Genomic DNA, 487,587 nt, shown 5'->3' on the forward strand with positions numbered 1-487,587 from the left:
TTGTTCTGCAGTTTTTGGATGTATGCCCATAGCGTTGACACTTCCCACAGATAATAGGGCGAAAAATGAATGCCTGAACCTCTAGCATTAAGTGGAATATAGTAACGAATTCTGGTAAAGTTTGGCATTTGCAGGTTAATTTTATCGATCCCGTAGGTACAAAGGTAACTTGCCCTTCAACTGACACACGTCTGCTGAGCCGTTGGGCTTTAACTATAGGAACGGGGGATTCAATGTACTTGATAATGTCCTCCTCCGAATCAATCCCATGCGAAACAAGAAGGACTCTGGAATGAAAGCTTTAAGTTGATGAGAAGTCAAAATGGGGTGTGTTAGAAAAATGTTAGCATTGTCAGCTGAGTCAAATAGAATTTGAATGCGCTTCGCATCTTTCAGTTTGATAGATATTATATCGACAATTTTATTATCGGAGAAGATCCTACCATGCGCCATGGGATGAATATTTCCAGTGTTTTTCTCATCAGCTGACTCCACGTAGATTACATACGGACCGCGATGTCCTGAATAGTAGTAAATCGGATTGGGTATAACGATCTTGTCAGATTATGTATTGGATGAAGATTGTTCACCACCGAGAGCTGGTGTGAGGTCACTATTCCACGAACCTACTACGATGGCGTAGCAGGGGGAGAGGTGATACTCCCAAGTGGCACGTCCCAGGTAGCGGATAGCGGGATCCTAACCGGCTTGCCGGCGGACTTGAGGGAAATAAAATACCTCTCGCGGACCAAACTCACTACCCCCTGCGGGTGGGGGACGCACATGTAGAATACACCCGCGGTATCCCCTGCCTGTCGTAAGAGGCAACAAAAGGGGCGAACTTGGCGCGGACATGGATTGCGGTTTGGTATAATGTGATGGACCTCCTGTGGATGGGAGAGGCTGAATACATCCATAGGTAATCCCTGCCTGTCGTAGAAGGCGACGTAAAGGGTCATGTGGCCATGGTCTCCTCTTTATTTTTTATTATTTTTCCGAGGGTCAGATGTAGACCATTCAAAATTTTGATGTGCGTGCTGCCCGGAGATGGGCCTCTTACGTGTGCGATTACGCCCAAAAGCCCGCAACTGTCCACCCAGGACCATTGCGTGGTGGGAGCGCCATGTACCTTGGCAGTAGTATCCGCCTGATAACACAGGTCCCCGCACAGCCGAATGCCAGAAGGACATATTATTATTAATTATTTTTTTATTTTTTTCTCTATATTTAGTGCTCTGTACACGCTATGGGGTGCATGCTATTGCGGGTGACTGGAGGAAGGGAGTCTTAGTGCTCATTGCCTCAGTCATCCCGTATTAGGCATCGTCCAACATCGGACCCCGGGCAGTAGTTGCTATGACCAGGTGGGTATTGCCTTGGCTGCTTGGTTCGGCTACAGAGACCCCTGATCGGAGTGGGTGGCATTCGGGGAGGAAGCTATCGGGCATGGCTCCAAACGAAGTCGGCTCTCTCAAGGTGGTCCCCCACCTAAGTCTTTAACTTTCGCTTCCCTGAGAGGTTCAACTCCCTGGGAACATGCGCAGCGTGAAGGAAAGGGTTCCAGCTTCCCTAGGTTTTTGGTCGCTACCAGAACCGATGGGCACGATTTTAAGCTGGTGAAGTCGATCCTTTTTAGTAGGCACATCGAAGGCGTCTACGGCAAACTGGAGGAACTTAAGAAAATGCGCAACGGTAGTTTGCTCCTAAAGACTCGTAAAGCACTGCAAGCTGACCAGTTGCTTAAGTGCGAGCACTTTGGCGAAATCCCCGTCAAAGAGGAGGAGCATAAGTCCTTGAACCTGGTTCGCGGAGTCATCTTTCACCGCGACCTTATTTTGAACACTGACGACGAGTTGATGGAAGACATGAAGAACCGTGGCGTGACACACGTCTGGCGCATTACGCGCAAGGTCAACGGTGAAGACGTTGCCACTGGTGCCTTCATTGTCTCTTTCAAGTTGTCAGTGTTGCCAGAGAAAGTCAAGGTAACAACTTATCGTTGCGATGTGAGGCCGTACATCCCGCCTCCTATGCGATGTTATCAATGCCAGCGATTCGGACATATGGTATCTCGCTGTTCGAATCAGGCTTTATGTGGTACATGTGGACAAGTAGCTCACGGCGCGGAGGAGTGCACAACTCCATACAAGTGCACTAACTGCTCCGGTTTTCATTCTCCTCGGGATCGGAATTGTCCGACATACCTGAGTGAGAAGAAGATCCAGGAGATCAGGACCCTGGATGGTCTTTCCTACCAGGAAGCGCGCCGTAAGTTTAATTCTGCGAATACACCTGCCCGTACACTCGACTATAGCTTGAAGTCGTGCCCCAGCCGGCGGAGGCGGCATCGTCGACCAGGGCTGGGAAACCATCTCCCAGCCCGTCTAAACTCGAAAAAAAGAAGAGGAAGAAGAGCGCCCAGGTTGAGCGCTCTCGGACTTCCCGTGCGAAGGAGAAGTCCTGCCCCCCATCTGGCGGGTATGAGTGTGCGCCAGGAGGCACTCCTGCTCCCAAACCTGCGCGCTCTCCTCGTAGGGGACCCCCTCGCGCTCGAAAAGCGTCGAAGTTCTGGGCGGCACCCCTGCCATCTTTTGATGACGGGATGGATGTCGCGCTGTCCTCTACATCTACAGATGTAGAATTGGATAGTGTTTAGGCTTACGAGCATATTTCGCTCATAACCTAACACTCCTTTTATAGTCCACACTACGGCACGCTGTCATAACCGTTACAATTCCACTGTAACCGTGCCGTAGTGTGGACTATAAAAGGAGTGTTAGGTTATGAGCGAAAAAATGCTCGTAAGCCTAAACACTATCCAATTCTTGCTGAGTTTCGTGAGCTCATTAGTGAGTACGCAGCGAGTATAGTCTGTATTCAGGAGACCAACTTCAGACCTGGTCATCATACGGTCTTGAGAAATTTCAGACTATACTCGACAGAACGATACTATGCTCACCGGGCGTCCGGTGGTGTTGGCATGTTTGTACGTTCTGATACCTACAGCGAAGAGGTTCCATTAAGAACTCCCCTCGAGGCTGTAGATTTTCGCGTTCCGCTGCCTAACAACAGTGTGTAATGTTTTTTTCCCACCAGGTCACGCTCTTAACATAACTGATGTCACTGATCTTATAGATCAGCTTCCACCTCCATTCCTCTTGTTGGGCGATTTTAACGCCCATCACCCCATCTGGGGCTCTGAGACACCTTGCCCCAGGGGGAGAGAGCTGGAAACATTAGTAACAGAACTGGATTTATGTATTTTGAACACGGGGGAACCAACTCACTTTAGTGTGCGTTACGGCACATATTCTCGCATAGACGCAAGTCTATGCAGCCGAACATTGGTTCCACTGTTTCGGTGGCATACACACGATGATCTCTGTGACAGTGACCATTTTCCCATCATTCTTACTTTGATGAACCAAAAATCCGTCGAGGCTCCCCCTCGATGGATTTTGAAACATGCTGATTGGCCAAATTACTCATCGTTAGCTGCCTTTAACGATGATATAAGGCAGACCGTCGGCGAGGAAATAACTTACATCACCCGAGTTATTCTTGCTGCTGCTGAGGAGTCCATTCCGAACTACTCGGGGACTCCTCGCCGAAAGCTCGTTCCTTGGTGGAACGAAGAAATAGCAGCAGCTATCAAAGAACGCCGTCGCGCTCACAGACGTTACCGTAGACAGCCTACTGCGGCCAACTTGGTAACATTTAAGAAACTCCGCGCTAAGGCGCGAGTTCTTATTCGTCAAAGTAAGAAGGCTTCATGGGAGAGATATGTGTCGTCTATGACGTCACATACTCCATCATCTCAAGTGTGGACTAAGCTTCGACATATTTCGGGTATTCAAGGATCATCTTCTGTACCGGGAATTTCCATTGCAGGCAATATTGTCACTGAATCCCTCCTGATTGCTGACCATCTAGCTAGTCATTTCGCGGATGTATCTGGCTGCGGGAATTACCATCCTGATTTCCTCGCTCTGAAGCGAGAGGCAGAACGTCATCACCATAGTTTTGCCTCTCAAGCTTCAGAGGACTACAACGTGCCCTTTACGGAGTAGGAACTCCGCAGCGCCCTAGCGCTTTGCAAGGACACGTCTCCTGGACCGGACAATAGCCACAACCAGATGTTGAAACACCTTAGTTGTGATTGTCTACTCTATCTCCTTCGTGTGTTCAACCGTATCTGGATGGAGGGTGATTTTCCGTCTCAGTGGCGAGAGGGCATAGTATTCCTGTCCTCAAGCCTGACAAAGATCCTAAGTATGCAGGAAGATACAGGCCGATTTGTCTTACCAACTGCTTGTGTAAGCTATTTGAGAGGATGGTAAATCGCCGACTCGTGTGGTGTCTGGAGAAACAAGGACTCTTGTCGGAATACCATTGTGGTTTTCGAGCCGCTCGATCCACCACTGACCACTTGGTTCGCCTGGAGAGCTCTATCCAGGATGCGTTTTAAACAGCACTTGGTAGCTGTTTTCTTTGACTTAGAGAAGGCCTACGACACCACATGGCGATATGGTATCCTTTCAGTCCTGCATCAATGGAGATTCCGAGGTAACTTGCCGGTATTTATTGCGAATTTTTTGTCCCTCCGTCTATTCTGTGTCCGAGTAGGGAGGACATATTCGCAATATCACGTTCAGGAAAATGGAGTCCCACAGGGATCGGTCCTTAGTGTCACTCTGTTCGCGATTGCCATAAACGGTATTGTCGCTGCTGCTGGTCCAGCAGTAATACCGTCGCTATATGTGGACGATTTTGCTCTGCACTATAGGTCGTGCAGTATGGCAGTCGCAGAGCGACAATTACAGCAAGCTATTAGGAAGGTGGAGAAGTGGACCTTAGAACATGGCTTTCGGTTTTCTGCCGCAAAGACCTCCGTTGTGCACTTTTGTCGTCAACGTACTCTTTACACACAACCTGAGCTTTATCTAGGAAATGTCATTCTTCCAGTTGTTGACACCTACCGATTTCTTGGGCTCCTTTTTGACAGTAAATTATCGTGGGAGCCACACGTGCGGGAGCTAAAAGTGCAATGCACCAAGAGGCTTAACCTCTTGAAGTTTCTTAGCAGCACTAATTGGGGAGCTGACCGCGTGGTGCTCCTGCGATTCTATCGGGCACACATTTTATCCCGGTTAGACTACGGCAGTGCAGCATATGGCTCCGCAAGACCAAGCGTTCTTGCGAAGCTGAACAGTCTCCACCACAGCGGGGTTAGGTTGGCGACGGGAGCTTTTCGTACAAGCCCCATCACTAGCCTGCTCGCTGAGTCTGGTGTGCCGCCTTTACACCTGAGACGCCAGCAACTCCTACTTACGTATGCTGCAAATTTGCTACAGATGCCACTTCATCCGAGCTATCCCTGCGTGTTCAGCAATGGCAACCGTTTGTTGTACGCTGCTTATCCTCGTGCGACGCGGCCGGTTGGGATACGCTTGGATAGCAGTTATGAATTGTTTTACGTACCTTCGATTCCTTGCCTTGTCAGACAACCAAGTGCGGTACCTCCGTGGGTTGTACGACGACCTGAAATCATCCTGGATTTGCACACTGGCCCGAAAGGAGACACGGACCCTTCGATTTATCGGAGGCTCTACCTGTCCGTTGTTGGCCGCTATCCAGGTTCAGTCGTCGTTTACACGGATGGTTCATGGACAGATACGAAGGTAGGCTGTGCGTTCGTTGTCGGAAAGAATCGGTTTCGTTTTGCTCTCCCGGAAACCTGTAGTGTGTACACAGCGGAGCTTTATGCTATCTGTGGAGCTCTGCGGTACGCACTGTACAATGAACGCCGACACTTTCTCGTGTGTACTGACTCCTTGAGCTCGCTCCAGTTTATTGATACCTGTTTCCCTCGGCACCCTTTGGTGCAGCGGATCCAGGACCTGCTGGCCGGGTGTTCGGATGCCGGCACCAGAATTCCGTTTGTGTGGCTCCCCAGCCACATGGGCATAGAGGGAAACGAGTTAGCAGATCGGGCTGCCAAGGAGGCAGTTACACTGCCCCCGTTGCCTTTCAAGGTTCCAGCAAGTGATATTCGCTCTCAGCTGAGACATCTGGTTATGTCTCATTGGGAGATGGAGTGGCAGGCCATTCCACTTCCCAATAAGCTGAGAGCGATGAATGGAACAACGAAGGTATGGAGGACTTCCCTTCGGGCTTCGCGGAGGGAAGCCGTGGTATTATGTCGCCTTCGGATCGGCCACGGTATCTTGACGCACTCCCATCTAGTGAAAGGAGAACCCCCTCCGGTGTGTACCTGCGGTGACCATCTTACCGTGGTACACATCCTTACGGAGTGTGTGGACCTGGTCGATCTGCGCCGTAGTCTTAACCTTCCGAGTACAATCTCCCTTATCTTGCGAGATGACGAGCAGTCAGTAGACCTCGTCATCCGCTTTATGAGGGATAGCGGTCTGTTTTATCGTGTGTGATGATGTCCTTTGTCCTAGTGTTGTTTATGTCAGTTGCCGTTTATCTCATTGACTTCATTTTAGTTCGTGTTGCGCATTTTAATGTGTTATTTTAACGTCTAACGTAAATTATGTGTTAATATCTGTACTACTGGGCAATGCCTTATTCCTTCATTTTCCTTTATTTTCTCTTATTTTAATAGAACATAAGGCACTGCTTATTAGATCCACTGAATGTTTTAATCTCACCCTCATTTTTCTTCATCACCATTCTTTTTTAACTCTAGTCAGTGGATACTTTTTAAAATTTTAACTTCATGTCTCATGTCATTCATTTCGTTCCATTAGGGGCCGATGACCTTCGCTGTTAGGCCCCTTAAAACAACAAGCATCATCATCGAGGTCACTATTATTAGTTGACTGCACTGTTTCTTCATGATCAATATTACTGGAAACGTCCATGTCCGGTGAATGGTTAGTACTGTCCCCATATAGCCACCAAAATCTGGTGATGCCCCAACTAGCCAGCCACTCAGGCGTGTCCGGTCCTAACCCTCTATGAAAAATTCGAATTTCCACCGCTATTTCAGATTTTGGGAACATATACTTCGATAAACAGACACTGTATAATGGGTGCAGCTATCTACAGAATAATGGGCAACAGTTGATTTAAAACAGATCCTAATTTATTCAAAATAAACACATAAATTGTAAGGCAAATTAAACAAAACAAAGTAAACATCCCTGGATTCAATAACTGTAAAATTCATTGCGTATATGAATGTCCAAAGTCCTATATATAATGAACACGAATATACCATATTACACTCGCGGATTTAATTCTTTAATGTTGACGCAAAACGGAAACTGTGCTTGTATTTTATTTCTCGTTGAATGGCGTGAGTAGCCAAATTTCATGCCCACAAAACATTGTGGTGAAATCCTATCCGACCTCTACGTAAATATTTAAGGGATGACTAACACTAACTCTAAACCTTGGTAAAATGAATCGCACTAATTTCTTATGCACCAACAATATTACAAATCACTTATATCATCCCTCACGTGGATTTCAATTTACCACGGACACACATTATTTACAACATAAATTAAACACATGACGCACTCACAACACCTGTAAACATAATGTCAGTCTCACATACAAACCAAAATACATAATATTAACATTCAGCCATGAACACTGTTCGCCTGTCATTCATACCAACGATGACTATCTCTGAAATGAACCTAGCATATGCCCTTCCCAGGTCACTTCCCAAAAGCACTGTCTAACTCATTAAACAAAACTGTGGGTGATGAATGCGCATGGGCCTTCGTTTATGACAATCATTGGGGTAATTACAGTAACTGTTCACTTCGCCCGACCACGCTAGCCCTGGCGGAATTTCTACACTCTGGGAGATCACACACGCTCCCTAATCTCTACAACTTGAGGAATTACACTTCTCAATCTCACTATCTCTATAGCTTTAGGAATTACACTTCTCAATCTCACTATTACCTTCCCAAGGCCTGTCTGTACACTATAATCAGATTCACATGACTATCGTGTCATTACAATGAAGACGCTATCCACGTTTAGTTAGACCATTCTACAATACGACGACCTGTAAATATGGACTCTTCCTACGATAACAGGAATTATTCCTTGAATTTACATCTTACTACCTGGTTCATTCCTAGATGCTGGAATTTAACACTCCTCAACACACATTTGACGGCCGAACATTTCACTAATTTAATTTAACACTTTGAATTCTCTCGATGATTCTCCTCTTAATTATGATCGACGAATTGACAACATGCATGTAACAATCACATTCATTCTCTAGCATACGTAGAAAATCACACATATACACGCATGTCCTCATTCGTTTCAAAGCATGCATACTACTAGATTACACTAGGCCTGACATTATATTTGAGGCTTGTCTGCGCGTTTATTAAGAAAGTAAAACTGTCACTGAGTGAAATGTAATTTTCCACATTGATTTGACCCTTATTTACATTTTTATTTCCAAATGACATGCATTCTTACGTTAAGTTCCCTCACAAACAAGATGAAATGTGATTAAATGGGTCGATTCATTTACCACTTCTAGCTTTTACTCTTACGTTACTGGCTATTGCCTCTTTAGAAATACAAAATTCTACAAATTAAAACTACTATATACAAATCCCTCTAAATATCTACGTAAAGTGCTACATGATTAAAATGGTATGTTTGCTACTCAGCCTTCAGGTCACTCCTTGCTTCGGATCGGACGGCCCCATGCTGTTTAAGCCATCATTGTAGTGGGCGTCGGATGTCCAGATCTCAGTTCCGTCTTCCCTGTAGTCCAGCTGCTGTTCTCCATTGTCGCGCCCTCGTCCTGGATAGGTTGCTCCTGATGCTGCGTCTCCGGAATATCTCGTGCACTGCTGTCTTGTCGGTAGCCTAGTGACACTATAAAATTACGGTCACCTTATGAGCTATGTGTAACTGAGCTCCTGAGTTTGTGTGGCTACTATAGCATCCTAGAATTTGTAATGGTTTTAAATGTCGGTGCTAACATTGTCTATCTCTCCCTCTGCTCACAGTTCATGGGTCTCCCCTCTCGTTCGCGCCGCGGTCGCCCGACAGAACATTTCCCGCACTGCCAATTAACACTGTTCTGTATTTCCGGGACACGATTTGGACTTCGACGTCGGTCAAGCCCCGTTAGTCACTTTATGCGGTGAACAATAGCCTTCCATCGTCGCGCATGTTCCAATGGACTCGACTGTAAAATGATAACTCTGATTAAAATAACTGTTTCTCTGGTTATTATTTTCTTATAAGTTCAGATAACTGCGTTCCCGAACTTTGATTCAGAGTGCCTAGACAACTCTCTGACACGAGGTAAAGTGATACCTAAATATTACTACGATATAACAGTGTCTCAATGCATCTGTCTGTAAATACGAACGTCACCAGTCAATATGTAGAGTGTACCAGTGAGACGGTCAAAGTAACAGGAACTCGCGTGCCGATTCACAAGTACAAGAGTCTGACAATCTATGAACGAGAAATAAACTGTTCGACGAATGATGCTAAGACCGACAGTACTAAGAATTCTGATGTCGATAAGACTACAACTGCGATTATGATACCACTAAGGATTAAAGAGTGCCTTTCCATGTCCTGCGTGGCTAATTTTATCAACTCGGTTTTCTCCCTCCAGTATATTCTTCATTTTGGTTTCTCTTGCCTTTAACCAATCCTACAGGGATAATTTACATGACGCTTTTCCTCATTGTCTGGTTTGTGGTGATTCCTTGCACTGAATTCGATTCTTCCCCTGTTTGTGCGGGCTTGGGTTAAACTTTCTACTATTGTACGAGCTTGGTCATATTTTCTAGGCCTCCACTTTGTATTTTTGACGTTAGTTCAGATCTGTTGTGAATGTATCACTTGGGCTCAATTGCGTTACTTTTCAATTGTTTTTATGACACTTCCGTCACACTACTTTTAACCGTGAAGCTGGATATCGAGTGTATTGTTTCCTCCTGGTCAATTGTCTTTCCTCGCTCCCAACTCGCCTGTTGTCCTTCCCGGTCAGTCCTTGTGAGAATTTATGGCCGTAATTGTATACATAATTTATTTAACCTCTCGTCGAAAACACTTGCACGTCAACCCAGGGTTCTTTCTCTGTTCGCTGTATAAGATTTATTTCCTTGTCCATTCTTTAGAGAATAAATCTAATTGATGCCAGGATACGCTTTCAATGAGCTCGTATTGAAAACGGGCCCTACTATCGAAAAGAGCCATACATATACCGTAAAGCTTGCACTATGGATTACTGCACTTGTTGCACACGACACAAATAGGAAAGTAGAACCGCACACTACCACTATTCGAAGCGAACTGGAGACAAGAGACGAACACTACGCGGTGCGGCGAAAGTGAGAATATTTTCTTCTTTCTTGAGGCTTATGGGCTCTTTTAGTGTTACCCAGTCACTATACTTGTTAATAGAAGGAATCACACGCAAAAATAGGGGGCTTTAAATACATATACAGATAAAATCTTTCACATATTGACTGAGCTATATGGGACTGGTGGAAACTGTCAAGATTGCCAAGTTATTCACAGATCACGCATGAAAAGTATCTTGCACACGGTTCAAATGGAAGCAGGAGCGTACTGTCTGATGGTAGACAAATGAAGTATGGAGGTTACAAAATCAATTGAGCGCACTGATCTCTATACATGGATCGCTGATGGCAGGTCTCCACTGCAGGAGAAAGTACGCCAAGTTGAACGCGCGGTTCGCCATGTTGGCGTACCCAACCTCGAGCTCTCCTTATGGGGAAGCAATGATAATATAGTCAATTTTAAGTCGCAATTAATGGCGCATTGGAATAATTAAAAATATAGAGACATGTTCACTCAAAGCATAAGGACATTGGGATCACTGACACGTCATTCCGAGGTCAGTAAATCTCCGGGATAGCAATAAACATGAGTGTATAATAACGGCCGGCAAATATTAACTTAGGTGCTGAATACATGCAATTAGCGATCGGTAACACAATACGAGTGAAAACCAGTTTCTGGACACATTGCTGTAAATTGTATACATGTATGCCACGAAATTATGCATTCTTAAAATGATGTACCTATAAACGTAGCTCAATATACAGGCCTAGATTCGACATATCGTAATCGGTGCTTGATAATGAATTTCTGTTTCCTGTTTCCAAGAAATAACGCGCATATTATCAAATTAAAATATCATTGAAGCAAATGTACACATTTATAAAACCAGCAAATATTCAAAACTAGTCAATATATCGCATTACCTGCAGCTTAATGTACTATTACAGACCTCTTTAATTAAATTCAGCTAGCAAAGCGATATTGATAGTCATCATCAGAAATATGTAACACCAGTTAAAAGAGTCCCAAATACCACGAATAGTATAATGGAATAGCCCCAAACACCCACCACACTTTTCCTTCTCCCACCACTCCAGTGTCTGAAACCCATAATTATTACTGATGTAAATAAGGTCTAGAATTCCTCCAGACTTCATTTTCTAAGATTGTTATAAGGTCACGTCAAGTATTTCATCGAAACCGTCAGTTTAATTATGAGAAATAAAAAAAAAGTATAAGTAAATCTTTACTTGCAGTTAATGTTCAGTAAAACTGAAAACAGTTGGCTGTACATCACTTCTATCAAAACAGTCTTCCTCTAAGTGATCCGAGCAGAGAACAGCTGTTTTAGAAGGCTCCCAATTCTCGCGGCTGATACTCCTAATCGATAATCTTAGATGTTCGGGTCTCGAGAAAGGAAACCTACAAAAATTAAGTGCCATTTTGCTCCCGGAATATGCGAAATAAGATACAATAAACCTAAAACTCAAAACACTACCCTAGGAAGATTCTTATGTACAGTATAAAACTCCCCGAGCCGGGCTGAGTGGCTCAGACGGTTAAGGCGCTGGCCTTCTAACCCCAACTTGGCAGGTTCGATCCTGGCTCAGTCCGGTGGTATTTGAAGGTGCTCAAATACGACAGCCCCGTGTCGGTAGATTTACTGGCACGTAAAAGAACTCCTGCGGGACTAAATTCCGGCACCTCGGCGTCTCCGAAGACCTTAAAAAAGTAGTTAGTGGGACGTAAAGCAAATAACATTATTATTAAAACTCCCCGATGAAATGATTTCTCCTTCTGCTGATCGGTTCTGTTTGTACATCCATAAGCTGAATACTGCGGTATGTTAATACCCCGTAGAATGTTTCTTCATTCATATTTCAGATAAACACATACATATTTAAATTTAATCTTGTAATTCACAAGCATACTACAAGGCAACGAACCTAAATTCGTAAAATACACTACTATTTACTTTGCAATAACACAGCACAGAACACTCGCGAAACTACAATCAAGAGGCCTGGCGTCACTGAACTAAGCATAAACAAAGCAAGCGCGCTCCTCGTGGTCTATTGCACCATGCGCTCGCTGCCATCTTACGACGCCAGTCATCTTCTATTCGGCTTACTGCTACCCAAGCTACCAGCCATCCAGGTATAGAGATCAGTGATTGAGCGTCATCAAGAAATTGATTAATAACATATATGTTGGCGGGGGAGGGGTCAGATAACAAACAGGTAATACTAATAGGGATAGTAATTTTCAGCCGTGTAAGACTAGTGAGTAATTTACGACGAGAGAGAAAATATGCAGGGCATTGGAGAAAGAAATGATTAAGACCCCCTCTGAATCACCGCACACACAATAAAGCAGATTAACTAAACGAAAACTGAATTTATATTGCGGGGTAAGAGCATGATTGAACCTTAAAAGTGTGAATCTTTTGTCTGCTGTTGTTGAATGCCATGCTGTATACCAAGGCAAGAAAATTTATGTACTCTTGAATGAAAGAAGATTTGGAAATTATTCTAGCCTATGTTATTTTGAATAAAATTACTAGATTAGGGTGAATATGTGTGTGTGTGTGTGTGTGTGTGTGTGTGTGTGTGTGTGTGTGTGTGTGTGTGTGTGTGTGTGTGTGTGTGTGTGTGTGTGTGTGTGTGTGTGTGTGTGTGTGTGTGTGTGTGTGTGTGTGTGTGTGTGTGTGTGTGTGTGTGTGTGTGTGTGTGTGTGTGTGTGTGTGTGTGTGTGTGTGTGTGTGTGTGTGTGTGTGTGTGTGTGTGTGCATAGTTTACATGGTAAGCTGTAACGAGATTTACAAATATGGTGCCTTAGAGATTCCTACGGAAAGGAAATTGAGGTTGAGACGCTCCTGCTTCTCTGCCTGTATTTATTTTCAGTTTCACATATGTTTAATTAATGTTACGAAATCTCTGATTTCTTTCTGTACTGGCACTCTTCCACTTGATAGTTATCATACTGTCACAAGATGGCAAAAGTGTCCCCTCTCGTACCTTTGATATTTCTACATCCTTGATTTTAAGCTATTAATGATATTTTTCTTTGAAGTACGGAGAAAAGCGAAATGCAGTCCCGAAACACAATGGAGACTTTCTTATTGTATTATAATATTTATAATTATTATTACAACTTCCCCCATGCGGACGCTGCCACAAGGACAAAGTATGTCGACTACACAGTATTTTGTCTTCTAACTTACTGTTGAGTTTGCTAGTGTGCCAGGTAGAAATAATCACCACAAGGCTCAGGAGTAAATTTGCAATATGGTCTTCAAATGTTATATAGATGATTGCGGAGTATAGTCACTTCACCTCGTATTGCGGCGATAGCAATGTCGTGAAGTCGTGTCTGGCTGAGACCGAGAGAATCCCATAGCTCTACATGAAATTTAGGAATTGTGCCTCGAGCTCCGATCATGAGTCCATGGACGGATTTATTGTCTAGGTGATATTTATCTTTATAGTAGTTTACAGTTTACAGTTGACTTATTTTCGGCGTCCACCTCTTCGGCCTGGCCAACGTGCGACTCGAAGCGTATTGTGGGATCTAAGATTAGTCCTTGCTTGCTAGTTAGTTGAAAGGCTATCATGTCAATATGCCTGTTACTGCCGTCGGTAGGTAGGCCAGAGTCCTCTTCGCGCACCCTGAAACCGTGATCCCTCAGTGATCATGTGTCGTATTGTATGATGGCGGGAATTTCTCAATACCTCACCGTGAGGGCAGGCTCCCAGGACATGGGCAAGAGTTTCTGTGCCGACAGAGGGTGTTGTCCTGGGATCTTCCCGGCACGGAGCGAACGGCGCACACATTCGCTGTCATCTTGATGGCCTCCCTCCATTCCGCACAGGATAAGCCTCGGTGATCTCTTATCCATTTGTTCCCTGGCGTGTATTCCTGGAAGAGTCTAACGCCCTTTCCTTTGTGCGGTAACTTCGTCCGTGACTGAACTTCTCTGTCTCATAGTGTCTGTCGGACCTTCCTTACATTGGAAAGATGGCTATTTTTGGACATACCTCGATCAATCAAACAAATTGTACGTTATTGTTCCAAGTTCCTAGTTGCATTAATGTAGCCGTTATTTGCAAGCGATAATTTATTACAGATTTTAATATGCTGCAGTTTGGCTTCCCAAGTGGCGCGAAACAAACCGAGGCCTTTATACTTCCTTTCAGTGTTCACCATGTGATCCGGAACGTCTGCTGGTAACTCTTTAATATTTTTTCCGCATCTGACAGAAATGTTTGAGGTTGTTATGTTATGTTGGATTCGCGCAGAATCTATTATTTCTTATTTTTACTTAACTAGATGGATTGTGACCATTCCCACTTTATCTTGATTAATTTCTGTGCCTTTTTTTTTACCCTGCTTTATCGGTTGCAGTTTGGTTACCGTTCGGCCGAACAATATGCTTTGAAGGTATTGCCATATTATTTTACCCTTTGCTTGGGTTTTGCCTATTTTCGACGTCTAGCCACATAATGTATGTGTTTCTTACCTTGTTTGTATGTACCCAACGCATAGGCACAGTAGTAGATCCGCTTTTACCGGAAGAACAGTATGGCTTTAGATTAGGCAGATCAACTTTGATGGCAGCTGGAAATCTACTTCAAGATATCCACCGAGCAATTGCTGAACAACGAGGGAAGATGTATGTAGTTTTCATTGACTATACCAAGGCCTTTGACAGAGTAAACAGGACAAAGGTGCTGAAGAAGATGGAAGCTTTAATTGGTAGAACATGGCTAACAAGACTAGCAGTAAATATATTAAGAGGAAATTTCGTACAAATAAATGACAACCTTTTCACATACAAATGGATCAGTCAAACTATTTGAGTGTTTCAGGGCGACCCACAGAGTCCATTACTATTCAATGTCCTAACGCATGATGTGACAGCGAAGATCAAGAGATGCACTAAGAGTGCAAACGCATACATATATGCCGAATACATGGCATTGGCCTCAGATAATAGAGACGAATTGCAGACTGCGATGGATCTCATCACAGAATGGGCAGATGAGAATGAAATGGCGCTAAATATAAACAAAACAGAGTTAGTAGTATTCAGGAAAGGTGGTAAATTAGCAAAACAGGACTTTATACAGTGCCAAGGACAGAGGCTCAGGAATAGCAACGCCTACAAATACCTCGGAAACAATTCAAGTAACTGGAACGTCTTTCTCGATACACCTGAGGGAAAGAATAGCCGCAGCAATTGGGAACATCAACGACATCAAGCAGCTACCACGCCTGTCCCTGAAGACAGCCATGCGACTTTTCGTAATAAAGATTGTGCCTATAGCCACATGTGGTCTGGAGTTAATATGGGAGTTTCTCTCGAAGAAACAACTACAAGAATTGGAAAGTCTGAAAGCGAGGTTCCTCAAGCGAATTCTATACGTCTCGAAATACACTCCATCTCGACTAGTCTACATATTGGCGAGGGAAATGTTTCTAGTGGAGAATGTTAGACTTCACCTACTGCTACCATCCCCAACAAGTTATCGGAAACTCTTACAAGAACTGAAAGAAGAAAGACCAGATATTGGGATGGATTTCTACGCGACAGACGCCATGATCAACCGTGAATAGACATGCACAGGATGCGACTTACGGCATACAGTTACGAGGTTTGCCATACATGGGTTTCACCATAAAGTATGCCAGACCTTGAATTACCATGAACCAGGCCCGGATTGCGTATACAGACTCTGTGACCAACACTGAGAGAAATATCATGCCTTACAGCGCAAGCGTAGGCAACAAACGATCACCCAGCTTGCCAATGAATAATGGACATGACAATTATCAAAAGTGCAAACAAACTTGGTGACAATAAGTGGAAAGGTATTGTATTTACTTTTTATATGGCCACTGGCTGCAATAAAATTCGTATTACGTATCACTTCAATGGTGTGGCACGATACGGTCTATTCCAATATTGTTGGTGTGATTGACATCTCCGTTTATACGTGCCTGGTATTTTGGATATCTTGTCGGGGATTGCATCGACGTCTTACGTTTGGCCCATCTTAAGATCTTTAAGTCTGCTTTGCAAATGCCTGCGTGGCATTTATCATCAAAGCTGTTTTCTTGAGACGTTGTGGTGGTTATGTACGCCATGATTTAATACATATCTAGTCTGGTAATTAGGGCCTATCTACGGTATTACCCCACAACTATCATTTGAGTAACTTTGCATTTTGGTGCATTTCTACATGGCACTTTGGATCTGTACGTGCGGTTGAGTGGAATAGACCGTATTTAGTTACACAAAAAAGAGAAAGATTTATTTCACCTAGAGTTTTATTTTACTCTGGATTAATGTTTTATTTTGCTGACTCGTCTTACATCCCATTCATGTCTTGCCATTGTGCGACCTCGCGATCTAACGGTAACTTTATCCTTTCTTTTGGGCTGCAGCGATTTTATTTTTCCGCGCGAATCCTTTAATTTTTCATTTCATTTGACACCCGTCCACATGTGACGCATTTTGCCCTATTTTATTTTCTTCTTTGCCCTAAGTCATTTGACCTTCTCTGTGGTTATTAAGTTATTAATATCTAAAATATATCATCTCCGAGGTAAACGCGATGTTATTATTATTATTATTATTATTATTATTATTATTATTATTATTATTATTATTATTATTATTATTATTATTATTATTATTATTATTATTATTAGAAAAGTGCACGAATGTGCATTACATATATTATTGCCTATTTTAGTCTTTGCTATAATCACATAGAGATTTGTCGGTGTTTTTACATCTTGTGATGTGGAATATGTCACAGAACTGATCGCACAACGAGCACTCACAGTTTTCATGTGGGTCGTGATAAGACATATTTTTACATATTTTATGGTGATAGCCGTGCACTGCTAGCTTTATTATCAGATGCCTTAGCTTCTGGTTGGCGTTCGTCCAATTTCGATGTAACATGGCATCTGTGCTGTAGAACTCTAGTGGAATTTCTTCTCTCTTCTTCCGTCTCTCCGCTAGGTGTGCTTCTACATTCTTTGTGGATATTATCCTCAGTTCTTCAATAAGGAAAGGTTCCCGTGCTAGTTCGTATGTTAGGCGGGAACGCGTGTATTTTGAGATGCCCATTATGGTTTTTAGGAATTTTGCTTTAATTCCTTCAATGGTGGCGAGTCTTTCTTTGTTAGTCTTTCCCATATCAAATGGGTTCCATAGGTGAGTATTGGTAGGATCTTTGTGTCGAATAGGCGCATAGCTATTTTAAGGATAATTGCTGTAAATTGTTGGTGTCGTACATGGCTTTCGTGGCTGCAACTGCTTTGTCTCTTATGTGTAGTCTGAACGTCCCAGTAGTCTGTAATTTGAATGAATTTATTATTTCCACTTTGCCGTCTTCATATTCTACGATGTCGTTTGCTGCATTTCGTCCACCTTTCCGAAAAAACATCTGTTGAGTTTTTGTCCAGTTTATTTTCAGACTGTTATTTCCTGCCCATTCAGCCAGCGCCGAGAAGGCGTGTTGGAGCTCTTCCTTCTTTCTTGACCCTAGGACCATATCATCTGCATATATGTAGATCACTGCATCCTTTCTTTAACTGCTGTTGTGACATCCGCGGTGGCAATATTGAATAATATGGGACTGAGGGGGTCGCCTTGCAGCACTCCATTAGTTTGGGTGTTTTCCTTTGTTTTGTATGAAGCATCGTCTATGGTGATCTGGTTGTACGCCAGAATATTTCGTATTATAACTGTAAGGGGGTTTTGATTTCCAGTCATAATTTGATGTTTTGACATTACTTTTTTCCTGTCTATTATGTCGAAGGCTTTTGTACAGTCTATGAAGACTGCATAAAATGTTCCTTTGTGAAGCCGCTGTGCTTCTTCTATGTCATTGAGTAGGTTTTGAATTGCATGCAAGGTTCCTCTTCTAAATCCAAATTGCTCCTCTGGCATTTTGGAGTCTACTTCTTCAACTATCCTGTTGGTTAGAATTCTTGTTAACAGCTTGAAGATACTGCTTTTCAAAGCGATTCCTCTGTATGAGTTTGGGTCGTTGGTTTCACCTTTCCCTTTATAAAGGGTTATAATTGTTGATTTTATCCATTCATCGGGGATATATCCTAATTCTAGACATTTGTTAAACAGTTTGGGCCATACTTCTGCTAGGTACTGCACGGATTCTTTTAGGTGTTCATTATAAAACCCATCCGGTCCAGAGGCTTTTTAGCATTTTGTAGCTTTTATAGTGTCTAACACCTCTGTTTTGGTGATGGGAGATATTCCTTCAAGCTGGTTGCTGTATTCAGTTTCATATGCCGCTTGTTTCCTTGCCGATGACCTTCGATGTTAGGCCTCTTGAAACTACAAGCAAGCTGTTTCCTTGCATTGTTAAGAATATGAGTGAAGTGCGTTTCCCAAGTTTCTATCTCTGCGTTGCTAGGTCTTCTGGGTTTGATGGCTATATATGGGTCCTTTATTGCTTCTTCAGCGTTTTTTTCACCTTCGTATACTCGTAAGTCTTCTGGTTTTGACGTCACCTTGGCTTTATGCAGTGCATTTAATGTGATTTATCTCTCTGCGTAGCACTCGTTGTCGAACCATTCCTTGTGTTCGGTTTGTGAGTTTTATACACGTGCTTCGATTCTCTACTACGCCCTCACTAAGGGCTGGAGTATAGCTGTTCAAGTAGCTAACGCTACAAGTGACGATCTTGTGAATCTGCCACCTGGATTTCAGTTCCAAGCCCCCACCCGGGTACCCGCGGTCAGCCGCGGCAATCGCGCGACCCGTGGTGTGCCTTCAGGAGGGACGACTTAGTGGAAGCATCTGGGAATCGCCTGCCGCCCAGCGTGCTTCGCCTTCCTCATCGGGAGCCTTTCAGTGTTCATGTGGGATAATTGTGTGTATTATTCTGTTTGTTATAGCCTACTCTGCTCTTTTATTGTTCATTAGCCAAGTGTATTCTCGCTATTCCATGTAAACTATTGTGTTCTGCTGGGTCTTCGGACCACCCTCCATGTATATGTATTCTTTTAATAAAGCACTTAAGGGTTGCAACTGGATGGTCGGGATCATGGCGGCGATCCGCGGGGTTCGGGGAGTACCCCTTCCGGATCAACCGTCCGATCTCGGTCCTCCGGTCCAACCACTCGCCACCGTCGCCCGGTCGCGCGCGGCTGCCGCCGAATGCTCTGCGAGGGTCTCCTCTCGCTGAGTACAAGCGCGTCTGCCCAGCATATATATTGAGGCTGGGTGGGCGCCGGGCAAGCAGTCTGCTAGTGGCCGGGGGACGGAGGTCTTCTATAAATTATTAAAACAAGCAATTTGTACAAGCTCTGTTGACTTACCAGCTAATAATTTCCTTTCTTTTATTTTATTATTAACAAAATTAATAGCGGAAATACGCAAACATGTCGTTCGTCGCGGCTAACCGATTTGTATAGTGCCACAGCAAGTAGTCGACACTTTGCATGTACTGTGAGGAAGGGTGGCAAGAGTATATATTTTTAACCAAGGTCATGGGCACTGGGGGATGATTCACCCGCTTGCCACGCGCATTCGTCAGTCTGGCAATCTCTTTAGAGTTTGTTGGTTTCTAAGTGTGTTGTCGAATGCTAAACGATTTTTAATTGTATAATCACGCAGTACTTGTATCAATTGCAATACACGTGTAATATTGTTCCCTTGGTGAAAGTTTTATTATATGGTATTTAATCAAAACCTCAAAAAAGTATTATTACCCCACTGAAGTTGGTAAACTGTCAACCTTTACCTTCCTGGTGAAATTCGCTCAGAGAACATAAAAACTTACCATTTTGTAGGTTATTTTTTTAGTTTTGATATATCCCCCACCCCACACCTGCTAGGTATATCCGACAAATCCGGGTACTTTTTGTTGTCTGTACATATTTTTGCCTCCCCCCCCCCCACTTCTAATTCCCAATCGCCGCTACTGTCTACTTATGTCATTCCATGCGAACTCTCCACCAACAGCTCAAAACATACGGTTCCACATAGTCGAGCATCTCTTTTCCTCAACCAATCAATCACTACTGGTCTGCATTTAGGGCAGTCGCCCAGGTGGCAGATTCCTAATCTGTTGTTTTCCAAGCTTTTTCTTAAATGATTGCAAAGAAATAGGAAATTTATTGAACATCTCCCTTGGTAAGTTATTCCAATCCCTAACTCCCCTTCCTACAAATGAATATTTGCCCCGATTTATCCTCTCGAATTCCAAATTTATCTTGATATTGTGATCTTTCCTACCTTTAAGGATACCACTCAAACTTATTCGTATGCTAATGTCATTCCACGTCATCTCTCCATTGACAGCTTCGAACATACCACTTAATCGAGCAGCTCGTCTCCTTTCTCCCAAGTCTTCCCAGCTCAAACTTTGCAACATTTTTGTCGCGCTAATCTTTTGTCGGAAATCACCCAGAACAAATCGAACTGCTTTTCTTTGGAATTCTTGAATACAGTAATCCTGGTGAGGATCCCATACACTGGAACCATACTCAAGTTGGGGTCTTACCAGAGACTTATATGCCCTCTCCTTTACGTCCGTACTATTACCCTTAAATGCCCTCAGAGATGCGCAGAGAATTGCACTCTTTGTTTACAATCCCATTTATGTGATTACCCCAAAGAAGATATGTCCTTATATTAACACCTAGGTACGTACAATGTTCCCCAGAAGGAACTTTCAGCCCATCAATGCAGTCATTAAAACTGAGAGGACATTTCCTATTTGTGAAACTCACAACCTAACTTTCTCCCAAATCTTCTCCAGCGCAAAGTTTGCAACATTTTCGTAACACTATTCCTTTGCCGGAGATCGCCCAGAACAAACCGTGTGTTACCCCTAGATTTGTTCCAGTTCTTGTGTTAAGTACCGTAAGATTGACATTGCTCCTGTGGAGGGGGGATACTTTGCACTATGTTCGGAAAATCTTTTAGTGACATTTGGTGTTTGATGCAATAACCACCGAGTACTAATGATTTTTTTATGCCGTTGGTATCCCAACAAGTCCCTTTATAGGTTCTCCTTGACTTTCTGCTATTAGGGTAAAGGGGGCTAAGAGTACGCACTATCCACAAAATCACTTTAAAATTGTTAATGTTTGGAATAATAACAATGTACATTTGACTTAATGTACATTGTCTATCAGCATACACACAGTATCAAACATTGCACAAAAGTCGTAAAAACACAAAAATAATGAAATATGTATTTGCGTACTCTTGGCAGAACTGTCGGGTAAGAGTACGCGATGAATCCGTCTAAGAGTTCGCACTTAAGAAATCATCTAAGCGCAACGATCACACACGAAAGCATCGATCCCTTCATAACCAGAGCATTCCTCATGCCACCACTGATCACAAATACAACACTTGATCCATTCCTCGGCGAAATTTTCACCACAGCCAGCGCAATAAGTTTCTTCTTCCTCTCTCGATGTAATTCGCTTTTCATTACACTCTGCTGTTCCTGATGTTGACTGTTGAGGACTTGCTGGTTTATCGGTGCTACTTTGCTTTGAATATATATTTTTTTTTGCTATTTGTTTTACGTCGCACCGACACAGATAGGTCTTTGGCGACGATGGGATAGGAAAGGCCTAGGAAGTGGAAGGAAGCGGCCGTGGCCTTAATTAAGGTACAGCCCCGGCATTTGCCTGGTGTGAAAATGGGAAACCACGGAAAACCATCTTCAGGGCTGCCGACAGTGGGGCTCGAACCCACTATCTCCCGATTACTGGATACTGGCCGCACTTAAGTGACTGCAGCTATCGAGCTCGGTGCTTTGAATATTTCAGAGTCCTTTTTGTTTTTATCCGTCTCTTTTCCGTTGCTGCTGTTAATTTTGTCTCGAGCTGTTTCTTGTAGGGGGAATCAGAAAGAATTTCAGACCTTAGACCTAAATCTCTTCTTTTCTTTGTCGACTCGTCCGCTCGTTTGGGCAGGGGGGTATAAAGTCCGCACACTGACCCGCTCTGTGAATTCTTCAGAGTTTTGACGAGCAGGAACTGTAGGTGGTGTTGTCTGAGTTTGAACAGAAATCCTATCTAGTGAGCTACGCGATGGAGAATTCGACTGATGAGGTGCAGTCCCGGGCTGTTTTGGCGTAACATTTTGTGACGAAGTCTCACTTTCTCCCGAGGTCACACACTGTGCTGGAATTTCTGTCACTATGGCTGGATGGTAATCAATGTGTGTAAAAATATCTGGGTTGTAGGGGAAAATTCTAGTGCAAGCAAAAGATTTCTCAGCCAGAGGAACTGTTGCAACTTTACTGTAGGCTCTTCTGAAGAGACTGGTTATGACAGTCTTGTGTATAGGTGTCCCAGGATTGGCTACCATGTGTTTGTCTACTTCATCTGCATAAGCAGATTTTAAGGGCCCAAAGAAACACCTGTCCAAAGGTAGAAGCTTATGAGTGGTGTGTGGAGGAATCGAAAGAAGCTGTGTTATATTGTTCTTTCTACAGAATTCCACTACTTGTAGTGAGCAATGAGAACTGTTGGTTGTCGAGGATCAAAAGCATCGGGTCGTCATTTGACGCCGTAACATGATATTGGAAATGTGGAAGCCAGTTATTAGCAAAGAGATCAGCATCCACATAGCCTGTATCTGACATTAGGGTGAGTGAAACAGGTAATGCTTCAATCGTTTCCTTCCCTAAACAAGGCGAGCGTCAAAGAGTACGCACGACGAGCGTGTAAGAGTTCGCGCGTACTCTTGGGCTTCCAACCAGTGCGCACTCTTGGCCGCTTTGCAACAGTTTTAAATAATCATCGCTAGATCGCACCACTTATTAGATAAGCAGACAGCATGCATACGATCAGCGAGGCTATAGAGTGCACACAAGGTTCTTCAACACTACTAAAGGTTGGGCCCAATGCGAGACGAGCGGCTATTGGTTAACAAAATGACGTCTCAGTAGGAGCAAAGCAGCCGAGCCCAAGAGTGCGCATATCAGTAGGAATCTCATAATACCAGCAAACATTACAGTTTCTCAGAACTAACTGCAGACCAGACATAAAGATTACTGCTGTTATAAGATTAAAAGAGAGTACAGCATAGTAAGTTTTCATTATTTCTATTACGAATAAGGCGTAAATGTAACGTGGCGGCACACTGACCAACGCTTGAAATTTATTAACATTTCCAAGTTCCTCTATTTAGTTTGAGGTAGGTTACGCGCTCTCAAATCTGTAAACATAAATATTTAGAGATATGAAATGTTTGTAATATTAAATATTTATAGCAGAACTTCTGTGATGGAACTACCGTATGTTAACATACGATATACTGACTCACTTCCGCAGTTATCGAATTTAAAGCCTAACACATATTATAACAGCAGCAGAAGTAAGTTCATATTCGAAACCAAGCATAGATAGTCTTGGAAAACCTACAACCTGTTTTCCAGTCTTTGACCAGGAGAGGGATATTATGAATGAACCATATATAGGCAACTATTACAATGGGGTCGCCACTCCCAAAGTGATTTATTAATGACTGATAAATGCTATGAAATGATAATGGAGAGTGTTGCTGGAATGAAAGACGACAGGGAAAACCGGAATACCCGGAGAAAAACCTGTCCCACCTCCGATTTGTCCAGCACAAATCTCACATGGAGTGACCGGGATTTGAACCACGATATCCAGTAGTGAGAAGCCGACGCGCTGCCGTCTGAGCCACGAAGGCTCTGCATGAATAGTCCTTTCTTAATTAAACAATAAGAAAGAACAGGAAAAACACTTACAATAGAGTCTACCTGTGAGATCAGCTGTCATGAAGTGGTTGCTTTTGAAGATGAAATCCACTACCGTGCCTTTCGCCGATGAGCTGCTATGGATTTTTCAGTTCTTGCCCAAATGGTCATTTATCGTATGCGTATAAATGTTCTCGTTCTAACACACATTTTTACTATTTCTGGTGGTACAGCGGGGAATTTACTGCTAATTATTTGACACACTTTGCGTATAATATTAGGTATGCGTCACAGTCCAGCACGTCCGTGAGTGTCCGTGAAAATTTACTCAAATCCCTTTCTTTGGTTTACCATTCTTCCGATGGAACGAGTAGACCTCCCCGAGATAACACTTCTATCCATCCCACAGGGGCTGTACCAGAAGAAATGGAAAGCACTTCCCCAGTGGGACTTCCCATTGACCTGTCATATTTTCTTTCACGGTAGGCGATGTAGCCGGCGAGGTACCGAAATCCCTCTGTTGAACAATCAGGCGTCGCTGTAAATTGCGGTGAATCATTAACGGCACGGTTTTCTATCGCAATGATACTATGAACACAGAAATTTCACTCCAGCTACTATTGCACTGTTCACGCAACTAACGAAAAGAAAATAAGTGCACCTCACTGCACGAAACACAGCAACTTAACAGAGATCTCACAGAAACGAACTACGACACACACACTACGCAAAATACAGTAGGCCATTATCTAAACCAACAGCAATATACGGAAAGAAATTACGTATAGTTATTACGTGGAAATCCTTTCTTTATAAGACAGACAGCTATAAACAACGAAATGAGATACACGTGCGGTTGTATGCTACACAGTCACGGTGCTCCTGTGATGACGTCACGAGCAGGACGAGGAAAAACTCACATCTACTGCGCAACCAATCTGGGCCACCCGTGGAGTGCACTACTTCATCATAGACTGAAATTACCCCTGGTATGTGTTTAAAATTAATGCTAGTTAGGTAAGGAACCAAGAAAAAAGTTTTTTAGAATGTACTAATATGATATTTACCTGTAGAAATCAAACCACTCGAGGTAAAACCACAAACTTTTGGGATACAGTCACGATCGCTGCACGGCCGCCAAAACAGAACTGCAGTGCCGCCAACTACACGAAAACAACTATGCGTACTCTTAGAAGCTGCGAACTCTTAGCCCCCTTTACCCTACTTGTAACTCACTTCAGGAGTGGAATATTGGCGTGTTTTTGTGCTCATATTTTCCCAGGAAAAATCTATGTGCAGCGAAGCCGTCTTCTGGACCATAGAAGTAAGTGTGCTTGAATGATTTTAACTGAAAAAAATGAAATGGCGTATGTCTTTTAGTGCCGGGAGTGTCCGAGGACAAGTTCGGCTCGCCAGGGGCAGTTCTTTTCATTTAACTCCCGTAGGCGTCCTGCGCGTCGTGATGAGGTGAAATGATGATGAAGACAACACATACAGCGAGCCCCCGTGCCAGAGAAATTAACCAATGATGGTTAAAATTCCCAGCTCTGCCGGAAATCGAACCCGGGACCCCTGTGACCAAAGACCAGCACGCTAACCATTCAGCCACGGAGCTGGACATTCTTCACTGAATAATGGTCTTTTCAGAAATGAAATGCATTATTTCCATAGAAGTCACATTTGGTGATGATGCTTGTTGTTTAAAGGAGCTTAAATTCTAGGTCATCGGCCCCTAATTGAACGAAATGTTATGACAATTTACAAGTCCAAAAATCATACACTGACCAGAATTCAAAACGTGATGATGAAGAATGCATGGATGAATATGAATTTAGGACAATCAGTGGATCCGACCCGCAATGCCACACCTTCCCAGAAACTATCTGAAAACAATAGTGTTAAAGGACTGCTTCTAAAGCACATTCCTGAAACAATGATGCTTTATGTCTAAAGGGGTCCAAAATCCAGGTCAACGGCCCCTCATAATGCTACTTATCACTAGTAAAGTAGGACCATGGTATTTGTCATGTTGCGGTACTAATCAAAAGTAGCGTAGACTCACGGTGTTCCACACATTATGGTCTAACTCACAGGTAACAGGTAACGCAGACCTGTGGTGTTTCTCACATAATGGCGCCACTCATAGCCAACGCAAACCAATGGTGTTCCTCACATAGGTGTACTAATCACGGGCGCCGGTATTCCCGTGGTGTTCCTCACATAGTGGGTATTAATCACAGGCGACGCAGACGCACGGTGTCGCTCATATAGTGGTACTAATCACATGTACTGTAAACCCACAGTGAAACCACACTCTACTGCTACTAATCACAAACCTGTTGTATACCTAACATAGTGGTACTACTCGCAAGTAAAGGCAACCCATGGTGTTCCCCGTGTGATGGTTCTAACCACAAGTAGTTCCATGGTTCTAATACAAGCATCCCTTGGTCGCCCTTTTTCGTCACCTCTTACGACAGGCAGGGGATACTGTGGGTGTATTCTTCGTCTGCGTCCCCCACCCATAGGGGTTAGAGAGAGAGAGGGAGAGAGAGAGAAAAGAAGGGATCTGTCACTTCGAAAAATGAAGTATCGGAGGAAAAAAGGCAAGGGCCACGAAGGGCGTGAAAATGAAAGACTCTCTACGCCTCGAATGCTCTAATACCATCGGAGTCGGAAAAGAACAAGAGTTGACCGAGGGAGGTCGGACAGGATAGATGAAAGTGAGGAGCCTGGCACAAGTAAGTGGAAGCAATGCCAGGACTGAGCTGAGGGCCCCGTGGTCGCCAACCCACGCTCCCAAGTTGAGAACCACTGGGGCCCATTTAGTCGCCTCTTACGACAGGCAGGGGTTACCGTGGGTGTATTCTTCACCTGCGTCCCCCACCTACAGAGTGTAGACGTCTCATTTACAAGTAAATTATTTTATTTGAAGTACATATTCATGTTGTAATGGGGATACTTTGCTCCACAACAAAAATGGAGCAAAGAATCTCCAAGAGATTTTCACGAGAGTAATATTTATTTGTCTCTGTTGTTTTGTTGTTTAAGGTATGCCGAGAAAGTACACAAGAACTGTGAGTGCAAGAAAGTATGCGGATTAACTTCTGAGGAAATTCTGTAAAAAGGTGTTAGAAGTGATCAGCTGTCTGAAAGAAAATCTGAACAGCAATTCGGCATCCCAAGAAGAACAATTATAAACAAACTCGGAAACAAACATGTGAACAAGTCTGGTCAGCCTCCAATACTCAGCAAAGAGGAAGAAGCTTTATTTGTAGGCTGTATACAGAACATGAGCGCTTTTGGGTTTCCATTGTATTATTTCGATTTATGGTGCATTATAAGACCATATTTGAACCGAAATGGAAGATGGGTTATTCAGTTTGTTGATAATTTTCCTGGAAACGAATTGGTTTCTGGATTTCTCCGACATCATCCTGAACTTAGCTGTAGATTTGCCAGTTATATTAAGCGCAGCATGGCTGCAGTAAACGAAAACATTGTACGGACCTACATCGCAAATGTAGGTGAAATAGTATTTGGAACTTCAATGAATCGAACTTCCCTGACAACCCCGGTCAGAAGAAAGAAATTGTTAAGCGTGGAATTAAGTACCCTGAAAAGATATGCAGCTCCTCTAAGTCAAGTATTTCCCTAATGTTTTGCGGAAGTTCTGCAGGTTAACTCCTTCCACCTCCCGTCGTTTATCGATCCAACTGCATGTGGAACTTGTGGACAGAAAATGGTCCTGCAGGATGTCGGTGCACTAACAGCACTAGTGGTTGGTTGTTACCAAGACTTACAAAACTCTAGGGTCAAGAAGGTAACCATCTGCGACAATCTTAGTCCCATGTAACAATTAATGTATTATAGGCATGTCACGGGAACAACATAACTTTGGTGTGCTTACCACCCAACAGTACGCGCTTGACTCAACCCTTGGACTTAGCCTTCTTTCACCCCTTGAAAGTGGCATGGCGGAAAATTATGTTTGATTGGAAACGAAGTGCTGATGTGCTTAAAAACTATGTTCTTGAGAAGCAACAGTTTCCTCGACTAAAGAGACTGATGGACGAGGTAACTCCTAATGCGAAAACCAATTTGCAGTCAGGCTTCAGAAAAAATGGCATTTACCCTTTAAATGTTGACGAACTCCTGCCTCGAATTCCAAACACGAAACATGGAAATGACATTGTCGAATCTTCATTTCTAGAAGCTTTATCGTCTGAAACGGATGAGTGTATAGGCAACAATTCCTTCATGAGAAGAAGAAAGAAGTTGCACATTGAACCAGGCACAAGCGTCGCCCCAGCACATCTATAGAAACTGAACACATCCCTCCCATATCCGGGACCTGTGCTTTTGCCATCAACCGACAAAAACCGAGAGTAAAAACTGGTAAACGTCGTAAGAATTTTGATAGTGACAGTGATAACGTAATGTTGGTGAGAGAATCTTCAGATGAAGATTATATTCACAATCTTTTACAGGATGAGGAAAGATAATTTGAACAAGAGAAAGAATTTGACGGGGATGTAGAAGCAATTACAACAGGAAAGAAGACACATCGTGAACTTTGTTCTTTCCGAGACATTGTTCGGGCGGTCAATCAGCATGTAGGCTAATGTTTATATAATATGAGGGTAAACTTTTCCTGGTAAAATTATCGAATTTAATGATGAAGGAGCCACAATAAGTGCAAATGGAGCAAAGTTACTCAGTCTTACGGTAGTCTTAGTGACGGCCCCATGCACTGGATCCATATTCTAAATGCGGTCTTACCAGAGACATACGCCTTCTCCTTCACATCCTTACTACAACCCCTAAAACCGAGCTCGATAGCTGCAGTCGCTTAAGTGAGGCCAGTATCCAGTATTCGGGAGATAGTGGGTTCGGACCCCACTGTCGGCAGCCCTGGAGATGGTTTTCCGTGGTTTCCCATTTTCACACCAAGCAAATGCTGATGCTGTACCATAATTAAGGCCACGGGCGTTTCCCTCCTACTCCAAGCCCTTTCCTGTCCCACCGTTGCCGTAAGACCTATCTGTGTCGGTGCGACGTAAAGCAACTTGCAGGAAACAAAACAACCCCTAAATACTCTCATAACCATGTGAAGAGATCTGTAAACTTTCTGAACAACCTCATTAATATGATTTCCCCAATGAAGATCATTCCTTATATTAACACCTAGTTACGTACAGTGTCCCCCATCAACACAACAATTAAAACTGAGAGGACTTTTCCTCTTGATGAAACTTACAGCATGACTTTTCATCCCATTTAAAACAAACCATTGGCTGCTGTTCATCTCACAACATTGTTCAATACTCCTGTAGTTGCTCACAGTTGTGCAACTCATTTACTGTTCTATACAGTATAAGATCATCCGCAAATAGCCTTATCTGTGATTCCAGTTCTTTACACCTATCTATATATATAAAATAGCTTGTCCTGACTGACTGACTGACTGACTGACTGATTCATCATCGCCGAGCCAAAACTACTGGACATAAAGAAATGAAATTTTGGGCATAGATTCATATTAAGATGTAGGTGCTCGCTAAGAGAGGATTTTTGGATATTCCTTCGCTAAGGGGGTGAAAAGGGGCTTGAAATTTTAAAATGAGTGTATCTATATCTCAAAACTTTAAAAGTTTACAGATGTAAAAATTGGTATTTAGAATCTTCTTTAAAAATAAGGAAACACGTATATCTTTGTTTTCAGAAAATCCCAATAGGAGGGGTGGAAAACGGTGAGAAAGGGGTTGAATGCCTTTAATCAGGATACCGGTACTTATATTGCAGAAACTGAAGATATTACAGACCTGAAAATTGGTACTTTTGATCTCTTTTAAAAATAAAGAAACACGTATTTTTTGTTTTCGGAAAATCCCAATAGGAGGCATGAAAAGAGATGAAAAATGGGTTGAATGCCTTTAATGAGGATACTTATATCTCAGAAACTGAAGACATTACAGACCTGAAAATTGGTACTTTTGATCTTTTTTAAAAATAAATAAACATTTAATTTTTGTTTTCGGAAAATCCAATTAATTGGGGGGTGAAAAGGAAGTGAATTTTTAAAATGAGTGTATCTATATCTCAAAACTTTTAAAGTTTATAGATGTAAAAATTGGTATTTAGAATCTCCCTTAAAAATAAAGAAACGCATTTATTTTGTTTTCGGAAAATTCCAATAGGAAGGGCGGAAAAGGGTGAAAAATGGATTGAAGGCCTTTAACGAGGCTACTTATATTTCAGAACCTTAAGATATTACAGACCTGAAAATTGGTGTTTGGGATCTCTTTTAAAAATAAAGCAACATGTATTTCTTCGTTTTTGGAAAATCCAAATAATGGGGGATGAAAAGGGGGAGTGAAATTTTAAAATGAGTGTGTCTACATCTTAAAACTTTAAAAGTTTATAGATGTAAAAATTGATATTTAGAATCTCCTTTAATAATGAAGGAACGCGTATTTTTTGTTTTCTGTAAATCCCAATAGGAGGGGTGTAAAAGAGTTGAATGCCTTTAATGAGGATACATATATCTCAGAAACTGAAGATATTACAGAAATGAAAATTTGTATATGGGATCTCCTTTAAAAATAAAGAAACATGTATTTTTCGTTTTTGGAAAATCCAATTAATGGCGGTTAAACAGGAGTGACAAATGGGGGTGAATTTTTCGAAAGACTATATCTACAGAATATCTGAGAAATATAAAATGTTACAGACGTAAAAAGTGGGTATTTGGAATTTCCTGTAAATGTAAAGAAACATAGGTGATTTGTTTTTGGAAACCCCCGTAAGGGAAAAAAGGGGCTGAAATTTTAAAATGAGAATATCTACAGTATATATCAAAAACTTAACATGTTACAGAAGTGAAAATGGTATTCTTTATCTCTATTAAAAATAAAGAAACGTGTATTTTTAGTTTTCGGAAATTCCAGTTGGGTGGAGGGGGGGTAAAACTGACTGAAAATGGTGTTGATTTCCATTAAGTAGGCTACTGATATCTCAAAAATGAAGATGTTATAGACGTGAAATTTGATATTTGGAATCTTCTTTAAAAGTAAAGAAACACGTATCTTCGGAAAATCCAATGAGGGGGCGGGGGGAGTGAAAGAATTGAAAAATGAATTGACCTAATTGTATGAGAATACATACATCTAATAAAAACTAAAGTTCTTACAGACGTGAAAATTTGTATTTCGATTTCCTTTAAAAACAAAGAAAAACGCGTTTGGGGGAGGAGCCCTCTTGCGGGGTGGGAGATAAAAGGAATTGAATTACTTTCACGAGGACACATAATTAAAAAACTGAAGAAGTTAGAGTCTTGATAATTGGTATTTAGAAGGTCCTTTACTATTGAAGAAACAAGTAATTTTTTGCCGGAAAATTCACTTAGTGGGGGGGGGGGGGTGTGAAAGAAAGGGAAAAGGTGAAATATTTTTATGGGGATATTTTTATCTCAAAACTGAAGGTAACAGACGTCAACTTTGGTGTTTGGAATCTCCTTTAAACATAAAGAAACACCCCTTCTTTTAATTTTTTGGGGGGTGGTAAATAAATTTAACGGCGGTGGGGTGCAAAAGGAGGTGTGACCAAGTGATTTTACTGTTCATAATGTACTTATAAGGAGCCTCCGTTGTTCAGGCGGCAACGCGCCGGCCTCTCACAGCTGGGTTCCGTGGTTCAAATCCCGGTCACTCCACGTGACATTCGTGCTGGATAAAACAGAGGCGTTACAGGTTTTTCTCCGGATACCTGGTTTTCCCTGTCATCATTCATTCCAGCAACACTGCCCAATATTTCATTTCATTTGTCATTCATCGATCATTGCCCCAGAGGAGTGCTTCGGCAGCCGGCACAATTCCTATTGTCGCCGCTAGATGGGGCTTTATTCATTCTATTCCTGACCCTGTGGAATGACTGGAAACCGGCTGTAGATTTCCGATGTTCTTATTCTGATCATAAACCGATCATTTTTAATCTTTCCTGGGTTCGTTTTCAACAGCCATCTTTTCCTTCGGAGAACGTTCTTAGATTACAGTAGATTCTCCTGGCATATAAATAAATTAAACAGATTTGAAATAAACGATAGCAATGGGATTGACCGTCAAGTTGTTCACCTCTATAATAAGGTCAATAATGCACGGAAGTATGTCATTCGTATCGCGAGAAATCCCGCACACTTGCCTACGCGCGTCAATGGCGCTGGTCACATTGTCAACTATGGCAATGGCTGCAGATGTAATTTCCCGACAAGTAACAATTTTGCATCTTGCTGTTGCTGTGGGGTCAAGAACATCTAATATAATAATAATAATAATAATAATAATAATAATAATAATAATAATAATAATAATAATAATAATAATAATAATGTTCTGGACCGTCGTCAAATGTGCGGACCGCGCTGGAAACGGGTTCTGGACGGGTAAAGGCTAAGAATGCAGTCCGGCCGCGGGTTCAGTACCGCCAAGGCACCCAAGACAACACAGCGCCCGATCTCGTGAAGGATTTGATCCATATTAAAAATGCTTATAGGAAAAGATGGCAGAGATTTAGGACCCAACTGGCCGGGTGGAATACCTGGACCTAGCCCGGGAAGTAAGAAATCGATTGCTATAAAGAAAGATTGAAAAATGGGAGGAAACTTGCCGTAATCTATTAAAAAACCAGTCAGATCGCGAATTTTGGCGGATTCTCGCAGAAAACGAGTCAAATCACGAATTTTGGTGGATTATATATAAAACAATAAGCATTAAATTATAAATTTCAGTATAATACCGTAGCGAAGCACGGGTATCTTGCTAGTCACTTATATGTATATAAGAAAACATAAAGGTCCAATAATACTGCCCTGCGGGACACTCTACTTATCATTATTATAGGATCAGATATTGCTTCACTTTTTCTAATTCTCTGAGTTCTATTTTCTAGAAATGTAGCCACCCATTCAACCACCTTTTTATTTAGTCCAATAGTTCTCATTTTCATCAGTAATCTCCCATGATCTACCAAATCAAAAGCCTTGGGTAGGTAAATACAGACCATCCTGAATCTAAATATCTGCTATATCTTGTTGGAATCCTAGAAGTTGAGCTTCTGTAGAATAACCTTTCCTAAACCCAAATTGCCTTGTATCAAACCAGTTAGAAATTCCACAAATGTGTCTAACACAATTATCTACATTATGTTTGTCACCCTTTCCCTTGCACACTGGAGCTACTAATTCAACTCTCCATTCATTTTGGTATTGCTACTTCATGCAAACAGATATGAATATATATACCGACCCATAGCCTTTAATATATCACCAGAAATCTTATCAATTCCAGCTTTCAACTTTTGTATATTTTTATAAATGTTTTTGTTATCATATGTACATTTCAGTATTTCGCCAGTATTAGTCACGTACTCTTTTACTTTATGTCCAACTACCTTTACATATGAGGAGCTTGGTATCCAAGTTGGACAACTCCATTTTTTTTCAGTTTTGAGATTTTGGTCGATTCTCAGGTGGCGTTTTATGCTGAATTCAGTGCTACAACTGTTCTGCTTCAGAAAAACACAGAACTTAGGTAAACTAGCTGGTATTTGCTCAGTTCAAAATCAAAATATGGACAATTCCACCATAGTTTCGTTTCAAAAAATGACTACTCCTTCAGTAGCCAATGAGAAGCTTGCATTCATGCAATCTGCCACCAACATGCACTGTAAATCCATACTGGCTGAATGTTTATAGTAGCCTGTAATGAGTGCATTGAGTGAAGCTTCTTATTAATAATCAAATTTACAATTTTTCAATAAGAGAAAAATGGAAGTCCAGGATAAAGAAGTTCCTCTGAAAGAAGCAAGGAAGCGAGCAATTGACAAGTCAAATTGGAAACGCACAAAAGAAGAGATTGCCAGGTGAGTAATTCCAGTATGATTTCAGTACAGTAACATTCAATAGTTTCAATATTTTATTATGCAGTTCTTTGTTAAAATACGAGACAATTTATGTACACTTAGGCCTATAATTAATAACTGGTATTTTTATAAAACAGACCTACGTATATTTTCACAACTATGCCTACACTAAAGCTAGGCCTAAGAAACATTGAACCATCTCCTTGAGGTTATATTCTGGATCCTTTAATTTTAAGACTTTCTGCAAATGTATTCATAATGTTGGAGCTTCTTTCTGTTTCAGATACTCTCCCAAAGAATTGCCAATCTACCCAACGAGTGGCCACAGAAGCAGCCGAAAAAGTTGTAGACTGCTAACAATGAATGATGTTAATAAATTTCATGCTGCCTACTACTCATCAAAAGAGAAGGACGATCAAGACTGTTTCCTTTTGAAATACTGCAAGGAAGTTCAACCGCCAAGGAGACGTTGTAAAAAAATGGAGCTCCCAGATCGGTAATGTATCAGTACTATGCACTTAATGAGGCAAACAACAAAATACAGGTGTGTCGAACTGCATTTCTAGGTATTCTTAACCTAAAGAAGCAAATAATATTAGGGGTGTTCCAACGTTTTAAACGAAATGGTTTACTTGTACCTCATAAAACTCACGGTGGAGATGGCAAAACTGAAGCATTCAAAGGCAAAGTGCAATCAGTGATTTTCTTCATTAAAGGTTTCAGGGGTGTGGAATCACATTATGACAGAGGGAAAAGTAGGAGAATTTATCTTTCTTCGGATCTGAACATTAGAAAAATGTTAAAATATATGTCATAAGCATAAAAAGGAAACGTTGAAGGGTAAGAAATCATATTTCCGACACATTTTCACCACCCGCTTCAGTATCAGATTCTCAATGCCTCTTGTGGATGTTTGTTCTCTCTGCCTTGAACTGCAAGAGAGAATAAAGCAAGCTGAACAACAAAAAGGTGAAAAGTCGAAGAATATGAAGAAAAGATTCATATCTTACAAGCTAATGCATTCTTCAACCGTTTGCGAGAAGTAAGAGAAGGACTGCGAACCATTTCGTTCGACATGCAAAACAACCAGCCAGTTCCCAAACTGCCAGGTCAAATGGCATACTACAGCCGCAGGCTCTATTGCTATAACTTAGCCGTCGTTACTGGATCTTCTACAGCCCCACTAAATACAAGAACAGTTTGTATTTACACTTGGTGTGAGAATGAGTTGCAGAAATCTCCCAATCAAGTCGCCTCTGCTGTTTTTCATTAGTTTTGTGAGCAATCTGCAAAAGGACATCTTGATGATGTTAAAGTAATCCGACTAGTCGCAGATAGATGTGCAGGGCAGAACTAAAATGTAAATATGCTTACCATGTGCTCGTTTTGGTTATTCAAGCATGCTCTCGAGAATATATAGTCAATGGATATAATATTCCCTGTAACTGGACACTCTTTTCTGCCATCTGACAGAGTTTTTGGGTTACTTGAAAAGGACTTAAGAAAGAAAACCACCATTATTGACGTGGCAGAATAAATGAAGTCTTTGCAAAACATGAACAAGTGAAAATTGTGGAAGAGTTGGACAGCATATGACTGGAGACTAGAAGCTAAGGCGGTGGTAAAGCCAATCCAAAGTCTTCACTTTCCGCTTTCCAGATGTAAGCGTTCATACTTAGGCGCTCTAAGACCCACAAGAACGTACTAGTTTCTGGTGAGATGGCATACAGCACCTGTAAGTTTATATCCATAACAAAAAACGCCAAGTCACTTCTAGAACTCAGTCCTGCAACAATTCCTGTCGGCTGTAGCGTCAACCCCAAGAAAACTGCAGATGTTAAGAATCCCTTGTCCAAGCACTTCAGAGAAAATTGGCAAGAAATAGACCATTCACAGTGGTACCGCAATCTCACAGTACAAAGTGAAGCTGGTAATGTTATCAACAGTGGACATGTGAGTGTGATGAGTTAGAGAGTACAGATTTTGATGAACTGGTTTTTTTCTAAGGCGTAAGAATAACTCAAAGACTTCAGTTTTGTCAAAAGACATATAAATAAAATTTGTTCATGTCATTTTTAACTATATGACCGATTTTATACGATTTTAATTTAAAACATTAGACACAATTATATTATTTTAAAACACCCTCATGCATTAGAAGTGTAGACGAAGAAAATAAAATAAATTCATTGATGTCGATTTCATAATTGTTTGGTTTCCAAAGAGGACAGATTCATTTTTTTAATGGCTCAACAGACAACTCCATGACATGGTTTCATTCATGGCCAACTTCACTATTTAAAGTGTACTTATGGCTTTAATATTCATATAATTTGTAAATGAGTATGAAAAAATGTTTATGTGGTCTATAAGAATGACATATAAAAATCACCATGATACTGACAACCATACTGTGGATCAATTTTTTTACATATCCTGTAAAAAAAACCAAAAGTGGAGTTGTCCAACTTTGATACCAAGCTCCTCAATCGCTGACTGAATACTTCTGTCTTCTGGAAGTCCTCGCATATACACTCCCCTCGATCATTAATGATACCTGGAATGTTCTTCCTGGAACCTGTTTCTGCCTTAAAATATATATACATATCCTTCCATTGCTCCGTAAAATTCATATGGCTGCCAATTACTGTATGTTTGCCATCATGTTATCCTTAGCTGATTTTTTCACTGAATTCAATTTCCTAGCGAGTTTCTTCACTCTCTCCTTACTCCCGCAACTATTCCTAATTCTACTTCTTTCTACTCTACATATCCTTCTTAATCTCTTAAGTTCCCTGTTATAATATAGTGGATCCTTGCTATTCCTTACCACTTTTAAAGGTACATATGTTTCCACACTCCTCAACAATTGCTTTAAACCCATCCCATAGGCTGTTTAAATTTTTATTTACCATTTTACATTGATCATAATTGTTTTATAAAAATTTCCCAATACCCCTCTTCTCAGCCATATGGTATTACCTAATAGTCCTACTTTTATGACATTCCTTGCTAGCAAATTTAATTTTAACTCTGACAAAGACAGCTTAATTATCACTTTTACCATCTATCACTTAAGTTTTCCTATAGAATTCATCTGGTTTTATCAGTCACACGTCTAGAATATTTTTCCCCTAGTTGGTTTCATCACTTTCTGGTTCAGCTGCCTTTCCCATAATAACATATTCACCACTTATTGGTCATGCACCTGTCATTCGCATTCCCTTCCCAGTTAACATTTGGCCGGTTCTGATTACCCGCTACAATAACGTTCCTTTCTGTGTCGTTCCCCACATACCGATAGCTGGTTATCTTATGAAATAATTTTGCATCAGCGTCAGCGCCAGCTTTGGCAGGTCTGTACACCCCAAAAATATCAAGTTGCCTATTGTCTTTAGAGATGAGTCTTACACCTAGAATTTCCCTCCTATCGTTCCTAACCTGTCTCTACGATAAACTCTCCAGTTCCGTGAGAAAATCTCCGCATCCATAATATCACTTCTTAGCCATGATTGTATTACCATTACCATATCTGGTTTAAAAAAAAAGGAAGTTAATGGCGGACGCGTTAGAAGCGAACTGCAGTATTATGTACTTCTACAGCGGTTTATCTTTCCGATACAGCGCTTTATTTGTATGTAAGTACACTATCAATATTTAAGGCACAAGTGGATATATTGGTATTTACGAATTAAACTTATAGGCCACAAGAAACGATATCGTAAACCGATACAGGTTAGAACAAAAGAGTCACTAAAAGGTAAATCGCCATTCTCACGGAAGTCACGGTCAACTAGAATCACCGAGCGCGTGAAAATGCCTGACGTAGAGGTACAGAGTGATCTAGTGGAGCCTTGCAGAATATGAAGGCGTAGTTTTGAAGACGATGAGGACTCGGTGGAATGCGAAGCATGTGAGAAATGGGATCACAGGAAGTGTGCGGGCTTGACTCAAGGCGAATTTGACACACTTAAAAGGGCTAATTGTAAACTCACATAGTTATGTAACAAGTGTAAGCCAAAAATGAGACAAATGGAGGATCAAGAGGTATTTATTCATTAACTTCTAAGATCCATGGAATCTATGCAATCTGCTATAGATCATATGCAGCAATATATGGAGACTTTACTTACAGGAAAAGTTCAAGAAATAATAGCGTTAGAAATGGACAAAATCACTCGCCCTCAAGGACAAACATACGTTGCATATTACAAGAAATTGGACGCCCCGAGAATACAGGAAAATCATAAGCAGAAGCCGAGAATAATATTGACAGAGTCACCAGCTGCATCTACACGTAGGAGTTGCTTAAACGGTCAGCAATCCGGGATAACCTCAAATGCTGTCACAATCGCACCACAAACTTTGGTGACAGAAACAGGAGATACAGGTGACCAATTCGTTGAAAGGGACGCCCAGCAGCCCACAGCTATGGGACTTAAGCGTAGACAAAACAGTCAATATCCAGAACAAGAATTGCAATAAAAAATCGGAAATTCACCAGACTTCCAAAGAGTTACTGCGCCAGTCAGCGTAGAAAGAGAGGCGGATGTAGATGAGGTAGTTGTACAACCCGGTAAAGAGGAAGCCCCATGGAACGAAGTCATAGGACGCACACGTGGACAATACAATCAATATCCAGACCATCAGATGCAATCAAAGCGCAGAAGAACACCAGACGTTCAAATAGGTACTGCAACAGTTGGAGCACTAAAAGCAGCAGAAAGAAATGTATGGTTATATGTGGGTCACCTTAGCAGCGAAACAACTGCGTTTGACATTACTCAATATCTGAAGGAGTCACCGAATGTTCCATGTTGACCACCCAAGGATCAAACAAAGCCTTTAAGTTTGGAGTTTCCATCAAGTTTAAGGGGAGAATATTCAGCCCTGCTTTTTGGCCAGAAGATGTGACTTTTCGCTCCTTTCGTATCCGACACCAGTGAACTTACATGCCTCCTATGGAACGTCGAAGGCCTCAAGTCACTTTTGCGCACTCCTGACATATCCATATTATTTCAAGATTTAAAAATCCTAACTGAAACTTTCCTCCTGGAACGAGTCAGCATCAAGGGCTACTATTCGGTTCACTCACTGGAAACGATAGGACATCAAGGCAGACCGTCAGGAGGAGTATCCTGTTTCTACAAGCCGTCTATGTGTCAAATAGTTAGTGATACACAGAGTTCGACATCGTGATCGTTACTTTTAGACACTTTGCTGTAATCGGAATGTACATAAGACCCAACGTTTCTGCAGAAGTTGTCATAGAAACCATTTTGCATGCTTTAGAGAAAGTGAGTAATAACATGCCAATACTACTAACAGGGGACTTTAATTGCCATCTGGACAAACCCGACCGTAAGGCTATAACTGTTTTCGAAGCCCTTGAAGAAGAAGGATTTTTCCTGGTCAACCAAGAACAACTCCCAACGTATATAGGTTACAATGGCTCGAGTGTCATAGACTTAATATTCTTAATAATTTCACATACTACAACAGAAACACATTTGGTTACCGATCAGAAAGCACATTCCAGTACATACTAGTTTCAAAATAGATGACTTGGAAATCATTGACATTAAGCAACAATGGGCCCCACGGCACATCAACATAGCATTACTGGAACAGTCACTAGATAAAAACGCAATAACCTCATGTCTATCTAGAGGGAATATCGATAATGCCTTAGACCTACTAGAAAATACCTTACTTAACTCAACGGGAAAGATGCCCCCGAAAAGAGTAAGCAAGCCCTGGTTTGACGAGGATTGTTACACCCAAAGGAAATTGGAGAAACTCCACAGATGGAGAGAACACAAAACAGAAATAAAGCTGGAAGAATATTCAGAAGAAAGGAGTAAATACAGGGAATTAATCAGAAGGAAGCGACAAGACTTCATTGTAAAGCAAGAGACGGAGACAATAGAAGTCGTAGAATCAAAACCGTATAGAATACTTGAACCCTACAGAACGAAAGTGAATCCCACTATACCGATGAAAATATGGGAGGAGCATTTTTCAAGTATATATCAAAGGACCCAAATGGCCGACATACAGACTCGAACCACGCAGCAGGATCCAATCGTGCCAATCACAGTGGAAGAAGTATGGAATGCATTTCAAAGATGTAAACAAGGAAAAGCGCCAGGTCCGGACAACCTCACAAACGAGCTTCTAAAAGAATCAGTTTCTCTAACTGTAGTTATATGGACAGCAATAGTCAATGAATGCATCGTACAGAGGAAAATCCCTAGGAGGTGGAGAGAATCTACTATCCAGGTTCTATATAAAGCAAAAGTGCCAAAGGACTCACCAGATTCTTATCGTGGAATAGCCCTCGAATGTACTCCTTTTAAAGTATTTACCAAGTTAATATTAGATCGAATCTTACCACAAGCCATGATGTACATACCAGAAGAACAATATGTTTACTGCCTGTAGATCAACAATACAAGCAATTGAGAGGGTACTTAGCATCATATGGGATGCTACAAGCATAACTGGAAGCTTCGTTTACGCTATCTTCGTGGATTATACTAAAGCGTTCGATGGAGTTAACAGGACCATTCTATTTTGGAAACCATCTTTTAGGACCAGGTAATCCACTATTGCACTTATTGGAAGATATATTAAGTTCTAACTGGCTTACGGTTAGTGATAAAGCAGGCCGGGACTTATAACCCAGACTAATGGCGTACTCCAAGGAGACCCTCTCAGCCCAATGCTTTTTAATCTGTTTACTCACGATGTCATCAGTGAGGTGGCCTCGGAAGATACTGCAATGTTCCTGTATGCTGATGACATGATATTGCTATCAAAAAAACAGAAAATCCCTGCAGCAAGGACTCAATAAGCTAAACGAATGGTCTCTGAGAAATGATCTAGAGATAAATACCAGCAAAACAAAAGTTATGAAATTTACGCGAGGAGGAAATATCTCTACATAAGATGCCTTTGAGTGCGGCAATAACAAACTAGAGCTGGTAAACTCGTATCGTTATTTAGGCTTAACCTTGCAAGTAACTGGGAAGACGTTTACTAAACACATGGAGGAATGATGCACTGCAGCGATCAAATCCATATTTGAAATAAAGAGCATTCAGAAACTATCAGTAAGAACCACCCTCATTCTCTTTAACATTAAGATAGCTCCAATAACCTGCTATGCCATCAGCAAAATATGAACGCACCTCACTATGGCCAACCTGGGGAGACTGGAAGTTGTGAAAGCCACCTACTTAAAAAGAGCATTACGGCTACACAGAACAGTTTGGACACGGTTAGTGTACAAACTGGTAGACACGGACTTTTTCATCAGGGAGATAATGATAAGTAATAATCTAGAATCCACCCCAGCATATGAGGTCCACATCGAACAAAGACAGCAAAAGCTTGCAGCAATAGATCCAGACTTCTATGAAACTCCTGCAATGAACACAGATGTATGGAAAGAGTCCAACTTTGAACTCCGACATGTCTTCACGCGGACTGCAGCGCATGGCTTTCACCACAGAATTTGTCACCAACGAGGTCACCATCATGCTTCAACCCAGTGTTCCTGTACGCTCTGCGGCTTGTATTGCTCACAGTACCTCTTGATTGATTGTAAGGAGAGGATAAATTCCCTGAATTTCTATGCAAACGATAATAACTTTCAAGGGACCTTATAACAATTCTTTGTTAAAAGTACACAGTGTGTTTAACAAATCTATATCTGGTAAATATCTATCAGATTGCTTAATTCTATTCCTTTCTTTACAATACTTCTACAGTTTAATAACTTTACATCATCTTTAGGGCCGGTATTATAATGAAGGATTAAACTAAACATTGAGTTCAACTGTAAGTAGAGTTTAAACCGATGTTGAGTTAAACTGAGGTGAAGAAGGAAATATGCGACCTTGGTAGCAGTGACTCGCGAGAAAAGATGACTGTCGATAATGTTTTGTTTACTTCTTGTACGGAATATGCCGGATAAAACAATAAACGTTGTCCTAATTCTATCTGTAAGGAAACAGAATTGCTTGTACAATTAGTACAGAAATACAGTGGCATTATTGAGTGCAAAAAGACGGACGCTACGACATGGAAAGAAAATGAATTGGCCTGGGAGAATGAATTCTTATAGTGGCGGCATACCGAGATCAGGTAAAAATTTGAGAGTGAACTACGAAAATGTGAAGAAGTCTACAAAGATTTTCATCAGCTACAACCTGCATATTTAATTAAAAAGTAACCCCTTCCTGTTTCTGTATTGCTCTACAGAACCTCCTCCAGGGGACTATGTTCTGATATGGATATAATCAAGGGCACTACACTCTGGGAAACTTAGCACTTTTGTAAAACTGTTTGTTACTTACTGACATGTCATTTTCCTCTGTTGGTAATTTCATTTGCTGTGAAGCAAGAGAAGCTATAACATCTGTCACACGCAATATAGTCCGTGAAAGAGTGGCCTTATGAATTCCTCCGAAATGTCCCATTGTAATGAACGTCCTACCGGAGGCATAAAACCGCAATGCTATTAGTAGCTGACTGAGGGGTTATACAGCATGATTTCTGAAATAGAAGGAAATTACGTTATTTTCTGAAATTTGCGCTTTTGACATTCATACAGTTCAAAAAGTCATTTTTATATTCTTACCTTTCCGTTGCATGTTTTATTCTAGCACCAATTTGCTGAAATAGGGTTATGACAGTCTATTTTGTAAGCCTAAATCTATTTCAAAACTCCGTTTCATTCCATATATGAAAGTGACGTGCCCTTGCTCGAAACACTCGTGGTGCCCATGGTCGTTCAATAAATTGAACCACTTCTTCATCATCGCTTAGTATTTCTTCAAACACCTCAAAAATATCTTCGAAATCCATTCGTTCTGCCATGTTGTAAGGTTATGCAACCTTTCTTTATTTAGCTAATATATTTACAACCCGTGTTTCACCTACAGGTATATCACGGGATATTTACAGTTATGATAACAACATATAGATAAATTATTGAAGTGAGTGGAAGATTTTGTTGAGGAATTCTGTTACTTCGACAATGTTCCAGTGGTATTTCACAATCGTTGACAGGGGTGTTGATCGTAGCACGGCTGGTCGTTCTCTTGAGTACGTGGTGAATTCAGTCGACAGGTGTCGAGCAGTCTGTGGAGATTTTCTCGGCCAACTGCAGAGTGGTAAATCCATCATGTTCATTTTATGGAGATATGATTTAAAGCGACCATGATTTGTAATAAACTGGGTGGTTATGAAGTTGGGCCAGAGAGATGAAGACAGCCTGTGTGGTATATTAGGAATGAATAATTTTGTATGGAAGGGATCTTCGGAGCAGGTAAATATGGAGTTCCAAATTGTTGTATAGTATTCAGTTAATAATTGCTTGGCATGAATTAGAGGTGGTGATTTGTAGTCTATTGTTGATTTATAACTGGCAGCAATCTTGGCAAGATAGTCAGCTCCCTCGTTCTTCCCGAAGACCTGTGTGTCCTTCAATCCAGTGAAGAGTAATCTTGTTCGTTTTGTTGAGGGTATTAAGTTGTCTCTGATTTGAGTGGCGAGAGGATGGATAGTTTTTTTTATCAGCTACGGCAAATATTTCAGCTTTTGAGACAACATGAATAGCATAAGTTGAAGTACAGTTTTATGTAGTTATATGATGATGCCCAATAGTTCGGCTTGGAATACTGAGCAATTCATATCTAACCTTTTTATTCAAATGAAGATTTCCTTCGAGTTTTTCTCGGCTACCATTCTTGCTCCGACATGATTTTGCGTTTCCGATCCATCTGTGAAGATAAAGATGTCTGCTTTATCTACAGCTCCTGAAGTATTTATGTTTATATGATCCTCTCTAAGATGGTTTCTTCTTGATCCTTTTTGGATTTCAGTTTCTTTCAGTGAAGAAACTACTGCGTTTGTGGGTTGACCTCTGGAGAAGGCTTTGATGGCGTTATGTAAAAGTATGGCTGCATCTATGGGCATTGTGCAGGATATAGCTTGCAAAGCATTGTTGGAGACTCTTCTGTATGCCTTTGTTGCAAGTATCAGAAAATATCTTTGTATTTGTTGCAACTTCACTTTGGCTCTTTTTGATATGGAGAAGCTCCATACTTCTGCGGCATACAATATGACGGGTAGAATAGCATGATTTTATCGTCATCAAATGATGATAAGACATGCTCCAAGACGCTTTGGAACATCTGACTAAGTTGTTCCGAGTTTGCATTATTTTAATGTCCAGGAATTGCATGTGCGGGTACTAGCCCATTTTGTTGTCCGGCAATACTCCCAAATACTTCATTTTTGACACAACGTTGAGATCCCAAGCTCTAACTGAAGGACGACTGGTATATTCTTCCTTCTTTCTGATATGCATTGGCATTAGTGCTGACTTTTCCTTAGATATTTCGAGTTTGTGTTTTTCGCACCAATCCCGCACGATTTCGAGGGCTGTCTGAAGCGTGGAGAGGGTGAGATAATGAGACGGACCTCTGAACATGAGCATTACATCATCAGCATAAACAACTATATCCATATCCGGGTCATTTGATAGCTGTGATATTAAGCCGCTAATGATGACGTTCCATAGAGTGGGACCAGCGACCGAACCTTGGGGACATCCTTTGGTGATGGCTTATGAGGTTGAAGTCTTTCCTAGGGTGAAGTGGGCTGTGCGATCTTGTAAGTAGTTCTTAATGATGTTAAAAATGTTTGAAGGGCAGTTTTGTTTCCGTAAGCGAGCTAGAATACTAGGGTCCTACGCATTGTCGAAAGCACCTGCAAAATATAGAGCAAGAAGACAGCTTTTCAGTCCAAGTCCTTTACACCGGTGAACAAAATCTGACACTGCTTTTATTGCATCTGTAGTGGATCTTCTTTCTGTGAATCCGTAGTGTTATGATGGTACCAGCCCGTTGGCTTGAAGAAAGTAGTTTAACCTCTCCATAGATGGTTTTTCCAGACATTTACCAGGGATCGATAGTAAGCTGGTCACTCGGTATCCTGCTACTGACTGCAGTTTTCTTCTGCATGCTTTAGGAATTGCTATTACATTAGCGTTCTCCCATATTTTAGGGAAGCATCACAAATGCAAGCAATTATTGAAAATAGTTTTTCAAAAATTTAGTAGGGTCTTGTGTATACTTTTAACTTTTGCTCCATCATTTCCATCGGGCCCTGGACACTTTTTATCGTTAATTTTGGTCTACTTCATGGTCTGCAAATTCGAGTTCCGGTTGTGTGTTAGGAGCCCTAAAGTTCGAGTTTATCATTCTGATGTTCTGTTGTTCATCATTATCAAAATATTATTATTATTATTTATCAAAATCTGAGACATCATCCGGAAATAATTTTTCGAGCAGTGCCTTTGCTGTGTCTATCTCTGACGAGGTTGAGGATCCATTTGTTAGAGTTAAAGTAGTTGAAGGCATACATTTAGTGAAACCTGTTTTACTACCCTTGTAAATGTTCCAAGGAGATTCTTTGAAGTTCTCTGTATAGAATTTTTTCCAGGAATCACATTTCGCTTTAATTAACTCCAATATGTATTGGTTTCTGAGAGTTTTAAATCTATTTTCATATATAATTTTAAGTGTTGGGTTTCTACTTTTCTTCATTCTCCTTTTTGCTGCGTTAACATATTTCCTGAGGGCATTTAACTGAGGGGACCACCAAGGCTTGAAATTATTTGTTGGTAAGAAAGGTGGGCAACAGGTTTATTGATTTCATTAAGTTGTTGCCATATGGATGCAAGAGTGTCTTCCAGGTGTATTCTTGTGTTAACATTAATTAACTGCGTCATCCATAGATTGCCGATTTGACTGATTTTATGTTGGAATAATTTCCAGTTTCCTTCTTGCGTGGCGAATTGTCCAGTAGAGTTGCTGACTTGACGAATTAAGTTTCTAGAGGAAGTGTGAGTAGATAATTCGAAGGAAATAAGGTTACTGATGGAGTGTATTCTTCACTGACGTGGCAGTTCAGGATTATGTGGGCTAAGTTGGTAGATGTGACAGTGATACCAATCCAGCTATCCCCCTGAGCAGTAGAGAATGTGAGACCATCCTTTTCATTTACTGTGATCAGACTGTTCGCAGAGAGAAATTCAAAAAGTAGTCTTCTCCTTCCGTCTGTAGTTGGGCTGAACCAGAGACTATGCTTACAGTTGGAGTCTAGACCCCAGATGAAGTTGATGATGATGATGATGATGCTTGTTGTTTAAAGGGGCCTAACATCGAAGGTCATCGGCCCCTAATGGAATGAGATAAACGACATGAGAGATGATGTTAAAATTTTAAAAACATATCCACTGACTACAGTTTAAAAAAATGATGATGGAGAAAAATGAGGGTGAGATTAAAACAATCAGTGGATCTAATACGCAATGCCTCATTTTCTAATAAAATAAGAGAATATACAGGAAAACTAAAGAATAAGGCATTGCCTGGTAGTACACAATTTACGAGAGACATTAAAATAACACATTAAAATACGCAACACAAACTAAAATTAAGTCAATGGGATAAAAGCGAAAGTGACACAAAACACACAAGGACAAAGGACAGCATCACACACGATAAAACAGTCCACTATCCCACATAAAGCGGACGACGAGGTCTGCTGACAGCTCGTCATCACGCACGATAAGGGAGATAGTACTCGGGAGGTTAAGACTATGGCGCAGATCGACCAGGTCCACACACTCCGCAAGGATGTGCACCACGGTAAGATGGTCGCCGCAGGTACACACCGGAGGGGGTTCTCCTTTCAAAAGATGCGAGTGAGTCAAGATACCGTGGCCGATCCGAAGACGACACAATACCACGGCTTCCCTCCGCGAAGCCCGAAGGGAAGTCCTCCATACCTTCGTTGTTCTTTTTATCGCTCTCAGCTTATTGGGAAGTGGAATGGCCTGCCACTCCATCTCCCAATGGGACATAACAAGATGTCGCAGCTGGGGGCGAATATCACTTACTGGAACCTTGAAAGGCAACGGGGGCAGTGTAACTGCCTCCTTGGCAGCCTGATCTACTAACTCGTTTCCCTCTATGCCCATATGGCTTGGGAGCCACAGAAACGTGATTCTGGTGCCAGCATCCCAACACCCAGCCAGCAGGTACTGGATTAGCTGCACCAGTGGGTGCCGAGGGAAAAAGGTATCTATAGACTGGAGCGAACTCAAGGAGTCAGTACACAGAAGAAAGTGTCGGCGCTCATTGTACAGTGCGTAACGCAGAGCCTCACAGATAGCATAGAGCTCTGCTGTGTACACACTACAGGTTGCCGGAAGAGCAAAAAGGAACCTATCATTGTCAACAACGAACGCACAGCCCACCTTCGTATCTGTCCTTGAACCATCCGTGTAGACGACGACTGAACCTGGATAGCGGCCAACAACGGACAGGAAGAGCCTCCGATAAATCGAAGGGTCCGTGTTTTCCTTTGGGCCAGTGTGCATATCCAGGATTATTTCAGGTCTCGTACGACCCACGGAGGTACCCCACTTGGTTGTCGGACAAGACAAGGAACCGGAGGTACGTCAAACAATTCGGAAATGCTATCCAAGCGTATCCCAACCGGCCGCGTCGCTCGAGGACGAGCAGCGTACAGCAAACGGTTGTCATTGTTGAACACGCAAGGATAGCTTGGATGAAGTGGCATCTGTCGCAAATTTGCAGCATACGAAAAAAGCATTTGCTGGCGCCTCAGATGTAAAGGCGGCACACAAGACTCAGCGAGTAGGCTGGCAATGGCGCTTGTACGAAAAGCTCCCGTCGCCAACCTAACCGCACCGTGGTGGATGCTGTTTAGCTTCAGAAGAATGCTTGGTCTTGCTGAGCCATATGCTGCACGGCCGTAGTCTAGCCGAGATAAAATATGTGCCCTATAGAATCGTAGGAGCACAGTGCGGTCAGCCCCCCAAGAAGTGCTGCTAAGAAACTTCATGATATTAAGCTTCTTAATGCATTGCACTTTTAACTGCCGCACATGTGGCTCCCACGATAATTTACTGTCAAAAAGGAGCCCAAGAAATCGGTAAGTGTCAACAACTGGAAGAACGACGTTGGCTAAATAAAGCTCAGGATGGGGGTGAAGAGTACGTTGACGACAAAAGTGGACAACAGAGGTCTTTGCGGCAGAAAACCGAAAGCCATGTTCTAAGGTCCACTGCCCCACCCTCCTAATAGCTTGTTGTAATTGTCGCTCTGCGACTGCCATATTACGCGAGCTATAGTGCAGAGCAAAATCGTCCACATATAGCGACGGTATTACTGCTGGACCAGCAGCAGCAAGAATACCGTTGATGGCAATCGCATACAGAGTGACACTAAGGACCGATCCCTGTGGAACTCCATTTTCTTGTACGTGGTATTGCGAATATGTCCTCCCTACTCGGACACGGAATACACTGAGAGACAAGAAATTCGCAATAAACGCCGGCAAGTTACCTCGGAATCTCCATTGATGCAGGGCTGGAAGGATACCATATCGCCATATGGTGTCATAAGCCTTCTCTAAGTCAAAGAAAACAGCTACCAAGTGCTGGTTGCGGAGAAACGCATCCTGGATAGAGCTCTCCAGGCGTACCAAGTGGTCATTGGCGGATCGAGCTGCTCGAAATCCACATTGGTACTCGGTCAAGAGTCCTTGTTTCTCCAGACACCACACGAGTCGGCGATTAACCATCCCCTCAAACAGCTTACACAGGCAGTTTGTAAGGCAAATCGGTCTGTAATTTCCTGCATACTTAGGATCTTTGTCAGGCTTGAGGACAGGAATGATTATGCCCTCTCGCCACTGAGACGGAAAATCACCCTCCATCCAGATTCGGTTGAACACACGAATGAGATATAGTAAACTATCATCACTAAGGTGTTTCAACATGTGGTTATGGATGCTGTCCGGTCCAGGAGACGTGTCCTTGCAAAGCGCTACGGCGCTGCGGAGTTCCCACTCCGTAAAGGGCACGCTGTAGTCCTCTGAAGCTTGAGAGGCAAAACTAAGGTGAGGACGTTCCGCCTCCCGCTTCAGAGCGAGGAAATCAGGATGGTAATTCGCGGAGCCAGAGACATCCGCGAAATGACTAGCGAGATGGTCAGCAATCAGGAGGGGTTCAGTGACGATGTTGGCTGCAATGGAGATTCCCGGTACCGAAGATGATCCTTGGATACCCGAAATACATCGAAGCTTAGTCCACACTTGAGATGATGGAGTATGTGACGTCATAGACGACACATATCTCTCCCATGAAGCCTTCTTACTTTGGCGAATAAGAACTCGCGCCTTCGCACGGAGTTTCTTAAATGTTACCAAGTTGGCCGCAGTGGGCTGTCTACGGTAATGTTTGTGAGCGCGACGGCGTTCTTTGATAGCTGCTGCTATATCTTCGTTCCACCAAGGAACGAGCTTTCGGCGAGGAGTCCCCGAGTAGAACGGAATGGACTCCTCAGCAGCAGCAAGAATAACCTGGGTGATGTAAGTTATTTCCTCGCCGACGGTCCGCCTGATTTTGCCGTTAAAGACAGCTAATGATGTGTACTTTGGCCAATCAGCATGTTTAAAAATCCATCGAGGGGGAGCCTCGACGGATTGATGATGATGTTTGTTGTTTAAAGGGGCCTAACATCGAAGGTCATCGGCCCCTAATGGAACGAGATGGACGAAATGACATATGATAGTTAAAATTTAAAACGTAGCCACGGATTAGAGTTTTTAAAAAATGCGATGAAAAATGAGTATGAAATTAAAACAATCAGTGGATCTAATTCGCAATGCCTTATTTTGGAACAAAAGAAGAAAAATTACAGGAGATAATGGAATAAGGCATTGCCTGCTAGTACAGATAAATATACATACTTTACATTGGACGTTAAAAGAACACATTAAAATACGCAACACAAACTAAAATGAAGTCAATAGGATAAGAGCGTAATTGACACAAAAATACAAGCACAAAGGACATCATTACACACGATAAAACAGACCGCTATCCCTCATAAAGCGGATGACGAGGTCTGCTGACTGCTCGTCATCGTGCAAGATAAGGGAGATAGTACTCGGAAGGTTAAGACTACGGCGCAGATCGACCAGGTCCACGCACTCCGTAAGGATGTGTACCACGGTAAGATGGTCGCCGCAGGTACACACCGGAGGGGGTTCTGCTTTCAGTAGATGGGAGTGCGTCAAGATACCGTGGCCGATCCGAAGGCGACATAATACCACGGCTTCCCTCCGCGAAGCCCGAAGGGAAGTCCTCCATACCTTCGTTGTTCCTTTTATCGCTCTCAGCTTATTGGGAAGTGGGATGGCCTGCCACTCCATCTCCCAATGAGACATAACCAGATGTCTCAGCTGAGAGCGAATATCACTTGCTGGAACCTTGAAAGGCAACGGGGGCAGTGTAACTGCCTCCTTGGCAGCCTGATCTGCTAACTCGTTTCCCTCTATGCCCATGTGGCTGGGGAGCCACACAAACGTAATTCTGGTGCCGGCATCCGAACACCCGGCCAGCAGGTCCTGGATCCGCTGCACCAGAGGGTGTCGAGGGAAACAGGTATCAATAGCCTGAAGCGAACTCAAGGAGTCAGTACACACGAGAAAGTGTCGGCGCTCATTGTCTAGTGCGTACCGCAGAGCCTCACAGATAGCATAGAGCTCTGCCGTGTACACACTACAGGTGTCCGGGAGAGCAAAAAGAAACCGATCATTGTCGACAACGAACGCACAGCCCACCTTCGTATCTGTCCTTGAACCATCCGTGTAAACGACGACTGAACCTGGATAGCGGCCAAGAACGGACAGATAGATCCTCCGATAAATCGAAGGGTCCGTGTCTCCTTTCGGGCCAGTGTGCAAATCCAGGATGATTTCAGGTCGTCGTACAACCCACGGAGGTACCCCACTTGGTTGTCTGACAAGGCAAGGAATCGAAGGTACGTCAAACAATTCATAACTGCTATCCAAGCGTATCCCAACCGGCCGCGTCGCACGAGGATGAGCAACGTACAACAAACGGTTGCCATTGCTGAATACGCAGGGATAGCTCGGATGAAGTGGCATCTGTCGCAAATTTGCAGCATACATAAGTAGTAGTTGCTGGCGCCTCAGGTGTAAAGGCGGCACACCAGACTCAGCGAGCAGGCTAGCGATGGGGCTAGTACGAAAAGCTCCCGTCGCCAACCTAACCCCGCTGTGGTGGATACTGTTCAGCTTCGCAAGAACGCTTGGTCTTGCGGAGCCATATGCTGCACTGCCGTAGTCTAACCGAGATAAAATGTGTGCCCGATAGAATCGCAGGAGCACCACGCGGTCAGCTCCCCAATTAGTGCTGCTAAGAAACTTCAAGAGGTTAAGCCTCTTGGTGCACTGCACTTTTAGCTCCCGCACGTGTGGCTCCCACGATAATTTACTGTCAAAAAGGAGCCCAAGAAATCGGTAGGTGTCAACAACTGGAAGAACGACATTACCTAGATAAAGCTCAGGATGAGGGTGAAGTGTACGTTGACGACAAAAGTGGACAACGGATGTCTTTACGGCAGAAAACCGAAAGCCATGTTCTAAGGTCCACTTCTCCACCCTCCTAATAGCTTGCTGTAACTGTCGCTCTGCGACTGCCATACTGCACGAGCTATAGTGCAGAGCAAAATCATCCACATATAGGGACGGTATTACGGCTGGACCAGCAGCAGCGACAATACCGTTTATGGCAATCGCGAACAGAGTGACACTAAGAACCGATCCCTGTGGGACTCCATTTTCTTGAACGTGGTATTGCGAATATGTCCTCCCTACTCGGACACGGAATAGACGGAGGGACAAAAAATTCGCAATAAATACCGGCAAGTTACCTCGGAATCTCCATTGATGCAGGACTGAAAGGATGCCATATCGCCAGGTGGTGTCGTAGGCCTTCTCCAAGTCAAAGAAGACAGCTACCAAGTGCTGTTTGCGGAGAAACGCATCCTGGATAGAGCTCTCCAGGCGTACCAAGTGGTCTGTGGTGGATCGAGCGGCTCGAAATCCACATTGGTACTCGGACAAGAGTCCTTGTTTCTCCAGACACCACACGAGTCTGCGATTTACCATCCTCTCAAATAGCTTACACAGGCAGTTGGTAAGACAAATCAGCCTGTAACTTCCTGCATACTTAGGATCTTTGTCAGGCTTGAGGACAGGAATGACTATGCCCTCTCGCCACTGAGACGGAAAAGCACCCTCCATCCAGATACGGTTGAACACACGAAGGAGATAGAGTAGACTTTCATCACTAAGGTGCTTCAACATCTGGTTGTGGATGTTGTCCGGTCCAGGAGACGTGTCCTTGCAAAGCGCTAGGGCGCTGCGGAGTTCCCACTCCGTAAAGGGCACGTTGTAGTCCTCTGAAGCTTGAGAGGCAAAACTAAGGTGATGACGTTCTGCCTCTCGCTTCACAGCGAGGAAATCAGGATGGTAATTCCCGGAGCCGGATACATCCGCGAAATGACTGGCTAGATGGTCAGCAATCAGGAGGGATTCAGTGACGATATTACCTGCAATGGAAATTCCCGGTACAGAAGATGATCCATGGATACCCGAAATACGTCGAAGCTTAGTCCACACTTGAGATGATGGAGTATGTGACGTCATAGACGACACATATCTCTCCCATGAAGCCTTCTTACTTTGGCGAATAAGAACTCGCGCCTTAGCGCGGAGTTTCTTGAATGTTATCAAGTTGGCCGCAGTAGGCTGTCGACGGTAACGTTTGTGAGCGCGACGGCGTTCTTTAATAGCTGAGGCTATTTCTTCGTTCCACCAAGGAACGAGCTTTCGGCGAGGAGTCCCCGAGTAGAACGGAATGGACTCCGCAGCAGCAGCAAGAATAACTCGGGTTATATAAGTTATTTCCTCGCCGACGGTCTGCCTGATATCATCGTTAAAGACAGCTAACGATGTGTACTTTGGCCAATCAGCATGTTTCAAAATCCATCGAGGGGGAGCCTCGACGGATTTTTGGTTCATCAAAGTAAGAATGATGGGAAAATGGTCACTGTCACAGAGATCATCGTGTGTATGCCACCGAAACAGTGGAACCAACGTTCGGCTGCATAGACTTACATCTATGCGAGAATATGTGCCGTAACGTACACTAAAGTGAGTTGGTTCCCCCGTGTTCAAAATACATAAATCCAGCTCTGTTACTAATGTTTCCAGCTCTCTCCCCCTGGGGCAAGGCGTCTCAGAGCCCCAGATGGGGTGATGGGCGTTAAAATCGCCCAATAAGAGGAAGGGAGGTGGAAGCTGATCTATAAGATCAGTGACATCAGTTATGTTAAGAGCGTGACCTGGTGGAAAATAAACATTACACACTGTTGTTATGACAGGCAGCGGAACGCGAACAGCTACAGCCTCAAGAGGGGTTCTTAATGGGACCTCTTCGCTGTAGCTATCAGAACGTACAAAAATGCCAACGCCTCCGGAAGCCCGGTGAGCATAGTATCGTTCTGTCGAGTATAGTTTGAAATGCCTCAAGACCGTGTGATGACCAGGTCGGAAATTGGTCTCCTGAATACAGACTATACTCGCTGCGTACTCACTAATAAGCTGACGTAACTCAGCAAGATGCCTGTCATAACCGTTACAATTCCACTGTAACAGTGCCATAGTGTGGACTATAAAAGGAGTGTTAGGTTATGAGCGACAAAATGCTCGTAAGCCTAAACACTATCTAGTTCTACATCCGTAGATGTAGAGGACAGCGCGACATCCATCCCGTCATCAAAAGATGGCAGGGGTGCCGCCCAGAACTTTGACGCTTTTCGGGCGCGAGGGGGTCCCCTACGAGGAGAGCGCGCAGGTTTGGGAGCAGGAGTGCCTCCCGGCGCAGATTCATATCCCCCAGGAGGAGGGCATGACTTCTCCTTCGCAGGGGAAGTCCGAGAGCGCTCAGGACGGGCGCTCTTCTTCCCCTTTTTCTTTTCAAGTTTAGACGGGCTGGGAGATGGTTTCCCAGCCCTGGTCAACGAAGCCGCCTCCGCCGGCTGGGGCACGACTTTCGTCGACCTCCTAGGGGGGGGGGAGACTTAGTCTTCCCCCCTTGCTGTGCCGGCTGGCAGTTCCCAGCCGGCACAGACTTCTGGTTGGTCGAAGTTGGGGTGGTCCCCCCCTTCGAGCTTTGACTATTTGCGACGTTGCTGGGAGCAGCAACAGTCGCCTTGGGCGCAGCGGTCTGGACAGGTGTCTTGGTCGTAAATGACGAACCTGGAAGACTCTGAGCTATCAAGCTATAGTCGAGTGTACGGGCAGGTATATTGGTAGAATTAAACTTACGGCGCGCTTCCTGGTAGGAAAGACCATCCAGGGTCTTGATCTCCTGGATCTTCTTCTCACTCAGGTATGTCGGACAGTTCCGATCCCGAGGAGAATGAAAACCGGAGCAGTTAGTGCACTTGTATGGAGTTGTGCACTCCTCCGCGCCGTGAGCTACTCGTCCACATGTACCACATACAGCCTGATTCGAACAGCGAGAGACCATATGTCCGAATCGCTGGCATTGATAGCATCGCATAGGAGGCGGGATGTACGGCCTCACATCGCAACGATAAGTTGTTACCTTGACTTTCTCTGGTAACACTGACAACTTGAAAGAGACAATGAAGGCACCAGTGGCAACGTCTTCACCGTTGACCTTGCGCGTAATGCGCCGGACGTGTGTCACGCCACGGTTCTTCATGTCTTCCATCAACTCGTCGTCAGTGTTCAAAATAAGGTCGCGGTGAAAGATTACTCCGCGAACCAGGTTCAAGGACTTATGCTCCTCCACTTTGACGGGGATGTCGCCAAAGTGCTCGCACTTAAGCAACTGATCAGCTTGCAGTGCTGTACGAGTTTTTAGAAGCAAACTACCGTTGCGCATTTTCTTTAGTTCCTCCAGTTCGCCATAGACGCCTTCGATGTGTCTACTAAACAGGATCGACTTCACCAGCTTAAAATCGTGCCCATCGGTTCTGGTAGCGACCAGAAACCTAGGGAAGCTGGATCCCATTCCTTCACGCTGCGCATGTTCCCAGGGAGTTGAACCTCTCAGGGAAGCAAAAGTTAAAGACTTAGGTGGGCGACCACCTTGGGAGAGCCGACTTCGTTTGGAAGCCATGCCCGATAGCATCCTCCCCGAATGCCACCCACTCCGATCAGGGGTCTCTGTAGCCGAACCAAGCAGCCAAGGCAATACCCACCTGGTCGTAGCAGGTATTGCCCGGGGTCCGATGTTGAACGATGCCTAATACGGGATGACTGAGGCAATGAGCACTAGGACTCCCTTCCTCCAGTCACCCGCAATAGCATGTACCCCATAGCGTGTACAGAGCACTAACAATAGGAAAAATAAATAAAAATAATTAATAATAATATGTTCTTCTGGCATTCGGCTGTGCGGGGACCTGCGTTGTCAGGCGGATACCACTGCCCGGGTACATGATACTCCCACCCGCCGCGTCCTGGGTGGTTGCTGGCACGGGCTTTCGAGCGTAGTCGCACACATAGGAGCTCCATCGCCGGGCAGCACGCACATCAAATTTTAAATGGTCTACATCTGACCCTCGGAAAAATAATAAAAAAATAAAGAGGGGACCATGGCCACATGACCCTTTAAGTCGCCTTCTACGACAGGCAGGGATTACCTATGGATGTATTCAGCCTCTCCCATCCACAGGAGGTCCATCACATTATACCAAACCGCAATCCATGTCCACGCCAAGGTCGCCCCTTTTTGTCGCCTCTTACGACAGGCAGGGGATACCGCGGGTGTATTCTGCATGTGTGTCCCCCACCCGCAGGGGGTAGTGTGTTTGGTCCGCGAGAGGTATTTTATTTCCCTCAAGTCCGCCGGCAAGCCGGTTAGGACCCCCCTATCCGCCACCTGGGACGCGCCACGTGGGAGTATCACCTCTCCCCCTGCTACGCCACCGTAGCAGGTTCGTGGCCTCGACGGATTTGTGGTTCAGCAAAGTAAGAATTATGGGAAAATTGTCACTGTCACAGAGATCGTCGTGTGTGTTCCACCGAATGAGCGGAACCAACGTTCGGCTGCATAGACTTACGTCTATGCGAGAATATATGCCGTAACGTACACTGAAGTGTGTTGGTTCCCCTGTGTTCAAAATACATAAATCCAGCTCTGTTACTAATGTTTCCAGCTCTCTTCCCCGGGGGCAAGACGTCTCAGAGCTCCATATGGGATGATGGGCGTTAAAATCGCCCAACAAGAGGAAGGGAGGTGGAAGCTGGTCTAGAAGATCAGTGACATCATTGATGTTAAGAGCCTCACCTGGTGGAAAATAAACATTACACACTGTAGTTATGACAGGCAGCGGTACACGAACAGCTACAGCCTCCAGCGGTGTTCTTATTGGAACCTCCTCGCTGTAGGTATCAGAACGGACAAAAATGCCAACGCCACCGGAAGCCCGGTGAGCATAATGTCGTTCTGTCGAGTATAGTCGAAAATTTCTCAGTACCGTATGATGACCAGGTCGGAAATTTGTTTCCTGAATACAGACTATACTCGCCGAATACTCGCTAATGAGCTGGCGCAGCTCGGCAAGATGCCTATCATAACCGTTACAATTCCATGTAACAGTGCCGTAATGTAAGTGTGGACTATTGTGGTTTAGGTTAGGAGCAGCGTAATGCCACCTAACCTAACGTACACTCACATCCCCATCCGAAGATGGAGATTCATGCTCCACGTGCATCTCCCCGTCACTAGACGGGCAAATAGTGTTCCTAGTACTGGTTCTAGTAAATCCAGGAGTAAAAGAAATCTAAAATTGCCTAAACTAGAACTTAGACAGTGTAACTGGATAGCTTCTGTAGGCAGTGTAACGGACTCGTCACTTCACCGGCATCTACTGCAATGAAATTCCCCATGTACTTCTAATATGGACCCATCCTCATTTTGATAATACACCGTATTTACTTTGCAACTGGGACTCAAATACCTCTGAATATATTCATTTGGACATCGCATACTTTGCACGGACTTCAATTCTGTCCATCTTCACTATCTGCTATCAACTGACTACCTTCTTGCCTGCTGACGTCATACGACACTGTTTGGGTTGTTGCGCATGCTCCCGTAACATCTGGAATCTTCCAGACGTATTTCTCCTCATTATTTCCCCTCTACTCTACCGTAGATAAACCTGGCCTTTCTCCGGATTATTTGAGATGGACTTTAGCCTGTGTGGTGGGTGGAACACCAAACGTCGTCTCCGTCCTTAGGGACTTGTGCCAATCAGTGTCCTTTTTTTGGCAGTACTACGAATATCAAGATGAGGTATGACAAACTATTAATTTATTTTCTGTAAAATTTCGAGCTTCACCAGGAACTATTTTCCTTTCAAATTTTAATAGGGAGCACGGCATTTCCAGACCAAGATTCCACCCACTTTCAGACTATTTAATGTTTCCATTGAAGAACTTACTGTAGTTGCAACTCTCTTTCGTGCTGTGCGTGTACGGTATCTGGAGCTCCGCGAGTCCTATACGCGCTCATGCGTAAACAGTGCTTCGCCATTTATGTTTTCAATTGGTTCGCTTTGAATGTGATTGTCTTGGAACAGCTTTATCGAATAATATTGTGATTTCGGCTTGCATACTAAGTTGTGCGGTGACTGACTGGTTACTGATGGTAACTGATGCAGTTCTGATTTATATATTATTTGGACTCTACTTCCAAGACTTTTTACTGTTGTATCCTGATCTTGTAATTGTGTATATCTCTTTCTTTATATTTCTTGTTACTCTTGGTTTCTCAACAGATGGGCGTATTTTTCATTTTTCCTGCTTTGTTCTCTCTCATTTGCTCTCTTGCCTTTTGGTAGATTTTACTGTGTATAAAAATCCGAATTTTAGTATTACTGGTTGGGAAAGTACCACATTTGTACATTCTTCTTCTTTTTGTGAACATTTGGAAGAGGTTTGGTTTGTTTGTTTCAATACATCTGTCTCCAAAGTTTATTATGCTTTCTTTTCTATTCTTCACCCGTCATGTTCCTAATTTCACTTGACACTCCCGGCTTTTTTTTTCTAATGCTCTTACGCACGGTTTCCTCTGCGCTATTTGTTAGTTCGTCGTGAATACAATTATCTTGGTACTAGGAAATCACCATTGTACCGGGAGGTACACCTCTACGCCGCGCATTCAAAATTAGCGCCTAAAACAACTCCTCTATTGGTGAAGGAGTGATACTAAAACTATACCTGCTTAGAACTTTGCTCTGAAGATGTCACCACTAAAATCTGATATAATTTTGTTTTTGTGAAATTTCCTGACCTATGTGAATTTGTACTTGTTTTGTTTTCCATTCATCAAGAAGTTTGGACATTCTCTCATAGATGACACTACCAAAAAACTATGATCAGGTAGGTGCTAGGTACAAGAACTTATTATTCAAAGAAGTTTTGTATTCAGAAGGTTTTTTTTTTTTGTTGCTTGATGTTCATTTATTTTTGGGTTGACAATATTCCTTTGTATTTCCGCCAGTTTTGAATCTAGCCAATCCCTAATTTTTGTAATTAATTTTGTACCAATCACAGTCTTCTTCTTCTTCTTCTTCGATTTTGAGTGTAAGATTTTAACTGAACAATAAAAGTGAGAGAGTGTGGCTAGTTTAATATTGAATGGTCTCGAACTTTCCCCAAGGGTTTATAAACTGCGGATTTTCACGTCTCTTGGCCAATTGATCGTCATCTTACCGAGTGTGTGTGTCAAGCAGTAGGCGGGCGGCCTCTTCTTCAGCTGCTAGAACTTCTGCAAGGTAATGGCCATATAACATCTTTAATTCTTGCTAGCTCCGCAGTTTAACCCGAGGGAAAGGTCCGAATCATTAACTATGTAACCTACTTTTCTAAAAATGTAAATCTCTGCCGGCTAATGTAAAAACTTCATAAAACCTTTAACTGTAAATTGGGGATAGGGAGTGAAGTACCCTCTCGAGCTCCCCTTCATTTTGGTCTTAGGTGCCACGTTTTTGTAATCTTTCGTTTCTGCAATGAATTAAAGTTATTTCCAAGCGAGCAACCTCAGTAGTTTGAGAATAGCCCCTGCTTTATCGGCCAAGCGCCTTAAAGGTTGGCCTCCATTCAAATTGTACTCGGGCCGTTTATTTAACCTGTTCTTTTTCACTAAGGCCCTGTAGGTCGGGTACTAGCTACCTCTGTGTAATAAGATTTCTATGTGTAAATAGTGCCTTGTAAGGCCAGAGATTATTAGATTTTCATGCAATGTTGCCTCGAGTAGGCTTGAGAAACTGAAAGCCTGTTAGCTCTTTTCAGCTTTTGATAATTGTAAAGTGCGCCTCCTGAAGGCTAGATGTTGTGATTTAGGGAGCAAGTGCTCTGGAATTAGGGGGTTTCTGCGCTTATTAAATAATACCTCTTCCTTTGTAAAATTGTAAAACTAGGGGCTTAAAGCCCAAAGTGTTAAGGTTCCGAATCTTGGACCTTTTTCCCAATATTGTTCAATGATTCCTACTTGTACCTGCAATATTGTCATAAAATCTTGTCATGTGTGTTCTGAAAATATAACCTTCAGTTTACATTTTAAATTCAATTCTTGACATTCACTCCGGCACCTTCTTTCACCCCTGCGATCCACGAAAAAACCCCGGAACAACCATTATTACCACGGCCTCTATTTTTAATCTGGCATAACTGGATGGTGTTAATACCTTAACCTACCGATCCGGAAACTTCTTTTTTTGCTAGTTGCTTTACGTCGCACCGACGCAGATAGGTCTTATGGCGACGATGGGATAGGAAAGGCCTAGGAGTTGGAAGGAAACGGCCGTGGCCTTAATTAAGGTACAGCCCCAGCATTTGCCTGGTGTGAAAATGGGAAACCACGGAAAACCATCTTCAGGGCTGCCGACAGTGGGGCTCGAACCCACGATCTCCCGGATGCAAGCTCACAGCCGCGCGCCTCTACGCGCACGGCCAACTCGCCCGGTGATCCGGAAACTACTCGGTGTCGTCGATATATTGGGATCTTGCCTTAGCACAATTATTATTATTATTTTCATTTTTTTGTATGTATGTATACCCCATTGGGTTACAGCAGTTTATAAAGAAACATGAGGGTGACGAAATTGAGGAAGAGGATAAATTCTAATACCTCTGCAGGCTACTGAACCTGGGACGTCAGCTAGAGAACTCGTGGAAAGTTTCCCACCCTCCGCATGAAATTATCAGAAAGCCACAGAGCAATTAAAATCGAGGTTTGCAAGAGATGAGCTGCTGATCGAGATTTGTGTTCGTGAACTATTGCAAATAGCACTTCAAAAGAGTAGCATGCTAAACGATGTCGGTTTACGCATATTTTTGATAAACCAAAGACACAGTTAAGGGCATTAGAGTCACTAGGGTTTACTGGTGATAAAAATGCAGCAATGCTTTACCCACTTGTGAAATCAGCACTACCAGATGGCATTCTTAAAGCATGGGAACGGTCTCGTATGTCGCAGGCATGTAAGAAGTGTGAGCAATCTAACTATCTGGAGAAACCTTTGAGATTTTTGAAATAAGAGGTACAAAGTGAAGAACGTCTCCTTCTGGCTCGTATCAATTTCCTAGGTGGCTGTGGGGGGTACATCTCAAAATAACAGAGAAAAGCTACCCACAGCAGCAGTCATTTTCCCGAGTGAAGAGAAAATGAGTGAGAGGGCATGTATTTGGTGCGATAAAGGGAACCACGTGTCTCAGAACTGTTTTCAAGCTAAGGGTCTCACTACAGAGGCAAAAAACAAATTTAAAAAAAGAAAAGAGCCTGTTTTCACTGTTTCAAGATGGGGCATGGTACAAACAAGTGCAAGGCTGTACTCGGATGCTTATTTGCTGTAAAGGGCATCACACTATTATGTACAAGGGCTTAATGGATGTAATTGAAGTCGATAACAGCAAGAAAGGTCCAGTCGAGAAAGGAAATGAACCAGGTAGATCAGAAAGCTTATTGTCTCATCAAAAGGGACAGACATTGTTGCAAATTTTGGTAGTTAAAGTGACGGTAAAAAAGATTGTTAAGTTGGCAAGAGTATTTCTCGATTCGTGATCTCAAAGATCATACATCACAAAGGACAGTATTCACAAGGATGGGCTTAAGAAGATAAGGGAAGAGACATTAACGCATAAAAATCTGTTAGGTGGAGTAGAGACAGGGTAAGAAGTGCATGGTATTTATGAGGTGACTCTTAGAAGTTTAAATAAAAAATATGAGTTCGCCATTCCTATATTGGACCAAACGAAAATTAGTACCTTTTTTTACCCCGGTTTTTTACCCAGTACTTCGAAACCACACATAACCTTATCGGATGTAGGCTATGATGTTCCTGAGGTAAGGATATTACTTGGAGCACACGTAATTGGGCAACTTCTAACAGGCCGCAGAATAGTTTTAGATGACATGATGGTTGCTCTCGAAACTAAACTGGGCTGGACTGTGATGGGGCAGCCTAGAATATTCAGTAGTTGCAATGCAGCAACTAACCTCTTTTGTATGGCAGATTTTGATGTAGATGTTTTGTGGCGTCTGGAAGCCATAGGTATTGGCGACCCGGCAGATGTCAAAACCAAAGGCTATGTGTTTTACGTCGCACCGACACAGATAGGTCTTATGGCGACGATGGGATAGGAAAGATCTACGAGTGGGAAGAAAGCGGCCGTGGCCTTAATTAAGGTACAGCCTCAGCATTTGCCTGGTGTGAAAATGTGAAACCACGGAAAACCATCTTCAGGGCTACCGACAGTGGGATTCGAACCCACAGCTGCGCTCTAATCGCACGGCCAACTCGCCCGGTCAAAACCAAAGGAATTCTGGGGGCAGAGACACTTGAATTCTTCGAGAAGACGGTGCAAGTTTACCAAGAAGTAGATACGAGGTATGCCTGCCCTGAAAGGAGGGGCATCCGCAGCTGAGGGACAACTATGATCTAGCTGAGAAGAGAAGCAAAATACTAGAAACCATTGACAATTTGGAGGAGTATGATGAAGTTTTTCGTGAATGGTTGCGGGATGGTATAGTAGAACCATTGCGATGACCACTTGTCCAGTTACCAAGATGAATATATTGTCTGTGGCTCTACGAGTTTTCGACCCAATTGGTTTCACATGTCTATCTACCTTACTACTAAAGCTAATCCTGCAAGGAACATGAAAACACAAATTCCAACGGGATGAGGAGCTTCCTGCTTGCATTACATGTAAATGCATGACCTGGATGGAGCAGATTCAATGGTTAGCTAGATGTCGCCTTCCAAGGAGAATGGTACAAGTGGACTGGGGAACGGAATATATCAGTCTTCATGTATTTTTCAATGCGAGTAAAATTGCTTACGCAACTTGTGTATACTTGAGGTCAAGGAAAGGCGCCGAGGTATCGGTCCAGATGATCCAGGCTAAGGCGAAGATTGCACCCATCAAACGTGTCACTATACCACTTTTGGAACTGTTAGCAGCAGTCATCGGTACCAGGATTTGTACGCAGGTGGAGGCGTTGGGACTACAACAGTGCAGAACATTCTTTTGGAGCGATTCGTCTGTAGCATTGACGTTGATAAAACGGGTAGACAACTGGAGTACATTCGTGGGTAACCGCTGTCAAGCAATACGACACCACAGTAATACTGATGATTGGTGTCACTCTTAATGCAGAAGATCATCCGCCAACGGGCTGCAGTCCAAAGGCACTCTATGAGAGCAAATGGTGGAAGGGACCACGGTGGCTTATGAATAATCCAGAGCAGTGGCCATTTTATGAAGTTGCCACACCTGAAGAAGAAGTCAACACTGAGAAACGGAAGACAGTTATATCAAGTGTGCAATTTTGTTCTCCTGAGTTTTGTTCAAGCCTCTTGTAATTCTTAAGTTACGTCAAGATAATCTGGATGATTGGTTGGATCATTAGGCTCTTCCACAAACTTGCTAAGGCAAAGCAAGCAGGAAGAAGTGAACTCACTGGTAAAGAAATAAAACAGGCTGAAAACACACTGTTGAGAGTTGTAGAGCAGGAATGCTTTCGAGGTCACGAGCAGGAACTTGAGGAGGAAGTCAGGGTCTTTGAGGACAAAAAGGGAGTTCTGAGGGTTGAAACAAACCTCCCTTGACGCCTGCAGAACTCACTTTCTCCTCCCTTTTCTCCCTCTCTCTACCGTGTTCCACCTCCCTCTTCCTATCCTCTGCTCTACGTTTCCCTTTCCTACCGGTCCCTTTCCTCTTGTCTCGCCCCACCTATGTAACACTTCCCTGGTCTCCATTTTCCCTCTGCTGATCAACCTGCAGTGACTCATACCGATTCCTCGCCGATACCTCTCCTGGACCTATTTCCTGAGAAAAGCCCTAAACCGCCATTGCCCTTGACCATAAGACATTAGCCTACATGTCTTCTACAACATCTCCCCTTCCTTCCTCTCCCTGTCGCCTACCTACCATATGCTGTACATTGATTGGGAGTGACCTATCTTCATCTATCTCCCCCGTTACAAGTCTAATTATACTTACATCCCTCAGACTCGCTATCTCGCTATCTCTTCCCTCATCCTCCGTAGTTCACACCCACACTCCTTACACGTGCCTCTCTCAGTAATTGTTTATCTCTTCAAAGAAATTATAAATAATATGGAAATATCAAGGGAAGTAAGATAGCGTATTCTATGAATAGAAGTAGGTCTATATGTCAGACGAATGAAATAATGTGTACTACACAAAGATTTGAAACTGCCGTTAGTTAAATGCTGAAATATTACCGAGCTCGATAGCTGCAGTCGCTTAAGTGCGGCCAGTATCCAGTATTCGGGAAATAGTAGGTTCGAACCCCACTATCGGCAGCCCTGAAGGTGGTTTTCCGTGGTTTCCCATTTTCACACCAGGCAAATGCTGGGGCTGTACCTTAATTAAAGCCACGGCCGCTTCCTTTCCACTCCCAGCCATTTCCTGACCCATCGTCGCCATAAGATCTGTGTCGGTGCGACGTAAAGCAACTAGGAAAAAAAAAGGCTGATATATCGAAAGGATTCGTACACGAGGATAACACACGAATATATCAGGCAAGATACTGTCTAATAAAATAACTACCGGCACATTACAATTCTCAACTGCACTTAGGATTGTTCTAATTATAACAGGTTGATTGAAACAATAGAGCTGGAATTAAAATTACTTGATACTTATACGGGATATTTGTTTTTGTATCTACGCGCTAACAGAAGACTAATATTACGCAATGATACAGTAAGTACGATAAGCACGTATCATAATTATAACAGTTTAACTAAAACAATAGGAGCAGGATTAAAGCTAAATAATTGGTACGTGACGCTAATTCTAAACTGCGTTTAGACTTATCCTAATTACAAATTTGATAACTAAGACAACAGAAATGTAGATTAAAAGTAATTCCTTATTAGAAATGTTTTGTCTTATTCCTACAAGCTAACAGAAATTTAAACAGTTCTAAATACTGAAAGATCGAGGGTACAAGGTATAAATTACCTGAAAGATCGAGGGTGGAAAGTATAAACTACGGAGACTTGAACTACCCGCTTACAACTACAAATAAGTTACCGTAATATAGGAATCAGCTGATTTTTATTTATGTTTTCTTGGCTACATTATACCCCTTGTTCACGACCGTAGCCATCAATACAATATTTGAATACGGAGAGCGGCAATAATGGATGACAATACAACGACTGTTAACAATTTCGCTAGTGAAATACTATTGAACTCCTTTCTTTAAACAAAATTGACAAGGGTATCGCATTATTTAAAGAAATTGTTACCTTCATGATAGTTGGAACCATTGAACTGCTAGTTGAAATACCGTGTCTACTGCCTGTACGAAAGTAACAGCTTCGAAAGTTAAATTATCTCTCTTTCCTGACTATATTTTCCTTCAACAGCAACAACCGCATTATGTTTCACAAAGCATAGTTATTTTCTTCTTAATATTATACATAAAGATCACCATCGTCTCTTGCAAACCTCCTTAATTTTTCGATTAGTTCGCTACTTCTCGTACCAGTGATCTCCTCAGCTTGTTGCATATTTGTTACCTACACAGCATATGAAATGACATGACTGTTCGTTACCAATCTACTCTTGCTATAACGACAAGTAAACGCTTAAGTCGTAACACTACATTCGCCCGAGAAAAGTAGTACCGGTAGTAGTACGCCGGTTAATTCTCATAACAGAGAACTCCTAGTAAACTAGGCTACCACACAAACTAATACCAAGAAAGCCGGCCGTACACTTCAGTCTATGATGCAATTTAGATGATACGTTCGAACACGACAGCTCTGATAAAATGTTTCCTATATATTTTCACATCTGGCGAGTGTGTGGGTGTCTTCATATTTGTATTCCAGCTACAGGTCTCAAGAATGTCGTAAGGATATGACGTAAGTATAGCATTTCGATTCTGAATACATTTCTGCTGTTTAACCATACCAGTTATATCGTAACACCCCCTCACATCCCCTCATCTGAAATATTTTTGCGAGACTAATTTTAGATAAACGATTCGTGTTAATACGTTATCACTACTACTCATCTGCATTTAGGGCAGTCTCCCAGGTGGCAGATTCCCTATCTGTAGTTTTCCTAGCCTTATCTTAAATGATTGCAAAGAAATTGGAAATATATTCCAATCCCTAACTCCCCTTCCTATAAACGAATATTTGACCCAATTTGTCCTCTTGAATTCCAACTTTATCTTCATATTGTGATCTTTCCTATTTTTAAAGACACCACTCAAACTTATTCGTCTACTGATGTCCTCCCACGCCATCTCTCCACTGACAACTCGGAACATATCACTTAGTCGAGCAGCTCGTCTCCTTTCTCCCAAGTCTTCCCAGCCCAAACTTTGTAACATATTTGTAACGCTACTTTACGTTTACGAACTATGAATACTTTTGTGTTAAGGGTAGAAAAATGTAGTATCGCTAAAAATCAAAGGGTTTCTATTCTAAATACGATCCTGAAGCTTAAACATACCCGTTCTTATGTTTTGATGCATTTTCCCAATTGAACGGTTTTGACTGCCCCTCCCCTCACACCCCTCACACCCCTCCCACTCCCTTATCTGAAAGAGATCCACAAGGCTTAAATTTAGGTAAAATAATCATGTTCGTACGTTGAACGGTTTAAGAGCTATGAATATTATTGTCTTAATGGTAGAGAAAGGGTTAATATCTCAAACATAGTGCATCCTAGAGTTATCGCCTCTCTATACAGAATTATTTTTCATGAACCTCAACACAGAACGGCAGTCAACAGTCAAACTAAGCGCTATCCATGAATCAAAACAAGGAAAGGACATTGTTCTATAAAACTACGCTTACTTCATGAACTCAAACAGGGAGGGGCACTCCATTGTACAACTAAACACCAACCACGAACTCAAACATGGAAGGGCAGCAACAGTAAAACTCGGCATCATTCACGAACAACAAACCGCACTACTGTAAATTCCATGAACATAAATAGAGAAGAGCAGCAAACATGAATCGAAACATGGAAGGGCAGCCAGTCGGAAAACTAGGCATCACTTCATGATTATGATGATGATGATGATGATGATGATGATGATGATGATGATGATGATGATGATGATTGTTGTTTAAAGGGGCCTAACACCTAGGTCACCGCCTCCTAATGGTATGAGATAAACGGAACGAAAATTAAAACTTCAAACTGACTAGAATTTAAAAGGAATTATATGAAAAAAATTATCGTAAAACAAAACAATCAGTGGATCCTATTCGCAATGCCTTCATCACTGGGATGATACTCATTATCAAAATGGGTCCAAAATCCAGGTCACTGACCCCTCACAATGATACTAATGACTGGTAAAGCAGGACCTTGGTGTTCCTCCTATAGTGGTACTATTCACACGTAATGTAGACCCATGATATGACACACATAATGGCACCACTCACAGGTAACACAAACCTATGGTGTTTCGCACATAAGGATACTACAGTACTCACAAGCAACACGACCCGTGGTGTTCGTCACTTAGTGGAACTAATCACAGGCCATGTATACTCAAAGTATTCTCATGGTTCTAATGCCATTATCCGTTGGTCGCCCCTTTTAGTCACCTCTTACGACAGGCAGGGGATATCGTCTTCGTGTGCGTCCCCCACTTACAGCGGGTAGACAGAGAGGAAAAAAAAGAAAAAAGAAGGAAATCGACACTTCGAAAAATGAAGTAACGGACAAAGAAAGACAAGGGTCACGAAGGGCGTGAAAATGAAAGATTCCCTAGGCCTCGAAAGCTCTAATACCGTCCGCGTCGGAAAAGAACAAGAGTTGACCAAGGGAGGCCGGACAGGATAGACGAAAGTGAGGAGCCTGGCACAAGTAAGTGGAAGCAATGGCAGGAACCAGCTATGGGTCACGTGGTCGCCAACCCACGCTCCAAAGCTAAAAATACCCTGGGCCCCTTTTAGTCGCCTCTTACGACAGGAAGGGCATAATGCGAGTGTATTCTTTATCTGCGTCCCCCACCCACAGGGGATCTTCATGAACTCAAACAGGGAAGACCAGACAACCGTAAAAGTAAGCATCGCCCGTGACTCGAAACAGGGAAGGGCAGTCCTCTGTAAAACTAGGCATCCTTAATCAATAGAAACAGGGAAGGGTAGCCCACTATAAAACGTTGCACCATCCATGAACTCAAAGAGGGAAGTGCAACCAAACGTAAAAATCGACATTATCCATGAACCCAAACAAGGAAGCGCATTCCGTTATACAACTAGGCGCCATCCAAGTACCCAAACAGGGAAAGGCAACCAACCGTAAAATAAATCCATGAACTCAAACAGAGTAGGGCAGTCCGCTGTAAAACTAGGCCTCGTTAATCAATCGAAACATGGAAGGGCAGTCAGTCGTATAACTAGGACTTCACATTGATGCTTGGGGAGGGTTCGCAGAGGGAGCGGAGGAAGGGTGGAGAAGGCATGGTGCAGTCGGTGCCATATTGTAAATTAGAATCGAAGGCCTCAACGCCGTCCATTCAGCTAAGGAGTCGGACTGAGACCATGCCATTGTTTTATTATTATTATTATTATTATTATTATTATTATTATTATTATTATTATTATTATTATTATTATTATTATTATTATTATTATTATTATTATTATTATTATTACACCGGAAGTACACCTACTCCGTACATTTAAGTTGAGTGCCTTTTAGAAGGCAATCTGTAATATGAACATTGAACTGTGTATCACAAGAAGTTTCGAACTATCTTCAGATGTCTTTACTGTCGACTTATGTGTCCTTTCTGGTGGGAGGATGAACAATTAATCTTCCAAGAAATTTGTATTTTCTAGGTTTGCAAAACTGAAATGTTTGTAGATTGCATTTTGTGTTCTAATGTTACTAGTACAGCTATCCTTCTTCATGAAATTATCAACCAATCAGAAATTTTGGATATTTATTAAATTAACCAATGAGAACTGAGGGTTTGTACAGGGCTTCGACCCAGAGAATTCTGGAACGTTCCCCTCCGCTATAAAAGCTGGGACCTTTTGGGCTATGTTATCTTTTTCCATCGCTCCAGTCAAGAAGTTTAGAATGCGTACATAGTGGAGGCAGTGAGCAAGCCTTGCCCGTCGTCGGAAGGCCCACCAGCTCAAGGTAATGGCAAACATCTTTTAATCATGTGTTAGTTTCAGAATGCTGACTTGAGGGGAAGGTTTCAAAATTATTTCTTAATGTAAATCTCAACACAAACTTTTCAATGTAAATTTTCAAGCAAGTCTAAGGACTTCATTCTGACATAAAGAATATTCACACTCTTTTAATTCCCATTCAACTTGGTGTTGGGGTGACTACGAGTTATTAAATTTAAAATTTATCTCTTCTTTTGGAACTTAATTTTTTCTCATTCCAGTCACCTCTGGAGTATAGGCTTAGCCTCTATAACTTCGGGCCATACGCCCAAATAAGGTTTTCAGTGTTTCAAAGAATATTTCTAAAGGAGTGCTAGTGTTCACCTCCTAGCATTTTGGTTTACGGCCAATATATTGAAACTTTTCTTTTGATCACTAAGGCCATGTAGAATAGGCACTTATTGCCTCTGTAAAATTTTAACTATTTTTACTCAAGTGTAATCAGACTCTCGAGCAGGTAAGGCAGTAAAATCTATTTTCTAGATTTGTCTAGTATTTGGATAAGATAATTCTGTCTTGGAGAGGCGGGAATGTTGTAAATTTTGGAGCTCAGTCTCCTAGAGGGTAATTGTTTGGGGCAAAGATGCTCTTTTGAATATTGTATATTGTAACTATGGAGCTTCAGGCTCATTCTGGAAATTATTGTGTACCTGAAGTTTAATCATTATTGTTATTAGAGCGGACGAGCTCACCTTGTCTATCCAACTTTTATTTGGTGTTGCTCATCAAGGTTTAAGTTCACAAAAAAGGAAAGAAATAAAATTTCAAAATTTAGAGTTTTAAATTGTACTTTGATTTTTTATCTGCCCACCCATTCACCCCGGCACCTTCTTACACCTCTGCATTCCACAGAATTCCCGGAACAGTTATTATTAGTACACTTATCATTATTATTAATATTATTATTAAAGGAATTTTTCGTGGACCACAGAGGTAAGGGAGCGCCTAGGGTGAATGGCTGGGCAAGGTAACACTTAGAGCGAAAATCCCTCTAACAAAAAATTGGAAAATTTATTTCTTTCCTCTCTTAAAACTCAAATGGAGTAAATGAACGATTTAACAAGAACCAGAAATTCATATGAGTTCAAACATTCCTTGGCAATAATAATATATAACACAGAGCTCGTCAGCTCCCACAACACAGCGGACTTAGAAGTCCTTAATCAGGTACAAGTTTAATGGGAAGAAACTCCCAGTTATTAACCTACGTATGGAAGACCATAATTGCTCCTAACAGGTGCAAACATTATAGAGTCTTAAATCCAATTACATAGAGGCTAGCCTCAATAAAGAGATATGTCGCTTTGTTACATTTTCAGGTACAGTAGTAACCAATTGGGTGAACCCACTTCACAGTGTTCATACACAGTTTGCCCCATGGTGGGTTCATTAATTACAGAATTTCACAAACAGGTGAAGTACTGATACACACGGGAACCTAAATGTAGACAAGGTTACCCGCAAAAACCATAATGAATGTACAGGGGCACATTATCCATTCTACTAGGCCTTAAGTAGGAAAAGAAATCGGTTATAACAAATACAGGCCATTAACAAAAGGCAAGCAGGCGAAAGACCAGCACTGCTTAAAATAATATTCTGGAAAAGACAAGAACCTAAGTAGTCTTAAGGCCTAATGACACAGAGGCTAATCCCGTGCTAAAAGGGTGACTAAAAGGGGAACATTTAAAGGTCGAGACGAATTTCCAAATTTAGAGGCTAAATAAATTTTAGTCACTCATCTCAAAACTAGGAGGGTAGAGTTCCTAGGGTAACCAATCGTGCTCCCTTACATTTAATATTTTTCCAATAGGGAACATAATTTTATTCCGAAGAGTGCGCAGAAGGTCCTACATTACAGCGAAAAATGAAAAGCTTACATATTGTATTTTATGGAAAAACCACTTAAATCTTCCCCTCATAACACACGCCGGGATAATCACATGAAAAATGAAAACCTACAACCTGTTTTCCAGTCATTGGCCGGGTCAGGGATGTAATGAATGAAGCAGATATAGGCTGTTAGTACGATGGGGTCGCCACTCCCAAAGTGATTTATTAGTGAATGATAGATGCTATGAAATGAGAATGGAGAGTGTTGCTGGAATGAAAGATGACAGGGAAAACCGGAGTACCCGGAGAAAAACCTGTCGCGCCTCCGCTTTTCAGCACAAATCTCACATGGAGTGACCGGGATTTGAACCACGGTATCCAGCGGTGAGAGGCCGACGCGCTGAGTTTGAGGATAATCACATATTTAGGTTAATTCTGACATTACCTGTTAGCGCTGGATCTTCTACAAGCCGGCCACCCCATGCTTCCTGCCCACTCTAACCTCCGACAAGTCGCGCTCACAATCACTGGAGCAAATCAGACAAAACGGTTCTATTGCACTCGGCTTAGATAGATCCCCACGGAAAGTTGTAGACTATATTAGGATTCAGACCGCTGATAGGGTAAATTTTCATTCACTAACCTGAGTTCTGATTGGTTAGAAACTTTCATTACCGGCCTGTGATAGACAGATTACATTAGAGGAGGAACCAGGAGTAACTTTGATAACTTCAAATCATAAAAGAAACATTGACAAGAAAAAAAAAAGATTTACCAACTATAACAATTTATTTTTTTCTGTAGATTAACTGGGACTTAGCCCACAAGAGAACGCTAGAAAATACATACCAGAGCCATCTAACCATCACGGAAGGAAGTTTTACAAAGTCTTAAGAGTTCTTAATCACTGTCAGAGATAGCCATAGTGGAGAAGGCGCACAATTTACAGTAAATAGCCGGGGAAGGTATACCCCTGGTATTATTATTATTATTATTATTATTATTATTATTATTATTATTATTATTATTATTATTACATGAAAAGTTGTGTTATCTTAAGGTTACCGCAAGGAACTTCCCACGCTTCACCACTGCAAGTTAAGTAAACCTGCCGTATCTAAGGAAACCACTTCAGATATCTTATCAACATTTCATTACAAAAAGAAAACATTAGGTAATGATTGTGATGGCTTACTATCGCTATGTCTTGATAAGTGCAATGATTATTTTGCATGGCAACATCTTACTCTGCAGGTCGATATGCACCGAAAGTTGGCATTACGAAAATTAGCCTCTTTATCACAGTCCATTTCTAGCAAACCATACGTAGTACCTAATTGATTTGATAACGCTAGGTAATTCTAGACGAGCATGAGAAAGTGCGGGATTCTCCTGCGACTCCATACAATGCGAATGCGGTGAAGAGCAGCAGTAGCGACCGCCCTCCCCCTCCTCGCCCCCCCCCCCTACTTAGTGGTCAAAACATCAGAGTAGTAGAGACTTTGCATGTGCTGTGAAGAAGGGTAGCAGGGATATATTTGTTTGCCAAGGTCATGGACACGCGCATTCGTCAGTCTAGCAGTTTCTTTAGTGTCTGTTAGTTTCTTAGTGGGTAGTCAAACACTAAATGGTTTTTAATTGCATAAGCACGCTGTATTCTATGTAATTGTAATACAACGTACATCTGTAATATTGTTCCTTTGGTGAAAGTTTTATTGTAGGTCTATAGTATTGAATCAAAATCTCAAAAATAAATTTTTACCGCACATAAGTTGATAAATTGTCACCGAAGCACGTTCACTATTCTTCCCGAACAAGTTAAACATCACGCTAATGCTTAATTCCACTGCCAGCTACACACGCTTAACTAAACACTGATTAAGAATGGTGTTCCATAACTTCCTTCTAAGCAGTCCTTAAATTAAAACCATATTACGTACACACTGGTTAGCCGAATCTTAAAAAAGGTTGGTGCACTTGGTCAAAAGACTGCTAAAAACCTTGATTAATTAATTTTTTCAATGACCTATGTTGTAGTAATATTGAATAAATAGTTAACTTGTAACACATACACATCCTATTACTGTCGTTATCAACTTCTCTCTCTTTGGAGTAGTCTTGTTCGGCAAAATTTGGAATCACTTCATGGGAAACTTCATTCCACATTTGAAGCTTTTAATTTTATTTAAATAGTCTGCCGTTAGTAAATCCTACATACGAGGACGATTTTGTATTTCTATTATTAACTTTTCAGCATCTATATTGGAACCGACATTTTGAACGAACTAATAATACGAATATAAACGCATCGGACTCTTCTGCTGTCGGTCAGAGTTTCCAGGTTCGCCTTTTATACAAAAACCTGACCCTGAGCGTGAACGTCACGGATATCACCCGACAATTTAACATCTTAATATCACCGTAAATAATGAAATTTGAGGAAGAGCCATTTGTTATTGCCAGCTACACGATCCCGTTGTCCATTTGCTGTTATCTCATCACGAAGGGGAGATAGAAGAAAGCTTCTAGATCGTTCCATCTGGCGTGCAGGCCACGTGTTCCGTTGACGTCGCGGTATGCCTTAGCAAGTTGCACCGAGCTTGCTAGAAGCATGCGTTGCATCACAGACTATATCGTGCACAATTTAAACATATGAAACAGGCCATGCGGTCTCCAGTTCGATCACAGGCAACTGCAGGCGTAACCGGATGGTTCCTGTTTCAGTACTTTAAGGCAGAAACAGGTTCCAAGAAGGACATTCCAGGAATCATTACTGAACAACGGGAGGCAAAAGTATTCAGTCAGCACTCATTTTTGCCAGTAGTCTCCCATGATTCACCCCTTCAAATGCCTTAGATAGGTCAATCACTATACAATCCATTTGACCTCCTGAATCCAAGATATTTGCTATATCTTGCTGGAATCCTGTAAGTTGAGCTTCAGTGCAATAACCTCTCCTAAAGCCGAACTGCCTTCTATCGAACCAGTTATTAATTTCAGAAACATGTCTAATATAATCAGAAAGCATGCTATCACAAAGCTTACACGCAATGCATGTCAAACTGACTGGCCTGTTATTTTCAGCATTATTTCTATCACCCTTTCCTTTAATACACAGGGGCTACTATAGCAACTCTCCATTCATTTGGTATAACTTCTTCATGCAAACAATAAACAAATAAGTACTTCACATATGGTACAATATCCCAACCCATTGTCTTTAGTATATCCCACGAAACCTTATCAATTCCAGCTGTTTTCTAGTTTTCAGATTTTGTATCTTATTGTAAATATCATTGTTACCATAGGTAAATTTTAATAATTCTTTAGTATTAGTCACCTCCTCTATCCGCACATTATCCTTGTAACCAACAATCTTTTGTATACTGCTGACTGAATACTTCTACCTTTTGAAGATCCGCACATACACACTCCCCTGTTCATTAATGAATCCTGGAATGTCCTTCTTGGAACCTGTTTCCGCTTTAACGTACCTATACTTACCCGTCTATTTTTAACTAAAATTTGAATGACTACCAATTATGCTTACCAATCCATTACGATCTAGAAATCCCCCAGTTTCCCACATACCCACTCCATCGTTTCGTTTAAATCCCCAATCATCTTCCAGTCAGTATCCCTGCTACACAGTATTCCACTGATAACTACCTCCGCTTCCTTAAACAACACCTGGGCTGCATTTACCAGATCCCACACATCGCCAACTATGTTGGTACTTATACCAGCTTGCCTTACGTTGCTGGTACCAACGTGAAACACTACCACCTTCTCCTTTCCCTCCTTCTCTTCTACTTCCCTCAACAACTGCCTCAACATAATTCCTGGATAATACTCTACCCTGGTTCCCTTTCCTCTACACACTTTCCCCACATGTCTAACAATGGAATCCCCCATGACCAGAGCCTCAACCCTACCCAACTCATTTGATCCCCTCTCCTCCTGGTCGGCGCTATCTTTCCTGACAGCTACAGAAGCTACTTCCTCGTCCCTTTTCTCCCTCCCATGATCCTGTTCCACCTGTCTGTTCCTATCCTCTACTCTACATTTCCCTTTCCTACCTTTTTCCTTCTCCTACTTCCACACTTCTCAGCAACAGATTCCTATTCCTCATCTACCTGCAGTGATCGTACCTATTTCTCACAGACACCTGTCCTGAATTCTGATCCTGAATATATCCCTTAGCCTGCAATCTCTTTCCCGTTAGAATATTACATCACCTCTATTCTACATTTCTCCCTTTCCTTCCCATCCCGCTTTTGAATCTACTGTATTCTGTACATTGTTTGAGGGAGGCCTACCTTCCTTCCTGTCTTGTGAGATAATCTTAATTGTACCGGGAGGTACACCCGCCGCGTTCATTTAAATGAAGCGCCTTTGAAAATGCCATCTTAAATCTAAAACTCGCAACAACTAGCGCAAGAAGTTTGAACTTTTTTAAGAGACGTCTCGACCAAAAAATCTTATGTTATACCCTCTGGTGTGAAGACGGACTATTAAAATTTGTAAGTAATTTTGTTCTCCTAGGTTTCCTAAACTGAGTTGGTTATTCTTTGTGTTTGTTATGTTAAAGTTTACAGCATTTCTAGCTCTTCCCGTCAAAGTAAGATGTGGGCCAATAGGAAATTTTGTAGATGTATTTTTCCATCAATCACATATATCTTGTATGTATTTAATTACCCAATTGAAATTGTGGGTGTGTCGGGCCTTAGCCGAGAGTTTTCTGGATCTTTCCTCTCGGGTAAAAAAAGCTGGCACAGTTTTCGACCAGGTTGTCTTATTCATCGCTCCAGTCTAGTGTGTGTGTTTATAAAGGAGGCGGGGAGCCTCGTCCATCACAGAGTATTCCACCAGCTCAAGGTAATGGCAGTCCTATCTAAGTGATAGTCTTTGAAAGCTAGTTCCAGTAGAAGGTTTCCAACCTTTCCTAATGTAACTTTAATTTTCTAAAATGTAACTTTCAAACAAGTCAACAGAACTTAGCCGAAATCAGGGAATAGAGAGTGTGATACCCTCTCGCGTTCCCTATCAACTTGATTTTGAGGCGACTATGTTTTTGTGACCTTGTTCAGTTTGAAATCCTGGTAATTTAAATATTCTCTCCATCTAGTCACCTTGGTTGTATAGGCTTGGCCGCTGTACCTTCGGACCAGAAGCCCAAATAGGGTTTTAATCTTTTAATTGCAAAATTTCAGGGAGTGCAAGTGCCCGCCTCCATATCATTTTGATTTTTGGGTCAGTGACTTTAACCTGTTGTTTTCCACAAAGGCCAGGTAGAATGGGTATTCGATACCCTTGTAAAATTCAATTTCATTCTTTTATGTTAAGAGGTTAGACTGTTGAGTGTCTAAGACAGTGAGTACTGTTTGAATGGTAAAATGTAGGTGGTGCCTTTGACAGGCCTGGACCTTTCTGGAACTATGTTTCCAAGTGTAAAATTTTAATAGAGCAAAGACGCTCCTTCTATGTAAAGGTTAAATGATGCATTTGGAAGGCTGGTGTGGTATAATGTTTGGAGAGTGGTCTCCTAGATAATTCTTGTGGAGCAAAAGGTGCTCTTGAAACATTGTATATTTTGAATACTCTGTGCCCTTGTAAAGTAAAAGAAATTGGGAGGTTAGTCTCCTTGACTGTTTTTTTTAAGAAGCCGCAGCGCTCTTGGAGAATGTATAATTATGGAGCGTCAAGCACAAAGTTGTTAATTACTTGTTATTCGATTTTCTAAAATTGTTACCCAATCTTACGAACTTCTGTACCTGAATTGTAAAGTTTATTTTTGAAAAGAAACCAATAAAATAGCTGAGAAAGAGATACAGTTACAATTTTAAACTTTTAAATTAATATTTTGAGTGTCCTATTTTGGCCCATTCACGCCCGCACATTCTTTCACCTCTGTCCATCAGGTATCCCGGTCTTTTCCACTCCTCCCTCATACTCCTTAATGCCTGGCAACACTCATAGATCCTACACTTCCACTTAGCCATTATTTACTGCTCCATGGCTAAATGGTTAACGTACTGGCATTTGGTCCAAGGCCGTTGAAAACGCACTTAACTCTATCCTATTCGATATAACAAGCTTCAGATTGTCCAGGTGGCCCAGGACTTCAGACCAAACTGGGTTCAGGCCAACAAGGCCTGCAGTCCATCCAGACTTACAGGAAAACCAGCCATGGGTTTCAGTCCAGTCGGGCCTTAAGGTCAATAAGGCCTTTAGGTAAAACAGGCCTTCAGGCCAACGAGAACCTCCAGTCAACTAATCTTCAGGTCAACAAAGCTTTCAGTCCAATCCGGCCTCAAGGTCAACAGGCCGTAAGACAAGTCAACTCTTCAGAACAAACAGGCATTTAGTCCATTTAGCCCATCCAGACCCTCAGTCCAAACCAGCATTGCGGAAAACCTGACACGGCCTTCAGTCCAACCAGGCCTTCAAGTCAACCAGGCCATTAGGCAAGAAAGGCCCTCGGGCAAACTAGGCCTTCAACAAAAACACGCCTTCGGGCCTTCCATGCAACAGGTTTACTTGCCAATAATCCCTCAGGGTATCAGGCTTTCAGTCCAACATGGGCTTCAGGAGAACAATGCCTTCACACACAACAGGCCTTCAGGCCAACCAGGCATTAACGCAAACACGGCATTCAGTCTAACAAAGTCTTCCATCCTAAAGGCTTTAGGTCAACCAGGCCCTCAGGCCAGCCACACCTTCAGGACAAGCAGATTTGCAGGACAAGCAGGCCAGGAGACCTTCAGGCCAAACAGGCCATCAGATCAACTACGCCCTCGGGCTAACCAGGCCTTTAGATCAACTAGGCCTTCAGGCCAGCCAGGCCCTTCAGGCAGAAACGTTTGGCAAACCTGACCCTCAGGCCAAATTTACTCCTCAAAGCAAGCAGGCCTTCTGTCCTGACAAGGCCCTTCAGGCTGCCCAAACCCGCCAGATCAACCTTCAGTAGAGGAGGCCATCAGTCCAGCCGGGCCTTTAAGCCAAATAAGCCTCTGGCCAACGTCGACATCTGCCCAATCAGGCCTTCAATACAAGCAGGTCTTGAAACCAACCAGGGCTTCAGGTCAACCAGGTCTTCAGGCCAAAATGCCTTCAGGTCAGCCAGGCCTTCAGGTCAATCAGGCCATCAGGTAAACCAAGCCTTTAATTCAACTAGGCCTGTAGGCCAGTAAGGCATCCAGGTCACCAGGCCTACACTCCAACCAGGCCCTTGGGCAAACCATCCCTTCAGTCCAAAAACGTTTTTAATAAAAACATGCCTTCTGGCCAAATAGGCCCTCAGTGCAACCAGGCCTTCAGACCAACCAAGTCTTTAGTCCAACATGGACTTCACGACAACGAGGTCTTCAGTTCAACCAGGCCTTCAGTCCAGTCATGCCATCAGGCCAACCGGAACTTCAGGTCACTCAGGCCTACCAGGTCTCCAGAGCACCCTGGCCCTCAGGCCAAACAGGCCTCCAAATGATCCGGGATATTATATCAACCAGGCCTTCGTCCGACAAGGCATTCAGTTCAACTAGGCCTACAGGCCAACCAGGCCCATTAGGCAAGGTAGAACTCTCTGTCCAAACAGGCCCTCAGGACAACCAATTTTTCAGGACAACCAGGGTTTCAGTCCAACCTGGCCTTCAACTCAACTAATACCTCAGATCCTCCAGGCATTTAGTCCAACCAATCCCTCTGTCCAACCAGGCTCTGAGGCCAACCTGTCCTTCATGTCATCCACGGCTTCAGTCCAACCTTGCCCTCGGCCAACCATGCCTTCAGGCCAACCAGGCCCTTAGGTCAACCAGGCCTTTAGTCCAACCAACTCTTTAGGTCAACAGGCCCATAAAGCAAGCTATACCCTTAAGGTTTTCTGTCTAAACACGTCCTCAGTCCAACAAGGCCTTGAGGTCAACGAGTCCTTCGCGTCAACAATGACCTCAAGCCTGCCAATCCATCGGGTTATTTAGGCCCATATGTCACCCAGGCTTTCAGTCCTGCCACGCCTTCCGTCAAGCAGGCCCATTATGCAAGCCAAATCACTTCAGTCTAGACAAATATTCAGTCAAGATAAGTCATCAGGTCAACCAGGCCTTCAAGCAAACAAGAACGTCAGGTAAACCAGGTATTCTGTCCAACCAAGCCCTCAGTTCTACCAAGCTTTGAGGCCAACCAGTCCTTCATGTCAACCAAGCCTTCAGATCAACAATCCCCTCAGACCAACTGGATCCTTAAGTCAACCAGGTCTTCAGGTCAACCGGGCCTTCGGGCAATCCAGCCCCATCAGGCAAGCTTGACGCCTCAGTTCAACGAGCCGTCAGGTCAAGCAGACCTTCATGTCAACCAGTCATTCAGCCCAACCAGGCATTAAAGTCACCAGTACATTGGCTCAACCAGGAATTCTGACCAATCAGATCCCCAGTCCAATCAGGCGTTGAAGCCAATCAGTCCTTCATGTCAACTAGGCCAAGAGTCAACTAAGCCTTTAAGTCAACCGGGCCTTCAGTCCAATCAGGTCCTGAGATCACCCAGCCCATCCGTCCCACCAGGCCTTCAATCAAACATGCCTTCAGTCCAACAATACCTTCAGTCCAAACAGGTCTTCAGCTCAAACAAACCCTCAGTCCAATATAGCAAATATGGCCCTCAGGCAAATCAAGCCTACAATTCTACCATGCTTCCTGCATACCAGGCCCTCAGCTGAACTAGGCTTTCAGAACACTAGGCACATCAGATAACCTATGCCTCTCAAGCAAACCAGGATTTCATGCCAATGAAGCCTTCAGTCCAAACAGGATTTCAGGTAAGGCAGGCCATCAGTCCAATTTGACAAACATGACCCTCGGGCCAACCAGTCCTTTTTTTGAACTAGGTCTTCAGGATCACCAGGCGCATCAGGCAATCTAGACCCCCAAGCCAATCAGGAATTCATGTGAAACAGGCGTTCAGTCCAACATGACCTTCAATCTCAACGGGCCCTCAGGCCAAAGAGGCCATTAATACATCCTGGCAAACATGGCCCCCATGCCAACCAGGCCTTCAGTCCTACTAGGCTTTCAAGTCATCAGTACCTCAGGTCAAACAGGCATCCTGACTAACCAGACCCTCAGTCCAACCAGCGCTGAGGCCATCATGTTCTTCATGTCAACCAGGCCGCAGGTCAATCTGGACTTCAGGTCAACCAGGCCTTCAGTCCAACCAGGCTCGGAGATCACCCAGGCCACCCCTCCTACTAGGCCTCCAGTCTAACAAGACCTTCAGTCCAAGCATGCCTTCAGGCCAAACAAACCATCAGTCCAATCTAGTAAACATCGCCCTCAGACTAACCAACCTTTAAGCCTGCCAGACCTTCATGCATATCAGGCCCTCAAAAACCAGGCCTTCGGGGAAACTAGGTCCGTGAGGCAAACTATACCCCTGAAGCAAACCAGGATTTCAGGTCAATGAGGCCTTCAGTGAAACAAGACCTTCAGTTTAAAAAGCTTTCACGCCAACCAGGCCTTCAGTCCAATCAGGAAAATATAACCCTCTGACCAACCAGGCCTTCAGTCCTACCCGGCCTTCTTGTAAACCAGGCCCTTGATTGAACCCAATCTTCAGGAAAACCAGGCCCATCAGGCAACCTAGGCCCCACAGGCGAACCAGGCCTTCATATCAACCAGGCCTTCAGTCAAACAAGACCTTCAAGCCTAAGAGACCGTTTGTTTAACCTGGCGAATATGGCTCTCATGCCGACCAGGACAACAGTCCTACCAGGTATGAATGCAAACCAGGCCCGCAGTTGTACCAGGCTTTAAGGAAAAACAGAATCAGCCCAACCAGGCCTTCAGCCCCACAAGACCTTCAGCCAAACAGTCCTTCAGGATAAACAGACCCTCAGACTATCCAACTCTTCAGGCCAACCAGGCCTTCGGTCCAACCAAGCCCACAGGTTAACCAAGTCTTCAGTCCAACCTGGCCTTTTGTCCAACCAAGCCCTCAGACTAGCCAGACCCTTCAGTCCAATCAGGCCTTCAGGCTAACGAGGACTTCAAGTTACCCAGGCTAAACTGACCCTCAATTAAAAAACAGACCAACGCAGGCCCTTCAGACCTTCAGGTCAACCCGGCCTGAAATCCAACCAGGCGTTCTATCCAAGCCTTCATGTCAACCATTCCTTCAGGTCAACCCCGCCTTCTGATCAACCAGGCCATTATGGCAATCCAGCCTTCGTCGAACCAGGCCTTCAGGTCAACTAGGCCTTCAGGCCAACCAGGCCCACGAGGTAATCTAGAACCCCCAGTCCAAACAAGCTCCGAGTTCAACCAGGCCCTCAGTCCAACCAGGTCCTTAGGACAACAGGAAACTCAGTCCAACCAGACCTTCAAGTCAACCAGTACCTCAGATCAACCACGCCTTTAGTCCAACCAGGCCCGGAGGCCAACCAGTCCTTTATGTCACCCAGGAATTCAGGCCAACCAGGTCTTGAGGTCATCCAAGCCCTTAGGTCAACCAGGCCCTCGGGCCAACAAGGCCCAACAGGCAAGCTAGACACCTCAGTGCAACAAGGCGTTCAATCCAATTTCCCGCTGTGGGTGGGGGCGGTAGAATAACACCCATAGTGTCCTCTGTCTGTCCTAAGAGGAGACTAAAAATATCCCCAGAGGCTCGTAAACTTGGAGCGTGGGTTGGCGACCACGGGGCCTTTGTGCAAGGCTCCTGCCTTTCATCTATCTTATATGACCTCCCTTGGCCAACTCTTGTTCTTCTCCGACCTCGACGGTATTCCGTATAGATCCCTAGGGAGTCTTCATATCCCTTTGTAGCCCTTGTCTTTTTTTGGCCGACACCTTCATTATTCGAAGTGTCAGATCCCTTCCCTGTTTCTCTCTAGTATTACATAAAGGATGGTTGCCTACTTGTACTTCCTATTATAGCAATAATCACCAATACCACCTTCAGTCCAAGGGGCCTTCAGGCCAAACCGGCCTTCATTCTAAGCAGACGTTCAGTTCAAGCAAGCCTTCAGTCCAACAAGGCATTGGGGCCAATCCGGCCCTTCAGGCAAGCCAGTCTTCAGGTCAACCAGGCCCTTAGGTCAACCAAGCCCTCGGTCAACCTGCCCCTCGGGACAGCCAGACCCTTCAGATCAGCCAGACCTTCAGTTATACCAGGACCGAGCTCGACAGCTGCAGTTGCTTAAGTGTGGACAGTATCCAGTATTCTGGAGATATTGGGTTCGAACCGTACTGTCGGCAGCCCCGAAGTTTGTTTTCCGTGGTTTCCAATGTCTACAGCAGGCAAATGCTGGGGCTGTTTCTTAATTAAGACCACGGCCGCTCCCTTCCCTCTCCTAGCCATTTCCTGTCTAATCGGCGCCACAAGACCTACCTGTGTCGGTGCGACGTAAGACAACGTGAAAAAAAACGTTATACCAAGCGTTCAGTCCAACCATGCTCTTAGGTCAATCAACCCCTCAGGTGAACCAGGCCATTCAGGCCAACCAGGCCTTCAGTCATACCAGGTCTTCAGGCCAGACAGGCCCACAGATCAGACAGGTGCTTCAGTCCGACCATGCCCTCTGGCCAACAAGGCCTTCAGTCCAAACAGGCCCTTCAGGCCAGGCCAGGCCTTCAGCCCAATCAGACAAACAGTCCAAATAGCCTTCGGTCCAATCAGGGCCTTCAGGCAAGCCAGGCCTTGAGGTCAAACACACCCTTCATCTCAACCAGGCCTTCAGGTGATGGCGTTCAACGGACAGCGCGTACCGCAGAGCTTCAAGGATAGCATAGAGCTCTGCTGTCTCTCCGGTAGAGGAAATGAAACCTATTATTATCGACAACGAACGCACAGTCTACATTCGCTTCTGCCCTCAGACATCCGCGTGAACAACCACTACATCTGGATACCGGCCAAGAATGGACAGGAATAGCCTCCGATAATTGGAGGGTCCGTATTCTTTTTGGCTGGTTCGCAGATCCAGAATAGAAGTAACCATAGATGTATCCTTTAACGTAGACTTACGTTCCTCGACAACGGGTATATGGAAAGAGAAATTTTAAGGCGCTTTCAGTGTTTAGGGAGGAAGCGTATATTGCCGAGATTATTTATCTTACGATCATGTTTAATGGCCATTGACAGATAAACGAGACAGTTACCATATGCAAAAAAAAAAAAAAAAAAAAAAAAATTGAAGCGTAGTTTTCATAAAATAGTGTCTCAAAAGTAAGGCACAATTTCAGTTAAACATGTGAATTTACACGCATATCATGCTGTAAGATGGTGCTGTGTTGACTCGCACGCTCAGTTGGAGGTAGCTGTCGTTGCGAATACATCGTGGTAAGTTTTACACTGGAATCTTAAACGTAACTTTAATTCGAATGTTGTGCCGAGCAACTATCCCAGCACAATGGGCAATTAACTTATTGAACCCACTTTTACTCGTAATATTACCCCCGAACTCTTAAATTATGCTTCTTATATCTCATATCACAGATCTGTACTACACGGAGTTATTACCCACATTCCAAGTGTACCACGTTCTATTGAATGAAATTTATTATCCAAAAAATATTTGTATATTATTCTAATAAGTAACTTTACGAAACTTTCAAAACGCTGCGGCCGTTACAATAGTAGTCTGACAAGGCAAGGAACCGAAGGAACATCAAGCAGTCTGTGACTGCTATCCAAGCGCATTCCAACCGGCTGCGTTGCTCGTAGATAAGCAGCGTATAGTCGACGGTTTCCATTGCGGAAAACGCAGGGATAGCTTGGGTGAAGCGGCATCTGTCGCAAATTTGCAGCATAGAACAAAAGTATTCGTTGGAGTCTCAGATGTAAAGGCGGCAACCAGATTCGGAGAGCAGGCTTAGCAATGGGGCTTGTAAGAAATGCCCCCGTTGTCAAACTAACTCCGCTTTTGTGGATGCTGTTCAGTTTCCCAAGGACTCTTTGTCTTGCTGATCCATACACTGCACTGCCGTAGTCTAAACTGGATAAAATATGTGCCCTATGAAATAGTAGGAGCACCGTACGATCTCCCCCCCCCCCCCCAAGTATTGCCGCTAAGAAAAATCAAAATATTCACCTTCTAGCGCACTTAGTTTTAACTGACACACGTGTGGTGCCCACGATAATTTATTATCGAAAAAGAGCCCATGAAATCAGTGTCAACTACAGGAAGAGCGACACCCACTAAACATAGATTAGGATGAGAGTAAAGAATGTACTTCCGGCAAAAGTGTACAACAGAGGCCTTTGCAGTTGAAAACCGAAAGCCATATTCTAACGTCCCATGTTCCACTCACCTGTAATTGTCGCTCTGCGACTGCCATATTTTGTGAGCTTTAATGCAGAAAAAATCGTCTGCATGTAGCGACGGTATTAAAGCTCAACCAGCAGCAGACACAATACCGTTTATGGCAACCGCGAACAGAGTGGGAACTGATCCGCATGGGACTCGATTTTCTTGAAAGTGGTATGCGAATGTGCCCTCCGTACTCGGACACGGAATAGACAGAGGGACAAAAAATTCGCAATAAATACCGACAAGTTACCTCGGAATATCCACTGATGCAGACTAAAGGATGCCGTATCGCCACGTAGTGGCATAGACCTTCTCTATGTTAATGAAAACTACGCTTAATTCATGAACTTAAACATGGAAGGACAGTAGACAATAAAACTACGCTAACTTCATGAATTAAACAAGGAAGGAAAGACCACTGTAAAACTACGTTTACATGAACTAAAACCGGGAAAGACAGACTGTTGGAAAACCCGGTATCATTCATGAACACTGTTACGGAGTTATCCGTGGTAGTTAGAGGTGAAAGAAGGTGCTGGAATGAATAGGTCTCAACTTACGAAATTAAAGTTAATTTAAAATTTAACAAAGGTTATATTTTCTTTTCGAGATCAAGAAATAACAAGTACAACATGGACTCAGTTATATATATATCAACAAGTTAAGAATGTACAATTACAGTTTATTAATGGCTTTTGGACTTCGAGCCCCAGATTCACAATCCCTGAGCAATGAGCCCAACTTTACTTATACACAAGGTTCAACAAAGGGGCAGAAAACCCCAACCATACCAAGGAGCTCTAGCTCCCAATTACCCAGTAAAGCCTGCTCGAGGCACACAGAAACCAAATTTAAGAAAGAGCAACCCGCTCTCAAAGTTCAAGCCAATTCAAAGGCCACACCAAACTTCACCTTCAAGTTGCCCTCCAGGCACACAAGAACAGGGGTAAAAATACCCAACCTACTGAGGCCTATTCAGTAAAGAAACAGGACAATTACATGGCCCCAAAATACCAATCTGAGTGGAGGCGTAACTTGCACTCCTAATACACTTTTTTAAAAACCTATTTGGCTCTTAGGCCGCTTATGCAAGGGCTAATCCCATACTACGGAGGTGACACGATAGGAAAATTTATTACATTATGAAGCGAAGAAAAACGGTTATGAAAACGTAGTCACCTCAAAAACAATATGAGAGGGAGCTCGAGAGGGTTAGGCACTCTCTATCCCAATTGGTAGTCAAAGAGACAGAATTTTATACCAAGTGTCTTTTACATTTTAAAGGAAAGTTACATGATAAAAGTTTCGAACCTGCCCCGAGGGTTAAACTGCTGAGCTAGGAAGCAAAGAAGTTATTAAAAGGCCATTACCTGATGGATGAACTGCTGCCCGAAGAAAGAGGCGCTTCCCGCCCCCTGCTACATAATCACACAAAGAAGGATGTTACTGAAGTGGCCAGGAGACAAGAAAATCAGCAGTTTATATATCCTCGCGGAAAATTCGAGACGTTTCATGAATGAGAACCCACACCCCCCTCAACTTTATTGGCTAGGATCAAGCAACATATCCATATCGGAGAAGACACACATTATTGGTTAAAAATTAATTAAAGAAATTTGGGATTGGTTAAATTCAAAACAAGCGGAAAGAGAAGGGTTATACTGCCAACCCAAAAAATGACTGAAAGAAATTTAACAAAGAACAAACTTATGAACGCACAATTTCTCAAAAAACAGTTCCTTCACTTCGCACTAGGGTGCACAATTGCAGTTCTTTAGTAGTGCCATCTAGAAGAGAATGTTCACAATTCTCACTACAGAGAAAACAAATATAAATCGAAAAAGACACAGTTCAGAACTCTTCAAAATTTACAATAGCGACATCTTCTGAGAAACTTTAGAATTAACAAGGTTGTTAAAGTTCAGGCTTCCTCCAGTAGAGGAGTTTCAACTGGCGCAATGTTTGAATTAGCGGCGTGGAGGTGTACCACCCGGTACAAACACAAACAGTGAAGGGCAGCAAACGATCAAAGTAAGCAGAATACATTAATTGGAAAAGGGAAGGGCAGTCAGCCGCAAAAATGGGACTTTGCATTGGGTCTTGGGGATTTTGTGAAGTGGAGAAGTGAGGGGTGCAGTCGTCGCCATCTCGTAGATTAGAACCGAAGGCCTCAACGCTGACCATTCAGCCAACGAGTCGAACTGAGGCCATATTATTATTATTATTATTATTATTATTATTATTATTATTATTATTATTATTATTATTATTATTATTATTACATGAGAACTTGTGTTATCTTAAGGTTATCGCAAGGAACTTCCCACGCTTCAGCACTGCAAGTTAAGTAAACCTGCCTTATCTAAGGAAACCAACTGAGATACCTTATCAGCAATTCATTAGGTACGTGCCAGAAGCGACCGTGCCGCTAGCGACCAAGCAAGGTGGCGAGCAAGTAGATTAAGCGTCGTGCCGCATGCCACCAGCATGTCACCGCTGTTGTGTATTTAGAGAATCGCCGATGTGGCAGATTGCCTATCGGTTGTTTACCTATTTTTTCTAAAAGAATTTCAGAGAATTCGGAAATTAATCGAACATTCGTCTTGGCTTTTAGTGCCAGGAGTGTCCAAGGACAAGTTCGGCTCGCCAGATGCAGTTCTTCCGATTTGACTCCCGTTGAGAAACCTACGCGTTGTGATGAGGATGAAATGAAATGATGGAGACGACACATACACCTAGGCCCCGTGCCAGCGAAATTAACCAATTATGATGAAAAATACCCGACCCTGCCGGAAATCGTACCCGGGACACCTGTGACCAAAGGCCATGACGCTAATCATTTAGCCATGGAGTCGGACATTTCCCTTGGTAAATTGTTCCAAGTCCGCCTCTGTGGTGTAGTGGTTAGTGTGTTTAGCTGCCACACCCGGAGGCCCGAATTCAATTCCAGGCTCTGCCACGGAATTTGAAAAGTGGAACTAGGACCGGAATGGGATCCACTCAGCCTCGGAAGGTCATCTGAGTAAAGGGGGTTCGATTCCCTCCTCAGCCATCCTCGAAGTAATTATCCGTGGTTTCCCACTTCTCCTCCAGGTGAATGCCGGTACGGTACTTAAGGCCACGGCCGCTTCCTTCCCTCTTCCTTGTCTATCACTTACAATCTACCCATCCCAAGTACACACCGGAGGGGGTTCTCCTTTCAGTAAATGGGAGTGCGTGAGTATACCGTGTCCAATCCGAAGACGACATATTACCACTGCTTCCCTCCGAAAAGCCCGAAGGGAAGTTCTCCATACCTTCGTTGTACCTCTTATCGCTCTCAGCTTATTTGGAAGTGGAGTCTCAGCTGAGAGCGAATATCAGTTGCTGGAACCTAGTAAGGCAATGGGGGCAGTGTAACTGCCTCCTTGGCAGCCTTATTTGTTAAGTCGTTTCCCTCTATGCCCATGTGACTTAGGAGCCACATAAAAGTGATTCTGGTGCCGGGATCTGAACACCCGGCCAGCAGGTCCTGGCTGGATCCGCTACATCAGAGTGTGCCGAAGGAGACGGGTATCAATAGACTGTAGTGAGCTTAAGGTGTCAGTACACAGAAGAAAGTGTCGGCATCCATCGGACAGTGCGTACCGCAGAGCGTCACAGATAACATACAGCTCTGGTGTGTACACACTAGAGGTTTCTGGGAGAGCAAAATGAAACCTATCAGTTTCGACAACGAACGCACAGCCCACTTTCGTGTCTGTTCTCAAATCATCCGTGTAAACGACATCTCTTCCACGAAGCTTTCTTAACTTGGCGAATAAGAACTCGCGCATTCGCGCGGATTATTTTAATGTTACCAAGTTGGCCACAGTAGGCTTCCTACGATAACGTTTATGAGCCCGACGGCGTTCGTTGATAGCTGCTGCAATTGCTTCTTTCCACCAAGGAACGAGTTTCCAGCGCGGAGTTCCTGAAAAAGGAAGGAATGGACACATCAGCAGCAACAAGAATAACTTCGAGGATCGAGAAGGCAGTGACTGATGATGTTCGCGAGTAATGACCTTGCTCAAGTTTTGGTATATAATAGAGGTTCGTAATCGTTACATTAGTGTAAGAGTGATCAGAAGTAAATATTTAGATCACCTGCTACATTCTTGTAAGTAAGATACCTGACATTATTTCCGTGGTCCTTGTGTGAAGTGAAGAACTATACAGATAACCTAACACCCTTTGTTGACCCACTTATAATGGCCACCTCTGTTGATAGAGGTCGGCATCTATCGAATTCAATGAATGAAAAAATCAATTATATTTTTCCTCATCAGACACCATGCAAGCCAACAAATAATAATAACAACACCGTAAATAACCCTCCACATCCTAACAGTGCATCAGGTAACCAAATGACAACCGTCACAAGTAGGCCTAGTAACGAACGTAATTCAAGGTTAAGCTATTCTGCTGCAATACAGTCGTATCCCTCCAAAGAACAAGCTATTGCAATCGAATCTCATGACGGGATCAGTATCAAGGATTATGTGCTAGCTATAGGTAAACTTACAACCCCTAGCAACATTCGGTTTGTTTCACGTATATCGAACGGAAGGATATGCATCTTTCTCTCTAGTAAGAAAAATGTCGAAGAGCTGATATTGACAAACCCTAAGATCTTAATAAACAATGTATCACTGGAAATACGACCCCTTCTAACAAAAACCAAGCGTATTATATTATCCAACGTCTGTCCTGTGATCCCAAACTATGTTATTGAAGAGGGATTGTTAAAATTCTGTGTGAAAATCATATAAGATTACCCCAATCAGAGCAGGTTTGTCAATTCCAGGATTCTCCCACATTTTAAGCTTTCGAAGACAAATGTACATTCTAAATGAATACTTTGATAAACTCCCCGAATCCCTTCATCTCGAATACGATGGCACAAACTACTGGATTTACCTATCATCCGACTCACCCACTTATTTTCTTTGCCATACCGAAGGACATCTGGCCAAAGATTGTCCTAACAACGTATCACTTCTAAAATATGAATCCTCTTCGAATAATTTTCCTCAGCTCCAAGAGATTTCACAAAAGTCACAGGTCGAAAACCCCAAAACAGACATCGGTACTTCTAGCTCTTCTAGCTCACTCCCAAAAGATAGGCCTACTCAAGAAGCCACTTCAATGACCAACCCTGACTTAGCACTTAGCCAAGTCTGTAATGATCCTCCCTCCTCCAGAATTCAAATTGAGAGAAAAAATATGCAGCACCTATGGAAACACGCGCCACCCCTACAACAGTGAATTTTCCTGGATGTAAAAGGCCAATTTCACTAGCTAGCAGTGAAACAACTAATCCAAATCCTCCTGTTAGCAACAAATCCATACTGGCCTCTCCTGAACAAATCGAAAACCGTAAGACGAATCACACTTCCAAGAAACCCAAGACAGACACGCAAAAATCAATAAGTGATACGCTCCTGCCAGTAAAACAAGTTCTGAAAGCCGACCCATCAATACTCCCCCTCAGCTACCTACAGCTCCAGTCCTTCTTTGAAAATACAGTTGGTGCCAAGGACATATCAGAAATTGCTTTAAACTACACACAAGACATAGAAGGTCTTGCTAAAGCCCTTCAAAAACTCTATCCTTACTATACCGATAAAAACATATAAAACCAAATCACTCGAATAGTAAAAAAAAACTACTGAAATCCGCCAGTCAAAGTGAAGACCCAACGCATATCAATGTAACGCCAGACTATTCCAGTGACGACAATTCCTTCCCAGTATAACAATGGAGATAAACCTCGTTCTGCTTTTGATCATTATTATGGCAACATTACTCCAATGGAATCTTAACAGTTATCGATCACAGTTAGAATATCTACAACTCCTAATAAACAAACACCAACCATCTGTTATCTGTCTCCAAGAAACAAACTTTCAGAACGACTTTGCTGCCAATCTAAGACTCTACAGTGTCTACCACAAAAATAGAACTAATGTGAATCATACGAGTGGAGGAGTAGCTACTTATATCAAAAACAATATCTATGCCAAAGAAATTACTGTTAACACTAATTTGGAAGCTGTAGCAATTTCAGTCCATCTACCACCTTCTCTATGTATCTGCAATGTTTATATTCCAACAGTTATTTGTTTCAAGGTGACGATCTACGAAACCTTATCCACCAAGTCCAGGCCCCGATTTACAAATGGGCGGACTGGGCATTTGCCCAGGGCGCCAGTTTTTGAGAGGCGGCGGACGGCGGATCGAGTAATTATGGCCTGTGTGAATTTCGTCTTAAATTCATTACACTCAAATTACTTTTACATTCCACAAATTATTCCAATTATTTTATTAGACTATATAAAACACTTTAAACTATTCTAACTTTAAAACCAGAATTTAACCTATATATTTAAATTTTATGAAGAAAATGTGTCTTATTTCTAAAATTATTTGCTTACATACAAACTATCAAACTGAATCAACGGCTTTTTAAGTAAAAATAAAAACAGCCTCATCCTTATTTGGCTGTTATCTTTATTTGGTTTGATAAGTTTAATTGTGAGAATTAACTGTGTTTGCATAATGTGCTGTTTTAAAACTTGTAATCTTGAAAACTGTAATATTTAATTTGTAAACATTTATTTTCTAGAGGAACAGGAAAACAAGCAGAGGGGCGGGCGGCTAAATATTGTTTCCCCAGGGCGCTAACTACTTGAAATCGAGGCCTGCCACCAACTACCTAAACCATTCTGCCTAGTAGGCGACTTCAACAGCCACAACACGTTATGGGGTAGCCATAGTTCTGATGCAAGAAGAAAAGAGATAGAACAGATACTTGATGAATTTGATTTAATTCTAATGAACTCTACTGCTCCAACTCGCTTTGACATAGCCCACGGCATCTGTAGTAGTATAGATCTAACCATCTGCACACCGGACGTAGCAACCCTTTTCAACTGGTCTGTTTACTCAACACTCCAAGGAAATAGTGACCACTTCCCGATACTAATCAATAATGAAATTCTTCTGTCAACTCATTTATTAACAAGTCTAAATGGAACTTAAATAAGGCAAATTGGACGAAATTTAGGCAGACAGTCAATAATCACTTAAAAGACTTAACCTCTCCAAATGATTTCCCTTCTAAGCACTTAAATACCATTGTTCAAGATTTCACAGAAGTTCTTGTTAAATCTGCGGACATGAGTGTTCCAAAAGTAATCTCAAATTCCTTTAAGAAAACAGTACCTTGGTGGAATGACACTTGTAAGGAGGCTATTAAGAATAATAATCATGCTTTCAACCACTACAAAAGAAAACCCACGCCTGAAAATAAAGCCTAATTTCAGAAATATAGAGCAATCGCTCGAAAATAAATTAAACTCAGCGAAAAGAATTCATGGCTATCTTTTGTCTCCTGGCTAAGTTCCCAAACCCCACAAAAGGAAATGTGGAATAAACTTCAAAGAATAAATGGCAAATATAATCACTTCTACACTACTTCCCTCAGAAACTCTACTGATGGAACCTTCATAAACAAACCTCAAAACATCGCTGATAAATTAGCTGACACATTTGCCAAGATCTCTAGTGACAAAAATTATGATCCCGAATTTCTCCATACAAAGAAATCCAGTGAACCCATTGATCTAAGCAAAGCCATCTCTGAACCCAACTATAATCTAAACGATACTTTTCAACTACAGGAAATAATTACTGAACTTGACAAATGTGGCAAATCTAGTCCTGGCCCAGATACGGTCCCTTATGAATTTCTAAAACAGCTTCCACTAAGTGCAATAAATTATCTTCTGGCCATTTTCAACCACATATGGAGCTCTAAGACATTTCCTGACCAATGGCGAAATGCCATTGTAGTTCCAATACCCAAACCAGGGAAAGACAACTCAATTGCAGAAAATTATCGCCCTATTGCTTTAACTAATGCGATGTGTAAACTCACGGAGAAAATAGTCAACAAAAGATTACGCTGGTATCTCGAGCAAATAAATTTCTTCAGTAATGTGCAAAACGGGTTCCGTAAAGCACACTCCACAACAGACACTTTGATAAGTCTGGAATCTGAAATACAGGAAGCGTTCCTCAATAACCAACACCTAATAGCAGTCAGTTTAGATATTAACAAGGCATATGACATGGTATGGAAAGACTATGTGATCAAAGTACTAATGACACATAATATATCTGGAAATATCCTATATTTCATTTATAATTTTCTCCAAATGCGCCGAATTCAAGTTAGAGTAAATGGAATGCTGTCAAAGGAAGTAGTAACAAACAATGGAGTCCCACAAGGATCAGTTATCAGTGTAACACTGTTTCTTGTGGCAATTAATGGTATAGTCTCTAACATCCACTCACCAGTTAAGTGTTACCTTTTTGCTGACGATTTGATAATCTTCTGCCCAGGGAAAAACATTACGAAGACTCAACTCCTATTACAAGAATCAATTGTAAATATTCAAAACTGGACTAAAACCACAGGATTCAAATTTTCTAAAACTAAAACCAAATGTATTCTCTTCTCCAAAAATAAACATACCATCGCTAACCCTGAATTATATATGGAAGACCATAAAATTGAGTCAGTTAAAACTATTAAATTTCTAGGACTTCTATTTGATAACAAGCTCACCTGGACCCATTACCTTTAAAATCTTAAAGACGAGTGTCAAAGAAGAATGAATATCATGAAAATTCACTCAGCAAAAAACTGGGGAGCAGACTACCATGTCCTAATGAACACAAACAGAGCCACAATCAGAGCCAAACTGGATTATGGCAGTATAGTATATTGTTCTGCCAGACCATCTACTCTTAAGATCCTTGATACCATCCAATCTTCAGCTCTTCGAATTGCCCTAGGAGACCACCGCACCAGCCCCATAGCTAGTATAGAGATTGAAGCCAACGAACCACCACTTGAAATCAGACGTAAACAGCTGAGTTTGACATACGCACTCAAGATAGCTGGTACAAGTAACCAACACTTGAAAAAACACCTAATTTCAAAGAGACATAAAGGAAAACTAAGTGGATCTCAACCCCAACCCTTTAACATCAGAATATCCAATCTTCTCAAAGAACTAAACCTCAGCCTTCCACCCATTTTATTTCCTCACAACTCACTAGATACCCCTCCATGGAAAACTCATTTGCCTCCAGTCAACTGGGAATTGAACAACAATCTTAAAGCTCAAACTGACACAGCAAAATTCCAACAGTTATTTAATGAAATTTGTAATAGATACTCATCATATAGTGCAATTTATACCGATGGATCAAAATTCAATGAGAGAAATGGTTGTGCAGTGAAATATAAAGACTATGGTAAGCTATACAGATTACCATATATTTTCACAGTTTTTACAAGTGAACTGTATACTCTTAAACAGGCCACGATTCATATTTGAAAAGCAAGCTACAATAACTCATTCATAATATTCTCTGATTCCAAAAGTCCATTAACTTCAATACAAAATCCATCAACAACACACCTCCTTGTTAAAGAAATTCAAATGCTGTACCACAAGATCAAGATTGTAGGAAAAAAATGTTATTTTTATGTGGATACCATCTCACAGAGGAATACCAGGCAACGAATCAGCTGATCAAGCAGCAAAAGAAGCTACTAGTCTTCCAATCAACGACCGTCAAATTGCCACGCCACATTCTGATATCTTCGCTTATATCAAAATCAAACTACACGAACAATGGAAAATGAACTGGCTTAAAACTTCCACTAGCAACCTTCAAAAAATTGAAATGATATCTACGAGAACATATCCTCTCCAAAACCTCACCAGACATGAGCAAGTCTTAATCTCCCGACCAAGGATAGGACAGACGAAGATCACCCACAACTATCTCCTAGAAAAGAAACAACCTCCCACCTGCAGCAGATGTAACTGCTCTCTCACTGTCAAGCATATCATCTCAGAATGTCAACTGTATGATCATTGGCGCCAGCACCACAACATACCTAAGGAAATGGAACTGACACTGTCTTCTCCAGCACTGAGTCATCAAGTCATCAACTTCCTCAAAGACACTGACTTGCACTCCAAAATGTAATTACATTATACGTATTTTTTTCTTTACATTTTATAATTACAATATTATTGTTATTATTATTCTGTAATCATATGTAAGAGTCGCGATAAGACCTTGGAGTTAAAGCGACTATAAACAATCCTAATAGAAAAAGAATAACTTGTGTTATGTAATTAATATCGCCGTCTACGCTCCGCCTGGTCCCGTCGTGATGTGAACTTAGGCCAATCAGTATGTTTAAGAATCCATCGAGGAGGAGCCTCGAGGGATTTCTACGTATTTCAACAAGGTAAGAACAATGCGAAATGGTCACTGTCACAGAGATCATCATGTTTCTACCGAAACAGGGGAAGCAGTGTTTGGCTGCATAGACTGACGTCTATGCGAGAGTATGTGCCGTAATGTACACTGAAATGAGTTGGTTCTCCTGTATTCAAAATACATAAATCCAGCTCTCTTACTAATGTGTCCAACTCCCTTTCACTGGGGCAAGGCGCTTCAGAGCCCTATATAGGGTGATGGGCGTTGAAATCTCCCAAGAAGAGGAAAGGAGGTGGAAGCTGATCCATAAGATCAGTGACATCATTTATATTAAGAGGCTGGCGTGGTGGAAAATAAACATTACACACTGTTGCTATGACCTGCAGCAGAACGCGAACTTCTACAGCCTCCAGCAGGGTTATTTGTGGAATGTCTTCGCTGTAGGTATCAGAAAGAACCAAAATGCCAACGCCACCGGAAGCCCGATCAGCATACTGTCGTTCTGTCGAGTATATAGTCAAAAATTTCTAAAGACCGCATGACAATCCTGTCTGAAATTTGTTTCCTGAATGCAGATTATACTCGCTAATGAGCTGGCACAGCTCAGCAAGTTGCCTATCATAACCTTTACACTTCCACTCTAACAATGCCATAGTGTGGGTGTGGACTTCTGAGGTTTAGGTTATAAGCAGCGAGATGCTACCTAACCTACACTCACATCCCCCTCCGAAGATGGAGATAAATGCTCCATGTGCGTCACGCCGTCACCAGATGAGGTGATGCATGCCTTGAAATTCTTCGACGTATTCTGGCGGCGGGGTTTCTTCCTACGAGGGGAGTGCGCAGGTTTTCCAGGAGAATAACCCGCTTGCGCAGACTCAGATCCTCCGGGTCAAGGGCGTGAGACCCCATTCGTAGGAGAGGTGGAAGAACGCCATGTAAGGGCGCTCTTCTTTCCCGCCGTCGATTCTTATTTACACGGGTTGGGAGGTAATTTCCCAGCCCTGGTCGATGATTCCGCCTCCACCAGCTTAGGCGTGGCTTTTGCCGACCTAGTGAGGGAAGGAGACGTCTTCTTTACCTTCTGTGCCGGCGTAGGTTTCTTAGCCGGCACAAGCTTGTTTGTGGTCGAAGGCTGGGATGAACCCGCCTTCGAGCTCTTTCCCTTTGTGGTGTTGCTCAAAGGACCAACCGCCACCTTGGGCGCAGCGATCTTTTGGGAAGGACGAACCTGGAAGAGATTGTGCTATCATGATGAAATCTAGTGTCTTGGTCGGTGCATTCAGAGAATTCAACTTACTGCGCGGTTCATACTAAGAAAGACCATCCACGGTCTTGATCTCGAGGATCTTCTTCTCACTCAGGTATACCGAACAGTTCCTAACTCGAGGAGAATGAAGTCCAGGGCAGTTAGCGCACCTATATGGAGATGTGCACTCTTCCGCGCCATGAGCTTCTCTTCCACACATAGATGGATTCGAACAACGAGATACCATACGTCGAAATCTCTGGCATTCATAGCATCGCAGAGGAGGCGGGATGTACGGCCTCACAGCGCAACGATAGGTTGCTACCTTGAATTTCTCTGGCAAGACTGACAATTTGAAAGAGACTATGAACGCACCCTTGGCAACGTCTTCACCGTTGACTTTGCGCGTGATGCGCCAGACGTGTGTTTCGCCACGGTGCTTCGTGTCTTCCATAATTTCCTTGTCAGTGTTCAGAACGATATCACGGCGGAAAATAAATCCACGAACCAGATTCAAGGTTTTGTGCCCTTCAACTTTGACGGGGATTTCGCCAAAGTGGTCGCACTTAAACAACCGATCTGCTTGGAGCGCAGTGCTCGTCTTAATAAGCAAACCACCATTGCGCATTTTCTTAGTAGCCTGGAGTTCACCATATACACCTTCGATGTGTCGACTGAAAATAATCGATTTTATCACCTTGAAATCTTGCCCATCGGTTCTGGTAGCAACCAGGAACCTAGGGAATCTGGAACCCAGACTAACACGCTGCGCTTGTTCTCAAGGGGCTGTTCCCCGTAGGAAATCAAATGTTAAAGACTTGGGTAGCGAACTACCCGAGGGGCAGGCGGAAGTGGTTTCGACGCCAGGCCCGAAATCGTCCTCCCCGAATGCCACCCACTCCGATCAGGGGTATCCGTAGGCGAACCAAGCAGCCAAGGCAATACCCACCTGGTCGCAGCCGGTATTGCCCGGGGTCCGATGTTGGACGATGCCTAATACGGGATGACTGAGGCAATGAGCACTAAGACTCCCTTCCTCCAATTACCCGCAATAGCATGTACCCTACAGCGTGTACAGAGCATTAAATATAGGGAAAAATAAAAAAAACAATTAATAGTATGTCCTTCTGGCATTCGGTTGTGCGGAGACCTGTGTTGTCAGGCGGATACTACTGCAAGGGACCCGCCGTTCCCTCCGTGGTCACAAGCGGGCTTTCGGGCGTAATCGCACACGTAAGAGGCCCATCTTCCTGCAGCTCGCACATCAAGAATTTGGAATCGGTCTACAACTAACGCTCAAAAATGAAGCGGGGACCGATGACCACATGACCCTTTTAGTCGCCTTCTACGACAGGCAGGGAATACCTGCGAATGTATTCAGCCCCTTCCATCCACAGGCCGTCCAACACATTATACCAAACCGCAATTCATGTCCGCGCCTAGGTCACCGCTTTTAGTCGCCTCTTACGACAGGCAGGGGATACCGGGGGTGTATTCCACATCTGCGTCCCGCACCCGCAGGGGGTGGGTCTCTGAGAAGAATAGTGACACTCCGGATGTCGTTGAAGCCCACGTTCAGCACCCATCGATATGGAGAAAGGCTGGAAAGGAAAATGTCCAAAATGGCCGAAATTACAGATGTATGTGTGTTTTTTTCCAGCATAACCCTCAAATAAAAATGGTACGCGTATGACTTACTATCTGATAAAAATACTGTTGGGGTAAAATATCTCTAGCATCCTAGAGGATGTGGTGAAATATAAAAAGAAACAAATATGACTGATATTAATGTCGATTACATCGTTTACGAGGTCGCTGAGTTAATCTGTGACACACTGGTTGGTTATGTCATACTTCACCGCAATCAGTGTGGAAGTTGAGAAGGGGTGAAAATAAATGTAAAAATAACCGAAATTATGGATGTACTGTATGTATGTTCCAGAACAGCTCTCAATGAGACTTGGTATACATATGACTTACGATCTGGAAAAAATGCTATGGAGATTGAAACATCCCAACCCGCGCTGGAGGTGGGGAATGGGAGGGGTGACATGGAAAAATAATGGAAAATAAACGATTTTAATGACGAAACCATTGTCGCTGAGACCAGCTGTCATGCTTTGAATACCGTTTAAGTCCATATTCAGCTTCCATTAAGACGGGAAGCCCGAGAGGGGTTTAGTAAGAAATAGTCTAAAATAACAGATATTGGCGTTGAATCCAATGCTTTTGGTGTCGCAAGGCTGATTGGTGACAGTCTCAATGGCAGTTGAAATTGTGTATATCATATCTATACCGCGACTAGTAAATACATATAGTTATCACTTTTCACAAGGATCAAATACTTCCCAGTCAATTCGAGTTTCCACAAGGACAAAGTTTTACTCGAAAATTAAATAATTTAAAACTTGAAATAAAGCATATCTAAAATACTCTAAAACTACATAATACATGGTGAAAAATCAACATCCCAAAAAGGAATCCTATAAAAAATTCACTTCACACACAACTAACTGGTAGTACAAACCTTAGGCTAAATATTAAAAAACCACCCAGGCAACGACGGGTACTACAACTAGGATAATAAAAATACAATTCGTAATGGATACCTTGAAAATGTATTAATGTATTCGCGTTTTATATGTTTAAAATCATACTTATAATTGTCTTTATTCTGATTTTATCGTCTGATATTTTCTTTTCAACGAGTAATATAATGTAACATCTATATAATACGTTAATTACGAGACAATGACCGACTACGTACGGATAGCTTTCTTTTTGTAATCGATTTGTATGCGTCCTTTTTAACAGTGGTTAATCCCTTACCGTCACTGTAATACTACCACATCAAAAAACGAATTACTCCAGGACAGTAAATCACAGAAGTTTAGTATGGATTTTATATATTTCTTGATTTCAGGTGAAATTGAAGTTAAAAACCAAGATGATACGAGTAAGAAGCAAATAGACGCAGTGAATTATGAAACACCAATTCCTAGAACATCAGCAGCTGTTCATCATAAGGGTGAAACTTGTGAGATTGAATTTGATTTTAACGATTCTGTACATAGGCGAAGAAGTTTTCTGACATTGAAAGATGTTATGTTATAATGACAGCAGAAAACGAACGTGATCCTGACATCAGTAAAAGCTATGGAGAAGGCCGCAATTTAAACAAAGAATTGTTTCAAAAAGAATTAAAAAATGGGACAACAGTTAAAAGATCATGCTAGGCTATACTGAGAACAAAAATGCTTTATATTGTTTACCCTGCAGATAATTTTCTCACTTGAGTTCAGATTCTTAGTCAAAATATTCTTAGCTTAAATAGGAAGGAATGGTTAATTGGAAAAGTCTTACTGAAAAATTGCCTGGCCATGAAAATTCACCAAACCGTAAGCTTTTCTTTTTTTTGCTCATGGAAGGCTCTCGAGTCTTCTCTCGGAAACGGGAGCATTGATAGAAAGCTACAAGACCACAGTAAAAAGAGGAATCTCATTGGGGAGCAGTGTTATACTGTATTATTGATGCTGTTCTTTTTCTAGCAAAGCAAGGGAGTCCGTTTAGAGGAACAAAAGAAGTTGGTGACTTTGGTGATTCAGAGAGTGGCAAATTCTAAACAACACTGATCTCAAATCACACTAGAGTGACCCCTTTCATCAGTATATTGAACGCCACAGGAAAGGGCAGATTAGGTATTTTTTCCAAAAAAAATACAAGATGAGTTCCTTGACGTAGGTTAATTGCCAATAAAATAAGACATTATATAATTGAATATATTTTAGATGCTAAATACTTTTCATTGATGTTTGACTGCACTCCAGATATCAGCCACAATGTGCAGATAACTCAAGTAGTTCTCTATGTCAAGTTAAATAACTCATAAGTTGTGGAAAGTTTTGTTGACCTTTCCTTTTTTATATAGACAAGACAGAAGAAGGTCTTAGACAAGAGATGCTACAAAAAATAGAACAAGATGCGTTGACCATGAAATACTGCAGAGGGCAGTCTTATGACAATGGGGCAAACATGGCTGGAAAGTACAATGGTGTCCAGTCAAGAATATTTGAGAAGAATGAATTGGCCAATTTGTACCATGTTCTGCTTACTCCTTAAATATAGTAGGAGCACATGAAGCCGATACATATGTCGAATCCCGAACGTTTTTGGAACTATCCATCGATTATATCTATTCTTTGTGGCTTCAACTTCAAGATGGAAAATCTTACGAAAAACATGTACGGTACCTGTAACATTAAAATCCCATAGCAAGACTAGGTGGTCTCTAAGAGTAGAGGCGACCCAAGCTATTTACAAGTATTTTGATGAAGTTATAAAAGGCTGTGGAAGAATTTGAAACTTATAACTTGTCAACACCAGGAACAAAACTGAGAAAAACATATATTCTAAAGAGCATGAAAAAACTTAAATGCATTGCTTTAACTTGTTTCTGGAATGCAATATTAAAAATATATATATCATGTCAATCAGTTTCTGCAAAGAGAAGAAGACCTTACGATTAATAAAGGTGCTCGAAATATTCAAGGCCTAAATTTGAAAGTTTCAAACACCATGAGCTGGCTTGCACGATGCCACTGCATCGTTCACATTAACTTTAATTTATAAAAGTAAATTTGGTAGAGGAGTATCCCAACCGTACAACAGCCTTAAAAATATTCCTTACCATCCTAGTTTCTGTTTCCTCTGGAGAAAGGAGTTTCAGTAAACTGAAACTAGTTAAACATTATTTAAGAAGCACGATTGCTCAACAAAGGTTAACAAATCTGAGTATGATCACCATAGAGCAAAAACGAGCTGTTTCCATGAACTATGATGAGATCATAAACACATTTTGCTGCAAAAAGGAAATCTCGGAAAGTGACATTTTACATTTCTAATTTGTACGAGTACCGGTAATCATGTTTTATTTTTGTATTTTTAGATTGTTTTTTTGGTTGTTCTGACTTTAATTCAGTCAGTAAAATAAGGTAACGTTATAATTATACTAGAGTCGAAAACATACAAATTTACAGTTAATGTACAAGACACTTTGAAGTAGGCCTACACAAAACATAACATGTGAAATCATACAGCCTGTGACAATAAAGTTGGGTGAATAGTCCTGTACTATGAACATAGATGAACAATGCACGACAGTGACCTCACTGTCCTTCGAATTAGTCCCCTCCCATAACTATGCACTGCAAGGATCGGGGATACATGTCCTGGAAACTTTGCAAGAAGGATTGATATCTGGCGAGTATGGGGTATGTTCAAGTTCGTTTCAGGGCCGTACCTGAGACACCAGGTTTCATCCTTAGTGACGATCCAGTTCAAAAAATTTGGTGTCGTATCCGCCGTTTCGACAAAATCTTGTGAAGCCTCTAATCGTGCCTGCTTCTGATCGTCAGTCGAGTAACGTGGCACAAGACGAGAACACGTTTTCCTCTTCCCTAACTTCTGGGTAACGATTTGTCGCACGGATTCACGGTTAATATGCAGTTCATTCGCTATCATGCGCACAGTTAATCGCCGATCGTTCGTGATTAATGTCCTCACCTTCTCAATGTTTTCGTCACTGACGGGGGTCGCCGGTCTTCCGCTACGGGGGTTGTCAGAAACACTTTCGCGGCCTCCTCGAAAACGGGCGAACCACTCGTACACACACTTCAAGGACAGTGCTTGATCTTGATAAGCACGTACCAGCATCGCATGCGTCCCTTTCGGTGTCTTGTCAAGGATAAAACAAAACTGTACATTGATCTTTTGGTCGTTCATGTTCCTGTTCGCGGTTCAGAACCAACGCACTAAACACGCACTGTGTCAAACAGGTCTTACACGGTACATACACGATGCTCAATTGAACAACGTTGGGAGAAGGTGGTCAAAACCTGCTCCTACTCAGGTGCAGCGTTGCGTATCGCCAGTGTTGCCGGATCGAACGTTCTGACTTCATTCGCCGAACTTTATTGTCACAGGTATTGTCCAGTGCACTCTGAGTGGCTTGTAGGAGATCATCCTCTGTGTAAGATGTTGGGCACAGAGGGCACTGAAGCATGTGGCTCATAGTTTGTTCTTGTCCACATTCACACCTTGTATTATTTGTACTGCCGGGCTGAGTGGCTCAGACGGTTAAGGCGCTGGCCTTCTAACCCCAACTTGGCAGGTTCGATCCTGGCTCAGTCCGGTGGTATTTGAAGGTGCTCAAATACGACAGCCCCGTGTCGGTAGATTTACTGGCACGTAAAAGAACTCCTGCGGGACTAAATTCCGGCACCTCGGCGTCTCCGAAGACCTTAAAAAGTAGTTAGTGGGACGTAAAACAAATAACATTATTATTATTATCATTTGTACTGAACCTCCATTTCTTTAAGTTATCCCTGGATCTTTCCACTCCTGATCGCAGCCTGTTCAGGGACTTCCACACCAGCCAACTTTCATTATGTCCAGGTGGTAACTTCTCAGCTGCTGGCATCCATCCGTGGATGTGAGGGGTCCTCTTCTTCCACAGCTCCAGCCTTGCCTTCTCTGGTGAGACCGTAAGCACCTCAGATGCCATCAAGAAGCTCTACCGGGATCTCAGCCGTTGCTGAGGAGGACTATGTCCATGCAGCGCGTGGGCGCTGCTCTGTTCTGTTCCACTTTAACCCTGACCCTCTTGGCAGCTACTTTTTTACGTATACAGGGTGGCGCTATTCCAGCCAGGTAATACAGTTTATCGGTGGGAGTGGGCTTTAAGCAACCTGGAATCAACCAGCAGAATTCATTGAGCTGTATCTACCTGTCTGGCATGAGATGACCTCTACCAGACTGGGGATACATATTCAGCAGCAGAAAAAACACAGTGCCATTGCTGAAGTTCGGATTGTTTGAGGATGAGACCCCACTCTAATTCTGTTATAAAACTGTTGATTTTGGGGGGGGGGGGGTTGAAAGAACGGGCGGCAAATTTAAGCTTGTCCTCCTTGGCAACAATCCCAAAAATCCTAATTCCGGTCGTGGCTTTACGTGTCGAGTACTACGGTGTGGGAGGCCCAATCGATGAGCAGTGATACGCATCCCTCTGTATGTGAGGGCCTTTATTCTACCCGTTCAGCATGTTGCGCTCTGCGGAAAATATCGCTTGCGCCAGGCTAAATTATTGTTATTTCATTAAAAAGGACTGCAACTGAAAATTGTGATCTGTGTGGCATTACTATGGCATGGATTCTTAGGTTTTAACCTAGTTTTTCCTTGCACTTTAATTAGGAAATGTCAACATACTTTTGTGATTTACAACAGATTCCTCCCATTTTTATCTCACGGTATTCCTCTGAAGTAGCTTCTTCTAATCTAGGTTTTTTTCCTCTTTCGATAAGCTCCGAGTTGCATAACTTATCGCGAGAGAATGACACAGATCGTCATTATAAACCTTAGAGATAGTTTCGGAATCGTCGTGCTTCTGCGGTAAGTGCCTTCTTCAAAGTTCATTTCGTTATGTCCTTATGTAGGGAAATGATGTCCAATCCTGCAGACAGATATGAAATTTTTGTAGTACAATGTTTGCATTTTTTTAGGAAAATGGGAGTGTAAATAAGTCTGTCTTAAAGGAAATATAGCAAAACTTTGTTGAAAGGCTCTTCAAGATACCAGGTGTTAACTGAGTGTTACGTACCACATACGTACTGTACAACAGATACCATTCCTGTTAAGTTTTAAACAGATTTTTGACTGAAATATTGTAACGATGCTATATGTATCGTATAGCATGTGAAGAAATTGTAGTGTTTTTTTTTTTTTTTTTTTTTTTTTTTACAACCCTCTACCCCGCTGTGCGTGCCGGTGGTAAAATAAACATCCACGCTACACCTTGCCTGTCGTAAGAGGCGACAAAAAGAGGATCCAGGGCTTCCATATTGGGAGCATGGTTTCGCCTTACTTGTGCCAGGCTCCTTTCTTTCGTCTATCCTATCAGACCTCACTTGGTCAACTGTTGTTCTTTTCTAACCCCGACGGTATTAGGTCGCTGAGGCTTCGGGAGTCTTTCATTTTCACACCCTTCGTGGCCCTTGTTTTTCTTTTACCGATACCTATATTTTTCGAAATATCGGACTCCTTCCATTTTCCTTCTGATTAGAATTAGTAGAGGATGGTTACCGAGGCGTAATTACTCTTAAATCAACTATCACCACCACCACCACCACCACCACCACAGGATATGATCAGCCTACTTTCCGCCGATCCACGAGTTATATTGAAGGAAAAAAGTAAAATGAAGTAAAATATAAACGTTAAAATTTCTCGGCACTTAAATAGGCATTTATCCCTGTTTCAGGTAACGAGACTAAGGGGTCGTTGTATACAAATAGGTATTTATCGCAATAGAGGATTTATGGGTCCAAATAGCCATTTACACATTCTAACAACCGCTTTTCATTCGTCTTAATTCGACCTTAACATATTTCAAGATTTACTATGCGCACCTGGTGGCTGGGGTGATGCTTGTACAGCATCAATGCTAACGGAGGGCACTTTGAAGGAAGAGTTTCATGTGCTATGCCCATACGTTCTGTTCGTGTGTGCTTACCATGTTCAATCTATTTCTTTCTTTCTTCATTTATTTATTTATTTATTTATTTACTTTAGCAGTGGCGAATTCAGGGCTCGTGGCCCTCTCTAACACTTAACCACATAATTAATTTACAGATAATACACGTAATAAAATCAAAGATAAGCTAAAAATTACAGATTTGGACAACATACAATGAAGAAAAATAGCAGAGTTCAACAAATAACTACGTGTAGTTGTAGAAAATGAGTTCTAGCATGGAAATAAAGCGTTTTCGAACCAATGTTCATAAAACATATTTGAGGTGCCTAATATCAAACATGGACATGCGCCACCTATATCAAAATTGAGTTAAGGATTGATCCTTATAGCATTTTTAATGCTCTTTCTGAATTAGTGGTCCGTGTCTTTCATAAGCGAATATTTGTACGTAATTTTTAACATAGAAATATGCAGTTTCTTTCATAATCGGACACCTCCAGACGTAGTTTGTATCAAAAACGGACATGAACGTTTCAGCCAATCATATTGCTCCAAGTGACATCAAACTGTCATGGCAACCAGATAATTTTTATCGACATCTTAAGGAAAAAAGAGGAGGACTGTTTTTTAATGTCCTATGATTGCCAAAAGAACCTCGTTTTGCCAAAATTAAGTGATCAGTTGGCGTATTATTCTAGACAACTCTACTGTTACAATCTGTCTGTTGTAATAGGCACATCTCAAAGCAAACTGCGCCCTGACAATGTGTCTGTTTATACGTGGCTGGAGAATGAGGGAACGAAATCATCAAACGAAATAGCATCAGCCGTTGTCAATGAGTTACGATCTAATGATTTACAAGGCTTCACTTCAGTCAAGTTGATTGCTGATGGCTGCGCCGGCCAAAACAAAAACAGTAATATTTTGGCGATGTGTGCAAAGTGGCTTACAACGTATGCACCATCCTCTGTTGACAAATTAAAACTGGTATTTCCAGTTACTGGACACTCATATTTGCCTCCAGATAGGATTTTTGGACTCATTGAGAAAGACCGTAATGAGATGACGACCATAGTAAGTCCTGATGAATATCTTGAGGTGTTCAAAAAGTAAGCACAGTGAAAGTGATTGGACAAACCTTGGAACCACTGAATTGGAAAGAACAAGCACAGATTTATCTGAAATCTGCTAGTCAACTGTATTTCAAAATTTCACAGTGTAAAAGAATTGTACTCAGGAGCACGAAAAGAGGCAATGTTGTAGTTAAAGGTGAGGTAGGCAGGTATTGAGCATAAGATCACGAAAGCATGACAGGTAAGTCTAATGTTAATGAATACTTTACATCTGATATTGGCATGAATGTAAACCCACAGAAACTTAAAGATGTTGACATGTTACTAGGAAAGTACTTTGGAAAAGATAGGAAATTAATGCCTCTCTTAAGTGGTATATCGAAGTCATCAATAAGAACATTTGTAGTGACAATGATGATGATGATGATGATGATGCTTGTTGTTTAAAGGGGCCTAACATCGAGGTCATCGGCCCCTAATGGTACGAAATGAAAGAACAAAAATGTCAAATTCATCCACTGACCAAAAAAAAAATAATAATAATGTCGACATGAAGAATGAATGGATGGACATGAACCCAACAAAAAAACAAAAAAGAAAGGAAACAAACAACCAAAATACAGTGGATCAGACTCAAAGATCATACATAATTGATTATTGACCAAGAGACCACTCATAAAGCACGATGATGCTTGATGACGAAAGGGGTGCAAAATCCGTGTCTAAGGCCCCACAGAATGGTACATGTCGCGAGTAAAGTAGAACCATGGTATTGGCATGTTGGGGTACTAATCAAAAGTAGCGAAACTCACGGTGTTCCACACAAGACGGTACTACTCACAAGTATTGTACTTAGTACAGGTAACGCAGACCTATGGTGTTTCTCACACAATGGCGCCACTCATAGCCAACGCAAACCAATGAGTTTTCTCACCTAGGTGTACTAGACACGGATGCCGGTCCCACTGGCCCCGTGGTGTTCCTCACAGAGTGGATACTAATCAAAGGCAACGCAGACCCACGGTGTCGCTCATATAGTGGTACAACTCACAGGCTACGCCCAGACCCGCGGTGGTGCTCACATGGGTACGACGCACGGGTACTGGAAACCCCCAGGCCACGCTCATGACTACTACTAAACACAAACCCATTTCGTACCGAACATAGTGGTACAACTCGCAAGTACAGGCAACCTATGGTGTTTCCCGCGTGATGGTACGAATCAAAAGTAGTTTCATGGTTCCAATTCAATCATCCCTTGGTCGCCCCTTTTAGACGCCTCTCACGACAGGCAGGGGATACCGTGGGTGTATTATTCGTCAGCCTCCCCCACCCACAAGGGGTGTGTGTTGGGTCCGCGAGAGGTATTTTATTTCCCTCAAGTCCGCCGGCAAGCCGGTTAGGACCCCCCTATCCGCCACCTGGGACGCGCCACGTGAGAGTATCACCTCTCCCCCTGCTACGCCTGCGTAGCAGGTTCGTGGTAGTGAAAATGAACAAGCTGTTAGTGATTATTTATGAATGTGATTGTTTTGAAGACCCCTGTGATGAACCAGAGGTTATTTGCCCAGAAGTACAGTGAAGCAAGATCTGAAATGAATGTTAAAAATGTCAACAAAGTATAAGACTAGCGTTATTTCTTTCATATTTTAATTACATTTCTATTAAAATGGAAGTTTACGTTCGTGTCATCCTGCAACTTTTTTTCCAAATATTGGGATAGTTCGTTTCAAAAGTGGACAATTACATGGATGTTTGTATCAAAAATGGACAAAAGCCAATCTCGGTTTCAGAAATGGACTTCGTCATATTTAAACGTGTTTTACATTGACTTAGACTGAAATTCCTAAGTGTCGACCATGATTTTCTTGTTCATAGGGCTGGAAATATGACACACAAAAATTTTCACACATATAACGGGGGTTTAACATAGAGAAACGAAAATGTGGCTCTACCGAAAAATTAACAAAATGGCTTTTGTCCATGTTTGATACTAGGCACCTCATTTTATTCTTCTACGTGTGAGGAATGTGTCGTGAAAGTTTAGCCTACTTTATTGTTACTTTCTTTGTACTATTTGCTTTACATCGCACCGACATAGATAGGTCTTATAGCAACGTTGGGACAGGAAAGGGCTAGGAGTGGGAAGGAATCAGCCGTGGCCTTAATTAAGGTACGGCCTCAGCATTTGCCTGGTGTGAAAATGGGAAACCACGGAAAACCATCTACAGAGCTGCCGACAGTGGGGTACTGGATACTGGCCGCACTTAAGCGACTGCAGCTATCGAGCTCGGTACTTTATTATTACACGATGTATTGTACAACACTCGATGTGATTTCATAATAAAACACAGCACTTTCCAAGGCGGCGAAGTTAAAACCCTTCGAAGAGAAAGAAATTGCTGAAAGAGTATATCTTAATAATTGTCACTGGTTTATACGTCCCGCTAACTACTTTTACGGTTTTCGGAGTAGAGTATATTTTCATTCCAAGCGAGTTGGCCATGCGGTTAGGGGCGTGAAATGTGAACTTTCATTTGGGAGATAGTGGGGTCGAAACCCACAGTCGACAGCCCTGAAGATAGTTTTCCGTGGTTTCCCATTTTCACACCAGGGAAATGGTGGGCCTGTACCTTATTAAATAAGACAACGGCCACTTCCTTCCCACTCCTAGCCCTTTCCTATCCCATCGTCCCCGTAACACCTAACTGTGTAGATGCGACGTAAAGCAAATTGGAGAAACAATCATTCTGTTCCCAACTTTGTTTTACACAACATGCCCTTGCCGAAAATGAATCCCACCGCGCATTTCAGTGTGACAACGTTAGATCAGCAAAATCCAATCAAAAAGATTGCGAATAAGGACCTCCCACAGCAGTATTTGTATAATGCCTTACAAGAATGTGACTGGCATTAGGCAAAGTGGCCTGTTATTACAATCGAAAATCACCAACTCCAGTGTAACAGGCAGTAAGAAAGATGAACTGCCCTCATAACGAGTGCTCTCCAAGACCGACAGTAGGTGATGATGATGATAACGACGATGATGGTGTTGATTGTTGTTTAAAGGGATCTAACATCTAGGTCATCGGCTCCAAATGGTACGAGTTGAAACGAAATGACATGGTAATTAAAACTTTTAAACACATCCACTGGCTAGAATTTTAAACAAAAGATGAACAATGATTACGAGTTTAAAATAATCAGTGGATCTAATTCGCAATGCCCGATTTTCTGAGAAAATGATAGAAAAAATAGATTACGGTAGAATAAGGCACTGTCTTGGAATGCAGTAATATATATTACTCAAATATTAAAAACACATTAAAACACACAAACTCTGACTAAACCAGAGTCAGCATAATAGAACGCAGTAAACAATAATATAAAGACATAAGAAATGCACGGTTATATACAATAAAACAACCCACTATCCCAGATAAAAACGGATGACGAGGTCAGCTGATTGCTCGTCATCTCGTAGAATGAGGGAGACGTTCCTCGGGAGTTTTAGACTACGGCTCAGATCGGCCAGGTCCACGAACTCCATAAGGATGTGTACCACGGTAAGATGGCCGCCGAAAGTATGCACCGGGGTTCTCCCTCCAGTAAATAGGAGTGCGTTGCTATACGTGGCCGGTCCGAAAACGGCATAATACCACTGCTACCCTCCGAGAATCCCGAAGGGAAGTTCTCCATACTTTTGTTGTTCCTTTTATCGCTCTCGGCTTATTTGCCACTCCAGCTCCCACTGGGACATAACTAAATGTCTCAGCAGAGAGCGAATATCACTGCATGTAAGGAACGGGGGAAATGTATAAGCCTCCTTGGCAGCCTTATCAGCTAACTCATTTGCCTCTACACACATGTGACTTGGAAGCCACATAAATGTGATACTGGGGCTAGTACCCCAACACCCGGCCAGCAGTCTTGGATCCGCTGCAACAGAGGGTGCCAAGGGAAGCATACATCAACATATTTTAGTGAGATCCAGGAGTCCGTACACAACAGAAGGTGCCGGTGCACATTCGACAACGCATACCGCCGAGCTTTGAAGATAGCATAAAGATCTGCCGTGTAGGCCTACGCACTACAGGCTGCAGGGAGAGGAAAAAGAAACCCGTTATTGTCGACAATGAACGCACAGCCTACTTTCGTTTCTGCCCTCGAACCATCCGTGTAACCAACTACTCAATCTGGATACCGACCATCAACGGACGGAGAGAGCCTCCGATAAATCGATGATTCCGTGTTTTCTTTCGGGCCGGTGTGCAGATCCAGGATTACTTCAGGTCGTCGTATTATCCACAGAGGTACCCTCTTTGGTCGTCTAGCAAGACAACGAACGGAAGGTACATCAAACAATCTATGACTGCTATCCAAGCGTATTCCAATAGGTCGCGTACTCGAGAATAACCTGCGTACAGCCGACGGTTTCCATTGAGGAATACGCACGGATAGCTTGGGTGAAGTGGCAATTGTCGCAAATTTGCAGTGTAGGGCAGAAGTATCTACTGGCGCCCCGGGTGTAAAGGCGGCACACCAGATTCAGCGAGCAGGGTAGCAATGGGGCTTGTACTAAAAGCTCCTGTCGGCAACCTAACTCCGCTGTGGTGGATGCTATTCAGCTTCACAAGGACGCGTTACCTTGCTGATCCATACGCTGCACTGCCGTAGTCTAACCGGGATAAAATATGTGCCCAATAGAATCGTAGGAGCACCGTACGGTCTGCTTCCCCACCCCAAGTGGTGCAGCTAAGAAACTTCAAAATATTGAGCTTCTTAGCGCATTTTCTATCGAAAAGAAGCCCAAGAAATCGGTATCAGCTAAAGGAAAAGAGACATTCCCTAAATAAGGGTCAGGATGGGAGTGAAGAGTGCGCTTTCGGTAGAAGTGTACAACAGAGGTCTTTGCATTTGAGAACTGAAAGCCATGTTCTAAGGTCCACTGTTCTACTCTCCTAATTGCTTGCTGTAATTGTCGCTCAGCGATGGCCATATTTTGTGAGCTCTAATGCAGAGCAAAATCGTCTACATATCGCGACGACGGTATGATTGCTGAACCAACTACAGCTACAATACTCTTTATGGCAATCGCGAACAGAGTGACACTGAGAACCGATCCCGGTGGGACTCCATTTTCCTGAACGTGGTATTGGGAATATGCCCTTCCTACTCGGACACGAAATAGACGGAGGGAAAAGAATCGCAATAAGAACCGGCAACCTACCTCGGATATTCCATTGATGCAGGACTGAAAGGTTACCGAATCGCCATGTGGTGTCATAGGCCTTTCCTAAGTCGAAGAAAACAGCCATCAAATGCTGTTTTCCGAGAAAAGCGTCCTGGATATAACTCTCCGGGCGTACCAATTGGTCAGTGGTCGAGCGAGCGGCTCGAAAACAACATTGCTACTCGGAAAATGTCACCATAATCTCAAATAGCTTACATAAACAGTTTGTAAGACAAATAGGTCTGCAACTTCCAGCATACTTAGGATTTTTGTCAGGCTCGAGGACAGAAATGACTATGCCCTCTCGCAACTTGGACGGATACTCACCCTCTACCCACATTTGGTTGAAACACGAAGGAGATATAATAGACTCTCTCTAAGGTGTTTCAACATCTGGTTATGAAATATATCTGGTCCGGGAGCCGTGTCCTTGTAAAGAGCCAAGGCGCTGCGGAGTTCCCACTCCATAAACGGCACGTTATAGACCTCTGAAGCTTGAGTGGCAAAACTAAGTTGATGACGTTCTGCCTCTCACCTCAGAGCTAAGATATCACGATGGTAATTCCCGAAACCGGTCATACCCGCGAAATGACTGGCTAGGTGATTAGAAACAGAAGGTGAATCTGTGACGATATTGCCTACCGGTACAAGATGATCCTTGTATACACAAAATACGTCGAAGTTTAGTCAACCCTTGAGATGACGGTGTAGGTGACGTCATAGATGACACATACCTCTCCCACGAAGTTTTCTTACTCTGTCGAATAAAAACTCGCGCCTTAGCGCGGAGTTTTTTAAATGTTACCAAGTTGGCCACAGTAGGCTGGCTATGATAACGTTTATGAGGATGACGGCTTTCTTTTATAGCTGCTGCGATTTTTTTGTACCACCAAGGGACGAGTTTTCGGCACGAAGTCCCTGAAAAGCGATGGAATGGACTCCTCAGCAGCAACAAGAAAAACTTGTGTTTTGTAAGTTACATCGCCATCTACACTCCGGCTGGTTGCGTCGGTGAAGACAGCTAGTGTTGTGAACTTTGGCCAATCAGCACGTTTAAGAATCCATCGAAGACGGGCATCGACAGATTTGGGTTTTAACAAAGTACGAATAATAGGGAAATTGTCACTGTCACAGAGATCAGCGTGTGCATTCCACTGAAGCAGGGGAACCAACGCTCGGCTGTATACACTAAGGTCTATGCGAGAGTCTATGCACGCTGAAATGAGTGAGTTCACCTTTGTTCAAAATACATCAATCCAGATCTCTCACAAACTTGTACAACTCCCTTCCCATGGATCAAGGCGTTTCCGAGCCAAATATCGGGTGATGGGCGTTAAAATCTCCCAATAAGAGGAATGGTTGATGATGATAATGATGATGCTTGTTGTTTTAAGGGGCCTAACATCGAAGGTCATCGGCCCCTAATGGAACAAAATGAACGACATGAGATATGAAGTTAAAATTTTAAAAAGCATCCACTGACTGGCGTTAAAAAAATTGTGATGAAGAAAAATGAGGGTGAGATTAAAACATCCAGTAGATCTAAATCGCAATGCCTTATTTTCTAATAAAATAAGAGAAAATACAGGAAAACCAAGGAAGAAGGCATTGCCCAGTAGTACAGTAGTACGTTAGACGTTAAAATAACACATTAAAATGCGCAACACAAACTAAAATGAAGTCAATGGGATAAAAGCGCAACTGACACAAAAAACACTAGGACAAAGGACATCATCACACACGATAAAACAGACCGCTATCCCTCATAAAGCGGATGACGAGGTCTGCTGACTGATCGTCATATCGCAAGATAAGGGAGATTGTACTACAGAGCAGATCGACCAGGTACACACACTCCGTAAGGATGTGTACCCCGGTAATATGGTCGCCGCAGGTACACACCGGAGGGGGTTCTCCTTTCAAAAGATGCGAATGAGTCAAGATACCGTGGCATATCCGAAGACGACATAATACCACGGCTTCCCTCCGCGAAGCCCGAAGGGAAGTCCTCCATACCTTCGTTGTTCCTTTAATCGCTCTCAGCTTATTGGGAAGTGGAGTGGCCTGCCACTCCATCTCCCAATGGGACATAAGCAGATGTCTCAGCTGAGAGCGAATATCACTTGCTGGAACCTTGAAAGGCAACGGGGGCAGAGTAACTGCCTCCTTGACAGCCTGATCTGCTAACTCGTTTCCCTCTATGTCCATGTGGCTTGGCAGCCACAGAAACGTGATTCTGGTGCCGGCATCCGAACACCCGGTAAGCAGGTCCTGGATCCGCTGCACCAGAGGGTGCCGAGGGAAACAGGTATCAATAGACTGGAACGAACTGAAGGAGTCAGTACACACCAGAAAGTGTCGGCGCTCATTGTACAGTGCGTACCGCAGAGCTCTACAGATAGCATAGAGCTCTGCAGTGTACACACTATAGGTTTCCGGAATAGCAAAAAGGAGCCTATCATTATCGACAACGAACGCACAGCCCACCTTCGTATCTGTCCTTGAACCATCATGTGTAGACGACGACTGAACCTGGATAGCGGCCAACAACGGACCGGAAGAGCCTCCGATTAATCGAAGGATCCGTGTTTTCCTTTGGGCCAGTATGCAGATCCAGGATTATTCAGGTCGTCGTATGACCCACGGAGGTGACCCACTTGATTGTCTGACAAGGCAAGGAACCGAAGGTACGTCAAACAATTCGGAACTGCTATCCAAGCGTATCCCAACCGGCCGCGTCGCTCGAGGACGAGCACCGTACAGCAAACGGTTGCCATTGTTGAACACGCAAGGATAGCTTGGATGAAGTGGCATCTGTCGCAAATTTGCAGCATACGAAAAAAGCATTTGCTGGCGCCTCAGATGTAAAGGCGGCACACAAGACTCAGCGAGTGCTGGCAATGGCGCTTGTACGAAAAGCTCCCGTCGCCAACCTAACCGCACCGTGGTGGATGCTGTTTAGCTTCAGAAGACTGCTTGGTCTTGCTGAGCCATATGCTGCACGACCGTAGTCTAGCCGAGATAAAATATGTGCCCTATAGAATCGTAGGAGCACAGTGCGGTCAGCCCCCCAAGAAGTGCTGCTAAGAAACTTCATGATATTAAGCTTCTTAATGCATTGCACTTTTAACTGCCGCACATGTGGCTCCCACGATAATTTACTGTCAAAAAGGAGCCCAAGAAATCGGTAAGTGTCAACAACTGGCAGAACGACATGCAGAGTACGTTGACGACAGAAGTGGACAACTGAGGTCTTTGCGGCAGAAAACCGAAAGCCATGTTCTAAGGTCCACTGCTCCACCCTCCGAATAACTTGCTGTAATTGTCGCTCTGCGACTGCCATACTGCACAAGCTATAGTGCAGAGCAAAATTGTCCACATATAGGGACGGTATTACTGCTGGACCAGCAGCAGCGACAATAACGTTTATGGCAATCGCGAACAGAGTGACACTAAGGACTGATCCCTGTGGGACTCCATTTTCTTGAACGTGGTGTATGTCCTCCCTACTCGCACACGGAATAGACGGAGGGACAAAAAATTCGCAATAAATACCAGCAAGTGACATCTGAATCTCCAATGATGCAGGACTGAAAGGATACCATATCGCCACGTGGTGTCGTAGGCCTTCTCCAAGTCCAAGAAAACAGCTACCAAGTGCTGTTTGCGGAGAAACGCATCCTGGATAGAGCTCTCCAGGCGAACCAAGTGGTCAGTGGTGGATCGAGCGGCTCGAAAACCACATTGGTACTCGGACAAGAGTCCTTGTTTCCCCAGACACCCCCACAAGTCGGCGATTTACCATCCTCTCAAATAGCTACGCAGGAAGCTTGTAAAACAAATAGGTCCGTAACTTCCTGCATACTTAGAATCTTTGTCAGGCTGAGGACAGGAATGATGATACCCTCTCGCCACTGAGACGGAAAATCACTCTCCATCCAGATTCTGATGAATACACGAAGGAAATATAGAAGACTGTCCTCACTAAGGTCCTTCAACATCTGGTTATGGATGTTGTCTGGTCCAGGAGAAGTGTCCTTGCAAAACGCTAATGCGCTGCTTAGTTCCCACTCCGTAAAGGGCACGTTATAGTCCTCTGAAGTATGAGTGGCAAAACTGAGGTGATGACGTTCTGCCTCCCGCTTCAGAGCGAGGAAATCACGATGGTAATTCCCGAAACCAGACACATCCGCTAAATGGCTAGCTAGATGGTTAGCAATCGAGAGTGGTTCAGTGAAGATGTTGCCTGCAATGGAAATTCCCGGTACATATGATGATCCTTGGATACCCGAAATACGTCGAAGTTTAGTCCACACTTGACATGATGGAGTATGCAACAACATAGACGACACATATCTCTCCCAAGAAGCTTTCTGACTTTGGCGAATAAGGACTCGCGTCTCTTAGCGCGGAGTTGTTTAAATTTTACCAAGTTGACCACAGTAGGCTGTCTACGGTAACGTTTATGAGCTCGACGGCGTTCTCTGAGAGCTGCTGCTATTGTATCGATCCACCAAGGAACGAGTTTTCGATGAAGGGGACCCGAGAAGGATGGAATGGACTCCTCAGCAGCAGCAAGAATAACTTGGGTGATGTAAGTTATTTCCTCGCCGACGGTCCGAATGATATCATCGTTAAAAACAGCTAGTGATGTGTACTTTGGCCAATTCGCATGTTTAAGAATCCATCGAGGGGGAGCCTCGACGGATTTATGTTTCATCAAAGTAAGAATGATGGGAAAATGGTCACTGTCACAGAGATCATCATATGTATTCCACCGAATCAGCGGAAACAACTTTCGGCTGCATAGACTTATGTCTATGCGAGAATGTGTGTCGTAACGTACACTGAAGTGTGTTGGTGCCCCTGTGTTCAAAATACTTAAATCCAGCTCTGTTACTAATGTTTCCAGCTCTCTTCTCCGGGGGCAAGGCGTCTCAGAGCCCCAGATGGGGTGATGGGCGTTAAAATCGCCCAACAAGAGGAAGGGAGGTGGAAGCTGATCTATAAGATTAGTGACATCAGTTATGTTAAGAGCGTGACCTGGTGGAAAATAAACGTTACACACTGTTGCTATGACAGGCAGAGGAAACCGCACCGCAATTGCTTCCAGTGGGGTCCTTAGAGGAACCTCTTCGCTGTAAGTTTCAGAACTAACAAAATTGCCCACGCCACCAGACAACCGGTGGGCATAATATCGTTCTGTCGAGTATAGTCTGAAATTACTCAAGACCGTATGATGACCAAGTCTGAAGTTGGTCTCCTGAACACAGACTATACTCGCTGCGTACTCACTAATTAGCTGACGTAACTCAGCAAGATGCCTGTCATAACCGTTACAATTCCACTGTAACAATGCTATAGTGTGGACTATAAAAGGAGTGTTAGGTTATGAGCGACAAAATCCTCGCTACACTAAACACTATCAACGTCTACATCCGTAGATGTAGAGGACAGCGCGACATGCATCCCGTCATCAACAGACGGCGGGGATGCCGTCCAGAACTTCGACGTTTTTCGGGGGCGAGCAGGTCTCCTACGAGGAGAGCGCGCAGGTTTGGGAACAGGAGTACCTCCCGGCGCAGACTCATACCCCCCAGTTGGGGGGACATGATTTCTCCTTCGGAGGGGATGTGCGAGAGCGCTCAGCAAGGGCGCTCTTCCTCGCCGCCTTCTTCCTTTCTGGTTTAGACGGACTGGGAGGTGGTTTCCCAGCCCTGGTCGACGATGCCGCCTCCACCGGCTGGGGCACGGCTTTCGCCGACCTCTTACTTGGGGAAAACTTAGCCTTCCCCTCCTGCTGTGCCGCCTGGGAACTGCCAGCCGGCACAGACTTCTCGTTGGTCGAAGGTGGGGTGGTCCCCCCCTTCGAGCTTTTACTCTTTGCAACGTTGCTGGGAGCAGCAACAATCGCCTTGGGCGCAGCGATCAGCACAGGTGACGATGTTGAAAAAGACGAGCCTGGAAGACTCTGAGCTATCATGCTGTAGTCTAGTGGACGGGCAGGTGTATTCGTGGAATTAAAATTACGGCACGCTTCCTAGTAGTAAAGACCATCCAGGGTCTTGATCTCCTGGATCTTCTTCTCACTCAGATATGTCGGACAGTTCTGATCCCGAGGAGAATGAAAACCGGAGCAGTTAGTGCACTTGTATGGAGTTGTGCACTCCTCCGCACCGTGAGCTACTCGTCCTCATGTACCACATACAGCCTGATTCGAACAGCGATAGACCATATGTCCGAATCGCTGGCATTGATAGCATCGCATAGGAGGCGGCATGAACGGCCTCACATCGCAACGATAAGTTGTTACCTTGACTTTCTCTGGTAAGACAGACAACTTGAAAGAGACAATGAAGGCACCAGTGGCAACGTCTTCACCGTTGACCTTGCGCGTAATGCGCCGGACGTGTGTCACGCCACGGTTCTTCATGTTTTCCATCAACTCGTCGTCAGTGTTCAAAATAAAGTCGCGGTGAAAGATGACTCCGCGAACCAGATTCAAGGACTTATGCTCCTCCACTTTGACGGGGATTTCGCCAAAGTGCTCGCACTTAGGCAACTGATCAGCTTGCAGTGCTGTACGAGTCTTCATAAGCAAACTACCGTTGCGCATTTTCCTGACGTCCTCCAGTTCACCGTAGACGCCTTCGATGTGTCTACTAAAAAGGATCGACTTCACCAGCTTAAAAACATGCCCATCGGTTCTGGTAGCGACCAGAAACCTAAGGAAGCTGGATCCCATTCCTTCACGCTGCGCATGTTCCCAGGGAGTTGAACCTCTCAGGGAAGCAAAAGTTAAAGAGGGGCGACTTCGTTTGGAAGCCATGCCCGAAAACTCCTCCCCGAATGCCACCCACTCCGATCAGGGGTCTCTGTAGCCGAACCAAGCAACCAAGTTAATACCCACCTGGTCATAGCAGGTACTGCCCGGGGTCCGATGTTGGACGATGCATAATACGGGATGACTGAGGCAATGAGCACTAAGATTCCCTTCCTCCAGTCACTCGCAAAAGCATGTACCCCATAGCGTGTACAGAGCACTAAATATAGAGAAAAAATGAAAAATAATAATAATAATAATAATAATAATAATAATATGTCCTCCTGGCATTCGGCTGTGCGGGTACCTGTGTTGTCAGGCGGATACTACTGCCCAGGTACATGGCGCTTCCACCCGCAATGTTCCTGGGTGGGCAATTGCGGGCTTTTGGGCGTAATCAAACTCGTAAGAGGCCCATCGCCGGGCAGCACGCACGTCAAAGTTTTGATATGGTCTACAACGGCCCCTCGGATAAACATTAAAAAATAAAGAGGTGACCATGGCCACATGACCCCATTTAGTCGCCTTCTACGACAGGCAGGGATTACCTGTGGATGTATTATGCTTCTCCCACCCACAGGAGTTCCGACACATTGTACCAATCCGCAATCCATGTCCGCGCCTAGGTCGCCCCTTTTTGTCGCCTCTAAAGACAGGAGGGGAATACCGCGGGTGTATTCTACATGTGCGTCCCCCACCCGCAGGGGGTAGTGTGTTTGGTCCGCGCGAGGTATTTTATTTCCCTCACGTCCGCCGGCAAGCCGGTTAGGACCCCTCTATCCGCCACATGGGACGCGCCACGTGGGAGTATCACCTCTCCCCCTGCTACGTCATCGTAGTAAGTTCGTGGCCCTTACAAACAAACCATGCATTTCCGGACATAGGTTCATTAGACCTTTTCTGTTCCTTATCCTCTCCTCGATCAATTCCTAGAGTTTGCACACGGTGAGGAAAATCACCCTGTATATGTAGAACAGGCATGTATGACCTTAAGGCACGACGCATGCAACACACGCTTTCAAATAAAATAGAAGATACATCTTTTAACGCTAAATTGTTTGATACTTAACACAGTGGATTTTACACTGTTATTTATTTCACGCAGTGAAATTATGAATGATAGATCATTCAAAAGAACTACAAAATGAGTTGAGAACAAACTCGCTTTGTTCCACAAACGGGCTGGAAGTTGCGTACCGCGTTCAGTTCGTGTGTGCTGGCTGGAACCCGCACTCAACTTCAATGGTGTTTGCAATTGGGGGGGGGGGGGAGACAGCCAGTGAGCGAGTGGTGGGGATATTGAGAAATACCGCTGTCTTACGTGCGGTTGCAGACCCGCAAAACCCCCTGTAGGAATATTGCACATTTTGTCTCTGCTTTTTTTAACCAGTCGGGAGCAATATCAAACGAACTGTGGTGATTTTAAAGTCTTGCCTGAGTGTTTATATTATGTAGACAGTCTCAATTGAGTAAGCAGTGAGAGCGGATGTGCTGAGTGGGTGCTGAAGTATGGGGATAGCGCTAGAACTTTATCGAGTGAGGATTGGATGGTGGCAGTGCAGGAGGAAGAAGAAAACGGAAGTGAGTATGAGGATGAAGGGTGAGGAAGTGGGAGAGATGGTAGGGATGCTGGTGGCGGTGGTGCTGTCAGCGCTGCTTATAATACGTGGAGTAGAGATAATCCCAGGGCCAGGTCCAATTGGTGCCTTAGGGGGGAAGAGATAGAGGCGCTAAAAGAAGTGGTGAAGGAGTCGTGTCAGATAGGCCAATTAAGGGAGATGATACAATATCATTCCAAGGAGTTAAAATACTTAAGACAGTGCGTTAAAATGAGGTGGATGGGCTGAAGGAAAAAATGCAGAGAAATGAGGCGGAAATGGAGGAAATGCGAATGAAAGTCCAGATACTGGAGGGGGAGGTGGCGAAACTCAAGAGAGAAATGGTGGATGGGAACCAGAAACGAAGAAGAAAAATGGTGTTGAAGAAGCAGCGAAAGAAGATAAGGTGGCACTTGTTTATAAGGTAGTGAACTTGGTACAGAACAGAATGAAGATCTATTTTAGTGAGGTAGATATTGATGAGGAACAGAGTGTGGGAAGAGTGAAAGGTAAAGGTGGGAGACCAATAATTAAGCTTACACTGATATCTACCCTGATGGCGGACATTGTCCTAAAGAACGCAAGGAATTTAAAGGAAGAGAAGATATGGTTGAAACAGGATATATGTAGTGAAGCGAGCAGAGAGTTTAAAGCGTTAAGAAAACACATGTGGAGTGCGAGGAAACAAGGGTTGAGAGCGTTCATTAAGGGCAATAAGTTGGTGGTAGGGAATGGCCGCTGGGTAAGAGAATGGCCAATAGAAAGTTTACAACAAATGGACCAGAACTATCTACAGATGATTAAGGAAAAGAGGGCGGCAAGTGCGACAAGAGAAGAGGAGGGCTCGGCGGGTGATGATGGAGAAATGGTTGTTGGCGAGGGGAGGAGCGAGGACCAGCGCGAAGAAAGAACAGGAGGCAAGAGTGAAGATGGCCGGGGAGAAGGAGGGGATGATCAACCTATGGAGAGAGGTGTGGGCAGTCGAGCGCCATCGGCAAGTGCTGTCGTGGAGGAGGAGGCACGTAGCCGGAGAGAGGTAACGACCAGGATTAGAAGTGTAAGTCTGAAAGATCTGTGGACGAAGAAAAGTAAAGGGCAGGAGGAGAGGGGAGCAAGAATCTGTTAAAACATTTAAGAAGGTAGAGAGCAGAGAGGAAACAGAAGGAATGTGTAAAACTAGAAGTAAGTTGAATAACGCAGCTGATGTAAACAGAAATAAGGGGGACAAGGAGGGGCAAAGGAGGACAGCAGGTAGCTAGGGTGTAACATAGCCTTTGTAAATATTGAAGGGGTAGAAAGTAAGTTTGGTAATGAAGAGGTTAGTAAGGTGGTGGAGAGTTTTGATATAGTGGCCCTCTTAGAAACATGGCTAAAAGAAGGGATAAAAATGACCTGGAAGGGGTTCATAGTGAGGAATAAAACGAGAAAAAAAGCAGGGAAAGAAGGGAAGAAATCCTGGCGGAATTTCATTATTAGTTACAGAAGAGCTACGTAATCAAGTTATAGATATAGATAATGAGCTGGAAGAGGTTTTATGAGTTAGGTTTAAACTGGAGGGAGCTGAGAGGAAGAATGTGTGCATGGGTTTATATAAAACCCACCAAGGCGAGCAATATATGCAAATGATTACTTCTTGGATGGTCTGCTGGAGGAAATAAATATTATTAGCGGAAAGTACGAAGAGGACGGATTGATTTTATTGGGGGACTTGAATGCGAGAATTGGGTGCTCCATCCCAGAGTATGGTAAAGAAGAAATGAGAGTAAAGATAGGATAAGTGAAGATAAAGGGAGGAACGTCTACGGACAGAAGTTGTTAGAAGTATGTGCAGCGAGCGACCTATACAATCTAAATGGGAGGTAGAAGGGCGATAGGGAAGGAAAAATGACATATATTACAAATGAGGGAGGAAGTGTTATTGATTTGGTTATTAGTTCGGAAGATATGTTAGACAGAATCAACAAGATGGAGGTGGTTGATTGGGTCGAATCCCACCATTCCCCGGCATATATAATCTTGAATAAGAATGGGGGTGTGAGAGAGGATTAGGAAGAGGGGGAGTGAGAGAGGTCGTAGAAACCCCAAGTATATCTGGACAGAGGAGGGTAAAGCGAAGTTAAGCAACTACCTGGAAGATGAAGAATTTCAGATCATCAGAGTGGGGATTGAGGTAGCAGTGGATGGCAATAATTTTGATAGGGCTTTAGAGCTTCTGGAATACCGTGGAGGAGAGTAGTGGAGAAAATATCATACAGGAATAAGACCAGAGGGGTGGGGGAGGGGTGGTTTGATAAGGAATTGAAGACGAAAAGGAAGGCAGTGATGAGAGCACTGGCTGAGTTCAGAAAACATGGTGAGAGAGGGTTAAGGGAACAATTTTGCAGGTTGAGGAAGGAATTTAAGAAAATGCTAGGAGAGAGAAAAAAGGCATGGCAGGAGGCTCAAACGGAAGCTTTAAACAGGGAGTGCAAAAACAGGGAAGGAGATAAGGTGTGGGCAAGGGTTATTAAAATTAATAGGGGGACGAGTAAAGAGACTAAACCTAAAATCGAATATGGAACATGGATGGAGTACTTCCAGGAACTATTAAGTGAGCAGGAAGGGTGGGTAAGGGTTGAAGGAGGCTATGAAGTTGAAAGGGGGTTAGAGATGGGCTGTCAGGAGTTGGTTAAGAGAATAACAGGTAAGGAGGTGATGGGAGTGATAAGTAAATTGAAGATCAAGACTGCGGGAGGGGAAAGTGGGATAACTAATGTTTATTGGAAGGAAGTAGTAAAAAATAGACAGATTATAGAGAGGTTGGTAACATTCCTAAACAAGATATTGGAGGGAGCGAAATTCCGTAAAGAATGGCAGAAGGGGATCATATGTCCTATTTATAACAACAAAGGGGAGAGGACAAATCCCAGTAATTATAGCTGGTAGTAGTAATGGTAGCTGGACTCCCTGAGCAAGGTGTACACGGGTATTCTAGCAAACAGGTTGAGGAAGTGGGCAGAGGATTACTAAATTCTATCGATTTTCAAAATGGATTCAGGAAAGGGAGGATGACGGCTGATAATTTAATTATTGTGAGAACAATAACTGATAAATATGTGAGAAAAGAAGGCGCTAAAGTGTGTATTGCTACAATTGACTTCGAGAAGGCGTTCGATACAGTGAGCAGGGAGGCCTTGTTTGAAAGATTGGGGAGGGTTGGGGTGGGAGAGAAGATGAGAAGAGCGATCAGAAGTATATATGAGAACGTCTATTGTAGCATTAGGGTGGAGGAAGGGGTGGTTAGTGGAGTGATTGAGTCGAAAGTTGAGCTGAAACAGGGGTGTAAATTGTCGCCAATTCTTTTCTTATTGTTTATTAATGTCCTATTAGGTGGTCATGTAGAGAGGAAGTTGGCTTGCCCGATAATGGGCAAACAAGAAATTCCAGGATTGATCTTTGCGGATGACGTATTGTTGATGTCGTTGACAGCGGGAGGTCTGCAAGAAAGCCTGAAGGAGGTAGGGAGTTTTGCGAAGAAATGGTCATTGAAGATCAACAGTAAGAAGTCTAAGGTGATGGTATGCAGGAAAGGGAATAAAAAGAAACCGGGGGTAACGTGGGCAATAAATGGGGAAGTGATAGAGATGGTGGAAAAGATGGAGTATCTGGGGGCGATGTTAAGTAGAAATGGTAGCTGGGTGGAGCACATTAGGCGGGCCAAATGGAAGGGCCAAGCGGCACTTTCAGTAACAAGGATATTGGAGAATAAATTTAGGGGGGTAAGCTATGATATATATAAAGTATGGTGTTTAATGCGGTGGTAAAGAGTAAAATGCTGTATGCGTCTGAGGTTTGGGGCGTAGAAAAGGAGTGTGTGATATTAGAGCAGGTAGAGAGTAAGTTCTGTAAGATTGTTATGGGCTTACCCTTGTGTACCCCGAGTGCAGGAGCGAAGATGTTGTGTAAAGAGTACATCAAGATTGATATTTTAAAAAGAGTACTTGGTTACTGGTGTAGATTAAGAGAAGGTGATGGGGGCCTAATTCTGCAGTCGGCCTACCAAAATCAAATGGAGGGCTGTTATGGCGATTACTGGGTGGACAAGGTGAAAAATACCTTAGACAGACTGGGGTTAGGTGAGTTTTATAATTTTAAATGGGGGAGGAGTAGGCGCACGTATTGGAAACATAGTGCCGAGCATCGGGAAATATTGGGGAGAGGGATGAGAATGCAATCCTGAGATGGATTATTAAACAATGGGAAAAAGGGGGTGAATTGAACAGGTATTTATGTGCGACAAAAAAGGCATGCGGGAGTAAAATGAAGGAGAGTGAGTTAGAGGGTAGGCAGGGGAATAGGAGGGTGGAATAGTTATGTATATAAGGGAAGGGGATAGTATCATAAAATTCTAATGGATTAGGGAATATAGGGATAGAGTACTTAGTTATGTGGAGTTGGGTAATGATACAGGATTGCATGGTCTGTTTGTTTTAAAGTTAGCTGGAATGCAAGTGCTGAAATGCTGAGTGTTGTTGTTTGATTTATTGATTAGGTGTAGGTCAGGAACAATAATGTGACGCAAGCACAGAGCACAATAAGGACAATGGATGAATATGTTTGAACATTGAGTGAGGGACTGCTACAGCTAATGACTGCTAGATATTATTCTTATTATTATTATCCTTATTATTATTATTATTATTATTATTATTATTATTATTATTATTATTATTATTATTATTATTATTATTATTATTATTATTATTTATTATTTATTTTACTCTGCATGTGAACATGTATAGGGGCGAAGTCGCCTGTTATGTTCAATAAATGTATGTATGTACGTATTGGAAACATGTGATTAAGAGGGCGAGAGATATTGCTGAACAAGAGCTGGTGGCCGAATGTCGGAAGAGGGCTAACCTAAAAGTGTTTCTGAGGGTAAATCAGATGGTAAATTTGAGAGTGGTAAATGTAAATAGGGCGGTGAGGAGAGGATTAATCTGGTGGTTGCTAGGTGTATATATGAATAAAGGTTGGACAAAATTAAAAGTAAGTACGTTGTGTGTATAATGTGGTGAAGAAAGGAAGGACTTTCATTTGCTGCCACTGTGTCAGGAAACGCTTGAACAGAGGCGGGTGTTTAATAAACAACAGTTGAACCGTGCAATGGAGATAAGCTTTTGAGTTGGTTAGTATCGGAATGGAAGTGTGCTGGAAATATGTGTAAGTTTTTGACCAGAATTAGAAATAGATGCACAGCAGCCTTAAAGGCAAATTCTCGGTTGTGCCAAGAGGAGGAAGATCCTAGTGGTGGTTTATCATGACACAGGTAGAGTGTTGAATTTCGCTAATCAGCACAGAGGAAATGTCGGCCTTCCTCGCTGCTGGCTAGCAGTGCGGAAGGGGGGAAGGGAGGTGTAGGCGTGTGGCACCAGAAGGAGGCATCCTAGCATATGTAAGATGCTAGGTCAGGAGTGATTGTGTTACACATGCCATCACGTACCCAGGAAGTGAGGTTGTTAACCTTGGGTTACAGTATTTTACATTTTTGTTTTCTATTTACTATAGTTGGCTGCGAGGCCAGTGGGTTTACTTTCTCCTTGTTTTTGTGTTTAGTGTTGTTTCGCCCTCCAGGGTGGTGTATTATTGTATCCTTACAGTGTATTGTCTATGCTGTCTTGGTTTCTTTGTTGTTTTTTCTTTTTATGCTTGTAACTTTCCTAGTTTTGTTTCGTTTTTCAATTGAGAATTTCTACTTTTTCTCCGTTAAGATCGATTAGGTTGTCGAACTGTAAGATGGGGAGAAAAATTAAGGTTAAATAAAGGTTTATATTATGTATGTCGGTGACAATTTAGAGTATCGTAAATGTATAACCGTACCGACACCGATCATCTGATAGTCGATAAAACTTGTCATATAGGACTTCTCTAATAGCAAACCTACGCGTCCCTTGCCCGCATGCGCGAACTTTTTAGAAAGCGAGGATTCGACGTTCTTGTTGATTCCCTCCACAGAGCAAATTGTGAATAAATACAGTGAAGAAGTATATAAGAGTGATGAGAAGATTAATTGATGCTGTTTGCTTCTTGGCTAAACAAGTACTTTCTCTGAGGGGTCATGATGAATTAGACGTCTCTTTGATTAAGGTATATTACAAGGAATTTCTGGAGGCACTCAGAGCATATGATTCTGTTCTGAATGCTCAAAATATGGCTCAGTTACAAAATTTCGCTTTATTCAACTTTTGTTTCATCAAAAGCTTGATAACTGCAAAGTAATATTTACAGCATGTCCGCCTCTGTGGTGTAGTGGTTAGTGTAATTAGCTGCCACCCCCGGTGGCCCGGGTTCGATTCCCGGCTCTGCCACGAAAATTTGAAAAGTGGTACGAGGGCTGGAACGGGGTCCACTCAGCCTCGGGAGGTCAATTGAGTCAGCCATCCTGGAAGTGGTTTTCCGTGGTTTCCCACTTCTCCTCCAGGCAAATGCGGGGATGGTACCTAATTTAAGGCCACGGCCGTTTCCTTCCCTCTTCCTTGTCCATCCCTTCCAATCTTCCCATCCCCCGCAAGGCCCCTGTTCAGCATAGCAGGTGAGGCCGCATGGGCGAGGTACTGGTCATTCTCCCCAGTTGTAACCACCGACCAAGAGTCTGAAGCTCCAGGACACTGCCCTTGAGGCGGTAGACGTGGGATCCCTCGCTGAGTCCGAGGGAAAAGCCGAACATGGAGGGTAAACAGATGATGATGATGATCATGAATATTTACAGCTGAACTTTTAGACTCCTTTAAACCTGTGCATGGGTCATAACTTGACTATACAATACCAAAAATGTGAACTAACAGTAATATTCAAGTAAAGAATTACGAAGTTCACCTACAGTATATATAAGGCGCTGAAGTTCACTACGAACAATGACTTAATTTCGGGATTTAAAGAATTAGTATACAAGTTGGATGAACTGTTTCTGACCATATCGAATACAACTAGTTCTGTTGAGCGCTTGTTTTCAGCTCTGAAACGAATACAAACATACGAAAAGTGCACAAATGTCAGGACAGACTTAATAATTTAAGTATCATAGCAACTGAAACAGACGTGTTTCAAGAATTAAAAGTCAAAGATTTTTCTATGACAATCTCGTAAATGTAATATGCCGGCCCCGTGGTGTAGAGGTAGCGTGCCTGCCTCTCACCCGGAGGCCCCGGGTTCGATTCTCGGCCAGGTCAGGGATTTTTACCCGGACCTGAGGGCTGGTTCGAGGTCCACTCAGCCTACGTGATTAGAATTGAGGAGCTAACTGACGGTGAGATAGCGGCCCCGGTCTCGAAAGCCAAGAATAACGGCCGAGAGGATTCGTCGTGCTGACCACACAACACCTCGTAATCTGCAGGCCTTCGGGTTGAGAAGCGGTCGCTTGGTAGACCAAGGCTCTTCAAGGGCTGTAGTGCCAAGGGGTTTTGTTTGGTTTTAAATGTAATATATACATATAGATAACTGCTGTAATGTATGACACCGTTTTTAATAATATTATTATATTTTAGAACTTCCTCTTGTTATTCTGAATATTCTTATAAGAAATGGATTCGTATACACTGTGTGAAATTATTATGTGAATTAATAAATAATTGAATTATAGTAAAATTATTGAAAACTTGAGTTTTGTAGATAGCATTAGCAGCACACCTCGTCTTCAGGGTCAGGATACTCCACTGATGTAGAAGATGTACGCGACGCGACACCGTTTAAAACAACAGAATGCCATTTTGCCAGAAGACTTAAAGATAAAACTTCTCCATACTACCAATACTTGTATTGCGACATCGTCCTCGCTGATGCGACCCGTGGACCAACTACGAAACTTCAACAAGGATTTAACTCTCGTCTTCGATATGCTTTTAACTTGGGTTATGATGCTCACATAACCCCTAGCCAGACAGCTCTATCCTGGCTGAAACCCGACAGACAGTGGAAGTTTCCACGTTGATAAAACGAACTCTGAATAGAAATCTACTGTTTATTGCCATACTTGTTTTCCCGAAGGTACTTTTTGAAGTATTGTGTTCTGTTTACGCATTGGCTGATATTTTCCAGTTTTCATTTTACTTGTTCTTCATTATGACTTTTCTCTTTCTTTTTATTTTATGCTCCGGATTTCTTTTCTTTTATTTGTAGAGCTTTGCTTTCTCTTTCCCTGATATGTTCTCCAAATCTGTTATTTGTCTTAATTATATTTGATTTCATAATAGAATAGTTTTTTTTTCTATATGTACATTATCCTGTAATTTATGTAATTAAGTGTAAGAGAGGACCACGAGCCCTAACTTCAAAACTAAATTCAAAATAAATAAATAAATAAATAAATAAATAAATAAATAAATAAATAAATAAATAAATAAATAAATAAATAAATAAATAAATAAATAAATAAATAAATAAATAAATAAATAAATAAATATAGAAATAAATATAAATAAATAAATAAATAAATAAATATATACATATATATAAATAAAATCCTGTATTTCCTCTTTACGACGATATGCCGACAACGGAGCTCACTACTACGTACCTCTACGCGGACGATACCACCATATCAGTCCAGCACCCTCAGCTCATGAGGACCCGAAAGAGGTTATAGTTAGCGCTACACACGCTAGAACCATGGCTCACCAAATGGCGCATTAAAGTCAACGTAGATAAGTGCCAAGCAGTGATGTTCACAGGGAAAAAGACACGTGCATACAAACCTCTAACTCTATTTAACAAATAGAATGGCATGAGAAAACTAAGTATGTAGGGGTAATCCTAACCAGAAAGCTTAGAATGCTGCATCGCGTCAGAGATATCAAGCGGAAAGTACACAGAAGACTTGTCAAACAGTATCCAGTACTGAATAATACAACCAGTATAAACAGCAAGGTAGCCATCAACATGTATAAAGCCTTAATCAGGCCACCTATCATGTACGTAGTTCCAGCATGGGGATTCACAGCCAAAACAAACATTGACAGTCTTGAAAAACTATAAAAGAAGTGTCTACGAACAGCAGCGAAGCTCCGTCACTCAACGGCCTCTAAAGAGCCCTCACACCATAAGAAACACACGCTCTACAAGACACCATCTCAAAACACAAACATTATGAACATATACCCATTTATAGAGTAACAAGATTAATCCTTTAATCAGGAGCATCTATACAAGAAGTACCCCACGCCTAAACACATATTATTCAGCCACATTTTTAGAAGGTAACGAGCTCACCCTCATATTTTTATTTCTTACGAGCCTACCCCACCAAATATGTTTGTGCCGTGCCCAACATGCTACCAGGCAGGATGAGGTGATCAGGTTATCATAGCGGTGTAATCGGGTAGTAACGGTCAGGACAAAACCACATAGGCAGACGCAAAAAACGTAAAATCTGACATATTACAGATAGCACATGCAAGGATGTGGGCTGAAAGATTCCAGGTTATGTTATTGGCCCACTGCGACATGAGAGCGGAATATAAAGCCCGAACTCTATCTATGTGCAGTACTTTCTAATCATTGTTTCGCCTGTATGTTTTAATGTTCGAATCTTAGAATAATAGTGGAAGGAGTGTACACTACCACAGCGCCGGGACACACAAGGGAAGAAGAAGAAGAAGGAGGAGAAGAAGTGATAGTCCCTGCTTTCTCTCACAGAGTGGCTAGTAATATTCCCTTCTCCCTATACCGAGGTTTGGCACCTGAGAACACTGGCAGCTGGACAGTAGATCATGTCCTGTAGTCCCGCAGCCCGGACGCCACTGACCTCGCGCCCGGAATAACCTGGAATCTTTCAGCCACATCCTTGCATGTGCTATCTACAATATGTCAGGTTTTACGTTATCTGTGTCTGCCTATATGGTTTTGTCCTGATCGTTACTACCCGATTACATCGCTATGATAACCTCATCATCTCATCCTGCCTGGTAGCATGCTGGGCACGGCACAAACATATACTTCCTTCAGTATCACTTACTTTAGAATTAACAATATGTCAGAGGCGATGTAGATTGTGCTGATTGCCATGCGGGGAGAGCGGTTTCGCCCTCCCCCACCCACAAAAAATAAGCACATCTTGCAATCTTCCGTCAGACAGACTGTCGAATGCTGGTCTCCAGCGGTCCACCACTCTCGGGCTTCGAACCTGAGGGGAAAACCTGTAAATGCACACTGGAACAGTGCAATATTTTGATGGATAAGTGCAGTGTAACTGGCTCAGGAAGAGAGGTTATACTCTCTATGCCCCGAAATCGGTCACTACGCAAACCGATGGACTCATCCAAGGAGCCAGTGAGGTTAGGTTGGGACCCTTACGTTAAGTTAGGTTATGACGTCATGATGACATTTGAGATGATTGATCTTGATGATGTCAGCACAATTCAAACATGCTGATTTAATAAAATTTTAATCCATCATGCTGTGCATGATTCGTTCCTTGTCAGTGCCCCTATGCCGTTCATTTGTGCTTGTCTTACACGCAGTTCTGTATTTATTTCCAGGAGGTGTAAAGATTCCCGTTTACCACCATGGCGAAAGCACAAACGTGGGACGAAGTAGTCACTGAGATGCAGGAGGACTTTATGCACACCTTCGGAGCATTTGATTGGGATGCCTATGAGCAGGGTGAACGGAACTTTCTGGAAACAACAGTCGGTTTTGCACTGTATGGACCTCCTCCGAATTTACCTGATGAAAATGCAGCAAATAGGAGTGGCTATAAACAGAATCAATGGGAAAACATTCAACGAATCTGTAATTTAATAATACAGGAAGATGCCCACCAAAGAAGAAACGTCTCTGAAACGTGGATGGCAAGGATATTTGTGTGCATACCAACACCAGGCCATGAAGGTGACAGACCAGGTGTCGCAACAATACCAATTTTTAAAGTTCCTAAATACACCGAAAAAGATATGGAGAGTGTGTGGTATATTGATTCCCACGCACGTATCTATGTAAATTGGAAAGACTATTTAGATAATAACCTGTTGGAAGCTTGCAGATATTGTTATCCCAAGGATGGTATTTATCAGGCTGACGCTCAAGGTCGAGTGAAGGTTGAATTTGGAGAAACTCCGGCTGCCAGTGCGCTTCAAACGACTTTGACTGCTTTGGATACAACTAGTACTGCGGCGGGTGTCGGATCAACCATTCTTTGCCTGGCCTCTCTGCTAGGTGCCCCCGTTGCAGCTCCAGTCCTAGCAGTCGCCGGAGTTGTAGGAACAGCCGTCAGCTTATACGGAGCAGGACGATCAACCGCGGCTCTCGTGGACAGAGGGCAGCACGGTCAAAGTATCAATGTTGACGATCCAGAAGCCAGAAGTTGCTGGCTTTCCATAGGAGGTATGTTACCAATAATAATTAAACGTGATACAAATATATACAAAGTATTAAATTATAAATTATACTTTTACTAACATGAAGGGAACATGAAAAACAAGAATTAATTATCCAATCTACACATTTTTTCAGGTATCAGGGAAAAGAATGTGTCCCTCACTAAACACTATCGATAAAAAAGGCAAAACGATATCCTATACAAATTATTGAATAAAGAACGCATAGTTCAAATATCCAGAGGAACACCATTAGAACTCCATTTGGAACATTCGCTTGAAGTTTGTGCTATTCAAACCAACTAAGTTATAAACAATTTACTCTACTGAATGTAAATAAATAGAAAGAGAGAGTAAAGTAGTGAAATTCCATGTAATTTGCTTTGATAGTATTGTGCAAAACAATAAGTGAAATTATTGTCATTAATTCAAGCAATAGTACGTCACAACAGAATTCATGCCACATCAAAAGAAGGTGAAATGTTCTAGAATATTTTAGAAAAAATATGGAAAGATTTCCAGTTTCCTTCCTCTGCAATTACAGTTACAGTATACCTTTATTTCTATATCTCTACAGATTATAATAGAAAAACATAAAAAGGTATATAAATATCAAGCCTACTATCTCTGGCTTGAGTTGAGTCAGCGTGCTTAGTCATCATCCATCCTTGAATTATATTTCCTTTCGCAGTGGAGGACCAGTCCCGCCACAGATCCCCTCCTTTCCCCTCTCCCCGCACGGCAACCAGTGATGAGCAAGGAGAACTATTTTATGCTTCCCACACGGATCTCCAGTAGTGGCGAGCCCCGCTTCTTACTGATTCTCTTCCAGCAGACATCCCCTTCCAACTTGGCATGCCTCATTAAAATGAGCCAAGTCACTGCCCTTATCCAAGAACTTCCACCGACTCAACTCATCTCACTCCCATACGTTGCTGAGCATCAGTACCCAATCTAACTTAATATTACCATGCTTACCAGGAGCCCAAAAATACCTAACAACAGCACGGAACCTAACATGCCAAACACCCTACACACACACTATCTTATACGCTATATTTACCACGGACCCAAAATAACTAACAACACAGAACAAAACACAAACACCGTACACAAACTACTCCATTGACCTTCACTATTCTCTAATACAGCACCAATACTACTAGAAAATGCCTTATCACTACATAACACGAATTATAGTACAACTCAACACTATCAAACTTACAAACACCCTACGCTCACACTATCTTACTCATTGTCTTTCTCGTCACCTCACTATCCACTTCCTTTAATTTGTTTATACACAATTTCATCGCTGCACTAAATACAAACTTCTCTCACACGATAAATTTCCCCTGAGTCCAAGTGTCTCTTTACACACTGATCACTTCAATATCCACTTCCTTTAATTCCTTTATACATAATTTCATCACTGCACTTGAATATAAACTTACTATACCTACCCTTTTCCACTCTGTCACAACCCATACAATAATTTTCTGTTCATTGCCGGGCTGTTTTAACAATTTCCGCTGAATCTCACTCAATAATTTCCTCCTCTCACTCCTTGCGTCTCTTCACATATTACGGGTAATAAAAACCGAAGATCTTTCCTCACTTCACCACACAGTATTCATAGCGTAGTATTCTTTTTCTGAATCCAGCCCTTATTTCTATATAAGTCCAACATCACCATAATAAACCTCTTTTCACAGATCTGTCTACATTTCTAATACTTATCCTCGCAACTTGGCTTATCCTATTGAATATACTTAGCGTGGCTCTCCTCTTACATTCCTCCATCTCACTTTGTGTTTGAAGATGTTTTACCCTCTTTATAATAATCCTCCAAAGCCCTCTTCCCCTTTTATCCCAATCCTCGTACCATAGGTACCCTAGTCCCAACCTTTCCATATTCATTTTAACCTCTACAGACCAGCTCTCCCCATAAATACTTCTAAGCTGGTGCTGATGAGCAACTTGTAGCAGTAGGCCTCCTTCTCCTCTCTTTAATCTCATCCAGTAACTCAGTACTCTCTTCACAATTTCAACTTCAATATACTCCCCACAAATTACTGTTGTCCCAACACTGGATGTGCACTCGAGTAACCGCATTAGCGTCTTGCTAAATATTCTAAATATCTGATTTAGGGTATCTCTTTCTTCATCCCCACATTTCAGCACCAGCACATTTCAGTACTCTTCTTTAAACCACTGTTTTGTACGCCATTTTTTATATATTACAATTTATTCCCGGGAATTTCTTCTCCAAAATCTTAATAACTGAAAGAGCTGCAAACCCCTTCCATTTGGCTCTCTTAATCTGATATTTTCATCCCCCTTTTTTGTTTATAAAACACCCCAGATATTCCAGCTTGCCTTCCTCTACTGTCTCTCCCTGAACCACCCATTTCCTCCTTTCCTTTCTCGATCTGCTTTTTCGGCCTACCATCACCTTCGCTTTATTATAGTTTATTTACAGCGAAAAATGTCTAGCATAATCTGAAATCGCATTTAAACTTCATTTCACCCCACCCACCACTTTTAGAGTACTAATAACACAACATCAACAAAATTCAGTCCGGGCAAGCCCATTTATCCCTCCTCCCCACCCCCCCCCCCCGGACTACTTACAAAATATCGTTTATAAATATTAGAAATAAAATAGACGATAGTTTACAGCCCTGTTTCAAGCCAATCTTACATCCAATCAAGTCACTTACCACACCTTATTCCAATTTAATACAACAGTAAACTTTATTATATGCGGCCTCATTCGCACGGATCATCTTTCCTGAAACCCCAATCCTTCGTAATTTTGCAACCAACGCGCTTCTACTCACTGCGTCAAAACCTTCTTCAAAATCGGTGGAAGCTATGTTTACTTTACCTCCTTCCTTATTCAGATATTTCTCTAAAATTATCTTAACAATCATTATATTATCTGACGCCCTTCTGCCCTTTCTAAAACCACCTTTGAAAATCGAGACAATATCGACCCAAACCGGTTACTCAACCTACTCGCTAGTATACCCGTATAAATCATGTTCAATGTGTCCAGTGAATTTATTCCTCTGTAATTACTCGGGAGATTCCTCTCTCCTTTCTTCTTAGAGACTGGCACATAATCCCCATTTGCCATTAATTTGGAAACCTACCACTCTCGAATATTTTGTTGAACAACTTTACTGTCCCCTCCCTCATCTGACTATATTTCACCATTTCCTTCCAAAATAAATAATTAATTCCATTTCTTCCTCCTGCTGACCTGTTCTTCAATTTCGCTATGTCTTCCTTTACCTCCTCTCCTGATATATCTTTATTCAATTCATAAATCAATACATCTAATTCCCTCTGAATAACCTTCTCCTCCCTTGTTTCTTTCCACCTATCCCTCACTCCTAATAATTTGTGAAAGTACTCCACCCATGAATCATAGTCAATTTTCGGTTTATCATACCTTTTCTCCCCCTTTGATAATTTTATTCACTCTCTCCCACACATTTTCAGGTTGCTTCATTCTACACTCCCTATTTATCACCCCTGTTTATTCTCTCAGCCATGATTTCTTTCTCTCCGCAATTTAATCCTTATATTCTTCCCTTAATCTACAAAGCTCCTCCCTTTTTCACTCCTTCCGTACTTTCCGTAATCTTGCAACGCCCTCGTGACTACTTTTCTCAATTCCTTGCACTACTATACCACCCGTTTTCCCCTACCATCCTTCTTTTTTAATTCTAGCTATCTCATCTACACCCTTCATTGAATATTCAATGAACTTCACCACCCTATCCTCATTATCCCCACTTAAAGTTACCTCCCATACTGAATTAATGATGATGATGATGATGCTTGTTGTTTTAAGGGGCCTCTAACATCGAAGGTCATCGGCCCCTAATGGAACGAAATGAATGACATGAGATATGAAGTTAAAATTTTAAAAAGTATCCACTGACTAGAGTTAAAAAAAATGGTGATAAAGAAAAATGAGGGTGAGATTAAAACAGTCAGTAGAACTAATACGCAATGACTTATGTTCTATTAAAATAAGAGAAAGTACAGGAAATCGAAGGAATAAGGCATTGTCCAGTAATACAGATATTAACACATAATGTACGTTAGACGTTCAAATAACACATTAAAATGCGCAACACAAACTAAAATGAAGTCAATGAGATAAAAGCGCAACTGACATAAACAACACTAGAACAAAGGACATCATCACACACGATAAAACAGACCGCTATCTCTCATAAAGCGGATGACGAGGTCTGCTGACTGCTCGTCATCGCGCAAGATAAGGGAGATAGTACTCGGAAGGTTAATACTACGGCTCAGATCGACCAGGTCCACGCACTCCGTAAGGATGTGTACCACGGTAAGATGGTCGCCGCAGGTACACACCGGAGGGGGTTCTCCTTTCAGTAGATGGGAGTGCGTCAAGATACCGTGGCCGATCCGAAGGCGACATAATACCACGGCTTCCCTCCGCGAAGCCCGAAGGGAAGTCCTCCATACCTTCGTTGTTCCTTTTATCGCTCTCAGCTTATTGGGAAGTGGGATGGCCTGCCACTCCATCTCCCAATGAGACATAACCAGATGTCTCAGCTGAGAGCGAATATCACTTGCTGGAACCTTGAAATGCAACGGGGGCATGTAACTGCCTCCTTGGCAGCCTGATCTGCTAACTCGTTTCCCTCTATGCCCATGTGGCTGGGGAGCCACACAAACGTAATTCTGGTGCCGGCATCCGAACACCCGGCCAGCAGGTCCTGGATCCGCTGCACCAGAGGGTGTCGAGGGAAACAGGTATCAATAGACTGAAGCGAACTCAAGGAGTCAGTACACACGAGAAAGTGTCGGCGCTCATTGTCTAGTGCGTACCGCAGAGCCTCACATATAGCATAGAGCTCTGCCGTGTACACACTACAGGTGTCCGGGAGAGCAAAAAGAAACCGATCATTGTCGACAACGAACGCACAGCCCACCTTCGTATCTGTCCTTGAACCATCCGTGTAAACGACGACTGAACCTGGATAGAGGCCAAGAACGGACAGGTAGATCCTCCGATAAATCGAAAGGTCCGTGTCTCCTTTCGGGCCAGTGTGCAAATCCAGGATGATTTCAGGTCGTCGTACAACCCACGGAGGTACCCCACTTGGTTGTCTGACAAGGCAAGGAATCGAAGGTACGTCAAACAATTCATAACTGCTATCCAAGCGTATCCCAACCGGCCGCGTCCACGAGGATGAGCAACGTACAACAAACGGTTGCCATTGTTGAATACGCAGGGATAGCTCGGATGAAGTGGCATTTGTCGCAAATTTGCAGCATACGTAAGTAGTAGTTGCTGGCGCCTCAGGTGTAAAGCCGGCACACCAGACTCAGCGAGCAGGCTAGCGATGGGGCTAATACGAAAAGCTCCCGTCGCCAACCTAACCCCGCTGTGGTGGATACTGTTCAGCTTCGCAAGAACGCTTGGTCTTGCGGAGCCATATGCTGCACTGCCGTAGTCTAACCGAGATAAAATGTGTGCCCGATAGAATCGCAGGAGCACCACGCGGTCAGCTCCCCAATTAGTGCTGCTAAGAAACTTCAAGACGTTAAGCCTCTTGGTGCATTGCACTTTTAGCTCCCGCACGTGTGGCTCCCACGATAATTTACTGTCAAAAAGGAGCCCAAGAAATCGGTATGTGTCAACAACTGGAAGAACGACATTACCTAGATAAATCTCAGGATGAGGGTGAAGTGTACGTTGACGACAAAAGTGGACAACGGAGGTCTTTGCGGCAGAAAACCGAAAGCCATGTTCTAAGGTCCACTTCTCCACCCTCCTAATGGCTTGCTGTAACTGTCGCTCTGCGACTGCCATACTGCACGAGCTATAGTGCAGAGCAAAATCATCCACATATAGGGACGGTATTACGGCTGGACCAGCAGCAGCGACAATACCGTTTATGGCAATCGCGAACAGAGTGACACTAAGAACCGATCCCTGTGGGACTCCATTTTCTTGAACGTGGTATTGCGAATATGTCCTCCCTACTCGGACACGGAATAGACGGAGGGACAAAAAATTCGCAATAAATACAGGCAAGTTACTGTAACATATCGCCATATGCCACATATTATTATGATTAACACACAGGGTTCATTAAAAAATGGATTATTGCCTGTAGGAGGAAAATGGCTGTTAAGAAGCTATACTGCGCCTAGTTAGAGTGAAGTCGGTACCAAGCCATGGGTAGACGGACATTTTTCGACGTGTAGGCGCGGAGGTTCTGTCCGCTGGTTAACTTTTTCAACCAACCACGTGCTGGAGTGGAGAGAACCGAGCTTCCGGAGCTGGCAAACTGCAAGCGAAATGGAGACAACTTGACCCAACCTGGTATTATATTTCATTGGAATCCGTCAGATAGTATCCGTCACGGAGCCATATTCCACAGTTTATTCGTATGGAGAAAACGAGACTTGAATTGTCATAATGTCTGTGAATAATAACATTGTATAATTATGCCTGTTTCATGTGTATTACGTTCAAACCGATAGCCTGGTTTGAACCTGTTTTGGCTGTGGGACCGGAAGGCGAGGATTTACGAGGCGAAGTTCTTTGGCAGGACGGAAGAAAGGTGGTTGAAAAAGAACTTGGAAAGGGGAAGCCGCGCCATGTTAGAAGCTCAGTTTGTTTTAATTATGGTGTTTTAATTCATGTAAAAACAATGATCTTATCAGTTACCTCTGCCTAAAACATTCGTAATTGAGTAGACACCAAGGTGCGGGCTGGTGATAAACGCTCTGAGTTGCTAATCTTTGACTGTGAGTGATCCATTCGTTATTTGCGATTAATCTCACGCATGTGCATTACTTTATTAGCAATAAACGTTACGGGTCGCGCGTGCGGTTCGCGGGTATGGCGAGTGCGTTTCGTAATTAATTTTGCCGCTGTGAAAGACTGATATCTGCCCGGGCTGTGTGCCCTTAATTTAATGGTGCATAATTTGAACTATAAATTTTCACGCAGGTTGTAGCTAATCGCAGCCTATCATTAAGGGCGGAATCTATGTGCACGAGCACTACTAAGCGGTGAAGAAGACGAGTTCCAGTACGACCACATTGCAGGGGGTTCCGGCACCTTCAGGACAATCATGGCCGTCATTGGATTCCAAAGGATGATGCTTCAAATCCAGGAGACCGCTGCTATGTCAGGCTAAGGCCTGGATGACAATAGCGGTCATGTGAGCGCCGCTGGTGGTACCTGTCGTCAAAGCTAAGTTTTCTAATGTCCTTTAGCATGCTGTAGTCATCAAAGATACACTAGGCAGATTAGACTATTCATGTAAATAATTTTTAATTCATTTTTGAATGTCAGCCCGTGGAGGCTTTTGTTTACTTAAATTTTTATTAACGTAAATATGCTCAGAGCTAAGTGCATGATATAGCTTGGGACGTTTGCATTTAAGTTAGATAGATGGGTTTAAAGGGATGAGATAGCGTAGATACAGGTGTGTTGTAGTTTAGTTTTATATTTATTTTTGTCTTTCAATTGTGTGCTTCACGTTATTTCAATTGTGGCAGAGAATCGATATCTAGAGTCCTCACACGGCCATGAAGCTATTTGCCTCTAATGTCGCGCGGGTACGAGTTTAGGTTTACAGAATTAGAACAGGGGCTTTTCCTTGGTTTTATTATCGGTGCATGCGGCATTTTTTTTTTAGACGCCCCCAATGTGATGCGCAGCAGAGTTGTGATCAACGTTGATTGAATTAAGATCTTTTAATATGCAGGGAAAGCAGATTTAGGGTCGAACCTACTGTATATGTGGTATGAGGCTAGAGATGCCCATGTAATGATAAATGAATGGCCTAATCTAGGAGAGATAACCTAGGGAATGTAGCGGAGTGGCCAGAGGCGCCTTTTGGAGTTGGTTACGTTAAGGGTCGAACCGTAGATACGTTGAGTCAGAGGCCAGTGGAGCCCGTGAGGGCTCGTGAAGCCAAATATGTTGGTAATAGGCAGGAAGCCGTATCTATTTGCTGGAATCGAATCAGTATGTGCGAAATACCCAGTTCTTATTGGTGCCACTTGAAGGCGAGAGCTGGGCTTTATAATTCTGAATGAGTTTCGTCTCGAGTGTGCAGAGATTTCTGCCTGCCAGGGCTAAGTTTTGCTTGTGCTAGCCAGCGTTAGATAAAGAGGGGTCCAGCTGAGGCCTGGTCACCCTGTCAAGGACGATGTTATGTGCGAGACCGCTAGTTCCAAGAATCATGCAGCCCCTTGCTAGCCAGCATCGGTGGTTTTTGGTCTGTGACAGCTGTGTGTATGAAACCTGCCCGTAAAGAAACTGAGAGTGGAATACGGAAGTATTTGTCCCGGGCTCGGCGCAACATGACAACGCCCACCTATCGGAATTTTTATCCCGATAGATTTACCATGCAGTGCATACTTTTATTTATTCACAGGTATCTGGAGTGTGTGATTTTATATTTCTGTTTGTCTATTGTTTTATGCCATGTGTCGAAGTGTTGTATATATAACCAACGTTGATTAATTTTTTTTTTTTATTTAGCTCGTAAGCTAAATTTCTGGTCGACGGTCTTTTGAACCGGTCTAATTTGCATATGGCTCGGGACCATATTTAGAATCTGTGGTTTTGGATTGGGGTGTAATGCGATGCCTGAACCAGACATGTTTGTTGTTGTTTTTTTAAATCCGAATCGGTCTGTTTCGGAGTGTGTATATATCGCGTTTAATTTGCCTATGAGTGTATTATTTGATAATATGGCATCATTGAGACAGTTTATATATTGCAGCCCTCGGGCATGGGCTTAGAAAACTTGGCCGCGGCGACAAACCATTTGAATGTAACATCATGGAAGTATTCAGTTTTCTTTTTTTTAAATTACTTTGTTTGATCATTATCGGGCGATACCCGAATTTTATGTTACTTGTGTTAATTTTTTGATGTATGGTCGCTCGTAGCGCGACACATTTTTCTTTCTGTTTGATCCTTTAGAGGTCGTCTTTTCAATTTTCATTCTTTTAAAATCTAGTTTGAGTTTAGTGTGATTGACATTTATGTTATAGCCGAATAAATCCATCTCATCCCTTATATGTTGCGTTCTTATTCACTAAATAATGTAATCGTAACTCCTGTCCATATACTTTTCCAGTATATTTACACTGACTGACAGAGCAAATGCAACACCAAGAAGGAGTGGTCAGAACTTTATGCCAATTGCAGGGTAGACTGACGTCACTGAGGTATGCTCATGATGTGAAATGCGCCGCTGTGCTGCGCACGTAGCGAACGATAAATGGGACACGGCGTTGGCGAATGGCCCACTTCGTACCGTGATTTCTCAGCCGACAGTCATTGTAGAACGTGTTGTCGTGTGCCACAGGACACGTGTATAGCTAAGAATGCCAGGCCGCCGTCAACGGAGGCATTTCCAGCAGACAGACGACTTTACGAGGGGTATGGTGATCGGGCTTAGAAGGGCAGGTTGGTCGCTTCGTCAAATCGCAGCCGATACCCATAGGGATGTGTCCACGGTGTAGCGCCTGTGGCGAAGATGGTTGGCGCAGGGACATGTGGCACGTGCGAGGGGTCCAGGCGCAGCCCGAGTGACGTCAACACGCGAGGATCGGCGCATCCGCCGCCAAGCGGTGGCAGCCCCGCACGCCGCACGCCACGTCAACCGCCATTCTTCAGCATGTGCAAGACACCCTGGCTGTTCCAATATCGACCAGAACAATTTCCCGTCGATTGGTTGAAGGAGGCCTGCACTCCCGGCGTCCGCTCAGAAGACTACCATTGACTCCACAGCATAGACGTGCACGCCTGGCATGGTGCCGGGCTAGAGCGACTTGGATGAGGGAATGGCGGAACGTCGTGTTCTCCGATGAGTCACGCTTCTGTTCTGTCAGTGATAGTCACCGCAGACGAGTGTGGCGTCGGCGTGGAGAAAGGTCAAATCCGGCAGTAAATGTGGAGCGCCCTAACCGCTAGACAACGCGGCATCATGGTTTGGGGCGCTATTGCGTATGATTCCACGTCAGCTCTAGTGCGTATTCAAGGCACGTTAAATGCCCACCGCTACGTGCAGCATGTGCTGCGGCCGGTGGCACTCCCGTACCTTCAGGGCCTGCCCAATGCTCTGTTTCAGCAGGATAATGCCCGCCCACACACTGCTCGCATCTCCCAACAGGCTCTACGAGGTGTACAGATGCTTCCGTGGCCAGCGTACTCTCCAGATCTCTCACCAATCGAACACGTGTGGGATCTCATTGGACGCCGTTTGCAAACTCTGCCCCAGCCTCGTACGGACGACCAACTGTGGCAAATGGTTGACAGAGAATGGAGAACCATCCCTCAGGACACCATCCGCACTCTTGTTGACTCCGTACCTCGACGTGTTTCTGCGTGCATCGCCGCTCGCGGTGGTCCTACATCCTACTGAGTCGATGCCGTGCGCATTGTGTAACCTGCATATCGGTTTGAAATATACATCAATTATTCGTCCGTGCCGTCTCTGTTTTTTCCCCAACTTTCATCCCTTTCGAACCACTCCTTCTTGGTGTTGCATTTGCTCTGTCAGTCAGTGTATGTTTGAGATTTTTTTCTTGTAGCCTATTTTACCGAACGTACCACGCGCATCTTGATGCAGGACTGAAAGGATGCCATATCGCCAGGTGGTGTCGTAGGCCTTCTCCAAGTCAAAGAAGACAGCTACCAAGTGCTGTTTGCGGAGAAACGCATCCTGGATAGAGCTCTCCAGGCGTACCAAGTGGTCTGTGGTGGATCGAGCGGCTCGAAATCCACATTGGTACTCGGACAAGAGTCCTTGTTTCTCCAGACACCACGAGTCGGCGATTTACCATCCTCTCAAATAGCTTACATAGGCAATTTGTAAGACAAATCGGTCTGTAACTTCCTGCATACTTAGGATCTTTGTCAGGCTTGAGGACAGGGATGACTATGCCCTCTCGCCACTGAGACGAAAAATCAACCTCTGTCCAGATTCGGTTGAACACACGAAGGAGATATAGTAAACTATCATCACAAAGGTGTTTCAACATCTGGTTATGGATGTTGTCCGGTCCAGGAGACGTGTCCTTGCAAAGCGCTAAGGCGCTGCGGAGTTCCCACTCCGTAAGGGGCACGTTGTAGTCCTCTGAAGCGTGGGTGGCAAAACTAAGGTGATGACGTCCTGCCTCCCGCTTCAGAGGGAGGAAATCAGGATTGTAATTCCCGGAGCCAGAGACATCCGCGAAATGACTAGCGAGATGGTTAGCAATCGCGAGGGGATCAGTGGCGACACTGCCTGCAATGGAAATTCCCGGTACAGCAGATGATCCTTGAATACCCGAAATTCGTCGAAATTTCGTCCACACTTGAGATGATGGAGTATGTGACGTCATGGACGACACATATCTCTCCCATGAAGCCTTCTTACTTTGTCGAATAAGAACTCGCGCCTTAGCGCGGAGTTTCTTAAATGTTACCAAGTTGGCCACAGTAGGCTGTCTACGGTAACGCTTATGAGCGCGACGGCGTTCTTTGATGGCCGCTGCTATTTCATCATTCCACCAAGGAACGAGTTTTCGGCGAGGAGTCCCCGAGAAAAACGGAATGGACTCCTCAGCAGCAGCAAGAATAACTTGGGTGATGTAAGTTATTTCCCCGCCGACGGTCCGCCTGACAGCTAGTGATGTGTACTTTGGCCAATCAGCATGTTGAAGAATCCATCGAGGGGGAGCCTCGACGGGTTTATGATTCAACAAAGTAAGAACGATTGGAAAATGGTCACTGTCACAGAGATCATCGTGTGCATTCCACCGAAACAGTGGAACCAACGTTCGGCTGCATAGACTGACGTCTATGCGAGAATATGTGCCGTAACGTACACTAAAGTGAGTTGGTTCCCCTGTGTTCAAAATACATAAATTCAGATCTGATAGAAGTGTTTCCAGCTCTCTTCCTCGGGGACAAGGCGTCTCAGAGCCCCATATGGGGTGATGGGCGTTAAAATCGCCCAATAAGAGGAAGGGTGGTGGAAGCTGATCCATAAGATCAGCGACATCATTGATGTTCAGATGCTGGCCTGGTGGAAGATAAACATTACACACTGTTGCTATGACAGGCAGCGAGACGCGAACAGCTACAGCCTCAAGAGGGGTTCTTAATGGAACCTCTTCGCAGTAGCTATCAGAACGTACAAAAATGCCAACGCCTCCAGAAGCCCGGTGAGCATAGTATCGTTCTGTCGAGTATAGTTTGAAATTCCTCAAGACCGTGTGATGACCAGGTCGGAAACTGGTCTCCTGAATACAGACTATACTCGCTGCGTACTCACTAATAAGCTGACGTAACTCAGCAAGATGCCTGTCATAACCGTTACAATTCAACTGTAACAGTGCCATAGTGTGGACTATAAAAGGAGTGTTAGGTTATGAGCGACAAAATGCTCGTAAGCCTAAACACTATCTAGTTCTACATCCGGAGATGTAGAGGACAGCGCGACGTCCATCCCGTCATCAAAAGATGGCAGGGGTGCCGCCCAGAACTTCGACGCTTTTCGGGCGCGAGGGGTCGGCTACGAGGAGAGCGCGCAGGTTTGGGAGCAGGAGTGCCTCCCGGCGCAGACTCATATCCCCCAGATGGAGGGCATGACTTCTCCTTCGCAGGGGAAGTCCGAGAGCGCTCAGGACGGGCGCTCTTCTTCCCCTTTTTCTGTTCTAGTTTAGACGGGTTGGGAGATAGTTTCCCAACCCTGGTCGACGATGCCGCCTCCGCCGGCTGGGGCACAACTTTCGTCGACCTCCTGGGGGGGGAGACTTAGTCTTCCCCCCTTGCTTTGCCTGCTGGCAACTGCCAGCCTGCACAGACTTCTGGTTGATCGAAGGTGGGGTGGTCCCCCCCTTCGAGCTTTGACTATTTGCGACGTTGCTGGGAGCAGCAACAGTCGCCTTGGGCGCAGCGGTCTGGACAGGTGTCGAGGTTGTAAATGACGAACCTGGAAGACTCTGAGCTATCAAGCTATAGTCGAGTGTACGGGCAGGTGTATTCGTAGAATTAAACTTACGGCGCGCTTCCTGGTAGGAAAGACCATCCAGGGTCTTGATCTCCTGGATCTTCTTCTCACTCAGGTATGTTGGACAGTTCCGATTCCGAGGAGAATGAAAACCGGAGCAGTTAGTGCACTCCTCCGCGCCGTGAGCTACTCGTCCACATGTACCACATACAGCCTGATTCGAACAGCGAGATACCATATGTCCGAATCGCTGGCATTGATAGCATCGCATAGGAGGCGGGATGTACGGCCTCACATCGCAACGATAAGTTGTTACCTTGACTTTCTCTGGTAACAACAACTTGAAAGAGACAATGAAGGCACCAGTGGCAACGTCTTCACCGTTGACCTTGCGCGTAATGCGCCGGACGTTTGTCACGCCACGGTTCTTCATGTCTTCCATCAACTCGTCGTCAGTGTTCAAAATAAGGTCGCGGTGAAAGATGACTCCGCGAACCAGGTTCAAGGACTTATGCTCCTCCACTTTGACGGGGATGTCGCCAAAGTGCTCGCACTTAAGCAACTGATCAGCTTGCAGTGCTGTACGAGTCTTGAGAAGCAAACTACCGTTGCGCATTTTCTAAAGTTCCTCCAGTTCGCCATAGACGCCTTCGATGTGTCTACTAAACAGGATCGTCTTCACCAGCTTAAAATCGTGCCCATCGGTTCTGGTAGCGACCAGAAACCTAGGGAAGCTGGATCCCATTCCTTCACGCTGCGCATGTTCCCAGGGAGTTGAACCTCTCAGGGAAGCAAAAGTTAAAGACTTAGGTGGGCGACCACCTTGAAAGAGCCGACTTCGTTTGGAAGCCATGCCCGATAGCATCCTCCCCGAATGCCACCCACTCCGATCAGGGGTCTCTGTAGCCGAACCAAGCAGCCAAGGCAATACCCACCTGGTCATAGCAGGTACTGCCCGGGGTCCGATGTTGGACGATGCCTAATACGGGATGACTGAGGCAATGAGCACTAAGACTCCCTTCCTCCAGTCACCCGCAATAGCATGTACCCCATAGCGTGTACAGAGCACTAAATATAGAAAAAATAAATAAAAATAATTAATAAGAATATGTCCTTCTGGCATTCGGCTGTGCGGGGACCTGCGTTGTCAGGCGGATACCACTGCCCGGGTACATGACACTCCCACCCGCCGCGTCCTGGGTGGTTGCTGGCACGGGCTTTCGAGCGTAGTCGCACACATAGGAGTTCCATCGCCGAGCAGCACGCACATCAAAATTTCGAATGGTCTACATCTGACCCTCGGAAAAATAAAAAAAAATAAAGAGGGGACCATGGCCACATGACCCTTTAAGTCGCCTTCTACGACAGGCAGGGATTACCTGTGGATGTATTCAGCCTCTCCCATCCACAGGAGGTCCAACACATTATACCAAACCGCAATCCATGTCCGCGCCAAGGTCGCCCTTTTTGTCGCCTCTTACGACTGGCAGGGGATACCGCGGGTGTATTCTGCATGCGCGTCCCCCACTCGCAGGGGGTAGTGCGTTTGGTCCGCGAGAGGTATTTTATTTCCCTCAAGTCCGCCGGCAAGCCGGTTAGGACCCCCCTATCCGCAAACCTGGGACGCGCCACGTGGGAGTATCACATCTCCCCCTGCTACGCCATCGTAGTAGGTTCGTGAACTGAATTAATAAGGTGTAGGTCATTTTCTATAAGAGTGTTTCACTTTATCTGACCACTTGTATTTTTTTATAGCTCCTACCCTTCTCTACGCCCCTCTTTCTCTCTTCTCTTCTTCCCAGCTTAACATATACGGAGCATGATGGGATTCAATAGAGTCCCCTATTTCGAACTTCTTTATTTTATCTAACATGTCCTCGGAACTAACTACCAATTCTATACCGCCCCCGTGATGTAATATAGGTCAGTATCTTTTCCCTATCCCCATACCAGCATCCATTCAGTTACCTGCCGCACATAATTCTAGCAATTTTAGCACATAATTTTTTCTTTCTTTACCTTCACTACGCCTCACTCCCCTCATCATCACCCTACCATCTTTGCTATATAATGGGCTTATGTTAATTATTCTAGCGTTCCATTCACCTAATAAAATCATCCAGTCTTCTTCATATTTCCCACCAATCACACATATTTCCAACTAGCAAGATACCCGTGATTCGCTACGGTATTATACTGAAATTTATAATTGAATGCTTATTGTTTTAGATATATAATCCGCCGAAATTCGCGGTCTGACTCGTTTTTTGCGAGAACCCACCAAAATTCCCGATCTGACTCGTTTTCTATTAGATTACGGCACGTTTCCTCCCATTTTCAATCTTCTTTTCCAGCAATCGATTTCGTACTTCCCGGGCTAGGCTCAGGTATTCCTCCCGGTCAGTTGGGTTCGTAAATCTTTGCCATCTTTTCCTATAATCATTTTTAATATGGATAAAATCCTTCAGGAGATCCGGCGTGGTGTCATATTGGGTGCCTAGAAGGCACTGAACCCGCGGCCGGACTGCATTCTTAGTCATTACCCGTCCAGGGGCCGTTTCCAGCGCGGTCCGCACATTTGACGACGGTCCGGAACATTATTATTATTATTATTATTATTATTATTATTATTATTATTATTATTATTATTATTATTATTATTATTATTATGTGTTGCTGGAATGGATGATGACAGGAAAACCGGAGTATCCGGAGAAAATCCTGTCCCGCCTCCGTTTTGTCCAGCACGAATGTCACATGGAGTGACCGGGATTTGAACCACGGAACCCAGCTGTGAGAGGCCGGCGCGCTGCCGAGGATCCTTGTAAGTACATTAAGAACAGTAAAATCAATTGGTCTCACCTCCTTCTACACCCCACCACCGTTAAGTTTATTTACCGCCACCCCCCCCCAAAAAAAAATTAAAAGAAGGCTTGTTTCTTATGTTTAAAGAAGATTTCAAACACCAATGTTCACGTCTATTACCTTCAGTTTTGGGGTATAAGTATCCCCATAAAAATAATTTACTTTTTTCACTTCATTTCACACTACTCCCCCCCCCCCCCTAAGTGAGTTTTCCCGCAAAAAATACTTGTTTCTTTAATAGTAAAGGATCTTCTAAATACCAATTATCACGACTCTAACTTCTTCAGTTTTTTATTTATGTGCCCTCATGAAAGGAATTCAACTCCTTTACACTCCCGCCCTCCAAGATGGTTTCCCCCCCAAAACGCGTTTTTTGTTTTTTTTTTTTGTTTTTAAAGGAGATCCAAATACGAATTTTCACGTCTGTAACAATTTTAGTTTTTATTAGATGTATGTATTCTCATTCAATTAAGTCAATTAATTTTTCAATTCTTTCACCCCCCCCCCCTTCATTGGATTTTCCGAGAATACGTGTTTCTTTATTTTTAAAGCAGATTGTAAATATCAAATTTCACGTCTGTAACATCTTCATTTTTGAGATATCAGTAGCCTAATTAAAAGAATTCAACATTTTCAGTCACTTTTACCTCCCCCCCCCTCCACCCAAGTGGTATTTCCGAAAACTAAAAATACACGTTTCTTTATGTTTAATAGAGATAAAAAATACCATTTTTCACTTCTGTAACATGTTAAGTTTTTTGAGATAAACTGTAAAAATTCTCATTTTAAAATTTCACCCCTTTTGAGTTCCCCTTAAGTGGAGTTTCCAAACACGAATCACCTATTTTTCTTTAGATTTACAGGAGATTACAAACACCCACTTTTTACGTCTGTAACATTTTACGTTTCCAAGATATTCTGTAGATATAGTCTTCCAAAAATTCACCCAATTTGTCACTTCTGTTTAACCGCCATTAATTGGATTTTCCAAAACTAAAAAGTAGGTGCTTCTTTATTTTTAAAGGAGATCCCATATACAAATTTTCAGTTCTGTAATGTCTTTCGTTTCTGAGATATATGTATCCTCATTAAAGGCATTCAACCCATTTTTCACCCTTTTACACCCCTCTTATTGGGATTTACAGGAAACAAAAAGTACGTGTTCCTTTATTTTTAGAGGAGATTCTAACTACCAATTTTTACATCTGTAAATTTTAAAGTTTTAAGATGTATACACACTTATTTTAAAAAATTACCCTCCCCCCTTTTTACCCCCCAATATTTGGATTTTCCAAAAACGAAAAAAATACGTGTGTTTATTTATTTTTAAAGGAGATTCTAAATACCAATTTTCACATGTATAACCTTTAAAAATTTTGAGATAGATACACTCATTTTAAAATATTACTCCCTTTTCACCCCCCCCCCCTAAATTGGATTTTCCAGAAACAAAAAAATACGTGTTTCTTTATTTTTAACGGAGATCCCAAACACCAATTTTCAGGTCTGTAATATCTTCAGTTTGTGATATATAAGTAGCCTCATTAAAGGCATTCAACCAATTTTTAGCCCCTTTTCACGCCTCCTATTGCGATTTTCCGAAAACAAAAAAATACGTGTTCCTTTATTTTTAATGAAGGTTCTAAATACCAATTTTTACATCTGCAAACTTTAAAAGTTTGGAGATATAGATTCACTCATTTTAAAAATTCACCCCCTTTTCACCCTGCCATTAATTGGATTTTCCAAAAACAAATAATTACGTGTTTCTTTCTTTTTAAAAGAGATCAAAAGTACCAATTTTCAGGTCTGTAATATATTCAGTTTCTGAGATATAGGTACCGGTATCCTGATTAAAGGCATTCAACCCTTTTTCCCCACTTTCACCCTTTTTCACCCCTCCTATTGGGATTTTCTGAAAACAAAAAAATACGTGTTTCCTTATTTTTAAAGAAGATTCTAAATACCAATTTTTACATCTGTTAACTATCAAAGTTTTGAGATATAGAGCAACTCATTTTAAAATTTCACCCCCGTTTTCACCCCCTTAGCGAAGGAATATCCAAAAATCCTCTCTTAGCGAGCACCTACGTCTTAATATGAATATATCCCCAAAATTTCATTTCTTTATGTCCAGTAGTTTTGGCTCTGCGATGATGAATCAGTCAGTCAGTCAGTCAGTCAGTCAGTCAGTCAGTCAGGACAAGTTATTTTATATATATAGATAATAGTTCCTCAAAAAATTTATATTAGCGTATGCCGATCTTTTTGGATGATTGTATAGGAAAGCTAAGTATACCCTTTTCTCTATCTCTTTCTCCCTCACCATATTAAACCTGAACCAAACCACATCCTCTATCTCAACAATTCACTATTTCCTTCTTCTATTAAAACCACTACACCCTATGGGTTTCTACCCCTCACCCTCCTTCCTTTTTGTTTTATTCTTAACCACAAACCCCCTTCACCTTAACACTTTCCCTACTTCTAACCACGTCTCTAACAGGGCCACAATATCGAAATTCTCTATTAATTTTATCACTTCCTCGTTCCCCATCTTACTTAACAAGTCTTCAATATTTTCAAAACCTATCTTCCAATCTAGTTATTTATTTCCCTCACCTGCCTCTCCCCTTTCACCCTTATTTTTACCTCCCTCTGCCACATTATTTCATTTAATTCTTGTTATTATCGCACTCTCCCTTTCCACTTCCATTCCATCTTCTTGAGACATTTTAGGACACTCTTTATCCATCTTTCCCCCTGACTTATTTTTCTTTCCCAACAGGTCTTTTAAAATTAAAACTTCTTCTTCTACCCAATATCTCGCTTCTTCTTCTTTATTCTCATTCTCCTTCTCATCTTCCATGTACATGCTCCCTGCCGACATCATTCACCAATTCACCACTTTCCCCTTCCATCTGTCATCCCTGACCAATATTATCCGAACTTGCACTGTCCTGTCAGATATTAGCCGCTCAGTACATCCGGTGTCTCTGCTTACTTAAGCTTCACAGTTTTCTTCTTCTGGTTCGTTCAGGAAAAGTTTTTCCTCGTTTTCACCAACATCAACGTTTGGAGAAGATTTTCGTAAAACTACTTCGGTTCGGGTTTGACAATAAAGCTCTAACTGGTGGATCTTGCCGTTGACAGGTGTAAAGGACCAATACAGAGAGTTATAATGATTGTATTGGCAGTTGCGCCTTTCCCTTATATCTTCCCTTTTACCCATGTGGCTTACGAGCCACAAGAAAGTGATTCTGATGCTATAACTCCAACACCTGGCCAGCAGGTCCTTGATCCGTTGCACCAAAGGGTCCCGAGGGAAAAATGTTTCAATCGATTGTAACGAGCTCAAAGTGTCAGCACACAGCAGAACGTGCCGGCATTCCCTGGGCAGCGCGTACCGCAGAGCTTCAAAGATAGCATGGTGCTCTGCTGTGTACACACTACAGGTATCCAGTAGAAGAAAACAGAAATCTTTTACTGTCGACAACGAACGAACAGCCTACTTTCGCAGATGCCCTCGAACCAACCGTGTAAACAACTATCGAAACTAGATACCGACTAACAACGGACAGAAAGATCCTCCGATATTTGGAGAAGTTCGTGTTCTCTTTTGGACCGGTGTGCAATTCCAGGATTACGTCAGGCCGTTGAATTAATCACGCAGGAACCTTACTTGGTCGTCTGATAAGACAAGAATGTAGGGACATCAAACAATCTGTAAATGCTATCCAAGCGTATACCAACCGGCTGCGTTGCTCGTGGATAAGCAACATACAACCGACGGTTTCTATTATGGATTACGCAGAGACAGCTCAGGTGATCTGCCATTTGTCTCAAAGGTGTTGGAGGTGATGGTGATGATCATGATGATGGTGGTGGTGTTAGTGGTTCTGGTGATATTTTAACAGGATGTACAACTCGGCAACCATCCTCTATTAACACTAATCAGAGGGAGAAAATGTAAGAGGCCCGACACTTCGAAAAATAAACGTATCTGCCAAAAGGAAGACCACGAAGGGCGTGAAAATGAAAGAGTCCCTGGGCTTCATAAACCTAATACCGTCGGCGGTCGGAAAAGAACGAGAGTTGACCAAGGAAGGTCGGACAGGATATATGAAGGTTAGGAGCCTGCCACAAGTAAGTGCAAACAATGCCAGAACTCAGCTAAAGGCCCCGTGTTCGCCGACCCGCGCTCCAAAGTTGAGAGCCCAAGGAATCCCTTTTAGTCGCCTCTTACGACAGGCAGCCACCCTCACACAGAGGAGTACATTTGTCACAAATTCTCAACAAAACAGTTCAGCATTAGTTCTTGTCTCAGGTGTAAAGGCCGCACACTAGATTCAGCGAGCAGGCTAACATTGCGGCTTGTACGGAATGCTCTCTTTGCCAACATAACTCCGCTGTAGTGGATGCTATTCAGTTTCACAAAGGACGCTTTATCTTGCTGATCAATATGCTGCACCGCCGTAGTAACCTGGACAAAATGTGTGCCCTATGAAACCGTAAGAGCACCATGCGGTCTGCCGCTGCCTCTCCCCCCCCCCCCTCCTTCTACAAAGCAGTGCCGTTAAGAAACTTCAAAATATTCCGTTTCCTAGCGCATTTGATTTTTAACTGGCGCACATGCGGCTTCCACAATAATTTACTGTCGAAAAGGAGCCCAAGAAATCCGCATGTGTCGACTACATTTTGAGAGCTACAATGCAGAGCTAAATCGTCTATATATAAAGACGGTATTCCTGTTGAAACAGCAGCAGCGAAAAAAAAGTTTATGGCAACCGCAAACAGAGTGACACTGAGAACCGATCTTTGTGGGACTCCGTTTCCCTGAACGTGATATTGCGAATACGCCCTCCCTACTCGGACATTGAAAAGACAGAGGGACAAAAATTTCCAATAAAAACACGCAGGTTACCTCAGAATTTTCACCGACGCAGGGCTGAAAGGTTAACATATCGCTATGTGGTGCCATAGACCTTTCCCGTATCAAAGAAAATAGACACCAAATGCTGTTTTCGGAGAAACACGTCCTGGATAGAACTCACCAGGCGTACCAAGTGGTCAGTGGTGGAGCGAATGGCTTCAAAAACCACACTGGCACAAGGAAAAATTCCTCTTTTCATCAAACACCACACAAATCAGTGATTCAACATCCTCTCAAACAGTTTACACGAACTGTTAGTCAGACAAATAGGTCTGTAACTTCGTGCATACTTGGGATCTTTGTCAGGCTTGAGGAGAGGAATTACTATGTCCTCTCGCCACTGTGACGGAACCCACCCTCTATCCAGATTCGGTCGAACACCCCAAGAAAATGCTCGCTGAGGTGTCTCAACATCTGGTTATGAACATTATCTGGTCCGGGAGCAATGCGTTTGCAAAGCACCAATGCACTACGGAGTTTCCACTCCGTAACGGGCACGTTATAATCCTCTGAGTGTCGAAACATAGATTATAGCGTTCTGCCTCCTGCTACAGAGTAAGGAAATCAGGATGGTAATTCCCGGAACCAGACACATCTCAGAAATTACTTGCTAGATGATTAACAACAGAGCGTGGATCAGTGATAATACTGCCTGCAATGGAAATTCCCGGTACTAAGGATGGCCCTTGTACTCCCGAAATTAGTAAGTTTAGTCCACACTTGAGATGATCGTGTATATGACGTCATGGACGACACATATCTCTCACACGAAGCTTTCTTACTCTGTCGAATAAGAACTCGCGACTTAGCGCGGAGTTTTATAAATATTACTGAGTTGGCCACAGTATTCTGCCTACGATACCGTTATGACCACGACGTAGTTCTCTTATAGCTGCAGCAATTTTTCGTTCAACCAAGGAACGAGTTTCCGACGAGGAATCCAGAAAAAGATGGAATGGACTCCTCAGCAGCAGCAGCAGCAAGAATAAATGGTACGTTTATGTTATATCGTCGTCTATGCCCCGGCTATTCACGTCGTTAAAGACGGCTAGTGATGTAAACTTTGGCCAATCAGTACGTTGAACAATCCATCGGAGAGAAGCCTCGATGGATTTCTGTTTCAACAAAGTAAGAACGACAACGAGCAACCGCTCTATGCCACAGTGCTACAAAAAAAAAGGTGAAAATGGGGAATTTCGACTTGAAAACGACAAAACTAAGGTATTAATACCTTTAATGTTGTATTGTTGTGGTGAAACAGTTTATGATCTCTCATAGTTAATTACGCTAAGTCTTAAATAATCCTCATTTTGTCATGATTTTGACTTGTTCCATATTAACTGTGTTTTTGTTTATCCGTGGGGTGTACCGGCCGTAAGTATTTTCACAAACGAATAAATTGACCTGGTCTCATTGGTTATCAACATAATGCATGTACTTGTACAACACAAATAATGTGACCATTTCGACACCCAACCAAACTATCACATTCATATAAAAGTAAATGAATATCACAAATAATTAGACTATAGTAATACATGTAAACCATAAATATGTTGACACATTTAACTAAACAGACAAACCATTCCAGAAGTCCATACGTACAGTACTTGGAATCTTCTTAGTATTTAGGGGATATCTATTTGCTTGCACGACTGTTGCACATCAAGTTGGAATTAAGTCCACCAACTTTCAAGGCATGAGATAGGAATTGTAGACCATTCTTCATTCAATGCTTCGAAATATGCCTCCTTGCTTGTATATATTTTGCGTTTAATACGCCCTTTAGGTTCCTCCTGTATACGTTAAATTGGGTTTAGGTCAGGTCCTTGACTTGGCCAGCCAATAACCCTGACTCTTTTCTTGGTGAGACATGTTCTGACAAAATTTGAGACATTGTCATGTTGATACAACCACTCACGAGGCATGTCTTGTTTAGCATACTGTACCATATGTTGTTCAATGATCCTGCCATATACAAATTAATCCATGATGCCTTCAGTTGTTACCAGTGGACCAACTCAAGTTCTAGAAAAGTAGCCCCAAGCCATTACATGACCACCATGTTTTACTGTGGGATTTTGGTACCGTATCGGTACATCATTGCGTGTGTTACCTAGACGTCGGACAAAGGATTTTCCATCTGAATTGAACCTATTGAATTTACTGTCATCGCTCCACAGTACTTTACTCCATTCCTTGTTCGTCCTGGCATCATATTTTTAGCAAAAGCAAGTCGGGCCTTCCTGTTCTTTGCTGAAATCAATGACTTCTTGCTTAGTCGTCGGCCCGTTAAACTTTGGTGTTCGAAGTACCTTTTGATACTATCTGCATCTGACGAAAAATCGCAACAACTTTTAGGTACGACAGGAGTAACAGATACTACGCTCTTAGCTACAAACATGAGTCGTGACATACAATGCGATCTCTATGAATCAATGGATATTCATTATTAAACTGTTCATTATGCAGCAATAGAGTAAATGTGTAAGTAAGGCACAATTACATTACCACTTTGAAATTTCACGGCAGCACTTCAGTTCGCAAGAGTCATCGCGGATGAAACAGATGTTATTGTCAGGCCTTAAGGCTTGAGATAGGCGCATGCACGGCAGGCATGCCTACCCCGCATCCACGCGACTTCTCGTCAGACGACCGTATTAGTAGTTTAATCTTATAAGTGTCTTCTAAAGTATTCCGTACAGCTACTGGCGTCGCACGAGGATCAGCAACGCATTGCCTTGGAATGAGTTCCTCGCAGCAGGGGGTGATAGGGCGACCAGATCTAGGCTTATTTAAATGTGTTCTTGTCTCTGTTCCAAACATTTACAATTTTTCTAGAAAGTCCAGAGTATTTTGCAACTTGTGCTTGGCTATTGCCTCTCTTCAATGCTGCAATCACTGCTCGCCTAAGATCTAATTTTTAATCTTTCATTTTCCTCATTTTAATATATATTTGGCTGGAAGAAATAACTGGAAATCAGACGGAAGTTAATCATTGTTATAAGTAAAATTTCATGTCAAAATACTTTCGCTCTCCACGTAAATAGTTGGTTCCACTTTACTGCTAGGTTTGAAACGTAAACAACACTTAACTCTCTACTCAGACACAAGCAGGTGAAGTAATGAACCGGTCTCCTGTTTGTTTTGCATCATGGGTATCATTTACGCTATGGTCAAAAATATGGATGTCAAAATACTTATGGCCAGTGCTGTTTTACCACGGATAATCGAGGATTGAATCTCTATTCATCATCATCATGTTTATTTATTTGTTTTATCTTGATTACTTTGCAGGAAGTGTTGTAGGAGCAGCCGCAAATGCAGCATCTCAATCGGTTGAGAGTATGGCGAGAGTCGGAAAGAATGTAAGCACAACATTTCATCGTACCACAACTGCTTTGAATGCCGGATCGCTAATTATCAGTGGTGTTGAACTAGTAAATACAGGTTCCATGTTACCACAGAAGTTTGAGGATAAAACATGGACAGCCTTAGAATTAATCCAGTTTACAACATCAGCATTCTATTTTACTCACTCAGTATGTAATTTTAAAACTGCTAAGACACTCTTCTCCGAAACACAAACTAATGTCTTACGGGCATATAAGGAGAGCCTGAAGAGTAATAATCAACGCAAAGCGTTTGACAGGTTAGCAGGACACACAGTGCGTGATATGCAGGGAGGAAAGGAAGTTAAGAAGGCAAAGATTATCAGGTCAATAAGAAGCATAGAACATAAAGATAACTTCTTCGCAGGAGTAGTGAGGGCGGGAAAAGATATTAGTAAGACTAAGAGCAGCGCTAAGTTTACAGAAACCGGTAAAGTTCAAATAAACCATCAAGTAACCGTTGACCCAACTAAGTTCTCTAATATTGAAGGGGGACAAAGAAATATAGTTCTAAAAGCATCCAAAGATTTGGCTGCAGGAACGATCTCACAAACTCAATTTGATAATATTGTAAACCCAATTATTCAGCAGGATAATAGTTCAACCACACTCCATCAGAGACAAGCAATACCCAATATTTCGGGTAACACAAGGGGAAGGAGTAATGATGATGATGAGCGTATTTAAGTATCTTAAAATAGTGATATAGCTGTAGCATGAAGCAGCCACCTCAGCTTTATCGTTGACTGTAATAAAGCCTTCAAGTTGGGTTTCCACAGGGCAGTTTTGACAGTGAAATAGTTGCTCAAAATCTTGAATTACACCATAGTCACCTTCTGTGTATAACCCCATCTTTTGAGTGCAGCCTTGGTTCAACGCATCCCAGTTCTTATCCTATCAGGGTGTCTTCCAGACAGGCCAATATTGTGAAGTATGTGCTGGTTTTCCTTCTGTTGGGCGATTCCAGTCGGATATTGTGGACTGCTGCTGCCAGAATTAATCCCTAAAAACGCTTGGTGTTATTAATGAAACTCCTCCGTGACCTGAGAAGCAGTGGTACTACCTCATGTTCATAGAGTGTCCACCTCTTGTTTGAGTTTCTCAGTTTCAGCTGCCATTTGCCATAGGATTGAAGGTGGAGCTCTCGTACAAGTGTGGTATAGCTTTTCGACGTGTGTTGGTTCGAGGCACTGCACTGCACGTATCGTTCAAAGAAATATTCACTTTCTTGGAATGGGCAGAGTCGGCCCACACAGGACAAGCATATTCAGCTGTAGAGAAAGAAAGTACCTAAGCCGTAGTTCGTACAGTTGCTGGATGTGCTCCCCTGCTTGGCCCTGTTATCATGAGCAGTAGATTATTCCTGGCTCTGGATTTTATACCGACAGAATGACAATGTGCTCTAAAAGTAAGAGACCAATCAAGCTGAACTCCAAGGTATTTGACAACAGAGGTGAACTCAAGCTACCTTCCTCCCAAACTGATGTTGTGTTTGTGATTAGCAGCAGGATTACATAGATGGAAGGGGGTGACGTGTGTTTCTTTAGGATTAGTCTTAAGATGGTTGTCCCTATCATACATAGACAATTCACTGACACAGTTCTGCAGGCTGGATTCTACTTCCCAAAATGATTTGGACTGAGTTCCAACACAAAGATCGTCAGCAAATACGAAATGCTTGGTATTCAGCCCAGTAGACAGACCATTAGGATAAATATTGAAGAGAATAAGTGAAAGGACACTACCCTGTGGGATACCATTTTTCTGGTTCTTCCAGAGCCTTTCCATACCTTGAAGTGTCACACTGCATCTTCTTCTCAGTAATAAGCGTTGAATGATTCTTGTTTGAAGTCTTTCGTCATTTCAAACAGTTTGTGCATGAGAATTCGGTAGATGATCATATCGTAAGCAACATCATGTCTACAAAGACAGCGCCAATTACAGTCTCCTTCTGAAATTTATCCTCAATATATCCCGTAAGGTTCAACACTTGACCTGTGCACGATCGTCCTGGTCTGAAGCCTGCTTGTTGATTCATCAGCTTACTGTCTACAAGAAAACTCGTTCTGTTAAGTATAATGCGCTCAAATAGTTTACGAAGGTGACTCAGAAGAAAAACAAGTCTGATGTTCTTCAGATCGTCTGGTGTCTTACCTGACTTATGAGTGCCACCACTTGTGCTTTAAGCCAGTTCTGGGGGATCATCTAGGAACGAAAACACTAACTGAAGAAATTATTTAACCATTCTAAAGTCTCTACACCAAAATTCTTGATTTGTTCATTCCTACTATCATCTAAACCCACAGACTTTCCTACTTTGAGCTTTTGGATACTGTTTTTACTTCCTGAGGGGTAAACGGTAAGTCCAGACCAGAAGGCTGAGCAGCTACTTGCTGGGCTAGACGTGGAAGTTTTTCTGATGTGATTTATCAGGCTTCCCGTTCATGATTTGCTGATGAGCTACTTGATCTGGAGTAACAGTAGAGTGGCCTGCGTTGTGTTGCTTAATGCCAGAAATGTTGTCCATCCTTTCCGGCTATTCTTCAACACATTGACCTCAGAGATAGTCTTCTGCCATTTTCCGTTCTCTCCTTCTTTTACCTATCATCAGGCAAAGCATTGATCTAAACAGAAATGTTTCCATGTAACCAAAGAAATCCTACCTGATAATGCGCAATTACGATCCGAATTTACATCAAAAACTACTACTAGGAGTCAAGAACGTGTACATATATATGTGATGGAAAACACCTCACGACTTGCTGGATACCTTACGTCCAGTTTGCAGCTTGGTTGAAGAAACAGAGAATAGAATATTATTACAACCGCCAATAGGCAAATGCAAAAAATGAAATACGGGAGTCAATTCAATCAGAAAAAATGTGATCAGAAGTAAAAGTATTAAAGGGAAGTATTTGTTCATTCTTGTTCACTACTTCCAAAGCATATTATTTCAGATCCCGAATTCAAAGAAAGGCTTAATAGAAGTAATATGACAACCGTAAGGAAGCGCAAGCTGTAAGTCAGAAGTCTGTGAGAGAAGTCAAGTGACGAGAGAAGATTCCTCACATAGTTCTAATGAAGTATTTCTGTCTTCGGATGAATTTTCAGACAAATTCCAAAGTATGTCCATGCGAGATGAATGTAGAACAAGTTACAATGAGTTACCGCACGAAAGGATATTACCACGGAGTTCAGTAACCTCTTATAAGGAGGATGATCCTCTGGTGAAGTACCGAGAGTTCTGGGAGCACACAGCTTTTGTAGCGTTGACAACCAGTGGGATTTATAAACTGGTAGAAGAAGCAACAGAAATTCGAAACAGGGAAGTGAACTGCGCGTGAGACTACGATGGACTTGAGGTACGAGCATACTGTATGTCATGGCTCCTCATGGCATGGTAAATGTAATTTTAAAATGTAATCCAGAGGCGACAAATATTGTAGTTTGCGTTGATTATACGTGAGTCCTGTGGGAACCTTTCTTATACCTCATGTGCAACAACAAAAACAAAAGACAGCAAGAGCAGGAAGTCTCAACACATTGTTCTGGAACGCCTGACATTCTGGAGTGGACGCTCTGCTGAGAATAACGTTAACAGAGCTGGGCCGATGCATTTTTCGTAATTATTGCTCATATTTGGGCAAATTAACCTTACATTATTATTATTTAGTTTTCTATTTGGAAGACCAAAACCACTGCTGTTTGAATTTTATGTACCACCCATAAATTGACGTGTTTTCTTCAATAAGAACCATGAAATTTATTCAAGGTGGGAAGTTTGATGTGAACGCTTGGAATATTAGACGCATAATTGTTGGGAAATGGAATATTTTCAATATCAATCAAATTAAAATATATTAACAACTGCTATTATTGAAAACAAATTCAACAATTGTTATAATATATAGTCTATAAACAAATAAATAAATAAATAAATAAATATTTTCATCATTAACTTTTGAGCCTCCTTACATCTTCCTAAACTTAATATTTACCCGAACCTTATTTTACAGTTGAATCGGCTGGAGCTGAAGAGCATTAAGTCAGTTTTCACTACTTTTCAGGAAAGAGAGAATGCTATTACCCAGACAGAACATTACAAAAAAATACTATATTAAGTTCTGAATTGTGAAGCAGCTGCTCAGGTTATATTTGTGTTAGTGGAAGATCGTTTTAATTTAATAAACAATTTCCAAAATCAATTTTGAAAAAAAATGACTTACTGCCTTTCAGCTCCGTGGTTAGTTTAATATGACATGAAGCCATCCATAATGAATATTTCACAGGATATTTAATTTTAAAATATATTTGTACTATTAAAAGCACCTATATCCTGTGCAAATATAATTTACACCACCACTAATGACATGGAACGTTACAACGCCTCCCTTTCATTTGCCGTATTTGGCGAGTTATGGTCAGTTAGACTGTCTTTACCAACCTGCAATCTTCGCTTGTTTCCTTCTCATTGATGTTTCTCCTATATTAGTTTGTGTAAGGTAAATCTTATCTGTTACCGTCTTTCATGATGTTTCACTTTAGTCTCATTATTTTGAGAGACATAATACCCAATTAAGCCTCCGTGGCTCAGACGGCAGCGCGTCGGTCTCTCACCTTTGGGTTCCGTGGTTCAAATCCCGGTCACTCCATGTGAGATTTGTGCTGGACAAAGCGGAGGCGGGACAGGGTTTTCTCCGGATACTCCGGTTTTCCCTGTCATCTTTCATTCCAGAAACATTCTCCACTATCATTTCATTCCATCTGTCTGTCATTAATCATTGCCCCAGAGGAGTGCGACAGTTTTCGGCAGCCGACACAATTCCTATCCTCGCCGCAAGATGGGGGCTTCATTAATTCCATCCCTGACCCAGTCATTGACTGGAAAACAAGTTGAAGCTTTTCATTCAATACCAAAGTAACACACGCTTCCTATAATTAGGTTCTCTGCTGATGATGATGACGCTCGTTGGTTAAAGGGGCCTAACATCTAGGTCATCGGTCCCTAATGGTAAGAAATGAGACGAAATTGTATGACAATTTAAAAATCCATAATCCTCCACGGACCAGAATTCGAAAACGTGAGGACGAAGAATGAATGGATATGAAGTTAAAACTGTACCGGGCGGTACACCTCTACGACAAAGTTCATATCTTGCGCCAACTGAAACTCCTCTACAGGAGAAACTCTGAACTTTAAAAACTGAATCAACTCAACTGTTTATCAGAAGATGTCTCTGGGTATTTTTGATTTGCTTTTGTTGATCAACAAGTGTGGACATTCTCTAACAGATGTCTCTACTAAAAACTATGATAATGCACTCTGGTGCGAAGGAATGAACTTTCTTGGAGAAATTTTGTATTCATAAGTTTTGTCTTTACTAAATTTGTTCTTTCATTTGAGGGTTGGCAATATTAAGCTTTCTTTCCGCCTGTTTTGAATTTAACCAATCCTAAATTTCTGTAATTAATTTCCCACCAATAAGGTGTTTCTTCATCGATTTGTGTGCAATTTTGCTGTTAGCCAATAAACTTTTGTGGGCGGGTCTTAATCATTCATGAAAGGTCTCGAATTTTCCGCGAGGGTATAAACACTGCTGATTTTCTTGTATCCGGGCCACTTCAACAACATCTAGCTTCGCGTGTGGATATATAGCAGGGTGCGGGAAGCCCCTCTTTCTTCGGGCAACAGATCTTCAACAAGGTAATGGCCATTTAACATCTTTTCTTGCTAGTTCAGCAGTTTAACTCGCGGGGAAGGTTCGAAACCTTTAACATGTAACCAACCTTTTTAAAATGTAAATCCCATTTCAGTCTATGTCAAAACTACAAATCTCTTTAACTGTAAAGCGGGGATAGAGAGTGTTTTACCGTCTCGAGTTCCCCTTCATTTTGAAGTTGAGGTGACTACGTTTTCATAACCGTTTCTTCTCTTCCTTAATGTATTAAAGTTTTCTCATACGAGTCACCTCCCTAGCTTGGGATTAGCCCCTGTGTAATCGGCCTAGCGCCACTTAGGTTTTAAAATGTGTATTTAGGAGTGCTAATTCACGCCTCCATCCCTTTTGCGTTTTGGGCCATTTAAATTAACCTAGTATTTGCCCACTAAGGCCCAGTAGGCTGGGTACGAGATACCCCTGTTTCTTTATAAGTTGTGCCTTGATGGCAGTTTAATGTAATAGTCTGTTATTGCCTTTATAGGCTCGAAAGATCGAGAGCGGGTCAGCTCTTTATGGTGTTGTGGTAAAAGTGCCTTAGAGAGGCTTGAGATGTGAAGTTGGGAGCGAGTGCTCCATGTAATGAGGGGTTTTCTACCCTTTGGTAACTTGTGGTTGTGAGCTGAGAGCTCAGAATTTGGGGCTCGTAGCCCAGAATTTGTAATATCCTCTTAACTTGTGCTTTCGTTTGTAAAGTTGCATTGTACCTGATTTTTCTTTGTTATTTCACCTAGTGAAAATTGTTAAATCTTGTTATCAGTTGAAAATATAACCTTTATTTAAATTTTGAAATTAATCTTTCGGACTTGTAGTTAGACCCATTCCAGCCCGCACCTTCTTTCACCTCTGCTGATCCACCAAAACCTCGAAACAAAAACAATCAGTGGATCCGAACCGCAATGCCCCACATTCCCAGAAACTTAGCGTTAAACTATAGCAATACTGATCAAGGGACAGCTTCTAAAGCACAATACTGACTCGATGATGCTTGTAGTCGAAACGGGTCCAAAATCCAGGTCATCCGCCCCTCACAATGGTACTTATCGCTAGGAAAATAGAACCATGCTATGTCTCATGTTGCAGTACTAATCAAAAGTACCGTGAACTCGCGGTATTCCACACTGTATGGTACTATGCACAGGTAAAGAAATTCGCATATGTAACACAGACCTTTACTGTTTCGCACACTGCGGCGCTACTTACAGGCAACGCAATCCTATGGTATTCCTCACATAAGTGGGCCAAACACAGGGACCCGTACTATCCCGTGGTTTTCCTCACATAGTGGGTACTAATCATAGGCAAGGCAGAACCATGGTAGCTATCATCCCATGGTCCTGCTCATATGGTGGTACTAATCACAGGTACTGCAAAAGCCGACCGCACGGTGCTCCTGTGTGCTACTAATCACAAACCAAATTCTTACCCAATGTAATGGTACTACGCACAAGTAAAAGCAACCCTTGGTATTCTCCGCGTGGTGGTACTAATCACAAGTAGTTTCATGGTTCTAATACAATCAACCTTTGGTCGCCCCTTTTAGTCGCCTCTCACGACAGGCAGGGGATACCGTGGGTGTATTATTCGTCAGCCTCCCCCACCCACAGAAGGTGTGTGTTTGGTCCGCGAGAGGTATTTTATTTCCCTCAAGTCCGCCGGCAAGCCGGTTAGGACCCCCCTATCCGCCACCTGGGACGCGCCACGTGGGAGTATCACCACTTCCCCTACTGCGCCTGCGCAGCAGGTTCGTGGAAGTACTGAAGTGCTTTGCAGTGTTTGAATAAGAAACAAGTAGTGATATGAGTGGTTTGCATGGCAATTCTGATGTATTTAACCCTGACAATTACACCATACGATTTTCTGACGTGTTGTGCGAATGAATGCCATCTAGTCCTCATAAGGAGGGGAGAGTTATCCCCTCCACCACCTCTATTCCTTGTTCATTCCGTCTGGTAACTTTAAATAATAGGCTTTGAGTGGCTCGTCTTCGAGACGTGTGGTGTAACTAAAGCGATATTTATAGACGTGTTACTGTCGGGGTTAAAGCAGCTGAGTTGTTTGGTTTGGGTGGTGGAGGGAGTATAACATAGGCTCTAAAACCCAAGTGATTTGGTTCATTTGAAAGGATTAATACGCAAAATTCGTTCAGTGCCTATGTCAACCGCCGCTTGTGAACGAGGTTTCAGCGTTGCTCATAGCATCAAAACAACCGAAAGAAATCGCTTGTTGGTAAACACTTTGCAGGCTCTGATGACTATTAAACTCAATGGGCCCTCTTTGAGATTGTGGAATGTAGTTACCGTCGCTGATAAATGGGTCACCTCTGGGCATCACTTGGCAGACCAACGCTACTCATTGAAAAACAGCAGCGAGGCGAAATACAACCTTAGAATTTTTCTTTGAGGTGAGTTTTGTTTTTATTATCTTTCTTATCTTGTAATAATTTCCTTTTCTTTAAAATTGGCCTGCATTTTTATTTTAAAGATTTTAAATGACTTAAGATTCTCCAAGATACCTCTGTGATGCACTTGGTAGAACGTCGGCCTTCCATCATTGCTCCGGTGGTTGAAACACTGACCACTCCATGCGAGATCGGTGCTGGACAAAGCGGAGCAGGAACAACTTTATTCAGGGTTTTCCTGTCATCGTTCATTCCGGCAACACTTTCCTCCACAATTTCTTCATTTTTCTTTCATTAATCATTGTCCAGAGGAGTGCAATAGGCCTCACCAACTGGCACATTTTATTTCCTTAGCGTCAGTTACGCGCTTCATTCATTCATTCGCTTTTTTATTTTTTCACTTATGATCTTCCAAATTAGTGCACTGGTATTTAGCAGGATTTATTTCAGAAAAAAATATTCTGGGGGCATTTTTCGTACCGTGGGGATGTGGTACAAAGACAGGACAAAAATGATGGACTGTACAATATTTAGTACACTCTATGTTTATAAATTGTATCTTTTATTTAGTTTATTAAGTTAAATTTTGTTTACAGTTCTACTCCATGGTCACAATGTGCACAACGATCCAGCATCTGTTGCAGATAAACTATTGCTCAACATTGCAACTCATAACGTCTGCCACCAGCCGTGATCAAGGGAGAGAGAGAGAGATATGAGTGCCTAGACTTCCGAAATTCACATTGACTTTTTCCATCGAATACGCGTAGCGATTCAGTGAATTTGAAGTTATTTCGAAGTGCCTTCTTGTTACTGGTACGTATTTTTATTGAACTGTGTAATGATTGACGGACAAAATGCAATTTACTACAAGGAGCAACTTTCCAATAATTATCATTTTTGTTATAGCAACAGATTCAAGTAAAAAATATCTAAAATGTACTTTTTCCTGTGAGAGGGAGTAATTTACTTACAGGGAATTACATAACCCCTCCCCCACCGGGGACTGCCTGAAATAAACACTAGTAGGCCCTCCCCCCCCCCCCCCGTTTTTTTTATGATTTCGCACCCTGATCGTGAATACATTAAAAATGACTGAAGGGTTCAGGAAAGCACAGTCAGACAATTTACCATGTGTGGATGCAATCATGGTGGCATCATTCTTGAAAAATAGCGACTGTTTTGTGGCTGCAGAAATTCACGGATTGAAAGCAAATTGGTAAATGGCATCTTTTATATACATGCAATGTATAGGGTAACAATGAACATGGATAGAAATCGCTTAAATTACCTTTGTCATTTATTTCTAGATTGATTCCCATATTAGAGAATAACGTTACATTTTCGTGCTTTCACCATTACTAAAGTAACAAATCGGACTTCAGCACTAACATAAAAATATGGGTAACATTATAGTAGTACCGGTACTATAGTTCTATAACCCATCATTCCTGTAATATATATTTATAGTTGGGGCAACTGGATTCCCACTTCCTAGGCCCATGAAAGAGAAACATTAAATATCTTTAGTTCATTTTTCTACATCTGTATTGAACAATAAATTATATTCATGTTACAGTGCTGGCAGAGAAAATTATGGTGACAGTGCTATAGGTTATGTTCAAGTAAAGAGACAAAGTGGGAAATGCATAGTAAAATGCAAAATATGTCCTGAGCACAAGGTCAGATCCAAAAATTATACAGTCACACTAATTGTGGATGAGGAACAGTGCTGCACAGACAGTGTAGAATGTCATGACTGTGCTGCATCATCTGGTGAGTAAATAAACTTAGCAAACACTAAACTAGGCCTAAAAACTTAAAACACAACAACTTACAAAGTAGGGTATATGCATAAAAATAATACTCACAACTAACTAGACAATTTTATAATATAAACAGAAAAAACAAATTTAATAAGGTACAATATGTAAGCCTATTTAAAGCCAGCAGAGGAGAAAGTATAACATTCTGTTATACTGATATTATAATTTATTATTTGTTCAGTCATTTGTTGATTTTATACATTTTTAATAGGCCTATACTACCACAGCCTATGATTTTTTTCCTTCCTTTGCCCCCTTAGGCTGTCAGAAAACCCACAGGTGATGCATCAGCGAAGTGAGAAGAAAGCTACAACATCTGTGAAGTGCTACTGGACAAAATCAAAACTATCTGCTGTTGGGACATCAAAAAAATGTATCACTGCAAAAGACTTGAAGAAGCAAAGTACTGGGGTAACAACTAACAGCAATGTCTCTAATGGCAGCTTCTTAAATGCTGTAGTTGTTGCAGGTAAAGAGCTCAAAATCGAAAATCAACAGTGCAGGTATTTCACAGAAAGCAGCTTCAAAAAATGCTGTCGTTGCACTATCTTGCAATTAAATTTGCAGAAAGAGGTAGAGATAGTGAATCTTTTCTCAAGTCTGCTAAAGAGAACATAGCGTTTGAGTCTATTAAGTTAGCAGGAAGGCAAACTTTGAAACAAAATGATGATCCAGCTTGGCATGAACTGAGATATATGAGAATCACAGCATCCAAGCTCTATGAAGCAACTAGGTGCAAAACAACAGATGGGACATCTGTGGAACGAGTGATCACTGTTGTGAAAACAAAGCAGACTAAGACAATGAGAAGGGTACGTACACTTGAAACTGATGTCATAGCCACATTACAAAGACAACTTGGCATGAAAATACAAAAAAAAAAAGTGGTCTGCTTTCTGTGATGGGAGCTTCACCAGATGGTGTTGGAAAGGGCTTTGTTGTTGAAGTGAAGTGTCCAGCTCGAGAAGCTACATTAGGAAATTACGTCAACAATGGCAAAATTAATTACAAATTCCTACTGCAAATTCAAATACAGATGCACTTTTCTAAAATGAAAAAGGGTGTTTTTTGTGTTGCAGATCCAAATTTGAAGTAACAAACAGTATTTCAGTTTATGGATGGACTATGATAGGGAACTGGCTATTAGAGCCATTACTGAAGGTGAGAAATTCTGGAAAGACTGCATATTTCCAGTACTTATGAGAAGTGTTAATCCCATAAGTATTAAGTAGGCTGGCCTATGTTTATAGAGTTTGATTTATAGTTTAAAGATTCTTTTACAGGAAAGATAGGCCTACTATATTTCTCCATATGTACTCCATAAATTAACCCCACATGCTAACATGGACTGATATAAGATTAATATTAAAAATCTGTTCTTCATGTATGACAGGTATGAATGTGTGTGGTGTTGGTGGTGGGTGGGGTTGAGTGTGGGAGGGGGGTATAAAGGGAAACCTAAATATATACATATCACAAATAAAATGAAATACAATTGTGTGATTATCACCAATGTGCAAAATAAAGTATGTAGTCCTAATTTATTTCAAAAAAGTAAATCTACATACCAGCACACACACACACATATATGTAGGCCTACATTTATGTATATATATATATATGTGTGTGTGTGAACAGATTGCTTCTATGCAATTGGTTTAATTCATGAATTACATATATATAGTATATATATTTATTATTAATTGTCTGACTATATTAGTAGCGTCAATATCTTACCAGTGGTGCTTGTAAATTAATCAGTGTACTACCTGTTACAATAACTTCATCACTCACAGCTATTAAATTATGGTCAACACATGCATGAGGTTTCAACATATTGAATTCTCTGAGTTTTCTAATTAAATGCTCTATATGAATTCTTAAGCTGGTTTTGTAGAGGTAGGCCTATACATTTGTTTTCTTTCATGATGTACATACCTACTTTATGTTATATTATAGAGAATGTACTTGTAGCCTAAATTTGTTTACAAATTTAAGATCTTAAATAAATAAATAAATAAATAAATAAATAAATAAATAAATAAATAAATAAATAAATAAATAAATAAATAAATAAATAAATAAATAAATAAATGTCTCATGCCAAAATAAAATTGGTATAATTAGGGTTGTCAATTTGGTTCATAAATCCTTTGATTTATTACTTCGACATGGTCTATGCAAAACTTGGGTTAGGTTTGGAGAATATTTTACTAATCAGCATTCAACTTATGCACTGTATATTACTTTCATATTTCAAGACGTAATTGAAGCATTTAATTAAGGCTTCATATATTAAAATTTAAAATTTTAACACCAGAACATCTGACATGGAAAAGTGATTGAAAGTTCAAAGAAATTCAACTTACGTTAAAATAGTCTTCACAGTAATAAACCGTAGACTTTTCCGATATATATGCCCGGCACGCCAAAATCCATTTTTTCCTAGTTTTAGGGTCTTTTGACACATTTATAAACAATTTGTTTAGGGTGGTATGCGATATGTTAGTGCACATCGGAACTATGCACCATTTATAAGTTTTCTGCTTCACTGTCTGCGCAGGGTTCAAGTCCAGAAAATAACACTTAGATTATTAGATTATTACACAATGTACAGAATGTAATCAGAGCAGACGCTAACATCCGCCTTTGCTGGCAGGACCTAGTGTTTACAGTGCACTATGTCTTCTGGTATAGGCTAGAGCAATTTTGTTACTTTCATAGATCTGTCTCTGTCTTATCCTTGGCTTTGACAATATGAAAGTGACTGAGGTATGAGCGATGCTAGTAATGCCAATCCTTATGCAACCAGTCCCTGCTATGAATGCTGTGAAAATGTTGCTCATAGGGTCGGTTGGTGTATGCATTTCAGTGGGCTTGGCAGACTGATATGTAATAGCAACTCTGGTTCGGTGAGGAAAGCAACGGGAAACGACCTCACTACTCATTTCCCTAGTACGCCTCCTCAGTGATGCCTAGGCCATCTATGACAGCTGATGTCAGAGCTGTTGAGGATCCCACCAGCGGCATCGCTGACGGACTGAACATACATACAGACACTAACATAAAGTGGAAATGCGTTTATGTATCCTGTTTCTCACAGCGCACTATGTGTTATTTCGTCTGCTAACACCATCAACCTGTACAATGACGTCAAACCAATGAGATCACGTACTTGCGTCACGTGACATTTTCGTACTTTAATTTCTATTTTTATCGTGTTTGGAATTATTATTTCTACATTCTGACCACATTTTTGAATTCTGCATGAAATATTGAATCAGATTAGCACATTTTAAATTAAAATCTCGGATCATGCATGTTCCCTATTGAGGAGCTATCTGACGGAGAGATAGCGGTCCCGGTCTAGAGACCCAAGAATAACGGCCGAGAGAACCCATCGTGCTGACCACACTCTACCCTGAATTCTAACTTGGAGCCCTATGAACCGAAGGTCACTACGCTTACCAGTCAGCCAAGCAGGCAGGCTTCCAGATATATTAAAGCGTCTGAAAAAATAATTCTTCATACATTTTCCACAGGCTATAATAAATTCAAATAACCAAAATAACCAATTCATTTTTGTAAACAAAATGTTATTCAATTTTAGTGTCAATTTTTTTCAGTTTCCTACTAGACTTTGTCCCGAATATCTGTCGAATATGTATGCACATAAATGAAAATAATTATTTTTAAACATTTCATGGTGATCACTAACAAAATATTTAATCATTTTAAAATTTCCTTACAGTAATATTGCATTTGTGAAAACTTTGTCCGAGTCACCTGATTAGCAAAAGGCCAATCCCTGACTCAGCGACATGAAAATAAAGGTTTCTAAAGATGTACAGATTAGATTATGAGCCACAGAAATTTGAGCAAAATCCCAACACATGTTGGGCACGTTTTCCCTAGCATGCACATTTCAGTTCTTTTTTTGTTTCCTCCAACTAAAAAGTTATACTTTCAGTAAATAAATGGAAAATGTAGCAAAGTTAGTCAGTCTAAAGTCATATTTGGACACCGCAAGTCTCACTATCGCATCGTTCTAATAGTTCGTTTGTTAATTACTGTTAACTAGCTATATTACCCGGCGCTGCCCGGGCATTTTATTGTTTCCTTTAGGTATTTTATTACCTGCTATTTATGTGTGAAGAGAAATTTTGTAAATTTCGTTATTGTGACGTTGACTGATTAAGAACTATTTTGTAGTTTTGAAGTTATTGTTGTGTTTAATTTCAAGTCTTATAGATTATTTTCTTTCTCGTTAATCAAACTAATCTCGGCAATTTTGGACAATTACTTCATCACCACTTTTCGCCATGCCTACGTAACTGAACTGGTTCTTAAACGGCATCCAGAGTGTCACAATACAATTCAGCGACCGTGGAAGCTACGGATTCGACGCTAAAATTGGTCTTTTCGATTATCATTGTACGTCATTCCCTCCCTTAGGTTTGCTAGAAGGTTCGTTACTTCTCCAGTATCTTTTTTCGAGATAGTAATTCGTATTTGTATGAAGTTTGGTTGAGAGCTATTCTGGACGATATTGTACACACGTTCATCTACAATTTTTGTAATTTTCTCTTTCACACCTTTTACTTTTAGGATTTGTATTACTTGTTTCCCGACTTAGCTGGCAGGACCGAGTGTTTACAATGCACTATGTCTTCTGGTATAGACTAGAGCAATTTTGTTACTTTCATAGATCTGTCTCTGTCTTATCCTTGACGTTGACAATATGAAAGTGACTGAGGTATGAGCGATGCTAGTAATGCCAATCCTTATGCAGCCAGTCCCTGCTATGAATGGTGTGAAAATGTTGCTCATAGGTGATGATGATGATGATGCTTGTTGTTTTAAGGGGCCTAACATCGAAGGTCATCGGCCCCTAATGGTACGAAATGAAAGAACAAAAATTACAAAGGCATCCACTGACCAAAATAAAAAAAAAAAATGTCATGAAGAATGAATGGATGGACAGGAACCCAAGAAAACACAAAACAAACAAACAAAAACAAAAACCAGTGGATCGGATTCAATAGAGAACGAAAATAACATTATTACCGACCAAGGAACCACTTATAAAGCACAATGATGCTTGGTGTCTAAAGGGGGTGCAAAATCCACGTCTAAGGCCCCACAGAATGGTACATGTCGCGAGTAAAATAGAACCATAGTATGTGTCATGTTGGGGTATTAATCAGAAGTAGCGAAGACTCACGGTGTTCCACAAAATATGGCACTACTCACAAGTATTGCAATACGTACAAGTAACGCAGACCTATGGTGTGTCTCACACAATGGCCCAACTCAGAGTCAACGCAAACCGAGAAGGTTCCCCACCTAGGTGTACTAAACACGGGCGCCGGTATTCCCGTGATGTTCCTCACATAGTGGGTACTATTCACAGGCAACGCAGACCCACGGTGCTGCACATATAGTGGTACAACTCATAGGCTACGCCCAGACCCGCGGTGGTACACACATAGGTACGACGCACGGGTACTGGAATCCACCAGGCCAGGCTTTTACTGCTACTAATCACAAACCTATTTCGTACCGAATTTAGTGGTACTACTCGCAAGTACAGGCAACCTATGGTGTTCCCCGCGTGATGGTACGATTCAAAATTAGTTTCATGGTTCTAATTCAGTCAGCCCTTGGTCGCCCCTTTTAGTCGCCTCTTACGACAGGCAGGGGATACAGCGGGTGTATTCTACATGTGCGTCCCCCACCCGCAGGGGGTAGTGTGTTTGGTCCGCGAGAGGTATTTTATTTCCCTCAAGTCCGCCGGCAAGCCGGTTAGGACCTCCCAATCCGCCACCTGGGACGCGCCACGTGTTGCTCATAGGGTCGGCTGGTGTATGCATTTCAGTGGGCTTGGCAGACTGATATGTAATAGCAACTCTGGCTCGGTGAGGAATCCAACGGGAAACTACCTCACTCCTCATTTCCCTAGTACGCCTCTTCAGTGATGCCCAGGCCATCTATGACAGCTGATGTCAGAGCTGTTGAGGATCCCACCAGCGGCATCGCTGACGGACTGAACATACATACATTACTTGTTTCAAGTGGTTCTTAATTGTTTTCTTAATTGTGACGCTGATTGATTGTTTATGAGCTCTTTTGTCAATTTTTAAATTGAAATATTTTTATGTGTATAATTTTACGTTATAGCCTGAAATTACTATATTCTGTTTTGCCTTGAAGTATTTCCTTGAGGCAGCCCAGATTGTCTGGGAAGTAGTTGATTCCTTCAAACAATAATAAAAATAAGTTATGACGTAATGTACGTCCGCGTCGCATCATAATGTACATGATTCCTACTGTCACTGGGACTGTCACCAATCAGCCTAGCGACATCGAAAACTGTGTAAACAACATTAATCTCGGTGAATTTTGACATTTGTTTCCTTTATCACCCCTTCTGAATCACCATGCCGGTGGATGCTGAACTTGGACTAAAACGACATTCGGAGTGTCACTATTCATCTAAGCGACCCTGAAAACTATGGATTCGACTGTAATACTCGTCGTTTTCGATTATTTTTAGTATCATCCCCTCCACCAGGGGTGCTAGGGGAGTCTTACCCTATGTAATTTTTTCCAGATAGTATAGTAAGTCGTGTGTGCACCAGTTTTAGTTAAGAGATATGCTGGAATATAACACATACATCCAAAACCTCGGTCATTTTGGACATTATTTTTTCACCCTTCGCAACCTCCATTCCGACTGGGCCTGAAGTATGAGTTAAACGGCATCCAAAGGGTCACGGAGTTTGGGGAGTCCTGCCCCCACAGTCTTGTTTGTTTGTTTGTTTGTCGATTTGTTTGTTTGTTGATTTGTTTGTTTGTTTGTTTGTTTGTTTGTTTGTTTGTTTGTTTGTTTGTTTGTTTGTTTGTTTGTTTGTTTGTTTGTTTGAAGGCTACGCTGGAACATACATTCATCCATAATGTGGGTTATTTTGGATATTTTCTTTCTCACTCCTTCTCACCCCCGTGCCGATGCGGATGAACTTGGACTTAAACGACATCTGGAGTGTCAATATTCATCTCAACCATGCCGAAAACTATGGATTATACTTTAATGTTGGTCGTTTCCTATTACTTTTATACTTCATCCCATTTCCACTCCCACTCAGAGGGGTGCACACACATAAATCCATAAACTGGGCCATTTTGGACTTTTTAAGCCCTTCTCACCCCCATTCCGATGGGAACTGGACTTGGACTTAAACGACATACGGAGTGTCACTGTTCATCTCAGCGACCCCGAAATATATGGTTTCGACACTATTTTCGATTATTTTTATATATACAACCCCCTCCCGACCACAACCAGTAGGAGTGGCTTAATCCCCCAACGCTTTTACTGAGAGAGTCATATATGTATCAGAATACTTATGTCCAGACAAGTAGTGTCATGGAGTATGCATTTGTTGCTTTGTTATGTACTGTTATTTACTTCCAGTTTATTTTGTGCTTTGCAATTACCACTGCTGTACAAGGTATACTTTTGAGTTTATAATTTTGACCTGTACTCCGTATTGCTCCAGCAATAAAGCATTTTGTATTGGATGGGTATGGGTATGAATACTTTTGACCATGTCTGTATGTAATACTAGCATATGTACCCGTTCTTTGCACGGGAAATGGTAATCGATTTCATGAATCCTTAGTGAATTTATTTGAAGTTACATGCCTGTATTCAAACGTTTAATACGGCATATTAAACTGATATTGATCTACGAAAGCACATGGCAGTAACGTGAAGTACGATAAAGCTGAACAAAGTGGAGACAGAATAGGGTAGATCTCAGAGGTTATTGAACGATACAATTCCTGGTCCGAAGGTGTGAGTAATTCTCTCTATTTCTCGGTCACATATGGTTGTTCATTTGAAACCGGGAGTGGTACTGTGGCTGAAGAATCATGAAACCAATCACTGACGACAACCTCCCTTATTATCTATTATTTATAGAGGATGGTTGCCTAGTTGTTCTTCCTCTTAAAACAATAATCACCACCACCACCACCTCTATTATTTCGAAAAGAGTAAAGTGGCTCTTTAGTTAAACTATTTATCCTAACGTGAAATGACATGACAGCCTGTAAAACAGTCCATTAATGATAACCACATCTCCTTCTCGTGCCATCTTTATAATGTACAGCGGGAAAAATTCATAACAACTTTACTTTCATTGAACTTCCAACTACCACTCAACATCCAGTGCATTTTATCATTCCAACAACCAGAGGGGTATAATGCAATCGCCATATTCTTAAAAGACACCGATTTAAGATTATAAAGTTTGACGGGATACTACTTCAGAAAAACTACGCAAACATACTATTATAGTTGCAGTGTCCCACTTTGTCCTTTTTTTCTGTTTGTATGTGTGTGTGTGTGTGTGTGTGCGCGCGCGCGCGCATTCTGTACGGACTCAGAACGTCATCCCAGTATAATATTATAGAAGATTCATATGTGTATATGTATTCTCAGTGTATATTTAATGTATATGTTTTGTATTCTAATGTATTTCTAGCTGGCTGTTTGGTCTCGCACCTAAAGCCACAAAAAAATATATATATAACATTTTCGTTCATCTATATATATAAAATAACATGACCTGACTGGCTGATTCATCATCACCGAGCCAAAACTACTGGACAATAAGAAATGAAATTTTGCGGATACATTTATATTAGAGTGTAGGTGCTCACTAAGGGAGGATTTTTGGATATTCCGTAACGAAGGGGGTGAAAAAGGGGGTGAATTGTTTAAATGAGTATATGTATATCTCAAAACTTAAAAGTGTACAGACGCAAAAATTGGTATTTGGAATCTCCTTTAAGACTAAAGAAATGCGTAGTTTTTTGTTTTTGTAAAATCCCATGAAGGGGGGGGGGGGGGTGAAAAGGTGAAAAGGGGGGTGAATACCTTTTATGGGGATACTTATATCTCTAAAACTGATGATTTTACAGATATGAAAATTGGTATTTAGAATCTCCTTTAAAAATAAAGAAACACGCCTTTTGGGGGGAAATCAACTTAAGGAGAGCGGTAAGGAGGTGAAAAAGGAGTTGAATTCTGTTTATGAGGACACTTATATCTCAGAAACTGAAGATGTTACAGACGTGAAAATTGGTATTTGGAATCTCCGTTAAAAAAAGAAACAGTCTTCTTTTGTTTTCGAAAAACCACTTAAGGGGGTGAAAGAATTGAAAAATTAGTTTAAATATTTGTATGAAAATACTTCTTCTTCTTCTCCTTTAACTGTTTACCCTCCATGGTCGGTTTTTCTCTCGGACTCAGCGAGGGATCCCACCTCTACCGCCACAAGGGCAGTGTCGTGGAGCTACAGACTCTGGGTCGGGATACAACTGGAGAGGATGACCAGTGCCTCGCCCAGGCGGCCTCACCTGCTGTGCTGAACAGGGGCCTTGCGGGGGGATGGGAAGTCTGGAAGAGATAGACAAGGAAGAGGGAAGGAAGCGGCCGTGGCCTTAAGTTTGGTAATACCCCGTCATTTGCCTGGAGGAGAAGTGGGAAACCACGGAAAACCACTTCGAAGATGGCTGAGGTGGGAATCGAACCCCCTCTACTCAGTTGACCTCCCGAGGCTGAGTGAACCCCGTTCCAGCCCTCGTACCACTTTTCAACCCCGGGGGTGGCAGCTAATCACGCTAACCACTACACCACGGAGGTGGACATGAAAATATTATATCTAAAAAACTGAAGGTGTTACAGACGTGAAAATTGGTATTGGAATCTCCTTCAAAAATAAGGAAACTTTTTTTTCCCCCCGACTTGAGAGATGACTGTTTCTCACATGTACAGTTCTATGTCGCATGGTCATCTTGCCCCAAAAGGCAATACCACAAACGTTGTTAACAAAGAGTTTCTGGGGTAGGCCTAAGTGAAACTAAATTTTTCGGTGAGCTTTTATACTTTAGGGATTTTCAGATAATGTCTTAGTACAGTACCGAGGAATTATTACTTTTATCAAATTACGAAATCCTCGCAAGCAAAACCGCGGGTAACTGCTAGTTACGAATAGAACAATAGTACATTTACGAAATATGGAGTATGTGGACAGTGAGCGTGTCATTCTGGAAGGGGAGAAGTGCCCATGTTTGTACAATGCGCGCAGTAGTGGCGCTAAGAAGCTCGCCCCCCCCCCCCCGCATTAATTGAAAATGGGCCCCTCGTTTCTTGATAAGGAAAGTTACATGTTGATTTCGTAGTACAAGATTGTATATCATTACAATGAACAGCAACGACAACATTTCGCCACTTATAACTGACAATAGATCATGAAAAGAATTCAGTGACATTCGGTATTATTAAAAAATAATGTCTGGGTAAAACTTCAGGTTCTAATGAATAAGGACAAATTTACCCTTCGTTGACCTTTCACTGATAATAGGATGAGTCCACCATTTTCTGTTTTTGTCAACGCCGGGCGTGCAAGTAACATGGATAAAGTAACATTCGCTGCAAGATTCATAACTGATCTAGATCTTCGGGAACAACAGATGATCCTTGCTCTGCAGCAACTGTGCTACAACTGCATTTTCTGCCGCAGTGTGGCATCCAGCGGCAGCAATTGCCGTGGTACAGTTTTTGCTGCTTGCTGCAACTGTATTTACAGTCTCGCGTGGCCTTAGCCTAAACTGGCTAAGTTGGCAGCACTGATTACTTCGGCAGAAGTTGCGGTTGGATTCGGTGAACTCCGATTAGCACGTCAGGCAGTCCCTTTTGTGACGTCGTTGCTCTAGAGATCTGTCAACACTGTACGTTCTCCTCGCGGTTCACTTGTCTCTCGCGGCCGCTCCGCTGTGAACACAAGTCAAGTCTTAGCGGGCGCGGAGTGGGGCCGCCCAGCATTTTCAGTACAGGCCAGCTTTCGCCAGAGTTAATGTACCCTATAGTGTAACTCACGGCTATTTCCCATAAGGTATGTCATTTAACGTTACGTAAAAGTTTAAATATGTGTCTACCAGTGGCAGTTCTATGATACGAGCTGTCAGTGGAGATATGGCGTGAAATGACATTAGTAGACGAGTAAGTTTGAGTGGTGTTTTTAAAAGTAGGAAAGATCACAGTGTGAATATAAAGTTGGAATTAAAGAGGACAAATTGGGGCAAATATTCGTTTATAGGAAGAGGAGTTAGGGATTGGAATAATTTACCAAGGGGGATGTTCAATAAATTACCAAATTCATTGCAATTATTAAAGAAAAGGTAAAAAACAGACAGGGTATCTGCACCTGGACGACTGCCCTTATGCAGATGATTGATTGATTGATTGATTGATTGATTGATTGATTGATTGATTGATTGATTGATTGATTGATTGATTGATTGATTGATTGATTGATTGATTGATTGATTGATTGCACCGAAACATGAAGTTACCTGCATGTTAATTTTCGTCATATTCAAAATGCTATTCATACTTTCATGTTATCAGAATATTTAACAGCATGATTCAGATTACTCATAAACAATGCATTACCGAGCCAATGGATACGCAGTTTGGTCACGTAGCTGTCCGCATACATTCGGAAGATAGTGGGTTCGAACCGCACTGTCGGTAGCCCTGAAAATAGCTTTCCCTGGTTTACCATTTTCAGACCAGGCAAATGCTGGGGCTGTAGGTTATATAAGGCTGCGGCCGATTCCTTTCCAATCCTAGTCCTTTCGTACCCATCGTCGCCATAAGACCTATCAGTGTCGGTGTGACGTAAAGCAAATTGTAAAAAGAGAAGAAAAAACAATGCATTGATCAGTTTCTTTGAAAAATATAAATCAAAATCACATTTCTCAATCATCATGAATGATATACATGAAGGGCTGTCACCCAGGTGGCAGATTGCCAGTCAATTGTCTACGTAGTCTTCTCTGAAATTATTACAAAGAACGTGGAAATATATAGAACATTTCCCTCGATAAATTATTCCAACCCCTAATATTCTTCTTCCTATAAAGAATACTTGTTCCTTGAATTCCAACTTTATCTGCACAGCTCGGAATATCTCCCTTAGCCGCGTATCTGACAACGCTCCTCCGTTCCGTTAAGACTTGTCACGCCTCCCAGCCACTTACGGATATGCAGTCCATGAGATTAACTGCCCTTGCCTTCATTTTCCAATCAATCAATAAATTAACCAATCAATCACCAGTATTTAGGACAATCGCCCAGGTGACAGATTCCCTACCTGTTGTTTTCCTAGCCTTTTCTTAAATGATTGCAAAGAATTTGGACATTAATTGAACATCTCCCTTCGTAAATTATTCCAATTCCTTAGTCCTCTTCCCATAAACGAATATTTCCCTCAATTTGTCCTCTTAAATTCCAACTTGAACTTTATATTGTGACCTTTCCTACTTTTAAAAAATCACTCAAATGTATTCGACTACTAATGTCATCCCACGCCATCTCTCCACTGACAGCTCGGAACATACCACTTAGTCGAGCAGCTCGTCTCCTTTCTCTCAATTCTTCCCAGCCCAAACTTTGCAACATTTTTATAACGCTACTCTTTTGTCGGAAATCGCCCAGAACAAATCGTGCTACGTTTATTTGGATTTTTTTCCCCAGTTTTCGAATCAGGTAATGCTGGTGAGGGTCCCATACACTAGAACCATACTCTAGTTGGGGTCTCACCAAGACTCATATGCCCTCTCCTTTACATCCTTACTACAACCCCTAAACACCCTCATAACCATGTGCAGAGATCTGTACCCTTTATTTACAATCCCATTTATGTGATTACCCCAATGAAGATCTTTCCTAATATTAAGACCTAGGTACCTACAATGATCCCCAAAGGGAACTTTCACCCCATCAACGCAGTAATTAAAACTGAGAGGACTTTTCCTATTTGTGAAACTCACAACCCGACTTTTAACCCCGTTTATCATCATACCATTGCCTACTGTCCATCTCACAACATTATCGAGGTCATTTAGCAGTTGCTCACAATCTGGGGTCTCACCAGGGACTCATATGCCCTCTCCTTTACATCCTTACTACAACCCCTAAATACCCTCTTAACCAGGTGCAGAGATCTGTAACCTTTATTTACAATCCCATTCATGTGATCATCCCTGTTACGGGATTACCCGTGGAGCAGAAAGAGGTGAAAGAAGGTGCCGGGGTAAATGGGTCTAACTACGATGTAAATAACTGCATTTAAAATTTAAACTGAAGGTTATATTTTCAGAACTTAAAACTTAACAATTTTTCATGACAATATTACAGGTACCAGTAGCAATCATTAAACAAGATTAGTGGTTTTAACAGATCGTGGGCTTCCAGCCATCGATTTACTTTTCCTGAGCTCCTAGCTAAAATTTACTAAAGAGCCCAAATATATCCAAGGGCAGAAATCCCCTAATTCAAAGAGCACTTGTTCCCAAAATTACAACATCTAGCCTTCAAGAGGCATTCATTAATCTTACTTTGAAAAAGAGCTAACAGGCTCTCAGTTTTCCAAGCCTACTCAAGGCAACATCAACTTACAATTTCTGGCCTCTCAAGGCACAACTTACAATTGGAACATGATTATACAGGGGTATTTAATACCCAACCTACTGGGCCTTCATGGAAAAGGAATAACGGTTACATAAATGACCCGAACACAAAATGAATGGAGGCGAATACATGCACTCCTAGATGTGAACACATAAAACCTTAAAGGGCATTAGGCCGATGAAACAGGGGCTATTCCCAAACTACTGAGGTGACTCGTATAGAGATTACTTTACCGTATTACAGAATGAAAAACAGTTATAAAAACGTAGTCACCTCAAACCAAGATGAAGGGGAGCTCGAGAGGGTACATCACTCTCTATCCCCCGAATTACAGTTAAAGATTTTATGAAAATTTTACATTAGCTGGCAGAAGTTACATTTTAGAAAAGCTAGGTTACATAGCTAATTATTCGGACCTTTCCCTCGGGTTAAACTGCAATAAATAAAGCAATAAAGCAATAAAGAAAGATGTTATGTGGCCATTACCTTGTCGATGTACTGCTGACTGAAGAAAGAGCCTGCCCGCCTCCTGCTTTGACACACACACTCAATAAGATGACGATCAATTGGCCAAGAGACGTGAAAAGCCGCAGTTTATAAACCCTCAGGGAAGGTTCGAGATCATTCATGAATAAACCAGCCACACCCTCTCAATTTTATTGGTCCAATTCAAAGTTACACTTCAGGATCGAACAAGAAGCCAGTGATTAGTAGAAAATTAATTACAGAAATTGGGGATTGGCTAGATTCAAAACTGGCGGAGAGGAAAAGAAAATATTGCCAACCCAAAAATAAATGAACATCAATTAGAAAAGAACTTAGGGATACAAAACTTATTTTAAATCGAAAGTTCTTTCACTTCGCACCAGGGTGCATGATCATAGTTTTTGTAGTGTCATCTGTGGGAAAATGTCCAAACTTCTTGATGAATGGCAACCAAAACACTGATAAATTCAGTCAGTGTAGGCAACTGCACAATAACAAAATTACTCGATATTTTAGTGGTGACATCTTCTGATTAAATTTCTAAGTAGGTGTAGTTCCAGTTTCACTGTTTTACCAATAGAGGAGTTCTTTAGGCGCTAAATTTGAATTTGCGGCGTTGGGGTGTACCTCCCGGTACAATCCCAATGAAGACCTTTCCTTATATTAACGCCTAGATACTTACAGTGATCTCCATAAGGAACTTTCACCCCATCAACGCAGTAATTAAAAGTGGGAAGACTTTTCCTATTTGTGAAACTCACAACCTGGCTTCTAACCCCGTTGTTCATCATACCACTGCCTACTGTCCATCTCACGACATTATCGAGGTCATTTTAAGTACAGTAGCTCGCAATCCTGTAACTTATTGATTACTCAATACAGAATAACATCATCTGCAAAGAGCCTTAACACTGATTCCACTTCTTTACTCATTTCATGTACATATATAAGAAAACATAAAGGTCCAATAATACTGCCTTGAGGAAATCCCATCTTAATGATTACAGGATCAGATAAAGCTTCACCTATTATAATTCTCAGAGTCCTAATTTTTAGAAATATAACCATCCATTCAGTCTCTCTTTTATCTAGTCCAATTGCACCCCTTTTTGCTAATAGTCTCCCATGATCTGGTCTATCAAGTGCCTAAAATAGGTCAATTGCGATACAGTTCATTTGACCTCCTGAATTTAGGGTATATGCTATATCTTGCTAGAATCCTACAAGATGACCTTCAGTGGAATAACCTTTCCTAAACCCGAACTACCTTCTTTCGAACCAGTTATTAATTTCGCAAACATATCTAAAATAATCAGAAAGAACGCCTTCCCAAAGCTTACATGCAATGCATGTCAAACTGACTGGACTAAAATTTTCAGCTTTATATCTAGCAATCACCCTTTCCTTTAGACACACGGGCTACTATAGCAACTCTCAATTCATTTGGTATAGCTCCTCATGGAAACAATAATCAAATAAGTACTTCAGATACGGTACTATATTGTACCGTACCCGTCTTTATAATATCCCGGACTAGTCGCGGCAGAGACGTGGTTACCGTTCGAACAAAAAAAAATATATGGGCAGACTAAATTCAAAACTCGTCACGAGCGATATACCAAAGGTACATGACAGGAAGTCGGGTACATAGACTACGTGAATAAGACAGAGAAATTTGGGGTAAAATGGATTTATTCAAGACATTAACCCATTCACTACGACATGAAATATGTATATCTATCTATTAAGCCTGATGGCCTCATAAAACCAAGGTAAAATATGTGCCCCGCACATGTCCATGTTAAAACACACAATTTCTCGAATTCCTATTGGAAGAAAGACACGACTTAGAACTGACTTCGGATGAATACATTTTACTTTAAGTCGACGCAAGATTCGCTTCAATGTCATGATTCCCTTATGGGATGCGCTTCGGAAAGTGTCTATACATGACCGCGGTAAATAGTTACACACACTAGTACCCGATCCAAACTATACATATTTACATATCAATAACAAAATCAATTCAATTCAACACTAGCCCTGAGCTGCAACTTACGACTACACAGATTCTAAATATGTGGCCGTCCACATAGGAATTGGATGGCACGAATGCCAACGACCATCTGTTTAGCAAACGAGCTAATAAAACACACAAATAATCTAATGCAACGCTGGTCACGCCGACACCTAATGCAAAGGAAAAAAACAAACACAAACAAAACAAACCAGTCGTCACCATCTCATAGAAATCATGGATCAAATCAGATAAGCATGATAACATATGTAAATAAAGTGGGAGTATGGAACCTGAAAAATAACAACATGAAATATGTATAAATGCTCCACATGTGGTCAGCGGGATCCTCCCCAGCAGGCAGGTACATGGGTTACGTCCATAAGTCAGACGCAAGGGCAATCCCTTAAGGACCACTTTCACTGTCGCAAACAGCTGTTACCTGTAACTTCCTGACTTGTCGGGAGAGAATGCGAATAACGGTCCACCTAGCACTCTATGGAAACACGGCCTTCGGGAGGTACACTTGACTTCTCAAGAAAAGGGTTGGTCTCTACCTGCTAACTCTCGTTCGGAGACAAGGATAAATTCACAACATTCGCAGCACTATTACTGCTTCTTCCTTATAATGACCTGCGATCTCAATTCGCAGCTTTAAAATAAAGGCACTTCAATACAGGCGTCAGCCTCTCTTATATGAATACCCACATCACATACTGTAAATCCTGAGACCATACTCGGGTCTTTCATTTTGCAGTACACGGGTTCTCGCCCTCCTTATGTCATGACTACGGCAGTTCCAGCCTCCTTCACATGTCTCTATCTATCAACCCCTGAATTACTCATCAATATACTCGTGATTCCATTCGGCTCACATAACCAGCCCCAGGTTAACATTCATCTATAACATGCACTTCCGGCGTCTTACATGGCCGGTCAGTTGTTCGATAAGAACCGTTAATCGCCCTTCCCTTGTATAGTAATGACTCTACGTAACAACGTTGAATCTCCGCTATTCTGCTTCCTGACCACAGCTGAAATTCCCATGCATAAAAATAAAAAAATAAAAGAGAAAAACTACAGCTGTAAACTGATTTCCCATACATCATCACCGGCGTGTAGCCTCTGTAAATGACGATCAGAGCTTGCATATCGACCACAAATTGGAATACACTGGAAAACAAAACACATGAAAACACTCCTATACCTACACTGGCACACCCTTAACCCCATCTAAATTAACTTAAAAAAAAAGGAAAATAAAAGCATGCATCAGCCCAGGACGCATGTAACTGTAACTTGAATTGAAGAATCACTGTGCCCTCTGGCTGAGAATTAACTTGAAATTTATTTATTTACATCTGACCTAAACTAATGTGCAACTATTACCCAGGCATGCTAAAAAATGACAAGGTGCTTATCTTGCGCCGGCTTCATCACCCATGATGTTTACATGGCCACTGGCGTCATCACGAACTTAGGCCATGGTCATCCCAGTCTTCCGGATGTGGGAAGTCAGTCCATCGATGCTCGGCGTGGGCTCCATAGCGCTGGTTGATGTTGCACCTGTAACAATTGAATTAGGCACCGTTTCTTCGCCGCTAGTCACACACGTGTGTGAGATCACGCCCTTAATGCTTGGCCGTCAATTGACTACGACCTGCAAGCAGAAATTAGTTCGTCCAGCTCACCATTAATTTAAGGGCAATTCGGCCCGGACGTGAAGAGTCCTTGGTGCGGCAACGCGACACACGATTCCGAGGGTTCCCGATCGCGCCCGCAAATTGTTTTTATCGCATGTATACGGATCACTCCCGGATCGAATTAAAATACTGCACATACATTGTGCCACAGTTGATCACAGTTATAGATTGTATTTACTCGAACCCGTATTACTGGCTTAGTTCTCAAACATAAGAAAAGAGCGTCCTCTGGTAAATATAGTCTCGGCGTGCAAGCAACTTTACGGCACGAAGTTCAGGCAGAGAATGAGGTGACGCTCCCTTGTTACTGGCAGTTATAAAGACTCTTCGAGTTTTTCAAATAACGGAACTCCCTTCTGAAGAATAGAAAGTCTGTTGAGCGGCGGTTTAGTTTGAATGAGAAGCTATTGGTAAATGCGAAATAACATCTATGCCTTAAGTAGGCACCAAATATATTCTCAGGCATCAGAAAAATTACACTTATCTATCTGGACACATCAGAACTGTGGAATATCGGCGCAATGACAGATTATTATCATAAATGGAAACTGGTTCAAAGATGCAGTTAGATGGTTGGTTATTCTGCCATTGCGGTTCGGCCGTTCGCAGAGTCCTCATACTAGCTCGTGATTGGCGGATTTCGAAACTGGCTTGACAAAGAATACTGCGGCGGTTTTCAGCAACCACGTTCAAATTTAAACAAAGTTCGTTCTCTGAAGCCATCCACGGGCCGCTCCTCTTATGCTAGCGTGGTCAGGTATCTAACCGTCTCCCAAACAGACTCCCACACGAAGCCATGTTGTGCAATAACTCCACAGTGTTCTATCACGATTAAAATTTGCCAATGAAGCATGTGATGATATGGTTCAATATCCCAACCCATTGTCTTTAGTATATCTTCAGAAATCTTATTCAGCTGCTTTCCTAGATTTTAACTTTTTTATCTTACTGTAAATGTCGTTGTTATCATTGGTAAATTTTAATACTTCGTTAGTATTAGTCACCTCCTCTATCCGGACATTACCCTTGTAACCAACAATCTTTACATACTGCTGACTGATAGTTCTGCCTTCTGAAGATCCTCGCATACACACTCTCCTTGTTCATTAATGATTCCTGGAATGTCCTTCTTGGAACCTTTTTCCACCTTAGTACCTGTGTGTTAGGTCATCAGCCCAGAGGCTGGTTGGATCCTCAAATAGCACCACCAAAGTTTATGCGGTTATAAGGAAACCCCCAAAACCAATGGCAGCACCAAAATGAGGCGTACTAGGCAAGATGAGGAGTGAGGTAGTTTGCCATTGCTTTCCTCACTGGGTCAGATAGTACTATTGCAGCACGACTGACCCTATGAGCAGCACCTTTCATAACACTCAGGTGCACTAGTCATGCTCTGAATGTCATTACTCAGCACTACACATACCCCAGCAACTTCCATATTGTCACAACCATTGATGTTGACTGGGACTTCAGTGGAAGCTACACTTTACTCTGGCCTGTGCCAAGAGATGGATGCAAAAGTACTGTATCCATCAAGAAATGACAGCAGGCAGCCTTAGTACCTATATACAGTATTCCCTTCCATTTTTAATTAAAATATGCATGACTGCCAATTATGCTTGCCATCATGCTGATGTGTAAAGGAAAATTAACCATAACTACATTATACTTTAGGGGCTGCCTGGCCGAGGCGGTAAAGGCGTGCTCAGTTCGCCCGGAAGGACGTGGGTTCGAATCTCCATCAGGAAGACGTAACATTTAAGAAATTAGATTTCCACTTCCGGAGGTGCATATGGCCCTGAGGTTCACTCAGCCTACACCAAAACTGAGTACCAGGTTAATTCCTGGGGGGCAAAGGCGGCCGGGCGTAGAGCTAACCACTCTACCCCGAGGTTACGGATAGTGGAAGCCTTTACCTTACACCCCTCCAAGGACCTTCGTGGCCTGTACGGGGAAGACTTTGCTTTTACATTATAGTTTAGGAGTGCATAAATACGTACACAAAAATACAATTGTACAGTACGCCACGGTAAATTCCAGTTTCTTTTACACAATGGCATAGGAAAATGAACACAACGACAATTATTATTGTTTTGATGGACTGCATATTTATGTGGCTGATAGGCGTGACTAGTCGTAAGGAAAATAACGGAGTGGTATTAGAAGTAGGCCCGATAAGAAAAGATCTGATGCCTAACCCTTATTTATAACCTCTTTAATGTGAGCTCCTAATATTAACAGCTAAGTAGCCTACTTACAGTGATCCCCGTGCTGTACTATCACGCCATCACAACCTGACTTATCATACCATCATCTGCTGTCCATCTCACAACGTTTAGGTCCTTTTGCAATCGCTCACTATTTATTACACTATACAGTATAACGTAATCTGCAAAAAGCTTTATCTGTGATTCTAAAAGTAATAAGATTATATACATACCGTATATAGCTATTTGTTCATTTAATCCTTTCAACTTTAAGGTTGGTCTTTCCCCGGCCTCAGCGAGAGGTCCCATCTCTGCCGCCTCAAGGGCAGTGTCCTGGAGCGTGAGACATTTGGTAGGGGATACAACCGGGAAGGAGCACCAGTACCTCGCCCAGGCGGCCTCACCTGCTATGCTGAACAGGGGCCTTGTGGGGGATGGAAAAATTGGAAGGGATAGGCAAGGAAGGAATCGGTCGTGGCCTTAAGTTAGGTACCATCCCGGCATTTGTCTACAGATGTGGGGAAACCACGGGAAATCACTTCGAGGATGGCTGGAAGCAATGCCATGACTCAGCTAAAGGACCCGTGGTGGCGAACCCACGCCCCCAAGTTGAGAGACCCTGGGGTCCCTTATAGTCGCCTTTTACGACAGGCAGGGTATACCGTGGGTGTATCCTTCATCTGCGTTCCCCCACCCCCACCCACAGCGAGTAGAACGAAATGAAAGAATTATGAACTTCTATGTTAAAAACATCGGGACCGTAGTGCATACTGTCATGTCATCTAGTAACTGAAACTGAAAGTAAGTAGGCCTAATTGTTTGACTTTTCTCCTGTATCCTGAAGCATCCAAACAAGCAAACCAGTTTTAAAAAGTACGATACAGACAAAATACGGACGTCTGGCAACTGTACCCGAAGGGCATAACCTCAAATAATTTACGGCTTCAACGCTAGTGATAGCATAATGCAAAGGAAATTGGGTGCGAAATAATGAGATTAATGAGATTAATCTCACTAGTTTAGCTGAAGAAATAACAACTAGTAACAAAAATGGCATTACTCACCACAAATTCCTTATTAATACGGAATCACATTTAAAACTGTAGAACACAATGTCAAGTATTAATATACATGAAATAGCGGAAGCGAGGGAGGGTATCGTATCGTTACAGGGCTACGCACTAGACGGCAGCACAGACTACAGTTCAATTCTGGCCGCCAGATACAAAATATCACAAAGCGCGGTATTATTACCTGCTGTATGGGATTCCCCTTCCTTCCACGAATCCGAAGCGTGCTTACCCGAATATCGAATTCAAAACGAACCCTACTGTACTACAGGTACTTTTTTCCTAATGATTTAGCGTCGCACTAACACACCGATGGCTTTCGAGGACGCAAGGAAGGGAAGGGGCAAGGATTGGAAAGGAGGTGGCCGAGGACTGAATTATGCATTTCCTGTTGTGAAAATGGGAAACCACGGACAACCAACTTCCGGCCGGCTGATGGTGGGTTTGGAATCTACCATCTGTAGAATGCAAGTTCACAGCTACGCAGCCCTAACCGCGCGGTCAACTCGCTCCGTACTGCTAGTACTTTAGTGTAAACAAAAGCTGTGTGCATTGCCGTATTAGTTTCGGGTCGGTAGCAAAGCCTAGCGTTTCTTACTTAATGATAGGTATTTTACGAAGTGTCCAAGCCTCCATTAACCAGTGGAATGTCGCATTTCTTCTGCTGACACCTGTCAGTCAATTCCACGTAGAATTCTAGGTTTACATCTAATGAGCATTTTTTTTTCAAAACTCATGAGGTCACTAAGTAGACGACAGGACAAGAAATCAAGAAACATAGGCTACTCTCAGACGGCCAAGAACTTAAAACTTTTCTTAGCTTCTGAACAATTAGGTTTCCATTTCCGGTAGTAGCAAATTTTGAAAATGGATATGTTTTAACGTAGACTACGCTCGTCGACAATGGGTCCATGGAAAGAAAAATTTAAGACGCTTTTAGTGTTTGGGTTGAATGCGTATACCGCCCAGTGTGTTTAACTTACGATGTGTTTAATGTCTCAATTGACAGGAAAAAGAGGAAGCTACCTGTTGCAAAAGAAATGAAAATATGAAGCATAGTTTTTATGAAACAGCGCTACAAAATAAGGCCAAATGTATGCTACATATGTGACGTCACGCGCATACTCTGTTATAAGATGGCGCTGTGTTTCCTCGCGCGCCCTGTGGAGGTTAACTGTCGTTGTGAATATATCGTGGTCTGTTGTATTACTATTACTGCCGAACTATTAAATTATGTCTCTTATTTCTCATATCACATGCCCATACTACACCGAGTTATTACCCACATTCAGTTCCACATTCTATTGAATAAAATGTATTATTCACATAATATTTGTCTTTTATTTCTAATAAGTAAATCTACTAAAACCTCAGAACCCTAGGCCATTACAATAGTGACAGCCTACTGCCAAAGCATCGACACAGATAGCTCTTATAGAGATGATGGGATAGGAAAGGGCTAAGGAAGAGGCCGTGGCCTTAATTAACGTACAGCCCCAGCATTTGCCTGGTGTAAAAGTGGGAAACCACGGAAAACCATCTCCAGGGCTGCCAGTAGTGTTCGAACCCACTATCTCTCGAATACTGGCTACTGGACGCACTTAAGTGACTGCAGCAATCGAGCTCGGTCTGGTATTTTCTGATTCCCCACTGCCTAAACCTTTGACTATTATTTTGGAACTGTTATTCGGAACATAGTAATTTTCCGGAACAAGAACAACCGGAACTGTTTCAGGAAAAGAACAACTTCGCCCATCTCTACAGTTTCCCCGGAGTAGAATTCCTTACTGAACATTGTTATGAAATTGCTGAACTGGTAAAAACCTTTGTAAGGAAGACTCTTCGGCAAGGGTATGAGATACTGCCTGTCATGTGGTGGAGGACAGTCCTATGTGATGTGTGAGAGACAGCACCGTCACTCAGTCCCCGAATCACGAAAATTAACCCTTTAAGGTCGATTCACACATCTCCAGGACGTGACAACAACATCCGTGACGTGAAAATAAAATATCGTCGCCTTGTTAACGAAGTGATGAGTTCCAACACTTCCGTTGACGCCATTCGCCGTGACCTTCAATGCTTCTCCGTGATCCGTGCCGGCAAAACGTCAACGTACGTCTCTCTTCGCACCATCCCGCTTCTCAGTTCCCTTCAGTGTTACCTGTGTAAATTTGAACTGCACCTCCCGAAATAAAGGACGAGTTGCTAAATGAATTATTGAAGGCACACGCTTTTTTAAATATAATTTAGCTGATTCGAAATACATGGACAGTGGCTTGAAGAAGTGTGTATGGGACAAAATAGGAGACAAAATGGAAGTTAAAGGTAGGTAATTTTAACTTCTTATCAGATTAAGAAAAACCGTGTATGGTAGTTGATCCAAATTTAATGAAGTTAGTATCATTATAAAGAATTATCATAAAATCAATCAATCATCAATAAACTGACCAGACGTCTCGGATTCGGCGGGACAGTTCCGCTTTTAGGCATTCTGTCCCACTGTCCCCTCGAAAACTCTGGGGACGCTTAAATGTCCCGCTTTGCAGATTGACAATTTTAATCATCGCACTTCAGTAGAAACTGGTAAAAAGTCGTGTATCTATATCGATTCATTATTCACGATATCGATACTCGAAATTTCCGAACTTCCGTTTCTCGTTCAGACTTCACAATAGTTCCTGCGTCCTGGCTTGATGTGGTATGGTTTGGAACGTTTGGTTTCTTTTCTGTGATTGCACAATGCCTAAACGCAAACGCATATTTAATATGGATTTACAAAATAAATTCTCATTTATTAAGAGAACAATATCCGACAGTGATGTTCGATGTCAGTCTTGTGGGGCGGCATTTAGAGTTGCACATGGCGGTGGACATGATATAACCAAACAGTTACAATCTTCCAAACATAAATCTGCTGAAAGTTCTGCAAGTTCAAGCAAAGCATTGACGAGTTTTTTCAAGAGTGCAACACCTACGTCCAAGGACTTGGAAACCGCAGCTGCTGAAGGAGCCTGGGCTTACCATACAGCTAAAGAAAATCACTTTCGCTCATGTGACTGGACTTCGAAACTTCTCCAAACATGTTTCGAGCCCAAATTTAGATGTGCACGGATAAAATGTGAATGTGTAATTACTAAAGTGTTTGCCCCCTTATCTGAGCAACAAGTCAAACAACTCGGACAGGCACATTGCCTCGAACCTTGGGAATGTTAACGTGTTCCCGGTTGTTGTTGTTGTTGTTGTTGTTGTTGTTGTTGTTCGGTTTTATGACCCCCATGACGGCGTTCAAGTGAAACTGCTGGACCTTCAATCTCAACCCGGTGAAACATCAAAAATACTTGGAAGAAGTGATAGTAAAAAATTATATTGCAAGTAAAATCATCGGCCTTTTTGGTGATAATACAAACAGTAATTTTGGAGGGTCAGCAAGGAAAGGACTTAATACTTTCAGGAAACTGAACAGTTTTTTTGGGTAGGGACTTAATTGGTATAGGATGTGGTGCTCATATTATACATAATGCAATACAGTCTTCTTGTGATTGTTTACCTATTGAGGTAGAGAACATAATTGTTGAGGTGTACTCTCACTGTTATATCTACACAGTTAGAGTTGAACATTTTAAAGAGTTCTGTGATTTTGTGGAAACTGAGTATAAACAAGTCCTTAGGTATAGCAAAATAAGGTGGTTAGCACTCATGCCGGCAGTGAAGAGAATGACTGACATGTACCAAGGACTGAAATCATACTTGTTAAGTCAAACAAAATGTCCGGTTTCCTTGAGACGTTTCTTTGAAGATCTTATTTCAGACGGGTGGTTAAATTTTGTCTTCACACAAGCCAGTTCTTTCCACAAAGTAGTATTGAAAATTTAAGGTGAGCTAATTTATGAAACAGAGATTATGGAAGCCATCAGTGAGCTAAAAGACAATCTTTCAGATAAGTTATCTCATAAGTTTTTGCCACATAAGGTAAGAGTTCTTGTTGGTGCGCTTGAAGATGAAGGATTAGCAAGTAGGAAGAATGTTGAAGAAGTGGCAGGAACTTTTCATGAGACCTCTATAGAGTATTTAGACCAGTGGTCTGGTCATTTTAAAGACATGAACAATTTCCAATGGGCATCACTAAAAACTGTTCCTAAATGGTCTAATGTGGAAAAATGTTGTGATTTTGTAGCAAGTAACGGATTTTTTGACAGTGGGAATGACTCATAACTATTTGATCAATTTTCCTGCTTAACCAAATATGCCACTGAAGAGAAAATATCCAATTGGAATGATGCAGAAGTTTCAGCAGACAAAAGGTGGACGGAGATTTTTCTTCACTTCAAGGAAATCAATCTAAGACACAGTCAACTCTCAATAGTGGCACAGTATATGTTTTCTCTTCCTGGAACTAATGCTTCAGTTGAAAGAGTTTTCTCTCAAATGAACAAACTGTGGACATCTGAAAAATCTCACCTGAAACTTTCTACACTTAAGACTTTGTTAATGATCAAGTTTAACTTTTCGCAGAATTGTTTAGAAGTTCATGAAATCATCGCCACAGTTGTTACAGTTAATTCTATCCTCCGAGAAGTACGAGAAACACTGGAATGTATCACAAGGGAAGGTATTGTATTATCATAATTTTATCTTAAAATGTGTAGTGGACCGAGCTCGATAGCTGCAGTCGCTTAAGTGCGGCCGGTATCCAGTAATCGGTGGTTTCCCAGTTTCACACCAGGCAAATGCCGGGGCTGTACCCTAATTAAGGCCACGGCCGCTTCCTTCCACTTCCTAGGCATTTCCTATCCTATCGTCGCCATAAGACACATCTGTGTCGGTGCGACGTAAAGCAAATAGCAAAAAAACAAAAAATGTGTAGTGGAGAAATATTTTAATACCAACTTTAACATGTACAAAATAGCTGTGTCAAAATTTGACCTGTCGTTTATGTGTAGACTGTCGGAATCAGTGTGTCCCGCTTTGAGCCATGGAAAAAATGGTCAGTTTAATAATCAATCAATCAATCAATCAATCAATCAATCAATCAATCAATCAATCACCCATGATCTGCATTTACAGTGGACGCCCAGTGGCAGATTCCCTATGTGTTGTTTACCTAACATTTACATTTATTTATAATTGTTTACCTCAATCAGATAGGCCTGTATAATGAAATAATATTATTAAAAATGGACATTCTGAGAACATGACATGTTAGCATTTCGGCCAGTCACAAAGTGACATTATCGACATCTTTCATATGTGTTCTTGCCACGGTGCTGAACTAGTTTCTGAGCAGAAATAATCTTTACCTTATCTCTTATGAATAGCCTCTCTGGTCGAATCCCTCCACGTGAGGCAAGTTTTGGAGCTTTGGATTGTTAAACTCTTGGTTGTAATAAAAGTTTTGTCATGAACATAATATTTTAATATCACTTACCGGGCAAGTTTGCAGCGTAGTTAGGGGCGCGCCGCTGTGAGCTTGCACCCGGGAGATTGTGGGTTCGAATCCTACTGTCGGCAGCTCTGAAGATGGTTTTCCGTGGTTTCCCATTTTCAAACCAGGCAAATGCTGGGGCTGTACCTTAATTAAGGCCACGGCTGCTTCCTTCCCATTCTTAGGCCTCTCCTATCACATCGTCGCCATAAGACCTATCTGTGTCGATGCGACGTAAAGCAAAATAGCATACATAATAGTTAAGTATAGTAGCGGAAGTGATGATGAACTTATGATAGCAAGCAAACTGTACTTGATTTCAAGTTCTGACAGGAGATATAGCGCACATCCAATTAATAAGAAAAGGCAGAGTTTGGGTGAATTCCATCATTTATACCAAGAAGTGAAGAAAGACCCACAGAAATTTCACGACTATTGGAAGAATCTCAATGCAGAAATTTCAGTGTCCGACCCCTTGGCTGAATGACCAACGTTGATCCCTTCGGTTCAGTGAATCCCGGGTTCGATTACCGGCCGGGTCGGAGATTTTAATGGCGACATTAATTCTTCTGGCTCGGCGACTGGTTATTTGCGTTTGTCCCAACACTCTCCTCTTCATACTCAGACAACACACCATACTACAACCTACCACCGAAACACGCAATAGTAATTACATCCCACCACATAGGGTTGACGTCAGGAAGGGCATCCATCCGTAAAACAGGGTCAGTCAACATGTGTGATACGGTTCGCATCCGCGGCCCCACAAGGTGTGGCAAAAGGCGGTAGAAAAAGAAGAAGGCAGACATTTAAATATTTGCTGAAAGGAACTGAAGGCAATATGAAACCACGAAAGTACAGCATCTAACATGTCAGTCATGTTTGCATTGAAGAAGAACTGGTCACTACAATAACGTAAGCAGTAGTAATATAATATTATTCTCTACTTCAATAAAGCAATCTGTACTTCATCGAAAGATTAAATTTACAGAGTATAAAGATAATATTCAAGAAGTAGCTTACTAATTTAATATGGATATTTTACCTTCAGTGAACGCAGGCCGATAATATTATGAGTAGGCGGCCGTGGCCTTGAGCCAACCAATCATAGAACAGCGCTCAAGAAGCACATCACTCCAAAATCAAACTGATTTGATTCTTGCGGGAGGAGCGGAGAGAAGAGGGATGAGTGAAGTGCCGGCATGAACACCACTATTCAAATATATGGATTTGTTTTGCATCTCTCAGCTTCCTGTGTGAAGAGAAAGGAGTGATGAGCGCTGAGCGAGGAGTAATCCACACGGCATGTTCGTACCCTTTAACACACAAGGAAAACGCTGCTGTAAATTCTAATACCAGGAATATGAGCGGAAAAAGCAGCTATCTATTTATAGACCGTTACTGAGCGCTTCTGTGAAACACTCGTGTCAGACTAGTCTAGGCGTGTTAACTGGAATGCCTTGCTCCTGCAAGAATTAATTGGAGAGCAGGGTTGCCACCTCTAGTACTTTAGTACTAGATCTAGTATTTCCGTTAGTCCTTTTTTGAAAATCTAGTACGTTTTACGGAAGTGGAGTAGAAGCTCTTCTAGTGCAGCAGAAGAACAATAATGAAATTGACAAGAAGTTTCAAAGCCAAGTGCCCATCTTTTCATATTGAATTCTGCGAACAGATTTTTAAGATGGTGGATTTTCGTGATCCTGTTTTAAGAAATCTGTCCATGTGCCGAACCTAGAAAATTGCAAAAGAGATTGCAGTTTCATCTGTAGAATATCATTGGCTATGTATTTCTCTGGTATAATTACAGAAAGTGTTTCTGAAGTTAGATAAAAAATGGCGGTTAGCCAAGTGCACAGAACTTAAAAATATTTTCAAACTGTGGAACACACAAGCTTAATATAAATATTACACTAGAACATATCCGTAAAAACACACTATTAAACAATATTTTACTGAGCTCGATAGCTGCAGTCGCTCAAGTGCGGCCAGTATCCAGTATTCGGGAGATAGTTGGCTCGAACCTCACTGTCGGCAGCCCGTGTTTTCCCATTTTCACATCAGGCAAAAGCTGGGGCTGTACCTTAATTAAGGCCACGGACGCTTCCTTCCCACTCCTAGCCCTTTCCTATCCCATCGTCGCCATAAGACCTATCTGTGTCGGTGCGACGTAAAGCAGCTAGCAAAAAAAGCCAATATTTCTATTGAACTTGTGTATTTGACTTCCTTATTAACAAACAAGTCCACAGCCACGAACCTGCTACGCACGCGTAGCAGGGGTAGAGGTGATACTCCCACGTGGCGCGGCCCAGGTGGCAGATAGCGGGGTCCTAACCGGCTTGCCGGCGGACTTGAGGGAAATAAAATGCCTCTCGCGGACCAAACACACAACCCCTGTGGGTGGGGTAGGCAGACGAATAATACACCCACGGTATCCCCTGCCTGTCGTGAGAGGCGACTAAAAGGGGCGACCAAGTACCACTATATTAGGTACGAAATAGGTTTGTGATTAGTAGCACACAGGAGCACCGCGCGGTCGGCTTTTGCAGTACCTGTGATTAGTACCACCATATGAGCAGGATCATGGGATGATAGCTACCATGATTCTGCCTTGCCTATGATTAGTACCCGCTATATGAGGAACACCACGGGATAGTGGAAGGTCCCTGTGATTAGTACTCTTATGTGATGAACACCATAGGGTTGCGTTGCCTGTAAATGGCGCCGCAATGTGAGGAAAACCATAGGTCTGTATTATATGTCGAATTTCATAACCTGTGATTAGTACCATAATTTGTGGAATACCGCGAGTCTCTGCTACTTTTGATTAGTACCGCAACATGACAAATACCATGGTTCTACTTTCCTAGCGATAAGTACCGTTATGAGGGGTCGATAACTTGGATTTTGGACCCCCTTTAGACTGCAAGCATCCTCGATTCAGTATTATGCTCTAGCAGCAGTCCCTTGGTCAGTAATCCTATTGTTTTTCCGTCAGTTTCTACGAATGTAAGGTATTGCGGGTCACATCCACTGATTGTTTCAAATTCATATCCATCCATTCATTCTTCGTCCTCATGTTTTGAATTCTGGTCAGTGGAGAATTTTGGGCTTTTAATTTGTCATTCCATTTCGTATCATTTCGTACCATTAGGGGCCGATGACCTCGATGTTAGGCCCCTTTAAACAACAAGCATCATCATCATTATCAACAAGTCCACAGACACGCTGAAAGAAAACAAAGAATTTATAAAATTTTGGAATTCTGTTTCCGAAATGAAATGAAATTTGACGAATTTTGTGAAGGCAGTGCGCTTTTTACCACATTCTTCTGCTCCAACAGAACGGTTTTTTCCCTACGTTTACTAGACTATTAATAAGACTAAATTGAGAAACTAACTCCAATCCTGTATGTTGAATGGGCTCCTTCTAACAAAGTAGAAACGAAACCAATCGACTGCCCAAAATCGTCATATTTCAAAACAGTTTATCGCTTTGGCAATGTTTTCGAAGGATTAAAAGAACGAGCGCGCGCGTGTGTCTGTGTGTGTGTGCATGTGTAGTGTGAATGTTGAACAGAAATGCGTTAGTGTTCATATTCTAAACATGAATAAATGACTGTCAACTCGCAGTCAGCTTGGAACTGGAAGTTTTAGAATGATGGTGATTGAAACTGCAACATGCTGCTTCCCATCATAGATATCAAAGCCGGTAAGTTCCAATAATTACAGGTTTCTCACTTAATAAATGCGTATTTTTATAAGTATACTTGTTTCCTGTACTGTCTTTATAAATAATCTTATTCCATTATAAAAAAGGACTTAGTACTTTTTTCCACAGTGGTGATGGTGATTATTGTTTTAAGAGGAAGTACAACTAGGCAACCATCCTCTATATAACACTAATCAGAGAGAAAATTGGAAGGGGTCCCACACTTTGAAAAATGGAGGTATCGGCTAAAGGAAGACAAGGGCCATGAAGGGCGTGAAAATGAAAGACTCCCTAGGCCTCCATACGTAATACCGTCGGGGTCGAAAAAGAACAAGAGTTGACCAAGGAAGGCCAGATCGGATAGATGAAAGCGAGGAGCCAGGCACAAGTAAGTGGAAGCTATCCAAGACTCAGGTAAGGACCAAGGACCCCGTGGTCGCCAACCCACGCTCCAAAGTTCGGAGCCCCTCGGGTCCCTCTTAGTCGCCTCTTACCTATGGAATCGATTACCCTTTATGAATTCTTGGATGAACAAGATCTCCCACCCCCACTCCGGTTTGTATTTAGTGACAAGAATACCTTGGTATTGCTAGGGTTAAGAATTATTATGAATTCCCATAATAAACATGGCAAATATAATGGTTAATACTGGATAGAGTGATTCAACCTTTATAAAAAGACATACAGATTATGCAGTATCTATAACAGCGCATCTCGAAAAAATAATTATTTTCATTTCAGTACAAACATGACGATATTTTAAAAATATTTCACGACGGAAAGAAAGGTTATATAATTGATCCCAGTCAGAATGGAGCATCTAACCGGCCAGCCTCAGGAGATTAACGTCGAAAAGAAGAACAAATATCTACCATCAAATTTTACAGGGAAAGTACCATTTAGAAGAGATGAAGTGTTTGGGTTTAATGGTAGGGGCAAGTGGCATAAGTAGGTGTTTCTATTAATTTATGGAACAGATACAGCTTACAGAAGTCCAGAATTAACCTTTTGGTAATCGCCACTTTAGGAGGATCACTGTCAATTTTAAAATCGCGTCCATATTAACAGTAGTTCCATTTGTATTCCCGTTAATGTCCTAATAACCAATGTATCGTTCTATAATACCATTTTTTGTATTTCTAAATGTTAATGCTGTAGACTCTATACTGTGTTATTAAGTGGTCAAATGTCCGGCTCCATGGCTAGATGGTTAGCGTATTGGCCTTCGGTCCAGAGGACCCCAGGTTCGATTCCCGGCCGGGTCGGGGATTTTAACCTTCATTGGTTAATTCCATTGGCTCGGGGCTCGGTGTTTGTGTTGTCCCCAACATCCCCGCAACTCGCACATCACACATAACAATATCCTCCACCACAATAACACGCAGTTACCTACACATGGCAGATGTCGACCACCTTCATCGTAGAGTCTGCCTTACATTGGCTGCACCCTGCTAGAAATAGCCACACGAAATTATTATAATTGTTCAGATTTAATTTTGATACTTTTATTTATGTAGTTAAACTTTGGCCTTATGGCAATCCAATGGCCTTCTGACCCCAACTTGGCAGATTCGATCCTGGCTCAGTCCGGTGGTATTTGAAGATGCACAAATACGTCAGTCTCGTATCGATAGATTTACTGGCACGTAAAAGAATTCCTGCCGGACTAACTTCTGGCACCTCGGCGTCTCCGAAAATCGTAAAAACTAGTTAGTTGAACGAAAAGCATACAACATTAAGGTTTGAACCATTTACATGAACTTCCTTTATCACATTTACTGGGTTCTAACAATTAGTCATCATGTTATATTGATGATGATGATGATGATGATGATGATGATGCTTGTTGTTTAAAGGGGCCTAACATCTACGTCATCGGCCCCTAATGGTACGAAATGAGATGACAAATTAAAAGTCCAAAATCGTCTACTGACAAGAATTCAAAACGCGAGGACGACGAATGAATGGATGGATATGAATTTAAAACAATCAGGGGATCCGACCCCCAATGCCTCACATTCACAGAAACTGACGGAAAGCAATAGTATTACTGACCAAGGGACTGCTTCTATAGCACAATACTGAATTGGATGATGCTTGTAGTCTAAGGGGGTCCAAAATCCAAGTCATCCGCCCCTCATAATGGTACTTATCGCTAGTAAAGTAGAACCATGGTATTTGTCAAGTTGCGGTATTAATCAAAGGTAGCGTAGACTCCCGGTATTCCACACATTATGGGTACTACACATAGGTAAAGAAATTCGCACATGTAATACAGACCTATGGTGTTTCGCACCTTGCGGTGCCAGTTACAAGCAACGCAAACCTATGGTGTTCAGCACATAATCAATCAATCAATCAATCAATCAATCAATCAATCAATCAATCAATCAATCAATCAATCAATCAATCAATCAATCAATCAATCAATCAATCAATCAATCAATCAATCAATCAATCAATCAATCAATCAATCAATCAATCAATCAATCAATCACTACTGATCTGCATTTAGGGCAGTCGCCCAGGTGGCAGAATCCCTATCTGTTGTTCTCCTAGCCTTTTCTTAAATGATTGCAAAGAAATTGAAAATTTATTGAACATATCCCTTGGCAAGTTACTATAATCCCTAACAGTCCATCCTAGAAACGAATATTTGCACCAATTTGTCCTCTTGAATTCCACCTTATCTTCATATTGTGATCATTCCTACTTTTAAAGACACCACTCAAACTTATTCGTCTACTAATGTCATTCCACGCCATCTCTCCACTGACAGCTCGGAACATACTACTTAGTCGAGCAGCTCGTCTCCTTTCTCCCAAGTCTTCACAGCCCAAACCTTGCAACATTTTTGTAACGCTACTCTTTTGTCGGAAATCACCCAGAACAAATCGAGCTGCTTTTCTTTGGAATTTTTCCAGTACTTGAATCAAGTAATCCTGGTGAGGGTCCCATACACTGGAACCATACTCTAGTTGGGGTCTTACCAGAGACTTATATGCCCTCTCCTTTACGTCCTTACTACAACCCCTAAATACCCTCATAACCATATGCAGAGATCTGTACCCTTTATTTACAATCATATTCATGTGATTCGCCCAATGAAGATCTTTCCTTATATTAACACCTAGGTACTTAAAATGATCCCCAAAGGGAACTTTCAACCCATCAACGCAGTAATTAAAACTGAGAGGAGTTTTCCTATTTGTGAAACAACCTGACTTTTAACCCCGTTTATCATCATACCATTGCCTACTGTCCATCTTACAACATTATCGAGGTCATTTTGCAGTTGCTCACCATCTTGTAACTTATTTATTACTCTGTACAGAATAACATCATCTGCAAAGAGCCTTATCTCGGATTCCACTTCTTTTTACATATCATTGATATATAAGATAACATAAGGGTCCAATAATATTGCCTTAAGGAATTCCCCTCTTAATTATTACAGGGACAGATAACTACTCTAATTCTCTATTTTCTAGAAATATAGCCACCCATTCAGTCACTCTTTTTTTCTAGTCCAATTGAACTAATTTTGCCAGTAGTCTCCCATGGTCTACCCTATCAAATGTCTTAGATAGGTCAATCGCGATACAGTCCATTTGACCTCCTGGATCCAGGATATCTGCTATATCTTGTTGGAATCCTGCAAGTTGAGCTTCACTGGAATGACCCTTCCTAAACCCAAACTGCCTTCTATCAAACCAGTTATTAATTTTTAAACATGTCTAATATAATCAGAAAAAAATGCTTTCCCAAAGATTACATGCAATGCAAGTCAAACCGACTGGCCTGTAATTCTCAGCTTTATGTCTATCACCCTTTCCTTTATACACAGGGGCTATTAAGGCAACTCTCCGTTCACCCAACACACTGTGCTTAGTGATGATGATGACGCTTGTTGTTTAAAGGGGCCTAACATCTAAGGTCATCGGCCCCTAATGGTACGAGATGGACGTCATGAAATGATAATTAAAATATTAAAAGGTATCCACTGACAAGAGTTTAAAATAAATGGTGATTGATTGATTGATTGATTGATTGATTGATTGATTGATGCTTGTTGTTTAAAGAGGCCTAACATCTAGGTCATCGGTCCCTAATGATACGAAATGAGACGAAATTAAACGACAAATTAAAAACCCAAAATCCTCCACTGACCACAATTCAAAACTTGATGACGACGATGGATTGGATTGGATTGGATTGGATTGGATTGGATTGGATTGGATTGGATTGGATTGGATGGATGGATGGATGTGAATTTAAAACTATCAGTGGAACCGACTCACAGTGCCTCACATGGACAGAAGCTGGCGTAGAACAATAGCATTATGACCAAGGGACTGCCTCTATAGCACGATACTGAAACGATTATGCTTACATTCGAAAGGAGTCCAAAATCCAAGTCATCGGCCCCTCGTAATGGTACTTATCGCTGGAAAAATAGAACAATGGTATTATGTTGCGGTACTAATCAAGAGTAGCGTAGACTCGCGGCATTCCACACATTATGGTACTACTCACAGGTAATGAAATTCGCACATGTATTACAGACCTAATGTGTTTCGCACATTGGGGCGCCCTTGACAGGCAACGCAAACATATGGTGTTCATCACCTAAGTGTACTAACCACAGGGACTCGTACTATCCCGTGGTGTTCCTCATATAGTGGGTACTAGTCATAGGCAAGCCAGATTCATGGGTTCCTTCATCCAATGGTGTCGCTCATACAGTGCTACTAAACACATGTACTGTAAAAGCCGTCGATCCCTCGTTTGCTACTAATCACAAGTAGTTTCATGGTTCTAATTTGATCATCCCTTGGTCGCCTCTTTTAGTCGTCTCTTACGACAGGCAGAGGATACCATAGGTGAATTTTTCGCATGCGCCCCCCCACCTACAGGGGGTAGACAAAGAGAAAAAACAGGAAAGAAGTAGGGATCCGTCACTTCGAAAAATGAAGTAACGGACGAAGAAAGACAATGGCCACGAAGGGCCTGAAAATGAAAGACTCCCTAGGACTCGAAGGCTCTAACACCGTCGGGGTCGGAAAAGAACAAGAGTTGACCAAGGGAGGTCGGATAGGATAGATGAAAGTGAGGAGCCTGGCACAAGTAAGTGGAAGCAATGCCAGAACTCAGCTAAGGGCCCCGAGGTCGCCAACCCACGCATCCAAGTCGAGAGACCCTGGGGCCCCTTTCAGTCGCCTCCTACGACAGGCAGGGGATATCGCGGGTGTATTCTACAAGTGCGCCCCCCACCAGCAGGGGGTGGTGATGAAAAATAATTGTGCGATTAAAACAATCAGGGGATCTAATTAGCAATGTCCTATTTTCTAATGAAAGTATAGAAAATAAAGGTGATAACAGAATAAGGCATTGTCTGGAAGTACAGGCATATATACATAATTCATGTTAGAATTTAAAATAACACGCAAACACGAATTAAAAATAGAGTCAAAGGGACAAAAGCGCAGTTAACACAAATACAAGAACACGAACGACATTATTCCACGCGATAATAAAGACCACTATCCCTAATATAAAACGGATGATAAGGTCTGCTGACCGAACGTCATCTCGCAGGATGAGGGGGTGGTACTCGAGAGGGCCTACGACGCAGATGGACCAGGTCCACGCACTCCGTAAGGATGTGTACCACGGTAAGATGATCGCCGCAGGTACATACCGGGCGGGGTTCTCCTTTCAATAAATGGGAGTGCGTTAGTATACCGTGGCCGATCCGAAGACGACATAATACCACTGCTTCCCTCCCAGAAGCCCGAAGGGCTACCTTTCATCTCTCTCAGCTTATTTGGAAGTGGAGTAGCCTGCCACTCCTTCTCCCAATGGAACATAACCAAATGTCTCAGCTGAGAGCGAATATCAGTTGCTGGAACCTTGTAAGGCAACTGGGGCGGTGTAACTGTCTCCTTGGCAGCCTTATCTGCCAACTCGCTTCCCTCTACTACACCAATATGGCTCGGGAGCCACATAAACGTGATTCTGTTGCCGGCGTCCGAACACCCGGCCTGCACGTCCTGGATCCGCTGCACCAGAGGGTGCGGAGGGAAAGAGTAGCTATAGACTGTAGCGAGCTCAAGGAGTGAGTACACAGAAGAAAGTGTAGGCGCTCATCGGACAGCGCGTACCGCAGAGCTGCACAAAGAGCATAGAGCTCTGCTGTGTACACATTACAGGTTTCCGGGAGAGCAGAAAGAATCCTCTCATTGTCGACAACGAACGCATAGCCCACTTTCGTGCCTGTTCTCGAACCAACCGTGCAAACGACGACTGAACCTGGATGCCGGCCAACAACGGACAGAAAGAGCCTCCGATAAATCGAAGGGTCCGTGTTTTCCTTCGGGCCAGTGTGCAGATACAGGATTATTTCAGGACGTCGTATTATCCACGGAGGTGCCCCACTCGGTTGTCTGACAAGGCAATAATCCGAAGGTACATCAAACAATCTGTGACTGCTATCCAAGCGTATTCCAACCGGCCGCGTTGCTCGAGGACAAGCAGCGTACAGCCGACGGTTTCCATTGTGAAATACGCAAGGATAGCATGGGTGAAGTGGCATCTGCCGCAATTGCAATTTATCGGATCAGCGCCAAAACACAACAATGGAAACGATGATGATGATGCTTGTTGTTTAAAGGGGCCTAACATCGAGGTCATCGGCCCCTAATGGTACGAAATGAAAGAACAAAAATGTCAAATTCATCCACTGACCAAAAAAATAATAATGTCGTCATGAAGAATGAATGGATGGACATGAACCCAACAAAAAAAAAGGAAAAAAGAAACAAACAACCAAAATACAGTGTATCAGACTCAAAGATCATACATAATTGATTACTGACCAAGGGACCACTCATAAAGCACGATGATGCTTGATGTCGAAAGGGGTGAAAAATCCATGTCTAAGGCCCCACAGAATGGTACATGTCGCGAGTAAAGTAGAACCATGGTATTGGCATGTTGGGGTACTAATCAAAAGTAGCGAAACTCACGGTGTTCCACACAAGACGGTACTACTCACAAGTATTGTACTTCGTACAGGTAACGCAGACCTATGGTGTTTCTCACACAATGGCGCCACTCATAGCCAACGCAAACCAATGAGTTTCCTCACCTAGGTGTAGTAGGCACGGATGCCGGTCCCACGGGCCCCGTGGTGTTCCTCACAGAGTGGATACTAATCAAAGGCAACGCAGACCCACGGTGTCGCTCATATAGTGGTACAACTCACAGGCTACGCCCAGACCCGCGGTGGTGCTCACATGGGTACGACGCACGGGTACTGGAAACGCCCAGGCCACGCTCATGACTACTACTAAACACAACCCCATTTCGTACCGAACGTAGTGGTACAACTCGCAAGTACAGGCAACCTATGGTGTTCCCCGCGTGATGGTACGAATCAAAAGTAGTTTCATGGTTCTAATTCAATCATCCCTTGGTCGCCCCTTTTAGTCGCCTCTCACGACAGGCAGGGGATACCGTGGGTGTATTATTCGTCAGCCTCCCCCACCCACAGGGGGTGTGTGTTTGGTCCGCGAGAGGTATTTTATTTCCCTCAAGTCCGCCGGCAAGCCGGTTAGGACGCCCCTATCCGCCACCTGGGACGCGCCACGTGGGAGTATCACCTCTCCCCCTGCTACGCCTGCGTAACAGGTTCGTGGCAACAATGGAAAACATGGAGATGTACATGGTGACACTGCACAACACGACAAAAAGTTACCGTGCTAATGTGTTACGTAATAGGTGTTTAAAGACACATTGCATATTAAATTATTTAGTAACATTTATTTGTTTCACTTATTTGTTTCATGAGGGCAACAGGAAATTAACTACAACAATACATTGCGTAATATACTCAACGATTTACAGTGCATCACTTTTTTAAATATTTTAAATTTTTGTTATGTCTTTAATTTGATTATTTAATGCTGTCAAAATTAGAAAGTAGTAGCCTATCTCACTTATCTAAAGCAACAAAATATGGAGGTATTTAAAACAATTTAATTCTCTCATATCATAACAAAAAGACTATACGAATACTTTTGTGAATTTAGTGGATTATACTATTACATATTGAAGTACATAGTTCACTGACATTACATTTTTATCTACATATTACGCTCTATGAGATTATATAAAAATCCGAGCCGTACTGATAAGCGTAGCAGACGGCGATGGTGCAGAAGACCTGCGGCCATGACTTCAACAATAGAAGCCAATTTTTATCTCACTATCTTCTTCTAAAGTATCATAGCTTCTTCTTATCATAAGGTTTTTCCCCCTTTCGATAAGTTAATTTACTTATCGCTAAAGAATGACAGATCGTATATAACAAGCCTTAGACATAGTTTGTTTGGAGGTGCCGTGCTTCTGCGGTAAGTGTCTACTTCAAACTTCATGTGGTTATGTCATTGTAAAAAGAATGTTGGGAAATGCAGTTTAATCTTGCTGACAGATATACGCTTTTTGATGATGATGATGATGATGATGATGATGATGATGATTGTTGTTTAAAGGGGCCTAACATCGAGGTCATCGGCCCCTAATGGTACGAAATAAGACGAAATGGAATGACATATTAAAAGTCTAAAATTCTCCACTGACCAGAATTCAAAAGCGTGAGAACGAAGAATGAATGGATGGACATGAATTTAAAACAATCAGTGGATGCGACCCGCAATGTCTCACATTCACATAAACTGACGTGACAGAAGAGTATTACTGGCCAAGGGAGTACTGCTATAGCATAACACGGAATCGATTATGCGTGCAGTCAAAAGGGGGGTCCTAAATCGAAGTTATCGGCCCCTCATAACGGTACTGATCGCTAGCAAAGTAGAACCATGGTATTTGTTCTGTTGCGGTTCTAATCAAAAGTAGCAGAGACTTGCGGTATTCCACACATTATTGTACTACTCAGAGCTTATGAAATTCGACATATAATACAGACCTATGTTTTTCTCACTTTGCGGCGCCATTTACAGACAACGCAAACCTATGGTGTTCATCACATAAGAGTACTAACCACAGGGACCTCTCCCTATCCCGTGGTGTTCCTCATATAGTGGGTACTAATCATAGGCAAGGCAGAACCATGGTAGCTATCATCCCATGGTCCTGCTCATATGGTGGTACTAATCACAGGTACTGCAAAAGCTTACCGCACGGTGCTCCTGTATGCTACTAATCACAAACCTATTTCGTACCTAATGTAGTGGTACTACGCACAAGTAAAAGCGACCCTTGGTGTTATCCGCGTGGTGGTACGAATCACAAGTAGTTTCATAGATCTAATACAATAAACCCTTGGTCGCCCCTTTTAGTCGCCTCTTACGACAGGCAGGGGATACCGCGGGTGTATTCTACATGTGCATCCCCCACCCGCAGGGGGTAGAGTGTTTGGTCCGCGAGAGGTATTTTATTTCCCTCAAGTCCGCCGGCAAGCCGGTGAGGACCCCCCTATCCGCCACCTGGGACGCGCCACGTGGGAGTATCACCTCTCCCCCTGCTACGCCTGCAGGCTCGTGGATATACGCTTTTTATTGTACATGTTTTTAAACCCGTTTTTTGAAAAAATGTGGGAATGTAAACAAATCTAGTTCATGGTGAAATGCAGCAAAACTCCGTTAAAACGCTGTTCGAGGGACCACGTCTATTAAGTACCGCATACGAATTGTAAAACAGACATACAAATCATGTTATTTTTTTAAAAGCACTGTGAATGAAATATTGTGTACGATGCTATATGTACCGTACTGTATGCAAAGAACCGATACCGTGTTTATGTTTTATACCGCTCAACACATTAATGACACCCCCTGTGGATGGGACAGCAGCCACTGTCTGTCGTAAGAGGTGACTAAAAGGGGCCCCAGGGGCTGTTAAGTGGAAAGCGTGGCATGGCGAACGTGAGACTCTTAGATGAGTCCTGGCATTGCTTCCACTTATTTGTTGATGGTGATGCTTGTTGATTAAAAGGGCCTAACATCTAGGTCATCGACCCCTAATGGTACGAAATGCAATGACAATTTTAAAGTTCAAAATCATCCACTGACCAGAATAAAAAAATGTGATGAAGAATGAATGGATGGATATAAATTTGAAACAATCAGTGGATCCTACCCAGAAACTATCATAAACAATAGTATTACTGACCAAGGGAGGGACTGCTTCTAAAGCACAATCCGAATCGGGGTGCTTGTTATCTAAAGGGGTCTAAAATTCAGGTCAACGGCCGCTCAGAATGGTACTTATCGCTAGTAAAGAAAAACCATGGTATTTGTCATGTTGCGGTACTTATCAAAAATAGCGTAGAGTCGCGGTGTTCCACACATTATGATACTACTCACAAATATTGTACATCATACAGGTAACGCAGACCTATGGTGTTTCTCACATAATGGCGCCACTCATAGGCAACTCAAACACATGGTGTTCCTCACTTAGATGTACAAATTACAGGAAACGCCCAGACCCGTGGTGTTTCTCACAATGGTACTAATCACGGGTACTGGAAACACACAGGGAACCACACTCTGCTGCTACTAATCACAGACCTATTGAGTACCCAACATAGTGGTGCTACTCGCAAGTAAAGGCGATCCATGGTGTTCCAAGCGTGATAATACTAATCACAAGTAGCTCCATTGTCCTAATACAATCATCCCTTGGTCGTATTTTTAGACGCCTCTTACGACAGGCAGGGGATACCGTGGGTGTATTCTTCATCTGCGTCCCCCACCCACAGGGGGTCCACTTATTTGTACCAGGCTCATGAATTTCATCTATCCTATCCGACCTTCCACGGTGAACTCGTGTCCTTTTCTGACCCCGACGGTATTATGTTTGCGAATACTAGGGAGCATTTCATTTTCATCCCCTTCATAGCCCTTGTCTTTCTTTGGCTGTTAACTTCATTTTCGAAATGCTGGACCCCTTCCATTTTTTATTTCTGATTAGCGTCACAAGTTGTACTGCCTCATGAAAACAGTAATCACAGATGCTAAAACGTGTCCTCTCCATAATTTTGCTTTACGCTTAGAAATCCATTTAAGGCTGTTAGCTGCTGTCATCGATTCTTTTCCCGCAAAGGCAGTAATAATATTTGTTCCAATTATTGTATCATCTAAATCCGCCAATGTTTTAATAGGGGGGAGAGCATCTCGGAATACCGCATTACAGCAGTTAGGACAAGCTTCACCTTCATATCGTAAATTATAAACTGCCAAATTTAAATTGCAACCGAGAAGTACGCCCGACTATTCAGGCTTGTACAACTCGAAAGCATGGTAACCACCCTCAGTAATAGCATTAGCTTGTCTTAACTGCTATATGGCGGTATTGATAGCAAAGGGTAGGTCATCGGCCCCTAATCGCCGGCCGCTTTTTTGCTATCAAAAAATCATGGACGACATGATATGATAATTAAAATTGTAAAATGTAACCAATGACTAGAATTTAGAACAAATGAAGATGAATAATGATGGTGAATTTAAAATAATCAGTGGATCTAATTCGCAATGCCTTACGTTCGGTAAAATGGAAGGCATTCCGAAAGGATGTTCACGACGGTAACCTGATCGCCGCAAGTACAAACCGGAGGTGGTTCCCTATTCAGTAAAGAGGAGTGCATTACTATACCATGGTCGATCCGAAGACGACATAATACCACTGAATCGCTCCGAGAAGCCCGAAGGGAAGTCCTCCATACCTTTGTTGTACAATTTATCGCTCTCAGCTTATTTGGAAGAGGAGTGGCCTACCACTCCATCTCTCAATGGGACATAACCAGATGTCTCAGATGAGAGCGAATATCACTTGCAGGGAACTTCTAAGGCAACGGGGGCCATATAACTGTCCCCTTGGCAGCCTTTCTACTAACTCGTTTCTCTCTACACCAATGTGGCTCTGGAACCGCATAAACGTGATTTTGAAGCCGGCAAACGAACACCCGGCCAGCAGGTCCTGGATCCCCTGCACCAGAGGATGCCGAGGAAAACAGCCATCAATAGACTGTAGTGAGCTCAAGAAGTCAGTATACAGAAGAAAGTGTCGGCATTCATCGCACAGTGCGTACCGCAGAGAATCACAGATACCATAGAGCGCTACTGTGTACACACTACAGGTTTTCGGGAGAGCAAAAAAGAAATCTATCATTGTCGACAACGAACGCACAGCCCACTTTCGTTTCTGCCCTCGAACCATCCGTGTAAAAGACGACTGAACCTGGATACCGGCCAACAACGGACAGAAAGAGCCTGCGATAAATCGAAGGGTCGGTGTTTTTCTCCGGGCCAGGATGCAGAGCTAGGATTATTTCAGGTCGTCGAATTACCCACGAAGGTATCCCACGTGGCTGTCTGACAAGGCAGGGAACCGAAGGCAAATCAAACAATCTGTGACTGCTATCCAAGCGTATTCCAACCGGCCGCGCTGCTCGAGGACAAGCAGCGTACAGCCGACGGTTTCCATTGTGAAATACGCAAGGATAGCATGGGTGAAGTGGCATCTGCCGCAATTCGCAGCATTGAACAGAAGCATTTGCTGGCTCGGTAGGTGTAAAGGCGGCACACCAGATTCAGCGAGCAGGCTAGAAATGGGACTTGTACGAAAAGCTCTCGTTGCCAACCTAACCCCTCCGTGGTGGATACTATTCAGTTTCGCAAGGACGCTTTGCCTTGTTGATCCATATGCTGCACTGCCTTAGTGTAACCTGGATAAAATATGTGCCCTATAAAATCGTATGAACAACGTTCGGTCAGCCCCCCAATTAGAACAGTTGAGAAACTTCAAAATATTCAACTTCTTAGTGCATTGCACTTTTAACTGCCGCATATGTGGCTCCCACAATAACTTGCTATCGAAAAGGAGCCCAAGAATTCGGTAAGTGTCAACAACGGGAAGAACGACATTTCCTAAATAAAGCTCAGGATGCGAGTGAAGAGTGCGCTTCCGGCAAAAGGGCACAACAGAGGTCTTTGCGGTAAAAACCGAAAGCCATGTTCTGAAGTCCACTGTTTCAAACTCCTAATAGTTTGCTGTAATTGTCGTTCTGAGACTGCCATATTATGCGAGCTATAATGCAGAGTAAATCGCCCACATATAGGGACGTTATTACTGCAGAACCAGCAGCAGCGACAATACCGTTTATGGCAATCGCGAACAGAGAGACACTAAGAACAGATCCCTGTGGGTCTCTATTTTCTTGAACGTGGCATTGCGAATATGCCCTCCATACCCCGGACACGGAATAGACGGAGGGATAAAAAAAATCGAAATAAAAACTGACAAGTTACCTCGGAACCTCTACTGATCCCGGAGTGAAAGGATACCATATCGCCATGCGGTAGCATAGCCCTTGTCTAAGTCAAAGAAAACAGCCACCAACTGCTGTTTGCGGAGCAGTGCACCCTGGATAGAACTCTCCAGGCGTACCAAGTGGTCAGTGGTCGAGCGAGCGTCTCGAAAACCACATTCGTACTCGGACAAAAGTCATTGTTTCTTCAGACAACACTCAAGTCGGCGATTTACCATTCTCTCAAACAGCTTACACAAACATTTAGTAAGACAAGTACTGTAAGTCTGTAATTTCCTGCATGCCTACGATTTTTTTCAGGCTTGAGGACAGGAATTATTATGCTATCTCGCCATTGAGACGGAAACTCATCCTCTATCAAGATTCGCTTGAACACACGAAGGAGGTGTAACAGACTATCCTCACTAAGGTGTTTCAACATCTGGTTGTGGATGTTGTCTGGTCCAGGAGACGTGTCCTTGCAAAAGCGCCAAGGCGCTGCGAAGTTCCCACTCCGTAAAGGGCACGTTATAGTACTCTGAAGCTTGAGTGGCAAAACTAAGGTGATGACGTTCTGCCTGCCGCTTCAGAGCGAAGAAATTACGGCGGGAATTTCCGGAGCAAGACACATTCCCGAAATGACTGGCTATATGGTTAGTAATCGAGAGCGATTCAGCGACGATACTTCCTGCAAGGAAGATTGCCAGCACAGAAGATGATGTCTGGATACCCGAAGTACGTCGAAATTTAGTCCACGCTTGAGATGACGAAGTATGTGACGTCACAGAAGACACGTATCTCTCTCACGACGCTTTCTTACTCTGTCGATTAAGAACTCGCGCCTTAGCACGTAGTTTCTTAAATGTTAGCAAATTGGCAAAAGTAGAATTTCTACGATTGCATTTACGAGTGCGACAGCGTTCTTTGATAGATTCTGCAATATTTTTGTTCCATCAAGGAACGAGTTTTTTGCGAGGAGCCTCTGAAAATGATAGAATCGATCCCTCAGCCGCTCCAAGAATAACTTGTATTATGTCATTGATATCGCCGTCCACGCTCCGCCTGTGCACGTCGTAAAACACGGCTAGCGATGTGAACTTTTACCAATCAGCATGTTTAAGCATCCTTTGAGAAGGATCATCGAACGATTTCAGTTTCAACAATGTAAGAACAATGGGGAAATGATCACTGTCACAGAGATCATCGCGTGTATTCCAACGAAACAGGAGAACCAGCTTTCGGGTGCATAGACAACGTCTATGCGAGAGTATGTGCCGTAACGTACACTGAAATGAGTTGGTTCACCTGTATTCAAAATATATAAATCCAGCTCTCTTACTAATGTTTCCAAATAACTTCACCTGGGGCAAGACGTTCCAGAGCCCCATATAGGTTGATGGGCGATAACATCTGCCAATAGGAGGAATGGAGGTGGAAGCTGATCTGTAAGATAATTTACATCATTTATATTATGATGATGCTTGTTGTTTAAAGGGGCCTAACATCGAAGGTCATCGGCCCCTAATGAAACGAGATGGACGACATGATATGTGACAGTTAAAGTTTTAAAACATATCCACTGACTAGAGTTAAAAAAAGGTGATGAAAAATGAGTATGAGATTAAAACAATCAGTGGATCTAATTCGATTTGCCTTATTTTGGAATAAAATAAGAGAAAATATAGGAGACAAAGGAATAAGGCATTGCCGGGTAGTACAAATGTATATACAAAATTTACGTTAGACGTTAAAATATCACATTGAAAAGCGTAACACAAACTAAAATCAAGTCAATAGGATAAAAGCGCAATTGACACAAATACACTACCACAAAACACAACATTACACACGATACAACAGACCACTATCCCTCATTAAGCGGATGACGAAATCTGCTGAGTGCTCGTCATCACGTAGGATAAGGGAGATGGTACTCGGGAGGTTAAGACTACGGCGAAGATCGACCAGGTCCGTACACTCCGTAAGGATGTGTACCACGGTAAGATGGACACCGCAGGTACACACCGGAGGAGGTTCTCCTTTCAAAAGATGCGAGTGAGTCACGATACCATGGCGAATCCGAAGGTGACATAATACCACGGCTTCCCTCCGCGAAGCCCGAAGGGAAGTCTCCCATGCCTTCGTTGTTCCTTTTATTGCTCTCAGCTTATTGGGAAGTGGAGTGGCCTGCCACTAAATCTCCCAATGGGACATAACCAGATGTCGCAGCTGAGAGCGAATATCACTTGCTGGAACCTTGAAAGTCAACGGGGACAGTGCAACTGCCTCCTTGGCAGCCTGATCTACTAACTCGTTTCCCTCTATGGCCATGTGTCTTGGGGGCCACAGAAACGTGATTCTGGTGCCGGCATCCGAACACCAGGCCAGCAGGTCCTGGAACCGCTGCACCACAGGGTGCCGGGGGAAACAGGTATCAATAGACTAAAGCGAACTCAAGGAGTCAGTGCACACAAGAAAGTGTCGGCGCTCATTGTACAGTGCATACCGCAGAGCTGCAGAAATAGCATAGAGCTCTGCTGTGTACACACTACAGGTTTCCGAGAGAGCAAAAAGAAACCTATCATTGTCGACAACGAACGCACAGCCCACCTTCGTATCTGTTCTTGAACCATCCGTGTAGACGACGACTGAACCTGGATAGCGGCCAACACCGGAGAGGAAGAGCCTCCGATAAATCGAAGGGTCCGTGTTTTCTTTCGGGCCAGTGTGTAGGTCCAGGATTATTTCAGGTCGCCGTACTACCCACGGAGGTACCCCACTTGGTTGTCTAGCAAGGCAAGGAACCGAAGGTACGTTAAACAACATGTAACTGCTCTCCAAGCGTATTCCAACCAGCCGCGCTGCTCGAGGACAAGCAGCGTACAGAAAACTGTTGCCATTGTTGAATACGCAAGGATAGCTGGGATGAAGTGGCATCTGTCGCAAATTAGCAGCATACGAAAGAAGCATTTGCTAGCGCCTCAGGTGTAAAGGCGGCACACCAGACTCAGCGAGCAGGCTAGCTATGGGGCTTGTACAAAAAGCTCCCGTCGCCACCCTAACCCCGCTGTGGTGGATGCTGTTTAGCTTCGCAAGAACGCTTGGTTTTGCTGAGCCATATGCCGCACTGCCATAGTCTACTCGAGATAAAAATATGTGCCCTATAGAATCGTAGGAGCACCGTGCGGTCAGCCCCCCAAGAAGTGCTGCTAAGGAACTTCAGGATATTAAGCTTCTTAGTGCATTGAACTTTTAACTGCCGCACGTGTGACTTCCACGATAATTTACTGTCAAAAAGGAGGCCAAGAAATCGGCAAGTGTCAACAACTGGAAGAAAGACATTGCCTAAATAAAGCTCAGGAGGGGGGTGAAGAGTACGTTAACGACAAAAGTGGACAACAGATGTATTTGCGGCAGTAAACCGAAAACGATATTCTGATGATGATGATGCTTGTTGTACTAAGGGGCCTAACATCGAAGGTCATCGGCCCCTAATGGAACGAAATGAATGACATGAGATATGAAGTTAAAATTTTAAAAAGTATCCACTGACTAGAGTTAAAAAAGAATGGTGATGAAGAAAAATGAGGGTGAGATTAAAACAGTCAGTGGATCTAATACGCAATGCCTTATGTTCTATTAAAATAAGAGAAAGTACAGGAAATCGAAGGAATAAGGCATTGCCCAGTAATACAGATATTAACACATAATGTACGTTAGACGTTCAAATAACACATTAAAATGCGCAACACAAACTAAAATGGAGTCAATGAGATAAAAGCGCAACTGACATAAACAACACTAGGACAAAGGACATCATCACACACGATAAAACAGACCGCTATCCCTCATAAAGCGGATGACGAGGTCTGCTGAATGCTCGTCATCGCGCAAGATAAGGGAGATAGTACTCGGAAGGTTAATACTGCGGCGCAGATCGACCAGATCCACGCACTCCGTAAGGATGTGTACCACGGTAAGATGGTCGCCGCAGGTACACACCGGAGGGGGTTCTCCTTTCAGTAGATGGGAGTAAGTCAAGATACCGTGGCCGATCCGAAGGCGACATAATACCACGGCTTCCCTCCGCGAAGCCCGAAGGGAAGTCCTCCATACCTTCGTTGTTCCTTTTATCGCTCTCAGCTTATTGGGAAGTGGGATGGCCTGCCACTCCATCTCCCAATGAGACATAACCAGATGTCTCAGCTGAGAGCGAATATCACTTGCTGGAACCTTGCAAGGCAACGGGGGCAGTGTAACTGCCTCCTTGGCAGCCTGATCTGCTAACTCGTTTCCCTCTATGCCCATGTGGCTGGGGAGCCACACAAACGTAATTCTGGTGCCGGCATCCGAACACCCGGCCAGCAGGTCCTGGATCCGCTGCACCAGAGGATGTCGAGGGAAACAGGTATCAATAGACTGAAGCGAACTCAAGGAGTCAGTACACACAAGAAAGTGTCGGCGCTCATTGTCTAGTGCGTACCGCAGAGCCTCACAGATAGCATAGAGCTCTGCCGTGTACACACTACAGGTGTGTCCGGGAGAGCAAAAAGAAACCGATCATTGTCGACAACGAACGCACAGCCCACCTTCGTATCTGTCCTTGAACCATCCGTGTAAACGACGACTGAACCTGGATAGCGGCCAAGAACGGACAGGTAGATCCTCCGATAAATCGAAGGGTCCGTGTCTCCTTTCGGGCCAGTGTGCAAATCCAGGATGATTTCAGGTCGTCGTACAACCCACGGAGGTACCCCACTTGGTTGTCTGACAAGGCAAGCAATCGAAGGTACGTCAAACAATTCATAACTGCTATCCAAGCGTATCCCAACCGGCCGCGTCGCACGAGGATGAGCAACGTACAACAAACGGTTGCCATTGTTGAATACGCAGGGATAGCTCGGATGAAGTGGCATCTGTCGCAAATTTGCAGCATACGTAAGTAGTAGTTGCTGGCGCCTCAGGTGTAAAGGCGGCACACCAGACTCAGCGAGCAGGCTAGCGATGGGGCTAGTACGAAAAGCTCCCGTCGCCAACCTAACCCCGCTGTGGTGGATACTGTTCAGCTTCGCAAGAATGCTTGGCCTTGCGGAGCCATATGCTGCACTGCCGTAGTCTAACCGAGATAAAATGTGTGCCCGATAGAATCGCAGGAGCACCACGCGGTCAGCTCCCCAATTAGTGCTGCTAAGAAACTTCAAGAGGTTAAGCCTCTTGGTGCATTGCACTTTTAGCTCCCGCACGTGTGGCTCCCACGATAATTTACTGTCAAAAAGAAGCCCAAGAAATCGGTAGGTGTCAACAACTGGAAGAACGACATTACCTAGATAAAGCTCAGGATGAGGGTGAAGTGTACGTTGACGACAAAAGTGGACAACGGAGGTCTTTGCGGCAGAAAACCGAAAGCCATGTTCTAAGATCCTCTTCTCCACCCTCCTAATAGCTTGCTGTAACTGTCGCTCTGCGACTGCCATACTGCACGAGCTATAGTGCAGAGCAAAATCATCCACATATAGGGACGGTATTACGGCTGGACCAGCAGCAGCGACAATACCGTTTATGGCAATCGCGAACAGAGTGACACTAAGAACCGATCCCTGTGGGACTCCATTTTCTTGAACGTGGTATTGCGAATATGTCCTACCTACTCGGACACGGAATAGACGGAGGGACAAAAAATTCGCAATAAATACCGGCAAGTTACCTCGGAATCTCCATTGATGCAGGACTGAAAGGATGCCATATCGCCAGGTGGTGTCGTAGGCCTTCTCCAAGTCAAAGAAGACAGCTACCAAGTGCTGTTTGCGGAGAAACGCATCCTGGATAGAGCTCTCCAGGCGTACCAAGTGGTCTGTGGTGGATCGAGCGGCTCGAAATCCACATTGGTACTCGGACAAGAGTCCTTGTTTCTCCAGACACCACACGAGTCTGCGATTTACCATCCTCTCAAATAGCTTACACAGGCAATTTGTAAGACAAATCGGTCTGTAACTTCCTGCATACTTAGGATCTTTGTCAGGCTTGAGGACAGGGATGACTATGCCCTCTCGCCACTGAGACGGAAAATCACCCTCTGTCCAGATTCGGTTGAACACACGAAGGAGATATAGTAAACTATCATCACTAAGGTGTTTCAACATCTGGTTATGGATGTTGTCCGGTCCAGGAGACGTGTCCTTGCAAAGCGCTAAGGCGCTGCGGAGTTCCCACTCCGTAAAGGGCACGTTGTAGTCCTCTGAAGCTTGGGAGGCAAAACTAAGGTGATGACGTTCTGCCTCCCGCTTCAGAGGGAGGAAATCAGGATTGTAATTCCCGGAGCCAGAGACATCCGCGAAATGACTAGCGAGATGGTTAGCAATCGCGAGGGGATCAGTGGCGACACTGCCTGCAATGGAAATTCCCGGTACAGCAGATGATCCTTGAATACCCGAAATTCATCGAAGTTTCGTCCACACTTGAGATGATGGAGTATGTGACGTCATGGACGACACATATCTCTCCCATGAAGCCTTCTTACTTTGTCGAATAAGAACTCGCGCCTTAGCGCGGAGTTTCTTAAATGTTACCAAGTTGGCCAGAGTAGGCTGTCTACGGTAACGCTTATCAGCGCGACGGCGTTCTTTGATGGCTGCTGCTATTTCATCGTTCCACCAAGGAACGAGTTTTCGGCGATAGTCCCCGAAAAAAAACGGAATGGACTCCACAGCAGCAGCAAGAATAACTTGGGTGATGTAAGTTATTTCCTCGCCGACAGTCCGTCTGACATCATCGCTAAAGACAGCTAGTGATGTGTACTTTGGCCAATCAGCATGTTGAAGAATCCATCGAGGGGGAGCCTCGACGGGTTTATGATTCAACAAAGTAAGAACGATGGGAAAATGGTCACTGTCACAGAGATCATCGTGTGCATTCCACCGAAACAGTGGAACCAACGTTCGGCTGCATAGAATAACGTCTATGCGAGAATATGTGCCGTAACGTAGACTAAAGTGAGTTGGTTCCCCTGTGTTCAAATACATAAATCCAGATCTGATAGAAGTGTTTCCAGCTCTCTTCCTCGCGGGCAAGGCGTCTTAGAGCCCCATATGGGGTGATGGGCGTTAAAATCGCCCAATAAGAGGAAGGGTGGTGGAAGCTGATCTATAAGATCAGCGACATCATTGCTGTTCAGATGCTGGCCTGGTGGAAGATAAACATTACACACTGTTGCTATGACAGGCAGCGAGACGCGAACAGCTACAGCCTCAAGAGGGGTTCTTAATGGAACCTCTTCGCTGTAGCTATCAGAACGTACAAAAATGCCAACGCCTCCGGAAGCCCGGTGAGCAGAGTATCGTTCTGTCGAGTATAGTGTGAAATTCCTCAAGACCGTGTGATGACCAGGTCGGTAATTGGTCTCCTGAATACAGACTATACTCGCTGCGTACTCACTAATAAGCTGACGTAACTCAGCAAGATGCCTGTCATAACCGTTACAATTCCACTGTAACAGTGCCATAGTGTGGACTATAAAAGGAGTGTTAGGTTATGAGCGACAAAATGCTCGTAAGCCTAAACACTATCTAGTTCTACATCCGTAGATTTAGAGGACAGCGCGAGATCCATCCCGTCATCAAAAGATGGCAGGGGTGCCGCCCAGTATTTCGACACTTTTCGGGCGCGAGGGGGTCCCCTACGAGGAGAACGCGCACGTTTGGGAGCAGGAGTACCCCCTGGCGCAGACTCATACCCCCCAGATGGAGGGCATGACTTCTCCTTCCCAGGGGAAGTCCGAGATCGCTCAGGACGGGCGCTCTTCTTCCCCTTTTTCTTTTCTAGTTTAGACGGGCTGGGAGATGGTTTCCCAGCCCTGGTCGACGATGCCGCCTCCGCCGGCTGGGGCACGACTTTCGTCGACCTCCTAGGGGGGGGGGGAGACTTAGTCTTCCCCCTTGCTCTGCCGGCTGGCAACTGCGAGCCTGCACAGACTTCTGGTTGGTCGAAGGCGGGGTGGTACCCCCCTTCGAGCTTTGACTATTTGCGTCGTTGCTGGGGGCAGCAACAGTCGCCTTGGGCGCAGCGGTCTGGACAGGTGTCGAGGTTTAAAATGACGAACCTGGAAGACTCTGAGCTATCAAGCTATAGTCGAGTGTACGGGCAGGGGTATTCGCAGAATTAAACCTACGGCGCGCTTCCTGGGAGGAAAGACCATCCAGGTTCTTGATCTCCTGGATCTTCTTCTCACTCGGGTATGTCGGACAGTTCCGATCCCGAGGAGAATGAAGACCGGAGCAGTTAGTGCACTTGTATGGAGTTGTGCACTCCTCTGCGCCGTGAGCTACTCGTCCACATGTACCACATACAGCCTGATTCGAACAGCGAGGTACCATATGTCCGAATCGCTGGCATTGATAGCATCGCACAGGAGGCGGGATGTACGGCCTCAATTCGCAACGATAAGTTGTTACCTTGACTTTCTCTGGTAACACTGACAACTTGAAAGGGACAATGAAGGCACCAGTGGCAACGTTTTCGCCGTTGACCTTGCGCGTAATGCGCCGGACGTTTGTCACGCCACGGTTCTTCATGTCTTCTATCAACTCGTCGTCAGTGTTCAAAATAAGGTCGCGGTGAAAGATGACTCCGCGAACCAGGTTCAAGGACTTATGCTCCTCCACTTTGACGGGGATGTCGCCAATGTGCTCGCACTTAAGCAACTGATCAGCTTGCAGTGCTGTACGAGTCTTTAGAAGCAAACTACCGTTGCGCATTTTCTTAAGTTCCTCCAGTTCGCCATAGACGCCATCGATGTGTCTACTAAACAGGATCGACTTCACCAGCTTAAAATCGTGCCCATCGGTTCTGGTAGCGACCAGAAACCTAGGAAAGCTGGATCCCATTCCTTCACGCTGCGCATGTTCCCAGGGAGTTGAACCTCTCAGGGAAGCAAAAGTTAAAGACTTAGGTGGGCGACCACCTTGAGAGAGCCGACTTCGTTTGGAAGCCATGCCCGATAGCATCCTCCCCGAATGCCACCCACTCCGATCAGGGGTCTCTGTAGCCGAACCAAGCAGCCAAGGCAATACCCACCTGTTCATAGCAGGTACTGCCCGGGGTCCGATGTTGGACGATGCCTAATACGGGATGACTGAGGCAATGAGCACTAAGACTCCCTTCCTCCAGTCACCCGCAATAGCATGTACCCCATAGCGTGTACAGAGCACTAAATATAGAAAAAATAAATAAAAGGAATTAATAAGAATATGTCCTTCTGGCATTCGTCTGTGCGGGGACCTGCGTTGTCAGGCGGATACCACTGCCCGGGTACATGACACTCCCACCCGCCGCGTCCTGGGTGGTTGCTGGCACGGGCTTTCGAGCGTAGTCGCACACATACGAGTTCCATCGCCGAGCAGCACGCACATCAAAATTTCGAATGGTCTACATCTGACCCTCGGAAAAATAATAAAAAAATAAAGAGGGGACCATGGCCACATCACCCTTTAAGTCGCCTTCTACGACAGGCAGGGATTACCTATGGATGTATTCAGCCTCTCCCATCCACAGGAGGTCCAACACATTATACCAAACCGCAATCCATGTCCACGCCAAGGTCGCCCCTTTTTGTCGCCTCTTACGACAGGCAGGGGATACCGCGGGTGTATTCTGCATGCGCGTCCCCCACCCGCAGGGGGTAGTGTGTTTGGTCCGCGAGAGGTATTTTATTTCCCTCAAGTCCGCCGGCAAGCCGGTTAGGACCCCCCTATCCGCCACCTGGGACGCGCCACGTGGGAGTATCACCTCTCCCCCTGCTACGCCATCGTAGTAGGTTCGTGGAAACCATATTCTAAGGTCCACTGCTCCCCCCTCCTAATAGCTTGCTGTATCTGTCGATCTGCGACAGCCGTACTGCACGAGCTATAGTGCAGAGCAAAATCGTGCACATATAGGGACGGTATTACTACTGGGCCAGCAGCAGCGACAATACCGTTTATGGCAATCGCGAACAGAGTGACACTAAGGACCGATCCCTGTGGGACTCCATTTTCTTGAACGTGGTATTGCGAATAGGTCCTCCCTACTCGGACATGGAATAGACGGAGGGACAATAAATTCGCAATAAATACCGGCTGCTGCTCTTTCATCGCTCCACCAAGGAACGAGTTTTCGGCGAGGAGTCCCCGAGAAGAACGGAGTGGACTCCCCAGCAGCAGCAAGAATAATTTGGGTGACGTAAGTTATTTCCTCGCCGACGGTCCGCCTGATATCATTAAAGACAGCTTGTGATAAGAACTTTGGCCAATCAGCATGTTTAAGAATCCATCGAGGGGGAGCCTCGACGGATTTATGTTTCAACAAAGTAAGGATAATGGAAAAAAGGTCACTGTCACAGAGATCATCGTGTGTAATCCACCGAAACAGTGGAATCAACGTTCGGCTGCACATATGCGATAATATGTGCCATAACGTACACTAAAGTGAGTTGGTTCCCCTGTGTTCAAAATACATAAATCCAGCTCTGTTGCTGATGTTTCCAGCTCTCTTCCCCGGGGGCAAGGCGTCTCAGAGCCCCATATGGGGTGATGGGCGCTAAAATCTCCCAATAAGAGGAAGGGAGGTGGAAGCTGATCTATAAGATCAGCGACATCATTTGATCTATAAGATCAGCGACATCATTTATGTTAAGATGCTGGCCTGGTGAAAGACAAACATTACACACTGTTGCTATGACAGGCAGCGGAACGCGAGCAGCTACAGCCACAAGCGGGGTTCTTAATGGAACCTCTTCGCTGTAGATATCAGAACGTACAACAATGCCAACGTCACTGGAAGCCCGGTGAGCATAGTATCGTTATGTAGAGTATAGCCTGAAATTTATCAAGGCCGTACGATGACCAGGTCTGAAGTTGGTCTCCTGAATACAGACTATAATCGCTGCGTGCTCACTAATGAGCTGACGTAACTCAGCAAGATGCCTGTCATAACCGTTACAATTCCACTGTAACAGTGCCATATTGTGGACGATATAAGGAGTGTTAGGTTTTGAGTGACAAAATGCTCGCAAGCCTAAACACTATCAACATCTACATCCGTAGATGTGGAGGACAGCGCGACATCCATCCCGTCATCAACAGACGGCGGGGATGCCGCCCAGAACGTCGACACTTTTCGGGGGCGAGTAGGTCCACTACGAGGAGAGCGCGCAGGTTTGGGTGCAGGAGTACGTCCTGGCGCAGACTCATACCCCCCAGATGGCGAGCATGACTTCTCCTTCACAGGGGAAGTGCGAGAGCGCTTATTAAGGGCGCCTTTCTTCGCCTCCTTCTTCTTTTCGAGTTTAGACGGGCGGGGAGATGGTCTCCCGGCCCTGGGCGACGATGCCGCCTCCGCCGGCTGGGGCACGGTTTCCGCCGACCTCTTAAGGAGGGGAGACTTAGCCTTCCCCTCTTGCTGTGCCGGCTGGGAATTGCCAGCCGGCACAGACTTCTGGTTGGTCGAAGATGGGGTGGTCCCCCCCCCCCTTCGAGCTTTTACTCTTTGCGACGTTGCTGGGAGCAGCAACAGTCGCCTTGGGCGCAGTGGTCTGGACAAGTGACGATGTTGTAAATGACGAACCTGGAAGATACTGAGCTATCAAGCTATAGTCAAGTGTACGGGCAGCTGTATTCGTGGAATTAAACTTACGGCGCGCTTCCTGGTAGGAAAGACCATCCAGGGTCTTGATCTCCTGGAACTTCTTCTCACTCAGGTATGTCGGACCGTTCCGGTCCCGAGGAAAATGAAAACCGGAGCAGTTAGTAAACTTGTACGGAGTTGTGCACTCCTCCGCGCCGTGAGCTACTCGTCCACATGTACCACATACAGCCTGATTCGAACAACGAGATACCATATGTCCGAATCGCTGGCATTGATAGCATCGCATAGGAGGCGGGATGTACGGCCTCACATCGCAACGATAAGTGGTTACCTTGACTTTCTCTGGTAACACTGACAACTTGAAAGAGACAATGAAGGCGCCAGTGGCAACGTCTTCACCGTTGACCTTGCGCGTAATGCGCCGGAGGTGTGTCTCACCACGGTTTTTCATGTCTTCTATCAACTCGTCGTTAGTGTTCAAAATAAGGTCGCGGTGAAAGATTACTCCGCGAACCAGATTCAATGACCTATGCTCCTCCACTTTGACGGCGATTTCGCCAAAGTGCTCGCACTTAAGCGACTGATCATCTTGCAGTGCTGTACGAGTCTTCATAGGCAAACTACCGTTGCGCATTTTCTTGAGGTCCTCAAGTTCGCCGTAGACGCCTTCGGTGTGTCTACTAACAAGGATCGACTTCACCAGCTTAAAATCATGCCCATTGGTTCTGGTAGCGACCAGAAACCTAGGGAAGCTGGATCCCATTCCTTCACGCTGCGCATGTTCCCAGGGAGTTGAACCTCTCAGGGAAGCAAAAGTTAAAGACTAAGGTGGGGGACCACCTTGAGAAGGACGATTTCGTTTGGAAGCCATTCCCGAAACCTTCCTCCCCGAATGTCACCCACTCCGATCAGGGGTCTCTGTAGCCGAACCAAGCAGCCAAGGCAATACCCATCTGGTCGTAGCAGGTACTGCCCGGGGTCCGATGTTGGACGATGCCTAATACGGGATGACTGAGGCAATGAGCACCAAGACTCCCTTCCTCCAGTCACCCGCAATAGCATGTACCCCATAGCGTGTACAGAGCACTAAATATAGAGAAAAAAATAAAAAAATAATTAATAATAATATGTCCTTCTGGCATTCGGCTGTGCGGGGACCTGTGTTATCAGGCGGATACTACTGCCAAGGTACATGGCGCTCCCACCACGCAATGGTCCTGGGTGGACAGTTGCGGGCTTTTGGGCGTAATCGCACACGTAAGAGGCCCATCTCCGGGCAGCACGCACATCAAAATTTTGAAATTGTCTACATCTGACCCTCGGAAAAGTAATAAAAAATAAAGAGGAGACCATGGCCACATGACCCTTTACGTCGCCTTCTACGACAGGCAGGGATTACCTATGGATGTATTCAGCCTCTCCCATCCACAGGAGGTCCAACACATTATACCAAACCGCAATCCATGTCCACGCCAAGGTCGCCCCTTTTTGTCGCCTCTTACGACAGGCAGGGGATACCGCGGGTGTATTCTGCATGCGCGTCCCCCACCCGCAGGGGGTAGTGTGTTTGGTCCGCGAGAGGTATTTTATTTCCCTCAAGTCCGCCGGCAAGCCGGTTAGGACCCCCCTATCCGCCACCTGGGACGCGCCACGTGGGAGTATCACCTCTCCCCCTGCTACGTCAGCGTAGTAGGTTCGTGGCTTTTATATTAGGAAGCTGGCTTGGTGGAAATAAACATTACACACTGTTGCTATGACAGGCAGCGGAACGGGAACTGCTACAGTCTCCAGCGGGGTCCTTGTAGGAATCTCTTCGCTATAGGTATCAGAACGGACAAAAATGCCAACGCCACCGGAACTCCGGTGAGCATAATGTCGTTCCGTCAAGCACAGTCTGAAATTTCTCAAGATCGTATGATGACGAGATCTGAGATTAGTTTCTAGTACGCAGACTATACTCGTCGAATACTCAAAAATTAGCTGGCGCAACTCAGCAAGATACCAATCATAACCGTTACAATTCCAATGTAACAGTGATATATTGGGAGACTAAGACAGGATGAGGGTTAGATTATACTTAAAACCTAAGCACTAACACCAACATCTACTTCCGTAAATGTAGAGGAAAGCTCGACGTCCATCCCGTCGTCGACGGACGAGGGGACTAACGCCCAGAATTTCGACGCTTTGGGGGGGGGGGGCGAGATGTACTCCTACGAGGAGAGCGTGTAGGTTTTGTTGCAAGGGTGCCAGCTGGCGCTGATTCATATCCTTCAGCTGGAGAGCATGGTTTCCCCTTTTCAGCAGAAGTGCGAGAGCGCCTGGGGTGAGGTGGTCCCCCCTTCGAGATTGTTACTCTTTGCGGCTTTGCTCACATGAGCAACAGCCTTCTTGGGTGCAGCGATCGTAATATGTTGAGAAAATGTAAACGACGAACCTGGAATATTCTGTTCTATCTTCATGTAGTATAGCATCTTGGTGGGAGCATTGATGGAATTGAACTTACGGCGCGCTTCCTGGTAAGAAAGACCATCCAGGGTCTTGATCTTCTGGATCTTCTTCCCACCGAGATGTACCGGACAGTTCCTATCTCGGGGTGAATGAAGACCAGGGCAGTTAGTGCACCTGTAAGGAGTTGTACACTCTTCCGCGCCGTGAGTTCCTCTCCACATGTACCACATAAGACGGATTCGAGCAACGATATACCATATGGCCGAATCACTGACAGTGATAGAAGAGCATGGGAGACAGGATCCACAGTCTCACATTGCAGCGATAGGTTGTTACCATGACTTTTCTAGTAACACTGACAATTTGAAGGAGACAATGAACACACTTGTGGCAAAGTCCTCGCCGTTACTTTACACGTAATGCGCCAGACGTGTGTCACGCCGCGGTGCTTCATGTCGTCCATCAACTCATCGTCAGTGTTCAAGATGAGATCTCGGTGGAAGATAACTTCACGAACCAGATTCAAGGTCTTGTGCTTCTCCACTTTGACGGAAATATCGTCAAAGCGGTCGCATTTGAGCAGCTGATCAGCTTGCACGGCAGTGCGCGTCTTTAGCAACAAACTGCCGTTGCGCATTTTTTCTCAGACCTTCCAGTTCGCCGTAGAGAGCTTCTATGTGCCTACTAAACAAAATAGACTTTACCAGCTTGAAGTCACACCCATCAGTTCTGGTAGCAACCAGAAACCTAGGGAAGCTGGATTCCATTCCTTCACGCTGCGCTTTTTTCCAGAGAGTTGAACACCTTAAGGAATCAAAAGTAAAAGACTTCGGTGAGGGACCACCTTGGACAGACTAAAGACGTTTCGAAGCCATGCCGAAAATCATCCTCCCCGAATGCCACCCACCCGGATCAGGGGCCTCTATAGCCGTACCAAGCAGCCAAGGTAATACCCACTAGTACTCCTTCCTCCAAACACCGTAATAGCATGTACCGCATAGCGTGTACAGAGTAATAAATACAGAGAAAAAATTTAAAAAATAATAATATGTCCTGGCATTCGGCTGTGCGGGAACCTGTGTTGTCAGGCAGATACTACTGCAAGGCTACATGACGCTCCAACCCGCAAGATCCCTGGGTGGTCACAAATGCGGGCTTTCGGGCCTAACCGCACACGTAAGAGGCCCATCTCCGAGCAGCACGCACATCAAGAATTTTGATTTGGTCTACAACTAACCCTTAAAAAAAGAAAAAAGAAAAAGGGGCCCGATGGCCACACGACCCTTTTAGTGGCCTTCTGGGACAGACAGAGATTACCTGTAAATATATTCAGGCTCTCCATCCACAGGGGTCCAACACATGATACCAAGCCGCAATCCATGTCCGCATCAAGGTCGCCCCCTTTTAGTCGTCTCTTACGACAGGCAGGGTATACCGTGGGTGTATTCTTCGTCAGCGTCCCCCACCCACAGGGGGTGCCACTCGTTCGTTAAACATATTGTACAACAAAGGATGGGATTTCATAACAAAAAATATAAGTTTTCCATGCAGCGAATTTAAAACATTTCTCTTAGAACTGCTGATAGGATATTTATTTTCATTCTGTTCCTAAGTTTGTTTCGCACAACATGTACTCGCCAAAAGCGAATTCCACGCCGCGTTTGAGTGTGGCATCGTTGGATCAGAAAAATACAATCTAATTATTTCGGAACAATTACCACTCCTAGCCGCATCCTCATATTGACGTATTTCGTGCCAAAATTCTGCGCCGGTAGACCGATTGACCTATTTCTGCTTTTCATTTATTTCAGTCTTGTCGTAATCACAGCCAAATGAATAAAATGCTGCCTAACTGATTTCATAACTATATTAACACTAAACGGTGTTATTTTAGCGAAAATTTCTACATTTTGATATAAATATGTCTTATGCCTTGGAGGTCATCGGAAAATTTGTGTAGCTTGACGCGACAAAATGTGATACGGAAGTGTAACCATAGCAACCATGTAGGCAGTGATATAATGTCTGAATGAATTTTTAAATAAAAGTAACAAATAAATATTTTAAAATTATTTAAAAATGGATGGCCAGACAATGTTACCTAGCAACTGTGCAGCCAGTGGTGTAAGGTATGGAGGGATGGCCAGACAATGTTTCCCAGCAACTGTGCAGCCAGTGGTGTAAGGTATGGAGGGATGGCCAGACAATGTTTCCTAGCAACTGTGCAGGCTATGTCTTATGGTTGGTTACCATCTGAAATTAGCAGGCGTTGATGCATGGCCATGACCGGTAGACATATTTATGATCATTTGATTTTCGGAAAGGAAAAAGTGTTTTTTATTTTTTTCTTGGAACTTGTTCCGAAATTTAGTCAAGTAAAAAATTATTTTTACTCAAGAGAATCCAGCTCCACAAACATTTTAACAATTAAAAACAAAACTCTCCTTTTGAAAACAAGAGAACGCAAATGGGCAGAATTACACCCGTGGCTTTTTGGAAAATTACTGGCAATTTAGGATTTTTTAAAAGGTTCGTTTTAACCATTAAGTGTCTAAATTGGCAAGAAGTGATTCATATACTGTGCCATGCCCATCTCTGTGGTTCGCCACGAGGATCTGTTATTTCCTCCTGATAAGCGCTGTTGGCGTCCACTAAGATAAGACTGCAGCCGCCAGGATAACGTGCACGCTGAAACTTTCCTCATCGTTAAGTTTTGCGAGTAGCCTCCCTCTGCCTGCACAGTCGTAGGCTTTAATTAAGTCCAAAAGGACCAGTAAGAAAAGGCCGCACTAGATAGACCTACAGTAGTTGGCCTTGAGTAAGGGCGACTTGGCTAATTCCGCACTCACTGCAGGTATGTCGCAGCGTGAGGAGATGGTCTCATCGCCTTATTAAATGCTCTAAAGCATCTTGATTCTTGATGGTGGTGATCGTGATTCTTGTTTCAAGGGGAACCATCCTCTGTTAACATTAAGCAGAGGGAAAAGCATTTAGAACAATGAAAGTATCGGCCAAAGAAAGACAAGGGCCACCGAAGGGCGTGAAAATGAATGACTCCCTAAACCTCGCAAAGTCTGGTGTATCATTATTATAAATTTATCAAATATCTTATCATGATCAATTATTAGTACAATATTAAATTTTGTAAATTTTGCAGTGAATTATTTTGGTTGTAGCATCAAGAAACATCAATAATTATCCCGTTTGCTATGTTTGGAAGACAAGCTCCTATAACGCGAGTCGTCCTACAATATGTGTTACTGTATTCAAGTGCTACTGACAATAAATTAACGTACTACTGCGGAATTCCTCAACTTCTGGGGATTCGGTATAACTTTCCTAACGGGAGTGCATGTTTAGGAATGAAGAAAAACATAAAAATGTAGTGAAATGCAGTAGAGCTGGTGGTATCTAAAGCTCGGTGTAGCACCAAAATTTACAATGTCAAATTTTTTATATATGAGAAGCTTACAAAAATAACAAGAAACTCTATCATCGTTAAGTAATGAACTACATTCCTATTAAAAATGAAATATAACCAACAATTAAAACACAGAAAATAAGAGGCTAATTACACAATATACCTACAATTATTCTTACCTCACTTAAATTGAAAATTTGCCCTCCTGTTTCTCATTGATACAATATGTTGGTCATATTGTGGGTGGACCGGTGTGGCGTACCATAATGGCGTGGAGAAGAAATTACCGTTGCGAGTGGGGAGAAAGCAGGAATGAAGTCATCTCACCGAGCTGAGTGGCTCATATGGTTGAGGTGCAGGCCTTCTGCCCCCAACTTGGCAGGTTCGATCCTGGCTAAGTCCGGTGGTCTTTGAAAGTGCTCTAATACGTCAGCCTCGTGTCAGTAGATTTACTGGCACGTAACGGAACTACTGCGGGATTATTATGAAGTCGTCTCCACGGAGTAGCGCAATCTATCGGGGACAGTTTGAATTGTTTCCAGATAGGGGGCTTGCTGGTCTCGTGCAACGCCCAAGGACCGACACTGGCGAGCGTGCAACCTAATGTTACTGTACAGGCTTAGGCTCGTCCTTGTGGAAACTGCAGTATATAGCGCCGCGCTGTCCGCTTGAGAGATGCCGTAGCAAAGCAAACCCCCTAAGCTTGATTCGAAGCCGCCAGCGAAGCATTAGTACACCGAACGACCAAAAATGGTATATTCTAACACATTTTAGAACATATGTTAAGTTTATTAAACTAAAAATATAGAAGAAAAGACGGCAAATGAAGTGCAACATTACTGGAAGTTGTGCAACATTGCAATAATATTACGCACCGCGCCTGGTGAAATGATACCTGAAGTAGCAGTGAGGTAGTATGCTTGCCAGGGACCCACGAACTCATCCCTAGAAGTATTCTGACATATACAGTAAAATGAAAACAAATACTATGTAAATGTGCTAAATGCGACCATGTTTTGTGTTCATATTGGCCGCCTGTGATGAAGAGCTCGCATCATGTCTGGCCGCAAGGCGCCACATTCCGTGCGATTTTAACTTCACTATGTTTAATGCGCTGAACACTCGTTCGAATTCAGCATTGAATGAGGCGCTAGTATAACCGAAATGGCGAAATCAATTCCTTAAAAGGATTCATATTTGAATCACTCTTGTATATGCAAACCAGAGACTGAACTTCGACTGTACTGGCTGCATGACCCCAATTTACAAAATTAATATTTTCCCACTGAATCAAAATCTTATCAATGGTGAAGCTGTCCAATCCCAATTCCTATGCAATATCTGTACTTTCTACTCCTTATTAATCTTCAGAACTTGATCTACATAATTTATGGAGAACCTCGACAATTTCGGGGAGCAGTTGTTGTAGTTCCTTACAAAATTTCACTGTGAAATCACTGCAGCATTTTCTCAGTAATTGTTCTTCCCTCTCATTCCGAACAGTGTGACAAGTTGCTGAAGGAAAACAATGAACTATGATCGAAAGTTTATGCGTTAACGAAAGAAGTACAAAGTGCAAAATCGGCTAATGATAACTGGGAGTGGAAAAAACTGCGTTGGTTGAAAAAGTAAATGATTTAGAACAGTATTAAAAAACTTATGACGTGGAAATAAAAGGTGTACCAGTCAGCAGCGATGACAATGTATATGTCATCGTAGAAAATATCGCTCGCACACTTGGAGCGCAATGCAAAACGGAGTACGATGATGATGATGATGATTGTTGTTTAAAGGGGCCTAACATCTAGGTCATCGGCCCCTAATGAGACGAAATGGTATGACAATTTAAAAATCCATAATCCTCCACTGACCAGAATTCGAAAACGTGAGGCCGAAGAATGAATGGATGGATATGAAGTTTAAAAACAGTGGATCCGACCCGCAATGCTCCACATTCCCAAAAACTTGGCGTTAAACTATCGTATTACTGACCAAGGGACAGTTTCTAAAGCAGAATACTGACTCGATGATGCTTGTAGTTGAAATGGGTGCAAAATCCACGTCATCGGCCCCTCATAATGGTACTTATCGCTAGGAAAATGGAACCATGATATGTGTCATGTTGCAGTACTAATCAAAAGTAGCGTAGACTCGCGGTATTCCACACTGTATGGTACTATGCACAGGTAATGAAACTCGCACATGTAACACAGACCTATGGTGTTTCGTACACTGCGACGCTACTTACAGGCAATGCAAACCTATACAGGCAACGCAAACCTATGCCGTTCTTCACAAAAGTGGAATAAACACAGTGACCTGCACTATCCCGTGGTGTTCCTCACAGAGTGGGTACTAAGCATAGGCAAGGCAGAATGGTGTCGCTTATCCCATGGTGTTGCTCATATAGGGGTACGAATCACAGGTACTGTAAAATGCATCCTGAGACACACACTGTCGTTACTACTCACAAACCTATTTTGTACCTAACATAATGGTACTACGCGCAAGTAAAAGCGACCCATGGTGTTCCCTGCGTGATGGTACTAATTACAAGTATTCTCATGGTTTTAATTTGATCACCCCCTTGGTCGCCCCTTTTAGTCGCCTCTTACGACAGGCAGGGGATACCGTGGGTGTATTCTTCGTCTGCGTCCCCCACCCACAGAGGGCTGTGTGTTTGGTCCGCGAGATGTATTTTATTTCCCTCAAGACCGCGGCAAGCCGGTTAGGACCCCTCTATCCGCCACCTGAGACGCGACACGTGGGAGTATCACCTCTCCCCCTGCTACTCCAGCGTAGTAGGTTCGTGGACTTCAACATCTAGAACATTTGCAAATCTAACTTCATAAAAAAAACCTGCCCAGCTAGTGACTGCTCCTGTTTTCTACTGCAAAAAGCTCATCATATTAAATGCGTTGGTATATTTATTAATGCCCACCTGCAGTGGAATTATCACACCACTCATCTGGAAACCCGATTATTAAGCCTTATGTACAGTACATATTTTACATAATTAGGAAACTGGTCAAAATATGGACAAGTATTTACTACGTACTTGTAAATTCCATATTGCAGTATGGTATCAAAGGATGGGGAGGTGCTTTAGGTAAATATATAATTCGTACTCTGCCAAGCAGAAACTTATTTTGAAAATCATACACTGAAAACAAAACGCTTTCCTACAACAGACCAATACAACTTAGCAAAGGTTTTAGATATAATTCAGATATATGCAAAAGTAATAATACTGTACATTTAAGAAAACTATTCCAGGTGACAGAACCACCAGTGAAACACCATAATACAAGACTTACAAGTTAAATCTAGTTTGCAACTCCCATACAGAAATACTTGAGGTGGTTAGAGGCAAATTATCTTGGACCTCGTATTTATAATACCTGGCTCCTACAGACAGGTGTAACAAGAACAATAAGTGTTCATCTAAAATGATATGCAACATTCAGAATTAGTCTTTAGAACACATCTAAACAGAAATGAAAAACTGTCATAGAGGATTAAACGCATTAATTTAAAAATAAATATGTACATAAAAAATACTGTAGTAAATAATCTGTTAAATATTGCCAACACCAATTATTTACTTAATATACGTGTAACTGTGCACCATAAAATAAAATATGTGGCCACAAAAGCATGGATTATAAATTAACATAAGCAAAACACAGATTATTAAATTTTGGCGTGGAGGGAACATATCAAACACATATATCCACTATTGCGGCAATGATCGCCTGGAACTGGTAAGCTCCTATAAGTACTTGGGACTAACATTACAAGTAAAAGGGAAAACCTTCAGCAAGCATGTGGAATAAAGATGCACAGCTGCGGTCAGAACAATCTTCGACATAAAGAAAGTTGAGAAACTCTCGGTAGGAACAGCTTCGCGCCTCTTTTACACTGGCGGAAAATAATATTCAAACACCAAGAAGGGGTTCTGCTAGATTAACGAACGTCGGTAGGCGTATTATACATCGGAAAGACGACGTTGATACAAATTTCCTGCAAATCGCAGGATTCGTGTGGCGCTAGTAGCGGCCCCATGGCGTTGCACACCAGGCTTGCTTTAAACACGGGCTGTACTGTGCGAGGGTATTAGTTACTTGTGAGATTGGAAGGAGTGACTCTGAGTGGGTCAGGAATGCCTTTACGACGACGAAGAGGCCAGTATCAACAGCTCACTGCGGTTGAACGAGGCCGTATCATATGGCTAATGGAGGTGGTTTTTTCTTCCGCGCTTGTCAGGAATGTCTCCACTGTGCATGCGTACTGGCAGCAATCGTCACGAGAATGTACGCTCGCAAGAAGACCGGGCTCCTGACGTCCCCGTGCACCACCGAGAGGGAGGACCGCCGTATTCAGCGTGTGGCTGTGGCACAGCCGACTGCGTCTGCAGCAGCAATTTGAGCGGCAGTTTGTACCCCAGTAACGCAACGAACTGTTCGAAATCGGTAACTTGAAAGACAGCTCCGAGCCAGACGCAATGCGGCGTGCATTCCACTTATCCCCCAACCAACGCCGTCTGTGACTTCAGTTGTGCCAAGCGAGAGCTCATTGGTGATGATGATGATGATGATGATGATGATGATGATGATGCTTGTTGTTTAAAGGCGCCTAAAATCTAGGTCATCGGCCCCTAATGGCACGAAATGAGACGAAATGCAATGACAATTTTAAAGTCCAAAATCATCCACTGACCAGAATTCAAAACGACGAAGAATGAATGGATGAATATGAATTTAAAACAATCAGTGGATCGGACCTGCAATGTCCCACCTTTCCAGAAACTATCTTAAAGCAATAGTATTACTGGACCAAGGGTAATGTTTCCAAAGCACAATCCTGAATCGGTGATGCTTGTTGTCTAAAGGAGTCCAAAATCCAGATCAACTGCCCCTCATAAGGGTAATTAACGCTAGTAAAGTAAAACCATGGTATTTGTCATGTTGCGGTACTAATCAAAAGTAGCGTAGACTCACAGTATTCCACACATGATGGTACTACTCACAAGTATTGTAAGTCGCGCAGGTAACGCAGACTTATGGTGTTCCTCACATAATGTCGCCCCTCATAGGCAACGCAAACCCATAGTGTTCCTCACCTAGGTGTACTAATCACGGGCGCCGTATTTCCCGTGGTGTTCCTCATATAGTGGGTACTAATCACAGGCAATGTAGACCCACGGTGTCGCTCATATTGTGCTACTAACTGCAGGCAACTCCCAGACCCGCGGTGTTTCTCACATAATGGTACTAATCATGGGCAACGTAAGCCGGTGGTGTTCCGCGTTTATCGGTACTAATCACAGGTACTGTGAACTGCTCTCTGCTGCTACTAATCAAAAAACTATTGGGTACCTAACACAGTGGTACTACTCGCAAGTAAAGGTGACCCATGGTGCTCCCCGCGTGATGGTACTAATTACAAGTAGTTTCAAGCTTCTAATAAAATCAATCCTTGGTCGCCCCTTTTAGTCGCCCCTTACAACAGGCAGGTGATACCGTAGGTGTATTCTTCATCTGCATCCCCCACCGACAAGGTATGGTGCTCATTGGACGAAGAAGTGGAGGTCCGTTGTGTTTTTCGATGAAAGCCGGTTCTGCCTTGGTGCCAGTGATGGCCGTGTGTTGGTTAGGAGGAGGCCAGGTGAGCGCCTTAAATCCACGTGTCTGCGGCGTCGACACATCGGACCTACACAGGAAGTTCTGGTCTGGGGAGCAATACCCTATGACAGCAGGAGCACACTCGTGGTTTCTCACGCACCCTGACTGCAAATGTGTACGTCTGTCTCGTGATTAGACCTGTTGTGCTGCCATTTATGAACAGCATTCCCGGGGGTGTTTTCCAACAGGATAATGTACGTCCCCATGCCGCTGTTGTAACGTGCTCTACAGAGTGTAGACTCGTTGCCTTGGCCTGCTCGACCCCCTGATCTTTCCCCAATCGAGAACGTATGGCACATCATTGGACGACAACTCCAGCGTCATCCACAACTGACATTAACCTTCCCTGTATTGACCGACCAAGTGCAACAGGCATGGAACTCCATCCCACAAGTTGACATCCGGCACCTGTACGACACAATGCATGCACGTTTACATGCCTGCATTCAACACTCAGGAGATTATATCGGTTATTAATGGACCAGCATGGCACACTTGCGATGGCTTATCTCGTGCGGATATTAACCTGTAGTCTTGTACCTTTAATCAATTACCGGTAAAGATATTGCCAAGATTTCCGTATTCTACGTTCCTTATTTCATGGTGTTTAGATGTTTTTTTCCGCCAGTGTATATTAAGATAGCACCAATCGTCTGCTATGCAAATTTGAAGAGAATGGAGGCAGTTAAAGCAACATACCTGGTCTCCTGAGATCAACGTTGACACGACTGGTGTTGTCCGGCTCTATGGCTAAATGGTTAGCGTGCTGGCCTTTGGTCACAAGGGTCTCGGGTTCGATTCCCGGCAGGGTCGGGAATTTTAACCATCATTGGTTAATTTCGCTGGCAGGGAGGCTGGGGTGTATGTGTCGTCGTCTTCATCATTTCATCCTCATCACGACGCGCAGGTCGCCTACGGACGTGAAGTCAAAAGACCTGCACCTGCACCTAGCGAGCCGAACTTGTCCTCGGACATTCTTTTTTACGACTAGTGTATCGAACGGCTGTCACTGACTTGTTTATCGGGGAGCTAGTACAGGTCAACGGCCTCGAAAATACAGCCGCATATCAATCTCACATCAGAGACAGGGACAAGAGAATTGCAAGCATTGATCAGCACTTCTACTTAAAACCTGTCCTTAATTCAAGCGAATGGAAGAAGCCTAGCTTTACAAACGGCACGTCTTCACCAGGACCGCGGCTCACGGCTCCCACTATAGGATCTGTGGCCAAAGAGGATTTCACCAGCCATCGTCGCAGTGTTTCTGCACTCCTTGTGGACAGCATCACATACTATTCTGTGTAGCAAGGACTAAGTCACTAGGTACTATGCAGATGACGGGAACTTTATGTTATTATATTATTTGTACACAATGTATTTAATAAATCATTATGCAAAATGAAATGAAAAGTCGTATGGCTTTTAGTGCCGGGATATCCCAGAACGGATTCGGCTCGCCAGGTGTAGCTCTTTCTATTTGACTCCCGTAGGCGACCTGCGCGTCATGATGAGGATGAAATGATGATGAAGACAACACATACACCCAACCCCCGTACCACTGGAATTAACCAATTAAGGTTAAAATCCCCGACCCGGCCGGGAATCGAACCCGGAACCCTCTGAACCGAAGGCCAGTACGCTGACCGCTCAGCCAACGAGTCGGACTATGCAAAATAATTTTAAGTAATTTGTTGTCATTGCGTAGTTAATTCATTCAAGCTCACACACAAGCATTGCTTTTGTGGAATTCACAGTTGTGTATTGTTAGATAAAAATAAATAATGTACCCATATCTGTGAATAAAAGGAGCCTCCGTGGTTCAGACGGCAGCGCGTCGGCCTCTCACCGCTGGATACCGTGGTTCAAATCCCGGTCACTCCATGTGAGATTTGTGCTGGACAAAGCGGTGGCGGGACAGGTTTTTCTCCGGGTACTCCGGTTTTCCCTGTTTTATTTCATTCCAGCAACACTCTCCATTCTCATTTCATAGCATCTATCAGTCATTAATCAATCACTTTGGGAGTGGCGACCCCATAGTACTATTAGCCTATATCTGCTTCATTCATTCCATCCCTGACCCGGTCAATGATTGGAAAACAGGTTGTAGGTTTTCATTCTCATCTGTGAATAAAATGAAGTTTACTATTACTACTCTTATTAAATTAGAGAAAAAATTATGGGGTCCGACACTTCCGAAAAACGAAGGTATCGTCCAAAGGAAAACAAGGGCCACTAAAGGCGTGAAAAAGAAATACTCTCTAGGCCTCGCAACCTCACACTGTCGGGGATGAGAAAAGAACAACAGTTGACCAACGGAGGTTGGGTACGACAGTTGAAAGGCAGTAGTAGGTGTAAGCTAGGGTCCCCTGGGTCGCCAACTCACCAAGTTAAGAGCCATTGGGGTCCCTTTTAGTCACCTCTTACGATACGCAGGGGATACCGTGAGTGTAATTCTACCACTCCCACCCACAGGGGGAGAAGGAAGAATGAAGATATCGGTAAAAGAAAGGCAAGTACCGGTTGTCCACAAATAAACTGACGGTGTTCAGCGCGGTACAGCGCGGGCTGTAATGGTCGTAGGAGTCAGAAATTTCGTAAATATGCTAACTACGCAATGCGCTCGCGAATTATGCCACAAAAATATAAATTCTAATGTTTGCCACCAGGCGAAAATACAGCGTTGTAAGAAGTCATAACGTGCAATTTTCCGTAGCTCTGACGACAAAATGTTCTTCCGATAGAATAGCGTTGTGTTGTGTCAGTTCCTTGGCGGTAGCACGAGCAATAACATTTAGCTTACGTGACTGTTTGATGTAGTTTTACAAGCTCCTTCATTCTTGGTCCGTTTTTTTTTTTTTTTTTTTTTTTTTTTTTGCTTGAGATGATCCCTCGTGAGCCTGTTAGGTGACATCTGCACGTTATAGGGACCTTCTTGTGCAACATGTAACTGTGACCACACCGTTGTTTTCATGCAAGATGGGGAAACACCACATGTCGCTCGCCAGGTGAAAGAAGAATGAAAGAACTGCTTGGTGAAACCCTCAGTAATGACCGCAGCATCTCTGGATATTTTTCAGATGCGTAGCCTTCAATATACACATCCGGTCTGCGCCTGGTCTAAAGGTTAGCATACAAGAATATGTCGCTCAGATTTTACCCTATATGCTGCGTCTAACTGTCGACCATGCCGTGTTACGGATGCAGCATGTTGCTGAGTTGGGAGACCATATCGAACAGTGCTTGAACCAAAAATAATAATAATAAGCGTTCCAGAACCACCGTTATCATGTACTTGATATTTCCTGCGTTTTTCTGCGACCCAACCACTGCTTATAGCGCCATATTTTTGTCTGGTATCAAGAGCTGGAACTAATAATTTTTGTGGCATAATTCGCGAGCGCATTGCGTAGTTAGCATATCTACGAATTTCAGACTCCTAGACCATTATAGCCCGTAATGTGTCGCGTTGAACACCGTCAGTTTAATAGGGAACATGCATGATCCGGGGTTTTAATTAAAAATATGCTAATCTGATTCAAAATTTCATGCAGAATTCAAAAATGTGATCAGAATGTACAAATAATAACTCCAAACGTGATAAAAATCTACGAAAATGTCACGTCACGCAAGCACGCGATCTCATTGGTCTGACGTCATCGTACAGGTTGACTGAATTAGCAGACGAAGTAACACATAGTGTGCTGTGAGAAGCAGGATACACTTCGCGTATTTCTACTTTACGTTAGTGTCTAGTATGGTTAAATTCGAGGTCTATACATTGGATAATAATCTGAGCGGTATATTTTAGACTTAAAATGAATCCTGCGCAGACAGTGAGGCAGAAAACTTATAAATGGTGTAGAGTTCCGATGTGCAATAGCACATCGCATACCGTACCAAACAAATTGTTTATAAATGTTCCAAAGACGCTAAAACGAGGGAGAAATGGATTTTGGCGAGCCGGAGAAATGCTGGCGATATATCGGAAAAGTCTACAGTTTATTTATTTATTTTTTTTTGAAGATTTTAACGTAAGATGAATTTGTTTGAATTTTCAAATCACTTTTCCATGTCAGCTGTTCTAGTGGTAAAACTTTAAATTTTAATGTATGATGCTTTATTTAAATGCTTCAATTACATCTTGGAATATGAAAGTAAAAAACAGTGCATTAAATAATGCTGATTATTAAAGTATTCTCCAAACCTAACCTATGTTTTGGGTGATCAATGTCAAGATAATAAATCAAAGGGGTTATGGACCATTTTGACAGCTCTAATTCTACCAATATATCTTGGCATGGGACAGTTATGTATGTCTTTATTGAAGAGCTTAATTGGTAAAGAAATTTAGGCTATATCTAAATACTCTATAATGCAACAAAGAATAGGCGTGTACATCATGAAAGAAAACAACGTGAATTTAACAAATGTATAACTCTACACAAAACCAACGCTTGTCTGTTGGGGTCTTATAAGTTAACAATGCTCAATTATAATAATTATCATAATATTAATGAAATAAATAACATAATTGCACACAGGTGAAAATAGTGATGTAGGTGTTTAAAATATTATCCAACTTAGCCTAAGTTTTAGGTTATACAAGCCAAGTCAATAAACCGAAGGGTAAAAATACCGCGCGAGTTGGCCGTGCGGTTAGGAGCGCGCAGCTGTGAGCTCGCATCCGGGAGATAGTGGGTTTTGAACCCCACTGCCGGCAGCCCTGAAGATGGTTTTCCGTGGTTTCCCATTTTCACACCAGGCAAGTGCTGAGGCTGTACCTAAGGCCACGGCCGCTTTGTTCCCATTCCTAGGCCTTTCCTGTCCCATCGTCGCCATAAGACCTACATGTGACGGTGTGACGTAAAGCAAAAAAAAAAAAAAAAAAAGTAAAAGTCACAGCACCCAAAGACATTCCTGTATTGAACGACTAAAATGTCACCGGGACACTTTTCTTTCCTGATATGCTCAGCTTGTTAAAAGCCAAATGTAATTAACGTTATTGGCTTCACGCCCCGCTAACTACTTCTACGATTTTCGGAGACGCCGATGTGCAGGAATTTAGTCCTGCAGGAGTTCTTTTACGTGCCAGTAAATCTACCAACACGAGGCTGACGTATTTGAGCACCTTCAACTACCACCGGACTGAACCAGGATCGAACCTGCCAAGTTGGGGTCAGAAGGCCAGCACCTCAACAGTCTGAACCACTCAGCCCGACTTGTGAAAACTAGATGAAGTCATATTTATCTTTATCATGTTTAACTTTTTCCCTCCACAGAGATATTTAATTCTCTTTCATGGGCCCTGGAAGTGGGTAGGCCAGTTGTCCCAACCATAAATATATATTTTTTTGGGAATGATAGATTATAGCCCTATAGTACTATGATCTTTCTTTCCTTATTTCTTTCTTTCTTTCTTTCTTTCTTTCTTTCTTTCTTTCTTTCTTTCTTAATCAGTGTATCCTTCAGGGTTGGTTTTCTCTCGGACTCAGCGAGGGATTTCACCTCTACCACTTCAAGGGCAGTGTCCTGGAACGTGAGACTTTGGGTATGGTGATGAAACTGGTGAGGAGGGCCATTACCTCGCCCAGCGGCCTCACCTGTTATTCTCAACAGGGGCCTTGTTAGAGGATGGGAGGATCGGAAGGGATAGACAAGGAAGAGGGAAGGAAACGGCCGTGGCCTTAGGTGCCTGGAGGAGAAGTAGGAAAATACGAAAAACCACTTCGAGGATGGCTGAGGTGGGATTCGAAACCCTTCTACTCAGTTGACCTCCCGAGGCTGAGTAGACCCCGTTCCAGTCCTCGTACTATTTGTTTTCAACTTTCATGGCAGAGCCGGGAATCGAAACCGGGCCTCCGGGAGTGGCACACATTAACCACTACATCACAGAAGCGGACTAGTACTATAATGCTACCTATATGTTTATGTTAGTGCTGAAATCCGATTTCTTACTTTACTAATGCTGAAAGCCCGAAAATGTAATGTTATTCTTTAATAGGGGAATCAGTCTAGAAGGAAATGTTGAAAGTGATGTGATATCTATCCAGGTTCGTTGTTATCCTAATACTATGGGTTACAGTACATTGCACGTATATAAAAGACGCCACTTACAAACTTGCTTGTTATCCGCGAATTTCTGCGGCCACAAAAGTCACATTTTTCAAGAATGATGACATCTACACATGGTAGATTGTCTGACTGTGCTGTTTCGAACCTTTCTTCTGTCATTTCGAAGTTATTCGCAATCGTGAATAATAAACAATCGGCTTTTAGCAACGGCTGATGCACAACGGCTGGTAGAGCTCCATGCGGTACTGGATCGTGACGTCACAGCGCGCCGCTTACGTCAGAGGCCGTTTCACTCGCCTTGCGGAAAGGCACTATTAAATATTTTTTTAATGGTAGAAAACAAGGCAACATACCACAATGTAATACGTTTACGTACTATTTCATTGGTGTACTTTTCAAAAAAAATATTTTTGAAAATGATGCATGTTCCCAATTGTGGACACCCGGTACCACGAGGGCTTGAAAATGAAACTCTCCCTATGTCTCGCAAACCTAAGGGTATAAAAAATGAAAGTTAGGAGACTGGCACAGCTAAGTGGAAACAATGCCATGCTCAGCTGGGGGACAGTCACTGGTCCCCCGTTTAGTCACTTCCTTGTGCCATTTGTTTTACGCCCCACCGACGCAGACAAGTCTAACTGCGATAGGACAGGCCTAGGATTTGGAAGGAACCGACGGTGATGTGAAAATGGGAAACCACCGAAAATCAACTCGGGGCTGACAACTCACTCTCTCCCGAATTTAAACTCACCCCACATTCGGCAGTCCTGAAGATGGTTTTCCGTGGTTTCCCATTTTCACACCAGGAAAATGCTGGGGCTGTACCTTAATTAAGGCCACTGCCGCTTCCTTCCCATTCCTAGGCCTTTCCTGTCCCATCGTCGCCATAAGACCTATCTGTGTCGGTGCGACGTATCGCAAACAGAAAAAAACCTCACTGCTACGTCGTTCAAACCGCGTAGCCAAGTAGCTCAGTCTTTTTTATCTGAAGGATGGGATTGGTTAGCTCGTTGCCGGTGCTCCTGTGCCGTTCATATTTACTGGTCTTACATACAGTTCTTTATTTATTTCCAGGAGGTGAAAAGATTCTTGTTTACCACGATGGTGAGAAGTGAAGGGGGCACAACTTCAGGATCGTGGGATGAAGTAGTCACCGACTTGCAGCAGAACTTGATGTACAACTTCGGGTCAAGTGACTGGGATTGCTATGAGCGCAGTGAACGGAACTTCTTGGAAGCTAAAGTTGGTTATGCGCTGTATGGACCTCCTGAACACTTACCGTCTGTTAATGCAACAAATAAGACTGGTTATGAAGGCAAACAATGGGAAAACATTAAACGAATCTGTGACTTGATAATAACGGAAGATACCCACGAAAGGAAAAAAGACTTTGAAACATGGATGGCAATGATATTTGTGTGCATACCCGTACCAGGTGATGAAGGTGAGAAACCAAATGCCGCAACAATACCAATCTTCAAAGTTCCCAAATACACCAGAAGAGATACGGAAAGTGTGTGGTATATTGATTCCCATGCACGTGTTTATGTAAATTGGAAAGACTATTTAGATAATAATCTTTTGCCAGCTTGCAGATATTGCTATCCCAAAGATGGTATTTATCAGAGTGATTATCATGGTCGAGTGATGGTTGAATTTGGAAAAACTCCGGCTTCCAGTGCGAGTCAAGCCACTCTGTCTACTTTGGATACAGTCAGTACTGTGGCGGCTGTCGGATCTACCGTTGTTGGGCTGGCCTCTCTCGCTATCCCTATTGCAGGCCCAGTCCTCGCAGCCACTATGTTTGCAGGAACTGCCGTTGGGACGTACGGGGCGGCAAGATCAACCGCGACTCTCGTGGACAGAGCGCGGCACAGTCAAACCATCGGTGTTACAGATCCAGAGGCTAGGAATTGCTGGATTTCTCTAGCAGGTATGTTACTAATAATGGGATATCTACAAAGTATGAAATTACATGAGTTATATATAATATACTAACATTTTTTGAAGATCTAGAAATAACGATGAGGGTTTCACCTCGGATGATTTTGCATAAAATGAAAAACAAACAGCAGTGTCTCCTGGACATTAACAACCAATGTACACACTTTTTTCAGGCATCCGAAAGGTATTATGGGTCAGTAGTAACATACAATCGTCTTCGAGCACAGGCTCTTTTGACGCGCTATTGCTAATGTTTAGGTACACGAATTAAGAAAATGCCTTTTTAAGCATTAAATCTCTTCATCATGAACGAATCGTACAATCACTCGAACTGAAATTTGAATTCATATAAAGAAGTGAAATGTAAGAGAAAAATACACGTTCCAGAGCTCCACGGACACCGTATTAGATTTACAGTAGAGGTCTGCTAGCTGTAGTACCCGGCGTTGCTCGGATAGTTTTTGAATGTTTACCATTAAGATTTGTATTTTCTTTTCTGCTATGGGCTTTACGTCGCACCGACACAGATAGGTCTTATGGCGATGATGGGATAGGAAAGGCCTAGGAGTTGGAGGGAAGCGGCCGTGGCCTTAATTAAGGTACAGCTCCAGCATTTGCCTAGTGTGAAAATGGGAAACCACGGAAAACCATTTTCAGGGCTGCCGATAGTGGGATTCGAACCTACTATCTCCCGGATGCAAGCTCACAGCCGCGCGCCTCTACGCGCACGGCCAACTCGCCCGGTAAGATTTGTATTACCAGTTAGTTGTGTGTGACGTGAATTTTTATAGCATTCCTTTTTGAGATGTTGATTGATATTTAACAATATATTATGTAGTTTTAGAGTTATTTAGGTGTGTTTGATTTCAAGTTTTACAGTATTTAATATTTGAGTAAAACTTTGTCCTAGTGGAAGCTCGAATTGCCTGGGAAGTATTTTGATCCTTTCAAAAAAATGATAACTGTATGTATTTACCCGTCGCGCTATAGATATGAAGTACACGATTTCAACTGTTATTGAGATTGTCACCAATCAGCCTTGCGAATCCAAAAGCAGTGGATTCAACACTAATCTCTGCCATTTTAGACTATTTACTTTTAACCCCCTCTAAGCACCCCGTCTCGGTGGAGGCTGAACGTGGACTTCAACTGTATCCAGAGCGTCAAAATTCGCATCAGCGACACATAAACAATGGATTCGACGTGATTATCGGTTATTTTCCATTATTTTTACACGTCTTCCCCTCCCATTCCCCGCCCCCATCTGGCCAGGGATGTTTCATCTCCATAGTACTTTTTAAAATTAATTTTAGATGCTAAGTCATATGCATTCCAAGTTTCGTTGAGAGCTATTCTGGAACATACCCACATACATCCACAATCTTGGTTATTTTTACATTCATTTTCACCCCTTCTCAACCTCCGTACTAATGTATAGTGTCACAGTTCAACTCAGCGACCTCGTAAACGATGTATTCGACTGTAATATCAGTCATTTTCGTTTATTTTTATATTTCACCACCTTCCCTAGAAGTTCTAGGGGTGTTTTACTCCAACAGTACTTTTTCAGATAGTAAGTCGTATGTGTACCAATTTTGTATAAGGGCTATGATGGAAGGAACACACATACATCCGTCATTTCGGCTACTTTGAACATTGTCTTTTCCAACGCTTCTCATCTCCATGCCGATGAGGGCTGAACAACGACTTCTAAAGTGTCATTACCCACCTCACCCACTCCGAAAGCTATGGATTAGACGCGATATCGGTCGTTTTCGGTAAATCCCTAATTTTCGTGTTCAATGAGATGAATAATGACACTCCGGACTTTTTAAAAGTCAAGTGCAGCCCCCTTTGCGGTGGGGGCGAGGGGGTGATATGTAAAAGTAATCGAAAATAGTGTCGAATCCGTACTTTTCCGGGTCGCTGAGATGAATAGTGACACTCCGGATTTTTTAAAACTCCAAGTTCAACCCCCTTTGTGTTGGGGACGAGAGGGGAGTGATATAAAAATATTCGAAATTAGTTTCGAATCCATAAATTTTGGGGTCGCTAAGATGAATAGTGTCACTCCAGATTTTTTAAATTCCAAGTTCAGTCTCCTTTGGGGTGGGGGCGAGGGGGAGTGATATACAAAAATAATCGAATATAGTGTAGAATCTTTCTTTTTGGACTCGACAGTATTTTCCATTATTTTATATGTCACATACATACATACATACACAGTAAGAGAGAAAAAATTACCAACCGAGTTAGACATGCAGTTTCAATGCCTAGCTGTGTGCTTGCATTCGGAAGATGGTGAAACGTTCTATTATCTATACCAAAGTTTACGTATAGTAGAAGCCCTTAGGTATCCAGGCCTCCACGAATCACAGGTATGGTACTATAAAATGCATCCTGAGCACACATTGTCACTACTAATCACAAACCTATTTTGTGTCTAACATAATGGTACTACACGCAAGTAACAGCGACCCACGGTGTTCCCCGCGTGGTGGTACTAATCACAAGTCGTCTCATGGTTCTAATCCAATCATCCCTTGGTCGCCCCTTTTAGTGGCCTCTTACGACAGGCAGCGGATACCGTGGGTGTATTCTTCATCTGCGTCCCCCACCCACAGGGGATTGTGTGTTTGGTCCGCGAGAGGTATTTTATTTCCCTCAAGTACGCCGGCAAGCCGGTTAGGAACCCCTATCGGCCACCTGGGACGCGTAACGTGGGAGTATCACCTCTCCCCCTGCGACGCCAGCGTATTAGGTACGTGGTGTAGCTAACATAGTGGTACTACTCGAAGGTAAGGGTGTTTGTAATTCAATCATCCCTTGGCCGCCCCTTCTAGTCGCCTCTTAGGACAGGAAGAGGATACCGTGGGTGTATTCTTCATCTGTGTCCCCCACCTGCAGGGAGTACCTCAACCTCTGCCTCCACCTCAACTTCCGCCTCCACTTCCGTCTCCGCCTAAACTTCCGTCTACACCACTACTTCCACCTAGACCTTCACCTCAACGTCTACCGCCGACTCTACCTCCACCGAGAGGTTCAATTCTCAGTCGGTGTTTGTGATTGACCAGAGCGCCACTGCATTAGCGCTGCGCCACTTCCTGCGGCTGTGGGAAGTGTTCGGGCACCTTCGCGTGCCATCGAGTGAGCGAGGGGTTGACGGGAAAGCAGCATGGCTGCCGGACTATGTAAAAATGTGCTATGCGGACAAGTTCTGTAAATATCTAAACCATCGCGTGAGCGACAGGTTAAACAAATGTATCACGATGTGTATATAGTGTAATAAACCTAGTATATGTATAATTAAGTACAGTTCATCTTTCTATGTGTATGAACCAGCATGTGGTTCCTAGCACCACGTGTTCTCAGGGACCTGTCCGTATGAGGTCGGAACATGGTCATACCGGGCCGGATTCTTGAAAGTGTCGTAATGCTATAATATTACGTGGTCCTCCGGTGTTTGTGAGTGTATGTTTCGAGTGCTGACAACCTGTGGAGAGAATATTGGAGCACGTGTATCATCATCCCTACGGCATGCTGAACTGACGAGGCGGACAAAGCATAAGTGCACATCACAGCATTATACCAGAGGTCAGTCATTCCTTTAATTTTTCCTGTCTTTCCTAACTCATATCATGAAGTCTAGTGAGAAAAACCTGTTAGTGAAACAACGAGCGGTCATTAAAGGGTCACTGACACGTATCAGTAAATATGTAGACAAGTTTGTGGCGGGCTCCGATATTAATGCAGTACGTAGCAGGTTGAAACAATTGCCTTCACTCTGGGAAGAATATAAGCATGTTCAGTGTAAACTCGAGATTAATGACGACGAGAACTACGAAAGTCATGAACGGGATAGGGAACAATTTGAAGAAAACTATTACGATTTAGAGGCGAGAATGACTACACTGATAGAAAAGAGCATAGCCCCCGAGCAGAATATCGATCAGTTATCTCAGCATTCTTGCGGTAATTCCCAACAGAATTCCATGGAAATACGATTGCCCGTCATTGACCTCCCTACATTTCATGGGCAGTATGAGACTTGGACTCATTTTCAAGACACTCTTCAGGCTTTAATTGTTGACAATTTAAAACTATCAAACGTCCAGCGTTTTCATTATCTACTTTCAGCACTCAAGGGCGAGCCTCATCAATTAATTCAGAACATTCCTGTTTCTAACTCTAACTTTGTAGTAGCTTGGGAAGTCGTATGTAAGAGGTACAACAACAGAAAACTGATAGCAACACAACATATCAAGGCTCTATTGTCATTACCTACATGTCACAAAGATATAGCATCAGACCTTAGGAAGTTGAACAACCACTTAGTAAGCAATGTAAACGCTATTCAGAACCTCAACCTTTCAGTGCCTTTACACAAAGCCTTACTCCAGCAGCTGATGTTAGACAAGTTAGATCCCGCTACCCGTAAAGAGTTCGAAATGAAAGCCCCAAGCAATGATTTTCCGAGACTCGCTGAGGTATCCACCTTCCTGGAAGAGAGGGCACAAGTGTTAGAATTGATGATGGCAACACGGGAACAGAGGGGGAGCGCGGCAAATCCAGCTAAGCACCAGTATGTGAGAAACAATGAAAGCCCAATTCGAGTTAACTCATACGTATCTACAAGGGGGAAGTGTGACTTTTCTGACTTAGATCATCCGTTACATCGGTGCGAAGGATTTCTGCAAGCTAACACAAGAGAACGGTATGATTTTGTCAAAAGAAAGGGTTTATGTTTTAACTGTTTTAGGGATCATAGTGTCAACGTGTGCAAATCTGATAGCTGTAAGACTTGCCAGCGTAGACATCACACTTTGATTCACTTTGACAGTGCCACACACAATCAAACGACTACAAACAAGGATACCCACGCTAGTAGAGGTACCGGTATTAGAGACGACGAACAGGGTCAGAGTAATGCTAGTTACTGCACACTAAAATTCAAGCCACAGTCTCAAGTAATGCTGTCCACTGCAATAGTAGGAGTTGCAGACAACAATGGTCGAATTCATCAGTGAAAGCTCTACTTGACAATGGATCGCAATCACATTTCATAACCGAGTCACTTGCAAGTAAGCTGAGGCTGCAACGACATAGAAACTGTATTCCAATTAGTGGTATAAATAACACTGCTGTCACCGCATCTCAAAGTGTTGACGTTCGTATCATTTCTAATGTGTCCAGATTCGAAACTGTTATAACGTGTTCTATACTCCCTCACATAATAGGTGATATTCCAGCGAACCATATTGATTGTAAATCGTGGAACCTGCCTGAGGATATCACATTGGCGGATCCTCACTTCAACAAGCCAGGACCAGTAGACATGCTCATCGGTGCGGAGATTTTTATGCAGTTGTTGCAAGAAGGGTGGCGGAAAAACTGCAATGAGCTACCCATCTTGAAAAATACTGTATTGGGATGGATACTGTCAGGTCCAATAAAGTCGCGGGCTCGGACTAGTGAGAGAGCAGAAACTCCACCCACTTCATCATTTTTCCTCAGACAGGACGATGACCTCAATAGGAAGATGGAAAAATTCTGGTCAATAGAAGAAGTGACAACTAGAAAAATGCCCCTAACCCAGGAGGAGCAGTACTGCGAAGAGCATTTCGTAAGTCACACCAAACGGGACAACAGTGGACGTTTCATTGTAAGGTTGTCTACGAAGGCAGAAGGTCTGCAACTTGGAAACTCTAACAAAATAGCGGAGAAACGATTCAGACTACTGGAACAGAAGCTTGAGAAGAGACCTGATCTGCGAGCTGATTACGTGAATTTCATGGAGGAGTATGAGACCCTGGGTCATATGAAGCTGGCCCCAGATATATGCAAAGACGAAGGAGCATTCTGCTATCTCCCACACCATGCAGTTTTGAAGGCTGAGAGTACCACTACTAAGACACGGGTTGTATTCGACGCGTCCTGCAAAACTGACAATGGCGTTTCCCTCAATGACACTCTCGCGGTGGGACCTACTGTTCAACAAGATCTACTATCAATTGTGACAAGGTTTCGCACACATCAGATTGCGATGACGGCAGACATTACAAAAATGTACCGTCAGATCAGAGTAGACGACAAGGATGTTAACTTACAGCGTATAATCTGGCGAAAACATCCATCCGAGCCTCTACGCACCTACCAACTGAAGACGGTAACATACGGTACATCCTCGGCGTCCTTCCTAGCCACAAGGTGTCTGACTCAACTGGCTGAAGAAGAAGCCCACGTGTTTCCTACAGCATCTCGCGTGTTGAAGCGGGACTTCTACATGGACGATGTATTGTGTGGTAGCGATATAGTGGAAAATGCTATAGAGCTGCGAGGAGAACTACAAGAATTGCTGCAACGCGCAGGCTTCCCGCTCCGCAAGTGGACTTCGAATCACTCCGCTGTACTTGAGACGATACCAGCAGAACTGAGAGAATCACAGTTACCCCTACGATTTGACAAGGAAGACAATATTAAAACGCTAGGATTGCTGTGGCATCCCTTGCTTGACAAGTTCCAGTTTGAGGTTCACATCAAGGAGAACAATGGAGGCCCCACGAAACGAAATGTGCTTTCAATTATAGCCTCTATATTTGATCCACTAGGGCTGATAGGACCAGTAATCGTAATGTGTAAAATTTTCATGCAGCAGTTGTGGCAAGAAAAACTAGAGTGGGATGAACCACTACCATCTCCTTTACTTGAGGGCTGGATTAAAATCTTTACTGATCTTCCAACACTGAACAACATTCATGTCGACAGGTTGATTCTTTGCACGGGAAGAGTCGTCCAGATACAAGTTCATGGCTTCTCAGACGCTTCTGAACGGGCCTACGCAGCATGTGTGTATATCCGCAGTACCAATCAACGCGGTGAAGTTACGGTACATTTGGTACGTTCGAAATCCAGAGTTGCTCCTCTGAAACAACAGTCTCTACCTAGATTAGAACTGTGTGGGGCTCTTTTGTTGGCACGTCTGGTGGATAAGACTATCAACACCCTGAATCTGAAAATTGACAATACTTTCTTGTGGACTGACTCGACCATAGTACTCTCGTGGCTTGCAGCTGAACCGACGAGATGGAAAACGTTCGTTGCAAATCGTGTCTCTGAGATACAGCAGTTGACTAGAAGAGCCGAGTGGGGTCATGTTATGTCAGAAGACAATCCGTCCGATGTTCTTTCAAGGGGAGAAGGACAACTCAGCCTACAACATAATGAACAATGGTGGCATGGACCGGCATGGTTGGTGCAAGACGCAAGTACCTGGCCCACTAAGGATTCAAACGATTCTGCAGACGAACTTCCAGAAAGAAGGGATACGGTACAATGTTTACTCAGTGCCACTCCATCTGACGAAGTCACGACACGGTTCTCATCTCTCCGTCGTCTTCAGAGGGTGATAGCTTATTGCAACAGATTTGTTTTCAATTCCAGGAGACACAACGTAAGAAGAACAGGACCATTATCTGCAGAAGAGCTAGCAATGGGACTTCAGATATGTATCAAACTTGCTCAACGTGTGACATTCGCAAGGGAAATAGGCGAGTTGAAGTCGAACTCATCAGTTTCACCGCAAAGTTCAATAAGAAATCTGGATCCATTCCTAGATGGGAACGGTGTATTACGAGTAGGGGGACGCTTACAAAACTCTTTGAAACCATTTGCAGAAAGGCATCAAATCATATTACCTCAGCGTCATAATATAACCAAGTTGATTGTGGCTGACGAGCATATTCGGCTGCTACATGCTGGTGCGAATCATGTAGCAGCCTCTCTGAAGTCCAGATATTGGGTAGTGAGCATAAAGAAAGTGGTACGGAGTGTCATTCACCAATGTGTGAAGTGTTTCAGACTACGAGCCTCAACAGCAACGCAGCTCATGGGGCAGCTACCATCTCCTCGAGTGACTCCATCGCGCCCATTCTTGAATACAGGAGTTGACTACGCTGGCCCGTTGTACATTAAACAGGGTGCAACCAGGAGCAAGGTCAAGGTAAAATGCTACGTAGCATTTTTCATTTGCCTTTGCACCAAGGCAATACACTTGGAATTAGTTCGTGACTTGACCACACCGGCCTTTATTGCCGCCTTACGGAGATTCGCGGCCAGGAGGGGGAGGTGTACAAACCTATACAGTGACAATGCTACTAACTTTGTAGGAGCTAGAAATGAGTTGTTGAAGGTGCACCGGTCGGAACAGTGGCAGACAGATGTGCTGAACAACGCAGCGCAAGAGGGATTCACTTGGCATTTCATTCCTCCTGATTCGCCTCACTTCGGGGGACTCTGGGAAGCTGGGGTGAAATCCATGAAACATCATTTGCGAAGAACCGCTGGCAATGCCTGCTTGACATACGACGAGATGTATACCCTACTTTGCCAAATAGAGGCATGCCTAAACTCAAGACCGCTCGTTAGACTCTCAGACGACCCTGATGAACCCTCATACCTGACTCCTGGCCACTTTCTGATCGGAGACCCCCTGCTATCCTTCCCTGAACCTGACCTTAGTGATAGTGTGCACTGTTATACTTCCAGATGGCGCTACATTCAGGCTTTGCAGCAGAACTTTTGGAAACAGTGGTCTAATGACTATCTTAATAGCTCACAACAGCGGCAGAAATGGTTGACGAGTCAGCCTAACCTTCAGCCTGGAACTATCGTCTTAGTTAAGGACGACAACACACCTCCTCTCTCTTGGCGACTTGCAACGGTCGAGGAAACTCATCCTGGGAAGGACGGACGAGTGCGTACGGTTACAATTCGCACCAGCAATGGCATTTTGAGGCGTTCTGTACATAAGTTATGTCCATTGCCAGCTCAAGACTGATACTTGCAAATACATTCAGTGTCTCATTTCGTGTTGGTGTTAAATTCTTTGCTCTTGTATTGTAAGACTTTAATTATGATCAGTGTCCTTTATTGTTTGTGTCTAGTGCTGTACTTTTTATTGTAGGATTTGAATTTGTTCATTTAGGTTTCATTATTTGAACATCTGTGTACATTTTTGCTCAGTTACTTTGGTTGAAGTTGTGCGTGTTTCATATCGGCATATGTATTGATGGTGAAAGAACTTCATAATATGACTATGTGTTCAATTTAAATTCAACATTTCTTGTTATTGTTAAATGTGATACATTTAGGTGTGGCGGTATGTTTGTGATTGACCAGAGTGCCACTGCATTAGCGCTGCGCCACTTCCTGCGGCTGTTGTATGTCGGAAGTGTTCGGGCACCTTCGCGTGCCATCGAGTGAGCGAGGGGTTGACGGGAAAGCAGCATGACTGCCGGACTATGTAAAAATGTGCTATGCGGACAAGTTCTGTAAATATCTAAACCATCGCGTGAGCGACAGGTTAAACAAATGTATCACGATGTGTATATAGTGTAATAAACCTAGTATATGTATAATTAAGTACAGTTCATCTTTCTATGTGTATGAACCAGCATGTGGTTCCTAGCACCACGTGTTCTCAGGGACCTGTCCGTATGAGGTCGGAACAGTCGGCTCGAGGAGTAAAGTACAAAGGGCACTAGAAAAGTTTTGCAATGTGAGTGAACTCCTTAGACTTTTTCAAAATAATTTCCACCACACTCAATACACTTCTCCATACGTCGAAAGCAGTCACTGAACCAACGCTGCCACTTTTCTTCGGTTACATTTTCACACTCATGATCCCAAGCTGCCAGAAGCTCCTCGTCGGATGTAAAACGCCGCCCTTTCAGCTTCATCTCCACTTCTGGGAAGAATGCGAAGTTACATGGGGCAAGATCAGGACTGTATGGAGGGTGATCAAGCACAGTCAACCCTGATCTGGCAAGAAAATCCCTTGTTATATTAGCACGGTGCGCTGGAGCACTGTCGTGATGCAAGAGCCAAGTGTTGAGCCGTGAACTTGGACGGAGCTGCTTGAGAGCCTGGATGACCTGAGGCAGACAAGTCTCACTGTACCATTTCATAGTAACCGTCCTTTGTGTTTCTAGCACAACCCGAGTCAGGATGCCCCGTTTAGTGAAGAATACTGCAATCATCCTTTTCTTCACTGACTATGATTTCGCACAGTCACAGGAGTACCCTCATTTTCAAACAGCCACACCTTGTTCTGGGATTTTGTTGGGACATCGTAATAATAAAGCCAAGTTTCTTCACCTGTAAGGATGCTATTGACGATATGCGAAGTTTCAGCATTTTGCGGCACCATTTCACTCGATGTGCCCTTCGTTCCTCTGAACGTGAATGGGGCACCCAAAGGGAACAAACCTTTCTAACATGGAGATGGTCGTGTAGAACTGAATGAACAGCTGGTGCAGGGATGTGGAGGGTCTCTTCTACCTGCCAATATGTCTGATGATGATGATGATGATGATGATGATGATGATGATGATTGTTGTTTAAAGTGACCTAACATCAAGGTCATCGGCCCCTAATGGTACGAAATGAATTAACAAAAATTCAAATTCATCCACTGACCAAAATAAAATTTTAAAAAATGTCATAAAGAATGAACGGATGGACATAAAACCTACAAAAAACAAAAACAAACAAACAAAAACAGTGGATCAGACTCAAAAAGAAGGTAGTTAATTAGAGTATTACTGACCAACGGACCACTTATAAAGCACAATGATGCTTGATGTCTGAATGGGTCTAAATTCACGTCTAAGGCCCCACAGAATGGTACATGTCGCGAGTAAAGTAGAACCGTGGTATTTGTCATTTTGGGGTACGGATCAAAAGTAGCGAAGACTCACGATGGTCCACACAAGATGGTACTACTCACAAGTATTGCAATTCGTACAGGGAACGCAGACCTATGGTGTTTCTCACACAATGGCGCCACTCATAGCCAACGCAAACCGGTAAGGTTCCTCACCTAGGTGTACCAGTCACGGGCGCCGGTATTCCCGTGGTGTTCCTCACATAGTGGGTACCAATCACAGGCAACGCTGACCCACGGTGCCGCTCATATAGCGGTACAACTCACAGGCTACGCCCAGACCCGCGGTGTTGCTCACATGGGTACAACGCACGGGTACTGGAATCCACCAGGCCAGGCTTTTTACTGCAAGTAATCACAAACCTATTTCGTACCAATTTAGTGACACTACTCGCAAGTACATGCAACCCATGGTGTTCCCCGCATGATGGTACGAATCAAGAGTAGTTTCATGGTTCTAATTCAATCATCCCTTGGTCGCCCCTTGTAGTCGCCTCTTACGACAGGCAGGGGATACCGCGGGTGTATTCTACATGTGCGTCCCCCACCCGCAAGGGTAGTGTGTTTGGTCCGCGAGAGGTATTTTATTTCCCTCAAGTCCGCCGGCAAGCCGGTTAGGACCCCCCTATCCGCCACCTGGGACGCGGCACGTGGGAGTATCACCTCTCCCCCTGCTACGCCAGTGTAGTAGGTTCGTGGTGCCAATATGTCAACCGCCTCTCTTGCTGCAACTTTTTATCCTCACAGCTTCCATGTTTACCTCAGTCACTGCTTCAGACAGTCACCCAGAACGAGGATCGTCTTCAAGCCCAAAATGTCGCCTCTGGAATATCTTTGTACAAGCGGAAAATTGTTGTCCGATGTGGACAGTCTTTCCCCAGCACAGGAGTCATTTCCCCGAGGCACTGGTCAACAGTTAATCCACGAGCAAAATTGTAGCGGATAATTGCGCGATATTCACCTTTAGACCACACTGATATCTTAACTTGCTTTCAGTCCCACTGCTTGGTAACAACTGGTATGAAGGTCGCGTCTTGCTATCCTTTAGACCGGTTTTCACCCATCTTTTCATCCCTCACCATAACAGCGGTGTCCAGCCAACCGGTCTTTTGCGTATTGCAAAACTTTCCTAGAGCCCTTTGTATTTGTTACCGAGTTTTAGTGGTAGGTAGAGGTGAAAGAAGGTGCGGGCGTGAACGGGTCTCAAACTACGGAATCAAAGTTAATGTAAAATTTAACAAGGTTATATTTTCTTTTAAAATGACGAAATAACAAGCATTGCAGGTACAGAGTAGCAAGTCAACAAAATGTATGTACAATATTTACTAGATTTGGGCTCAGCGCCCTTGCTTCACAATTCGTGGGCAATCAGCCCAACCTTACTTCAAAATAAGTTTTACCAGAGGGGCAGAAAACCCCATTCATGTTCAGGAACATTTGCTCCAAATTACACTGAAAAGCCTCCACGAGGCATACAACACTCAATTTTCAAAAAAAAAAAAAAAAAAAAAAAAGAGCCACTCGCTCTCAACTCTAAGCCTCTCAAAGGCCACACCAAACTCCACCTTCAAGTTGTCCTCACTGGACATAGACACAGGGGTAAAATACCCAACCTACTGAGGTCTATTAAATGAAAAGGGGTAATTACATGACCTCCAAAATAACAATTTGAGAGGAGGCGATCTGCACTCCTAATACACTTTGTTTTTAAAAACCTAATCTGGCTCTAGGCCACTAATGCAAGGGCTAATCCCATACTACAGAGGTGACTTTAGAAAAGAAACAAATTTACATAATGTTAAGGAAGAATAGGTTGAGAAAATAAGTTCACCTCAAAACAATATGAGTGGGAGCTCGAGAGGGTTAAGCACTCTCTATCCCAATACGTAGTTTAAAAGATAGAATAGAACCCAGTTTCTTTACATTTTTAAGGAAGGTTACATAATGGAAAAACTTCGGACCCGCCCCGAGAGTTAAACTGCTGAGCAAGCAAGAAAAGAAGTAATTAATCGGCCATTACCTGGTTGTTGACTGTCGCCGAAGAAAGAGGCGCTTCCCGCCCCCTGCTATGTACTTTACACACTGAAAGATGGAACAGAACTGGACCGGAGACCCAAAATCAGCAGTTTATATCCTCTCGCGGAAGGTTCGAGGCGTTAGGGGAATGAAAACACCCTCCCACAAACACTTTATTGGGTAGGATACAGCAACATATTCAAGTTGGGGGAAGATACCTCGGATTGGTCAGAAATTAATAAAAGAAATTCGGGATAGGTTAAGTACAAAACAAGGGGAAGGAGAGGGGTATACAGGCAACTTAAACAGTAACAGAAAGAAATTTAACAAGAAACAAACTTTTGAAATAAAAATTTCTCCCAAAAAAAAAGTTCTTTCACTCCGCACTAGGGTGCACTATTGTTGATCTTCAGTAGTGTCCTCTAGAAGAGAAAGTTCACACTTCTTACTACAAGCAAAACAAAATACGTCGAAAATGACACAGTTCAAAAACTCTAAAATTTCCAGGTAGTGACATCTCCTGAGAAACTTGAAAATTAATACCGTCAATAAAGTTCAGACTTCCTCCAGCAGAGGAGTTTCAACTGGCGCAACTTTTAAATTAGCGGCGTGGAGGTGTACCGCCCGGTACAGACCTCCCCCCCCCCCAAAAGTTCCTCCAGGGGTGACACATGAAATTTGTTTGAGAACAAGGTCCAAGTTTTGATGTAGATATGGAGATTAATTGCCGAAAAATTTATAAGATTCTCTTAATGTGGTTTGATTCAGTTTCAAAATTTTGTTGTTGCAGGTGAAGTAAAGTCTTTATGGTTGTAGAAGTGGAATTCAGAAGATAAACTTTTAATACTTGAAAGTGAAGAAAAATTTTGTCATGTCCACCAAATATTGCTGTTGAATTCCCAAGTATAGTCATTGCTTATAGTAACTGTTCATGTAGTTGATGTTGATTAAGTTGGATGGCCAGACCGGCCGTTGCAGCTTGCGTCCAAAGGAGGCCGCTCGGACCCCTCAAGTACCCTGAGATACCGCTCGCCCGCACTATGAGGGGAGCAGTGGTGTTCAAGCACGCCGCGCCCGCGGTGAATATATACAGGCTGCGGGCAAGTAGCAGGTCGTGCGCCGCACATCAGCCTTGGCCGGGAGGAGAGCTCCGGCTCGCCGTGCATATGTCGTCCTCGCTGGGGTCGAGGGGGCCCTTCCTCTAGCCCAGACGCGGCACGGCGCCACGCGGCTGCGGGGGCACTGAAACATTAAAACTAGGCGGCAGAATTGTTGGACCATCATCTTTTTTTGAGGGCACAGGCTTGGTTGAGTGTTTGAGGGGCCAGCGGCGTGCAGATATCCATGGCATTTAATATAAGCAAGCCACAGTGTGTATAGCAGGAGACGGGAGCGTGGTAATGGCCGTGGTAAGGACAGAATGGCAGTTTAACGGTGCGGGGAGGGTTTACAAAAATACTTACATATGAAACTAAATTTTATAGAAGGGGCAGAAAGCCTTAAAAGTGAAACTCAAAAAATATAACCTTCATATTCCTTTCAAATTATATGAAGCAAGTTGACACAAAATTTACACCGGTTTCACCTGGGACAGGTGAACCCTAAATATCCTCTCGGTGGCTGGATTACTTAATAACAACGTAACCGGCGTAAGAAAATCGAGAATGATACAAGGCCCATGAAATCTGGGGGCAAGCTTGCCCGCGGGAACAAGGTTCTTGACCATAACTCGGTCACCTACCTTCAAAGGGGTGGGTCTCCGTCCACGATCATACCTTTCCCTAACCTTTTCATGAGACACTTTAAGATTGGCTTTAGCCTTCTTCCAAAGATCTTTAATGATGTCCGGATCTATTGTCTCGGGTAGAATGTCACTCAGAGACCAGAGGTTAGAGAGCGGCGTGTTGGGAACAAACTTGAACATCAAAGAGGATGGAGTAAATTTATGTGATTCATGAACCGCCGAATTCAAAGCAAAAGCTAACCAATGCAGGGACGTATCCCACCTGGAATGATCTTCATGATGATAGGCAATAAGCGCGGACCTGAGATTACGGTTAACCCGTTCAGCCAGAGATGGTTGAGGGTAATAAGCAGAAGTAGTTACATGAGAGATGGACAAGTCGAAACAGAATTTACGAAAAAGATTAGATGTGAACGCCTTAGCATTATCAGACACAATATATTGGCACGGACCAAAAGAGGCAAAAATAGAATTTAAGCAAGTAATGGTAGACTGAGCGGTAGCCAGCTTAGTCGGAAATAACCAGGAAAATCTAGTAAAGCCATCTACGCATACAAAGATAAACTTGTTAGCATTTCCCTTAGACTGGGGGAAGGGTCCTACATAATCAATATACAGGCGTTCCATGGGGCGCGACGCTTGATGAGAAGACAAAAGGCCTACCTTGGTGGACATGGTTGGTTTACTAAGCAAACAGGGTTTGCAAGCCTTCACTAGTTCACGGATTTCACCGTCCATACCTTTCCGTATGAACATTTCACGAATCTTCTCACGAGTTTTAAAGATTCCAAGATGCCCTCCTAATGGGGTCTCATGATAATACTTGAAGATCATAGGTACAAGAACAGCTGGAACAACAGCTTTCATCATCTTATCATGCCTCGAGGGGCAACATAGAACACCATTCCTCAGAACATAAGGGACGACATGTTCCCCAGAAGAAAGGGTTTCCATTATCGGAGCCAGCGTCGGATCTTCACGTTGGTATTTCTCGATATCCCTAAAGAGCATGGGAACATCTGTTAAGATGGCATTAACATCAGATAGTATGGACTCGGAAGGTGATGAACTATCGACCGGTTCATGGGTCTCGACGTCGTTGGAAAACATACGGCTGAGTCCATCAGCAACAATATTTTCGGTACCTCTGATATGCCTGACATCGAATTGGAAGGCAGAAATACGGATGGCCCAACGGGCTATACGACCAGTACGACGCGGCCTACCTAAGACCCAGCTTAAGGCTTGATTATCTGTCTCCAGGTCAAATTTGACGTGTTCCAGATAGAGACGGAACTTTTCTAAGGCGAATAAGACTGCCAAACCTTCGAGCTCATAGATAGAATACTTGGCTTCTTGAGCCGACAAGGTCCTAGATGCATAGGCGATGGGTCGCCTCCCTAGTTCCGTCTCTTGAAGAAGGACTGCCGCTACTGCTGACGACGACGCGTCGGTTTGGACGATGAATTTCTTCGAGAAATCAGGCATAGCAAGTACAGGGGCATTACAGAGAGCTAATTTAAGATCTACAAAAGCGGCTTGTTGAGAAGGTCCCCACTCGAATTTGATGCCTTTCCTACGAAGAAGGTTCAAGGGCGCCGCTCTATTAGCGAAGTTAGGAATAAACTTCCTGAAGAAATTCACCATACCAATGAACCTGGCGATACCTTTAATGTCCTTGGGAGGTTTAAAATCGCGGATGGCCTGTGTTCTAGAATGATCGACTGCTACACCATCAGGTGACACAATATGCCCTAGGAATGACATAGAGGGCTTAGCAAAGGCAACCTTGGACAACTTGACAGTTAACCCAGCCTTACGAAGGCGATCGAGAACTTCTCGCAGATGATCTAGATGTTCTTCAAAAGTCTCTGAAAATACGACGACATCATCCAAGTAGTGATATAAGTACTCAAATTTGATGTCGGAGAAGACCCTATCTAGTAGCCTAGTGAGTACAGCTGCTCCCGTGGGGAGCCCGAAAGGCACGCGGTTGTATTCGTATAAGTTCCAGTCCGTGGCAAACGCTGTGAGGTGTTTAGACTCTTCGGCAAGGGGAATTTGATTATAGGCCTGATTCAGGTCCAAGATAGTAAAGAACTTGGCCTTACGGAACCATGAAAAACAAGAATGAAGGTCGGGAAGGGGCACAGATTGTAACACCACCTTCCGATTGAGAGCCCTATAATCAATGACAGGCCTGAAGCCTCCTTGGGGTTTCGGGACTAGAAAAATAGGCGAAGAATACGCCGACTTAGAGGGCCTAATAATACCATCCTTCAACATTTGATCGATGATTTCTTTCAGAGCCTTCATTTTAGGTGGAGATAGCCTATATGGTGGAAAACGGACAGGAATCGAATCCGTGACCTCAATTTTGTATTCAATAAGGTCAGTAACACCAAGAGTATCAGAGAACACCTCTGGAAATGACTGACATAATTTACGAATACTATCAGCCTGCTCCTCAGGTAGATGTCTAAGGTCTAACAACATCTCATCCTGGGTAGGCGAAATAGATGAACATGATACAGAATTACACTTTAACAAGGGAATTTTACAATTGGACTCAAACTTGAATGTGCACGACCTACTCTGGAGATCGAGCACAAGACCAGTGTGAGAAATGAAGTCCGCTCCCAGTATGATGGGGCAAGACAAGTGCTTAGCCACAAACAGTTTGATTTTCCATGTAAATTTAAAAATACGAATTTTGGCATTTACAGAACCTAGAATTTCTAATGGGGATGAATTAGCCGAAACATATTGAACAGGAGATGAATCATAGTCAGGTAATTTACAAACAGACTTAAATTTTGAATACCATAGGTCCGAAATAATTGAACAAACACTGCCTGAATCTAATAGAGCTGTTATAGGCTCGTTATTTAACTCAATAAGACATTATTTAGGGCATTCAAAAGATGAATTTGAAGACTGATCGTTCCCTGAATTCACGACCTTTTTGTCAGGGGCTGAGCCTTGGGAAGCAGAATTAGTCGACTCAGCCGAAGCCGCTAGTCACATTTTATTATTGGCATTGGTGGAATTTGCACCAGAAGTTGAGCAGGAGGGGGTGCTATTTGAGTTTGGGCAATTCTTGGCGATATGTGAGAAAGCCCCACATTTAAAACAGCCTTGTGATGAACCAGCCCCATTCCTTGTCCCACTCGACTTGATCAGTGGACACTTATTGCGAAGATGGTCAGGCGACCCGCAAGCATAACATTTACGGGAATTGACTGGTCGGCGAGGTGGAGGCCGAGGATTACTAAAAGAAGGAGGGGGTTCTTTCGCGACATGCAAAGAATCGGCGTATCTAACTCCTTCCGCTGAGACGGCCAATGCTTCAAGTTCAGAGAAAGTTTGCGGGCACGCCGCGAAACACAAATATGACCTATAGGGTGGTGAGATACCTTCCACAATGGCTTGTACAATCTGATCCTCAGGGAAGTGAAGAGCAAACACCCTAGTATAAAACTTAATGTCCTGTATGAAATCAGCCAAGTTTTCATCCAAGCGTTGTACACGGTAATAGTACTTCTGAATCAGAGATGACCTCGCGCGGGCGGGAATAAAATTTGCAAGCAAGTGTGCATGAAAATCTTCAATAGATGACTGTTCAGCTATGGCTCTTACTATTTTGTCAGAGAGAATACCAATTGCATAAGGATAGATAATTTGCAAAATTTGACATGGAGAAAGAGAAAACACAAGGGCATGATCCTGAAATTCAACTAGAAATCTTAAAAATGAAATTAGGTCACTGGTGGTATTAACGGAAAACTTAGAGATACCTCTGAGCAACATTGCCAATGGATGAGGCAAGCTGCTAAACCCTGGTGACATAGTAGGTAAAGGTTTCAATGGCAAGGAAGTTAATTCAGAACGTACATTATTTAATGAGTTACGGCGTTCAGACTCGTCCAATGGGGCAGAGGTTGTTTGAGCAGCAATGGTTTTCCTATTTGCTTCTCCCTTAGGAGGCTCTTCCTCACTACCTACATTTACTGTGGTGGGTAGATCGCTTTTGGGAGGAACCTCCCCCGTTAACAATTGAGTGACCTTGCTAGACAAATCAGAAATATTTCCAAACAGCGTACTAGCTTCCTTCCTCTGAACGTCATTCAACTTCAGAGACAACAGATCGTTAACTCTATTTGAAAAGTGATGTAGCCTGGCTTGCACACGCTTAATTTGATTAGGAGAAGGATCATTTTCATCAAAAAAACTAACTACAGAGGCTAGCCCAGTAATATTCTCGACGATCGTGGAAAGAGAGTCGTCAATTTCTTTCTCTCCCAAGGTGGGGATGGAAATAGGCAACTCAAGGGACTCTCTAAGCTTGTTTGTGTCTATCGCAACCGTACCTCCAGATTGCACATTTCTAATAGTCAATTCATAGATTAACTCCTCCTTGCGCAAATAGTTAAGATGGAGAACATCGCGAGGGCCGGGCATGATGACAGAACAATATTGAAAAAAAAATCAAAAAATTCCAGCAACTGAGAAAATTGTTAGAGTTCGGAACAAAACAATGTTTAGCCGTCAAAAGGGGCTAAATTGAGACCCATTCAACCACGCTCTGCTACCACTTGTTACCGAGTTTTAGTGGTAGGTAGAGGTGAAAGAAGGTGCGGGCGTGAACGGGTCTCAAACTACGGAATCAAAGTTAATGTAAAATTTAACAAGGTTATATTTTCTTTTAAAATGACGAAATAACAAGCATTGCAGGTACAGAGTAGCAAGTCAACAAAATGTATGTACAATATTTACTAGATTTGGGCTCAGCGCCCTTGCTTCACAATTCGTGGGCAATCAGCCCAACCTTACTTCAAAATAAGTTTTACCAGAGGGGCAGAAAACCCCATTCATGTTCAGGAACATTTGCTCCAAATTACACTGAAAAGCCTCCACGAGGCATACAACACTCAATTTTCAAAAAAAAAAAAAAAAAAAGAGCCACTCGCTCTCAACTCTAAGCCTCTCAAAGGCCACACCAAACTCCACCTTCAAGTTGTCCTCACTGGACATAGACACAGGGGTAAAATACCCAACCTACTGAGGTCTATTAAATGAAAAGGGGTAATTACATGACCTCCAAAATAACAATTTGAGAGGAGGCGATCTGCACTCCTAATACACTTTGTTTTTAAAAACCTAATCTGGCTCTAGGCCACTAATGCAAGGGCTAATCCCATACTACAGAGGTGACTTTAGAAAAGAAACAAATTTACATAATGTTAAGGAAGAATAGGTTGAGAAAATAAGTTCACCTCAAAACAATATGAGTGGGAGCTCGAGAGGGTTAAGCACTCTCTATCCCAATACGTAGTTTAAAAGATAGAATAGAACCCAGTTTCTTTACATTTTTAAGGAAGGTTACATAATGGAAAAACTTCGGACCCGCCCCGAGAGTTAAACTGCTGAGCAAGCAAGAAAAGAAGTAATTAATCGGCCATTACCTGGTTGTTGACTGTCGCCGAAGAAAGAGGCGCTTCCCACCCCCTGCTATGTACTTTACACACTGAAAGATGGAACAGAAGTGGCCCGGAGACCCTAAAATCAGCAGTTTATATCCTCTCGCGGAAGGTTCGAGGCGTTAGGGGAATGAAAACACCCTCCCACAAACACTTTATTGGGTAGGATACAGCAACATATTCAAGTTGGGGGAAGATACCTCGGATTGGTCAGAAATTAATAAAAGAAATTCGGGATAGGTTAAGTACAAAACAAGGGAAAGGAGAGGGGTATACAGGCAACTTAAACAGTAACAGAAAGAAATTTAACAAGAAACAAACTTTTGAAATAAAAATTTCTCCCAAAAAAAAGTTCTTTCACTCCGCACTAGGGTGCACTATTGTTGATCTTCAGTAGTGTCTTCTAGAAGAGAAAGTTCACACTTCTTACTACAAGCAAAACAAAATACGTCGAAAATGACACAGTTCAAAAACTCTAAAATTTCCAGGTAGTGACATCTCCTGAGAAACTTGAAAATTAATACCGTCAATAAAGTTCAGACTTCCTCCAGCAGAGGAGTTTCAACTGGCGCAACTTTTAAATTAGCGGCGTGGAGGTGTACCGCCCGGTACAGTATTTAAAATAAAACAAAGCGTACAAACAAGCTTCGTCGCACCCCCTACAAGCCCATAGCTCGTGCAACTACGTATAATGATGTTTTAGAAAGTTCCGATCATAAGTCTTATAATGTACAAAACAAGTCTTAAAAGAAGCCCTATAGCACCCAAAGCAGGTCCTATAATATCCAAAAGGTACCCTGTAGCACCCTAAACAACGCGGTACGAGTCTGCGAGGTTAGCCTGGAGTGTCGAACTCTGAGAAAGAAGCTGATGCTCGTGATGATGATGCTTGTTGTTTAAAGGGGCCTACCATCTAGGTCATCGGATCCTAATCGTACGAAATGCAATGACAATTATAACGTCCAAAATTCATCCACTGCCTAGAATTTAAAACGTGATGATGAAGAATGAAATGATAAATATGAATCTAAAATAATCGGCGGAGCCAACTCACAATAGTGAAAATTACAAATAAATCAAAAATCGATCCACTGGCTAGAATTCAAAAAGATGACGATGAACAATGATTATGAACTTAAAATAATCAGTAGATCCGACCTGGAATGCCTCACCTTCCCAGAAACGATCTTAAAACAATAGTATTACTGATCAAGGGACTGCTTACAAGGCACAATTCTGAATTGATGGCTATTGTTGTCCAAAGGGGTCCCAAATGTAGGTCAACGGCCCATCATAATGGTACCTATCGCTAGTAAAGTAAAACCATGGTATTTTTCATGTTGCGGTACTAATTATGAGCAGCATAGACTCACGGTGTTCCGAATGTTATGGCACTACTCACGAGTATTGTACGTCGCACAGGTAATGCAGACCTATGGTGTTTTTCGCATAATAGCGCCACTCGTAGGCAACGTAAAGCCATGGTGTTCCTCACATAGGTGTACTAATCATAGGGACTCGTATTTTCCCGTGGTGTACCTCACATAGTGGGTATTAATCACAGGCAACGCAGACCCACAGTGTCGCTCATATAGTGCTACTGATCACAGGCAACGCCCAGACACGTGGTGTTTCTCACAATGATACTAATCATAGACAACGTAAGCCCGTGGTATTCTATATTTAGTGGTACTAATCACGTCTACTGTAAACACATAGTGAGCGACCCACTATTGCTACTAATCACAAAACTATTGTGTAATTAGCATAGGGATACTACTCGCAAGTAAAGGCGACCCATGGTGTTCCCCGTGCGATGGTAACAATCATAAGTAGTTTCATGATTCTGATTCAATGATCCCTTCGTCGTCCCTTAAGACAGGCAAGGGGATACCGTGGGTGCATATTTCGTCTGCGTCCCCCACACACAGGTGGTAGAGAGAGAGAGAGAGAGAAAATGAGAAAAGAAGATATCCGTCGATTCGAAAACTGAAGTAACGGACCAAGAAGGGCAAGGGCCACGAAGGGGGTTAAAATGAAAAACTCTCTAGGCCTCGAATTCTCTGATACCGTCTGAGTCGGAAAAGGTTAAGAGTTGACCAAGTGCGGTCGGACAGGGGAGACGAAAGTGAGGAACCTGGCACAAGTAAACGGAAGCAATGCCAGGCCTCAGCCAAGGGCCCAGTGATCGCCAACCCACACTCCCAAGTTGGGAGCCCATGGGGCCCCTTATAGTCGCCTCTTACGACAGTCAGAAGATATCGTGTGTGCATTCTTCATCTGCGTCTCCCACCCAAAGGGGGGTCAGCACGTTTAAGAATTCATGGGGGAGGAACCTCGATGGATTTCGGTTTCAACAAAGTAAGTATGATGGTCACTGTCACAAAGGTCACCGTGCGTATTCCACTGAAGCAGGGAACGAGTGTTTGGTTGCACAGACTAACGTCTATGCGCGAATTAAGTTTCGTGCGACGCGCTGAAATGCGTTCGTTCCCCTGAATTCAAAATTCATAAATTCAGCTCTCTTATTAATCTTTCGAACCTTTGGGACAATGCATTGTAGAGCCCCATAAAGTGTGATGGGGAATAAAATATCCCAATAACAGGAATGGAGGTGGAGGCTGATCTATAAGATTAATTCCATCATTTATATTTAGAGGCTGGCGTGGTGGAAAATAACATTACACACATTTGGTAGGGCCTATGACAGGCAATGGAACTCTTACCGCCTCCAACGGGGTTCTTAGTGGATCCTCTTCGCAGTAGGTATCAGAACAAACAAAAGTACCAACGCCACCATAAGCCCGGTTGGCATAATCTCGTTCTGTCGAGTATAGTCTCTAATTTCTCAAGACAGTATGATGAGATGATCTGAGATTTGACGGCCTCACATCGCAACAAGAGGTTGCTATCTAGACTTTTTCTGGTAACACTGACAATTTGAAGGAGGCAATGAACGCACCCGTGGCAACGTCTTTGCCGTTGACATTGCGCGTAATGCCCCGGACGTGTGTCATGGCAAGGTGCTTCATGTCTTCCATCAACTCATCGTCAGTATTCAGTATGAGATCGCGGTGGAAGTTCATCCCACGAACCAGATTCAAGGTTTTGTGCTCCTCCACTTTCACAGGAATATCGCCAAAGTGGTCAAACTTGAGCAACCGATCAACTTGCACAGCAGTGCGGGTCCTTAACAACAAACTACCGTTGCGCATTTTTTTCGATCTTCCAGTTCGCCGTAGACACCTTCTATGTGTCAACTAAACAAGATAGATTGAAATCACTCCCATCAGTTCTGGTAGCAACCAGGAACCTCGGAAAACTGGATCCCATACCTTAACGCTGCGCATGATCTCAGGAGGTGGAACCCTTCAGGGAATCAAAAGTTAAAGACTTTGGTGGTGGACCACCTTGGGCAGGCCGAAGACGTTTCGAAACCAAGCCCAAAATCATCCTCCCCGACTGCCACCCACTCCGACCAGGGTCCTCTGTAGCCAAAACAAACAAAATCAATACTCACCTGGTCGTAGTAGGTTTGCCCGGGGTCCAAAACTGGACGATGCTAGCATGTATCCCATAGCGTGTACAAAGTACCAAATATAGATAGGCCTAAAAGATAAAAAGCAATTAATAATAGTATGTCCTTATGGCATTCGGCTGAGCGGATCACCTGTGTTGTCAGGCGGATACTACTGCGCGGGTACTTGGCGATACCACCCGACGTGATTTTTGGGAATACTGTCGGGCTTTCGAGCGTAATCGCACACGTAAGAGGCCCATCTCTGAGTAGCACGCACATCAAGAATTTTGATGATGATGATGATGATGATGATGATGATGATTGTTGTTGTTTAAAGGGGCCTAACATCTAAGTTCATCGGCTCCTAATCAAGAATTTTGAATCGATCTATAACAATAAAAAATAAGAAACATAAAGAGGGCGACCGATGGCTAGACGACCCTTTTAGTCGCCTTCTACGACAGGCAGGGATTACCTGTGGATGTATTCAACCCCTCCCATCCATAGGGGGTCCAGCACATTGTATCAAAACAAGAGTCCATTTCCGCTCCTAGGTGGCCCCTTTTAGTCGCCTCTTACGACAGGCAGGGGATACAGAGGGTGTATTCTTCGTCTGCGTCCTTCACCCACAGGTAAGATAAAGGAATGAAATCGTGATCAGTTGCTGTAAAAGTCATTAAGTAATCACAAAATGCAACACAGGTCATGTATTGAAAATTAAATTTCAATATAAGGATTCCTATTTCAGAAGCCTCTTATTTACTTGTAGAACATATTGTTACGGTGTATTGTGGATGTGCAGAGGTGAAAGAAGGTGCTGGGATGAACAGGTCTCAACTTACGAAATTAAAGTTAATTTAAAATTTTACAAGGTTATATTTTCTTTTCAAGATCAAGAAATAACAAGTATAACAGGAATTCATTTGTAAATCCACAAGTTAAGAAAGTACAATTACGGTTTATTAATGGATTTTGGGCTTCGAGCCCCAGATTCACAATTCTTGAGCAATTAGCCCAACTTTACCCAAAAACAAAGTTTGACAAAGGGGCAGAAAACCCCAATCATGCCCAGGAGCACTTGCTCCCTATTACTCAGTAAAGCCTGCTCGAGGCACACCGAAACCAACATTAAGAAAGAGCAACCCGCTCTCAAAGTTCAAGCCTATCAAAGGCCACACCAAACTGCACCTTCAAGCTGACCTCCAAGCACATGAAAACAGGGGTAAAAATACCCAACCTACTGAGGCCTATTCCGTAAAGAAACCGGACAATTACATGGCCTCCAAAATACCAACTTGAGAGGAGGCGAAACTGCACTCCTAATACATTTCTTTAAATCCTATTTGGCACAAGGCCGCTTATGCAAGGGCTAATCCCATACTACGGAGGTGACGCGATTGAAAAATGTTATGACATTACGAGTAGAAGGGAAACTGTTATAAAAACGTAGTCACCTCAAAACAAAATGAATGGGAGCTCGAGAGGGTTAGGCACCCTCTATCCCAATTTGTAGTTAAAGAAACAGAATTTATACCAAGTGTCTTTTACATTTTCAATATAGGTTACATGAGGAAAGTTTCGAACCCGCCCCGAGGGTTAAACTGCTGAGCTGGCAAGAAAATAAGTTATAAAACGGCCATTACCTGGAGGTTGAACTGCTGCCCGAAGAAAGAGGCGCTTCCCGCCCCCTGCTACATAATTACACAATGAGAGATGTTACTGAAGTGGCACCGAGACCAGAAACACAGCAGTTTATATACCCTCGCGGAAAATTCGAGACGTTTCATGAATGAGAACCCACACCCCCCTCACTTTATTGGCTAGGGTCAAGCAACATATCCATGTTGGAGAAGATACACCTGATTGGTCAAAAATTAATTAAAGGAATTCGGGATTGGCTAAATTCAAAACTGGCGGAACGAAAGGATTAACATTGCCAACTCAAACAATGACTGAAAGAAATTTAACAAAGAGCAAACTTATACATACTAAATTTCTTCATAAAAAGGTTCCTTCAATTCGCACTAGGGTGCACAATTGTAGTTCTTAAGAGGTGCCATCTAGAAGAGAATGTTCACACTTCTTACTACAGAGCAAACAAATACACATCGAAACTGACCTAGTTCAGAACACTTCAAAATTTACCGTAGAGACATCTTCTGAGAACTTAGAGAATTAAAGTGGAAGTTTGAAGTTCCGGCTTCCTCCAGTAGAGGAGTTTCAACTGGCGCAATGTTTGAATTAGCGGCGCGGAGGTGTACCGCCCGGTACAGACCCCCCCCCCAAAAAAAAAGTCCCTCCAAGGGGTAACACAGAAGAACACCAAATTTTGTTTTAAAACAAAGTCCAAGTTATGCTGTTGAAATAGAAATTAATTGCAGAAGGATTTGCAAACAAGTTTTCTTAGATTGGTTTGTTCCAGTTTCAAAAATTCTTTGTAGTAACTTTTGATGTAATGTCTTTAGGCTTGTAGTAGTTGAATTCAGAGGGAAAACTTTTAATTCTTGAAAGGAACCAAAAAAAATTCTAAGTCCACCAAATATTGTAGTTGAATCCAAAAATGTAGTAATTGTTTATATGAAATGTCCATGTAGCTGATTATATAAATTCAATGTTGATTAAGTTTGACGGCCAGACCAGACGCCGCTGCATGTGTCCAGAGGAGACCGCTCGGACCCCTCAAGTACCCTGAGATACCGCTCGCTCGCACCATGAGAGGGGTAGTGGTGCTGAAGCACGCCGCACCCGCGGCGAAAGTTTACAGGCCGCGGGCAAGTTGCAGGTTGTGCGCCGCACGTCAGCCTTGGCCGGGAAGAGGGCTCCGGCTCGCCGTACACTGGTTGACCTCCCTGAAGTAGATCGGGCCCGTGCTCTACCACAGGAGCGGCACTGCGCCGCGCGGCTGCGGGGGCACTGAAACATTAAGATCTCGGCGGCAGAATTTTGTTGGACCATAATGATTTTAGGGTACAGTCTTTGTGGTGAAGATGAGGGGCCAGCGGCGTGGAAATATTCATTTCATTTAAATAGCCACTGTGTGTTGTTGAGTAGGAGACGGGAGCGTGGTAATGGCCATGGTAAGGACAGGATGGCAGTTTAACTGGTCGGGGAAGGTTTTACAATAAATGCTTAAATACAAAGAACCTGATTCCAAGGGCAGAAGGCCTCAAAATGAACCCCCCCAAAAAATAACCTTCCGAATACTTTCAAAATGTTAAAACAATTATAAAATCAGCTACGTTAGCGCGGAAGTTACACAGGTTTCACCTGCGACAGGTGAACCCTAAATATCCTCTCGGTGGCTGGATTGCTTAATAACAACGTAACCGGCGTAAGAAAATCAAGGATAATGCACGGCCCATGAAATCTGGGGGCAAGCTTGCCCGCGGGAACAAAATTTTTGACGATCACCTGGTCACCTACCTTCAAATGGGTGGGTCTCCGTCCACGATCATATCTTTCCTTAACCTTTTCATGAGACACTTTAAGATTGGCTTTAGCCTTCTTCCAAAGATCTTTAATATTATCAGGATCTATTGTCTCAGGCAGAATGTCACTCAGAGACCAAAGGTTAGAGAGCGGCGTGTTTGGAACAAACTTGAACATCAAAGAAGCTGGAGTAAACTTATGGGATTCGTGAACCGCCGAATTCAAGGCAAAAGCTAACCAATGTAGGGACGTGTACGACCTAGAATGTTCTTCATGATGACAGGCAATCAGCGCGGACCTCAGATTACGATTAACCCGTTCAGCCAGAGATGGTTGAGGATAATAAGCAGAAGTTGTCACATGAGATATGGACAGATCAAAACAGAATTTACGAAAGAGATTGGAGGTGAAAGCTTTAGCATTATCAGACACAATATATTGACACGGACCAAAAGAAGCGAAAATGGAATTTAAACAAGTGATGGTGGACTGGGCGGTAGCCAGCTTAGTTGGAAATAACCAACAAAATCTTGTAAAACCATCTACACATACAAGGATGAACTTATTGGCATTCCCCTTTGACTGGGGGAAGGGTCCTACGTAATCGATGTAGAGACGTTCCATGGGGCGCGACGCTTGATGAGAAGACGAAAGGCCTACCTTGGTGGACGTGGTTGGTTTACTAAGCAAACAAGATATACAAGCTTTAACTAGTTCACGAATTTCACCGTCCATACCCTTCCAGATAAACATTTCACGGATCTTTTCCCGGGTTTTGAAGATGCCTAAATGCCCCCCTAATGGGGTCTCATGATAGTACTTGAAGATCATTGGCACAAGAACAGCTGGAACCACTACCTTCATCTTCTTGTCATGCCTCGATGGGCAACACAGAACACCTTTCCTCAGCACATAAGGGACAACATGTTCCTCAGAAGAAAGAGTTTCCATAATGGGAGCCAGCGTCGGATCTTCCCGTTGATATTTCTCAAGATCCCTAAACAACATGGGAGCATCAGTTAAAATGGCATTAACCTCGGGCCGTATGGACTCAGGAGGTGAAGGACTATCAACCAGTTCATGGGTCTCTACATGATTGGAAAACATACGGCTTAGTCCGTCTGCCACAACATTTTCAGTACCTCGAATATGCCTCACGTCAAACTGGAAGGCAGAAATTCTGATGGCCCACCTTGCTATGCGACCAGTACGACGCGGCCTACCTAAGACTTAAGGCTTGGCTATCTGTCTCCAAGTCGAACTTGACGTGTTCCAGATAGAGACGGAACTTTTCTAAAGCAAATAAGACTGCCAAGCCTTCGAGCCCGTAGATGGAATACTTGGCTTCTTGAGCCGATAAAGTTCTAGAGGCATAGGCGATGGGTCGCCTCCCTAGTTCGGTCTCTTGAAGAAGGACCGCCGCCACTGCCGACGACGACGCGTCCGTTTGAACGATGAATTTCTTCGAGAAATCTGGCATAGCAAGAACAGGGGCATTACAAAGAGCTAATTTCAGGTCTTCAAAAGAGGAATCCAGCTTCTTGCGACTTTAGAAGCGGATCACAAACTCTTTTCTTTCTGTGATAAAGCATCGCAATTTGCTATGCTTGTAACGCCTCGCCACTGCAGGCGGAACCGCGCACACTCAGTAGTGCTACAATCCTCCGCTACACAGCTCAGAATGTACTTCGCCGTCTTCCTGTTGCGGCGGTCAGCTTAAATCTTCCGACCGAAAGGTTTTCCGATTAGGTATTTAACATGTTCAAATTGTTCTGTTGTTTCGCAAGCAATTTAGTTATGACATATTGGAATTACTATTTTACAAACCAGTTCGTTCATTATGATTGCTGACAGGAGTTGAGGTGCACATTAGTAAAGGAGTTTTTCCAGTACAAGCAGTAGTGCCCCCCCCCCCCACTTTGTGGTGAAAACATTACATTTTAGCCCGCTAAAACTAGGAATACAGGGATTATTTAAAAAAAAAAGCAATTTGTACAAGCTCTGTTGCCTTATTAGCTAATTCTTTCCTTTATTTTCTTTAGTTATTAACAAAATTTCTAACGGAAATACGCACAAAATGTCGTTCGTCGCGGCTAACAGATTTGTATAACGCCACATCAAGTAGTGGACACTTTGCATTGCTGTGAGGAAGGGTAGAAGGGGTATATTATTTTTTCCAAGGTCATGGACATTGAGCCAGCCCCATGGTGTAGGGGTAACGTGCCTGCCTCTTACCCGGAGACTCCGAGTTCGATTCTCGGCCAGGTCTGAGGGCTGGTTCGAGCTCCACTCAGCTTTCGTGATTGCAATTGAGGAGCTACCTGACAGTGAGATGGCGACCCCGGGCTAGAAAGCCAAGAATAACGGCCGAGGGGATTCGTCGTTCAGACCACACGACATCTCATAATCTGCAGGTCTTCGGGCTGAGCAGTGGTCGCTTGGCAGCCCATGGCCCTTTGGGGGCTGTTGCGCCGTAATGTTTGGTTTGATTTTATGGACACTTACCATTTTGTAGCTTTTTTGTTTTTCATTTTAATGTATATACCCCTCCACACACACACACACACACACACACACACACACACACACACACACACACACTCTTTTCTAATTTCCAATCGCCGCTACTGAATACAAGCAGAAACAATTCACTTCACCTTCCACACACACTCTGGTAGAAAAAAATGTTGTAGCTTTGCACATGAATTAGGATATTATGGTCTGAACCGTGTAAACTGTGATTCCCCCCCCCCCCCTCCCGGACTATCTTTCTTCAGCGTTTTTACATTGTGTGTGCTTGCAAGCTGTATTATGTATTGTGTAATTTGATGTATTTACATGTATTTTATTTCCTATCCTTGCCCCTGTTATGGAATAAATGTATTTCTGTCCGTTCCGCATGTCTTCAGGGAAATGTAGAAGTTTTCTCACCCTGAAGAGTCCTCCCTCCCTTCCGAGCTCTCTCTGTCTCTCTTGCTTCGCGCCCCTCTCCAACTCCCCAATCTTCTAGAGGGGAGTTTCGGTCCACGTGACCGCTGCTCGGCTCGCGGTCGTTGACCTCGGCCGGCCGGGTCATTCTGCTGTTCGCACTGAGTGCAGTCTGTTATCTCCCGGGCTTGCCTTCTAGCCCGTCGAACCCGGCACGCTAGCGCGGAGGTAAGAGAGAGAGAGGGATCTTGCTACTGTACTGTCCCCTTAAGATGTTGAAATTTAGGTAGGTGCCTGAGGTAAACACGAGATTTGTCACTATGTAATGGTAGGAACCTTGTGCTTTGGATTTAATCTTCATTTAAGACTTCTAGTAGATGTGTTTGCTTCAACTTAAAGAAAGTACTTTCATGGCCGAAACATTCCATAGTGGGGTTAAGTAGGTGTTGGTTTTCTACGTTATTGTAATACACTACGGATTTTCTATGTGCCTTCGGGCGTTGCGTTGGTTAAGATATTGGAAGGCCATGTTTAATTTATCCTCAATCTTATCGTAATATTTGAAGGTCTTTCATATTTCTTATTGATCCCCGGCTTATGTTCGGGAAGTTGCAATACGAAACCCTTCACGAATGCATGTGAACTTGTACCTGATAGAGAGGGCTGGCTCCCTCGTTAGTATTTTGTAATAATTTTGAATGTATATACGGGTATTATCTTCTTAATTGTAAATTGTTGTTATTTGATGTTCTTAAAGGAGTTGAAGTTTTCGAATTTGTAATTAAAGAAGCTTGGCGAGATCTCCTTGTAAAACATGACTCTTTAGAAGCAAACTACCGTTGCGCATTTTTTTAAGTTCCTCCAGTTCGCCGTAGACGCCTTCGATGTGCCTACTAAAAAGGATCGACTTCACCAGCTTAAAATCGTGCCCATCGGTTCTGGTAGCGACCAGAAACCTAGGGAAGCTGGATCCCATTCCTTCACTCTGCGCACGTTCCCAGGGAGTTGAACCTCTCAGGGAAGCAAAAGTTAAAGACTTAGGTGGGGGACCACCTTGAGAGAGCCGACTTCGTTTGGAAGCCATGCCCGATAGCTTCCTCTCCGAATGCCACCCACTCCGATCAGGGGTCTCTGTAGCCGAACCAAGCAGCCAAGGCAATACCCACCTGGTCGTAGCAGGTACTGCCCGGGGTCCGATGTTGGACGATGCCTAATACGGGATGACTGAGGCAATGAGCACTAGGACTCCCTTCCTCACGTCACCCGCAATAGCATGTACCCCATAGCGTGTACAGAGCACTAAATATAGAGAAAAAATAAAAAGAATTAATAATAATATGTCCTTATAGCATTCGGCTGTGTTGTCAGGCGGATACTACTGCCAAGATACATGGCGCTCCCACCACGCAATGGTCCTGGGTGGACAGTTGCGGGCTTTTGGGCGTAATCGCACACGTAAGAGGGCCATCTCCGTGCACCACGCACATCAAAATTTTGAAATGGTCTACATCTGACCCTCGGAAAAATAATAAAAAGTAAAGAGGGGACCATGGCCACATGACCCTTTAAGTCGCCTTCTAGGACAGGCAGGGATTACCTGTGAATGTACTCAACCCCTCCCATCCACAGGAGGTCCAACACATTATACCAAACCGCAATCCATGTCCGCGCCTAGGTCGCCCCTTTTAGTCGACTCATACGACAGGCAGGGGGTACCGCGGGTGTATTCTACATTGCGTCCCCCACCCGCAGGGGGTAGTGTGTTTGGTCCGCGAGAGGTATTTTATTTCCCTCAAGTCCGCCGGCAAGCCGGTTAGGACCCGCCTATCCGCCACCTGGGACGCGCCACGTGGGAGTATCACTTCTCTCTCTGCTACGCCTTCGTAGCAAGTCGTGGCCCTGCATTATTTGTGAATAACTATAGATAGGATGTACTCCTACTTCGATACCAGAGGCGTGCATTATTCGAACTTGAAACGGGAAAGATGTGCTTTGCTATACATGCAACCCCCATTACACACGAGTGGAACGTGTAATCTAAAATGCCCGACTTTGCTCCAATTCTTTCAGCATGGGTGATGGGCAACGCTCTCGAGACCGATTCTCGTGTGCTGCGAGCTGTGCCACGTCCCAGAAACTACGAGCGTAAACTTCACGGTATATCATCAGCAGTTCTCATATGCAAACGTGTGTGACTATAATTTTTGTCAGAAGCCTAGGGAAGCACTGCATGTGCACTATGCGCTCCTTAATACCATTAACGAAAGTAAAAACAAAATGTCAGTATTTTAAACTGTTCACGAATTATTTCAGGTGGACTTCTTAGCTCAATAACCCGTATAATTTGTTAATAACTGTAGACAGAATGTTCATCTACCCGGATACCTCGCAATCATTGTCGACAGTGTAGCTTCACATTGCACCGTCATATATCGACGTACCTAATTATGACGGGAATACTCTGTAACATTGTAAAGAATTGAAGCCCCCCCCCCCCCCCCGAAAGAAGGGTCTAAGCCACATTTTCCAGCAAGTTGAATTTTTTGCAGAGTAAGGGTGTATATCATCTCAGGTTATTGCATGCGAACTATGACAGTCATACATTTAACAGAAATAGGTCATTTGTCTGTTAAAAAACTTCTTTGCCTGGAAGAAGGGCCTATGCCACTCATTCAAGATGGCTGCCAGTGTGTTGAATGTTTCGTCCAACGAGTTAAAAAACTTGAATAAAACCAGAAAAACTGAGATAAATGTGGATAACTGGAAGGATAATGAACGTAAAAGGAAACGAAATAGGGGTGAGGCTTATACAGCAACGAAAGGCATTATAAAAGGAGCAGAAACGAGGCCACAACAAGTGAGTGGAATAAGGGTCTATAATAAATGGGTTATGTTGTTCTAAGAAAGATCCTTAGAATGCATTTGGTCATTGTTTAATACATAATGCATTATACAAACCATTCATTTAATTATCATTACAGTAAAATTGTATAGGATATAACATTATAATACTTTTCTCCTTTTTCGTTGTTTCGGGGCCGTGTTTATGATCCAGAGTTCTGTAACAGGAATGGGTGTATTCAGCTCACTGACTGTGAAAAGGAGGCGTAGTGTACAGACCTTGATGAGCAGTCTTCGTTTCTTGTGAATAAGTGCCTCAAAATCTCTGAACCGAAAAGGAGGTGTAATCAGAAAACAGACGCCACTTCACGTCGGAAACATTCTGTTGAATACCAAGTTCCAAAAAAAGGTAGTAATCAGTAGTTCACTGCAGGTATGTAAAAGAACTTTTTCAGACATGTTTACCCTGTCTGTCCAGAGTTCTGACTTCAAGGACGCGAAATGTTGGTCAAAGACCCTAAATTCAAGGTTACTGAAGCAATGTGACTAAAGTTTCCAGAAGATGACCCCACGTCTGTGTTTATGCGAAGATGCCACAATTTGATTGCTCCTCGGGAAAGAACAGACGGAATCAGCCACTATTCCTGCCTCAAGAATTGCCACAACTCTACGGCTCAACACTGCCCATTAAGAAAGAAAAAAGAATGACCTACTGAAGATGTTTGAATTCAGAGGATTCTATAGTGATTTGAAGTGATTCATCTCGCAATAAGTAACACTGCATCAAACTTGTGAAAATGTGGTTTAGACCCTTATTCCATGATTTCAAAATGAAAAAGTGCTTTTTTACTACATTAATAAGGTTAATTTGTGATCATTCGGTTTTCAAGTGGTCTTTAAGCATTCTGATTTATTTCAAAATATGTATTTTTCATTTTCTCATTATTCAGACGTTTTTTCTGTTTCCTGAACATTTTAGTTTTGTGGCATAGACCCTTATTCCAGGGGAACCTTCAATTATTTCCTTCATCACCAAAATATCGGTAAACACAAGCAGTGGTCATATGTTATTGAATGTGGAGTGTTGAGTTGTAACGTGCAAATGATAACTACGTCTTTCTTACAACACTTTCTTTCTACAATATACAAAACAAAACAAAATCTACAAGCATAAAACTCCACTTAGTTACTAGTCCTTCCGCTAGGTGGTATTTAAACCTCAACATCCTCCCCACTCTGGTCGATTTCGAGAAGAATCACCAGTTGCACCGGTCGGCTGACACTTGAACCATCTGGCAGACGCAGGATGGCTGTCTTCACTCGGCCTCTCTTCTACATATGGCTAGGCAGGACATCTTCTTTAAAAGGACAACGTCTCCTACTCGAAGTCTCGGATGTTTACCGGTTGGAGACTTGATCTCATGGTAGCTTCGCAGCTGAAGGAGGTATTCCTTTTTCCACCTTCGCCAAAAGTCTTCAACCATTTTCATCACACGAAGGAGATAGAGTAGACTATCATTACTAAGGTGTTTCAACATCTGGTTATGGATGTTGTCCGGTCCAGGAGACGTGTCCTTGCAAAGCGCTAGGGCGCTGCGGAGTTCCCACTCCGTAAAGGGCACGTTGTAGTCCTCTGAAGCTTGAGAGGCAAAACTAAGGTGAGAACGTTCCGCCTCCCGCTTCAGAGCGAGGAAATCAGGATGGTAATTCTCGGAGCCAGATACATCCGCGAAATGACTAGCGAGGTGGTCAGCAATCAGGAGGGGTTCAGTGACGATATTGCCTTCAATGGAAATTCCCAGTACAGAAGATGATCCTTGGATACCCGAAATACGTCGAAGTTTCGTCCACACCTGAGATGATGGAGTATGTGACGTCATAGACGACACATATCTCTCCCATGAAGCCTTCTTACTTTGGCGAATAAGAACTCGCGCCTTAGCGCGGAGTTTCTTAAATGTTACCAAGTTGGCCGCAGTGGGCTGTCTACGGTAATGTTTGTGAGCGCGACGGCGTTCTTTGATAGCTGCTGCTATGTCTTCGTTCCACCAAGGAACGAGCTTTCGGCGAGGAGTCCCCGAGTAGAACGGAATGGACTCCTCAGCAGCAGCAAGAATAACCTGGGTGATGTAAGTTATTTCCTCGCCTACGGTCCGCCTGATTTTGTCGTTAAAGACAGCTAGTGATGTGTACTTTGGCCAATCAGCATGTTTAAGAATCCATCGAGGGGGAGCCTCGACGGATTTTTGGTTCATCAAAGTAAGAATGATGGGAAAATGGTCACTGTCACAAAGATCGTCGTGTGTGTTCCACCGAAACAGCGGAACCAACGTTCGGCTGCATAGACTTACGTCTATGCGAGAATAAGTGTCGTAACGTACACTGAAGTGTGTTGGTTCCCCTGTGTTCAAAATACATAAATCCAGCTCTGTTACTAATGTTTCCAGCTCTCTTCCCCGGGGGCAAGGCGACTCAGAGCCCCAGATGGGGTGATGGGCGTTGAAATCGCCCAACAAGAGGAAGGGAGGTGGAAGCTGATCTAGAAGATCAGTGACATCATTGATGTTAAGAGCCTCACCTGGTGGAAAATAAACATTACACACTGTAGTTATGACAGGCAGCGGTACGCGAACAGCTACTGCCTCCAGCGGGGTTCGTATTGGAACCTCCTCGCTGTAGGTATCAGAACGGACAAAAATGCCAACGCCACCGGAAGCCCGGTGAGCATAATGTCGTTCTGTCGAGTATAGTCGAAAATTTCTCAGTACCGTATGATGACCAGGTCGGAAATTTGTTTCCTGAATACAGACTATACTCGCCGAATACTCGCTAATGAGCTGGCGCAACTCGGCAAGATGCCTATCATAACCGTTACAATTCCATTGTAACAGTGCCATAATGTAAGTGTGGACTATTGTGGTTTAGGTTAGGAGCAGCGTAATGCCACCTAACCTAACCTACACTCACCTCCCCATCCGAGGATGGAGATTCATGCTCCACGTGCATCTCCCCGCCACTAGACGAGGTGAAGCATGCCTTCAATTTCTTCGACGTTGTTTTGGGGTGGGGTTTCCTCTTACGAGGGGAGCGCGCAGGTCTTCTAGGAGGAAGACCCGCTGGCGTGGAATCAGGCCCTCCGGGTGGAGGGCGTGAAGCCCCATTCGTAGGAGAAGTGGAAGAACGCCTGCTAAGGTCGCTCTTCTTCCCCACAGTCGATTCTTGTTGAGACGGGCTGGGAGGTGGTTTCCCAGCCCTGGTCGACGATGCCGCCTCCGCCGGCTTGGGCTCGGCTGTCGCCGACCTCGGGAGGGAAGGAGACGTTGTCTCCTTCCCCTTTTGTGCCGGCGTAGGTTTCCTAGCCGGCACAGGTATGTTGGTGGTCGAAGGCCGGGACGGACCCACCTTCGAGCTGGTTCTCTTTGGCTTGGGCGCAGCGATCTTCTGGGCAGGTGTTCCAGTTGAAAATGAGGAACCTGGCAGGGACTGTGCTATCAAGCTGAAGTCAAGTGTCTTGGCCGGTGCATTTAGAGAATTAAACTTACGGCGCGCTTCCTGGTAGGAAAGACCATCCAGGGTCTTGATCTTCTGGATCTTCTTCTCGCTCAGATAGGTCGGACAATTCCGATCCCGAGGAGAATGAAGACCAGAGCAGTTAGTGCACTTGAACGGAGGTGTACACTCCTCCGCGCCGTGAGCTACTTTCCCACATGTACCACACACTGACGGATTCGAACAACGAGATACCATGTGTCCGAATCTCTGGCATTGATAGCATCGCATAGGAGGCGGGATGTACGGCCTCACATCGCAACGATAGGTTGTTACCTTGACGTTCTCGGGCAACACTGACAATTTGAAGGAGACTATGAACGCACCCGTGGCAACGTCTTCACCGTTGACTTTGCGTGTGATACGCCGGACGTGGGTCACGCCACGGTGCTTCATGTCTTCCATCAATTCATCGTCAGTGTTCAGGACGAGATCACGGTGGAAAATAACTCCACGAACCAGATTCAAGGTTTTGTGCTCTTCCACTTTGACGGGGATGTCGCCAAAATGGTCGCACTTAAGCAATTGATCGGCCTGGAGCGCAGTGCTCGTCTTCAGTAGCAAACCACCATTGCGCATTTTCTTCAGGTCCGCAAGTTCGCCATATACACCTTCGATGTACCTACTGAATAGAATGGATTTGATGCTGATGATGCTGATGATGATGCTTGTTGTTGTAAGGGGCCTAACATCGAAGGTCATCGGCCCCTAATGGAACGAAATGAAGGACATGAGATATGAAGTTAAAATTTTAAAAAGTATCCACTGACCAGAGTTAAAAAAGAATTGTAATGAAGAAAAATGAGGGGGAGATTAAAACAGTCAGTGGATCTAATACGCAATGCCTTGTGTTCTATTAAAATAAGAGAAAGTACAGGAAATCGAAGGAATAAGGCATCGCCCAGTAATAAAGATATTAACACATAATGTACGTTAGACGTTAAAATAACACATTAAAATGCGCAACACAAACTAAAATGGAGTCAATGAGCTAAAAGCGCAACTGACATAAACAACACTAGGACAAAGGACATCATCACACACGATAAAACAGACGGCTATCCCTCATAAAGCGGATGACGAGGTCTGCTGACTGCTCGTCATCGCGCAAGATAAGGGAGATAGTACTCGGAAGGTTAATACTACGGCGCAGATCGACCAGGTCCACGCACTCCGTAAGGATGTGTACCACGGTAAGATGGTCGCCGCAGGTACACACCGGAGGGGGTTCTCCTTTCAGTAGATGGGAGTGCGTCAAGATACCGTGGCCGATCCGAAGGCGACATAATACCACGGCTTCCCTCCGCGAAGCCCGAAGGGAAGTCCTCCATACCTTCGTTGTTCCTTTTATCGCTCGCAGCTTATTGGGAAGTGGGATGGCCTGCCACTCCATCTCCCAATAAGACATAACCAGATGTCTCAGCTGAGAGCGAATATCACTTGCTGGAACCTTGAAAGGCAACGGGGGCAGTGTAACTGCCTCCTTGGCAGCCTGATCTGCTAACTCGTTTCCCTCTATGCCCATGTGGCTGGGGAGCCACACGAACGTAATTCTGGTGCCGGCATCCGAACACACGGCCAGCAGGTCCTGGATCCGCTGCACCAGAGGGTGCCGAGGGAAACAGGTATCAATAGACTGAAGCGAACTCAAGGAGTCAGTACACACGAGAAAGTGTCGGCGTACATTGTCTAGTGCGTACCGCAGAGCCTCACAGATAGCATAGAGCTCTGCCGTGTACACACTACAGGTGTCCGGGAGAGCAAAAAGAAACCGATCATTGTCGACAATGAACGCACAGCCCATCTTCGTATCTGTCCTTGAACCATCCGTGTAAACGACGACCGAACCTGGATAGCGGCCAAGAACGGATAGGTAGATCCTCCGATAAATCGAAGGGTCCGTGTCTCCTTTCGGGCCAGTGTGCAAATCCAGGATGATTTCAGGTCGTCGTACAACCCACGGAGGTACCCCACTTGGTTGTCTGACAAGGCAAGGAATCGAAGGTACGTCAAACAATTCATAACTGCTATCCAAGCGTATCCCAACCGGCCGCGTCGCACGAGGATGAGCAACGTACAACAAACGGTTGCCGTTGTTGAATACGCAGGGATAGCTCGGATGAAGTGGCATCTGTCGCAAATTTGCAGCATACGTAAATAGTAGGTGCTGGCGCCTCAGGTGTAAAGGCGGCACACCAGACTCAGCGAGCAGGCTAGCGATGGGGCTAGTACGAAAAGCTCCCGTCGCCAACCTAACCCCGCAGTGGTGGATACTGTTCAGCTTCGCAAGAACGCTTGGCCTTGCGGAGCCATATGCTGCACTGCCGTAGTCTAACCGGGATAAAATGTGTGCCCGATAGAATCGCAGGAGCACCACGCGGTCAGCTCCCCAATTAGTGCTGCTAAGAAACTTCAAGAGGTTAAGCCTCTTGGTGCATTGCACTTTTAGCTCCCGCACGTGTGGCTCCCACGATAATTTACTGTCAAAAAGGAGCCCAAGAAATCGGTAGGTGTCAACAACTGGAAGAACGACATTACCTAAATAAAGCTCAGGATGAGGGTGAAGTGTACGTTGACGACAAAAGTGGACAACGGAGGTCTTTGCGGCAGAAAACCGAAAGCCATGTTCTAAGGTCCACTTCTCCACCCTCCTAATAGCTTGCTGTAACTGTCGCTCTGCGACTGCCATACTGCACGAGCTATAGTGCAGAGCAAAATCATCCACATATAGGGACGGTATTACGGCTGGACCAGCAGCAGCGACAATACCGTTTATGGCAATCGCGAACAGAGTGACACTAAGAACCGATCCCTGTGGGACTCCATTTTCTTGAACGTGGTATTGCGAATATGTCCTACCTACTCGGACACGGAATAGACGGAGGGACAAAAAATTCGCAATAAATACCGGCAAGTTACCTCGGAATCTCCATTGATGCAGGACTGAAAGGATGCCATATCGCCAGGTGGTGTCGTAGGCCTTCTCCAAGTCAAAGAAGACAGCTACCAAGTGCTGTTTTCGGAGAAACGCATCCTGGATAGAGCTCTCCAGGCGTACCAAGTGGTCTGTGGTGGATCGAGCGGCTCGAAATCCACATTGGTACTCGGACAAGAGTCCTTGTTTCTCCAGACACCACACGAGTCTGCGATTTACCATCCTCTCAAATAGCTTACACAGGCAATTTGTAAGACAAATCGGTCTGTAACTTCCTGCATACTTAGGATCTTTGTCAGGCTTGAGGACAGGGATGACTATGCCCTCTCGCCACTGAGACGGAAAATCACCCTCTGTCCAGATTCGGTTGAACACACGAAGGAGATATAGTAAACTATCATCACTAAGGTGTTTCAACATCTGGTTATGGATGTTGTCCGGTCCAGGAGACGTGTCCTTGCAAAGCGCTAAGGCGCTGCGGAGTTCCCACTCCGTAAAGGGCACGTTGTAGTCCTCTGAAGCTTGGGTGGCAAAACTCAGGTGATGACGTTCTGCCTCCCGCTTCAGGGGGAGGAAATCAGGATTGTAATTCCCGGAGCCAGAGACATCCGCGAAATGACTAGCGAGATGGTTAGCAATCGCGAGGGGATCAGTGGCGACACTGCCTGCAATGGAAATTCCCGGTACAGCAGATGATCCTTGAATACCCGAAATTCGTCGAAGTTTCGTCCACACTTGAGATGATGGAGTATGTGACGTCATGGACGACACATATCTCTCCCATGAAGCCTTCTTACATTGTCGAATAAGAACTCGCGCCTTAGCGCGGAATTTCTTAAATGTTACCAAGTTGGCCACAGTAGGCTGTCTACGGTAACGCTTATGAGCGCGACGGCGTTCTTTGATAGCTGCTGCTATTTCATCGTTCCACCAAGGAACGAGTTTTCGGCGAGGAGTCCCCGAGAAAAACGGAATGGACTCCTCAGCAGCAGCAAGAATAACTTGGGTGATGTAAGTTATTTCCTCGCCGACGGTCCGCCTGACATCTTCGCTAAAGACAGCTAGTGATGTGTACTTTGGCCAATCAGCATGTTGAAGAATCCATCGAGGGGGAGCCTCGACGGGTTTATGATTCAACAAAGTAAGAACGATGGGAAAATGGTCACTGTCACAGAGATCATCGTGTGCATTCCACCGAAACAGTGGAACCAACGTTCGGCTGCATAGACTAACGTCTATGCGAGAATATGTGCCGTAACGTACACTAAAGTGAGTTGGTTCCCCTGTGTTCAAAATACATAAATCCAGATCTGATAGGAGTGTTTCCAGCTCTCTTCCTCGGGGGCAAGGCGTCTCAGAGCCCCATATGGGGTGATGGGCGTTAAAATCGCCCAATAAGAGGAAGGGTGGTGGAAGCTGATCTATAAGATCAGCGACATCAGTGATGTTCAGATGCTGGCCTGGTGGAAGATAAACATTACACACTGTGGCTATGATAGGCAGCGAGACGCGAACAGCTACAGCCTCAAGAGGGGTTCTTAAAGGAACCTCTTCGCTGTAGCTATCAGAACGTACAAAAATGCCAACGCCTCCGGAAGCCCGGTGAGCATAGTATCGTTCTGTCGAGTATAGTTTGAAATTCCTCAAGACCGTGTGATGACCAGGTCGGAAATTGGTCTCCTGAATACAGACTATACTCGCTGCGTACTCACTAATAAGCTGCCGTAACTCAGCAAGATGCCTGTCATAACCGTTACAATTCCACTGTAACAGTGCCATAGTGTGGACTATAAAAGGAGTGTTAGGTTATGAGCAACAAAATGCTCGTAAGCCTAAACACTATCTAGTTCTACATCCGTAGATGTAGAGGACAGCGGACATCCATCCCGTCATCAAAAGATGGCAGGGGTGCCGCCCAGAACTTCGACGCTTTTCGGGCGCGAGGGGGTCCCCTACGAGGAGAGCGCGCAGGTTTGGGAGCAGGAGTGCCTCCCGGCGCAGACTCATATCCCCCAGATAGAGGGCATGACTTCTCCTTCGCAGGGGAAGTCCGAGAGCGCTCAGGACGGGCGCTCTTCGTCCCCTTTTTCTTTTCAAGTTTAGACGGGCTGGGAGATGGTTTCCCAGCCCTGGTCAACGAAGCCGCCTCCGCCGGCTGGGACACGACTTTCGTCGACCTCCTAGGGGGGGGAGACTTAGTCTTCCCCCCTTGCTGTGCCGGCTGGCAGTTCCCAGCCGGCACAGACTTCTGGTTGGTCGAAGGTGGGGTGGTCCCCCCCTTCGAGCTTTGACTATTTGCGACGTTGCTGGGAGCAGCAACAGTCGCCTTGGGCGCAGCGGTCTGGACAGGTGTCTTGGTCGTAAATGACGAACCTGGAAGACTCTGAGCTATCAAGCTATAGTCGAGTGTACGGGCAGGTGTATTCATAGAATGAAACTTACGGCGCGCTTCCTGGTAGGAAAGACCATCCAGGGTCTTGATCTCCTGGATCTTCTTCTCACTCAGGTATGTCGGACAATTCCGATCCCGAGGAGAATGAAAACCGGAGCAGTTAGTGCACTTGTATGGAGTTGTGCACTCCTCCGCGCCGTGAGCTACTCGTCCACATGTACCACATACAGCCTGATTCGAACAGCGAGATACCATATGTCCGAATCGCTGGCATTGATAGCATCGCATAGGAGGCGGGATGTACGGCCTCACATCGCAACGATAAGTTGTTACCTTGACTTTCTCTGGTAACACTGACAACTTGAAAGAGACAATGAAGGCACCAGTGGCAACGTCTTCACCGTTGACCTTGCGCGTAATGCGCCGGACGTGTGTCACGCCACGGTTCTTCATGTCTTCCATCAACTCGTCGTCAGTGTTCAAAATAAGGTCGCGGTGAAAGATGACTCCGCGAACCAGGTTCAAGGACTTATGCTCCTCCACTTTGACGGGGATTTCGCCAAAGTGCTCGCACTTAAGCAACTGATCAGCTTGCAGTGCTGTACGAGTCTTTAGAAGCAAACTACCGTTGCGCATTTTCTTAAGTTCCTCCAGTTCGCCATAGACGCCTTCGATGTGTCTACTAAACAGGATCGACTTCACCAGCTTAAAATCCTGCCCATCGGTTCTGGTAGCGACCAGAAACCTAGGTAAGCTGGATCCCATTCCTTCACGCTGCGCATGTTCCCAGGGAGTTGAACCTCTCAGGGAAGCAAAAGTTAAAGACTTAGGTGGGCGACCACCTTGTGAGAGCCGACTTCGTTTGGAAGCCATGCCCGATAGCATCCTCCCCGAATGCCACCCACTCCGATCAGGGGTCTCTGTAGCCGAACCAAGCAGCCAAGGCAATACCCACCTGGTCGTAGCAGGTATTGCCCGGGGTCCGATGTTGAACGATGCCTAATACGGGATGACTGAGGCAATGAGCACTAGGACTCCCTTCCTCCGGTCACCCGCAATAGCATGTACCCCATAGCGTGTACAGAGCACTAACAATAGAAAAAATAAATAAAAATAATTAATAATAATATGTCCTTCTGGCATTCGGCTGTGCGGGGACCTGCGTTGTCAGGCGGATACCACTGCCCGGGTACATGATACTCCCACCCGCCGCGTCCTGGGTGGTTGCTGGCACGGGCTTTCGAGCGTAGTCGCACACATAGGAGCTCCATCGCCGGGCAGCACGCAGATCAAATTTTGAATGGTCTACATCTGACCCTCAGAAAAATAATAAAAAATAAAGAGGGGACCATGGCCACATGACCCTTTAAGTCGCCTTCTACGACAGGCAGGGATTACCTATGGATGTATTCAGCCTCTCCCATCCACAGGAGGTCCATCATATTATACCAACCGCAATCCATGTCCGCGCCAAGGTCGCCCCTTTTTGTCGCCTCTTACGACAGGCAGGGGATACCGCGGGTGTATTCTGCATGTGTGTCCCCCACCCGCAGGGGGTAGTGTGTTTGGTCCGCGAGAGGTATTTTATTTCCCTCAAGTCCGCCGGCAAGCCGGTTAGGACCCCCCTATCCGCCACCTGGAACGCGCCACGTGGGAGTATCACCTCTCCCCCTGCTACGCCATCGTAGTAGGTTCGTGGTAGAATGGATTTAACCAGCTTGAAGTCCTGCCCATCGGTTCTGGTAGCAACCAGGAATCTAGGGAAGCTGGATCCCAAATTCAATCGCTGCGCCTGTTCCCAAGGGGTTGCCCCCCTTAGAGAATCCAAAGTTAAAGATTTGGGTAGCGAACTACCCGAGGTTGCTGGCGGAAGTTGTTTCGACGCCATCCCGAAAGTATCCTCCCCGAATGCCACCCACTCCGATCAGGGGTCTCTGTAGCCGAACCAAGCAGCCAAGGCAATACCCACCTGGTCATAGCAGGTATTGCCCGGGGTCCGATGTTGAACGATGCCTAATACGGGATGACTGAGGCAATGAGCACTAGGACTCCCTTCCTCCAGTCACCCGCAATAGCATGTACCCCATAGCGTATATAGAGCACTAAATATGGAAAAAAATAAATAAAAATAATTAATAATAATATGTCCTTCTGGCATTCGGCTGTGCGGGGACCTGCGTTGTCAGGCGGATACCACTGCCCGGGTACATGACACTCCCACCCGCCGCGTCCTGGGTGGTTGCTGGCACGGGCTTTTGAGCGTAGTCGCACACATAGGAGCTCCATCGCCGAGCAGCACGCACATCAAAATTTTGAGTGGTCTACATCTGACCCTCAGAAAAATAATAAAAAATAAAGAGGGGACCATGGCCACATAACCCTTTAAGTCGCCTTCTACGACAGGCAGGGATTACCTATGGATGTATTCAACCTCTCCCATCCACAGGAGGTCCAACACATTATACCAAACCACAATCCATGTCCGCGCCAAGGTCGCCCCTTTTTGTCGCCTCTTACGACAGGCAGGGGATACCGTGGGTGTATTCTACATGTGCGTCCCCCACCCGCAGGGGGTAGCGTGTTTGGTCCGCGAGAGGTATTTCATTTCCCTCAAGTCCGCCGGCAAGCCGGTTAGGACCCCCCTATCCGCCACCTGGGACGCGCCACGTGGGAGTATCACCTCTCCCCCTGCTACGCCTGCGTAGCAGGTTCGTGGTTTGGATGCTCAGCAAGCCAGGAAGATCCTTGCCACCATGAATCCATCGAAGCTAGATCTTGGGCTGTAATTCCTCTGGAGAGGCAATCAACAGGATTGTCGATGCCGGGGCAGTGTAAACACTGACTGGACACGGTATGCATCTGAATCTCTGCCACGCGGTTGCAGACAAAAGTCTTCCAGCGGTTTAGATAGTTGCGGATCCATCCTAATGTGACGCTTGAGTCACTCCATAAGGTGGCACAAGAGGACTCAACTCCAGTCTCTTGGCAAATGTAGTGAAGAAGACAGGATCCAAGCAAGGCTGCAAGCAATTCCAGTCTGGGAAGTGTTACCTTCTTCACGGGCGACAATCGGTTTTTGCTGCAAACCAGAGTGATGACGATGATGATGCTTGTTGTTTAAAGGGGCCGAACATCGAAGGTCATCGGCCCCTAATGAAACGATATGGACGACATGATTTATGACAGTTAACCCTTAAATGCGCAGCATTGCATAAGTGCAAAGGAGATTTTGTAAGCTAGCTATGCTTACCCTTTGAAAGTATGGTAATGTTATTTCCCCTTTGTATATTCTTAGAGATGTGCATTTGCATGTGCCATAGTTTTAAAGTGGCTAGATGGCACTAGTGAAGCAGTAATGCTCTCTCTTTGTTATGCATCTCTGGATTTTATATCTTCTTTGACAAGGCAATGTTTGTGTTAGTTCTGATGAAATGTAGCATCATCTACTGGAGTGTAAAATTGTGTACCTATTATTGACATTTGAAGTGTTTTGACCGTATTTGATACCCGTAGAGTTTGTATAACGACATAATTATATACTTTGCATATGTGCAAAGTTGCACCTATCGTAACTCAAACCATAATGGTGTTTTATAGAGGTTAGGATGTGCTGAACCAGTATTCAGTCTGTGACTTTCGCAGTTTTAGTGTGTTGTTTATTACTATTAGTAGTAAAAATGAACAGACTGAGTTTCCTTGAAGGTGGTGTGAAGAAATTAGTTACGGATGAGGATATTACGGCATTAGTTTGTCCATCTGAAAGTGAAGATGGATTGGAAAGTGACGATAGTGATGATGACCCAAGTATTCATGTTGATCAGTTTCTCCCAGATTCAGAAGATGATTCTGAGGAAGGTGAGAATAGGAAACAAATGTGTAAAACACACAGGACTGTTGATTTGAATGCAAATGGAATAAATGCTAGTTCAAGTAGCACAAAGACAGTTGTATATGAAAACAACCAAGTAATAACGCGGTCTTCAGGAAGTATAAATGCAAGTTCTTCAGGATCTGTATCAAGTAAAATACACAAAACTAACACTGTAAATAAAATGGAACGTAGGCCAGTTGTGTTGAAGAAAGAAAATGTTGATTATTCACAAAGAAACCGGGAGTTCGTTGGAAATTCAGTGTTGCCAGATGATGTAATGGATTTACAGTCACCATATCAGTCTTCAAATACTTTTTAGTGACGACATTCTAGCAAAGATTGCTGACGAGACTAACCTGTACAGTTGCCAAGTTGATCCCAACAAAGCCCTAAGTGCAACACATTATGACATTCAGAAGTTTCTGGGAATTTGCATTATCAGTTCAGTGTCTTCACTTACTAATGTGAGGGATTACTGGAATGAAGTAGTAGTTGTAGATATTGTAAAAGAGACATATGTCCCTAAAGTCATTTGAAAAGCTACGCCGCTTTTTACACTTCAATGACAACTCGAAGCAACCCAAATCTAGTGATGATAATCATGACAAGTTATATAAAATTAGGCCTGTACTTGACCATTTGAACAAGAAGTTTTTATCTGTTCCTATGAGTGAAAGGCTTGCAGTTGATGAACAAATGTGTGCAACAAAAGTAAGACATCATATGAAAGTATACATGGACGACAAACCGCACAAATGGGGATATAAACTCTTTGTGCTGTGTGGAGACATGGGATTTGCTCACAAGATTGAAATATACAGTGGGCAAGAGAATGATGCGAAATTTCGACTTGATGGTGAACCTGATTTAGGAGCGAGTGCCAATGTTGTTGTTCGACTTGCTCGTGAAATACCAAGACATGTAGGCTACAAACTGTATTGTGATAGGTACTACACGTCACTACCTCTAGTAGTTCATCTCTTCAAGCAAGGTATTTTTGCTGTTGGAACTGTGCAAAGAAACAGACTACCCAACTGTAAATTTCCAAGTGATCAAGAAATGAAAAATAAACCTCGCGGATTTTCGGAAGAATATTCCACTTGTATTGACTCTGTTGATGTTTCATGTGTTGCATTCAAGGATAACTGAAATGTGACATTTTAATCAAAATTTGTAGGGGAAATTCCAAAGACAAAAGTCATGCGATACGACAGAAAAAAGAAGGAACACGTTGAAACTGATTATGCAGCTATTGTTCCAGTGTATAATAAACACATGGGTAACGTGGACTTGCTTGACAGCAACGTGGGAAGACATCACAACAAAATGAAGTCGAGAAAATGGTATTTTCGACTGTTTTTCCACTTGGTTGACATAACTGTTATAAATGCTTGGATTCTGTACAGGAAAGTAAATGAATGTAAGCAAGCAAGTGGTAAGCTTCTCCACCAGAAACAATTTCGCATTGATCTTACACAAACCCTGTGTAAAATTGGAAAAAAGAATTCTAGGCGAGGTCGACCAAGTTCAGATTTCGTTGAGGAACAGAGAAAAAAGTTTCGAGGATCATCAACTCCATCGATTGACGTAAGGAAAGATTCTAACGATCATTGGCCCCTGTGGAATAAGAAACGTACAACTTGTAAGATGCCTTTATGCAAGGGTTACACCTTCATCACGTGTGAGAAATGCAAAGTGAACCTCTGCTTGAACAAGGGAAAAGATTGTTTCAGGGATTTCCATGCTAACTAGCTGGAGTAGAGTGTGAATTGAGACCAACAAATCCAAAATCAATCGCTGAAACTGTTGCTTAACTCAGGACATTCATGAACTTGAACCTGTACGGTCATGTACTTAATTGCACAGCTTTGCATATGTGCAAAACAAAGGAAAACACTTATATGTGGACACTGATTTTGAAAATATAATTTTTGTCTTTTATTTGGTGATTATTTATCATAATTGTAACTGAAAATAAATAAATTTTTGAAATTAAAAAAATTGCGCATTTAAGGGTTAACATTTTAAAACGTATCCACTGACTAGAGTTTAAAAATGGTGAGTGACAGAGGAGGTGTTTTTGGTACTCATCCGAATGTACAGCGCAGCACCATATGCCCTTTCGGAAGCATCACAGAACACGTGTACGGATAAATCGTCGTTTGATGTACATATACCAATCCATTTTGGAATGCGGATGGAAGACAAATACGGCAGATTAGATGTCCAAGCTTACCATCTCTGGCTTAGAACAGTTGGGAGGATTTCATCCCATTGCAGTCCCTTGCACCAAGTGTCTTGGAAGAGGATCTTTCCGGTGATCAGGACGAGGGAAAAATGCCTAGAGGGTCGTAAATTCTGGCAGTAACTTGCAGAAGGTGGCGTTTAGTTGCTGGCTGGTCAAGTAGTTCGGCGGTCATATCATCTGGAGTTGCGAAGAGGTAGTCAGGTTCCGTATTCCAGTTAACACCAAAGACTCGTGTTTCCGATTTCACCTCTCGACCTTCTGTTCTCCAAATGACTCTCAGTGGCTCTGAATTTGTAAACCATTTCGACAACGGTAGTTTGATGTGTCGAAGTAGGCCTGTGAGCACATAATAGACGACGGCGGCCAAGTTTTCATTATCGACGCTGCCTGCGAAGTCGTCCATAAAGGTACAACCATCCAGGAGTGCTGCTGCAGTGGTATATTACTTCTGATGCAGTGTAACAAGTTCTCGTAGAGTAGCGGACAAAAGGAATGGGCTACAGGTGAGTCCAAACGGTAATCGAGTGAAGCGATACGTTACGACGCATCTGGTGATTTGGTACGTGCCATCAGTGGTAGTTTGGACGCGGTACCACATAAATCTTGTGAGATCTCTGTCATTTTCATCTAGGGATAACTGTAGAGAGGCTTGACTTCCATCGCAGACAATGGTACTTGGACGCATTCGAAAACGGAACAACGTCGCTCGAATTTCAGGCAGCAGCTAGGGCATCATTTAGTGCTGGTTGGCCTCGTTCATGAGAAGATGCATCGAACACGATCCTCTATTTGATGCCCTCTCTCTTTTGCTACTTCACAGCGTGATATGGTAGATAGAAGACGTCTCCGAGAGTCTCATACGTCGGAGCGATTTCCACTTGTCCATTCGGTATGTAGTCCAACATATGCGTGTGGTACATAGTTTGCAAGTTCGCATCTTGATCCATTCGTTTCTCAAGGCTATGAAATCTTTTCTCAGCTGTTGACCGGTTATCAGACAAGACGATATCCTTTTTTCTTGGAAGTGATACAACGCTTCTTCCGTCTAGGATCCGGTGGGTCTCATGAAATTTGTGAAGGATAGCGGTATCCGTATCGTTCAGTGTCCTGTCTAGTGTATTACGAATGCCAATTGTTTCCAGATCCCAGAATCTTCTCATGGTTTCTGCAGATATCTTACTATTAGTGACCGCGACGTGGTGCGTCGTAACATGATTTACTGTAGCTCCAGACCGGTGTCCCGGTAGTACCCAGCCGAAGACTGTAGGTAGCAGTACGAGGGAAGGCGTGATTGACATCGGCTATTCCAGTTTTACAACTTTCCAGTAATGGTCCGCGCCTATTAGTATTTCAATAGGTGGTTCTTCGTTGTCAATTTGCGGGTCTGCGAGCGTCAGGTTCCGGAAATCCTGAGGGACACTTGGGTGAGAGGAATAAGTATTCTGACTTTCGAAGACCGTGAGTCTTACGGTTGTCTTCGTTGAAAATCCAATCATGTCAAACTGGATAAGTCGGCGTGGCTTGGTAATGCTCGATGTCGCTTCGAAGGCTGTCACTGCAAGTTCTCGACTACCAGTCACGCGTAGTTGAAGAGCATCCCCAAATAATTTGATATAAAGCTGGACTGGCTTCCGGCGTCAAACAGACATCTGGTTAGTTTATTTATTCCCGTGGGTCCTATGATCCAAACACGAGCAGTTTGAAGAAAGGAAAAAGTTGATGTGGTAACTTATATTTTACTGACAGACGTGGATTGAGAGTTCGCGTTACAGATTGATGTGTGATGAAGTTACTTACATTTTGCGCAAGAAACATTCCATTTCTTGTAGCACTGGCGGACGCTATGGCCTCTATTTAGGCAGAGAAAACATATTTTGGAAAGTTTTAGCTTGTCTATCCTGTCCTGAAGGTTAGCTGCTTCTTTACATTCTTGCGCCCAGTGGCCTCTACTTTCACAAAAGGCACAAAAGGGGTTACTGTCGCCTTTCTTTTCGTCTTAGATTTTTTGCTCCCGTAGTAACTTGAAGAGTAGCCGCTGTTATTGTGCAGGGTGATGGAGGTGGCGTGTTAAATTCTCCTCGTATCTTCTGACATTTTAGTGCTGCTTCTGCCTCTTCATTGAGAAATTCCATTAATGTCATCAAACGACCTTCTGGGATATTTTCGCGTTTGGCATGGATCAACCAACGTCTACAGATCTCAGCAGGAAATGCTCTTAGGATTTTTGGCGCTAGCACGCGACCACACAGGTTTACATCTTTTCCTAGGGCCTTGAGGGCTTGAACTCTTCGGTGGCACTCCATGTATGTCATGCTTAGTTCCTCAAGGATCTCCGAAAAGGCGTGCTTTAAATTATCCAGGAAGTCCAGGTGGGCCTGGATTATTCTGTTCTTGTCTCCGTAGCGTGATATCAGTATTGTCTTCGTCTGTTCGTAGGTATCTGCGCGTACTGCGTTGCCATCTACGAGTCGCTTTGGCTCCCCTTCGAGATACCCTCGGAGGAACACGTTCTTGTTTATGTCGGATATTAATGGGTTCTTGTCGACCGAGGACTGGAACTGCTCCCAGAACGTTGACTAAGTCTCTATGTCGCCGGAGAACTGTTCGATGATGATGATGATGCTTGTTGTTTTAAGGGGCCTAACATCGAAGGTCATCGGCCCCTAATGGAATGAGATGGACGACAGGATACATGACAGTTAAAATTTTAAAACGTATCCACTGACTAGAGTTTATTAAAATTGGTGATGGAAAATGAGTATGAGATTAAAACAATCAGTGGATCTGATTCTCAATGCCTTATTTTGTAATAAAATAAGAGAAAATACAGGAGACAAAGGAATAAAGCATTGCTTGCTAGGACAGATATATATACATACTTTACATTAGACTTTAAAAGAACACATTAAAATGCGCGACACAAACAAAAATGAAGTCAATGGGATAAAAGCGCTATTGACACAAAAACACTAGGACAAAGGACATAATCACACACGAGAAAACAGACCACTATCCCTCATAAAGCAGATGACGAGGTCTGCTGACTGCTCGTCATCTCGCAAGATAAGGGAGATTGTACTCGGAAGGTTAAGACCACGGCACAGATCGACCAGGTCTACACACTCCGTAAGGATGTGTACCACGGTAAGGTGTTCGCCGCAGGTACACATCGGAGGCGGTTCCCCTTTCAAAAGATGCAAGTGAGTCAGGATACCATGGCCGATTCGAAGACGACATAATACCACGGCTTCCCTCCGCGAAGCCCGAAGGGAAGTCCTCCAAACCTTCGTTGCTCCTTTTATCGCTCGCAGCTTATTGGGAAGTGGAATGGCCTGCCACTCCATCTCCCAATAGGACATAACCAGATGTCTCAGCTGAGAGCGAATATCACTTGCTGGAACCTTGAAAGGCAACGGGGGCAGTGTAACTGCCTCCTTGGCAGCCTTATCCGCTAATTCATTTCCCTCTATGCCCATGTGGCTTGGGAGCCACACAAACGTGATTCTGGTGCCGGCATCCGAACACCCGGCCAGCAGGTCCTGGATCCCCTGCTCCAGAGGGTGCCGAGGTAAACAGGTATCAATAGACTGGAGCGAGTTCAAGGAGTCAGTACACACGAGAAAGTGTCGGCGTTCATTGTACAGTGCGTACCGCAGAGCTTCGCGGATAGCATAGAGCTCTGCTGTGTACACACTACAGGTTTCCGGGAGAGCAAAAAGAAACCTATCATTGTCGACAACAAACGCACAGCCCACCTTCGTATCTGTCCTCGAACCATCCGTGTAGACGACGACTGAACCTGGATAGCGGTCAACAACGGACAGGAAGAGCCTCCGATAAATCGAAGGGTCCGTGTTGTCTTTCGGGCCAGTGTGCAGATCCAGGATTATTTCAGGTCGTCGTACTACCCACGGACGTACCCCACTTGGTTGTCTGACAAGGCAAGGAACCGAAGGTACGTCGAACAATCTCTAACTGCTATCCAAGCGTATTCCAACCGGCTGCGTTGCTCGAGAACATGCAGCGTACAACAAACGGTTGCCATTGTTGAACACGCAAGGATAGCTTGGATGAAGTGGCATCTGTCGCAAATTTGCAGCATACGAAAGAAGCATTTGCTGGCGCCTCAGATGTAAAGGCGGCATACCAGACTCAGCGAGCAGGCTGGCAATGGGGCTTGCACGGAAAGCTCCCGTCGCCAACCTAACCCCGCTGTGGTGGATGCTGTTCATCTTCCCAAGCACGCTTGGCCTTGCTGAGCCATATGCTGCACTGCCGTAGTCTAACCTGGATAAAATGTGTGCCCTGTAAAATCGGAGGAGCACCACGCGGTCAGCTCCCCAATTAGTGCTGCTAAGGAACTTCAAGAGGTTAAGCCTCTTGGTGCATTGCACTTTTAGCTCCCGCACGTGTGGCTCCCACGATAATTTACTGTCAAAAAGGAGCCCAAGAAATCGCTAAGTGCCAACAACTGGAAGAACGACATTTCCTAAATAAAGCTCCGGATGTGGGTGAAGAGTACGTTGACGACGAAAGTGGACAACGGAGGTCTTTGCGGCAGAAAACCGAAAGCCATGTTCTAACGTACACTTCCCCACCCTCCTAATAGCTTGCTGTAATTGTCGCTCTGCACGACTGCCATACTGCACGACCTATAGTGCAGAGCAAAATCGTCCACATATAGCGACGGTAGTACTGCTGGACCAGCAGCAGCGACAATACCGTTTATGGCAATCGCGAACAGAGTGACACTAAGGACCGATCCCTGTGGGACTCCATTTTCCAGAACGTGATATTGCGAATATGTCCTCCCTACTCGGACACGGAATAGACGGAGGAACAAAAAATTCGCAATAAATACCGGCAAGTTACCTCGGAATCTCCATTGATGCAGGACTGAGAGGATACCATATCGCCATGTGGTGTCGTAGGCCTTCTCTAAGTCAAAGAAAACAGCTATCAAGTGCTGCTTACGGAGAAACGCATCCTGGATAGAGCTCTCCAGGCGGACCAAGTGTTCAGTTGTGGATCGAGCGGCTCGAAAACCACACTGGTATTCCGACAAGAGTCCTTGTTTCACCAGACACCACACGAGTCGGCGATTTACCATCCTCTCAAATAGCTTACACAGGCAGTTGGTAAGACAAATCGGCCTGTAACTACCTGCATACTTACGATCTTTATCAGGCTTGAGGACAGGAATGAATATGCCCTCTCGCCACTGAGACGGAAAATCACCCTCCATCCAGATACGGCTGAACACACGAAGGAGATAGAGTAGACTATCATCACTAAGGTGTTTCAACATCTGGTTATGGACGTTGTCCGGTCCAGGAGACGTATCCTTGCAAAGCGCTAGGGCGCTGCGGAGTTCCCACTCCGTAAAGGGCACGTTGTAGTCCTCTGAAGCTTGAGAGGCAAAACTAACGTGATGACGTTCTGCCTCCCGCTTCACAGCGAGGAAATCAGGATGGTAATTCCCGGAGCCAGATACATCCGCGAATCAGCAATCAGAAGGGATTCAGTGACGATATTGCCTGCAATGGAAATTCCCGATACAGAAGATGATCCTTGGATACCCGAAATACGCCGAAGTTTAGTCCACACTTGAGATGATGGAGTGTGTGACGTCATAGACGACACGTATCTCTCCCATGAAGCCTTCTTACTTTGTCGAATAAGAACCCGCGCCTTAGCGCGGTATTTCTTAAATGTTACCAAGTTGGCTGCAGTAGGCTGTCTACGGTAACGTTTATGAGCACGACGGCGTTCTTTGATAGCTGCTGCTATTTCTTCGTTCCACCAAGGAACGAGTTTTCGGTGAGGAGTCCCCGAGAAGAACGGAATAGACTGCCCAGCAGCAGCAAGAATAACTTGGGTGATGTAAGTTATTTCCTCGCCGACGGTCCGCCTGATACAGTCGTTAAGGGCAGCTAATGATGTGTACTTTGGCCAATCAGCATGTTTAAAAATCCATCGAGGGGGAGCCTCGACGGATTTTAGGTTCAACAAAGTAAGAATGAAGGGGAAATGGTCACTGTCACAAAGATCGTCGTGTGTGTTCCACCGAAACAGCGGAACCAACGTTCGGCTGAAGTCTATGCGAGAATATGTGCCGTAACGTACACTGAAGTGTGTTGGTTCCCCTGTGTTCAAAATACATAAATCCAGATCTGTTACTAATGTTTCCAGCTCTCTTCCCCGGGAGCAAGGCGTCTCAGAGCCCCAGATGGGATGATGGGCGTTAAAATCGCCCAACGAGAGGATGGGAGGTGGAAGCTGATCTAGAAGATCATTGACATCGTTAATGTTAAGAGGTAGCCCTGGCGGAAAATAGACATTACACACTGTTGTTATGACAGGCAGCGGAACGCGAACAGCTACAGCCTCCAGCGGGGCTCTTAGTGGAACCTCCTCGCTGTAGGTATCAGAACGAACAAAAATGCTAACGCCACCGGAAGCCCGGTGAGCATAATGTCGTTCTGTCGAGTATAGTCGAAAATTTCGCATGACCGTATGATGATCTGGTCTGAAATTTGTTTCCTGAATACAGACTATACTCGCCGAATACTCGCTAATGAGCTGGCGCAGCTCAGCAAGATGCCTATCATAACCGTTACAATTCCATATTAACATGGCCATATTGTAAGTGTGGACTTCTGAGGATTAGGATAGGAGCAGCGGAATGCTACCTAACCTGATGATGATGATGATGATGCTTGTGGTTTAAAGGGGCCCAACATCGAGGTCATCGGCCCCCAATAGTACGAAATGAAACGACAAAGTAAAAGTTCAAAATCATCCACTGACCAAAATAAAAAATGTCAAGAAGAATGAATGAATGAAAGAATGAATCAATGAACATGAATTTAAAACAATCAGTGGATCCGACTCAAAAAAACTATCATAGTTAATAGTATTACTGACCAAGGGACCTTTTCCAAAGCACAATACTGAATCGAGGATGCTTGGTGTCTAAATGGGTCCAAAATACAGGTCAAAGGCCCCTCAGAATGATACTTATCGCTAGTAATGCAGAACCATGGTATCTGTACTGTTGCGGTACTAATCAAAAGTAGCAGAGACTTGCGGTATTCCACACATTATTGTACTACTCAGAGGTTATGAAATTCGACGTATAATACAGACCTATGTTTTTCCCACTTTGCGGCGCCATTTACAGGCAACGCAAACCTATGGTGTTCAACACATAAGAGTACTAACCACAGGGACCTCTCCCTATCCCGTGGTGTTCCTCATATAGTGGGTACTAATCATAGGCAAGGCAGAACCATGGTAGCTATCATCCCATGGTCCTGCTCATATGGTGGTACTAATCACAGGTACTGCAAAAGCCGACCGCGCGGTGCTCCTGTGTGCTACTAATCACAAACCTATTTCGTACCTAATATAGTGGTACTACGCACAAGTAAAAGCGACCCTTGATGTTCTCCGTGTGGTGGTACTAATCACATGTAGTTTCATGGTTCGAATGCAATCATCCCTTGGTCGCCCCTTTTAGTCGCCTCTCACGACAGGCAGGGGATACCGTGGGTGTATTATTCGTCTGCCTCCCCCACCCACAGGGGGTGTGTGTTTGGTCCGCGAGAGGTATTTTATTTCCCTCAAGTCCGCCGGCAAGCCGGTGAGGACCCCCCTATCCGCCACCTGGGACGCGCCACGTGGGAGTATCACCTCTCCCCCCGCTACGCCTGCGTAGCAGGTTCGTGGGCTACCTAACCTAACCTACACTCACATCCCCATCCGAAGATGGATATTCGTGCTCCATGTGCAGCGCCTCGTCACTAGACGAGGTGATGCAGGCCTTCAACTTCTTCGACGTAGTCCGGGTGCGGGGTTTCTGCCCACGAGGGGAGCGCGCAGGTTTCCCCGAAGGGAGATCTGCTGACGCAGAATCAGGCCCTCCTGGTGGAGGGCGTGACGCCCCATTAGTAGGAGATTTGGAAGAGCGCCTATTAAGGGCTCCTTCTTCCCCGCTCTCGATTCTTGTTTAGACGGGCTGGGAGGGGATTTCCCAGCCCTGGTCGACGACGCCGCTTCCGCCGGCTAAGGCGCGGCTTTCGCCGACCTTGGAGGGGAAGGAGACATTGTCTTCTTCCCCTTCCGTGCCGGCGTAGGTTTCTTAGCCGGCACAGGCAGATTGGTGGTCGAAGGCCGGGATGGACCAGCCTTCGAGCTTGTTCTCTTTGCGGCGTTGCTCGCAGGAGCAACCGCCGCCTTGGGCGCAGCGATCTTCTGGACAGGTGTTGCAGATGAAAATGAGGAACCTGGCAGGGACTGAGCTATCAAGCTGAAGTCTAGTGTCTTGGCCGGTGCATTCAGGGAATTAAACTTACGGCGGGCTTCCTGGTAGGAAAGACCATCCAGGGTCTTGATCTCCTGGATCTTCTTCTCACTCAGATACGTCGGACTGTTCCGATCCCGAGGAGAATGAAGACCAGAGCAGTTAGTGCACTTGTACGGAGGTGTGCACTCCTCCGCGCCGTGAGCTACTTTCCCACATGTACCACACACTGACTGATTCGAACAACGAGATACTATGTGTCCGAATCTCTGGCATTGATAGCACGGCATAGGAGGCGGGATGTACGGCCTCACATCGCAACGATAGGTTGTCACCTTGACTTTCTCTGGCAACACTGACAATTTAAAGGAGACTATAAACGCACCCGTGGGAACGTCTTCACCGTTGACTTTGCGTGTGATACGCCGGACGTGGGTCACGCCACGGTGCTCCATGTCTTCCATCAATTCATCGTCAGTGTTCAGGACGAGATCACGGTGGAAAATAACGCCACGAACCAGATTCAAGGTTTTGTGCTCTTCCACTTTGACGGGGATGTCGCCAAAGTGGTCGCACTTAAGCAACCGATCTGCTTGGAGCGCAGTGCTCGTCTTTAAAAGCAAACCACCATTGCGCATTTTCTATGGTCCTCCAGTTCACCGCAGACACCTTCAATGTGGCGACTAAATAGAATAGATTTCACCAGCTTGAAGTCGTGCCCATCGGTCCTGGTAGCAACCAGGAACCTAGGGAAGCTGGAACCCAGACTAAGTCGCTGCGCTTGTTCCCAAGGGGTTGCCCCCTTAGGGAATCAAAAGTTAAAGACTTGGGTAAAGAACTACCCGAGGTTGCTGGCGGAAGTTGTTTCGACGCCATGCCCGAAATTATCCTCCCCGAATGCCACCCACTCCGATCAGGGGTCTCTGTAGCCGAACCAAGCAGCCAAGGCAATACCCACCTGGTCGTAGCAGGTATTGCCCGGGGTCCGATGGTGGACGATGCCTAATACGGGATGACTGAGGCAATGAGCACTAGGACTCCCTTCCTCCAGTCACCCGCAATAGCATGTACCCCATAGCGTGTACAGAGCACTAAATATAGAGAAAAAATTAAAAATAATAATAATATGTTCTTCTGGCATTCGACTGTGCGGGGACCTGCGTTGTCAGGCGGATACTACTGCCCGGGTACATGACACTCCCACCCGCCGCGTCCTGGGTGGTTGCTGGCACGGGCTTTTGAGCATAGTCGCACACATAGGAGCTCCATCGCCGAGCAGCACGCGCATCAAAATTTTGAATGGTCTACATCTGACCCTCAGAAAAATAATAAAAAATAAAGAGGGGACCATGACCACATGACTCTTTAAGTCGCCTTCTACGACAGGCAGGGATTACCTATGGATGTATTCAGCCTCTCCCACCCACAGGAGGTCCATCACATTATACCAAACCGCAATCCATGTCCGCGCCAATGTCGCCCCTTTTTGTCGCCTCTTACGACAGGCAGGGGATACCGCGGGTGTATTCTACATGTGCGTCCCCCACCCGCAGGGGGTAGTGTGTTTGGTTCGCGAGAGGTATTTTATTTCCCTCAAGTCCGCCGGCAAGCCGGTTAGGACCCCCCTATCCGCCACCTGGGACGCGCCACGTGGGAGTATCACCTCTCCCCCTGCTACGACAGCGTAGTAGGTTCGTGGAGAACTGTTCGAGCCTGATCGTTGGTAATTTTACTCCTTGAATATTCGTGGGATGAACGTCCGAACAGGGTGTAGAAAACACGATAGTTTGTTCTTTCTTCCTTCCGAGAAGGCTAATAGCCTTCTGAATAGCGCACTTCGAGGTATCTACATATTCTTCACAAGTGCATGCGTCTGCTTCATAATCTTCATCTTGATAGAGGTCATGTATAGAATCATCTAAGGTTATTAACTGTTGCAATTTATCTTAAAGACGATCATGGATGTGTTGAATCACTGAGGTCTTTTAAAAATATAGAGAAACGTGTAACATTATTACGCTGAGTTGTTTGCTTCCGTTTAAGCTTCTTAAGCTGCTGTTCATTGTCAGTCATTGTGAATCGAAAGTGCCGGTCAGGTAGAAGTGAGGTAATTTATTGCTCCTCGAGGCAGGTATGTGACCGAGGGGTGGGGTGGGTCAGTTCTAAGGCGATGTAGTGCCCCCCATTATTGCCTAGCTAAGCCCAGCCAGTGAGCGAGAGATTCCAGGGTGGACCGTTCGTTGATTGGCTATTGTTTTCTAGAGGCATTTAAGGGAAAAGAAGGGTTGATGACCAAGCCAGAAAAAAATTAAAACAACACTCTGACATTTATTAACACAAGCAGATCACAAATGAAAATGTTCTTGCTGATATTACTTTTTTTTACATTGAACTTTCATAATATCCATTTCTTCCTCAGTCTTTGAGAGACACGTATTTCTTAATCTCCAGCCTTACGGTTCTGTAACGAAAATCAAAGAAAAATTAGGCATACCGCCTTTTTAAAATCAAAATATGCGGCTGAAAGAATTCAAAAAATTAACAAAGAGGTTCACAAATTAACTAGATAACTGTCTTGCTAATGTTGTACAATAAAGTAGTTAAAGGTTTCATGACTTTAACGTAGCTTTAACACGTGGTTTAAGCTGAATTCTACTAAGTTTTATCATTTAAAGTATTTAACATTGGTCAATAACACCAGTATAAGCTTTAATAGAAAATCGAAATTAATTTCAAAAACTTCAAAATTAATTTTTTATTATTATTATTATTATTATTATTATTATTATCAATCTCTCTCCTTATTTAATTAACACGTTCCTCACCATCACACGATCGTGTTTCTAATTGATTTCTCACTGCATCATTCACATAGCAATTGTCACTTACATTCCAAAATAATTATTCTCCAATTAATTATTGTAACTCACTATCACCAGAATTCAAAGTAATTATGCAGCTAGTGAACATCTACTTCTGATTTTTGCATGGCATTTACGTTTCAAATTAATTTTAAAATATTTCAATATATAATATAAATGTGTTAGAAAAACTTTGTTATCCACGTGTGAGCTACTTAAATAATAGTTTACTTTACAAATCTATTGCTTTTGTGAAAATAACTAGATGATCTTTCCTTTTAAATCACGTTCATCAACAAAATAAATCCTTTCCTAGTCTACCTCGACTTAAATTTATCAAATTTTCCCTTAAGGGCACGAAAATTACTTCTTAAGGTAGCACACAACGATGAAAGTAATCTGCGTCGCCACAAGTACACGACCAGATCAAGTTATGATGATGATGATGCTTGTTGTTTTAAGGGGCCTAACATCGAAGGTCATCGGCCCCTAATGGAACGAAATGAAGGACATGAGATATGAAGTTAAAATTTTAAAAAGTATCCACTGACTAGAGTTAAAAAAGAATGGTAATGAAGAAAAATGAGGGTGAGATTAAAACAGTCAGTGGATCTAATACGCAATGCCTTATGTTCTATTAAAATAAGAGAAAGTACAGGAAATCGAAGGAATAAGGCATCGCCCAGTAATACAGATATTAACACATAATGTACGTTAGACGATAAAATAACACATTAAAATGCGCAACACAAACTAAAATGGAGTCAATGAGATAAAAGCGCAACTGACATAAACAACACTAGGACAAAGGACATCATCACACACGATAAAACAGACCGCTATCCCTCATAAAGCGGATGACGAGGTCTGCTGACTGCTCGTCATCGCGCAAGATAAGGGAGATAGTACTCGGAAGGTTAATACTACGGCGCAGATCGACCAGGTCCACACACTCCGTAAGGATGTGTACCACGGTAAGATGGTCGCCACAGGTACACACCGGAGGGGGTTCTCCTTTCAGTAGATGGGAGGGCATCAAGATACCGTGGCCAATCCGAAGGCGACATAATACCACGGCTTCCCTCCGCGAAGCCCGAAGGGAAGTCCTCCATACCTTCGTTGTTCCTTTTATCGCTCGCAGCTTATTGGGAAGTGGGATGGCCTGCCACTCCATCTCCCAATGAGACATAACCAGATGTCTCAGCTGAGAGCGAATATCATTTGCTGGAACCTTGAAAGGCAACGGGGGCAGTGTAACTGCCTCCTTGGCAGCCTGATCTGCTAACTCGTTTCCCTCTATGCCCATGTGGCTGGGGAGCCACACAAACGTAATTCTGGTGCCGGCATCCGAACACCCGGCCAGCAGGTCCTGGATCCGCTGCACCAGAGGGTGCCGAGGGAAACAGGTATCAATAGACTGAAGCGAACTCAAGGAGTCAGTACACACGAGAAAGTGTCGGCGTACATTGTCTAGTGCGTACCGCAGAGCTTCACAGATAGCATAGAGCTCTGCCGTGTACACACTACAGGTGTCCGGGAGAGCAAAAAGAAACCGATCATTGTCGACAACGAACGCACAGCCCACCTTCGTATCTGTCCTTGAACCATCCGTGTAAACGACGACCGAACCTGGATAGCGGCCAAGAACGGACAGGTAGATCCTCCGATAAATCGAAGGGTCCGTGTCTCCTTTCGGGCCAGTGTGCAAATCCAGGATGATTTCAGGTCGTCGTACAACCCACGGAGGTACCCCACTTGGTTGTCTGACAAGGCAAGGAATCGAAGGTACGTCAAACAATTCATAACTGCTATCCAAGCGTATCCCAACCGGCCGCGTCGCACGAGGATGAACAACGTACAACAAACGGTTGCCATTGTTGAATACGCAGAGATAGCTCGGATGAAGTGGCATCTGTCGCAAATTTGCAGCATACGTAAGTAGTAGTTGCTGGCGCCTCAGGTGTAAAGGCGGCACACCAGACTCAGCGAGCAGGCTAGCGATGGGGCTAGTACGAAAAGCTCCCGTCGCCAACCTAACCCCGCTGTGGTGGATACTGTTCAGCTTCGCAAGAACGCTTGGCCTTGCGGAGCCATATGCTGTACTGCCGTAGTCTAACCGAGATAAAATGTGTGCCCGATAGAATCGAAGGAGCACCACGCGGTCAGCTCCCCAATTAGTGCTGCTAAGAAACTTCAAGAGGTTAAGCCTCTTGGTGCATTGCACTTTTAGCTCCCGCACGTGTGGCTCCCACGATAATTTACTGTCAAAAAGGAGCCCAAGAAATCGGTAGGTGTCAACAACTGGAAGAACGACATTGCCTAGATAAAGCTCAGGATGAGGGTGAAGTGTACGTTGACGACAAAAGTGGACAACGGAGGTCTTTGCGGCAGAAAACCGAAAGCCATGTTCTAAGGTCCACTTCTCCACCCTCCTAATAGCTTGCTGTAACTGTCGCTCTGCGACTGCCATACTCCACGAGCTATAGTGCAGAGCAAAATCATCCACATATAGGGACGGTATTACGGCTGGACCAGCAGCAGCGACAATACCGTTTATGGCAATCGCGAACAGAGTGACACTAAGAACCGATCCCTGTGGGACTCCATTTTCTTGAACGTGGTATTGCGAATATGTCCTACCTACTCGGACACGGAATAGACGGAGGGACAAAAAATTCGCAATAAATACCGGCAAGTTACCTCGGAATCTCCATTGATGCAGGACTGAAAGGATGCCATATCGCCAGGTGGTGTCGTAGGCCTTCTCCAAGTCAAAGAAGACAGCTACCAAGTGCTGTTTTCGGAGAAACGCATCCTGGATAGAGCTCTCCAGGCGTACCAAGTGGTCTGTGGTGGATCGAGCGGCTCGAAATCCACATTGGTACTCGGACAAGAGTCCTTGTTTCTCCAGACACCACACGAGTCTGCGATTTACCATCCTCTCAAATAGCTTACACAGGCAATTTGTAAGACAAATCGGTCTGTAACTTCCTGCATACTTAGGATCTTTGTCAGGCTTGAGGACAGGGATGACTATGCTCTCTCGCCACTGAGACGGAAAATCACCCTCTGTCCAGATTCGGTTGAACACACGAAGGAGATATAGTAAACTATCATCACTAAGGTGTTTCAACATCTGGTTATGGATGTTGTCCGGTCCAGGAGACGTGTCCTTGCAAAGCGCTAAGACGCTGCGGAGTTCCCACTCCGTAAAGGGCACGTTGTAGTCCTCTGAAGCTTGGGTGGCAAAACTCAGGTGATGACGTTCTGCCTCCCGCTTCAGAGGGAGGAAATCAAGATTGTAATTCCCGGAGCCAGAAACATCCGCGAAATGACTAGCGAGATGGTTAGCAATCGCGAGGGGATCAGTGGCGACACTGCCTGCAATGGAAATTCCCGGTACAGCAGATGATCCTTGAATACCCGAAATTCGTCGAAGTTTCGTCCACACTTGAGATGATGGAGTATGTGACGTCATGGACGACACATATCTCTCCCATGAAGCCTTCTTACTTTGTCGAATAAGAACTCGCGCCTTAGCGCGGAATTTCTTAAATGTTACCAAGTTGGCCACAGTAGGCTGTCTACGGTAACGCTTATGAGCGCGACGGCGTTCTTTGATGGCTGCTGCTATTTCATCGTTCCACCAAGCAACGTGTTTTCGGCGAGGAGTCCCCGAGAAAAACGGAATGGACTCCTCAGCAGCAGCAAGAATAACTTGGGTGATGTAAGTTATTTCCTCGCCGACGGTCCGCCTGACGACATCTTCGCTAAAGACAGCTAGTGATGTGTACTTTGGCCAATCAGCATGTTTAAGAATCCATCGAGGGGGAGCCTCGACGGGTTTATGATTCAACAAAGTAAGAACGATGTGAAAATGGTCACTGTCACAGAGATCATCGTGTGCATTCCACCGAAACAGTGGAAACAACGTTCGGCTGCATAGACTAACGTCTAGGCGAGAATATGTGTCGTAACGTACACTAAAGTGAGTTGGTTCCCCTGTGTTCAAAATACATAAATCAGATCTGATAGGAGTGTTTCCAGCTCTCTTCCTCGGGGGCAAGGCGTCTCAGAGCCCCATATGGGGTGATGGGCGTTAAAATCGCCCAATAAGAGGAAGGGTGGTGGAAGCTGATCTATAAGATCAGCGACATCAGTGATGTTCAGATGCTGGCCTGGTGGAAGATAAACATTACACACTGTGGCTATGATAGGCAGCGAGACGCGAACAGCTACAGCCTCAAGAGGGGTTCTTAAAGGAACCTCTTCGCTGTAGCTATCAGAACGTACAAAAATGCCAACGCCTCCGGAAGCCCGGTGAGCATAGTATCGTTCTGTCGAGTATAGTTTGAAATTCCTCAAGACCGTGTGATGACCAGGTTGGAAATTGGTCTCCTGAATACAGACTATACTCGCTGCGTACTCACTAATAAGCTGACGTAACTCAGCGAGATGCCTGTCATAACCGTTACAATTCCACTGTAACAGTGCCATAGTGTGGACTATAAAAGGAGTGTTAGGTTATGAGCAACAAAATGCTCGTAAGCCTAAACACTATCTAGTTCTACATCCGTAGATGTAGAGGACAGCGCGACATCCATCCCGTCATCAAAAGATGGCAGGGGTGCCGCCCAGAACTTCGACGCTTTTCGGGCGCGAGGAGGTCCCCTACGAGGAGAGCGCGCAGGTTTGGGAGCAGGAGTGCCTCCCGGCGCAGACTCATATGCCCCAGATGGAGGGCATGACTTCTCCTTCGCAGGGGAAGTCCGAGAGCGCTCAGGACGGGCGCTCTTCTTCCCCTTTTGCTTTTCAAGTTTAGACGGGCTGGGAGATGGTTTCCCAGCCCTGGTCAACGAAGCCGCCTCCGCCGGCTGGGGCACGACTTTCGTCGACCTCCTAGGGGGGGAGACTTAGTCTTCCCCCCTTGCTGTGCCGGCTGGCAGTTCCCAGCCGGCACAGACTTCTGGTTGGTCGAAGGTGGGGTGGTCCCCCCCTTCGAGCTTTGACTACTTGCGACGTTGCTGGGAGCAGCAACAGTCGCCTTGGGCGCAGCGGTCTGGACAGGTGTCTTGGTCGTAAATGACGAACCTGGAAGACTCTGAGCTATCAAGCTATAGTCGAGTGTACGGGCAGGTGTATTCATAGAATGAAACTTACGGCGCGCTTCCTGGTAGGAAAGACCATCCAAGGTCTTGATCTCCTGGATCTTCTTCTCACTCAGGTATGTCGGACAATTCCGATCCCGAGGAGAATGAAAACCGGAGCAGTTAGTGCACTTGTATGGAGTTGTGCACTCCTCCGCGCCGTGAGCTACTCGTCCACATGTACCACATACAGCCTGATTCGAACAGCGAGATACCATATGTCCGAATCGCTGGCATTGATAGCATCGCATAGGAGGCGGGATGTACGGCCTCACATCGCAACGATAAGTTGTTACCTTGACTTTCTCTGGTAACACTGACAACTTGAAAGAGACAATGAAGGCACCAGTGGCAACGTCTTCACCGTTGACCTTGCGCGTAATGCGCCGGACGTGTGTCACGCCACGGTTCTTCATGTCTTCCATCAACTCGTCGTCAGTGTTCAAAATAAGGTCGCGGTGAAAGATGACTCCGCGAACCAGGTTCAAGGACTTATGCTCCTCCACTTTGACGGGGATTTCGCCAAAGTGCTCGCACTTAAGCAACTGATCAGCTTGCAGTGCTGTACGAGTCTTTAGAAGCAAACTACCGTTGCGCATTTTCTTAAGTTCCTCCAGTTCGCCATAGACGCCTTCGATGTGTCTACTAAACAGGATCGACTTCACCAGCTTAAAATCCTGCCCATCGGTTCTGGTAGCGACCAGAAACCTAGGGAAGCTGGATCCCATTCCTTCGCGCTGCGCATGTTCCCAGGGAGTTGAACCTCTCAGGGAAGCAAAAGTTAAAGTCTTAGGTGGGCGACCACCTTGTGAGAGCCGACTTCGTTTGGAAGCCATGCCCGATAGCATCCTCCCCGAATGCCACCCACTCCGATCAGGGGTCTCTGTAGCCGAACCAAGCAGCCAAGGCAATACCCACCTGGTCGTAGCAGGTATTGCCCGGGGTCCGATGTTGAACGATGCCTAATACGGGATGACTGAGGCAATGAGCACTAGGACTCCCTTCCTCCGGTCACCCGCAATAGCATGTACCCCATAGCGTGTACAGAGCACTAACAATAGAAAAAATAAATAAAAATAATTAATAATAATATGTCCTTCTGGCATTCGGCTGTGCGGGGACCTGCGTTGTCAGGCGGATACCACTGCCCGGGTACATGACACTCCCACCCGCCGCGTCCTGGGTGGTTGCTGGCACGGGCTTTCGAGCGTAGTCGCACACATAGGAGCTCCATCGCCGGGCAGCACGCACATCAAATTTTGAATGGTCTACATCTGACCCTCAGAAAAATAATAAAAAATAAAGAGGGGACCATGGCCACATGACCCTTTAAGTCGCCTTCTACGACAGGCAGGGATTACCTATGGATGTATTCAGCCTCTCCCATCCACAGGAGGTCCATCACATTATACCAACCGCAATCCATGTCCGCGCCAAGGTCGCCCCTTTTTGTCGCCTCTTACGACATGCAGGGGATACCGCGGGTGTATTCTGCATGTGTGTCCCTCACCCGTAGGGGGTAGTGTGTTTGGTCCGCGAGAGGTATTTTATTTCCCTCAAGTCCGCCGGCAAGCCGGTTAGGACCCCCCTATCCGCCACCTGGGACGCGCCACGTGGGAGTATCACCTCTCCCCCTGCTACGCCATCGTAGTAGGTTCGTGGCAGATCAAGTTAAATAGAACCAACATGATACAAGAAAAATACACATATTTACACACACACACACACACACAAACATTCATACTGGGAAACACGTATTTTATATACATTATTTACATCGAATCCTGTTCCTGCAAGTTTACTCTTGACTTTTAAGAATGGTCAGGTCACGTCATATCCAGTAGGAGATAATTTGTATACAGAAATTATTTTTGTCATTAATGGTGACTAGTGATCGAATTTAGGGATATCACTTGGGTAGGAATATGCTTCTCACACCGATGGAGATTCATCTAAGTTTTGAAATTATAATTGAAGATTCCAATAAAATCCGTAATCACTACCAGCGCATGGGTTACCAGTTGAAACTATCGCGTCCGTGTGACTCAATCGCATTATTATTATTCCCTATGCGTGAAATACACACGCAACACGTGCTCCATTAATTATAATTTATCTTGCGCTCCCAATAACACAAGAACAAGGCAATCATCATAAATAAATCATCCAATCGCTCAATTACATAATAAATATCCCGCAGGATTGGTCATATTCCAGATACTTCTTGAACAGAGCACATTCAATCTCACATATAAGGAATCTACTGTAAAGTTATGGCTCACGAGCGTTTAATTCTCTTTTACCCGATCTTTAGTCATTTTTATTATTACTCAAGTGATTATTACATCTACCACTCCTCGTGAAATGTCATAAAATTAGATGACTCGATCCTAAGGAATACAAGTGATTTTGAAAAGACACTAGGTTCGACCCTATCTCACAAAATGTACACGTAAATTCAAGTCCAATAAATTTCAACATTACAAAAAAGTAGATTTATCGCGTGGTCAGTGATTTTGAGATATTTAGCTCATAAGCACGGGAAATCATTCAAAGAGAGACTACATGTCTACTCTAACAGGTTCAAAATTTCATTCACACACGTGATTAGTCTACCACGACACCTTAAGAAATGGAAAAATGAAATGTTTCTAACTACAACAAAACTAATAGATCTACGATTTAAAGAAGAAAGACCTCTAGTTTTACAAAAGATGACACAGAAATTAAATTAAATGGTACTCAAGTTTAGATGAGGTTCGATCCCAGGTAGCAGTCAATCATTCCAGAATTTCCCCGGTCAGTTTCCTTCCAATGACCAGAGACGCCTCAACATTTTAGAGATCCATGGAGACTTGGTAGTCGAGGTCCCTCGATGAAGTTGAGTTGCAGATGATTGCAGAATTATCCATGTTGATGTGCTGCGGCTTTCGAGACGACTTCTGTTGAGTTCCGGACGTAAGCTGTAACTGAGATGGCAAGAATAAATATGGGCACAAACACACGCAGAATATTGATTATTCTTCTAGATAGTCACACTTAACTTGGGTTTTGAGATGATCTTTACTCCGTAGGAGTTAGCTAATTATTTCACTAAATTGTGGCAGTACGGGCGTCTGCTTGCACTGAAAGTTATTTCTCCACGTGGTCGTAGCGTCGCACAGCAGCGTAGAATAGCAGGTACAGAGTGCAGAAAGTGCAGAGTATTCAGAGAGTAGTGCATTCAGAGAGTGATTTACTCGGAACGAAGCTTTTTATATTCTCGGCTTGGGAGGCGTGTACTCCAACGAGAACGGTAATTGGTCGTTAGGTCTCCTTTAATTGGCTCAGACTATTCTGGAATCAGGCTGTCTGTCGTTCACGCGTGGCAGGGTAGTGCATGGACTCGTCACGTGATTTTCCTTGGCCTTGTCGAAGCTCAATCAATACATCGCCCCTCTGAATGACGAAAGAAACTGGTTCTGAGCTCGCCACACTACTTCCAAAATGACAGATCACAGCTCCGGGCAGACAATAAAACATTTAATGTCCGCTTGTTGGAAATATACTAGATATCGCCAAATTTGACGGGGACATTAGTATGGCAAAGTCGTAGAGATGGCGCAGGATGCACTGTTCTGACTCCAGTACGTGCTGACAGATGGCAGCACTAGTCACGTACTTAATCGTGGTGACACACCTAGAAGGCGGCAGATGGTGTTCCTATAGCTATTTAAAATGGCTTCATGTACACAATGATACAATCGTGCGTGAATGCCCCAGTAATTTCGACTCAATCCATCCAGTAGTTGCGAATTCCTTTGCTAGCATGCTCTGTTAAACAAACGATTCTTGATATATTTCACAGAATGAATAAATATTGTACTCATCAATTGTGTGTCAGATGTTACTGGCTGCCGTCTCGTGTTGTGAAGTCCCGTATCTTATTTAACGCAATCTCCACTTCACTTCTCTTTCCACTTCGTATCCTCGTCTAAGAATGTTCAAAGAACGTCGTCTCGTAATGCAGTGATACGTAATTTGAACCGTGAGCGAGTTTTCGGCACCAATATGTTGAGTTGTATCGTGCAAATGATAACTACGTCATTCTTACAACACTTTATTACTACAACATACAAAACAAAGCAAAATCTATAAGCGTAAAACTCCACTTAGTTATTAGTCCTTCCGCTAGGTGGCATTTAAAACTCAACAGTGGGGTCTGATAACGATGTGCACCTATCTGTCGAAAGAACTGAAGCAAACTCAAGCATTTTAGATTACGCGTTCCACTCATGCGTAATGGTGGTTGCATATACACCAAGGCGCATCTTGCCTAGTCTCGAGTTCGAATAATGCTCGCTTCTAGTATACAGGTACGTGTACCTACAGTAGCCGTCAGGTTCTGTACCGAAACCACTCATTCGTCTACCTACCAGTGCAGTACAATGCCAGAATGCGTATCATTTATAATTATGTTATACTGCATCGAAATAGAGCTCGGTAGAAATGAAAGCCCTAGTCGTTTGTTGACACGTATTTACGAAATGGAGAAGGCCCGTGGTTGATTCTTCGCATACTTTGCACAAACAACATTCTGCTCTGACTACCTGTAAGCCTAAGACACGCTGCTCGCCGCACAATGGGGGGACAACGCTCTCGAGATCTGTCGAAATTTCTCGCGATAAATAGTGCCTGCGCTAGTCTCGAGAAATCCAGAGAAATCTCGAGACCTAGTCTCAGACTGCCCATCACTACGCAGAATAATCAGATCAATGAAACACAGTTAGTTCATTTGAACTTTGGAAACCCGTGCAATAGACATTCATAGCTAAGTTCCCAAAGCGCAATACTTATTCAGTCGTACGTAATTATTAAAAAACCACGTTCACAATTGCTTCACAGGGAAAAAGCTTACATAGGCGAACTAAGAAGGCTGTCAAGAGGTAGGCCTACATCCTATAAGGGCTTCTATGAGAGAAATGTTAACTACGAGCTGTTCGCTGCTTAGTATGGAAGCGGAGGCAACTGGCAAGGCGTTATAAGCATAGCAGACTGCGATGGATACAGATATCATTCTCCACGAAGTTTTAATATTTTGTTATTGTTATGAAACTGTGCAATCTGATAATGATGAAAGTCTTAAAAACCATCATTTTCATGATTTTTGACTAATTTAACATTAACTGTGTTTTCGTTTATCTATGGCGTGGCTACCACCCGCATGGATAATCGAAAGTTGACTGTACATTCATCATCATGGTGCTAATAATTGGTTTTATCTTTATCCCTTTGCAGGAAGTGTTGTAGGAGCAGCCTCGTCTACGGCAGTGAATTCAGTTAGGAGCATGGCGAGTGCTGGAAAGAATGTAAGCAATGCAGTTCAGGTTACTACAACTGCTTTGAGTGTCGGATCGTTAGCTATCAATGGTATTGGACTAGTAAATACTGGTTTTATGCTGCATGAGAAGTACCAGGAGAATACACTAACACCGTTAGATGTATTCCAGTTTACAACATCAGTATTCTTTTTCACTCACTCAGCAGTTAATATGAGAACTGCTACGACAATCATCTCCGAAACACAAAATGATGTCATAAAGACATATCAGGAAAGCCTGAGAAGTAATCGCCACCGCAAAGCGTTCAACAGGCTAGCAAGGGATACACAGCAAAACATGAATGGAATGGAAGGCAAGGCAAAGATTATCAGGGCAATAAGAAACATACAAAATAAGGACGACTTCTTTGCGGGAGTAGTGAGGGTGAGAAAAGATATTCATAAGACTGAGAGCAGTGTTAAGTTTACAGAAACGGGTAAAGTTCAGATAAACCAAAAAGTAACCATTGACCCAATGGAATTCTCTCAAATTAAAAAGGGACAAAGACATATAATCCTAAAAGCATCCAAAGATTTGGCTGCAGGAACGCTGTCACAAAAACAATTTAATAAGGTGGTAAACCCAATTTTTCGGCAGAATAATATTTCAACCACATCTCATCAAAGACAAGCAATATCCAATATTTCAGATATTATGCACAGTAACATAATGGAAAGCAGTGACCGGAACAGAAATAAAATGTTTTCATGTAACCCAAGAGAATTGTACCAGATAATGCGGAATTACGATCCGAATTTACATCAACATCTACTATTAGTTGCCAAGAACGTGTGTCTACATATGGGATGGGAAACAGCTCACGACTTCTTGGACACTTTACAATACGTCTGTAGCTTTGTTGAAGAAACAGCAAAGAGAATAGAACATGATTACAACCAACAACTGGAAAATGCAAAAAGAGAATATGGTAATCAATTCAATCAGAAAGAATTTGATCAAAAGTATGGCATTGAAGAGAAAGCGTTTGTTCATTTCTGTTCACTAGTTCTGAAGCATCTTATTTCAGATCCCGAGTTCAAAGAAAGTCTTAACAGAAGTATAAAGCGTGCAAGAAATATATATGACAACTGTAAGGAAGCGTTAATTGCAAGTCAGAAATCTGTGACAGAAGAAAATGGAAGTGAAATTCTTGAGAGCCAAGTGATGAAAGCAGATTCCTCAGAGAATACTAAGGAAGAATTCATGTCTTCTGATGAATTGTCAGTCAAGCTCCAAAGTATGTTCATGCATGATGAATGTAGATCAACAAAATACACTGAGTTGCCATATGAAGAGACATCACCACGTAATTCAGTAATCTCCTACAAGGAGAATGACCCTCTTGTGAAATACCGAGAGTTCTGGGAGCATGATTGTTTTGTAGCATTGACAACCAGTGAGATTTATAAACTGGTAGAAGAAGCAACAGGAATTCGAGGCAGTGAAGAAAACTGTGCGTGGGAATACGATGGACTTGATGTACGAGCATATGTCATGTCTCCTCATGGCATGGTAACTGTAATTCTAAAATGTAATCCAGAGGCAGCAAATATTGTGGTTTACGTTCATCAAATGTGAGCCCTGTGGGAACCTTACGTTTACCTCTCATGTGCAACAACAAAAACAAAAGACATCAAGAAAAAATGCACAATAGAGCAGAAAGCCTCAACACAATCATAACAGAGTGCCCTGCCACTCGACATTCTGGAGTGGGCGCTCTGCTGAGAATGACGTTAACAGTGCTGGGCCATTGTATTTGTGGTATTGTTCATATTTGAGCAAATTAACCTTACATTAATATTACTTAAGAGTTTTCTAGTGCGAAGTTCAAAACCACTGCTGACTGAATTTTACATACCAGCCTTAAATTGACTTTGTTTTCCTCAATACAATACAATACAATACAATCAGCCATTTCAATCATTAAAATGATGTGGCCTCTTTAAGTCGTGGGTATAGGTAGGCCTTCAACAGTCTTCTCCAAGTAGAACGGTCTTGGGCAGATCTCATCCAAGTGATACCAGCGATCTTCTTGATATCTTTGTCCCATCTGTCCGGTGGTCTTCCTCTAGGCCTTCGATGTTCTCTCGGACTCCACTCCAGCACTAGTTTTGTCCATCTATCATCATTTCTTCGTGCAACATGGCCAGCCCACTGCCATTTTAAGGAGCGTACTCTCTCTAAGATGTCTTTAACCTTTGTAACAGACCGGATGTCATCAGCTCTTTTCCTATCTTTCTTTGTATAGCCTAGCATTGACCTTTCCATGGCTCTCTGCGCGGTCCGAAGTTTCCCTTTTGTGAATTCGTTCAGAGTCCAAGTCTCACAGCCATAAGTCAGCACAGGAAGGATGCATTGGTCAAATACTGTTTTCTTCAGATTTGCTGGCATTTTTGATCTTAATACTGAAGAATTCCTTCCAAATGCTTGCCATCCGAGCTTGATGCGCCTATAGATTTCTGGTCTTATATCACCTGTCATATTTATAATCTGGCCAAGGTAGATGTAATCACTGACCTCTTCTAATGGCATGTTCTTAATATTCACATTTCCAGCATTAAATTTGTTCAAGGTAGGAGGTTTTGAAATTAACACATGGTATATTAGAAGTATATAAGAATAATTGATTGCAAATTAAATATTTTCAGCACCAAGCAAATTAATTATTAACTGCTATTATACTAAATACAATTAAAACATACCAGTATTCAACAATCTGTACAAATAAGTAAATGTTTTCATCATCTTACTAGTATAAGTATACTAGCTACTTATATTGCGTTCTTAATATTAAGGGGAAAAGAAAACTGAAAATGGTGAAGTAATATATTTTATAATTCCATCTCATTCTTTCAAATTACAATATAAAAGCCACTATTACACTCTAATAAACAAATGTCTCTCGATGCCCACTCGCTAGCACAGAATTTCCTGATCTCACTCTCTGCCTGCTTTTGCTTGACTTGAGGCTGCACACATTAGAGTCATGTTGAGGGGTTCAATCAGCTGCGTGTAGGACAGGTAGATAGTCCCCGGCAGTCCTTCACAATATGCCTTTGTGATCTGCTCAGTTCCGCAGGCATATAGCGAGTCACTACGCAGCCCCCATCAGTGCAGAGTGGCATGGCTCAGGTCATCTCTTAAGCTAACACAATTTCTTTCAGGGAAGGTTAAATCTGGGCAGCTTCTGCATGGGATCGGTGACCAGCTCACTATTCCTCGGGTGGTTGTCCTGCCACTGTCACTTCCATAGGTGCCGACTTCTTTTAGTGGGTACAAATGGGTAAAAAGGACACTTAATAACACTAAAGTAAATAGAAGTTCAATATTTTAAACAGTTGAGATTTTAAAAGATTCGGTAAACTATGTTCGATGATGGTGGCGATTATCTTAAGAGGAAGTAGAACCGGGCAACCATTCTCTATTAACGCTTACCAGAGGGAAAAAGGAAAGGGTCTGACACTTCGAAGAAAAGGTATCGGTAAAGGGAAGGGCTATGAAGAGTGTGAATATGAAACACTCCCAAGAAAATGCAAACCTAATAAAAGAATTGACGAAGAGGTCAGATTGGAGAAATGAAAGTGAGGAGCCACGCGTAAGTGTAAACATCACGAGACTTAGCTATGAGAACCGTAGCTGGCAACCTGCCCTCTGAAGTTGAGAGCTCCTATTCCCCCCTTTAGTCACCTCTTGTGACAGGTACGGGATACCGTGGATGTATTCTGCTGTCCCCCTCCATAGGGGAGTCAGAAATCTGGTCAATCTAGCCAATATTTCCTCTCAGAGTTCAGAGTCCTATTTTGAAAACAGGACCTTAATCTTATTTTAAAAATTAAAATATGTTTATTTATAAGTAACCAGCAATTTGCACATAGGTCACTCCCTGAAGGGTTGGTAGATTAACTTTAACATTAACTTTAATTTACAATTGATTAATATAATTTTTGTTCCTTATTAACTTATAGATAAATAAACTACTTTATTTCCTTAAAGGAATAATATTACTTTTTCACCATTCAATACTTTGCCATTTAAACACAGATTAAAAAGAAGTTATGAAATGTAGAATATATTTCAGTCATTTGTGACCTCCCTCAGTTCCGAAAACATAATTTACATTAAAAATGCACACACGGTAATACGCTGCCAACGTTTTGAAGATATACGAATCGTAAAAAGTCGTATCGTCATCTTGAATACTTGTACAAAATCTGGAGAGCCAGTGTGGCAGCCATATATTGTCTCTGCGGTCGCGGAACTCACGAAGTTAAAAACATACCATTTTGAGTTATGTTCATATGCAGACTGTACATCAGTCCATTTCTGATGATAGAAGTTAGAATAATTAATTCAAGAAAGGAAAGTGTTATTTCATAATTTAAGTACACTAAACAAAAATTTATGAATATTATGACTTAGAGTATGCCTTTGCTGGCAGGACGTAGTGTTTACAGTGCACTGTGTCTTTTGGTATAGGCTAGAGCAATTTTGTTACTTTCATAGATCTGCCTCAGTCTTATCCTTGGCTTTGACAATAGGAAAGTGACTAAGGTATGAGCGATGCTAGTAATGCCAATCTTTATGCAGCCAGTCCCTGCTATGAATGGTGTGAAAATGTTGCTCATAGGGTCGGTTGGTGTATGCATTTCAGTGGGCTTGGCAGACTGATATGTAATAGCAACTCTGGCTCGGTGAGGAAAGCAACGGGAAACTACCTCACTCCTCATTTCCCTAGTACGCCTCTTCAGTAATGCCTAGGCCATCTATGATAGCTGATGGCAGAGCTGTTGAGGATCCCACCAGCGGAATCGCTGATGGACTGAACATACATACAAACTAAATTCTTTAAAACATAATAAGAATTATGTAACAATTATAACATAAGGTAAAATTGTGTCTCCATCAAATATAATTTGTGTTAATAAGGTAAATACATTTTTTTGCTAGGGGCTTTACGTCGCACCGACACAGATAGGTCTTATGGCGACGATGGGATAGGAAAGGCCTAGGAGTTGGAAGGAAGCGGCCGTAGCCTTAATTAAGGTACAGCCCCAGCATTTGCCTGGTGTGAAAATGGGAAACCACGGAAAACCATCTTCAGGGCTGCCGATAGTGGGATTCGAACCTACTATCTCCCGGATGCAAGCTCACAGCTGCGCGCCTCTACGAGCACGGCCAACTCGCCCGGTGGTAAATAAATTAACCAAAGCTGTATTTTATTACATATTTTACCATAGGCTACACTTATTTGAAGTGTCATCTCAAAATCCCATGCATTAATTTGCAAAACTAAATCTCAAAAGGAAAAATAAAGTACATTCAGTGGTTTTAGAAGATTGACCTTTGGAGAAGTCATATTGTCATAAAAAAATACAAATTAAACTTTGCGTTGAATTGAAACTTAGAATTTTGATACTTACACAAAATGCTAACTTTGATTTCCCAGAAATATCTATTTTGGACACAGTGGATACTATATATTAATTGGCGCCCTTGCACAGGTAGCCAATTACACAGTTCAGGCATCACATATTTCCAGCTTACAGCTTTGTTCCATATTTCGTATGTAGTAAGTGGCATTTGCAAAGTTACCTTGAAGTTGTGAATGTTTTGTAGTGAAGACATTTTGCATTACACGTGGAAACTTTGTGGGTATTTAAATACAGTAAATATTAAACATGTACTGGTACAAATACCATTCTTTTTATTTACAGTATATATCTAAATGTTATCACTAGCCTTACCTCAACACTGAGATACTCCCTTGTGTTTCGTTTTGTCTACTAAGCTAATAGTTGGATTGATAACATGGTCCAGGTCCTGAAATGTACTTTTCGTTATTCTGTTCAATGACAGGAACTTTCTATCATTTTGTCAGTCATTTTGCTACAAATGACCTACAGTTTTACAGCACAGTATGTGTATATATATATATATATATATATATATATATCATCTTCCTTTTCTATGGCTTTTCCCACACCTGTCGGGTCGCAGGTGAAAACTGTTTCTCACAGGTGGATTTGACCCCATTTTATGGTCGGATGCTCTCCCTGACGCCAACCCTAAGTGGAGGGATGTAATCACTATTGAGTATTTCTGTGAGGGTTGGTAGTGTGGTGTGTTGCCTGAATATGTAGAGGAGAGTGTTGGGACAAACACGAAAACCTAGTCCCTGAGCCAAATAATTAATCACACAAGATTAAAATTCCCGACCCGGAAGGAAATCAAACCCAGGACCCTCTGAACCAAAGGCCTAAACGCTGATCATTCAGCCAATGAGTCGGACGTATGATGTGTGTGTGTGTGTGTGTGTATGCATATATACAATAATACAATATATAATATAGTGTATAACTGTGTACTGTACTATGAAAGTTTATTTGAGAGTCTAAATAGTTCTTAGCCAAAGTGGATAGTATTGGTCATATTGCTTCTTCCTACTTCCAGAAGTGTGCTGCACCATAAATCTCTCTTAGAAATAAGTTTAGTGAAAGTCATGAATACAAAGAAGTCCACCCACTAATTCATAATGGAGATGTTTAAGTCTCTTTCTGTCCTCTTGCTGAATAAATAATGGAGAGATCAGCTCATGAATGTAGAACAGAGTTCTCCTCCTTGACCCTGACACACTGAAGCAAAGACTAACTCTCGATTTGCAGCAGCATGGCTCAATATACAGGGTTATTCACCTAACATGTTACACGGAAATAACTTCTAAACCATTAAAGATATCGGCGTTCTATTTTCATATTCTTAAATGGTGTCCAGGATCTCGTAAAATAACATGCTACTTAGTCTTATGGGGTGATTAATACCCGAGATATTGATACTAACTCCATATTTTTAATGGAATGTCCGACTCGTTGGCTGAACGGTCAGTGTACTGGCCTTCGGTTCAGAGAGTCCCGGGTTCGATTCCCGGCCGGGTCGGGGATTTTAACCTTAATTGGTTAATTCCAATGACACGGGAGCTGGCTGTGTGTGCTGTGTTCATCATCATTTCATCCTCATCACGACGCGCAGGTCACCTACGGGTGTCAAATAGAAAGACCTGCACCTGGCGAGCCGAACCCGTCCTGGGATATCCCGGCACTAAAAGCCATACGACATTTCATTTTTAATTTCAATGGAATGGCACAAATTCATACACCTGGCCTAAAAGTTCAGCTCCGTACGTACAAGTTCAAATATGTAAGTATTTTCAAAATCGGACAATTACTTTTGAGATATAAATAAGAACAGCATGCACGGTTTTGCATGCCGCATCTGACGGCGTGAAGTCAGGCAAGGATATATTGACGCGCAAGTAGTTTCCTGGGAGTGAGTTCAGCCACAGAACGAATACCAGGCATGTACTGTAAACATACTGTGATGTACCGTAACATACCCTGGGTGTGCAACGTTATTGTATGAATGGGAAACACACAATGGGGAAGGGAGATTAAAATTGTTCTGGTTTGTTTTGTGTTGTTTCGTTTTGTTTTGACATCCATGTGTAATAGTTTGCGCTCAGTTTAGCGTCTTTTCCCACGGATGGGAATCGGAAGGATTTGGAAAGGACGTCAGCCGTGGCCTATCCTAAAGGTACCTATCCGGCATTTGCCTGGTGTTGAACATGGGACACCATGAAAATCGCTTTCACGTTGGGCGAGGCAGGACTCGAACCTGCGCTCTCCCGAATGCACGCTACTACAATCGCGCTTGAGCTCCGCGGAGATTAATGCGTGTAAAATAAATAAATAAGTAAATAAATAATAGTGTTGCTGTCATCTCACCACGATCAGCTCTGAACATCCCATATAATAAGTCGAGCTGTTGACTCCTAATGTCTAACCTATCCCAACCATAATCCAGCATTGGTAACACTGCTCCTTCGTCTGAAATAACCCAGCACAAAACGAGGTGCGCTTTGTACCACACACACACACAAACTCAAGCAAACGGGGCTACATGACCACGTGTCAAACCCCCGGAAATGAAATAACAACAAAGAGCAACTCTTCTCCGCAGCCTGTCGAGTTTCTTAATCACGTATAGCGGCTAGCATTCGTAGCTGTCGCCGCGGTGATCCGGTTTCAATTCCCGCTCTGATAAGCAATTTAATTCTGGTTGGAGTTCTGGAACGGCGTACATTCAGCCTCGTGAGGCAAAACGGGGAGGAGGTGGGTTCGGTATCCATCTCAGCTATCCTGGAAGTGTTTTCGTGGTTTCTCACCGCTACTCCAGGCAAATTTCGGGATGGTTGCTTACTTACGACAACGGCCGCCTCCGTCCCAATTCCTCACCGGAATTACAAATATAGTACAGTACTACAGACACCACAATAAGCCAGGTTATCAGACACATTCTAACAGACATACAGTACACACACACACCCAAACACATGGGGCTACACGACCACGATGTCCAAGCCCCGGAAATGAAATAACAACAACTATTCTCTCTACCCCTTCGAGTGTCTTAATCACGTACGTCTGGAGAGGAACCCCAATAATAGGATGCATTATTGGAAGTCCGACCGTATAAGCATTACTGTTCTGGAGTATTAGTGTTTGAAAATGTGGATGTTGTCATGCAATCGCTACTTTTTTTTTTTTTTTTTTTTTTTGCTAGTTGCTTTACGCCGCGCCGACACAGATAAGTCTTGATGATGCTGCTGATGATGCTTGTTGTTTAAAGGGGCCTAACATCGAGGACATCGGCCCCTAACGGTACGAAATGAAATAACAAAAAGTACAAATTCATCCACTGACCAAAATAAAATAAAAAATGTCATGAAGAATGAATGGATAGACATGAACCCAACAAAAAACAAAAAACAAAAACAAACAAACAAACAAAAACAGTGGAGCAGACTCAAAAAAAGATCGTAAATAATAGTATTACTGACCAAGGGACCACTTATAAAGCACAATGATGCTTGATGTCTAAAGGGGTCCAAAATCCATGCCTAAGGCCCCACAGAATGGTACATGTCGCCAGTAAAGTAAAACCACGGTATTTGTCATGTTGGGGTACTAATCAAAAGTAGCGAAGACTCGCAGTGTTCCACACATATGGTACTACTCAGAAGTATTGTACTTCGTACAGGAAACGCAGACCTATGGTGTTTCTCACACAATGGCGCCACTCACAGCCAACGCAAACCGATGAGGCTCCCCACCTAGGTGTACTAATTACGGGCACCGGTATTCCCGTGGTGTTCCTCACATAGTGGGCACCAATCACAGGGCACGCAGACCCACGGTGTCGCTCATATAGCGGTACAACACACAGGCTACGCCCAGACCCGCGGTGTTGCTCACATGGGTACGACGCACGGGTACTGGAAACCCCCAGGCCAGCCCCTCTACTGCTACGAATCACAAACCTATTTCGTACCTAATTTAGTGGTAGCCTACTACTCCCAAGTACAGGCAACCCATGGTGTTCCCCGCACGATGGCACGAATCAAAAGTAGCTTCATTGTTATAATTTAATCATCCCTTGGTTGCCCCTTTTAGTCGCCTCTAACGACAGGCAGGGGATACCGCGGGTGTGTTCTACATGTGCGTCCCCCACCCGCAGGGGGTAGTGTCTTTGGTCCGCGAGAGGTATTTTATTTCCCTCAAGTCCGCCGGCAAGCCGGTTAGGGTCCCACTATCAGCTACTTGGGACGCGCCACGTGGGAGTATCACCTCTCCCCTTGCTACGCCAGCGTAGTAGGTTCGTGGTAGATAAGTCTTATGGCGACGACGGGATAGGAAAGGCCTATGAGTTGGAAAGAAGCGGCCATGGCCTTAATTAAGGTACAGCCCCAGCATTTGCCTGGTGTGAAAATGGGCAACCACGGAAAAGCATCTTCAAGGCTGCCGACAGTGGGATAGCTTTCGTTATGTTCCTGTCAAGTCAAAGTACTTACTTCATTCCTTTTAAACACATCAACCCTGCCTGTCCTGTCATGAGTTCGCCTGTCATACACACTTTACAAACCTATCACATGTGTACGAGGTGCTTACATGCCTGGTATCAATTCTGAGGCTGAACTCACTCCCAGGAAACTGCTTGCGCGTCAATATGTCCTTGCCCGACTTCACGCCATCAGATGCGGCATGCAAAACCGCGCATGCTGTTCTTATTTATATCTCAAAAAGTAATTGTCCGATTTTGAAAATACTTGCATATATCAACTTGTATGTAGTTGAACATTTAGGCCAGCTGTATGAATTTATGCCGTTCCATTTAAAAATATAGAGTTAATATTAATATCTCGGTTATTAATCCCTCTATGAGATTAAGTAGCACGTTATTTTACAAGACCCTGGGTACCATTTACGAATTTGAAAACAGAATGCGGATGTCTTTAATCGTTTAGAAGTTATTTCCGTGTAACATGTTAATAATGTTATTTGCTTTACGTCCCACTAACTACTTTTACGGTCTTCGGAGACGCCGAGGTGCCGGAATTTAGTCCCGCAGGAGTCCCTTTACGTGCCAGTAAATCTACCGACACGAGGCTGTCGTATTTGAGCACCTTCAAATACCACCGGACTGTGCCAGGATCGAACCTGCCAAGTTGGGGTTAGCGTGTAACATGTTAGGTGAATACCCCTGTATATTGGTGGGAGCAGGGTTGGAAATAAGGGGAATACACACGCACACTTCTTCTATGACATAATCAAAAGCAAGATTCCAGGCAGATGGATTATAGTTAGGTGTAGACGTTGAGTGAGTTCGGAGGTGCGAAGCGGCAAGTAAGGACTACAATGCTGCAGCAGGCAACGATGGGTAAGTATTTTAAGGCCTGTTTTCACATGTAGGGCTGTGCTTCGACCGTGCTACGGCGGTGTCGCCTACTCTGTCTTTTCACATGCAGGACTGTGCTGCGACTGTGCTGTGGTCATGTGGTCCTTGTTCATTGCATCTGTGCTCACAGGTTAGAGACATGGATCCGAACGAAGAAGACGTAGTCATTGCCTGTGCAGCTTACATCGTTTTACAACAAAATAAGAAACGATACTGGGTTCATAAATTGTTTACAACGAGAGAAGAAGAAGAAGAAGGAGAGTTTCACATAATTTTCGGTCGGCTACGAAATGACAGAGAAAAATAAAATATTTTCGAATGAGTTACTCCCAAGTTTGACAATTTTCTTCAACAACTGAAACCACGTCTCACGAAAAATAATTCAAAATGGAGGAAATCCATAAGTGCAGAAGAGAGACTAGCATTAACGTTACGGTAAATAATATTCATATGTACTGCAGTATTTTGATCGTACATCAGTGTATGTTTGGTGTAAATTTGGCACTTACGTGTCACTAGCATTATACGCATATACAGTAGAAGTCCGATAGTCCGGCACGTTCGGGACCGGCCCGGTTCCGGATTACCGAAAATGCCGGACTATCGGGCAGTACCTCTTACTACGATATAGGTTAAGGCGTACAGCGAAAACAGCTGTAACATGGCGTTTTGTAGTAAAATGTTCATCAGCAGAATCATTAGTTTAACAACTTTAACTCAAAATTAGGGTAGCACAAAATCTTGGTTTGCTGAAAGTGTCTCTCCGGTTACATCAAGTTCTCGAATTCCATGCCGAAACTTAAAGTTTCTGAGCCAACCATCAGAAATATTGCGTTCACTTTCTGCAAAACTTAAGTCTTGTCCACATTTCCTTGCCTTTTCAATAACCATTGGCCCCGTTACCGGCTTTCCTTCGGAGCGTATTGCACTGAACCATTTGTACAATAAGCTAATTGTCCCAGTTTTTTTTTTTTAATGTTTGTCTGGAAGCCAATTCTTTAGTTGTTACCGATGAGAAGCAAATTTCATTAGTTCATCTTTGTTTTTTTGTTTTTTTGTCGTGAATGGTTTACGAACCAATATTTGATTCATTCAACAAAGTATTTCTATTCTCACCTTTCTCCAGGCGTTTGGTGATTTCCAGTTTCTGGTTGATGGTCAGAGTTACGTGCTTACGTTTCTCTCCTGGTTTGGAACTTGAAGAACGTTTCGGTTTCGAGAACATTGTCACTGCTTAAATACCAAGAAAACTTCCACAGGGCACTTTGATATGTATGTTCACTACACTACTGTACTACTGTAATACGGATCCTAGATCGCAGGAACAAATACTGTAGCGAAAAGTGCTCGCAATCGAAACAATGAACTGAACCTGTGTGGTGACAGCCAACAAAGCAGATTGTGTCTAACAATAGCAGACGCGTACTGGACACTTCGGGGTAGTTTCGAACTGTGTCGTGCGCTTTAACTGTCACAAAGGAAAAAAAAAAAAAAAAAACAAAAAAAAAAACAACCAACATTAAAAAATTCCTGGAATGGTGCCGGACCATCGGGCGTTCCGGACTGTTTGGATGCCGGACTAATGGATTTCTACTGTATATGCAGTTAATTAACAATGAATTAACATTGAAATATGCACTGAGTAGATATTAATATTAATTTTTACACATTTTCCAGGTATCTCGCATCTGCAAATTCGCAGATCTCCATGAGTTTCAGTTACAGAATTTCCCCGACAGCTGTTCACTCTATAATAGTCTCCACATGTGAGGCTATTTGGGACATTTTCTCTCCACAAGAAATGCCCCAATCTACTGAGGAAATTTGGAAGAAAATATCTGAAGAATTCTATGATCTGTGGCGTTTTCCGAACTGTATAGGAGCTTTAGACGAAAAACACGTTGTTATTCAAGCTCCCCCACGCAGCGGGTCTCTCTTTTATAACTATAAACATACTTTCTCTATAGTTCTTTTGGCATTAGTGGACGCCAAGTACAGATTCATTGCTGTTGATGTAGGAGGTTATGGTAAGTCCAGTGACGGAGGACTATTCTCAAGATCAGTTTTAGGAAGATCTTTGGACAACAAAACGTCAAATACAGTATACCAGGTCCTAAACCGTTGCCAAATTGTAATGAACCTGTGCCTTATGTAACACTTGGTGATGAAGCTTTCCCACTGAAAACGTATCTGATGCGTCCGTACCCCGGATCCACAGCTCGCAGTGATGAACGGCAGGCGAATTATAATTTCCGGCAGTCGAGAACAGACTAGTGGAGAATGCCTTTGGCATTGCTGTCCAGAGACATAGGCTACTCTATGGAAGACTCCATATGCACCCAGAAAATGCTGAAAAAGTAGTGTTGGCAGTCTGTGTTTAACACAACTATTTACGCAGTGACGTGCCAGTAGTAAACAATTACGAAGATAACACCGAGTAATCTTTGTTTACTGCGCTACCACATGTTGGGGTACATGGAAGTTTTGAGGCTACAAGAGCCAGGGAAACGTTTCGAGAATATTTCATGAATGACAAATTGGGTCCCTGGACAAGGGATATTGTGATGGAAGGAAGGTGTGACTAATAACTGATAACACAAAGACGTACGTGTGCATTTTGCTTCATTGTATGTTCAGCACAATGCATGAACATATGTTCTGTTACTAAATGACACTAGTTAAAAAAATAATGTTAATGTTATATGCTGTACTTCATGCTAGGCTAATGGTAATGAGATTCTTGACTCGGTATTGTGGCTGGAGTACTTGTGCCAGGATATTACAAGCTGAGAAGAGGGAGATTGCCATGTGCGCAAACGTGATGGGCCCTGTTTGCAGTATCATATTAGCGAAATTATATCCCACTATATTGCTGTTTCTCTGCACTTCTTCCTTTTGAAGAATTTGTAATTCCTTGTTGTTAACAATGTTGAAAATTTCCCGCTTAATTTCTGCCTGTTCGAGTTCATTAAATTTCAGTATTGTTTCGGATATGTCGTCGAAGAACGTCATCAGTTTCCTTTTGGCTGAGTCCAACATCTGCTCAGTTGTGGTCCTGGATGAAATAAACTAACTTAACGTTGTCGCTAAATCAGATGTACGTGTAGATGACTCCTGTGATGCTGCCCTTTTACGCTTTAATGACAACGTTGATACCGCTGGGGACGGAGTAAATCGTTGTGTTGAATTATCAACATTATTATCAGCAGACTCGTATGTGCCCTCACTTTTACCCCGTTCTTCGTCCAAATTTGTGTGAGTTCTGAAACATAATAATAATAATAATAATAATAATAATAATAATAATAACTGTACCGGGAGGTACACCCCTACGCCGCACATTTAAATCTTGCGCCAATAAGAACTCTACAGGAGAAACACTAAACTTGGAACGAGACTACTTAAACTTTTCCTCAGAAGATGTCACCTCCTTAATTTTGTGATTCTGAAGTTACCAGTACTGAATAAAATTCTACGTGTTTTGTTTACCATTAATCAAGAAGTGTGGACATTCTCTCATATGAAATGTCGTATGGCTTTTAGTGCCGGTATATCCCAGGACGGGTTCGGCTCACCAGATGCAGGTCTTTCTGTTTGACTCCCCTAGGCGACCTGCGCGTCGTGATGAGGATGAAATGATGATGAAGACAACACATACACCCAGCCCCCGTGCCATTGGATTTAACCAATTAAGGTTAAAATCCCCGACCCGGCCGGGAATCGAACCCGGGACCCTCTGAACCGAAGGCCAGTACGCTGACCGTTCAGCCAACCAGTCGGACATTCTCTCATAGATGTCACTGCTAAAAAACTATCATCATGCACCCTAGTGCGAAGTGAAGGAACTTTTTTGAACAAATTTTGTATTCATAATTTTTTTCTTTACTAAATTTCGTTCATTCATTGGTGGGTTGGCAATATTAAGCTTTCTTTCCGCCAGTTTTGAACCTATCCAATCCCAAATTTCTGTAATTAATTTTCCTCCAATCATAGCTTTCTTCTTCGAATTTCCATGTGTAACTCTTAGCTACCCAATAAAGTTGAGTGGGTGTATCTTTATTATTCATGAAAGGTCTCGAATCTTCCACGAGGGTTTAAAACTGCTGATTTTCTCGACTCTTCGCCACTCGAACAACATCTAGCTCTGTGTGTGAATATGTAGCAGGGGGCGGGAAGCGCCCTTTCTTCTGGCAGCAGTTCTTCAACAAGGTAATGGCCGTTTAACATCTTTATTTCTTGCCAGCTCAGCAGTTTATCTCTCGGGGCAGGTCCGAAAACTTTAATATGTAAACTATCCTTTGAAACATGTAAATCTTTCCGGTCTTTTCATATAACTTTAACTGTAAATCGGGGATTGAGAGTGCCTTACCCTCTCGAGCTTCCCTTCATTTTGAATTTGAGGTGACTACGTTTTTGTAACCGTTCTTCTATTCCTTCTTAATGTGTTAAATTTATTCTGTATTCGTGTCACCTCCATAGTATGGGAATAGCCCCTGCTTATCGGCCTAGCGCCACTTAGGTTTTTAACAAGCTTCATGTAGGAGTGCAAGGATACGCCTCCACTCACCTTGGTATTGTGGGGCCATTTAATTAATCTGTTCTTTTCCACGAAGGCCCAGTAGATTGGGTACGAGATACCCCTGTTTATATTTGAAAGTTGTGCCTTGATGGCAGTGAATTCTGAAGTCTAGGTAATGCCTTTAATAGGCTTGAAAAATTGAGAGCGGGTTAGCTCTTTTCTCTTGTGGTAAACGTGCCTCAGAGAGGCTTGAGATTTAAAGGTGGGAGCAAACGCTCCATTGTATTGAGGGAATTTCTGCCCTTTGGTAAGATGTCGATTGTGAGCTGAGTGCTCAGGAATTGTAAAAATTAGGGCTTGTGGCCCAGATTGTCAAAGTCTATCTAAATCTTGGCTTTCTTGATCTTGTACCTGATTTAACTTGTTGTTGTTTGTTTTTTGTTCAAAGTCTATATCAATCTGTTAAGTTTGGCTGTTCTGAAAATATAACCTTTATTTAAATTTTTATTCATTTTTCGAACTTGTAGTTAGACCCATTCCAGCCCGCACCTTCTTTCACCTCTGCTGATCCACCAAAACCTCGGAATAATAATAATAATAATTGTACCGGGCGGTACACCTCCACGCCGCTAGTTTAAAAATGTGCGCCACTTGAAACTCCTCTGCTGGAGGAAGTCTGAACTTTATCTACGGTATTAATTTTCTACTTTATCAGAAGATGTCACTACCTGGAAATTTTGGAGTTTTTGAACTCTGTCATTTTCCAAGTATTTTTGTTTTGCTTGTAGTAAGAAGTGTGAACTTTCTCTTCTAGAGGACACTACTGAAAAACTACAATGGTGCACCCTAGTGCGACGTGAAAGAACGATTTTTTTGGAGAAATTTTTATTTCAAAGGTTTGTTTCTTGTTAAATTTCTTTCTGTTATTGTTTAAGTTGGCTGTATATCCCTCTCTTTCCCCTTGTTTTGTATTTAGCCAATCCCGAATTTCTTTTATTAATTTCTGACCAATCGGATGTATCTTCCCCCAACTTGAATATGTTGCTGTATCCTACCCAATAAAGAGTTTGTGGGAGGGTGTTCTCATTCCCCTAACGCCTCGAACTTTCCGCGAGAGTATATAAACTGCTGATTTTAGGGTCTCCGGGCCACTTCTGTTCCATCTTTTCGTGTGTAAAGTACATAGCAGGGGGCGGGAAGCGCCTCTTTCTTCGGCGGCAGTCAACAACCAGGTAATGGCCGATTAATTACTTCTTTTCTTGCTTGCTCAGCAGTTTAACTCTCGGGGCGGGTCCGAAGTTTTTCCATTATGTAACCTTCCTTAAATGTAAAGGAACTTGTATCTATTCTATCTTTTAAACTACATATTTGGATAGAGAGTGCTTAACCCTCTCGAGCTCCCACTCATATTGTTTTGAGGTGAACTTGTTTTCTCAACCTATTCTTCCTTAACATTATGTAAATTTGTCAATGTCTAAAGTCACCTCTTTAGTATGGGATTAGCCCTTGCATCAGTGGCCTAGAGCCAAATTAGGTTTTGAAACAAATACATTAGGAGTGCAAATCGCCTCCTCTCAAATTGTTGATTTAGAGGTCATGTAATTAACCTTCTTGTCATTTAACAGACCTCAGTAGGTTGGGTATTTTACCCCTGTGTATATGTCCTGAGAGGACAGCTTGAAAGTAGAATTAGGTGTGGCCTTTGACAGGCCTGAATTTTGAGAGCAAGTTGCTCTCTTCCCGAAAATTTTGTTTTCTGCGCGCCTCAAGGAGGCCTTACTGTGTATTTTGGAGCAAGTGCTCCTAGGTATGAATGGGGTTCTCCCCTCTCTGTTGACACTTGTGTTTGGGGTAAAACTGAGCTGATTGCTCAAGGATTGTGATCGCGGGGCTCGAAGCCCAAATCTTGTAAATACTGTAATTGTACTTTTGTTGCCTTGCTACTCTGTACCTGCCATATTTGTTATTTCTTGATTTTAAAAAGAAAATAAAACCTTGTTAAATTTTAAATTCACTTTAATTTCGTAGCCTGAGACCTATTCACCACCCCGCACCTTCTTTCACCTCTAACTACCACGGAAAACTCCGTAACAAGTGGTAGCAGAGCGTGGTTGAATGGGTCTCATTTTAGCCCCTTTTGACGGCTAAACATTGCTTTGATTACAACTTTAACTATTTTCTCAGTTGCTGGAATTTTTTTGATTTTTTTCTTTTTCAAAATTGTTCTGTCATCATGCCCGGCCCTCGCGATGTTCTCCATCTTAACTATTTGCGCAAGGAGGAGTTGATCTATGAGTTAACTATCAGAAATGTGCAATCTGGAGGCACGGTTGCGATAGACTCCAACAAGCTTAGAGAGTCCCTTGACTTGCCCATTTCCATCCCCGCTTTGGGAGAGAAAGAAATTGACGACTCGCTTTCCACGATCGTCGAGAATATTACTGGGCTAGCATCTGTAGTTAGTTTTTTTGAAGAAAATGATCCTTCTCCTAATCAAATCAAACGTGTGCAAGCCAGGCTGTTTCATTTTTCAAATAGAGTTAACGATCTGTTGTCTCTAAAGTTGAATGACGTTCAGAGGAAGGAAGCTAGTACGCTGCTTGAAAATATTTCTGAATTATCTAGCAAGGTCACTCAATTGTTAACTGGGGAGGTTCCTCCCAAAACTGATCAACCCGTCACGATGAATGTAGGTAGCGAGGAAGAGCCTCCTAAGGGAGAAGTCAATAGGATAACCGTTGCTGCTCAAACTATCTCTGCCCCATTGGACAACGAGTCTGAACGCCGTAACTCATTGAATAATATATGTTCTGAATTAACTTCCTTGCCACTGAAACCTTTACCTACTATGTCACCCGGGTTCCGCAGCTTGCCTCATCCATTGGCAATGTTGCTCAGAGGTATATCGAAGTTTTCCGTTAATACCACCAGTGAAGTAATTTCATTTTTAAGATTTCTAGTTGAATTTCAGGATCATGCCCTTGTGTTTTCTCTTTCCCCATGTCAAATTTTGCAAATCATCTATCCTTATGCAATTGGTATTCTCTCCGACAAAATAGTAAGAGCCATAGCTGAACAGTCATCTATTGAAGATTTTCACGCACACTTGCTTGCAAATTTTATTCCTGCTCGCGCGAGGTCATCTCTGATTCAGAAGTACTATTATCGTGTACAGCGCTTGGATGAAAACTTGGCTGATTTCATACAGGACATTAAGTTTTATACTAGGGTGTTTGCTCTTCACTTCCCTGAGGATCAGATTGTACAAGCCATTGTGGAAGGTATCTCACCATCCTATAGGTCATATTTGTGTTTCGCGGCGTGCCCGCAAACTTTCTCTGAACTTGAAGCATTGGCCGTCTCAGCGGAAGGAGTTAGATACGCCGATTCTTTGCGTGTCGCGAAAGAACCCCCTCCTTCTTTTAGTAATCCTCGGCCTCCACCTCGCCGACCAGTCAATCCCCGTAAATGTTATGCTTGCGGGTCGCCTGACCATCTTCTCAATAAGTGTCCACTGATCAAGTCGAGTGGGACGAGGAATGGGACTGGTTCATCACAAGGCTGTTTTAAATGTGGGGCTTTCTCACATATCGCCAAAAATTGCCCAAATTCAAATAGCACCCCCTCCTGTTCAACTTCTGGTGCAACTTCCAACAAGAATCAAAAGTGACTAGTGGCTTCGGCTGAGTCAACTAATCCATCTTCCCGAGACTCAGCCCCGGGTAAACAGGTTGTAAATTCAGGGAACGATCAGTCTTCAAATTCGTCTTTTGAATGCCCTAAAGAGTGTCTTAGGATTGCGGCGGGTTCCCCCGCGCCTGTTCCTTTTCTTAAGATTGAGTTAAATAATGAACCTGTAACAGCTCTCTTAGATTCAGGCAGTGTTTGTTCGATTATTTCGGCTGAATGGTATTCTAAATTGAAATCTGTTTGTAAACTACCTGACTATGTCTCATCTCCTGTTCAATATGTTTCGGCTAATTCATCTCCATTAGAAATTCTAGGTTCTTTACATGTCAAAATTCGTATTTTTAAATTTACATGGAAAATTAAATTGTTTGTGGCCAAGCACTTGTCTTGCCCCATTATATTGGGAGCTGACTTCATTTCCTACACTGGTCTTGTGCTCTATCTCCAGAGCAGGTCGTGCACATTCAAATTTGCGTCCAATTGTAAAATTCCCTTGTTAAAGTGTAATTCTGTATCATGTTCATCTATTTCGCCTACCCAGGATGAGATGTTGTTAGACCTTAGACATCTACCTGAGGAGCAGGCTGATAGTATTCGTAAGTTGTGTCAGTCGTTTCCAGAGGTGTTCTCTGATACTCTTGGTGTTACTGACCTTATTGAATACAAAATTGAGGTCACGGATTCGATTCCTGTCCGTTTTCCACCTTATAGGCTATCTCCACCTAAGGTGAAGGCTCTGAAAGAAATCATCGATCAGATGTTGAAGGATGGTATTATTAGGCCCTCTAAGTCGGCGTATTCGTCGCCTATTTTTCTAGTCCCGAAACCCCAGGGGGGCTTCAGGCCTGTCATTGATTATAGGGCTCTCAATCGGAAGGTGGTGTTGCAATCCGTGCCCCTTCCTGACCTTCATTCTTGTTTTTCATGGTTTCGTAAGGCCAAGTTCTTTACTATCTTGGACTTGAATCAGGCCTATAATCAAATTCCCCTTGCCGAAGAGTCTAAACATCTTACAGCGTTTGCCACGGACTGGAACTTATACGAATACAACCGCGTGCCTTTCGGGCTCCCCACGGGAGCAGCTGTACTCACTAGGCTACTAGATAGGGTCTTCTCCGACATCAAATTTGAGTACTTATATCACTACTTGGATGATGTCGTCGTATTTTCAGAGACTTTTGAAGAACATCTAGATCATCTGCGAGAAGTTCTCGATCGCCTTCGTAAGGCTGGGTTAACTGTCAAGTTGTCCAAGGTTGCCTTTGCTAAGCCCTCTATGTCATTCCTAGGGCATATTGTGTCACCTGATGGTGTAGCAGTCGATCATTCTAGAACACAGGCCATCCGTGATTTTAAACCTCCCAAGGACATTAAAGGTATCGCCAGGTTCATTGGTATGGTGAATTTCTTCAGGAAGTTTATTCCTAACTTCGCTAATAGAGCGGCGCCCTTAAACCTTCTTCGTAGGAAAGGCATCAAATTCGAGTGGGGACCTTCTCAACAAGCCGCTTTTGAAGATCTTAAATTAGCTCTCTGTAATGCCCCTGTACTTGCTATGCCTGATTTCTCAAAGAAATTCATTGTCCAAACCGACGCGTCGTCGTCAGCAGTAGCTGCAGTCCTTCTTCAAGAGACTGAACTAGGGAGGCGACCCATCGCCTATGCATCTAGGACCTTGTCGGCTCAAGAAGCCAAGTATTCTATCTATGAGCTCGAAGGTTTGGCAGTCTTATTTGCCTTAGAAAAGTTCCGTCTCTATCTTGAACATGTCAAATTCGACCTGGAGACAGATAATCAAGCCTTAAGTTGGGTCTTAGGTAGGCCGCGTCGTACTGGCCGTATAGCCCGTTGGGCCATCCGTATTTCTGCCTTCCAATTCGATGTCAGGCATATCAGAGGTACCGAAAATGTTGTTGCTGATGGGCTCAGCCGTATGTTTTCCAACGACGTCGAGACCCATGAACCGGTCGACAGTTCATCACCTTCCGAGTCCATACTATCTGATGTTAATGCCATCTTAACAGATGCTCCCATGCTCTTTAGGGATATCGAGAAATACCAACGTGAAGATCCGACGATGGCTCCGATAATGGAAACCCTTTCTTCTGGGGAACATGTTGTCCCTTATGTTCTGAGGAATGGTGTTTTATGTTCCCCATCGAGGCATGATAAGATGATGAAAGTTGTCGTTCCAGCTGTTCTTGTGCCTATGATCTTCAAATACTATCATGAGACCCCATTAGGGGGGCATCTTGGAATCTTTAAAACTCGTGAAAAGATTCGTGAAAGGTTCATCTGGAAAGGTATGGACGGTGAAATCCGTGAACTAGTAAAAGCTTGTAAATCTTGTTTGCTTAGTAAACCAACCATGTCCACCAAGGTAGGCCTTTTGTCTTCGCATCAAGCGTCGCGCCCCATGGAACGCCTGTATATTGATTATGTAGGACCCTTCCCCCAGTCAAAGGGAAATGCCAACAAGTTCATCTTTGTATGCGTAGATGGTTTTACAAGATTTTCCTGGTTATTTCCGACTAAGCTGGCTACCGCTCAGTCCACCATTACTTGCCTAAATTCTATTTTTGCTTCTTTTGGTCCGTGCCAATATATTGTGTCTGATAATGCTAAGGCGTTCACATCAAATCTTTTTCGTAAATTCTGTTTTGACTTGTCCATCTCTCATGTAACTACTTCTGCTTATTACCCTCAACCATCTCTGGCTGAACGGGTTAACCGTAATCTCAGGTCCGCGCTTATTGCCTATCATCATGAAGATCATTCCAGGTGGGACACGTCCCTGCATTGGTTAGCTTTTGCTTTGAATTCGGCGGTTCATGAATCACATAAATTTACTCCAGCCTCTTTGATGTTCAAGTTTGTTCCCAACACGCCGCTCTCTAACCTCTGGTCTCTGAGTGACATTCTACCCGAGACAATAGATCCGGACAACATTAAAGATCTTTGGAAGAAGGCTAAAGCCAATCTTAAAGTGTCTCATGAAAAGGTTAGGGAAAGGTATGATCGTGGACGGAGACCCACCCCTTTGAAGGTAGGTGACCAAGTAATGGTCAAGAATTTTGTTCCCGCGGGCAAGCTTGCCCCCAGATTCCATGGGCCGTGCGTCATTCTCGATTTCCTTACGCCGGTTACGTTGTTATTAAGCAATCCAGCCACCGAGAGGATATTTAGGGTTCACTTGTCGCAGGTGAAACCTGTATAAATTCTGTGCTAACTTGCCTCATATTATCTTGAAAGGAATATGAAGGTTATATTTTTTTTTGTTTCACTTTTAAGGCTTTCTGCCCCTTCTATAGTATTTTGTTTTATATGTAAGCATTTTTGTGAAACCTGCCCCGAACCTTAAACTGCCATCCTGTCCTTGACACGGCCATTACCACGCTCCCGTCTCCTGCTCCACTCTATACAGTGGCTTAATTAATGCCATGGATATTTGCACGCCGCTGGCCCCTCAACCTCTCCACAAGCCTCTGCCCTAGAAAAAAAAGATGATGGTCCAACAAATTCTGCCGCCTAGTTTTAATGTTTCAGTGCCCCCGCAGCCGCGCGGCGCCGTGCCGCGACTGGGTTAGAGGAAGGGCCCCCTCGGCCCCAGCGAGGACGACATGTGCACGGCGAGCCGGAGCCCTCCTCCCGGCCAAGGCTGATGTGCGGCGCACGACCTGCTACTTGCCCGCAGCCTGTATATGTTCACCGCGGGCGCGGCGTGCTTCAACACCACTGCTCCCTCATAGTGCGGGCGAGCGGTATCTCAGGGTACTTGTGGGGTCCGAGCGGCCGCCTTTGGACGCAAGCTGCAACGGCCGGTCTGGCCATCCAACTTAATCAACACCAACTATATGGACATTCCAGATCAACTTTACTACCTTTTCTTGGGTATTCTACTGCAATATTTGGTGGACTTAGAAAATTTTCCTCAACTTTAAAAACTAAAGTTTTCCTTCTGAATTCAACTTCTACAAACATGAAGACTTTACTTCGCCTGTCACAACAAAAATTTTGAAACTGAATCAAACCACATTAAGAAAATCCTATAAATACTTCTGCAATTAATCTCCATATCAACATCATAACTTGAAACTTGTTTCCAAACAAATTGCCAGTGTCACCCCTGGAGGAACTTTTGGGGGGGGGGAGGTCTGTACCGGGCGGTACACCTCCACGCCGCTGGTTTAAAAATGTGCGCCACTTGAAACTCCTCTGCTGGAGGAAGTCTGAACTTTATCTACGGTATTAATTTTCTACTTTATCAGAAGATGTCACTACCTGGAAATTTTGGAGTTTTTGAACTCTGTCATTTTCGACGTATTTTTGTTTTGCTTGTAGTAAGAAGTGTGAACTTTCTCTTCTAGAGGACACTACTGAAAAACTACAATGGTGCACCCTAGTGCGACGTGAAAGAACGATTTTTTGGAGAAATTTTTATTTCAAAGGTTTGTTTCTTGTTAAATTTCTTTCTGTTATTGTTTAAGTTGGCTGTATATCCCTCTCTTTCCCCTTGTTTTGTATTTAGCCAATCCCGAATTTCTTTTATTAATTTCTGACCAATCGGATGTATCTTCCCCCAACTTGAATATGTTGCTGTATCCTACCCAATAAAGAGTTTGTGGGAGGGTGTTCTCATTCCCCTAACGCCTCGAACTTTCCGCGAGAGTATATAAACTGCTGATTTTAGGGTCTCCGGGCCACTTCTGTTCCATCTTTTCGTGTGTAAAGTACATAGCAGGGGACGGGAAGCGCCTCTTTCTTCGGCGGCAGTCAACAACCAGGTAATGGCCGATTAATTACTTCTTTTCTTGCTTGCTCAGCAGTTTAACTCTCGGGGCGGGTCCGAAGTTTTTCCATTATGTAACCTTCCTTAAATGTAAAGGAACTTGTATCTATTCTATCTTTTAAACTACATATTTGGATAGAGAGTGCTTAACCCTCTCGAGCTCCCACTCATATTGTTTTGAGGTGAACTTGTTTTCTCAACCTATTCTTCCTTAACATTATGTAAATTTGTCAATGTCTAAAGTCACCTCTTTAGTATGGGATTAGCCCTTGCATCAGTGGCCTAGAGCCAAATTAGGTTTTGAAACAAATACATTAGGAGTGCAAATCGCCTCCTCTCAAATTGTTGATTTAGAGGTCATGTAATTAACCTTCTTGTCATTTAACAGACCTCAGTAGGTTGGGTATTTTACCCCTGTGTATATGTCCTGAGAGGACAGCTTGAAAGTAGAATTAGGTGTGGCCTTTGACAGGCCTGAATTTTGAGAGCAAGTTGCTCTCTTCCCGAAAATTTTGTTTTCTGCACGCCTCAAGGAGGCCTTACTGTGTATTTCGGAGCAAGTGCTCCTAGGTATGAATGGGGTTCTCCCCTCTCTGTTGACACTTGTGTTTGGGGTAAAACTGAGCTGATTGCTCAAGGATTGTGATCGCGGGGCTCGAAGCCCAAATCCTGTAAATACTGTAATTGTACTTTTGTTGCCTTGCTACTCTGTACCTGCCATATTTGTTATTTCTTGATTTTAAAAAGAAAATATAACCTTGTTAAATTTTAAATTCACTTTAATTTCGTAGCCTGAGACCTATTCACCACCCCGCACCTTCTTTCACCTCTAACTACCACGGAAAACTCCGTAACAATAATAATAATAATAATAATAATAATAATAATAATAATAATAATAATAATAATAATAATAATAATAATTGTACCGGGAGGTACACCTCTATGCCGCGCGTTCAAAATGAGCGCCTAAAAGAACTCCTCTATCTACCAAATGTGAAACCAATAATACAACAAGTTAGAATTTTACTCTGAAGATGATTATGATGATGCTTGTTGTTTAAAGGGGCCTAACATCGAGGTAATCGTCCCCACTCTGAAGATGTCACCACTAAAATCTGATATAATTTTGTTATTGTGAAGTTTCCTGTACAATGTGAATTTCTACTTGTTTTGTTTGCCATTCATCAAGAAGTTTGGACATTCTTCCATAGATGTCACTGCTAAACAAACTATGATCATGCAACCTGGTGTGAAGTGAAAGAAATTTTGATTTAAAGAAATTTGGTATTCATAAGTTTTTTTACTAATTGATGTTCATTTATAATAATAATAATATATAATAATAATAAATATTAAATATAATAATAAATAATAATAATAAATTCGAATGAGTTACTCCAAGTTTGACCTTTTTTGTTGCAGATTTTATATACTTTCCGTATTTCTAGGTATTCCCAAAAATACTCATATAAAGACTACACAGCAGCTATAAAATTACTTCTCACGTCATGTTCAAAATGTCAGATTTAATATTTTTTTAAACTTACTTCCTGTGCATTTTGTTTTAAAATCCTAACTTGTTTGCTATGCATATTGCACCATCCTGAGGGGGTTTCTTTCTTGCACCATATTGGGCGACCTATCAATTGCTCCGGCTATTTTCCCCTCGACCATACATCACTTCTACAGATCATTAAATGGATCAATGCATTTAATAAAAATGATGCTAAGTGTCGGTAGCTATGCTCGCTTCTAATATTCATTGTATAAACAGTTACCGCATCATAAAATTTAAGCGATATCGTAATCTTCATTTTTCTTATCACATTTGTTGATATGATAATCCTTAAATTGCCACGCGACACCTCTCAGGGATAATTAAATTGCATCTGTGAACCGTATAATTTTTACGTGAGGTCAACTGGGACACCACATTTCCCTTTTAATAAATTACCATCGATACCATTCGTCCTCCAGAATCAATATCAAGTTTTCCAAGTCCAATCATTCGAAGAAAAGAAAAGAAAATAAATAAAATATTTTTTAAATTAATTAATTCAAAATCATTTATATCATAATGATATTAGCCTATCTCCTAAAATAATAACATCTAAATTGGATAATCTATAATTTATTTCATGATTCTAGAATCATAAAAGAAAATCTGATAACATTTATTTACATCAATTATCTTCCTCCTCTCTATTTAAAAAAATTAAATTTAATCTATCTTCGATCTGATTCAACTATTCCTCTTGCATTAATTATGCGCGTCACAAAAATAAAGGATAAATTCTCTTAATTACATAAATCGAAAGTTCTTATTCTATCTGTTGAAGACGTAGTATAACATTCTCTGAAATTGATTATCTCATAATAATAATAATAATAATAATAATAATAACAATTAATTTATGAGCAGAAAAATTAATATGGGTTAAAAAATAAATCAAAGTCCCTAAGCCTTAGTAAACTTCATAATAAATATGCTTAATCTGAGTCCATCAGTTCTTGTTTCTTTCTTTTTAAAAATGCTTATTTTCATCATTATCAAATTGATATTCTGTCATTAACACACGCGTATCTTCCGATGTTATAACGTTAGCAATCGCAAGTAAGTTCCAAATATATATCAGCTCAAAATGGCTGTTTCAAATATATATCGTTCATTAAATGAGAAATATTGGTCACCTTGACCATGTCATTTGGTTAAAATATTCAAATAACATCCTAAAATTAAATGTAGGAATCGTGTAAAGATCAATTATTATCGTAGTTCAAATAGAAATTATACCTAACATGATTTATTGTTTCACCAATATCCAATCAAATATCAAAAATTCCGTAGGAATGCATTTGGTAACCTTTTTTTATGTAATTGTGGTAGAGATTTAAATTATGAAGTTGTTCTATGAATTAAATACATTCTCGACACCAAACTTCAAATAATATTCAGTACAACGTTGACATATTCTCTATGAAGACAACAAGTTTCCCTTCTTTTATTTCTTATTTGGATATTTAATCTGAAGACAGTTTACGGTAACCCACATACGAAATCTACGATGTATTTCATTGTATTCATGTACCACTAACCCAATATATCTCGCATTACCATATTAATATCTTGCCGCATATGTGAAACATCACCATTGGCCAGTAATACGCCGTATTTACCGCCAAAATTATCCATAAGCATATCTATCTCTCCATTTACCAATATTAATTACCATAATATATCATTATTCATTCCCACTAATATATCTCAGCGAATAATTATTCGTAAATCCACATCAACATGCCACTCAAATCCTAACTTCCCTGCGTAAACATTTATCATTTCCAACAAGGCGGCAAATCATCTTAACATATCATTAACGTACTGCAACGGTACACTTTTGGGTTAAATTTCATATGTAATACATATAAACACGTTATCCTGAAAATGAAACACATATATAAACTAAATAAGTTAATATTTACTCACATGTCATCGCGTCGTAACATCAACCAGATATTAGTTACTCAGAAATCAACTATCTTCTTTAAAATATTAAATCTGGGATACGTCTCTTTGTATACGTTGTTTCAATCCCATAATGGTTGAAAATCACACTCTAAATCTCTCCTTGTTCAATTATAAACATTCCTATATTATGACATTGATTGTAAACTCTGGAAGAAATACCTACTCCCATAATGATAAATCAACTAGGACAATCTCATTGCAAAGATAACATCGACTGAGATTTCATCACGAAGAACTACGTAAGAAACAACATACCAATGTTCACTACAAATATATGAATACTATATCTACGACACATTAATTTCAAGATAATAAAGTAATTCTTTGGAACTTAGCTTGCGGCTGCTGACGTTAGATGACTGGGTTAGGCTTCGATGTTGTCATCTTAGGACTGCGTAGATTGTCTCCAACATCCGTTACGTCACCATCAGGTTGTAGTTTTGGGACCCGGGATAGTAGAAACAGCTGGGCGGTCTACGTCGGAAAGTCGGCTCCATCTCCGATTTAGCCTCTCATGTTGTAGCCGTTAGTCATATGTGAAAGAAACATTTCCAAAATGGCAATTAATATCACGTCCATATCCTTGAGAATGAGAATCTAGATTATATCTTTGTCTCAGGTTATTAAATCAGTAATTCAATGTTAATTCCTTGTGACAGATTTTAACAGGTAAAAATCATCAAATTAGCTTTTAATTTTTTTTATCCAGCTAATCAACCTATAATGCGTAAAACTTGACTTGACATCTCGTAACGGCCTTCGGTCTATATTCCGACTACTGTCCGGATACTATTCAACTTGCTCTGATTTTTCGTCACGATATTTGTTCAGATATAGGTGTAATTCAAATATTTCTTCACTGTGCAGGTTCTTCAGCTCTTATTAACTGAAATATCTCCCTTCTTCTTTCTGCGAGGATTATTTTTTTCTCGTGGATGAATTTACGTCGTTTTGCGTACCAGATTTTTTTATTGTTCACCTACTTCTTTTTTAACAATTTTAAAAACTTTCTATATTTTTTATCACGGCCGCATGGATCCTTTATAACTTTCCGTCTCACTCCGTGACCTAGGCATACTTAATTCGCCAAATGAACATCTTTGCCGTCACGTGCATGGCCTCCTTGATTTTATACGTTCGTATTATATATATATTCTGAAATCACTGCCTATTTCATTTAATATATTCGTTCTTTTTAGATGTATGGCCCAATTACGTAATCTTCGCGATCTCATTACCGTGCATGGCAAACTTTTAATGTCGTATGACAACCTTTATTCCGTTATCAGGACGATGAAAACGGTACAATATAAAAAAGAAAATGTTTTAATCCGCAGCTGTACAGTAGTTTCAGGTCTCAGTAGCAATGTCCAATGTCACATTTTGATTAAATGAACGTAAATTAAAGAGCTAGTAAATAAGTTCTGATCACTTTTATATAATAATTTTTCTGTTTGACTTGAATTTACTCAATATACAGTAGTTTCCTTACCCTATGCATGGGTAAAATATTTATATACATTTTAAATTATTAAGAATGCTGCTTTGAAGAAATCATTGCTACTTCTAATGAATTAAGCAGAATGCACTGGATACTAGGTTTATAACAACTGTTCATGATCAATTAAGGTTAGCCTTTACGGCAAATTCACTTTGATTCTGCATTGTTATTGACAATCCTGGATGGGCACACGTAACTGCTGGTAATAGCGGGGAGGGTTCAGACAGGCGGTATGGTGCTCTGCTGTCGCTTGTTACTGGCTCTGGAGACAGTGGTTGGTGCATACATTGTTTCGTGTTGTCTTAGTATGCCTATCAACTAGGGGACAGTGCGTTTATCAGCAATGTAGTGAAAGTGTTATTTTAATGTTGTGAACGTTAACTTTCTGTGTTTTGTTACTCAAGCTTGTAAACCTATAGTGCAGGCAATAGGAGATTTTACCTGAAAAAATTCATGGCAGTTCTGGAAATTGGCTTACTTTATGTTTTTTGGGTCACTGAATCTGAAATTTTAACTTCCCACCAAAACTTTATCCTGAAACTTGCCCCAAATCCTGAGAAAAACCCACAAAAATGGTGATTTAAAAAGCCTTTATATGTGTATTTTTAGAAATACCTTGTAATATGGAAAGTAGATAAAATCTGCAACAAAGAAGGTCCTATGACATTTTAACATAGGATGAACCGTTAGGGGGCGTGCGTGCGCTAAGTTATGCAATTCTGTTTAACCACCCAGGTCCTGTCTCCACCCGCTACTTTTTACTAGTGATGGGCAACGCTCTCGCTCGAGACTGACGTCGCAGATCTCGAGACACGTGCGAGAATCTCGAGACCGATCCTCCTGTTGTGCAAGCTGTGCGACGTACCAGTAACTACGTCCGACTCGTTGGCTGAATGGACAGCGTACTGGCCTTCGGTTCAGAGGGTACCGGGTTCGATTCGCGGCCGGGTCGGGGATTTTAACCTTCATTGGTTAATTTCAATGGCCCGGGGGCTGGATGTTTGTGCTATCCCCAACATTCCTGAAACTCAAATACCATACATAACACTATCCTCCACCACAATAACACGCAGTTACCTACACACGGCAGATGCCGTCCACCCTCATCGGAAGGTCTGCCTTACAAGGGCTGCACTCGGCTAGAAATAGCCACACGAAATTATTATTACCAGTAACTACGACTGTAAACTTGATAGTATATCATTGGCAGTTATTGAGTGAAATAATGTTCTCATATGAAAACGTGTGAGTCAATACATTTTGTCAAAAGCCTGGAAAAGTAGGCCTACTGCACGTTCAACTATGAACCCCTTAATACCATTAACGAAAGTGAAAACCGAATGTCAGTATCTTAAACTGTTCACGGCTCATTTGAGATGGACATCTTGGGTGAATTACCCTGCATAATTTGTGAATAACTGTAGATAGGATGTATACCTACTTGGATACCAGAGGCGTGTATTATTCGAACCTGAGACGGGGAAGATGTGCTTTGCTACACATGCAACCCCCATTACACATGAGTGGAACGTGTAATCTAAAATGCCCGACTTTGCTCCAATTCTTTCAGCATGGGTGATGGCCAACGCTCTCGAGAGCGATTCTGATGATGATGATGATGATGCTTGTTGTTTAAAGGGGCCTAACATCGAGGTCATCGGCCCCTAATGGTACGAAATGAAATGACAACAAAAAATTCAAAAAATCCACTGACCAAAATAAAAAAAATTCATGAAAATTAATGGATGGACATGAACCCAAAAAAACAAAAACAAACAAGAAACAAACAAACAAAAACAATGGATCCGACTAAAAATGATGATGATGCTTGTTGTTTAAAGGGGCCTAACATCGAGGTCATCGGCCCCTAATGGTACGAAATGAAAGAACAAAAATGTCAAATTCATCCACTGACCAAAAAAATAATAATGTCGTCATGAAGAATGAATGGATGGACATGAACCCAACAAAAAAGAAACAAACAACCAAAATACAGTGGATCAGACTCAAAGATCATACATAATTGATTTCTGACCAAGGGACCACTCATAAAGCACGATGATGCTTGATGTCGAAAGGGGTGCAAAATCCATGTCTAAGGCCCAACAGAATGGTACATGTCGCGAATAAAGTAGAACCATGGTATTGGCATGTTGGGGTACTAATCAAAAGTAGCGAAACTCACGGTGTTCCACACAAGACGGTACTACTCACAAGTATTGTACATTGTACATGTAACGCAGACCTATGGTGTTTCTCACACATTGGCGCCACTCATAGCCAACGCAAACCAATGAGTTTCCTCACCTAGGTGTACTAGGCACGGATGCCGGTCCCACGGGCCCCGTGGTGTTCCTCACAGAGTGGATACTAATCAAAGGCAACGCAGATCCACTATGTCGCTCATATAGTGGTACAACTCACAGGCTACGCCCAGACCCGCGGTAGTGCTCACATGGGTACGACGCACGGGTACTGGAAACCCCCAGGCCACGCTCATGACTACTACTAAACACAAACCCATTTCGTACTGAACATAGTGGTACAACTCGCAAGTACATGCAACCCATGGTGTTCCCCGCATGATGGTACGAATCAAGAGTAGTTTCATGGTTCTAATTCATTCATCCCTTGGTCGCCCCTTTTAGTCGCCTCGCACGACAGGCAGGGGATACCGTGGGTGTATTATTCGTCAGCCTCCCCCACCCACAGGGGGGTGTTTGGTCCGCGAGAGGTATTTTATTTCCCTCAAGTCCGCCGGCAAGCCGGTTAGGACCCCCCTATCCGCCACCTGGGACGCGCCACGTGGGAGTATCACCTCTCCCCCTGCTACGCCTGCGTAGCAGGTTCGTGGATCCGACTAAAAAAAGGTCATAAATAACACTATTACTGACCAAGGGACCACTTATAAAGCACAGTCCTGAATCGAGGGTGCTTGATGTCTAAAGGGGTCCAAAAACCAGGTCTAAGGTCCCTCAGAATGGTACATGTCGTGAGTAAAGTAGAACTATGGTATTTGTCATGTTGGGGTACTAATCAAAAGCAGCGAAGACTGACGGTGTTCCACAGAAGATGGTACTACTCACAAGTATTGTACTTCGTATAGGTAACGCAAACCGATTATGTTCCTCACCTAGGTGTACTAGTTATGGGTGCCGGAATTCCAGTGGTGTTCCTCACATAGTGGGTACTAATCACAGGCAACGCAGACCCACGATGTCGCTCATATAGTGGTACAACTCACAGGCAACGCCCAGACCCGCGGTGTTGCTCACATGGGTACGACGCACGGGTACTGGAAACCCACAGGAGAACCCCCTCTTGCTGCTACTAATCGCAAACCTATTTCGTACCTAATATAGTGGTACTACTCGCAAGTACATGCAACCCAAGGTGTTCCCCGCATGATGGTATGAATCAAAAGTAGTTTCATGGTCCTAATTCAATCATCCCTTGGTCGCCCCTTTTAGTCGCCTCTTACGACAGGCAGGGGATACTGCGGGTGTATTCTACATCTGCGTCCCCCACCCGCAGGGGGTGAGACCGATTCTCGTGTGCTGCGAGCTGTGACACGTTCCAGAAACTACGAGCGTAAACGTCATGGTATATCATCAGCAGTTCTCATATGGAAACGTGTGTGACGATAAATTTGTCAAAAGCCTAGGAAAGCACTGCGTGTTGAACTATGAGCTCCTTAATACCATTAACGAAAGTGAAAACAGAATGTCAGTATCTTAAACTATTCACGAGTTATTTCAGGTCGACTTCTTAGCTGAATAACCCGTATAATTTGTTAATAACTGTAGACAGAATGTACATCTATCCGGATGCCTTGCAGTCGTTGTCGACAGTGTAGCTTCTTGTGGTGTAGACCGGGCCGGAGGTGTTCTATGACGATTCCTCTTCATTGATAATACCGGTATACGTTTTTAAGTGTCGGATCATCCCAGAAGTATTTTTGCCGGCGTATTTTACTTCTTTTGACCAAGCAAAACAGCGGGCTGTGCTATGTGATTATGATGATGATGCTTGTTGTTTAAAGGGGCCTAACATCGAGGTCATCGGCCCCTAATGGTACGAAATGAAAGAACAAAAATTTCAAATTCATCCACTGACCAAAATAAAAAAAATGTTATGAAGAATGAATGGTAGCACATGAACCCAACAAAAAAAAACAAAAAAAAAAAAACAAACAAAATACAGTGGATCAGACTCAAACAAAGATCATAAATAATTGATTACTTACCAAGGGACCACTTATAAAGCACGATGATGCTTGATGTTTATAGGGGTGCAAAATTCATGTCTAAGGCCCCACAGAATGGTACATGTCGCGAGTAAAGTAGAACCATGCTATTTGTCATGTTCGGGTACTAATCAAAAGTAGCGAAACTCACGGCGTTCCACGCAAGATGGTACTACTCACAAGTATTGTACTTCGTACAGGTAACGCAGACCTATGTTGTTTCTCACACAATGGCGCCACTCATAGCCAACGCAAACCAATGAGTTTCCTCACCTAGGTGTACTAGGCACGGGTGCCGGTCCCACGGGCCCCGTGCTGTTCCTCACATAGTGAATACTAATCAAAGGCAACGCAGACCCACGGTGTCGCTCATATAGTGGTACAACTCACAGGCTACGCCCAGACCCGCGGTGTTGCTCACATAGGTACGACGCACGGGTTCTGGAAACCCACACGGGAACCAACTCTCTGCTGCTACTAATCACAAACCCATTTCGTACCGAATAGTGGTACAGCTCGCAAGGACAGGCAACCCATGGTGTTCCCCGCGTGATGGCACGAATCAAAAGCAGTTTCATGGTTCCAATTTAAACATCCCTTGGTCGCCCCTTTTAGTCGCCTTTCACGACAGGCAGGGGATACCGTGGGTGTATTATTCGTCAGCCTCCCCCACCCACAGGGGGTGTGTGTTTGGTCCGCGAGAGGTATTTTATTTCCCTCAAGTCCGCCGGCAAGCCCGTTAGGACCCCCCTATCCGCCACCTGGGACGCGCCACGTGGGAGTATCACCTCTCCACCTACTACGCCTGCGTAGCAGGTTCGTGGGCTGTGCTATGTGATATCTCTTCAAATTAACGGACATCCACGACTTACGTTGCGTTTCGGACATCGTCTTCAAATTGTCGTGTACAACTAGACACAATAACATGTTGCATCGTCACAGATCGTTACATGTCATAATGAGGCTACTTAAAGGATGCAACAAAGAATTAAAAGAGAAAAGTTACTTAAGTATGGTTCGTCCATTATTGGAATATGCAAACAGTGTTTGGGATCCTCACCAAGAATACCTAATAAAAGAAATAGATAGTGTGCAGAGGAAAGCAGCAAGATTTGTAACAGGGGATTTCAGGAGAAAGAGTAGTGTGTCAGAAATGTTAAAGAAACTAGGGTGGGAAACTTTAAGTAAGAGAACGGAGAAAACTAGACTTATAGGTTTATATAGAGCCTATACAGGAGAAGCAGCATGGGGAGATATCCGTGAGAGGCTTCAGTTGAAAAATAATGATATCGGCAGGACTGACCACAAATATAAAATTAGAAGGAATTTTAGCAGAAGCGATTGGGGTAAATTTTCATTCATTGGGAAGGGTGTGAAGGAGTGGAACAGTTTACCAGGGGTAGCGTTTGATCCTTTTCCAAAATCTGTACAGATATTCAAGAAGAGAATAAACAGCAACAGAGAAAATAAATGAAATGTTAGAGGGCATTCGACCAGTGCAGGTTAATGTAAATAAAAAATGTGTGTGAATAAATTAATTCCATCCCCTGGTCTAAGGAGTTTGGACAGCCTAAGTAGGGGACTGCCTGTAGGGGTGAAGTACAGTGGGGACTTCGAGGGCCCTGGGACTGCTACGGTAGCTATGAAGGCCCTTCAGGAACTCTGAAAAGTGGTGGTAAAAGGGGCTCTGGTTAAGACGCAGCAGGTCGTTATGCTACTTAGGTTCCAGAATGGGTAAAGAAAAGAAAAAGTAAATAAATGCAATGTAAATTTTAATCTTATACCAGTTGTACAGTATCATTTGAAGTAATTCCACGTACTGTATATCAGATGACTGTATTTGTAAGTAGTACAGGAGATATAAGTAGAATTTTGTAAACAAGGTAAATTTATTAAGGATGAGCTGTGTGTTTAATAGAAAAAATTGTTAGCGTAAATTATATAATATTGTATTATAGGAAAATTTTATTCTCTTGTTAATTTAATACTTAGTGCTTGACAATAATGTATTTTAGTGTACCATTTGCCACCGAGGTAAACACCTCATTTGCAAATAAAGAGATTTTGATTTGATTTGATATATCGAAGTACCTAATTATGACGGGAATACTCTAACATTGTGCGGAATTATTTCTTTCGTCACCAAAATATCGGTAATCACAAGCAGTGGTCATACGATATTGAATGTGGGGTCCGATAACGATGTACAGCTACCTGTCGAAAGAATTAGAGCAAACTCGAGCATTTTAGATTACACATTCCACTCATGTGTAATGGTGGTTGCGTATGCAGCAAGGGCATCTCGAGTTCGAATAATGCACGACTCTAGTATCCAGGTACGTGTACCTACAGTAGCCATCAATTTCTGTACTTAGCCTATTCATTCGTGTACCTACCAGTGGTACACAGCATTCAGCTCCTACTACTTGTAGGCCTACGGCGCGCTGCTCGCCACACAATGCAGGGACAACGCTCTCGAGATCTCTCGAAATTTCTCGCGAGAAATAGTGCCTCCGCTAGTCTCGAGAAATCTCGACACCTCGTCTCAGACTGCCCATCACTACTTTTTACTTCAAAACTCTCCTCCCCACCACACCCCCTTCTTTTCAGCATCTGAAAGTTCCCCTACATCTCCCTTAAAAAAGAAGAAAGAAGGCAGAGGAGTGCTTTCCATTTTAAAATCTTGGAAACAGGACTTTTTTCTGTCAATGTTAATGGTTGTAAGTTTGAATTTACAATAAAAACCTAGAAAATACATACATGCAATAACATTACAAGGCAGCTGATGCAAGATTTAATAGTACATAGCCTAGACTTTTGCTCAAATCTATCCAAGGGGGGGAGGGGGGTGAGAACAGAGATGTAGACATTGTTCGTATTATTTAAATTGTACAGTTCAGGACCCCTATTTTTGTGGAAACTGAAAACATTTCCTCTCAAAATTAGTAACATCCGACATTACTCAATGGATTGGAAAGTAATTAAACTCTCCCCTACTACATAATTAAAAGTTTATGAAAAAGAAAGGGAAAAATTGAAAAAGTATTACATATCTGAATCTGCTGTCCATATTTCCCAAGCAGCAAAATATTTATTTGTTGTATATAATAGTCTGACATTGTGAATTCAGTGTTGTGTTGATTTGTTCAATTATGGTTCTCAGAACAGAGGAATTTATCATGGAACATTTATTTCTGCTCATACAGAGTGAGGTCGAGTTTACTTCACGTTAAAGAACAGTACAAGGAGAGATTTAATATAGAAGCACCAAATAACAGAACAATGTTAACTGTCCTTGACAAGTTCTGTCATACACGATCAGTGTTATGTCAAAGAAAGGTGACAATAGGGCACCTCAGAACAGTCATCACAAAACAGAATCATGGATTACTTCTCCAACAGGTGTTAAGTGTCCAGTTATGGAATATTGGCCCCTATTTCATGGAAGTTTCTGTACACACCAGGTAGTCTACAGAGACACGCCATTACTCCATTCCCATTCCCGTCATGCTCCCTAGATCTCACAGACCCAGATGCCCACATTTGCGGCATGTTGAAAGAATCAGCTTTCAAGCCAGATGAACCACCAACCATCGAGTTATGCAAGAAGATAAAGTCAATTTGTTTTGGTCCTTACAGCAACCTTGTTCATCATGTTCAATAATCTTCAGAAACATTATGAACAATGTGGGACAGGCAACGGTACACATTTTGAACACAGCAGTTTGAGAAGATGTGGAGTTTGTCCTTGTCTCCTCTGTTCCCACAATAACCTGTCATTGTGTGTGTCCTATTATGAGTGTTCCTTTTCTTGTTCCTCTTGATTTCATCTGACACTGGTTTGTTCCTTTCCAGTAATGATGTTGAACATAAACTGTACCAACGCAATTAAATAACATTTCAATGTTGTATGTTTTGCTGCAAATAGTATAAAAGGAAAGCATCGCTACAAGTTGCTTCACATTGCACAGACACGTCTTAAGACGATTATGGGATAGGAAAGGGCTAGCAATGGGAAGTGGCCATGGCCTCACTTAAGGTACAGCCCCGGCATCTTCAGGGCTGCCGACAGTGAGGTTCGAACCTATTATCTCCTGAATGCAACCTCATAGCTGTGCACCACTAACTCGGTGAAAAAATTAATGAAACTTTTCGTGTGGAGTTACGTTCTGTATGGTTGCGAATCCTGCACAATAAGAACAACAGAGAGAAAGCAGTTAGAGATGCTACAAAAACTATGTGCTACTACAGATGCATGCCAAAGAAAACCTGTGTAAACAAGATGAGCAAGGAAATCCTTCACATGACTGAAAGAAAGTAAACCTTGTGAGAACTGGTAGGGACATGATAGGCTACTCAATAATGTACCGTATTCATCGTCCGGATATCGGAATGAAGGTCGTCATACGAAGTTATAAGTTTGCCATGCACGGTAATGATCGCGAAGATTACGGAATTGGGCCATACGTCAGAAAGGAATGCATATGTTAAATAAATTAGGCCATGATTTCGAAATGTATACATTTTACGAACGTGTATATATTCAAGAAGGCCGTGCACGTGACGGCAAAGATATTTATTTGATGAATTAAAGATGCCTAGATCACGGACCGAGACGGAAAATTGTCAAGGATCCATGCGGCCGTGATAAAATAATAGAAGGTTTTCAATATTGTTAAAACAAGAACAAGAAGCTGAACAAAAAAAAATCCGTAACGTAAATAGAAATAAATTTATCCTCAAGAAGTAAAGCCAATCTTCGTGTGAATAGAAGGGAGATATTGTAGAAGTTACCGACTGGAGAACTTGCGAAGTGAGAGGATATTTGGAAAACAAACATACACTAAGGAATATCGTGAAGAGAGAGTTAGGAAATACCCGAACAGTAGTCGGAGTGGATATGCAAGTCCGTGCGAGCAACCAAGTTGAATATTACGCAGTATAGGTTGATTAGCCGAACAGAAGAAAATATTTACAGAGATAACTTGAAATAATTTAACTGTTAAATTGCTACCAAAGATTAATATTGTAGTATTGTCCTAAAAAAAACCTGATATTAGAGACAGACCTGATATTTATTCCTGAGAATATGAATATGAAATTAATTCACGATTTGGAAATGTTTCTTTCTGTTATGATTGACTGCAACAACATGATGAGAGGCTAAACCGAAGATGGAGCCGGCTGTCTGACGGAAACCGCCCGGCTGTTCTGCTATCTCGAGTCCCAAAATCACAACCTGATGGCGACGTAGCAGAGGATGGAGCCGTGCGACGCAGTCCCTGGATGACAACATCAAGGCCAAAGCCGACCATCTAACGTCGGTGATCACAAGATAAGTTCCAAAGAGTTATTTTATTTTCTTGAAATTGATATGCAGTAAATTAGTAGTTGTAGTTAAAGTGTATATTTGGTACGTTGTTTTACCTAGTTCTTCGTGATTAAATCACAGACGTTACCATCTTCGAAACGAGATTGTCCATGTTGAATTATTATTATTAATAGGGGAATAGGTACTTCTTCCAGATTTTACAATCTATGCCATAATATAGGAATGCTTAAAACTAAACCAGGAGAGATTTTGGAATGTAATTTCTAACCATCATGGGACAAAAACATCGTATTTAAAGTGACGTAACCTTAATCATATATTCTTGAAGAAGATAGTTGATTTACGAGTAACCTAAATGTGTTTGCCGATACGACGCAATGAAATGTGAGTACATATTAACTTATTTGATTTATATATGCATTTCATTTTTAGGTTAGCGTGTTTACGCGTATAACATATGAATTTTAACCCAAAAGAGCACCATTGTAGTAAAATAATGTGATGTTGGAATGATTTGCCGTCATGTTGGTGATGATAAATGTTTACATAGAGAATTTATGATTGGAGTGGCATGTTAATGTGCAATTGTGAATAATTATTCGTCGTAATATGTTTATGTGATTGAATTATGAGACATTATGGTAATTAATGTTAGTAGACGGAAAGATAGATATATTTATGGGTAGTTTTGGCGGTGAATACGACGTAGTATGGGCCGATGGTGATGATTACCATTTGCGGCAGAATAATAAAATGGTTATGAGTGGTATATAGGGTTAATGGTACACGCGTACAATGAAAAACATCGCATATTTCGTATATTTGGGTTACCATACACTGTCTTCGGAAGAAATATCCAAGTAGGAAATATATGAAGGGAAACTTGTCGTCTTCATAGTTAATTTATACCAACGTTGTACTAAATATTATTGGAAGTTTGTTGTCAAGAATGAATTTGATTCATAGAATAATCCCATAATTTAAAATCTTTACCGCAATTAAATATAAGAGGTAACCAAATGCATTCCTTCGGAATCAGTGACACCTGATTAATTATTGCTAAACCCTAAAACATGTTTGGTACAATTTCTATTAGAACTACAATTATAATTAGACTTTGAACGATACCTACATTTATTTAAGGTGTTATTTGAATATTTAAATCAAATGATACGGTCGAGGAGACCAATATTTTTCATTTTAAGAACAAAATATATTTGAAATAGCCATTTTTGGGCCAAAATATTTGGAACTTACTTGTGATTACTGACGTTAAGACGCCGAAATGAGTGAATTGTGATGGAATGTTGATGTGATAATGGTGAAAATAAGCATTTTTTTAAATTATTTTTTTTAATTATCAGTTGATTTTGTATAGAAGAAACAAGAACTGATGGACTTAAACTATATAATTTTATTTAAAAAAATTTAATTACGATTATGGACTTAGCTTTATTTTCAACCTAAAGATTTCTTTATTAAAGAAGAAGAAGATAATTGATGATGATAACTAAGATTTTCTTTTGTGATTCCGGAATCAAGAAATAAAATATGGATTTTCTAATTTAGAGGTTATTATTTCAGGAGATAGGCTAATATTATTAGGATTTAGGTAATCTTGAATTAATCCATTAGGAAAATATTTTATTTATTTTCTTCACTTATATTCGGATGACTGGACTTGGAAAACATAATAATGATTTAGGATGATGAATGGTATCGATAATAATTTATTGAAGCGGAAATGTGGTGCTTCAGTTGACCTCACGGTAAAATAGTATGGTTCAAAAAAAGCAATTTAATTATCCCTGAGAGGTGTCACGAGGCAAAGTAAGGATTACCATATCATATATTCTGATAGGAGAATTCTAAGTTACGATATCGCTAGAATTCTATGAGGCGATAACTGCGTATATGATGAATATTTAAAGCGAACTTAGCCAACGACACTTAGCATCAAATTTATTATGCATTCATCCATTAAATGATCTATTAGAGTGATGGGAGATCGAGGGGAAAATAGCCGGAGCAATTGTTACCCAAGTTAACGTTCATATTAAAAATGGTCGCCCAATATGGTGCATGGATGAAATTACCCCTCAGGATGGTGCATATTAAAAATGGCGCCCAACTTCGGAGCAAAACTGAGGACACCCAGACCATATTAAAAATGACGCATAATTTCGTAGCAAAACTGAGGATACCATTTATGGCGCATATTAAAAATAAAATAACGCCAAATGTTGGAACAAAAATTGAGGATACTCAGGGGCAGTGGCAAGGTAATTACAGGATACAGTAAATTGATGCCCAGCAATAAAGTAAGATTGAAGATACCTTAGCCCAAATGTTGAATTGGCAATTCACCGTTGAAACATGATTGAGGATACTCGATGTGGGAGTATGGGAGAAAATAATGAAGGAGGATGGCTGAGAAAGATAATAATCAGCAGTGAGGCGAAAAATAGATGATTATCTGAGATCGGATATTTTCAGAAGATACCAAGAAGGAAAGAAGAAGTTGAGAGAAAGATAAACAATCCAAGGCTATGGAAGAAAGGCGGAAGAAGAGATGGATAAAAATTATTAAAATAGATTGTATTAATAATTTAAATAATTAATTGGTTAAGATAATTTATAATATTGTTTTCAATCATTATATTGTATTATGTTTAGATAGCAGTAGATAATAGGGTAGTAATGTAAAAAAATGCTTATTTTCAATATTTTGGATGACTGGGATGGTAGGACGGCTGATTAGCGGGGGAAGTCAGATAGTCAGTTTCCATATTGATTGAGCAATTGATATAATTTTTAGTGAATTTAAGTCATAATTTAGAGAATTTGGAATCTTAAGAAGGTTGGATAATAGTAAATGCAAATATGACGAGTTTGAACCAACTTCGTTTACAATTAGAGGAATATCAGAAGGAGCAGGGAGAGAAACTGCAAGGACAGGATGAGGAGATAAATAGAATGATAGAGGATGCAGAAAAGGCAAAAAGAGAACAGGAACAGAAATTTAAGGAGAAGGATGAGCAGATAAACCAGATAACTGAAAAGTTAGACAAGACAAAAGACGAACAGAAGGGAATAATGGAAATGTTAAAAGAAATGATGGAGAAAATAGGAAATATGGAGAAAAACCAGATGGAGGAAATGAGGAAAATGGAGAAAAACCAGATGGAGGAAATGAGGAAAATGGAGAAAAACCAGATGGAGGAAATGAGGAAAATGAGAGAAGAGTACCGACAAAAACAAGAGGAGTGTAATCAGAAACAAGAGGAATACCAGATAAAACAAGAAGAAAGGCATCGAAGCCAGATTGAGGAGATGAGAAGAATGGAGAAGAGGCAAGAGGAGATGATTAGAGCAGAAATGGGCAAGATTGAAGAAGAAGTTTCCCAGATGAAGAACGGGATAAGTGAACTTCGAACTGAAATGATGGAAAAGATGGAGGATAAAAACAAAGAGATCCATAATGAAATGGATAAAATTAAAGGAGAATTAGCCGAAAATAGAAATTATATCCAGGAATTGAAAGAGGATGAAATTAAGAAGCTAACGGAAAAGATGGAGTCGATGAGGGTAGATTCCCAAGAAAAATGGAATCAGTATGAAGAGAAGTTAAAAGACATAAATGAGAACGTAATAACAGCAAATAAAACGCTGGGAGATAACTTTATATTAGCACGTGACCATATTGGAGATGAGATGAAAATTTTAAATGAAGAGATGAAGAAGAACAAAAATGAAACGGAGAAGAGAATAATTAGAACAGAGCAGGGAATCGATGAGATGAAGAAAGAAATTCAGAATATTTGAGGTGAAATTCAAACGACAAAACTAGAAATGTCAAAGCAGTTGAATGAACAGAGAATCGTAGATATAAATATAAATGACAGGGAAGGAACACCGACAATTTCGGGCGAAACTGATCAGAGCAGTAAGGACGTTATAGTTGGAAATATGGGAAATGGAAGCCCAGCCATTATAAATATTGTAAAAACGTACGATGACAGGCCCAAAAATTTTAGCAATACTGCGGCAATGTCACCAAAGAGGTTCTTGCGAGAAATGGAGGAATATTTTAAAGAGTATAGAATACCTGACGAAAAGAAACTTAGGATAGTGGAAAAACACTTAGATGCAAATCCGAATTTGTGGTATCAGGCATTTAAATATACTTTCCACGATTACGATGAGTTCAAGGTCGCATTTCTCAAACGATTTTGGAATCCGGAGATTCAACAAAACCTTAGATTGGAGTTGTATTCGAAAAGATATTCGTCGGTAGGACCAACGAGATTTAGTGACTACTTTTCATACCAGTTTCATAGGTTCCAGGACCTAGATTCTGCACCCAGCGAATTAGAGGCGATAAAGACAATTCAAAAGCAGTTTCCTCCAGAAAATCAAAGATTATTAGCTGCTGCAAATGTGACTTCCGCAATCGAAATGGAAAGCATTTTAAGGCAGTTGGATATGACGTCGAGTCATCCGACAGCAAGAATCCATAGGAACGCAAACAATCAAGAAGAAGTGAACGTAATAAATTGGGAAAACGCTCAGAAGAAATCGGTTTCCGAGAAAAGAGAGAACGATAGAAGCTCAAGGAAGAGAGAACTTAGTGATGATGATGAGAGGACAGGTGATCGAAACCGATGCAGATGCAGGCAGAATGGGCATGAAAATGGAAGGCAGAATGAAGAGAGACGATTTTTGCCATATCATCGACAGCCTAGCCGATTTAGAAATGAAAGAGAAAGAGGAAGTTACAGACAGAGGCCAATGTATCATGGAGCACCGATGAACAGGTACAATAATAGGGAGAATAGGAACAGACAGTATATACAGGAATTGAGAAAAGAAACTAGAGAAAAGAAAAGATGGGAAGAAGCGATCAGGGATCGAGACATCAATGGAGACATAGAGGGAGCCGAGAGTCTAGAGCTTCAGGAATACAAAAGAAAAGATAGAGAAGGGCAAAAACTGAATCCAGAAGCTCAATCGTATCAAACAGACTCCCAGAGTAAAAAAAACGCCAATTTCGATGTAGAGAATAAGAAAGATAATAGTTTGGAAAAATTGGGTAAAAAAATTAAAAGTTGGTATGTACTACAAATTGAGGCTTGGGATATAGATCCGGATGAATTACTAGATGAGTCACAAGAAATTCACAAAGAAAATAAATCGTACTTACCCATTATTACCGCACGAATAAATGGCCTGAAAACACATTGTTTGGTTGATTCAGGAGCGAGTATAAGTGTTATATCAAAAGCGTTATTTGTTGAGGTAAATCAAGAAGGAAAATTGCCAATTATACCAGTTGCACAAATGAAAATAAGAGGGATTATACCAGATAAATCTGTTGAATGTAAAATACAAACTTATTTAAATGTCAGGATTGGTAGAATTATATTTGAACACCCATTCATAATTATGAACAAAATTAAGTACAATGTGATTCTTGGGGTGGATTTTATAATAACAACGGAGATGATAATAGACTTGAAAAATCAGGAAGTAAGATTCCCAATCGTTAAGGAAAGTGGAAAGATAATCAAGGAAAGGATAAAGTTAGAGGGAAAGGCAGAAAACACGGAGCATATGAAATTTGAAGCTATGGAAACTGAAAAGTTAATGGAAGAGGAAATACCGTTAAATGAGACTGAGGAAATGGAAGAAATTATACATAGCTTGGAGAAGATATTGATAAAAGATGAAGAAAAAGAAGAGTCAGACATTTGGAGAAAGATCGCAGAAACGAAATTGAGTCCTAAAGAGAAACAGAAATTATATTCGATAATAGAAAAGTATTCAGGAATATTTAAGGATAAACCGGGAAAGATTCCGAATTTTAAATATAAGATCATCGTAAATAACTGGACACCATACAAAGGAAGGTTATATGACATACCTGAAAAATATTTCCAGGAAGTGAGAAAGATCATCCAAGAGATGGTAGCAGATGGTATAATCATAAAGACTATTACACCTTATTTGAATCCATTAGTCATTGTAAAGAAAAGTAACGGAAAACTAAGAATTTGCCTTGATTGTAGAAAGTTAAATGAGAAATTAATACCAGAATATAATCAGGTTCCAAAAATTAAGGAGATAATAAAGAAATTTAAGGGCAAGAAGTATTTTTCGAGTTTGGACTTTACATCTTCGTTTCATCATATACTTCAGAAGAAAAATCTAGACTTCTAACCGGATTCATGTTTGACAACCAAACATATGCTTATTGTAGGTTGCCTTTCGGATTAAAGAACAGTTGTGCCGTATTGATAAGGGCATTAGATAGGAACTTGTTGCCTGACGTGAAAGAATATGTGACATGTTATGTGGATGACATGGTTTTTGCAACAGAGACATTTGACGAACATTGTAGTAAGCTGAAGCAATTATTAGATAATTTGGAAACTACAGGATTCAAAATTAACCTGGCCAAATCAAAATTTTGTCAAAATGAGATATTATTTGTCGGACATGTAATTGACGGAAACGGGGTGAAACCTAATCCAGTTAAAATTCAAGCAATTTGCGAATTTCCTAGGCCAACGCGCATAAAGCAAGTTAGGCAATTTTTGGGAATGACCCAGTTCTTTGCAAATCACTGTAGAGGGTATACAGAAATCGCAGCGCCATTGCAGGATTTATTAAAATTAAACAACAAATGGAAATGGAATACTCAAACGGAAGAAGCTTTCCTGGCAATGAAAAGATTAATGGCAAATAGTATCAAGTTAGGATATCCGGATTATACTAGAGAATTTATCTTACAAACGGATGCATCAAATGTCGGTATAGGTGCATATTTATACCAAGAGGCACCAGAAAATGATGAGGATCGAGTATACTTGGCATTTGCAAGCCGCAAGTTGCGCAGCCATGAAATAAATTATACAACAACTGAGCAGGAGTTACTGGCAATTATTTATGCTCTGCAACAGTGGAAAAAGATTGTATATGGATTCCCAGTTACTATCCGTACAGACCATAAAGCTTTGGAATTCGGTCTTAAGGCAGCGATGCTAAGTGAAAGAGTCACACGATGGATTTTATTCGCCCAACAGTTTAATATCAGAATTGAGCATTGTAGTGGGAAGGACAATATCCTCGCGGATGCATTAAGCAGAAATCCTGTGGTAAAAGAAGAAACTATAAATCAGATCGAATTAGTAAGACAGGACGAAGAAATTTTAGAAAAACTATGGGATATATCGGCATGGCAAAGAGCAGATGAGAAATTAATGCTAGAAATAACAAGGATTGAACAAAGTGATTTCGATGGCGACAGGGAAAGTAATAGAGATGGTAAATATATAATGGAACATGGAATATTGAAGCAATATGTCGGCAAGGATTTGAAAAGGACCAAAATAGTAGTACCCAGATCTTTGCAGAAAGGGATAATTTGGCATTCCCATAGGATAATTGGACATGGAGGAATAGAAAAGGTGGTGAGGACGATAATGGAAAGATTTACGTGGACAGGAATGAGACAAACAATTAGAGATGTAATCAAGACCTGTGATGCATGCCAAAGGACAAAATATAGCCCTTTCCTTACCAAGCAGGAACCAATTGCAATAATACCAACAGCTCCTCGTGAGATCTTTGCAACAGATTTATATGGAAGATTACCAACAGCTGTTAAAGGAAATAGGTACATAGTTGTTACAATGGACATTTTTTCAAAATTCACAGTCCTACAGCCTATACAGAGAGCAACAACAAAACAAATATTGAGAGTTATAAACAAAAACGTTATACCTCGGATGGGAAAACCAAAAAAAATTTTGACTGATAGAGGAACACAGTTTACATCGGGTGAATTCCAGGATGCAATGCAAATTTTAGGAATTAAACATGTCTATTGTTCAGTAAGACACCCGTCAGCCAATCCAGTGGAGCGATGCATGCGAGAAATTTCTAAATATTGTAGGATATATTGCTCCCAAAGTCATTGGGAATGGATTGAAGTAATTAAAATAATCGAGGCATGTATGAACGACACTGTCCATGAATCAACGAGCCAGATACCGAGACTCGTACATTTGAACGAACGACCAGCTCGACCATGGGATGAGATTATAGGAAAGGACGAAGAACCAAAACCTAATTGCGAAGAGATTAATCAAATAGTAAGTGCCAAATTAGAAGAACAGGCAAACAAACGCCGAAGAAGAGTCCGAAATAAGAAATTCCACCCACCATTCCGGGTTGATGACCTGGTAATGATAAAGAAAGTACCAATCTCTAACGTTTCAGAAAGAATATTCGCCAAATTCGTTCATTTATATGATGGTCCATATGTGGTAAAGAAGGTTTTTGGAAACAACGCCTATATGATAGAAAGTCTAGATGGGACATATCAAAACGTATACAACGCGTCAAACATGAAACCATATTATAAAGAAGATCAAGAATAAAGTACTAACGAAAATTCGAAACATATGATATAAATGAGCGAAATCAGGCCGATGAAAAGCTACATCAGTTTAGAATAACAAAAATTGAAATAAATATACTGCGAGCAGCATATTTATTTATCTATGGCAGGAGGATAAATGTACCGTTTTCATCGCCCTGATATCGGAATGAAAGTCGTCATACAAAGTTATAAGTTTGCCATGCACGGTAATGATCGCGAAGATTACGGAATTGGGCCATACGTCAGAAAGGAATGCATATGTTAAATAAATTAGGCCATGATTTCGAAATGTATACATTTTACGAACGTGTATATATTCAAGAAGGCCGTGCACGTGACGGCAAAGATATTTATTTGATGAATTAAAGATGCCTAGATCACGGACCGAGACGGAAAATTGTCAAGGATCCATGCGGCCGTGATAAAATAATAGAAGGTTTTCAATATTGTTAAAACAAGAACAAGAAGCTGAACAAAAAAATCCGTAACGTAAATAGAAATAAATTTATCCTCAAGAAGTAAAGCCAATCTTCGTGTGAATAGAAGGGAGATATTGTAGAAGTTACCGACTGGAGAACTTGCGAAGTGAGAGGATATTTGAAAAACACATACACTAAGGAATATCGTGAAGAGAGAGTTAGGAAATACCCGAACAGTAGTCGGAGTGGATATGCAAGTCCGTGCGAGCAACCAAGTTGAATATTACGCAGTATAGGTTGATTAGCCGAACAGAAGAAAATATTTACAGAGATAACTTGAAATAATTTAACTGTTAAATTGCTACCAAAGATTAATATTGAAGTATTGTCCTAAAAAAACCTGATATTAGAGACAGACCTGATATTTATTCCTGAGAATATGAATATGAAATTAATTCACGATTTGGAAATGTTTCTTTCTGTTATGATTGACTGCAACAACATGATGAGAGGCTAAACCGAAGATGGAGCCGGCTGTCTGACGGAAACCGCCCGGCTGTTCTGCTATCTCGAGTCCCAAAATCACAACCTGATGGCGACGTAGCAGAGGATGGAGCCGTGCGACGCAGTCCCTGGATGACAACATCAAGGCCAAAGCCGACCATCTAACGTCGGTGATCACAAGATAAGTTCCAAAGAGTTATTTTATTTTCTTGAAATTGATATGCAGTAAATTAGTAGTTGTAGTTAAAGTGTATATTTGGTACGTTGTTTTACCTAGTTCTTCGTGATTAAATCACAGACGTTACCATCTTCGAAACGAGATTGTCCATGTTGAATTATTATTATTAATAGGGGAATAGGTACTTCTTCCAGATTTTACAATCTATGCCATAATATAGGAATGCTTAAAACTAAACCAGGAGAGATTTTGGAATGTAATTTCTAACCATCATGGGACAAAAACATCGTATTTAAAGTGACGTAACCTTAATCATATATTCTTGAAGAAGATAGTTGATTTACGAGTAACCTAAATGTGTTTGCCGATACGACGCAATGAAATGTGAGTACATATTAACTTATTTGATTTATATATGCATTTCATTTTTAGGCTAGCGTGTTTACGCGTATAACATATGAATTTTAACCCAAAAGAGCACCATTGTAGTAAAATAATGTGATGTTGGAATGATTTGCCGTCATGTTGGTGATGATAAATGTTTACATAGAGAATTTATGATTGGAGTGGCATGTTAATGTGCAATTGTGAATAATTATTCGTCGTAATATGTTTGTGTGATTGAATTATGAGACATTATGGTAATTAATGTTAGTAGACGGAAAGATAGATATATTTATGGGTAGTTTTGGCGGTGAATACGACGTAGTATGGGCCGATGGTGATGATTACCATTTGCGGCAGAATAATAAAATGGTTATGAGTGGTATATAGGGTTAATGGTACACGCGTACAATGAAAAACATCGCATATTTCGTATATTTGGGTTACCATACACTGTCTTCGGAAGAAATATCCAAGTAGGAAATATATGAAGGGAAACTTGTCGTCTTCATAGTTAATTTATACCAACGTTGTACTAAATATTATTGGAAGTTTGTTGTCAAGAATGAATTTGATTCATAGAATAATCCCATAATTTAAAATCTTTACCGCAATTAAATATAAGAGGTAACCAAATGCATTCCTTCGGAATCAGTGACACCTGATTAATTATTGCTAAACCCTAAAACATGTTTGGTACAATTTCTATTAGAACTACAATTATAATTAGACTTTGAACGATACCTACATTTATTTAAGGTGTTATTTGAATATTTAAATCAAATGATACGGTCGAGGAGACCAATATTTTTCATTTTAAGAACAAAATATATTTGAAATAGCCATTTTTGGGCCAAAATATTTGGAACTTACTTGTGATTACTGACGTTAAGACGCCGAAATGAGTGAATTGTGATGGAATGTTGATGTGATAATGGTGAAAATAAGCATTTTTTTAAATTATTTTTTTAATTATCAGTTGATTTTGTATAGAAGAAACAAGAACTGATGGACTTAAACTATATAATTTTATAAAAAAAATTTAGTTACGATGAGGGACTTAGCTTTATTTTCAACCTAAAGATTTCGTTATTAAAGAAGAAGAAGATAATTGATGATGATAACTAAGATTTTCTTTTGTGATTCCGGAATCAAGAAATAAAATATGGATTTTCTAATTTAGAGGTTATTATTTTAGGAGATAGGCTAATATTATTAGGATTTAGGTAATCTTGAATTAATCCATTAGGAAAATATTTTATTTATTTTCTTCACTTATATTCGGATGACTGGACTTGGAAAACATAATAATGATTTAGGATGATGAATGGTATCGATAATAATTTATTGAAGCGGAAATGTGGTGCCTCAGTTGACCTCACGGTAAAATAGTATGGTTCAAAAAAAAAGCAATTTAATTATCCCTGAGAGGTGTCACGAGGCAAAGTAAGGATTACCATATCATATATTCTGATAGGAGAATTCTAAGTTACGATATCGCTAGAATTCTATGAGGCGATAACTGCGTATATGATGAATATTTAAAGCGAACTTAGCCAACGACACTTAGCATCAAATTTATTATGCATTCATCCATTAAATGATCTATTAGAGTGATGGGAGATCGAGGGGAAAATAGCCGGAGCAATTGTTACCCAAGTTAACGTTCATATTAAAAATGGTCGCCCAATATGGTGCATGGATGAAATTACCCCTCAGGATGGTGCAATAATATTGTGGAAGGAATGGCAGAGGGAAGTACAGAGGAAAGCCACAACACAAGCATATTCACCAGATTCACTTAGCTGGTTATGAATACAGTGACTATATATAACGCGGCAAGTTGGTTCGATTTCTGATTGGCTGCGCCTGAAATTGCGCTCATTTCGTCATATTCATCCCTAGCACCGTATTGTAAACACGTTTTAATGGTCATAGTTGACAGAGTTGGTAAAATGCCAGGTGGTTGTGCTTTCGGCTGTACTAACAGGCCGGAAAAAGGATTTATCATGAAGGTATTTCCCAGGGATCCAATTCAAAGAATGCAATGGACTGCCGTGGTTGAAAGAGAAGGGTGGTCACCTACTGACACATCGTGTTTATGTGAAGCAAGTCCATAATCCTTAATTTTTTAAGGTAATCTAAATACATGCCTACAATATAGTTAGCTGGAATGACCACCATATTATTTTATTTCCCAAAGCACTCTGAGCCAGGTATGTGGGAGAAAGTACGAGAGGACAGGAAAAGAATTTTGAGATATAATGGCACTGCCACAATTTTGTTAACTCAACAATTGCTTTAGAATATTTTTTTTCAGCCTGGCATTCTACAGGGTGTTATTAAGTTCCTCAAAATAAAAAGGTTATCTCTTTAACAGTGAAGAAAAACAATTTGTTCTATTAATGGATGAAATGTCCATTACACCAGGGAATGAATATGATAATTCACACTATGCATTCACTGGAGAAGTCACCTTACCTGGTGTCTGGCTCCATGGCCAACTGGTTAGCGTGCTGGCCTTTGGTAACAGAGGTCCCGGGTTCGGAAATTTTGACCATAACTGGTTAATTCCCCTGGCATGGGACTGGGTGTATATGTCATCTGCATCATCTCATCTTTCATCACGACGCGCAGGTCGCCTACGGGACTCGAATCAAGACCTACACCTGGCTTTCTGAAGTCCTCGGACACATCCCGGCGCTAAAAGCCATATGCCATTTCATTTTTTACCTTACCTGGTCACACTGGGCAAGCTACACATGATTTCGTGTTTATGTCAGGTGTTTTATCAAGTAGTTGGAAACAGATAATTGCAGACTTCTTTTTGCTGGAGACAGTACAGATGGTGCTGTGTATGGAAATATTATTTTAGACATTATAATGAACCCCCTCCTCCATCAAAAAGAAAGGTCTTAATATTTTGCCAGTTGTGTCCAATATGGTTGCAACAATTCATGATGATGCTTGTTGTTTTAAGGGGCCTAACATCGAAGGTCATCGGCCCCTAATGGAACGAAATGAATGACATGAGACATGAAGTTAAAATTTGTAAAAGTATCCACTGACAAGATTTTTAAAAAATGCTGATGAAGAAAAATGAGGGTGAGATTAAAACATTCAATGGATCTAATACGCAATGCCTTATTGTCTATTAAAATAAGAGAAAATATAGGAAAACGAAGGAATAAGGCATTGCCCAGAAGTACAAATATTAACATATAATTTACGTTAGACGTTAAAATAACACATTAAAATGCGCAACACAAACTAAAATGAAGTCAATGAGATAAAAGCGCAACTGACATAAACAACACTAGAACAAAGGACATCATCACACACGATAAAACAGACCGCTATCCCTCATAAAGCGGATGACGAGGTCTGCTGACTGCTCGTCATCTCGCAAGATAAGGGAGATTGTACTCGAAAGGTTAAGACTACGGCGCAGATCGACCAGGTCCACACACTCCGTAAGGATGTGCACCACGGTAAGATGGTCGCCGCAGGTACACACCGGAGGGGGTTCTCCTTTCCGTAGATGGGAGTGCGTCAAGATACCGTGGCCGATCCGAAGGCGACATAATACCACGGCTTCCCTCCGCGAAGCCCGAAGGGAAATCCTCCATACCTTCGTTGTTCCTTTTATCGCTCTCAGCTTACTGGGAAGTGGAATGGTCTGCCACTCAATCTCCCAATGAGACATAACCAGATGTCGCAGCTGAGAGCGAATATCACTTGCTGGAACCTTGAAAGGCAACGGAGGCAGTGTAACTGCCTCCTTGGCAGCCTGATCTGCTAACTCGTTTCCCTCTATGCCCATGTGGCCGGGGAGCCACACAAACGTGATTCTGGTGCCGGCATCCGAACACCCGGCCAGCAGGTCCTGGATCCGCTGCACCAGAGAGTGCCAACAGGTATCAACAGACTGGAGCGAGCTCAAGGAGTCAGTACACACGAGAAAGTGTCGGCGTTCATTGTACAGTGCGTACCGCAGAGGTCCACAGATAGCATAAAGCTCTGCTGTGTACACACTACAGGTTTCCGGGAGAGCAAAAAGAAACCGATCATTTCCGACAACGAACGCACAGCCCACCTTCGTATCTGTCCTTGAACCATCCGTGTAAACGACGACTGAACCTGGATAGCGGCCAACAACGGACAGGTAGAGCCACCGATAATTCGAAGGGTCCGTGTCTCCTTTCAGGCCAGTGTGCAAATCCAGGATGATTTCAGGTCGTCGTACAACCCACTGAGGTACCCCACTTGGTTGTCTGACAAGGCAAGGAATCGAAGGTACGTCAAACAATTCATAACTGCTATCCAAGCGTATCCCAACCGGCCGCGTCGCACGAGGATAAGCAGCGTACAACAAACGGTTGCCATTGTTGAACACGCAGGGATAGCTCGGATGAAGTGGCATCTGTCGCAAATTTGCAGCATACGTAAGTAGCAGTTGCTGGCGCCTCAGGTGTAAAGGCGGCACACCAGACTCAGCGAGCAGGCTAGCGATGGGGCTTGTACGAAAAGCTCCCTCGCCAACCTAACCCCGCTGTGGTGGATACTGTTCAGCTTCGCAAGAACGCTTGGTCTTGCGGAGCCATATGCTGCACTGCCGTAGTCTAACCGGGATAAAATGTGTGCCCGATAGAATCGCAGGAGCACTACGCGGTCAGCTCCCCACTTAGTGCTGCTAAGAAACTTCAAGAGGTTAAGCCCCTTGGTGCATTGCCCTTTGAGCTCCCGCACGTGTGGCTCCCACGATAATTTACTGTCAAAAACGAGCCCAAGAAATCGGTAAGTGTCAACAACTGGAAGAACGACATTTCGTAAATAAAGCTCAGGATGCGGGTGAAGAGTACATTGACGATAAAAGTGGACAACGGAGGTCTTTGCGGCAGAAAACCGAAAGCCATGTTCTAAGGTCCACTTCTCCACCCTCCTAATTGCTTGCTGTAATTGTCGCTCTGCGACTGCCATACTGCACGACCTATAGTGCAGAGCAAAATCGTCCACATATAGCGACGGTATTACTGCTGGACCAGCAGCAGCGACAATACCGTTTATGGCAATCGCGAACAGAGTGACACTAAGGACCGATCCCTGTGGGACTCCATTTTCCTGAACGTGATATTGCGAATATGTCCTCCCTACTCGGACACGGACAAAAAATTCGCAATAAATAATGGCAAGTTACCTCGGAATCTCCATTGATGCAGGACTGAAAGGATACCATATCGCCATGTGGTGTCGTAGGCCTTCTCTAAGTCAGAAAAAACAGCTACCAAGTGCTGTTTACGGAGAAACGCATCCTTGATAGAGCTCTCCAGGCGGACCAGGTGGTCAGTGGTGGATTGAGGGGCTCGGAAATCACACTGGTATTCGGACAAGAGGCCTTATTTCTCCAGACAACACACGAGTCGGCGATTTACCATCCTCTCAAATAGCTTACACAGGCAGTTGGTAAGACAAATCGGACTGTAACTTCCTGTATACTTAGGATCTTTGTCAGGCTTGAGGACAGGAATGACTATGCCCTCTCGCCACTGAGACGGAAAATCACCCTCCATCCAGATACGGTTGAACACACGAAGGAGATAGAGTAGACTATCATCACTAAGGTGTTTCAACATCTGGTTATGGATGTTGTCCGGTCCAGGAGACGTGTCCTTGCAAAGCGCTACGGCGCTGCGGAGTTCCCACTCCGTAAAGGGCACGTTGTAGTCCTCTGAAGCTTGAGAGGCAAAACTAAGGTGATGACGTTCTGCCTTCCGCTTCACAGCGAGGAAATCAGAATTGTAATTCCCGGAGCCAGATACATCCGCGAAATGACTAGCTAGATGGTCAAAAATCAGGAGGGGTTCAGTGACAATATTGCCTGCAATGGAAATTCCCGGTACAGAAGATGATCCTTGGATACCCGAAATACGTCGAAGCTTAGTCCACACTTGAGATGATGGAGTATGTGACGTCATAGACGACACATATCTCTCCCATGAAGCCTTCTTACTTTGACGAATAAGAACTCGCGCCTTAGGGCGGAGTTTCTTGAATGTAACCAAGTTGGCCGCAGTAGGCTGTCTACGGTAACGTTTGTGAGCGCGATGGCGTTCTTTGATAGCTGCTGCTACTTCTTCGTTCCACCAAGGAACGAGCTTTCGGCGAGGAGTCCCCGAGTAGAACGGAATGGACTCCTCAGCAGCAGCAAGAATAACTCGGGTGATGTAAGTTATTTCCTCGCCGACGGTCCGCCTGATATCATCGTTAAAGGCAGCTAACGATGAGTACTTTGGCCAATCAGCATGTTTCAAAACCCATCGAGGGGGAGCCTCGACGGATTTTTGGTTCATCAAAGTAAGAATGATGGGAAAATGGTCACTGTCACAGCGATCATCGTGTGTATGCCACCGAAACAGTGGAACCAACGTTCGGCTGCATAGACTTACGTCTATTCGAGAATATTTGCCGTAACGCACACTAAATTGAGTTGGTTCCCCCGTATTCAAAATACATAAATCCAGCTCTGTTACTAATGTTTCCAGCTCTCTCCCCCTGGGGCAAGGCGTCTCGATGATGATGATGATGCTTGTTGTTTTAAGGGGCCTAACATCGAAGGTCATCGGCCCCTAATGGTACGAAATGAAAGAACAAAAATTGCAAAGGCATCCACTGACCAAAATAAAAAGAAAATATGGCATGAGTGAATGGATGGACAGGAACTCAACAAAACACAAAACAAACAAACAAAAACCAGTGGATCGGACGCAATACAGATCGAAAATGACATTATTACCGACCAAGGAACCACTTATAAAGCACAATGATGCTTGGTGTCTAAAGGAGGTGCAATATCCATGTCTAAGGCCCCACAGAATGGTACATGTCACGAGTAAAATAGAACCATGGTATGTGTCATGTTGGGGTATTAATCAGAAGGAGCGAAGACTCACGGTGTTCCACAAAAGATGGTACTACTCACAAGTATTGCAGTACGTACAAGTAACGCAGACCTATGGTGTGTCTCACACAATGGCCGAACTCAGAGTCAACGCAAACCGAGAAGGTTCCCCACCTAGGTGTACTAAACACGGGCGCCGGTATTCCCGTGGTGTTCCTCACATAGTGGGTACTAATCACAGGTAACGCAGACCCACGGTGCTGCTCATATAGTGGTACAACTCACAGGCTAGGACCAGACCCGCGGTGTTGCACACATGGGTACGACGCACGGGTACTGGAATCCACCAGGCCAGGCTTTTACTGCTACTGATCACAAACCTATTTCGTACCAATTTAGTGGTACTACTCGCAAGTAAAGGCAACCTATGGTGTTCCCCGCGTGATGGTACGATTCAAAATTAGTTTCATGGCTCTAATTCAATCAGCCCTTGGTCGCCCCTTTTAGTCGCCTCTTACGACAGGCAGGGGATACCGCGGGTGTATTCTACATGTGCGTCCCCCACCCGCAGGGGGTAGTGTGTTTGGTCCGCGAGAGGTATTTTATTTCCCTCAAGTCCGCCGGCAAGCCGGTTAGGATCCCCCTATCCGCCACCTGGGACGCGCCACGTGGGAGTATCACCTCTCGCCTGCTACGCCTGCGTAGCAGGTTCGTGGCAAGGCGTCTCAGAGCCCCATATGGGGTGATGGGCGTTAAAATCTCCAATAAGAGGAAGGGAGGTGGAAGCTGATCTATAAAATCAGTGACATCAGTTATGTTAAGAGCATGACCTGGTGGAAAATAAACATTACACACTGTTGTTATGACAGGCAGCGGAACGCGAAAAACCACAGCCTCGATGGAAGTTCTTAATGGAACCTCTTCGCTGTAGGTATCAGAACGTACAAAAATGCCAACACCACCGGACGCCCGGTGAGCATATTACCGTTCTGTCGAGTATAGTCTGAAATTTCTCAAGACCGTATGATGACCAGGTCTGAGGTTGGTCTCCTGAATACAGACTATATCCGCTGGGTACTCACTAATGAGCTGACGTAACTCAGCAAGATGCCTGTCATAACCGTTACAATTCCACTGTAACAGTGCCATAGCGTGGACTATAAAAGGAGTGTTAGGTTATGAGCGACAAAATGCTCGTAAGCCTAAACACTATCTAGTTCTACATCGGTAGATGTAGAGGACAGCGCGACATCCATCCCATCATCAAAAGATGGCAGGGGTGCCGCCCAGAACTTCGACGCTTTTCGGGCGCGAGGGGGTCCCCTACGAGGAGAGCGCGCAGGTTTGGGAGCAGGAGTGCCCCATGGCGCAGACTCATACCCCCAGAAGGGGAGCATGACTTCTCCTTCGCAGGGGAAGTCCGAGAGCGCTCAGGACGGGCGCCCTTCTTCCCCTTTTTCTTTTCTAGTTTAGACGGGCTGGGAGATGGTTTCCCAGCCCTTGTCGACGATGCCGCCTGCGCCGGCTGGGGCACGACTTTCGTCGACCTCCTAGGTGGGGGAGACTTAGTCTTCCCCCTTGCTGTGCCGGCTGGCAACTGCCAGCCTGCACAGATTTCTGGCTGGTCGAAGGTGGGGTGGTCCCCCCCTTCGAGCTTTGACTATTTGCGACGTTGCTGGGACCAGCAACAGTCGCCTTGGGCGCAGCGGTCTGGACAGGTGTCGAGGTTGAAAATCACGAACCTGGAAGACTCTGAGCTATCAAGCTATAGTCGAGTGTACGGGCAGGTGTATTCGCAGAATTAAACTTACGGCGCGCTTGCTGGTAGGAAAGACCATCCAGGGTCTTGATCTCCTGGATCTTCTTCTCACTCAGGTATGTCGGACAATTCCGATCCCGAGGAGAATGAAAACCGGAGCAGTTAGTGCACTTGTATGGAGTTGTGCCCTCCTCCGCGCCGTCAGCTACTCGTCCACATGTACCACATACAGCCTGATTCGAACAGCGAGATACCATATGTCCGAATCGCTGGCATTGATAGCATCGCATAGGAGGCGGGATGTACGGCCTCACATCGCAACGATAAGTTGTTACCTTGACTTTCTCTGGTAACACTGACAACTTGAAAGAGACAATGAAGGCACCAGTGGCAACGTCTTCACCGTTGACCTTGCGCATAATGCGCCGGACGTGTGTCACGCCACGGTTCTTCATGTCCTCCATCAACTCGTCGTCAGTGTTCAAAATAAGGTCGCGGTGAAAGATGACTCCGCGAAGCAGGTTCAAGGACTTATGCTCCTCCACTTTGACGGGGATTTCGCCAAAGTGCTCGCACTTAAGCAACTGATCAGCTTGCAGTGCTGTACGAGTCTTTAGAAGCAAACTACCGTTGTGAATTTTCTTAATGTTCCTCCAGTTCGCCATAGACGCCTTCGTTGTGCCTACTAAAAAGGATCGACTTCACCAGCTTAAAATCCTGCCCATCGGTTCTGGTAGCGACCAGAAACCTAGGGAAGCTGGAACCCATTCCTTCACGCTGCGCATGTTCCCAGGTAGTTGAATCTCTCAGGGAAGCAAAAGTTAAAGACTTAGGTGGGGGACCACCTTGAGAGAGCCGACTTCGTTTGGAAGCCATGCCCGATAGCTTCCTCCCCGAATGCCACCCACTCCGATCAGGGGTCCCTGTAGCCGAACCAAGCAGCCAAGGCAATACCCACCTGGTCATAGCAGGTACTGCCCGGGGTCCGATGTTGGACGATGCCTAATACGGGATGACTGAGGCAATGAGCACTAAGACTCCCTTCCTCCAGTCACCTGCAATAGCATGTACCCCATAGCGGGTACAGAGCACTAAATATAGACAAAATAAATAAAAATAATTAATAATTATATGTCCTTCTGGCATTCGGCTGTGCGGGGACCTGCGTTGTTAGGCGGATACTACTGCCCGGGTACATGACACTCCCTCCCGCCGCGTCCTGGGTGGTTGCTGGCACGGGCTTTCAATCGTAGTCGCACACATAGGAGCTCCATCGCCGAGCAGCACGCACATCAAAATTTAGAATGGTCTGCATCTGACCCTCGGAAAAATAATAAAAAATAAAGAGGGGACCATGGCCACATGACCTTTAAGTCGCCTTCTACGACAGACAGGGATTACCTATGGATGTATTCAGCCTCTCCCATCCACAGGAGGTCCATCACATTATACCAAACCGCAATCCATGTCCGCGCCAAGGTCGCCTCTTACGACAGGCAGGGGATACCGCGGGTGTATTCTACATGTGCGTCCCCCACCCGCAGGGGGTAGTGTGTTTGGTCCGTGAGAGGTATTTTATTTCCCTCAAGTCCGCCGGCAAGCCGGTTAGGACCCCCCCCCCTATCCGCCACCTGGGAGTATCTCCTTTCCCCCTGCTACGTCATCGTAGTAGGTTCGTGGAACAATTCATGGATTTTGAAATGTCTGTGTAACTGCTGGACGTCACAAGACCGCAGTTATTTACTGCACCGTTGTGATGAAAAAAATGTATATATTAAAGGCACTATGCCACAATCAATTGCTGAAGAATTTAACCTACCCCCTGTTCATGCCGAGGTATCCCATGCAGAACTAATTGCATACAAACAGAAGTTCAATTTCTTGTTAGCACCAAAAAATACTAAAGACGTGCACCCACCTACCTTCAATAAGATGAGGGCATCAACTTCATCCTGCCTTAGAAAAATCCTGTCTTTACCTCGAGCACGTTAAATATGAATTGGAGACTAACAATCAGGCTCTGAGCTGGGTTTTGGCTAGACCCCGTCGTACAGGGCGCATCGCCCGATGGGCAACTAGGATTTCAGCTTTTCATTTTGACGTGGGACACATTCGAGGATCCGAGAATGTAGTCGTAGAGGCTTAAGCCGAATGTTTTCCGGCGATTCTAATTCTGTTGATCCGGAGGAAAGACCTTTGCCTTTATTTCCATACCTCCTAGCATATGTGCCATTTTGGCTTATGCCCCTTTATTTCATGATATGGTGAAATACCAACGTGAAGATCCGGTGGTGGCTCCTATTATGGAAACTCTTTCTTCAGGGGAACATGTCCGTTACGTTTTGAGGAATGGGGATCTTCGTTGCCCTTCGAGGCACAATCAGAAGATGAAAATTGTGGTTCCAGTTGTTCTATTGGCTATGATTTTTAAGTAGGGAGACATCTAGGCATCTTCAAAACTAGAGAGAAGATAAGGGAAACGGTTTTATGGAAGAGTACGGATGGCGAGATTAGGGAACAGGTTAAAGCATGCAAGTCTTGTTTGATTAGCAAGCCCACGTTGTCCACCAAGGTAGGGTTATTGTCATCTTCATCGCTCCAGTTTAGTGAGTGCGTCGTGTTCTTCGAGGACAGGGGCCGAGGTCGATATTTGGAAGACCCAGCAACTCAAACTAATGGCAGAATTTTCTTAAATGTGAGAGCTCCGGCAGATAGCCTGAGGGGAAGGCTTCAAACCTCTTTCATTTTATGTTAATTTCTAAACCTGTTGTTTAAATGTAAAATATTCAGACCGCCTAACGACTCTGTTTTATTCCCTAATGGGAAATGTGTAATGTAAGGGAACAAAGAGTGATAACGGTACCCTCTGTTGATTCCCATTTGACGTGGTATGGGGTGACAGAAGTTTCTTATCCTCTAAAATTCTTAACACTCTTTCAGAATTTATTTTTCATTTAGTCACCCCAGCATAGAATAAATAGACTTAGCCTCTGTATCATTGAGTCATAAGCCATTTATGGTTTTAAAATCTTTTAGAAGGAGTGCAAGTGTATCACCTCCTACCCTTTTGTTCATGGCCAATTCATGTTCAACCTTTTTCTTTTTACATTAAGGCTATTTCGTCTTCATCCATTCCTTTTCCAGATTCTTTCTGGGTTGTGTACCAAAGCTCTCCACCTTAGTCGATCTTTCCACCACTCCTCTTCTAATACTTTATTGCTATCGACTCCTCCATTTGCAATACAGTCCACAACAGAACTCCTCCATCTCATTTTAGGCCGTCCTTTAGGCCTCTTTGCAGTCTCTGTATCCATGAATGTTCTCTTTGGTGTTTTCTCTCCTGGCATTCTCATCATATGTCCAAACCATTTTAGCTTTGCTATATCAATCTCTTCTTGTAGTTTACACACTCCCACGCTTCTTATTTCCTCATTTCCTATTTTATCTCATCTTGTCTTTCCCTGCATTCTCCTCAAGAACCTCATTTCAGCTGCTTGTATCTTACTTTGGTTCCGCTTAGTCAATGTCCAGGCTGCTTAAGCATGGGTCAGTATAGTATAGGTTTATAATAGAACAAGTAGGCCTATAAAACCTTCTTGCACTTCACTGGCACATCTTTGTTGAATACAATATCTCTCACACACTCATAGAAACTTGCAGACTGCTGTATTCTTAAATCAATTTCTCCATCCAAATTTCCATCTTGTGACATTACGCTACCCAAATACCTAAAAGGGAAAAAAAAAAAAAAAAAAAAAAAAAATGTATGGGCACTTATTGTCCCTGTTTATGTTTCTGTAAAAGAAAGTAAAAAAACTGTTGTGCAGAAGATAAGCCCAAAACAGGGCTATGTGACTCTAAATACCTTATTTGAAGATTGTCAGGTATAACTTCGTACATCGTAAGAAATTTATGCCTCTGAAAGGCTGGACTGGATTAATTTTGGAGCTCAGACTCCTAGGCTATGTAAGTTAGTGGAGCAAACATGTTCTTATAAAATAGTGTACCTGTTTCAGATAGTGTACCTCATCCCTTCATATATTATCATGTTGATGATTCTCTCTAGTTTTGTACCTGATTTTTGGACTAAGTCATTGTTGTTGAAGCCGACGAGCTCATTATTATATTGTTACTGTTTATTCAGATTTTCTATCTATCAAATCAATCTCTCAAAAAAAAGAAAGGTGTGTGGGGGAGTGGGGAAGAAATAAAATTTCAAAATTTAGTGCATTAACTTATGCTCTGGTCAATTCCTTGTCCACCTATTCACCCCAGCACCTTTCTTACACCTATGATCCACGATATTCCTGGAACAAGTGGGAGCAGAGCGTGGTGCTCGGGAGTTCCAAAATTTTACACTATTGCTTGGTTTGTAGACAGGGTTGAAAAATGTTTTCGACTTATGATTTCTCGTAGCACAACCACGGCAGTCAGTAAACACGATTCTGATGCAGATAATGAAAATATTTCCTTCCTCAACCATTTTTTGGACATCTTTTCTCATCTTAAAATAGGAGTGAGAGGTGCTTGGAAACGTGTACAACCTGGAATTATTCTCTGTACAAAATTCATACTTGAGTTGCAGGCTGTGTTACTGAATGAGTACCAGTGTCATTTTGTTCTAAATTCCAGGTTCACACAAGATTCATTGGACAAAATTTTCAGTCTTGTAAGAGACAAGCAACTTGTCCCTATAGCATTACAATTCCAACAGAACTTGAAGTTGATCATATTCTCTCAATATATGAAGAGGTGAGAAAAGGAAGCTATGAGGAGAATAGAGATGCTCTAAAAGGTTTCCTTGAGTGTGCTAAGCAATTAGTGTCAACAGAAAATGAAAGGGCAAGAACCTGAAATACTTAAACATTTCAACAGAACAAGCCTAAGCTTGACTCCCAGTGAAAATAATTATCTGTATTTATTTATTTTTGTGTTTATTAAATGAAATAAAATTTTTATGCCTTTGTATGTGGCGTAGTTACAGCTCACGGCCTTCTCTTGCACTTGACAACGTACAGTGCAGTCACATAATTTGGAAAAATAGCACTGATAGCAGTCTCTAGAAACTACCTAAATTAATGGAGTAAAATAGTATTATAATTGTTAATTTGTTAATGATTAATATTATCTACCTACATCACTTAGCAATAGCTCTAAATCATACTTGCTCTCATTCACACTAACATTCGTACAAGCTGTTCACGTATTTAAAAGGAAATCTCGACAAAACTTCTTAAATGAGGCTATTTAAGTGTTATTACGTATACTGACAGGGAGTGTTCCATAGCCTTGCCCCAGACACCTGAAATGAGTGGCTGTATACAGATGAGTGATTAACCGGTATCGTAAGGGTAGAAGTCGATCTGGTCTTATGTCCATGGATAGATGAGAGGAAGTTAAAATGTGAGGATAGGTATTCAGGTGTAGATTCGATCAGAAATCGAAGAATTAGTGTCGCAGTATATAGGTTTCTTAGTTTATTTATTTTCAGCCAGGACAGTTTCTTATAATAAGAGGAAATATATATCCGTAAGTTCAAAGAAAATACTTTTTTTTGCTAGTGGCTTTACGACACACCGACACAGATAGCTCTTATGGCAACGATGGGATAGGAAAGATGATGATGATGATGCTTGTAGTTTAAAGGGGCCTAACATCGAGGTCATCGGCCCCTAATGGCACGAAATGAAATGGCAACAAAAAAATCAAAAAACACCCACTGACCAATTTAAGAAAATGGCGTGAAGAATGAATGGATGGACATAAACCCAAAAGGAAACCAAAAAACAATAAATACACAAACAAAAAACAGTGGATCCAACGCAAAAAGGATCAGAAAAAATAGTATTACTGACCAAGGGACCACACATAAAGCATAATCCTGAATCGAGGATGCGTGATGTCTAAAGGGGTCCAAAATCCATGTCTAAGGCCCCACAGAATGGTACATGTCGCGAGTAAAGTAGAAGCATGGGATTTGTCATTTTGGGGTACTAATCAAAAGTAGCGAAGACTCACAGTGTTCCACACAAGATGGTACTACTCACAAGTATTGTACTTTGTACAGGTAACGCAGACCTATGTTGTTCCTAACACAATGGCGCCACTCATAGCCAACGCAAACTGATAAGGTTCCTCACCGAGTGTACTAACCACCTTTCCATGCACATTAAAATTGGTATGAAACGGCAATCAGTTTGTTCAAAACTTGTGTTTCCGCAGAAGATATCCACACTACGGCTTACTTGTTTATTATTTTTTTAAATCCGATACAACGTGAAAGTGTATGTTTAATTTCATTCTGCAGAAAATATAGTACCGTATTTCTCCAAATCCAAGATGAACCCCACTTTTTCCTTCAAAAAATTTAAATCAGGCTCAAAAAGTGCTTTGTAAAGTCATATGAATGCCTTTGTTGTACAGTAGGCCTACGCATTTTTAGACTATTATTAGACGCCGAACACTGACTTTCGTCATGCCGTATTTTTTTTTTTTTTTGCAGCTGTACAATTATTCTTTATTTTTACAGGTTTAAGGACCATTACCTTAAAATCGGCATCATAATACCGAAGAGAACCCATTGAAAATTTGCTGGCAATACCTATTCCACGCGTCTCTACAATACGACGATCCATAAGGAAATTATTCTTGCAGTCTATAAAACTGTTACTTTTACTCAGCGTCAGATAAAACCGGCTACCGCTTACCGGGTTCGGCCAAATTCAGCGGCTAGCGATGTACAGGCCTAATCGCGGACTTGCAAGTCAAGTTTATTGCGCCACGTATGGCCATTCCGTCCTTGCATTTTTCATGCACATCTTCACAATTTAATCTTCGACTTCTTTAAAGCGTCCTTGTTGCGGTCCACTGAATGCATTTTTTGTACAGTATGCATTTTTTTAGCTCTCTGTCTTCACACTAACGCCAAATATTGGCTTTAGTTAGGCCTATGCCGTATTTTCTTGCGGCTGCACAATTATTCTACATTTTTGAGTGTTTAATAACCATTAATTTAAAATTGGCATCATAATATTGACTAGAACCCGTTGAAAATTTGCTGGCAATACCTTTTCCGTGTATCTTTACAATACGACTATCCATCACAAAAATATTCCTGCTGTCTATAAAACTTCATTTTACTAAGCGTCAAGTACAATAGACGCATTATAACTTTGCCACAGAGTAGCCACGGCCTTTCTAAGAATTCAAAGGCTCGCATGTTTTGATGCCATTCTGTAGATTTGAGAAACGAGGCTAATAGGATGCCATTCTCTCTTCACTATTTCCTGAGATCCAGTGACGTTAAACACAGGCATTGTACAACCGGTTGTCACGGCTAGCGATGTAGGCTATAGGAAAGAGGCGGTCGTTTATTGTCAACGAGTTTTATGTGTGTGTGTGTGTGTGTGTGTGTGTGTGTGTGTGTGTGTGTGTGAAAAGAAGCAGCGTAGTTACCGCTATGGGAAGAAGTCCAGAATTAAATACGTATCCCAATGTAGTACGGAGCAAATTCTTGAAGAGTCCAATTGTATCAAAAATGGCTTTCACGGCCGCAGATCTTAATATCACAGGAATAGAACCAGCTTTTGGGTGGTTAGGCCGTGTGCATTTTGCAGCGTTTTGCCCAGACGTGCCATTTGGGCTCATCAGCTGGATTGGCACGCCCCTCCAGGACTCTGCTTAGCAGTAGCAGACCAAGCGCGTGGTCCTGCCGTCTTAGCAAATAGGGATTGCTAACCTGCTAAAAGAGAAGTGAAATCTCCGTTTTCAAAAAATATTACCACACCATGGAGTTAGAATATCAAAAATGGGTTTCACGGCCGCAGATCTTACTATCACAGGAATAGAACCAGCTTTTGGGTGGTTAGGCCGTGTGCATTTTGCAGAGTTTCGCCCAGACGTGCCATTTGGGCTCATCAGCTGGATTGGCACGCCCCTCCAGGACTCTGCTTAGCAGTGGCAGACCAAGCGTGTGGTCCCGCCGTGTTAGCAAATAGGGATTGCTAACCTGCTAAAGGAGAAGTGAAATCTCTAGGGTGTGGGGTAATAAGCTTACTTTGACAACATACCAATCAATATAAGTTCTGAGAAAATCTCCGTTTTCAAAAAATATTACTCCCCATGGACCCTATTTGCTAACAGGGCGGGACCACGCGCTTGGTCTGCCACTGCTAAGCAGAGTCCTGGAGGGGCGTGCATATTCAGCTGATGAGCCCAAATGGCACGTCTGTGCGAAACTCTGCAAAATGCACATGGCCTAACCAACCAAAAGCTGGTTCTATTCCTGTGATAGTAAGTCCAATTGTAGTTTGAGTAAATTATACAGTACAGTGTAGTATGGATACTTCTTTCCATACAGTGCTCTCTAACGCTTATGTCTTACTAACGTTCTTGATCCACGACTTCTTCATGATTGACACGCAGTGCAGATCCTTAAAATTATACAATGCCTTATAAACTGCAACTGATAAATACTGAGACTTTCCCTCACTTCATCAAAAATATAAAATAAAATTTACATGAAAAATATGAAAATAATATACATTAAATAAAATACTCAATCGTTGGACCTTGTACCCACACTTAGTTCTTACCTGATTACTTACACATACCGGTACAATATTTAATGGGCACCAGCTACAACTCAATGCAGCAATAATAGAATGAGAGTCTTGAATATCTCTAGGGTGTGGGGTAATAAGCTTACTTTGACAACATACCAATATAAGTTCTGAGAAAAGGATATTGGCGTTCAGTTTCCCCATTAAATTTGAGGTTATCTAATTCTACTATTGAAATAAAACAATAAATTAATTTGATAGAACAAAATATATTCTTTAAATTATTTCAAAAATAGCAAGACTTGCTCCGATAAAACAGATGAGAATATAAAAGTATGACATTACAACTGAAAGAAACTAGGCATTAAATTTGAAATCCTCTTGACCAGACATTTAAAAGTTGTACAAGAAATGTACTCCCCACTGTTCACTTGACTGTACCTTCAATACTTTGAGTGTAATCATGACGTATTCCTTTGAGTTGGTGTCTCAAGCCTAATTTGGTGATGTATCCTTTTTGTTTCATAGACGAGATATAGTGTGGCTTGAAATTAGATTCACACTCCGAACATTTAATCCATATGGTGACTGGCGACTAAGTATCCATGTGACTGCTGCTTCTCTATCCAGATGACTGACTACTATCATCTCAGTAGTACTCCATATAGCAAGGCTCGGCATCCCGCTGACTTTATGGCAAGTCTCTCCATTCATATGACTTCATGGCAAGTCTCTCCATTCAATTCCTTAATCCAAATGACTCCTCACTACCATCTAACTACAACACTCCTTGGCGAGTCACTCCTTCCAACTGTGGCCTCCCTCTCCAAATGACTGACGCTATAAGATGCTAGTCCTAGTATTTATAGCCCTTAGCTAACACACCTTGCAATCTCCAAAAATAATTATGATATTACTCCCACCCAGCTCCAAATGTTACATACTATGGTGAATTTGCCTGGGGCACTCAAGGTGTTTCCAAAAAATGAGCTCATCGCTAAAGGCACACAATGGCAGAGCGATGACTCGGCAGTTACGCTAGCAGTATTGCACAATGTTGGAATGTCAAAAGTTATTTCACACAATACATCCACATCTGATATCATACAGGAACTCTCACTGTACATGTCTTTAAAGTTAATCTTCGCGCACACACACACACGCGCGCGCGCGCGCGCACAACAATTACAGTCACACAAGCAATAATCATTACAGAATTGAATTGAACAATAATAGTTACAATAATAATAATAATAATAATAATAATAATAATAATAATAATAATAATAATAATAATAATAATAATAATAATAATAACACAGATAAAATAATAATACAGATATCGTCTTGTAACGGGATTTGAACCATTACAATATGTATTTGATTTTAGACTTTTTTCATAAAATTGTGTTATAGTGCTTCACAAACTGCATCTGACAGTATCATCTAAACTTCATACTTTTACCTGTGCATCTTATTTGTGATTGACTATATTTCAACGCACAGTACTCCCTAACGATTTTAGTGGTGGTGGTGGTGATTATTGTTTTAAGAGGAAGTACTACTAGGCAACCATCCTCTATATAACACTAATCAGAGGGAAAATATGGAAGGGGTCCGAAACTTCGAAAAATGAAGATATCGGCCAAAGGAAGAAAAGGGCCACGAAGGGCGTGAAAATGAAAGACTCCCTAGCCCTCGCAAACCTAATAGCGTCGGGGTCGGAAAAGAACAAGAGTTGACCAAGAGAGGTCGGATAGGATAGATGAAAGTGAGGAGCCTGACACAAGTGGAAGCAATGCCAGGACTCAGCTAAGGGCCCTGTGGTCGCCAACCCACGCTCCAAAGTTCAGAGCCCCTTGGGCCCCGTTTAGTCGCCTCTGACGACAGGCAGGGTATACCGTGGGTGTTATTCTACCGCCCCCACCCACAGGGGGGCACAACGATTTTAGTGCTCCATTAACAGCAACCTACAGAATTCTTTATACTTTGCAATTTATTTACCTGTGCACTGTTTTACACTTATTTGTGATTGGCTGATGATGACCAAAAATACTGGTCGAAACCGGTACCAATTGTAATTAAATAGGAATGTAAACTTACATTTCTTATTTGAATAGTACTGACAGGTTGAACCATTTTATACTTTCTTTTTAACTTATTAGGCCCAGTTGTATAAAACATTTGATCTGAGTTTAACGAGGAAAAATGGCTGCCAGTCAAGTTGAACTTGGATTTTCCGTTGTATAAACGCTAATCCAAGATCATCTCGTCTCGATCTAAGTTCAGATTTGACTGGCGAATATTCGTCGGTTAATCTCCTTGAACATAGATCATTATCATTCATATTAAACATTGAAGACTTGAGAAGTGTTTTCTTGTATCGTATCTGCGTAAGAATACCACACCTTAATAATATCGAGATGAATTATAAATATCTTGAATGCTAGTAGTTAAATAATATTGCTAAAGATCACTCGATTTTTTCAGAAGTGAGGTTATGTGAATATCATATAAACAATAGCCTACTGCCATACCAACACGTTGTTGTTACTTAGTTTTATGATACTGCTTCAATAATGAATTATTTTAAATTATGTTTCAAGTTTACAAAACAAAGCGACTGTGTAATATATATATATTTTTTCTTTAGCAGGGATGTCAGATTATTCCGACTTTTCGTCTGATGAAGAAGAGTTGATTCTACGGTGAGTTCCTCGCGTCTTTCGGTACAGACGGAATCCGATGATTGAAATGAGTGATCAAATGTTCGAAATGAGATTTTGTTTCTCGAAAGATGTTGAGGAACGACTGGAACTGAAGTTAAGGGACACACTACAAAAACCTACTCAAAGAAATTATCCCTTGTCACCCATGTGTATGTTTTATGCTACAAGAAGTTTTCAAATGGTTGTTGGAGATCTCTTCAAATTGACAAGTCAATGGCTTTCTCTTTCAACTTTGATGTCACCATATCGGTTCTTTTATTTTCTATTATATGTTTGTACCTTGATAGTACAATATCCACCAGATCGTCCTTTTATTTCGGTGTGAAATTCGCAGAATGCTCCTTTGAATTTCCTTCCATGTTTACTTCGCGAGATTTCAATATTATCTTCTTCTACAGTCACGGCAGTTTCGTATTTCATGTGTTTACAGTCACGGCCAGGTCAATCCCGCCATTTATGTATTATCCAAAGGGCCGAGCTATTTCGTATTTCATTTGTTTTGCGATGTTGCCACGTCCACTTTTTTGAACTGCGATTACATTTGAACTACACATGTGTAAACCGAGTTCAGTTTTATACAACACGATGAAGTCGTAATCTCAGTTCATTTTCAGAACTAAGTTCTTAATTGATCTCCAGTCAGATGTCTTTATACAACCAGGCCTTAGTGAACTCACTTCAATATGGAACAATATGAAAGTCTCATCTCTTAACTGTAAAAACTTGCTGTTGATAATGCAAACTACGAAAATGCCCAGAGTCTAATTTTCCTTCTTAATATAATATGTTTGTAGTTATCCAGGTACTCAAACCTATACAAATATTCCTACAACTGTAAAATATCTAGCCTTACAACTATTTTAATGATTTGACAAATATATCCACAGACCTGACGCTGTAGTAGGCCTAATTACTTCCCCAATAAAATGGAAATAGTATGTTGTGATGTGCAATGCCATGATTTCAGAAACTTCTGATATAATCCCACAAACGAATGGTTGAATAACCTGATATAATTAGCACAAACCAACCTTAAAATAAATGGTGGTTCTGCAACACGTTAATTTTTCTAATAAGTCAGTATTGTTCTTTACTGTTCTACAGGCCTGAAGTCTTTATAACTTATCAACTTGTAACACATTTCCAATTAATAAAGCAAAATAATGATGATAATAATAATAATAATAAAAAGTAAAGTAAACTCGTGTCCTCATACCGAGGTGGTGCAGCTCTTTTCAGGCACACCCCCAATGGAGGTGAGCTGCATGTACCATTTCAACCACATACCAGTCCTCCTGCCATTCTTAAATTTCTGGCAGTACCGGGAATCGAACCCGGGCCCCCGAGGACGGCAGCTAATAACACTAACCGTTACGCTACGGAGGCGGACAATAATAATAATAATAATAATAATAATAATAATAATAATAATCTGAAATTAAGAGGTAGCATAAAATCTCAAAACAGTATCTTCATTAATGGTGAGATACTGAGTCTTCTAGAAGTTATGTTCACCCTCTCAACCAAAGGAACAAAAATATTCATAACTGTCACTTTACTAAAGCAAAACCTTCTTTAAATTGTTGGTAACAATACATTTTGACAGGATTTTCCATCTCTTCTATGTGCATGGAAAGCATTCTGTGAATGAAATGCAACATATTCAGCAAAATCATCATCCATCTTGCTGCAACATAAGTGAGTCACTTAAGTGTGTGTAGGAGGTCCACTTACAGCAGTAAGCGGGACACTTAAGTTGGTAATGAAACCTGGCTTATAAGGGGCACTTATGTATAAGTGCTCTATGAATTTGGCCCCTCTGTCAACTGATGTGTTGCACAACAAAAACTTATAACAAAAATCTGAAGAAACTATACTGTTGTATTTCAGATAGATTACATATATGTAGCAATGACAACAAAATTATACAAAACATAGTAGTATTTAGCAGCAAATCCATAAAATATAGCATTTTGAGAAATACAGTAGTAGACACAAAGGTTTAAATGGTCTTTCAAATTCAACATTATATTTCATTCATACTAAAGGGGTTAAAGGTTAAAGGGGTTAGATTTTACAATTCCTTTCAAAAAAACCCACCTTGTTTCAAGTTTTCCTTAGTCGGAACTGTGGAGAATAAAAAATATGAAGAAAGAGTGACTAACCTAGGAAAGGATGCAGATACACACACATTGTAAGAAGACAGAAAGAGAGAGAGTGTCTTAGCAGCATGAGAGGTCAAGAATCCAAGGAGCAGTTATACTTTAACCCAAGAAATGGCAACCGTCCCGGCTCTCTAACTGCAATGTCAATCTACAATGACATACCCTATTTCAAGTTTCTATACGTATAATAAAGTACGTTGCTGAGAATCATCTACAGTTTCAATCTCCATACGTTAAAAAAAATGAAGAAAATTAACTAGCCCGCTTTATGATGTGACTGACCATGAATTTCAAACTTACTCTACATTTATTAGCTAGTTCTAGCGTAATAAGTAAGGTTGTATTTAGTTCAGTGTATATAATAATAAATTTGGCACAAATAATTTATCTAGGGCTTAATAAAGGATGAAAGGAACACAAACAAAAGTAGATTATGTGACTGGCTAGAAGAAAATGAAGGATCTCATTTTGAAGACACTGAGAAGCTGATCCTGAACACACAAATGCTGCTGATGATAATGCAGAGTTTATTGGCAATTTATTGCCTGCTGCATCAAGTACTGATAGTGATGAGTAAAGTGAACATGCTGCTGCTAACATGTGGGTTAGAGATTCCCCCAAACTCCCCCATCTTTTCAGTTGAGTGAAAAATGCATGCACAATGTACAAATTTTGCCGCATGACATTGCATACTGGATTTTGTTCATCCACCATGTTTCATTCTGTATAATAAGGAACATGAACTTATATTTTGATTTTGAAACTTTAATCTTCTATTTTCACATTATAAATACTGTACTCATAATGAGAAAGTCTCTAGTTTTATAATGATGCATAACAGTGCCATGTTATAATATATGATATCTGTAGCTTAAAATCTAGTAAATAATTTACCATGTAATTTCCTTTTACATTGTTGGTTCTAGGGCCAAGATGTGTGTATTGCATCCTTCTCCAGGCAAAGCTCTTTTCCTTTCCAATTTTTCAACGTCATTTGCCCGTATTTAGTCTTTGTCTCACAGCTGACAGGTACCTGACAATGCCCTGACAACTTTCAAACATCTGAATAGTCAATATTCAAAAAAAGTTGCATAAAATATTGCCAAAAGACTTTTTTGTAGTGCAGAGGTGAGTACTTAGTTGCCAATGCATTCAACAAACCCCAATAATTTTTCAGGATTGAAAAAGAACATATTGTTGTGTGGTCTTTCATTCCGAGAAACGGCTCGGATAATTTCCTGAGCCACAGCTCCTCCCATTATGGCACAAACAGGACTTATTTCACCAAATATCTTTCTGAAAATAAATAAATAAATAAATAAATAAATAAATAAATAAATAAATAAATACACAAACAGTCAATATTGAAGAAAATACAGATTAGGCGGCCAAGGGTAGCATTTTCCTGTCATGTGGAAGCAGGTTGAAACACATGTTCAGAGTGTGTGTGTGTGTGTGTGTGTGTGTGTGTGTGTGTGTGTGTGTGTGTGTGTGTGTGCGCGCGCGCGCGAGAGAGAGAGAGAAGTTTACTCAACACTGTGCCTAAACAGGTGTAGATCAATGTGTGCTCGAAAAACACTACACTTCATGGCCAAGAACAAAGGTTGATATATTTATAGTTTTATAAAATTTTGTGATGAAGAGAAATTAACTGGTGGTAAAATACTATACAATAAACCAACATTCCACCTCTGTAATGGTTAGAGCTATTAGCTGTCGTCCTCGGAGGCCTAGGGTTCGATTCCCGCTACTGCCAGAAATTTAAGACTGGAAGGAGGGCTGGTACGCGGTTAAAAAGCCACATGCAGCTCACATCCATTAGGTATGTGTCTGAAAAGAACTGCACCACCTCGGGATGGAGAAAACAATTTGCATTTATTAAATTTTTTAAATTTACAACCAACAGACTGTGGAGTCAAAATGTTGGGTCTGAGTAAAGTGACAATTAATTGTTAAGAAGGAAGCCATACTTTTCAGTGACAACTCATTTTAAATGCAACTTAAAAGCCTTCTAGTCTGCCAAATACATAATTTCAATATAAGTATTACACAATAACATACCTGTAAAAAAACAACACATTACTGAACAAGGAATAAAACTGTCACTGACCTGATAAGGGTGGGGGTGACATAATGGAGGGAAAGCGGACTGATAGCCGTTTGGATTTAAGTCAATGAAAGAGCTATGGTTTTTCAAACACCTCGCACTGTATGTTGGAATGGTGATGAAACAGGGCCTTTATTAACACATGGGTGATGGGCCCGAGAAATCTCATAGGACGCTCGCCAGCGACAGGTGACGGGCCCAGAGAAACCTTTGCTTTATTCATAACATCATTTTCTGTCCCCCTGTGACATATCTGGACCATTTATTGAACTATTTTGTACTTGCACATTGAGTAGAATAAATCGTAGATGTATATCTGTCACTTTTCTTTTATTCATGGTCTTCTTTTATTCTTTGATTTAGTTTCAAAATGTCGACTTTCTTTCTGCCGGTTCAGTCAATGATAAGATGGAGCGCTCGCGTAATACAGTGTTAGCTGACGACAATATTTTAGAAAAAGTGTATGCCGATAATCGTTTATATGGATACGATGATTATGAATCAGTTGAAATTGAATGTGAGAGTGATAGTGGAAGAGATATTCAATCCCCTACATGCCATAATTTACATAGTGTGCTCATTTATTCAAGTGACTCTTTCTGTAAGGTGCCACTGCACAAAGGGTCATGCTTCCAAAGATACCATACTCTCAAGCACTACTAGGGGCATTGGTGAGTACTCATACCAACTTCAAAGATAAAATCTTGACTAGTGTAATATTTATGTACATTTTCATAATCATGTGCACTCTAGTATCTCCGTAGAAAAATGTCTGGTCCACAGGTTATGTGACAAGCTGAAGCATCCGGTCAGCAATGTGTTAGTACAATTTGTTGTTACGTCGCACTGACACAGATAGGTCTTATGGCGATGATGGGATAAGAAAGGGCTAGGAGTGGGAAGGAAGCAGCTGTGGCCTTAATTGAGGTACGGCCCCAGCATTTGCCTTGTGTGAAAATGGGAAACCACAGAAAGCCATCTTCAGGGCTGCCAACAGTAGGGTTTGAACCTACTATCTCCCGGATGCAAGCTCACAGCTGCGCAGCCCTAACCTCATGGCCAACTCACCCGGTGAGCAATGTGTTAAGTTCCAAATTTCAAATTCATACATGTTTGGACAGAAATATTTCCGAATATTGAATGTGACTTGATAGAATCTGATGATGTTCTTTTAAGAACGAAACATGTCATTCTTTGTTTAATAGTATGTATTAAAGCTGAGGGGAAAGGTAAACTACTTTCCTACTCAAGAAAAATTGAAGTCTGTACCTACTGATTAATTTGACCAGAATGTAAAAAGAACATTCAGAAATACTACAAAAGAGAAATAATTCATTTGCAAAATGAAGCTGCTTGCTTCTACATAAGTTGCCGAAAGAATAGGATACCAATTTAATCTTGATAATGATATCTATGAAGGATGCATTCCCTTCCCCAAAAAAAAAAGTTGTGGATGCTATGGGAATTGTCACTTCCTTCTCTATGGCCTATGACATTATTATTATTATTATTATTATTATTATTATTATTATTATTATTATTATTATTAGTAGTAGTAGTAGTAGTAGTAGTATTATGTTTATGTCCCACTAACTACTTTTGTGGTTTTTAGGGAAGTCGAGATGCTGGAATTTTGTCCTACAGGAGTCCTTTTAAGTGCAGGTAAAGAGCAAATGTTTAAATTCATGGTGTCTCCGACTAAAAGCAGAGAATCGAGTGGACAGGTCCCAAGTACATGGCTCGGCATTTCTCTCTCCTTTGTACATTTCTACAAAGGGATTATCCATTCTTTTCACTGCTGTTACCAGACTGGCATAGTTCATTGTTCATCCATCTGGAGGGGGTTAGGTGAACTTTCTCCGAGATAAAGTTATGAAATACCTACAATGCATAAGCTTTTACATTTTGGCAAACAGGAAATAAACCTTGAAGACTGTAAGGAAACAAAACCAGAAATTCTTAAAACCAAAGGCATCTCGACTTTTGTGTACCTTACACCAAAGAGTGGCAGGGGGATAATAATAATAATAATAATAATAATAATAATAATAATAATAATAATAATAATAATAATAATAATAATAATAATAATAATAATAATAATAATATACAAACAAGTTCTTTTTTTGTCAGTATGGATTTGTTCTTTCAGCAACATTTCAAGTTATTAGTTCAAATATAATTTTCACTGTATTGGGATGAGATGGTTTTAACAGAGGGGAAAAAAAAAGAGGGAGAAAGAAAGAAAGAAAGAAAGAAAGAAAGAAAGAAAGACATAACAAAATGAAAAATTAAAATGAGACGTTGGAGCCCACTGATGGGTACTGTAGACCTGCCCAAATGTGGGGCAGCTGTCATGCCCACCATTTCTAAAATTTAATGCTAAATTTGATTTGAACTACTTTTTGCTTTGTTACTCTGAAATTGCTGGGCTGAGTGGTTCAGACAGCAGAACCCAAGTTGATCCCAATTCAGTCTGGTGGTATATAAAGGTGTTCAAATATGCCAGCCTCATGTCTGTTGATTTACCATAATGCAAGAGGTCCTGCAGGACAAAATTCAGGCACTGCAGTCTCCGAACACCATGAAACTAGTTAGTGGGATGGAAAACAAATAACATTATCTATATATTAAAAAAGTTTACTAACAACAGATTTGTCCAGTCTGTCTGTCTGTTCTACTGGACCAATTTGCTTCACTTTCATTTTATTCTCTCTGGAATTACCTGCCAGTGAATCATCAGGCATTGATAGGTCTCTTAAGTTCAGTCAACTCTGAGTATTCATAAAATGAAATCACTAAATGATCACTACAATAACTGCAGGCAAAGGCGCACCCTAACCCGCAATACATTCTGTACTTAGCAGGTTGCACACAGTTAAGGAGCAATATGTTTACATGAAGATATTGGCAAAGCTAAGCGATTAAAAATGACGGTGACTATAGGCAAACCTGCAATTTCAACCAAACTTGATACACATTTGACTTAATACTATCTAGAGAGAAATACCCTAGGAGTGGAGTGGGAAGGGAGTGACACGTAAAAATAATTTTTTTAAAACAACCTACATTAGTGTTGAATACGTAGTTTTGGGGGTCGCTGAGATGAATAGTGACACTCCAGATGACATAAAAGCCCAGTTCAGCTACCATCAGCATGAAGGCTAGTGAAAGTGAAAATGAAAATACACAGCTGAGAAATTGGAGAAAAGGTCAGGAAGATTTTTCTTTTTTTACAATTGGTTTTATGTTGCACCGACACAGATAGATTTTATGGCGACGATGGGACAGGAAAGGCTTAGAAGTGGGAAGAAAGCGATGTGCTGAACCTGAGAAATTGGAGAAAAGGCCGAAAGTCCAGGAAGATTTTTTATTTTTTATACAATTGGCTTTACATCGCACCAACACAGATAGATCTTATGGCAACGATGGGATAGGAAAGGCTTACGAGTGGAAAGGAAGCATCCATTGCCTTAATTAAGGTACAGCCTCAGTATTTGCCTGGTGTGAAAATGGGAAACCACGGAAAATCATCTTCAGGGCTGCCGACAGTTGGGTTCAAACCCACTATCTTTCGGATGCAAGCTCAAGCTGCATGCCTTTAACCGCATAGCTAACTCTCGCGGTTGGGCCAGGATGAAGCAGGCCTAAAGACTGTTTGGGACGTACTAGTATGTCTGAACCTAACTTCAGGAAAATTCTCTTTAACACGTTCACTGCCACCATAATTAAACATATAAATCGCCCCAATGCACATGTGCGTCATTAGCACTGAAGAACGATATACAGTAATATCCTAGACACCGGTAGACGCACATGTTCGTCATTAATGTGTGTGTTATTAACACAGCATATGTACATTGCATTGTAACAAATGGTGTTACACTGTTATTACAATAAATTGAAATTACCTATTCAATACAAGGACATTTATTAGTGTGAAATGATCAAATGTCTTTTACATAAGGTACTAGTTTCGGCACTTATATCGTGCCATCAGCAGCCATAGAGTTAAATTAGGCAATCACAAACAATCTTAAAACAATTTAAAACACATTATAACATCTCCATAGCTGCCATCTTTTCTAAATCAAAAATAGGAAGATTGTTTAATTCTTGGATTTCATCACATATATTGCGCCACGGTCTAAGTGAAAAAAGGCCAGGATAAAAGGCATATGTATCTACAATAACAATGTGAATTGACCATTAAATTTAATATCTTCAACTAAAAAAAACATAACAATAGTTACAAGAAAATGTACCTAATCACTCTCCTTTATGACACATACATACATATAATTATAGCCCAGATTTCCATGCAAATGCATGTTTTTAAATAAGCTAGCTACACTTCTCAAACTTTGCAAATATTCGTTTTACGGTTTAACAATTCCAAATAACCGTTCTTTTTCCGTGCATGTTTGCATGTTTTGGCATTTTTTGGAGAAAATTCATGCATAATGCATATTTGGAAGATTTTGGATTTAATAGCGCATATTTGGACGTTTAATATTGCATAATATGACTTTTATTCTGACTTTGACGCATATACAGTATATTGTTAACTTGCATCATAGTGCATTTTCTGAATGTTAGTTTGCAGAATTTGGGACAATTTTTCACGTTGTAGGCTACAGTATGTCTATTACTGAGAGACGGAGAGAATGTATTCCTGGCATCCTATGTGACAACCATAGTTAGTAGCCTACATACGGTACAGGTCCTACAGTATAATGCAATTAATCAAACACTTTCTTATCTGTTGCTTGAGTAAACAATGACGTAAGTCGGAAGGCCCCACGTCGAAATCTAATTCTTAGGAATAAGGTGTCCCAGTTTTACAGTTGTACATTGCTATAAATTGAACCGTAAATTGTGCATTAATCATTCACGGCTCATTTTTCGTCTGTTAGACGAACAAAAGAAACCTTGTATCGCACTTCTGTGGTGCCGCGTTACTGGGAGAGCAGCTTACAAATTCTGGTTTTTCATTGAACCCTCTACCGTTGTTATACTGGAATGTCCTACCCGGAACTCTCAATCGTCACACGTCTGTGTTATCGCAGCAAGCAATCGTTACCACTTATTGAGGACATTCAAATGTGTCTGCAATCATCGCATGGAGAAGCAGCTGCCGCAGATATAGATAAGTTGAACAAACTAATTCGTTCAAATCCTGATTTTGAATTCGTCAAGCTTATAAAAGACTTATTGTGGTGAAAATGCAAAAGACGTACAATTTGACCTCACTTTGTCCGAATGTCTTCATTGAATTATGCATCTATCACTTCTCGTGACGTAAAAAGATAATTTTATGTGCTCGGATGGCAAGCATTTGGAAGGAATTCTTCAGTATTAAGATCAAAAATGCCAGCAAATCTGAAGAAAACAGTATTTGACCAATGCATCCTTCCTGTGCTGACTTATGGCTGTGAGACTTGGACTCTGAACGAATTCACAAAAGGGAAACTTCGGACCGCGCAGAGAGCCATGGAAAGGTCAATGCTAGGCTATACAAAGAAAGATAGGAAAAGAGCTGATGACATCCGGTCTGTTACAAAGGTTAAAGACATCTTAGAGAGAGTACGCTCCTTAAAATGGCAGTGGGCTGGCCATGTTGCACGAAGAAATGATGATAGATGGACAAAACTAGTGCTGGAGTGGAGTCCGAGAGAACATCGAAGGCCTAGAGGAAGACCACCGGACAGATGGGACAAAGATATCAAGAAGATCGCTGGTACCACTTGGATGAGATCTGCCCAAGACCGTTCTACTTGGAGAAGACTGTTGAAGGCCTACCTATACCCACGACTTAAAGAGGCCACATCATTTTAATGATTGAAATGGCTGATTGTATATGATTGTATAATGTATGTGCTGAATAATAAACGGATGAGCTTAAATCAAGACAATTTGGAGAAATTAGGGTAGTTTTTGTTCATGTTTGAAAAGGAACTGAATTTTGATAGTGCATATTTTCCAGTTTATTGTGCATGTTATGCCATATGATAGTGCATGAATGCATGCATGTTTTGCCATATGATAGTGCATGGAAATCCGGGCTCTACATATAATAATACAGTCAAACCTCAATATCTCGAACCACCATTACTCGAATTTTCAGTATCTCAAAGTAACTTAAATTTTCTGGCCGTCTGTCCTATTCTTCACGTCTATTTATTTCTCTATTACTCGAAATTTGGTTACACGAATTTCTCAAAGCAAACATTTTCTCCCTTGAAGCGAAAAATTCTCTGTAACTCAAATTTTGTGCAACATTAACGGTGCAATACGGCATTTGTGGTTTGTGAGGAACAGTTACCAAGTAATGAAAGGATTACAGTGAAGCTGGGAACTAACATGACGGGAACCGAAAAACTCTAACTTCTAGTGATCAGAAAATCGGCAAAGCCTCGCTGTTTCACGGGTGTCAATCACCGGTCACGTACGAAAGCAAGCCCAGAAGTAGCGGATGACAAGCTCCATTTACAAAACTCAGGTACGTGGTATTGACAAGACGTTTCAACATGAAGGGAGGAAAAGTTAACAGCAACAAACAGAAGAGACTAACGGACTTTTATTTTCCAAAGGTGTTAATGCAGCTGAGCCATTCCATGTCAAAGTGGCCAAATACATTTAAAAATAAATCTTGAAAATACTAGTTTTAAAATATTTTTCCTGTTACACAATATATTGAAGTGCATGCTAATGATAAGCATTTTACAAAATTTCTATTTCATACAGTTTTGTGTTTGTTTAAATCTCGGTATATGTATCTCACCAATTAGGAATGAAAAATTTATAAGTTGGCAGCCCTTGTACACTGACAACTGAAGATTCTATCACGGCTATCATAATGAAACTTCTAACATATAATAGTAAAACTGAAGATTTTCGTTCCAACTGACTAATGGAGGGAAAAATACAACTCTTTTATTGTCCAACAGTATAGTTTCCTTAGTGTGCAAAATTAATACTTTTTTATGAATTGAGTCTGAATTAGATCTACTTCAGATTGTCCCATCCGTAACAGAAGGTAAGAAAGACAATTATTTTGGACGAATAGTTAGATCAAATACTGTAATTTTAGCATAACCTCAAAAGATAAATATGCTTGAACCAATTAAAAACTTTTTATTTAATTTTAAAATAGTGTCACATCCGTAACACATTTTGTACATTTTCAAAAACATACAGAATATTAATTTGAGAATTAAAATGTTTTCACTAAATCTTCATTTACATATGAAACAAAGCTTAATATTCATGTTTGAGTGATGGTTTTATCATTCTTTATTTGAGTTTTGTATAATGAAGGGCACACATTTTCAATAATACAGATTTATATTAATTATTCGGTCAGCTTCACGTTTATTGATTGTTCGAACAATTAAGCAATGGAGTGAAGGACAGCTTGTTTTGGCATACACTACTGAATTAAGATGTTAAAAAATTGGTGGTAGACTTACTGGCTCTGATTTTCTTTAGATTATTTAGGAGCCATTAATCTACATGGAAGATGGATAAGGAACAGTCAGTGAAAGAAAAAAACAGATCAAGGGTGAAGAAGTATAGAGCAAAATTAAAGCAAGACAAGGAAAGTTTGAAAATACATCAAGAGGCAGATGCAGAGCGGAAAAGAAAAGAAAGGACTAAGGCAAAAGAACATCTAAGTTCAAACAGTTCTACAGCGTCAGGTAGGATGGAAATAATTATAAAACAACGACACGAGAGAGAGAGAAAAAGGGTTCAGAGGTTGAAAAAGAAAAATACAACAAAATCACCTATGATACCTGCTGCTGATGGTTTGCACTTAGGTACTTTTAAGTGCAAACAGTCCCCTGGAAAGGCAACTCAGAGAGAGGGAAGCGTGTTCTTCTGACGAGTTCAAGTAAAAAACTTGCAGTTGTACGAAAGCTTGTCTATAAAATGGCATCTGAATCATCACAACTGGTCAAAAAAAGTGCCTAAAATTGCAGCTAAATTTCTAACCCAAGAAATTAAAGAAAAAGTATGGCCATTTTATGCATGAGATGACGTCAGTCGTCAGGCACCAGGTACAAAGACTTAAACTTGAAGTCAAGCGAAATATTTTAGTGAAAAAGTGCTGGAAACTTTTTAACAACAACTGTTCAAATGAATAGAAATAGTTTTTAAAATAGGCTAACTATAAGTATATCCATTCCATCTCATTTCACTAACCTGTTTAACCACCACACTGTTTTAAATTCATTTTAATTCAATTCATATTTACGTAATATTTAAGAAGAACACGGTACCCGATTATAACGTACTTAAAGATAAACACTTAGTGAATCACCTAAGCTATATAAACAGCTGAAGATATTCTAAAAAAGAACGAAACATGTACTGAGTGTAATTAATTTGTTAAAATGCAAATATAAGTATCAAAAAGGTGGAAGATTTTTATTGTTATAAGTCTTTGTAATAGAATTTGATACTGAAAATGAAGCTGATTTCTTGCAAAGGCACCAGGTAGGAGAGATTACAAAACAATCAAAGACCAGAGTACAGGTGAGAGACAGAAAGTTTTCAGAAAAGGCACATGATACTGACAGTAGGAGAAGCCTATTCCTTTTCTGTAAGTGAAAATCCAGACAATGACATTAAAAAAAGCAAATTCTATGATTTAAGGCCAAAAAATATTCTGCTTTCCTCTGATATGCCGCACAATGTGAATGTGTGTGTGTGCGTGCGTGCGTGCACGCGCGTGTGCGCTGGCGCGTGGCAAAGCATATCGAGAACTTTCCGAAGACTGCAAAAATCCTGATTATGAAACTTTGTTGCAACTAAAGTAATGAACAATGTATGTCAGGTATGTGCAGTACTTGTAGCATGAATAGTGTAATCAGTACATTACCGAATGAATGTGATCTAACAGCCACTATTTCCTGGAAATACTGGACTGAAATTTGTGGGCGACCTGTACTTAGCACTACTGATGGCTCAGTCGAGGAGGCTGTCAATATCCTTGATAAGGTAGCACCAAAATTCAAGTTACACTGTTTTGTAAAAACCATTCAAGGGAATTATTTTGAACAGCAGAAAACATTCACTCACAAGAAGCTGTAATTCAAATTGATTATGCAGAGAACTATTCCTGAGTAGCACAAGATGAAATCCAGAGTCCACACTGGAACAGTTTACAAGTAACAATATTTACATGTGTAGCATGGTTGAAAGGTGGATCAAAGGAATGTTATGCAATTATAAGTGATGATCTAAGCCATGAAAAATGTTGTGTTTGGGTTTTTTCTTAAAACCATAATTAATGACTTAAGGGAAACACATGATATTGGGAACATAACATTTTTTTCTAATGGCGCTGCAAGCCAATTTAAGAATTAATATACATTAGGTAATCTCTGTTACCTAACTGATGACTTCGGTATTGATGGTGAGTGGTGTTTCTCTGCCACCTCCCATGGAAAAGCTGTGGATGGCATAGGAGGGACCATTAAGAGGATGGTGTGGGAAAAAGTCAAAGCACGACAAGCAATTGTTACATCAGTCGAAGACTTTTACAAGATAGGCAGTGATGCTGTCAAGGGGATTCGCTTAATTTTAGTAAACAGTGAAAAAGTAAAAGAATACAGAGGCTTCTTAGAAGAAAGATGGAAAACTGTCAATGCCATTCCGAACATCCAGTCAAGCCATTACTTCTGGGCTTCTTGTCTGTACCAAGGCTATATTGTAACTGGAAGGACTGTAACATCGGAAATCATTTACACCAAATTTGGCAAGAAGGGGGTGATAATGAGTCAGAGAGTGATACAGAATATTGGGCAATTCAACCAGGATCTAAAATAAGTTACAGTGATGTATATACAGACACTGACTTCACTGGAAACAATGAACTTGACCTGCCCAAGATATCTTTCTTTTTTTGCTATCTGCTTTACGTCGCACCGACACAGATAGGCCTTATGGCGATGATGGGATAGGGAAGGCCTACTTGGAAGGAAGCGGCCGTGGCCTTAATTAAGGTACAGCCCCAGCATTTGCCTGGTGTGAAAATGGGAAACCACGAAAAACCATCTTCAGGGCTGCCGACAGTGGGATTCGAACCCCCTATCTCCCGGATGCAAGCTCACAGCCGCGCGCCTCTAACCGCACGGCCAACTTGCCCGGTGCCCAAGATATCAAAGAAGAATATTCAAGGAGGGCAATACTTACTTATGGAACATGTGAGTCAAAACAAAAAGAAGACAAAACACAGATTTGTGGTTGTGAGTCCAGGTGGTGTTGAAGATGACAGATTTGAAGTTTACTTTTTTTTTGCTTTACGTCGCACCAACACAGATAGGTCTTATGGCGACGATGGAACAGGGAAGGGCTAGGAGTGGGATGGAAGCGACCGTAGCCTTAATTAAGGTACAGCCCCAGCATTTGCCTGGTGTGAAAATGGGAAACCACGGAAAACCATTTTCAGGGCTGCCGACAGTAGGGTTCAAACCTACTATCTCCCGAATACTGGATACTGGTACTGGCCGCACTTAAGCGACTGCAGCTATTGAGCTTGGTTTGAAGTTTACTACATAAAACAAGTTTGCAGTGGCATTTCCAAAGACATTCTTTACAAAACAGACACAGCAAAAAAATATTAGTTAAGTTTTCAGAAGTGTTAGGATTATTACCAGAACCTGACATAAAACCAATAGCAGATAGGATTTTCTATAAGTTTGCAAAGAAAATTCCAGGACTATAAACTGCTGTTCACAATTTTGAACAATATGTCACATAAATATGTTGTACAATGATACTTGATAGAATTGATATTAACAAAGTACTTAATTTAATATAGGCTTGTGTATAAATGAATTCCCATGATATTGAGCCTTTTGTCCCATCTGTAACGTCCCGTCCGCAACATGCTACTCATGCACTTAATATTTAATTTTATTGCTTAGTATAATTAAACTTTAAAACTTCTTATCATTTCCCTTCATCCATCTGTAGCCGGGTAGGGGCAAATATGGTTCCTCTCCACTTTCTTCGGTCTTTCCACCACTCCTCCTCCAACACTGTGTCCCAGTCCAGGTTCCTTTCTATAATACTGCGATCCTTCCATCTCAATTGTGGTCGCCCATGGCCTCTCCTTCCTTGGATTTGCATTTCCATTACATTTTTTGGCATTCCTTCGTCACTCATTCGCTTTGTGTGCCCAAACAATCTTGGTCGGCTCTATTCAGAGGCAGCCCTACCTAGGGAGTGGTGCCCCTGCCTATGTGAGTCCCAGAACACACTGACCCGGTGTGTAACATCTGGTATGGGTCCCACTTCAGGGCTACGAGCGAAGACCTCAATGGCATCTACAGTGGAGAAGGTGGACTTCGGTACGGTGGAGATGGCGGAAGGGGCAAACCCGTAGCGTCTGTACTCCAGAGGAGCGGCTATGAAAGGCATCTGTCTCCATATTAGGGGCGGCCTAATTTTGAACCTGACAGTAGGTATAAAATGATGATGATGATGCTTGTTGTTTAAAGGGGCCTAACATCGAAGGTCATCGGCCCCTAATGGAACGAGATAAACGACATGAGAGATGATGTTAAAATTTTAAAAACATATCCACTGACTAGAGTTTTAAAAAAATGATGATGGAGAAAAATGAGGGTGAGATTAAAACAATCAGTGGATCTAATACGCAATGCCTTACTTTCCAATAAAAAGAGAATATACAGGAAGACTAAACAATAAGGCATTGCCTGGTAGTATATAATTTACGTGAGACGTTAAAATAACACATTAAAATAGGCAACACAAACTAAAATGAAGTCAATGGGATAAAAGCGCAAGTGACACAAAACACACTAGGACAAAGGACAGCATCACACACGATAAAGCAGTCCACTATCCCTCATAAAGCGGACGACGAGGTCTGCTGACTGCTCGTCATCACGCAAGATAAGGGAGATAGTACTCGGAAGGTTAAGACTACGGCGCAGATCGACCAGGTCCACACACTCCGTAAGGATGTGCACCATAGTAAGATGGTCTCCGCAGGTACACACCGGAGGGGGTTCTCCTTTCAAAAGATGCGAGTGAGTCAAGATGCCGTGGCCGATCCGAAGACGACATAATACCACGGCTTCCCTCCGCGAAGCCCGAAGGGAAGTCCTCCATACCTTCATTGTTCTTTTTATCGCTCTCAGCTTATTGGGAAGTGGAATGGCCAGCCACACAATCTCCCAATGGGACATAACAAGATGTCGCACCTGGGAGCGAATATCACTTGCTGGAACCTTGAAGGGCAACGGGGGCAGTGTAACTGCCTCCTTGGCAGCCTGATCTACTAACTCGATTCCCTCTATGCCCATGTGGCTTGGGAGCCACAGAAACGTGATTCTGGTGCCAGCATCCCAACACCCGGCCAGCAGGTCCTGGATCCGCTGCACCAGAGGGTGCCGAAGGAAACAGGTATCTTATAGACAGGAGCGAACTCAAGGAGTCAGTACACAGAAGAAAGTGTCGGCGCTCATTGTACAGTGCGTACCGCAGAGCTTCACAGATAGCATAGAGCTCTGCTGTGTACACACTACAGGTTGCCGGAAGAGCAAAAAGGAACCTATCATTGTCAACAACGAACGCACAGCCCACCTTCATATCTGTCCTTGAACCATCCGTGTAGACGACGACTGAACCTGGATAGCGGCCCACAACGGACCGAAAGAGCCTCCGATAAATCGAAGGGTCCGTGCTTTCCTTTGGGCCAGTGTGCAGATCCAGGATTATTTCAGGTCGTCGTACGACCCACGGAGGTACCCCACTTGGTTGTCTGACAAGGCAAGGAACCGAAGGTACGTCAAACAATTCGGAAACGCTATCCAAGCGTATCCCAACCGGCCGCGTCGCTCGAGGACGAGCAGCGTACAGCAAACGGTTGCCATTGTTGAACACGCAAGGATAGCTTGGATGAAGTGGCATCTGTCGCAAATTTGCAGCATATGTAAGTAGAAGGTGCTGGCGCCTCAGGTGTAAAGGCGGCACACCAGACTCAGCGAGCAGGCTAGCGATGGGGCTTGTACGAAAAGCTCCCGTCGCCAACCTAACCCCGCTGTGGTGGATACTGTTCAGCTTCGCAAGAACGCTTGGTCTTGCGGAGCCATATGCTGCACTACCGTAGTCTAACCGGGATAAATTTGTGCCCGATAGAATCGCAGGAGCACCGTGCGGTCAGCCCCCCAAGAAGTGCTGCTAAGAAACTTAAGGATATTAAGCCTCCTAGTGCATTGCACTTTTAACTGCCGCACGTGTGGCTCCCACGATAATTTACTGTCAAAAAGGAGCCCAAGAAATCGGTAAGTGTCAACAACTGGAAGAACGACGTTGTCTAAATAAAGCTCAGGATGGGGGTGAAGAGTACGTTGACGACAAAAGTGGACAGCAGAGGTCTTTGCGGCAGAAAACCGAAAGCCATGTTCTAAGGTCCGCTGCTCCACCCTCCTAATAGCTTGTTGTAATTGTCGCTCTGCGACTGCCATATTACACGAGCTATAGTAAAGAGCAAAATCGTCCACATACAGCGACGGTATAACTGCTGCACCAGCAGCAGCAACAATACCGTTGATGGCAATCGCAAACAGAGTGACACTAAGGACCGATCCCCGTGGGACTCCATTTTCTTGTACGTGGTATTGCGAATATGTCCTCCCTACTCGGACAGGGAACAGACGGAGAGAAAAGAAATTTGCAATAAACGCCGGCAAGTTACCTTGGAATCTCCATTGATGCAGGGCTGAAAGGATACCATATCGCCATGTGGTGTCATAAGCCTATTCTAAGTCAAAGAAAACAGCTACCAAGTGCTGTTTGCGGAGAAACGCATCCTGGATAGAGCTCACCAGGCGTACCAAGTGGTCATTGGTGGATCGAGCTGCTCGAAATCCACATTGGTACTCGGACAAGAGTCCTTGTTTCTCCAGACACTATACGAGTCGGCGATTAACCATCCTCCCAAACAGCCTACACAGGCCTGTAACTTCCTGCATACCTAGGATCTTTGTCAGGCTTGAGGACAGGAATGACTATGCCCTCTCGCCACTGAGACGGAAAATCACCCTGCATCCAGATTCGGTTGAACACACGAAGGAGATATAGTAAATTATCATCACTAAGGTGTTTCAACATCTGGTTATGGATATTGTCCGGTCCAGGAGACGTGTCCTTGCTAAGCGCTAGGGCGCTGCGGAGTTCCCACTCCCTAAAGGGCACGTTGTAGTCCTCTGAAGCTTGAGAGGCGAAACTAAGGTGAGAACATTCCGCCTCCCGCTTCAGAGCGAGGAAATCAGGATGGTAATTCCCGGAGCCAGATACATCCGCGAAATGACTAGCGAGATGGTCAGCAATCAGGAGGGGTTCAGTGACGATGTTGCCTGCAATGGAAATTCCCGGTACAGAAGATGATCCTTGGATACTCGAAATACGTCGAAGCTTAGTCCACACTTGAAATGATGGAGTATGTGACGTCATAGACGACACATATCGCTCCCATGAAGCTTTCTTACTATGGCGAATAAGAACTCGCGCCTTAGCGCGGAGTTTCTTAAATGTTACCAAGTTGGCCGCAGTGGGCTGTCTACGGTAATGTTTGTGAGCGGGACGGCATTCTTTGATAGCTGTTGCTATGTCTTCGTTCCACCAAGGAACGAGCTTTCGGCGAGGAGTCCCCGAGTAGAATGGAATGGACTCCTCAGCAGCAGCAAGAATAACTCGGGTGATGTAAGTTATTTCCTCGCCGACGGTCCGCCTGATTTTGTCGTTAAAGACAGCTAGTGATGTGTACTTTGGCTAATCAGCATGTTTAAAAATCCATCGAGGGGGAGCCTCGACGGATTTGTGGTTCAGCAAAGTAAGAATGATGGGAAAATGGTCACTGTCACAAAGATCGTTGTGTGTGTTCCACCGAAAGAGCGGAACCAACGGTCGGCTGCATAGACTTGCGTCTATGCGAGAATATGTGCCGTAACGTACACTGAAGTGTGTTGGTTCCCCTGTGTTCAAAATACATAAATCCAGCTCTGTTACTAATGTTTCCAGCTCTCTTCCCCGAGGGCAAGGCGACTCAGAGCCCCAGATGGGGAGATGGGCGTTGAAATCTCCCAACAAGAGGAAGGGAGGTGGAAGCTGATCTAGAAGATCAGTGACATCATTGATGTTAAGAGCCTCTCCTGGTGGAAATTAAACATTACACACTGTAGTTATGACAGGCAGCGGTACGTGAACAGCTACAGCCTCCAGCGGGGTTCGTATTTGAACCTCCTCGCTGTAGGTATCAGAACGGACAAAAATGCCAACGCCACCGGAAGCCCGGTGAGCATAATGTCGTTCTGTCGAGTATAGTCGAAAATTTCTCAGTACCGTATGATGACCAGGTCGGAAATTTGTTTCCTGAATACAGACTATACTCGCTGAATACTCGCTAATGAGCTGGCGCAACTCGGCAAGATGGCTATCATAACCGTTACAATTCCATTGTAACAGTGCCATAATGTAAGTGTGGACTATTGTGGTAAGGTTAGGAGCAGCGTAATGCCACCCAACCTAACCTACACTCACATCGCCATCCGAAGATGGAGATTCATGCTCCACGTGCATCTCCCCGTCACTAGACGAGGTGAAGCATGCCTTCAATTTTTTCGACGTTGTCTTGGGGTGGGGTTTCCTCTTACGAGGGGAGCGCGCAGGTCTCCTAGAAGGAACACCCGCTGGCGTGCAATCAGGCCCTCCGGGTGGAGAGCGTGAAGCCCCATTCGTAGGAGAAGTGCAAGAACGCTTGCTAAGGTCGCTGTTCTTCCCCACCGCCGATTCTTGTTGAGACGGTCTGGGAGGTGGTTTCCCAGCCCTGGTTGACGATGCCGCCTCCGCCGGCTTAGGCGCGGCTTTCGCCGACCTCGTGGGGGAAGAAGACGTACGCCGGAACAGGTATATTGGTAGTCGAAGGCCGGGATGCACCTGCCCTCGAGCGCGTTCGTTTTCCAGCGTTGCTCCCAGGAACAACTGCTGTCTTGGGCGCAGCGATCTTCTGAGAAGGTGTTCCTGTTGAAAATGAGGAACCTGGCAGGGACTGTGCTATCAAGCAGAAGTCAAGTGTCTTGGCCAGTGCATTCAGAGAATTAAACTTACGGCACGCTTCCTGGTAGGAAAGACCATCCAGGGTCTTGATCTCCTGGATCTTCTTCTCGCTCAGATAGGTCGGACAGTTCCGATCCCGAGGAGAATGAAGACCAGAGCAGTTAGTGCACTTGTATGGAGGTGTGCACTCCTCTGCGCCGTGAGCTACTTTCCCTCATGTGCCACACACTGACTGATTCGAACAACGAGATACCATGTGTCCGAATCTCTGGCATTGATAGCACGGCATAGGAGGCGGGATGTACGGCCTCACATCGCAACAATAGGTTGTTACCTTGACTTTCTCGGGCAACACTGACAATTTGAAGGAGACTATGAACGCACCCGTGGCAACGTCTTCACCGTTGACATTGCGTGTGATACGCCGGACGTGGGTCACGCCACGGTGCTTCATGTCTTCCATCAATTCATCGTCAGTGTTCAGGACGAGATCACGGTGGAAAATAACTCCATAAACCAGATTCAAGGTTTTGTGCTCTTCCACTTTGACAGGGATGTCGCCAAAATGGTCGCACTTAAGCAATTGATCGACCTGGAGCGCAGTGCTCGTCTTCAGAAGCAAACCACCATTGCGCATTTTCTTCAGGTTCTCAAGTTCACCATATACACCTTCGATGTACCGACTGAATAGAACCGATTTAACCAGCTTGAAGTCCTGCCCATCGGTTCTGGTAGCAACCAGGAACCTAGGGAAGCTGGAACCCAGACTGATTCACTGCGCTTGTTCCCAAGGGGTTGCACCCCTTAGAGAATCAAAAGTTAAAGACTTGGGTAGCGAACTACCCGAGGTGGCAGGTGGAATTTGTTTCGACGCCATGCCCGAAATCATCCTCCCCGAATGCCACCCACTCCGATCAGGGGTCTCTGTAGCCGAACCAAGCAGCCAAGGCAATACCCACCTGGTCATAGCAGGTACTGCCCGGGGTCCGATGTTGAACGATGCCTAATACGGGATGACTGAGGCAATGAGCCCTAGGACTCCCTTCCTCGAGTCACCCGCAATAGCATGTACCCCATAGCGTGTACAGAGCACTAAATATAGAAAAAATAAATAAAAATAATTAATAAGAATATGTCCTTCTGGCATTCGGCTGTGCGGGGACCTGCGTTGTCAGACGGATACTACTGCCCGGGTACATGACACTCCCACCCACCGCGTCCTGGGTGGTTGCTGGCACGGGCTTTTGAGAGTAGTCGCACACATAGGAGCTCCATCGCCGAGCAGCACGCACATCAAAATTTTGAATGGTCTACATCTGACCCTCGGAGAAATAATAAAAAATAAAGAGGGGACCATGGCAACATGACCCTTTAAGTCGCCTTCTACGACAGGCAGGGATTACCTACGGATATATTCAGCCTCTCCCATCCACAGGAGGTCCAACACATTATACCAATCCGCAATCCATGTCCGCGCCTAGGTCGCCCCTTTTGTCGCCTCTTACGACAGGCAGGGGATACCGCGGGTGTATTCTACATGTGCGTCCCCCACCCGCAGGGGGTAGTGTGTTTGGTCCGCGAGAGGTATTTTATTTCCCTCAAGTCCGCCGGCAAGCCGGTTAGGACACCCCTATCCGCCACCTGGGACGCACCACGTAGGAGTATCACCTCTCCCCCTGCTACGCCAGCGTAGTAGGTTCGTGGTAGGTATAAAATGCCTCTGGGTGTGGCGAGCCCATCATAACAATAGCCTATATGGACAAAGCAGATATGGTGCCTCGGAAAAACTTCTTGTATCATCATAAAAAGGATGTTTTGAAATATAATTTGCTGCAAGAAAAGAAAGTTTTTTTCCTTCAGAGTACACAGAAAATCTTCAAAGTTACACATACCAGGATTGTGGTGTCCAAACAGCTGTCCCATCTGTAAGAACCATTAAAAGTGATACATTATATATAACAACTTTAAAGTAGAGAAAATATTTTATAGGAATGTACTTGAATAAGTAGTATGAACATGTAAAATCAGGTACATCAATTTCACTATGATTTTGTTCTTAGAAACAAACTTTAAAGCTCTAAATTAATCTCTGAATGTCCCGTCCGTAAAGATGGAATGACTCAGCTATGTTTCTTGTTTCACTGCTGTATGTACAGTATCCTGTCTTCTAAAAAGTTACTATAATAAGTGTTATAATTAAAGCGACGCCGTAAAATAGAATTTCTTTGTATATTTTTAAGTACTGTTAAAATAATGAATTTAGTAAAAGCCCGTAGATACATATGATTCAATTATATGCTATACATGCTCAAAAAAGGTATTCTCTATATCTTGAAATTTCGATAACTCAAAATAAAATTTATCTCCCGAGGTGATTCGAGATACTGAGGTTCCACTGTATTTATATCAAACTGACACATGCAACAAAACGCATAATAGTTTCCTTTATTAGACTGTAAAATGAACGGAAATTTAATTTTATAGGTATCTCTGAACACTTGGAGATAACGTTTGCTATGATTTTTTTGGCCATAACATGAAGATAAAATACCAGAAACTGTCACCGACACAACTCCCTGAAATACATTCAACTCATTAAAATTATGAAGTAAGAATTAATAAAAATGTACTGAAATACGCAAAACTACAACATACAAAAGAGACTGGTATGTCTCATACATTATTAACATACGACTTTGACACGTGGCCTACATCTCCAACAAAATTACGCACAGAAACGATGTTAATATGCGTGAACCACACAATAAGAAACTCATTCTTTCATCCCGATTAACTGAGTCGCTAACGTGCTCTAGCCTCTCTTGCTTGTAGGACGATTGCCATCCCGAATCCCTAGCTGTAAAGCACAAATGCTGTTGTAGCAAGCAGAAAACACGATACACGAAGGCGACAGATGACACACTAGCGAAATAAAGCATCAAATAAATACAATTGAAAATGAGGTTGGGAAGCACATAAGAATTTATCCTTTATCCTAGGGGAAGAGTATTGACCGTACTGGAGGTTATATTGGTCAAAAATAGGAAGAATTAAAAATAAATCAGAAAATCGGAAGACGAGTTAAAAACGGAAAGTTTCCGGGTAAATCGGAAGGGATGGCAGGTATGCACCTGCATAGATGAATATTAAATAAAATGATGATACAAGATGATGTTGCACTTTAATATAAAATCCTTTTAAAATGATGAAGACTTCGTTGTCTTATACACACAGTGTATAGTCCAGCTTGTGTTAGTCTTTGGTCTTGTTGAATATAAGCTGCAGAATTTTATATTGTCATATGATGTTGACACTTGTTTAATCTGTAGTTTAGGTGGTTCTGATAGAATAAAGTCATGTGATGATTTTAGTTTGACCCAAAATGATTTCCACTTCAATATGTGGTTTGGAACCTGAAGAAGATATTAAAAGCCGAAGTAGGCAAAAGGTAGGAAGGGAAGAGTGAAAAATGACTAGAAACAAACTCACCTTGAGCAGCCTGTTTGACCAGCAGACGGAGCTGAACTAATGGTTGCGATCACAAGATTAAGGAATGTGGAGAAGGGGAGGAGAGGGAAGGGGGCGAGGAGGAGCAACTGTCGGGGTGGAGCGGAAGGATGAGGTAGTGGGGTAACTGATGGGGAAGTATATTGCGTATGGTTTGAGAGATCGAGTTGTTCTTTGAGAGCCTAATATTTTTTAGCCAATTCATTAAGAGATCGAAAAGAATATTGGGTCTCTCGGAAATTTCATTCAAATTATAATTAGGATTAAAATATTGATCGCAATGAATAAAATAATTTTCAATAATGTTCATGACTGGCCCCTTGTTTGTTATATGAAGGATCTCTAAATCATGTTCAATGTCCGTGAACTTATGATTAGAGTTGTGAATATGTTGGCCTATACCAGAAAACTTGTTATATCTTACTGCGTTGACGTGCTCCGAATATCTGGTCGTGAAGCTGCGTCCTGTTTGACCAAAGTATGAAGAGCTGCACTCATTACACTTGAATCTATAGATTCCAGATTTAGAAAATCTGTTGGAGGTATTGATAGATGAAGAATTGTGTAAAATTTCTAAAGTCCCGTTATTAGTTCTGAAGAAAAGGTTTACATTATGTTTTCGGAAGAGATTGGTAATTTTATAAACATCGCTGTTGAAAGTAAAAGTAGATGAAATGGTAGCTTTAGGTTTTTCTTTTGTGAGATTGGTCTTAAGCCAGTGCCTGAATTTATATTATCTGTTCAATAAACAATCTGTTATAACCATTAAATTTGGCAACCCTTATAATGTTGCGTTCATTGTTGAGATCTTTCTTTGTCATAGGTATCGTGAAGGCACGGTAAACCATGCTAGTATATACTGCACGTTTGTGTGTTTGGGGATGTATGGAGTCTTGACAAATGGTATTAGCAGTTTGTGTATATTTTCTGAAAATGTAAATCAAATAGCGAATATTTAAGATTAACTTAAATATTATTTTTAAGTGGTCCGCCTATTCAATACATATATAATTTATTACATTTAGTACATGTTTCATCCCCCCCTAAGGGACATCATCAGCTATAATAAACTAGAATAATATATCAGAATATCAAAATTACATTATCAAATTGGTGAGGCACATTAAGAACATTAGTGTATGATAGGACATTTGAAATAAAATATTGGCAAACATTCTTAAAAATGCAAGTCATATAATCAATAAAACTGGTTGAATTGTTCATTAAACTCTTGATGATAAAGTTTGTAGGAAACTAACAGTTGTATTCATAAAATCTTAAAATAATTGTTGTTGTGAATAAGAACTCTTGATTTAAAATATTTCTTGATGAAAGATCTGCAAGATATTTCATGGACAATCCTTAATTTTTATATAAGATCGAATGCTTCAGGATTTAAAGTCAACACAGAATAGTATTCAGTTCTACCAATAACTTTTATCTTGTATCATAATTTTATTTAATATTCATCTGTGCAGGTGTTATGTGTTTTAAATTGTTTTAAGATTGTTTGTAATTGCCTAATTTGACTCTATGGCCGATTATGGCATGACATAAGTGCTTAGACTAGTACTTTTAAACGACATGCGATCAATTCATACTAATAAATGTCATTGTATTGAATAGATGGACCCTTAATAATTTCAATTTATTGTAATCCCACTTCAATACGGATCATGATGAAATTTCTAAATAGCTACATCGTTATGTAATAATAATTCACACCAAGAATATCCTTCAGTAACTGTTTTTTGATATACTAGTGAATATTATTGTAGTCAGGTATAGCACAAGTCGTAAATCCTAAAGCAAGCCTCTAAGTATAGTGCAGGATTTTCAGGGAACTGAGCACGATAATAAATGGAGTCAGTTCTTTTCCCCTTTTCATGGCACAATTATTTACATCACTTTCTCACAGATTTGCCTTTTTCATTTACTTTTTGTGTTGGAATTTGAAGGACCAGTGGAACTGTCATTGTCAATTTCATCCAATATTACACCATGTTTTAAAGCAACAGGCCATGAACCAATAACCTGAACACGTAATTCGAACCTCAATCTGAGTGCTGTTACAGAAGAATGAAGTCCAACCACAGTGCCGAGCAGTAAAGACAAGCAAAACCGGATCATATACAATGATGATGCTTGTTGTTTAAAGGGGCCTAACATCGAGGTCATCGGCCCTAATGGTACAAAATGAAATTACAACAAAAAGTTCAAAATCATCCACTGACCAAAATAAGAAAAATGTCATGAAGAATGAATGGACATGAAACAAAAAAAAACCAAAAGGAAACAAAAAAACAACAACAGTGGATCCAACGCAAAAAAAAAGATCATATATAGCAGTATTACTGACCAAGGGACCATTTATAAAGCGCAATCTTGAATCGAGTATGCTTGATGTCTACAGGGGTTCAAAATCCAGGTCTAAGGCCCCTCAAAATGGTACTTATCGCTACCAAAGTAGAACCATGGTATTTGTCATGTTGGGGTACTAATCAAAAGTAGCGAAGACTCACGGTGTTCCACACAAGATGGTACTACTCACAAGTATTGTACTTCGTACAGGTAACGCAGACCTATGGTGTTTCCCACACAATGGCGCCACTCATAGCCAATGCAAACCGATGAGTTTCCTCACCTAGGTGTATCAGGCACGGGTGCCGGTCCAACGGGCCCCGTAGTGTTCCTCACATAGTGGATACTAATCACAGGCAATGCAGACCCACGCTGTCGCTCATATAGTGGTACAACTCACAGGCAACGCCCAGACCCGCGGTGTTGTTCACATGGGTACGACGCACGGGTACTGGAAAACCACAGGGGAACCACTCCCTGCTGCTACTAATCACAAACCTATTTCGTACTTAATATGGTGGTACTACTCGCAAGTTCAGGCAACCCATGGTGTTCCCCGCATGATGGTATGAATCAAAAGTAGATTCATGGTTCTAATTCAATCGTCCCTTGGTCGCCCATTTTAGTCGCTTCTCACAACAGGCAGGGGATACGTTGGTTTTATTCGTCTGCGTCCCCCACCCACAGGAGGTAAAGAGAGAGAAAAACAAAAAGGGATCTGTCACTTCGAAAAATGAAGTGACGGACGAAGAAAGGCAAGGGCCACGAAGGGCGTGAAAATTAAAGACTCCCTAGGCCTCGAATGCTCTAATACCGTCGGGGTCAGAAAAGAACAAGAGTTGACCAAGGGAGGTCGGACAGGATAGACGAAAGTGAGGAGCCTGGCACAAGTAAGTGGAAGCAATGCCAAGACTCAGCTAATGGCCCTGTGGTCGCCAATCCACACTCCCAAATTGAGAGCCCCTTTGGGCCCCTGTTAGTTGCCTCTTACGACACGCAGGGGACACCATGGGTGTATTCTACATGTGCGTCCCCCACCCGCAGAATTATTTGAAGAGATAACCAGCTATGTGGAAAACGATAAAGAAAGGAACGCGATTTTTGGGGATGATCTCAATTTATCAAATGTCAATTGGGAAGGTAATGCGAATGACAGGAAGCATGACCAACAAATGGCAAATAAGTTAATATGGGAAGGGCAGATGATTCAGAAAGAGATGGAACCAACTAGAGGGAAGAATATTCTGGATGTGGTGCTGGTAAAACCAGATGAGCTCTATAGAGAAACCGAAGTAATAGACGGTATTAGTGATCACGAAGCTGTTTTGGTCGTATTTAAAAATAGCTCTTTTTTTTTTTTTTTTTTGCTTTACGTTGCACCGACACAGATATGTCTTATGGCGATGATGGGATAGGAAAGACCTGGGAATTGGAAGGAAACGGCCGTGGCCTTAATTAAGGTACAGTCCCGGCATTTGCCTGGTGTGAAAATGGGAAACCACGGAAAACCATTTACAGGGCTGCCGACAGTGGGGCTCGAACCCACTATCTCCCGATTACTGGATACTGGCCGCACTTAAGCGACTGCAGCTATCGAGCTCGGTTAGTTAAAAAGAAAAGATGTGAAAGAAAGGAAGATATTAAAATTAGGACTATTAGGCAGTACCATGTGCCTGATAAAACAGGCATGACGGTGTTTTTAAAAAGTAACTATGTTCGGTGGAAAACGGTATATAAAAATGTAAACAGATCCTGGGATTGGTTTAAAGCAATTGTTGAGGAATGTGAAAATAGGTTTGTTCCTTTAAAGGACAATCAATCAATCAATCAATCAATCAATCAATCAATCAATCAATCAATCAATCAATCAATCACTACTGATCTGCATTTAGACAAATAAGTTTGAATGGTGTCTTTAAAAGTAGGAAAGATCATAATATGAAGATAAAGGTGGAATTCAAGAGGACAAATTGGGGTAAATATTCATTTATAGGAAGGGGAGTTAAGGATTGGAATAACTTACCAAGGGAGTTCAATAAATTTCCAATTTCTTTGCAATCATTTAAGAAAAGAGCAGGAAAACAACAGATAGGGAACCTGCCACCTGGGTAACTGCCCTAAATGAAGATCAGTAGTGATTGATTGATTGATTGATTGATTGATTGATTGATTGATTGATTGATTAAGGAATAGTACAGATCCACTATATTATAACAAGGAAGTAAAAAGACTAAGAAGAATGTGCAGGTGTGAAAGAAATAGAGTTAGAAATAAATGGCTGTGGAAATAAGGAGAAATTGAAGGAACTTACTAGGAAATTGAATCTAGCAAAGAAGTCAGCTAAGGCTAATATGATGGCAAGCATAATTGGCGGTCATACAAATTTTAGTAAAAAATGGAAGAGTATGTACAGGTGCTTTAAGGCAGAAACAGGTTCCAAGAAGGATATTCCAGGAATCATTAATGAACAAGGGGAGTGTGTATGCGAGGTTCTTCAAAATGCAGAAGTATTCAGTCAGCAATATGTAAAGATTGTTGGTCACAAGGATAATGTCCAGATAGAGGAGGTGGCTAATACTAAAGAAGTATTAAAATTTACCTATGACAACGATGACATTTACAGTAGGACATAAAAGTTGAAAACCGAGCTCTACAGCTGCAGTCGCTTAAGTGCGGCCAGTATCCAGTAATCGGAAGAGAATGGGTTCGAGCCCCAATGTCGGCAGCGCTGAAGATGGTTTTCCGTGGTTTCCCATTTTCACACCAGGTAAATGCCGGAGCTGTACCTTAACCCATAGCGAGCCAGACAACGATATATCGTTGTTTCGTATATGCGCGTAAAGTGCCAACCACGATATATTGTTGTTTGGATAGCGCGCAATTCTATACGAGTTAGTACAACTTGGGCCGTCAGATTGCAACATCTCATGTGTCGAGCCCATAGAGAATTGTCATTAGATTTTAACTATGCCGCTAGATAGTGAGTAAATTCATTCGCTATCATGCATTGAATTTCTATAATCCGTGTTCATCTACGACGTATGATCTCCATGCCGCGTGAGTAAAATGGCAACTAGCGGGGGAAGTTGTTTTGTTAACGATGACGAACTGGCTGTATATTTTAATAATTTTTAGTGAAGAAGAGGATAATGAAGACTCTGATGAGGAATTAAATCCTCCAACAAGTGAGGAAGGGGAAAGTAAAAGTGTTGTTTGGAGTGATAACGGCGAGTTTTCTGTAAACACTCAACCACGTGCTTATTGTCCGAGTGTAAACACTGAAAGTGGTAATGACCGTCTGAATGACAGTACTGATGATGATGATGATGATGATGATGGCTGTAACAATATCCAACAACAACAATTTCCTCTTTTCTGTGAAATTCAATTAGGTCAAAACGAAAAATAAAAACCCTAACCTGATTGTTATGATACTCCTGGCCCGAGACACGCCCCTTCGTCAGACGCAAACCTATAGCGTATTTTTATTTTATTTTTCACGGCTCAATTATTGAATCTCATAACTACAGAGACAAACAGATATGTGAAATCATGTCTTGTCACCATATGCCAGAGCACAGCAGTGGCGCCCGGTTACATTGACTGAAATGAAGGCTTTCATTGCTGTTTTGTTAGAAATGGGTATAACTACAAGGCCGAGCATATTTTCTTATTGGGTAAAAAACTCCCGTTATATTCCATGGTTTGGAAATATGTTCTCAAGAAACAGATTCCAATTGATCTTTAGATTATTTCATCTTGTGAACAATGATAATGTATCATCATCTGGTCACCCTGACTACAACCCAAGTGCCAGGTTCGATCCCATTGTTGAACATGCCAATTGTATATTACGATACCATTGTACACAACTCTTAAACTACTGAAGATAAAAATGTAAAACTTTACCTTTTTATTCACCGAAAATAGGGCATTTCAAAGAAGTCATCAATATTTACCGTTGAGTTGAATTATCTGTCTTTTTTCTGTTTTGTTTCTGATTTTTAATTCTTGGTGTTTTAAAATTGTTTGGAAAATATTTTGTTTCAAAATACCCAAGAGCATTTTAGTTCTGTCATTTAGTTCAGCACTAAGAATGTCATCTTGTTAACATTTAATAAAAATTTCAGGTCATAGTTATAATATTTGTGAACTATGTAGTCCAGAGAGTGAGAACCTGCAAAATTCTCTAAATCTGTCTGGCACTCTTGGCATACTGTGAGCAACCAGGCCTGGCACTAAGAGGGTTAATTAAGGCCACAGCCGCTTCCTTCCACTTCCTAGGCTTTTCCTATCCCATCATCGCCAAAGACCCATCTGTGTCGGTGCGACGTAAAACAAATAGCAAAAAAAAAAAACTAATAATTAAAAAAAAAAAATTAAAATAAAAGTTGAAAACTAGAAAAGCAGCTGGAATTGATATGGTTTTGGGGGATATACTAAAGACAATGGGTTGGGATATAGTACCATATCTGAAGTACTTATTTGATTATTGTTTGGTTGAAGGAGCTATACCAAAAGAATGGAGAGTTGCTATAGTAGCTCTGTGTATAAAGGAAAGGGTGATAGAGATAAAGCTGAAAATTACAGGCCAGTCAGTTTGACATGGATTGCATGTAAGCTTTGGGAAAGCATTCTTTCTGATTATATTAGACATATTTGCAAAATTAATAACTGGTTTGATAGAAGGCAGTTTGGGTTTAGGAAAGGTTGCTCTACGCATAAACCGGCTCCGGTGGTGGGGTCATGTGAGGCGAATGGAGGAGGATAGGTTACCTAGGAGAATAATGGACTCTGCTATGGAGGGTAACAGAAGTAGAGGTAGACCAAGACGATGATGGTTAGACTCGGTTTATAACGATTTAAGAGGTATAGAACTAAATGAGGCCACAACACTAGTTGCAAATCGAGGATTGTGGCGACGGTTAGTAAATTCACAGAGGCTTGCAGACTGAACGCTGAAAGGCATAACAGTCTATAATGATAATGTAATGTAATGTAATGTATTCCACTGAACCTCAACTTGTAGGATTCCAGCAAGATATAGCAGATATCCTGGATTCAGGAGGTCAATAGGACTGTATCGCGATTGACCTACCTAAGGATTTGATAGAGTAGATCACGGGAGACTACTGGCAAAAGTGAGTGCAATTGGACTTGACAAAATGATGATGATGATGACGATTGTTGTTTAAAGGGGCCTAACATCGAGGTCATCAGCCCCTAATGGTACGAAATGAGACGAAATGGAATGACAAATTAAAAGTCTAAAATTCTCCACTGACCAGAATTCAAAGCGTGAGAACGAAGAATGAATGGATGGACATGAATTTAAAACAATCAATGGATGCGACCTGCAATGCTTTACATTCACACAAACTGACGTTACACACATTACTGACCAAGGGACTGCTGCTATAGCGTAACTCTGAAACGATTATGCTTGCATTCTAAAGGGGGGTCCGAAATCCAAGTTATCGGCCCCTCACAATGGTACTGATTGCTAGGAAAGTAGAACCATGGTTTTTGTCCTGTTGCGGTACTAATCAAAAGTAGCAGAGACTTGCGGTATTCCACACATTATTGTACTACTCAGAGGTTATGAAATTCGACTATAATACAGACCTATGTTTTTCTCACTTTGCGGCGCCATTTACAGGCAACGCAAACCTATGGTGTTCATCAAATAAGAGTACTAAGCACAGGGACCTTCCACTATCCCATGGTGTTCCTCATATAGTGGGTACTAATCACAGGCAAGTCAGAACCATGGTAGCTATCATCCCATGGTCCTGCTCATATGGTGGTACTAATCACAGGCACTGCAAAAGCCGACCGCACGGTGCTCCTGCGTGCTACTAATCACAAACCTATTTGGTACCTAATATAGTGGTACTACGCGCAAGTAAAAGCGACCCATGATGTTCTCCGCGTGGTGGTTCTAATCACAAGTAGTTTCATGGTTCCAAGACAATCATCTTACGACAGGCAGGGGATACCGTGGGTGTATTCGTCGTCGGCGTCCCCCACCCACAGGGGGTTGTGTGTTTGGTCCACGAGAGGTATTTTTTTTCCCTCAAGTCCGCCGGCAAGCCAGTTAGGACACTCCTATCCGCCACATGGGACGCGCCACGTGGTTGTATCACCTCTCCCCCTGCTACACCAGCGTAGCAGGTTTGTGGAAACTTGACAAAAGAGAGACTGAATGGGTGGCTATGTTTCTAGAAAATATAACTCAAGAGTATTAGAGTAGGCGAAGCTTTATCTGTCCCTGTAATAATTAAGAGGATAATTCCTCAAGGCAGTATTACTGGACCTTTATATTTTCTTATATATATCAATGATATGTGTAAAGAAGTGGAATCAGAGATAAGGCTTTTTGCAGATGATGTTTTTCTGTACAGAGTAATAAATAAGTTTACAAGATTGTGAGCAACTGCAAAATGACCTCGATAATGTTGTGAGATGGACAGTAGGCAATGTTATGGTGATAAACGGGGTTAAAAGTCAGGTTGTGAGTTTCACAAATAGAAAAAGTCCTCTCAGTTTTAATTACTGCGTTGATGGAGTGAAAGTTCTTTTTGGGGATCATTGTAAGTACCTTGGTCTTAATATAAGGAAAGATCTTAACTGGCCTAATCATAAAAATATGATTGTAAATAAAGGGTACAGATCTCTGCACATGGTTATGAAGGTATTTAGGGGTTGTTGTAAGGATGTTAAGGAGAGGGCATATTCTGGTAAGACCCCAACTAGAGTATGGTTCCAGTGTATGGGACCCTCACGAGGATTACCTGATTCAAGAACTGGAAAAAATATAAAGAAAAGCAGCTTGATTTGTTCTGGGTGATTACCGACAAAAAAGTAGCATTACAAAAATGTTGCAAAGTTTGGGATGGGAAGACTTGGGAGAAAGGAGACGAGCTATTCGACTAAGTGGTATTTTCGTCATTGTTCCGTATTGAAAACAGCTTTATCACTAAGTTTACACAAGGAGTATTTTATTACACCACCTATTCAATACAATTCTCTGTTGTGTGGTTAACAGGCAAGCAAAACTGAATATTCCTGAGGCTAACAGCTTGCTCCCCGAAGGTGCAACTTATCCTGTGAAATTCAGGAATTCTAGGCCCTTTCCCGTAATCATGCAACTGTTGTGACGGCTCTTACTCGAGTTTGAAATTACATTTCTTTCACAAGAGATTGCAAATAACATCGTACTAAGCGGTAAGAGTGAAAATTTGTGATGTGGTAAGTGAGGTATTTTTAAATAGATTTAATAGAATGAGACTTCGAATTTACGATGTGCTAAGCGGGAAACTGTGTTCATGAGGAACGCACTAACAAGGTTTCACTGCACTTGGAAATTTTCACATACAAAGTGTGCTATCACAGTTCTAATTAAAGATATAATACAAGCCTGCATAAATTACAAGAAACACCCACACAAATTTTTAAAAAACAAAATAAATTTTGAAAAAAATTACTTTAAATACCATTAACGGTTAACAGCAAGAAAAGGAGAAATGACATAATCAGAAATCAGTTTGTAATCATACCTGAATAATGAATTAGGGACCTTTTCAGGTGGCACCCCAAGTTTCTTGAGCTCATCAAATTTAAGAGTCTCCAAATACTCCAAGTCTTTCTTTCGATCAACTGGATGAGGACTGCGGCCCTTTTCATCTCGAAATCTCTGAAGAACTTGAAATTAATTAAAGATTAAAATATAGCACAAAAAGCACATCTCAAATTCCAGGAAATAAAATATTATTGGCAAATAAAGAATGTGTACATTGGTATATCACAACATTATTAATGTATCCTTGTTCCATTTTTGTCTTAAGTATAGCTGAAGATGTCCCTATGAGGATAAAACAGGTACCATTCTATTAAGATAATGTTATTCTGAAAAGGGATAAAAGAGAATTGTATTATTAAGGTGGAATTTTTCCTGAAAGTACCATAATGTTGCTATCTGGAGTCCAATTGCTTTGAGATCTTGCTGAATTTCATGGATCCAATGCCCTCCTATCTTTTTTTCCAAGGTTTCTCATCATTAGTTGTTGTAAAAGCCAGTTTCCTGGCAGTCATAAGATGTGAAAGGTATAAGTGATTCTTTTCTTCTTCATTGTGCTGGTGATCGAATCAATTTCACGACAGACAGTTTCATTAGGAAGGATTTTCCAGACTCCTATGACCTGGTATTTATGCAAGTTCTGATGATTTTTCTTTCAGTTTTGAGGAGCTGATCCGTTCCACTTTCATTTTTAATTTGGAGCAGGGTTTTACAAGCTTGACCGATATTAGATTTCAAACTTCAATAATTCTCAAACCAATGAAATTAGGTCTTCGTTAAGTGTTGCCCATAACTGATAGGACTTTTTGAAAGAAGCTAAAAACATTTTTTCAACTTTTCGGTCAACTTCACCCCAGCAGTCCAATTCCCCCCATTTGACGGCACTGTTTAAGCCCATTATGAAATAATGAAAATATTACAAAGAATAATCATACTACCACTTCTAAGGATAAATAAATTACATCATCAAAATGCTGGTGCAAATCCCTTACTGTGCAGCTGGCTGTGGCAACACAGTGGCACAAGAGGGGTGATGAGGTGCTGGGATCATGTATATTTGAAAACACTGATGACGTGGACTACAGTAGATTCTCATCCCTAATGCCTAGAAGGCACTTCCCCACTTAACATCATTACATGTTTTAAAGGTTATGGATTTTAAATTAGTATCAATATCTTATATTTGTTGCGCTCACTGTCACGTTTAACAGTCATCTCATCTGATCTTATTTTAGCCTGCTGGTGAGACTCCTTATTGAATCTTTTTAATAGCTCAGACACTGATGACCTTGCTGTTTATCCTTTAAATACATCATGTTCAATATTTTAATAAAACTGATACAGATTAATGATAAATCCAAAAATATCATGTCCTGTGCAGAGCGTGTGAACAACCTAGTTAGTAAACTTTAGAATGTCAATTTGTGGACAAAATTTTCAAACAAAAAATTTAATACAGACAGATTGGTGCATTTTTCCTGAGACAATATTTTTTTCTGGTTAGAAAACCAAAGAAAGCCTCACCTATTGAATCTTTCAAAACACACAATTATTTTACTTCTATTTTCTTGTTTTTATATTTACCTTACTATTTAAAGTAGTTTAAAAAATAATTCATCATCATCCTCATTTCCTGTTTCCAGTTTCCCGGGTCGGGGTATGAATCAAGGACCTCCATCGCTAGCTGTCTCTCCACCACTCTTCTCCTTTTTTTTTTTAAGTAAAGTAAAACCTGCCTTAACGGACACCCCTCACTGGCGGACGATTTTCTAGGTCCGTAATTAAATACCATGTTTTGTATAAGTAAATCACCCCTCTTATACGGACACCCTTTATTACGGACGCGGACACACCATAGCCACGAGAAACTCCAATTAAACCTCTCCTAACGGACACTTTCTTTTTAAAAAAATACTGTATTTGTGTCTTGTACAGTATGTATTGGCTTACTTTTTGCACAGTCAATCCAAGGGAAGAAGGACAAAAATAAAGATTCTGATGAAAGCGGGAGTGAAGGTGATGCTAATGACAACTTTGAAGAAAATATGGAAAATAATGTGCTGCCAATAACCTTGTACAGTGAGGCTCTCGGCTTTGTTAAGAGACTGAAAGAATTCTATTATAAACAAAAAGATGAAAAAGGTGTAAATTTGACCCAGGATTTAATTGCACATAGTGAAAATACCATTGCTAAACCGAAATGGACAAAAGAAACGAACATTTCAAGTGCTCATGTTTTACTGTACTGTGCTAGAAATTGCTATATCTACATATTGATTTAAAGTTTCAAAAACTCTTAATTTTAACATGGTGATCGATAATAGTGTACAGTGTGCTCACTAGAGGTTTCCATAGAAGTGTTTCAGTCTCTTTAATACAGTACACCGCACCTGCAGCAGCCCATCTACAACTTTCTCATCCGAGTACAGTGCAGTATATTGTACAATACTGTATACAGTATACAATTAAAGGTACATTTACGAGAATTCTTAAGACATACAATACATGGGTTATTGTGTTCCAACTTATGTTTAATGGTACCAGTTTCATAACCTCTTTCGGGCGGTCACCCCTTCATAACGGACATATTTTTCGGTCCCAAAGGTGTCCGTTATAGAGAGGTTTTACTGTACATCTTCTGGTTTTCCTCCCCTCTACTCTATGCACTCCCACACTGAATCTGTCCATCTCTTTCAGGGTCTTCCTCATTGTCTCTTTCCTGATAACTTCTCTGAAAATACTTTTTTTTGGCACACTCTCTTCTCCCATTCTCATTCCCTTACCACCTTATCTTTGTTGTTTCTATCCTGTCTTGAAGTTTCAAGATTCCTGTCCTTTTCCTTATCTCTTCATTTCCAACTCTATCCTTTCTGGTCTTGCCCCTCGATACCTCTTAGGAAGGAATTTCATCTCCGCTGCCTGTATTATACTCTCCTCTCGTTTTGTTGTAGTCCACGATCCAACTGCATAAATTAGTATGGGTTCATAAGAGGATGAATATAATATTTTTATACATTTATTCTGGACGTCTTGGTTCCACAAAATACCCCTTACACTCTGGTAGAAGCTGTTTGCTTGTTGTATTCTTTTCCCAATTTCCTCGGTTATCTTTCCATCTTCTGTGATCACACTTCAGTTTTATATTTCCTCTTCCTTCCTTCCTTTACATCACTATTGTTTTACTTTTCTCTGTGCTTACCTTCATCACAAATTTTTCTACCTCTTGATTCCATACATCTACTTGTTTTTGCACTTCTATTTCATCCTCACCCCGTTATCACTATATCATCTGCAAACAATATGACTTACGTGGCCTGTCTTCCCAATCTCTGTTTAATGTTCTTATGAATTTCATCCATGACTATGATGAATTGTATGGGAGATAGTACACTTCCCTGCTGGAGAACAGTTTCAACTTTAAACCATTTTGTTATTCCTATACTAGTCTTCACACGACTAACACAAATTTTGTACATAGCCTTCATCATTTGCACTTCCACTCTGTTAACTTGTTTTTTCCTTAATGTGTCCAAAACCAACTGCCTGGGCACACGGTCATAAGCTTTCTCAATATCAATAAATGTCATTACCATGTCTGTTCCAAACTCCCACCGTTTCTCCATCATATGTTTTAATGTCAAGATCAGGTCAAACGTTCATCTGCCTTTCCTAAAACCATACTGTTTTTCTTCATTTCTTCTTCTAGCTTCCTCCTCAGTCTTTCTCCCAATACTCTCTCAAAGATCTCTTCTGGGACCTCTTTCTTCCTCTAGATTATTCTAAATAATCTATACAGCCACTGTAGCCCTATTGGTCCTGCTGCTTTTATCATTTCTGTAGTTACCTCATCTACTCCTGCTGCTTTACCACTCTTCATCTTTTGTATGGTTTCCTCTATTGCTAACATCGATATCTCCTTTTCTAGTTCTTCTTTCCACATTCTCATCTACCAGTTCACTGTATTTAATATTTAGCAATTCTGAGAAGTATTCTTCCCATCTTTTTGGTATGTCATTTCTTCACATCAATATCTGTCCTGTTTTAGTTTTTTAAAATTTTGTATCTTCCCTATTTCTCTAACTATTCTTCATCAAACCATACAAAAGCTTTTTACTTCCCTTTATATCCTCCTGTAAAGTTTCTGTGAAACTTCCCAGCTCTTCCATTTCTCTTCTTGTACTATTTTCTTACATACCTTTTTGGCTTCTTTACATTTCTGCCAATTCTCTGTACAACTGCTGCCTATCCACTTCCTCCAAGTCATTTGTTTCTCTTTAACTGCTACCTTTACCACCCTGTTCCACCAAGGAGTCTCCTTTTCCTTTTTCATCCCTGGTAGTCTTCCAGAGGTGTTTACTGCACACTTTACAAAACCATTTCTGAAACATGTCCATACCTCTTCCACACTGTTCACGTTATTTTTGGGAATTTCTTTCTTCAGATCCTCTTGAAATTTTTCCCTTATTTCTTTCTCTTTTAACTTCCATCCCTTTATTTTTCTTTGCCTTTTTTCTATTAACTTCGTTATTTTACCAAGTCTTAATTTGGCTACCACCACTTTATGGTCTCCTTTGAAATCTGCTCTTGGCATTGCTGCCACATCTTCCAGCTGTCTATGTTTTACCTTTTCTTTCTACCTCCGCAACCATATCTAGTTATCTTTTGTGAGTTCTTATTTCTAAACCACGTATTGCCAACAATTAATTTATTCCTTCTACAAAAATCTATTACTAAATCTCCTTTATCTTGGTTTCTATTAACTGTAGGGGCCAATTATCTCTTCTTTTCCCTGTTTGTCTGTTCCAACATGTGCATTCGTGACTCCCATTATTATTACCTCTTTGTCTTCAATACAACTTTCCAGTTCTTCTAGAAACTCTTCTAAACATTCACCTGCATTCCCTGATTGAGGTGCATAAATCTGGATAAAATCCTTGATTCCACTCTCAAGTCTAAGTCTAACTTTAATTATCCTGACACTGATCATTTCTCTGTGTCTCCTGATGAAGAAAGGCAAGGTTCCTTTCGAAACGCGTTGAGTGTGTTTTTATCATTAATTACACGGCATAAGCCTAAAAATATACCTCATGAATAGTTACACAGGCCGTGAAAGTCTAAATGATAATATTGGACGTGTTGCTCAATGAAGACTTAGGTTATGAATTTATATCAGTGGAAGGAGAATGTGACAGCAACAAAGAGTTTGAAGAACTACGTACAGTATTTGACCCAGGAGAAGTTTCAGTACCTGGTACAGATCCACTGTACAGGTCAACTTCACCACCATTCACAGCTAATAAAGAGCTAAATGTTCTGTTGGATAATGTCCTTTGTGAATTATTTGTTTCCTCCTGAGGATTATTTTCAAATATACGTAGGCTGAGTCAGAACTCTAGCAGTTCTCCACAGCAGAAATGCGGCAATGCCATGCAGAGCTGCGGGAAGCATTAGGTGTGCATGCCATGTCCTAAAGAACAGTGGCGAGGTGGGTGGAGACGTTCAAATGGTGTAAAGTATCAACTGCCGAATGGTGTTCATTGTCTGCCCCAACGCTGACAATGCACAGTGGAAACCTTGTGTGATTATTTCGAAGGTCTGTAAACAGTGGAGACCTGTCCTTTGTACGTAGTCTTGTGTATTTGCTGCCTATACCATAATAAAACAATGTTTAGCAATGGCCAGTGTTCTATCACTTTCCTACAAGAATCTCCTGAAGTCAGAATTTGTCTTCAGGCACTATGCATAAGTACATGCCCTGTATTTCCAAATCCATATCTTAGATTTTCTGTGTTGTCTCCTTTTTACGAGGAAAAAAATTGCCATATCTTATGACTCGACCCTCGTATTTGCAAACAAACTAACTTATATGCCAGTCAGGTGATTAGCACCGTTAGATGTCCCAGAGCTAAAAAGTATTGTTAAGTTTAATGATTACGACAGGAGTAACTTAAAAATCAATACAAACCAGTGAAACCAGTTGGTACTGCAGAAGGTGCGGCGTTCCCTTGCATCCTGGGAAGTAAGATACCAAAGCACTACTAGAGAATCTCCTAAAGTATTCAGTGATGTACAGCATGAGTTTGAAACAATTCAGTATATAAATGGTGGGCTAAGCATTTAAACTGTTCATTCAGTAGCTGGTAGTGAACATGTTAACAAAGATACATTAAATCATACAGAAGTTGGGACAAAATAAAATTCCACTTTGGATACGTATTTCAGTCTGTAATTAAATCTGTGAAACTATTTCTGATCACATCTAAAACATAAACACACAATAAATACAAAAGTTTGCTTTTTGCCAGTATGGTAATACAATTTCTCCCCTTCAAAAAAAAGTACTTTCTTTAATTCACGTGTAATGTTAATCTCCAAGAGTAGATGTCTATAACAGCAAATAGACAGACCACATTAACAGATATAGAAAATAAATTAGTTTAAAACAACCATACCTTTCATAAGAAAATATGAGGCATCCATTCTGGATACCCGTTTACTGTATTCATCACTTTTCCAATCGACATGCAGTGCATCTTGTAGTGGAACGTACTTTACAGTATTCTTGGAACTAACTGACACAGATTCCATCTTAGCTCGTTTGCTTATAGGTTCACCATCTTCTCCTTTACGTCCTGTAGGATATACTTTCGTTTCCCTGCAAATATATATAAAAAAGCTGAAGATGAACAAAAAATGAAACAAATTACATGTTACATATTACAGAAGACAGAATGAAAACTGAAGGCATTGTTGTCAGAAGTAAAAATCTGATAACAGGAGTTGCACGAATAGACATTTGGGCAGATGACAATTTGCAATTTAAAACAATAACATGAGTGTCTTGTATGCCCTTTGATGCTTTCTACTCAACCATGTTCAACAGTGAGTGATGTAGTAATGAAATGGAAATGCCAGGGAGTTACTAAAAACCCACCCCGACCAGAAAGTGATGGTGATGGTTATTGTTTTAAGAGGAAGGACAACTAGGCAACCATCCTCTATTAGCACTGCTAGAAACGAAAATAGAAGAGGTCCAGCAATTTGAAAAATGAAGGTATTCCCTCCAGCAGGAAAAGTGACAGGAAAGACAAAACAATTAACAGATGGGGACCATCAACACCTTTGACATATAGTGAAGTAAAACCGGCAAGCTTTATTAGGAACAGAGCTCACAGACTTTCAACTGACATCTGGAAGTGATTTAAGTACTTGTACATTAGTCAGGAGGTGCTTCCACTTAGACTGGGATTCAGAACGCATCCCGCATTCCCAGTCGAAGACTGTAACAATAAGATGAATATAAATCTTAATTAACAACACATCTTGTATTGAAAAGGTGGAACTTGTACAATCTACTTCATTATTTTAATTATAACTTAACACATTCTTGTAAGAAGAGAAGCTCCTTTCTACATCACAACACGTTATTAGTGCATGTTTAAATAATATTAAATCACCACTGTCGAGTATGCACTCATCTTGAAATGTACTGGTACCTTCTTCTTTAAGAACATCATTTATCTTGCTTGCACAGCGAAAACCGCCACTTCGATTAAGCACATTTTGAAGTTTCCGTTTTACACTGAAGCCAAATATTCCACGTGATTGTTGTGCTGAAAGTTCAACACTTCTCACAATTTCAATAATTGCATGAATTTCTAAGCTAGCAGGTTCTAAACGAGTAATTGCACTCAATATCGACTTATTATATGCCAGACTTTCTGATAAACTGTTGGAAAACAATTTCTGCGCAATCTTGATAGAAGAGGCACAGTATTCCACTTGTATTAACTACAGGTGTGATATGAAAAAGCAGTTTTGTGAATACTAGTTCTCATTCGGAAAGTTGACAATGATTTTGCACAGCTCCAGCTGACACCAAACCTCCGAAATATGACCGAAATATGACGTTTCTATGAAAATAGCTCAAAATACGACCTTATGACAAATTATAGCTAATTCCTTTCACCTCATTACCAAATTTCATTCACTGTTATTCATTTCATCTTCATTAGCTCCTCGTGTGGTTGACATCAGGAAGGGCATCTCGCAGTAAAAATGTGTCATATTATTCCATCTCACCACATTCCTGACCCCATTATGAAAGGGACTAAGGGGTAAACATACGTACACATTATCATTAATACTATACTAATTATTATTATTATTATTATTATTATTATTATTATTATTATTATTATTATTATTATTATTATTATTATTATTATTATTATTATTACCTTTACAACACTACCACAGTAACACCCCTTGCCAGACAAGTTCCAATACACTCCATCATTTCTGTATGTTACGTTGTTCCTATCCCATGATTTTTCCTGATATCCCAGTAACTTCTCTGAGATGCAACAGATAGAAGCTTGTTTCATCTGAAAGTTTTTCACACCACAATATATTGTACAGTTAATGCCCTATATATCTCCACCTCAGTTATTGCCCACGATGAGCAACGAACAGATATTCCTGATGGAAGTAGCATAACTATACTTCGCACAGCCTTACTTCTAAATTGAAGTTTCGCAAAACAAATGAGCATCGCCTTTCCTATGTTGCCAGTGCACTACGCCCGCGAGAACAGGTGATGCAATACAACTGCGGTAAACACCCCTTGTAAAATGTAAGACTTTACTCAGAAAAACTAATGAATATGGATTGAAAACAAATTCACAAAAACTACACTTACTAACAACATCTGACACTAATAAGAGAATATATTATAAAAAATAAAGGAGAATGAGGAAAAATTTTTTTTGCTAGTGGCTTTACATCACACCGACACAGATAGGTCTTATGGCAACGATGGGATAGGAAAGGCCTAGGAGTTGGAAGGAAGTGGCCATGGCCTTAATTAAGGTGCAGCCCCAGCATTTGCCTGGTGTGAAAATGGGAAACCATGGAAAACCATCTTCAGGGCTGCCGACAGTGGGATTCGAACCCACTATCTTCCTGTTGCAAGCTCACAGCCGCACGCCTCTAACCACATGGCCAACTCGCCCGGTAATGAGGAAATAACACATCACTCACCGCTAATGGTTGGCACAGGAAGGAGGCTATGGCCTACAGAGGGAACACTCCACTGATCTCAGTCACTGGAACCCTCCAACAATGAATCACTGTCACTATCACCAGCTCCCAAAGATATTATTAAACTTTCGACAGAGTTCCCCACGCCTCACATATTAATCTTTGTGTACTGCGCACAACTTTCCACCGGTCATCGGCACTAACATTCACCACAGCTTCGGCAGGTTTTCCACCTCGGGTATAAAAAACCGCTTATTTTTTATATCAACATAACTCTTAATCTGAGTCCAAATTTTCTCTATTGCACTGAAATGGCAATGATAAGGTGGAAGTCGAATAACTTTATGTCCATTAAGTCTTGCAATTTCATCCACGACATGCACTGGAAATTGTGGCGGGTTTTCTTTCACAAGCCGCAACAGTACATCTTTCTTCATGTCGTCCCGCACAGGAATGTTGTGCCTCCTTAACCACTGAGCAAGAATCGACTTCTCTGCTGCCGTTGTCAGAACTTTGTCCTGAATTACGGAATGGTAGGGGGCGTTGTCCATTATCGTACAATTTTCAGACAGGCTGTTCATTAATGTGTATTCAAACCAGTTCTGAAAATTAACACTATTCATCTCCTCGTGGTAATCGCCAGTCTTAGACCTTAGTACATTTAAACAGTTATAGGTACAAATCCGTTTGCAGTACCGGCATGTAGCAAAATAATTCTTCCCCCCCATTTCCATTGGGCACTGCCATTGTATCTTCCACAGAATCATCTATCCAGCCTTTTCCTATGGTATGGTTTGCATTGATCAATGTTTCATCTAACCACAGAATCAAATCAAATTTTTCCTTCATAACGCTTCTTAAAAACCGGCAGCGCCATATCACAATATCACTTCTCTCCATTAATACTCGCCGGCCGTTTAATTTCTTGTAACGGAATCCCAGTTCCTTTACCACAACATTCAGTGAAGTCTTGTTCCCTTAAATAGTTCGCTTTCCCTTAGAAACTCACGTAGTTTCTCAAGAGTAGGGTGTGGTCTTTTCTGCGGTACTAGTCATAAATATGCCGACGAACGGCATCTTTCTGGAAATTGTCCAAGTTTGTCACTGGTGTGGGTCGATTCCATTCTTACCCGGCATTTCAAACTTAGAGGATCCAGGAGATTGTTCCTCAGCGTGGTATTTCTCCTTTCCAACTGCCACTATTGTGTATTTACTTACTTTGGTAGCGTCAGCAGTTCTCTGTACGGCTTGTGCAAAGGGAAGCAAGGTAGCACCATTCTCCCTTTCTTTCTCAAAGTACTCACACACGTTGGACACAATTTCAAGGGCCTGGCTTCCCAAGGGTGTGCCTAGTCCCACACCTCCCGATTTCTTGCCACTTGTCTTTCCCAAACTACACTGAGTCATGGTAAAGACGATGAACTAAGTACACTGATACACGGACATAAATAAAACTACAGCTATTTTATACTCTGAATAATTAAACCTAAATTGTACTAACTTATGCTGTACTAAACTGTAAACTACGCTATACTGTACTATACTAGAGATAAAGACTAATATGAAAAACACACTAATTACTGAAAGAAAATGCAAAAGATTGCGAACCGTATCGAATACCATACACGCTGAGTGAGGTAGGTCAACCACGAGGTGAATGTAAATATCAGACTTGGCAACCAGGTTTCGAGATCATACTCTGCCGATATAAATCGATATGAATGGCAGCTTGGGATTGGTTGGATGTCTGTGCTTCAGTGCATAACCACCAGACAGAGCCAAAATCGTCCAAAACGTCAATTTAGAAGTAGAGCCATGCAGAGTATACCTCGATATAATGACACCCCCACCCACCACCATTGGTAACACAGGTATAGAAGTGTTGTACAATGTTTAAAAGGGTACTCGATATATCGATCGCCAACAGCTAATTTTAAAATTGGCAAAATCCCGGAGAATTTGTCTTCAAATGGGAATATGGCTATTACCAAATCCTTAGAAATGTGAACAGGCTGGATGCTACTGATTCTGATGGCTCATTATCTCGAATGGCGTATCCCAAGGGATTTACCGTACCTACTATGAATGAAGGATAATGGCATACAATGGCAATTTCCCAACGGCTTAATACTATGGACTGTTTCTGAGAATATCTTTGGAATCCTGGAAAAAGCAAATTGAGGGTAAAGAGCTGGTCAGTAGCTCACCTTGACCTCTTATGAACTTCAGTCCTGTCTGTGTATCTGTATGCTTCAATGAAATTGTTGTTCATACCTGAATAAATGTTCTTTACTTTGCTTATGAAAATGAAAATCTACGGTGTGTTTCCAGTCATTTGAGCGGGTAAGGAATGGAATGAATCAAGCCCCCAAATAGTGGCGAGGATAGGAACTGTGCCAGCTGCAGAAGCCTGTTGCACTCCTCTGGCCCAATGGTTAATGACTAACACAAACTAAATGAAATGATATTGGTGTGATGCTGGAATGAAGATGACAGGAAAAACTGGAGTACCCAGTGAAGAACCTGTCCCGTCTCCGCTTTGTCCAGCACAAATCTCACACATGGAGTGACTAGAAATCGAACCACAGAACACAGTGGCAAGAGGTCAACGCACTGCCGCCTGAGCCACAGAGGATCTACTTAACTTACAATAACATTATAAAATTTGCATGTAACAGGTCATGGTACTGTACAAAAACAGAATACCTACATAAATTAAGTGTTGAATTAATACTATTCCAGTAAATCTCTGTACATTTTATCACTACATACCATAAGTCATTCAATTAACGTTTTAAAATGTGACCTTGATTTAATGCCACTCTCTTTATTACGCCAACTAGACTCAGAACAAACGATGGCGTTATAACGAAGAATAACTGTATTCACATAAACTGGGCATGAGAACTGAAGTTGTCAAAACCTGGTGTACTTACTCTACAAATTCATGGATCTGCAGATCAGCAAACATGTAGCCAAATAGTCCAAATACATCTCCACAGAAGAATTTCACACAATTCTCTCGACAGATTTGATCTATACGAATGAGCTGTTGAGAAGAACATTCTGTTGCACAAACAACATCAAACTCAGCAAAATATGAATCTGGTTTTTCATCTACATTATCAGTATCTGCAGATATAGAAACCATGGAGTTCAATTCTTGAGCTCGTTTCAGAGATGCTATTGCTCGCTGAAACAGAAGGAAAGAAGAGGATTATACCCATATGTCCATATATTTACATACATTTAATGATAATGATGCTTGTTGTTTAGAGGGGCCTAACATCTAGGTCATCAGCCCCTACAGTATGAATGAGACGAAATGCGATTACAATTTAAAAGTACAAAATACATCCACTGACCAGAATTCAAAACATGATGATGAGGAATGAACTGATGAATATGAATTTAAAACAATCAGTGGATAAGACGTGCAATGCCTCACATTCCCAGAAACAGTATTACTGATCAAGGGACTGCTTCCAAAGCCCAATCCTGAATCGATGGTGCTTGTCTAACTGGGTCAATATCTATGTCAACGATCCCAGATAATGGCACTTATCACTAGTAAAGGAGAACCATGATATTTCTCAAGTTGCAGTACTAATCAAAGGTAGCGTAAACTCGCGGTGTTCCAAACATTATGGTACTACTCACAAGTACTGTACATCGTACAGGTAACGGTATTTCTCACACAATGGTGCCACTCAAATCCAATGCAAACCGATGAGGTTCCTCACCTAGGTGTACTAATCACGGGTGCCGGTATTCCTGTGGTGTTCCTCACAGTGGGTACTAAGCACAGGCAACGCCCAGACCCGTGGTGTTGCTCACATGGGTACGACTCACGGGTACTGGAAACCCACAGTCCACACACACACACTGCTGCCAGTAATCACAAACCTATTGTGTACCTAATGTAGTGGTACTACTCGCAAGTAAAGGCGACCCATGGTGTTCCCCGCGTGAACTAATCAAAAGTAGTTTCATGGTTCTAAGACAGTCATCCCTTAGTCGCCCCTGTTAGTCGCCTCTTACGACAGGCAGGGGATACCGTGGGTGTATTTTTCGTCTGCGACCCCCACCCACAGGGGGTAGAGAGAGAAAAAAGAAGAAAGAAGGGAGCCGTCACTTCGAAAAATGAAGTGACGGACGAAGAAAGGCAAGGGCCACGAAGGGCGTGAAAATGAAAGACTCTCTAGGCCTCGAAAGCTCCAATACCGTCGGGGTCGGAAAAGAACAAGATTTGACCAAGGGAGGTCGGACAGGATAGACTAAAGTTAGGAGCCTGGCACAAGCAAGTGGAAGCAATGCAAAGACTCAGCTAAGGGCCCCGTGGTCGCCAACCCACACTCCCAAGTTGAGAGCCCCTTGGGTCCCTTTCAGTCGCCTCTTACGACAGGCAGGCGATACCGCGGGTGTATTCTGCATGTGTGTCCCTCACCCGCAGTGGGTCTTCTTCTTTTTATTACTCGCATTTAAATTTGTTACTACTCACCCAGAACTAACAGCAGTCTTTAACACTGTATAAATCATTTTAAAAATAATTTATCTCTAGTTTCTTGTAGGGCAGTGTTTCCAAACTTTTCTAGTTGATGCCCCCTTTGACAGCTGTGCAAATCCCATGCATCCCCCAATACCATAATTACAAACAACTTTTTCTAATAAGCATATGTTTGAGAATAATATAGAGAAACAAGATGATTTCAAAATTCACAACACAACAGTAACTAATTTTGACATAAACTAGGATGTGTGGCTCAAATAAGGACGTAAACTGAAATAGATAAAAATACTCGTATGTCAGCAAAATGACAATATCAAGCTCCTGTTTCAAGTCTTAAGTGTTAGCCTGAACAGGTTTAAATAAACATGTAACTAAACACATTACCTCGATATTAAGACATAAAACATATTATGGTAGTTGGACCTCTTTTTCAATACTGGTAAATCTATATTAAATGTATATTAAATCTTCAGTCAGGAGACTGGTTAGATCCTCAAAAAACTCCACCAAAAGTTACGTGATTATAAAGAAAAAGAAAAAACTGTTGGCAGTGCCATAATGAAGTGTACAAGATACAATGAGAAATGAAGTAATTTAACACTACAATCGAACAACTGATCAGCTGCAGCTGCGGTGCACATCTTCAATAACAAGCTACCTTCGAGCGTTTCTTCATCATTAAAATTACCATGGATGTATTCTAAATGCCTACTGAACAATTTCGACTTCACCAGCTTGAAGTCATTCCCACCATTAAATGCATTATTTGAACATGCCACAATTCTACTTACCTGGTATTAACCAAATAGATTTACAATCCTACAGTAAAAAAGAAAATATGCTTTACTTATATTTGCAGATGTAACAGTAGTGATTTCCACAAAACAGCAATGGCAGTATATATAAACTCACAAGTCACGAAAAAAGATATGACAAGTGATCAGCTTTAACAGCTTCATTTCAAGTAATACTAATCCCGTATTGACTATAATCAATCAATGAATATTCAAGATAAACTTAAATATTATAATTAAGCGGTCCGCCTATTCAATACAATATATAATTTATTAATATCTAGGACATGTTTCGTCCCCTAAGGGACATCATCAGCTAATAATAAATTAATATTAATATATCAGAAATAAATATTAAAATTGGAAAGAGACATTAAAATTTTTGACAAATAAGATCTTCAAATTTTGTTAAAATTGTGTCATAAGACAGGTAAAACAGTCAAATTGTCCATATTTCTTTTGCTGATGTTCATGGAAAATACCAGTTTTGCTTATAAAATCTTAAAATATTATTTGTTGTAAAAAGCACACTTGGTTTGTATTCCTTGGTGAAAGATTTGTTGAAACTTAATAAGCATTCCTTAGATGGTATACTAAAATTTAAATGCTTCAGAATTTAAAGTCAGATCGGGGCCGTGATCGTAAAGTTCTGTGTGGATATAATTTTATTCCTTATTATTGGCCCCGATGTGCGGAGAAGGACTCACTTCTACTGAGGTAAGACTTCTGGTTGGTCGAAAGTGGGGTGGTCCCCCCTTCGAGTTTTTACTCTTTGCGACATTGCTGGGAGCAGCAACAGTCACCTTGGGCGCAGCGATGAGCACAGGTGACGATGTTGTAAATGACGAACCTGGAAGACTCTGAGCTAACAAGCTATAGTCGAGTGTACGGGCAGGTATATTCGTAGAATTAAACACGGCATGCTTCCTGGTAGGAAAGACCATCCAGGGTCTTGATCTCCTGGATCTTCTTCTCACTCAGATATGTCGGACAGTTCCGATCCCGAGGAGAATGAAAATCAGAGCAGTTAGTGCACTTGTACGTGGTTGTGCACTCCTCCGCACCGTGAGCCACTCGTCCACATGTACAACATACAGACTGATTCGAACAGCGAGATATCATATATCCAAATCACTGGCATTGATAGCATCGCATAGGAGGTGGGATGTACGGCCTCACATCGCAACAATAAGTTGTTACCTTGAATTTCTCTGGTAACACTGACAACTTGAAAGAGACAATGAAGGCACCTGTGGCAACGTCTTCACCGTTGACCTTGCGCGTAATGCGCCGGACGTGTCTCACACCACGGTTCTTCATGTCTTCCATCAACTCGTCGTCAGTGTTCAAAATAAGGTCGCGGTGAAAGATGACTCAGCGAGCCAGATTCAAGGACTTATGCTCCTCCACTTTGACGGGGATTTTGCCAAAGTGGTCATAGTTAAGCAACTGATCAGCTTGCAGAGCTGTACGAGTCTTCATAAGCAAACTACCGTTGCGGGTTTTCTTGAGGTCCTCAAGGTCACCGTAGACGCCGTCAATGTGTCTACTAAACAGGATCAACTTTACCAGCTTAAAATCCTGCCCACGGTTCTGGTAGCGACCAGAAACCTAGGGAAGCTGGATCCCATTCCTTCACGCTGTGCATGTTCCCAGGGAATTGAACCTCTCAGGGAAGCAAAAGTTAAAGACTTAGGTGGGGGACCAGCTTGATGGGGCGACTTCGTTTGGAAGCCATGCCCCAAAAAATTCGTCCCCGATACCACCCACTCCGACCAGGGGTCTCTGTAGCCTAACTAAGCAGCCAAGGCAACACCCACCTGGTCATAGCAGGTACTACCCGGGGTCTGACGTTGGACAATGCCTAATACGGGATGACTGAGGCAATGAGCACTAGGACTTCCTTCCTCCAGTCACCCGCAATAGCATGTACCCCATAGCGTGTACAGAGCACTAAATATAGAGAAAATTTAAAAAAAAAAAAATATGTCCTGGTATTCGGCTGTGCGGGGACCTGTATTGTCAGGCGGATACTACTGCCAAGGTACACGACGCTCACACCCGCAATGTTCCTGGGTGGGCAATTGCGGGATTTTGGGCGTAATCGCACACGTAAGAGGCACGTCAAAATTTTGAAATGGTCTACTTCTGACCCTCGGAATAATAATAAAAAATAAAGAGAGGACCATGGCTACGTGACGCTCTACGACAGGCAGGGATTACCGGTGGATGTATTCAGCCTCTCCCACCCACAGGAGGTCCAACACATTATACCAGACCGCATTCCATGTCCGCCACTAGGTCGCCCGTTTTAGTCGCCTCTTACGACAGGCAGGGGATACCGCGGGTGTATCCTACATGTGCGTCCTCCACCCGCAGGGGGTAGTGTGTTTGGTCCGCGAGAGGTATTTTATTTCCCTCAAGTCCACGGGCAAGCCGGTTAGGACCCCTCTATCCGCCACCTGGGACGCGCCATGTGGGAGTATCACCTCTCCCCCTGCTACGCCACCGTAGCAGGTTCGTGGCTTCCATGATCAAAGGAAGTGTATATTCTCTAGCTTGATAGGTAGTAATCAAATATGGCTGCAAGCTATGACATTACTCAGGATGAAAATCACATATATCAGAATATAAATGAAAGTGGCTTAGCAACCTGGTAAGTACAGAATGTATTGCGGGTTAGAGTAACCCTTTTTGCCTACAATTATTGGAGTGATCATTTAATGTTTTGATGATGATGATGATGATGATGCTTGTTGTTTAGAGGGGCCTAACATCTAGGTCATCAGCGCATATGGTACAAAATGAGACGAAATGGAATTACAATTTAAAAGTACACAATTCATCCACTGACCCGAATACAAAACGTGATGATGAGTAATGAATTGATGAATATGAATTAAAAACAATCAGTGGATAAGACGTGCAATGCCTAACATTCCCAGAAACAATATTACTGACCAAGGGACTGCTCCCAAAGCCCAATCCTGAATTGTTGATGCTTGTGTGAATGGGCCAATATCTACGTCAACGATCCCGGATAATGGCACTTAACGCTAGTAAAGAAGAACCATGGTATTTCTCAAGCTGCGATACTAATCAAAGGTAGCGTAAACTCACGGTGTTCCAAACATTAAGGTACTACTCACAAGTATTGAACATCGTAAATGTATCGCATACCTATGGTGTTTCTCACACAATGGCGCCACTCATAGCCAACGCAAACCGATGAGGTTCCTTACCTAGGTGTACTAATCACGGGCGCCGGCATTCCCGTGGTGTTCCTCATATAGTGGGTACTAATCACTGACAACACAGACCCACGGTGTCGCTCATATAGTGGTACAACTCACAAGCAACGCCCAGACCCGTGGTGTTGCTCACATGGGTACGACTCACGGGTATTGGAAACCCACACTGAACCCCGCTTGAGTGCTAAGAATCACAAAACTATTCAGTACCTAACAGAGTGGTACTACTCGCAAGTAAAGGCGACCCGTGGTGTACCCCGCGTGATGGTACGAATCAAAAGTAGTTTCATGGTTCTAATACAATCATCCCTTGGTTGCCCCTTTTAGTCGCCTCTCACGACAAGCAGGGGATACCGTGGGTGTATTATTCGTCTGCCTCCCCCACCCACAGGGGGGGGGTGTTTGGTCCGCGAGAGGTATTTTATTTCCCTCAAGTCCGCCGGCAAGCCGGTTAGGACCCCCATATCCGCCACCTGGGACGCGCCACGTGGGACTATCACCTCTCCCCCTGCTACGCCTGCGTAGCAGGTTCGTGGTGTTTTGATGTTAAGGTTACTCAAAGTTGGCTGAACTTATAGACTTACCAATATCTCATGATTTACCGGCAGGTAATTTCTGGACAGAATAAAACAAAAGTGAACTAAATCGGTCCAGTAGAATGGACAGACGGATTTGCCAAAGCTGTTTTTAGTAAACTCTTAATACATAGATTGCTTAATTCCACGGCTGTATACATACTTGGCATCTGGATAAAATTCCACCAGTGAACACAGAAGACAACTTATTATGAAAAAAAAAAAAACACCAACTTATAGTTCAACGAACAGTATATACTTACATTTCTACCAATTTGATCTCTTGGAGCTAAAAACTGGGCACAGCCATCTTCTTCTGTAAGATCTCCACTGTCCAATATAACAAGCGACTTGACCCCAGCCAAGACAAGATTCTTGCAGATCTCTGCACCGAAACCCCGACAGCCAATCAGGAGAATCCGGGAATTCCTTAGTCTGAAATGAGGGGGGAGGGAGAAAATGGACATTTAACAGTTAATTACAGTATCACTAAGTTTCAGCCATTTTATTCAAAGTATTTAAGTTATAATGTTATTGGCTGGAACAGTCCTGCAGGAGTTACTTTACATGCCAGTAAATCTACCAACATGAGACTGACGTATTTAAGAACCTTCAAATATTACCGGATTGAGCCAGTATTTTAGTTTTTAAAGAATCTGGTATCATGAAGGAAGCTCCAACAGACTACAGTTAATACAATGAGCTGGTGTATGCAACATGAATATTATACTGAACGAAAATAACATAAAATAACGAACACAAGCTGGTTTTACAATAAATATTTGTATTATATTGTGATGTCCATTATGTAGTTAGAATTCTACGTTAGACCTGAACACTGATACACACATGCAACCAGACACATTACATCATTTTCCCCATCAGGAAACTTGGTCGGTGCAATATACAGCAACTTGGAAAAAAAAAAAAAACTTGGTTTAGCAGCGTGCACATACTAGAGCAAGCTAACAGGTGACACTGAGTCATTAGGATGTGGAAGGCAACGGGAAACCACTACATTAAAGATCCTGAAGGATATCCCTTTAAGTTCACATGGTATGGCTCTGTTTAACGTAAAATTATTATCCGGAGTTTCTATTCCCCCATTCGGATGTCCGGGGGCGAATTCTTTCAACGTTGCTTTGACTAGAAAGCCCGACAGTTTTGGAAAGATCAAAGTGTACAACAACAAAGTTCGAATTGAAGGACATCCGAAGATGGCACAACTGCACTTCAGAAGATGCTTTCCATGCTGCAAAATCACGTTCGGAGCTGGCTATGTGGACCGCCAACCTCCACTAGGAGAAGGCGCCTCAAGAAGAAGAACCAGTGGTGTCACATTAAACGGCAGTCAGCAGTCAGCCATCATGGAATATTTATTAAAATAATAAACAAACCAGACAATACAAGCGCCTTCTGTTGGTTCCCCAGTACTCAGCCACAGTGTCATGCTTCCCTTGCCAATAGTGGCCTCTACCGGAAAAAAATGAAGTAGCAGTCATCCTTGCAACGTGTTGCTACAGTAGCAGGCGCTGATCATGTGTGACGATATTCTGATGATGAGATGATGCTTGTTGTTTTAAGGGGCCTAACATCGAAGGTCATCGGCCCCTAATGGAACGAAATGAAATGACAAATTAAAAGTTCAAAATCATCCACTGACCAAAATATAAAATGTCATGAAGAATGAATTGACAGATATGAATTTAAAACGATCAGTGGATCCGACCCAAAAACTATCATAAAAAATAGTATTACTGATCAAGGGACCACTTCTAAAGCACAATCCTGATGATGATGATGATGATGCTTCTTGTCTAAAGGGGTCCAAAATCCAGGTCAACGGCCCCTCATAATGGTACACGTTGCTAGTAAAGTACAACCATGGTATTTGTCATGTTGGGGTACTAATCAAAAATAGTGTAGACTCACGGTGTTCCACACATGATGGTACAACTCACAAGTATTGTACATCACACAGGTAACGCAGGCTTATGGCATTTCTCACATAATGGCGCCACTCATTGGCAACGCAAACCGATGGTGTTCCTCACCTACGTGTACTAATCACAGGCGCCGGTATTCCCGTCGTATTCCTCATATAGTGGGTACTAATCACAGGCAACGCAGACCCACGGTGTCGCTATATAGTGGTACAACACATAGGGAACGCCCAGACCCGTTGTTTTTACCACAATGGTACTAATCTTGGGTACTGGAAATCTACAGTGAACCCCTCTCTGCTGCTACTAACCACAAACCTATTGTGTACCTAATATAGTGATACTATTCGGAAGTAAATGCGACCCATGGAGTTCCCTGCATGATGGTACTAATCAAAAGTAGTTTCATGGTTCTAATGCAATCATCCCTTGGTCGCCCCTTTTAGTCACCTCTCATGACAGACAGGGGATACCGTGGGTATTTTTTTGTCTGCATTCCCCACCCACAGGGGGTAGACAGAGAGAAAAAAAGATGAAAAAGAAGGGATCCGTCACTTCGAAAAATGAAGTAACGGATGAAGAAAGGCAAGGGCCACGAAGGCGTGAAAATGAAAGACTCCTCAGGCCTCGAATGCTGTAATACCGCTGGGGTCAGAAAAGAACAAGAGTTGACCAAGGGAGGTCGGACAGGATAAACGAAAGTGAGCCTGGCACAAGTAAGTGGTAGCAACGCCGGGACTCAGCTAAGGGCCCGTGGTCTCCAACCCACACTCCCAAGTTGGCAGCCCCTTGAGCCCCTTTTAGTCGCCTCTTACGACAGGCAGGGGATACCGTGGGTGTATTCTTGATCTGCGTCCCCTACCCACAGGGGGTACAATATCTTGAATTGCACAACGCTTAGTGATATTTTGTGAAGGTCAGGATGTCGTTATTTCATTTCACAAGCACTTAGAATCATATTATGGTACTTATATATTATAAAATACACAATTAATCCTTTAAAATGTGTTTCGAGGGGGCTGACTATAGGAGAGTGAACTGAAACATAGAAGCCAGCAGTCAGCCTGGGTGGCTGACTACTGGAGCTGTGGCTTATATTATGTTTAAGGACCATTTCCAATTCCATTAAAAAGCCTAGAACTTGACTCTTATTGTCCTGCACTTGAGCACTATTTTTAACGCATAAAACCCAGTAGTCAGCCATGCAGAAAAGAAGAAGGCTGACTACTGGTGTCTCATGAACTAGTAGTCAGCCATCCCATAAAGCCCATAAAATAGCTTAATATCCGTAACATGCCCTTAATGAAGAATAAACAGTTATTTTGCAGATAAGGATTCATGCTAAACTCCGCATGGCTCCATCTAAAGGTATGAAACGGCCAATTCATCAGTACGAAGAGCAAGCCTTAACGGATGATTTATTTACAATCCGGCAACATAAATCGAGCGTCAGAGAAGCCAGTCATCTTTATGGTGTTCCTAGAGGTACTTTACAAGACAGACTACATGGGCGAGACCAGAAGGACCAAAGGAATGGGCCTCGAGACTGTACTGAGCCACGATGAGGAAAAGCAGTTGGTAGCCTGGTTAATTCAGTTAAGCAAATGTGATTTTGCAAGAAAAAGGGATGATCTTCTGAACACTCTCCAAAGCATTATTAAGGAAGGTAACCTATTCAATCCATTTACAGATGGATGACCAGGAAAGAAGTGGTATGCCTACTTCTGCCGACGGCATGATATTGATTATGAAGATGCTTGTTGTTTAAAGGGACCTAACATCGAGGTCATCGACCCCTAATAGTACAAAATGAGATAACAACAAAAAATTGAAAAGCATCCAGACCAAAATAAAAAAAAATAAAAAATGTCATGAAGAATGAATGGATGGACATGAACACAACAAAAACAAAAAAAAAAAACCACAGTGAATCAGATTCAAAAAAGATTGTAAGCACAATGATGCTAATGGCACTTATTGGTAGTAAAGGAGAGCCATGATATTTCTCAAGCTGCGGTACTAATCGAAGGTAGCGTAAACTCACGGTGTTCCAAACATTAAGGTACTACTCACAAGTATTGTACGTCGTAAAGGTAACGCCGACCTATGGTGTTTCTCACACAATGGCGCCACTCATAGCCAACGCAAACCGATGAGTTTCCTCACCTAGGTGTACTAGTCACGGGCGCCGGTATTCCCGTGGTGTTCCTACAGAGTGGGTACTAATCACTGGCAATGCAGACCTACGGTGCCGCTCGTATAGTGGTACAACTCACAGGCTATGCCCAGACACGTGGTGTCGCTCACACGGGTACAACTCACAGGCAACGCCCAGACCTACGGTATTGCACACATGAGCACAACTCACGGGTACTGGAAACCCACACTGAACCCCACTCGAGTGCTACGAATCACAAAACTATGGAGTACCTAACAGAGTGGTACTACTCGCAAGTAAAAGCGACCGATGGTGTTCCGCGCGTGATGGTACTAATCAAAAGTAGTTTCATGGTTCTAATACAATCATTCCTTGGTCGCCCCTTTTAGTCGCCTCTGACGACAGGCAGGGGATACCGTGGGTGTATTATTCGTCAGCCTCCCCACCCACAGGGGGTGTGTGTCTGGTCCGCGAGAGGTATTTTATTTCCCTCAAGTCCACCGGCAAGCCGGTTAGGACCCCCCTATCTGCCACCTGGGACGCGCCACATGGGAGTATCACCTCTCCCCCTGCTACGCCTGCGTAGCAGGTTCGTGGGGCATGATATTCTTGCAGACTGTGTTCCGGAGGGTGTCACGAAAGGACGTGCTGTAGTAACGGAAGAAGTGATACGAAAATGGTTTCGGGAGCTTAAAAAGTATTTTAAGTACACCAATAGTGAAGAAATTCATTCAGATCCTGACAGAGTAATGAACGGTGACGAGACCAGTTTTAGCTTGCGTCCGAAAACAGGAAAGGTCATAGAACCAAAATGGTGGAAGAATGTTTGTGAACTTCAATTCGGAAATACAAAAGAAACCATCACTGTACTGCTAGTATTTCCTGCAAGTGGGAAAACAGTTGCTTGATGATTAGAGCCCGGATTTCCATGCAAATGCATGTTTTTAAATAAGCTAGCTACACTTCTCACACTTTGCAAATATTCGTTTCACGGCTTAACAAAACCAAATAACCCTTCTTTTTCCGTGCATGTTTGCATGTTTTGGCATTTTTTGGAGAAAATTCATGCATAATGCATATTTGGAAGATTTTGGATTTAATAGTGCATATTCGTACGTTTAATATTGCACAATACGACTTTTATTCTGACTTTGACGCATATATATTGTGAACTTGCATCATAGTGCATTTTCTGAATGTTAGTTTGCAGAATTTCGAACAAATTTTCACGTTGTAGGCTACAATATGTCTATTACTGAGAGATAGAGAGAATGTATTCCTGGCATCCTATGTGACAACCATAGTTGGTAGCCTACATACGGTACAGGTCCTACAGTATAATGCAATTAATCAAACACTTTCTTATCTGCTGCTTGAGTAAACAATGACCTAATTCGGAAGGCCCCACGTCGAAATCTAATTCTCAGGAATAAGGTGTCCCAGTTTTACAGTTGTACATTGCTATAAATTGAACCGTAAATTGTGCATTAATCATTCACGGCTCATTTTTCGTCTGTTAGACGAACAAAAAAAAAACCTTGTATCGCACTTCTGTGGCACCGCGTTACTGGGATAGCAGCTTACAAATTCTGGTTTTTCATTGAACCCTCTACCGTTGTCATCCTGGAATGTCCTACCCGGAACTCTCAATCGTCACACGTCTGTGTTATCGCAGCAAGCAATCGTTACCACTTATTGAGGACATTCAAATGTGTCTGCAATCATCGCATGGAGAAGCAGCTGCCGCAGACAGAGATAAGTTGAACAAACTAATTCGTTCAAATCCTGATTTTGAATTCGTCAAGCTTATAAAAGACGTATTGTGGTGAAAATGCAAAAGACGTACAATTTGACCTCAATTTGTTCAAATGTCTTCATTGAATTACTATGCATCTATCATTTCTCGTGACATAAGAAGATAATTTACTGTGCTTAAGTATGTGCTGAATGATAAACGGATGAGCTTAAATCAAGACATTTTGGAGAAATTAGGGCAGTTTTTGTTCATGTTTCAAAAAGAACAGAATTTTGATAGTGCATATTTTCCAGTTTATTGTGCATGTTTTGCCATATGATAGTGAATGAATGCATGCATATTTTGAGATTTGATAGTGCATGGAAATCCGGGCTCTAGTGATGATGATGATGCTTGTTTTTTAAAGGGGCCTAACATCAAAGGTTATCGGCCCCTAATGGAACGAGATAAACGACATGAGAGATGAAGTAAAAATTTAAAAAAAAAAAACATATCCACTGACTAGAGTTTTAAAAAAAATAAAAAATGGTGATGGAGAAAAATGAGGGTGAGATTAAAACAATCAGTGGATCTAATTCGCAATGCCTTATTTTCTACTAAAATAAGAGAATATACAGGAAAACTAAGGAATAAGGCATTGCCTGGTAGTACATAATATACGTGAGACGTTAAAATAACACATTAAAATACACAACACAAACTAAAATGAAGTAAAAGGGATAAAAGGGCAAGTGACACAAAACACACTAGGACAAAGGACAGCATCACACACGATAAAACAGTCCACTTTCCCTCATAAAGCGGACGGCGAGGTCTGCTGATTGCTCATCATCATGCAAGATAAGGGAGATAGTACTCGGAAGGTTAAGACTACGGCGCAGATCAACCAGGTCCACACACTCTGTAAGGATGTGCGCCACAGTAAGATGGTTGCCGGAGGTACACACCAGAGGGGGTTCTCCTTTCAAAAGATGCGAGTGAGTCAAAATAACGTGGCCGATATGAAGACGACATAATACCACGGCTTCCCTCCGCGAAGCCCGAAGGGAAGTCCTCCATACCTTCGTTGTTCCTTTTATCCCTCTCAGCTTATTGGGATGTGGAATGGCCTGCCACTCCATCTCCCAATGGGATATAACAAGATGTCTCAGCTGGGAGCGAATATCACTTGCTGGAACCTTGAAAGGCAACGGGGGCAGTGTAACTGCCTCCTTGGCAGCCTGATCTACCAACTCATTTCCCTCTATGCCCATGTGGCTTGGGAGCCACAGAAACGTGATTCTGGTGCCAGCATCCCAACACCCGGCCAGCAGGTCCTGGATTCGCTGCACCAGAGGGTGCGAGGGAAACAGGTATCTATAGACTGGAGCGAACTCAAGGAGTCAGTACACGGATGATAGTGTCGGCGCTCACTGTACAGTGCGTACGGCAGAGCCTCACAGATAGCATAGAGCTCTGCAGTGTACACACTACAGGTTGTCGGAAGAGCAAAAAAAACCTATCATTGTCAACAACGAACACACAGCCCAACTTCGTGTCTGTCCTTGAACCATCCGTGTAGACGACGACTGAACCTGGATAGCGGCTAACAACGGACCGGAAGAGCCTCCGATAAATCGAAGGGTCCGTGTTTTCCTTTGGGCCAGTGTGCAGATCCAGGATTAATTCAGGTCGTCGTACAACCCACTGAGGTACCCCACTTGGTTGTTTGACAAGGCAAGCAACCGAAGGTACGTCAAAAAATTCATAACTGCTATCCAAGCATATCACAACCTGCCGCATCGCTCGAAGACAAGCAGCGTACAGCAAACGGTTGCCATTGTTGAACACGCAAGGATAGTTTGGATGAAGTGGCATCTGTCGCAAATTTGCAGCATACGAAAAAATGCATTTGCTGGCGCCGCAGGTGTAAAGGCGGCACACCAGACTCCGCAAGCACGCTGGTAATGGGGCTTGTACGTAAAGCTCCCACGCCAACCTAACCCCAACGTGGTGGATGCTGTTCAGCTTCGCAAGAACGCTTGGTCTTGCTTATGCTGCACTGCCGTAGACTAGCCGAGATAAAATATGTGCCCTATAAAATCGTAGGAGCACCGTGCGGTCAGCCCCCCAAGAAGTGCTACTAAGAAACTTCATAATGTTAAGCTTCGTAGTGCATTGCACTCTTAACTGCCGCATGTGTGGCTCCCACGATAATTTACTGCCAAAAACGAGCCCAAGAAATCGGTAGGTGTCAACAACTGGAAGAACGACATTTCCTTAGTAAAGCTCAGGATGTGGGTGAAGAGTACGTTGACGACAGAAATGGACAACGAGGTCTTTGCGGCAGAAAACCGAAAGCCATGACCTAAAGTCCACTGCTCCACCCTCCTAATAGCTTGCTGTAATTGTCACTCTGCGATTGCCATACTGCACGAGCTATAGTGCAGAGCAAAATCGTCCACATATAGGGACAGTATTACTGCTGGACCAGCAGCAGCAACAATACCGTTTATGGCAATCGCGAACAGAGTGACACTAAGGACCGATCCCTGTGGGACTCCATTTTCTTGAACGTGGTATTGTGAATATGTAGTAGCGCCACTCATAGCCAACGCAAACCGAGAAGTTTCATGGTTCTAAGATAAGCATCCTTCGGTCGCCCCTTTTAGTCGCCTCTCACGACAGGCAGGGGATACCGTGGGTGTACCTTTTGTCTGCGTCCCCCAACCACAGGGGGTAGAGAGAGAGAGAGAGAGAAAAAAGAAGAAAAAAGAAGGGATCCGTCACTTCAACAAATGAAGTAACGGACAAAGGAAGACAAGGGCCGCGAAGGACGTGAAAATGAAAGAATCCCTAGGCCTCGAATGCTTTAATACTGTCGGGGTCGGAAAAGAACAAGAGTTGACCAACGGAGGTCGGACACAATAGACGAAAGTGAGGAGCCTGGCACAAGTAAGTGGAAGCAATGCCCGGACTTAGCTAAGGACTCCGAGGTCGCCAATCCACATTCCCAAGCTGAGGGCCCCTCGGGTCCCTTTTAGTCACTTCTCACGACAGGCAGGGGTACCCCAGGAGTATTCTACATGTGCATCACCCACCCGCAGGGGGTGGGAGGGAGAGGAGGGGAAAATGGGTGTCTAAGGTGGGGCTGAAGGATGTGGAAAGAAAGACTGCTACTGACAGCGGAAATTAAAGAGATTGTAAAAGAAAGAATTATTTTTTTACCTGAGACATGATTACTACAGGTAGGAATTGATGATGATGATGATGCTTGTTGTTTAAAGGGGCCTAGCATCGAAGATCATCGGCCCCTAATGAAACGAGATGGACGACATGATATGTGGCAGTTAATATTTAAGAACATATCCACTGACCAGAGTTAAAAAATGGTGATGAAAAATGAGTACGAGATTAAAACAATCAGTGGATCTAATTTGGAATGCTTTAGTTTGGAATAAAATAAGAGAAAATATAGGAGACAAAGGAATAAGGCATTGCCTGGTAGTACAAATGTATATACATAATTTAGTTAGAAGTTAAAATAACACATTAAAATGCGCAACACAAACTAAAATCAAGTCAATACGATAAAAGCGCAATCGACACAAATACACTAACACAAAACACAACATTACACACGATAAAATAGACCACTATCCCTCATAAAGCGGATGACGAGGTCTGCTGGCTGCTCGTCATCACGCAGGATAAGGGAGATAGTACTCGGGAGGTTAAGAATACGGCGAAGATCGACCAGGTCCATACACACCGTAAGGAAGTGTACCACGGTAAGATGGTCACTGCAGGTACACACAGGAGGAGGTTCTCCCTTCAAAAGATGCGAGTGAGTCACGATACCATGGCCGATCCGAAGGCGACATAATACAACGGCTTCCTTCCGCGAAGCTCGAAGGGAAGTCCTCCATACCTTCGTTGTTCCTTCTATTGCTCTCAGCTTATTGGGAAATGGAACGGCCTGCCACTCCATCTCCCAATGGGACATAACCAGATGTCGCAGCTGAGAGCGAATATCACTTGCTGGAACCTTGAAAGGCAACGGGAGCAGTGTAACTGCCTCCTTGGCAGCCTGATTTGCTAACTTGTTTTCCTCTTGCCCATGTGGCTTGGGAGCCATAGAAACATGATTGTGGTGCCGGCATCGTAACACCCGGCTAGCAGGTCCTGGATCCGCTGCACCAGAAGGTGCCGAGGGAAACAGGTATCAATAGACTGGAGCGAGCTCAAGGAGTCAGTACACACAAGAAAGTGTCGGCGCTCATTGTACAGTGCGTACCGCAGAGCTCCACAGATAGCATAGAGCTCTGCTGTGAACACACTACAGGTTTCCGAGAGAGCAAAAAGAAAAAGAAATTTATCATTGTCAACAACGAACGAACACCTTCGTATCTGTCCTTGAACCATCCCTGTATATGACAACTGAACCTCGAAAGCGGCCAAGAACGGACTGGAAGAGCCTCCGATAAATCGAAGGCTCAGTGTTCTCCTTCGGGCCAGTGTGTAGGTCCAGGATTATTTCAGGTCGCCGTACCACCCTCGGAGGTACCCAGCTTGGTTGTCTGACAAGGCAAGGAACCGAAGGTACGTTAAACAACCTGTAACTGTTCTCCAAGCGTATTCCAACCGGCCGCGTTGCTCAAGAACGAGCGGCGTACAGCAAACGGTTGCCATTGTTGAAAACGCAAGGATAACTTGGATGAAGTGGCATCTGTCGCAAATTTGCAGCATACGTAAATAAGAGTAGCTGGTGCCTCAAGTCTCCACATTAACCCCGCCGTGGTGGATACTGTTTAGCTTCTCAAGAACGCTCGGTCTTGCTGAACCACATGTTGCACTGCCGTAGTCTAGTCGAGATAAAATATGTGCCCTATAGAACTGTAGGAGCAATACATACCATCCACATATAGCGACGCTATCACTGCTGGACCAGCAGCAGCGACATTCCGTTTATGGGAATCGCGAGCAGAGTGACACTAAGAACCGATCCCGGTGGGACTCCATTTTCTTGAACATGGTATTGAGAATATGTCCTCCCTACTCGGACACGGAATAGACGGAGGAACAAAAAACTCGCAATAAATACCGGCAAGTTACCTCGGAATCTCTACTGATGCAGGACTGAAAGGATACCATATCGCCATGTGGTGTCGTAGGCCTTCTCTAAGACAAAGAAAACGGCTACCAAGTGCTGTTTGCGGAGAAACGCATACTGGATAGAGTTCTCCAGGCGTACCAAGTGGTCAGTAGTCGAGCGAGCGGCTCGAAAACCACATTGGTACTCGGACAAGAGTCCTTGTTTCTCCAGACACCACACGAGTCGGCGATTCACGATCCTCTCAAATAACTTACACAGGCAGCTTGTAAGACAAATAGGTCTGTAACTTCCTGCATACTTAGGATCTTTGTCAGGCTTGGGGACAGGAATGACTATGCCCTCTCGCCACTGATACGGAAAATCGCCCTCTATCCAGATTCGGTTGAACACACAAAGGAGATATAGTAAACTATCATCAATAAGGTGTTTCAACGTATGGTTATGGATGTTGTCCGGTCCAGGAGACTTGTCCTTGCGAAGCACCAAGGCGCTATGGAGTTCCCACTCCGTAAAGGGCACGTTGTACTCCTCTGAAGCTTGGAAGGCAAAACTAAGGTGATGACGTTCCGCCTCCCGCCTCAGAGTGAGGAAATCAGGATGGTAGTTCCCGGAGCCTGATACATCCGCGAAATGACTAGCTAGATGGTTAGCAATTGTGAGAGATCAGTGGCCACACTGCCTGCAATGGAAATTCCCGGTACAGGAGATGATCCTTGGATACCCGAAATTCGTCGAAGCTTAGTCCACACCTGAGATGATGGAGTATGTGACGTCATAGACGACACATATCTCTCCCATGAAGCCTTCTTACATTGGCGAATAAGAACACGCGCCTTAGCGCAGAGTTTCTTAAATGTTACCAAGTTGGCCGCAGTAGGCTGTCTACGGTAACGTTTGTGAGCGCAACGGCGTTCTTTAATAGCTGCTGCTATGTCTTCGTTCCACCAAGGAACGAGCTTTTGGCGAGGAGTTCCCGAGAAGCACGGAATAGACTCCTCAGCAGCAGCAAGAATAACTTGGGTGATGTAAGTTATTTCCTCGCCGACAGTCCGCCTGATATCATCGTTAAGGACAGCTAGTGATGTGTACTTTGGCCAATCAGCATTTTTAAAAATCCATCGAGGAGGAGCCTCGAGCGATTTTTGTTTCATCAAAGTAAGAATGATGGGAAAATAGTCACTGTCACAAAGATCGTCATGTGTGTTCCACCGAAACAGCGGAACCAACGTAAAGCTGCATAGATTGACGTCTACGCAATAATATGTGCCGTAACGTACACTGAAGTGTGTTGGTTCCTGTGTGTTCAAAATACACCAATCCAGCTCTGTTACTAATGTTTCCAGCTCTCTTCCCCTGGGGCAGGGCATCTCAAGAGCCCCAGATGGGGCAACACAAACTAAAATGAAGTCAATAGGATAAAAGCGCAATTGAAACAAATGCACGAGGACAAAGGACATCACTAGACACAAAAAAATAGACCACTATCCCTCATAAAGCGGATGACGAGGTCTGCTGACTGCTCGTCATCTCACAAGATAATTGAGATGGTACCCAGAAGGTTAAGACTACGGCGAAGATCGACCAGGTCCATACACTCCGTAAGGATGTGTACAATGGTAAGATGGTCGCCGCAGGTACACACCGGAGGGGGTTCTCCTTTCAAAAGATCCGAGTGAGTTATGATACCGTGGCCGATCTGAAGACGACATAATACCACGGCTTCCCTCTGCGAAGTCCGAAGGGAAGTCCTCCATACCTTCGTTTTCCTTTCATCGCTCTCAGCTTATTGGGAAGTTGAATGGCCTGCCACTCCATCTCCCAATGAGACATGACCAAATGCCTCAGCTGAGAAGGAATATCACTTGCTGGAACCTTGAAAGGCAACGGGGGCAGTTTAACTGCCTCCTTGGCAGCCTGATCTGCTAACTCGTATCCCTCTATGCCCATGTGGCTTGGGAGCCACAGAAACATGATTCTGGTGACGGCATCCGAACACCCGGTCAGCAGGTCCTGGATCCGCTGCACCAGAGCGTGCCGAGGGAAACAGGTATCAATAGACTGCAGTGAATTCAAGGAGTCAGTTCACACAAGAAAGTGTCGGCGCTCATTGTACTGTGCGTACCGCAGAGCTCTACAGATAGCATAGAGCTCTGCTGTGTACACACAACAGGTTTCCAGGAGAGCAAAAAGAAACCTATCATTGTCGACAACGAACACACAGCCCACCTTCGAATCTGTCCTTGAACCATCCGTAGAGACGACGACAGAACCTGGATAGCGGCCAACAACGGACAGGAAGAGCCTCCGATAAATCGAAGGGTCCGTGTTCACCTTCGAGCCAGTGTGTAGGTCCAGGATTATTTCAGGTTGACGTACTACCCACGGAGGTACCCCACTTGGTTGTCTGACAAGGCAAGGAACCGAAGGTACGTCAAACAATATGTAACTGCTATCTGAACGTATTTAAAACGGCCTCGTTGCTCGGGGACGAGCGGCGTACATCAAACGGTTGCCATTGTTGAAAACGCAAGGATAGCTTGGATGAAGAGGCATCTGTCGCAAATTTGCAGCATAGGTAAGAAGCATTTGCTGGCGCCTCATGTGTAAAGGCGGCATACCAGACACAGCGAACAGGCTAGCTATGGGGCTTGTTCGAAAGGCTCCCGTCGCCAACTGAACCCCGCTGTGGTGGATGCTGTTAAGCTTCGCAAGAACGCTTGGTCTTGCTGAGCGATATGCTGCACTGCCGTAGCCTAGGCGAGATAAAATATGTGCCCTATAGAATCGTAGAAGCACCATGCGGTCAACCCCAAGAAGTGCTGCTAAGAAACTTCACGAGATTAAGCCTCTTAATACATTGCACTCTAAACTGCCACACGTGTGGCTCCCAAGATAATTTACTGTCAAAAAGGAGCCCTATAAATCGGTAAGTGTCAACAACTGGAAGAACGACATTTCCTAAATAAAGCTCAGGATGCGGGTGAAGAGTACGTTGACAACAAAAGTGGACAACAGAGGTCTTTGAGGCAGAAAACCGAAAGTCATGTCCTAAGGTCCACTGCTCCACCCTCCGAATAGCTTGCTGTAATTGTCGCTCTGCGACTGCCATACAGCACGAGCTATAGTGCAGAGCAAAATCGTCCACATATAGCGACGGTATTACTACTGGACCAGCAGCAGCAGCAACGATACCGTTTATGGCAATCGCGACAGAGTGACACTAAGGACCGATCCCTGTGGAACGCCATTTTCTTGAACATGGTATTGCGAATATGTCCTCCCCACTCGGACACGGAATAGACAGAGGGACAAAAAATTCGCTATAAATGCCGGCAAGTTACCTCGGAATCTCCATTGATGCAGGACTGAAAGGATACCGTAGCGCCATGTGGTGTCGTAGGCCTTCTCTAAGTCAAAGAAAATAGCTGCCAAGTGCTGTTTACGGAGAAACGCATCCTGGATAGAGCTCTCGAGGCGCACCACGTGGTCAGTAGGCGAGCGAGCGTCTCGAAAACCACATTGGTACTCGGACAAGAGTCTTGTTTCTCCAGACACCACACTGTTGTTATGACAGGCAGCGGAACGCGAACAGGAATGACTATGCCCTCTCGCCACTGAGACGGAAAATCACCCTCTATCCAGATTCGGTTGAACACACGAAGGAGATATAGTAGACTATCATCACTAAGGTGTTTCAACATCTGGTTAAGGATGTTGTCCGGTCCAGGAGACGTGTCCTTGCAAAGCGCTAAGGCGCTGCAGAATTCGCACTCCGTAAAGGCCACGTCATAATCCTCTGAAGCTTGAATGGCAAAACTAAGGTGATAACGTTCCGCATCCCGCTTCAGAGCGAGGAAATCAGGATGGTTATTCCGGGAGCCAGATGCATCCGCGAAATGACTAGCTAGATGGTTCGCTATCGCAAGAGGGGCAGTGGCGACACTGCCTGCAATGGAGATTCCCGGTACAGGAGATGATCCTGGGATACCCGAAATCCGTTGAAGCTTAGTCCAAGCTTGAGATGATGGAGTATGTGACGTTATAAACGACATATCTCTCCCATGAATCCTTCTTACTTTGGCGAATAAGAACTCGTGCCTTAGCGCGGAGTTTCTTAAAAATTACCAGGTTGGCCGCAGTAGGCTGTCTACGGTAACGTTTGTGAGCGTGACAGCGTTCTCTGATAGCTGCTGCTATTTCTTCGTTCCACCAGGGAACGAGTTTTCGGCAAGGAGTCCCCGAGTAGGACGGAATAGACTCCTCAGCAGCAGCAAGAATTACTTGGGTGATATAAGTGAGTTCCTCGTCGACGGTTCGCCAGATATCGTTGTTAAAGACAGCTAGTGATGTCTACTTTGGCCAATCGGCATGTTTAAGAATATATCGAGGAGCCTCAATGGATTTTTGGTTCAGCGAAGTAAGAATATGGGAAAATGGTCACTGTCACAAAGATCGTCGTGTGTGTTCCACCAAAACAGCGGAACCAACGTTCGGCTGCAGAGACTTACGTCGATGCGAGAATATGTGCCGTAACGTACACTGAAGTGTGTCGGTTCCCCTGTGTTCAAAACACACAAGTCCAGTTCCATTACTAATGTTTCCAGCTCTCTTCCCCGGGTGCAAGGCATCTCAGAGCCCCAAATGTTGTGATGGGCGTTAAAGTCGCGCAACAGGAGGGAGGTGGAAGCGGATCGATAAGATCAGCGACATCGCTGATGTTGAGAAACTGGCCAGGTGAAAGATAAACATTACACACTGTTGTTATGACAGGCAGCGGAACGCGAACAGCTACGGCATTCAGCGGGGTTCTTATTTGAACCTCCTCGCTGTAGGCATCAGAACGGACAAAAATGCCAATCCCACCGGAAGCCCGGTGAGCATAATGTCGTTCTGTCGAGTAGAGTCGAAAATTTCTCAATACCATATGATGACCTGTTCGGAAATTTGTTTCTTGAATACAGACTATACTCACCGAATACTCGCTAATGAGCTGGCGCGGCTCAGCAAGATGCCTATCATAACCGTTACAATTCCATTGTAACGGTGCCATATTGTAAGTGTGGACTTCTGTGGTTTAGGATAGGAGCAGCATAATGCTACCTAACCTAACCTACACTGACATCCCCATCCGAAGATGGAGATTCATGCTCCATGTGCAGCGCCTCGTCACTGGACGAGGTGACGCATGCCTTCAGTTTCTTCGACTTTTTTTCGGGGGTGCGGTTTCCTCCCAAGAGGGGAGCGCGCAGGTCGTCTAGAAGGAAGACCCACTGGCGCAGAATCAGACCTTCCAGGTAGAGGGTGTGAGGCCCCATCCGTAGGAGAAGTGGAAGGACGCCTGGTAAGGGCGTTCTTCTTCCCCACCGTCGATTCTTGTTTAGACGGGCTGGGAGGTGGTTTCCCAGCCCTGGTCGACGATGCCACCTCCGCCGGCTTAGGCTCAGCTTTGGCCGACCGCGTAAGGGAAGGAGACATTGTCTTCTTCCCACATCTCCTTCCCCTTCCGTGCCAGTGTCTGTTTCTAATTCTAACAGTTCACCTCTGCACATGACTCCGCCCATGCCCCTCCCTCCCAAGCTCTCCTCCCCTCCCGCCGCCATTGCCAACCGCATGTGCGTATTACCGACTGAGCCTCCTTCATAGTCCACCAATACTCATCAACAATTGCCTCTCAGCGACACATCAGGTACGTAACATAACATTTACTCTTCATTACTTACCATAAACCTTTCTTACACACCAACTGATACTATTAACATCTCAATTACAGATAACTTCCACTTCATACAAAAAAACTTTCAACAACACGCTAGAACCCAGCGCACATCGCCACGAATATGGCGTGCCACTACGGCTCCTCTTCGCAGTCAGAATGAGAAGATGTCTCATCCCAGCTACAACGCTCTGACTCTGCAGTTACCGTATACATTCTATTCTCTCCACTGCAGTCCACAGCACAAGCAACTCTATTCTATTTCACCTGACCAGCAACAAAAAAACAATAACTTCATCCCGAGTCCGTCATACTATTTTCCATGGCATAATATCAATTTAGTCTCACCGGCATCTCACACCGATGTCTTCACATAACATTTGAAGCTACAGAAGTCAACTAAAAGAAAAAGCGAAAGATTCAACCCGCAACATATTCCTAATAAGCAATTACCTACAAATAACTGTCATCATTGTTGCCATTCAAACGCACTGAATACCCATTGAGTCTCCATCCACACTGACCAGTCTCCGTACCGATCTCGGCACTGCAACCAGACAACTTTCAGCTTGATGCCTATAGAACCTCATTTGGCTATGGAATATTTCCCTGCTCCCGGTGATTTTAAACTAAGATAAACCACTCTGCATTTCTGAAATGTCAATGCTACATTCTTCTTCAAACCTTTAAAACAACAGGACGCACTTGGTACTAGACTTTTTTTTATATCCTTGCTCACCAAGCTGCTCTTGTGTAAATATGTATATAAATTGTAAAATTCTCAACTGTTCAATTGGACAATGTAAATACTGTATAGTTACCAACCATTGACATTAATTTTTGGTTACAAACATTGACGCTGAGCACTAAACCCTTTCTCCCCTGATTGTTATAATGTAAATATTTTTAAAACTTTATATTTTCCTATGAGTGCGTCAATTATTCTCCAGAGCACCACTGCCGAACTCTACTATTTTAATTTTACGCTTGGTGCCGACTTCTTATTCTATAAACTTATATGTTCAACCATCACTATTGTACAACTGTTTCTCATACTTAATTTTTGTAATGTGTATTAATAACGTGTATTAATTTGTGCATGTCAACTACTAACCAGGTACCTGATTTTTGCCTTGAGGAGATAATTTGACTGATGATGCCCTCAATGAAGGGCGAAACATGTCTCAAGTGGAATCAATAATAAATTCCTAAATTGTAAAATTTATATGTATTGAATAGGTGACAAAACAAACCTTTTAGCATCCTACAGTCTGTTTCTAAACCGGCACAGGTATATTTGTGGTCGAAGGCCAGGATGGACCCACCTTCGAGCTTGTTCTATTTGCCTGGGGCGCAGCGATCTTCTGGATAGGTGTTCCAGTTGAAAATGAGGAACCCGGCAGGGACTGTGCTATCAAGCGGAAGTCATGTGTCTTGGCCGGTGCATTGAGAGAATTAAACTTTCGGCACGCTTCCTGGTAGGAAAGACCATCCACGGTCTTGATCTCCTGGATCTTCTTCTCGCTCAGATTGGTCAGACAGTTTCGATCCCGAGGAGAATGAAGACCAGAGCAGTTAGTGCACTTGTACGGAGGTGTGCACGATTCCGTGCCGTGAGCTACTTTCCCACATGTACCACACACTGACTGATTCGAACAACGAGATACCATGTGTCCGAATCTCTGGCATTGATAGCGTCGCATAGGAGGCGGGATGTAAGGCCTCACATGGCAACAATAGGTTGCTACCTTGACCTTCTTGGGCAACACTGACAATTTGAAGGAGACTATGAACGCACCTGTGGCAACGTCTCACCGTTGACTTTGCGTGTGATTCGCCGGACGTGGGTCGCACCACGGTGCTTCATGTCTTCCATCAATTCATCGTCAGTGTTCAAGACGAGATCATGGTGGAAAATAACTCCATGAACCAAATTCAAGGATTTGTGCTCTTCCACTTTGACGGGGATGTCGCCAAAGTGGTCGCACTTAAGCAATTGATCGGCCTGGAGTGCAGTGCTCGTCTTCAAAAGCAAACCACCATTGCGCATTTTCTTGAGGTCCTCAAGTTCACTGTAAACACCTTCAATGTGGCGACTAAATAGAATGGATTTCACCAACTTGAAGTCGTGCCCATCGGTTCTGGTAGCCACCAGGAACCTAGGGAAGCTGGAAACCAGACTAATTCGCTGCACTTGTTCCCAAGGGGTTGCCCCCCCTTAGGGAATCAAAAGTTAAAGACGGAATTTGTTTCGACGCCATGCCTGAAATCATCCTCCCCGAATGCCACCCACTCCGATCAGGGGTCTCTGTAGCCGAACCAAGCAGCCAAGGCAATACCCACCTGGTCGTAGCAGGTACTGTCCGGGGTCCAAAGTTGGACGATGCCTAATACGGGATGACTGAGGCAATGAGCACTAGGACTCCCTTCCTCCAGTCACCCGCAATAGCATGTACCCCATAGCGTGTACAGAGCACTAAATATGGGGAAAAACAAATAAAAACTTTTAATAATAATATGTCCTACTGGCATTCGGCTGTGCGGGGACCTGTGTTGTCAGGCGGATACTACTGCCCGGGTACATGACACTCCCACCCGCCGCTTCCTAGGTGGTTGCTGGCACGGGCTTTCGAGCGTAGTCGCACATGTAGGAGCTCCATCGCCGAGCAGCACGCACATCAGAAATTTAGAATGGTCTACATCTAACCCTCAAAAAACCATAAAAACATAAAGAGGGGACCATGGCCACATGACCCTTTAAGTCGCCTTCTACGACAGGCAAGGATTACCTGTGAATGTATTCAACCCCTCCCATCCACAGGAGGTCCGACACATATACCAAACCGCAATCCATGTCCGCGCCTAGGTCGCCCCTTTTTGTTGCCTGATACGACAGGCAGGGAATACCGTGGGTGTATTCTACATGAGCGTCCCCCACCCGCAGGGGGTAGTGTGTTTGGTCCGCGAGAGGTATTTTGTTTCCCTCAAGTCCGCCGGCAAACCGGTTAGGACCCCCCTATCCGCCACGTGGGAGTATCACCTCTCCCCCTGCTACGCCAGCGTAGTAGGTTTGTGGTCGTAGCGTAATGGCTACCTCGCTCAGTTCATAATACGTGGTTTGTAGGTTCGAGTCTTCATTATGACGAATCTTTTTTATTTTCATTATTAGTGTTGGATTAATCTGTATGCCTCTTTACATACGGTCTTTTGTTAATAATATATTTCATTGAAATGTTTAATCACAATATTATGTCTACTAGGAAAATGCTTTATATGTGTGCTACTCATGGAAAGTGATGTTACGATTAATATAGCATATAGGACTGTCGCCCAGGTAGCATATTCCCTATCAGTTGTTTACATAGTCTTCTTGTGAATGATTTCCAGAAAATTGGAAATTATTCAATTCCCGAATTCCTCTTCCTATGATGAATATTTACCCCAATTAGTTCTTTAACAGTACCTTCCAACTTTATCTTCATAAAGTTAAACATTAGAATGAAATGCATTGTCAATAAATGGAAGCATGTGGAACTAAACGAGGTCACAGAGCTAGTTGCAAATAGAGCATCGTGGAGATACTTAATCAATTCACAGAAGCCTGCAGATGGAATGTTCAAAGGCAATAAGTCCGTAAGGAAGATGTGGGTGTATATATGTATATGGAAGCGGGTGAAAAAGAGTTAAGAACAACGGTAATGTAAATTAGAGAGACGATGAAAACCTGCTTACCTTCTATTACGGAGCGAGCGGCTACGAGAATACCTTCCAAAAACGGTGTCTTACGTGACAGGTTATACCAGGCGTAAGAAAATGTATTCTCGAGATTTTAATCATAAGTAGGTATTGAATTTGAAGCTCATAGACTGAAATCATGAAAGCTTGACACAAATAGTTGTCCATAATTCTTAAGACTCCCCTTATTAGGCTTTTTGATGATAATCAGCAGATGCAAGCACAGGAAAATAAGACAATCGAAATGAGCTTCATAAGTCTGACGATAGATAGTAGCACACTCGAAAGCGAGAAGTCGCTGAAAATCTGTCTAGCCAACTCTGTATATCGGTATTCAGCTCTGGCTAGCTACCCAGCGCTTGCACGGAGGTGGTTGCACGCAAAGCAAAGTACCAGCTGATTTACACCCCCAGGTAGTTTACTCCCGGGCAGCTGCCAGCCAGCATTAAAGTATTGATCCAGGTGAATAAAACAGCTCTCAGTGATGTCAAGCAAAGTACATTTATTAATAACCTGTAAAACTGTGAGATCCTGATCAATGCTAGTAAAAATATGTTGAAAATCTTTCATATGCTGCCCCATTGCTGAAAACCTATTGTACCTAACAGCATTAACGTGTTCCGCGTATCTAATTTTAAAGTTACGCCCTGTTTGTCCAAGATAAGAAATGCTGCAGTTATGGCAGCATAATCTGTATACTCCAGAACTATTCACCTGGATCAATACTTTAATGCTGGTTTGAATCTTAATGATATTTCTGAGAAACCAAGAGTATTGTTTGATTTTTTGATAGTGATTTTCAGATTCAGAAAAGCTTCCAATAGCAAATTAGTTTTTCATAGCATACAAAAAAACGTTCTCATGCCATGCCCTCTAGCCGCATTGCCCTGCATAATTCCCCTCCCTCTTCCCTCTTTCCTTCATTGCCATTGGCTCCGGGCCCCTCCTACTCCTTCTCAGTGCCTCTCCCTTGTTCTGCTTCCCCCTCCCTTCCCCTCCAACACGGGTGCATTGGTCACGGTGTCTTGCGGCTCTCAGTGTCTTCCCTAACGTCTAATAACACATAATATACACTGGCTGACAGAGCAAATGCAACACCAAGAAGGAGTGGTCAGAACTTTATGCCAATTGCAGGGTAGACTGACGTCACTGAGGTATGCTCATGATGTGAAATGCGCCGCTGTGCTGCGCACGTAGCGAACGATAAATGGGACACGGCGTTGGCGAATGGCCCACTTTGTACCGTGATTTCTCAGCCGACAGTCATTGTAGAACGTGTTGTCATGTGCCACAGGACACGTGTATAGCTAAGAATGCCAGGCCGCCGTCAACGGAGGCATTTCCAGCAGACAGACGACTTTACGAGGGGTATGGCGATCGGGCTGAGAAGGGCAGGTTGGTCGCTTCGTCAAATCGCAGCCGATACCCATAGGGATGTGTCCACGGTGCAGCGCCTGTGGCGAAGATGGTTGGCGCAGGGACATGTGGCACGTGCGAGGGGTCCAGGCGCAGCCCGAGTGACGTCAGCACGCGAGGATCGGCGCATCCGCCGCCAAGCGGTGGCAGCCCCGCACGCCACGTCAACCGCCATTCTTCAGCATGTGCAAGACACCCTGGCTGTTCCAATATCGACCAGAACAATTTCCCGTCGATTGGTTGAAGGAGGCCTGCACTCCCGGCGTCCGCTCAGAAGACTACCATTGACTCCACAGCATAGACGTGCACGCCTGGCATGGTGCCGGGCTAGAGCGACTTGGATGAGGGAATGGCGGAACGTCGTGTTCTCCGATGAGTCACGCTTCTGTTCTGTCAGTGATAGTCACCGCAGACGAGTGTGGCGTCGGCGTGGAGAAAGGTCAAATCCGGTCCGGCAGTAACTGTGGAGCGCCCTACCGCTAGACAACGCGGCATCATGGTTTGGGGCGCTATTGCGTATGATTCCACGTCACCTCTAGTGCGTATTCAAGGCACGTTAAATGCCCACCGCTACGTGCAGCATGTGCTGCGGCCGGTGGCACTCCCGTACCTTCAGGGGCTGCCCAATGCTCTGTTTCAGGAGGATAATGCCCGCCCACACACTGCTTGCATCTCCCAACAGGCTCTACGAGGTGTACAGATGCTTCCGTGGCCAGCGTACTCTCCAGATCTCTCACTAATCGAACACGTGTGGGATCTCATTGGACGCCGTTTGCAAACTCTGCCCCAGCCTCGTACGGACGACCAACTATGGCAAATGGTTGACAGAGAATGGAGAACCATCCCTCAGGACACCATCCGCACTCTTATTGACTCTGTACCTCGACGTGTTTCTGCGAGCATCGCCGCTCGCGGTGGTCCTACATCCTATTGAGTCGATGCCGTGCGCATTGTGTAACCTGCATATCGGTTTGAAATAAACATCAATTATTCATCCGTGCCGTCTCTGTTTTTTCCCCAACTTTCATCCCTTTCGAAACACTCCTCCTTGGTGTTGCATTGTCACTGTCAGTCAGTGTATATACGCTCCCAGAGGCGAGTCTCTTACTCACGCAAATTTTTACGACAAGATTGTTTTAAAAAGCCTTACTTGACATTCTTTTCCTTTTTATTTGCTTCAGGTCCTAATTTGAACCGAGAACAGTACCCTGGAAACAAGGCGTCCGCCTATTTTTCATTAAAAAGATCTTGCTATCTAATACTTAAAGAAAGCGGCTCAGTTAGAGAAGACATATGTTTTATCACGCAAAATAGGAAGTTGTTACGTCTTTTGACTGGTTGTGTTACTTTAATGACAGCCATTTTTAACCAATAGAAAAATGGTTTCTTAATTCTTGCACCGGTTACTCTAATACTCAGTGAATGTTTAGCAAGAAAACCTTTTATACATATGTTCTTACAAAATTAAAATTATGCTCTTGAACTTTTATGATAGTGAAGCATTGGTTTTTGTCCTCAAATTTAATCTTCTCGCACATGGTTTAATGTTTTTAGATTCAGAATTTTTATCAAGAGGACGTATATTCATAGTTTTAAGACAGTTGGTGCTATTTTTTAAGTTTAGGTCATAGGTTAATGTTTATGGATCCCGTTTTTAATTAGGTCTTGTCAGTTTTGTAAAATTTGTATGTACTTTATGCATTGTTTATTGTAACTTTGTCTATGTATATTTTTCTTATTTTTGGCTGATGATGATGCACACCAGCATCGAAACCGGTACCGAGTATAATAAAATGTTATAATTTTTCTTATAACATTATATGGTATTGAATAGGTGGACCTCTCTTGTTTCCATTAGATAAGGATAAGACACAAACATACTGACTGAAGCCGTAACAACCTTTAACGATCAGCAAATAAGAGACGAGGGCACCTGGGAGCAGGCTGAAAGACAGAAGCACAGGAAAAGTAACATCCCTGTAATAGGCATGAAAGTAGCAGAAGGAAACACGCTTAAAGCGAGTGCCCAAAACGCATGGCTTTATGTGGGACGTTTATACCATTCTATGGATAAGGAAGAATTGGTAACGTTTCTCAAAGAGCGCGGCACTGAAGCGGAAAGAACTGCGTGTGACGAGTTACCAACATGGGGCAAAAGTAAGGCATTTAAGATAGGAATACTGTTAGAGATGTTGGATATCGTTAACCAACCACAGTACTGGCCGAAAGGAGTACTAATCAGGCGGTTCATACATCCTTTTCGAAGGACAATAGAAGGTGCATGATTGCATCACTAAGAACATCAGCAGACTGAGCCAACAGAGAGATGTGCTTACTAGAAACTACAATGCATAACATGGAATATAGAAGGGCTGAAGAATGCGAATAACTCATTAAGTCAGGATAGACTAACGACATATGATATTGTGATATTGCTAGAAACGTTCTTAACAGAAGAATGGATTCCACCAGACCATTATGCGGCATATGTGTTGGCGACGCAAGGATTGATGATGATGATGATGATGCTTGTTGTTTAAAGGGGCCTAACATCGGAGTCATCGGCCCCTAATGGTCGAAATTAAAGAACAAAAATGTCAAATTCATCCACTGACCAAAAAAAAATAATAATGTCGTCATGAAGAATGAATGGACGGACATGAACCCAACAAAAAAAAAAGGAAACAAACAACCCAAATACAGTGGATCAGACTCAAAGATCATAGATAATTGATTACTGACCAAGGGACCACTCATAAAGCACGATGATGTTTGATGTCGAAAGGGGTGCAAAATCCATGTCTAAGGCCCCACAGAATGGTACATGTCGCGAGTAAAGTAGAACCATGGTATTGGCATGTTGGGGTACTAATCAAAAGTAGCGAAACTCACGGTGTTCCACACAGGACGGTACTACTCACAAGTATTGTACTTCATACAGGTAACGCAGACCTATGGTGTTTCTCACACAATGGCGCCACTCATAGCCAACGCAACCCAATGAGTTTCCTCACCTAGGTGTACTAGGCACGGATGCCGGTCCCACGGGTCCCGTGGTGTTCCTCACAGAGTGGATACTAATCAAAGGCAACGCAGACCCACACTGTCGCTCATATAGTGGTACAACTCACAGGCTACGCCCAGACCCGCGGTGTTGCTCACATGGGTAACACGCACGGGTACTGGAAACCTCCAGGCCACGCTCATGACTAATACTAAACACAAACCCATTTCGTACCGAACATAGTGGTACAACTCGCAAGTACAGGCAACCCATGGTGTTCCCCGCATGATGGTACGAATCAAAAGTAGTTTCATGGTTCTAATTCAATCATCCCTCGGTCACCCCTTTTAGTCGCCTCTCACGACAGGCAGGGGATACCGTGGGTGTATTATTCGTCAGCCTCCCCCACCCACAGGGGGGGTGTGTTTGGTCCGCGAGAGTTATTTTATTTCCCTCAAGTCCGCCGGCAAGCCGGTTAGGACCCCCGTATCCACCACCTGGGACGCGCCACGTGGGAGTATCACCTCTCCCCCTGCTGCGCCTGCGTAGCAGGCTCGTGGGATGCAAGGATTATTGGGGCACCCTAAGGAAGAAATATCGTGCCTTATAAGCCCAAGCATATCCCTGTTCGAACTGACGTATAAAACAGACAATGTATTAGTTGTTAAAACTGCACAGTGGACCATAATGGGGGTCTATTTTCCACCAAACACCCATGACAGGACTATTACAGAGGAGTGCAGCACCGCCTTCCTTAATATAAACAAGAAAGAGCCTCTCATACTAGCCAGTAATATGAACTGCCGGATAGATTGCGAGTCCACAAAGACGAAAGTCGTACTGGATTTTCTGGAAGCAGAGGGTTTATCCCTTCTCAATGATCCCGACAAACACTCTCACATAATAGGAGCCGTACAATAGATCTTGTCTTTTCAAACATGAAGGGACTTCACTTCATATGTAACGGTTCAAATCCCGTTACAAGGTAATATCTGTATTTTATTATTGTATCATTATTATTATTATTATTATTATTATGATGTTCGTATTATTATTATTTTATCTGTGAGATTACTATTATTTTGTTATAATTATTATTCAATTCCATGATGCAATGCTTGTCGCTTGCGTATTTGTAATTGAGTGTATGCATATATACATATATGTAGATTAACATTAAATACCTGTACGGTGAGAGTTTCGATGGATCAGATGTGGATGTGATGTCGTCATATTGTTGACATTTCTGCCAAGTCATTGCTACGTCATCGTGAGCATTTAGCAATGCGCTCAGAGACTCAGCCGCTCCAGGGGATTTCGCCATTACATGCAACAGTTTGAGGCGTTGTGGGAGTATGTCATTGTTATTTCTGGAGATTACGTAGCTGTGTCAACCAACGTCTATAAAAGGTGGATGCATATTGTAGCGTCAGTCATTAGTTAAACGGAAGCTGAACAGTGAAGAAGTCTACGAGATGAAGAGGCCTCAGTCGGTCAGTCAACGAGTGTGAACGAGAGATGGAGAAGACTCAGTGAGCCAGTAATTATTGGTCATTGAGAGAGTGAGGCCAAAGGTTGATCGGTCACTTAGTTGAAGACACGGACGCAAGGGCTTACCATGGAGTCAGAGAGGGATACCACCTGCAATGAGGTAACACCATATTGACTTACAAAGAAGTCAGATGATATGGAGAAGAAGCAGTCACAAGGATGTATCACCAAGTTAGGCGTGACACATCTACAGTAAACACCAGATCAAAGGAATACGTCGTAATTACACTCAAAGTGTTGAAGGTACAGTCAAGTGAATCAGTGAGGGAAATATTTCGTATAAATTGTTAAATGTCCGGTCAAGAAGAATTCAAATTTATGGCTAGTTTCTTTCAGTTGCAATGTCATAATTTCATATTCTCATCTGTTTTATCGCAACAAGACTCACTATTTTTTATATATTATTTAAAGAATATATTTTGTTCTATCAAACGAATTTATAGTTTTATTTCAATGACAGTAAAATATCTTAACCTCAAAATTAATGGGGAAACCGAACGCCAATCTCCTTTTCCCAGAACTTATATGGTACGTTGTCAAAAGTAATGATGATGATGCTTGTTGTTTAAAGGGGCCTAACATCGAAGGTCATCGGCCCCTAATGGAACGAGATGGACGAAATGACATATGATAGTTAAAATTTAAAACGGAGCCACTGATTAGAGTTTTAAAAAATGCGATGAAAAATGAGTATGAAATTAAAACAATCAGTGGATCTAATTCGCAATGCCTTATTTTGGAATGAAATAAGAAAAATTACAGGAGATAATGGAATAAGGCATTGCCTGCTAGTACAGATATATATACATACTTTACATTAGACGTGAAAAGAACACATTAAAATACGCAACACAAACTAAAATGAAGTCAATAGGATGAGAGCGTAATTGACACAAAGATACAAGCACAAAGGACATCAATACATACGATAAAACAGACCACTATCCCTCATAAAGCGGATGACAAGGTCTGTTGACTGCACGTCATCACGCAGGATAAGGGAGATGGTATCCGGGAGGTTAAGACTACGGCGAAGATCAACCAGGTCCGTACACTCCGTAAGCATGTGTACCACGGTAAGATGGTCACCGCAGGTACACACCGGAGGAGGTTCTCCTTTCAAAAGATGCGAGTGAGTCACGATACCATGGCCGACCCGAAGACGACATAATACCACGGCTTCCCGCCGCGAAGCCCGAAGGGAAGTCTTCCATACCTTCGTCGTTCCTTTTATCGCTCTCAACTTATTGGGAGGTGGAATGGCCTGCCACTCCAACTCCCAATGGGACATAACATGATGTCGCCGCTGGGAGCGAATATCACTTGCTGGAACCTTGAAAGGCAACGGGGGCAGTGTAACTGCCTCCTTGGCAGCCTGATCTGCTAACTCGTTTCCCTCTATGCCCATGTGGCTTGGGAGCCACAGAAACGTGATTCTGGTGCCGGCATCCCAACACCCGGCCAGCAGGTCCTGGATCCGCTGCACCAGAGGGTGTTGAGGGAAACAGGTATCAATAGACTGAAGCGAACTCAAGGAGTCAGTACACACAAGAAAGCGTCGGCGCTCATTGTATAGTGCGTACCGCAGAGCTCTGCAGATAGCATAGAGCTCTGCCGTGAACACACTACAGGTTTCCGGGAGAGCAAAAAGAAACCGATCATTGTCGACAATGAACGCACAGCCCACCTTCGTATCTGTCCTTGAACCATCCGTGTAGACGACGACTGAACCTGGATAGCGGCCAACAACGGACATGAAGAGCCTCCGATAAATCGAAGGGTCCGTGTTTTCCTTCGGGCCAGTGTGTAGGTCCAGGATTATTTCAGGACGTCGAACTACCCACGGAGGTGCCCCACTCGGTTGTCTGACAAGGCATGGAACCGAAGGTACGTTAAACAACCTGTAACTGCTCTCCAAGCGTATTCCAACCGGCCGCGTAGCTCGAGGACGAGCAGCGTACAGAAAATGGTTGCCATTGTTGAATACGCAAGGATAGCTGGGATGAAGTGGCATTTGTCGCAAATGAGCAGCATACGAAAGAAGCATTTGCTGGCGCCTCAGGTGTAAAGGCGGCACACCAGACTCAGCGAGCAGGCTAGCGATGGGGCTTGTACGAAAAGCTCCCGTCGCCAACCTAACCCCGGCGTGGTGGATGCTGTTCAGCTTCGCAAGAACGCTTGGTCTTGCGGAGCCATATGCTGCACTGCCGTAGTCTAACCTAGATAAAACGTGTGCCCTGTAGAATCGTAGGAGCACCGCACGGTCAGCTCCCCAATTAGTGCTGCTAAGAAATTTCAAGAGATTTAGCCTCTTGGTGCATTGCACTCTTAGCTCCCGCACGTGTGGCTCCCACGATAAGTTACTGTCGAAAAGGAGCCCAAGAAATCGGTAAGTGTCAACCACGGGAAGAGCGACATTTCCTAGATAAAGTTCAGGATCTGGATGTAGAGTACGTTGACGGCAAAAGTGAACAACGGAGGTCTTTGCAGTAGAAAACCGAAAACCATGTTCAAAGGTCCAATGCTCCACCTTCCGGATAGCTTGCTGTAATTGTCGCTCTGCGACTGCCATACTGTGCGAGCTATAGTGAAGAGCAAAATCGTCCACATATAGCGACGGTATTACTGCTGGACCAGCAGCAGCAACAATACCGTTTATGGCAATCGCGAACAGAGTGACACTAAGAACCGATCCCTGTGGGACTCCATTTTCCTGAACGTGGTATTGCGAATATGTCCTCCCTACTCGGACACGGAACAGACGGAGGGACAAAAAATTCGCAATGAAAACCGGCAAGTTACCTCGGAATTTCCATTGATGCAGGACTGAAAGGATATCATATCGCCATGTGGTGTCGTAGGCCTTTTCTAAGTCAAAGAAAACAGCTACCAAATGCTGTTTGCGGAGAAACGCATCCTGGATAGAACTCTCCAGGCGTACCAAGTGGTCAGTGGTGCATCGAGCGGCTCGGAAACCACACTGGTACTCGGACAAGAGTCCTTGTTTCTCCAGACACCACACAAGGCGGCGATTTACCATCCTCTCAAACAGCTTACACAGGCAGCTGGTAAGACAAATAGGTCTATAACTCCCTGCATATTTAGGATCTTTTTCAGGCTTGAGGACAGGAATGACGATGCCCTCTCGCCACTGAGACGGATAGTCACCCTCCATCCAGATTCGGTTGAACACACGAAGGAGATAGAGAAGACTGCCCTCACTAAGGTGTTTCAACATCTGGTTATGGATATTGTCTGGTCCAGGAGACGTGTCCTTGCAAAGCGCTAATGCGCTACGGAGTTCCCACTCCGTAAAGGGCACGTTATAGTCCTCTGAAGCCTGAGTGGCAAAACTGAGATGACGACGTTCTGCCTCCCGCTTCAGAGGTAGGAAGTCACGATGGTAATTCCCGGAGCCAGACACGTCCGCGAAATAGCGAGCAAGATGGTTAGCAATCGAGAGTGGTTCAGTGACGATATTGCCTGCAATGGAAATTCCCGGTACCGAAGATGATCCATGAATACCCGAAATACGCCGAAGTTTAGTCCACACTTGAGATGATGGAGTGTGTGACGTCATAGACGACACATATCTCTCCCATGAAGCCTTCTTGCTTTGGCGAATAAGAACTCGCGCCTTAGCGCGGAATTTCTTAAATGTTACCAAGTTGGCCACAGTAGGATGTCGACGGTAACGTTTATGAGCGAGACGTCGTTCTTTGATGGCTGCTGCTATTTCCTCGTTCCACCAAGGAACGAGTTTTCGGTGAGGAGTCCCCGAGAAGAACGGAATGGACTCCTCAGCAGCAGCAAGAATAACTTGGGTGATGTAAGTTATTTCCTCGCCGACGGTCCGCCTGATATCATCGTTAAAGACAGCTAGTGATGTGTACTTTGGCCAATCAGCATGTTTAAGAATCCATCGAGGGGGAGCCTCGACGGATTTTTGGTTCATCAAAGTAAGAATGATGGGAAAATGGTCACTGTCACAAAGATCGTCGTGTGTGTTCCACCGAAACAGCGGAACCAACGTTCGGCGGCATAGACTTACGTCTATGCGAGAATATGTGCCGTAACGTACACTGAAGTGTGTTGGTTCCCCTGTGTTCAAAATACATAAATCCAGGTCTGTTACCAATGTTTCCAGCTCTCTTCCCCGGGGGCAAGGCGTCTCAGAGCCCCATATGGGGTGATGGGCGTTAAAATCGCCCAACAAGAGGAAGGGAGGTGGAAGCTGATCTAGAAGATCAGTGACATCATTAATGTTAAGAGGTAGCCCTGGCGGAAAATAGACATTACACACTGTTGTTATGACAGGCAGCGGAACGCGAACAGCTACAGCCTCCAGCGGGGTTCTTAGTGGAACCTCCTCGCTGTAGGTATCAGAACGGACAAAAATGCCAACGCCACCGGACGCCCGGTGAGCATAATGTCGTTCTGTCGAGTATAGTCGAAAATTTCGCAATACCGTATGATGATCTGGTCGGAAGTTTGTTTCCTGAATACAGACTATACTCGCCGAATACTCGCTAATGAGCTGGCGCAACTCAGCAAGATGCCTATCATAACCGTTACAATTCCATTGTAACAGTGCCATATTGTAAGTGTGGACTTCTGGGGATTAGGATAGGAGCAACGGAATGCTACCTAACCTAACCTACACTCACATCCCCATCCAAAGATGGAGATTCGTGCTCCATGTGCAGCTCCTCGTCATCAGACGAGGTGATGCAGGCCTTCAACTTCTTTGACGTAGTCCGGGTGCGGGGTTTCTGCCCACGAGGGGAGCGCGCAGGTTTCCCCGAAGGAAGACCTGCTGACGCAGAATCAGGCCCTCCAGGTGGAGGGCGTGACACCCCATTTGTAGGAGATTTGGAAGAGCGCCTATTAAGGGCGTTCTTCTTCCCCGCCGTCGATTCTTGTTTAGACGGGCTGGGAGGGGAGTTCCCAGCCCTGGTCGACGATGCCGCCTCCGCCGGCTTAGGCGCGGCTTTCGCCGACCGTGTAGGGGAAGGAGACGTTGTCTTCTTCCCCTTCTGTACCGGCGTAGGTTTCTTAGCCGGCACAGGCAGATTGGTGGTCGAAGGCCGGGATGGACCAGCCTTCGAGCTTGTTCTCTTTGCGGCGTTGCTGGCAGGAGCAACCGCCGCCTTGGGCGCAGCGATCTTCTGGACAGGTGTTGCAGGTGAAAATGAGGAACCTGGCAGGGACTGAGCTATCAAGCTGAAGTCAAGTGTCTTGGCCGGTGCATTCAGGGAATTAAACTTACGGCGCGCTTCCTGGTAGGAAAGACCATCCAGGGTCTTGATCTCCTGGATCTTCTTCTCACTCAGATAGGTCGGACAGTTCCGATCCCGAGGAGAATGAAGACCAGAGCAGTTAGTGCACTTGTACGGAGGCGTGCATTCCTCCGCGCCGTGAGCTACTTTCCCACATGTACCACACACTGACTGATTCGAACAACGAGATACCATGTGTCCGAATCTCTGGCATTGATAGCACCGCATAGGAGGCGGGATGTACGGCCTCACATCGCAACGATAGGTTGTCACTTTGACTTTCTCTGGCAACACTGACAATTTGAAGGAGACTATAAACGCACCCGTGGCAACGTCTTCACCGTTGACTTTGCGTGTGATACGCCGGACGTGGGTCACGCCGCGGTGCTTCATGTCTTCCATCAATTCATCGTCAGTGTTCAGGACGAGATCGCGGTGGAAAATCACTCCACGAACCAGATTCAAGGTTTTGTGCTCTTCCACTTTGACGGGGATGTCGCCAAAGTGGTCGCACTTAAGCAACCGATCTGCTTGGAGCGCAGTGCTCGTCTTTAAAAGCAAACCACCATTGCGCATTTTCTTCAGGTCCTCCAGTTCACCGTAGACACCTTCAATGTGGCGACTAAAGAGAATCGATTTCACCAGCTTGAAGTCTTGCCCATCGGTCCTGGTTGCAACCAGGAACCTAGGGAAGCTGGAACCCAGACTAAGTCGCTGCGCTTGTTCCCAAGGGGTTGCCCCCCTTAGGGAATCAAAAGTTAAAGACTTGGGTAGCGAACTACCCGAGGTGGCAGGCGGAAGTTGTTTCGACGCCATGCCCGAAATCATCCTCCCCGAATGCCACCCACTCCGATCAGGGGTCTCTGTAGCCGAACCAAGCAGCCAAGGCAATACCCACCTGGTCGTAGCAGGTATTGCCCGGGGTCCGATGTTGAACGATGCCTAATACGGGATGACTGAGGCAATGAGCACTAGGACTCCCTTCCTCCAGTCACCCGCAATAGCATGTACCCCATAGCGTGTACAGAGCACTAACAATAGGAAAAATAAATAAAAATAATTAATAATAATATGTCCTTCTGGCATTCGGCTGTGCGGGGACCTGCGTTGTCAGGCGGATACCACTGCCCGGGTACATGACACTCCCACCCGCCGCGTCCTGGGTGGTTGCTGGCACGGGCTTTCGAGCGTAGTCGCACACATAGGAGCTCCATCGCCGGGCAGCACGCACATCAAATTTTGAATGGTCTACATCTGACCCTCGGAAAAATAATAAAAAATAAAGAGGGGACCATGGCCACATGACCCTTTAAGTCGCCTTCTACGACAGGCAGGGATTACCTATGGATGTATTCAGCCTCTCCCATCCACAGGAGGTCCATCACATTATACCAAACCGCAATCCATGTCCGCGCCAAGGTCGCCCCTTTTTGTCGCCTCTTACGACAGGCAGGGGATACCGCGGGTGTATTCTGCATGTGTGTCCCCCACCCGCAGGGGGTTGTCAAAAGTAAGCTTATTACCTCACACCCTAGAGATAGTCAAAATTCTCATTCTATTATTGCTGCACTGAGTGGTAGCTGGCGCCCTTCAAATAACGTATGTGTAAGTAAGCAGGTAAGAAGTAAGTGTGAGTCCAGGGTTCGACGATTGTGTATTTTATTTAATGAATGTTAATTTTCATAATTTCCATTCTAAATGCAGATATTCAGATTTTTCAATTTAAATGCAGTTTTATATGTTTGTAAATTCAGTAAAAGACTTAGGACCAATTACACATGAAACAGATAGTACTTCAAGATGTAATTATCAGAAAGCATTTACCAGTCATCACGGACGTCAGAAACAACGTAGACTTCCACCTACAACGAAAGACAAATCCCAGGACGATTAATAGTGACCGTCTAGTAGAGGAAGTAGCAAAAGCACCAGATCTACTAAACATGATACGACATGGAGATTTAAAAGAAGTAATACATTCAATGGAAAACTTGTTAGAAAATTCAAAGGAATTAGCAAGATCACATAAACGCAGAGCTAACCATGGTTTAATGCTAGTTGCTCTGAGGCAAGAAGAAGTGCCATTTATGCTCTTCATGCAGTGACTCATACAAACACTGACACAAACGTACAGAATTATTCGACATTAAGGAGATTTTACAAGAAGATAGTTAAGAAAACTAAGGAAGCGTATCAGCATCAAATGGAAATCCAATTGGTAGAAAAGGCAGAAGAAAACCCATACAAGGCTCTGCAACCGAGGCAACCGAAATTTCCTAGGCACATGGCAATGGAAACATGGACACCACATTTTGGCAAGGTACTGTAAGCAAGGGACTCCCGACCGATTAAGAGAAATACTAATGAAACACATTTAAATATCCAGTTGTTCACAGAGGACGAAGTAGAAGTGGCCATTCTGCAGAGTAAAGATGGAAAGGCTTGTGGTCCAGATAACATCTTCAATGAACATCTTAAACAAACCTTAATAGTGTTCAAAGCGGTTCGGACAGCCATCATGAATCAATGCCTCATACAAGGAACCATCCCTGACAGATGGAGGTACGCCACTCTAAAATGTTTTACAAGGGGAAAGGAAATACTGGAGATCCCGATGCTTATCGGGGTATCGCTTTAGAATGCATTCCGTTCAAGATACTGACAAAGCTTATCACAAATAGATTGACTGACCTCGTGGACTGTAAAATACCTAAAGAGCAATTTGGGTTTCGCAAGGGAAGATCTACTCTACAAGCAGTTAAGTGTCTACAAGATGACATACAGGAAACGACGAGATACCCGAAAGGAAAATTACACGTAGCTTTCATAGGCTTTTAAAGGCCTTTGACTCAATCAATAGAATGTTACTGTTGGAAAGACTGGAGCATGTCTTGGAAAGTGATACATCTCTCTTAGTTCTGATACGAAACATATTCACAGAAAACTATGTACAGATTGATGACAAACTGACAAAATCTATTCCAATAGAGCAAATGACAGGAGTGCTTTAGGAGGAACCACTGAGTCCGATCCTGTTTAACATAGCGGCCATGGACGCAATAACAGGAGTAAATTCCAGTAATGTAAAAATATATGTTTACGCGGATGATATGGCGATTGCGACACCATGTCATGCAGATCACATGACACAATTTATTATAAGAATGAAAGATTAACGGCGGTCGCATCCTTTAAATACCTGGGAATGATGCTAGACTACAGGAACCACATTCACACTTCACATCAAGGACAAGGTCGCAACTGCGATAATAGCAATGCACAACATCTTACACATAAGGAACCTCTCAGTGTATACAGCGATAAAGCTATTCACAGTGAAGATCTCGCCTATTGTGAGCTACGGATTGCATCTAATATGGGACCGTCTTTCTAAGAGCAATTTTCTGGAATTGGAAAAGATCAGAGTACTCAGCGTAAATTTACCCCCTCACGGTTAGTATATGAGCTGGTGAGAGAAAGGTTCTTTATAGAGGATCTTCGAGAATGGATGCAATTATATTCTACACCTGTGTATCACAGTGCATTGAAAGAACTACATGACAAGAAGAAATATGGAGCACGTTTTACACCACGGATGCTATGATGACTCAAAACTGGCAACGTCCAAATTACGACTTATGACATATCATGACACGATTCGCTGTGCATGGATTCCATCACAAAATATGTGACAAGACAAGACAACACGACCCTACTAATGACTGTACTTGCAAATCGTGCATGAAACAATGCGATCGGTACATTCTTCGGGAGTATATGGAAAGAACAACATCGTTGACCTCATTTTGTAGTGAATGATCAATGTACAATATTGTATTTATTTCTTGGCCATTGGCTGCATTAAATTCTATTATTATGAAAGCGAGGATGGCCTTCCATAGGCTAAAACAATGTAAAACTGGAAGTATACCAGACTAGAAATCAGGAATAGGCCTATCATCAATAACAAAAATTGGAGAAGACTCCATACTTGATATGCGGTCACACAACTTCAATAAAATATTCGAGGTTATAATTGAAACAGACTTCTGGAAGAGAACCTGAGTATCCTAAGGACGGTCTGATCTGGTTTACAAATGGATCAACAGCAAGCTCAGGGATAGGCTCAGGGGTATATGGAATGAGACCAGGAAAAAGCACTAGCTTTCCGCTAGGAAGATATCCTACGGTATTCCAGGCAGAAGTTTATGCAATATAACAATGCATATATGAAAAAATAAGAAGATCCTATACTTTAAGAAGATTCTTATATATTCAGACAGCCAGGCAGCACTGAAGACTATAATAATCCCTAAAGTGAACTCAAAATTGGTGGAAGAATGTCTCAATGCCCTAACTAAAGTGGGATGACATAACAAACTTAAAAAGATATGGGTCCAAGGACACAAGGGCATTGAAACAAACAAAAAAGCTGATGAACTTGCACGAAAGGGATCGGCATCAAACTTTCCTGGACCAGAGCTGGCTCTAGGAGTATCCAAATGCTCCATAAGAGAAGCTATCAAAGACTGGATCAAAAAGGGACACAGGAAAAGATAGAAGACCAACCCTGGTATTAAACATGGGAAAAGGATTATCAATGAACCATGTAAGAAAACAGCTGAAAAGTTACCTAAATGTAACAAAATCCAGGCTTTTCTCATGGGTCATGCTCCTGTGAAAAAGCACCTAAATAAAATGGGTATAATCAAAGGAAACCTAGACTGCAGATTATGTGGGAAGGAAACAGAAACAGCCCATCACATAATCTGCTCTTGCAAAGTTTTAGAGCACAGAAGATTCAATCTTTTTGGGAGACTGACAATTGAACGAAAAGAAATTCATACAGAATCCATTATGGGACTGTATTATCTAATCAAAGACACAGGGATAATGGACTCGTGTTAATTACATAGGGTAGTACAATAAGCCTCCAGGCTACAGTACATCCGGAGCTCAGCTGACGGGCCCTTTGGGGAGGAAAAAAAAAACATCATTTGTCTGCCTGATTTTGTTAGACTTGTTATTCCATCATCTACTACAATGTCATTGTATGTCAAGATGTCTTCTATTATTTTACTAATGTAGTCTTTCCAATCATGTCTTCAATGTGTTGCAGTAGATGTTTTGTGTCTGTAAGATCAAAAGCCTTTTTGTCATCAATGAAGACTGCCTAGTATTTTCCCTTGGGCATTCATAGTACTGATTAAATGATAGGAGGTAAGAGGATTACCATGAATGTAAAGAACGCCGAATATCAAGCCCCATGCATAGTGTGTGATGGACATGTCCAGACAGCACAGATATTTCTGGACAATACGGAGAACGTGGCCGCAAAACTTCTGGAAGTATTTGCTCTTACTGTAACAGAAGGTGATCCACATTCTAACATCTGCTCTACAAGCTTAACTGTACTGAATTTTGCATATGGGTTTATGATTGCCAAGCGCAATGGACGAGCTCGGGAATATCTTCGACAAAAAATTCCAGATTTAAATATGTGGTATTTTCTCAATTTTCTCTGCTGCTGAGAACAGATAAATCAGATCTGAACATCAGCAAATATTTCACCTTGAAGAATCATTTTTTACAACACAATCTTATTCTCAATATTTAAAATATTTCACGTTTTGCAAATAATAGTAATTTGACTGAATAGTAATAATTATTTTATAACTTTTATTTCTTCAAAATATTGTAAATTCACAAATTAAATAAATATGTAAAAGGAGTGTTGGAACTGCAAAATTTCTGTTGCATACATCCTATTGCTTTCCAATCAATATTTGTATGATATGCGTGAGGAATCAAATTAAGGCTTAGCCATGAACCCACATTATAATTTGCCAGTATGGGTGATCTTGTGACAGCAAAATTTGCCAGAATGTTTGTTAATATATTATGCAAAGTCCATAGGTGTTGAGTTTTGTAAATTCACTTGGGGATGCAATGAATCAGTTTTTACAATATAATCTTATTCTTAATGTTTAAATATACAGTGGGTCAAAAAAGTATTTGTACACCCAGCATTTTATGTACACCTGCAAAGAAAAGACAATATTTCTATTACAAATTATGTTGGGTCACAGCTTATGACCAGAAAAGAAATATTATGCATTTGCACGTATTAACTAACAAACATTATAAAAAGAACACACAGCAACGTAATATCTCATGTCAAAAATGTATTTGCACACTAGCTTCCAATCAACAAAAGATTACGACGAAGGTGATAGTATGTATTTGCACACTAGCTTCCAATCAACAAAAGATTACGACGAAGGTGATAGTATGACGTTCATTTTACACCACTGTACTGCACATTGAAGCACCAGCGGTCGGTGCATGTTTGTATCTAGAAAGGTGAACATCAGTCCCAAAACGAGAGAGCTTTCATAATCTCTGCGAGATAGAATTGTGTGGTTGCATCAACAAAGCAAAAGCCATCGTGAAATAGGGACAACTGTAAACATCAACTATTCCACAGTGCGTTACGTTATTAAACGACATGAAGAAACCGCTGACACAGTGAATATGCATCGATTAGGCCGCCCATGAGCACTTACTAACAGGGAGCGCCGGCAAATTATAAGGCAAGTGACAAAGAACCAGCTTACAAGTGCTCAAACATTACCTTCACATATCGCCACAATATCTGGTAAACGTATTAATCCACAGACAATAAGAAATGTATTGCACAGCGCACAACTGCACAGTAGAAAATCAAGTGAAAATAACCATTGCGAGATTAATCGACAGAAGGGCTTAGAATTCGCTAGAACACATGTAAACAAGCCCATGGAGTTTTGGAAAACTGTCATTTTCCACGATGGAAGTAAGTTCACTCTTTTCGGGTCTGAAGGAAAGGGCTTCATGTGGCAAAAAGCAAATAATTAACTCTGTTCAAAGAATCTGTGAGCTACTGTGAAACATGGTGTTAGCAACATCATGATTTGGGCATGCATGGATGGCATACAGTGAAGTAGGAAATATGATGTATATTGATGAAAAAATGACTGCCAAGAAGTATATGGAGGTGTTGCAAGATCAGTTAAAATTAAGTGCAGCAATATTGAACCTGAGTGATACATTTTATTTCCAACAGGATAACGATCTGCCTGGGATACACGAATGTGGCTTCTGTACGAGGTGCATATAAGACTCACACCACCGCTGTCCCGAGACATTAACCCCATTGAAAATTTATGGCATATATTGGATGTGGAAGTGAGGAAAAGGCATAATTCTAGTGAACGTCAATTGATGGAGGCATTGTCCGAAGAACGGTACAACATCTCATCGAACAAGCGTTTCTCTGAATATATTGAATAGGAGATCGCGGACCACCTCCCCCCAAGCCCAAGTTGTTAAGAGTGGCTTGCCTTAATCCGTGCTGAAGGGGTGCATGGCACATGGTTGATGTGTCACTAACAGACCCTCAGGGAACCTGGGTGACCTCCCTGAGTAGGTAACCTTACTCGGATAAACGGAGCTCTGACTGAGTGGACCATTTATTTCTGCAGTACTCGTGGCACAAAACGGAGATCCTAGAACAAATCTTAAGTGAAAGCTCAAACTCAGCAATACAAGGAGTGGATTTATCCCCAGACGTATCGTCATCAGAAGACTCTAAAATGGAGGTGACTGAAATAACTCCAGGAAGGGTTACAGAACCAGGAACATCAGAAACTGGGATCAAACTTAAAAACCTCTCTGGAGCACAAAGGAAGAAACTACCGACGGAGAGGAAGATGAAGGAAAGGACCTGGACGGAAAACAAACCACCCAGGAGCGAAAAGACCTCAACTTCCAAAAGATCTCGCTCAGAATCAAGCACTCCTAAACAGTGAGTACCAAAGCATCGCAGAAGCGAATCAATGCAACCTTTGAGCTACAGGGACGCTGTAAAAGGCATCAAGGTAGCTGTAATGGCTAAAAACAAAAAACGTAACCAGGAGCAAGCAGACCTGCTGAAAGGGAAAATTCCAGAATTGCTGGATTATAACCCTGAACAGGTGTCACCAAAATTTCTGGATAAATTCACACACGGTATCTTCTGGATGATCTGTGAGAATGAAGAAACTAAACACTGGCTATCCAGAGCTATAGCCAGACTTGGCAGCCATTGGGAGTGAATGGAGTTACAGGTTGTAAACTCCAAAGATCTCCCAAGGAAGCTAAGTGTCGTAGTCTGGGTCCCAGTTACAAACAATGTGGAAACCACCAAAAAAGCCTGAAGGCACAGAACCAAGGACTTCAGGTAAGTGACTGGCAACTTATGAGCCAGAAGTTGACAGAGAAACACCAAACTTTAGCATTCTCGGTGGGCCTCGACTCTTATTAGAAGCTAGAAGCAAAACAATTTAAGGTCTTCTGCAGACTATATCAAGTAACCTTTAAACCACTGAAGGGTAAACCCAGACCCAAGAGTGTGAATGAGAGTGGTCCAGATAAATCTTCAACATAGTAAGGCTGCCTCGGCAGCACTGTGTGTGGTGATGAGAGACTGTGACCTGGCTCTCGTTCAAGAACCTTCGGTTGCAAAATGCAAAATACAGGGATTGAGAGGGGTTGGAGGCAAACTGATATACAGTCGGATCAACCAGACTCCCATAACCTGTATACCTGCCGTTGATGGATTTCTGTTCCAGGGACCTCACGACAGTGGCAATCCAGACATCATCACAGGAAGGGTCAAGGAAACTTATCCTTAGATCTGCATACCTTCCTTATGATCATGAGCAGTTACCATCTACCAAGGAAGTAATGGACTTGATTGCAAGGTGTGACAAGGATGAAGAATACCAAATTTTAGGATGCGACGTCAAGTCACACAACCTGACATGGGTAGTAATAACAATAACACACAAGGTGAGCGTTTGTTAGAATTCATTTTGGAACGTAAGTTGAACATTATGAATAAAGGATATAAACCTACCTTTGTGATCAAAAACAGACAGGAGGTTATCGATGTAACTTAATCTACCCCTTACATAGGGAGCAAAGTAAGTGAATGGCATGTATGTGATTACAATAAGGCTTTAAGCTCGGCAAAGAGAGATTCCGGGAGAAGGTACCGTAGAGATAGATGAGACTCCAGAATGCACCAGACTTCAAAGAATTCTCTCTAAAGATAGCCGAAATAGCATAAAATCACTCCAACAAGAGAATGGAAATTGTACCAGAACCACGGAAGAAACCATGAAAGAAGTATTTCATGTACACTCTTCCCCGGCTCGGAAATCATAGAAGAACCTCCTGGAACTAGAGTTTCCATCTTGGCAATCAGACAGGAGAGACTAGAAACTAGCCAGGAAGGTAGTTAACTATGAAACTTTAAAATGGGCAATCTTATCATTCAAACAGTATAAATCATCAGGGAGTGATGGAATTATGCCCATCATGCTCCAAGAAGGCTTTAATGTGCTTGTGGTGATTATGATAAACATACTTAGGGCAAGCTTATCCCTAGGATATATACCAAAGGGGTGGAGACTGCAGGGCGGTATTCATACCTAAACTCGGGAAAGCTGTGGACCGGGCCAAGTCCTACAGACCTCAGACACTCATGTCTTTTATTCTCAAAACCTTAGAGGAAATGCTTGGCAGACGTATTAGGGATGATGCACTGGCTGAGAGACCTCTGCACCAGAACCAATACGCCTATCGAGCCGGAATGGCAACAGAGACAGCCCTTTTCCTAGTAGTACAAAGACTGGAAAAAACTCTGGAACAAAAGGAGATAGCATTGGTGGCTTGTCTGGATATCAAGGGAGCTTTCGACAATACCTCCTTTAAGTCAATGATCACAGCTGCCCGAGAGCAAGGATTAGATGGAACCTCTTGTAAGACCTACAACATGTATGGAAAGCAGCCTATCTGCGAGGGTTATAGGAGGATGTTTGCAGGGAGGGATTTTATCCCCCCTGCTGTGGAACCTCGTGGTGGATGGGCTGCTTAACAAAATAAGCAAATTGGATGTTAATACCATTGGCTATGGTGACGATATTGTCATTAGAGTCCAACAAGGAAAACTTACTAACACCATTAAGGAACAAATGCAAATGCCACTTTACGTTGTATACAACTGGGTAGAAATTGAGGGACTTAAAATAAGTTCTCATAAAACAGCCATTGTTCCATTCACCAGAAGAAGAGATCTAAATGGACTAAGTCCCCTGCTTCTGAGAGGTGAAGAAATTAAACTGCAGGGAGATGTTAAATTCTTGGGAGTAATCCTTGACATACAGTTAACCTGGAACCAGCATTTGAGCAAAATATATAACAAATTTGTAACCTCCTTCATGATTGTAAGGAGGATGTATGGAAATACGTGTGGACAAGGTATGATACACTGGCTGTATACTAAGGTACTGAGACCCTCAATAAAATGCAGTGCACTGGTATGGTGGACAAAGGTGCAGAATAAAACATCTCTGGTACAACTAGGTAGAATTCAAAGATTAGCCTGCCTAGCAATTACTGGAGCATTCAAAACAACCCCTAGAGCGTCGATGGGGGCCTTATTAGACATTTTAATCAAGGGGGAAGCGAGGATGGCGTTCCATACGCTAAAACAGGGTAAAACTGGAATTATTCCAGACTTGAAATCAGGAATATCATCAATAACAAAAATCGTAGAAGAGTCCATACTTGATATGCGGTCAGACTACACTTCCACATAGTATAACTTCAATAAAACATTCGAGGTAATAATTGAAACAGACTCCTGGAAGAAAGAACCTCAGCATCCTGAGGACGCTCTGATCTGGTTTACAGACGGATCAAAAGCTGACTCAGGGGTAGGCTCAAGCGTATATGGATTGAGACCAGGAAAAAGCATTAGCTTTCCGTTGGGAAGATATCTCACAGTATTCCAGGCAGAAGTTTATGCAATATTACAATGCATATATTAAAACATAAAAAAACCCATACTTTAAGAATATTCTTATATATTCAGACAGCCAGGCAGCACTGAAGGCTATAATAAGCACTAAAGTGAACTGAAGACTCGTGGAAGAATGTCTCGATGCCCTAACAAAACTGGGAGAACATAACAAAGTTAAACTGATATGGGACCCAGGACACAAGGGTATTGAAACAAACGAAAAAGCTGATGAATTTGCTCGAAAGGATGATGATGATGATGCTTGTTGTTTTTGGGGCCTAACATCGAAGGTCATCGGCCCCTAATGGTACGAAATGAAAGAACAAAAATTGCAAAAGCATCCACTGACCAAAATAAAAATAAAATATGTCATGAAGAATGAATGGATGGACAGGAACTCAACAAAACACAAAACAAACAAACAAAGACCAGTGGATCGGACTCAATACAGATCAAAAATAACATTATTACCGACCAAGGAACCACTTATAAAGCACAATGATGCTTGGTGTCTAAAGGGGGTGCAAAATCCACGTCTAAGGCCCCACAGAGTGGTACATGTTGCGAGTAAAATAGAACCATGGTATGTGTCATGTTGGGGTATTAATCAGAAGTAGCGAAGACTCGCGGTGTTCCACAAAAGATGGTACTACTCACAAGTATTGCAATACGTACAAGTAACGCAGACCTACGGTGTGTCTCACACAATGGCGCAACTCAGAGTCAACGCAAACCGAGAAGGTTCCCCCACCTAGGTGTACTAAACACAAGCACCGGTATTCCCGTGGTGTTCCTCACATAGTGGGTACTAATCACAGGCAACGCAGACCCACGGTGCTGCTCATATAGTGGTACAACTCACAGGCTATGCCCAGACCCGCGGTGTTGCACACATGGGTACGAATGGGTACGACGCATGGGTACTGGAATCCACCAGGCCAGGCTTTTACTGCTACTAATCACAAACCTATTTCGTACCGAATTTAGTGGTACTACTCGCAAGTACAGGCAACCTATGGTGTTCCCCGCGTGATGGTACGATTCAAAATTAGTTTCATGGTTCTAATTCAGTCAGCCCTTGGTCGCCCCTTTTAGTCACCTCTTACGACAGGCAGGGGATACCGCGGGTGTATTCTACATGTGCGTCCCCCACCCGCAGGGGGTAGTGTGTTTGGTCTGCGAGAGTTATTTTATTTCCCTCAAGTCCACCAGCAAGCCGGTTAGGACCCCCCTATCCGCCACCTGGGACGCGCCACGTGGGAGTATCACCTCAGGTTCGTGGTTGTTCGAAAGGGATCGGCATCGAACTTCCCTGGACAAGAGCTGGCTCAAGGAGTATCCAAATGCTCCATAAGGGAAGCTATGAAAGACTGGATCAAAAAGGAACACCAGAAAGGATGGAAGGCCAACCCTGGTATTAAACATGGGAAAAGGATTATCAACGAACCATGTAAGAAAACAGCTGAAAAGTTACCTAAATGTAACAAAATTCAGGCAAGATACATTGTGGCTCTTCTCACGGGCCATGCTCCCATGAAAAACACCTACCGGTAAATAACATGGGTATAATCAAAGGAAACCTAGACTGCAGATTATGCAGAAGGGAAACAGAGACAGCCAATCATATAATATGCTCTTGCAAAGTTTGAGATCACAGAAGATTCCATCTTTTTGGGAGGCCGACAATTGAACCATACGAACATACAGAATCCATTATGGGACTGTAGTATCTAATCAAAGATACAGGGATAATGGACCTGTGTTAATTACATAGGGCAGTACAATAAGACTCAAGGCTGCAGTACATCCGAAGCTTAGCTGACAGGCCTTTTGCAGACAAAATAAAACATTTGTCTGCCTGATTTTGTTACATGTTGTTATTCCATCATCTACTACAATGCCATTGTATGTCAAGATGTCTTCTATTATTTTACTAATGTAGTTTGTCTTTCCAACCATGTCTTCAATGTTTTGCACTAGATGTTTTCTGTCTATAAGATCAAAAGCCTTTTTATCATCAATGAAGACTGCGTAGTATTTTCCCTTGGGCATTCATAGTGCTGATTAAGTGATAGGAGGTAAGAGGATTACCATGAATGGAAAGAACGCCGAGTATCAAAAAGGTCGGCGCCTTGCCGAAAACCAGTCCAAGACCCATGGGTAGTGTGCGATGGACATGTCCAGACAGTGCAGATAATTCCGGACAATGGGGAGAACGTGGCGGCAAAACTTCTGGAAGTATTTGCTCTTACTGTAACAGAAGGCGATCCACATTCTAACATCTGCTCTACATGCTTAACTGTACTGAATTTTGCATATGGGTTCATGATTCCCAAGCGCAATGGACGAGCTCGGGAATATCTTCGACAAGAAAATTCCAGATTTAAATATGTAGTATTTTCTCAGTTTTGTCCAACTCGTTGGCTGAATGGTCAGCGTACTGGCCTTCAGTTCAGAGGGTCCCGGGTTCGATTCCCGGCCGGGTCAGGGATTTTAATCACTTCTGATTAATTCTTCTGGCTCGGGGACTGGGTGTGTATGTCCGTCCCAACACTCTCCTCATCATATTCAGACAACACACTACACTACCAACCACCACAGAAACACGCAATAGTGCTTACATCCCTCCATAGAGGGTTGGCATCAGGAAGGGCATCCGGCCACAAAACAGGGCCAAATCCACATGTGCGACGCAGTTCGCACCCGCGACCCCACAGGTGTGGGAAAAGCGGCAGGAAAAAGAAAGTATTTTCTCAGTTTTCTCTGCTGGTGAGAACAGATAAATCAGATCTGAACATCAGCAAAAATGAAATGGCGTATGGCTTTTAGTGCCGGGAGTGTCCGAGGACATGTTCGGCTCGCCAGATGCAGGTCTTTTGATTTGACACCCGTAGGTGACCTGCGCGTCGTGATGAGGATGAAATGATGATGAAGACGACACATACACCCAGCCCCCGTGCCAGCGAAATTAACCAATTAAGGTTAAAATTCCCGACCCTGCCGGGAATCGAACCCGGGACCCCTGTCACCAAAGGCCAGCACGCTAACCATTTAGCCATGGAGCCGGACTGAACATCAGCAAATATTTCATCTTGAAGAATCATTTTTTTATAATATAATCTTATTCTCAATATTTAAAATGTTTCACGTTTTGCAAACAATAGTAATTAGACTGATTGAATAGTAATAATTATAATTTTTATTTCTTCAAAATATTGTACACAAATTAAATAAATATGTAAAACGAGTGTTGGAACTGGAAAATTTCTGTTACATACATCCCATTGCTTTCTAATCAATATTTGTACGATATGTGTGACGAATCATATTAAGGCTCAGCCATGAAACAGAGGTATAATTTGCCAGTATGGGTGATCTTGTGACAGCAAAATTTTCTGGAATGTTTGTTAATATATTGTTTGTAAATTCCCTTGGGGATGCAATGAATCATTTTTTTAATAATATAATCTTATTCTCAATGTTTAAAAATCTTTTCTAAGTTCTTATGATATACAGTGGGTCCAAAAAGTATTTGCACACCCAGCATTTTATGTACAACTGCAAAGAAAAAACAATATTTCTATTACAAATTATGTTGGGTCATAGCTTATGACCAGCAAAGAAATATTATGCATTTGCACGTATTAACTAACAAACATTATAAAAAGAACACAAAGCAACGTAATATCTCAAGTCAAAAAAGTATTTGCACACTAGTTTCTATTCAACACAACGTTACGACGAAGGTGATAGTAGGCATTCATTTTACTCCACTGTATTGCACCATTGAAGCACCAGCAGTCGGTGTATGTTTGTATCTACAACGGTGAATATGAGTCCCAAAACAAGAGAGCTTTCAACATCTCTGCGACATAGAATGGTGAGGTTGCGTCAACAAGGCAAAAGCTATCGTGAAATAGCGACAACTGTACACATCAAGTATTCCACAGTGTAATACGTTATTAAACGACATGACGAAACCGGTGACACAGTGTTCAAGCATCGATCAGGCTGCCCGTGATCTCTTACTAACAGGTGACAAAAACCAGCATACAAGTGCTCAAACATTAGCTGCACATATCGCCACAACATCTGGTAAACGTATTAATCCACAGACAATAAGAAATGTATTGCACAGCGCATAACTGCACAGTAGAACGTCAAGGGAAAAACACCATCAGTGATGTTAATCGACAGCAGCGCTTACAAATCGTTAGAACACACGTAAGTGTGGCAAAAAACAAATACTGAACTCTGTTCAAACAATCTGTGATCTCCTGTGAAACATGGTGTTAGCAACATCATGATTTGGGCATGCATGGCATACATTAAAGTTGGAAATATGAAGTTTATCGATGAAAAAATGAATGCCAAGAAGTATATTGAGGTGTTGCAAGATCAGTTAAAATTAAGTGCAGCAATATTGAACCTGAGTGATACATTTTATTTCCAACAGGATAACGATCTGCTTGGGATACACGAATGTGGCTTCTGTACGAGGTGCATATAAGACTCACACCACCGCTGTCCCAAGACATTAACCCCATTGAAAATTTATGGCATATATTGGATGTGGAAGTGAGGAAAAGGCATAATTCTACTGAACGTCAATTGATGGAGGCATTGTCCGAAGAACGGTACAACATCTCATCGAACAAGCGCTTCTCTGAATATATTGAATAGGAGATCGCGGACCACCTCCGCCCAAGCCCAAGTTGTTAAGAGTGGCTTGCCTTAATCCGTGCCGAAGGGGTGCATGGCACATGGTTGATGTGTCACTAACAGACCCTCAGGGAACCTGGGTGACCTCCCTGAGTAAGTAACCTTACTCAGATAAATGGAGCTCTGACTGAGTGGACCATTTATTTCTGCAGTACTCGTGGGACAAAACGGAGACCCTAGAACAAACCCTAAGTGAAAGCTCAAACTCAGCAATACAAGGAGTGGATTTATCCCCAGACGTATCGTCATCAGAAGACTCTAAAATGGGGGTGAATGAAATAACTCCAGGAAGGATTACAGAACCAGGAACATCAGAAACTGGGATCAAACCTAAAAAAACTCTCTGGAGCACAAAGGAAGAAACTAACGAGGGAGAGGAAGATGAAGGAAGGAACCTGGACAAAATACAAACCGCCCAAGAGCGAAAAGACCTCGTTCAGAATCAAGCACTCCTAAACAGCGAGTACCAAAGCATGAAAGAAGAGAATCAATGCAACCTTTGAATAAAGGGACGCTTTAAAAGGCATCAAGGTAGCTGTAATGGCTAAAAACCAAAAACTTCACCAGGAACATGCAGACCTGGTGAAAGGGAAAATTCTAGAATTGCTGGATTATAATCCTAAACAGGTATCACCACAATTTCTTGTTAATAAATTCTCACAAGGTATCCTCTGGATGATCTCTGAGAATAAAGAATCTAAACCTGGCTATCCAGAGCTATAGCCAGACTTAGCAGCCTTTGGGAGGGAACAGAGTTGCAAGTTGTAGACTCCAAAGACCTCCGAAGGAGGCCAAGTGTCCTAGTCTGAGTCCCAGTTACAAACAATGCGGAAACCATCAAGAAAAAACTGAAGGCACAGAAACAAGGACTTCAGGTAAGTGACCGGCAACTTACGAGCCACAAGGTGACTGAGAAACACCAAACTTTGGCATTCTCGGTGGACCCCGAATCTTATAAGAAGCTAGAAGCAAAACAATTTAAGGTCTTCTGCGGCCTATATCAAGTAGCCTTGAAACAAAAAAAGGATAAACCCAGACCCAAGAGTGTGAATGAGAGTGGCCCAGATAAATCTTCAACATAGTAAGGCTGCCTCGGCAGCACTGTGAGTGGTGATGAGAGACTGTGACCTAACTCTCAATCAAGAACCTTCGGTTGCAAAAGGCAAAATACAGGGAAGGAGGGGTTGGAGGAGAACTGATATACAGTCGGACCAACCAGACTCCCAGAACATGTATACTTGCCAAAAAAGGAATAAAGTTACTGCCGTTGATGGATTTCTTTTCCAGGGACCTCACGACAGTGGCAATCCAGACATCATTACAGGAAGGGTCAAGGAGAATTATCCTTAGATCTGCATACCTTCCTTATGATGATGAGCAGTTACCACCTACCAAGGAAGAAATGGACTTGATTGGAAGGTGTGACAAGGATGGAGAACACCTAATTTTAGGATGCGATGCCAACTCACACAACCTGGCATGGGGTAGCAATAACAATAACCCACGAGGTGAGACTTTGTTAGAATTAATTTTGGAACGCAACTTGAACATAATGAATAAAGGAAATAAACCTACCTTTGTGATCAAAAACAGACAGGAGGTTACGATATAACTTCGTGATGATGATGCCTGTTGTTTTAAACGGGCCTAACATCGAGGTCATCGGTCCCTAATGGTACGAAATGAAATAACAAAAAGTTCAAATTCATCCACTGACCAAAATAAAATAAAAAATGTCATGAAGAATGAATGGGTGGACGTGAACCCAACAAAAAACAAACAAACAAACAAAAAACAGTGGACCAGACTCAAACAAAAGATCGTAAATAACAGTATTACTGACCAAGGGACCACTTATAAAGCACAATGATGCTTGATGTCTAAAGGGGTGCAAAATCCATGTCTAAGGCCCCAAAGAATGGTTCATGTCGCGAGTAAAGTAGAACCATGTTATTTGTCATCTTGGGGTACTAATCAAAAGTAGCGAAGACTCACGGTGTTCCACACAATATGGTACTGCTCACAGGTATTATACTTCATATAAGGAACGCAGACCTATGGTGTTTCTCACACAATCGCGCCACTCACAGCCAACGCAAAAAGATGAGGCTCCTCACCTAGGTGTACTAATCATGGGAGCCGGTATTCCCGTGATGTTCCTCACATAGTGGGCACCAATCACAGGCAACACAGACCGACGGTGTCGCTCATATAGCGGTACAAATCACAGGCTACGCCCAGATCCGCGTTGTTGCTGACATGGGTACGACGCACGGCTACTGGAAACCCCCATGCCAGCCTCTTTACTGCTACTAATCACAAACCCATTTTGTACCTAATTTAGTGGTACTATTTAAATCTAAGAATTTCATTTTTTGTCCGTATTGAACTGAGAATGGAAGATAGGAAACTTAAAAGGGTCCACCTTTTCAATACAAAAATGTTATAGTTTATTTACAACATATATTTACACTTGGAACTAGTTTTGACGCTGTTTGGCGTCATCTTCAGCCAAAATGTGGGAAATAGGCTAGCATGTAGACATTTATATTACACAAGGCGTTACATTAAACAATACACATCTTACGAGGAGATAAAAACAGGGACGAATATAGAAACAAATGAATCGTTGAGAAAGCAAAAGTTATAAATATTAAAAATAACCTTAACCACACATCTTGCAGTGCGAAAATATTCGCCTTGAATGATTCCTGAATACCAAACGCACGCGCACACATTTCTGAAGAGCCAGCAGGCAGGAAAAAGTAAAGTGAAACCTTAAGAGTTCTTCTGAAAAGAGTTCATCATTTTTTCTACGTTCCGACTAACTAATGAAGTCTCCCTCGAGTTCCTGATAAACATACACAACAGGAAATTTTCCTTCACTCTCAACAATAGCTATAAAGACCAACGGTAAATTGCATTTTAAATATTGTGCAGAGACGTGAAAGCATGATCTTGAACATGATATAACTTCTTCATATAACCCAATTTTTTTACACAAGGTGTTACATTAAACAATACACATCTTAAAAGGAGTACAGTACTTGCAAGTACAGGCAACCCATGGTGTTCCCCGCATGATGGTACGAATCAAAAGTAGTTGCATGGTTCTAATTCAATCAACCCTTGGTCGCCCCTTTTAGTCGCCTCTCACGACAGGCAGGGGATACCGTGGGTGTATTATTCGTCTGTGTCACCCACCCACAGGGGGTAAAGAGAGAGAAGAAAAAAGAAAGAAGGGATCCGTCACTTAGAAAAATGAAGTAACGGATGAAGAAAGGCAAGGGCCACGAAGGGCGTGAAAATGAAAGACTCCCTAGGCCTCGAATGCTCTAATATCGTCGGGGTCGGAAAAGAACAAGAGCTGACCAAGGGAGGTCGGATAGGATAGACGAAAGTGAGGAGCCAGGCACAAGTAAGTGGAAGCAATGCCAAGACTCAGCTAAGGGCCCCGTGGTCGCCAATTCACACTCCCAAGTTGAGAGCCCCTTGGCCCCTGTTAGTCACCTCTTACGACAGGCAGGGGATGCCGCAGGTGTATTCTACAGGTGCGTCCCCCACCCGCAGGGGGTCGATATAACTTCATCTACCCCTTATATAGGGAGCAAAGTGAATGGGATGTATTTGAGGAAATAAGTTGTTCAGAACACAGATATATAATATTCAACATGGCAGGACTAGAATGTGAAACAGAATACTACGGAAATCCTCAGAGAACTAACTGGGACAACTACAAAAGTGAACTAGTTCAGAAACTCAGGGGAATAAACAGAAACATTAAAAGTGTAGAAGAGATGGAAGTTGTAGCAGGGCAATTGCCGGATGCAATAATTTCAGCGTACAAAGAAACCTGCCCTCTGGTAGTCAGGCAGTCCAAAAGGAAGATTCCTTGTTGGAGCAAAGACCTGGCAGACCAAAGAAGACAGGTTAGAAAACTGTTTAATACAGCAAACAAAAATCAGGAAAATGGCAGAAATATAGGAAATCCATGACTGATTACAATAAGGCTTTAAGATCGGCAAAGAGAGATTCCTGGCAAAGGTACTGTACAGAGATAGATGAGACTCCGGAATGTGCCAGACTTCAATGAATTCTCTCTAAAGATAGCCGAAATAGCATAAATTCACTCCAACAAGAGAATGGAAATTATACCAGAACCACGGAAGAGACCATGAAAGAATTATTTCATGTATACTTCCCCGGCTCGGAAATCATAGAAGAAACTCCTGGAGGCTGGGACAGCCTGGAACTGGAGTTTCCATCTTGGAAATCCGACAGGAGAGACTAGGAAGTAGCCAGGAAGATAGTTAACTATGAAACTTCAAAATGGGCAACCTTCTCATTTAAACAGTATAAGTCCCAATGGAATTATGCCCATCATGCTCCAAGAAGGCCTTAATGTGCTTGTGGGGATTATGATAAACATATTTAGGGCAAGTTTGGCCCTAGAATATATACCAATGGGGTGGAGACACAGCAGGGCGGTGTTCATACCTAAACCCGGGAAGGCTATGGACCAGGACAAAGTCCTACAGACCTCTTATACTCAAGTCTTCAATCTCAAAACCTTAGAGAAAATGCTTGACAGACATATTAGGGATGATACACTGGCTGAGAGATCTCTGCACCGGAACCAATATGCCTATCGAGCTGGAATGGCAACAGAGACAGCCCTTTTCCTGGTAGTACAAAGACTGGAAAAAACTCTGGAACTTAAGGAGGTAGCTTTGGGAGCTTTTCTGGATATCGAGGGAACTTTCGGCAATACCTCATTTAAATCAATGATCACAGTTGCTTGAGAGCGAGGATTAGATGGAACTTCTCGTAGATGGATGAAAGCCATGCTCAAAAGCAGAATGATACATACAACATGTATGGAAAGTAGCCTGTTTGCAAGGGTACGTGAGGATGTCCGCAGGGAGTGATTTTATCCCCCCCTGCTGTGGAACCTTGTGGTGGACAGACTGCTTAACAAAATAAGCTATTTGTATTTAATATCATTGGCTATGCTGACGATATTGTCAGTATAGTTCAAGGAAAATTTGCCAACATCGTTAAGGAACGAATGCAATTGGCACTTAACGTTGTATACAACTGGGTAGAAAATGAGGGACTTAAAATAAGTCCCCATAAAACAGCCATTGTTCCATTCACCAGAAGAAGAGATCTAAAGGGACTAAGACCCCAGCTTCTGAGAGGTGAAGAAATTAAACTGCAGGGAGAGTTTGAATACTTGGGAGTAATCCTTGACTCAAAAGTTAACCTGGAACCTGCATTTGTGCAAAATATATAACAAATTTGTAACCTCCTTCATGATTGTAAGGAGGATGTATGGAAATACGTGGTGACTAAGACCTAGTATGATACATGGCTGTATACTAAGGTTCTGAGACCCTTAATAACAAACGGTGCACTGGTGTGGTGGACTAAGGTGCAGAATAAAACATCTCTGGTACAACTAGGTAGATATCAACAATTTTTTTTTTTTTTTTTTTTTTTTGCTAATTACTTTATGTCACACCGACACAGATAAGTCTTATGGCTACGATGGGATAGGAAAGACCAAGGAGTTGGAATGAAGCGGCCGTGGTCTTAATTAATCTACAACCCCAGTTCTGCCTGGTGTGAAAATGGGAAACCACGGAAAACCATCTTCAGGGCTGCCGACAGTGGGATTCGAACCCACCATCTCCCGGATGCAAGCTCACAGCCGTGCGCCTCCTACCGCATGGCTAGCTTGCCCGGAAGAATTTGAAGATTAGCCTGCCTAGCATTTACTGGAGCATTCAAAACAACCCCTACAGCGTCCATGGAGGCCTTATTAGACCCGGCCCCACTTGACATTTTAATCAAGGGGAAAACGAGGATGGCATTCCATAGGCTAAAACAGCGTAAAACTGGAATTATTCCAGACTCGAAATCAGGAATATCATCAATAACAAAAATTGTAGAAGACTCCATACTTGATATGCGATCAGACTACTCTTCCACACAATATAACTTCATTAAAACATTTGAGGTAATAATTGAAACAGACTCCTGGAAGAAAGAACCTGAGCATCCTGAGGACGCTCTGATCTGCTTTACAGATGGATCAAAAGCTGACTCAGTGGTAGGCTCAGGGGTATATGCTATGAGACCATGAAAAAGCATTAGCTTTCCATTGGGAAGATATCCTACGATATTCCAGGTAGAAGTTTATGCAATATTACAATGCATATATGAAAACATAAAAAGAACCTATACTTTAAGATTCTTTTATATTCAGACAGCCAAGCAGCACTGAAGGCTATAATAAGCCCTAAAGTGAACTCAAGACTGGTGGAAGAATGTCTCAATGCCCTAACAAAACTGGGAGAACATAACAAAGTTAAATTGATATGAGTCCCAGGACACACGGGCATTGAAAGAAGCGATAAAGTTGATGAACTTGCTCGCAAGGGGTCTGTATCAAACTTTCCTGGACCAGAGCCGGCTCTAGGAGTATCCAAATGCTCCATAAGAGAAGCTATCAAAGACTGGATCAATAAGGAACAAAGGAAAATATGGAAGGCCAACCCTGGTATTATCAACGAACCATGTAAGAAAACAGCTGAAAAGTTACCTAAATGTAACAAAATTCAGGCAAGATACATGGTGGCTCTTCTCACGGGTCATGTTCCCGTGAAAAAAACACCTAAATAAAATGGGTATAATCAAAGGAAACCTAGACTGCAGATTATGCGGGAAAAAAACAGAGACAGCCCATCATATAATCTGCTCTTGCAAAGTTTTAGAGCGCAGAAGTTTCAATCATTTTGGGAGACACACAACTGAACCAAAAGAAATTCATACAGAATCCATTATGGGACTGTATTATCTAATCAAAGACACAGGGATAATGGACTGGAGTTAATTACATAGGGCAGTACAATAAGCCTCATGGCTGCAGTACATCCAGAGCTTAGCTGAGGAGCCCTTTGGAGAGAAAAAAATCACCATTTTTCTGCCTGATTTTGTTAGATGTTATTCCATCATCTACTACAATGTCGTTGTATGTCAAGATGTCTTCTATTATTTTACTAATGTAGTGTGTCTTTCCAATCATGTCTTCAATGTTTTGCAGTAGTTGTTTTCTGTCTCTAAGATCAAAAGACTTTTTGTCATCAATGAAGACTGCCTAGTATTTTCCCTTGGGCATTCTTAGCGCTGCTTAAGTGATAGGAGGTAAGAGGTGGTGATTATTGTTTTAAGAGGAAGTACAACTAGGCAATCATCCTCTATATAACACTAATCAGAGAGAAGAAATGGAAGGGGTCCGACACTTTGAAAAATGAAGGTATCGGCCAAAGGAAGACAAGGGCCGCCAAGGGCATGAAAATGAAAGACTCCCTAGGCCTCCATACATAATACCGCCGGGGTCGGAAAAGAACAAGAGTTGACCAAGGGAGGTCGGATAGGATAGGTGGAAGTGAGGAGCCTGGCACAAGTAAGTGGAGGCAATGCCAGGACTCAGCTGAGGGCCCGTGGTCGCCAACCCACGCTCCAAAGTTCAGAGCCCCTGGGGCCCCTATAAGGTGCCTCTTACGACAGGCAGGTGAAACTGAGGGTGTTATTCTACCGCCCCCACCCACAGGGGGAGGAGGTAAGAGGATTATCATGATTGGAAAGAAACGCTGAGTATCGAAAAGTTCAGCGAGTCGTCGAAGACCAGTCAAAGATCATGCGTAGTGAGCAATGGACATGTCCAGACAGTGCAGATATTTCCGGACAATGGGGAGAATGTGGCGGCAAAACTCCTGGAAGTACTTGCTCTTACTGTAACAGAAGGCGATCCACATTCTAACATCTGCTCTACATGCATAACTGTACTGAATTTTTCATATGGGTTTATGATTGCCAAGCGAAATGGATGAGCTCCAGAACATCTTCAACAAGAAATTTCAGATTTAAATGTGTAGTATTTTCTCAATTTTCTCTGCTGCTGAGAACAGATGAATCAGATCTGAACATCAGCAAATATTTCATCTTGAAGAATCATTTTTTATAATATAATCTAATTCTCAATATTTAAAATTTTTCACGTTTTGCAAATAATAGTAACTGGACTGATTGAATAGTAATAATTATTTTATAATTTTTATTTCTTCAAAATATTGTAAATTCACAAATTAAATAAATATGTAAAAGGAGTGTTGGAACTGGAAAATTCCTATTGCTTTCTAATCAATATTTGTACGATATGTGTGATGAATCATATTAAGGCTCAGCCATGAACCAGAGTTATAATTTGCCAGTATGGGTTATCTTGTGACAGCAAAATTTGCCAGAATATTTGTGAATATATTATGCAACGTCCATAGGTGTTAAGCTTTGTAAATTCTCTTGGGGATGCAATGAATCATTTTTTATAATACCGTACAATCTTATTCTCAATGTTTAAAATCTTTCTAAAGTTCTTATGATATACAGTGGGTCAAAAAAGTATTTTCACACCCAGCTTTTTATGTAGCCTATAACTGCAAAGAAAAGACAATATATCTATTACAAATTATGGTGGGTCATAGCTTATGAGCAGCAAAGAAATAGTACACATTTGCACGTTTTAACTAACAAACATTACAAATAGAACACAAAGCAACGTAATATCTCATGTGAAAAAGAATTTCCACACTAGCTTCTATTCAGCAAAACGTTACGACGAAGGTGATGGTATGACATTCATATGTTTGTATTTAGAACGGTGAATATAAGTCCCGAAACAAGTTAGCTTTCAAGATCTCTGCGAGATAGAAAATTGTGAGGTTGTGTCAACAAGGCAAAAGCTATCATGAAATATGGACAACTGTAAACATCATCTATTCCACAGTACGTTACGTTATTAAACGACGTGAAGAAACTGGTGACACAGTGAATAAGCATCGATCAGGCCGCCCACGAGCACTTACTAACGGGAAGCGCCGGCAAATTATAAGGCAAGTGATAAAGAACCAGCTTAAAAGTGCTCAAACATTAGCTACACATATTGCCACAACATCTGGTAAACGTATTAATCCACAGACAATAAGAAATGTATTGCACAGTGCACAATTGCGCGGTAGAACATCAAGGGAAAAAACCATCAGTGAGGTAATCGACAGAAGCTCTTACAATTCACTAGAATGCACGTAACCAAGCACATGGAGTTTTGGAAAACTGTCATTTTCCACAATGAAAGTAAGTTCACACTTTTCGGGTCTGATGGAAAGGGCTTCGTAAGGCAAACAGAAAATACTGATGTCTGTTCAAAGAATCTGTGAACTACTGTGAAATATGGTGGTAGCAACATAATGATTTGGGCATGCATGGCAGCATACAGTGAAGGGTGATCTTGTGACAGCAAAATTTGCCAGAATGTTTGTTAATATATTATGCAAAGTCCATAGGTGTTGAGTTTTGTAAATTCCCTTGGGGATCCAATGAATCATTTTTTATAATATAATCTTATTCTCAATGTTTAAAGTCTTTTCTAAGTTCTTATGATTTACAGTGTGTCAAAAAAGTATTTGTACACTCAGCATTTTATGTATAACTACCAAAAAAAGATAATATTTCTATTACAAATTATGTTGGGTCATAGCTTATGACCACCAAAGAAATAGTAGGGCTTACACATTTGCATGTTTTAACTAACAAACATTACGAAAAGAACACAAAGCAACGTAATATCTCATCTAAAAAACGCATTTGCACACTAGCTTCTATTTGGCAAAACGTTACAACGAAGGTGATAGTATTGATGAAGAAATGACTGCCAAGAAGTATATTGAGGTGTTGTAAGATCAGTTAAAATTAACTTAAGTGCAGCAATATTGAACCCGAGTGATACATTTTATTTCTAACAGGATAATGTTCTGCTTGGGATACACGAATTTGGCTTCTGTACGATGTCCGTAGAAGGTTCACCATATCTCCGCAGTCCCCGGACATTAACTCCATTGAAAATTTATGGCATATATTGGATGTGGAAGAGAGAAAAAGGCATATTTCCAGTAAACGTCAAGTGATGGAGGCATTGTCCGAAGAACGGTAAAAGATCTCATTGAACTGCACACAAGCTTTGGTAGCATCAATGCCAAGCATTTACCAGTTTGTTACTCCAACTCCATGGCTAAATGGTTAGCGTACTGGTACTGGCCTTTGGTCCCAGAGGTCTCGGGTTCGATTTCCGGCGGGGTCAGGGATGTTAACCTTCTTTGTTTAATTTCACCGATTCGAGGGCTGGGTGTTTATTTACTAAAATTTTATTTCGCGTTCATTCCACTATCACAGAAAATGAGAAACTGATGGGGATCCGGGGACACCGGACGTTACTATTGGAGTTATGCATGTCGCCACTATTTCCTCGTCACAATATATCATACACTAAATTAAGCCAGGCGCTCACTGGTGTAATTATATTCCGCGCGATTTATTTAATCAATACGGTTAAACAACAAAATTACCGTTGTTTACCGAATACCTTACCGTTTCTGTGATTCTAAACCCCACAAGCGGATTTGGCGGTCATACAACTCAGCCTCATCCTCCGTTAGGTCTGCGGAACTTTTTGCAACCATCGTACAATGTCACTCTTTGTACAACCTGTGTTACACTGCAATGAAAAATAGATAATGTTCTTCTCATAGAAAATATGTACTTTAATTTAAAACCTCCGCCGTTCAATTCAAGGGTATTCAATGATATTCCAAAGAATTTAGCACACCAAGCACCAAAGAGAACGCCAAGTAACGTATGTTCGAAGCTGCTCGAAGTCCCTAAAGCACCAAATGAACAAAGACAATGTGAAGAATAAATGCAGCAAAGTGAATGCAGTGCAAGTAATGTGATGAGCACAGAATAATATATTTATTATAAACAGAATGACTGCAGGATTCGAGACTTCTGAAACAACTAGTACAACACAATCTCGTCTCAAAAAATACCAAAACAGGATGTAAATGGATCAGAGAAGTAAGAGAGGATCTGAAGGAAATAGGCCTTACAACAGAAGACACCACAAATAAGATAAAATTGAATACAAAACTCAAGAATACAAACCTCCGCTTTACCCTTAAGGCCGGTCTCCACTGATTAACATTTAACAACAACATGTTAAATGTTAAAAGTGTTAAATGTTAACTGGTAAAACCATCAACATGTTAAATATTAAATGTTGAATACTGTTTCATTTAACATTGTGTCCACACTTAATAAACATGTTAAACTTAACTTTCTTTGTTTATATGTAGGTAGTTCATCATATCAGTTTGCGGTAATAAATTTAGGTGGTGTCTAGTATTTTCAAACAAGGACAAAGGACTCAGATGAAAAAGATGTGGCCTTTGTTATTGCCACTGTTGCTTCTTGTTATGATTTACAAACGCAGTTTTATTAGACACATTTCCTCCCCTCATCCTGCTCATTGCTTCAAAAACAAGACACTATGAAGTAGGTATAAACTTCGTCCGTTCCCGCCCCCCGCCCCCCGACTTCAGACTTTTTCTGATTTTTTGCAATACTCGACTGTACTGGGAGCGGAGGTACGCTAGGTTTTTTTTCGATGCACTCGCGGGAATAATTATAATATAGAGTTCCTGGAAATTGTCGGTTTTCTTCGCTTTATCTCTGTATTCCTTTGATGAGACATCACACAAGCAAGGCCTTTCTATTATATCATTAATTAAGTCCAAAGGAATCTTGCTCCACTCCATTTCTGACTATAAATTTTAGTATAGGCTAGTGCAGACAGAACGACACGCGTACGCGTACCGGTACTGTATTTGTAGCTTATAACAAAGAGAATGAGTGTTGCG

General features: G+C 42.8%; 4 protein-coding genes and 1 pseudogene across 11 annotated transcripts in view; 3 read left to right on the forward strand and 2 right to left on the reverse strand.

Annotated features, from left to right (window-relative positions):
• Idua (alpha-L-iduronidase) overlaps positions 1–71,139 on the reverse strand; it is a 276,679-nt gene extending 205,540 nt beyond the window's left edge. For 3 of the 4 annotated variants that reach the window (XM_067145339.2, XM_067145341.2, XM_067145338.2), the window contains exon 1: positions 71,013–71,139. In XM_067145339.2, the coding sequence (XP_067001440.2) occupies positions 71,013–71,050 (38 nt within the window). In that variant the 5' untranslated portion in view covers positions 71,051–71,139. The remainder of the gene's footprint in view (positions 1–71,012) is intronic. The other variant, XM_067145340.2, reaches the window with a different exon arrangement.
• A 31,660-nt stretch (positions 71,140–102,799) lies between these two features.
• On the forward strand, positions 102,800–163,354 carry LOC136871767 (uncharacterized). Of its 3 annotated transcripts, none has more exons than XM_067145335.2 (3): positions 102,800–102,891; positions 129,217–130,060; positions 162,992–163,354. In XM_067145335.2, exons 2-3 carry the CDS (start codon positions 129,244–129,246, stop codon positions 163,087–163,089), a joined length of 915 nt encoding a protein of 304 aa, XP_067001436.2. In that variant the 5' UTR covers positions 102,800–102,891; positions 129,217–129,243; the 3' UTR covers positions 163,090–163,354. The 3 variants fall into 3 exon arrangements, with proteins under 3 accessions (XP_067001436.2, XP_067001437.2, XP_067001435.2); XM_067145336.2 differs by lacking the exon at positions 162,992–163,354 and adding an exon at positions 130,190–130,432; XM_067145334.2 differs by lacking the exon at positions 162,992–163,354 and adding an exon at positions 154,183–158,235 and having other exon boundaries at positions 102,801–102,891.
• Positions 163,355–175,079: 11,725 nt separating this feature from the next.
• Positions 175,080–310,133, forward strand: LOC136871768 (uncharacterized). Its single transcript, XM_068227205.1, has 3 exons — positions 175,080–175,185; positions 238,032–238,890; positions 308,168–310,133. Exons 2-3 carry the CDS (start codon positions 238,059–238,061, stop codon positions 309,826–309,828), a joined length of 2,493 nt encoding a protein of 830 aa, XP_068083306.1. The 5' UTR covers positions 175,080–175,185; positions 238,032–238,058; the 3' UTR covers positions 309,829–310,133.
• Positions 297,290–486,467, reverse strand: LOC136872575 (SUMO-activating enzyme subunit 1). Of its 3 annotated transcripts, XM_068227208.1 has the most exons (7): positions 486,260–486,467; positions 428,775–428,946; positions 422,318–422,574; positions 416,792–416,994; positions 410,320–410,464; positions 398,785–398,815; positions 297,290–297,343 (listed from the first exon to the last, which is right to left on the reverse strand). In XM_068227208.1, exons 1-7 carry the CDS (start codon positions 486,349–486,351, stop codon positions 297,323–297,325), a joined length of 921 nt encoding a protein of 306 aa, XP_068083309.1. In that variant the 5' UTR covers positions 486,352–486,467; the 3' UTR covers positions 297,290–297,322. The 3 variants fall into 3 exon arrangements, with proteins under 3 accessions (XP_068083309.1, XP_067002478.2, XP_067002479.1); XM_067146377.2 differs by lacking the exons at positions 297,290–297,343; positions 398,785–398,815 and adding an exon at positions 378,389–379,986; XM_067146378.2 differs by lacking the exons at positions 297,290–297,343; positions 398,785–398,815 and adding an exon at positions 379,835–379,982.
• On the forward strand, positions 319,178–321,312 carry LOC137500437 (uncharacterized; annotated as a pseudogene).
• Positions 486,468–487,587: the final 1,120 nt, after the last annotated feature.

This window comes from Anabrus simplex, chromosome 4 (assembly GCF_040414725.1).
Source record: "Anabrus simplex isolate iqAnaSimp1 chromosome 4, ASM4041472v1, whole genome shotgun sequence".
In the NCBI taxonomy this organism is placed as follows: Eukaryota; Metazoa; Arthropoda; class Insecta; order Orthoptera; family Tettigoniidae; genus Anabrus; species Anabrus simplex.

Coding starts and splice junctions, on each gene's coding strand:
- LOC136871767 (XM_067145334.2), top strand. CDS start 129,244: ATGGCGAAAGCACAAACGTGGGACGAAGTAGTCACTGAGATGCAGGAG. Junction 130,061..154,182: donor TTGCTGGCTTTCCATAGGAG/GTATGTTACCAA, acceptor ATTACTTTGCAG/GAAGTGTTGTAGGAGCAGCC.
- LOC136871768 (XM_068227205.1), top strand. CDS start 238,059: ATGGTGAGAAGTGAAGGGGGCACAACTTCAGGATCGTGGGATGAAGTA. Junction 238,891..308,167: donor TTGCTGGATTTCTCTAGCAG/GTATGTTACTAA, acceptor ATCCCTTTGCAG/GAAGTGTTGTAGGAGCAGCC.
- LOC136872575 (XM_067146377.2), bottom strand. CDS start 486,351: ATGGTTGCAAAAAGTTCCGCAGACCTAACGGAGGATGAGGCTGAGTTG. Junction 428,947..486,259: donor GGTTTAGAATCACAGAAACG/GTAAGGTATTCG, acceptor CCCTCATTTCAG/ACTAAGGAATTCCCGGATTC. Junction 422,575..428,774: donor GAGATCAAATTGGTAGAAAT/GTAAGTATATAC, acceptor CTTCTGTTTCAG/CGAGCAATAGCATCTCTGAA.